The sequence below is a fragment of the Phyllobates terribilis genome, unplaced genomic scaffold (genome assembly GCF_046119375.1).
Source record: "Phyllobates terribilis strain yellow unplaced genomic scaffold, ASM4611937v1 Scaffold_2__4_contigs__length_985480577, whole genome shotgun sequence".
NCBI classification, from domain to species: Eukaryota; Metazoa; Chordata; class Amphibia; order Anura; family Dendrobatidae; genus Phyllobates; species Phyllobates terribilis.
The window spans coordinates 804324352-804901067 of record NW_027362762.1 but is presented as its reverse complement, the minus strand read 5'-3'; the positions used below and the strand labels follow the sequence as shown (position 1 = coordinate 804901067).

The following is a 576716-nucleotide window of genomic DNA, read 5'->3' as shown; positions in this document are numbered from 1 at the left end:
ATATCTACCAGGATGGGGGATATTATCAGAATTGGGGGACATTACCCCTATATCAATGTCAGCAGCAGACCCGCTCCCCCTTAACAGTGCATCATGACCACATTTTTTACTTACATTTTTTTTTCTATTTTCCTCCTCTAAACCCTAGGTGCATCTTATGGTCCGGTGCGTCTTATAGTCCAAAAAATATGGTAATTGTGCAGCATTTATTTCAGAAATATACCCAATTGAAGAAGGTGATGGCTATGCCCATGAAACTGTATCTCAATTTCAACCATTCTAATGTGATGAAGCACTCCTTTCTAACATTGCAAAACCAGAATGGTCTTTTAGAGTGCTGACTTATTTGTGTTATTGCAAGTTATTGCAATTTTTATGACGCTGCATATTTTGGGACATTTCTATGAGCAGCATAAAATAGTGATGGACTACAGTATATCATGCAGCAGTCAAACTAGAGCATGGGTTTCTTTGAGATCCACCATTGTTTTGAGGGATGCATGTTGGCAACTTAATCCCTTCAAAGATGCTACAAAACTTCAGATTATGTAAATAATAATCTCATTCCCTTCATATTTATCCTAGAATAAAGCACTCCCCATAATGAAATAGGGGGTTAGATGGAGAATAGCAACTTATACATGTTCATTGCCACTCTGTATCTGGTTGGGACCTTCAAAGAGAATGTTACATATTGCAGGATGTGGTAGGTGAGGAGGAGCAGCAGTATGTGGATGTGGAAGCAGATGTAAACTTTGCACAGGCTGGGAATAAAGCTAATAGTATGAAAATGATGACGATGCTGACCATTGAAAATAACCATCACAGTTGTATGATGAAAGTGAACAAACAGGGCCCTCGGTCATGCTGGTGAGTATGGTAAGCTGCATGCTAGAATGCTTGTGGGATGACTATTGGATAGTCACGCTTTTAGATCCTTACAGTAAAAGAAAAATGGGTACATTTCTTCAGGTATTTGAAAGCGAGTCCAAATAGACTTAGTACCAAGATAAACTGTTACCTGCTCTGCAAAGCATGCACAGAGCGGACTCCCACTGACTGCATGACTGAACAAAAGGCGCCTCTCTGCTCCCTGCAGATCCAACACTCCCCCACCTGTGCCAGCTTTGGGGCTACAAGTTGTTAAGGCAGCAGCAACAGTAGCTACAATATATTTAATATGATGGCTCAGATGTTTTATGTGCCATTGCACCAAGCTAATGCACTTCAGCAAACTGAGACTCACTGGCTGAATAGCCAAGTTCATTTGTACCTAGACTGTGTCCTTTCTCAGACAGATACCCTGAGCTACAGGATTACTGTCAGTTCCAGCCTCCAGTGTAATGTCAGAAAGGGTATTCAACATGGTTTTAGTGGCTTTGTCACACTTAAGTGGTATGTGCAACCCACAATAGCCATGTAAAACCTTTCATTGTCAAAATGAAATAGGCATGAATCAGTGGTAGCTTTCATTCACCTATGGCTGATGCCAATGATTAGATCAGCAATACCATCTTCTTGCCTGATCTTAATTTGTATCTGTAGGGCATCTACTCCCTATCTATTGTGTCATCTATAATGCTGCTGCCAGGGTTACCATTACTGGCCCTACACTGCAAATATCTACTTGCATGCCCAGTCACATTAAACAGCTTTCAAATAGGACTATTTTATTGCACAGCTTCTTGATGAGTCTCTGCTTCTCTACTTTGAAAAATGCTTGCTTGTTTCTGCTCCCCAAAAAAGGAATAATTTTTTGATCGCTTGATAGGAAGCCTTTGTAATTGATTAATCATTTTGAAAATTGCAAACCTGTTGCAGATCTAAAAAAGATATTTTTTCACTCACAGTTTTTAAAACAGTCTGTTCCTGCTCTCTAAATAAAGGAATAATTTTTGGATAGCTCATGAAAAAGCTATCGCTTCTTCATTTAGCAAAGCATAATGCTCCCCAAATGGATAGTTTTTGCACCCATCCATGTGAAAAGCCACAATTACTTTGGTTTGCATCTCCTGTGAATAAACACAAGCAAGGTAGGCATCTGCAACCAAAATGGGATAATTTTTGTACCGTTTTTACAATTTAATTAGCTTAAAAATTCTGATGCGGCAGAGTGTTTTTAATTAGGATGTTGATTATCACCATTTACCACCTGTCTTTGGACATTAATAAGGTTATCTTTATGATAAAGAGCTAAAAAGGAGTTAATACAGTGGTAAGAGACCTCAGAGTGTTATACACATTTTTATCTGGGCAATTAAAGGCTTTGCAATATTGAGATTTGATCTAAATTTACTTGCCACAAATTAAATTTTTTAGAGAATTTTCAGAGAAACTGGTGAATTTGAATTTCAAAAGATCCGCTCATCTCTAGGTGCAAGCAATCTTACAGCTTCTGCTGTGCCAGTGATGAGTATGTCAGTAAATATTCAAGCCTGAAAAAAGCTCTATTTTGAGGGTTTAGTTAATTAAAAGCATCTGCCTTAAGCCTAAATAACCTCTTTGTCCATGAATATTGCATCTGTTTTTACTGAGTAAAGAGAAGCTATCACCTCCAGGAAGACATAAAAAAGTATAAAACAAAAACAAGTGAAAACGAAAAAAAAACCCTGTGTAATTTAATGATTAAAGTTCTGGCCTTTAAGAAAGCTTAATAATAAACTTTTTTTTAAAGAGTAACTTAAGTTCTTGGACTTTAATGTTAAGTCTTTATTCAAACCCAAACTACCATGTGCATTTTTGCTGTTAGTTGGGTTTGAGTGCTCTGATATGGCGTTTGGGGGTTATGAGCTTTTTGATACTTTCCTTACCTGGATTTTAAAACATTATTATCATATTTTAACCTTTCAGTAGTAGATTTGTCATTTAGACATCTTGGATTGTTTAAGTGACGCACGTAGAGAAAAATAAACTAAATAATGCTGTATAAGAAATGCTGATTTCTGCAATATTTCACTTTGTGTTGGGTTAAGAGACTTAGCAACAGTTGAAGAGTTATTCTGTTGAATATATATTACATTACTAAGCATGTTATGTGGCCTTTATGCAATTTCTTATGGTTCTTCTACTATAGTGATGACTTATTTTACGCATTGACATCAAGGAGACTTTTCGATGCCTAATATCGTTCAACACATTATAGCTCAATGGCTTGCATAGAAAACAATTTATTTTTACTAGACACTGTGAATGTAAATGATATGCAGGTACAACAGTCTGATGACTCAGACTGTTTATTATGTCTTGAATCTCAAGTTTACCTACTGAACTGAAATCCATTATAACTAACAGGCAACAGAAATAAAGAATGAAACCATTTCTATGCAGTGTAATGGAAATTATAGTAATATTTATATAGCTAGCTCATACTGTGCCCCTGATAATGATCTTTTAGTGTTAGCACTCATCCTTTCATGGAACATTTTGGGCACCTTTACTTTTCAAAGTCCAAGTGGGCCTACAATTCCTGCGGAGTGTATACCTACACACCTGCTGTTAAGGCAAAATATCACACTGATAATACAAAGATCATTTTTAGGTCATAACTTTAATTATTAGGGCAAGATTCATACCGTATTGAGTTTAAAACCTAGCAATGTGAACTGAAGTCTAAGATGGTACACATGCAAGAAATAAGAGCATGTTCACACTAGCAAAAAGATACAAAACCTACAAAAGACAAAAAATATATCACATACCCTACCATCATTATATATAAATGTAAAGCAAAGTTGCATATGAAATATAGGGTACTTAGTGAACTATTTTTTATCAAAAAAAGTATGCAAGCCATCCCACCAGCGACAAGGTGACCCTATTTGGGACGGTCCTACACTGTCTATATTAAAAACCTTACTGTATATCAAAGTTGAAGTAATGCATATAAAAGGGTAGACAAATAGAACCGGGTCCCAAAATCAGACCACCTAAGCCCGTGGTAAACTACATATATACTGACCAGCTCAACAAGGGGGATGCCACGCCCCTAATTTGCACAGAATGCAAACAAGACAAAAAACCAAGCAATGTGAACTGAAGTCTAAGATGGTACACATGCAAGAAATAAGAGCATGTTCACACTAGCAAAAAGATACAAAACCTACAAAAGACAAAAAATATATCTCATTTAGGGGCGTGGCATCCCCCTTGTTGAGCTGGTCAGTATATATGTAGCTTACCATGGGCTTAGGTGGTCTGATTTTGGGACCCAGATCTATTTGTCTACGCTTTTATATGCATTACTTCAACTTTGATATACAGTAAGGTTTTTAATATAGACAGTGTAGGACCATCCCAAATAGGGTCACCTTGTCGCTGGTAGGACGGCTTGTATACTTTTTTTGATCAAAAATAGTTCACTAAGTACCCTATATTTCATATGCAACTTTGCTTTACATTTATATATAATGATGGTAGGGTATGTGATATATTTTTTGTCTTTTGTAGGTTTTGTACCATATTGAATTTAGTAGGTGTCATGCTCCTGGGTTCGAACCTTTGAGTCTGTGATTTTTTGGCCAGCTTCCCTGTTGGCAGACCTACAGCAGACACACCTTTTTCTGGGTGTTTAGGTTCTGCTCTTCAAGCTGCAGTCTGTTTAGCATAACATAGGTGTTTTCATTTGTCTGCCCTATCATCTCTCTTGCACAGCTGTAGTTTAACCCCTTAGTGACCAATAGACGTCTTTTTACTGACCTGAGATATAAGAGCCATGATCAGTGTTGGCACCAACCATGGACATTTAACCCCTTAGATTCTGTTGTCAGTAGTCACTGCAGAATCTAAATAGTTAACGGAGTGTGGGGTCTCCCTCTTTAACCTCATCGGCACCCTGAGAGCTTGATTGTGTGGTCCTGATGTTTGCCTTGGCAGGTCATGGCCAAATAAAGGCCTTAGAGCAGGACTGGCTCCAGATTTTTCTGGGCCCCGGGTGATAGCATCTCAGTGGGCCCCTTTAACACATACCACGATTCATGATGCACAGATACCGCAGAGAAATATATATAGTGTATATATAGTACAATGCAAAGATTTCACTTCTTACTAGAGATGAGCGTTGTTCTACTCGAACTGTTCGCCAATCTCAAATTCGAGCTGTTTTGGGCGGTGTTCGAGCCGGTCGGCGAACACGAACAATTTGAGAAAAATTCGGCTGTTCGAGGTTATGTTCGATAACTGTTCGTGCACCAAAATCATAACTGGATTTTTTCTCAGTAATGATGAAAATTAATGTTAATACGCAGTTTGAGTGTAGAGCGGGGCGGGGGGAGGGGCAGGGGATGGATCTCTGCAGGAACAATGAAGATCTCCATTTTTTTTTCTCTTTCCCGCATTTGCAGTGGGGAGGTGCAATCTGTCAGCCTATCAGCAGCGCACACACGGAGCGAAGTGCTTTTTTTCACACAAGCAAGGGCATGTGTGATTGGCAGTGTATGTCACATGTCCTTGCCCTATAAGACCAAGCCATTTTCCCCGTCGCCACCATTTTCTCACTGCTGCAGCTGCGTGTTAGACGGCACCGCTGTTGCTGTGTGTGCTATACCTTGTTAATTTCAAGCCAATTTTCGCACAAATATACAGATAGCTTGGGAGTAGGGAATAGTTGTGATTGCAGTCCTTTTAAGGACTAGGTTACAGCATTTCCTACGACTTTTATCAGGCAGGTCTGTGCTCTTAAATAGATAGATTGTGGGAGTAAAGACTAATTGTAATTGGAGTCCTTTTCAGGACTAGGTTACATCAGTTCCTATCAGTTTTTGCCAGGCAGGTCTGTGCCAGTGCTGTGCAAGTTTTTTTCACAGCATTTGGCTGAATCTAGCAAAGCTAATCCTTTTTGGCCTATTGCAGAGTGTGTTAGTCAGTGGAGTAGCCTATCTGTGTTGCAAGATATACCACCTGTGTATAGAATACCAATTTTTTTACTGCACCTAGTGAAGTAAAATCTTTTGGGCATAGCATCATTCTATTAGTCCATCTATACTGACCTCCATCAGGTTGCAAACTGAATATAATTTTTTTCTGCATCTAGCTCTGAAAAAATATTTGGGCTTCTAGCAGTGTGTGGGACTTGGTCTATTAGTCCATCTATACTGACCTCCATCAGGTTGCAAATTAAAAATAATTTTTTTCTTCATTTAGCTCTGAAAAAATATTTGGGCTTCTAGCAGTGTGTGGGACTTGTTCTATTAGTCCTTCTATACTGACCTCCAGCAGGTTGCAAATTGAATATAATTTTTTTCTGCATCTAGCTCTGAAAAAATATTTGGGCTTCTAGCGGTGTGTGGGACTTGGTCTATTAGTCCATCTATACTGACCTCCATCAGGTTGCAAATTAAAAATAATTTTTTTCTGCATCTAGCTCTGAAAAAATATTTGGGCTTCTAGCAGTGTGTGGGACTTGGTCTATTAGTCCATCTATACTGACCTCCATCAGGTTGCAAATTAAAAATAATTTTTTTCTTCATTTATCTCTGAAAAAATATTTGGGCTTCTAGCAGCGTGTGGGACTTGTTCTATTAGTCCATCTATACTGACCTCCATCAGGTTGCAAATTAAAAATAATTTTTTTCTGCATCTAGCTCTGAAAAAATATTTGGGCTTCTAGCAGTGTGTGGGACTTGGTCTATTAGTCCATCTATACTGACCTCCATCAGGTTGCAAATTAAAAATAATTTTTTTCTGCATCTAGCTCTGAAAAAATATTTGGGCTTCTAGCAGTGTGTGGGACTTGGTCTATTAGTCCATCTATACTGACCTCCATCAGGTTGCAAATTGAATAAAAAAATTTTCTGCATCTAGCTCTGAAAAAATATTTGGGCTTCTAGCGGTGTGTGGGACTTGGTCTATTAGTCCATCTATACTGACCTCCATCAGGTTGCAAATTAAAAATAATTTTTTTCTTCATTTAGCGCTGAAAAAATATTTGGGCTTCTAGCAGTGTGTGGGACTTGTTCTATTAGTCCTTCTATACTGACCTCCAGCAGGTTGCAAATTGAATATAATTTTTTCCTGCATCTAGCTCTGAAAAAATATTTGGGCTTCTAGCGGTGTGTGGGACTTGGTCTATTAGTCCATCTATACTGACCTCCATCAGGTTGCAAATTAAAAATAATTTTTTTCTGCATCTAGCTCTGAAAAAATGTTTGGGCTTCTAGCAGTGTGTGGGACTTGGTCTATTAGTCCATCTATACTGACCTCCAGCAGGTTGCAAATTAAAAATAATTTTTTTCTTCATTTATCTCTGAAAAAATATTTGGGCTTCTAGCAGCGTGTGGGACTTGTTCTATTAGTCCATCTATACTGACCTCCATCTGGTTGCAAATTAAAAATAATTTTTTTCTGCATCTAGCTCTGAAAAAATATTTGGGCTTCTAGCAGTGTGTGGGACTTGGTCTATTAGTCCATCTATACTGACCTCCATCAGGTTGCAAATTAAAAATAATTTTTTTCTGCATCTAGCTCTGAAAAAATATTTGGGCTTCTAGCAGTGTGTGGGACTTGGTCTATTAGTCCATCTATACTGACCTCCATCAGGTTGCAAATTGAATAAAAAAATTTTCTGCATCTAGCTCTGAAAAAATATTTGGGCTTCTAGCGGTGTGTGGGACTTGGTCTATTAGTCCATCTATACTGACCTCCATCAGGTTGCAAATTAAAAATAATTTTTTTCTGCATCTAACCCAGCCAATAGTTTTGGCCTAATACCACAGTTTGGCCACTCAGCTCTGCTCGGTTACCATCCATTGTTTTTTTGTGCAAACAACTCCAGAGTTGTGAATTAGTTAACCACCAAAATGAGTGGAAAAAGGCCTGCTGCTGGTGGAAAGGGGAATAGGCGTGTTGGGAAGGGGAAAAAAGGTTGTGTCCGTGGGGTAGGTGCAGAAGAAAGACCATCTTCCAGCCAAACTAAAATGTCTACTTCTTTTAGTGGACAATGTGATAAGATCCCTTTCTTACGGCCACGCCAATCGCTACAAATTCCAGATGAGGCACAAAAACAGCAGGTGCTTCAACGGATATCAAGTGCTCCTTTAAGTGGGCTCTCCTCCACATCAACTTCAACATCACAAATACTCCAGTCCTCAAAGGTGTCACCCAAATCGCACTTGCTTCCTCACAGCTCCCAAATCTCCAGCTGCCCGTCTGAGTATGAGGTAGAACAGATGGTTGAGTCTGCAGAGCTGTTTACTCATACTATAGCCTGGGAATCAGAGGTCGACTCCAGCGCTTCTGTGAATCCAGACGAGGAAATGATCTGCACTGATGCCCAGAATCTTTATGAGTCGGATCCAGGACCAGACGCAGAAGGTTCTGACCATAATGTAGACCCTCATTCCCAAACTGTAACTCCTGTTGGTGGAGACAATGAGGAAGACGATGATAAGACTCAAATACCTGATTGGAGCGACAACTTTAGTTTTTTGTCAGGGCAGGAACAGGTTGGCTCTGAGGACGACGGGTGTGATAACGCACAGGGTGATGATGATGAGGTCGGAGATCCCACTTACTGTCAACCCACAGTCAGCCAAGAGATGAGGTCAGCAGAGGAGGTGGAGGAAGATGCTAGTGACGACGAGGTCAGGTTGCGCCTTCCTGGACAGAGACGTAGTACTGGAAGCACGTCAACAACTGCATCCTCAAACACAACTCTGCCTCTCACCACAAGTCGTGGTGGCTCTTCAGGTCGCATGGTTGCTAAGCCTTGCATAGCCTGGGCATTTTTTCAGATCGATAAAGATGACCCAACTCGTGTTATCTGTAACATTTGTCAGCAAAAGCTAAGTAGAGGCCAAAAAATACATAGTTTGAGTACTTCATGCATGAACCGGCACATGGACATGAAGCATAAGTTGCAGTGGGAAGCTCAGTGTGCTACAATGCGGTCTAGCCGGCCGGGCCAACCACCGTCTGCCATATCTTGTGCATCCGCGGCCTCTTCATCCTCTGTGACTGGGGGGACAGCAGTCACACCTGTTTTGGGGCGCAGACCTGCCACCTCTTTACCCGCAACAGCCAGCGTGATTGGCAGGTCATCATTTTCTTTGGAGGTGGTAACACCAGCTGGTCTTGAGCGCTGTCCGACATCGATAGCACCACCTTTGGATCAAGGCAACCTAACATGTCCGCCTGCATCTTCCTCACAGACCGGCAGTTTGCCGGGGACACCCTTATCAACCCCGTCTAAGCACAATAGCCAGCCCTCGGTCCCTCAGATGTGGACAAGTAAAAGACCATTTCCTCCTAGCCATGAGAAAGCTAAGAGGTTGAATTTCACCATCTGCAAGCTCTTGGCTACAGAAATGCTGCCTTTCCGCCTGGTGGACACAGAGGATTTTCGAGACCTTATGTCCGTCGCAGTGCCCCAGTACCAGATGCCCAGTCGGCACTACTTCTCAAAGAAAGGTGTGCCTGAGCTCCACCAGCATGTCGCACACAACATCACCGCTTCTTTGAGAAACTCTGTGTGTGACAGGGTGCATTTCACCACAGACACTTGGACGAGTAGGCATGGACAGGGGCGTTACATGTCGCTGACTGGGCACTGGGTAACTATGGTGACAGCAGGACAAGGGGCTGCTGTCCAAGTCTTGCCGTCCCCACGAGTTGTGCGTCAATCCTCTTTATGTCAAAGTTCCACCACTGCTTCTGCCTCCTCAACCTCCTCTCGGTCTTCCACCTGCACCCAAAGCCTGTCTGGTCATGCCACAAGCTTTCTAACTGCGCAGAAGGGATCCTGCACACCTCCTTACTATGCTGGCAGTAGGGCTCAACGTCATCAGGCGGTTTTTACATTGAAATGTCTGGGAAATGTGAGTCACACAGCTGAGGAGTTGTGGTCAGCTCTGGAGAACCAATTTCATGAATGGTTGTCTCCACTGGACCTGAAACCAGGGAAGGCCGTGTGCGACAATGCTGCAAACCTGGGTGCGGCCCTTCGCCGGGGCAATGTCACACACGTGCCTTGTATGGCTCACGTGTTGAACCTGGTTGTCCAGCAATTTTTAGCCCACTATCCCAGACTAGATGGCCTTCTGCAGAGGGCACGGTCGCTGTGTGCTCACTTCCGCCGTTCGCATCCCGCAGCTCAGCGACTTACATCTCTACAGAAGTCGTTGGGCCTGCCACTTCACCGGCTAAAATGCGATGTGCCTACCCGGTGGAATTCAACTCTGCACATGTTGCAGCGACTGTGGCAGCACCGACAAGCCCTGGTGCAATACGTTCTGACGTATAGCCTGGGCCAACGAGATTCAGAGGTGGGGCAAATCACGCTGGAGGAGTGGTCTCAGATCAGGGACCTATGCACCCTTCTGCACAGTTTTGAAATGGCGACGAAGATGTTTAGTGCTGACGATGCCATTATCAGCATGACTATTCCGGTGATTTACATGCTGGAGCACATGTTAAACAGAATTCGGAGTCAGGTGGTGGCACAAAAGGAGGTGGAGGAAGTAGAGGAGGAGGAGTTGTATGCGGAAGGGCTAACATCTGCAAGGTCCAGACGGTCGGCAGCACCAAGGCGGCAGGCATGTGAGGGTGGGGGAGATGGTTTTACCAGGGCGCATGGTAGCAGCCAAACTAGTGAGGAAGGTGCAGGAGCCCAGGAAGAAGTGGAGGACGAACTGATGGAAGACTCATCAGATGAGGGAGACCTTGATCACATTTCTGTTGTGCGAGGTTGGGGGGAGAGGACAGAGGAAGGAAGCATGATTGTTACCTCGCCACCAACACAACAGGGACTTGGTGCTCCTGGATGCGCAACACACATGAGTGCCTTCTTGCTGCACTACCTGCAACATGACCCTCGAATTGTGAGAATTAGAAATAATCCTGACTACTGGGTTGCCACACTGTTAGATCCCCGGTACAAAAGTAAATTTGCAGAAATTATTCCTGCCATAGAAAGGGATGCACGCATGCAGGAGTATCAGCAGAGACTGTTGCAGAATCTTACATGTGCTTTTCCACAAAATACCAGTGGTGCACGTAGTGAATCTCACAGTTCCAACTTGCCAACCGTGGGACCGTCAAGTGTTCAGCACTCAAACCGTGACAGAACCACAGTATCTGCTGGTAACATCAATTTTGCGGAATCATTTCACCACTTTTTTAGCCCATCCTTTGCAAGGCCACAGGAGACAAGAAGTCTGACACATAGTCAACGCCTAGAGACGATGGTACAGGAGTATCTCCAAGTAAACATTGAAGCCACGACTGTGTCACTGGACCCTTGCTCTTTTTGGGCTTCCAATCTGGATAAATGGCCGGAGCTAGCCACTTACGCCTTGGAGATCTTGTCATGCCCCGCAGCCAGCGTTCTGTCTGAACGTGTGTTCAGCGCTGCTGGTGGTGTGCTGACAGATAAGCGCACGCGGCTCTCCACTGATAATGTAGACAGACTCACGTTCATAAAGATGAACAAATCATGGATCCGAAACGACTTTTCTACCCCTGTGTCATCCTGGGGAGAGTAAAAGCTTGATGATTGGTTAAAATCACCCTACCAACCGTTTTAAGCTTTCAAATTACTAATCATGTTTATCTGTATCTTGACTGGAAATTAATTTGGGCTTTGTAGCAGTGTGCAGCACTGATCCTATTAGGCCATCTATACTAAAGCTTCACCAGATTTAAAATTAAAAATAATTTTTAGCTGCATCTAGCCCGGAAAATAATTTTGGGGCTCCGAGATGCGCAAGGCACATAAGTGCCTTCTTGCTGCACTACCTGCAGCATGACCCTCATATTGTCAGAATTCGAAGTAATCATGACTACTGGGTTGCCACACTCTTAGATCCCCCAAACTTTTCGATCAACCTTTTCATTTTAATAAAGACCAAAAAAATGGTCATTTTTGAAATTATAAGCATTAGCAGGTTGTTAGAAACTGAAATCAAACAGTTTTCAACTCAAAACTTTATTCTAGGTGATGTTACATTTTCACATAGGACCCCTTGTTCGAAAGGAGCTTCTGAACTCTCTCGTCCATTGAATTTGTCAGGTTTTGGATGGTTTCTGCTTCAATTGTTTTGCATGAGGACAGAATACCCTCCCAGAGCTGTTGCTTAGATGTGAACTGCCTCCCGCCATCATAGACACTCCTTTTAATGATGCTCCAAAGGTTCTGAATGGGGTAGAGGTCAGGGGAGCATGGGGGTCACACCATAAGTTTGTCCCCTTTTATGCCCATATCAGCCAGAGATGCAGATGTTTTATGTGCAGCATGAGATGGTGCATTATCATGCAGAAAAATGATCTTGCTGTGAAATACACGGTTCTTCTTCTTGAACCATGGCAGGAAGTGCTGTTTGAGAAAATCCACATACATTATGGAGTTCATCTTTAGCGCCTTCAGGGATCCTAAAGGGGCCGACAATCTCTCTCCCCATGATTCCAGCCCAAAACATTACTCCACCTCCTCCTTGTTGGCGCTGTAGCCGTGTTTGCGTGGGGTGTCCATCAACCAGCCATCCTCCACTCCATCCATCTGGACCATCGAGCGCTGCACGGCACTCATCCGTGAACAAAACAGTTTTGAAATCAGTCTTCATGTAATGTTTGGCCCACTGGAGCCGTTTCTGCTTCTGTGAAGTGGATAGAGGAGGTCGACAGGATGGCGCATGCACAGCTGAAAACCTCTGAAGGACCCTACAAAAACTTGTCTGCTGCTATGACAAGGCTTTTTTGCCGCTGCTCTTTCAACCTGACGTAATTGCCTGTAGGAAAGAGTCCTCAATTTGCCCTTATCAGCACGCACACGTGTGTACTGTGAATCAGCTACATACTTCTTGATTGCCAAGACACTTCATCCTGATCATCGCACAATGTTGATTGTAGTCATGCCTTGACCTAAACACTCCACAATTTGTTGCTTCTCAGCAGCCGACACATCCTTTTTCTTTCCCATTTTGGCAGAAAATGTAGGCTGCTTAATAATGTGAGAGAGCCTTCTTAAGTAGTCTTGCCTTTCATTGGACACACCTGCCAAACTAATTAGCACAGGTGTCTGCAATTGCTTACAGTGATATAAAGAGCCCTGACACACATCACCATCAATGAGTTTAACTGACAAACAAACAAATTCTTCCCTTATCACTCCTAAACACTTTTTGTATAATAATTTGGAACGCAGTGTACATGTGCTTTTCCACAAAACACCAGTGGTTCACGTAGTGAATCTTACAGTTCTAACTTGCCAACCGTGGTCTGTATGGAGTTGTTCAATAAAGGGCCCAAAATTAAGATAACATAGATGGGAGAGGTCTCTATGAATAGGAATTCCTAAGTATTTGATACCCTGTGAGGGCCAGGCAAAGGGAAAGTTGGACTGGATGGAATCCTATATGGATTTGGGGAGGGAGACATCGAGGGCCTCAGACTTCGCTGCATTGATTTTAAAATTTTACCATGTAACAAAGTGATCTATTTCAGCCATAACAGCATGGATGGATATATGTGATTGAGTGATATATACTAGGACATCATCAGCAAATAGAGAGCACTTGTACTCGGTGCCTCCCACCTCAATCCACCTAATATTGGGGTTATGGCGAATTGATGAGAGCAGGTGCTCCGTCACTAGGATGTATAAGAGAGGGGACAGAGGACATCACTGCCTTGTCCCATTGGTGATTGTGAAAGGTGATGAAAATGTTCTGACGCACCCCCTGGGCCTTGGGACACCCGGAGCCGGACCCTTTTTGGTGGATGCTGGTGGTTGTAGTCTTCGTGGCGGCGACCCAGTTCCGTGGCTCAGGGCGGTCAAACCAGTGGCGGAACTATTTATGTGGTTTTCATGTTTAAATGTCCGACTACGCCACCCGTGGATTGCGGTCAGAGTGAACCGCCGCTACAGGGCAGACCACTGAGGCTGGTGTTGTGGGTGCAGCAGAGCGTAGCATAACTCCCCACGGGAGGAGTATAGCCTCAGGGCAGTGTATGCGGAGGATGGGGGTGATGGTGCAGGGCAGCAGCAGTAACGACACGGAGTCAGTGATGCAGTTCAGGGCCTTTACTCACAGTTCTTATTATCCAGACCACGTCTGCAGGTAACGGCTGCCCACGTCGTACTGTGCTCACCAGGTGAGGGGCTCAGACAACTCCCAGATAACTTTGGAGCACTTCACAGGACCCCCTTTGTGTGTCCTTTGTCTGGCCTTTCTTACCAACACTTCTGTCCGGCTGCCTCGGGCCTCCTCTTGGTAAACTTGGCGCCAGTTTCCCTGACCCTATGTGGTGCCTTCCTAGCGGGTGTAGCGAGGGGCTGCGCCACATAAAATGTCAGAGCCTCCGGTTTCTAGCTGAGGGTCGTTTCCTGCCTCCACTAGTTCGGGGACCGGTCTCCCCCTTTGGCCTGACCCCTCCACGCAGGTGGATTTGGGCGTGCGGTGGCGACTCGCCCGTCCGCACCCCTGGGATCCCTTCATTCCTCGTTCCTGGAGCCTTCTCCGCTCCTCTTCCTTCCTTCTCCCTCTTCCAGGCCTGGGCCTCTGTTACTAGGCCCGCCTCCGGAGCAGAGCTCATGCAGAGCCCCTGCTCCCTGCCACTTCTGCTCAGACTTCTCTGCACTGAACTAAGATGGTGCCCACCTTTTATACTCCCTTCTCAATGCACCCAGGAACTGCTTCCTCCCTGCTCCTGCACTACAGGGTTCTCCTTCCTCAGTGTTCCCTCCCCCCACTCCAGCCAGGGACAGGGACTGTCGTGCCCATCTCAGGGGCATATTGGTCGCCCTGCCCCACGGCAATGTGGTGTAATGCATGCAGGTGTCGGGTCCTGATCCACACTCCATCCTTATCTGAGAGTGAGATATCACACCTCTGGGTGAGGTGCAATACGTCTTTAGCAACCGAGCCCTCAGGGTGCTACAGTTCCATTTATCTTCAGCCTAGGTGACGTATTGCGATACAGGGCCGTGATTTTGGCTATAAAAGGGTCCCCTAGACCCCTACCCCAAGCTTTTTAAGAGAATCATATATGGCGTGCCAGGAGACTCTATGGAATGCTTTCTCAGCATCCAACGAGAGTATCTAATTACAAATTTTTAACTGCATCTAGCCCAGGAAATACTTTGTGCCTAGTAGCAGTGTCTGCTAGTAAGCGGATTATCCCGGCTGTTAAGCAAGCTGCACCACCTGTAGTTTAGACACTTAATTTTTTCAAAGGAAATGCTTCGGGACCATGAGATACTTAGTGAAGAGCATCAGGAGGCACCCCAAGGCATAGGGGCTGGGACTGGCAGTAGGATGCCTTGCGGTGGACAGCCGAGCTCGATCCTTATAAAAGCTTTTTAACTGCAGCAGCTTTAGTGGACGCTACTGGAGCTGGAATTACCGCGGCTGCTGGCATGAGACTTGCCCTCCAATAGATCCTTGTAAATGGATTTAAAGTGTATTCATTCAAATTAGAGAGACAATTTAAATTAAAAAGCTTAGAGCTGCCTCCACCACAGGGGGGCTCGCTCGACCCACCAGCGGACAGGCACCAGTATTGGGAGAGGGGGGCTGGCCGTCAGGGTTCACCGCGGCTCTGGCACAAACCCGGCGACACGGAGGTGGCACGGGCAGGAGCGGACTGGCCGTGTCGGCTTCTCACTTTTTGGATTTTAGAAGGGCATGACATGCCTATATCTGTGTCTCCCCCTCCTTTTACTCCTCCACCTCTTTTATTTTCGCATGACTATATGTACTTGTCACTTTTCCATGTGTTAGTTATGTCTTCTGAGCAGTTTGTCAGCTTTTGGACACCTTTGAAGGTGTTTTCTATGTGTTTCTATGTGTTTTTGTTTGCCTGCCATTGGTTTTAACGGTGTTCGAAGGTGTTCGACGAACAGTTCGACGAACAGTTCGGCGAACACATGGGTGTTCGACGAACCGAACCGAACTCGAACACTACGGGGGTGGCTCAACACTACTTCTTACATTACATGAGCGATTGTATCTATTGTAAATTCCACAATAGCTCAGAAACAGGTGAATCGCTCCACACAGTATACTGGCCCCCATAAAATGCTCCATACGGAATACTGGCCCCCATAAAATGCTCCATACGGAATACTGGCCCCCATATAATGCTCCATACAGAATACTGGTCCCCATATTACGCTCCATACAGAATTCTGGCCCCCATAAACGCTCCATACAGGATACTGGCCCCCATATAATGCTCCGTAAAGGATACTGGCCCCCATATAATGCTCGATGCAGGCTGTTCCCCCCACATAATGCCCTATGCAGGCTGTTCCCCCCTTATAATGCCCCATGCAGGCTGTTCTCCCCCTTATAATGCCCCATGCAGGATGTCACCCCCCATATAATGCCCCATACAGGATGTCACCCCCCATATAATGCCGCATGCAGGATGTCCCTTTCCCCCCATATAATGCCCCATGCAGGATGTCACCTCTCCCCCCATTTAATGCCCTATGCAGGATGTCCCTTTCCCCCCATATAATGTCCCATGCAGGATGTCCATTTCCTCCCCCATATAATGACCCATGCAGGATGTCCCTTCCACCCCATATAATGCCCCATGCAGGATATCACCTCCCTCTCTTTAAAATGCCCCATGCAGGATGTCACCCCCCCATATAATGCCCCATGCAGGATGTCACCCCCCCATATAATTCCCCATGCAGGATGTCACCCCCCATATAATGCCCCATGCAGGATGTCCCTTCCCCCCCATATAATGCCCCATGCAGGATGTCACCTCTGCCCCCCATATAATGCCCCATGCAGGATGTCCTTTTCCTCCCCATATAATGCCCCATGCAGGATGTCCCTTTCCCCCACCATATAATGCCCCATTCAGGATGTCACCTCTGCCCCCCATATAATGCCCCATGCAGGATGTCCTTTTCCTCCCCATATAATGCCCCATGCAGGATGTCCCTTTCCCCCACCATATAATGCCCCATGCAGGATGTCACCCCATGCATGCCCCATGCCTCCATGCATTAAAAAAAAAAAATCAAATACTCACCTCACTCCTCCTCACCTGCTGCCGCTGCTCAGGTCCGGACTCCAGTGTCGCCGGCGCCGTTCCGCTCTGCACTGCCTGTGATGGCTCAGGGCAGAGCGCCGTGGAAAGACGTCACCGCACCCTCTGACCTGAGACGTCACAGGGAGCGCACAGCAGGAAGACAGCGGACCTGCGGAGGCACGGGGAGAGGTAAGTATCCGGCTGCCAGGGCCCTGAGCAAGCGGAGGAAAAGGGCAGGAGCTGGCACAGCTCTCTTCCGCCAATAGCCCAGCACTTTCCCCGGGTGCGCCGGGTGCTGATGCCAGCCCTGCCTTAGAGTCTTCTGGCTATAGAAGTTATCAAAATTTAGGTGGTGTAAAAATAAACTTTTTCATCCTTTTCATGTCACTTTCAATTATTTCCTGAAAAGAACCGGAAAGGTTAATGAACTACCTGAAAGCAGTTTTAAATACGTTGAGGGGTGCAGTTTTTAAAACGGTATGACTTTTGGGTGGTTTCCAACATATAGGACCCCCAAAGTGACTTCAAAACTGAACTGGTCCCTATAAAAATGCGTTTTGTAAATTTCCTTGAAAAAATAAAAAATTACTGCTACATTTTTAAACCTTCGAAAATGTTAACAAAATAAAACAACACTTTACAAATGGTGCTGATGTAAAGCAGACATGAGGGAAATGTTATTTAGTAATGTTTTTGTGTGGTATGACTATTGGGATTAAAGGGATAGTTGTTCAAAGTCTTAAAATTTCAATTTTTAAAAGATTTTTGTAAAATTTCTGATATTTTCATAAACACAGTACATATTAACCTAAATTTACCATTATTATAAAGTATCATGTGTCACAAAAAACACTCTAAAAATCAATGGGATTTGATGAAGCATTCCAGAGTTATTAGTACATAAAGTGACACTGGTCAGATTTCAAGAAATTGGTCCGGTCACTAAGGGGTTAAAAACATTCAGTGTATTTCCAGCAAAAGTTTATCTCTTTGCTGTTTCTGTTCTTGTTCTGCACCTAGCTTCTGTTTCTTTTTAGGAAGTAGTCGGCATATTTTCTTACAATACTTACTATCTACTTTACTTTGTATTTTGTGGTTTATTTTACTCACTCTGGAATCTTTCCTTTTTTCAGCACACTTTCCCTTTTGCAGGTAGTTCACACTCTGCTCTGTCCTCCGGTTCTTTTGGAAGAACCTGATGAGCTCGACGGCCTTTTTTGGCATCATATGTCTGAGTTGTCATCCACAGTTGTCTGTGGTTAGGGCGATCTGTGTTCGCGCAGGAACAAATGGGGACTGCAAGGTAAACATCTCTAGTGTGCACAGGAGCTGGCAGGGTCAGTTGCAGTATTTAGATTTACCTACTATTCTAAGTGAGTTGCTACTCTATCATTATTATTATTATTATTGTTTATTTTTATAGCACCATTGATTGCATGGTACTGTACATGAGAAGGGGTTACATACAAAACACAAGTCGACATTACAATGAACAAACTAATAGTGACAGACAGGTACAGAGGGGAGAGGGCCCTGCCATTTCAGGCTTACATTCTACAGGATAATGGGAAAGGTGTAATGAGAGTGGTGGAACCACTGTGCCATGATTCGAGGAGAGCCTGGAGGAGCGAGACTAGGTGCTACACCAAGACTGACCTCGGATGCATGGCAGCTGACCCCGCAAGGGACAGAAGGCTGACATGGTCAAGGAGGGAAAGTTCAGATGGTACTGGCAGGCATGAAAGGAAGCTAAGAGTGGTAGCTACTGGCAGACATGGCTGGTTGACAGGCAGGTACTGGCTGATGCAGGCAGGTGCAGCTGGTATACAGGTGAGCTCATGCAGGTACAGGCGGGTACAGCTGGTATACAGGTGGACACAGGCAGGTGGACACAGGCAGGTATACACAGGTGTGGCTGGTATACAGGTGGGCACAGGCAGGTGCAGTCAGGGACAGCTGGAAGGCACAAGCAAGGACATGAAGAAACGAGACAAGAACAAGCAGGTATGAGCAGGTACTAACGAACTGGAGACCTGACAACCAGCACGTGTGCAGGGAGCAGACTAACAACATTGCTCATTCCCCTCCCAACAGGTGTAGGTGCCTTAAATAATAAGTGTCTTCCAGCCATTGGCTGGGGGGGGACACTTTAGGATGGTGCGCGCTGTCCCTTTAAGAGGGAAGAAGCACTCCCTGAGCTGTGTGCAGACCCCGGGCAGCAGCAGGTAATGGAGGAGGAGCGGGACGAAGTGAGCGGCAGTGAGTAAGTTGGCATGTCTGCCGGGGGAGGGAACGTGCAGAGACGCTGGCGTTAAATAAGGAGAGTCATAAGAGTAGGTTTGTGCGAATAGGAAAGCTGAATATATGCCCCAGAAATCTATAACTCTAAGCCTACACATTTATATATATATATATATGTATATATATATATATATATATATATATACATATATATATATCTGCTGTTGACTTACATCTGTTGCATATACTGTAAAAAATATTGCATTGTATATCTAGGTTTTTTTAAATTTATTTTGCTTCCTTTTATAGTGCCATTAATTTCCACAATACTTTACAGACATCCCGTTTTTTCATTCAGTTCTTTCAAAAAGCTTAGGTTACACTTGCACATGCAGTTGTATGAACGATTTACTAAAGCATACTAATCAAGTATATCCAAAGGAAACACTTTTGCATATGCTAAGCTAATTGCCTATGGTCTGATTTAGATGTATATGTTTGGAGCATTTTCCAAACAATGTACCGATGCAATAGGATTTGGCTATCTCTCTGTAATGTTGCATATTATCACCTATAATATATGTAAAAATATTTAAAATAAAATGAACACATATCATTAAAATTATTTTACAGCATCAGTCCTAACCTTTCCTTTAAATGTATACTTACTGTGTGTGCTATTAATTTGCCCAAATTAATATTTCTCAAATTTGAGTTATAATACAGGTTTTAGCTTTGCTATAACCGTAAATGGTGCTTTTTTATCAGCACAAAGCTTTAGTCATTGATTTTTTGACCTTCTAACTTCTAATGCCATTCTTATCCTTGTGCCCTTTTCCTATGCGTTTTTTTTTTAGACAGAGATGAAATAAAGCTGACATTACTGAGCACATTGACAATGCTGGCATCAGCTTCTTTGTATTACAGAACAAAGCAGTTCTAGGCCATCATCTTTTTAGAACTTAACAGGTAGTATAATAATGACTCAGTAATCATAGAAAATATCTTTTTTTTCTGAAGGTATCTTTAGACCACATGAGGCTTACCATAATGTTCTATAGTATAGTTAACTGCTTCACACCCAGTTCATATACAGTATAACAAAAGGAGGAATAAGCACTTCCCTCTGCTTTGAGATCTTCTTAAAAGCCTTTGTTTTGGTCCCTTAAAGGGAATCTGTCAGCAGGTTTTTGATATGTAATCTGAGGACAGCATGAGATAGCAGCTGAGACACAGATTTCAGGAATGTATCACTTATTAGGCTGTGTGCTGTTGTTTACATACAATGAAAGTTTTATCACCAGAAGATTATCACTGCCCAGCCTAGCTCTCTCATGCCAAGTGGTCCGACCATGCCCCCTTCTCTGATTAGCAGATTACTGTCTATAGATAATGTACACAGAAAGCTGTGTTGGGGCGGGGTAGCTTTCTGAGATCTGTTACATGCTAGTCCGAAAAACTCTGATTATATCACAGCCACTGAACCCAGTAATCTAAGTGATACATCGCTGGAATCAGGGTCTCTTTTCCCACATTATAGTGCTTTCAGATGAGGTAGCAAAAAACTGGTGAAAGATTCCTTTTAAAGAGGTTCTCTTGCGGAGTATAAAAATCCCTTACCCACAGGATAAGTTATCAACAATATAATCACTGGGAGTCTGACCATTGGGAGCTCCACTGGTCTCACAGTCCCTTAAGTGAAAGGAACAGTGGTATCAATTCTCAACCACCAACTCTCTTTTTTTCTGTGCAACTGAAAGAATGGCTACTATATTTCCATCACTCCCTTACTAAAGAATGGAGTAAGGTCAAGTATGCCACCACCTCTCTATTCACACAGAGCACTTTAGGGTTCCTAGTTTTCAAGATTGGTGGGGGTCTCAACAGCTAAATTCATAGGTCAGATTCCTTTTCCTGTGTTTCAGGATTGGTGTTTTTATTTGTGATTTATAGAGCTGTTCGTGGTTTCGAGGTGGTTACTTAATGAAGCCCAAGTCCAAGCCATTGCCCTTTGAAGCCATACAGACTTTAATTGCCATGGAGCTTTTTTTTGTTTTTTTCTTTAAAATTCTTTTTTTATTAGGAGATGCCTTGCAGTTTTAAAACAAACAGGGCTCATTCAGATGGGTGTATTGTACCCATGTTTAGAGTCAATATTCTGGATGTCCCATGGTTTTAAAAAACTTGCAGAGCTAAATATGTCACAAAAGTCCAAATTATGGGGAAAAACCTTCTGTGGAGATGTGAGGGGTGATCTGTTCATCCAATAGCCAACAGTTCTGATATGCAGAAGGCACCCCATGATTTTGTGATCAATCACAATATTATTGAGTTCATTAGTCAAGGCGGCACTGCTGCAGCACAAATTTAATTTACATAGTTGAAAAACATTTTTTTCAATCCAATATACCAGAAAGTACCTAATTGCAAGGCTCTAACAATTGGATAAGTTCTAAACCCCAAACCACACACTATAAATTACACTGGATAGTTGTTATGTGTTTAGACATATTGCCTTCCAAGTTGAAAGCTTGAAGTTCTGCTGTTTTGTACAACCTATCTAAACTATTTCCGTATCAACAGAGTCATTAAGTCTGCCAACAACCATCTCTGCCAGCTTCTTCAAAAGACTGGGCGCCATGACTATGGAGCAGCAGGGCTGTCTTAACAAAAGTGGAGTACACTTGTTTCATTTACAAATCCGTCATAGGTTAAGAAACAATTTCCCTCAGCGAAGTTATCCGAAATGAATTTTATGCACAAAACATGGTTAAAAGGTTGTTTAGACCAAGTAATAGTATGGGGTAAAAAAGTAATATTACAAGTACAATAAGTGACTTTGATAATAAAATGACTGTTGAAGGCTGGTTGAGTGGTTTGAGTATCTCTTAAACCATTGATTTCCTGAGATTATCATGAGTAACATTCCCTAAAGTTTGCAATTACATGCAACAAAAGAAAATCCAGTGAGCATTAGACCTCTTTTCTGCCTTTTTGATCACACTGAAGCAAAGGCAACTGTTTACAGCAGAGATACACACAAGACTCTATTTGAAAGGCTTGAATGTTTTAGTTATCATAAAATAAAGCAGCTGTATTCAATGTCAAGCAGCAGCTGCAAAAGTATGTACGATTTTAGTGTGTATGAAAAGGGCCCCATAGGGCCAGTTTTGAACAAAGTGTAACGTAAAAAAAAAATGGTGCCCCAAATGCTAACATATCGCTTCATTGCAAAAAAATATTTAGGATACACTTACCCAAGCAAATTTAACACCATTAACCCCGGGCCATTTTCCGCTTTTATTTTTTGCTCCTCTTCTTCACAGAGTCATAACTTTTTTATTTTTTTGGTCGCTATGGCCATGTGAGGGCTTATTTTTTGTGGGACAAAAAATGTGTACTGGAAAACGGGAAAAGATAAATCCAAGTGCGGTGAAATTGCAAAAAAAGTGCAATTCCACAGTTGTTGTTTTTTTTTACCATGTCCACTAAATGCTAAAACTGACCTGCCATTATGATTCCGCAGGTCATTACGAGTTTGTAGATACTAAACATGTAGAGGTTATTTTTCATTTAAGTGGTGAAAAAAAAAATCCAAAGTTTGTTAAAAAAAAAGTTGCCATTTTCCAAAACCCGTCGCAACTCTATTTTTCGAGATCTGTGGCTGGGTAAGTTCTTATTATTTGCATGCCAAGCTGATGGTTTTATTGATATAATTTTGGGGTACATATGATGTTTTGATCTTCCTGTTAAGCGTCGGTCTGTTGCTGGATTCGAAATGGGTCCAGAACCTTCTGTGGTCTCCTATTTCAGTCTAGCTGGGGCTGATGCTACTCAGCATTGTCTCCAGTCCCAACGCCTAGCTGGTCCACCAGATGTACAGATTGTCGCCTGGGTTCTTGTGCCTAGTAATGTTAAGCATAGGTTGTGGAGGGAGACAGGGCTTTTGGAGTCTAAGTCCAGGATTCGCCGCACTGAGCATGCCTGTGACCTTGCGGATCATGATTGATGGTTTGGCACCCACCTGACCCGGTGACCTGGCACCGCATGATTGGTCCACGGGTGGCGTCACCAATGGCGTGTCGGTGGGCAGTGCTTAGCCTTTAAAAGGCCCGCCTACAAAAATGGCGGCGCGCTCTGATCAATGAGCAAGTGTTGCTATGTGTGTACGACTGTGCTCCACGTGGTGAAAGTAGGCAGGCTAGTGAAAGTAGGAAGGTAGTGTCGTCTAGCAGTCTGGTTCTGCCAAAGGGGTCGCCTAACACCCTGAGCAGCATGCAGACATCCTATCCACGGCTATCGCCTGTCTGCCACATCGAATAGTACCCTTCAGTCCAGTAGCATGCCGGCTGGAGGCACGTGTACCCGTCGGCGTAGTCACACATGCATCCTAGCGTCGCCGGTGTAGTCCCTGTGCAGTAACAGGGCTACAGATAGTTTCCCGGTCGCACATCTCTTGTGCAGTTAATGGAGATAGAGCGAAACGCTATACCCATTCCTGTGTGCAGTAACACGGAAGGGTTTATCATTTAAGTTGGTTGGTTTACTTTCCACCCGGAAAGTTTTCGGCAGCAGTCCTCCAGGCTGCATCGCGGACCCCGGGGTCGGTTGCGTTCCATTATAATAAAGTTGTCTGCAACCGCCCTCCTAACAGTATCAGAGCGCCAGGGTCTTGCCGAACATGGCCGACAACCAGCAACTGTAGCATTACATACAGCAACTGGAGACCAGACTTAGATCTCTGGAACAAGCTCCGGCCGCTGATATCACTGCAGTAGCTATCCAGGTGGCTTCGCTAGCAGCCAATCTGGTTAACTCGGCTGCGATAAATGCTGCGACTGCCGCAAACGGCCCATTTCCCTGTTTTGCTCTCCCAGAAAAATTTTCTGGAGACAGTAAATCCTGCAGGGGTATTATTAATTTATGCTCCATTCAGTTGGAGATGATGGAGGCACGGTTCCCCTCCGAACGAGACAAAGTGGGTTATGTCATCTCTTTGCTCTCCCACAGGGCTCTGGAGTGGGCTACTCCTCTATGGGAGCGGAATGATCCGGTTGTAGCAAATGCCGGTCTTTTCCTTAAGACCCTAAAAAGTGTATTCCTAGGTCCTCAGGTCACGCATGATACGGCTCTTAAGCTTCTTGCGTCGATCCAGGGTTCGGCCACCACCAGCCACTATGCCATCCAGTTTAGAACCCTAGCGGCTGAACTGGACTGGTCTGAGCGGTCGCTTATCCCGGTGTTCTGGAAGGGTCTGGCTGGGCATATTAAAAATTCTCTTTCTACCAGAGAGATTCTAACCTCCCTGGAGGAGTTAATCTCTCTTGCTAACCGAATTGATTTGCGTCATGCTGAACACAAATTAGAACTGGAGGTCCCCAGTGTCAGTTGGCACCGTCCTTCTCTAGACCCATTTCCAAACCCGCGACTCATGACCCGGAGCCTGAGGCTATGGACATATCCCAGACGGAGTCTATTCCCTCTCGTTCCCGACCTGCACATCTCTTGGAGTACCCCGTTAATAAGGGTTCCAAGCAGTCGGGAAAACGAGTAGGTCTTACCACCGTTGGAGGAGGTGTGTTAGATTCGGGGGCTTCTTCCTCCAAATTATTATATAATGTGACATTGTCCTTTGGTACTTCTGCAGTTACTGCCAAGATGGGGGTGGACTCTGGTGCTGATGGCAATTTTTTATCATCTACATTTGCCCAGAGGCATGCCATCCCTATAGAGTTACTGTCAAGACCAATGAACATTAGTGTTGTCAATGGTTCACTTCTGGACGCGCAAATCACCCACCAGTCGATTCCCCTCACCATGTCATTTCCTCAGGGCCACCGGGAAGTCATCTAATTTCTTATTATTCCCGGTGGATTAGACGAGGTGTTATTGGGTCTCCCCTGGCTATGTTGTCATACTCCACATATTGACTGGAATACGGGGAGAATTTCTTCCTGGAGTAAGAACTGTGCATCTCAGTGTATGGTCACAGTCACCCGGAGGGTAGTCTCTGATCCCTCTACCGTTGTGGCTTCTGGTTCAGATTCTTTGTCTGTTCCCAGGACCCGGGTCTTATCAGACTATGCCAAAAAGAACTCTCAGGTAGAGAGGGTGGCTGCAGTGTTCTCTAACCAGAGCTCATCTGGGAGTCAAACGTACCACTAAGTCCCTTCAGCGGTTCTATTGGTGGCCCCAGGACGTCAAGGACTTTGTTCTCGCGTGTCCCATTTGTGCGAGAGATAAATCTTGCCGCCAAAATCCAGCTGGTCTTCCCCATCTGGTACCCTATACACTGGAGGGGTCACAGATCTGAGGATCTTCCCTGTGAACCGGTGGACCACATTCATGCCCCTCTGCTCATGGAGGAAAATGAGTGTTAAGTGGAGGTGGATGTTAGAAGGGGGGATAATGTTAAGCATCAGTCTGTTGCTGGATTTGAAATGGGTCCAGAACCTTCTGTGGTCTCTCATTTCAGTCCAGCCAGGTCTGATGCTGTTCCGCTTCATCACCAGCCCCAACGCCTAGCTGGTCCATGAGATATACAGATTGTCTCCTGGGTATTTGTGCCTAGCAATGTTAAGCATAGGTTACGGAGGGAGACAGGGCTTTTGGAGTCTAAGTCCAGGATTCTCCGCACTGAGCATGCCCGTGACCTGGCAGTTCATGATTGGTGGTTTGGCACCCACCTGACCCGGTGACCTGGCACCGCCTGATTGGTCCACGGGTGGCGTCACCAATGGCGCATCGGTGGGCAGTGCTTAGTCTTTAAAAGGCCCGCCCACAAACATGGCGGCGTGCTCTGATCATTGAGCAAGTGTTGCTGTGTGTGGACGACTGTGCTCCACGTAGTGAAAGTAGGCAGTCTAGTGAAAGTAGGCAGGCTAGTGAAAGTAGGCAGGTAGCGTCGTCTTGCAGTCTGGCTCTGCCAAAAGGGTCACCTAACACCCCGAGCAGCCTGCTGACGTCCTATCCACGGCTATCGCCTGTCTGCCACGTGAAGTAGTACCCTTCAGTCCGGTAGCACGCCGGCTGGAGGCACGTGTACCCGTCGGCGTAGTCACACACGTATCCTAGCGCCGCCAGTGTAGTCCCGGTGCAGTAACAGGGCTACAGATAGTTTCCCGGTCGCACATCTCCAGTGCAGTTAGCGGATATAGAGCGAACCGCTATACCCGTTCCTGTGTGCAGTAACATGGAAGGGTTTATCATTTAAGTTGGTTGCTTTACTTTCCACCCGGAAAGTGTTCGGCAGCAGTCCTCTAGGCTGCATCGCAGACCCCGGGGTTGGTTGCGTTCCATTATAATAAAGTTGTCTGCAACCGCCCTCCTAACACTTCCGTTATTGCATTTTATTATTGCAATGTTGCTGTGACCAAAAAAACTTAATTCTGGTGTTTTGATTTTTCTTCTCATTACGCAATTTACCGATCGGATTAATTCTTTTTATACATTGATAGATCGGGCGATTATGAACGCAGCTATACCAAATATGTGTATATTTGATTTTTTTTTATTGTTATATTTTGAATGGGGCGAAAAGGGGGTGATTTAAACTTTTATATATTTTTTTATATTTTTAAAAACATTTTTTTTTACTTTACACTAGCTTCAATCATCTCCATAGGAGACTAGAAACTGTGATGATCAGATCGCCTGTGCTACATACAGGTAATGATCAGATCGCCTGTGTGTAGCAGAATTGCTCACTGTCTATGAGCGCCAACCGCTGGGGAGCGCTCATAGCCTCCCAGCAATGATGACTGAAGGGGTATCCTGAAGACCCCGGGTTGTCATGCTAACTAGAGATGAGCGATGTTCGACTCGAACTGTTCGCCAATCTCAAATTCGAGCTGTTTTGGGCGGTGTTCGAGCCGTTCGACGAACACGAACGATTTGAAAAAAATTCGGCTGTTCGAGGTTATGTTCGATAACTGTTCGTGCACCAAAATCATAACTGGATTTTTTCTCAGTAATGCTGAAAATTAATGTTAATACGCAGTTTGAGTGTACAGCGGGGCAGGGGGAGGGGCAGGGGATGGATCTCTGCAGGAATAATGAAAATCTCCATTTTTTTTTCTCTTTCCCGCATTTACAATGGGGAGGTGCAGTCTGTCAGCCTATCAGCAGCGCACACACGGAGCAAACTGCTTTTTTTCACACAAGCAAGGGCATGTGTCATTGGCAGTGTATGTCACATGTCCTTGCCCTATAAGACCCAGCCATTTTCCCCGTCGCCACCATTTTATCACTGCTGCAGCTGCGTGTTAGACGGCACCGCTGTTGCTGTGTGCGCTATACTTTGTTAATTTCAAGCCAATTTTCGCACAAATCTACAGATACCTTGGGAGTAGGGAAGAGATGTGATTGCAGTCCTTTTAAGGACTAGGTTACATCATTTCATACAACTTTTATCAGGCAGGTCTGTGCTCTTAAATAGATAGGTTGGGAGTAAAGACTAATCGTAATTGCAGTCCTTTTCAGGGCTAGGTTACATCAGTTCCTATCACTTTTTGCCAGGCAGGTCTGTGCCAGTGCTGTGCAAGTTTTTTTCACAGCATTTGGCTAAATCTAGCAAAGCTATTCCTTTTTGGCCTATTGCAGAGTGTGTTAGTCAGTGGAGTAGCCTATCTGTGTTGCAAGCTACACCACCTGTGTATAGAATACAAATTTTTTTTACTGCACCTAGTGAAGTATGTAGTGCCAGCGTCCCTGCCCTCTGCTAGGCAGGGACGCTGTTCCCCTCACCGCTCTGCTCCGTGCCCGGCGTCCCTCTCCCGCTCTGCTGGCAGCGCGCGCTCCTTCCCGGCCACTGTGCTTAGGGCGCGCGCCCTACCTCTTAAAGGGGCCGCGCGCGCCGTCCTAAGGAGTCCCCGGCCAATGGCCGGAGGACTTTACCATATATAAGGCACCTCCTCCAAAATGGAGGTGCCCGAGCAATGTTGTTGCACCGTTCTACTCTGCTTCAGCCCTCAGGTCCCGTTGCCAGTTACCTGCCAGTTACCTGCCAGATTCCTGCCAGCTTGCTGTCCTAATCCTGCCTGATTTCCTGTTACCTGCCTGCCTGCCTGAGGTCCGACGGTCTGCCTTACAAATCCGGTCAGTCTGTCTATGGACCAGCTTGCCCGCTCACCTGGGAGCGCTTCTCCGCTACCTGCCTGCTTGCCTGCCCGGAGGCTCCGCTGTCACTTGCCGTGACCTCCAGCCCGTTCTTCCAGAGACTGCCCCGGTCACTTGCCGTGACCTCCAGCCCGTTCTTCCAGAGACTGCCCTGATCACTTGCCGTGACCTCCTGCCCGTACACCCAGAGACTGTCCCGGTCACCTGCTGTGACTGCCTGCCTGGTCGCCACCCGCTCCCTTACAAGGACCGCTCCCTTGTATAGTAGCCCAGAGGTTCCGCCTCCCAGACCCGTTAAAGTTTGCTCGGGCCATGGAACCCGGTGGCACCCAAGCTCCCTCGCTCTCGGACCTGTGTCATGAACTGTCCCGTCAAAGGTCCCAACAGGAGTCCATCCTGGGTCACCTGCGGAATGTCAATACTCGCCTGGACACTCTGACTGTTCCACCAACAACCTCCGCCAGTGCCATGTCTCGCAATCCGGCAGTCCACTAACACCATGATATCCTACCCCGGACCTCGGCTTTCTGCACCTCCTCGCTTCGGAGGCGACTCAGCCCAGGCTCGGGGCTTCATAAATCAGTGCACCCTGCACTTTGAACTATTGTCCCACCAGTTTAACTCCGACCGAGCCAAAATTGCATTCATCATGTCCCATCTCACCGGGGAGGCCCTGGCCTGGCTAAATCCTCTATGGGAGAGAGGAGACCCCCTGGTGTCCAACTTGCCTGCTTTTCTCACGGCTTTCCGGAAAGTCTTCGACGAACCCGGACGGAAGACCTCATCCGCATCATCGTTGCTACGCCTCCGTCAGGAAAGTCTCACCGTGGGCCAATATGCCATACGGTTCCGTACCCTTGCCTCGGAGCTGGCCTGGGATAACGACGCTCTGGTTTTCGTCTTCTGGGAGGGTCTGTCCGGCCGTATTAAAGATGAACTTGCCGGTCGGGACATTCCTACCACTCTCGATGACTTAATAACTCTTGCCACCCGGATTGACCTACGGTTCCAGGAGCGTGCCAGAGAGGTCACCCGTGAGAGGAGGTTACCACGTCTAGCTCCTACTTTTCAGAAACCCGTCACTCCTTCTGTCTCTAACCAGGTACACCCTCCTGAGCCTATGCAGGTCGACCAGACCAAGATGGTCAAGACCCGTCAGGACTTACGCCGTGCCGAGGGGACCTGCTTCTACTGTGGCAGTAAGGAGCACCGGATCCGTGCCTGCCCGGAGAGGTCGGGAAACGCCTGTGTCTAGGTTCGCTCAGAGAGGTCCACCTAGACAAGAATAAATCCTCTCCATCCCTGCTGTTGTCAGTTTCAATCGTCTACGGGGAGAACCGTTATTTCGAACTAGCCCAACTGGACTCTGGAGCAGCCGGGAATCTTATTTCACAGTCCCTGGTAGAGAAATACCGCATCCCCACCAAACCTCTGGCTGTACCCTTGTCTGTTGCTGCCGTGGATGGGGGACTCTTACCACGCCCCATCCAACTCATCACCGAATCCATTACTCTGCAGGTGGGAATGCTGCATTCTGAAAGTATCTCCTTCCATGTTCTGCCTGGACTCTCTCACGCCCTCTTGCTAGGCCTACCTTGGCTCCAGAAACATGCACCCGTTCTTGACTGGCAGACCGGAGAAGTCCTTCGCTGGGGACAGGGCTGCCATAAGACCTGTCTGATTCCCGTTCATCCCGTCCGTCCTTCTCCTACCCCAGCTAATCTACCTGGACTTCCGATTCCTTATTGGTCTTATGCTGATGTCTTTAATAAAAAGGAGGCAGAGACACTACCCCCTCATAGACCATACGACTGCCCTATCGACCTGTTACCTGGTACTTCTCCTCCCTGTGGGCGTATTTATCCATTATCCGCTGCTGAGACCCGGTCGATGTCCGAATATATTGAGGAGAATCTGGCCAGGGGATTCATCCGGAAATCTACCTCCCCGGCGGGAGCAGGCTTCTTTTTCGTCAAAAAGAAGGACGGCTCTCTCCGTCCCTGTATAGACTATAGAGGCCTTAACCAGATCACAGTGAAGAATAAGTACCCCCTTCCGCTCATTCCGGAGTTATTTGATCGTCTGAGGGGGGCTAGAATCTTCACCAAACTGGACCTCCGTGGGGCGTACAACCTGGTTCGTATCCGTCAGGGGGATGAATGGAAGACGGCATTCAACACCCGGGACGGCCACTATGAATATCTGGTAATGCCCTTTGGCCTCTGTAACGCTCCTGCCGTCTTTCAAGAGTTGGTCAATGACATCTTCCGGGACCTTCTCTACTCCTGCGTAGTGGTGTACCTGGACGACATCTTGGTCTTCTCTCCGGATCTCCAGACTCACCGGAGGGATGTTCGTCAGGTCCTGCTCAGGCTCAGGCAGAACCATCTCTACGCTAAATATGAGAAGTGCCTCTTTGAGCAGACCTCGCTTCCGTTTCTGGGCTACATTATCTCTCAGACCGGCCTACAAATGGATTCTGAGAAACTGTCTGCCATCGAGAAATGGCCCCGACCAGAGGGGTTGAAGGCTATTCAACGGTTCCTGGGCTTCGCCAACTATTACCGCCTCTTCATCCCGCACTTCTCTTCCCGGACTGCCCCAATTTCCGCGCTCACCCGTAAGGGTACTAATCCCAAAGAGTGGCCGCCCGAAGCAGAGGAGGCCTTTCTTTCCCTAAAACAGGCCTTCTCTTCCGCCCCGGTGCTGCATCGCCCGGACGGCAACAAGCAGTTCTTCCTGGAAGTTGACGCCTCCTCCTCTGGAGCCGGAGCGGTACTTACTCAAAAATCATCTTCCGGGAGAATGGTAACTTGTGGCTTCTTCTCCAGACTCTTCTCCTCTTCTGAGCGCAACTATTCCATAGGAGACCGAGAGTTATTGGCCATCAAGCTGGCGTTGGAGGAGTGGCGTTACCTACTCGAGGGGGCTCTTCATCCTGTAATAATTTACACTGACCACAAGAACTTGGCTTACCTCCAGCATGCCCAGAGACTTAACCCGCGCCAAGCCCGGTGGTCCTTGTTTTTTGCTCGCTTTGATTTTGTTCTTCATTTTCGCCCGGCTGACAAAAACGTCAAAGCAGACGCCTTGTCCCGATCCTTTCTGGTGTCCGATCTCGAGGAAGAACCTAAACATATCATCGATCCCGCCAGAGTAATGCAGGTGGCTCCCGTGAGTCTAAATCGTCTCCCTCCCGGTAAGACGTTTGTTTCAGTACCTGATCGGGAGAAGATCCTACACTGGGGCCATTCATCTAAACTAGCTGGCCACGCCGGTCAGAAAAAGACCCTCCAGCTTATTGCCCGGCACTATTGGTGGCCTACCCTGCACAAGGACATAATAGACTTTGTTTCTGCCTGTGTGTCCTGCGCCCGCAACAAAGTCCCGAGACATCTGCCAGCCGGACGCCTCTTTCCGCTTCCTGTACCTGCTGCCCCCTGGCAGCATATAGCAATGGACTTTATAACTGATCTCCCCGTCTCTGCCGGTTGTACGGTCATTTGGGTGGTCGCTGACCGCTTTTCCAAGATGGCTCACTTTATTCCCCTGCCAGGCCTTCCGTCTGCACCCGAGCTGGCTAAAGACTTTATCCGCCACATCTTCCGTCTTCATGGCCTGCCCCTCCACATCGTGTCGGATCGTGGGGTACAGTTCACCTCACGTTTCTGGAGAGCCACTTGTAAACTACTAGACGTCACCCTGGACTTCTCTTCCGCTTACCACCCACAGTCCAATGGTCAAGTGGAGCGGATCAATCAGAACCTGACCAGTTACCTCCGGCACTTCGTTAATGCCCACCATTCTGACTGGGTGGATCTCCTACCATGGGCCGAGTTCTCTTATAATAATCACGAGAGCGAATCCTCCTCCAAATCCCCGTTTTTTGTAGTCTTTGGTCAGCATCCTCGGATTCCTTTTCCTGTCTCCACCTCTGTGGACAACCCGGCTGCGGAATCTCTCGTTAGCAAATTTTCCTCCATATGGGAGAGTACCCGGTCCGCACTCCTTCTGTCATCCGAGCGTATGAAAAGACACGCTGACAAAAAACGCCTGGATCCTCCACAATTTCGTCCAGGAGATAAAGTCTGGCTCTCATCTAAATATGTTCGACTCAAGATACCTTCTTACAAGTTAGGGCCTCGGTTCATCGGTCCTCTGGAGGTCATCAGTCAGATCAACCCGGTGGCCTATAAATTGAAACTCCCGGCCAACTTACGGATCCCTAACTCCTTCCATGTATCTCTCCTCAAACCCGTGGTGCTTAACTCTTTTTCCAAGTCTACAGGTACGCCTCCTGCTCCGGTTTCTGCTGAGGACGAGTTTGAGGTAGAGAACATTCTTGCCACCAAAAGGGTAAGAGGAAAGACCTTTTTTCTGGTAGATTGGAAGGGGTTTGGTCCTGAGGAGAGAACGTGGGAGCCCCGGGAGAACATCCATGCCCCTCTCATCCTAGCTAAATTTCTATCTGGCCTAAAAAAGGGGGGGCCTAAAGGGGGGGGTACTGTAGTGCCGGCGTCCCTGCCCTCTGCTAGGCAGGGACGCTGTTCCCCTCACCGCTCTGCTCCGTGCCCGGCGTCCCTCTCCCGCTCTGCTGGCAGCGTGCGCTCCTTCCCGGCCACTGTGCTTAGGGCGCGCGCGCGCGCCCTCCCTCCCTCTTAGAGGGGCCGCGCGCGCCGTCCTAAGGAGTCCCCGGCCAATGGCCGGAGGACTTTACCATATATAAGGCACCTCCTCCAAAATGGAGGTGCCCTAGCAATGTTGCTGCACCGTTCTACTCTGCTTCAGCCCTCAGGTCCCGTTGCCAGTTACCTGCCAGTTACCTGCCAGATTCCTGCCAGCTTGCTGTCCTAATCCTGCCTGATTTCCTGTTACCTGCCTGCCTGCCTGAGGTCCGACGGTCTGCCTTACAACTCCGGTCAGTCTGTCTAAGGACCAACTTGCCCGCTCACCTGGGAGCGCACATCAGCTACCTGCCTGCTTGCCTGAGGTCCGACGGTCTGCCTTACAACTCCGGTCAGTCTGTCTATGGACCAGCTTGCCCGCTCACCTGGGAGCGCTTCTCCGCTACCTGCCTGCTTGCCTGCCCGGAGGCTCCGCTGTCACTTGCCGTGACCTCCAGCCCGTTCTTCCAGAGACTGCCCTGATCACTTGCCGTGACCTCCTGCCCGTACACCCAGAGACTGTCCCGGTCACCTGCTGTGACTGTCTGCCAGGTCGCCACCCGCTCCCTTACAAGGACCGCTCCATTGTATAGTAGCCCAGAGGTTCCGCCTCCCAGACCCGTTACAAAGTAAAACCTTTTGGGCATAGCATCATTCTATTAGTCCATCTATTCTAACCTCCACCAGGTTGCAAATTCAATATAATATTTTTCTGCATCGAGCTCTGAAAAAATATTTGGGCTTCTAGCAGTGTGTGGGACTTGTTCTATTAGTCCATCTATACTAACCTCTATCAGGTTGCAAATTCAATATAATTTTTTTCTGCATCTAGCTCTGAAAAAATATTTAGGCTTCTAGCAGTGTGTGGGACTTGTTCTATTAGTCCAGCTATACTGACCTCCATCAGGTTGCAAATTCAATATAATTGTTTTCTGCATCTAGCTCTGAAAAAATATTTAGGCTTAAAGCAGTGTGGGGGACTTGTTCTATTAGTCTATCTATACTGACCTCCATCAGGTTGCAAATTCAATACAATTTTTTTCTGCATCTAGCTCTGAAAAAATATTTTGGCTTCTAGCAGTGTGTGGGACTTGTTCTATTAGTCCATCTATACTGACCTCCATCAGGTTGCAAATTCAATATAATTTTTTTCTGCATCTAGCTCTGAAAAAATATTTAGGCTTCTAGCAGTGTGTGGGACTTGTTCTATTAGTCCATCTATACTGACCTCCATCAGGTTGCAAATTCAATATAATTTTTTTCTGCATCTAGCTCTGAAAAAATATTTAGGGTTCTAGCAGTGTGTGGGACTTGTTCTATTAGTCGATCTATACTGACCTCCATCAGGTTGCAAATTCAATATAATTTTTTTCTGCATCTAGCTCTGAAAAAATATTTCGGCTTCAAGCAGTGTGTGGGACTTGTTCTATTAGTCCATCTATACTGACCTCCATCAGGTTGCAAATTCAATATAATTTTTTTCAGCATCTAGCTCTGAAAAAATATTTCGGCTTCTAGCAGTGTGTGGGATTTGTTCTATTAGTCCATCTATACTTACCTCCATCAGGTTGCAAATTCAATATAATTTTTTTCAGCATCTAGCTCTGAAAAAATATTTAGGCTTGTAGCAGTGAGTGGGACTTGTTCTATTAGTCCATCTATACTAACCTCCATCAGGTTGCAAATTCAATATAATTTTTTACTGCATCTAGCTCTTAAAAAATATTTAGGCTTGTAGCAGTGTGTGGGACTTGTTCTATTAGTCCATCTATACTGACCTCCATCATGTTGCAAATTCAATATATTTTTTTTCTGCATCTAGCTCTGAAAAAATATTTCGGCTTCTAGCAGTGTGTGGGACTTGGTCTATTAGTTCATCTATACTAACCTCCACCAGGTTGCAAATTAAAAATAATTTTTATCTGCATCTAGCTCTGAAAAAATATTTGGGCTTGTAGCAGTGTGTGGTACTCATTGTATTAGGCCATCTATACCAAGCTCCACCAGCTTTGAAATTAATAATAATTTTTAGCTGCATCTAGCCCTGAAAATAATTTTTCTTCCCAATAGTGGTAGCAATAGAAATATGGGGCGCACGCCTCGCTAACAAAAATATACGCTTCATAACAAAAACACCAGCCTAGCGCATTGCATTAATAAGATGGCATTAGCGTCTCTCCCAGTGCTAGGCCTACTACGCCGGCTAGCATTCCTGTGCCTAAAACACAATGTATGGGTCCGCGCTAGCCACTATGCTGAGGGGTCTAAAGCTGCTGCTAACACTTTATAACAATTCAATTGGCAGATTTTCAGAGAGCTCTTCCCCAATGCCCACCCATCGGGCGACAGTTGCCCACCCTCCCTATGGGATCTAATGGCGAATAGTTGATGCCATTAATCAGAGCGTCAGTTGCCCCGTCGACGTGGCAAGCATACGGTAAGGCATGGGAAGAGTGGACACGACTAGTAGCAGGCAGACGGGTTGACCAATGTGAACAAGCCAGATCACAAGTCACCATAGAATTTCTCCACCAGCTAATGATGAGGGGCATATCAGGGGCGTCAGCGCAGCGGTGTCTGACCGGAGTAGCATTTCACTTCCAACTACTGAATTTGGGAGATGTGACAAAGATTCATCAACAGACAAACCATAAAAGGGTGGAAAAGGGGTCAGCCAAGTCAGGAGTGTAGACGTCCCGTCCCGTGTCACTAAAACTGATTTCTCACATCATATCCCTAACACCATTAACATGACACTCAAAATTTGAAGCAACACTACTGTCTACTGCATTTGTGATCGCCTTCTTCGGGGCGCTATGCATAAGCGAATTAGTCCCTCAATTCAAAATTACCTCCAGTGGAGGCTTATTACACCAGGATGTAGTCATAGCCAATAATGCAATACGTCTACGCATACGCCAATCGAAAACGGTTCCAGCGGTCAGGGGCACTTGGGTACTTCTACAACCCACAAACGGTACACTGAGTCGGGTAACAATAGTAAAAATATATCTAACCATCAGATCGCAAAGTAATTTCTTCCTATCACACATTGATGGAACGCCATTATCAAGATACCAGTTTCAAGCTATATTTAATAAATGCATAACATCGGCAGGGAACCACCCCAAAAATTACAGGACACACTCATTCCACATAGGCGCGGCCACGGAAGCAGCAAGAGCAGGACTGTCAGAAACGGAAGTTCAGAGGATAGGGAGATGGCGATCCACGTGTTTGGCGAGATACATAAGACCGGACTTGTTATCCTAACGTGGTTTGTTTCTTTTACAGGTGACGCTAAGCCAGCAGTGTGGGTGATAGGCCACTCGTATATATATTGGGCAGAAAAAAGGGCGAAAGTCCGCCCAGGCGGGAGGAAATTAGAGTTTCATAACACATATTTCAACTGGAGAGGTATTAGAGGCCTGCTATGGCCACAGGTACTAATGGAGGTAATCAAGGTAGGGAGAGAGGCAAGAGGTCTGGTCATCTTAGTTATACAGGCCGGGGGAAACAACCTAGGTCATCACAAGAGCGCATAACTAATGGCAATAATGAAACTAGACACTGAGCGCTTCAGAGAATTTTTCACAAAACTAGCTATAGTATGGTCAGAGATTGTGCCGATAGCGGTATGGCAAGGTGCGCGAGACATCACGGCCATCGAACGGACAAGGCGGGTAATAAATATTCGGATGGCAAAATTTCGAAGAGACAGAGGCGGTGTAGTGATACGACACCGACAACTGGAAGGAGATAAAGCAGGCCTCTTACGGCCTGACAGTGTTCACTTAATGGATATTGGACTGGACATATTCCAGTCAGGACTCCAGGATGGAGTGGAACAAGCGTTAAGAGTGATGGGTGGGGGTCAGAGTCCTGCATACGAGTACGCAGGATCCTCCGTGGCCTGGAAATAGAAAGGACATGTTGGAGAGTTTCACTTGTTGGCCAACTTGCCGAGTGGAGACCCAGGGCATGCTGCAGCAAGCTGAATTATTTTAGAAATAAAATGCCTTTCTAATGGAATGAGTATAAAGAGTTAATAAAGCTGTGACCGATCCTCACCCATCCAGTTGTAAGAGTTACATTATTGTATTGTCAAGGAAAGGGGGGCGGTAGGGGGGCTGAGCGTCTGAGTTTGGTTGGGGGTCCCCACAGTCTGCCTAGGCTAGATGCATTTAAAAATTCTTATTAGATACACAGGCGGTGCAGCTTGCTTCGCAGCTGGGCTACTATGCCCAAAGTATTGCCTAGGCTAGATGTAGTTAAAAATTCTACGCTGACTAGCAGACACTGAAGCTTTGGAGCAGACCTCTGAGTAAACAGCTCTTCAGACTCAACCATCTGTGTTACCCCAAGCCATAGTGTACAGTACAGACCAAAAGTTTGGACACACCTTCTCATTTAAAGATTTTTCTGTATTTTCATGTCTATGAAAATGGTACATTCACACTGAAGGCATCAAAACTATGAATTAACACATGTGGCATTATATACTTAACAAAAAAGTGTGAAACAACTGAAAATATGTCTTATATTCTAGGTTCTTCAAAGTAGCCACCTTTAAATTGATGACTGCTTTGCACACTCTTGGCATTCTCTTGATGAGCTTCAAGAGGTAGTCACTGGAAATGGTTTTCACTTCAAAGGTGAGCCCTGTCAGGTTTATTAAGTGGGATTTCTTGCCTTATAAATGGGGTTGGGACCATCAGTTGTGTTGTGCAGAAGGCAGGAGGATACACAGCTGATAGTCCTACTGAATAGACTGTTAGAATTTGTATTATGGCAAGAAAAAAGCAGCTAAGTAAAGAAAAACAAGTGGCTATCATTATTTTAAGAAATGAAGGTCAGTCAGTCCGAAAAATTGGCAAACTTTGAAAGTGTCCCTAAGTGCAGTTGCAAAAGCCATCAAGCGCTGAAAAGAAACTGGCTCACATGAGGACCGCCCCAGGAAAGGAAGACCAAGAGTCATCTCTGCTTCTGAGGATAAGTTTATCCGAGTCACCAGCCTCAGAAATCGCAGGTTAACAGCAGCTCAGATTAGAGACCAGGTCAATGCCACACAGAGTTCTAGCAGCAGACACATCTCTACAACAACTGTTAAGAGGAGAGTTTGTGCAGCATGCCTTCATGGTAAAATAGCTGCTAGGATACCACTGCTAAGGACAGGCAACAAGCAGAAGAAACTTGTTTGGGCTAAAGAACACAAGGAATGGACATTAGACCAGTGGAAATCTGTGCTTTGGTCTGATGAGTCCAAATTTGAGATCTTTGGTTCCAACCACCGTGTCTTTGTGCGACGCAGAAAAGGTGAACGGATGGACTCTAAATGCCTGTTTCCCACCGTGAAGCATGGAGGAGGAGGTGTGATGGTGTGGGGGTGCTTTGCTGGTGACACTGTTGGGGATTTATTAAAAATTGAAGGCATACTGAACCAGCATGGCTACCACAGCATCTTGCAGCGGCATGCTATTCCATCGTTTGCGTTTAGTTGGACCATGATTTATTTTTCAACAGGACAATGACCCCAAACACACCTCCAGGCTGTGTAAGAGCTATTTGACCAGAAGGAGAGTGATGGGGTGCTATGCCAGATGACCTGGCCTCCACAGTCATTGGACATGAACCCAATCGAGATGGTCTGGGCTGAGCTGGACCGTAGAGTGAAGGCAAAAGGGCCAACAAGTGCTAAGCATCTCTGGGAACTCCTTCAAGATTGTTGGAAGACCATTTCCGGTGACTACCTCTTGAAGCTCATCAAGAGAATGCCAAGATTGTGCAAAGCAGTCATCAAAGCAAAAGGTGGCTACTTTGAAGAACCTAGAATATAAGACATATTTTCAGTTGTTTCACACTTTTTTGTTAAGTATATAATTCCACATGTGTTAATTCATAGCTTTGATGCCTTCAATGTGAATGTACAATTTTCATAGTCATGAAAATACAGAAAAATCTTTAAATGAGAAGGTGTGTCCAAACTTTTGGTCTGTTCTGTATGTAGTTTCTTACAGTTAAAAGGGGGGGGGGAGCGACCCAACCCACCTGGAATTGATGATGCCAACGTCACATAAGACACAGCAAGGGGACTCCAAAAAGAGTCTCCATTTTTTCCCAAAATTGTGGCACAGTCACCACTTAACCCTAGAACGCATACCTGGGGCCTCGCAGGCCCGCCCTGTTAATTGTTTTCTATTTTCTGCAAGATTACATTAGTTAGAATTTTGAAACTCTAGGTATTCTTCATGTATATAGTTGTTTGTCATTTGAGTTTGAGTTATTCCATGTTATTTGCACACGGGCCTAAAAGGCCCCAGATCTGTGAAAGTATTGATTTTTATGGTCATGCGTTCTAGGGTTAAGTGGCATCAATTGCCCCACAGTTGCTTAAAACGGTTGGTGAGGTGATTTTACCAAATCCTCAAGCTTTTAGTCTCCCCAGGATGACACAGGGGTAGAAAAGTCCTTGTTAATCCATGATTTGTTCATCTTTATGAACGTGAGTCTGTCTACATTCTCAGTGGACAGCCTCGTGCGCTTATCTGTCAGCACACCACCAGCAGCGCTGAACACACGTTCAGAGAGAACGCTGGCTGCAGGGCATGACAAGATCTCCAAGGCATGAGTGGCGAGCTCCGGCCATTTTTACAGATTGGAATCCCAAAATGAGCAAGGGTCCAGTGACACAGTCATGGCTTCGATGTTCACTTGGAGATACTCCTGTACCATCCTCTCTAGGCGTTGACTATGTGTCAGACTTCTTGTCTTCTGTGGCCTTGCAAAGGATGGTCTAAAAAAGTGGTGAAATGATTCCACAAAATTGCTGTTACCAGCAGATACTGTGTTACTGTTTCGGTTTGAGTGATGAAGACTCGACAGTCCCATGGTTGGCACGTTAGAACTGTGAGATTCACTACGTGCACCACTGGTGTTTTGTGGAAAAGCACATGTAAGATTCTGCAACAGCGTCTGCAGATACTCCTGCATGCGTAAATCCCTTTTTATGGCAGGAATTATTTCAGCAAATTTACTTTTGTACCGGGGATCTAAGAGTGTGGCAACCCAGTAGTCTGGATTACTTCGAATTCTGACAATCCGAGGGTCATGTTGCAGGTAGTGCAGCAAGAAGGCACTCATGTGTCTTGCGCATCCAGGAGGACCAAGTCCTTGTTGTGTTGGTAGCGAGGTAAGAATCATGCTTCCTTCCTCTGCCCTCTACCCCCAACCTCGCACAACATAAATGTGATCAAGGTCTCCCTCATCTGATGAGTCTTCCATGCCCATTGCCAGTTCGTCCTCCACTTCTTCCTCGGCTCCTGCACCTTCCTCAACAGTTTGGCTGCTACCATGCGCCCTGGTTAATCCCTCTCCCCCACCCTCCCATGCCTGCCGCCTTGGTGCTGCCGACCGTCTGGACCTTGGAGATGTTATCCCTTCCACATACGACTCCTCCACTACTTCCTCCACCTCCTCTTGTCCCACCACCTGACTCTGAATTCTGTTTAATGTGTGCTCCAGCATGTAAATCACCGGAATAGTCATGCTGATAATGGCATCGTCGTCAGCACTAAACATCTTCGTCGCCATTTCAAAACTGTGCAGAGGGGTGTGTGACACCCGTGAGGGTTCAGTCGCCACAGAGTTACTGCATCTCACCCAGAGGTGTGGTATCTCACCCTCAGGTAAGGAAGACGTATGGCTCGGGACCCTAACACCTGCATCCAACACATACCCGCAGTGGGGGTAGGGCGAGATTGCTCCTAAGGGAGAGCACAGTCCCAGGTCCCTAGCTGGCGGGAGGGTCCTATGTAGTGGGTGCTTAGGGGAGCAGCTTAGGGGAGCACATGACAGGGAGAGTATAAATAGGAAGCCATCTTAGAAAGAGCAAGCCAGTCAGAGGAGGAAAAGTGACAGGAGCAGAGGCTCTGGATGAGCTCTGCTCCGGAGGCGGGCCTAGCCTGGGAGGCCCAGGACTGAAGGAGAGAAGAGAGGAGTGGGAGCAGGAAGGCTTCAGGAACCGAAGGGACCCTAGCAGAAGGCCACCCGTACTCCCGCTGCTACCAGGAGGTAGAGGGGTCAGGCCAGATAAGGGGAACCGTTCCCTCAACTAGCGGAGAAACAGCAAGGCTCAACTAGAAACCGGAGGTTGCAGCATTTCATGTACTGCAGGCCAAAGTCCACACCAGTGTCACTAAGAAGGTAGCCACATAGGACCCAGGGGACGCAACACACGTCGCCCGCCAAGGCCCGAGGATACCGGATAGAAGTGTCTCTGGGTGTGAGGTGCAGGGAGAAGGCCAGAGAAAGGACACACAGAAGGGGGTCCTGCTAAGTACTCCGGAGCTATCTGGGGGTGGACTGAGCCCCTCACTGAGTACGCACAGCATGATGGAGGAGATTGCTCTGGTACCTGTAATCTGGACTGCAACAACTGTGAGTAAAGATCTTGGGACTGCATCACAAGGACTCTGTGCTCATTACTGACTCCCTGCACTACAACCACCATCATCCACCCACACTGCCCTGAAGCTACACTCTTCCTGTGGGGAGTAATAATACCATTGCTGCAAAACCACCAGCTTCAGAGGACTGTTCCGCAGCAGCGGCCCCTTTGGTTGCACTCCACAGGTGGCGTAGTCGGACATTATAAAACCCATATATACAAATTACCCTTGGATTGACCGCCCTGGGTCACGGACCGGGTCACCGCCACAGTGACTACAACCCCCAGCGTCTACCGGCCCGGCTCCGGGTACCCCACGGCCCAGGGGGCGCGTCAACTTCATAGGTCCCTGATCTGAGACCACTCCTGCAGCGTGATTTGCCCCACCTCTGGATCTCGTTGGCCCAGGCTATACGTCAGAACGTATTGCACCAGGGCTTGTCGGTGCTGCCACAGTCGCTGCAACATGTGCAGAGTTGAATTCCACCGTGTCGGCACATCGCATTTCAGCCGGTGAACTGGCAGGCCCAGCGACTTCTGTAGAGATGTAAGTCGTTGAGCTGCGGGATGCGAACGGCGGAAGTGAGCACACAGCGACCGTGCCCTCTGCAGAAGGCCATCTAGTCTGGGATAGTGGGCTAAAAATTGCTGGACAACCAGGTTCAACACGTGAGCCATACAAGGCACGTGTGTGACATTGCCCTGGCGAAGGGCCGCACCCAGGTTTGCAGCATTGTCGCGCACGTCCTTCCCTGGTTGCAGGTCCAGTGGAGACAACCATTCATGAAACTGGGTCTCCAGAGCTGACCACAACTCCTCAGCTGTGTGACTCACATTTCCCAGACATTTCAAAGTAAACACTGATACCGTTGAGCCCTGCTGCCAGCATAGTAAGGAGGTGTGCAGGATTCCTTCTGCGCAGTTAGAAAGCAGGTGGCGTTACCAGACAGGCTTTGGGTGCAGGTGGAGGACCGAGAGGAGGTTGAGGAGGCAGAAGCAGTGGAGGAACTTCGAGATAAAGAGGATTGACGCACAACTCGTGGGGACGGTAAGACTTGGACAGCAGCCCCTTGTCCTGCTGTTACCATAGTTACCCAGTGCCCAGTCAGCGACATGTAACGCCCCTGTCCATGCCTACTCATACAAGTGCCTGTGGTGAAATGCACCCTGTCACACGCAGAGTTTCTCAAAGAAGCACTGATGTTGTGTGCGACATGCTGGTGGAGCACAGGCACACCTTTCTTTGAGAAGTAGCGTCGACTGGGCATCTGGTACTGGGGCACTGCGACGGACATAAGGTCTCGAAAATCCTCTCTGTCCTCCAGGCGGAAAGGCAGCATTTCTGTAGCCAACAGCTTGCAGATGGTGAAATTCAACCTCTTAGCTTTGTCATGGCTAGGAGGAAATGGTCTTTTACTTTTCCACATCTGAGGGACCGAGGGCTGGCTGTTGTGCTTAGACGGGGTTGAGTAGGTTGTCCCCGGCAAACTGCCGGTCTGTGATGAAGATGCAGGCGGACATGTTAGATTGTCTTGATCCAAAGATGGTGCTCTTGATGTCGGAGAGCGCTCAACACCAGCAGGTGTTTCCACTTCCCAATGAACTGACGACCTGCCAATCACACTGGCTGTTGCGGGTAAAGAGGTGGCAGGTCTGCATCCAAAAACATGTGTGACTGCTGTACCCCCAGTCACAGAGGATGAAGAGGTTGCGGATGCACAAGATGGGGCAGACGGTGGTTGGCCCGGCCCACTAGGCCGCATTGTAGCACAGTGAGCTTCCCACTGCAACTTATGCTTCATATCCATGTGACGGTACATGCATGAAGTACTCAAACTATGGATTTTTTGGCCTCTACTTAGCTTTTGGTGACAAATATTACAGATAACACGAGTTGGGTCATCCTTATCGATCTGAAAAAATGCACAGGCTATGCAAGGCTTAGAGCCCATGCGGCCTGAAGAGCCACTACGACTTGTGGTCAGAGGCAGAGTTGTGGTTGAGGATGCAGTTGTGGACGTGCTTCCAGTACTCCGTCTCTGTCCAGGAAGGCGCAACCTAACCTCATCGTCAATAGCATCTGTGACGCCCTGCTGCGCTTGGTATCACAGATCCTAGAAGAGTGCATTGATGGAATCCTCCACAAGAGGCCCCCATAAACATTCACACATCTCCACCTTCCACCTCAGACCAGCAGAGGGAGCCCGTTAGGGATATAAATAGGGAAGGTGGAGCTAGGCAGTTCAGTTCCTCTGAAGAGTTCCTGCAGTAGAGAAGCCTAAGAGAGGTCAGTCTGCAGTGGAGCTCAGTCTAGTCTAGAGAACTCAGTTAATAGTTCAGCAGTGGAGCACGAGGCTCCTGCTAGCTAGATTCAGGGAGCCCAGATAGAGCTTGAGGTGTGTCGGCGCCATAAGATCGGTGAAGCGCGGCAAGCTGCCGTTAGTGTGTATAGCCTAGTGAGGGCCCGAGTAGGCCGAAGGCGAGTGGCGAGTTAGTACATAAGGGGCAGAGGAGCTTAACCAGCTCACCCCGAAGCATTTACCGGACACCGGATCCGAGCTTACCGGGATCTCTATGACCCAGTAAGGCATAATCGGAATCCCTGGAGAACTACAAGTCCCAGGATCGCTAAGGTGCTGATACGTAACAGAGCCAGGAGACGCTTAGGCCCCGCATACTGGGAGCGTGAACTCCAAGAGAAGCCCCTACCACAAGGTCAGCCAGCGCAGGACAGAGACAAAGTTAGGCCTAGCTCCAGGCAGGTCAGAAACTTACTACGCAGAGGCAAGAAACAGGAGGCCCTACACCCGCTCATTGGGGAGGATCCTGATATGCACCTTCACCCTACAGTGCTCTGGGATGTGCCTGAATTTCCACCAGTAAAAGGTACTGAAGTGACTACTGTGCCCATTCCCGTTCTTGCTCTGACCCAGCTGGGTCTCGCCTGTTCTGCATTCCCCCTGCATACGCTGCCCTGAGACCTAGCTCCACCTGTGGGGAGCTATACCATTGAGCTGCCTTATCACCAGCCTCAGTGGACTGCTGCAGCGCTGGTGCTTCTCATCAGATACCACAGGTGGCGTCACGAACTCTTATAAAATTAACAATTATCCACCCTTTTATAGAGTGACCCCAGGGTACGGGCCAGGGAGCAGACCACCCCAACATCCCCAAGGCCAGGCAAAGGCCCGGGTACCGAGTCATCCCCATCCCCTGGGCTAGTCACATCCTCCTCCACCCCCTCTGCTGACCTCATCGACTGGCTGACTGTGGGTTGACAGTAAGTGGGATCTCCAGCCTCGTCATCATCACCCTGTGTGTTCTCACACCCGTCGTCCTCAGAGCCAACCTCTTCCTGCCCTGACCGAAAAGTCAAGTTGTCGCTCCAATCAGGTATTTGAGTCTCATCATCGTCTTCATCATTGTCTCCACCAACAGGAGTTACAGTTTGGGAGCGAGGGTCTACATTATGCTCAGAACCTTCTTCATCTGGTCCTGGATCCGACTTATAAAGATTCTGGGCATCAGTGCAGATCATTTCCTCGTCTGGATTAACAGAAGCTCTGGAGCAGACCTCCGTTTCCCAGGCTATAGTATGAGTAAACAGCTGTGCAGACTCAACCATCTGTGTTACACCATACTCAGACGAGCAGCTGGAGACTTGGGAGCTGTGATGAAGCAAGTGCGATTGGGGTGACTCCTCTGAGGACTGGAGTATCTGTGATGTTGAAGTTGAGGTGGAGGAGAGCCCACTTGAAGGAGCACTTGATATCCATTGAAGCACCTGCTGTTTTTGTGCCTCATCTGGAATTTGTAGCGATGGGCGTGTCCGTAAGAAAGGGATCGTATCACATTGTCCGCGAAAAGAAGTAGACATCTTAGTTTGGCTGGAAGATGGTCTTTCTTCTGCAGATGTTACTCCCCTCCCACCGCGGGGGGGCTCGACCCACCAGCGGACAGGCACCAGTATTGGGAGAGGGGGGCTGGCCGTCAGGGTCCACCGCGGCTCTGGCACAAACCCGGTGACACGGAGGTCAGACGGGCAGGAACGGACTGGCCATGTCGGCTTCGCACTTTTTTGGTTTTAGAAGGGCATGACATGCCTATATCTGTGTCTCCCCCTCCTTTTACTCCTCCACCTCTTTTCTTTTCGCATGACTATATGCACTTGTCACTTTTCCATGTGTTAGTTGTGTCTTCTGTGCAGTTTGTCAGCTTTTGGATACCTTTGAAAGTGTTTTCTATGTGTTTCTATGTGTTTTTGTTTGCCTGCCACTGGTTTTAACCGTGTTCGAAGGTATTCGACGAACAGTTCGGCGAACATATGGGTGTTCGACGAACCGAACCGAACTCGAACACTACGGGGGTGGCTCAACACTAATGCTAGCCCATCGGCGACCTGCGGTCTTATGACGTCCTTCCGTGGTGGCCATGTTAAATGCCGCTGTCAGAGATTGACAGCGGTATTTAACATGTGGATCGGGAAGGTGCAGGCTCATCAGCAGAGCACGCACCATAGGGAGAGACCCAACATGTGCCATACATGTCGATTGACTGTATTTAAGTAATTTGGTGCTGGTTACTTTACAATCAAATGATGAATGAGCATTTTGCTATTTTGTTGTGTGATTTCCAACATGATATTTACACCTATGATTGCTCATCTACAATTCTGGTATTTTTAAATGACTATACTACACAAACACAAACACATAAATACATTCTACTTGTTACATACATACACAGATGTATATTGCATACACAAACTCCATGCTATATGCTCATTGCATGTCATACTCACATTGCATGTTATACACATACACTGCTTATTACACACACATATTCACACACCCACTGTTTGTTACATATAGTGCATATTACACACATTGTACATCCGATACATACTGCATGTAACACACACTATATATTATATCCACACACTCCTTGCTATATACAATCTGTATGTTATATACACACTGCAATTTATACATATACACTGCATATTACACAAATACATACACTGCATATTACACAAACATACACACACTGCATGTTACACACACTACGTTATACACATACTGCATATAACACATATTGTATATTATATACACTCATTCAATGCTACATACAAACTGTATGTTATATACACACTTCATCTTACACACATATACTGCATATTACACACATACACACACTGCATGTTATACACACTGTATGTTACACACACTATACGTTATACACATACTGCATGGAACACATTGATACATGAGATTTAATACATGTGAGGAATGTCTGCTTCTTACACATTCCTCACATGTATTAAAGCTGTCAAACCATCGCAAATCATGCACACGGGAGTGATTCAAACATATCACCGAGCACGCTATAAATACTCGGTGCTCGGCCGAGCATACTCGGCGAAAGGGTTAACAAAACATACTCGCTCATCACTACTGTCTTCTAGTCTTTTCCTCTGGTGCTGGGTTTCTTGGTCACGTGATCTCTGCACTCTTTATTACTCAGCAACTGGCTCCCATTCCCCGCTGGACATCAGTGTTGTTACGCTTGTGCTCTGACTAAGTAGCCTTGTTTAGTTCTTTGTGCTTTGGACAATTGTTATCCTGGGACTTCTTGTTCCACCAGTTTTGTTCCCTTTAATCTTCGTTTCTCCAACTAACTTTTCGGTTAGGAGGTCTCCTGCTTTTGCTCCCAGTCCTTAGATCTTTTAGGGACCCCTTTCCCTTCCTACAGGTCTTCGTTTGAGTTCAGTGCAGGAGTTTCGGTGGGGCTATTTATAAGGAATAGGGCACCCACCCTAGCGTAGGGTTCTGTTCTTATTGGAGCCATAAATAGCAGAGAGGATGAGTTCTCCTGATATATTCCATTGACTTATTATAATGTATTAGGTTTTTGTAGCAATTTAAGATTTATTGTTTTTTTTTTAAACAAGTATAGCACTGCAGACTATAGGCTGGAAGTCCAAAGGAATGGAACACAGAGATGCCATGAACAGCACCTAAGATAATTTTCACAATACCTAGAGCAGTTAACATAATAAAATCTAATGTGTTTAATATACATAACAGAAAGAAAAAAAATAAAGAGTTGCCATTATTACTGCAAATTGTTAAATCTAAGATTTTAGTAATTGTACTGGAAGAAACTGGAGTGTTCAGACACCAGCCCATGGGAAGCTATATAAACAAAATGAACAGCCCAAAAAAAGGGGAAGCCACATGCCTGTTTGTACCAAGTGCAAAAAACTAAACCAAAACCAAAAAAATGAGCCAGATCATATGTTGGTATAAGTACAATGTATAGGTGTTCATACACACTGTGCCATTTAACAAACAGAACCCAAGATAAAAACAAAATGAGCAAATACCCTGTAATAAGTAAATAAATTGGAATAGTACATGTAGATAACATACTGTACTTAGTTAATACTATTTTGATCAGAAAAACATAAAAGCCATCCACCACGACAAACTGTTCCCCAAGGTGTTCCACTTATTCTTTTTAGTCCCGTTCTAAGATTGTTTGCATTATTGGGAAAATGCAGCTGTTTTTGCTTAGAAAAAATATTACTAAGATGGGAAAGTGTATTGCTGCCATTGACACTAACTGCAGATTTAGATTACTAAGATCTTGGCAGCAAGTTTATATAGTACTAAGGTTGTTATAATGTGGATTTTCACTACAGTATAATGAAAGAAAAAACAACATGATTCATGAAGCGCTTGCTAATATCTGCAAGGTGAAATGTGAGACAATATTTTAGCTTTCAACTTCCTGCTTTAATCTGAAAATAAGGCCGATGTAGACATGTTTGTAAGTTAAATCACAGCAGTTGCAGTTCCTGGGTATTTGCTGAAGAGAATAAAGCTTATTAGCAATGTTCTGAATTTGATCATTATCTGGTTGTATACAAATTGGTCAATTTTTAAGCCATTTGTGCTACTTCTTCATGTGCATGGTAGAAGCAGAAAAATGATAATGATCTGTAAATGCCATGCTTTAAAATTAACAGCTGACTGAAAAGTAAAAATAATAGTATACCATAGCGCTCTGACATTATGATAACTTGAAGATTTTAAAGTATACCTGTTAACGATTACAGTATTGAATCAGACCAAATTTGAATTTGACTGTTCGTGTATAGTTATTATCCACAAATTTAATTTCCCTTTTCATGCTCTGGGGTATTTTTAGGTCTAGAGCATGATAAGCATAAGATGCAAAAAATAAGTAAAATACTTATACTCACCTTAGTACCCACTTCTTTGGCCACTCTGTTCCTCAGCATCACTTGTCTGGCCATAGTCACATCTTTTTATCACAACCACAAGTGCAGAATCCTTGGACCTCCTCACGCTAGGAGAGGTCTTCCAGCACTTATAAGGCCTGTTATGGTTCTGTCCAAGCACACATACGCATGCGCAGAAACGTAGATTGGCCCTTTATGGTTCACAAAAATGATGGCTAGCAGAAGGGAATGACAAAAAAAATCTGTATTTTGGTGAATGAGGATTTTTGTAACATTCGAGTAGAATTCAACGCTACTCAAATATATTTGCTCCATTGCCTGTAATTTCAGCTGACTTTTCAGAGTACAAACACATTGGTAGATTGCATATTTCACCAGTTTTCTCCTCTGTTTGATTTATTTGTAATTTTCAGTTGTTTCTCAGCTAGCGGGTAGACACTAAATGCTATGATGTCTCCTCTACACCTCACACAGAGACATGATGGATTTATATGGTCCTGTCTCTGTGTCATCTGTTCAGAATCAGCAGCAACATGGATGACTTTCTACAGTATTACTGAGCAGTGTAGTTCTGAATCCAGCACTACGGCTAAACTTACTGCAATGCAGCAGCACCATCTGTGTGTATGTGCCTCTCTGACTCTGCATCTCATTCCTCCTTCTCTCAATTACATAAATAAGGAGCTGTAATTTAATCAGTTAATGAGCTGTCAGTCTTGAGCAAACTGAATTTTATTGTGTTTTATATTTTTCCCTTTTCATGCACATTGAATCTAGGTGCGCACGCAAATTGTGCATGCATAACAGTCACTACCGCTTTCTGAGCATGTACAGTGTGCAGCTATACAGTTTGTGCACCATTTCTGCATATTAACCTTTTGGTCAGTAATCCTCAGTTCAGGAGTGTAGCAGATTGTTAAGGAGAAAGCAATAGATTCTATTTTAAAAGCAATTGGCAAACACCATGACAGACTGGAGTAGATGCACAGCATGCAGAGATATTTCTTTAGAGAGAGTGGTTAGTTTTATGTGTAACCATTGTTTTTTACATAAATCAATAGTACATATGAAAATAAGAAACATTGTGATATATTTTATCAGGGAAATCAGCTTCTTTTTCATACTGGACTGATCATTAATTTTCAAAATGCTCAATTCACAGGTAAAATCTCTCTTCAGTGAATACAGACTTTCACATTACTGAGATATGAGATGACCTTTATCTATAAATTACATTTTGATCTGATTCAGTTTGTACTTTTTTCATTATTGAAATTCTGACATCAACTATCTCAGCTAAATATATCAGTTTTGTGATTTGATTGATATAAACAAATTACATGTAGGTTGGGTTTAGACAGCCATACAAAAACTCTGGTCTGTCACGTCTGTAAATTGCAGACATAACTGGCTCCGTGTGCAGCTCTGTGTGCTCTCTCACATAGCGGACGAGTGCAGAAACTGCCTGATAATTATATGCACTAGTCTGGTCCAAAAATTGGACCAGAATAATGAATGCTCTGAAGATCATTAGTCCATATGGAAAATCGGCCAAGTGCACTGGAACATTGTCCTTTATGGGTCCATATGCTGTCTATGTGTGGAACACAGAATACACAGAAAGCACATACACGTATAATAAGAACAGCTGAATGAGCCGATAGGTCTTCACTTACAAAATAATAATACGTCCCCTTGTTTGAAGAAGCCAAAGGCGAAACAGTGTCATCGGGGTGGTAGCCCAGGCGTTTGCAGGTCTCCAAAAACATAGCTGTAAGTAATATATCACAACTTATTGGACTGTTCTCATGTCTCCCATGTGTATTTTGTGAGCAGCAGCATAAGAAAGACATATGATTTCTATAGAGAGCTCTTTAAAAACTGAAATTCACTTGCACTTTATTTATCTTTATTGAAACTCCCCTAATTTATGTCCTATAAACTTTATAAGGCTGCACACAGAGAGTATAATATCAACTTGAGCACTATTGTCACGGGTTGCCAGTCGCCCTGCAGTTGGTTGCAGGAGATCTCTACGTTTGGCATTTACAGACATCTTCTTAGAGCAGTGGTCCCCAACCTTTTTTGCACCAGGGACCGGCTTGAAGCAAGATCATTTTTCCATGGCCCAGCAAGGAGGGGGTGGGGTAGGCGGGGCTTTGGTCATATGGGGGCGGGGTAATGGAGGGATTTGGAGTTTAGTGCATACTTATCATATAGTGTAGACCAGGTCCCCGCCAGGAGCCCCACATAATGTGCTGTGCCAGGAGCCGCATCACTGAGGCCCCATCACGCCCTGCAGCAGGACAGGGCAGCTGTCCTGACAGCTGCTGTTCAGCTGCATTTACTTCATCCCAGGGGCGGACACAGACTGTAGTGGGCCCCTGTGCAAGAAATTTTTTGGGGCCCCCCCCCGCCCTTCATAAGGCAACAAAGTTATGTAAACATAACCCCCCCATGTGCATCTCTCACCCCCCCATGTGCAGCTCACCCCCGTGCATCTCTCATCCCCCTCCGTGCATCTCTCATCCACCCCCCGTGCATCTCTGATCCACCCCCCGTGCATCTCTCATCCCCTCCGTGCATCTCTCATCCCCCCTGTGCATCTCTCACCCCCCCGTGCATCTCTCATCCACCCCCCGTGCATCTCTCACCCCCCCGTGCATCTCTCATCCACCCCCCGTGCATCTCTCATCCCCCCCGTGCATCTCTCACCCCCCCGTGCATCTCTCATCCACACCCCGTGCATCTCTCATCCCCCCCGTGCATCTCTCACCCCCCCATGCATCTCTCACCCCCCCGTGCATCTCTCATCTCTCCCCTCCCTCCCATGTGCATCTCTCATCTCTCCCCTCCCCCCATGTGCATCTCTCATCTCTCCCCTCCCCCCATGTGCATCTCTCATCTCTCCCCTCCCCCCCATGTGGATCTCTCATCTCTCCCCTCCCCCATGTGCATCTCTCATCTCTCCCCTCCCCCCATGTGGATCTCTCATCTCTCCCCTCCCCCATGTGCATCTCTCATCTCTCCCCTCCCCCCCATGTGGATCTCTCATCTCTCCCCTCCCCCATGTGCATCTCTCATCTCTCCCCTCCCCCCATGTGCATCTCCCATTCCCCCCACTCCTAGTTAATTGTATTTAAAAAAAAATAAAACTTGTTATACTTACCCCCATGCGATCCCTGCAGAATCCTGGCGCTCGTCCAAATCGCTGACACCAGGTTCTCCTGACTTCCGGCCATGTGACGGCGCTGTCACATGACCGGAAGTCAGGGGAATCATGAAGGTGCTGCCGCAGCAGCGCAGCGCTAAGATGTCCCGGACCCGGCGCTTAGCATGGGGCCGGGGGCCCCATGAGGAGAGAGACGCACAAGAGGGGGGCTCCGATGGGGCTCCTACCGGCCGGGCCCCATACTGGAGTCAGGGCAGTCATGCCCTGATGGCGGCCCTGCTGGGGGCTGGAGGGGCCCCCTCTCCCCGCGGACCGGCTGAAAAACCCCAACGGCCCGGTCCTGGTCCGCGGACCGGCGGTTGGGGACCTCTGTCTTAGAGGATGTCTCTAGGACCCAGTGGCTACCTTCCTCTGGCTAATTAACATCCTGCCTGGGTGTGTAAATACCTGCTGTGTTTCAGAGGAAGATGCCGGCGATATTCATTATTACTTGAGAAGGCTTAGCAAGAGCAGTACTTCACCTCTCTGGAGCTTGAGGATGTATGCGCATTTATCTGAAGTCGTCTAAAGCTAAGCAATTTCCCCCTGTTTGTGCACCCTTGTTGTCTATAGTGTTTAGTGGAGATCGACAAGTGCTCATCTCCTCCCTTCTTTAGCCATAGCCATATGCCAGGGAAGGACAGGGCGAGGCACGCGTGCGGTGATTGGTGAAGAGCCAATACAGGGACGTTAGGGGAGACAGGGTGATGCTAGATCAACCTAGGAGGTCTCCACTTCCCACTTTCCCTAGAGTCTGGGTTCCCTTTCCCTCTTCCCTTTATGCTGCACAAAGTCTTTCCCACACCTTACGTGACATTATCGCTTGCCAAGCACATTTTGAAAAGGAAAAAAAAATCTGACCCTTTGGTTTTCTTTTCTCCCCTCTGTGTGTTTTTAGGCGTGGACAGCAGTTCCGCTGTCTGTCCCTCGAGGTTAATAACCTCCACTGTGAGGTTCAGCAGCAACATCAGCAGCTACAGGTTGCAAATGTGGGGGTCTCTGCAGGTAGGCCTGACCAGCTTGAACCCAATGTTGCCCTCCCAGACAGGTTTTCAGGAGGTAGGGACAAGTTTTTTGTATTCAAGGAGGCTTGCAAACTGTATTTTAAACCTCGTTCTTACTAGTGTTGAGCCACCCCCGTAGTGTTCGAGTTCGGTTCGGTTCGTCGAACACCCGTGTGTTCGCCGAACTGTTCGTCGAACTGTTCGTCGAACACCTTCGAACACTGTTAAAACCAATGGCAGGCAAACAAAAACACATAGAAACACATAGAAAACACCTTCAAAGGTGTCCAAAAGCTGACAAACTGCTCAGAAGACACAACTAACACATGGAAAAGTGACAAGTACATATAGTCATGCGAAAAGAAAAGAGGTGGAGGAGTAAAAGGAGGGGGAGACACAGATATAGGCATGTCATGCCCTTCTAAAATCCAAAAAGTGAGAAGCCGAGACGGCCAGTCCGCTCCTGCCCGTGCCACCTCCGTGTCGCCGGGTTTGTGCCAGAGCCGCGGTGAACCCTGACGGCCAGCCCCCCTCTCCCAATACTGGTGCCTGTCCGCTGGTGGGTCGAGAGAGCCCCCCTGTGGTGGAGGCAGCTCTAAGCTTTTTAATTTAAATTGTCCCTCTAATTTGAATGAATACACTTTAAATCCATTTACAAGGATCTATTGGAGGGCAAGTCTCATGCCAGCAGCCGCGTAATTCCAGCTCCAGTAGCGTCCACTAAAGCTGCTGCAGTTAAAAAGCTTTTATAAGGATCGAGCTCGGCTGTCCACCGCAAGGCATCCTAGTGCCAGTCCCAGCCCCTATGCCTTGGGGTGCCTCCTGATGCTCTTCACTAAGTATCCCGTGGTCCCGAAGCATTTCCTTTGAAAAAATTAAGTGTCCAAACTACAGGTGGTGTAGCTTGCTTAACAGCCGGGATAATCGCTGACTAGCAGACACTGCTACTAGGCACAAAGTATTTCCTGGGCTAGATGCAGTTAAAAATTTGTAAGTAGATACTCTCGTTGGATGCTGAGAAAGCATTCCATAGAGTCTCCTGGCACGCCATATATGATTCTCTTAAAAAGCTTGGGGTAGGGGTCTAGGGGACCCTTTTATAGCCAAAATCACGGCCCTGTATCACAATACGTCACCTAGGCTGAAGATAAATGGAACTGTAGCACCGAGGGCTCGGTTGCTACAGACGTATTGCACCTCACCCAGAGGTGTGATATCTCACTCTCAGATAAGGATGGAGTGTGGATCAGGACCCGACACCTGCATGCATTACACCACATTGCCGTGGGGCAGGGCGACCAATATGCCCCTGAGATGGGCACGACAGTCCCTGTCCCTGGCTGGAGTGGGGGGAGGGAACACTGAGGAAGGGGAACCCTGCAGTGCAGGAGCAGGGAGGAAGCAGTTCCTGGGTGCATTGAGAAGGGAGTATAAAAGGTGGGCACCATCTTAGTTCAGTGCAGAGAAGTCTGAGCAGAAGTGGCAGGGAGCAGGGGCTCTGCATGAGCTCTGCTCCGGAGGCGGGCCTAGTAACAGAGGCCCAGGCCTGCAAGAGGGAGAAGGAAGGAAGAGGAGCGGAGAAGGCTCCAGGAACGAGGAATGAAGGGATCCCAGGGGTGCGGACGGGCGAGTCGCCACCGCACGCCCGAATCCACCTGCGTGGAGGGGTCAGGCCAAAGGGGGAGACCGGTCCCCGAACTAGTGGAGGCAGGAAACGACCCTCAGCTAGAAACCGGAGGCTCTGACATTTTATGTGGCGCAGCCCCTTGCTCCACCCGCTAGGAAGGCACCACATAGGGTCAGGGAAACTGGCGCCAAGTTTACCAAGAGGAGGCCCGAGGCAGCCGGACAGAAGTGTTGGTAAGAAAGGCCAGACAAAGGACACACAAAGGGGGTCCTGTGAAGCGCTCCAAAGTTATCTGGGAGTTGTCTGAGCCCCTCACCTGGTGAGCACAGTACGACGTGGGCAGCCGTTACCTGCAGACGTGGTCTGGATAATAAGAACTGTGAGTAAAGGCCCTGAACTGCATCACTGACTCCGTGTCGTTACTGCTGCTGCCCTGCACCATCACCCCCATCCTCCGCATACACTGCCCTGAGGCTATACTCCTCCCGTGGGGAGTTATGCTACGCTCTGCTGCACCCACAACACCAGCCTTAGCGGTCTGCCCTGTAGCGGCGGTTCACTCTGACCGCAATCCACGGGTGGCGTAGTCGGACATTTAAACATCAAAACCACATAAATAGTTCCGCCACTGGTTTGACCGCCCTGAGCCACGGAACCGGATCGCCGCCACGAAGACTACAACCACCAGCATCCACCAAAAAGGGTCCGGCTCCGGGTGTCCCAAGGCCCAGGGGGTGCGTCAGAACATTTTCATCACCTTTCACAATCACCAATGGGACAAGGCAGGGATGTCCTCTGTCCCCTCTCTTATACATCCTAGTGACGGAGCACCTGCTCTCATCAATTCGCCATAACCCCAATATTAGGTGGATTGAGGTGGGAGGCACCGAGTACAAGTGCTCTCTATTTGCTGATGATGTCCTAGTATATATCACTCAATCACATATATCCATCCCTGCTGTTATGGCTGAAATAGATCACTTTGTTACATGGTAAAATTTTAAAATCAATGCAGCGAAGTCTGAGGCCCTCGATGTCTCCCTCCCTAAATCCATATAGGATTCCATCCAGTCCAACTTTCCCTTTGCCTGGCCCTCACAGGGTATCAAATACTTAGGAATTCCTATTCATAGAGACCTCTCCCATCTATGTTATCTTAATTTTGGGCCCTTTATTGAACAATTCCATACAGACCACGGTTGGCAAGTTGGAACTGTGAGATTCACTACGTGCACCACTGGTATTTTGTGGAAAAGCACATGTAAGATTCTGCAACAGTCTCTGCTGATACTCCTGCATGCGTGCATCCCTTTCTATGGCAGGAATAATTTCTGCAAATTTACTTTTGTACCGGGGATCTAACAGTGTGGCAACCCAGTAGTCAGGATTATTTCTAATTCTCACAATTCGAGGGTCATGTTGCAGGTAGTGCAGCAAGAAGGCACTCATGTGTGTTGCGCATCCAGGAGCACCAAGTCCCTGTTGTGTTGGTGGCGAGGTAACAATCATGCTTCCTTCCTCTGTCCTCTCCCCCCAACCTCGCACAACAGAAATGTGATCAAGGTCTCCCTCATCTGATGAGTCTTCCATCAGTTCGTCCTCCACTTCTTCCTGGGCTCCTGCACCTTCCTCACTAGTTTGGCTGCTACCATGCGCCCTGGTAAAATCATCTCCCCCACCCTCACATGCCTGCCGCCCTGGTGCTGCCGACCGTCTGGACCTTGCAGATGTTAGCCCTTCCGCATACAACTCCTCCTCCTCTACTTCCTCCACCTCCTCTTGTGCCACCACCTGACTCCGAATTCTGTTTAACATGTGCTCCAGCATGTAAATCACCGGAATAGTCATGCTGATAATGGCATCGTCAGCACTAAACATCTTCGTCGCCATTTCAAAACTGTGCAGAAGGGTGCATAGGTCCCTGATCTGAGACCACTCCTCCAGCGTGATTTGCCCCACCTCTGAATCTCGTTGGCCCAGGCTATACGTCAAAACGTATTGCACCAGGGCTTGTCGGTGCTGCCACAGTCGCTGCAACATGTGCAGAGTTGAATTCCACCGGGTAGGCACATCGCATTTTAGCCGGTGAAGTGGCAGGCCCAACGACTTCTGTAGAGATGTAAGTCGCTGAGCTGCGGGATGCGAACGGCGGAAGTGAGCACACAGCGACCGTGCCCTCTGCAGAAGGCCATCTAGTCTGGGATAGTGGGCTAAAAATTGCTGGACAACCAGGTTCAACACGTGAGCCATAGAAGGCACGTGTGTGACATTGCCCCGGCGAAGGGCCGCACCCAGGTTTGCAGCATTGTCGCACACGGCCTTCCCTGGTTTCAGGTCCAGTGGAGACAACCATTCATGAAATTGGTTCTCCAGAGCTGACCACAGCTCCTCAGCTGTGTGACTCACATTTCCCAGACATTTCAATGTAAAAACCGCCTGATGACGTTGAGCCCTACTGCCAGCATAGTAAGGAGGTGTGCAGGATCCCTTCTGCGCAGTTAGAAAGCTTGTGGCATGACCAGACAGGCTTTGGGTGCAGGTGGAAGACCGAGAGGAGGTTGAGGAGGCAGAAGCAGTGGAGGAAAAATGACATAAAGAGGATTGACGCACAACTCGTGGGGACGGCAAGACTTGGACAGCAGCCCCTTGTCCTGCTGTCACCATAGTTACCCAGTGCCCAGTCAGCGACATGTAACGCCCCTGTCCATGCCTACTCGTCCAAGTGTCTGTGGTGAAATGCACCCTGTCACACACAGAGTTTCTCAAAGAAGCGGTGATGTTGTGTGCGACATGCTGGTGGAGCGCAGGCACACCTTTCTTTGAGAAGTAGTGCCGACTGGGCATCTGGTACTGGGGCACTGCGACGGACATAAGGTCTCGAAAATCCTCTGTGTCCACCAGGCGGAAAGGCAGCATTTCTGTAGCCAAGAGCTTGCAGATGGTGAAATTCAACCTCTTAGCTTTCTCATGGCTAGGAGGAAATGGTCTTTTACTTGTCCACATCTGAGGGACCGAGGGCTGGCTATTGTGCTTAGACGGGGTTGATAAGGGTGTCCCCGGCAAACTGCCGGTCTGTGAGGAAGATGCAGGCGCACATGTTAGGTTGCATTGATCCAAAGGTGGTGCTATCGATGTCGGACAGCGCTCAAGACCAGCTGGTGTTACCACCTCCAAAGAAAATGATGACCTGCCAATCACGCTGGCTGTTGCGGGTAAAGAGGTGGCAGGTCTGCGCCCCAAAACAGGTGTGACTGCTGTCCCCCCAGTCACAGAGGATGAAGAGGCCGCGGATGCACAAGATATGGCAGACGGTGGTTGGCCCGGCCGGCTAGACCGCATTGTAGCACACTGAGCTTCCCACTGCAACTTATGCTTCATGTCCATGTGCCGGTTCATGCATGAAGTACTCAAACTATGTATTTTTTGGCCTCTACTTAGCTTTTGCTGACAAATGTTACAGATAACACGAGTTGGGTCATCTTTATCGATCTGAAAAAATGCCCAGGCTATGCAAGGCTTAGCACCCATGCGACCTGAAGAGCCACCACGACTTGTGGTGAGAGGCAGAGTTGTGTTTGAGGATGCAGTTGTTGACGTGCTTCCAGTACTACGTCTCTGTCCAGGAAGGCGCAACCTGACCTCGTCGTCACTAGCATCTTCCTCCACCTCCTCTGCTGACCTCATCTCTTGGCTGACTGTGGGTTGACAGTAAGTGGGATCTCCGACCTCATCATCATCACCCTGTGCGTTATCACACCCGTCGTCCTCAGAGCCAACCTGTTCCTGCCCTGACAAAAAACTAAAGTTGTCGCTCCAATCAGGTATTTGAGTCTTATCATCGTCTTCCTCATTGTCTCCACCAACAGGAGTTACAGTTTGGGAATGAGGGTCTACATTATGGTCAGAACCTTCTGCGTCTGGTCCTGGATCCGACTCATAAAGATTCTGGGCATCAGTGCAGATCATTTCCTCGTCTGGATTCACAGAAGCGCTGGAGTCGACCTCTGATTCCCAGGCTATAGTATGAGTAAACAGCTCTGCAGACTCAACCATCTGTTCTACCTCATACTCAGACGGGCAGCTGGAGATTTGGGAGCTGTGAGGAAGCAAGTGCGATTTGGGTGACACCTTTGAGGACTGGAGTATTTGTGATGTTGAAGTTGATGTGGAGGAGAGCCCACTTAAAGGAGCACTTGATATCCGTTGAAGCACCTGCTGTTTTTGTGCCTCATCTGGAATTTGTAGCGATTGGCGTGGCCGTAAGAAAGGGATCTTATCACATTGTCCGCTAAAAGAAGTAGACATTTTAGTTTGGCTGGAAGATGGTCTTTCTTCTGCACCTACCCCACGGACACAACCTTTTTTCCCCTTCCCAACACGCCTCTTCCCCTTTCCACCAGCAGCAGGCCTTTTTCCACTCATTTTGGTGGTTAACTAATTCACAACTCTGGAGTTGTTTGCACAAAAAAACAATGGATGGTAACCGAGCAGAGCTGAGTGGCCAAACTGTGGTATTAGGCCAAAACTATTGGCTGGGTTAGATGCAGAAAAAAATTATTTTTAATTTGCAACCTGATGGAGGTCAGTATAGATGGACTAATAGACCAAGTCCCACACACCGCTAGAAGCCCAAATATTTTTTCAGAGCTAGATGCAGAAAATTTTTTTATTCAATTTGCAACCTGATGGAGGTCAGTATAGATGGACTAATAGACCAAGTCCCACACACTGCTAGAAGCCCAAATATTTTTTCAGAGCTAGATGCAGAAAAAAAATATTTTTAATTTGCAACCTGATGGAGGTCAGTATAGATGGACTAATAGACCAAGTCCCACACACCGCTAGAAGCCCAAATATTTTTTCAAAGCTAGATGCAGAAAAAAATTATTTTTAATTTGCAACCTGATGGAGGTCAGTATAGATGGACTAATAGACCAAGTCCCACACACTGCTAGAAGCCCAAATATTTTTTCAGAGCTAGATGCAGAAAAAAATTATTTTTAATTTGCAACCTGATGGAGGTCAGTATAGATGGACTAATAGACCAAGTCCCACACACCGCTAGAAGCCCAAATATTTTTTCAGAGCTAGATGCAGAAAAAAATTATATTCAATTTGCAACCTGCTGGAGGTCAGTATAGAAGGACTAATAGAACAAGTCCCACACACTGCTAGAAGCCCAAATATTTTTTCAGAGCTAAATGAAGAAAAAAATTATTTTTAATTTGCAACCTGATGGAGGTCAGTATAGATGGACTAATAGACCAAGTCCCACACACTGCTAGAAGCCCAAATATTTTTTCAGAGCTAGATGCAGAAAAAAATTATATTCAGTTTGCAACCTGATGGAGGTCAGTATAGATGGACTAATAGAATGATGCTATGCCCAAAAGATTTTACTTCACTAGGTGCAGTAAAAAAATTGGTATTCTATACACAGGTGGTATATCTTGCAACACAGATAGGCTACTCCACTGACTAACACACTCTGCAATAGGCCAAAAAGGATTAGCTTTGCTAGATTCAGCCAAATGCTGTGAAAAAAACTTGCACAGCACTGGCACAGACCTGCCTGGCAAAAACTGATAGGAACTGATGTAACCTAGTCCTGAAAAGGACTCCAATTACAATTAGTCTTTACTCCCACAATCTATCTATTTAAGAGCACAGACCTGCCTGATAAAAGTCGTAGGAAATGCTGTAACCTAGTCCTTAAAAGGACTGCAATCACAACTATTCCCTACTCCCAAGCTATCTGTATATTTGTGCGAAAATTGGCTTGAAATTAACAAGGTATAGCGCACACAGCAACAGCGGTGCCGTCTAACACGCAGCTGCAGCAGTGAGAAAATGGTGGCGACGGGGAAAATGGCTTGGTCTTATAGGGCAAGGACATGTGACATACACTGCCAATCACACATGCCCTTGCTTGTGTGAAAAAAAGCACTTCGCTCCGTGTGTGCGCTGCTGATAGGCTGACAGATTGCACCTCCCCACTGCAAATGCGGGAAAGAGAAAAAAAAATGGAGATCTTCATTGTTCCTGCAGAGATCCATCCCCTGCCCCTCCCCCCGCCCCGCTGTACACTCAAACTGCGTATTAACATTAATTTTCATCATTACTGAGAAAAAATCCAGTTATGATTTTGGTGCACGAACAGTTATCGAACATAACCTCGAACAGCCGAATTTTTCTCAAATTGTTCGTGTTCGCCGACCGGCTCGAACACCGCCCAAAACAGCTCGAATTTGAGATTGGCGAACAGTTCGAGTAGAACAACGCTCATCTCTAGTTCTTACTCCTCCAGATATGAGGAGCAACGCGTTGGTATTGTGATCTCTCTACTGCAGGGAGATCCTCAGTCGTGGGTGTTTTCTTTACCGCAGGACTCGGTTTGTCTTTAGTCGGTGGAGGAGTTTTTCGGGGCTCTGGCCCTCATCTATGATGACTCTGACCGAGTCGCCTTGGCTGAGTTTAGGCTACGTCGCCTTCAGCAGGGGAATCGGTCAGTGGAGTCATACTGTTCGAAATTCCGTATATGGACAACGGATTTCAAATGGAATGACTCAGCCCTTAAAAGTCAATTTTGTGAGGGGCTTACTGAAAGGTTGAAAGATGCGTTGGCAGTATATGAAACCCCTCAATCCTTGGAGGCTGCCATGTCATTGGCCATACGTCTTGATAGACGCCTTGGGGATAGACGGGTGAAGCCACCTTCTCCAGTGCCTTCTTGTTGGAGTTGTGTACCTCTGCCGGGGGAGCAGTCTGGGGCTGAGCCAGTACTAGGGGAGGTGGAGGAACCAATGCAGTTAGGGGGTGTCTCTACATCATACACCTCCCTGGAGATTCACAGGAAAAAGACATACAGTGGGGAAAAAAAGTATTTAGTCAGCCACCAATTGTGCAAGTTCTCCCACTTAAAAAGATGAGAGAGGCCTGTAATTGACATCATAGGTAGACCTCAACTATGAGAGACAAAATGAGAAAACAAATCCTGAGAATCACATTGTCTGATTTGGAAATACATTTTTTTCAAATTTTGGTGGAAAATAAGTATTTGGTCAATTACAAACAAGCAAGATTTCTGTCTCTCACAAACCTGTAACTTCTTCTTTACGAGGTTCCACTATCCTCCACTCATTACCTCTAGTACTGGCACCTGTTTGAACTTGTTATCAGTATAAAAGACACCTGTTCGCAACCTCAAACAGTCACACTCCAAACTCTACTATGGTGAAGACCAAAGAGCTGTCGAAGGACACCAGAAACAAAATTGTAGCCCTGCATCAGGCTGGGAAGACTGAATCTGCCATAGGCAAGCAGCTTGGTGTGAAGAAATCAACTGTGGGAGCAATAATTAGAAAAAGGAAGACATACAAGACCACTGATAATCTTCCTCGATCTGGGGCTCCACACAAGATCTCACCCTGTGGGGTCAAAATGATCTCAAGAACTGTGAGCAAAAATCCCACAACCACACGGGGGGATCTAGTGAATGACCTGCGGAGAGCTGGGACCAACGTTACACAGGCTACCATCAGTAACACACTACGCAGCCAGGGACTCAGATCCTGAAGTGCCAGATGTGTCCCCCTGCTTAAGCCATTACATATCTGTGCCCGTCTGAAGTTTGCTATTGATCATTTGGATGATCCAGAAGAGTATTGGGAGAATGTCATATGGTCAGATGAAATCATAGTAGAACTGATTGGTAGAAACACAACTTGTCGTGTTTGGAGGAGAAAGAATGCTGAGTTGCATCCAAAGAACACTATACCTACTGTGAACCATGGGGGTGGCAACATCATGCTTTGGGGCTGTTTCTCTGCCAAGGGACCAGGACGACTGATCCGTGTACATGAAAGAATGAATGGGGCTATGTATCGTGAGATTTTGAGTGCAAACCTCTTTCCATCAGCAAGGGCATTGAAGATGAAATGTGGCTGGGTCTTTTAGCATGACAATGATCCCAAGTACACCGCCAGGACAATGAAGGAGTGACTTCGTAAGAAGCATTTCAAGGTCCTGGAGTGGCCTATCCAGTCTTCAGATCTAAACCCTATAGAAAACCTTTGGAGGGAGTTGAAAATCTGTGTTGCCCAGTGACAGCCCCAAAACATCACTGCTCTAGAGGAGATCTGCATGGAGGAATAGGCCAACATACCAGCAACAGTGTGTGCCAACCTTGTGAAGACTTACAGAAAATGTTTGACCTCTGTCATTGCCAACAAAGGATATATACCAAAGTATTGAGATGAACTTTTGTAATTGCCCAGATGGCATACACCCCCGGGTACTAAAAGAATTAAGTAATGTGATAGACAGACCGCTGTATCTTATATTCAAGCACTCTTTATGGACAGGGACTGTCCCACTTCACTGGCGCCAAGCAAATGTGGTACCAATATTCAAAAAGGGGTCTAAAAGTGACCCTGGGAACTATAGACCAGTCAGCTTAACGTCTGTTGTGGGTAAATTGTTTGAAGGATTTCTTAGAGATGCTATTGTAGAATATCTTAATGATAATAACTGTCTAACTCCATATCAACATGGATTCATGAGGGATCGCTCCTGCCAAACAAACCTGATGGCCTTCTACGAGGAGGTGAGCTTACAGCTGGATCGGGGAGAGTCAGTGGATGTTGTATACCTTGACTTCTCCAAAGCGTTTAATACCGTGCCACACAAAAGGTTGGTATATAAAATGAGAATGCTTGGTCTGGGGGATAATGTGTGCAAGTGGGTAAATAGCTGGCTGAGTGATAGAAAGCAGAGGGTGGTTATCAATGGTGTAAGCTCAGGGTGTGTCAGGGTTACTAGCGGGGTGCCTCAAGGGCCTGTCTTGGGCCCTATATTATTTAATATATTTATTAATGATCTAGTGGAAGGGTTGAATAGTAAAATAGCAATATTTGCAGATGATACTAAACTTTGTAAAGTAGTTAATACAGACGAGGATAGGGCACAGCTACAGGAGGATTTAGATAAATTGGGGAGTTGGGCCAAAAAATGGCAAATGGGGTTCAATGCCGATAAATGTAAGGTCATGCACATGGGAAAGAAAAACAGCAGTCACGCATACATATTAAATGGGAAACCGTTGGGGAAATCTGACATGGAGAAGGACCTGGGCATCTTGGTTAATAGCAAATTAAATTGGAGTGCCCAGTGTCAGGCAGCAGCTGCGAAGGCAAATAGAGTCATGGCATGCATCAGAAGAGGAATAGGGGCATATGATGAGAACATTGTTCTTCCTCTGTATAAAGCGCTGGTAAGGCCGCACTTAGAATATTGTGCACAGTTCTGGGCTCCGGTGCTCAGGAAAGACATATTGGAGCTAGAGAGGGTACAAAGGAGGGCGACTAAGGTAATAAAGGGAATGGAGGGACTAGAATACCCAGAGAGGTTGTCAAAATTAGGCCTATTTACGTTGGAAAAGAGAAGGCTTAGGGGAGACCTCATAAACATGTATAAATACATCAGGGGGCAGTACAGAGATCTCTCCCATGACCTGTTTATACCAAGGATGGTGACAAAGATGAGGGGGCACACTATGCGTCTGGAGGAAAGGAGGTTCCTGCACCAGCATAGAAGGGGATTCTTTACGGTCAGAGCCGTGAGACTCTGGAACTCTCTGGGAGAGGAAGTGGTGATGTCCAACTCACTTAATGAGTTCAAGAGAGGCCTGGACGCCTTTCCTGAGAACAATAAAATTACATCTTATGCTTAGTGATAGTTAATTAATCCAGGGATTTAATCTGACTGCCAGATTGGAGTCGGGAAGTGAATTTTTCTTCAATGATGTAAATTGGCCTATACCGCATGGGTTTTTTTTTTTTGCCTTCCCCTGGATCAACGCTGCGGAATAGCTGCAGTGCACAAGAAATAGGCTGAACTGGATGGACGCTTGTCTTTTTTCGGCCTTATAAACTATGTAACTATGTAACTATGTAACCAAATACTTATTTTCCACCAAAATTTTAAAAAAAAATTCTTTCCAAATCAGATAATGTGATTTTCAGGACTTGTTTTCTCATTTTGTCTCTCATAGTTGAGGTCTACCTATGATGTCAATTACAGGCCTCTCTCATCTTTTTAAGTGGGAGAACTTGCACAATTGGTGGCTGACTAAATACTTTTTTTCTCCACTGTATGTTTTTTTTTTTTGTGGGAAAAAGGGACATTTTGTTCGGACCTTTCCTTCAATTCCTAAACAAAAGGAGTTTTGATTAAATCTTGGTAGTCTGGAGTTGGATAAACAAGGGTTGTATATGTTACCAACCTGCAGTTCCCGCTTTGTCCTGTCAGCAGAGGTGGTGCTAGACAGCAAAACCGAGAAAATTTCTGTGTTTGTTGTCAGTGGAGCCTGAGTCCACATGGTTGATGCTGAGTTTGTGAAAACTCATAGTATTGCTTGCTGTGCTTTTGCTGAACCTATTTCCATCTTTGCCATTGACTCGGCGCCTCTTGCACATAAAGCATTTACTCAGATGGTACATAATGTAAAACTGAGGGTGGGGTCAGTTCATTGTGAAATAATTCCTTGCCATGTCCTTGACAATCTTCCCACACCGATTGTTTTGGGTATTCCTTGGCTTGTTAAACATACCGTATTTTTCGGACTATAAGACGCACTTTTTTCCTCCAAAATTTTGGAGGAAAGTGGGGGGTGCGTCTTATAGTGCCGAACATATGTTCGGCTGTGGGTGGTGGGGATCTGGAGGGAGCATAAGCGATTGAGGAGCGGGGCACAGGAGGTAGCAGCCACCTTCTGCAGCCTACTCTGTGCCCACTACTAAAGAAAATGAATATTCCCTGCTCCCCACACCCATGGGCGAGGAGAGCAGGGAATATTCATTCTCCTTAATAGCCGGCACACCTTGGCCACAGCGCGATTCCTGCTGCCGCTCTGCGGTCTTTGTGCCTGCTATTAAAGCTCATGAATATTCACTACAACCCACTCCCATGGGTTGTAGTGAATATTCATGGTCTTTAATAGCGGTCACACTGACCACCGAGCGCAGCAGGAGCCGCGCTGCAGCTAGAGTGTGCCGGCTATTGAAGAGAGTGAATGGTCACTGCTCCCCAAGCACACAGTCCCGGCGTGGCGAGCAGTGACTATTCCGGCACAGCATCTCACTGTGTCAGGGCGCATGGCAGGGATGCCATGCGCGCCCTGCCATGCGCGGCTCACACGGTGAGAGTGTCGGCAGCAGAGCGGGATTCAGCGCTGGATGAGAGAGGAGGTGAGTATGATTGTTTATTTTTTTTGTGGGCAGCGTGATGGGGCTCAGAGTGTGCCTTGCATACCAGGATGGAGAAGTTCCAAGCATACCAGGATCAATGAGTGCCATGCATACCAGGATGGGGAATCAAGGGGTGCCATGCATACCAGGATCAAGGGATGCCTTGCATACCAGGATGGAGGAATCAAGGGGTGCCATGCATACCAGGATGGGGTAATCAAGGGGTGCCATGCATACAAGGATGGGGTAATCAAGGGGTGCCATGCATACCAGCATGGGGAATCAAGAGTAGTGTTGAGCCACCCCCGTAGTGTTCGAGTTCGGTTCGGTTCGTCGAACACCCGTGTGTTCGCCGAACTGTTCGTCGAACTGTTCGTCGAAAACCTTAGAACACCGTTAAAACCAATGGCAGGCAAACAAAAACACATAGAAACACATAGAAAACACCTTCAAAGGTGTCCAAAAGCTGACAAACTGCTCAGAAGACACAACTAACACATGGAAAAGTGACAAGTACATATAGTCATGCGAAAATAAAAGAGGTGGAGGAGTAAAAGGAGGGGGAGACACAGATATAGGCATGTCATGCCCTTCTAAAATCCAAAAAGTGAGAAGCCGACACGGCCAGTCCGCTCCTGCCCGTGCCACCTCCGTGTCGCCGGGTTTGTGCCAGAGCCGCGGTGAACCCTGATGGCCAGCCCCCCTCTCCGAATACTGGTGCCTGTCCGCTGGTGGGTCGAGCGAGCCCCCCTGTGGTGGAGGCAGCTCTAAGCTTTTTAATTTAAATTGTCTCTCTAATTTGAATGAATACACTTTAAATCCATTTACAAGGATCTATTGGAGGGCAAGTCTCATGCCAGCAGCCGCGTAATTCCAGCTCCAGTAGCGTCCACTAAAGCTGCTGCAGTTAAAAAGCTTTTATAAGGATCGAGCTCGGCTGTCCACCGCAAGGCATCCTACTGCCAGTCCCAGCCCCTATGCCTTGGGGTGCCTCCTGATGCTCTTCACTGAGTATCCCATGGTCCCGAAGCATTTCCTTTGAAAAAATTAAGTGTCTAAACTACAGGTGGTGTAGCTTGCTTAACAGCCGGGATAATCCGCTGACTAGCAGACACTGCTACTAGGCACAAAGTATTTCCTGGGCTAGATGCAGTTAAAAATTTGTAATTAGATACTCTCGTTTGATGCTGAGAAAGCATTCCATAGAGTCTCCTGGCACGCCATATATGATTCTCTTAAAAAGCTTGGGGTAGGGGTCTAGGGGACCCTTTTATAGCCAAAATCACGGCCCTGTATCGCAATACGTCACCTAGGCTGAAGATAAATGGAACTGTAGCACCCTGAGGGCTCGGTTGCTACAGACGTATTGCACCTCACCCAGAGGTGTGATATCTCACTCTCAGGTAAGGATGGAGTGTGGATCAGGACCCGACACCTGCATGCATTACACCACATTGCCGTGGGGCAGGGTGACCAATATGCCCCTGAGATGGGCACGACAGTCCCTGTCCCTGGCTGGAGTGGGGGGAGGGAACACTGAGGAAGGGGAACCCTATAGTGCAGGAGCAGGGAGGAAGCAGTTCCTGGGTGCATTGAGAAGGGAGTATAAAAGGTGGGCACCATCTTAGTTCAGTGCAGAGAAGTCTGAGCAGAAGTGGCAGGGAGCAGGGGCTCTGCATGAGCTCTGCTCCGGAGGCGGGCCTAGTAACAGAGGCCCAGGCCTGGAAGAGGGAGAAGGAAGGAAGAGGAGCGGAGAAGGATCCAGGAACGAGGAATGAAGGGATCCCAGGGGTGCGGACGGGCGAGTCGCCACCGCACGCCCGAATCCACCTGCGTGGAGGGGTCAGGCCAAAGGGGGAGACCGATCCCTGAACTAGTGGAGGCAGGAAACGACCCTCAGCTAGAAACCGGAGGCTCTGACATTTTATGTGGCGCAGCCCCTCGCTACACCCGCTAGGAAGGCACCACATAGGGTCAGGGAAACTGGCGCCAAGTTTACCAAAAGGAGGCCCGAGGCAGCCGGACAGAAGTGTTGGTAAGAAAGGCCAGACAAAGGACACACAAAGGGGGTCCTGTGAAGTGCTCCAAAGTTATCTGGGAGTTGTCTGAGCCCCTCACCTGGTGAGCACAGTACGACGTGGGCAGCCGTTACCTGCAGACGTGGTCTGGATAATAAGAACTGTGAGTAAAGGCCCTGGACTGCATCACTGACTCCGTGTCGTTACTTCTGCTGCCCTGCACCATCACCCCCATCCTCCACATACACTGCCCTGAGGCTATACTCCTCCCGTGGGGAGTTATGCTACGCTCTGCTGCACCCACAACACCAGCCTCAGCGGTCTGCCCTGTAGCGGCGGTTCATTCTGACCGCAATCCACGGGTGGCGTAGTCGGACATTTAAACATCAAAACCACATAAATAGTTCCGCCACTGGTTTGACCGCCTTGAGCCACGGAACCGGGTCGCTGCCACGAAGACTACAACCACCAGCATCCACCAAAAAGGGTCCGGCTCCGGGTGTCCCAAGGCCCAGGGGGTGCGTCAGAACATTTTCATCACCTTTCACAATCACCAATGGGACAAGGCAGGGATGTCCTCTGTCCCCTCTCTTATACATCCTAGTGACGGAGCACCTGCTCTCATCAATTCGCCATAACCCCAATATTAGGTGGATTGAGGTGGGAGGCACCGAGTACAAGTGCTCTCTATTTGCTGATGATGTCCTAGTATATATCACTCAATCACATATATCCATCCATGCTGTTATGGCTGAAATAGATCACTTTGTTACATGGTAAAATTTTAAAATCAATGCAGCGAAGTCTGAGGCCCTCGATGTCTCCCTCCCCAAATCCATATAGGATTCCATCCAGTCCAACTTTCCCTTTGCCTGGCCCTCACAGGGTATCAAATACTTAGGAATTCCTATTCATAGAGACCTCTCCCATCTATGTTATCTTAATTTTGGGCCCTTTATTGAACAATTCCATACAGACCACGGTTGGCAAGTTAGAACTGTAAGATTCACTACGTGAACCGCTGGTGTTTTGTGGAAAAGCACATGTACACCGCGTTCCAAATTATTATGCAAAAAGTGTTTAGGAGTGATAAGGGAAGAATTTGTTTGTTTGTCAGTTAAACTCATTGATGGTGATGTGTGTCAGGGCTCTTTATATCACTGTAAGCAATTGCAGACACCTGTGCTAATTAGTTTGGCAGGTGTGTCCAATGAAAGGCAAGACTACTTAAGAAGGCTCTCTCACATTATTAAGCAGCCTACATTTTCTGCCAAAATGGGAAAGAAAAAGGATGTGTCGGCTGCTGAGAAGCAACAAATTGTGGAGTGTTTAGGTCAAGGCATGACTACAATCAACATTGTGCGATGATCAGGATGAAGTGTCTTGGCAATCAAGAAGTATGTAGCTGATTCACAGTACACACGTGTGCGTGCTGATAAGGGCAAATTGAGGACTCTTTCCTACAGGCAATTACGTCAGGTTGAAAGAGCAGCGGCAAAAAAGCCTTGTCATAGCAGCAGACAAGTTTTTGAAGCTGCTTGTGCCTCCAACGTCCCCCGAACAACAAGATGCAGGGTCCTTCAGAGGTTTGCAGCTGTGCATACGCCATCCTGTCGACCTCCTCTATCCACTTCACACAAGCAGAAACGGCTCCAGTGGGCCAAACATTACATGAAGACTGATTTCAAAACTGTTTTGTTCACGGATGAGTGCCGTGCAGCGCTCGATGGTCCAGATGGATGGAGTGGAGGATGGCTGGTTGATGGACACCCCACGCAAACACGGCTACAGCGCCAACAAGGAGGAGGTGGAGTAATGTTTTGGGCTGGAATCATCGGGAGAGAGATTGTCGGCCCCTTTAGGATCCCTGAAGGCGCTAAAGATGAACTCCATAATGTATGTGGATTTTCTCAAACAGCACTTCCTGCCATGGTTCAAGAAGAAGAACCGTGTATTTCACAGCAAGATCATTTTTCTGCATGATAATGCACCATCTCATGCTGCACATAAAACATCTGCATCTCTGGCTGATATGGGCATAAAAGGGGACAAACTTATGGTGTGACCCCCATGCTCCCCTGACCTCTACCCCATTCAGAACCTTTGGAGCATCATTAAAAGGAGTGTCTATGATGGCGGGAGGCAGTTCACATCTAAGCAACAGCTCTGGGAGGGTATTCTGTCCTCATGCAAAACAATTGAAGCAGAAACCATCCAAAACCTGACAAATTCAATGGACGAGAGAGTTCAGAAGCTCCTTTCGAACAAGGGGTCCTATGTGAAAATGTAACATCACCTAGAATAAAGTTTTGAGTTGAAAACTGTTTGATTTCAGTTTCTAACAACCTGCTAATGCTTATAATTTCAAAAATGACCATTTTTTTGGTCTTTATTAAAATGAAAAGGTTGATCGAAAAGTTTGGGGGATCTAAGAGTGTGGCAACCCAGTAGTCATGATTACTTCGAATTCTGACAATATGAGGGTCATGCTGCAGGTAGTGCAGCAAGAAGGCACTTATGTGTCTTGCGCATCTCGGAGCCCCAAAATTATTTTCCGGGCTAGATGCAGCTAAAAATTATTTTTAATTTTAAATCTGGTGGAGCTTATTATAGATGGCCTAATAGGATCAGTGCTGCACACTGCTACAAAGCCCAAATTATTTTCCAGTCAAGATACAGATAAACATGATTAGTGATTTGAAAGCTTAAAACGTTTGCTAGGGTGATTTTAACCAATCATCAAGCTTTTACTCTCCCCAGGATGACACAGGGGTAGAAAAGTCGTTTCGGATCCATGATTTGTTCATCTTTATGAACGTGAGTCTGTCTACATTATCAGTGGAGAGCCGCGTGCGCTTATCTGTCAGCACACCACCAGCAGCGCTGAACACACGTTCAGACAGAACGCTGGCTGCGGGGCATGACAAGATCTCCAAGGCGTAAGTGGCTAGCTCCGGCCATTTATCCAGATTGGAAGCCCAAAAAGGGCAAGGGTCCAGTGACACAGTCGTGGCTTCAATGTTTACTTGGAGATACTCCTGTACCATCGTCTCTAGGCGTTGACTATGTGTCAGACTTCTTGTCTCCTGTGGCCTTGCAAAGGATGGGCTAAAAAAGTGGTGAAATGATTCCGCAAAATTGATGTTACCAGCAGATACTGTGGTTCTGTTACGGTTTGAGTGCTGAACACTTGACGGTCCCACGGTTGGCAAGTTGGAACTGTGAGATTCACTACGTGCACCACTGGTATTTTGTGGAAAAGCACATGTAAGATTCTGCAACAGTCTCTGCTGATACTCCTGCATGCGTGCATCCCTTTCTATGGCAGGAATAATTTCTGCAAATTTACTTTTGTACCGGGGATCTAACAGTGTGGCAACCCAGTAGTCAGGATTATTTCTAATTCTCACAATTCGAGGGTCATGTTGCAGGTAGTGCAGCAAGTAGGCACTCATGTGTGTTGCGCATCCAGGAGCACCAAGTCCCTGTTGTGTTGGTGGCGAGGTAACAATCATGCTTCCTTCCTCTGTCCTCTCCCCCCAACCTCGCACAACAGAAATGTGATCAAGGTCTCCCTCATCTGATGAGTCTTCCATCAGTTCGTCCTCCACTTCTTCCTGGGCTCCTGCACCTTCCTCACTAGTTTGGCTGCTACCATGCGCCCTGGTAAAACCATCTCCCCCACCCTCACATGCCTGCCGCCTTGGTGCTCCGACCTTCTGGACCTTGCAGATGTTAGCCCTTCCGCATACAACTCCTCCTCCTCTACTTCCTCCACCTCCTCTTGTGCCACCACCTGACTCCGAATTCTGTTTAACATGTGCTCCAGCATGTAAATCACCGGAATAGTCATGCTGATAATGGCATCGTCAGCACTAAACATCTTCGTCGCCATTTCAAAACTGTGCAGAAGGGTGCATAGGTCCCTGATCTGAGACCACTCCTCCAGCGTGATTTGCCCCACCTCTGAATCTCGTTGGCCCAGGCTATACGTCAGAACGTATTGCACCAGGGCTTGTCGGTGCTGCCACAGTCGCTGCAACATGTGCAGAGTTGAATTCCACCGGGTAGGCACATCGCATTTTAGCCGGTGAAGTGGCAGGCCCAACGACTTCTGTCGAGATGTAAGTCGCTGAGCTGCGGGATGCGAACGGCGGAAGTGAGCACACAGCGACCGTGCCCTCTGCAGAAGGCCATCTAGTCTGGGATAGTGGGCTAAAAATTGCTGGACAACCAGGTTCAACACGTGAGCCATACAAGGCACATGTGTGACATTGCCCCGGCGAAGGGCCGCACCCAGGTTTGCAGCATTGTCGCACACGGCCTTCCCTGGTTTCAGGTCCAGTGGAGACAACCATTCATGAAACTGGTTCTCCAGAGCTGACCACAACTCCTCAGCTGTGTGACTCACATTTCCCAGACATTTCAATGTAAAAACCGCCTGATGACGTTGAGCCCTACTGCCAGCATAGTAAGGAGGTGTGCAGGATCCCTTCTGCGCAGGTAGAAAGCTTGTGGCATGACCAGACAGGCTTTGGGTGCAGGTGGAAGACCGAGAGGAGGTTGAGGAGGCAGAAGCAGTGGAGGAACTTTGACATAAAGAGGATTGACGCACAACTCGTGGGGACGGCAAGACTTGGACAGCAGCCCCTTGTCCTGCTGTCACCATAGTTACCCAGTGCCCAGTCAGCGACATGTAACGCCCCTGTCCATGCCTACTCGTCCAAGTGTCTGTGGTGAAATGCACCCTGTCACACACAGAGTTTCTCAAAGAAGCGGTGATGTTGTGTGCGACATGCTGGTGGAGCGCAGGCACACCTTTCTTTGAGAAGTAGTGCCGACTGGGCATCTGGTACTGGGGCACTGCGACGGACATAAGGTCTCGAAAATCCTCTGTGTCCACCAGGCGGAAAGGCAGCATTTCTGTAGCCAAGAGCTTGCAGATGGTGAAATTCAACCTCTTAGCTTTCTCATGGCTAGGAGGAAATGGTGTTTTGCTTGTCCACACCTGAGGGACCGAGGGCTGGCTATTGTGCTTAGACGGAGTTGATAAGGGTGTCCCCGGCAAACTGCCGGTCTGTGAGGAAGATGCAGGCGGACATGTTAGGTTGCCTTGATCCAAAGGTGGTGCTATCGATGTCGGACAGCGCTCAACACCAGCTGGTGTTACCACCTCCAAAGAAAATGATGACCTGCCAATCACGCTGGCTGTTGCGGGTAAAGAGGTGGCAGGTCTGCGCCCCAAAACAGGTGTGACTGCTGTCCCCCCAGTCACAGAGGATGAAGAGGCCGCGGATGCACAAGATATGGCAGACGGTGGTTGGCCCGGCCGGCTAGGCCGCATTGTAGCACACTGAGCTTCCCACTGCAACTTATGCTTCATGTCCATGTGCCGGTTCATGCATGAAGTACTCAAACTATGTATTTTTTGGCCTCTACTTAGCTTTTGCTGACAAATGTTACAGATAACACGAGTTGGGTCATCTTTATCGATCTGAAAAAATGCCCAGGCTATGCAAGGCTTAGCACCCATGCGACCTGAAGAGCCACCACGACTTGTGGTGAGAGGCAGAGTTGTGTTTGAGGATGCAGTTGTTGACGTGCTTCCAGTACTACATCTCTGTCCAGGAAGGCGCAACCTGACCTCGTCGTCACTAGCATCTTCCTCCACCTCCTCTGCTGACCTCATCTCTTGGCTGACTGTGGGTTGACAGTAAGTGGGATCTCCGACCTCATCATCATCACCCTGTGCGTTATCACACCCGTCGTCCTCAGAGCCAACCTGTTCCTGCCCTGACAAAAAACTAAAGTTGTCGCTCCAATCAGGTATTTGAATCTTATCATCGTCTTCCTCATTGTCTCCACCAACAGGAGTTACAGTTTTGGAATGAGGGTCTACATTATGGTCAGAACCTTCTGCGTCTGGTCCTGGATCCGACTCATAAAGATTCTGGGCATCAGTGCAGATCATTTCCTCGTCTGGATTCACAGAAGAGCTGGAATCGACCTCTGATTCCCAGGCTATAGTATGAGTAAACAGCTCTGCAGACTCAACCATCTGTTCTACCTCATACTCAGACGGGCAGCTGGAGATTTGGGAGCTGTGAGGAAGCAAGTGCGATTTGGGTGACACCTTTGAGGACTGGAGTATTTGTGATGTTGAAGTTGATGTGGAGGAGAGCCCACTTAAAGGAGCACTTGATATCCATTGAAGCACCTGCTGTTTTTGTGCCTCATCTGGAATTTGTAGCGATTGGCGTGGCCATAAGAAAGGGATCTTATCACATTGTCCGCTAAAAGAAGTAGACATTTTAGATTGGCTGGAAGATGGTCTTTCTTCTGCAGATGTTACTGTTGCTTTAACACCTACCCCACGGACACAACCTTTTTTCCCCTTCCCAACACGCCTATTCCCCTTTCCACCAGCAGCAGGCCTTTTTCCACTCATTTTGGTGGTTAACTAATTCACAACTCTGGAGTTGTTTGCACAAAAAAACAATGGATGGTAACCGAGCAGAGCTGAGTGGCCAAACTGTGGTATTAGGCCAAAACTATTGGCTGGGTTAGATGCAGAAAAAAATTATTTGAATTTGCAACCTGATGGAGGTCAGTATAGATGGACTAATAGAGAAAGTCCGACACACTACTAGAAGGCCAAATATTTTTTCAGAGCTAGATGCAGAAAAAAATTATATTCAGTTTGCAACCTGATGGAGGTCAGTATAGATGGATTAATAGAACAAGACCCACACACAGCTAGAAGCCCAATATTTTTTCAGAGGTAGATGCAGAAAAAAATATATTCAGTTTGCAACCTGATGGAGGTCAGTATAGATGGACTAATAGAACAAGTCCCACACACTGCTTGAAGCCCAAATATTTTTTCAGAGGTACTGTAGATGCAGATAAAAATTAGTTTTAATTTGCAACCTGATGGAGGTCAGTATAGATGGACTAATAGAGAAAGTCCGACACACTACTAGAAGGCCAAATATTTTTTCAGAGCTAGATGCAGAAAAAAATTATATTCAGTTTGCAACCTGATGCAGGTCAGTATAGATGGACTAATAGAGAAAGTCCGACACACTACTAGAAGGCCAAATATTTTTTCAGAGGTAGATGCAGAAAAAAATATATTCAGTTTGCAACCTGATGGAGGTCAGTATAGATGGATTAATAGAACAAGACCCACACACAGCTAGAAGCCCAATATTTTTTCAGAGGTAGATGCAGAAAAAAATATATTCAGTTTGCAACCTGATGGAGGTCAGTATAGATGGACTAATAGAACAAGTCCCACACACTGCTAGAAGCCCAAATATTTTTTCAGAGGTACTGTAGATGCAGATAAAAATTAGTTTTAATTTGCAACCTGATGGAGGTCAGTATAGATGGACTAATAGAGAAAGTCCGACACACTCCTAGAAGGCCAAATATTTTTTCAGAGGTAGATGCAGAAAAAAATATATTCAGTTTGCAACCTGATGGAGGTCAGTATAGATGGACTAATACAACAAGTCCCGCACACAGCTAGAAGCCCAAATATTTTTTCAGAGGTACTGTAGATGCAGATAAAAATTATTTTTAATTTGCAACCTGATGGAGGTCAGTATAGATGGACTAATAGAGAAAGTCCGACACACTACTAGAAGGCCAAATATTTTTTCAGAGGTAGATGCAGAAAAAAATATATTCAGTTTGCAACCTGATGGAGGTCAGTATAGATGGACTAATACAACAAGTCCCGCACACAGCTAGAAGCCCAAATATTTTTTCAGAGGTACTGTAGATGCAGATAAAAATTATTTTTAATTTGCAACCTGATGGAGCTCAGTATAGATGGACTAATAGAGAAAGTCCGACACACTACTAGAAGGCCAAATATTTTTTCAGAGGTAGATGCAGAAAAAAATATATTCAGTTTGCAACCTGATGGAGGTCAGTATAGATGGACTAATACAACAAGTCCCACACACAGCTAGAAGCCCAAATATTTTTTCAGAGGTACTGTAGATGCAGATAAAAATTAGTTTTAATTTGCAACCTGATGGAGGTCAGTATAGATGGACTAATAGAGAAAGTCCGACACACTACTAGAAGGCCAAATATTTTTTCAGAGCTAGATGCAGAAAAAAATTATATTCAGTTTGCAACCTGATGGAGGTCAGTATAGATGGACTAATAGAGAAAGTCCGACACACTACTAGAAGGCCAAATATTTTTTCAGAGGTAGATGCAGAAAAAAATATATTCAGTTTGCAACCTGATGGAGGTCAGTATAGATGGATTAATAGAACAAGACCCACACACAGCTAGAAGCCCAATATTTTTTCAGAGGTAGATGCAGAAAAAACTATATTCAGTTTGCAACCTGATGGAGGTCAGTATAGATGGACTAATAGAACAAGTCCCACACACTGCTAGAAGCCCAAATATTTTTTCAGAGGTACTGTAGATGCAGATAAAAATTAGTTTTAATTGCAACCTGATGGAGGTCAGTATAGATGGACTAATAGAGAAAGTCCGACACACTACTAGAAGGCCAAATATTTTTTCAGAGGTAGATGCAGAAAAAAATATATTCAGTTTGCAACCTGATGGAGGTCAGTATAGAAGGATTAATAGAACAAGACCCACACACAGCTAGAAGCCCAATATTTTTTCAGAGGTAGATGCAGAAAAAAATATATTCAGTTTGCAACCTGATGGAGGTCAGTATAGATGGACTAATAGAACAAGTCCCACACACTGCTAGAAGCCCAAATATTTTTTCAGAGGTACTGTAGATGCAGATAAAAATTAGTTTTAATATGCAACCTGATGGAGGTCAGTATAGATGGACTAATAGAGAAAGTCCGACACACTACTAGAAGGCCAAATATTTTTTCAGAGGTAGATGCAGAAAAAAATATATTCAGTTTGCAACCTGATGGAGGTCAGTATAGATGGATGAATAGAACAAGACCCACACACAGCTAGAAGCCCAATATTTTTTCAGAGGTAGATGCAGAAAAAAATATATTCAGTTTGCAACCTGATGGAGGTCAGTATAGATGGACTAATAGAACAAGTCCCACACACTGCTAGAAGCCCAAATATTTTTTCAGAGGTACTGTAGATGCAGATAAAAATTAGTTTTAATTTGCAACCTGATGGAGGTCAGTATAGATGGACTAATAGAATGATGCTATGCCCAAAAGATTTTACTTCACTAGGTGCAGTAAAAAAATTGGTATTCTATACACAGGTGGTATATCTTGCAACACAGATAGGCTACTCCACTGACTAACACACTCTGCAATAGGCCAAAAAGGATTAGCTTTGCTAGATTCAGCCAAATGCTGTGAAAAAAACTTGCACAGCACTGGCACAGACCTGCCTGGCAAAAACTGATAGGAACTCATGTAACCTAGTCCTGAAAAGGACTCCAATTACAATTAGTCTTTACTCCCACAACCGATCTATTTAAGAGCACAGACCTCCCTGATAAAAGTCGTAGGAAATGCTGTAACCTAGTCCTTAAAAGGACTGCAATCACAAATATTCCCTACTCCCAAGCTATCTGTATATTTGTGCGAAAATTGGCTTGAAATTAACAAGGTATAGCGCACACAGCAACAGCGGTGCCGTCTAACACGCAGCTGCAGCAGTGAGAAAATGGTGGCGACGGGGAAAATGGCTTGGTCTTATAGGGCAAGGACATGTGACATACACTGCCAATGACACATGCCCTTGCTTGTGTGAAAAAAAGCACTTCGCTCCGTGTGTGCGCTGCTGATAGGCTGACAGATTGCACCTCCCCACTGTAAATGCGGGAAAGAGAAAAAAAAATGGAGATCTTCATTGTTCCTGCAGAGATCCATCCCCTGCCCCTCCCCCCACCCCGCTGTACACTCAAACTGCGTATTAACATTAATTTTCATCATTACTGAGAAAAAATCCAGTTATGATTTTGGTGCACGAACAGTTATCGAACATAACCTCGAACAGCCGAATTTTTCTCAAATTGTTCGTGTTCGCCGAACGGCTCGAACACCGCCCAAAACAGCTCGAATTTGAGATTGGCGAATAGTTCGAGTCGAACAACGCTCATCTCTAGTCTACATGCATATTGTCTCTTCAATGTTTTCTACATTTATACTATATTATATTTATATATATATATATATATATATGTATATATATATATATATATCATGTAACGTTAGAAGTGTCCTAACCTCCCATAAAGGGAAGAATGTTTTCATGTTTACAAAAACTTTTAAAAATTGTAGTCTGTACCTGTATTTTACAGCGCTTCTGTGAATCCAGACGAGGAAATGATCTGCACTGATGCCCAGAATCTTTATGAGTCGGATCCAGGACCAGACGCTGAAGGTTCTGACCATAATGTAGACCCTCATTCCCAAACTGTAACTCCTGTTGGTGGAGACAATGAGAAAGAAGATGATGAGACTCAAATACCTGATTGGAGCGACAACTTTAGTTTTTTGTCAGGGCAGGAACAGGTTGGCTCTGAGGACGACGGGTGTGATAACGCACAGGGTGATGATGATGAGGTTGGAGATCCCACTTACTGTCAACCCACAGTCAGCCAAGAGATGAGGTCAGCAGAGGAGGTGGAGGAGAATGCTAGTGACGACGAGGTCAGGTTGCGCCTTCCTGAACAGAGACGTAGTACTGGAAGCACGTCAACAACTGCATCCTCAAACACAACTCTGCCTCTCACCACAAGTCGTGGTGGCTCTTCAGGTTGCATGAGTGCTAAGACTTGCATAGCCTGGGCATTTTTTCAGATCGATAAAGATGACCCAACTCGTGTTATCTGTAACATTTGTCAGCAAAAGCTAAGTAGAGGCCAAAAAATACATAGTTTGAGTACTTCATGCATGAACCGGCACATGGACATGAAGCATAAGTTGCAGTGGGAAGCTCACTGTGCTACAATGCGGCCTAGCCGGCTGGGCCAACCACCGTCTGCCATATCTTGTGCATCCGCGGCCTCTTCATCCTCTGTGACTGGGGGGACAGCAGCCACACCTGTTTTGGAACGCAGACCTGCCACCTCTTTATCCGCAACAGCCAGCATGATTGGCAGGTCATCATTTTCTTTGGAGGTGGTAACACCAGCTGGTGTTGAGCGCTGTCCGACATCGATAGCACCACCTTTGGATCAAGGCAACCTAACATGTCCGCCTGCATCTTCCTCACAATGAACAAATAAAGTAGCACACTGTAACACTGAGTATATAGATATGAAATATGAAATATGAATAGCATAACTGCTGTAAAAAATAGAAATAAATGAAAAATTTTTTTTAAAAAATTTTTTTTAGCGCATGAAATATGAAGTATGGAAAATGAATAGCATTACTGCTGTAAATAAATGAGAAATCTTAGCGCATAAATTGGCCAATTCATGTGTACCTAACAGCCGCGGTAAGGCGTTTCTCGATGTCAGGACCTACCAATGTGAATACCTCTCTAAGAGACCTCCGTCTGCTTATGTGTGGGAAAGACAGATCCTGATGCATTTAAAACCACCTGCGGCATGGGGGTGGGGGTGGAGTGCTCAGTCAACGCTAAATCTAGTGCATCTTCCTCACAGACCGGCAGTTTGCCGGGGACACCCTTATCAACCCCGTCTAAGCACAATAGCCAGCCCTCGGTCCCTCAGATGTGGACAAGTAAAAGACCATTTCCTCCTAGCCATGAGAAAGCTAAGAGGTTGAATTTCACCATCTGCAAGCTCTTGGCTACAGAAATGCTGCCTTTCCGCCTGGTGGACACAGAGGATTTTCGAGACCTTATGTCCGTCGCAGTGCCCCAGTACCAGATGCCCAGTCGGCACTACTTCTCAAAGAAAGGTGTGCCTGCGCTCCACCAGCATGTCGCACGCAGCATCACCGCTTCTTTGAGAAACTCTGTGTGTGACAGGGTCCATTTCACCACAGACACTTGGACGAGTAGGCATGGACAGGGGCGTTACATGTCGCTGACTGGGCACTGGGTAACTATGGTGACAGCAGGACAAGGGGCTGCTGTCCAAGTCTTGCCGTCCCCACGAGTTGTGCGTCAATCCTCTTTATCTCAAAATTCCTCCAATACTTCTGCCTCCTCAACCTCCTCTCGGTCCTCCACCTGCACCCAAAGCCTGTCTGGTCATGCCACAAGCTTTCTAACTGCGCAGAAGGGATCCTGCACACCTCCTTACTATGTTGGCAGTAGGGCTCAACGTTATCAGGCGGTTTTTACTTTGAAATGTCTGGGAAACGTGAGTCACACAGCTGAGGAGTTGTGGTCAGCTCTGGAGAACCAATTTCATGAATGGTTGTCTCCACTGGACCTGAAACCAGGGAAGGCCGTGTGCGAAAATGCTGCAAACCTGGGTGCGGCCCTTCGCCGGAGCAATGTCACACATGTGCCTTGTATGGCTCACGTGTTGAACCTGGTTGTCCAGCAATTTTTAGCCCACTATCCCGGACTAGATGACCTTCTGCAGAGGGCACGGTCGCTGTGTGCTCACTTCCGCCGTTCGCATCCCGCAGCTCAGCGACTTACATCTCTACAGAAGTCATTGGCCTGCCACTTCACCGGCTAAAATGCGATGTGCCTACCCGGTGGAATTCAACTCTGCACATGTTGCACCGACTGTGGCAGCACCGACAAGCCCTGGTGCAATACGTTCTGACGTATAGCCTGGGCCAACGAGATCCAGAGGTGGGGCAAATCACGCTGGAGGAGTGGTCTCAGATCAGGGACCTATGCACCCTTCTGCACAGTTTTGAAATGGCGACGAAGATGTTTAGTGCTGACAATGCCATTATCAGCATGACTATTCCGGTGATTTACATGCTGGAGCACATGTTAAACAGAATTCGGAGTCAGGTGGTGGCACAAGAGGAGGTGGAGGAAGTAGAGCAGGAGGAGTTGTATGCGGAAGGGCTAACATCTGCAAGGTCCAGACGGTCGGCAGCACCAAGGCGGCAGGCATGTGAGGGTGGGGGAGGATGGTTTTACCAGGGCGCATGGTAGCAGCCAAACTAGTGAGGAAGGTGCAGGAGCCCAGGAAGAAGTTGAGGACGAACTGATGGAAGACTCATCAGATGAGGGAGACCTTGATCACATTTCTGTTGTGCGAGGTTGTGGGGAGAGGACAGAGGAAGGAAGCATGATTGTTACCTCACCACCAACACAACAGGGACTTGGTGCTCCTGGATGCGCAAGACACATGAGTGCCTTCTTGCTGCACTACCTGCAACATGACCCTCGAATTGTGAGAATCAGAAATAATCCTGACTACTGGGTTGCCACACTGTTAGATCCCCGGTACAAAAGTAAATTTGCAGAAATTATTCCTGCCATAGAAAGGGATGCACGCATGCAGGAGTATCAGCAGAGACTGTTGCAGAATTTTACATGTGTTTTTCCACAAAACACCAGTGGTGCACGTAGTGAATCTCACAGTTCCAACTTGCCAACCTTGGGACCGTCAAGTGTTCAGCACTCAAACCGTAACAGAAACACAGTATCTGCTGGTAACATCAATTTTGCGGAATCATTTCACCACTTTTTTAGCCCATCCTTTGCAAGGCCACAGGAGACAAGAAGTCTGACACATAGTCAACGCCTAGAGACGATGGTACAGGAGTATCTCCAAGTAAACATTGAAGCCATGACTGTGTCACTGGACCCTTGCTCTTTTTGGGCTTCCAATCTGGATAAATGGCCGGAGCTAGCCACTTACGCCTTGGAGATCTTGTCATGCCCCGCAGCCAGCATTCTGTCTGAACGTGTGTTCAGCGCTGCTGCTGGTGTGCTGACAGATAAGCGTACGCGGCTCTCCACTGATAATGTAGACAGACTCACGTTCATAAAGATGAACAAATCATGGATCCGAAACGACTTTTCTACCCCTGTGTCATCCTGGGGAGAGTAAAAGCTTGATGATTGGTTAAAATCACCTCACCAACCGTTTTAAGCTTTCAAATTACTAATCATGTTTATCTGTATCTTGGCTGGAAAATAATTTGGGCTTTGTAGCAGTGTGCAGCACTGATTCTAATAGGCCATCTATACTAAGCTCCACCAGATTTAAAATTACTAATCATGTTTATCTGTATCTTGGCTGGAAAATAATTTGGGCTTTGTAGCAGTGTGCAGTACTGATTCTATTAGGCCATCTATACTAAGCTCCACCAGATCTAAAATTAATAATAATTTTTAGCTGCATCTAAACCGGAAAATAATTTTGGGGCTCCGAGATGGCAAGACACATAAGTGCCTTCTTGCTGCACTACCTGCAACATGACCCTCAGATTGTCAGAATTCGAAGTAATCCTGACTACTGGGTTGCCACACTCTTAGATCCCCCACACTCTTCGATCAACCTTTTCATTTTAATAAAGACCAAAAAAATGGTCATTTTTGAAATTATAAGCATTAGCAGGTTATTAGAAACTGAAATCAAACAGTTTTCAACTCAAAACTTTATTCTAGGTGATGTTACATTTGCACATAGGATCCCATGTTCGAAAGGAGCTTCTGAACTCTCTCGTCCATTGAATTTGTCAGGTTTTGGATGCTTCAATTGTTTTGCATGAGGACAGAATACCCTCCCAGAGCTGTTGCTTAGATGTGAACTGCCTCCCGCCATCATAGACACTCCTTTTGATGATGTTCCAGAGGATCTGAATGGGGTAGAGGTCAGGGGAGCATGGGGGTCACAGCATAAGTTGGTCCCCTTTTATGCCCATATCAGCCAGAGATGCAGATGTGTTATGTGCAGCATGAGACGGTGCATTATCATGCATAAAAATGATCTTGCTGTGGAATACACGGTTCTTCTTCTTGAACCATGGCAGGAAGTGCTGTTTGAGAAACTCCACATACATTATGGAGTTCATCTTTACCCCTTCAGGGATCCTAAAGGGGCCGACAATCTCTCTCCCCATGATTCCAGCCCAAAACATTACTCCACCTCCTCCTTGTTTGCGCTGTAGCCGTGTTTGCGTGGGGTGTCCATCAACCAGCCATCCTCCACTCCATCCATCTGGACCATCGAGCATTGCACGGCACTCATCCATGAACAAAACAGTTTTGAAATCAGTCTTCATGTAATGTTTGGCCCACTGGAGCCGTTTCTGCTTGTGTGAAGTGGATAGAGGAGGTCGACAGGATGGCGTACGCACAGCTGCAAACCTCTGAAGGACCCTGCATCTTGTTGTTCTGGGGACGTTGGAGGCACCAGCAGCTTCAAAAACTTGTCTGCTGCTATGACAAGGCTTTTTTGCCACTGCTCTTTTAACCTGACGTAATTGCCTGTAGGAAAGAGTCCTCAATTTGCCCTTATCAGCACGCACACGTGTGTACTGTGAATCAGCTACATACTTCTTGATTGCCAAGACACTTCATCCTGATCATCGCACAATGTTGATTGTAGTCATGCCTTGACCTAAACACTCCACAATTTGTTGCTTCTCAGCAGCCGACACATCCTTTTTCTTTCCCATTTTGGCAGAAAATGTAGGCTGCTTAATAATGTGGGACAGCCTTCTTAAGTAGTCTTGCCGAAAGGACACACCTGCCAAACTAATTAGCACAGGTGTCTGCAATTGCTTACAGTGATATAAAGAGCCCTGACACACATCACCATCAGTGAGTTTAACTGACAAACAAACAAATTCTTCCCTTATCACTCCTAAACACTTTTTGCATAATAATTTGGAACACAGTGTACATGTTCTTTTCCACAAAACACCAGTGGTTCACGTAGTGAATCTTACAGTTCTATCTTGCCAACCGTGGTCTGTATGGAGTTGTTAAATAAAGGGCCCAAAATTAAGATAACATAGACGGGAGAGGTCTCTATGAATAGGAATTCCTAAGTATTTGATACCCTGTGAGGGCCAGTCAAAGGGAAAGTTGGACTGGATGGAATCCTGTATGAATTTTGGGAGGGAGACATCGAGGGCCTCAGACTTCGCTGCATTGATTTTAAAATTTGACCATGTAACAAAGTGATCTATTTTAGCCATAACAGCAGGGATGGATATATGTGATTGAGTGATTTTTACTAGGACATCATCAGCAAATAGAGAGCACCTGTACTCGGTGCCTCCCACCTCAATCCACCTAATATTGGGGTTATGGCGAATTGATGAGAGCAGGTGCTCCTTCACTAGGATGTATTAGAGAGGGGACAGAGGACATCCCTGCCTTGTCCCATTGGTGATTATGAAAGGTGATGAAAATGTTCTGACGCGCCCCCTGGGCCTTGGGACTCCCGGAGCCGGACCCTTTTTGGTGGATGCTGGTGGTTGTAGTCTCCGTGGCGGCGACCCGGTTCCGTGGCTCAGGGCGGTCAAACCAGTGGCGGAACTATTTATGTGGTTTTGATGTTTAAATGTCCGACTACGCCACCTGTGGATTGCGGTCAGAGTGAACCGCCGCTGCAGGGCAGACCGCTGAGGCTGGTGTTGTGGGTGCAGCAGAGCGTAGCATAACTCCCCACAGGAGGAGTATAGCCTCAGGGCAGTGTATGCGGAGGATGGGGGTGATGGTGCAGGGCAGCAGCAGTAACGACACGGAGTCAGTGATGCAGTCCAGGGCCTTTACTCACAGTTCTTATTATCCAGACCACTTCTGCAGGTAACGGCTGCCCACGTCGTACTGTGCTTACCAGGTGAGGGGCTCAGACAACTCCCAGATAACTTTGGAGCGCTTCACAGGACCCCCTTTGTGTGTCCTTTGTCTGGCCTTTCTTACCAACGCTTCTGTCCGGCTGCCTCGGGCCTCCTCTTGGTAAACTTGGCGCCAGTTTCCCTGACCCTATGTGGTGCCTTTCTAGCGGGTGTAGTGAGGGGCTGCACCACATAAAATGTCACAGCCTCCGGTTTCTAGCTGAGGGTCGTTTCCCGCCTCCACTAGTTTCGGGGACCGGTCTCCCCCTTTGGCCTGACCCCTCCACGCAGGTGGATTCGGGCGTGCAGTGGCGACTCGCCCGTCCGCACCCCTGGGATCCCTTCGTTTCTCGTTCCTGGAGCCTTCTCCGCTCCTCTTCCTTCCTTCTCCCTCTTGCAGGCCTGGGCCTCTGTTACTAGGCCCGCCTTTGGAGCAGAGCTCATGCAGAGCCCCTGCTCCCTGTCACTTCTGCTCAGACTTCTCTGCACTGAACTAAGATGGTGCCCACCTTTTATACTTCCTACTCAATGCACCCAGGAACTGCTTCCTCCCTGTTCCTGCACTACAGGGTTCCCCTTCCTCAGTGTTCCCTCCCCCCACTCCAGCCAGGGACAGGGACTGTCGTGCCCATCTCAGAGGCATATTGGTCGCCCTGCCCCACGGCAATGTGGTGTAATGCATGCAGGTGTCGGGGTCCTGATCCACACTCCATCCTTACCTGAGAGTGAGATATCACACCTCTGGGTGAGGTGCAATACCTCTGTACCAACCAAGCCCTCGGGGTGCTGCAGTTCCATTTATCTTCAGCCTAGGTGACGTTTTGCGATACAGGGCCGTGATTTTGGCTATAAAAGGGTCCCTTAGACCCCTACCACAAGCTTTTTAAGAGAATAATATATGGCGTGCCAGGAGACTCTATGGAATGCTTTCTCAGCATCCAACGAGAGTATCTAATTACAAATTTTTAACTGCATCTAGCCCAGGAAATACTTTGTGCCTAGTAGCAGTGTCTGCTAGTCAGCGGATTATCCCAGCTGTTAAGCAAGCTACACCACCTGTAGTTTGGACACTTAATTTTTTCAAAGGAAATGCTTCGGGACCCCGGGATACTCAGTGAAGAGCATCAGGAGGCACCCCAAGGCATAGGGGCTGGGACTGGATGTAGGACGCCTTGCGGTGGACCGCCGAGCTCGATCCTTATAAAAGCTTTTTAACTGCAGCAGCTTTAGTAGACGCTACTGGAGCTGGAATTACGCGGCTGCTGACATGAGACTTGCCCTCCAATAGATCCTTGTAAAAGGATTTAAAGTGTATTCATTCAAATTAGAGAGACAATTTAAATTAAAAAGCTTAGACCTGCCTCACACCACAGGGGGCTCGCTCGACCCACCAGCGGACAGGCACCAGTATTGGGAGAGGGGGGCAGGCCGTCAGGGTCCACCGCGGCTATGGCACAAACTAGGTGACACGGAGGTGGCACGGGTAGGAACGGACTGGCCGTGTCGGCTTCTCACTTTTTGGATTTTAGAAGGGCATGACATTCCTATATCTGTGTCTCCCCCTCCTTTTACTCCTCCACTTCTTTTCTTTTCGCATGACTATATGTACTTGTCACTTTTCCATGTGTTAGTTATGTCTTCTGAGCAGTTTGTCAGCTTTTGGACACCTGGGCCTCTTTATCAAAGTATCCCCACAGGGGAAAAGGCTCATTTTTGCCGACAGAGCCTGACCAATCCTCTGTTGGCAGATGTGTGGGGGCATCCTCTTTAAACACCATGTGGACATCCAGGGCGTACCACCCACGCTCGCCGGGGTGGTGGTTGTAGGACACAAGGTCACCCGGGTAGAGGTTCTGGCCAGGGTGGCCCTGCTCCAGCCTCGGCTCGACGTCCCGCCGATTGACAAAGACGTCTCGGTGGAACTGTGGGCTGCGAATGAAGCCCCATCCACCCTCCTGGTGGAAACGCACAATTAGGCCTTCCTCCCGGGGGCTTGGACGGGGGGCCTCTGTCTGGCGGGCCTGCAACTTTGCGGCCTTGATGCGCACCTCCAGGCGCTCACAGCGGACCTCCCTCTGGCGATGCTCCTTGTCAAGCTGGCAGAGTTCATTCTGACAGAACTCCTCCCTCCTCTACGCTTCAGCCTGGGTCTCCCAGGGGAAGCCTATCAGGTCGCCCCCCTGGTTGTCCCAGGCATACTCTTCTGCCTCCGGGCAGGTGAATGGAGGTGCAGGGAGTGGCAAAAGCGGAGGCTGCTGCGGACCCTCTTCTGGTGCGGACCAGTCCGGGTTGGGGCAGGTGGACACCCAGGCTAACGCAGGTGTTTCCGGATCGGGGGTCGAGAGGCATAGCAGGCTTGGACCTCGGCCTCTGGAGCCAGGAGCTGCTCCCACACGATGGCGCCCGGGGACAGGGGTGCCGGCAGGATACTTAGGAGCGGTACAGTGCGTCCCGCGCCCGGGATAAGGGTTTTTGCCTTACCCGCACTTGGGCTGCACGGGGCTGCACGGGGCTGCACGGGGCCTCCTGGCCTTCCTCCGCCTGGGCTGGAGCCTCACTTGTCAGGAGCGACGAGCTCTGGCGGCGGCCCGGATCCTCCGTAACACATCCCCTCTCCACTCTGCGGCGGCCAGTCGCTGGGCCTCTGCGACCCTCCGGGTCAGGTCCTGCGATTCTCCTCGGAGGAACTCGGCCTCCTCCGGGGTAAGGTGAATTCCCTCCATGCCGAGGAAGGTAGCAGCAGGTGGGCCAGCATCGGAGGCCTCGGAAGACTTCTCCTTTGCTGCTTCCATCTCTGCTGCAAGGTGTGGTCACTTTCTCCTCCTTCTTTTTGGGCGGCTCCTGGGCGGCTGGCTGACGGGCACTCCTTGGGACGTCCCATCCGTCTTGACGGACACAACTATGCGAACAGTCTCTAATACAAGGGGCGGTCTTAGCTTTTGGCGCCACTGTGTTGCCAGGCCCACGATGGGAGGTTTTGAGTGACTGTTGTTTTGGCACATAATGGCGTCCGTTCTTCTTGGGCGGGCGCCACATAGAGTGTATAACGACAGTCTTTTAGTGGAAAGGCGCACAGTACCCGGCGGCAATGGGGATTTTCTTTTCCGTTGCTATGGGCACGCAATCCTGCCGACTACGCCAAGATATGACGGCCCTCCCTGGGAAATGGGGTTACTCGGAGCCGGGTCGGTGTAGGGGTAGTGGGGGAGGCAGTAGCGGCCTGGACCCGGTCCGTGCCCAGGGCGGTCACATAAAAGGGATTTTAATGGGCTTTCAGGTAAGAGTGGTATTTTTCGACTACGCCACCTACGGTTTCCGGTGATGAGCACCAGCGCTGCTTCAGTCCTCTGAGGCCGGTGTTACTGGCAGCTAAGATGGGACGGCTCCCCGCAGGCGGAGCAGGCCTCAGGGCAGTGTGAGAAAGAATGGTGGGTGCAGTGCCGCACAGGAAATAACAGGCTGAAGCGGGGTGTGAAGTCATCCTGGGTTTTTACTCACATTCAGATTAACTTAAGCCTCAAAGCTTCCCTCTGCTCCTCACGGCGTACTGCGGCCACTGGGAAGGGGGTCCAGCACTTTCCAGGTAGATCAGGAGCACCTGTCGAGACCCCTCTGGTGTGTATTCCTCTCCTTGGTAGGTTCTCCCACTAAGTCTTGTCCTGACTGTTTGTGTGGTTAGAACAAGGTTTAAGGCTGGGTCCCACTGGATAAACGCAGGTAGAGAGGTACAGGTGGCGTAGGCCGCTCTGTCCGTATCCCTCCTGGGATCCACTAAGCCTCCGGGCTTTTCTGACTGAGACGTGAAGTAACAAAGTCAAATATCGGGGGCCGGTCACCCCTCTTGCAGCAGGAATCCCTCTGACTAGGCCAGAATAAAGAATACAGGTGGCATAGGCCGCTCCGTCCGTATCCCCCTGGGATCCTTTTGCCTGTGGAGTCTATCCCCTCTGCTCCCCTCCACCCCTTCTTAGGTAAGGACCTTGACCGGGTAGAGACAATGGTTAACTCTGACCCGCTTCTCGTCTCAAGGCCAGAGTATGAGGACCATGTATCTTCAGTCGGATGCAGACTCTAGCAGAGGACCACAATCAAAAGACGAAGATCACAATCAAAAGACCTTGAACTTAAGATGGCCGTAGATTAAATATGAATGTGTTTCCTAAAAGTGTGTCCTCCACCCTCACCCACTACAATGGTTCCCCCTATCTTTGGTTCCCCCCATCTCCTCTATCCCGGTTCATTTAGGCCCCCTACAGGACGGGAGTGGTGTAGCGTTGAATGGTGAAGTGGTGTCCCGAGAGATCCTCCATCCTTACCTGGAAGAAGAGATACCACACCTCTACTGAGGTGCAGTACCTCTGTGGCGACTGAACCCTCAGGGGCGCCACACTTCCCTCCAGGCTTTTTCTTCCTTAAAGAATCATTTTGCCCCTGCACCTATACTCAGCCAACCTGATGCTTCCCAACCCTTTATTGTGGAGGTTGATGTGTCGGATGTCGGGGTTGGGGCTGTGTTGTCTCAGGGTGTGTCCCCTGGTAAATGGCGTTCATGCATCTTCTCTTCTAAAAAATCATCCTTGGCTGAGAGAAATTATGACATGGGTAACAGGGAACTTTTGGAGATCAAATTGGCTTTCGAGTAATGGCGACATTGGTTGGAGGGGGCTGTCCATCCTATTACTGTTATTACTGAGCATAAAAACATGTCATATCTCCATTCGGCTAAACGTCTCAACCCTAGGCAAGCCAGATGGTCCCTGTTTTTTACTAGGTTCAATTTTGTTGTCACTTTTCATCCAGAGGTCAAAAATGTCAAGGCTGATGCTTTGTCCCGGAGCTTCCCTGGTGGTGGTGACCATGAGAACTCTGCCCCAATATTACAGAAAGGGGTAGTCATTTTGGCACTGTATCCTGAACTGGAGTGTGAGGTGTTAGAGGCTCAGAGGGACGCCCTTGCCTCCTGGCCTTCAGAAAGGTTACTTGTACATCTGATCTGTGTCGCAAAGTAATTAAGAAACATCATAACTTTGTGCTTGCTGGCCATACAGGTGGTAAGGCAACCGCCGACCTCCTGTCTCGTCGTTTTTGGTGGCCGGGGTTGCATCGGGATGTGATTGAACACGTAGCTGCTTGTAGTATTTGCGCGTTTTCTAAGGTTTCGCATACCCGTCCGTCTGGTACTCTTCTTCTGCTGCCTATCCCTAGTAGGCCATGGACACACTTGTCCATGGATTTTATTACTGACCTACCGGTTTCTGCAGGAAAAACGATGGTTTTGATGGTAGTAGATAGGTTCAGTAAAATGGCTCACTTCATCGCATTGCCTGTACTTGCAAATGCCAAGACACTTGCTCAGGTGTTCATAATTGAGATTGTGAAGCTTCACGGCATTCCCTCCGATGTGGTGTCTGATCGGGGGACCCAGTTTGTTTCCAAGTTCTGGAAGACATTCTGTTATCGACTGGGGGTGCAACTGTCCTTTTCCTCTGCCTTCCACCCTCAGTTGAATGGTCAGACCGAGCGTGTCAATCAGAATTTGGAGACCTACCTCAGGTGTTTCGTCTTCGAAAATCAGGAGGATTTAGCATCCATCATCAAGAATCCACTGGCAGGTCACCGTTCTTTCAGTGCATACGGTTATCACCCACAGTTTGGTACCTTTAGTGGGGGAGGAGCTTCAGGAGTTTCTGAGGAGGAATGGTTTGCTTCGTCGCTCTCCTCGGTATGGTAGGGTATTCTGAGTAATTTAAAGATCATGGGAGACAGGTATAAACGTATGGCTGACAGAAAACGCTTGCCAGGTCCGGACCTGAATGTAAATGACTTTGTGTGGTTGTCTACCAGGAATATAAGATTGAAAGTTCCTTCTTGGAAGCTGGGACCTAGGTTTTTTTGGTCCCTAAAAAATAAGAACCATCATTAACCCAGCAGCGTTTCGTCTTGAACTTCCTCAGGCTCTTAGGGTCCACAACGTGTTCCACAGGTCCTTACTCAAAAAGTATGTGGAACCTCTTGAGCCCTCACCTCCACCACCGCCCCCAGTAATGGTTGATGGTAATTTGGAGTTCCAGATTTTGAGGATTGTAGATTCTCATCTCCAATGTCGTTCTCTACAATACTTGGTGCACTGGAAAGGCTATGGTCAAGAGGAGAGGATGTGGGTTTCAGCGTAAGAGGTGAACGCTACCAGGTTGGTTCACTCATTCCACACCTCTTTTCCTGAGAAACCCGGTGCTGAGTGTCCGGAAGGCACTCGTGGAGGGGGGGTACTGTCACAGGTGTGTCAGAGGTGACAGACAGTCGCCCTGCAGTTGGTTGCAGGAGATCTCTACGTTTGGCATTACAGACATCTTCTTAGAGACTGTCTCTAGGACCCAGCGGCTACCTTCCTCTGGCTAATTAACACCCTGTCTGGGTGTATAAATACCTGCTGTGTTTCAGAGGAAGGTGCCGGCGATATTCATTACTACTTGTGAAGGCTTAGCAAGAGCAGTACTTCGTCCTCTCTGGAGCTTGAGGACGTATGCGCATTTATCTGGAGTCGTCTAAAGCTGAGCAATTTCCCCCTGTTCGTGTACCCTTGTTGTCTATAGTGTTTTGTGGAGATCGACTAGTGCTCATCTCCTTCATTCCCTAGCCATAGCCATAAGCCAGGGAAAGACAGGGCGAGGCATGAATGCGGCGATTGGTGAAGAGCCAGGGGGACGCTAGATAAATCTAGGAGGTCTCCACTTCCCTCCTTTCCCAAGAGTCTGGGCTCCCTTTCCCTCTTCCCTTTGTGTTGCACTAAGTCTTTCCCACACCTTGCATGACATTATACCAATAATGATGCATTTGGTTATATATGCCTTATATGGCCAAAAATATCTTGGGAGTGGACCAATGTTCAAAAGAAAAGAGGCTCCAAAGACATAAAAAAATTCTATGCAACATAGTAACATAGTAACGTATGTTGAATAAAGACCTAGGTCCATCCAGTTCAACCTTTCTCCCCCAATTGTACTCCCTACACTAACTTACTTGGACTAGGCCTCACAAATGTATTATTACCATTTTTATTATTGCTGCACTATTACAATTAAAAATGAACCCATTTATAATTTTTTAATTAGTTTTATATTTTGTATTACTCTTGTGATTCTAATAATGGTATTACTAAAATCCCTATGCCTAAATCTGTTGATCCAGAAGAAGGCAAAAACCCCAGGACACATTCAGTCAATTCGTATCACGGGGAAAATTTTCTTCTTGACCCCGATAAAAGGCGATCAATCCTATAACCCTAGATCAAACTTAATTATGATACTAGCTATGTAATTACTATTATCATATTAAATGTACTACTATAGGTGTAATATTTTGACTAATTTAATTGTAGCCCACAATGTTATTGTAACATACCTGGTGGCGTCCTTGCATAGTAGTCCATCTCCCACTGTGCAAGAGCGCACACTTGATCTCCTGTCCAGTCTGCTAGCCTGGCTTCCCTCCATGCTGTCTGCTTGCCTCTGTTTCTGCTGCTTAAGGGCGGCGCCCGATCACTTCCTGCTTCTTGTAGCTGTTGCAGGCACACCCCTTGTGCGTCCTCAGCCTATTGCTGTCTGTCACCTGGTATTTAACCCAGCTCCTTCCTGGAATCCTTGCCTGAGCATTGTGTTCTGTCAGTTGGCTTCTAGTCCCTGATGTGCCAGGTCCTGTCTATGTTTCCTGCCTTGCGGTATCAGTTCCCGTGTCTGAACTGTGTCCTGTCTGAACTATCTTCTAGCCTGTTGTCTTCTGCCTATCCTGGAGGCTGTATTTCCAGGCCAGTGTGAACACGCTCCTAGCCTGTTCTTTCCGCCTTCTAGGGGCTGCATACCTAGACCCGTAACTGTATCTTGCCTGTTCCTGTCTGAACACGCTCCTAGCCTGTTCGTTCCGCCTTCTAGGGGCCGCATACCTAGAACCGCTCCTGTATCTTGCTGCTGTGTCTGTTCTTGTCTGAATACTCTCCTAGCCTGTTACCTGTTTTTCTCTATGTCTGTACCTTCCCTTTTCCTGCAGAATCTGATCCCCTACCTAACTCCTACTCGTTGTCCCTGTACTCCCGTTTGTGAGTTTAGAGTCCACTCGCTACTTCATTGCAAGTATCTTGTGTGTACCTGGTTCTGCCTCTCCCTTCCAGTCTCTTTCGTGTGAACAGAGCCTTGCCCCCTCTGCTCTGCCTTGCTCACCGCTCCGGCGGTTCTTGCCTGCTCTGCCTTGCTCACTGCTCCTGCGGTTTCTGCTCTGCTCTGCCTTGCTCACCGCTCCTGGGGTTTCCGCTCTGCTCTGACCCTTTGCTCGCTGCTCCAGCTGTTTCCGCTCTGCTCTGACCCTTTGCTCGCTGCTCTGGCGGTTTCCGCTCTGCTCTGACCCTTTGCTCACTTCTCCGGCAGTCTCGCTCTGCTCTGACCCTTTGCTCGCTGCTCTGGCAGTCTCGCTCTGCTCTGACCCTTTGCTCGCTGCTCCGGCAGTCTCGCTCTGCTCTGACCCTTTGCTCGCTGCTCCGGCAGTCTCGCTCTGCTCTGACCCTTTGCTCGCTGCTCCGGCAGTCTCGCTCTGCTCTGACCCTTTGCTCGCTGCTCCGGCAGTCTCGTCCTGCTCCTCTCGCTCACCGCTCCAGGCGGCCTTGTCCTGCTCTTCTCTCGCTCACCGCTCCAGGCGGTCTCGCCTTGTTCTGCTCTTGCTCGCCGCTCTGGGCGGCCTCACTCTGCTGTGTTTGTTCACCGCATCTGTGGTTCTGTTCCTGAGTCCCAGTCTGTACTGGGTCCTATGCACTCGGTGCTCCAACCTGTCGTACCTGCCAGTACCTCCCTGCCTGCATACCAGTCGTGCCTACCAGCATCCGCCAGTCTGCATACCAGCCGTGTCTGCCTATACCCAGCAATCTGTGTGCCAGCCTAACCTGCCTGTTCCTGTATTCCCCTGTGTGGGTCAACAGCCGTGTCCGGGGTCTGTCCTGGAGTAGCACCTGGTCCCTCTGCTCGGTTCCTCCTTGGTGCACTGGCGTCGTATGCCGTCGTGCGACCCTGGTCGGATCGGATGGATATTTAGTTACGCCCCTCCAGGCTCACTCTCCGGCATGGTCCAGTGGAATCACTACATATACACGCACACGCCACTCAGCCCGGGCGTGTGCATTACAGTTATGTGCATCAAAGAAATTGTCCAGTCTTTTTTTGAAAGCTATTTTAGTGTCTGCCATTACTACCTTTTGTGGTAGGGAATTCCACAGTCCAACTGCTCTTACTGTAAAGAACACTTTCCTGTTTAGGTGCCGGAATCGCTTTTCTTCCACCCGTAATGAGTGCCCCTGGTCCTTAGTATAGTCTTTGGAAGGAATAAGTCATGTGATGGTCCTTCGTACTGACCACACATATATTTATACATGTAACTGAGATCTCCTGTGAGGCGTTGTTTTTATATGCTAAACAGACTCAACTTTTTCAGGCTCTCATCATATGAGAGGCCTTCCATCCCTTGTAATAATCTAGTTGCCCACCTTTGAACTGACTCTAACTTCTGCATATCCTTTTTAAAATGCGAAGCCCAAAACTGGATCGCATATTCCAGATGTGACCTCACCAGTGATTTATAAAGGGGTAACAGTACATTGGGATCACGGGATTTTATTTCTCTTTTTATGCATCCTAAAATCTTGTTTGCTTTTGCGGCTGCTGCTTGACATTGATTACTGCTGCTCAGCTTTCTTGTAACCAGAATACCTAAGGCCTTCTCCTGTTCTGTAGTCCTGAGTATTCTCCCATTTAATGTGTATGCAGCAATAGGATTACTCCTTCTTAGGAGCATTACTCTACATTTATCTACATAAAACCTCAACTGCCAAGTGTTTGCCCATTCAGTCATCTTATCCAGATCGTTCTGCAATATTGTAATTTCAAGATCAGATTTTCATGCCCTACATAGTTTGGTGTCGTCAGAAAAAACTGACACTTTACTCTCATTCCCACCCCCAAGGTCACTAATAAAGAGGTGAAAAAGAATTGATCCTAGCACAGATCCCTGCGGCACCCCACTGCTGACTATATCCCATTTAGAGAATGTAACATTTATGATGACTCTTTGTTTCCTATCATTTAGCCAATTCCTTATCCATCAGCATATAGTTCCCCCAAGTTCTTGCTTCTGTAGCTTCAGAATAAGTCTGTTATGTGGTACACTATCAAATGCCTTTGCAAAGTCCAGATAAATCACATCAGTCGCATTACCAACATCCAGATTTGCACTTACCTCCTCATAGAACCCTAACATGTTCATTAGACACGATCTATTTTTCATGAATCCATGCTGATTATCATTTATTATATTATTCTCTGCGATAAAATTCTGCAGGTCATCTCTTATGATGCCCTCAAAAACTTTGCACACTACAGATGTCAGACTTACTGGACGGTATTTACCTGGATCCACCTTCTTACCTTTCTTAAATATCGGTACCACATCAGCTATCCTCCTATCTTGTGGCACTACCCCAGTTACCAGAGAGTCTAAGAATATGAGATACAGTGGTTTGTCAATTACTGAGCTTAATTCCCTCAATATCCGTGGATGAATACCATCTGGGCCGGGAGATTTGTCAATGTTTAATTTGCTCAGGTACAGGCGTACTTCTTTTTGTGTTAAACTAGTTATATTAGGTGGTGAACTTTGATTTTTGCCCTGTTGAAAGATCCCTGGAACGGATGGTTTGTTGGTGAACATGGATGAAAAGTGCCTGTTTAATATCTCATTCTTTTCTTTATCTTCTATAATTATCTTGTTGTTATTGTCTTTTAAGGGGCCAATACCATCTGATTTGGCAGATACCATTTGTAGATTCAAAGTCACTGTAAAAGGATAAGTACCGTATTTTTCAGACTACAAGACGCACTTTTTTCCTCCAAAATTTTGGAGGAAAGTGGGGGGTGCGTCTTATAGTCTAAATGTAGCTTGCCGCTGTAGCTGTGGATGGGGGGGAACATCCGCAGCGGAGGAGGAGCAGGAGCCACGTGCTGCAGCCAACACTGTGGCCGCTGCTAAAAAAAAATAATATTTACTGCTCCCGATGCCCATGGGCGTGTGGAGCACTGAATATTTATTCTTCTTAGTAGGGCGCACAATGTCAGCAGCAGCCGCTGGCTCCTGCAGCTGCTTGGCGATCACTTGTGCCCGCTACCAAAGAAAATTAATATTTACTACTCCTACTTGGGCAGTACTGAATATTCATGCTCTTTCATAGCGGGCACATGCAATCGCCGACCTGCTGCAGCAGCCGGTGGCTGTGCGCGCTATTAAGGAGAATGAAAATTCACTACTGCACAATCCCATAGTCCGGATGTGGAGAGCAGTGAATATTCCGGCAGCTGACCTCTCCATGTGGGGGCGCATGGCAGTGACATCATGCGCTGCTCACACGGTGAGATCAGCTGCTGGCAGCAGAACAGGACGCAGCGCTGAAACAGAGGGAAGGAAGGTGAGTAGAATCGTTTATTTTTTTTGTGTGCACCGTGATGGGCGTGACATGCATACCAGAATGGGGGAGCCATGCATACCACAATGGGGGTGCCATGCATACCACAATGGGGGTGCCATGCATACCAGGATGGGGATGAGGGTGCCATGCATACCAGGATGGGGATGAGGGTGCCATGCATACCAGGATGTGGATGAGGGGTGCCATGCATACAAGGATGGGGATGATGGGTACCATGCATACCAGAATGGGGGTGCCATGCATACCAGGATGGGGATGAGGAGTGCCATTCATACCAGGATGGGGATTGGGGTGCCATGCATACTAGGATGGGGATTGGGGTGCTATGCATACCAGTATGGGGATAGAGTGCCATGTATACCAGGATGGGGATGGGGCCACATATAACAGGAAGAGGTGGCCATATATATCAGGATGGGAGATTTTACTACGGAATTGAGGGACATTACCTCTGTAACAGTGTCAGCAGCAGACCCCCTCCCCCATAACAGTGCATCATGAGTCTCATGACCACATTTTTTGCTTCAATTTTTTTTCTATTTTCCTCCTCTAAAACCTATGGCATCTTATACTACCAATTACCAAAAAATATATTCCGTTTTTTTTTTTAATACATTGTGACTTATAACTGTTGGTATGCCAAACAAGATTGTCTCTTTTGTGTCTATGTTATAGCATTGACTAATCTACTGTGCATCATTCAGTATTTGACAAAATACATTTGATATAGTTTTGTTAGTGGAAGATATTTGTCTTTCCTAATACATTTATTACACTTTTGTTTATGTGAGATTAATTTGAAATGAAGACATATACATATATAAAATACTTGCATCAGCTTTGTGATTTGACTAATAGAAACTAATTACATTTAAGCCTTGATTTATATAATTAAGAGCTTGAGGGATAATCCATGACACGCAGGTTCTCCTATGTAGTTTTTAAAGGGAACCTTTCAGCTGATTCATGCTGCCTGGACCTCGGGAAGCATGAATCAGAGTCAATCTCCTGCGTCTCATATTAGATGCCTTCTTGTTGATAAATCATCTTTTATCACTTTATATAAATGACCTCTTCCAGGCTCTGGGAGGACGCTGCCTGGAAGATAACTCTGCCTCCAGGGCTTATTTTACATGAAGGAGGATTTACCAGTGTGCTGTGTAATGGCCTCTCTCTGCTCTCCTGATCTCACTGCAGAGCTGTGTGCGATTATACCTGACACACTTGCAGGTTTCTGTCAGCTTCAGTCTCCAGCTCACAGGCAGACAGGGTAGTGATATTGTTGCTATGTAGCTGAGCTGTGAGAGCTGCAAAAAATGTGTTAGCAAGAAGACAAATTTCATTTCTCCTGTTCTGTGTTAGTTTCTTGTCTCACACTGATAACTCCCCTTCATGTACAGTATAATAATCCCTGGAGGCCGAGTTATCTTCCACTGTCCTTCCCAGAGCCTGGAAGAGGTCATTTACATATAAGTAAAATGTGGATTTTTTTGGAATAAGACATCAGATCACAGATATTAAGGTATCATTTTATTCAGCTTACTATGACTTACATACCCATGTAGGCAACGTAGGATTGTTGATCCTACTGAGTAGTAATATACATGAAAATAAACTTTGGAATAAATGTTATAAGAGAAATTTGCTTCTTTCACCTTATGGATTGATTTTTCATTCTCAAATGTCTCAATTCTCAAGTAATATTTGTGTTAATTGACTACAGGTTCTTCCATTACTGAGATAGGAGATGAAAATTGATGCATATAACTTTCTATGGAGAATTGTATCTGTAATTTCAGGAGAACTTGCAGCAGAATGTCTGTCTGCCTCACTCTCCGCCCTCCTCCTTCATCTCCCTTCTCCATAGAATCTTTGTTATCTTAGTTATTTGAAAATCTGTCTTCACTGAATACAGATTTTACTTATTTTACCCATGAACTAAGAAAGATCAATCTAGGAGGTGAAAGAAGCAGATTTCTCTGATAAGATATATTACACAGTTGCTTATTTACATATGTGCTATTGATTTCTGAAATAAAAATTAAAACGATGGTCACATTTTCAGCATTACAGCATTCGTCAAGTGTGTTATATAAGGCAAAACATGGAGATTGATGGTCATAACAGGGCATTAGATGTTCTGCTGACAATTATCCAATATATAACCCAGGTATTCCTCATGTTGACAGCAGCATTTCAGAATAAAACAGATGTTTAGAGTGCAGGAGCCCATGGTTCATGGAGAATAAATCAGCTAACAGGCTGTTATATCCCAAAACACTATAAGGGTTAGCTCACACTAGCGTATAAATAGGACTAATGCATTGCTAGAAAAAAGGTATTGCATTCAGACCAATTTTATTCAATGAGATAGTGCAGATCCGCGTATTTTTTCTCAGCTGTATTCGGCATGAGAAAAAAATTGCAGCATGGTCCGATTTCACTCCAAAATCTGATGGGTGTGAGTAAAAAATCAGATGCCGTACAGACCATCTGTTTTTTACAGATATAATGCAATTCTCTAGCATAGGAAACTGTGAATGATTAATAGCTTAATAGCTGCTGAGTAGTGATGGGCAAGCACTAAAATGCTTGGGTACTCGTTGCTCGGGTCGAGCACATTGGAATACTTGGGTACTTGACCCGAGCAAAGAGCCCAATGTAAGTCTATGGGAAACTTGAGCATTTTTCAGGCGGCTCCCCCCGGCGGTCTGCAGAGGGCCTAAAAATTGCCCAAATCGATGGGAACAGTGCTCAAATGACATGGGAACAGCATGGGGAAGACCCCTGGAAGCATTTCTGACTCCCAGGTCACTGCTGTCAACAACGTTGTCAGAGGTATTACGCTACTTTTACGGACTCACAATAAAACATACAAAAACAAAACCAAAATGGATTTTCCTGGAAAATATGTTAAGGAACATCATTTCCAGGGTAATGACTTGTATATAAAGCAAAAGAAATAACCAAAAACAAAAATGCTCCTCCACATCTTGGGCTATGTTCACACGCAGCGTTTTTTGATGCGTTTTTGCACTTTTGCCTTGCTTTCAACTGTGAAAAATGCATTCACCAGGAAATGTCATTATAACATTTTACAACCTTATCTGGCCATGTGATGTGTGAGATATCATCAGACACATCGTGTTTCATTTATGAATAGAGATGAGCGGTGTTCGACTCGAACTGTTCGCCAATCTCAAATTCGAGCTGTTTTTGGCGGTGTTCGAGCCGTTCAGCGAACCCGAACGATTTGAAAAAAAATTGGCTGTTCGAGGTTATGTTCGATAACTGTTCGTGCACTAAAATCATAACTGGATTTTTTCTCAGTAATGCTGAAAATTAATGTTAATATGCAGTTTGAGTGTACAGCGGGGCGGGGGGAGGGGCAGGGGATGGATCTCTGCAGAAATAATGAAGATCTCCATTTTTTTTTTCTCTTTCCCGCACTTACAGTGGGGAGGTGCAATCTGTCAGCCTATCAGCAGCGCACACACGGAGCGAACTGCTTTTTTTCACACAAGCAAGGGCATGTGTCATTGGCAGTGTATGTCACATGTCCTTGCCCTATAAGACCCAGCCATTTTCTACGTAGCCACCATTTTCTCACTGCTGCAGATGCATGTTAGATGGCACCGCTCTTGCTGTGTGCGCTATACTTTGTTAATTTGAAGCCAATTTTCGCACAAATCTACAGATAGTTTGGGAGTAGGGAATAGTTGTGATTGCAGTCCTTTTAAGGACTAGGTTACATCATTTCCTACGACTTTTATCAGGAAGGTCTGTTATCTTAAACACATAGGTTGGGAGTAAAGACTAATTGTAATTGCAGTCATTTTCAGGGCTAGGTTACATCAGTTCCTATCACTTTTATCAGGCAGGTCTGTGCTCTTAAATAGATAGGTTGGGAGTAAAGAATAATTGTAATTGCAGTCCTTTTCAGGGCTAGGTTACATCAGTTCCTATCACTTTTTGCCAGGCAGGTCTGTGTCCGTGCTGTGCAAGTTTTTTTCACAGCATTTGGCTAAATCTAGCAAAAAAAAATTATTTTTGTCCTCTTGCAGTGTGTGTTAGTCGGTGGAGAAGCCTATCTGTGTTGCAAGCTACACCACCTGTGTATAGAATACAAATTTTTTTACTGCACCTAGTGAAGTAAAACCTTTTGGGCATAGCATCATTCAATTAGTCCATCTATACTAACCTCCACCAGGTTGCAAATTCAAAATAATTTTTATCTGCATATAGCTCTGAAAAAATATTTGGGCTTCGGCTTGTAGCAGTGTGTGGGACTTGTTCTATTAGTCCATCTATACTAACCTCCATCAGGTTGCAAATTCAATATAATTTTTTTCTGCATCTAGCTCTGAAAAAATATTTCGGCTTGTAGCAGTGTGTGGGACTTGTTCTATTAGTCCATCTATACTAACCTCCACTAGGTTGCAAATTCAAAATAATTTTTATCTGCATCTAGCTCTGAAAAAATATTTGGGCTTCGGCTTGTAGCAGTGTGTGGGACTTGTTCTATTAGTCCATCTATACTAACCTCCATCAGGTTGCAAATTCAATATAATTTTTTTCTGCATCTAGCTATGAAAAAATATTTCGGCTTGTAGCAGTGTGTGGGACTTGTTCTATTAGTCCATCTATACTAACTTCCAGCAGGTTGCAAATTCAAAATAATTTTTATCTGCATCTAGCTCTGAAAAAATATTTGGGCTTCGGCTTGTAGCAGTGTGTGGGACTTGTTCTATTAGTCCATCTATACTAACCTCCATCAGGTTGCAAATTCAATATAATTTTTTTCTGCATCTAGCTCTGAAAAAATCCTTCGGCTTGTAGCAGTGTGTGGGACTTGTTCTATTAGTCCATGTGTACTAACCTCCACCAGGTTGCAAATTCAATATAATTTTTTTCTGCATCTAGCTCTGAAAAAATATTTCGGCTTCGGCTTGTAGCAGTGTGTGGGACTTGTTCTATTAGTCCATCTATACTAACCTCCATCAGATTGCAACTTGAATATAATTTTTTTCCGCATATAGCTCTGAAAAAATATTTGGACTTCGGCTTGTAGCAGTGTGTGGGACTTGTTCTATTAGTCCATCTATACTAACCTCCATCAGGTTGCAAATTCAATATAATTTTTTTCTGCATCTAGCTCTGAAAAAATATTTTGGCTTGTAGCAGTGTGTGGGACTTGTTCTATTAGTCCATCTATACTAACCTCCACCAGGTTGCAAATTCAATCAAATTTTTTTCTGCATCTAGCTCTGAAAAAATATTTTGGCTTGTAGCAATGTGTGGGACTTGATCTATTAGTCCATCTATACTAACCTCCATCAGGTTGCAAATTCAATATAATTTTTATCTGCATCTAATACAGCCAATACTTTTGGGCTAATACCACAGTTTGGCCACTCAGCTCTGCTCTTTTCCCATCCATTGTTTTTTGTGCAAACAACTCCAGAGTTGTGAATTAGTTAACCACCAAAATGAGTGGAAAAAGACCTGCTGCTGGTGGAAAGGGGAATAGGCATGTTGGGAAGGGAAAAAAAGGTTGTGTCCGTGGGGTAGGTGTTAAAGCAACAGTAACATCTGCAGAAGAAAGACCATCTTCCAGCCAAACTAAGATTTCTACTTCTTTTAGCGGACAATGTGATAAGATCCCTTTCTTACGGCCACGCCAATCGCTACAAATTCCAGATGAGGCACAAAAACAGCAGGTGCTTCATCGGATATCAAGTGCTCCTTTAAGTGGGCTCTCCTCCACCTCAACTTCAACATCACAAATACTCCAGTCCTCAGAGGTGTCACCCCAATCGCACTTGCTTCCTCACAGCTCCCAAGTCTCCAGCTACCCGTCTGAGTATGGGGTAGAACAGATGGTTGAGTCTGCAGAGCTGTTTACTCATACTATAGCCTGGGAATCAGAGGTCGGCTCCAGAGCTTCTGTGAATCCAGACGAGGAAATGATCTGCACTGATGCCCAGAATCTTTGAGTCGGATCCAGGACCAGACGCAGAAGGTTCTGACCATAATGTAGACCCTCGTTCCCAAACTGTAACTCCTGTTGGTGGAGACAATGAGGAAGACGATGATGAGACTCAAATACCTGATTGGAGCGACAACTTTAGTTTTTTGTCAGGGCAGGAAGAGGTTGACTCTGAGGACGACGGGTGTGATAACACACAGGGTGATGATGATGAGGTTGGAGATCCCACTTACTGTCAACCCACAGTCAGCCAAGAGATGAGGTCAGCAGAGGAGGTGGAGGAGGATGCTAGTGACGATGAGGTCAGGTTGCGCCTTCCTGGACAGAGACGTAGTACTGGAAGCACGTCAACAACTGCATCCTCAAACACAACTCTGCCTCTGACCACAAGTCGTGGTGGCTCTTCAGGTCGCATGGGTGCTAAGCCTTGCATAGCCTGGGCATTTTTTCAGATCGATAAAGATGACCCAACTCGTGTTATCTGTAACATTTGTCAGCAAAATCTAAGTAGAGAGCAAAAAATACATAGTTTGAGTACTTCATGCATGAACCGGCACATGGATATGAAGCATAAGTTGCAGTGGGAAGCTCACTGTGCTACAATGCGGCCTAGCCGGCCGGGCCAACCACCGTCTGCCACATCTTGTGCATCCACAGCCTCGTCATCCTCTGTGACTGGGGGGACAGCAGTCACACCTGTTTTGGGGCGCAGACCTGCCACCTCTTTACCCGCAACAGCCAGCGTGATTGGCAGGTCATCATTTTCTTTGGAGGTGGAAACACCAGCTGGTGTTCAGCGCTGTCCGACATCGATAGCACCACCTTTGGATCAAGGCAACCTAACATGTCCACCTGCATCTTCCTCACAGACCGGCAGTTTGCCGGGGACGCCCTTCGCAACCCCGTCTAAGCACAACAACCAGCCCTCGGTCCCTCAGATGTGGACAAGTAAAAGACCATTTCCTCCAAGCCATGAGAAAGCTAAGAGGTTGAATTTCACCATCTGCAAGCTCTTGGCTACAGAAATGCTTCCTCTCCGCCTGGTGGACACAGAGGGTTTTGAGACCTTATGTCCGTCGCAGTGCCCCAGTACCAGATGCCCAGTCGGCACTACTTCTCAAAGAAAGGTGTGCCTGCGCTCCACCAGCATGTCGCACACAACATCACCGCTTCTTTGAGAAACTCTGTGTGTGACAGGGTGCATTTCACCACAGACATTTGGACGATTAGGCATGGACAGGGGCGTTAAATGTCGCTGACTAGGCACTGGGTAACTATGGTGACAGCAGGACAAGGGGCTGCTGTCCAAGACTTGCCATCCCCACGAGTTGTGCGTCAATCCTCTTTATGTTAAAGTTCCTCCACTGCTTCTGCCTCCTCAACCTCCTCTCGGTACTCCACCTGCACCCAAAGCCTGTCTGGTCATGCCACAAGCTTTCTTACTGCGCAGAAGGGATCCTGCACACCTCCTTACTATGCTGGCAGCAGGGCTCAACGTCATCAGGCGGTTTTTACTTTGAAATGTCTAGGAAATGTGAGTAACACAGCTGAGGAGTTGTGGTCAGCTCTGGAGAACCAGATTCATGAATGGTTGTCTCCACTGGACCTGAAACCAGGGAAGGCCGTGTGCGACAATGCTGCAAACCTGGGTGAAGCCCTTCGTCAGAGCAATGTCACACACGTGCCTTGTATGGCTCAGGTGTTGAACCTGGTTGTCCAGCAATTTTTAGCCCACTATCCCGGACTAGATGGCCTTCTGTAGAGGGCACGGTCGCTGTGTGCTCACTTCCGCCATTCGCATCCTGCAGCTCAGCGACTTACATCTCTACAGAAGTCGTTGGGCCTTCCACTTCACCGGCTAAAATGCGATGTGCCTACCCGGTGGAATTCAACTCTGCACATGTTGCAGCGACTGTGGCAGCACCGACAAGCCCTGGTGCAATACGTTCTGACGTATAGCCTGGGCCAACGAGATCCAGAGGTGGGGCAAATCACGCTGGAGGAGTGGTCTCAGATCAGGGACCTATGCACCCTTCTGCACAGTTTTGAAATGGCGACGAAGATGTTTAGTGCTGGCGATGCCATTATCAGCATGACTATTCCGGTGATTTACATGCTGGAGCACATGTTAAACAGAATTCGGAGTCAGGTGGTGGCACAAGAGGAGGTGGAGGAAGTAGAGGAGGAGGAGTTGCATGCGGAAGGGCTAACATCTGCAAGGTCCAGACGGTCAGCAGCACCAAGGCGGCAGGCATGTGAGGGTGGGGGAGTTGGTTTTACCAGGGTGCATGGTAGCAGCCAAACTAGCGAGGAAGGTGCAGGATCCCAGGAAGAAGTTGAGGACGAACTGATGGAAGACTCATCAGATGAGGGAGACCTTGATCACATTTCTGTTGTGCGAGGTTGGGGGGAGAGGGCAGAGGAAGGAAGCATGATTGTTACCTCGCCACCAACACAACAGGGACTTGGTGCTCCTGGATGCGCAAGACACATGAGAGCCTTCTTGCTGCACTACCTGCAACATGACCCTCGAATTGTGAGAATTAGAAATAATCCTGACTACTGGGTTGCCATACTGTTAGATCCCTGGTACAAAAGTAAATTTGCAGAAATTATTCCTATCATAGAAAGAGATGCACGCATGCTGGAGTATGGGCAGAGACTGTTGCAGAATCTTACATGTGCTTTTCCCCAAAACACTAGTGGTGCACGTAGTGAATCTCACAGTTCCAACTTGCCAACCGTGGGACCGTCGAGTGTTCAGCACTCAAAACGTAACAGAAACACAGTATCTGCTGGTAACATCAATTTTGCGGAATCATTTCACCACTTTTTTAGCCCATCCTTTGCAAGGCCACAGGAGACAAGAAGTCTGACACTTAGTCAACGCCTAGAGACGATGGTACAGGAGTATCTCCAAGTAAACATTGAAGCCATGACTGTGTCACTGGACCCTTGCTCTTTTTGGGCTTCCAATCTGGATAAATGGCCGGAGTTCGCCACTTATGCCTTGGAGATCTTGTCATGCCCCGCAGCCAGCGTTCTGTCTGATCGTGTGTTCAGCGCTGCTGGTGGTGTGCTGACAGATAAGCGCACGCGGCTCTCCACTGATAATGTAGACAGACTCACGTTCATAAAGATGAACAAATCATGGATCCGAAAAGACTTTTCTACCCCTGTGTCATCCTGGGGAGTGTAAAAGCTTGATGATTTGTTAAAATCACCTCACCAACCGTTTTAAGCTTTCAACTTACTAATCATGTTTATCTGTATCTTGGCTGGAAAATAATTTGGGCCTTGTAGCAGTGTGCAGTACTGATTCTATTAGGCCATCTATACTAAACTCCACCGGATTTAAAATTACTAATCATGTTTATCTGTATCTTGGCTGGAAAATAATTTGGGCTTTGTAGCAGTTTGCAGTACTGATTCTATTAGGCCATCTATACTAAGCTCCACCAGCTTTCAAATTAATAATAATTTTTAGCTGCATCTAGCCCGGAAAATAATTTTGGAGCTTCTAGATGCGCAAGAAACATGAGTGCCTTCTTGCTGCACTACCTGCAACATGACACTCAGATTGTCTTAATTCAAAGTAATCCTGACTACTGGGTTGCCACACTCTTTGATCCCCCACACTCTTCGATCAACCTTTTCATTTTAATAAAGAACAAAAAAATGGTCATTTTTGAAATTATAAGCATTAGCAGGTTATTAGAAACTGAAATCAAACAGTTTTCAACTCAAAACTTTATTCTAGGTGATGTTACATTAGCACATAGGACCCCTTGTTCGAAAGGAGCTTTTGAACTCTCTCGTCCATTGAATTTGTCAGGTTTTGGATGGTTTCTGCTTCAATTGTTTTGCATGAGGACAGAATACCCTCCCAGAGCTGTTGCTTAGATGTGAACTGCCTCCCGCCATCATAGACACTCCTTTTGATGATGGTCCAGAGGTTCTGAATGGGGTTGAGGTCAGGGGAGCATGGGGGTCACACCATAAGTTTGTCCCCTTTTATGCCCATATCAGCCAGAGATGCAGATGTGTTATGTGCAGCATGAGACGGTGCATTATCATGAATGAAAATGATCTTGCTGCGGAATACATGGTTCTTCTTCTTGAACCATGGCAGGAAGTGCTGTTTGAGAAACTCCACATACATTATGGAGTTCATCTTTACCCCTTCAGGGATCCTAAAGGGGCCGACAATCTCTCTCCCCATGATTCCAGCCCAAAACATTACTCCACCTGCTCCTTGTTGGTGCCGTAGCCGTGTTTGCATGGGGTGTCCATCAACCAGCCATCCTCCACTCCATCCATCTGGACCATCGAGCGTTGCACGGCACTCATCGGTGAACAAAACAGTTTTGAAGTCTGTCTTCATGTATTGTTTGGCCCACTGGAGCCATTTTTGCTTGTGTGCAGTGGATAGAGGAGGTCGACACGATGGCATACGCACAGCTGCAAACCTCTGAAGGGCTCTGCATCTTGTTGTTCGGGGGACGTTGGAGGCACCAGCAGCTTCAAAAACTTGTCTGCTGCTATGACAAGGCTTTTTTGCCGCTGCTCTTTTAACCTGACGTAATTGTCTGTAGGAAAGAGTCCTCAATTTTCCCTTATCAGCACGCACACGTGTGTACTGTGAATCAGCTACATACTTCTTGATTGTGCGATGATCAGGATGAAGTGTCTTGGCAATGTTGATTGTAGTCATGCCTTGACCTAAACACTCCACAATTTGTTGCTTCTCAGCAGCCGACACATCCTTTTTCTTTCCCATTTTGGCAGAAAATGTAGGCTGCTTAATAATGTGGGACAGCCTTCTTAAGTAGTCTTGCCTTTCATTGGACACACCTGCCAAACTAATTAGCACAGGTGTCTGCAATTGCTTACAGTGATATAAAGAGCCCTGACACACATCACCATCAATGAGTTTAACTGACAAGCAAAAAAATTCTTACCTTATCACTCCTAAACACTTTTTGCATAATAATTTGGAACACAGTGTACATGTGCTTTTCCACAAAACACCAGTGGTTCACGTAGTGAATCTTACAGTTCTAACTTGCCAACCGTGGTCTGTATGGAGTTGTTCAATAAAGGGCCCAAAATTAAGATAACATAGACGGGAGAGGTCTCTATGAATACGAATTCCTAAGTATTTGATACCCTGTGAGGGCCAGGCAAAGGGAAAGTTGGACTGGATGGAATCCTGTATGGATTTGGGGAGTGGAACATCGAGGGCCTCAAACTTCGCTGCATTGATTTTAAAATTTGACCATGTAACAAAGTGATCTATTTCAGCCATAACAGCAGGGATGGATATATGTGATTGAGTGATATATACTAGGACATCATCAGCAAATGCAGAGCACTTGTACTCGGTGCCTTCCACCTCAATCCACCTAATATTGGGGTTATGGCGAATTGATGAGAGCAGGTGCTCCGTCACTAGGATGTATAAGAGAGGGGACAGAGGACATCCCTGCCTTGTCCCATTGGTGATTATGAAAGGTGATGAAAATGTTACATTTATCTTCAGCCTAGGTGACGTATTGCGTTACAGGGCCCTGATTTTGCCTATAAAAGGGTCCCCTAGACCCCTACCCCAAGCTTTTTAAGAGAATAATATATGGCGTGCCAGGAGACTCTATGGAATGCTTTCTCAGCATCCAACGAGAGTATCTAATTACAAATTTTTAACTGCATCTAGCCCAGGAAATACTTTGTGCCTAGTAGCATTGTCTGCTAGTCAGCGGATTATCCCAGCTGTTAAGCAAGCTACACCACCTGTAGTTTGGACACTTAATTTTTTCAAAGGAAATGGTTCGGGCCCCCGGGACACTCAGTGAAGAGCATCGGGGAGGCACCCCAAGGCATAGGGGCTGGGACTGGCGGTAGGACGCCTTGCAGTGGACGGCTGAGCTCGATCCTTATAAAAGCTTTTTAACTGCAGCAGCTTTAGTGGACGCTACTGGAGCTGGAATTACGCGGCTGCTGGCATGAGACTTGCCCTCCAATAGATCCTTGTAAAAGGATTTAAAGTGTACTCATTCAAATTAGAGAGACAATTTAAATTGAAGAGATTAGACCTGCCTCCACCGCAGGGGGGGGCTCACTCGACCCACCAGCAGACAGGCACCAGTATTGGGAGAGGGGGGCTGGCCGTCAGGGTCCACCGCGGCTCTGGCACAAAGCCGGCGACACGGAGGTCGCACGGGCAGGAACGGACTGTCGGCTTCGCACTTTTTTGGTTTTAGAAGGGCATGACATGCCTATATCTGTGTCTCCCCCTCCTTTTACTCCTCCACCTCTTTTCTTTTCGCATGACTTTATGTACTTGTCACTTTTCCATGTGTTAGTTGTGTCTTCTGAGCAGTTTCTCAGCTTTTGGACACCATTGAAGGTGTTTTCTATGTGTTTCTATGTGTTATTGTTTGCCTGCCATTGGTTTTAATGGTGTTCAAAGGTGTTCGACGAACAGTTCGGCGAACATACGGGTGATCGACGGACCGAACCGAACTCGAACACTACGGGGGTGGCTCAACACTATTTATGAAGGAGGGACTCTGAAAGTCATAAAGTTTATTTTTTTAGGGCCATCAGGGGGCCTTTACTATTCTTAAAGGGCCAGCAGTCATCCCTCACTATTCTTAGAGAGCCATCAGCCGGCTATGTTTTTTTGTTCCCATTACTAAAGAGTGGGTCTCCTATACTGTTATTGTGTATGCAGTGAGTGGCAGGGCTGCCCAAAATTTGGATGCACTCCAAAACCACTTTGAAAATTTGGACGCACCCCAATATCCCTTTGAAGAGACTTAGCGGAGGGCCTCCTGAAAACAATGTTCCCATTATTAGGAAGTAGGTCTCCCATTGTGTTTGCCTATTCAGTGAATGCTAGGGTTGCAAAAAATTTGGAGGCACTCCAATGCCCCTTGGAAGAGACATGGAGGTCAGAGGGCCTCCTGAAAACAATGTTTCCATTATTAGGAAGTGGGTCTACCATTGTGTTTGCCTATGCAGTGAATGCAAGGGTTTCCAAAAATTTTGAGGCACTCCAATGCCCCTTGGAAGAGACGTAGAGGAGGGCCTCCTGAAAAAAAATGTTCCCATTATTATAAAGTGGGTCTCCCATTGTGTTTGCCTATGCAGTGAAAGCAAGGGCTGCCAAAAATTGTGAGGCACTCCAATGCCCCTTGGAAGAGACGTAGAGGAGGGGCTCATAAAAAAATGTTCCCTTTAGAAAGGAGCGGGTCTCCTATACTTCGAATGTCCATGCACTAAGTGTATGGGCTGACAAACATTTACCCCTGGGGGGTATACATACTGTATAAAAATGTTTTTTTAAGGGCATCATAAATACCCTTTAAAAAAATTATGTGGGTGTTGCATCACGGACCACGGTCACCCTGGTGATATGGTGGTAGAGGATGAGGATGAAGAGAAGGAGGAGGACAAGAGCAAATATCCAAAATCAGAAAGCGTATACCCATGTGTGGGTGTGAAGAGACAAAAAAAGACACTGGATTTGAGTTTATGTTACGCTGCTATCATTCGGTAGTGTTGAGAAGTCTGGCCCAATCCAGCCCTTGTTCTTTTTTATAAGAGTCAGCCTGTCCGCATTTTCAGTTGACAGGCAGATGCGTTTATCAGTTATAATTCCACCAGCGGCACTAAAAACCCATTCTGATAAAACGCTGGCGGCAGGGCAGGCCAGGACCTCCAATGCATAGAGAGCCAGTTCATTCCACGTATCCAGCTTGGATACCCAATAATTATAAGGCACAGAGGACATTGGTATGGTTGGCAAGGTACTCCCTCAGCATCTTCCCAAACTTTGCACTCTTTTTGAGAGTACTCTGCGCCTCACGTCTTGTGCGATGGGAGGGGCTGAGAAAATTCTCCCAGAACTTTGACACTGTTCCCCTGCCTCTGCTGGATTGAAGTTGTGTCTCTCTCGCCTGTACTCTTTGGTTGTTCAATTAACCTCTGCTGCCAGCGTTTTCAGATGGGAATTTTTTTAATAGTTCTGCAACAAGGGCCTTCTGGTACTGCCCCATTTTTGTAGACCTGTCCACGCCAGGAATAAGAGATATAAAGTTCTCCTTGTAGCGTGGATCTAGAAGTGTCACCAACCAGTAATGACTGTCACCCAAAATTTTGAGCACGCGAGGGTCATGGGAAAGGCAGCGTAACATAAACTCAGCCATGCGTGCCACACTGCTAACAGGCAAGACATCCGTGTCCTCACCAAGACTATGACTGACCATGCTCTAATCTTCCTCCTCCTCCTCTCTGTCCTCTGGCCATCCACGCTGAACAGACGGTATGATAGTTGTGCAGGTAATACAGTCTATAGTGCATGAAAATAGCTCCTGTTCTTCCACCTCTTCTTCCTCATTGTCACCCAATCCACGTTGGGATGAGATGAGGCTGGGCTGTGTGTAATAACCCTGTATGGTTCCTTGCTCCATCTCATTGTGCTACACCTGCAATGCATCCTCTTTGATTGTGAGCAGAGAGCATTTCAGAAGACAGAGAAGAGGGATGGTGATGCTAATTATGGCGTCATTGCCGCTCACCATCTTGGTGGAGTCCTCAAAGTTTTGGAGGATGGTACAATTGTCTGACATCCATGTCCACTCCTGAGGTCTTATGTGTGGAGTCTGAACTGAATACTGATGGCCTTGTTCATGCTAGTACTCAACAACTGCCCTCATCTGCTCACAAATCCTTCCCAACATCTGCAGTGTAGAGTTCCAATGCGTGGGGACATCACACACCAGTCGATGAGCCAGAAGCTGCAAACGCTGCTGAAACACGGCAAGGGCGGCCTAAGCTGTTGGTGACTTTCTAAAATGGGCACACAGGCGGCTTAGTTTAACAAGCAGATCCGGCAGCTCCGGGTAGGATTTGAGGAACCATGAGGTTAAGCACATGGGCCAGGCATGGTACGTGTGTGAGCTCGCCTCGCCTCAGAGCCACAACCAGGTTCCGGCCATTGTCACACACGACCATGCCTGGCTGTAGGTCAGGGGTGTGAGCCACAGATCTTGCCTGCTCTTTCAGAACTGTCCATAACTCTTCAGCATTGTGCGGTTTGTCACCTAAGCATATTAGCTTCAGCACAGCCTGTTGCTACTTGCCGAGGCAGTGCTGCAGTGCTTCCAGCTTGTGACTGATGTGGTCATTTCAGAGTTGGGGGCTGAAGAGGAGGATTAGGCTGAGGAGGATGAGGTGAAGGAGCTGTAGACTGTGGGGGAAACCCTGATTGACCTAGGGCCCGCAATCCTTGGCATCGGGAGGACGTGTTCCGTCCCAAGGTCCGACTGGGTCCCGGCTTCTACTATACTAACCCAGTGTGCCGTCAGCGAGATGTACCATCCCTACCCACAAGCACTTGTCCACATGTCCGTGGTTAGGTGGACTTTCCCGGTAACTGCATTGTTTAGGGCACGGCTAATGTTTTGGGACACGTGCTTGTGTAATGCGGGGGAAGGCACATTGGGAGAAATAGTGGCTGCTGGGGACGGGGTACTGAAGGACAGCCGCTGCCATCAGTTTGCAGAAAGCTTCTATCTCCACGAGCCTAAAAGGCCACATTTCGATCGCAAGCATTTGCGAAATGTGGCAATTTAGTAGTGTGGCCTGTGGGGCGTTGGCTGCTTATTTACACTTGCATTCCAAGGACTGGGGTATCGACAACTGAATTCTGCGCTGGGACAAGAACGTGGACATGCTTCCTGATGCTGCTACTTGAGAGTGTGCAACGACAGATGCAGGGCAGGAGGCATCTTCGCATGCACCATGGACAGGAGATTGACTTGCATGCACAACAGCGGAAGAAACAATGGTGCCACCTGCAGACACTGTTCCTGGACCCTGAGGTTCGGCCCACAAAGTCAGGTGCTTTGCTGCTATGTTCCTGATCATGCTGGTTGTGGTCAGGCAGCTAGTTTTCCCACCCCTGCTGATACTGGGCTGGCAGGTGGTGCAAATGGCCTTTTTTGGGTTATCGGCAGTCTTTAAAAAACAACCAGACTCGGGAAGACCTAACAGTTGTACTGGCAACTTCCCTCGTGTTGATGTTACGGGGAACGGTTGCCTGCCTTATGTCTGCGGCCACCACACCGCTTCTTCCTGCCTATGGGGTGCTCTGCCTTCCTCCTGCCGTGTGCTGCTGTCCTCGCTCTGCATGTCTTCCTGCCAGGTTGGGTCAGTTACTATATCATTCACCACCTCATCTTCCACTTCAGCACCCTGGTCCTCTTGCTGACTTTCTGGCAATTGTGTCTCATCATCATCCATCTCTTGTGACACTTTCCCACCGTCGCCTTCGTGTGACCGTGGCTGCTCAAATATTTGGACATTGCTACATGTGGACCGGGAGAGAGGCCCAAATCTATAAATGGAAAAGTGAACAGCTCTTCGGAGTGTCTAAGTGTGGGATCAGTTGTCTCCAGGCATTCGGCATGGTGTGAGGAAGGAGGATCTGAGTGAGAAATATGTAGTCCAGACTCACGGCTACTGAGACTTGACCATGTGGAAGACAGGGTGGTTGTGGTGGTGGCAAAGTGACTGGAAGCATTATCCACTATCCAGCCAACAACCTTTTGACACTGCTCTGGATTAAATAGTGGTGTGCTGTGGTCCCCTAGCAATTGGGGCAGGAAGGTCGGGCGAGAAGTGTGGGTGTTTGTTGTGGCACAATTTCAGTTCCCTGTTCCTTGCCATGCACCTTGCCTATTTTAAATGGAGGACAATATCTTCCACGCTCACTACAAATGGCTGAATTGGGAGCGAAGTTACTGTATATGTAATCTGTGTGATGGAGAAACCACAGTTTTAAATACCTGGCCTGTAGGTAACTATTTTGAACAGCAAACCGGTGTTGAAAACTTTGCTGACACACTGAAAAAAAATTAGAATGGAGGCCAAAAATGGCAGAATTTTTAGAAAACGTATATGTGATCCGTGTGACGGACAAACCACAGTTTTAAATACCTAGCTTGTAGGTAACTATTTTGAATTGCAAACCGGTGCCAAAAACTTTGATGACACACTGAAAAAAATTTGAATGGAGGCCAAAAATGGCAGTATTTTCAGTGCAATTATATGTGATCCATGTGACGGACAAACCACAGTTTTAAATAGCTGGATTTTTAGCGCTGTAATATGGAAAGGACCTGGCTGTATTCTGCAATGCTAACAAGCAAATGGCGCAGAAAAATGGTGTTCTCTGGATTGCTTTTTAAGCAAGTAATGAGTATTAAGATCCAAAAAAATTATTCCTGGCCCCTGAGACCTGGGCCTTTGTCTAGAAATATCTAACAGCAGCAGAAGGAAGAACTTGAATGGAGCCTCTTGTGCTATATGCACTGCAGTCTGCTATATACACTGCCTGCCTGCCTATGTACACTGCCTGCCTGATATCTCTGCAGATGGATTAGTCCTCAGAAGGACTGTTTGTTGAGATGGATATGTGTAATGTACTTGTTTTCTCCCTACACTACCTAATACACAGCCAAATCTCTCCCTAGCTCAGCAGCACCTCTCCCTACACTGCCTGATTGCAGAGTAGACTGAAGAGCACAGCGGCGCCAGGTCTGATATACACCTCATGACGCTGTGTGGCCAGCCTATCACTGTAATGCCACAACCAACATGGCTGCGGCATTACAGTTAGTGGCAGGCAATCCCTGCATGTTGATTGGCACTCTAAAGAGCGCTAAACATGCAGGGAGGGGAACCAAGGATCTGCCTGAGCATCTATCAAGTACTCGGCGAGCTCCGAGCATCTCGAGTACTGAGATGCTCGGGCGAGTACCTAGTACTTGCGAGTATGCTCGCTCATCACTACTGCTGTGTAAAAAAAACAGATTGTATATGGATAGCACAAAGAAGGGAGAAGAGTGAGAAAAAAAATTGCACCACTTTTCTGGATGAGATTGGGACCAATTTTTTTTTTCGCTAGTGTGAGCGAACCCATAACCTGCAGATATGGGTTTAATCTGTAGGGTAATAGCATTCTAAAGCTGCCTGGCCACTGCACTGAAAGCTCAACTACCAGGAGGAAATTAACTGTTGGCAGCCCCTGACGGCGATTCATTTGAGGGTGGTGTCAGAAGCTGTGGGGCAGCGCTGGTGTCACTCACTGGTTCTATCTTTACCCCTTGATGACAACTTCCTTCACAAAAGTATCAATGGCAGAGACAGAAGCAGAGTGTGGGCACTGCACTCACATCTATCAAAAATTCTGTTACAATGATTGCGGATCCAGAAAGTCTTCAGAGGTCAATGATGCAAGAAACTGTAGTATATAACTGCAGTGCTGCCCCCTGATGATGTCATGTTCAAGGAGGGGCAATAGACGCTGCAGGAAAGAGAGTGCAGCCCCAGCCTGCTGTGACATCACATTTGAGACTCCTCTCAAACGAAGGAAGCATCAAAGGAAGTAAAGTAAAAAAATCACATTTAGGGATTAACTAGATAGGGAGAAGTGTACGTAAAAATAGATATTTAGAAAGGAATTTAGTTATAGAACCAACCCTTTATAGAATAACTAAATTTTAATTTTTTGTATTTTTATCCAGCATGGAAAGTTCTAAAACTTTGACAAATCACTTTATTAGGGGATTTGGCTTCATTCCTGTAAAAAATTGCATGTATGCTGCTTCCAAACCCCTGCATTTCCCCAGTCCATCTGCCTGCCTTTAACTGCAGTGATATCATATTGTACTCATTTGGAGTACAGATGATGGCAGTGAAAGGATGATCACCTGTTTCCTCCTCTGAGTGTTAAGGTTATCAGAACCATCTCCTGCAGCAGAGGAAAAGACAGGTGCTGAACCTTTCACTTACAGCATCAGTACTCCTAACGAGTACATTCGTCAAGTAGACTGGGGAAAAGCACGGGTTTGGAAGCCACTAACATGCATTTTTTTCTTTATAGAAATGAAAACTAATCCTTTAAAAAATATTGTAAAGTTATTTAGAGAAAATGCACACCAATAGGCACAGATCTGGTCAAGAAAATTTATTGACTCCTTTCCATATCCAATTTTCACACCATGGTAATTGTTTGACATAAGGTGACATTTAGCATAGGGACTTTTTGGGTTTTCAATTTTTTATCAGGCTGTGTGAAGATCAGGAATAGAGATGAGCGGTGTTCGACTAGAACTGTTCGCCAATCTCAAATTCGAGCTGTTTTGGGCGGTGTTCGAGTTGTTCGACGAACCCGAACGATTTGCAAAAAATTTGGCTGTTCGAGGTTATGTTTGATAACTGTTCGTGCACCAAAAGCTTGTCCTGCATGTCTGGCGCTATTTAGAGCACCAATCATGCAGGGATTGTCTGCCACTCACTGTAATGCCACAGCCATGGTGGTTGTGGCATTACAGTGATTGCCCAAATCGATGGGAACAGTGCCAACAGTGAAACATGAAAAGCCGGCAATTCATCAGCGGCATACACCGGTACCTGACAATTTTGAACCGAAAGAATAGAGCTTCACACATAGATTAGATAGATAGAAACATGTCAGTCACATATATAAGAAGTACAGTGATAGTGTTAGTTACTGTACTTGTCATTTAGTGTAAAGGATTTATAAAAAAAAATAATAGTGTTTTCATGCACTGTCTCTTTAAAAAAGCCGGCCGGCAATTCAGCAGCGGTACCCGACAATTTGGAATAGAAAGAATAGAGCATCACACATAGATTAGATAGATAGAAACATGTCAGTCACATATATAAGAAGTACAGTGATAGTGTTGGTTACTGTACTTGTCATTTAGTGTAAAGGATTTTTTTTAAAAAATAATAATGTTTTCATGCACTGTCTCTTTAAAAAAGCCGGCCGGCATTTCAGCATCTGTACCCGACAATTTAGAATAGAAGGAATAGAGCATCACACATAGATTAGATAGATAGAAACATGTCAGTCACATATATAAGAAGTACAGTGATAGTGTTGATTACTGTACTTGTCATTTAGTGTTAAAATAAAGGATTTATTTTAAAAAAAATTGGCGTGGGGTTCCCCGTAATTTTAGGCTCTAGCGGAGGTTAAGCAGATGGCTGGGGCAGATGTTTGAAGCCTGGGAAGGGGGGTAATACCCACGGAGCTTCCCAGGCTACTAATATCAGCCCCCAGCTGAATACCTAGCCTTTACTAGCTATTAAAATGGGGGACCCCCCAAAAAAAATGACGTAGGTCCCCCCTATTTTAATAGCTAGCAAAGGCTAGGCAGACAGCTGGGGGCTGATATTAATAGCCCAGGAAGGGTGCCATGAATATTGGCCCCTCCCAGGCTAGAAACACCAGCCGTCAGCCGCCCCAGAAATGGCGCACTCATAGGATGTGCCAATTCTGGCACTTAGCCTCGCTCTTCCCACTGCCCTGTAGCGGTGGCAGGGGGTAATAGGGCTGGGGTTGATGTCAGCTTATAATGCCAGCTGACATCAAGCCCAGGTTAGTAATGGAGAGGCGTCTTTAAGACGCCCCCATTACTAACCCCATAGTCAAAGTTAAAAGAAAACACAAACACCCAGAATAAAGTCCTTTAATTGAAATAAACACATAATTCTTTATTGTTCTAAATTAAACCATACTTACCATCACGCCCATTCCAGCTGAAGCCAACGATCTCCTGCAATAAAAGTAAAATAATAAAGCAACCTCATCCTTACCTTTCCATGGTTCCCAGGACAGCTTCAGCTCTGCTACATTGAGATGACAGGCTGGACCGCAGCAGAACGCTGCCATCCAGCCTGTCATCCCACAGACACTGAGAAGCGCAGGCTTGCTTGCGCTCCTCAGTGTCTCGCTGTGACGGCATAAAGATGAGCCGACAATGAACTCGGCTCACCTCATGCACGTCACTGACAGCGTGGGAGAATTCTCCTGCACTCAGCGCTTCAGCGTGAGAATTTTCCCACGCTGTCAGTGACGTGCATGAGGTGAGCTCATTCATGTCCATTGAACTCAGCTGACCTCATGCACGTCACTGACAGCGTGGGAGAATTCTCACGCTGAAGCGCTGAGTGCAGGAGAATTCTTCCACGCTGTCAGTGACGTACATGAGGTGAGCTGAGTTCATTGGACATGACCTCGGCTCATCTGGATGCCGTCACAGCGAGACACTGAGGAGCGCAAGCATGCCTGTGCTTCTCAGTGTCTGTGGGATGACAGGCTGGATGGCAGCGTTCTGCTGCGGTCCAGCCTGTCATCTCGATGTAGCAGAGCTGGAGCCATCGTGGGATCCATGGGAAGGTAAGGATGAGGTTGCTTTATTATTTTACTTTAATTGCAGGAGATCGTTGGCTTCAGCTGGAATGGGCGTGACAGTAAGTATGGTTTAATTTAGAACAAGAAAGAATTGTGTGTTTATTTCAATTAAAGGACTTTTTTCTGGGTGTTGTGTTTTTTTTAAATACTTTACTAGAAATTCATGGCGGTCATGTCTAATATTGGCGTGCCCCCATGAATTTCGGGCTTAGGGCCAGCTGATAATGCCAAGCTGGCCCTAACCCCTTTATCACCCAGTGAGCCACCGCACCAGGGCCCTGAATGAGTTGGGTACAGCGCCAGAAGATGGCGCTTCTATGAACGCGCCATTTTCCGGGGTGGCTGCGGACTGCAATTTGCAGCTGGGGGGACCCAGAAAGCTTGGGCCTCCCTGCGCTGCAGATTCCAGCCCCCAGCTGCCTAGTTGTACCTGGCTGGACACAAAAATAGGGCGAAGCCCCACGTATTTTTTTTTTTAATTATTTCATGAAATTCATGAAATAATTAAGAAAAAAAGGGCTTCCCTATATTGTTGTGTCCGGCCAGGTACAAATAGGCAGCTGGTGGTTGGGGGCAGCCCGTTCCTGCCTGCTGTACCTGGCTGGACACAAATATAGTGCGAAGCCCCACGTCAATTTTTTTTAAAATTATTTCATGAAACTAGATGGTGGCCCGATTCTAACGCATCGGGTATTCTAGAATATGTATGCGGCAGACCCGGCGCAATCAGCAGAGCAGTGTTTAAATTTGGCGCCAAAATCGCTGACTGGTCGCGGCCAGCAACCGCGACCAATCAGCAAAGCGGTGTTGAAATTTGGCGACTATATCACTGATTGGTCACGGCCGGCGGTCACGACTAATCAGCAGAGCCGGGTTTAAATTTTGCGCCAATAATGCTGATAGGTTGTGGTCGCGACCAATCAGCAAAGCGGTGTTTAAATTTGGCGCCAATAATGGTGATTGGTCACGACCTCGACCATTCAGCAGAGCGGGGTTTAAATTTGGCGCCAATAATGCTGATTGGTCGCAATCGCCGGCCGCGACCAATCAGCAGAGCGGTGTTTAAATTTGGCGTCAAAATCGCTGATTGGTCGCGGAAGGCAACTGTGACCAATCAGCAGAGCGGGGTTTAAATTTGGCGCCAATACTGCTGATTGGTCGCGGCCGGCAATCGTGACCAATCAGCCGAGCAGGGTTTAAATTTGGCGCCAATACTACTGATTGGTCATGGACGGCGACCGCGATCAATCAGCAGAACGGTGTTTAAATTTGGCGCCAATCTCGCTGATTGGTCGCGGCTGGAGTCCGCGACCAATCAGCAGAGCGTTGTTTAAATTTGGCGCCAATCTCACTGATTGGACGCGTCTGGCGTCCGCGACCAATCAGCAGAGCGTTGTTTAAATTTGGCGCCAAACTCGCTGATTGGTCGCGGCCGCTATTTAAATGTGGCGCCCAAATCGGTGATTGGTCGCGGGCAGCGTCCGCGACCAATCAGCAGAGCGGTGTTTAACTTTAGCGCCAAGATCACTGATTGGTCGCGTGCGGAGAGCGCGACCAATCAGCTAATCGTATTGGTGAGGACCGGGGAGCGCCGCTGCCTGGTCGGATACTTCCGTTGCGAGAAGCCGGGAGATGAGCGACTGCTCGCAGCAGAAGTATCCCGACCCGCAGCGCCGCTCCCCGGTCCTCCCTTGACACCCTAGCCGCTGATGTCCCCACAGTATCCGCATGGTGTTACAAAGATCCGGACATTTGTGTTAAAAATCGCTTACTGGTCGCGGGTGCTGCCCGCGACCAATCACCGCTTTGGGCGCCAAATTTAAATATCGGCCGCAACCAATCACCAATCTTGGTTCCACATTTAAACACAGCTGTGCTGATTGGTCGCCGACGCTGGGCGCGACCAATCACCGATTTTGGCGCCACATTTAAATAGCGTCCGCGACCAATCAGTACAGCGGTGTTTAAATGTGGAGCCAAGATGGGTGATTGGTCGCGGAGGATATTTAAATTTGGCGCCCAAATCGGTGATTGGTCGCGACTGATATTTAAATTTTGGCGCCCAAATCGGTGATTGGTCGCGGGCAGCGCCAGCGACCAATCAGCGATTTTTAACACAAATGTCGGGACCTTTGTAACACCATGCGGATACTGTGGGGACATCAGCGGCTAGGGTGTGAAGGGAGGACCGGGGAGCGGCGCTGCGGGTCGGGATACTTCTGCTGCGAGCGCCCGCTCATGTCCCGGGTTCTCGCAGCGGAAGTATCCGCACAGGCAGCGCCGCTGACATCCATGCGGCTAGGGTGTGAAGGGAGGACCGGGGAGCGGCGCTGACATCCAATTGGTCGCGGCCGCTATTTAAATGTGCGGCACAAATCGGTGATTGGTCGCCGTCTTGACCGCGACCAATCACTGATCTTGCCGCCAAAGTTAAACACTACTGTGCTGATTGGTCGCGGACGCTGCCCGCGACCAATCACAGATTAGTGCGCCAAATTTAAATATCGGCCGCGACCAATCACCGATCTTGGATCCACATTTAAACAACGCTGTGCTGATTGGTCGCGGCCGATATTTAAATGTGGCGCCCAAATCGGTGATTGGATGACGTCACAGCGAGACACTGAGGAGCGCAAGCATGCCTGTGCTTCTCAGTGTCTGCGGGATGACAGGCTGGATGGCAGCGTTCTGCTGCGGTCCAGCCTGTCATCTCGATGTAGCAGAGCTGAAGCTGTCCTGGGAACCATGGAAAGGTAAGGATGAGGTTGGTTTATTATTTTACTTTTATTGCAGGAGATCGTTGGCTTCAGCTGGAATGGGCGTGATGGTAAGTATGGTTTAATTTAGAACAATAAAGAATTGTGTGTTTATTTCAATTAAAGGACTTTATTCTGGGTGTTTGTGTTTTTTTTTTTAACTTTGACTATGGGGTTAGTAATGGTGGCGTCTTATAGACGCCTCTCCATTACTAACCTGGGCTTGATGTCAGCTGGCATTATAAGCTGACATCAACCCCAGCCCTATTACCCCCTGCCACCGCACCAGGGCAGCGTGGAAGAGCGAGGCTAAGTGCCAGAGTTGGCGCATCCTATGGATGCGCCATTTCTGGGGCGGCTGACGGCTGGTGTTTCTAGCCTGGGAGGGGGCCAATATTCATGGTACCCTTCCTGGGCTATTAATATCAGCCCCCAGCTGTCTGCCTAGCCTTTGCTAGCTATTAAAATAGGGGGGACCCCACGTCATTTTTTGGGGGGGTCCCCCATTTTAATAGCTAGTAAAGGCTAGGTATTCAGCTGGGGGCTGATATTAGTAGCCTGGGAAGCTCCATGAGTATTACCCCCTTCCCAGGCTTCAAACATCTGCCCCAGCCGTCTGCTTAACCTCCGCTAGAGACTAAAATTATGGGGACCCCCACGCCAATTTTTTTTTTAATAAATCCTTTATTTTAACACTAAATGACAAGTACAGTAATCAACACTGTCACTGTACTTCATATATATGTGACTGACATGTTTCTATCTATCTAATCTATGTGTGATGCTCTATTCTTTCTGTTCTAAATTGTCGGGTACAGATGCTGAATTGCCGGCCGGCTTTTTTAAAGAGACGGTGCATGAAAACAGTAATATTTTTTTAAATAAATCCTTTACACTAAATGACAAGTACAGTAACCAACACTATCACTGTACTTATTATATATGTGACTGACATGTTTCTATCTATCTAATCTGTGTGTGATGCTCTATTCTTTCTGTTATAAATTGTCGGGTACCGCTGCTGAATTGCCGGCCGGCTTTTTTAAAGAGATGGTGCATGAAAACACTATTATTTTTTTAAATAAATCCTTTACACTAAATGACAAGTACAGTAAGCAACACTGTCACTGTACTTCATATATATGTGACTGACATGTTTCTATCTATCTAATCTATGTGTGAGGCTCTATTCTTTCTGTTATAAATTGTCGGGTACCGCTGCTGAATTGCCGGCCGGCTTTTTTAAAGAGACGGTGCATGAAAACACTATTATTTTTTTAAATAAATCCTTTACACTAAATGACAAGTACAGTAAGCAACACTGTCACTGTGCTTCTTATATGTGTGACTGACATGTTTCTATCTATCTAATCTATGTTTGAGGCTCTATTCCTTCTTGTCTAAATTGTCGGGTACCGGTGTATGCCGCTGCTGAATTGCCGGCCGGCTTTTTTAAAGAGAGCGTCTTCTGAGCAGTTTGTCAGCTTTTGGACACCTTTGCAGGTGTTTTCTATGTGTTTCTATGTGTTTTTGTTTGCCTGCCATTGGTTTTAACGGTGTTCGACGGTGTTCTAAGGTGTTCGACGAACATTTCGACGAACAGTTCCTCGAACATCCCGGTGTTCGACGAACCGAACCGAACCCGAACACTACGGGGGTGGCTCAACACTAATCAGGAAGCACATGTATCAGAAATAGCAAACAGAAAAATAAGGCATGAAAGACAAACAAAATAATATGACAGGTTACACAAATTCACTGTGGAAGGGAATCACTAACATATAGTAGGAATACACGCATATCAATAAAGGATACATGCATGTGCGCTAGAAGACTGGTATTTATGTCCTTGTAAATACCTATAGACTATGAACTGGTGATACAGGCTGCAGATATACTGGTGATAGATACTTCAGAAAATATATTTGAGAGGGTAAGTACTGTATATCGGTGTTTTTCTTGCCCTTTTTTCTATACATTTGCTATTTTTTATACATTTGCTTTCTGATCTTCACACAGAGTGGTAAAGAGTTGAAAACCAGAAACTTTGCTAAGCCAATTATCACTTTACGTCAAGCAATTACAATGGTGTAAATATTGTATAAGGAGAAGAACCAATAAAATGAATTGAGCAGATCTGTGTCTATTGGTGTGTGGCTTCTCTAAATAACTTTAAAATATAGATGAATTAAGAAACATAATGGGCAGCTCCAGGGAAACCAGCACTCTTTTGAACAGTTATTTTTGGCTAGGGTGAGCAACCCATACGGTTCTATTAAAATCCACTAATAAACTAATTTGCAACGTTGCATGACTTTCCATGAAAATGACTGAATTCAGAAAAAAAATGTAAAAAAATTAATGAAAGTTTAATTACTTATTTTGAAATGATATGCAGCTATCTGGGGCCATAGCATGACATTAGATAACTTAGATTTGCCAATCAGTGTCTAATGAATATGGTGTTATACTTTTTATTAGTGATACTGCAAAGCTTTCATTCAGCAATGAATGAGAAATGGGTGAATGGCAGCTGACAAGCAAGTTTTCTTACCTGAGTTCCAGACCGCAATACCACCTATTTGGCCTTATGGCAGTCCTGACATATAGTATTAGTTTTCCTACAAATCAAATTCTCTTGTTCTGTGTAAACAAAGACTGAGCTCTCACACCACTGAATGCATGTATGATTTTTTTTTATTTCTGCATTTTTGAGATTTTAAAGGCGTCAGTTTTCAAAGGGCATTTGTGCAAGATCCCTGAGCTTGTACAACTCTGGACCTTTTTAAAAGAAAATACCATGATAGCTGATACAATACAAAGGATTTAGCATCAGTGATGTAGAATGACTTTAAAAAAATATATATACAGTACAGACCAAAAGTTTGGACACACCTTCTCATTTAAAGATTTTTCTGTATTTTCATGACTATGAAAATTGTACATTCACACTGAAGGCATCAAAACTATGAATTAACACGTGTGGAATTATATACTTAACAAAAAAGTGTGAAACAACTGAAAATATGTCTTATATTCTAGGTTCTTCAAAGTAGCCACCTTTTGCTTTGATGACTGCTTTGCACACTCTTGGCATTCTCTTGATGAGCTTCAAGAGGTAGTCACCAGAAATGGTCTTCCAGCAATCTTGAAGGCGTTCCCAGAGATGCTTAGCACTTGTTGGCCCTTTTGCCTTCACTCTGCGGTCCAGCTCACCCCAAACCATTTCGATTGGGTTCAGGTCTGGTGACTGTGGAGGCCAGGTCATCTGGCGTAGCACCCCATCACTCTCCTTCTTGGTCAAATAGCCCTTACACAGCCTGGAGGTGTGTTTTGGGTCATTGTCCTGTTGAAAAATAAATGATGGTCCAACTAAACGCAAACCAGATGGAATAGCATACTGCTGCAAGATGCTGTGGTAGCCATGCTGGTTCAGTATGCCTTCAATTTAGAATAAATCCTCAACAGTGTCACTAGCAAAGCACCCCCATACCATCACACCTCCTGCTCCATGCTTCACGGTGGGAACCAGGCATGTAGAGTCAGATCAAAGCATCAGATCAACAGATCAAACCACAGATTTCCACTGGTCTAATGTCCATTCCTTGTTTTCTTTAGCCCAAACAAGTCTCTTCTGCTTGTTGCCTGTCCTTAGCAGTGGTTTCCTTGCAGCTAGTTTACCATGAAGGCTTGCTGCACAAAGTCTCCTCTTGACAGTTGTTGAAGAGATGTGTCTGCTGCTAGAACTCTGTGTGGCATTGACCTGCTCTCTAATCTGAGCTGCTGTTAACCTGTGATTTCTGAGGCTGGTGACTCGGATATACTTATCCTCAAAGCAGAGGTGACTCTTGGTCTTCCTTTCCTGGGGCGGTCCTCATGTGAGCCAGTTTCTTTGTAGCGTTTGATGGTTTTTGCAACTGCACTTGGGGACACTTTCAAAGTTTTCCCAATTTTTTGCACTGACTGACCTTCATTTCTTAAAGTAATGATGGCCACTCCTTTTTCTTTACTTAGAATTGTTATTATGGCAAGAATAAAGCAGCTAAGAGTCTATTCAGTAGGACTATCAGCTGTGTATCCACCAGACTTCTGCACAACACAACTGATGGTCCCAACCCGATTTATAAGGCAAGAAATCCCACTTATTAAACCTGACAGGGCACACCTGTGAAGTGAAAACCATTTCCAGTGACTACCTCTTGACGCTCATCAAGAGAATGCCAAGAGTGTGCAAAGCAGTCATCAAAGCAAAAGGTGGCTACTTTGAAGAACCTAGAATATAAGACATATTTTCAGTTGTTTCACACTTTTTTGCTAAGTATATAATTCCACATATGTTAATTCATAGTTTTGATGCCTTTAGTATGAATGTACAATTTTCATAGTCATGAAAATACAGAAAAATCTTTAAATGAGAAGGTGTGTCCAAACTTTTGGTCTGTACTGTATATATATAAAAAAAAGCAACACAACACTGCTGAACAAACCAAATAAATATGCAAATAAATGTATGAATGCTACATCAAAGTACTGGTAGTAATTATTTCTACTTCTGAATCCAAACGCCTCTGGACAGGAATATATTTAGATATTTAGCATTATGATAAGAAAATAAATAATTTATGAACAATTGCTAGGATCTAATTTTGGCTCAGATATTTAGTCCTAAAAATATTGCACAAAATGTATGCCTATTTCTTTCTTTCATTTAAAGATATATATTACTAAAATGTTATAAGATTGAGGAATTAAAAGGACCGTAGAAATATAAAAAAAATGTCTACTTTCTTCTAAAACAGTGTTCTCTCTGTCTATGAAGTGAATTGGGCTGAGCTGCGATGCCTGTGCACAAGTGTGGCACAGTTTTTGTGCAAAACACAAACATGTTTTCTAGCCTTGTATAATCTCAATGAATCTTACTTATATTGGGGTATTTTACATAACGTGTTTCTGAATATTTTAGATACTGTTCATATCCTCATCATAAAAAAAGCTAAGCTTTGAGGGCCAAAGTACAGGGGGAGATTTACACTGGTGCTTTGTGCGAATGGTGTGCCGTATCATGTGAAATGATAATATTGATGAATGTAGAATTGGATAAAAAAAAGTCGTTTTGGACTTGGCACTGCTTTCTACTACTTTCTTATTAGAAAATCAGCCAAGACTGTTCATGCCAGTAATCTATGAATTTCTACCCACTTTATCCAAAATATTCCCACATGTAAAAAAGTGTCACAGGGGTTTCATAAATTTGTCGCTTGGCACAATTGCCATATCTATTCTATTTATGGAAGATAAATGATGTAAGTATTGACTAGAGATGACCAGATCTATCGTGGGACTCCAGTCCAATGTCCAGGTCAATGATACCTGGCGGCTAGATGAGAGGCCCTCAATTCTCTTACCTTCTGGCGTCCTCGGCACGGCTTTTAATTAGTTACAGCTCGCAAGACATCATATGTGCATCATGTTGCACTAACGACATCATGCCTGCCCCAATAAATTAAATGTCACACTGGAGATGCCGGAATGTAAGAAATTTGTGGTCCTTCCCTCTTGCCGCCAGGTACCACTGACCTGGATGTTGTATCGGAGCCACTCATCCCTACTATTGACAAATCACTCCATTGTAACTTTGAATTATGAGAGATATGGAAATAAATATTTGGCTCTGCCTCACTACTTAGAAAAAAAATTATGATGAAAAACATTAAAATAAAACAAAAGGGGTTGTTTGTACAGATACATTATATTTAGTAATCCCTTCAAGCTTGCATGAAGACGTACAATGAATGTACAGTGAATGATACATTTTGCATTTTTTATTTATCTGCGTAGTGTTTTACCTTAGAATGAATGCAATGTTGAATATTTTGTACTATATAAAATATATACTAGCTTAAAAAAAATGAGATACAAGAATATATCTTGCATTTTCAAATCTGATATTCACAAAAAAGTGCTGGAAAATGTACGGGTACAAGTAACTCTGTATTAACAATTAAACTTTGTAGGCGTTTGGACTCAGCAACAGTAAGAGCCTTACAAGCAGCATATAAATAGCATTTCCTGCTTTAACAATTAAGTGATGCAAACTCAGATTTTGATCTGTATTCTCCTGTATTCTGTCCTGACTTTTGCTTTTATTTGGAATATTGAAGTATAAGAATCTACAGTATTACTAAGATGTAGACTACCATCTGGTAACCGCCATTATATATATATATCTGTCATTTATTTTACCGAGGCTAAATGTAAGTTTGTAGATCATCCATCAATAGGATTGTATTGGATATATGTTTTAATATTTCTTCTCCATACAGTTTAAAAGTTCTATTAAAACATTCTCTTAGTAAGACCTAGGGTGAAACAAAACATACAGAGAAAAAAATAATTATCAGACAGTTGTAATTTGGTCAACCACTCTAGTGCTGTCTAGGTCCACCATTTCAACACACTCAATTTCTTCCCGATTTTCCTGTGTCTTTTTTTCTTTCCTTTTCTTCTTTGAAGGTGGGACAAAAGTAAGAATAACTGGTAAAATAGCAAAGCAGTGAAAGAATGTGACAAATGCAATTAAAAACAAGCACCTGAACAGTGTACGGGTCAAATTTGAAGGCACAGCTGCAAGAGGGATCAAACCAACAGTGTAACAGAGGTAGCTCTGTAAAATGGCTACCCCGTGTACTTCCAATGAATTTTTTACCCATTTAGTTCTTGTAAATTCCTTTCCTAAAATAAAAGTGGATATCAGTGGTGCACAGTTGTCTATAGTGTAATTAATCCCATAGATAAGACAAAGTACTGATATACAGTCCAATTCAACTTTCCATAAAGTCATGAATCCAATGACTCCAAACTCCACAGAGGCAACAGTTAGAGTAATCCAGATGTTGATGATAGAGCTTGCAACAAGAAATGCAGAGAAAAATAGCAGGAACAAAGCACTTATGCAGGAGTTCTGCAATGGAGCTCCTACGGAAGAAGCATATCTATCCATGTAGACAAAAGATGGGTTGAAGACAATGAATTTTACTTTGGAGGTTAGAGAAAGTTTCCTTAAAGTTTCGAGGAGATCATAAAGTTCTTCCCTGTTTGTTTCCATGGTCTTGGCTATCAAGAACATCCTAGAGGCCACCACATCAACTTCGTTGTTATATTTTTTGGGTATGATAATGTCTTCAGAAAAGTGTGCATAACGTGGATTTTTAAGAAAAGAATACCGTAGTATATCTGTAAAGTTCTTTTTGGGTAATCCAGTAGACATGTTAATTTTTCTGAGATAACTTAAATAGCTCTCAATCCAAGATATTCTCACAAAACCTTTGGTGTACTCAAGAACATCTTCCTGGACACTTGTATTCCAGTATTCAATAGACTCATAGATGTAAAAGCCAATAACTGGACTATAGTTACTAAAATACTTTTGCTGAATGCTTGTGTAAGTTATGGTTCGTGTTTCAGTTGCTACAATGTTACTTAGATCAGACCCTTCATTAACCTGCAGGTAGCCCATTAAGGCAAAGGAAATATAAACAAGGTAAAAGAGAACTACAAAAGGTTTTACATATGTATTTGTTATCCAGTCACAGTAATAGCGTCTTAGGAAGCAAACCAAAAGATGACTTTCATAAGAATTTGTTTCTTCGGAGTCCGCTGTGTCTTCACTAAATTTTGCAGTCATAAGAAACCTGTACCACAATGACTTAACCTGTAGGATTTCAGGCTTTGGCACCTTTCTGCAGAAAATACTATGCTGGTAATTATTTTCAATGTACCCAGTAAACACAAGGCTAGAGCCATAGAATGATAGTACGTAGAGGTAGTTGAAGAGGATTGCTATACATGAATTGCGACAAAATATCCTTGCAGCTTCAATGTTTGTGAAGGGACTAGCGCCAATCCCAAAGGTGACTAAATACATGGCAGTGGTGAGAGAGAAGGAAATCATGGTGTCTGCATACACAACAGCTGTCCTCTCTTTTACGTGTTGATCTTCTCTGGTTTTCCTCCAGGAGGACAACATTTCAAATGTCCCATATAATCCATGACCTTGAAAGAAGAAAGAACATCACAAAGTTATAATACATCCCTTTAAAAAGACTTGATTATTTAGAGTACATCACTTAAAGATATTTCCGGCAAACACAAGACGTCTGACATCTAGAATATCCTATCTAGTTTATCCTTTTCCCTTTCCAGTGAATGATTTTGCCTGTTATTTTAACTTCTGTATCACATATTTCTAACTATCTATCCATCTATGTAACCATTTATCTCTCCATCTATTGTTTTCTTGACTGGTTATTCAAAATACACGAACACAAGACTTTGTTTTTTAACCCATAAATATCAGGTGTAATGAGGGCTGATTTCTACACTCCCACCCATTACTAGAACAGGGAAGCAACACTAAATAATCACAATGGCCGTCTACATTTTTTAACTGCACAGTATCCCTCCTGGCTCACCAAAATGTTATTATATTATACTATTCACTCATACGAAAACCTCTTTAAAGGAAATGTCATGGAATTTGAGAAAATAGCCAAAGTCCATAAAATATTATGCGATTAAAAGACACCATTTCTATCATGAAAAAATCCACCATTGCTCAGGTGTTTCCACTCTGGTGGTCCCTGATAGTCCTGCAGTGATTATGTCACTTACATTATTCATGCAGAAATGGTCTCAGAGTTGCTGCTTACATGTACAAAATTTGACCGCTGAGGCCAATGATTGGCTGCAGCAATCACACAAACGATGTATGTGATATCATTGATCCAGGACTGGTCAGGACCTTGGAAGCATTGGAGTTACATTTACAAATCAAGTAATTATCCACAGATCAAATTAAAAAGAAATTATTATCTTAAATTATATTATTATGGCAAACATAAACCAACTTTAAATCTATGTATTTATGTGCTCTTATGCAATTGGTAAATACTGGCATGAAATTGGCATAGGCTTAGAAATTTAATTAGTATTTCATAATTCCATTTTTCATGGCCTCTGAAACTGAGCACTGAGAATCTGAGAATTATTGAAGTGTATTAATGATTACTGAGTAAAGGACATTTTAACAACATTTATGGTATATTCTGTCATAAATGTCTGACTGGAGAAGTTTCTGTTGCATAACTGCCAACAGTCCCAAATTTGCCTAGGATGTCTCGATTTTTCAGATGCAATCCTGGAAAATTTGAGACTGTTCTAAGTCAAAAAATGGGTGGGATTTGGGCAAGCCACACCCAAAAGTGGGCGTTTAAAAGTGGATCAAGGTTATTCCCAGATGGTTGAAGGCATTGCTTGTTCGGTTTGAGTGTATCCTGTTGGGACTTAATCTACTCTAATGTAGCATTAGCAAATATGCTACTTAAAGATCCCTATTGAGCTACATAAAAGGCATTCTGTTTCTCCATTGACCTCATTGTTTAGTGTATAGTTAGTCTGCAGCATTTTTCTGATTCTGAAATACTCAGAGTTGTAGAAACGTCTTTAGCTGTTGGCCAGATGAAGCCCTATTTTGCAATTTTTGGTACTACAGTAGCTAGTTGTCTAACAGCCACACAAGGAACGATCGAGTTCTTAAGCCACTTGCCTATTTTTTTTCTATTTCTAAATTTTAAATGTAATTTGAAGTAAAATATGATCAGTGAAAAGGAGGAAATTAGGGGATGTTTATTTTTTTTTTCTTTGTTTTAATGTTGTGAATTTTCAGTATTTAGTTCTTCATTAAGCATGAGAGACAGAGGTTCTGTTCTTGATTAGCACTCAAAAAGTAGAGAGACAGAGGTTCTGCACTTGATTATCCCTCTAAAAATATCCTTTTATGCAGTGCAGAACTAATAAAAAAATTGCAAAAATGCAGTATAGACCAACTTAATAGAATATGAGTCCAAGCTATGGAAAAAAGTGCAGCAGAGCTAATCATAGTCAGTAAATTAATTCATTAATTACAATGGTTAAAGTTAAAAACATAGCTCATTAAAATATTTCTGGGTGGAAATACAATGGTTTGAAAAAGTGTTTCCCCCTTTCCTGATATCTTATTCATTTGCATGTTTGTCACACTTAAATGTTTGAGATCACAAAATATAAATTTAAATATTAGACAAAGATAACACACGTAAACCCACTCATTTTTGCAAAATTGCTGTAATTCAGGAACATTGGAGGGTTTCCAGGCATGAACCACCTTTTTAAGATCATGCCACAGCATATCAATCAGATAAAGGTCAGGACTTTGAGTAGGCCACTCCAATGTATTAATTTTGTTTTACTTAAGCCTTTCAGAGGTGGACTTGCGGGTGTGTTTTTGATCATTGTCCTGCTGTATAACCCAAGTGTGCTTCAGCTTGAGGTCACAAACAGATGGCCAGACATTCTCCTTCAAGATATTTTGGTAGACAGCAGAATTCATGGTTCCATTTACCACAGCAAGTCTTGCAGGTCTTGAAGCAGCAAAACAGCCCCACACCATCCCACTACCACTATATTTTACTGTTGGTATGATGTTCCTTTTGTGAAATGCTGTGTTACTTCTACGCCAGATGCAATGGAACATATGCCTTCCGAAAAGTTAAACTTTTGTCTCGTCAGTCCACAGAGTATTCTCCCAAAAGTATTGGTGATCATCAAGATGTTTTCTGGCAAAACTGAGATGAGCCTTTATGTTCTTTTTACTCAGCAGTGGTTTTCATCTTGGAACTCTGCCATGCATGCCATTTTTGTCCTGTCTCTTTTTTATGGTGGAGTCATGAACACCAACCTTAACTGAGGCAAGTGAGGCCTCTAGTTCTTTGCATGCTGTTGTGGGGTCTTTTGTGACCTCTAGGATGAGTTGTTGCTGCGCTCTTGTGGTAATTTTGGTCGACCGGCCACTCCTGGGAAGATATGTGAACCTCTGCAGAATATGTTGGCACTATAAATAAAGATTAATATTATTATTATTATTCACCACTGTTCCATGTTTTCGCCATTTGTGGATAATGGCACTCACTGTGGTTTGCTTGTGTGCCAAAGCTTTATAAATGGCTTTAGAGCCTTTTTCAGACTGATAGACCTCAATTACTTTGTTTATGATTTTTTTGGGATCACAGCATGATGTCTAGCTTTTGAGGATCATTTGGTCTACTTCACTTTCTCAGGCAGGTCCTAATTAAGTGATTTCTTGATTGAGAACAGGTGTGGCAGTAATCAGACCTGTGTGTGGCTAGGGAAATTGAACTCAGCTCACCCCCCTCAAGGGGGGGAGTGCAATGACTTTTTCACACAGGGTCCTGTAGGTTTGAATTTCTTTTTCCCTTAATAATAAAGACCTTCATTTATAAACAGCATTTTGGGTTTACTTGTGTTATATTTTCTAATATTTAAATTTTATTTGTGATTTGAAAAATTTAAGTGTGACAAACATGCAAAAGAATAAGAAATCAGGATGGGGGCAAACACTTTTTCATACCACTGTATGTACCTAATCCTCAGTGAGTGTATGTACCAAAATTGGTTGACATTTTAAGGAATACCAATAAATTACAAAGACTTAGTTTAGAGCGGTAATCTGACCTTGCAGAAAAGAACACACATTTTGTATTCATTCCATTCATTTCTCCTCACAGACATTACTGAATTGTCAGCAATTATGAAATATGGTCAATTATGTAGAATACATTGTTCAAGGGCAAATGCTGTAATGGACTGTGTATCTCAGCACGCATATGGGGCACTATGAGTTGCTTATCCTTGACCTAACTGACAATATTAAGAGCTGGCACATAAACTGATAGATATAACAGCACATAGGATTCATATTCTGTGTGCCAACTGGAACACTATAAGGCGTGAATCCAAATGACTGTGTATATACTGAAACCTAGGTAGTAATAACAGAAAGAGAAAATCAGATTCTAAAAATAAAATATTAACAAATGTAGAAATAGATATATTAAAATGAAGAAAAAGTAATTTATCTACATTTTATTTGTACTTTATAATATCTGCTTTAGGCTGAATTAGAAATTTTACTTTTGAATATCCAAATAGGACAGGCACATAAAAAAATAAGACGAGATTCAGACATTATAGAATATGTGCACTACTTCCATCCTGAGTCGAAGGACTTGGGCATTGAGTCCCTGGGGTCTGTGATATGGTACGGGATTTGGGGTCTTGCCATATAATGCTGAATTATACTTTGTTGATATCTACATTTGGAACTTTGCTTGCAGATTCTGACAAAAATTACAAATACATCAGTACAACAAAAAATATGTATGGTAATTAAAAGCATGGACTTCATGATGGAATCTAAACACCAGTATAGTCGATGATTATTGGTATCCATCATGAGACAGATCCATCACTAGTGTCAATGATAGAGCAGAACAATGGAAATTAAAATGTGAACAAAGCCTTATGGAGACACTCTTCTAGGGAAAACAAATAGATAATAAAACCTCAAATGGAGCAGGTCATAATTTTCTTCTGTATGAATCTGACAAAGAAAGCTTCTGCATGACTACATTACAAATCAAATATGCAAATAGCAGCTTCGGCAAATTCCACAAGTGAATGTAAACACTTTAACAAGCCTTGCCATATGACTTAGGATAAGAAAATAAACCAGAAACTCCATTTGCAGACACATGTTTAGAGGTGTTTGTGCCTCATCAGTGCAAAGCAGTAGAACTGATTTGGTTGGGTGAGAGGCCCCTGACAAGAGGTCTCAGGGCTAAAGTTTCTTCTTGTAGACAGCACAAAGTCAGCATAGGGAGACTTATAGGTCATGCAATGCTGCCCTGGGAATTGGCATAAGAAATACACTATAGAAGTCCATGGAAATATAAAACAGCACTGTACAATGTAAGCATTGTCCAGTGCTGCAATATGTTTACATGCATTAATATGACATGTCTTCAATGCAGCTTTAAGATTATAAGGTATATATCTCTTGTCACTCCAAGGCCTATGAAAGTATTTATGTCCCAGATAATATTTCTGAAAATCAAAATGTGGGCATACAGTATTGCTGTTATGTTCTGCTACCAAAGCTAAGGAAAGAGAGGAGATCTGTCCCTACTATAGGACTCAGCTGAATCCCTACGATGTAACAGGGAACCTGATCCTGCGATCAGACCTGCTAAAGTCCTAATCTAGTCTGTACGGAGACCTATAGATGTGGGGAGGGAATCCCTACAAGTACTAAGGACTGGGAGGAATATGGGACACCTCCTAACAGAAATAGTAGCAGACAGACGAACAAACAAAATAGATAGAACATAGAGGTCCGTAGACCAAGCAAACTAACAGAGCTAGATACAGAGCACAGGCTAGCTAGAAAGTAGATATACAATGAAGTCCAGCAAAGCCAGAAGGGCGGAGCAGGATTAAATAGGCCAACAAGGTCAAGACCAGCAAAGGAAAAAAAACCTAACAGCAAGGTTCTAACAGTACCCCCCCTTCTAAGAGGATCCTCCGGATCCCCTAGGACCAGGCTTATCAGGAAATCTCCTGTGAAACGCTCTGATAAGTCTGGACGCGGAAACATCATCTGACCTCACCCAAGAGTTATCCTCGGGTCCGAAACCTTTCCAGGCCACAAGATACTGCAAACTACCTCTATACCGTCTAGAGTCAAGGATGCGAGAAATTTCATATTCCCCGTCCTCCACCACCGGAGGAACAGAGGCAGAGGCGTCACCATCCGACACAACAGCTTTTTTTAACAGAGAGACATGAAAGACCGGATTAATTCTCCAGGAGGTAGGAACCTCCAACCTAACAGCAGATTGGTTGACAACCTGAAGCACCTTAAAGGGCCCTACAAACTTGGGACCCAATTTCTTAGAAGGAATCCTCAACCGCAGATTCCTAGAGGACAACCAAACCATGTCACCAACAGCGAACAAAAGCTCCTGTCGTTTCCTATCAAAGTAGTCTTTAGATTTTCTGTTGGCCTCCTGAAGATTACCATGCACATCCGTCCAAACTCTTTCCAAATCACCGGAAAAATTCTCCTCCTCAGGCACGGCAGATCCCAACTTGGAGAACGACCCAAACGACGGATGTCTCCCAGAACAACAAAAAAAAGGCGAACAACCAGCAGAAGAAGATGTATGATTGTTCAGAGCAAATTCGGCAAGTGGCAGAAACTCAGACCACCCCTCTTGATTGTCTGCCACAAAACAACGCAAGAACTGCTCAACATCCTGGTTTTTCCTTTCTGTCTGGCCATTAGATTCAGGATGATATCCGGACGAAAACGACAAATGAATTCCCAACCTGTCACAAAAGGCACGCCAAAAACGAGCCACGAACTGAGGACCCCTATCAGAAACAATGTCAGTAGGAACGCCATGAAGTCTGACAATTTCCTTGACAAAGGCCTTAGCGAGAGTTTTAGCGCAGGGCAGTTTGACGAAGGGAACCAAGTGACACATCTTGCTAAAACGGTCCACGACCACCCAGATGACAGTAAAACCCTCAGAGGGGGGAAGGTCAGTTATAAAGTCCATAGCCAAATGTGTCCAAGGAGCACTGGGGACCTCCAAAGGACAAAGTAACCCCGCAGCAGGAGTATGTGAGGACTTAGATCTAGCACATATAGTACATTGGCGCACCCACTTAATGACTTCCTTCTGCCATCCAGGCCACCAAAAACTGCGACCCACCAGTCTCTTGGTCTCAGAGATTCCGGGATGACCTGCCAACCGAGATTCGTGACACTCAACAAACAAATCTCTCCTAAAGGTCCCAGGCACAAACAACCTCCCATGAGGAGTGTTAGATGGGGCATTCTCCTGAGCTTTAAGAATCTCATCTTCCAAAACGGAGTCTAAAGCAGCTATCACAACACCTTCTTGTAAAATGTTTTCCTCTTTCTCAGCACCGACTATGGGAGAAAAACTGCGAGACAAGGCATCCGCCTTAACATTCTTAGTACCAGGGATGTAAGTAACGGAGAAATTAAACCGCGAGAAAAACAGTGCCCACCTAGCCTGACGGGCATTCAGGCGCTTGGCAGCATCAAGATATATCAGATTTTTATGATCCGTAAGAACCTGAACGGGAAATTCCGCACCTTCCAAGAAGTGGCGCCAGTGTTCAAATGCGAGTTTAATAGCCAATAATTCCCGATTACCAATATCGTAATTCAATTCAGTCTCCGAAAATTTTTTTGAAAAAAAGGCACAGGGATGTAATCCATCCCCGTTATTCTGAGACAATACTGCGCCAACCCCCACAGAGGAAGCATCAACCTCAACCAAAAACGGCCTAGTAACATCAGGCTGCATAAGGATGGGAGCAGAGGTGAACCTCTCCTTGAGATACACAAAAGCTTCAATGGCCTCAGAAGACCACTGAACCGCATCAGTACCTTTCCTGGTGAGATCAGTCAGAGGTTTGACAATACTAGAAAAATTTTTTATGAATTTTCTATAGTAATTGGCGAAACCCAAAAACCTCTGTATCGATTTCAAACCAATAGGCCTAGGCCATTCCTGCACAGCCTGAACCTTAACCGGATCCATCTCAAAACCTTTGCTGGAGATAATGTAGCCCAAAAAACTAATTCTCTGTACAGTGAACTCACATTTCTCCAGCTTAGCAAAAAGCGAATTGTCCATTAATAACTGTAATACCTCACGCACGCTCCGCCAATGAGACTCCAGATCTGGCGAATAAATCAAAATGTCATCCAAATACACAACCACATTTTTACCGATCAAAGGTCTAAGGATGTCATTAATCAGATTCTGAAAAAATGCAGGAGCATGAGTAAGACCAAAAGGCATAACCAGATTCTCAAAATGACCCACAGGAGTGTTAAAAGCAGTCTTCCATTCATCACCCTCCTTCATGCGCAACAGATTGTATGCCCCCTTAAGGTCAATTTTAGAGAACCACTTGGCCCCCAATAACTGGTTAAACAGATCAGGAATCAATGGCAGTGGGTAAGGATTGCGTACCGTAATTTTGTTAATCTCACGAAAATCCAGACAAGGACGTAAACCGCCGTCCTTTTTTTTTACAAAAAAAAATCCAACCGCCACAGGAGACTTAGAGGGCCTAATGTGACCGGCGGCCAAACTTGTCTGTATGTATTCCTCCAAAGCCTTCCTCTCAGGAATAGTAAGGTTAAATAAACGACTTTTAGGAAGAGTCGCTCCAGGGACAAATTCAATAGAACAATCATAGTCTCTATGGGGAGGCAAAACCTGCGATTCTTTCTCAGAAAAAACTCTCCAAAAATCCTGAATAGGAACAGGCAATTCTCCCCTATCCAAAGCTGCAATACGCCCGTTACAACACTTGTCATAACATTTATGGCTCCAGGATTTAATTTCACTGGTAGACCAATCCAGTACAGGATTGTGAAATTTTAACCAGGGCAAACCCAATATAACTGGAGAAGGCAAGTTATTCAACACTACCAAATCCAATTTCTCATGGTGAGCACCATTAATAGTGAGAGGAAATTCACTGACCTTGAGAGTAATATTCTTCAAAGGGGAGCCATCCACAGAAACCACAGCAATGGGGGATGATAAAGGTTCAGGTTTTAAATTGAGTTTTTCCACGAATCCCCCATCAATTACATTCAGTGTAGACCCGCAATCAACAAACACCCGAAATTCCATTAATTTTTCCTGAGCAATCGTGGAAGCAGCTAAAAATATACCCTTGGAATTTAAACAGGCAATACGGGCATGACTGACCATTTTTTTTTCTTTCTTCATACGAAGCTCACAGCCTTTAATCAAATGACCAGATTTTCCGCAATAGAAACACAAGCCTTCCGAAAAACGACGGTCTTTTTCTTGAGAGCGAGGTGCCACCGATCCAATCTCCATCGGTTCACCACTGTTAGTACACACATTATCATAACCAGAAACTGACATAGCAGAGGATTTGCTCTCATTAACCCTAGCACGCAGTCTTCTATCCACCCGTATAGCTAATTGCATAGCCTGTTGCAAATCCTCAGGTGTAGGATAAGCAATTAGCAGGTCTTTAACCCTTTCACTGAGCCCAGCAAGAAATAGACTTTTCAGAGCAGAATCGTTCCACCCTGTTTGAGTGGACCAACGACGAAAATGAGTACAATATTTTTCCACATTACCTGATCCTTGTTTTAAACGTCTCAACTCAGTCTCAGCTGATGCCACACGGTCAGGATCATCATATAATAATCCTAAAGCAGAAAAAAAAACTATCCACTGATCTGAAGCATGTATCACTAGGTTGCAAAGAAAAGGCCCACTCCTGAGGCTCTTTGCGCAAAAGTGACATTATGAACCCTACGCGCTGGGATTCATCCCCAGAGGACTTGGGTCTCAAACAAAAATACAATAAGCAAGCATTTTTAAATGAAAAAAATTCTCGATGTTCACCAAAAAATAAATCCGGCAAACATACCTTAGGCTCCAAGAAATATGCTCCAGGACAGTTACTCACGTGCTGACGGAGCTCGGCCACTTCCAGAGAGAGTCCCTGCAGGTGTTTAGCCAAATCCTGAACCGACACCATGATGGAACAAAAAAAAAAAAAAAAAAATAATAATCTTTCCTTAGAGAATTTGCAGGCTGGACTTACTGTTATGTTCTGCTACCAAAGCTAAGGAAAGAGAGGAGATCTGTCCCTACTATAGGACTCAGCTGAATCCCTACGATGTAACAGGGTACCTGATCCTGACCTGCTAAAGTCCTAATCTAGTCTGTACGGAGACCTATAGATGTGGGGAGGGAATCCCTACAAGTACTAAGGACTGGGAGGAATATGGGACACCTCCTAACAGAAATAGTAGCAGACAGACGAACAAACAAAATAGATAGAACATAGAGGTCCGTAGACCAAGCAAACTAACAGAGCTAGATACAGAGCACAGGCTAGCTAGAAAGTAGATATACAATGAAGTCCAGCAAAGCCAGAAGGGCGGAGCAGGATTAAATAGGCCAACAAGGTCAAGACCAGCAAAGGAAAAAAAACCTAACAGCAAGGTTCTAACAATTGCTGCTTTCAGTAAACTATTAAACTACTTAACAATCTTAGTTGTGTTAAATGATAAACCCAGCTTTTCTATAAATGTATATTCACTAAACATACTTAGAATGGACAATTATAATAAGTCCACTTTTACCATGCATTTTTAGTATACACTTGCCAATAGCCTTACCATTATTTAAGTACACTAAATAGAACTGATGATTTGTGGTTGTCTTAAAAAGATTCACAAAAAGATTCTTTTTTTGGAAAGTTTAAAAAAACAGATAAATCTGTATACAGATGTTTAGACCTTTCTGTACTTGTATCTTTTTAGAATAATACTGACATTCTAGGACAATGCTGATGTAAATATAGTACAGGTTAAAAGGAACCTGTCAGAAACTTCTATTCTCAAAAGCAATTGTTTGACAATATAGCCCTTTAAAAGATAATATAGTTCATTATTTCATGACCCCAAAACGCGGCTTCAAGCTGCAAGAAATTGCCTTTTGAATTTCAGTGTATATTAGTCAGGAAGTGCATTTGGGTGTGATGCTACACATCCAGATCCCCAGTCAGACACTGTATATCCTGCCTAGTTCTACCATCATTTGGTTTATTTACAAGTCATGCTCTTGTACATAGTCAATTATCTATCAATTAACCAGAGGAAGGTGGTGCTAGGTAGGGGATACAGTGTTTGACTGTGGAATCGTTAATTGCATCCCAATGCACTTCCAGACTGATATATACAAAACTTCAACATGCATTTCTTACAGCTGGAATAGTGGGTAATCAAGGAATTATAGGGTTATTCTCTAGTTCTTCAATTGCTTTAATTAAATAGACAATATGAAAATAATCAAGTTTGCAAATAACTTGCTTTTTCTATCTGCTGTCATTTTCCTGAAATAGCAGCTTTATCTTTTATAGTGTACAGCTGGTTTCCATGGAGCTTGGCCTTCAGATCCTGGCCAAGAGTGAGCAGTAGCTATGTTCCAGGACAGAAGTTAAATGTTAGCATCACAATCAGCTCTCTCCAACCTATTGATTTGTATACAGCAGTTATCTGCTCACCTCTATCCCTCTTCCTCTAATCTTCTGAAGAGAGGTAGCTATAAATCACCAGGTCTGCAACTTTCAGAGCAGGACTCCTAATCACGGCTCTCTGCTCTCATCTCTCTGTCTGGATCTGTGTGCTTCTTCAAATGTCCTGCTATCTCTATGTGTAAATACAGTGATAATGGTGTAGACTCCAGAACAAACCACTGAAGGCTGAATGTGGTACAGCAGAACTTGTGCTGCACTTTATAGTTCTACTAATGCTACTGCTGTACTATTCCCTAGACCTGTCACTCAAGGAGGAGAGCCTGTCTTGCTAGACACCAGGAAGTAATAAAACTAAGCCTGAGGATACCCCTTTAATTGTCCTATATTTTAACCCCTTAAGCCCCGGAGCATTTTTCGTTTTTGCATTTTCGTTTTTTGCTCCCCTTGTTCCCAGAGCCATAGCGTTTTTATTTTTTTGGTCAATATGGCCATGTGAGGGCTTATTTTTTGCAAGACGAGTTGTACTTTTCAACGCCATTACTAGTTTTATCATATCCTGTACGGGAAAACGGGAAAAAAAATCCAAGTGCGGTAAAATTGCAAAAAAAGTGCAATACCACAGTTGTTTTTTATTTATTTTTTTTACCACGTTCACTGAATCCTAAAACTGACCTGTCCTTCTCATTCTACAGGTCATTACGAGTTCATAGACACCAAACATGTATAGGTTCTTTTATATTTAAGCGGTGAAAAAAAATTCCAAAATTTGGCAAAAACAAAATAAAAAAATAGTGCCTTTTTCTAAGACCCGTAGCGTCTCCATTTTTCGTGATCTGGGGCTGGTTGATGGCTTATTTTTTGTGTGCTGGTCTGACGTTTTTATTGATAACCTTTGGGGTAGATCCAATGTTTTGATCGCCCGTTATTGCATTTTATTGCAATTTTGCGGCGACCAAAAAACGTAATTCTGGCGTTTAGAATTTTTTTCTCATTACGCCGTTTACCGATCGGATTAATTCTTTTTTTATATTGATAGATCGGGCGATTCTGAACGCCGCGATACCAAATATGTGTATGTGGGGTTTTTTTTTATATATTTTATTTTGAATGGGGCGAAAGGGGGGTGATTTAAACTTTTATATTTTTTTATTTTTTTTTATATTTTTAAAAACTTTTTTTTTTTACTTTTTGCATGCTTCTATAGTCTCCATAGGAGACTAGAAGCAGCAACTATCTGATCGCCTCTGCTACATACAGGGGACGAGCAGGTCCCCTGCATGCAGCAGAAATGGTCCTGTGCTATGAGCGCCGACCACTAGGTGGCGCTCATAGCGACAAGATCATGACAACCACAGGCGTCTGCTGCAGACCCTGGGTTGTCATGCACGCCCATCGGCGACCCGCGATCACGTGACGGGGTCGCCGGTGGGCGGGGCTTATGACGCGCTACCCGGAAGCGCGAGTTAAATGCTGCTGTCGGAGATTGACAGCGGCATTTAACATGTTAACAGCCGCGGGTGGATCACGATTCCACCCGCAGCTGTTGCGGGCACATGTCAGCTGTAAGAATCAGCTGACATGTGCTCCGTTCAGTGAGGGCTCAGCGCAGCAGCCCTCACTGAACGGGCAGTACGCAAATATGCGTACTAATACGTCCCCGGTATTAAAGGGCTGAATAGCCATTTAAATGATTTGTAGGGTAGATGTTTCTGACAGGTTCCCATTAAAAAAGTCGATCTGTAATAAATAACTACAAATAGCTATGCAATTCAGGAGCTGGGGACTATAGATGAGCGTAAAGTGTTTACCTTTATCTTGTATTTAACTGTGTAACTAAAAATGACAATTCATTATTAATTACACTCTAAATAGTTATATTCAATTTCCAGCAGGGGAACTGTTAGAGTTGTATATCGCCTTCTTTATAGTGTTCTTAATAAAAACAACTTGACCTTTACTTGCACATAACTCATCATTTGCCAAGTATGCTACATAGGAGTTTAATCTTTACCATTTATTACTATTTGCACATTATTTTTTTTACTGTATAATGACAGTCAACAATATAGAAAACGTAAAACCTTCTGAAATAAAACATTTTCATTACAAATTATTCAAATGTAACAGTTTCTCATGCAGTTGATCTTCCAACAGAAATACAGGGATCATACTAAAGCATATGGATTGCTATGTTAACTTCATTATCTAGAAATTGTGTTTGTATAATTTCCCTTTATGCATGTCCATTCATTCAGTGGTGACAAAGAAAATGAATCATAAAACAATAGCTCCAAATTTGCAAGGTGAATATAGAATTTTTAAATAATAATAAAAATATTAATAATTGCATACCATGGACGATTGCTCTGTGAACATTTATTGTTTGTGCATAACAAGAGCATTACAGTTTTGACAGTAAAAGACTTCACCTTTAATATAATAGTAACCCAGACAGGAGAACTGATACCACGAATGCTGTAATAGTAAAGTATGCCACCAAACAACATTTTTAAACTTTACTATTTCAGCATTGGTGGAATCAGTGCTCCTATCAGGGTAACTTTTTTTGTTTTCTATTGTCATCTTCAATACCCTGGTCTTTAATCTTTGCATTCCTTGCTTCTGAGGTGATTCCTTTGCCTTACATCTTTGTTATTTTTTGGTGGCTCATCCATCATTTTTTTTATGTATCTGTGTATTTTGGCATTTTTTGCCTCTTTTTAATGTTATCCAATTAATTAAAGGGAATCTGTCACCAGGGTTTTGCTACCTCTTCTGAAAGCAGAATAATGTAGAAAAAGATACCCTGAATCCAGTGATGTGTCACTTAGTTTGCTGAGTGCAGCATTTGTGACACAATCAGAGTTTTTAAATGTGACATGTAGCAGAACTCAGAAAGCTGCCCCAGCCCACACCACAGCTTTCTGTGTACATTTTCTATTGACAGTGAGCTGCTTATCAGAGGGTATGGTCAGCCTAGCAGTCAAGTGAGTTGTAGTCAGGTGATAAAACCTTCATTGTAAGTAAACAACAGCACACAGCCTAATAAATGACACATCCCTGAAATCTGTGTTTCAGTCCCTATCTCCTGCTGTCTTCAGATTACGCAGCAAAAACCTGCTGACAAATTCCCTTTAAGGCTATATGCATATTTTTTTTTATTGAATATGTAATTACTCATATACTTCACACTTTTATTTGTTGGTCTTTTATCTATACATGTGCATTTGGATTAATTATTTTTGCATTGCGTCACTACTCTTTGGTTCCTTAAGTAAACAAATAGATAAAAAAAAGTTATCAGTCTTTAAAAAGTAATCAAAAAGTCTAAAGTACCCCAAAATGGTACCCAAAATGAATAAAGCTACATTGCCGGAAACATAAAAATATAATGGTCCTGTAATGCATTCACACTATATCACGTGTATACATTTGGTATGGTCATAATTGAATACAGTTATTATATTATTATACTGCACAGTTAATGCTGTAAAACAGTTCTAGTAAAAACACTAGGGGAATTGCTATTTTTCTCTTTATTCCCATCCAAAAAATACTAAAATTAATTCAATAAATTATATGCCCCCCCAAAATAATGTTATTAAATTAAATACAACTCATTCCGGAGGACAAAGTCCTCGTATAGCTATGTTGACAGAGAAATAAAAAACAGGTATTGCTTTCGTAATATGCAATTGACCAAAAAATGGCTTTGGTGTTTAATTCCAAACTAGGCCATATTCTTATGGAATCAAAAGCCATCTATTTCTTATCAGATTTTGTTACAAAAAATATTTTAGCTTTTCCCTCTAGAAATAGAAAGAAATATGGTAGGAATGAGGCAATATTCTGTTTCTCTGAATGTTGCAGATCCAGTTCAAGTACATCACATATTCTTCTAAAGTCTTATCTTACGTTCTTTTAGGCAGACAGACCTACAAATGTCACAGTTAATTATCGGTATTGTGAAAAGAAATTATAGTTAGAATGAAAGAGCTTTTATATTTTATGGTCTCCAGGCTGGAAAGCTGATGGTCCATGGCAATGGGAGAAGATAAGACTGGAGAATTTTACAAAGGAATAAGATTTTGATTAAATATCTCCCTTTTGTGTTTCACCAGTATTATTGAGGTGCCTTGCTACTTTATTCATTTCTTATCTATTCAGTTAGAAAACGTTGCTCTCATAGTGCAATGCTCCATTGAGTTGTTCTAATTGAAAGAGAAAGATGTGGACACGCCAATGTGAAATAACACCAGCAAAACTGGGAGCATCATAAATTTGCAGCTTAAATGACAATGTGAATAATGACTTTCTTTAAAATTAACCTTACTATGGAGTCCTATCACTGAGCATGCGTGGTGGTAATTTATTTTTGGCAGAGCCTTTTTGCACAGAGCCCATATGATAAACTCATGACCAAGTATAACCATCCATGCCATTTGGTTCTTCAGAGACTACTTAAGGCATGATCATCTCTGACTTTGGAGCAGTGTGTGAATTCTGGCTTCTTATACAGTTTGTAAAACAGTACTATTCTGCATTTGTCTATTTTAATTTTTGGGGGGTTGATGAAATGGGAGTCATTCTCTACAATTCAGTAACTCTAAGGCAGAATTTGGTTCCATAAAATGGAATTTAAAGAACAAACTGCATTATTTGATGCTGGAATGCATGTATTACAGATCCCAAATCCGCTTGTGTACAGTATAATGCCTTATCCCCTGACTGCTCAGAGACTGTATTATTATATAAAGGATGATTCTACAGTGTCTCCATCTCTCTGCCCTTTTTAGTTCTTTTAATAAAGCGTTGGGTCTGTGATTTCCTTTCTCATCACTCGCCATCCTATTCCAATGAGGTATAAATATCTTGTTTGTGTTAATGATTGACATTTAAGTTACTGTACAATAATTTTCCAATAATTCATTATATAGTGTATATATAGGGTGAGTTTCTTTATTTCAAATATTTGCGACTGGTTCATTGTGAATTCAATAATTTAGTGATAGCTATAGCCATAAAATAAAAGTTTCATCAAATCATCCGTTTTTATAAATATTTCTCTCTCATGTTATATTCTAAAAAAGTAAATATAATTATATACAGTGATATACCGGTGTTATAGTAATACAACACTATGTCCAATGGTTATTCCATTCATTGCAATGAATAAAGACCCACAGTCTGAAACGCGTTTGCTACGCTAATACCAAGTTCGTTGGTTGTGACATTTTGATAATATCAGTTTTTAATACTTTTCTAAAAAATACCAGTTTTTATTCAATCCGAATGATGGAATCTTTCCCTTTACTCCTCGATGTTTCCAATGCAGCACCGCGGTCTTTCCTTCAAACGGATCTACAAGTGGATGAGCTGACTCTAATCCTTTTGATTACCATTTTGTAATTGCTACATATAGAATATTTAACACATACAAATATGTATATATACATATATACAGTGAAGGAAATAATTATTTGTTCCCTTGCTGTTTTTGTAAATTTGTCCACAGACAAAGACATGAAAAGTCTATGATTTTAAGGGTAGGTTAATTTTAACATTGAGAGATGGAATATCCCCAAAAAATCAAGAAAATCACATTGTATAAATTAGATAAATTTATTTGCATTTTGCAGTGAGAAATAAGTATTTGATCCCCTACAAACCATTATGAGTTCTGGCTCCTACAGACTAGTTAGATGATCCTAATCAACTTGTTACCTGCATTAAATATAGCTGTCTTACATAGTCACCTGTATAAAAGACTCCTGTCAACAGACTCAATTAATCAGTCAGATTCTAACCTCTACAACATGGGCAAGACCAAAGAGCTTTCTAAGGATGTCAGGAACAAGATCATATACCTGTGCAAAGCTGGAATGGGCTACAAAACCAAAAGTAAGACGATGAGTGAGAAGGAGACAACTATTGGTGCAATAGTAAGAAAATGGAAGAAATACAAAATAACTGTTAATCGACATTGATCTGGGGCACCATGCAAAATCTCACCTCATGGGGTATCCTTGATCATGAGGAATGTGAGAGATCAGCCTAAAACTACACTTGTTAATGATCTCAAGGCAGCTGAGACCACAGTCACCAAGAAAACCATTGGTAACACATTACGCCTTAAAGGTTTAAAATCCTGCAGTGCCCGCAAGATCCCCCTGCTCAAGAAGGCACATGTACAGACCCGTCTGAAGTTTGCCAATCAACACCTAAATGATTCTGTGAGTTATTGGGAGAAGGTGCTGTGGTCAGATGAGACAAAAATTGAGCTCTTTGGCATTAACTCAACTCGCCGTGTTTGGAGGAAGAGAAATGCTGCCTATGACCCAAAGAACACCATCCCCACTGTCAAGCATGGAGGTGGAAACATTATGTTTTGGGGGTGTTTCTCTGCTAAGGGTGCAGGACAACTTCACCACATCAATGGGAGAATGAATGGAGCCATGCACCGTAAAATCCTGAGTGACAACCTCCTTCCCTCCACCAGGACATTAAAAATGGGTCGTGGCTGGGTCTTCCAGCAAGACAATGACCCAAAACATACAGCCAAGGTAACAAAGGAGTGGCTCAAAAAGAAGCACATTAAGGTCATGGAGTGGCCTAGCCAGTCTCCAGACCTTAATCCCATAGAAAACTTATGAGAGTTGAAGTTCCGAGTTGCCAAGTGACAGCCTCAAAATCTGAATGATTTAGAGATGATCTGCAAAGAGGAGTGGACCAAAATTCCTCCTGACATGTGTGCAACCCTCATCATCAACTACAAAAAACGTCTGACTGCTGTCAGGATTTTACCACTAAGTATTAAGTGTTGTTTGCCAGAGGAATCAAATACTTATTTCACACTGCAAAATGCAAATAAATTTATCTAATTTATACAATGTGATTTTATTGACTTTTTTTGGATATTCTATCTCACAATGTTAAAATTAACCTACCCTTAAAATTATAGACTGTTCATGTGTTTGTCAGTGAGCAAACTGATAAAAACAGCAAGGGGTCAAATAATTATTTTCTTCACTGTATATATATATATATATATATATATATATATATACAGTACAGACCAAAAGTTTGGACACACCTTCTCATTTAAAGATTTTTCTGTGTTTTCATGACTATGAAAATTTTACATTCACACTGAAGGCATCAAAACTATGAATTAACACGTTCTTCAAAGTAGCCACCATTTGCTTTGATGACTGCTTTGCACACTCTTGGCATTCTCTTGATGAGCTTCAAGAGGTAGTCACTGGAAATGGTCTTCAAACAATCTTGAAGGAGTTCCCAGAGATGCTTAGCAGTGTTGAGCCACCCCCGTAGTGTTCGAGTTCGGTTCGGTTCGTCGAACACCCGTGTGTTCGCCAAACTGTTCGTCGAACTGTTCGTCGAACACCTTCGAACACCGTTAAAACCAATGGCAGGCAAACAAAAACACATAGAAACACATAGAAAACACCTTCAAAGGTGTCCAAAAGCTGACAAACTGCTCAGAAGACACAACTAACACATGGAAAAGTGACAAGTACATATAGTCATGCGAAAAGAAAAGAGGTGGAGGAGTAAAAGGAGGGGGAGACACAGATATAGGCATGTCATGCCCTTCTAAAATCCAAAAAGTGAGAAGCCGACACATTCAGTCCGCTCCTGCCCGTGCCACCTCCGTGTCGCCGGGTTTGTGCCAGAGTCGCGGTGAACCCTGACGGCCAGCCCCCCTCTCCCAATACTGGTGCCTGTCCGCTGGTGGGTCGAGCGAGCCCCCCTGTGGTGGAGGCAGCTCTAAGCTTTTTAATTTAAATTGTCTCTCTAATTTGAATGAATACACTTTAAATCCATTTATAAGGATCTATTGGAGGGCAAGTCTCATGCCAGCAGCCGCGTAATTCCAGCCCCAGTAGCGTCCACTAAAGCTGCTGCAGTTAAAAAGCTTTTATAAGGATCGAGCTCGGCTGTCCACCGCAAGGCATCCTACTGCCAGTCCCAGCCCCTATGCCTTGGGGTGCCTCCTGATGCTCTTCACTGAGTATCCCGTGGTCCCGAAGCATTTCCTTTGAAAAAATTAAGTGTCCAAACTACAGGTGGTGTAGCTCGCTTAACAGCCGGGATAATCCGCTGACTAGCAGACACTGCTACTAGGCACAAAGTATTTCCTGGGCTAGATGCAGTTAAAAATTTGTAATTAGATACTCTCGTTGGATGCTGAGAAAGCATTCCATAGAGTCTCCTGGCACGCCATATATGATTCTCTTAAAAAGCTTGGGGTAGGGGTCTAGGGGACCCTTTTATAGCCAAAATCACGACCCTGTATCACAATACGTCACCTAGGCTGAAGATAAATGGAACTGTAGCACCCTGAGTGCTCGGTTGCTACAGAGGTATTGCACCTCACCCAGAGGTGTGATATCTCACTCTCAGGTAAGGATGGAGTGTGGATCAGGACCCGACACCTGCATGCATTACACCACATTGCCGTGGGGCAGGGCGACCAATATGCCTCTGAGATGGGCACGACAGTCCCTGTCCCTGGCTGGAATGGGGGGAGGGAACACTGAGGAAGGGGAACCCTGTAGTGCAGGAGCAGGAAGGAAGCAGTTCCTGGGTGCATTGAGAATGGAGTATAAAAGGTGGGCAACATCTTAGTTCAGTGCAGAGAAGTCTGAGCAGAAGTGGCAGGGAGCAGGGGCTCTGCATGAGCTCTGCTCCGGAGGCGGGCCTAGTAACAGAGGCCTAGGCCTGGAAGAGGGAGAAGGAAGGAAGAGGAGCGGAGAAGGCTCCAGGAACGAGGAATGAAGGGATCCCAGGGGTGCGGACGGGCGAGTCGCCACCGCACGCCCGAATCCACCTGCGTGGAGGGGTCAGGCCAAAGGGGGAGACCGGTCCCCGAAACTAGTGGAGGCAGGAAACGACCCTCAGCTAGAAACCGGAGGCTGTGACATTTTATGTGGCGCAGCCCCTCGCTACACCCGCTAGGAAGGCACCACATAGGGTCAGGGAAACTGGCGCCAAGTTTACCAAGAGGAGGCCCGAGGCAGCTGGACAGAAGGGTTGGTAAGAAAGGCCAGACAAAGGACACACAAAGGGGGTCCTGTGAAGCGCTCCAAAGTTATCTGGGAGTTGTCTGAGCCCCTCACCTGGTGAGCACAGTACGACGTGGGCAGCCGTTACCTGCAGACGTGGTCTGGATAATAAGAACTGTGAGTAAAGGCCCTGGACTGCATCACTGACTCCGTGTCGTTACTGCTGCTGCCCTGCACCATCACCCCCATCCTCCGCATACACTGCCCTGAGGCTATACTCCTCCCGTGGGGAGTTATACTATGCTCTGCTGCACCCACAACACCAGCCTCAGCGGTCTGCCCTGCAGCGGCGGTTCACTCTGACCGCAATCCACGGGTGGCGTAGTCGGACATTTAAACATCAAAACCACATAAATAGTTCCGCCACTGGTTTGACCACCCTGAGCCACGGAACCGGGTCGCCGCCACGAAGACTACAACCACCAGCATCCACCAAAAAGGGTTCGGCTCCGGGTGTCCCAAGGCCCAGGGGGTGCATCAGAACATTTTCATCACCTTTCACAATCACCAATGGGACAAGGCAGGGATGTCCTCTGTCCCCTCTCTTATACATCCTAGTGACGGAGCACCTGCTCTCATCAATTCGCCATAACCCCAATATTAGGTGGATTGAGGTGGGAGGCACCGAGTACAAGTGCTCTCTATTTGCTGATGATGTCCTAGTATATATCACTCAATCACATATATCCATCCCTGCTGTTATGGCTGAAATAGATCACTTTGTTACATGGTCAAATTTTAAAATCAATGCAGCGAAGTCTGAGGCCCTCGATGTCTCCCTCCACAAATCCATATAGTATTCCATCCAGTCCAACTTTCCCTTTGCCTGGCCCTCACAGGGAATCAAATACTTAGGAATTCCTATTCATAGAGACCTCTCCCATCTATGTTATCTTAATTTTGGGCCCTTTATTGAACAACTTCATACAGACCACGGTTGGCAAGTTAGAACTGTGAGATTCACTACGTGAACCACTGGTGTTTTGTGGAAAAGCACATGTACACTGTGTTCCAAATTATTATGCAAAAAGTGTTTAGGAGTGATAAGGGAAGAATTTGTTTGTTTGTCAGTTAAACTCATTGATGGTGATGTGTGTCAGGGCTATTTATATCACTGTAAGCAATTGCAGACACCTGTGCTAATTAGTTTGGCAGGTGTGTCCAATGAAAGGCAAGACTACTTAAGAAGGCTGTCTCACATTATTAAGCAGCCTACATTTTCTGCCAAAATGGGAAAGAAAAAGGATGTGTCGGCTGCTGAGAAGCAACAAATTGTGGAGTGTTTAGGTCAAGGCATGACTACAATCAACATTGTGCGATGATCAGGATGAAGTGTCTTGGCAATCAAGAAGTATGTAGCTGATTCACAGTACACACGTGTGCGTGCTGATAAGGGCAAATTGAGGACTCTTTCCTACAGGAAATTACGTCAGGTTAAAAGAGCAGCGGCAAAAAAGCCTTGTCATAGCAGCAGACAAGTTTTTGAAGCTGCTGGTGCCTCCAACGTCCCCCGAACAACAAGATGCAGGGTCCTTCAGAGGTTTGCAGCTGTGCATACGCCATCCTGTCGACCTCCTCTATCCACTTCACACAAGCAGAAACGGCTCCAGTGGGCCAAACATTACATGAGGACTGATTTCAAAACTGTTTTGTTCACGGATGAGTGCCGTGCAGCGCTCGATGGTCCAGATGGATGGAGTGGAGGATGGCTGGTTGATGGACACCCCACGCAAACACGGCTACAGCGCCAACAAGGAGGAGGTGGAGTAATGTTTTGGGCTGGAATCATGGGGAGAGAGATTGTCCACCCCTTTAGGGTCCCTGAAGGCGCTAAAGATGAACTCCATAATGTATGTGGATTTTCTCAAACAGCACTTCCTGCCATGGTTCAAGAAGAAGAACGTGTATTTCACAGCAAGATCATTTTTTTGCATGATAATGCACCATCTCATGCTGCACATAAAACATATGCATCTCTGGCTGATATGGGCATAAAAGGGGACAAACTTATGGTGTGACCCCCATGCTCCCCTGACCTCTACCCCATTCAGAACCTTTGGAGCATCATTAAAAGGAGTATCTATGATGGTGGGAGGCAGTTCACATCTAAGCAACAGCTCTGGGAGGGTATTCTGTCCTCATGCAAAAAAATTGAAGCAGAAACCATCCAAAACTTGACAAATTCAATGGACGAGAGAGTTCAGAAGCTCCTTTCGAACAAGGGGTCCTATGTGAAAATGTAACATCACCTAGAATAAAGTTTGAGTTGAAAACTGTTTGATTTCAGTTTCTAATAACCTGCTAATGCTTTTAATTTCAAAAATGACCATTTTTTTGGTCTTTATTAAAATGAAAAGGTTGATCAAAAAGTTTGGGGGATCTAAGAGTGTGGCAACCCAGTAGTCATGATTACTTCGAATTCTGACAATATGAGGGTCATGTTGCAGGTAGTGCAGCAAGAAGGCACTTATGTGTCTTGCGCATCTCGGAGCCCCAAAATTATTTTCCGGGCTAGATGCAGCTAAAAATTATTATTAATTTTAAATCTGGTGGAGCTTAGTATAGATGGCCTAATAGGATCAGTGCTGCACACTGCTACAAAGCCCAAATTATTTTCCAGTCAAGATACAGATAAACATGATTAGTAATTTTAAATCTGGTGGAGCTTATTATAGATGGCCTAATAGAATCAGTGCTGCACACTGCTACAAAGCCCAAATTATTTTCCAGCCAAGATACAGATAAACATGATTAGTAATTTGAAAGCTTAAAACGGTTGGTAGGGTGATTTTAACCAATCATCAAGCTTTTACTCTCCCCAGGATGACATAGGGGTAGAAAAGTCATTTCGGATCCATGATTTGTTCATCTTTATGAACGTGAGTCTGTCTACATTATCAGTGGAGAGCCGCGTGCGCTTATCTGTCAGCACACCACCAGCAGCGCTGAACACACGTTCAGACAGAACGATGGCTGCGGGGCATGACAAGATCTCCAAGGCGTAAGTGGCTAGCTCCGGCCATTTATCCAGATTGGAAGCCCAAAAAGAGCAAGGGTCCAGTGACACAGTCATGGCTTCAATGTTTACTTGGAGATATTCCTGTACCATCGTCTCTAGGCGTTGACTATGTGTCAGACTTCTTGTCTCCTGTGGCCTTGCAAAGGATGGGCTAAAAAAGTGGTGAAATGATTCTGCAAAATTGATGTTACCAGCAGATACTGTGGTTCTGTTATGGTTTGAGTGCTGAACACTTGACGGTCCCACGGTTGGTAAGTTGGAACTGTGAGATTCACTACGTGCACCACTGGTGTTTTGTGGAAAAGCACATGTAAGATTCTGCAACAGTCTCTGCTGATACTCCTGCATGCGTGCATCCCTTTCTATGGCAGGAATAATTTCTGCAAATTTACTTTTGTACCGGGGATCTAACAGTGTGGCAACCCAGTAGTCAGGATTATTTCTAATTCTCACAATTCGAGGGTCATGTTGCAGGTAGTGCAGCAAGAAGGCACTCATGTGTGTTGCGCATCCAGGAGCACCAAGTCCCTGTTGTGTTGGTGGCGAGGTAACAATCATGCTTCCTTCCTCTGTCCTCTCCCCCCAACCTCGCACAACAGAAATGTGATCAAGGTCTCCCTCATCTGATGAGTCTTCCATCAGTTCGTCCTCCACTTCTTCCTGGGCTCCTGCACCTTCCTCACTAGTTTGGCTGCTACCATGCGCCCTGGTAAAACCATCTCCCCCACCCTCACATGCCTGCCGCCATGGTGCTGCCGACCGTCTGGACCTTGCAGATGTTAGCCCTTCCGCATACAACTCCTCCTCCTCTACTTCCTCCACCTCCTCTTGTGCCACCACCTGACTCCGAATTCTGTTTAACATGTGTTCCAGCATGTAAATCATCGGAATAGTCATGCTGATAATGGCATCGTCAGCACTAAACATCTTCGTCGCCATTTCAAATCTGTGCAGAAGGGTGCATAGGTCCCTGATCTGAGACCACTCCTCCAGCGTGATTTGCCCCACCTCTGGATCTCGTTGGCCCAGGCTATACGTCAGAACGTATTGCACCAGGGCTTGTCGGTGCTGCCACAGTCGCTGCAACATGTGCAGAGTTGAATTCCACCGGGTAGGCACATCGCATTTTAGCCGGTGAAGTGGCAGGCCCAACGACTTCTGTAGAGATGTAAGTCGCTGAGCTGCGGGATGCGAACGGCGGAAGTGAGCACACATCGACCGTGCCCTCTGCAGAAGGCCATCTAGTCTGGGATAGTGGGCTAAAAATTGCTGGACAACCAGGTTCAACACGTGAGCCATACAAGGCACGTGTGTGACATTGCCCCGGCGAAGGGCCGCACCCAGGTTTGCAGCATTGTCGCACACGGCCTTCCCTGGTTTCAGGTCCAGTGGAGACAACCATTCATGAAATTGGTTCTCTAGAGCTGACCACAATTCCTCAGCTGTGTGACTCACATTTCCCAGACATTTCAAAGTAAAAACCGCCTGATGACGTTGAGCCCTACTGCCAGCATAGTAAGGAGGTGTGCAGGATCCCTTCTGCGCAGTTAGAAAGTTTGTGGCATGACCAGACAGGCTTTGGGTGCAGGTGGAAGACCGAGAGGAGCTTGAGGAGGCAGAAGTAGTGGAGGAACTTTGAAATAAAGAGGATTGACGCACAACTCGTGGGGACGGCAAGACTTGGACAGCAGCCCCTTGTCCTGCTGTCACCATAGTTACCCAGTGCCCAGTCAGCGACATGTAACGCCCCTGTCCATGCCTACTCGTCCAAGTGTCTGTGGTGAAATGCACCCTGTCACACACAGAGTTTCTCAAAGAAGCGGTGATGTTGTGTGCGACATGCTGGTGGAGCGCAGGCACACCTTTCTTTGAGAAGTAGTGCCAACTGGGCATCTGGTACTGGGGCACTGCGACAGACATAAGGTCTCGAAAATCCTCTGTGTCCACCAGGCGGAAAGGCAGCATTTCTGTAGCCAAGAGCTTGCAGATGGTGAAATTCAACCTCTTAGCTTTCTCATGGCTAGGCGGAAATGGTCTTTTACTTGTCCACATCTGAGGGACCGAGGGCTGGCTATTGTGCTTAGACGGGGTTGATAAGGGTGTCCCCGGCAAACTGCCGGTCTGTGAGGAAGATGCAGGCGGACATGTTAGGTTGCCTTGATCCAAAGGTGGTGCTATCGATGTCGGACAGCGCTCAACACCAGCTGGTGTTACCACCTCCAAAGAAAATGATGACCTGCCAATCACGCTGGCTGTTGCGGGTAAAGAGGTGGCAGGTCTGCGCCCCAAAACAGGTGTGACTGCTGTCCCCCCAGTCACAGAGGATGAAGAGGCCGCGGATGCACAAGATATGGCAGACGGTGGTTGGCCCGGCCGGCTAGGCCGCATTGTAGCACACTGAGCTTCCCACTGCAACTTATGCTTCATGTCCATGTGCCGGTTCATGCATGAAATACTCAAACTATGTATTTTTTGGCCTCTACTTAGCTTTTGCTGACAAATGTTACAGATAACACGAGTTGGGTCATCTTTATCGATCTGAAAAAATGCCCAGGCTATGCAAGGCTTAGCACCCATGCGACCTGAAGAGCCACCACGACTTGTGGTGAGAGGCAGAGTTGTGTTTGAGGATGCAGTTGTTGACGTGCTTCCAGTACTACGTCTCTGTCCAGGAAGGCGCAACCTGACCTCGTCACTAGCATCTTCCTCCACCTCCTCTGCTGACCTCATCTCTTGGCTGACTGTGGGTTGACAGTAAGTGGGATCTCCAACCTCATCATCATCACCCTGTGCGTTATCACACCCGTCGTCCTCAGAGCCAACCTGTTCCTGCCCTGACAAAAAACTAAAGTTGTGTCTCCAATCAGGTATTTGAGTCTCATCATCGTCTTCCTCATTGTCTCCACCAACAGGAGTTACAGTTTGGGAATGAGGGTCTACATTATGGTCAGAACCTTCTGCGTCTGGTCCTGGATCCGACTCATAAAGATTCTGGGCATCAGTGCAGATCATTTCCTCGTCTGGATTCACAGAAGCACTGGAGTCTACCTCTGATTCCCAGGCTATAGTATGAGTAAACAGCTCTGCAGACTCAACCATCTGTTCTACCTCATACTCAGACGGGCAGCTGGAGATTTGGGAGCTGTGAGGAAGCAAGTGCGATTGGGGTGACACATTTGAGGACTGGAGTATTTGTGATGTTGAAGTTGATGTGGAGGAGAGCCCACTTAAAAGAGCACTTGATATCCGTTGAAGCACCTGCTGTTTTTGTGCCTCATCTGGAATTTGTAGCGATTGGCGTGGCCGTAAGAAAGGGATCTTATCGCATTGTCCGCTAAAAGAAGTAGACATTTTAGTTTGGCTGGAAAATGGTCTTTCTTCTGCAGATGTTACTGTTGCTTTAACACCTACCCCACGGACACAACCTTTTTTCCCCTTCCCAACACGCCTATTCCCTTTTCCACCAGCAGCAGGCCTTTTTCCACTCATTTTGGTGGTTAACTAATTCACAACTCTGGAGTTGTTTGCACAAAAAAACAATGGATGGGAACCGAGCAGAGCTGAGTGGCCAAACTGTGGTATTAGGCCAAAACTATTGGCTGGGTTAGATGCAGAAAAAAATTATATTCAATTTGCAACCTGATGGAGGTCAGTATAGATGGACTAATAGAACAAGTCCCACACACAGCAAGAAGCCCAAATATTTTTTCAGAGGTAGATGCAGAAAAAAATTGTATTCAGTTTGCAACCTGATGGAGGTCAGTATAGATGGACTAATAGAACAAGTCCTACACACAGCTAGAAGCCCAAATATTTTTTCAGAGGTAGATGCAGAAAAAAAATATATTCAGTTTGCAACCTGATGGAGGTCAGTATAGATGAACTAATAGAGAAAGTCCCACACACTGCTAGAAGGCCAAATATTTTTTCAGAGCTAGATGCAGACAAAAAATTATTTTTAATTTGCAACCTGATGGAGGTCAGTATAGATGGACTAATAGAGAAAGTCCCACACACTGCTAGAAGGCCAAATATTTTTTCAGAGCTAGATGCAGAAAAAAATTATATTCAGTTTGCAACCTGATGGAGGTCAGTATAGATGGACTACTAGAACAAGTCCCACGCACAGCTAGAAGGCCAAATATTTTTTCAGAGCTAGATGCAGATAAAAAATATTTTTAATTTGCAACCTGATGGAGGTCAGTATAGATGGACTAATAGAGAAAGTCCCACACACTGCTAGAAGGCCAAATATTTTTTCAGAGCTAGATGCAGAAAAAAATTATATTCAGTTTGCAACCTGATGGAGGTCAGTATAGATGGACTAATAGAACAAGTCCCACACACAGCTAGAAGCCCAAATATTTTTTCAGAGGTAGATGCAGATAAAAATTATTTTTAATTTGCAACCTGATGGAGGTCAGTATAGATGGACTTATAGAGAAAGTCCCACACACTGCTAGAAGGCCAAATATTTTTTCAGAGCTAGATGCAGACAAAAAATTATTTTGAATTTGCAGCGTGATGGAGGTCAGTATAGATGGACTAATAGAACAAGTCCCACACACTGCTAGAAGGCCAAATAATTTTTCAGAGCTAGATGCAGAAAAAAATTATATTCAGTTTGCAACCTGATGGAGGTCAGTATAGATGGACTAATAGAACAAGTCCCACACACTGCTAGAAGCCCAAATATTTTTTCAGAGCTAGATGCAGAAAAAAATTATATTCAATTTGCAACCTGATGGAGGTCAGTATAGATGGACTAATAGAATGATGCTATGCCCAAAAGATTTTACTTCACTAGGTGCAGTAAAAAAATTGGTATTCTATACACAGGTGGTATATCTTGCAACACAGATAGGCTACTCCACTGACTAACACACTCTGCAATAGGCCAAAAAGGATTAGCTTTGCTAGATTCAACCAAATGCTGTGAAAAAAACTTGCACAGCACTGGCACAGACCTGCCTGGCAAAAACTGATAGGAACTGATGTAACCTAGTCCTGAAAAGGACTGCAATTACAATTAGTCTTTACTCCCACAATCTATCTATTTAAGAGCACAGACCTGCCTGATAAAAGTCGTAGGAAATGCTGTAACCTAGTCCTTAAAAGGACTGCAATCACAACTATTCCCTACTCCCAAGATATCTGTAGATTTGTGCGAAAATTGGCTTGAAATTAACAAGGTATAGCGCACACAGCAACAGCGGTGCCGTCTAACACGCAGCTGCGGCAGTGAGAAAATGGTGGCGACGGGGAAAATGGCTTGGTCTTATAGGGCAAGGACATGTGACATACACTGCCAATGACACATGCCCTTGCTTGTGTGAAAAAAAGCACTTTGCTCCGTGTGTGCGCTGCTGATAGGCTGACAGATTGCACCTCCCCACTGTAAATGCGGGAAAGAGAAAAAAAAATGGAGATCTTCATTATTCCTGCAGAGATCCATCCCCTGCCCCTCCCCCCACCCCGCTGTACACTCAAACTGCGTATTAACATTAATTTTCATCATTACTGAGAAAAAATCCAGTTATGATTTTGGTGCACGAACAGTTATCGAACATAACCTCGAACAGCCGAATTTTTCTCAAATCGTTCGTGTTCGCCGAACGGCTCGAACACCGCCCAAAACAGCTCGAATTTGAGATTGGTGAACAGTTCGAGTCGAACAACGCTTATCTCTAGTAGTGGCAAAGGAGAAAGAGCAGGAGGAATAGGGACCATTCACATCAATATCAGGCCAGTCAACCACATATGTCTTGTAGGATATGTTTCTGTAACAAAATGTGCGGTTCGGCTACACAGTTATAGGGCATGCAGTGAGTGCAATGCCTACCAAAAATTTTGAGGCACTCCAATGCCCCTTGGAAATGACATGGAGGTCAGAGGGCCTTATCTAAACCGTTTTTTCCATTTATAGCAACTGGGTCTCCTGTACACTGTGGGCCTAAGCAGTGAATGGAAGGCTTTCCAAAAATTATGAGGAACTGCAATGCCCCTTGAAACAGACGTGGATTACAGCATACTAAAAACCTTCTACCCATTATTGGGGAGGTGGTCTCCCTTAGTTTTCGCCTTTTCATTGAAAAGAAAAAGCTGACTAAACTTAGGAGGAAATGCAATGCCCGTTGGAAGAGTCGTGGAGGTTAGAGGTAATTAAAAACATCATTTCAATGCCCCTTGGAAGAGCTGTGGAATTAAGAGTGTCTTAAGAAGACGCTTTTAATGCCCCTTTGAAGAAACGTGGAGGTCACAGTAGCTTAATAAGACGGTTTTAATGCCCCTCGGAAAAGACGTGGAGGTCACAGTAGCTTAACAAGACGCTTTTAATGCCCCTCAGAAGAGACGTGGAGTTCCCAGTAGCTTAACAAGACACTTTTAATGCCCCTCGGAAAAGTGGTGGAGGTCCCAGTAGCTTAACAAGATGCTTTTAATGCCCCTCAGAAGAGACGCGGAGGTCCCAGTAGCTTAACAAGACGCTTTTAATGCCCCTCAAAAGAGACGTGGAGGTCCCAGTAGCTTAACAAGACGCTTTTAATGCCCCTCGGAAAAGTGGTGGAGGTCCCAGTAGCTTAACAAGACGCTTTTAATGCCCCTCAGAAGAGACGTGGAGGTCCCAGTAGCTTAACAAGACGCCTTTAATGCCCCTCAGAAGAGACGTGGAGGTCCCAGTAGCTTAACAAGACGGTTTTAATGCCCCTCGGAAAAGTGGTGGAGGTCCCAGTAGCTTAACAAGACGGTTTGAATGCCCCTTGGAAGAGACGTGGAGGTCACAGTAGCTTAACAAGACGCTTTTAATGCCCCTCAGAAGAGATGTGGAGGTCCCAGCAGCTTAAAAAGATGCTTTTAATACCCCTCGGGAAAGTGGTGGAGGTCACAGTAGCTTAACAAGACGCTTTTAATGCCCCTTGGAAAAGTGGTGAAGGTCGCAGTAGCTTAACAAGACGCTTTAAATGCCCCTCAGAAGAGACGTGGAGGTTCCAGTAGCTTAACAAGACGCTTTTATTGCCCCTCAGAAGAGACATGGAGGTCCCAGTAGCTTAACAAGACTCTTTTAATGCCCCTCGGAAAAGTGGTGGAGGTCCTAGTAGCTTAACAAGACGCTTTTAATGCCCCTCAGAAGAGAAGTGGAGGTCCCAATAGCATAACAAGACGCTTTTAATGCCCCTCGGAAAAGTGGTGGAGGTCGCAGTAGCTTAACAAGACACTTTTAATGCCCCTCGGAAAAGTGGTGGAGGTCGCAGTAGCTTAACAAGACTCTTTTAATGCCCCTTACAAGAGCCATACAGTACAGCATCTTACAAACATTATTCCCATTATTAGGGAGTGTGTCTCCCATAGTATTTGCTTATGCCTTCCAAGCAAAAGCTGCCAAAAATTAGGACGGAGGAACTTGCAATGCCCCTTACAAGAGCCATGCAGTACTGCATATTACAAACATTATTCCCATTATTGGAGAGTGGGTCTCCCATAGTCTTTGCTTATGCCTTGCAAGCAAAAGCTGCCAAAAATTAGGATGGAGGAACTTGCAATGCCCCTTACAAGAGCCATGCAGTCCAGCATATTACAAACATTATTCCCATGATTGGGGAGTGGGTCTCCCATAGTATTTGCTTATGCCTTCCAAGCAAAAGCTGCCAAAAATTAGGACGGAGGAATTTGCAATGCCCCTTACAAGAGCCATGCAGTACAGCATATTACAAACATTATTCCCATGATTGGATAATGGGTCTCCCATAGTATTTACTTATGCCTTCCAAGCAAAAGCTGCCAAAATTTAGGATGGAGAAACTTGCAATGCCCCTTACAAGAGCCATGCAGTACAGCATAATACAAACATTCCCATGATTGGGGAGTGGGTCTCCGATAGTCTTTGCTTTTGCCTTCCAAGCAAAAGCTGCCAAAAATTAGGATGGAGGAACTTGCAATGCCCCTTACAAGAGCCATGCAGTACAGCATCTTAAAAATATTATTCCCATTATTTGGGAAGTGGGTCTCCCACAGTCTTTGCTTATGCCTTCCCAGCAAAAGCTGACAAAAATAAGGACGGAGGAACTTTCAATAATGGCAACACGGACCACAGTCACCCTTGTGGTATAGTGGTGGTGGAGGCTGAGGATAAGGAGAAGAACATAAATCAGCCGAAATGAGGAAGCGTATACCCATGTGTGGGTGTGAAGCAGTGCATGTGAATACACCTCCCGAAAAAACACAGTGGATTTGACATTATGTTACTCTGCTGTCATTTGGTGGTGATGAGAAGTCTGGCCCAATCCAGCCCTTGTTCATTTTGATAAGGGTCAGCTTGTCAGCATTGTCAGTTGACAGGCGAATGTGCTTATCTGTTATAATTCCCCCAGCGGCACTAAAAACACGCTCCGATAACACGCTAGCTGCAGGGCAGGCCGGGACCTCCAAGGCATACAGAGCGAGTTCATTCCAAGTGTCCAGCTTGGATACCCAATAATTAAAAGGCACAGAGGAATCACGGAGGACGCTGGTACGGTCGGCAAGGTACTCCCTCACCATCTTTTGAAACTTTCCACTCCTTGTGAGAGTATCCCGTGCCTCAGGGCCTGTAAGCTGGGCGGGTCTCAGAAAACTGTCCCAGAATGTGGACAGTGTTCCCCTGCTGCTGGATTGGAGTTGCCTCTCTCTCGCTTGTACGCCTTGGTTGGTCAACGAACTGTGACCTCTGCCGCTAGCGTGTTCAGATGGGAACTTTTTTAACAGTTCTGCAGCAAGGGCCTTCTGGTACTGCCCCATTTATGTAGACCTCTTCACCTCAGGAATAAGAGAGTGAAAGTTCTCCTTGTAGCAGGGGTCTAAAAGTGTTGCCAACCAGTAATGACTGTCACCCAACATTTTGACAATGCGAGGGTCACGGTTAAGGCAGCGTAACATAAAGTCAGCCATGCGTGCCAGACTGGTAACGGGCAAGACTTCCGTGTCCTCACCAAGATGATGACTGATCATGCTCTCATCCTCTTCCTCCTCCTCCTCCTCCCCCCCTGTCCTCAGGCCACCCATGCTGAACCGACGGTTTGACAGTTGTACAGGTACTACCGTCTACAGCGCATGATGCAAGTTCTTCCTTCTCCTCCTCCTCCTCCTCCTCTCCCACATTGTCCCCCAATGCACGTTGGGATGAGATGAGGCTGGGCTGTGTGTAATCGACTGCTATGGCTCCTTGATTGATCTCATCATACTCTGGCTGTAATGCCTCCTCTTTAATTCTCTGCAGAGAGCGTTGCAGAAGACAGACAAGTGGAATGCTGACGCTAACGATGGCGTCATCGCCACTCACCATCTGGGTGGACTTCTCAAAGTTTGTCAAGATCGTACATATGTCAGACATCCAGGTCCACTACTGAGGTCTTATGTGTGGAGTCTGACCTGAATATCGACGGCCTTGTTGCAGCTGGTACTCCACAACTGCTCTCTTCTGCTCACAAATACTTTGCAACATGTGGAGGGTAGAGTCCCAACGTGTGGGGACATCACACACCAGTCGGTGTAACGGAAGCTGCAAACGCTGCTGCAACACAGCAAGGGCGGCGGAAGCTGTAGCCGACTTGCGAAAATGAGCTGACAGGCGGCGTACTTTGACGAGCAGATCTGGCAGCTTGGGGTACGATTTAAGAAACCGCTGAACGACGAGGTTAAGCACATGAGCCAGGCATGTTACGTGTGTGATCTCGCCTAAGAGCCGGAACCAGGTTACGGCCATTGTCACACACCACCATGCCTGGATGTTGGTTCAGAGGTCTCAGCCACAGATCTGCCTGCTCTTTCACAGCTGTCCACAACTCACAAGCAGTGTGAGGTTTCTCACCTAAGCTTAGGAGTTTCAGCACAGCCTGTTGCCGCTTAGCTGAGGCAGTACTGCAGTGCTTCCAGCTTGTAACTGATGTGGTGATATCTGAGATGGAGGCTGAACATGAGGAGGAGGAGGAGGATGATGCGCAGGAGCTGTACACTGTGGGGGCAACTCTGACTGACATAGGGCCCGCAATCCTCGGTGTGGGGAGGATGTGTTCCGTCCCAAGGTCCGACTGGGTCCCGGCTTCCACTATGTTTACCCAGTGTGCCGTCAGGGAGATGTACCGTCCCTGGCCACAAGCACTTGTCCACATGTCCGTTGTCAGGTGGACTCTCCCAGTAACTGCGTTGTTGAGGGCACAGCAGATGTTTTGGGACACGTGCTTGTGTAGTGCGCGGATGGCACACCGGGCAAAATAGTGTCGGCTGGGGACCGAGTACTGAGGGACGGCCACCGCCATTAGGTTGCGGAAGGATTCCGCCTCCACCAGCCTAAAAGGCAGCATTTCCAACGCAAGCAGTCGTGAAGTGAGCGAATTTAGGACTGTGACCTGTGGGGCGTTAGCTGCGAATTTCTGCTTCCGTTCAAAGTTCTGGGATATGGACAATTGAACGCTGCGGTGGGACGTGGACGTGGACGTTGATGCTGTTTCTTGAGAAACTGCCATAACAAGTGAAGACTGAGAGGAGGGGGCATCTTTGCATGCAGTATGGACAGGGGATTGCCTTGCACACACAACAGGGGGTTCTATTGCACGCACAACAGTGGAAGAAGCAGTGGTGACACCCGCTGACACTGGTCGTGGACCCTGGGGTTCGACCCACAACGTTGGGGTCTTTGCTGCCATGTGCCTGATCATGCTGGTGGTGGTCAGGCTGGTAGTTTTGTCACCCCTGCTGATGCTGGCATGGCAGGTGGTACAAATGGCCTTTTTGGGGTTATCAGCAGAGTCTTTAAAAAATGCCAGACTATGGAAGACCTACCAGTTGTACTGCCAACGTCCCTCGTGTTGGTGTTACGGGGAGCGGTTGCCCGCCTTCTGTCTGCGGCCACCACACTGCTTCTTCTCTGGTACTCTGCCTCTCTCCCCCTGTGTGCTTCTGGCCTCACTCTGCATGTCCTCCTGCCACATTGGGTCAGTTACTAGATCATCGACCACCTCCTCCTCTTCCACTTGCGCACCACGATCCTCCTCCTCACTTCCTGGCAATTGTGTCTCATCATCGTCCACCTCTTGTGACAAATTGCCAGCGTTGACTTCCTGTGGCCGTGGCTGTTCAAATATTTGGGCATCGCTTCATGGGATCTCCTCTTCCACCACTTCAAGCGGAGCAGGCGAGGGGCACAAACCTGGAAATGGACCAGTGAATAGCTCTTCAGAGTGTCCAAGTGTGGGATCACTTGCTGTCTGATGACACTCGGCATGGTGGGAGGAAGGAGCATCAGGGTGAGGAGGAGTATGCTGTCGAGACTCATGGCTACTAAGAGTCGACCGTGTGGAAGACAGGCCGGAGGTGGTGGTGCCCAGGTAACTGGAAGTATTATCTGCTATCCAATTAATAACCTGTTCACACTGATCAGTTCGCAATACTAGTGTTGTTCTGTGCTTTCCTAGTAATTCGGTCAAGAAGTGGGAGTGAGAAGATGTGGCTGTTGGTTGTGGCACATTTTCACCTTGGCCACGGCCCTGTCCTCTGCACGCACCATCACCAGAACGTCCACTTCCACGTCCCTTGCCACGTGCCTTGCCCATTGTAAAGTAAGTTAAATAGCTTACACTCGCACTATCAATGGAAAAAGGGTAATAAAAAGCAGATTAGAACCGTGGAAGAGGAAAATCACAGTTCTATTTCTCTGGCCTACACCCGACTCTTTTAAACAATCTGAACAATCAGGGAGAAAATATTACTGTTTTTCTTTACAGAAAAAATACCAAAAGCTGAATAATAGAGATTTCTTACCGTGGAACAGCAAAACCACAGTTATAATTTACTGGTGTATGTATATCAGACTTTTTTAAATATATATATTTGCGGCTGAACAGTGAGCGATACAAATTGCCCAAAAGTGGATAATACAGAGGTTTGAACCGCGGAACTGCAAAACCACACTTGTATTTCTTGGGCCTACACCAGACTATTTTCAACAGATATATTTGTGTCTGAACAATCAGGAGACACTATTATTTATTTTTTACGGCCAAAAATTGCGAAAAGCAGGATAATACTGAGATTTGACCCGTGGAACTGCAAAACCACACTTGTATTTCTCTGGCCTACACCAGACTATTTTCAACAGATACATTTGTGTCTGAACAATCAGGGAGACACTATTATTTTTTTTTTACGGCAAAAAATGCCAAAAGCAGGATAATAGAGATTTTTTACCATGGAACAGCAAAACCACAGTTATAATATACTGGTGTATACCAGACTTTTAAAATATACATATATTTGCGGCTGAACAGTGAGCGACACACTCAAACTGTTTTTTTTAGGTACAAATGGCCCAAAAGTGGATAATACAGAGGTTTGAACCGTGGAACTGCAAAAACTTACTTGTATTTCTCGGGCCTACACCAGACTATTTTCAACAGATATATTTGTGTCTGAAAAATCAGGGAGACACTATTATTTTTTTTTCTACGGCAAAAAATGCCAAGAGCAGGATAATAGAGATTTTTTACCATGGAACAGCAAAAGCACACTTCTGTCTCTCTGGCCTACACCAGACTATTTTCAACAGATATATTTGTGTCTGAAAAATCAGGGAGACACTATTTTTTTTTTTTTACGGCAAACAATGACAAAAACAGGATAATAGAGATTTTTACCGTGGAACAGCAAAACCACAGTTATAATTTACTTGTGTATACCAGACTTTTTTAAATATATATATTTGTGGCTGAACAGTGAGCGACACACTCAAACTGTTTTTTTTAGATACAAATGGCCCATGGAACTGCAAAACCACACTTCTATTTCTCTGGCCTACACCAGACTATTTTCAACAGATATATTTGTGTCTGAACAATCAGGGAGACACTATTATTTTTTTTTTATGGCAAAAAATGCCAAGAGCAGGATAATAGATTTTTTACCATGGAACAGCAAAAGCACACTTCTGTCTCTCTGGCCTACACCAGACTATTTTCAACAGATATATCTGTGTCTGAAAAATCAGGGAGACACTATTATTTTTATTTTTACGGCAAAAAATGCCAAAAACAGGATAATAGAGATTTTTTACTGTGGAACAGCAAAACCACAGTTATAATTTACTGGTGTGTACCAGACTTTTTTAAATATATATATTTGCAGCTGAACAGTGAGCGACACACTGAAACTGTTTTTTTTAGATGCAAATGGCCCATGGAACTGCAAAACCACACTTGTATTTCTCAGGCCTACACCAGACTATTTTCAACAGATATATTTGTGTCTGAAAAATCAGAGACACACTTTTTTTTTTGGGGGGGGGGGGGGGGATACCAAAAGGTTAATAAGATGGGTATTTGTACAGTGTGAAGGAGGAAAAAAAAAAGAGAATTTAGATGAAAAAAAAAAGGATTTTTCCTGGCCCCCGAGACCTGGAGCTAAGTCCAGCAATTTCAGCAACAGGAGAACACAGGACTGTAATGCAGCGTTTGCTGGTATAACCACTGCGTCTCCTATACAGCCAGCCTGCCTGATATCTGGGATGGATATTAGTCCTGAGAAGGACTGTTTGTTTGATCTGGCAGCCTTTACAGACCCTACACAAACTATTTCGCAGGATATATCTCTCCCTAAATCAGCAGCTCTGTCCCTACACTGTCTGATCCGGAGCGACTGTGTCCAAAATGGCGGCGCCCGGTTTTAAATACTCGAGGTGATGCTGTGCGGCCAGCCAATCACTGTAATGCCCACAACTAACATGGCTGCGGCATTACAGTGACTGGCTGGCAATCCCTGCATGTTCATTGGCTCTCTAAAGAGCGCCAAACATGCAGGGCGGAGACCCGAGCTCCCGCCCGACTAACCCGGAAATGCTCGGTGCTCGCCGAACATCCCGAGTAGCGTGATGCTCGGGCGAGTACTGAGCAGTGTCGAGCATGCTCGCTCAACACTAGTGGGGATATCTTGATCATTTAAATTAATTCCTATTTTACATTACATATTTCTATTCTATCTAAAGCAGATATAGCAGCTCAAGTTACAGGGGAAAACAGCTCTGACAATATGACAGTTGTCAAAATCAATTCTGTGCCAGGTCTAGTGAAAGCATGCAGCTTGTCGATGTGACCTGGCTCCCACCTATCCTCCATTATATATTCATCACTCATTTAAGTGATGTAAATGTACAGATAAGGAAGAGAGAAAAAGTAAATGACTATTTCTGGCTTCTGTATTGGATGTCTAGCTGCCACTGATATCCAGGTTCCTCACCCACCATTGCAAAATCTTTCACTCAGTTGTTATTCTAAAGCACCATAAGAACAGAGCATTCAAATTACCAGTCTTGAATGGAGTATTTCCACAATCTAAGTTGTGACACATAGTCTCCTACTTTGTAAAATAAAGAATGTTTAAAAAATTGACTGTTTCCCTTAAATACTCCCCCAAAATACTCCATGCTATCTTGTTTTACTTACCATAATGCTACTGTATACCGCCAGTGTGTCCAAAAGAGACAGGAGTGACAAACCAATATAGTAAAAAGGTTACTTTTATTAGATAATGGTAAAAACAGAGAACACTAAAAATTTATTGGGAGGAACATGCAGAGCAGAGTGACGCCTCACCCAGTACAAACACAATAAGCCAAGGAAAACCCAAACATGGTAAGTCTAGTTGGGAAATAGGTACTATTTTGTCATAAAGGATATCACATACATTAGTATGCTGCGGCCATCTATTGGATAATATAAGATGTTGCAATATAATTGGTCCTTAAATAAATTGTCCAAAAACACATAGTACAGTGACAAATAATATATCATATAGTTGTCAAAAGTTATAGTGACAATGTTTCAAAGGAACTTAAGTGTAAGTGCAGCTTGAACACATATAAATTTGTGAGGGGCAGAAATTGAATTGTACATGGCCACAGTATACAAGTTGTAAAAGAGGGTAAAAAAACTAATTATAACCAATGTTGGTTATGCACCATAGAAAGTATATATTTATTTATTACTTATGACTCTGCTTTCTTACAAGCAAAAAACAGTCATGTGCAGCTATGCAGGACTGACCACCTTACTAGGTGCATACATGAAAGGACTTCAAAATAGTTTCCTTTTGGGCTCATACTGCTTCAGTTCAAGTTTCCACAGAGCTTGTCTACAAACCAGATAATAGATACTTTCTACTATTTTATAGTCTCCATACAATGGCAGGTGCAGACAACCGTATGTTCTCCATCTGAGAAAATCGGTCTGATTATGCTAATCACACTCTGATCACACTATCATAAGAGTTTGATCAGATGGGATCTGATTTTCTTGGAAGTGGAGAAAAAAAAGTTTATTCCACTTTCTCTATAATGTCAGTCCATGAAAATCGGTCCACACTCAGATGTCATGCGAGTGTGGTCCGATTTTTTCCACGGCCCCATAGAGTTGACTAGGTGAGTGTCGTACGATTCTTGGAGGCAAATTGTGCATGCTGTCATTTTTTCCTCTGACCGACTTGGTCATGTGCACATCCCCAAAGAATAACAATGGGACAAGAGCTATCCAAGAAAATGACGAATAGCACTCATCCAAGTTATACTGTCGTCTGCACGAGCCCTATGAGTGTGACTCAAGTTCCATTTAATGTTTTTTTTTTCATTTTAGTACAAATAGTAAAATTAGAAATCTACATTTATAACTTTGTAAAAAGAAAAACTAATACAAGAAAAAAATGTACTTTATTTTTTGCTATAATGTCAAAGGCGTAGGTGTGAAGAATATTTTGCAAGGTTTTTTTGATCGTTAAAATAGTACGAAATGCAATTAAAAGCTGATATACTGCATGAGAAATTCTGGCAATTTCCTGAATGTGTCACAGAAGTGATAAGCTGCACAGATGCTGCTTTATCAGCACAGTGTGGACTATTTATTTTTAGGAGTGTACATTTTTTTTCTTTATGGGTGATATTCCCCTGAGCTGCAGCTGCGGTAGGTAATTTATTCAGAAAATATGTTTATTTTTACATTTACAGGAGGTAGAGCTTGTGTAACAGAGTTACTCAGAATTATTTTAGTGGAAAACTGTTGCAGAGCAAAACTTATACTCTATACTTGGTATCAAGAGGTCTAATAAGGAACTTAATTACAATATTCAAGTGTATAATAAAGCACTGTGTAATTATGCATATTATAGGAACTGGTAAATGGAAATTAAAGGCTTGGTGACACAGGAATGAATGTAATGGCAAAAAAAAAGTTAAAAAGAATGAAAAAAAGTATTGTCATCTCCAGTAATGGAATACTTCATTACTGGAGATCATAGCAATTGTGGAAAATAATCCTTATGATGATTCAGTCTCTGCATTGGTCATAAAAAAGCAAAACCCAATGAATTCATTCTCAAAAAAGGTTTCATGACTCTCAGCAGAAAAAACACCCAAATATATCTCTGCATAATACATTAAAGTGCCACTTTGAGACAAGAGCACTTTAATGCTGATATTTATTAGATGCATATGAGCAATTACATCCCAAATCTGAATTTGGAGTTGTTCTCCACTGTTGGAGACTTTTTAAAAAGGATCTGAGTGTTCAATTAAAAGAGGACACTGTCAGCTACCAGCACTCTTACAATGATTGAAATGGATCTCATTCTCAGACATCATTTCACGGTGACTATGAAAACTAGCAAACAACTCCACTCCTGAAGCATGCTTTGCGTCCGCTGACCAAATTGCTCTTAAGGATCAGAATTAAAAAGGTTATGCTATTAATTTAACAGAAACAGTACCGATCTTATCTAAGTGTTGTGCCTTATATTGCAGTCCTGTTGACTTAAAAGGGTACTCCCATCTCCAAGATCCTATCCCAATATGTAGTAGGTATAATAATAATAATACTATTAGTAAATCCCTCCAATTAGAAATGTAGTATAGTTCTTCTGATTAGCTATGTCGCTTACTCCATGTGCAGGACATTGAAGTAGCTTAGGTATCCATGGTTACAAGCACTCATATAGTGACACTTAGTTGTTAGTGGTCGTAACCATGGATAGCTAAGATACTGCAAGGCAATGTGCATTGAGGTGAAGGGTACATTGCTGGAAAAGGAAGAAAAAAAAACAAAAACAAAAAAAAACTCTTTAAATCTCTTAGTTTGCGAGTGTGAATGAGCTGCGTGTGTCCGGAGCGTAAGTGCGAACGAAAGTAAGTGTGTGACTTGTTTTTCAGTGAAGAGGTATTTGGGAATCCTGCAGAAAATACCTGTGTGAATTGCGGTGAGTGCTGCATTGTGACCTGCTGAGTGCTTTTCTACCTGTTTAGATTTATTGGGCTTCTTAAAACCTATTTTCTCACTACAGTTTTAGTTTCTTAGTTTACTACCTGTGTATTTAAGGGTTAACTACATTGCACTAAAATCCTGAGGTGTAGATTTACTCACAAGGGGTTAATTAAGGGGAAGGGGTCATAATTAAGGGTTTATAAGGGGCAGCTCGTTGGACATCAAGTCCTTTGGAAGTGCATTGAGGTGAAGGGTACATTGCTGGAAAAGGAAGAAAAAAAAAAAAAAAACAACTCTTTAAATCTCTTAGTTTGCAAGTGTGAACGAGCTGCGTGTGTCCGGAGCTTAAGTGCGAACGAAAGTAAGTGTGTGACTTGTTTTTCAGTGACTTTGGATTCAGGGAGTTTGGAAGGGAGGACTTAGGACTGAATTGCTGACTGTATTTCATTCTTTCTTTACTTTACTTTTTACTTAATTAATCCACCTGACCTACTTAGCTGATTCCCCCGTCCATACTTGATACTTAACTGATCCCCCGCCGATATCTAATTGATACACTTGCACATCCCTAATTGATCCCCGTCCATACACCTATATATAAATAATTGTGTTTTGTACTTGTATATATATACTGACTGTATCCCCATATTTAGAATGACGTCCATTTTGGCCGGAGCCGTGCAGTGTACATCTTGCGCAATGTATGCATTCCGTGAGCAACCGCTCGAGGATCCATACTGCTGCGAGAGATGTGAGCATATCGTGCACTTGGAAGCCCAAATTCTGGATCTAAGTGCTCAGATAGCGGTACTGAGGAGCATCGACAACATTGAATGGAGTTTGCTGCTCACCGAGCAGACACTCAATGGGTCAATACTGGGGGTGGAGCATAGAGGGGAAGTGCAGGCTGAACAGGCAGGGAGCTGGATAACAGTTAGGAGGGATAGAGGGAAGAAGTATAGGAAGGCTGGTTCAGAACCGGCATTATTGGAGCACGACAGATCCTCTGACCGCCGGGGGAGTGTATGCTCCAGTAATGAGGGGGAGGGGGGAAGTGTAGGGCAGGCAAGACAGGTTCTGGTAGTGGGTGACTCTATTATTAGGGGGACAGACAGGGCAATCTGTCACAAAGACCGGGATCGCCGAACGGTGTGCTGCCTCCCTGGCGCTCGAGTCCGGCACATCGCGGATCGGGTTGACATGTTACTGGGTGGGGCTGGCGAAGACCCAGCGGTCATGGTCCACATCGGCACCAATGACAAAGTGAGTGGTAGATGGAGGGTCCTTAAAAATGATTTCAGGGACCTAGGTAGGAAGCTTAGGGCAAGGACCTCCAAGGTAGTTTTCTCAGAAATACTACCAATCCCGCGAGCCACACAGGAGCGCCAACGGGAAGTTAGGGAGGTGAATAAGTGGCTAAAGAGTTGGTGCAAGGCAGAAGGGTTTGGGTTCATGGAGAACTGGGCCGACTTCGCGGTCGGCTACAGGCTCTACCGTAGGGACGGGCTGCACCTCAATGGGGTGGGTGCAGCGGTGCTTGGGAAGAAGATGGCTAATAGGTTGGAGGAGTTTTTAAACTAGAGACGGGGGGGGAAACCAAGGAAATAGGTGGGATGTGAGACAAGCAAGGGGGAAGGGGAGAAGTGAATATAATGAGGGTGGAGAGGGGGGTGGGGATAGTACAGTTAGATCGTTAGAGAAGAATAGGATGCTAAATAACCCCAAAGTTTTATCTTGCATGCTGACCAATGCAAGAAGCCTGACCAATAAGGCGGGTGAGCTGCAGGCGCTTATATCGGAGGAGAGGTATGACATCGTAGGTATAACAGAGACTTGGCTAGACGATAACTACGACTGGGCGGTAAATTTATTAGATTATAGTTTATTTAGAAGGGACCGGAAACAGGGGAAAGGCGGAGGAGTCTGCTTATATGTAAAGTCATGTCTAAAACCCAGACTAAGGGAAGATATAGGAGAGGGAGAAGAGGGGGTCGAGTCCATGTGGGTAGAGATAGAGGGAACTAAAAATAATAATAAAATATTACTGGGGGTCTGCTATAAGCCACCAAATATAACAGAGGAGAATGAGAATCTGCTATTAGGACAAATAGACAAAGTAGCAAAACATAATGAAGTGATTGTAATGGGGGATTTCAACTACCCGGATATTGACTGGGAAACAGAAACCTGTAGATCTCAGAAAGGAAAAAGGTTCTTGACAAATATTAAGGATAATTATCTCTCCCAACTAACGCAGGAACCAACGAGAGGGAAGGCCGTCTTGGACTTAATATTGACTAATAGGCCTGATAGAATAACTGAGGTACAGATAGGGGGGCACCTAGGTAATAGCGACCATAATATTATCGACTTCAAAATGCCCTTCAGTAGGGTTATCAATAAGGAAACAACAAAAACATTAAACTTTAGGAGGGCGAAGTTTGATCAGCTGAATGAAATCCTTCAACTTATTGACTGGGACAAAGTTCTTAAAGGAATACGAATAGTAAATGGGAAACCTTCAAAAGAATTCTGAATACTCAGTGCGAGAGATATATACCGTATGGGAATAAAAGGGCCAGAAATAAGAGGAAACCAATATGGTTGAACAAGAACGTAAAAGGGGCGTTAAATAGCAAAAAAGAGGCATTCAAGAGATTAAAACAGGAAAACAGTAAGGAGGCACTAATGTGTTACAAGGAAAAAACGAGAACTTGTAAAAAACAAATAAAAATAGCGAAGGAGGAAACAGAGAGACGTATTGCTAGGGAAAGTAGATCAAATCCCAAACTGTTCTTTACGTATATAAATAGTAAAAGGATTAAATCGGATAATATTGGACCGATAAAAAGTGAGGAAGGCAAAATCATAGAGAAAGATGAGGATAAAGCTAATCTATTAAATAATTTTTTTTAGACAACTTTCACAAAGGAAATCGAACTAACAGGTGAAATGAGAAGTGACAAACTTAATCCTCCACTAAGTATGACAAATCTAACCCAAGCTGGGGTACAGAAACGCCTCAGTAACATTAAAATAAACAAATCACCAGGACCTGATGGCATACACCCACGGGTACTAAGGGAACTAAGTAATGTGATAGACAGACCGTTATATCTTATATTTAAGGACTCTGTTGAGACTGGGTCTGTGCCACTTGATTGGCGACAGGCGAATGTAGTGCCAATATTCAAAAAGGGAGCGAAAAGTGACGCCGGAAACTATCGGCCGGTGAGTCTGACGTCCGTTGTGGGCAAAATTTTTGAAAGCTTCATTAAAGAGGCAATTACGGAGCATCTTGATGCTAATAATCTTTTAATCCCGAACCAACATGGATTCATGAGGAATCGCTCCTGCCAAACAAACCTGATTGACTTCTACGAGGAGGTTAGCTCTCGAGTAGATCAGGGGGAACCAGTGGATGTCGTGTATCTCGACTTCTCAAAAGCGTTCGATAGCGTGCCACATAATAGGTTGGTATACAAAATGAGAATGATGGGGCTGGGGGAAAATGTCTGCAAGTGGGTAGCTAACTGGCTAAAGGATAGAAGGCAGAGGGTGGTTATAAATGGAATATACTCAGATTGGGTAAGCGTCACTAGTGGGGTACCACAGGGGTCTGTACTAGACCCAATGTTATTTAATATCTTTATTAACGACATAGTCAACGGGATAAATAGTAAAATATCAATATTTGCAGATGACACAAAGTTATGTAAAACAATTAATACAAAAGAGGACAGAGCAGACCTACAGAGGGACTTGGATAAGCTTGGTAGGTGGAGCATTAAATGGCAAATGAGGTTTAACGAGGAGAAATGTAAGGTCATACATATGGGAAGGAAAAATGGAAGTCACCAGTACTCACTGAATGGGAAATCATTGGGGAATTCAGAGATGGAGAAGGACTTGGGCATCTTGATTGATAGCAAACTAAATTGGAGTGCCCAAAGTCAGGCCGCTGCTGTAAGGGCAAACAGGGTAATGGGATGTATCAGAAGAGGTATAGCTGCAAAGGATGAGAACATTGTTCTTCCACTGTACAAAGCACTGGTCAGACCACACTTGGAATACTGTGCTCAGTTATGGGCCCCAATATATAGAAAGGATATAAATGAGCTTGAAAAGGTACAAAGGAGGGCAACAAAATTAATAAAGGGAATGGAGGGACTGCAATACCCAGAGAGGTTGGCAAAACTAGGACTATTCAGCCTGGAAAAGAGAAGGTTGAGGGGGGACATAATAAATGTGTACAAATATGTTAGGGGACAGTATAGAGATCTTGCCCGGGATATGTTCAAAAGGAGGGATATTACGGTAACAAGAAGGCACTCACTAAGACTGGAAGAGAAAAGTTTTCACACCAGCATAGGAAGGGGTTCTTTACGGTAAGAGCAGTGAGAATATGGAATTCACTGAGTGAGGAGACGGTAATGTCGGATTCACTACACCAGTTCAAGCGGGGACTGGATGCATTTCTAGATACCAGGCAGATTTCAGCGTATACTTAAAAATAAAATAAAATAGTAGGTTGATACAGGGATTTATTCTGACTGCTGGTTTCAGAGTCGGGAGGGAATTTTTCCTCAGGTGAAGATTGGCCAAATCATTTGGGGTTTTTGCCCTCCTCTGGATCAACTTTAGCAATTACAGAACTAACAGGTCGAACTTGATGGACGCAAGTCTTTATTCGGCTTTACAAACTATGTTACTATGTTACTATGTAATGTTAATGTAAAGTCAAAACAATGTGCAAATTAAATCTTTGTAATAGCCTAAATTTTGAAGTCAACTTCATTAAGCTTAAAAGGTTATTCTCAAGGTTTCTAATAGGTAAAATTGCAAACTTCTTGAAAAAATATTTATTTAAAATCCTCTTTGTTCAAGAACTTGGAGATTTTTCATTTTATTTGCACTGCTCGTTGCCTGACTCATTAGCCACAACTGCACTGCTTACCAGGTCTTTCTGTTAGGCTATATTCCCAGGATGAGTATTTGGTGAGTTTATTGTGATTTTCTGCAGCATTTCTGCATCTATTATGTAAATTAGGTTACTTGCATTTTTTTCATTATGTTTTTGATTGCATTTTTTTACATGCATTTTTATTACATTTTTGAACCTGCAGTTTTTGTCTCTGTGTGGTGTGTCAAGTCTAAAATAAAACTGTCTCTGATACTTCCTGGTATTTGACTTTGACAAAACTTTATTCAAACTGTCGTGTGATTTAAATGCATTTTTTACCTGTGAATTTTCCACATGTAATGCAGTTCCAAGGCAAAAATCCACAAATAAAAGTGACATGTTACAGATTTCAAAATTGACCCACAAGTCAGTTTTCCCAGTGTAAAAAAAAGGCTTAGTGGGCATAGGATTCTATAAATCCCATCCACTTTCCTGGAACTGTAAGATGCTGCTTTTTTTTTTTTGCGTAGCAAAAATACACAGGGTCAAAAACTCATCGTAATAGTAATTTAACCTTAGACTTTTTAAGCACCACTCTGAAGCTGGCCAGATTTGGGATCCATCCAACTTCAGTACCACTTTGGTCCTCAAATGCCCCACAGGCAATATTGCCTCTGCTTTTGAAAAGCCCACATGAGACTTTTCCTTTGAACTCATTCCCTAGAACTGTGATTTTGTTTCCTAAAATGCCTTGCCAATAGTATTTTTCATGAAAAATCACATAAAAAGATATAGAAAAGCAGAAAGGTGAAACACAATTTAATAAAGCTGTCCCTCCATCAGCTTTGTGATGTGATTATTTTACAGTTTGTTTCATAAATAATACAGTCTCGCATAATGCTTGCTACATCAATAGCTTTCAAGTGCCTCCAGCGCTCTAAACAAAGTATCCAAATGCCATTATTTTATTTTAAAAAAATGTCTGTTTTATTCCCATGAATATAAAATGTGACATTTCACTAAAATGGAGAACAGTTAATATCAGCTTTTCAGTTAATATTAGGAATTTGTAATTCTTTTCTTATCTCGGCCACACATTTTAAAATATTTAACTGATCTTATGTTACTCACACAGTAAGAAAGTGGTTTTCACAAATCGATCTTGAAAGCTATACTACTTTGCCTGCACTATTGTCTGATATCACATCTCACCTTTTGTGCACAAAAAAAAAGTAAAAAAATTATATTCACTGAGAGAATATTAAACCAACTGTTTGGCACTTTGGATATACTGTCAAGAATAATGACCTATATTGAGCACAAACTTTATTTTCCTCATGTGAACATTAAATTCATTTTACCAAGCGGCACTGGTGATTTACAGTCATCTTAATGGGAGTTTGAGGCAAAAAGTCTACTCTTCCCGCAGCCCCCACACTTTGTAGAAACTTCTTGATAGTACACTTATCAGGTGGTACAGGAAGCAAAAGGGCTTTTTTGATGCAGGACATTAAAGTGCACCTGTCAGCAGGATTGTGCTCAGTAAACTACACACCCTGTCAGGTTGGCGACATTACACTGATTAAAATGATATCTTGGTTGATGAAATCCGTCATGTGGTTCTTGTGTAATCTTTACTTTCAGTTTGGAGATAATGATATGCTCGTGCTCCGGGGTGGCCTGTGGGGTGGGCTCTATCTGGTGCTCTGCTTACATATTCATCTGTATGCTCTTATGACCGATCACTGATCGTTCACTGACCTGCCTCCTATTTTACATAATCATCTAGTAGTGCGGGGCTAGGTAAAATAGGAGGCAGGTCAGTGAAGGCACAATGAGCTGTCATAAGAGCATGCAGATGAATATGTAAGCAGAGCACCACATGGAGATCCACCCGAAGAACGAGCATATCATTATCTCCAAACTGAAAGTAAAGATTACACAAGAACCACAGGATGGATTTCATTAACCATGGTATCATTTTAATAAGTGTAATGTTATCCACCTGACAGTCTATGTAGTTTACTGAGCACAATCCTGCTGACAGGTGCGCTTTAAATCTGATTCTATGAATTCATTTTTATAGACTCTTCTTCTAAGGTTATTCTGATCTTCAGTTATTCATTACAAAGTGATGTGATGAGAACCGCCTGGGCAGGGAGTAGAGATGAGCAGACCTTTTAAAATTCAAATTTGCCAACTTTGCTGAACTTTCCCCAAAAACCTGATTTGCACAATTTCTCAATACTGGAAAGCTCAGAAAATACATGTGGGGGAGATAAGAGAGAGAAAGTAAGGACGCTACTGACCATAAAAGTTTACACTTTACAAGAGAGAGGACCATGCTAACCATAAGAGCTTACATTCTACAAGAGAGAGATCAAGAGATGACCCCATTGATCATAACAGCTTACATTCTACAGGAGAAAGAAAGACATTCAGTGACTCTGAAGATGGTAGACGACTCTGCAGTACAAACTGTGTTCCACTGGGAACCACTGATCTGTGATGGCACAGATACTGACCACCGCTGTATAGGGTAGGATAATCCACTAGATGTCATAGCTATAGCGTAGGGCATTATGGGGAAACCTGCACTGCAATGGAAAACAAAGTTAAACCGCTCTCTGATTCTTAAGCAATATGTAAAGTGTTTCTGGGAAAGATTTTTTTGTGCTGCGAATCGAATCTCAAAAATTTCAAATTTGCGTAAAATCACAAATATCAGTAAATTCGGCACGACCTCGATCCTCATCTCTAGCAGGGAGATGTCAAGACTTAATCATGGTTTGCTCCATTTATTGTTGCTACATTAAAGGGGATGTTTCACTAAATTTATCCTCCTTAACAAGATAGCTAATAAGTCTAAGGTTGCTGCAGGCACAACTATAGGAACTAAGTCCAGAATCATTAGACTGGGTGTTTTATGCCTTTTGGTTCACTTTACCTGCAGGACCACTGTGAGTTAAAGTTTGACTAGGGCCAAGGTTAAGCATGTAAGCAAGGAGGTGTTATGATCTGCATTCTAGTGATCAATGTGAATCCCAATAATGCGGTCTCCAGTGATTATAATTATGGCAGCTATCCTTTGAATTGTTGATGAATGTACTTGGTAGAGAAACCCCTTTTAATTTTAAATAAATACATTTTGATGTAAGTTTGTGTAAATACATTTTGGTAAGGTCGACTGTGAGCAGAAGTAATTTCATAATTGGTTTTAGGTTTTAACCCCTTAACTACCACCTATAGTGTTTTTATGATGGCTGTTTCAGGTAATTGCTATGATGCTCTTCATCTTTGGAAAAGAGATTAAAGTCCTGATGATCAAACTATGATCAAGGCGCAATGATCAGAGGCATTTAATAGTAAAAGGGGGTTCTCTTTGCCAGCCCATTACCCCTAATCCTCCTCATAATGTGATTACCTGGGTCTCGTGCTTTACTTGGGTAGCTCTGACCCAATAAAAGAATCTTGGCATACTTTGAGCATCAGCACATAATTAGTTACAAAGAATCCAAAAAACAATAGAAAATTGCTGTTTTTTCTTTTTTTTGCATTTCCCCAACAAAAAATATACATTTTTAAAATTTAATCAATGTCCCAAAATAGGGCTAATAAAATCTTAATTCTGCCTTGCAAAAACAAGATTTAATATGACTTTTTTTATTGTGTAAAAGTGCTAAAGCATAAAAAAAGGATATTTATTTGCTACTGGTATTCACAAGTTAACTTGTTATTTTAGCCTCATGTTGAACAAAGAAAACAAGAACAAAAGAAACAGCGGAGGAATTATTGTTTTAATTTTTTTCCCCAGAACGAGTTAATAAGAGTTAAAAAGTGATATGTATCCCAAAATGGTGCTATTGAAAAATACAAATTGTCCAGCAAAAACAAAAAAACAGACCTTTATAAAGCTTGTATATATCAAAGAAAAAATAAACAAGTCATGGCTTTTCAAATGCAACAGTGAAAAATTATGAAAATGTCCAAAGCATGCAATATTAAGAGGTAATAAAAAATCTGTTAAATCCATGTGATCTCTAACTGACATGACAAAAAGTAGTTAAAAAGAATCTTAGAGAAGGAATTATCGGCACAAATGCCATATTTAATATAAAGGCGGTTTCCTAGCCGTTGGCAAGATTTTCGTTGCAACTTAGTCATTCACAATCAACATTTTAATGCTTGGAGATTGGACAAATGACAAAGGTTCACAGAAAGTGGCCCTCTTTACGTCCACTACTGAAGAGAAAATTGTCCATGGCTTATGAAAAAATACTTTTACCTAGAGGACTGAATGAAAAGGTAATCTTATATTGAGAGGTAATAAAGAAAAAAAATAACTATTTCAGTCAGAAAGGTCAATCTCAATTATTTTCTAATAAATATGACTTTAAAAAGGGGCCAAAAACGTAATAAATCCTGCAAAGGCATTTTATTTCATTGAAAAGTGTTTCTAACTGAATGAACTTTGAATATTTAAAAAATGTAAATGGGTTGGCCAACTTTTGGGGAATTTTTTTTTTACTTAAATGCATGTATTTTGGGTTAAAAATAATTTTTGCAATTGAGTTTCATTACAAATTATGCACAGTTTTGCTTTTACTGACTCTTTGTTTCCCAGCTGTTAGAACCCTCCTGTTAGTTTTTTTCTATTTTGTTGGTCACATGACTTTCTGCCTATATAATCCAGTTCCACCCTTCTGGCCTTGCTGGACTTCAGTGTTACATTTACTCTTAAGCTAGCCAGGTGCCTTGTACCTAACTCTGTAGTTTGCTTGGTCTTTGGACCACTAGTACTTTTTGTTTGTTTGTCTTTGCTCTGCTACAATTTCTGCTAGGAGGTGTCCAACTATATCCCAGTCCTTAGTTCTTGTAGGGACCCCTCCCTTATATCTATAGGTCTGCGTTCAGACTAGCCGAGGACTTAGGCGGGTCTGTTCACAAGGAACAGGTCCCCCGCTGCATCGTAGGGAATCAGCTTAGTCCTATTGTAGGGACAGTTTTCCTATCTTTCCTTAGTGCTTGTAGCAGTTCATAACAGTAAGTCCAGCCCAAAATAAAACACTCTAAGGAAAGAAATCCAGATATCAGCATGGTGTCGGTTCAGGAGTTGGCTCAACGCCTGCAGGGACTGTCTTTGGAGGTGGCCGAGCTTCAGCAACACGTGAGTAGCTGTCCTGGAGCGCATTTTGTCGAACCGAAGGTAGGACTGCCAGATTTTTTTTATGGTAAACAGCAAGATTTTTTTTCCTTTAAAAACGCTTGTTTATTATATTTTCGTTTAAGACCCAGATCCTCGGGGAATGAAGCACAGCGCATTGGGTTTATAATGTCACTTTTGTGCAAAGAACCACAGGGATGGGCCTTTTCTCTACAACCTAATGATCCGTGTTTTAGATCTGTGGAAGATTTTTTTTCTGCTATGGGGTTGTTGTATGATGATCCTGATCGAGTCTCATCTGCTGAAATGGAATTAAGACGTTTGAAGCAGGGATCAGGTGATGTGGAAAATTATTGTACATACTTCAGAAGATGGTCAGCTGAAGTGGAATGGAATGACTCAGCATTAAAATGTCTGTTTCTTGTTGGTCTAGGTGAAAGGGTTAAGGATCTGCTGATTGCCTTCCCAAAACCTGAAACCTTGCAGGAGGCAATGCAATTAGCTATAAGTGTGGACAGGAGACTGCGTGCTAGGATTAATGAAAAGAAATCTTCTGCTATGGCAGCTCCTAGTTTTCAGAGGGTCTGCTCGGAATGTGGAGAACCGATGGAGATTGGGGCGATGTCACCCCACTCTCAGGAAAAAGACCGCAGGTTTGCTAAGGGACTATGTTTTTATTGCGGTAAATCTGACCACTTTATTAAGAACTGTGTGCTTCGTTTGAACAAAGAAAAAAAAAAAAGAGGTCAGTTACGCCCGTATAGCTTGTTTAAACTCAAAAGGAGTATTTCTTTCTGGAAGCACCTCATTCCAGGAGGAGTTGATTGAATTTCGGGTATTTGTGGATTGTGGTTCTACACTCAATGTGATTGATAAGGGATTTTTGGAAAAATTTAAATTAGAATCCAAACTTTTGTCATCTCCTATTTCTGTGGTTGCTGTTGATGGCTCTCCCTTGAAATGTATTTCTCACAAGGTTTTTGAATTTCCCATCACCATTAATGGTATTCACCAAGAGAATTTGGATTTGGCGGTATTAAATAATTTGCCTTCTCCAGTGGTTTTGGGGTTACCTTGGTTAAAATTGCACAATTCTGTACTGGGCTGGTCTACCAATGAAATTAAGTCTTGGAGTTCTAAGTGTTATGATAAATGTTGTAACGGTCGCAATGCTGCTGTGGAAAGAGGGGAATTACCTGTACCTATTCAGGATTTTTGGAAGGTTTTTTCTGAGGAGGAGTCGCAAGTTTTGCCTCCTCATAGGGACTATGATTGTACTATTGAGTTAGTCCCTGGAGCTACTCTTCCCAAGAGTCGCTTATTTAATCTTACTATCCCTGAGAGAAAGGCCTTGGAGGAATACATACAGACAAGCTTGGCCGCCGGTCACATTAGACCTTCTAAGTCACCTGTGGCTGTTGGATTTTTTTTTGTTAAAAAAAGGACGGCGGTTTACGTCCATGTCTGGATTTTCGCGAAATTAATAAAATTACAGTACGCAATTCCTACCCACTGCCATTAATTCCTGACTTGTTTAACCAGTTAGTGTGGGCCAAGTGGTTCTCTAAAATTGATCTCCAGGGGGCATACAATTTGTTACGTATGAAGGAAGGTGATGAGTGGAAAACTGCTTTTAACACTCTGGTGGGTCATTTTGAGAATCTGGTTATGCCTTTTGGTCTTACCAACGCACCAGCATTTTTTCAGAACCTTATTAATGACATCCTAAGACCGTTGATCGATAAGAATGTGGTGGTGTATTTGGATGACATTTTGATTTATTCGCCGGATCTGGAGTCTCAATAGCAGAGCGTACGTGAGGTATTACAGTTGTTAAGTGACAATTCACTTTTTGATAAGCTGGAGAAATGTGAGATCGCTGTGCAGAGAATTAGTTTTTTGGGCTACATTATCCCCAGCGAGGGCTTTGAGATGGACCCGGTGAAGGTTCAGGAGGTGCAGGAATGGCCTAGGCCTATTGGTTTGAAATCGATACAGAGATTTTTGGGTTTCGCCAATTATTACAGAAAATTCATTAAGAATTTTTCTATAATTGTTAAGCCGCTGACCGATCTCACCAGGAAAGGTGCGAATACGGTCCAGTGGACTACTGAGGCCATTGAAGCTTTTGTGTATCTCAAGGAGAGGTTCAGTTCTGCCCCCATCCTTATGCAGCCTGATGAGACCAAGCCTTTTTTGGTCGAGGTTGATGCTTCTTCGGTGGGGGTCGGTGCTGTTTTGTCTCAGAAAAACAAGGATGGAGTACATCCCTGTGCTTTTTTTTCAAAAAAATTTTCTGAGGCCGAACTTAATTACGATGTCGGTAATCGGGAATTGCTGGCGATTAATCTCGCATTAAAACATTGGCGTCGTCTCTTGGAAGGTGCTAAATTTCCCATTCAGGTTTTCACTGATCATAAGAATCTGATCTATCTTGATGCTGCCAAGCGCTTGAATGCCCGTCAGGCTAGGTGGGCACTTTTTTTCCCGCGGTTTAATTTTTTTGTTATTTACATCCCGGGTACCAAGAATGTAAAAGCTGATGCTTTATCTCGCAGTTTTTCTCCCATGGTTGGTACCGAGGAGGAGGAGAGCATTTTACAGGAAGGTGTTGTTTGTGATTGCAGCATTGGACTCCGTTTTGGAAGATGAGATTCTGAAAGCCCAGAAGGAAGCCCCATCTAACACTCCCCATGGGAGGTTGTTTGTGCCTAGGAACTTTAGGAGAGATTTGTTTGTGGAGTGTCATGAGTCTCGGTTGGCGGGTCAGCCAGGAATTTCGGAGACTAAGAGACTTGTCGGTCGCAGTTTTTGATGGCCTGGGTGGCAGAAGGAAGTCATTAAGTGGGTGCGTCAATGTACTGTGTGTGCTAGATCTAAGTCTTCACATGCTCCTGCTGCGGGGTTGCTTTGCCCTCTGGAGGTTCCTAGTGCACCTTGGACGCATCTTGCTATGGATTTTATTACTGACCTTCCAGCCTCTGAGGGTTTCACTGTCATCTGGGTGGTCGTGGACCGTTTTAGCAAGATGTGTCACTTGGTTCCTTTCATCAAACTGCCCTGCGCTAAGACACTTGCTAAGGCTTTTGTTAAGGAAATTGTCAGGCTCCATGGCATTCCTACCGACATTGTTTCTGATAGGGGACCTCAGTTCATGGCTCATTTTTGTCGTGCCTTTTGTGACAGGTTGGGAGTTCATTTGTCATTTTCATCTGGATATCATCCTGAGTCTAATGGACAGACAGAAAGAAAGAACCAGGATGTTGAACAGTTTTTGCGTTGTTTTGTGGCTGACAATCAGGAGGGGTGGTCTGAGTTTCTGCCACTGGCTGAATTTGCTCTTAACAACCATACATCCTCTTCTGCTGGGTGTTCTCCTTTTTTTGTTGTACTGGGAGACATCCGTCGTTTGGGTCATTATCCAAATTGGTATCGGCTGTGCCGGAGGAGGAGAATTTTTCCGGTGATTTGGAGAAAGTTTGGACTGATGTATGTTGTAACCTTCAAGAGGCTAATAAAAAATCCAAGAGGTACTTTGACAGGAAATGTCAAGAGGTTTTGTTTACGGTTGGTGACATGGTTTGGTTGTCCTCTAAGAATCTGCGGTTCAGGATTCCTTCTAAGAAATTGGGCCCGAAGTTTGTAGGGCCGTTTAAGGTGCTTCAGGTAGTTAACCAATCTGCTGTTATGTTGGAGGTTCCTACCTCCTGGAAGATTAATCCGGTGTTTCATGTTTCCTTATTGAAAAAAGCTGATGTTTCTGATAGGGATGCCACTGTCTTTGTTCCTCCGGTGGTGGAAGACGGTGAATATGAAATTTCTCGCATTCTTAATTCTAGATGGCATAGAGAGAGATTGCAGTTTCTCGCCGCTTGGAAAGGTTTCGGTCCCGAGGATAACTCCTGGGTAAGGGCGGATGATGTCTCAGCTCCTAGACTTGTCAGAGCGTTTCACAGGAGGTTTCCTGATAGACCCGGGCCTGGAGGATCCGGAGGATCCTCATAGAAGAGGGGGTACTGTTAGAACCTATTTTGTTGGTCACATGACTTTCTGCCTATATAATCCAGTTCCACCCTTCTGGCCTTGCTGGACTTCAGTGTTACATTTACTCTTAAGCTAGCCAGGTGCCTTGTACCTAACTCTGTAGTTTGCTTGGTCTTTAGACCACTAGTACTTTTGTTTGTCTTTGCTCTGCTACAATTTCTGCTAGGAGGTGTCCAACTATATCCCAGTCCTTAGTTCTTGTAGGGACCCCTCCCTTATATCTATAGGTCTGCGTTCAGACTAGCCGAGGACTTAGGCGGGTCTGTTCACAAGGAACAGGTCCCCCGCTGCATCGTAGGGAATCAGCTTAGTCCTATTGTAGGGACAGTTTTCCTATCTTTCCTTAGTGCTTGTAGCAGTTCATAACACCAGCATATTCAAATTTAATGTAGTTTGTGACCATAAATCAGCTGAGAGGAGCTCAGAAAAATACAGATAAGAAAGAGTCACAAACATTCCTGTTAGAGTGTCAGAACGAGGTCATTGATGGATTCTCAGGTAAAGAAGTCACCACTCTGTCTTGTTAGTGCAGCTTTCCTCATGAACTGACCAACACTTATGCCCATACAATGGCTGCTGGTAGAGGAGCCTGTGAGTAGACCTTTCTATCAGCTTCCTCCAACAGAAAAGCAGCTTTTCCATGTGAGGTGTTTCACAACAGAACATGTCATATTTAACCCCTTAGTGACTGAGCCAATTATGACCTTAATGACCAAGCCAAATTTTACAATTATGACAGTGTCATTTTATGTGGTAATAAGTGTGGATCGCTTCAACAGATCCCACTGATTCTGAGATTATTTTTTTCTTGAGATATTGTACTTCATGATACTGGTAAAATTTCTTCAATATGACTTGCATTTATTTGTGAAAATATTGGAAATTTGGCGAAAATTTCACAATTTTCAAAAATGTAATTCTTATGCCCTTAAACCAGAGAGTTATTTCACATAAAGTAGTTAATAGACAACATTTACCATACGTCTACTTTATATCTGCATCATTTTTTAAACATAATTTTTTTTTGTTAGGAAGTTATAAGGGTTAAAAGTTGACCAGCGATTTTTCATTTTTCCAACAAAATTTACAAAATCATTTTTTTAGGGCTCACATAACATTTGAAGTGACTTTGGTAGCCTATATGACAGAAAATACCCAAAAGTGACACCATTCTAAAAACTGCACCCCTCAAAGTTCTCAAAATCACATTGAAAAAGTTTATCAACCCTTCAGGTGCTTCCCAGAAACTAAAACAACATTTACTTTTTTTCACAAAAATTTTATTTAGCCCCAAATGTTTTATTTTTACAAGGGTAACAGGAGAAAATGGACCCCATAATTTGTTATTCAATTTTTACCGAACACAGTGATACCACATATGTGGTTGTATACTACTGTTTGAGCACAAAGCAGGGGTCGGATGGGAAGAAGAGCTACTTGGCTTTTAGAGTACAGATTTCGTTTTAATAGATTGTTGGCTCCATTAGCTCAGCCCCTGAAGTGCGAGAACAGCAGAAACCCCCTCAGGTGACCCCATATTGGAAACTTCACTGCCTAAGTAATTCATCTAGTGGTGTAGTGAGTATTTTGAACTTTGAACCCACAGGTGCCTCACAGCATTTTATAACATTGTGACGCAGAAACATAACATTATTGTGGTAAAAGTGTAATTTTTGTGTTTGCTGCAAACTTGTCAGGTACACAAGGGTTATTGGTGAAACTGGACCGCATCATTTATTGGGCAATTTCTGCTGAACGTGATGATGTCCCATAAGTCATCAGAAATTACTGTTAAGTCACACATCATGGCTAAGAAGGAAGGAGCACTATTTGGCTTTTGGAGCACAAATTTTGGTAGAATAGTTTGCGGGCCACATTTGCGGGGCCCCGAAGGTGCCAGAACAGAGAGAGTGCAGAATTCACTGGATTTTGGGAGATATGTTGCCAGCAGTGAGGAGTAGCAGAGAGAGGGAGAACAGGTGGGAGAAGGAGAGTGGCCAGCTTGTTTTATGTTTGAGTAGGATAGATCTGAGGTTGAGGAGCAGGTCTGCAGATGAGGTCAGTTGGCGAGGTAAGAGGGAAGGAGAGATAACTATTTGGTTACAGGGTGCAGGGATTGGGGGATAGAGAAGGAGAATGAGGATTAGTAGAGCAAAAACTGTAAGGGCATATGTTAGCATGCTCAAAGAGAAAGTGTGGGGAAAAAAGAGGGGATAAGTACATCTAATAAATGGTTACTCATACCTTCTGGTCACTTCTGGCCCATTTCTGGCATATTTCTACTGCACAGTTATCGAGACAGACCATAGTCATTGACAGACCTGTATTTCGCAATCTATAAAGCTTTAAATGCACATGGAATAGGTCAGGGGTGAGCAGAAGGGAGGAGCAGCAGGGGGACAAGTCACAGAAACACAGGAGGGGATAATTAGGACAAAGAGGTAGCATAAACAGAGACACAGTTTTGAATAGGGTTCAATGAATATGCAGAGTATTTCACATAGGGAACATACCAGCATAAACAGAATTTACACGGAAACCCCGACGTAAGCACTCAGCGGAGAGCACAGAATAAATGTGAGCTGAGCCTTATTCCGATTTTTGGGAGGCAGAATGAACATATAAACAGCAGTAGTATTTTCAGTTTGATCATTGAGCTCATGCACTGGTGACAGATCTTCTTTAACATCAGTTTTTAAAACCTAATCCAATTGTGAAAACCTATTGTAAAAATGGCCACCTAAACAAAACAAAAAAAAAATTCTAAATTATCAGTAAGCTAATTAAAAATAATTACTATACTGAGTATGCTTTTCTCACTTTTGATTTTATATTGAAGTTCTATATTTTTTTTGTAAATCCTCTTTAATAAATCTTAAGCATTATCTTTCAACAACTATAATATTTTAATAATACACTTGAAAAGTTTATCATGAAACAGGTTCTCCTTTGAGGCTTGATAAATGAAAATGGGTTAATAGTATCCTTGAATATGTCACTTTGTAATGAGTTTTTATTTGAAAATGGATTAAGAGAAATTGCTGTAAATGATTCTCTATGAAACTTATCAGCAGTTAAAAAGTGCTCAAATATCTATGCCGAGTTGTACGGCTATTTCCAATAAGCAAACTGTATAGACTGTGTGGTGCCCCCATCAATCTGAGTATAGCACAATTGTGCAGTAAGGTGATAAGTATTACAATAGTGAATTCCTGTACTGACAGTGTTCCTCTAGAATAATGCAAATCAGAAATCCCACAGAGATAGAGGATGAACAGATGGTTCAAAGCAGTCTAGCGGCAAACATTGTTCTTTCAGATGGAAGTGAATCATGGAGGGTTTTCTCATTAAAACCCTTAAATGTAAAGAATTGTTGCGCTTGGAACATTTTGAGTGTTTCTAACTGTATATATTAATGTTAACTAAGTACCGTAAAGGCTTTACTGAATTATTCCTTATGCTGTAAGGATGTAACTGAAAATACATAACAGTATTTCTACCATGTTGGATGAAAGCAAGATCCCGTTGAAACATTTGTATAATTCAGGATTCTGTATTTAGGACATACTGTACATTTAATGTGCAATAAGAGTCGTCAAAGTAATTCACACTAAATAAGTAAAATGTGTCAATGAATTAAATTAAAGAGGAAAAAATGCACACACAAGTTCACTTTGTTAAATCTATTACCGGCAACGTTGATCCACACGACGGCAAAACAAATAAAGTAACCAATTTTTCTTACCCTATGGGAAAAATAATGTACTCCAGACTACAAATAGGAAAATCTAGAAAAATGGACCGAACACCATGGTACATAATGCTAATCAATAAACAGGGTACTCCTTAATCAAATATAAAGCCTAGAAAAATTGGAGTGGGACGCCCAACATGTCAAAAAAGGAACAAAAATGAAGTATTAAAAACACTTTTATTGATAGAAACATTAAAAAATATATGTCTATATAACAACAGTAGAAAAGGTAGTGCAGGGTAGGAGATACACAAACAGCAGATACAGCAGTTTATACGTGGGTCCCCCGGGAGCAGGGTGAAAAGAATCCCATCAATAGATAAATAGTTCATAGAGCAGGTAAAATGGTATATACTCAATGTAAACAGCTGTAGGGCATGTATACAAGCTCAGAATCTAGGTGGGAAAAGTACAATGAAATATAAAGGGAAAACACTGCTCAGAGTGGAGGGAAGAAAAATGACCAGAGCAGGAAAAAGGTGCAAAGTCAGAGACTCACCCATGGGGACTAAAGTAACCACGTCATCGTACTGCAGCAAAACGCGCGTCGGGGCTGCAGTACGGTTATATACTTTATAAGTAGGAAAATCTGAATGACTCCCTCGATCAAAGACCCATCTTCCATACAGTTTTTCTATAAAAAAAGCCCAGAAAGTATATTATCTATACTCATTTAAAAATCTTTTGATGATTTAAAGATTAAAACTTCATGAGACAGGGAGTCCCTTCTGCTCTGACAGCATAGGAACCATTCAATGATGATAGAGAAATCTTTTCTCCTCTAGACATAGTGGATGTTCCCTTGCTATAGAGTCCTTGGTATAAATAGGTTATTAGAGAGATATTTGTGCACATTCCAATTCCCATTCTTTTTTATAGCCCAACTATTGAGTGCGTGAACATGGTACTGCACACCTTTAGGATCAATGTCAAACATGCATTTTATAAATAGGGTTATTCCTATTCTACATTAGTTAGATATTTGCTTTGCTTAGCATTGCTTAGATTTTACTATTTCTAACATCCCATCTGCTTCCCTTTTAAGGAGAAAAAGCTGAAAAAAACCACGCGGTGTTGGGGACTCTATGCATGGCGTCATATGAATAAGCCAATTTGTACGCTAAGTAACTTCATTTTTTAAGCATATTCTATATAGAATAATGCAGTCTAAGTTTCATATATACAATGTTTGCATAAATCTTAACACTTGCAGTGTTCAGCTGTATTCTTTTGTTTGTATATTATGCAGTCTCCCCTGTGAGAGAGAGAGACAGGAGGTGAAAGAGAGAGAGACTGGAGGAGAGAGTAAGGAGGACACTGTCAACCAACATCCAGTGCTACTATACACGGACCTCACAGATGTAACCAGCATTGAGGACCTGAACGACAAGGGAATGATGACCTTTACCCGCATGCCCTAACCTACCTCACGTCTGAAGATCTGAGCTTTATGATTATGTCAACAAACAAGGGAGGATGGACATGCCGTGACAGCCTCAATTGGTAACAAGGGCACTAATTGGGTGAAGACCAATGTCCCTCAGGCTCAAAACATGACCCTGGGAAAGCACCTCTATTGTTGATAATAGCATAATTTTTAGGGGTGAATGCAAAGGATATATTAATATTCATGCTATCCAAGTGTAAAAGAGATATTGATACTCATGCTAGAGTAACTCCATTTTGTCAGCTTGCTTTAAAATCATGTTATTATCACTCCTTGCATAACATACATTCTTTCTTTCTCTTCCCATGCTACTTTCCCACACTGACCTTTTATCACAAGAACATTTTGTCAGACACCCTGCTCCTGTTATCTAACTAGTATAGGCCAGGATTGACCTTGTAAATTTCCAGCGTGCTTCGAACTAACGATAATTTGACCATATATGTGTTTCCGTAATAATTGCACTAACATTTGCTCAAGCCTGTAGTACTGTAGTCGGCAGTAGATGATTAGACATTAATAAACTTAAAACAATATAAAATGCTAAGCAAAATAAACGGGATCAGAGATTCTCTTGAATCCTCCCATACAGAGCACACTGTCTCCGTCTGGTTCTCTGTTGGATTGCGCAATCAACATAATAATTTGACACTCACTTGATCAACCCTGAAGGGTTATAGCCCTCCCTTAACAGCTAGTGCCGTGACTCAGATCCCTAACCAGGGACGCTCCTCCACCTCTGGATGTTCACAAAGAGAGACTTGCTTTCAGCCTCCCCCACTGGAATTGGGACTGATCATCCCCCACAAAAAGCCACGGTAAGTGCACCAGTTCTTTACTAGTGTTACTGACTGTTTGGTGTGGTTTCCACTTGGTGCGTGGTTGTTTGCAGTGTCTCCGGACATCCTGGTTGGATATAGTCAATGGTGATACTATAAGGGGTGTAGTCCAATTAGGGGTCTGATATTATTTACTTTCAAAGCAGTATCACCTCGGATTGACAAGTGAATATTGTGTGAATCTTTCTCAACTTCTGACAAAGATCCTTAGAAGACTGAACATTGTTAGTTTCAGTCGCGGCAGGTGATCGAAGATTGGGTAGGACACGCACGTAGATATACATATATCAAGTGTTCGGAGGGTTGCAAAAGTGCTCCCTCCTCCTTTCATCAGTCGTGAAAGACTTCACCGACGGGAGGGGTGAATTAAAAAGTCAGTGGAACAGCTGGGAGGTCCGGCCGGACTCTGCTGTGCACAAAAATTAAGGATCTTTGTTGGTTGAGATTGGGAGGCGGCAGTAGTGATTAATCAATGTTTCCGTGGAGCAGAAAGAATTAGTCTCCCCGGGAGGTGAGAGAAATGGGAGGAGAGAGACAGGAGATGAAAGAAGAGAGAGAGAGAGACAGGAAGAGAGAGAGAGGAGGTGAGAGAGAGAGAGACAGGAGGTGAGAGAGAGACAGGAGGTGAGAGAGAGACAGGAGGGAAGAGAGAGAAACAGGAGGGAGAGGATGTGATGAATATCATGATCGGTCGAGAAGAGAAAAGATCATTTAAGAATGCACCAAAAGTGTTTAAGGTGTTAAATTTTCCTGTGGAAGGGAGACCTCAGCCTGCCATCCGTCGTCTCGCTCGCAGAGGAGAAGACAAAGCCTGGTTGTTTTAATTATTTTTATGTAAAGAAGGGAGAATTATCTAGCACTCTGACTGTTTTGTGCTACAAAATGCAGCTGATGTGAAAAAAGGCTGCGCTGAGTTTATTGAAAGAAGGGAAAAGTTATGTACAGAAACTTAAACAGTTAACTAAAACACGCAAGCTACCAGATAAGGGACGGTTAATTATGAAGAAGAAAAAGGGCAAGTTAGAAGATAAAGGATTGTTACAAATAGCTTTGGCTTGGTACGGAACAGCAGAGAATTTGCAGAAGAAAAAAAAAAGGGTGAATGGAGGAAGAAAATGCAGACAATAAGGGAAAGACGCTATGTTATGTGTATTACAAAGATACTGCTCTCCGATAATGGCGGTGTAATGAATTGTTGGGAATGTTCTAATTGTGGCCAGCAGAATCCATTGTCAGCAGATTATTGTGTTGCATGTCACGCACCCCGTCCAGGAGGCCCACCCCTCGCTACTACCCAAGCCACTCCTAGTGCCCCATCCTCATCTGTTATAGCTATGTCCTCCCAAAGTTCCAACCGTTCCTGCAGCGGCCATGTTGCTACACCCATTGCATCACCTCCGGCCTCTGACCAGATGTCCTTTTGGTGGTGGCCATCTTGGCGCACCCCTCCTGTAGTGTGCTTCCTTCTGGTGGCGGCCATCTTGGCACACCCAGAATACAGGCAGCAATACACACTACACCCGGAATGTGTATGAGGAAGATCATCATGATCAGTGTGTGACAGAGCATTAGACGCCAATACGTATAAGAGTGGGGTTAACTTCTATCAAGCCCTTAAAATATGGGCTCAGGATAAGTTGGCTGATCAATCCACTACCCTCACCAGCACATATTTATGTCCACTTTGACATTAGGGCTAAAATGTGATGATGTAAACTAATTCTCTAGATGGTCATATATCCTTAAGTTTCTAATAGATGCACATACACGTTGTCTGGTTTACAGTAATTGATTTAGCAAATGTTTTTTTTTTGCTTTGTTTTTTTTAGCATTCCACTACACAAAGACTGTCAGTTTCTGTTTGCATTTACATATCAGGGCAGGCAATTGACTTGGACGGTGATGCCGCAGGGTGCGCAGAATAGCCCTAATCAGCTTGCAAACAACATGTCTAGCTGTCTGCTGCCGTGGCAGCTGGACAACTCTGAGGTAGTACTTTTACAATACGTGGATGATCTTCTTTTGTGTGCCCCCACGGAGCAAATGTCCATCAGGGCCAGTGTTAGCCTCCTCAAGCATCTAGCAAAACTGAATTGTTGAGTCTCAGCCTCGAAACTTCAGTTTTGCCATGGTCAAGTGGTCTTCTTAGGCCACTGCCTTACTCAGGGTGCCAGACATCTTACAGAAGAAATGAAGATGGCCATCTACCTGCTACCATTCCCAAAAGATCCCATAGAGCTGCAACGGTTCCTCGGACTATGTACATATTACAGACAATGGATCCCAGATGCTTCACGTCTGATGCAACCCTTATATGATGCATTAAAAGAAGACTCTCTGGCTGATGTAAACAACAAGGACCACCAAGAACTGCTGCAACAAGCCTTTGAGCAACTAAAGTCAAGGATAATGACAGCCCCTGCCCTTGGAAACCCGGACTGTGCTCAACCTTTCCATTTGTATGTCTCTGAGATGGGAGGGAATGCAGCCGGAGTACTTACGCAGAGACACTGTACAAAGCAGCGCCCAGTCGGTTATTACTCAGTGCATCTGGACCCGGTAGCCAGGGCCTCCCCCAGCTGTCTACGAGCGGTTCACGCCACACAGCAACCTAAACATCTGTCTACACAGAGACATCTACGGCTGCAGTGTTCGTTGATTTTGCCAGCAAATGTGAAGTTACACCAGTGCACCACCATCAACCCAGCCACCCTGCTGCCTGCACCTGAAGGAGAGGGGAAAGAGGCTCCACCGCATGATTGTCTGGAACAAATTACTGCGGAGTCAACTCCACTTGTTCTAGTGGGGGAAGTACCCTTGGATGATCCAGAACTTACGTTATATACGGATGGATCCAGATATGTTGACACCTCTGGCAGGTTTCATACTGAATACTGGATATGCTGTCACAACTGAAGATACATTGGTAGAGGCTGCAACCTTACCACCGCCAAGAAGCTGGTCTCTGAGGTTGTTCGCCGGTATGGAGGTATGGAGTCCCAGAAGTTATCGAAAGTGATCAAGGACCAGCCTTTTCCTCATGTGTATATTAAGAAATACTTACCATGATCAGATCAACAGTAGTGTTACATACTCCTTACCATCCACAGTCAAGTGGCAAGGTGGAGAGATTGAATGGCACACTGAAAAGGCAATTAACCAAAATGATGCAGGAGACTACGGCCCAGTGGCCTGAGCTCCTTCCTATTGCACTGTATCACATATGCACCACCCCCATAGGGAAACACAAACTGTCACACTATGAGATACTATTTGGGTCACAACCAGCCATAGCTTGATTTACCCCACAACAATTATTAGCAGAAACAGATTATGTTGTGCATTATGTGATTCAGCTTGCCAAAGCCTTAACTAACACCCATGCGTTAGTATCATCTTCTATTCCAGATCCAGCTGATGCAGAAGGTTGTCATACCCTCAAGCCTGGAGATTGTGTATGTGAAGAGGCATGTTTGAAAACACGGACTAGAACCATTCTATGACGGACCATACCAAGTGCTCCTGACAACCCCAACAGCAGTAAAACATGAATTTCTGAATATAAGTCTAGTGATCCAACATGTGACAATCCAGATGTTGGATATTGTAGCCCCCTGGGACAAATGCCTTCATGGTGTATGCTATCAAATAACACAGTTTTTATCGATTTGGTACATAAATTAGTATTACAGCACTCTGTTTTATGGAATCTGCCATCAGCCACATATTGGGTCTGTGGGAATAATGCATACAAATGGCTCCCAGTCGGAGTAGGGGGGACTTGTACGTTGGCCCGGCTAACTCCAGCCACTTATCTTATTCCCCATAGTAAAGTAGATATGAGAGCCATCCCTCTTCATACCATCTATAAACGTGCCAAAGACAACACCCCACGCCCATCAGGAAGACCTCATTTAGTACAAATGAGTATACCAGATAGCCAGTACTGTCTTCCTCTACCCTATGGTAACACAAATGTGGGACAAATTAGTGGAAGTCACTGATTACTTAGATGACCAGATTTGGAGTGTATTGGAAGTAATTAATACTACTGTTGCAGTGCAGAATCAACTTATTATAGTAGCTAATCAAAATACTTTAGTGCTGGACTATTTGAAAGCAGCTCAAGGAGGGATGTGTCAAGTTATAGGCCCAGCCTGTTGTCACTATATTGACCCCGACTCTACCATACGGTTAAAAACTAAAATGGAAGACATTAGGAAACTCAGGGAAGAATATAACAAACATAATGAATTGACCAAAGACAGTTGGTGGTCTGATACATTCTCCTTTTTAAATCCTGCTAATTGGTTTAAAGGGATTGGTGGATGGATTGCTGGAATATTACAAGGAGTGTTGCATATTGCTGCTTGCATCTTGTTAATATAAGTTTTACTAAAACTAGTCTTTTATTGTATCCCATTTTGCATGAGGAAAACCTGCCAGTCTCCAGAGAGCAAGGAGGACACTGTCAACCAACATCCAGTGCTACTATACATGGACCTCACAGATGTAACCAGCATTGAGGACCTGAATGACAAGGGAATGATGACCTTTACCCGCATGCCCCAACCAACCTCACGTCTGAAGATCTGAGCTTTATGATTATGTCAACAAACAAGGGGGGATGGACATTCCACGACAGCCTCAATTGGTAACAAGGGCACTAATTGGGTGAAGACCAATGTCCCTGAGGCTCAAAACATGACCCTGGGAAAGCACCTCTATTGTTGATAATAGCATAATTTTTAGGGGGGAATGTAAAGGATATATTAATATTCTTGTTATCCAAGTATAAAGGACATATTGATACTCATGCTAGAGCAACTCCATTTTGTCTGCTTTCTTTAAAATCATGTTATTATCACTCCTTGCATAACATACATTCTTTCTTTCTCTTCCCATGCAACTTTCCCACACTGACCTTTTATCACAAGAACATTTTGTCAGACACCCTGCTCCTGTTATCTAACTAGTATAGGCCAGGATTGACCTTGTAAATTTCCAGCGTGCTTCGAACTAACGATAATAAGACCATATATGTGTTTCCGTAATAATTGCACTAACATTGGCTCAAGTCTGTAGTACTGTAGTACGGCAGTAGATGATTGGACATTAATAAACTCAAAACAATATAAAATGCTAAGCAAAATAAACGGGATCAGAGATTCTCTTGAATCCTCCCATACAGAGCACACTGTCTCCGTCTGGTTCCCTGTTGGATTGCGCAATCAACATTATAATTTGACACTCACTTGGTCAACCAAGAAGGGTTATTGCCCTCCCTCAACAATAACAGCTTGTACCTGTTGACAGTTTCACATTTACTTTATCCTTTTGGGATGAGCTGCCCAATTTTTGGTAGTATACTACTGGAGATGGTGACCGCCTCCATATTTGACTAAGCTCTATTCCCATCAGCCTAAGGTGGTTTTTAATTAGTGCTGGAGCTTGGCTTTGTTGAATTTTCCCCAAAGAGAGAGAATTTTTAATATGATAAGTATATTCCTCTTACCCAGTGGAGATGGAAACCGACTGACTGACAGTACTGTGTCTAATTGTGCTCCACAGGAGGACTCTGATCTTTGGCTGACCACCAATGAAAATCTGCTACATATCACAGCTACAGTGCATTATGGGAAGCCAGCATGGCCATGCAAAACAAATTAGTTCACTCACTGATGCTTCTGCAGTGTGGGAAATGATGTCGGTCAGGTTCTTTTTTGTAAACCGCAAATGGAATCTCAAAGTGTTGAAATTCACATAGAACCACAGATTTCATGGAAATTTCACTTGAACTCGATCCTCTGTGGATTGATCCACTCATCTCTAGGTAGAACAGAATTTTTTTTTCACTGAAAATCTGTTCTTTATAAAAAGGTGATTATCTCAAAAGTAAGTATTTTGGAGAAGTGTGGCATTCATACAAAATAATTGATCACAATGATAATTTTGCTACAGGTGGTGCCACCATGAAGAAAACAGACCTCACACCTTTCCCTATGTGAATCATGGTTCTCTAAATCATATCAAAATAGCATTAACAGCATATGGAATAAATGAAGAAATACATTTACACTCTTTAGTATCACTGACCAAGAAGTGCCCATGGACAAAAACAGGGTGGTAATGTCAACTATTTCTTCTGATGGAATTATTCTGATTATGTTATGTTACTGCAATAACATTTTTTGCAATGTAACCTCTATATTCATTTTTAAATTTCTGGTTTGCATACAAATCACCAAAAATAAAGAATGAAACCCTTACAAGTTTCACACTAACCACTGAGACTTTTTTAGGCTCTAACTTCCTATTGTTGAGGAAACAACAAATGTACATAGCCACAATGGTCAGATCCTGCATTGAAGGGTTTAATAAGCCAGTGCAAAGGTCATTGTGAAGGGAAGGGGGAGTAGTGTCAGATGTGAAATAACCTATTATGATTGGTAGATCCTGTGGTATTAGCTGTGTATAGAGATGTTATCTGTCATTGTAATTCTTTCTGTGATAAAATGGAGCCTTGCCGTACACATGAAATGCCCAAATAGCAGTGTAAACATTGCAATATTATAAAATGTGTTTTTTTGTTTGTTAAGTAATATTACAATATGAAAAAAAAGTCCAACTTTTGGCATATACCGTTGAATAGAATTGTGTAAAAGAGGCGTCAGCTCCCTGCTGCACTGTTCTGCCTGTACATCTAAGTGACAGCACAGCAGGCATGGTAATGTCAGTAGATCGCTCCACCTCAGTTAGCACAGCACACTGACTGGAGCCGACAAGTGAGTAGTTTGTAATATTTTTTTTATTATCAGTACTTGTTGGGGAACATGATGCCTTGTGGGGGCATCATAGTGTGTGTGTGGGGGAGACAGTAGGGCTATCAAAATGTTTGCGGTGCCCCCATATTGTGTTGGGGGCTGTGGAGGCCATTGTATTGAGTAGAGGGCTGTAGGGGTCACAATATTGTGTTTGGGTGCCATCATATTGTTCATACGGTTCGTTGAGGCTGTAGGGGTCATGCTATTGTGGGTGGGGCTATGGGGGCCCTCATACTTTGTGGGAGGCTAAGAGTGATATTGTAATGTGTGGGGGGCTCATGCTGCTTGTAGGATCTGTGGAGGACATCATATTATATGTATGGGCCCTTATACTGTGTAGAGGGTTGTGAGGGCCCTCATACTGAATGTTGGGATCTGGGGAACATCATATTGTGTGTGAAGGACCTCATACTTTGTAGTAGGGCTGTGGGCGACATAATAGTATGTGTAGGGGACCTCACACTAAATGTGGGATTTGTTGGGGACATCATCATGTGTGTGTGGCCCATCATACTGTGTGTGGGGGCTGTGGAGACCATCACACTATGCATAAGGGGCTGTGGGGCCTCCAGGCTATTTATAGGGGAGTTGTAGGGACATCATACCATCTGGCGGTGAATTTAAGGGTATCATTCTGTGGAAAGAATTATACTATGTGGGGTTAATGTGGCGGCATCATACTTTGCTGGAGGCACTGTGGTGTCATCATAATGTGTGTAAGGGGGGACAGAGGAGGAAATTCACTGTGGGTATGTGAGACTTTATTTAGGCCATTATATTCTATAAAGGCCAGGAAAGAAGTATGGTGATGAGTGGCCGCCGGTGCCGGCGCATGCGCCGACCGGGAGCTTCGGCGGCCACTTTCCTGTAGATCACGGCCTCAGGAAGATGGCGACGGCCACCGGAAGCAACACACACTCCTCTGCCTCATCGCCGGACGCCGCTCAAAGCCCGGCACAGGCCCCGACTCCTCTGGCTCACCGCCGGACGCCGCTCACTGCCAGGTGACAGGCCCAAGACGTCAGACAGGCCCACAGGCCCCAGCAGGTGACATGCCCACAGGCCCCAGCAGGTGACAGGCCCACAGGCCCCAGCAGGTGACAGGCCCACAGGCTTCATACAGGCCCCAGCAGGTGACAGGCCCCAAACTTCAGACAGGCCCCAGTAGGTGACAGGCCCCAGACTTCATACAGGCTCCAGCAGGTGACAGACCCCAGCCGGTGACAGGCCCCAGACAGACCCCAGCCGGTGACAGGCCCCAGACAGGCACCGGCCCCGCAGCATTTCATCTCTTCTGCTGCTGCCACCGGGTTCTTAAGGCCGGGATATAGAGGGACCTGCTATCCTACTGCACCACCACCGCAACTCACAGCTGCTGGAGCGCCGGCTTCATGTATCCAGGGTCGGCAGCATTCCTCCACTTCTGCAGGGCCGGTTTCCTGAAGGACCCTTCCTCTTGTGACCCCCGCTCCACCACCTCCCAGGTAAGATACCGTACCTATTCAGACTATAAGACGGACCCCAGCTTATAAAAAAAATATTTTTTCCTATTTTCCACCCCAAAATTTGGGGTGCATCTTATAGTCTGAAAAATACGGTATATTAAGAAGGCCAAACATAATTACAGTCAGATATGAGCTATCATAAATCTCAGAGGTAGCAGGATGTTCATTTGATGAATGGTTATATTAGTTCATTGGTTTAGTAGATCAGACTAATTATTAGATTGCAGTCTTTTGAACAGTTTGTTGAATTGGTCCTTAAACTGTTTTCCCCATGTTTATTGGGAAGTTTATATGAAACAAGAACAGTAACTTAAGTTACAACTTGAAACCATTTTTGACCATAGCTATTCCTATTATATATAGGATCACAACGCCCATCATCTTAAATGAATTGTCTGAGGGAAAAAAAACAAACTAATAGCAACAAATGTGATGATAATAAAAAAATACACACCTGTTAAATTACTGTTGATACTCCAGTGCTTCTCTGCAAGTTTTTGTCTACATTTTAGGACATGTAATTATGGCATGTGACCGCTGCAGCTAAATATTGACTGCAGTGGTCATGTGCCATACATACTGGCATCAGCACTCTGGCTATTGATTGGCTGCAGTGCTCATGTGTCAGTATGTCAGGTCATCACTTCTTGAATGTAACAAAAACTGCTGGAAGGCAACCAGATCATCTTTAAAGTTTGAAAGGCAAACAGGTCTGAACTAAGAAGATCAAGAAAATGTTTAAGTTGATGACTTATAGTAAGATGTACATAACTGACACCTGGGGTTGGACATTAATGATTTAAAAGGAAGTGTACCAGTCTTGTCAAAATTTAGGAATCCTTCCCAGTGCATCTTTGGCCATGTGAGCCATCCCGTCTGATTGTCCATTATCGTGGGGTTGCTAAGAAACAATAGCTGCAGCTGTCATTAGGTTGTTACTCATGAAACTCCTGAAAGCCTCAGAAGTAAAAGCAGTCTCACTGGCAGTACAAGAACAATTGGCATTTCATGTATGTAACTGTTGAAAAGGACAGGAATGGACACAGTAGATATCTGAAACAAAATGACCACTTTTCTGTGCTGCTAAACCACAACGAGGATGTTCTTTTCTTAGACAGAACCATCAAAATCAATATAATATTCCAAGGGAAAAATGGTACTGGTAGGGGGTGGTAAGGAGAGATTTGACAGGTCTTAAAAACACTATGTCGACATCGATTCTGGCCATAAGACATGATTCATTACAAGAGTTTTCTTATACTTAACACTTAGGTGAGCTGCATGTTACATGTCCAGTACTATATTGCATCTCTTTTTTTAAATAACTACTCACCTTCCAAGGGTTGTATTAACTGTCCTGTTGCTCTTCTCACCTATAGTGCTGAAGTCCTATTTAGAGATGAGCGTTGTTCTACTCGAACTGTTCGCCAATCTCAAATTCGAGCTGTTTTGGGTGGTGTTCGAGCCGTTCGGCGAACACGAACAATTTGAGAAAAATTCGGCTGTTCGAGGTTATGTTCGATAACTGTTCGTGCACCAAAATCATAACTGGATTTTTTCTCAGTAATGATGAAAATTAATGTTAATACGCAGTTTGAGTGTACAGCGGGGTGGGGGGAGGGGCAGGGGATGGATCTCTGCAGGAACAATGAAGATCTCCATTTTTTTTCCTTTTTCCCGCATTTACAGTGGGGAGGTGCAATCTGTCAGCCTATCAGTAGAGATGAGCGGTGTTCGACTAGAACTGTTCGCCAATCTCAAATTCGAGCTGTTTTGGGCGGTGTTCGAGTTGTTCGACGAACCCGAACGATTTGCAAAAAATTCGGCTGTTCGAGGTTATGTTCGATAACTGTTCGTGCACCAAAAGCGTGTCCTGCATGTCTGGCGCTATTTAGAGCACCAATCATGCAGGGATTGTCTGCCACTCACTGTAATGCCACAGCCATGGTGGTTGTGGCATTACAGTGATTGCCCAAATCTATGGGAACAGTGCCAACAGTGAAACATGAAAAGCCGGCAATTCAGCAGCGGCATACACCTGTACCCGACAATTTAGAACCGAAAGAATAGAGCTTCACACATAGATTAGATAGATAGAAACATGTCAGTCACATATATATGAAGTACAGTGACAGTGTTGGTTACTGTACTTGTCATTTAGCGTAAAGGATTTATCAAAAAAAATATTAGTGTTTTCATGCACCGTCTCTTTAAAAAAGCCGGCCGGCAATTCAGCAGCGGTACCCGACAATTTATAACAGACAGAATAGAGCTTCACACATAGATTAGATAGATAGAAACATGTCAGTCACATATATATGAAGTACAGTGATAGTGTTGGTTACTGTACTTGTCATTTAGTATTAAAATAAAGGATTTATTATTAAAAAAATTGGCGTGGGGTTCCCCTTAATTTTAGGCTCTAGCGGAGGTTAAGCAGACGGCTGGGGCAGATGTTTGAAGCCTGGGAAGGGGGTAATACCCACGGAGCTTCCCAGGCTACTAATATCAGCCCCCAGCTGAATACATAGCCTTTACTAGCTATTAAAATGGGGGACCCCCCCAAAAAAATGACGTGGGGTCCCCCCTAATTTAATAGCTAGCAAAGGCTAGGCAGACAGCTGGGGGCTGATATTAATAGCCCAGGAAGGGAGCCATGAATATTGGCCCCCTCCCAGGCTAGAAACACCAGCCGTCAGCCGCCCCAGAAATGGTGCATTCATAGGATGCGCCAATTCTGGCACCTAGCCTCGCTCTTCCACGCTGCCCTGGTGCGGTGGCAGGGGGTAATAGGGTTGGGGTTGATGTCAGCTTATAATGCCAGCTGACATCAAGCCCAGGTTAGTAATGGAGAGGCGTCTATAAGACACCCCCATTACTAACCCCATAGTCAAAGTTAAAAAAAACACAAACACCCAGAATAAAGTCCTTTAATTGAAATAAAGACACAATCCTTTATTGTTCTAAATTAAACCATACTTACCGTCACGCCCATTCCAGCTGAAGCCAACGATCTCCTGCAATAAAAGAAAAATAATAAAGCAACCTCATCCTTACCTTTCCATGGTTCCCACGACAGCTTCAGCTCTGCTACATCGAGATGACAGGCTGGACCGCAGCAGAACGCTGCCATCCAGCCTCTCATCCCGCAGACACTGAGAAGCGCAGGCTTGCTTGTGCTGCTCAGCGTCTCTCTGTGACGACATCCAGATGAGCCGAGTTCATGTCCAATGAACTCGGCTCACCTCATGCACGTCACTGACAGCGTGGGAAAATTCTCACGCTGAAGCGGTGAGTGCAGGAGAATTCTCCCACGCTGTCAGTGACGTGCATAAGGTGAGCTCATGTCCAATGAACTCAGCTCACCTCCTGCACGTCACTGACAGCGTGGGAGAATTCTCCTGCACTCAGCGCTTCAGTGTGAGAATTCTCCCACGCTGAAGCGCTGAGTGCAGGAGAATTTTCCCACGCTGTCAGTGACGTGCATGAGGTGAGCCGAGTTCATTGGACATTAACTCGGCTCATCTGGATGCCCTCACAGAGAGACACTGTGGAGCGCAAGCATGCCTGCGCTTCTCAGTGTCTGCGGGATGACAGGCTGGATGGCAGCGTTCTGCTGCGGTCCAGCCTGTCATCTCGATGTAGCAGAGCTGAAGCTGTCATGGGAACCATGGAAAGGTAAGGATGATGTTGCTTTATTATTTTTCTTTTATTTCAGGAGATCGTTGGCTTCAGCTGGAATGGGCGTGATGGTAAGTATGGTTTAATTTAGAACAATAAAGAATTGTGTGTTTATTTCAATTAAAGGACTTTTTTCTGGGTGTTGTGTTTTTTATAAATACTTTACTAGAAATTCATGGTGGTCATGTCTAATATTGGTGTGACCCCATGAATTTCGGGCTTAGGGCCAGCTGATAATGCCAAGCTGGCCCTAACCCCTTTATTACCCAGTGAGCCACCGCATCAGGGCCCTGGATGAGTTGGGTACAGCGCCAGAAGATGGCGCTTCTATGAACGCGCCATTTTCCGGGGTGGCTGCGGACTGCAATTTGCAGCGGGGGTGGCCCAGAAAGCTTGGGCCTCCCTGCGCTGCGGATTCCAGCCCCCAGCTGCCTAGTTGTACCTGGCTGGACACAAAAACAGGGCGAAGCCCCACGTCAATTTTCTTTAAATTATTTCATGAAATAATTAAGAAAAAAAGGGCTTCCCTATATTGTTGTGTCCGGCCAGGTACAAATAGGCAGCTGGTGGTTGGGGACAGCCCGTTCCTGCCTGCTGTACCTGGCTGGACACAAATATAGTGCGAAGCCCCACGTCAATTTTTTTTAAATTATTTCATGAATTTCCTGAAATAATTTAAAAAAATTGAAGTGGGGCTTCGCACTATATTTGTGTCCAGCCAGGTACAGCAGGCAGGAACGGGCTGCCCCCATCCACCAGCTGCCTATTTGTACCTGGCCGGACACAACAATATAGGGAAGCCCTTTTTTTCTTAATTATTTCATGAATTTCATGAAATAATTAAAAAAAATTGAAGTGGGGCTTCGCACTATATTTGTGTCCAGCCAGGTACAGCAGGCAGGAACGGGCTGCCCCCAACCACCAGCTGCCTATTTGTACCTGGCCGGACACAACAATATAGGGAAGGCCTTTTTTTCTTAATTATTTCATGAATTTCATGAAATAATTAAAAAAAAAGTACGTGGGGCTTCGCCCTATTTTTGTGTCCAGCCAGGTACAACTAGGCAGCTGGGGGCTGGAATCTGCAGCGCAGGGAGGCCCAAGCTTTCTGGCCCCCCCCCCCGCTACAAATTGCAGTCCGCAGCCACCCCAGAAAATGGCGCGTTCATAGAAGCGCCATCTTCTGGCGCTGTACCCAACTCATCCAGGGCCCTGGTGCGGTGGCTCACTGGGTAATAAAGGGGTTAGGGCGAGCTTGGTATTATCAGCTGGCCCCAAGCCCAAAATTCATGGGGTCACGCCAGTATTAGACATGACCGCCATGAATTTCTAGTAAAGTATTTAAAAAAAACACAACACCCAGAATAAAGTCCTTTAATTGAAATAAAGACACAATTCTTTATTGTTCTAAATTAAACCATACTTACCATCACACCCATTCCAGCTGAAGCCAACGACCTCCTGCAATAAAAGAAAAATAATAAAGCAACCTCATCCTTACCTTTCCATGGTTCCCACGACAGCTTCAGCTCTGCTACATCGAGATGACTGGCTGGACCGCAGCAGAACGCTGCCATCCAGTCTGTCATCCCGCAGACACTGAGAAGCGCAGGCATGCTTGCGCTCCTCACTGTCTCGCTGTGACGGCATCCAGATGAGCCGAGGTCATGTCCAATGAACTCGGCTCACCTCATGCACGTCACTGACAGCGTGGGAAAATTCTCACGCTGAAGTGCTGAGTGCAGGAGAATTCTCCCACGCTGTCAGTGATGTGCATGAGGTGAGCTCATGTCCAATGAACTCAGCTCACCTCCTGCACGTCACTGACAGCGTGGGAAAATTCTCCTGCAATCAGCGCTTCAGCGTGAGAATTTTCCCACGCTGTCAGTGACGTGCATGAGGTGAGCCGAGTTCATTGGACATGAACTCGGCTCATCTGGATGTCGTCACAGAGAGACGCTGAGCAGCGCAAGCAAGCCTGCGCTTCTCAGTGTCTGCGGGATGACAGGCTGGATGGCAGCGTTCTGCTGCGGTCCAGCCTGTCATCTCGATGTAGCAGAGCTGAAGCTGTCGTGGGAACCATGGAAAGGTAAGGATGAGGTTGCTTTATTATTTTTCTTTTATTGCAGGAGATCGTTGGCTTCAGCTGGAATGGGCGTGATGGTAAGTATGGTTTAATTTAGAACAATAAATGATTGTGTCTTTATTTCAATTAAAGGACTTTATTCTGGGTGTTTGTGTTTTTTTTAACTTTGACTATGGGGTTAGTAATGGGGGTGTCTTATAGACGCCTCTCCATTACTAACCTGGGCTTGATGTCAGCTGGCATTATAAGCTGACATCAACCCCAACCCTATTACCCCCTGCCACCGCACCAGGGCAGCGTGGAAGAGCGAGGCTAAGTGCCAGAATTGGCGCATCCTATGAATGCGCCATTTCTGGGGCGGCTGACGGCTGGTGTTTCTAGCCTGGGAGGGGGCCAATATTCATGGCTCCCTTCCTGGGCTATTAATATCAGCCCCCAGCTGTCTGCCTAGCCTTTGCTAGCTATTAAATTAGGGGGGACCCCACGTCATTTTTTTGGGGGGGTCCCCCATTTTAATAGCTAGTAAAGGCTATGTATTCAGCTGGGGGCTGATATTAGTAGCCTGGGAAGCTCCGTGGGTATTACCCCCTTCCCAGGCTTCAAACATCTGCCCCAGCCGTCTGCTTAACCTCCGCTAGAGCCTAAAATTAAGGGGAACCCCACGCCAATTTTTTTAATAATAAATCCTTTATTTTAATACTAAATGACAAGTACAGTAACCAACACTATCACTGTACTTCATATATATGTGACTGACATGTTTCTATCTATCTAATCTATGTGTGATGCTCTATCTTTCTGTTCTAAATTGTCGGGTACCGCTGCTGAATTGCCGGCCAGCTTTTATAAAGAGACGGTGCATGAAAACACTATTATTTTTTTAAATAAATCCTTTACACTAAATGACAAGTACAGTAAGCAACACTCTCACTGTACTTATTATATATGTGACTGACATGTTTCTATCTATCTAATCTATGTGTGAAGCTCTATTCTTTCTGTTCTAAATTGTCGGGTACAGATGCTGAATTGCCGGCCGGCTTTTTTAAAGAGACGGTGCATGAAAACACTAATATTTTTTTTAATAAATCCTTTACACTAAATGACAAGTGCAGTAACCAACACTGTCACTGTGCTTCTTATATGTGTGACTGACATGTTTCTATCTATCTAATCTATGTGTGATGCTCTATTCCTTCTTGTCTAAATTGTCGGGTACCGGTGTATGCCGCTGCTGAATTTGCCGGCCGGCTTTTTTAAAGAGAGTGTCTTCTGAGCAGTTTGTCAGCTTTTGGACACCTTTGCAGGTGTTTTCTATGTGTTTCTATGTGTTTTTGTTTGCCTGCCATTGGTTTTAATGGTGTTCGACGGTGTTCTAAGGTGTTCGACGAACAGTTCGACGAACAGTTCCTCGAACATCCCGGTGTTCGACGAACCGAACCGAACCCGAACACTACGGGGGTGGCTCAACACTACCTATCAGCAGCGCACACACGGAGCGAAGTGCTTTTTTTCACACAATCAAGGGCATGTGTCATTGGCAGTGTATGTCACATGTCCTTGCCCTATAAGACCAAGCCATTTTCCCCGTCGCCACCATTTTCTCACTGCTGCAGCTGCGTGTTAGACGGCACCGCTGTTGCTGTGTGCGCTATACCTTGTTAATTTCAAGCCAATTTTCGCACAAATCTACAGATAGCTTGGGAGTAGGGAATAGTTGTGATTGCAGTCCTTTTAAGGACTAGGTTACAGCATTTCCTACGACTTTTATCAGGCAGGTCTGTGCTCTTAAAAAGATAGATTGTGGGAGTAAAGACTAATTGTAAATGGAGTCCTTTTCAGGACTAGGTTACATCAGTTCCTATCAGTTTTTGCCAGGCAGGTCTGTGCCAGTGCTGTGCAAGTTTTTTTCACAGCATTTGGCTGAATCTAGCAAAGCTAATCCTTTTTGGCCTATTGCAGAGTGTGTTAGTCAGTGGAGTAGCCTATCTGTGTTGCAAGATATACCACCTGTGTATAGAATACCAACTTTTTTACTGCACCTAGTGAAGTAAAATCTTTTGGGCACAGCATCATTCTATTAGTCCATCTATACTGACCTCCATCAGGTTGCAAATTGAATATAATTTTTTTCTGCATCTAGCTCTGAAAAAATATTGGGCATCTAGCTGTGTGTGGGACTTGTTGTATTAGTCCATCTATACAGACCTCCATCAGGTTGCAAACTGAATACATTTTTTTCTGCATCTACCTCTGAAAAAATATTGGGCTTCTAGCTGTGTGTGGGACTTGTTCTATTAATCCATCTATACAGACCTCCATCAGGTTGCAAACTGAATATATTTTTTTCTGCATCTACCTCTGAAAAAATATTGGGCTTCTAGCTGTGTGTGGGACTTGTTCTATTAATCCATCTATACAGACCTCCATCAGGTTGCAAACTGAATATATTTTTTTCTGCATCTACCTCTGAAAAAATATTGGGCTTCTAGCTGTGTGTGGGACTTGTTCTATTAATCCATCTATACAGACCTCCATCAGGTTGCAAACTGAATATATTTTTTTCTGCATCTACCTCTGAAAAAATATTGGGCTTCTAGCTGTGTGTGGGACTTGTTGTATTAGTCCATCTATACTGACCTCCATCAGGTTGCAAACTGAATATATTTTTTTCTGCATCTACCTCTGAAAAAATATTGGGCTTCTAGCTGTGTGTGGGACTTGTTCTATTAATCCATCTATACAGACCTCCATCAGGTTGCAAACTGAATATATTTTTTTCTGCATCTACCTCTGAAAAAATATTGGGCTTCTAGCTGTGTGTGGGACTTGTTGTATTAGTGCATCTATACTGACCTCCATCAGGTTGCAAACTGAATATATTTTTTTCTGCATCTACCTCTGAAAAAATATTGGGCTTCTAGCTGTGTGTGGGACTTGTTCTATTAATCCATCTATACAGACCTCCATCAGGTTGCAAACTGAATATATTTTTTTCTGCATCTAGCTCTGAAAAAATATTTGGCCTTCTAGAAGTGTTTGGGACTTTCTCTATTAGTCCATCTATACTGACCTCCATCAGGTTGCAAATTGAATATAATTTTTTTCTGCATCTAACCCAGCCAATAGTTTTGGCCTAATACCACAGTTTGGCCACTCAGCTCTGCTCGGTTCCCATCCATTGTTTTTTTGTGCAAACAACTCCAGAGTTGTTAATTAGTTAACCACCAAAATGAGTGGAAAAAGGCCTGCAGCTGGTGGAAAGGGGAATAGGCGTGTTGGGAAGGGGAAAAAAGGTTGTGTCCGTGGTGTAGGTGTTAAAGCAACAGTAACATCTGCAGAAGAAAGACCATCTTCCAGCCAAACTAAAATGTCTACTTCTTTTAGCGGACAATGTGATAAGATCCCTTTCTTACGGCCACGCCAATCGCTACAAATTCCAGATGAGGCACAAAAACAGCAGGTGCTTCAACGGATATCAAGTGCTCCTTTAAGTGGGCTCTCCTCCACATCAACTTCAACATCACAAATACTCCAGTCCTCAAAGGTGTCACCCCAATCGCACTTGCTTCCTCACAGCTCCCAAATCTCCAGCTGCCCGTCTGAGTATGAGGTAGAACAGATGGTTGAGTCTGCAGAGCTGTTTACTCATACTATAGCCTGGGAATCAGAGGTCGACTCCAGCGCTTCTGTGAATCCAGACGAGGAAATGATCTGCACTGATGCCCAGAATCTTTATGAGTCGGATCCAGGACCAGACGCAGAAGGTTCTGACCATAATGTAGACCCTCATTCCCAAACTGTAACTCCTGTTGGTGGAGACAATGAGGAAGACGATGATAAGACTCAAATACCTGATTGGAGCGACAATTTTAGTTTTTTGTCAGGGCAGGAACAGGTTGGCTCTGAGGACGACGGGTGTGATAACGCACAGGGTGATGATGATGAGGTTGGAGATCCCACTTACTGTCAACCCACAGTCAGCCAAGAGATGAGGTCAGCAGAGGAGGTGGAGGAAGATGCTAGTGACGACGAGGTCAGGTTGCGCCTTCCTGGACAGAGACGTAGTACTGGAAGCACGTCAACAACTGCATCCTCAAACACAACTCTGCCTCTCACCACAAGTCGTGGTGGCTCTTCAGGTCGCATGGGTGCTAAGCCTTGCATAGCCTGGGCATTTTTTCAGATCGATAAAGATGACCCAACTCGTGTTATCTGTAACATTTGTCAGCAAAAGCTAAGTAGAGGCCAAAAAATACATAGTTTGAGTACTTCATGCATGAACCGGCACATGGACATGAAGCATAAGTTACAGTGGGAAGCTTAGTGTGCTACAATGCGGCCTAGCCGGCCGGGCCAACCACCGTCTGCCATATCTTGTGCATCCGCGGCCTCTTCATCCTCTGTGACTGGGGGGACAGCAGTCACACCTGTTTTGGGGCGCAGACCTGCCACCTCTTTACCCGCAACAGCCAGCGTGATTGGCAGGTCATCATTTTCTTTGGAGGTGGTAACACCAGCTGGTGTTGAGCGCTGTCCGACATCGATAGCACCACCTTTGGATCAAGGCAACCTAACATGTCCGCCTGCATCTTCCTCACAGACCGGCAGTTTGCCGGGGACACCCTTATCAACCCCGTCTAAGCACAATAGCCAGCCCTCGGTCCCTCAGATGTGGACAAGTAAAAGACCATTTCCTCCTAGCCATGAGAAAGCGAAGAGGTTGAATTTCACCATCTGCAAGTTCTTGGCTACAGAAATTCTGCCTTTCTGCCTGGTGGACACAGAGGATTTTCGAGACCTTATGTCTGTCGCAGTGCCCCAGTACCAGATGCCCAGTCGGCACTACTTCTCAAAGAAAGGTGTGCCTGCGCTCCACCAGCATGTCGCACACAACATCACCGCTTCTTTGAGAAACTCTGTGTGTGACAGGGTGCATTTCACCACAGACACTTGGACGAGTAGGCATGGACAGGGGCGTTACATGTCGCTGACTGGGCACTGGGTAACTATGGTGACAGCAGGACAAGGGGCTGCTGTCCAAGTCTTGCCGTCCCCACGAGTTGTGCGTCAATCCTCTTTATGTCAAAGTTCCTCCACTGCTTCTGCCTCCTCAACCTCCTCTCGGTCTTCCACCTGCACCCAAAGCCTGTCTGGTCATGCCACAAGCTTTCTAACTGCGCAGAAGGGATCCTGCACACCTCCTTACTATACTGGCAGTAGGGCTCAACGTCATCAGGCAGTTTTTACATTGAAATGTCTGGGAAATGTGAGTCACACAGCTGAGGAGTTGTGGTCAGCTCTGGAGAACCAATTTCATGAATGGTTGTCTCCACTGGACCTGAAACCAGGGAAGGCCGTGTGCGACAATGCTGCAAACCTGGGTGCGGCCCTTCGTCGGGGCAATGTCACACACGTGCCTTGTATGGCTCACGTGTTGAACCTGGTTGCCCAGCAATTTTTAGCCCACTATCCCAGACTAGATGGCCTTCTGCAGAGGGCACGGTCGCTGTGTGCTCACTTTCGCCGTTCGCATCCCGCAGCTCAGCGACTTACATCTCTACAGAAGTCGTTGGGCCTGCCACTTCACCGGCTAAAATGCCATGTGCCTACCCGGTGGAATTCAACTCTGCACATGTTGCAGCGACTGTGGCAGCACCGACAAGCCCTGGTGCAATACGTTCTGACGTATAGCCTGGGCCAACGAGATCCAGAGGTGGGGCAAATCACGCTGGAGGAGTGGTCTCAGATCAGGGACCTATGCACCCTTCTGCACAGTTTTGAAATGGCGACGAAGATGTTTAGTGCTGACGATGCCATTATCAGCATGACTATTCCGGTGATTTACATGCTGGAGCACATGTTAAACAGAATTCGCAGTCAGGTGGTGGCACAAGAGGAGGTGGAGGAAGTAGAGGAGAAGGAGTTGTATGCGGAAGGGCTAACATCTGCAAGGTCCAGACGGTCGGCAGCACCAAGGCGGCAGGCATGTGAGGGTGGGGGAGATGGTTTTACCAGGGCGCATGGTAGCAGCCAAACTAGTGAGGAAGGTGCAGGAGCCCAGGAAGAAGTGGAGGACGAACTGATGGAAGACTCATGAGATGAGGGAGACCTTGATCACATTTCTGTTGTGCGAGGTTGGGGGGAGAGGACAGAGGAAGGAAGCATGATTGTTACCTCGCCACCAACACAACAGGGACTTGGTGCTCCTGGATGCGCAACACACATGAGTGCCTTCTTGCTGCACTACCTGCAACATGACCCTCGAATTGTGAGAATTAGAAATAATCCTGACTATTGGGTTGCCACACTGTTAGATCCCCAGTACAAAAGTAAATTTGCAGAAATTATTCCTGCCATAGAAAGGGATGCACGCATGCAGGAGTATCAGCAGAGACTGTTGCAGAATCTTACATGTGCTTTTCCACAAAATACCAGTGGTGCACGTAGTGAATCTCACAGTTCCAACTTGCCAACCGTGGGACCGTCAAGTGTTCAGCACTCAAACCGTAACAGAACCACAGTATCTGCTGGTAACATCAATTTTGCGGAATCATTTCACCACTTTTTTAGCCCATCCTTTGCAAGGCCACAGGAGACAAGAAGTCTGACACATAGTCAACGCCTAGAGACGATGGTACAGGGGTATCTCCAAGTAAACATTGAAGCCACGACTGTGTCACTGGACCCTTGCTCTTTTTGGGCTTCCAATCTGGATAAATGGCCGGAGCTAGCCACTTACGCCTTGGAGATCTTGTCATGCCCCGCAGCCAGCGTTCTGTCTGAACGTGTGTTCAGCGCTGCTGGTGGTGTGCTGACAGATAAGCGCACGCGGCTCTCCACTGATAATGTAGACAGACTCACGTTCATAAAGATGAACAAATCATGGATCCGAAACGACTTTTCTACCCCTGTGTCATCCTGGGGAGAGTAAAAGCTTGATGATTGGTTAAAATCACCCTACCAACCGTTTTAAGCTTTCAAATTACTAATCATGTTTATCTGTATCTTGGCTGGAAAATAATTTGGGCTTTGTAGCAGTGTGCAGCACTGATTCTATTAGGCCATCTATAATAAACTCCACCAGATTTAAAATTACTAATCATGTTTATCTGTATCTTGACTGGAAAATAATTTGGGCTTTGTAGCAGTGTGCAGCACTGATCCTATTAGGCCGTCTATACTAAAGCTTCACCAGATTTAAAATTAATAATAATTTTTAGCTGCATCTAGCCCGGAAAATAATTTTGGGGCTCCGAGATGCGCAAGACACATAAGTGCCTTTTTGCTGCACTACCTGCAGCATGACCCTCATATTGTCAGAATTCGAAGTAATCATGACTACTGGGTTGCCACACTCTTAGATCCCCCAAACTTTTCGATCAACCTTTTCATTTTAATAAAGACCAAAAAAATGGTCATTTTTGAAATTATAAGCATTAGCAGGTTGTTAGAAACTGAAATCAAACAGTTTTCAACTCAAAACTTTATTCTCGGTGATGTTACATTTTCACATAGGACCCCTTGTTCGAAAGGAGCTTCTGAACTCTCTCGTCCATTGAATTTGTCAGGTTTTGGATGGTTTCTGCTTCAATTGTTTTGCATGAGGACAGAATACCCTCCCAGAGCTGTTGCTTAGATGTGAACTGCCTCCCGCCATCATAGACACTCCTTTTAATGATGCTCCAAAGGTTCTGAATGGGGTAGAGGTCAGGGGAGCATGGGGGTCACACCATAAGTTTGTCCCCTTTTATGCCCATATCAGCCAGAGATGCAGATGTTTTATGTGCAGCATGAGATGGTGCATTATCATGCAGAAAAATGATCTTGCTATGAAATACACGGTTCTTCTTTTTGAACCATGGCAGGAAGTGCTGTTTGAGAAAATCCACATACATTATGGAGTTCATCTTTAGCGCCTTCAGGGATCCTAAAGGGGCTGACAATCTCTCTCCCCATGATTCCAGCCCAAAACATTACTCCACCTCCTCCTTGTTGGCGCTGTAGCCGTGTTTGCGTGGGGTGTCCATCAACCAGCCATCCTCCACTCCATCCATCTGGACCATCGAGCGCTGCACGGCACTCATCCGTGAACAAAACAGTTTTGAAATCAGTCTTCATGTAATGTTTGGCCCACTGGAGCCGTTTCTGCTTGTGTGAAGTGGATAGAGGAGGTCGACAGGATGGCGTATGCACAGCTGCAAACCTCTGAAGGACCCTGCATCTTGTTGTTCGGGGGACGTTGGAGGCACAAGCAGCTTCAAAAACTTGTCTGCTGCTATGACAAGGCTTTTTTGCCGCTGCTCTTTCAACCTGACGTAATTGTCTGTAGGAAAGAGTCGTCAATTTGCCCTTATCAGCACGCACACGTGTGTACTGTGAATCAGCTACATACTTCTTGATTGCCAAGACACTTCATCCTGATCCTCGCACAATGTTGATTGTAGTCATGCCTTGACCTAAACACTCCACAATTTGTTGCTTCTCAGCAGCCGACACATCCTTTTTCTTTCCCATTTTGGCAGAAAATGTAGGCTGCTTAATAATGTGAGACAGCCTTCTTAAGTAGTCTTGCCTTTCATTGGACACACCTGCCAAACTAATTAGCACAGGTGTCTGCAATTGCTTACAGTGATATAAAGAGCCCTGACACACATCACCATCAATGAGTTTAACTGACAAACAAACAAATTCTTCCCTTATCACTCCTAAACACTTTTTGCATAATAATTTGGAACGCGGTGTACATGTGCTTTTCCACAAAACACCAGTGGTTCACGTAGTGAATCTTACAGTTCTAACTTGCCAACCGTGGTCTGTATGGAATTGTTCAATAAAGGGCCCAAAATTAAGATAACATAGATGGGAGAGGTCTCTATGAATAGGAATTCCTAAGTATTTGATACCCTATGAGGGCTAGGCAAAGGGAAAGTTGGACTGGATGGAATCCTATATGGATTTGGGGAGGGAGACATCGAGGGCCTCAGACTTCGCTGCATTGATTTTAAAATTTTACCATGTAACAAAGTGATCTATTTCAGCCATAACAGCATGGATGGATATATGTGATTGAGTGATATATACTAGGACATCATCAGCAAATAGAGAGCACTTGTACTCGGTGCCTCTCACCTCAATCCACCTAATATTGGGGTTATGGCGAATTGATGAGAGCAGGTGCTCCGTCACTAGGATGTATAAGAGAGGGGACAGAGAACATCCCTGCCTTGTCCCATTGGTGATTGTGAAAGGTGATGAAAATGTTCTGACGCGCCCCCTGGGCCTTGGGACACCAGGAGCCGGACCCTTTTTGGTGGATGCTGGTGGTTGTAGTCTCCGTGGCGGCAACCCGGTTCCGTGGCTCAGGGCGGTCAAACCAGTGGTGGAACTATTTATGTGGTTTTGATGTTTAAATGTCCGACTACGCCACCCGTGGATTGCGGTCAGAGTGAACCGCCGCTCCAGGGCAGACCGCTGAGGCTGGTGTTGTGGGTGCAGCAGAGCGTAGCATAACTCCCCACGGGAGGAGTATAGCCTCAGGGCAGTGTATGCGGAGGATGGGGGTGATGGTGCAGGGCAGCAGCAATAATGACACGGAGTCAGTGATGCAGTCCAGGGCCTTTACTCACAGTTCTTATTATCCAGACCACGTCTGCAGGTAACGGCTGCCCACGTCGTACTGTGCTCACCAGGTGAGGGGCTCAGACAACTCGCAGATAACTTTGGAGTGCTTCACAGGACCCCCTTTGTGTGTCCTTTGTCTGGCCTTTCTTACCAACCCTTCTGTCCGGCTGCCTCGGGCCTCCTCTTGGTAAACTTGGCGCCAGTTTCCCTGACCCTATGTGGTGCCTTCCTAGCGGGTGTAGCGAGGGGCTGCGCCACATAAAATGTCACAGCCTCCTGTTTCTAGCTGAGGGTCGTTTCCTGCCTCCACTAGTTTCGGGGACCGGTCTCCCCCTTTGGCCTGACCCCTCCACGCAGGTGGATTCGGGCGTGCGGTGGCGACTCGCCCGTCCGCACCCCTGAGATTCCTTCGTTCCTCGTTCCTGGAGCCTTCTCCGCTCCTCTTCCTTCCTTCTCCCTCTTCCAGGCCTGGGCCTCTGTTACTAGGCCCACCTCCGGAGCAGAGCTCATGCAGAGCCCCTGCTCCCTGCCACTTCTGCTTAGACTTCTCTGCACTGAACTAAGATGGTGCCCACCTTTTATACTCCCTTCTCAATGCACCCATCAACTGCTTCCTCCCTGCTCCTGCACTACAGGGTTCCCCTTCCTCAGTGTTCCCTCCCCCCACTCCAGCCAGGGACAGGGACTGTCATGCCCATCTCAGGGGCATATTGGTCGCCCTGCCCCACGGCAATGTGGTGTAATGCATGCAGGTGTCGGGTCCTGATCCACACTACATCCTTACCTGAGAGTGAGATATCACACCTCTGGGTGAGGTGCAATACCTCTGTAGCAACCGAGCCCTCAGGGTGCTACAGTTCCATTTATCTTCAGCCTAGGTGACGTATTGCGATACAGGGCCGTGATTTTGGCTATAAAAGGGTCCCCTAGACCCCTACCCCAAGCTTTTTAAGAGAATCATATATGGCGTGCCAGGAGACTCTATGGAATGCTTTCTCAGCATCCAACGAGAATATCTAATTACAAATTTTTAACTGCATCTAGCCCAGGAAATACTTTGTGCCTAGTAGCAGTGTCTGCTAGTCAGCGGATTATCCCGGCTGTTAAGCAAGCTACACCACCTGTAGTTTGGACACTTCATTTTTTCAAAGGAAATGCTTCGGGACCACGGGATACTCAGTGAAGAGCATCAGGAGGCACCCCAAGGCATAGGGGCTCGGACTGGCAGTAGGATGCCTTGCGGTGGACAGCCGAGCTCGATCCTTATAAAAGCTTTTTAACTGCAGCAGCTTTAGTGGACGCTACTGGAGCTGGAATTACGCGGCTGCTGGCATGAGACTTGCCCTCCAATAGATCCTTGTAAATGGATTTAAAGTGTATTTATTCAAATTAGAGAGACAATTTAAATTAAAAAGCTTAGAGCTGCCTCCACCACAGGGGGGCTCGACCCACCAGCGGACAGGCACCAGTATTGGGAGAGGGGGGCTGGCCATCAGGGTTCACCGCGGCTCTGGCACAAACCCGGCGACACGGAGGGCAGGAGCGGACTGAACGTGTCGGCTTCTCACTTTTTGGATTTTAGAAGGGCATGACATGCCTATATCTGTGTCTCCCCCTCCTTTTACTCCTCCACCTCTTTTATTTTCGCATGACTATATGTACTTGTCACTTTTCCATGTGTTAGTTGTGTCTTCTGAGCAGTTTGTCAGCTTTTGGACACCTTTGAAGGTGTTTTCTATGTGTTTCTATGTGTTTTTGTTTGCCTGCCATTGGTTTTAACGGTGTTCGAAGGTGTTCGACGAACAGTTCGACGAACAGTTCGGCGAACACACGGGTGTTCGACGAACCGAACCGAACTCGAACACTACGGGGGTGGCTCAACACTAGTCCTATTATACAGAGTCACACAATTGTCAGACTGGGATACAGGTGTAACAATTGTCAAAATAAAACACCAGGCTAGGGGTTTGATTTGCCTACGGGTTTAATTTGTAATTAAAGGGGTTGTCTGGTCACAACTGAAGATGTATCCATAGTATAGACCTGTCCTATTCAGTCCTGTTCAATATTTACATCTGGAGATAGTAACAGATGATTGGTGGAACTATAGGGTGTCGGACCTAAACCGATATGATAATATTGACCTATCCCAAGGAAAATCATTTTAAGTAGTATTTTTTAGTCCAGCAGAAGGTTGGTTTGTTATTTGGCAATTTCTTTTTTTGTTCTTTACAGGTTTAACAAGAAAAATCAAAAATCAGAATAATAAAATAAAATCAGGGAGGTGCCCTGACCTGAATATACTTAAAGGCAGCTACAAAAATTATACAACTGGCAAATAAATGAGCATCAAAGTAGGCACCGAAGGGTGTTATTGAAAGGGCTAAATGACTTTGGGCCACTGATCTCACAATGCAGACACACAAATAGTGATGCCCCACATCTAATTCAGGTCAATCCAGCCTGGCCCAAATGGGTTCTGGGCATTAGAACTGGCATCAAAGTCGATATTAACTATTTGAATAAGTAACTGGGGCTGCGTCTTGCCAAAAAAAAATAAGCATCCTTTATAGGCAGAGTAATTATGACTGAAATCTTCTAATTTTTAATCCAATCTCCAAGTGAGAACACTAAACTGATTTCTTGTAGTTATTTGTTATATCTAGATACATCTAGTAAGCTCATAATATGCTCGACTTTGAAGGCCAATAAGGGGTTAAAAACAATAAATTCTTAAGTTCTCCTCTCCTCTGACCTTCCCACACCTATCTTGCCTCTGCCAGGTCCTCTGATCACTCCTCTTTGGCTTTCTTCTCGTTATGGACATGCAAAGCTGTCATTCTTTGCTTGTCCTTAGGCCGTCACATGGGGTGCAATACACGCCCCATGTGACAAAGTGGGATCTAGTGAAGAAAAACAGCATCGGGGGTCTGAAACAAAATGAAAAGAAGAGCTAACACTGGGAAAGCAATTGAAAGACCATGGGAGAGGTCCCTTCTCAGTAGATACGATTAACACCAAATTAATTTTATGCTAGTTGAGTTTCCTGACAAATTAAAGCGAATACTAAATTTAAATTTCAGCAGATTTGCTCATCTCAACTTGTGTTCCACACCCATGAGGACACATAGGTCAGAAAATAAGCTCAATACACTTTTTTTTTTTAATTTCTTTCATTTACTTTTTGGTGAACAATGAAATAAAACATACAAACACAGAAGGCATATAATATTATCATGGGATTAGAATTATTTACTGAAACTTTCATATGCATTTTATATGCTTCATGTTCATGATAATAAAGTTCTGTGCATATTGGCAGCACATTTTTGGCACGCAGGAAAATCTAGTGACATCCTTATTGTATGATTCGAGAAATCAATGCAAGCAACATTTGCAATCATGGCTGTCCAAATCTGCATGCAATGAAATGATTGATATCACTTCTATCCACTGGTCATTTCTGTAACGTAATAAAAATCTCTGTTTACAAGATTAACTTTCAATCCAGTTTTAGAGAAAATTGAACTAGCTTTGTGCTACTGCTTAGACACAAGATTGTTATTTATAAATACAGAACTAACTCTGCAGGCCAATTTTATCCATAGATAAGATTATTTCATCAAAAAAATAAAAATAGTCCAGCTTCATTGGGCCCCACTGTAGCAAATTTCCGGATCGGGGTTGTTCCTGGGGACCCTGTTTTTCCCTTAAAGCACCTCCTGCACAGACTCATGGTACTTCACTATGTAGCCATTTCAAACATATATAATGCATGTTGATGCTGTATGGTAATATTCCCACCTAGGAATTACTTATATTCCAGGAGTCTTTCTAGATTTATGTATGTCTATCTGATTTTCTTTAGATAAAGACTCACAATTAAGAGCATGAGATGTTGCCATTTTCTTAAAATTATTTAAGCACTAGACACTTTGTAAACGTATGCAAGAGGGTTTCATTCCCTCATTTTTTGTCCTGGTTTTATGTGACTTTTTTGCTGTTTTATGTTTACCACTTTGATCTAATAAAATATTTTACATTTTCTATTTATCATATACTCCAGTTCCTCCTTTTGCTTGTGTTCATTTCTCCTTGGAGTTGTGTCAATTAACCCAGATTCCTGATTGTGCAATCACGGATTCATTTGTTTAATTATATGGGGCCTTTTGTTTTTACATTGGAGGAAAGTCTGACTCTCTGTCACCCAGCCCTGTTGGTGATGCATGATGTTATCTGTTTCCTGCATACACTTTCTGGTCTGTGTATCCACTAGATCTAATTGTGGCATCTGCCATTTATCTAACTATTCAGAATGGGGTAACTTGTGGAAAGCACTCCATGGGCATCGATGGTTGAAGCATGATGTGGGATCATCTAAAAAACCCTATGCATATTACATAACATTCATCCAATTCTGCCAATTTTGTTTGGCTTACCATCACAGATTATTTCAGGGGTCATAATGATCGGTAGGTTGCAATTCAGCTACCCACTTCATTTGTTCTGTGTATATATAAGCCACTGACAGATTATTCTGGCAGTGGCTCTCTCAAAGGGAACATAGGAATGCTTGGCTAAGCAGAGCATTCCTGTGTATGGGTGATATGGAAAATAGCTATCTATTGCTATCTATTATGTATTGCCAATTTAAAAGTAACCTTTCATGTAAAAAAGCACTACTAACCTGCACATATGTGGCTAATCTGCAGGTTGATAGCATTCTAAATCCGCCTGGCGTCCGCACTGAGAGCCCCGCTACTGGAAGGAAATTAACTTTATTCCTCCTGGCAGTCATAGGGGTGGTGCCGGCACGGTCTCAGCCACCGCTCTGTGCATAGAAATCGGCACCTGTAACCATGCCCCCGGCACTGACTGACAACTCGCTCAGCATTATGGTCGGCTGTCAGTCAGTGACGGGGGTATGGTTACAGCCACAGCTCTCTAGGCACAGAGCGGTAACTGAAACCATGCCAGTGCCACCCCTATGACATAAAGACTGAGGCTGCCTGGAAGGTATAAAGCTCATATCCTCCCGGCAGCGGGGCTCTCAATGTGGGCGCCAGACAGATTCAGAATGTTATTAACCTGCAGATTAATCCCATATCTGCAGGTTAATAGTGTTTTTTTTTTTATAACAGGTTCCCTTTAAGTCATTTTTAAAAAGTACAGTTATATGAAAAAGTTTGGGCACCCCTATTAATCTTAAGCTTATTGTTTTATAAAAATTGGTGTTTTTGCAACAGCTATTTCAGTTTGATATATGTAATAACTGTTGGACACAGTAATGTTTCTGCCTTGAAATGAGGTTTATTGTGCTAACAGAAAATGTGCAATCTGCATTCAAACAAAATTTCACAGGTGCATAAGTATGGGCACCTCACCAGAAAAGTGACATTAATATTTAGTAGATCCTCCTTTTGCAAAAATAACAGCCTCTAGTCGCTTCATGTAGCTTTTAATGAGTTGCTGGATCCTAGATGAAGGTATTTTTGACCATTCCTCTTTACAAAACAATTCCAGTTCAGTTAAGTTTGATGGTCGCCGAGCATGAACAGCCCTCTTCAAATGATCCCACAGATGTTCAATGATATTCAGGTCTGGGGACTGGGATGGCCATTCCAGAACATTGTAACTGTTCCTCTGCATGAATGCCTGAGTAGATTTGAAGCGGTGTTTTGGATCATTGTCTTGCTGAAAGATCCATCCCCTGCGTAACTTCAACTTTATCACTGATTCTTGAATATTATTGTCAAGAATCTGCTGATACTGAGTGGAATCCATGTGTCCCTCAACTTTAACAAGATTCCCGGTGCCGGCATTGGCCACACAGCCCCAAAGAATGATGGAACCTCCACCAAATTTTACTGTGGGTAGCAAGTGTTTTTCTTGGAATGCTGTGCTTTTTTGCCGCCATGCATAACGCCTTTTTGTATGACCAAACAACTCAATCTTGGTTTCATCAGTCCACAGGACCTTCTTCCAAAAAGAAATTGGCTTCTCCAAATGTGCTTTTGCATACCTCAGCCGACTCTGTTTGTGGCGTGCTTGCAGAAACGGCTTCTTTCGCATCACTCTCCCATACAGCTTCTCCTTGTGCAAAGTGCGTTGTATAGTTGACCAATGCACAGTGACACCATCTGCAGCAAGTTGATGCTGCAGCTCTCTGCAGGTGGTCTGAGGATTGTCCGTGACTGATCTCACCATTCTTCTTCTCTGCCTTTCTGATGTTTTTCTTGGCCTGCCACTTCTGGCCTTAACAAGAACTGTCCCAGTTTTCTTCCATTTCCTTACTATGTTCCTCACAGTGGAAACTGACAGGTTAAATCTCTGAGACAGCTTTTTGTATCCTTCCCCTGAACAACTATGTTGAATAATCTTTGTTTTCAGATCATTTGACAGTTGTTTTGAGGAGCCCATGATGCCACTCTTCAGAGGAGATTCAAACAGGAGAACAACTTGCAAGTGGCCACTTTAAGTAGCTTTCCTCTTGATTGCATACACCTGGCTATAAAGTTCAAAGCTCAATGAGGTTACAAAACCAAAAAAAGTGCTTTAGTAAGTCAGTAAAAAGTAGGTAGGAGTATTTAAAACAAGAAAATGATAAGGGTGCCCATACTTATGCACCTGTCAAATTTTTTTTGAATGCAGATTGCACATTTTCTGTTAGTACAATAAACCTCATTTCAAGGCAGAAACATTACTGTGTCCAACAGTTATTACATGTATCAAACTGAAATAGCTGTTGCAAAAACACCAATTTTTTATAAAACATTAAGCTTAAGATTATTAGGGGTGCCCAAACTTTTTCATATAACTGTATATAGCTGAGAAACACAGAAACACAGGTGCAAGGTTAACCTCAGCATAATAAGCTACTTACAATTTTGCTGTGGTCAGCATTTTTACTTTTTCTTTAGTGTGATATGGCTTACACATCAAAATCAAAATTGTCTTTTAAAGCTTATTTGTCACCCAATTTCACTTGATAAGGCTGGTGTACTTATTTTGTAAGTGCATGTAAGGCTGATCAATACTGAAATGAAAATGAGCATTGTATGAGTTGAGCCATAAAATGCTTGTTTTAATATTAAGCAAGGAAACGTTAAAAAATTGTTTAACAGTAATTCTGACATTTTTTCAAAGTGAGTACACCAATATCAGGTCTAAGAGCTGTTTTTAATAATGTATGACATTTGCATTGTGAAATCTAGTGACCGATCAGCTTTAACCCACATGTCATCATGCTTGTCTGTAATTAAGTCTACTAATTGACCTTGGGGCACTATGAAATATGCATAAATTATAAAGCAACATTATAGTTACTTGGCTGGTACTACTGAACATCCTTTTTTAACAGACATCTTGATTTTGAAAAGCCTCCATCTGTCTTTAGTGTCTATGTACACAACTGCATACAGAAATTATTTTCTCATTTTACAATGTACACGATCTTTGCCCCTTAATAAGCATACATTACTCTGATACTGGCAAAAATGGTAATTAAGTCATTGCATAGAAAGCAGGAGAGTTCAGAAAATAATGGAAGACCATGACATGTCTGTCCATTTTTTCAGAATTTCTAATGATCCTAATGAAGATGCTATTTGTAAAGACATGGATTTTAAAATTAACCAATGTCCATGTAAGAAAAACCTCTAGCACATTCCAGGCCATTGTCATTCTACTTTAGCATCGAGTCTCCTAACAACAGCTCTCTGTATCTGTAGGTAATAAGTGTCTGACTTTGATGGTGACTGACATATTGGATTCTTCAGATTAAGGGTTGAAAAGATGATGGGAGTCAGCAGGTAACACTCTCGGGATGCAGTTTAGCACTGCAGTATAACAGAGCCTGACAGGGACTCATGATATTTTTCTGAGAAAAGTTAGCTGTCATTGCTTTTCTGTGATTTCTGTCTGAAGAACCTGAAGTAATGTGCATAAAAATGTAAAGCCAATATTCACTTTTGTTCCCTGCTTGTCTAATAGTCTCAATAACAGAATATAAAAGATATCAGTTCATTGCTCCTTACTTTCACATATTTTTCACTCAATGTTTATTTCTTGGTTTATAATGTTGTCTTATAAAAGAAATAATATGGATACAGACTTTAGATTTTTACAGACAGGTTATTCGATCTTCAAATTGACAGTATCCTTGAGCAACATAATGACTAAGATTTACAGGGAGGTTTTTGCTCTGTCCAAAGTCTTATTACCAAATATATGCTGATCCATTGGTTTATGACAGCCTTGTCAGCCTCTACTAATAAAGTAAGGATGGCTAGACTAAACATGGGTGCTAATGAGTTGCTGGAAAAGGCAAAAAGCTTTGGTAAAATGATAGCAAAAAGCAATTTCATGTCACGCATCTGACTTTCACAACCTGAGTACAGATTGTGATGTCCACATTGTCTATGGGTCTCCTGATTCAAGATCAACAGCCTCATACTTGCTTACGAAGCTGTTGAGTTCAGGTGAGGAAACCTCAGGCTGTCCGGAGGTTACTGTCTGTAACAGGACTCTGAAAGTCAGATGTTTATTATCTATTTCATATTCATCTTTTAATAAATATATATATGTATATATTCTTTATTCTAAGTTTATTTAATTGTATTACTAATAAGACAATTAGCTAATAAGACAACTGACAGCTAATTAAGTAATTAGTATTTATCTAAAAAATTCATGGTCTTTTTAAGAAAATTAAAAATTAGAGATAGTAAATGTCAGAAAAGATAATTATTGAACACTGACTAAACATTGGGAGCATTTACTTTCTATAATACACCCCTGTAACATAATGGAACAAAGAGTCATTCCCATGGTACTTTTTGTTTCATTAGGGCATTAGGTATGTCGTGCATTACTCTTCAATTTCTATGCGAGAACTTTATAATTATTTTTTGTCCTCTTGTTTCCTTTATTCTTTGGCTATTAATGTACCCTCTTGGAATTAGCTCTCAGTAGAGGTGGGCAAATTTATTTGAATAGAAATTCATTGTACTCAAATTTTACAAAAGTCCGTATTTTCCAGAATACAAATCTTTTGTAATTTTCTCCAAGTGAATTTAGCAATATTGCAAAAGTTAAAAAATAAAAAACTAATACTCACCTCACCTCTCTGGTCACCTCTGATGCTCGGTTTTTCCCATATGGTCCTCAGCGCACTGCATCTTCACGCTTGGCCATGATATCTGAATGTGACTAGGCCTAGGACGGCCCTGTGCATATGCAGGGTTGTCTCAGGCCTAGTCACGGATGGAAATGCTGGGCTAGAGTATGCGTTGTAGAGTTGTGGTGTCCGTCGTGATGTCCCAATGTCACAGCGGTCTTACAACACGCAGGCGCAGGTATGTCCTCGGTCTAGTTGTGCCCTTTAGGCCAGTACTTTTGGAAGATGCAGTACGTGGCAGTGGTAAAAAATTTCATAAAGGACTGTACGGTGGACAATGAGCAGTGGTGAGGTGAATGTCAGTTGTTTTCTTTTTTCTACTTCTTACACTTATTATGCTCTGGGGTCTTCCCAGAGCCCAGAACATAATAGGGGACATTTAATTTGTGGAGAATTAATTTACTGCAAATTGAATTTCCTGGTTAAATATGTGCGATTTGGTGAATTCTAATCTCATCAAATCTGCTCATCTCTAGCTGTCATTGTTAGTTTGATTTCTATATATGAATAATGACAATATGAAAACTATACTGTGATGTCAAAAGTTTCTAAAGTTAAAAAGTCAATAAAGGAGAATAATAAAAAAGAGAGTAAAAGTCATTCAATTAGGGGGAGGGTATCCAAAGCTTGATAAAAAGTTCATCTTCAGTGACGGATAACTCATAGTTACATAGTAGTAACATAGTAACGTAGGTTGAATAAAGACCTAGGTCCATCCAGTCCAACCTATCTCCCCCAAATGTACTCCCTACACTAACTTGCTAACTTACTGGGACTAGGCCTCACAAATGTATTATTACCATTTTTATTATTGCTGCACTATTACAATTAAAAATGAACCAGTTTAGAATTTTTTAATTAGTTTTATATTTTGTATTACTCTTGTGATTCTAATAATGGTATTACTAAAACCCCGATGCCTAAATCTGTTGATCCAGAAGAAGGACACATTCAGCCAATTTGCATCATGGGGAAAAATGCCTTCTTGACCCTAAGAAAAGGTGATCAGTCCTAGAACACTGGATCAAACCTAATTATGATATTAGTTATGTAATTACTATTATCGTATTAAATGTATTGAATAGGTGTAATATTTTGTCTAATTTAACTTTAGCCCACAATGTTATGTGCATCGAGGAAATCGTCCAGCCCTTTTTTGAAAGCTGTTATAGTGTCGGCCATTACTACCTCTTGTGGTAGGGAATTCCACAGTCCAAATGCTCTTACTGTAAAGAAACTATTCCTGTTTAGGCGCTGGAATCGCCTTTCTTCCACCCTAAATGAGTGCCCCCGAGTCCTTTGTATAGTCTTTGGAAGGAATAAGTCATGTGCTAGTCCTTTGTACTGACCACCACACATGTATTTATACATGTAAATGAGATCTCCTCTGAGGTGTTGTTTTTCTAAGCTAAAGGAGCCCAACTTTTTCAACCTCTCATCATATAACAGGCCTTCCATCCCTTGTAATTATCTAGTTGCCCGCCTTTGACTGACTCTAACATCTGAATATCCTTTTTAAAATGTGGAGCCCAAAACTGGGTCCCATATTCCAGATGTGGTCTCACCAGTGATTTATAAAGGGGTAACAATATGTTGGGATCGCGGGATTTTATTTCTCTTTTTATAGATCCTAAAATCCTGTTCGCTTTTGGGGCTGCTGCTTGACATTGAGTACTGCTGCTCAGCTTACCTGTAACTAGAATGCCCAAATCCTTCTCCTGTTCTGTAGTCTCGAGTATACTCCCATTTAATGTGTATGCAGCAATAGGATTACTCCGTCCTAGGTGCATTACTCTACATTTATCGACATTAAACCTCATCTGCCAAGTGTTTGCCCATTCAGTCATATTATCCAGATCGTTCTGCAATATTGTAATGTCAAGATCTGATTTTAATATCCTACATAGTTTAGTGTCGTCAGCAAAAAGTGATACTTTACTCTCAATCCAATCCCGAAGGTCATTATTAAAGAGGTTAAAAAGTATCGGTCCTAGCACATATCCCTGCGGCACCCCACTGCTGACTATATCCCATTTAGAGAATGTGCCACTTATGATGACTAGTGTTTAGCGAATTTGTTCGGCATTTCAAATTCGGGTTTGTGTTCGGGGTTCCGGCTTGTTTGCGCCAATAAATCGGCTCCGCCCATGTACATCCCTGATTTGCCATGCTATCACGCAGATAACAGGGATGTTCATGGGCGGGGCTGATTTTTTGGCATGAACAAGCCGGAACCCCAAACACGAACCCGAATTTTGAAATGCCGAACAAATTCGCTCAACACTAATGACGACTCTTTGTTTCCCATCACTTAGCCAATTCCTTACTCATCTGCATATAGTTCCCCCAAGTCCTTGCTTCTGTAGCTTCAGTATAAGGCTGCTATGTGGTACAGTATCAAATGCCTTTGAAAAGTCCAGATAAATCACATCAGCCGTATTACCAACATCCAGATTTGCACTTACCTCCTCATAGAACCCCAACATGTTGGTTAGACACGACCTATTTTTCATGAATCCATGCTGAATATCATTTATTATATTATTCTCTGTGATATAACTCTGCAGGTCATCTCTTATGATGCCCTCAAAAACTTTGCACACAACTGTCAGACTTACCGGATGGTAATTACCTGGATCCACCTTTTTTTCTTTCTTAAATATGTGTACCACATCGGCTATCCTCCAATCCTGTGGCACTACCCCTGTTACCAGAGAGTCTAAGAATATGAGATACAGCGGTTTGTCATTTACTGAGCTTAATTCCATCAGTATCCATGGATGAATACCATCTGGGCCAGGGGATTTGTCAATGTTTAATTTGCTCAGACGCATGTTACCATATATACTTATTGACTTGAGTATAAGCCTAGGGTGGGAAATGCAGAAGCTACTGGTAAATTTCTCCATCCTCGTACGCATTGCTTCCTCATCCCCAATCCTGATATGTATGGCACCCTTATCCCAATCCTGTTATGCATGGCTCCCCCATCCCCAATCTTGGTATGCAAAGTCCCCTCATTTCCAATCCTGGTATGTATGGCACCTTCATTTCCAATCAAAGTATGTATGGCATCCTCATCTCCAATCCTGGCATGTATGGTCCCCTCATCTCCAATCCTGGTATGCATGGCCTCGTCATTCCCCAATCCTGGTATGTATCGCCTCCTCATCCCCCAGTCCTGGTATTTATGGCCTCCTCATCTCCATTCCTGGTATCTATGGCCCCCTCATCTCCAATCCTGGTATGTATGGCCTCCTCATCCCCCAATCCTGGTTTGTATGGCTTCCTCATCCCCCAATCCTGGTATGTATGGCCCCATAACTCCACACATAAAAAAAAACACTTCTACTCACCTTACTTCCTTACCTCTGTTCCAGCTCTGCATCCTGTTCTGCTAGCAGCTCATGTCCGCATCTGAGCAGCGCATGGCATCATTGCCATGCACTCTCAGACTCTGATGTGAGCTGCCGGCATATTCACTCATCTCCATGCCAGGACTATGTGCGTGGAGAGGAGTGAATATGCATTCTCTTTAGTAGTGGGCACTGTCAGCAGGAGCTGCGGCTCAGGATTCCTCCATGCCTGCTACTAAAGAGAATGCATATTCATTCTTCTCCACGCCCATGGGAGTGGAAAAGAGGGAATATTCATTTCCCTTTAGCAGTAGGTACACGTGGTAGCTGCAGCAGCGGCTACTGCGTGTGCCCCGCTCCTCCATTGCCGAAAACCCCCCACTATCCACCAACGGAATTTCTATATACTCGAGTATATACCCGAGTATAAGCTGAGGGGGGCTTTTTCAGCACAAAAAATGTTATATACTCGAGTATATACGGTATATTAAGTGGTGAACTTTGATTTTTGCCCTGTTGAAAGATCCCTGGAATGGAGGGTAATACTAGACTTGTTAGTAAATATGTATCCAACCAACTGGTAGTATGCTTGCCAGCAGTACTGCTAATTTAAATCTGGCCATTTAACTCAGATCGCTAGTTTGGTCAGCCGCCTCTCCCAACCCTCACATATACATGCACACTTAGCTTAGAGAGGGAGTTAGCCATTCCTGTACAAATCAGCTGGTTCTGCTGACTTTAATGCAATCTATATGGAGGCCAAAACACCATACTTTTAATACCGACTTCCTCACTGTAAATTAACAAAATAATAGAGATGATCGATTCTTTTGAAATTCAAATTAGACATTTTTCACAATTTTTTGCAGCTAATTGATTTTAAAAAATTGCATAATTACAAAACCTTTGTTTGCCTTAAAAATACATGTTTAACACTCTGAGGTCTTCTAGGACAGTATCCATCCCTTTTCAAACAGAGCTTTATTAATGATAAAGTGATCTCACTTCACCACTACAGAACGATAGGTAACTTGGTAGTAATCAACAGTCCATTTAATAACAGTGCTCTGACGGACTTTTCATATTTTTTTGAATAAAAAAAGTCAAAAAAATATCCCTAGTAGTGATGAGCGAGTATGTTTTGTTAACCCTTTCGCTGAGTATGCTTGGGCGAGCACCGAGTAGTTACAGCTGCTCGGTGATATGTTTGAATCACTCACGTGTGCCTGATTTGCGACTGTTTGACAGCTTTAATACATGTGAGGAATGTCTATTTCTTACACATTCCTCACATGTATTAAAGCTGTCAAACAGTCGCAAATCAAGCACATGGGAGTGATTCAAACATATCACCGAGCAGCTGTAACTACTCGGTGCTCGCCCGAGCATACTCGGCGAAAGGTATAACAAAACATACTCGCTCATCACTAATCCCTAGTCATTTGTGATCAGGCAGACGTTTCTATGTAGAACATTGACTCAAAATGATTATGTCACTGTCGGAGGTGATATCATCCCGCTATGACTGAGACAAGTGATGTGCTATCTATTCTACAAGGCCCTCTGCTTCCTCCCCACTAGTATGCTTGCCAGAGGTAAACAAATTTAAAAAGACCAATTGTGGTCTGTGTTTGGTGGTATTACTGCCTAGACGACTGGTACCATTGGTGATGGTTGTACTTTTGCTGCTACTGGCGGCTCCCACATTCTTAGCCCATGGTATGGGGTTTGTTTTCTTTTACACTATCTTGTCCATTGCCATTGCCACTTTTTATTTTACCATAAATTTTGTATACCACTATAATTAACTGTTAACATTTTTTTTTAATTCTATTTATTCAACTGTTGCCAAAAAGGACTTGACAAGAAATGTTAGGTAGGTAGGTACATCTACAGAAAAGAATATATGGCTACAGATTGCAGTATATAGTAGGTTTGGCACGTATGGTTGCCCAATTTCACTTGTAAAACTGGTGTGTAAAAATAGACAAGCATTATTAAATATCAATTTTTTTTGCAAACAGATATATCTCTTTTTTTAACAAAATTCAACCACTTTCCCAAAAATAACGTAATAAGAAATGCTGGGTAGATACATGTCCAAAAAGGCAGGAACCAAAACAGGCTACTTTATATGTGTGGTGTGTACAGATGATATTTCTCTCTGCAGCCACTATTACATTGTGTGTCCATTTCAATGTGAAAAACTTGGAGAAAGGTCCTTTTCAATGGTATGGCACAAACTTTACAGGTGATGATATGACAGAAGTTAATAAGAAATTTGCATAAATTGTAGCAAATGTTATTTTTCTCTATTAGGTTTAATATACCTTACTCCATTATAGGAAGTATTATTTGATATATACCATGGCAATATCGTCATATAGAGTTTGGTCAATATTTTATCCCATAATCAATTTTATGTTGGCAACCTGTGCTATGAACTTGTGGTTAGTGTTCGCGTTCTAGAAATTCCACATGGATTTCAGAAAAAGTTAAATCCCTGGATACACAGGGATTAAAGCTTTCAAATCTGTCTGCAGTCTGTTGATACTGTATCTTTACTTTCTAAATCCAGATGTGTATTTTATCTGAAAATACTCTGTGGATTTATATGCAGAAAGATCTAAATTTCTGACACATTCCGCTTAAACTAAATTTGTTAAAAGAAAACTGACTCAAAAATTTTTACAGTAAAGCAAAAGAACAATATTCATAACTTAAAATCTCCATATTTTGGCAAAACATAGGATATTAAAAATACAATTGCTATTATTTATTTTGTGAATGATTCCTTCTCACTTTAATTTGAACACCCTCTATTCATTTTAAAGGAGAAGTTTCAAAGTAAAAATATATATATATATATATATTTTACACAGTAAAGAAATTCAAATGACCAAAGGGGAAATTTTAGAAATAAAAGGAGGGCTAAAGAAATTCCAATTAAACACCTCCTGTGAATTGAGAAATGATGCTTCTGTCATTCACAAGTCTACCATCATACAGTCCTGCTCATCCTTATTGGCACCCATGAAGTTTAAGTACATAACGTGCAATATCTCTTGAAAAAAAAGTAATCAAGTGAAACAGTTTTTTTGTATAGCCCACTTGTGTTAAATACAAAAGAGCAAATGATAAACAATAATTTAAAAAAAATGGGAGGGAAAAATAGAAAAACCTAAACCTGGCTGTGACACTGGTATTGGCACCCTTTACATTAATTTAGTATGGCAACACATTTTCACTCGCCTGTGTTAAAACACAAAAGAGATTCTCCTGTGATTAATTGCCGGTGCCCATGTGACATGAATTAGCCAATGAATGATGACTTCAATGTTTTAAAAAGCCACATGGTAGGCCCTGTTACTTGGACACAATGGTGAAGACAAAGGAGCTGTCTGAGGATATCAGAACTGCTATTATTAGTAAACACAATACTTCCAAAGGGTATAAAGCAATCTCCAAAGACCTCGGTATCCCAGTTTCCATGGAATGGTCAAGAACCTCTCTGGACGTTGTGGAAAGATGAAAATTGACAAGAGATGTCTTCAAAGGTTGGTGCGAATGGTAGAAAAAACACCATGTCAAACATCCAAAGACTTGAAGGTCAACCTGCAAAGCAACATTTTGTTTACAAATGGCGCAATGAAACTTATAAGGAAAAGAATATCTTAGCAACAGTTAAGCATGGTGCTTTTCTGCATCTGGTACTGGAGGCCTTGGCCGTATCACAGGAATCATTAAATCAGAGAATTATCAATAGATTTTAGAGCGATATGTTCTACCCAGTGTAAGAAAACATGGTTTGTGTTGAAGATCATGGGCCCTCCACCAAGACAATGACCCAAGGCACACAACCAAAAGTACAGGGTGGGCCATTTATATGGATACACCTAAATTAAATGGGAATGGTTAGTGATATCAACTTCCTGTTTGTGGCACATTAGTATATGGGAGGGGGAAAACTTTTCCAGATGGGTGGTGACCATGGTGGTCATTTTGAAGTTGGCCATTTTGGATCCAAATTTATTTTTTTCAATGGGAAGAGGGTCATGTGACACATCAAACTAATTGAGAATTTCATAAGAAAAACAATAGTGTGCTTGTTTTTAACGTAACTTTATTCTTTCATGAGTTTTTTACAAGTTTATGACCACTTATAAAATGTATTCAAAGTGCTGCCCATTGTGTTGGATTGTCAATACAACCCTCTTCTCCCACTCTTGACACACTGATAGCAACACCGCAGAAGAAATGCTAGCACAGGCTTCCATTATCCGTTGTTTCAGATGCTGCACCTCTTGTATCTTCACAGCATACACAATTGTCTTCAGATGACCCCAAAGATAAAAGTCTAAGAGGGTCAGATTGGGAGACCTTGGTGGCCTTTCAACTAGCCCACGATGACCAATCCACTTTCCAGGAAACTGTTCATGTAGGAATGCTCGGACCTGACATCCATAATGTGGTGGTGCACCATCTTGTTGTAAAAACTCAGGGAACGTGCCATCTTCAGTGCATAAAGAGGGCAACACATCATCATGTAGCAATTTCAGATATCCAGTGGAATTGAGGTTTCCATTGATGAAGAATGGCCCCACTATCTTTGTTCCCCATATACCACACCATACCATCAAGCTACGAGAGGTGCAGCATCTGAAACTATGGATACTGGAAGCCTGTGCTAGCATTTCTTCTGCGGTGTTGCTATCAGTGTGTCAAGAGTGGGAGAAGAGGGTTGCATTGACAATCCAACACAATGGGCAGCACTTTGAATACATTTTATAAGTGGTCATAAACTTGTAAAAAACTCATGAAAGAATACAGTTACGTTAAAACCAAGCACACCATTGCTTTTCCTATGAAATTCTCAATACGTTTGATGTGTTACATGACCTTCTTCCCATTGAAAAAAATAAAGTTGGATCCAAAATGGCCGACTTCAAAATGGCCACCATGGTCACCACCCATCTGAAAAAGTTTCCCTCCTCCCATATACTAATGTGCCATAAACAAGAATTTGATATCACAAACAATTCCCATTTAATTTAGGTGTATCCATATAAATGGCCCACCCTGCACATAGGAATGGTTGAAAAAGAAAAATGCACTGTTTTAAAATGGCCAGCAATGAGTCCTGACCTCAATTCCATTGAAAATGTTTGGAGTGAACTGAAATCTGCCATTGGGAAAAAGAACCCCGCAAACATTTAAGAACATGAACAAACCACAAAGGAAAAATGGGAGAAAATTCCAGCTGAGAAGTGCAAGAAGCTTATAGATGGCTACAAGAAGCGTTTGGAGGCTGTCATCAATGCCAAAGAGTGTGCAACCAGGCATTAATTAGGGGGGCCTTTATTGCAGCACATGCTGTTTATTCTGTTTCTTCTTTGAAATTGCAACATGGAAGTTGAAAAACAATGTTTTATTGTTGTATTACTTTGGACCACTAATTTAAAATTCCTGAGTATATACAGTAACTTTGTACAATATCTTCAGAAATAAATGGAAATGTACCAGTCTATGAAAAAAATGAATGGGTGCCAATAATGACGAGCAGCACTATATAAAAGAATAATTGAAAACTCATTGAAAAAGGGTTTTGCCCCTACATTTCATATAACAACTTCTTTTCAGACTATAGTCAGTCTGGTTGAGAACTCCATAAAAATCATCAAATCCACTTCTAGCTAAATGATTTCACTAAAGCACATTTGATTTTACATGCCAGCTATTCAAATGAAGGGAAGAGTCAGACAGCCATATAACTCTGACAAGGATTGCACTGCTAGGACTGGCCGGTGGCTTTCCCAACCCAAGCGTGACTGCATTTCTTTCTACGCAGCTGTCACGCGCTGGTAGTGAGAACCTTCAGCCAGTCCGAGCATTGCGTTGTGATCCTCGTCCGAGTTATACCCAAGTCGTTTTTGATTTTGAGTATATTCATCTTTGCATCAACTAATTTGAGTAAAACTAAAGATTTTGCAATGAAAATTATATTATTATCCTTACTTTTATGTTATGTGTTAAATAAATGGTCTATGAAACTCAGTCTTGCCAAATTTTGGAAATTGTTCTTGTATTAAGTTAGATATTGCTAAAAATTTTACTTTTCTAGCAATTAACCTATGTGTGAATATAGCCTAGTGTTTTCTCTGAATGCTTGTATTATAAAACCCCCACTTCCACTCAGACCCTGCACTTAGATATAACACAATTTATACATTTTATTCATAACATCTGTAGGAACTAATTAAAGCATTAAACACATGGGGACCAACTAAAACTACTCTCAAGTTAATATTACTTTATTTTAATTTTTGTGCAACAAAATTGTCATTTATTGCTGAAACCTAAAGTTCATTTAACCACCACAATGAACACCATTTACTTATCCAAACAGGTTGTCAAGAAATACAGTAATCCACAGTTACCAATACTCTGAAGATTAAATAAATGGACATTTTCTAATCAAATGATATTAACTGGTACCGCAAACTATTGGCAGCCATATATAGATTAATTCAAGTGTTATACACATGAAACCATATTTGTGAGACCATAAAAGACAGAACAGTGGTCCATAGCAACCAACTTTTTCATTTATTTGTGCAAAGTGAGTTATAAAGTAAGAGTGATCTGTCAGATTGTTACGCACTGCTCCTCGCCTCATTGACTGTACTCAGTGTCACACATGATAAGGCACACCACACCAATACTATACATCTCCCAACTTTTAATAATTGGAAAAAAGAACAAATTATATGGTCGCTGCATTATGTTTTTGCTAAGACATCTTTGAAGGTGGCTAAAAATATAATAAATGCAGGTTCCATCTCTATTTCGAGAAAGATGGCCCTGGCGTGTGACACTGTCAGAGGAAAGGTGGCCATAAATGCCTAATACACTCCATTCATTTGAATGTGAGCTGCAAAATTGACAGAGCAACAAGTGGAAGCTGTATCTTTGATATATTCATTTATGATAGATGAGGGTTGGGAGAAACCATAAAACCTCGCCAAGTCCTGGAAAATTCCATTATATAGTGCCATGTAAATATCACTCTCTTCACTTCAGCCCCCTCCAAAATACAGTCCGATGTAAATAACATCAGTCCCCCTCCTTTCAGCCCCTTAAACATATGGTACCATATCACTTCTCCCTACAGTAAAGATAAGACCTATGCGGTCTATAGACCATGTGACATATACCATATGTGTACATATCCTTTATAAGACTATATGTGTAAGGCTTTATGGTGGAAAATGCATTACACATTATACATTGCATATGAATATATGATTCATTGACAAAAGTAAACACTAGCCAAAGCTAAAAATTCAGTTGCCATCTGATCATTTAGCAACATCCCTTTCCCGAAAACGTATTATTGTTTTTCAACTATTAAAAGCGGTGAGGAGTGTTCTTATTGTTGTCATTCCTAGCACTACTGGTTGTTGTTGGCTTTTTAGACATGTAATGTCTAGACATCCATAAGAAGGAGGCAGCACTCTAATTGCGTAACTATTAATTATGTAAATTCTATATTTTACGCAGGGAATGATCTGCTACATGATGCTGTCATTCACATGGTAGACACAGATAGAAGCCTAAAGCAGGATGTGGAATAACTATAAGTATAGAATAGACCTTAGAGAATAAATTCAAGGACTCGAGTCTAGCAGCCTGATCAGTATTCCGTGGCCCCCGGATGGGAGAACTGGAAACTGCTTCCTACCTGTGAACATCTCTGGGACCTCTTCTAATTTGAAGGTCCAATGCAGCATTATCATTGAAGGGTAAAGCTCGCGTGACATTGCACTGGGCCAACTAATCAGAAGTGGCACAGAGGATGCAGGGAAATAGGAGGCGGTTTGCATGTCTCTGGAATACTGACTTGGCCATTGGATCAGGGTGCTACAAATCGATTTTCTCATTTCTAGTATAGCGGAACCACTATGGTTCTTCAGAGTGGAGGGCCTATGCTAAGTAAGACATTTAAAGAAAAGGACATAAATAGATGTCATGACAATCTCCGCATGGAGTTATAGATTATGTTAGTGCTATATATAAAGCTGGGGATAAACAGATGATTATTAAAAAGAATCTATGAGAACAGAAGTTTCTATTTTGCAGCTTTAACATGTAAACACCTTCAAGGTATTTTCAATTTATTAAGAGCCTTTCCTTGGCTTGTGCTTTGAATGTAACATGGCACAAGTAAAGGGCTCTGACAATGCGGAAGGCATTTATTGATTCTTATGCTTGAACACTTCAGCTTTGTAGAGACATTGGGAAATACAGTAAATATGAAGCTAAAAGTGCTGGGATCCTGGCACAATTTGAGCTAAAAAAAAACCCGTGGCGTACATGACTTACACTGCATTTATTAAGAGTTTCAAATATTTTTCACACCATACTTCACAAAAAGGCATGACTAAAAGTAAAGAGAGTATGACTTAAATGCACGTGGTGTTGGTATAACATTAGCATGAGCCACAGTAGTAAATTTGGCACATACGATGTGAAAAATTAATTTTGGTAATCCCCACCATTGAATCGTTTTTAATTGTTTCTTTGCATGTATCGGAATTGCTGCAAAAAAATTCCACAGCAAATCTGAAGAAAAATGCAGGGAAATACAAATAACAAATCCACACTAAATCATGCACATTTTGTTGCATAGTTTTTTTCTGATTTCCCTTTACAAAGTAACTAAACAGCTATTACATGGCACTTCTGTGACATTGTTTCCCACATCACTGTAAACCTTGTCACCAGAAATGACGGGTTATCAAACGTGACTGCTGCAGCTTGTTATTGGCTGCACATGCCACTTTTCTACAAAAGATGTCATTGTAGGAGGCCATGATACAAAAGCTGGTGGAGAAATAAGTTAGTTGTTATCAGGAGATAGGCTAGTGTTATCAAGGAGTGGCAGAAGGTGAGCATACTGAGTTTTTACTTATTTAAAAATACATTTTTGATTGTACGATTGTCTGCACGTGTAGATTTTGCTGGTAATTTGTGTTTAATCTGCTGGAAAATCCCCAACATCTGGGTTTGTCGAGGATTTTGAAATAACCAAATCAACTGGAAGGAGAAATTAAGCTTCAAAAGTGCAACCAATCCACAACAGAAAGGAACATGCTGCACTTAATTTCTGCATGGACAAGTGCACATGAATGTGGCATAAAGAAGATTAATATCATTATAGTACCAATATATATGCATATAGTATTTAAGTGCAAAAAGGAATAAAGTCAAAATATTTTGTCTGGAATGGCTCATTTTGTTGCTTCTAGGTAAGTGCTAGTCCTCCATCCTTCCCAGAAAATGAATGAAGTCTGTCTTGCATTCATGGAGGAATCAAAAGAACATCCCACTGTGTATATTGATTTTGCATTTGGATTCCCAGGTAGCTCGCATCATTTTTCACAGATGAGTAATGTTATCAACAAAAAAATACAACCCATACTTGGGCACTTAAGTAAAAATGTTATTTCTGTCTGTATAAACATCAGCTTTAGCAGCAGGGGATTTTAAGAACCTGGTTTAAACTGTTACCATAAATCATAGGCTCAGTATTATTAAATTGCAATTGTTCCAATACCTCACTCTTTTGAGAACAATATATTTTTATGGAAAATATTTATCCTTCAGGACCACTATAAATATTATATGTATATACTGCAGTGTCTTGTTTACTTTTTACCCAATAGCATATTTGTATACTTCTTACTTTAACATACATATTAAAAAGGTTTTCCAGGTGTAGGATATTGATGACTTATCCTTAAGTTAGGTCATCTATATCAGATCAGTGGGAGTCTGACATGTGGCACCCCTAATCATCTGTTTGCAGGTCTACTGGCAGCAAAATAGGAGACTTTTGTTTATCGTGGTGTCAGTATTGTAGCAAGGAATAAAAGCTTTTTTCCAGCAGTTGGGAATATAATACATTTCTTCTTTATTAAAAGATAAGTCAGAAAGCCAGTCAAACTGGTATGGGTTGGACTGTAAAAGAAATAAAGATGGTGCACATGGGGTCAGAATACACAAAATACTAAAAGAAGAAATAAAGTGCATTTAATAGGGTCACCTTAATTGTGCTAAAAAAGGCACAACACTGGTGTACACCTAATGTGCTGTCAGATGTCCGTGTCCTGTAGCTTACAGTATAAATGCAACAGTTTTTCCAATTAGAAATTAGAGGACATACAACTAGGTGCACCTGACCAGGAATAAATCATCTAGATGTCCAATAGAAGAAAGATCCTTTATTGTTGAACATCAGCCTACAAAATGTGGTATTTCGTAGCAATCAGCTTCTTTTTCAATGACACAAAGCTGTAGAGCTCCATCTTTCATTTTCCACTTTTTAATTTTTATTGAAGTGAGAGTTAAAAAAATGAAAATTGAAAGATGAAGCTCTACATCTTCATATTATTGAAAAAGGAACTGATTGCTATGAAACGCCTCATATTTTAGACTGACGTTCAACAGCAAAGTATCTTTTTTCTGCTAGTTGTCTGGATGATTCACTCCTGGTCGAGTGCACCTATTTGTAGGTCCTAGTTTTCTTTGGAAAAATTGTCAAATTTATAAAAAGAAAGGATTTAAAAGGTTTAAAGAAGCACTTTCGCTCAAAATTTTATCTCCTCTTTCTGAGGTTCGGTAGACTAACATTGTTAACGACTTCCAGCCCACACCTAATATCGTATGTGGCCCGGCTATTCCACATTGAAGTCACGTGGAAACCAGGGAACATGGTGATGGGCAAGTATTTTTATACAACTTCACTACACTACAGACATATTTAGAAATGTATAGGGGACACCATTTTTGTCTGCATGCATCTTTAAAAACTAATTGGTTTTCAGAACCTAACCAGGACTTTCTTAAGGTACAAAACATTTTGTTGGTAGTACAAACAAGGCTTATCAAGTGGGAGTGGGGGTAAAAGAAGAGTAAGTGGTCACATTATCGCATCCTCATCCATCATTATATGACAATAGTAAATTAAAATACCGTTAAATTAAATACATACATTTAAATGAAGAAAATGAGAACCAAGTTTATGATTAAGATATCGAAATAAAGCATTGATACAGGGAATTGGTCCCATGGTGTTCAGTTTGAACACACATTAAAGAGAAACAGGGCAGATAATGAGTAAGTATATAGTAAGATCTCTTCTTTCCTTTTCCTCATGGTTCAATATATTGATTCTTACTATACAACATAGGCTATAAGTAAAGAAATTTATGTGTAAAACCATTGATCATATTGGGGTACTAATGTTGCAGATAGTGCTACAAATTTAATACATACTTTTAGATTGCATACCACTGTGCAGAATTTTATGCTTAACAGATAAATGTTGGCATCTCTGCATTAAAGACGCATTCCCATCAAAATGTTTGTCCTCTTAATATATTGCAGTCATCATACTATATTTCACTGTGTACTTACAATTGCTCATTTTGCCTGTCTATCCAGCTAATACTTCTTTATTTCATTTGGTCTATGAAACCCCTTTCCAACCCTTGCCGTATTAGTACGCACATTTGCGTACCCCCCGTTCAGTGAGGGCTGCTGTGCTGAGCCTTCACTGAACAGAGCACATGTCAGCTGATTCTTACAGCTGACATGTGCCCGCAACAGCCGCGGGTGGAATCGCGATCCACCCGCAGCTGTTAACATGTTAAATGCCACTGTCAATCTCCGACAGCGGCATTTAACGCGCGCTTCGGGGTTGCGCGTCATAAGCCCCGCCCATCATCGACCCCGTCACGTGATCGCGGGTCACCGATGAGTGGGCATGACAGCCCAGGGTCTGCAGCAGATGCCTGTGGTTGTCATGATCTCGTCGCTATGAGCGCCACCTATAGTCATTTCTGCTATATGCAGGGGATCTGCTGATCCCCTGTATGTAGCAGAGACGATCAGACAACTGCTGCTTCTAGTCTCCTATGGAGACTATTGAAGCATGCAGTAAATGAAAAAAAAATGTTTTTAAAAATCTAAAAAAAAATATATATATATATAAAAGTTTAAATCACCCCCCTTTCGCCCCATTCAAAATAAAATGTAAAAAAAAACAACCCACATACACATATTTGGTATCGCCGCGTTCAGAATCGCCCCATCTATCAATATAAAAAAAGAATTCATCCGATTGGTAAACGGTGTAACGAGAAAAAAATTCTAAACGCCAGAATTATGTTTTTTGGTCGCCGCAAAATTGAAATAAAATGCAATAATGGACGATCAAAACATTGGATCTACCCCAAAATGTTATCAATAAAAACGTCAGCCCAGCGCGCAAAAAATAAGCCCACACCCAGCCCCGGATCACAAAAAATGGAGACGCTACAGGTCTCGGAAAATGGCGCTATTTTTTTTTAGTTTTTTTTACCAAATTTTGGAATTTTTTTTCACCACTTAAATATAAAATAACCTATACATGTTTGGTGTCTACGAACTCATAATGACCTGGAGAATAAGAATGGCAGGTCAGTTTTAGCATTCAGTGAACGTGGTAAAAAAATAAATAAAAAACAACTGTGGTATTGCACTTTTTTTGCAATTTTACCGCACTTGGAATTTTTTTCCTGTTTTCCCGTACACGATATGGTAAAACTAGTAATGGCGTTGAAAAGTACAACTTATCCCGCAAAAAATAAGCCCTCACACGGCCATATTGTCCAAAAGATAAAAACGCTATGGCTCTGGGAACAAGGGGAGCAAAAAACGAAAAAGCAAAAATTACAAAACCCAAGGTTGCGAAGGGGTTAAAAACTGACTAGCTGAATCGTCCTAAGCTCTATGTAGAAACAGGAAGTCAATTTTACATGCATGAGTCACAAGTCACCGCAAAAGTCATCTCCGGCAGGGAGAGGAGGCAGCATCTGGGTCAGGATTTGAAGAGGGGAATGATAAATGCAGGTATAAGAGACTTCTTGTTTTTACATAGATCAGCGAAAAGAGAAGAATTATCTGGGTAAAAACCCAAAATGAGCAATTGAAAGTACACAGTGCTGTATAATATGATGACTGCAATATTTTAAGAGGATAAAAACTTTGGTGGGAGTGCTGCTTTAATGAAGATGGATACTGGTCAATTGCAGACTGATCTCCTAGTTATGGCAAATGAAGGACAAGGGGGAAATGGTTTATATTATAAATCATATCTGCATTGTGTCTTTTTTCATTTATATTATTTCTCTCCCTCCCCTGCTCTCATAAGAATAGACAGATAGCACAGCATGTTATTGCTGCATAGATGCAGTATATTAAATGAATAAAACTATAGAGATGCATTTTTTGTGTCTGGTATTCGCAGTGTGATTAAGACAAATAAAAATGCCTAGAGAAAATGTGTTGGAACAATATGTTTTTTTTCTCTTTACAGTTAGTAAAAGCAAAGCAAAATAAAATCAGTGTAAGGCCCCTCTCACACAAAGAAACACATCCATGTGGGACTTTCTGTTTTGACCATCAGTGCATTTTTTTTTATCAGCATCAGTGTGAAGGTTTTTGCAATCCGTGTGTATGTGTGCGGCATCCGTATGGCATACATGGATAGATAGCTTGTAGGGATTTCTATTAAGCCAAATAAATAAATAAATAATTAAGTTCAAAAAATTACGTGGGGTCCCTCCTATTTTATGAAACCAGCAAAGGTAAAGCAGACTGTGAGCTGATATTATCAGGCTGGGAAGGTCCATGGTTATTGAGTCATTTGCAGCCTAACAATACCAGCCCACAATCTCCCCAGAAGTGGAGCATCACATGAGATGCTCCAATTATGGCACTTCGGCTTGGCTCTTCCCCATGGCCCTGGTGCTTTAGCTATCAGGGTAATGGTTTTTGAGGTTGATATCAACTGTGTAGTGTTCAAAAACCGAGCTGTCATCAAGTCCTGGTGTTAGTAAAGGAAAGGTGTCACTCCCATTACTTACCTAGTAATCAAAAACAAAATAACACACACAAAAAAAAAATACTTTAATGAAATAAACATTCCCCCCAATCACACTTTTCCTAATTAACCACTTTATTAAAAAATGAAAAATATCCCACGCAGGTTCGCTGTAGTCCACCGAATCCAACACTGCATCACTAAAAGAACACCATACCCATAGTGAAGTATGGTGGAGCCAGCGTTATGCATTGAGGCTGTTTTTTGGCAGCTGGAACAAGGGCTTTAGTCAAGGTGGAAGGAATTATGAATAGTTCCAAATATCAGTCAATTTTCCATCAAAACCTTCAGGGCTCTGCTAAAAAGTGGAAGATGAAGAGGAATTTCACCTTTCAGCACAATTATCATAAGCATGTCTCCAAATTAATGTAAGAATGGCTTTTCCAGAAGAAGATCAAAGTTTTGGAAAGGCCTAGCCTAGCCTGGATCTGATTGTAAATCTGCGGGTTCACCTGAGGAGGGCGCTGCACGCAGGAGATGCCTCACAATCTAACAGATTTGGAGCGCTATTGCAAGAAAGAGTTGGCAAAGCTTGTAGTCTCCTAACCAAAAAACCTGAATACGGTCATAAATTCAGCGGAACGTCAACAAAGTGCAATTTTAAGGGTGTGTATATTAATGTAATCACATTATTATTATCGTTTAGTTTTATTTTTCCACTATAAAAGGTTTCAGTTCGATGTTCCATTGAATTGTACAGATCAGGGGACATTTAAAGGTTGAAACAGTTCTAAAATTATTTTTTTTGGTATCATTTTTTTTTTACATGAGAAGAACCTGGGGTGTTTAGAATTTTTATATTCACTTTCAACTGTATACATAAAAACAACAACAGGCTTTTACAAATAAAAAGGAAGCATACTCACTTATTTGTACATCCAGTGTTGGCTGTTCCAAAGGTCTGTGCCAATTTCAGAAGCGATGGCGACTTTGCTTGGAAATGACAGGATGACTGAAGACTGTGATTGTCGTCAGAAACACATCCATTTGTTCTAGTCACCAAATCGCTGCAGCCAATCACAGGCTTCAGCAATGCCTTTCACTTTGCAGCAGAGCAGCTGGTTGGTAAGTATGCCTCCATTTTTTATAAAAGCTTACATGCCTAAAAATGTTGTTGTTTTTTGTATAAGACAACCCCTTTAATGTATGGAGGTTTTTTATTAGCGCCATGCATATTTGCAGTTTATTCACTGGTAGTAAATAATTATACATTCAACTCAAAGGTATGTAGAGCTAATATGTATGAGCTTATCCTTATCCATATACAGTATATATTATTCCAGCATTCATAATTGCATACACAGCCAATTATGATATAAAATCGATGTTTTGACAGTCATCAATCTAGTAAGTAGGTGTTTCATCACAACTGCCAAAATCCATTGGATCCGTACATTGTCTGAGACGTCAGAAGCCTAATCGGTGGTTGAAGCCATGGCATGAAATTAAGTGGTAAAAGAGGATGTGATGTTGGGCTGTGTGGCAGGGGCAGCAGGACAAGAGAGCGGTGAGGTGTGTTTAATTTTTTTCTTCAATGGTGAGATTTTATTTAGAGTGTAGAGGTTTATTTTTTGATGTTTTTACTGTAAGTTCATTAAACTCTATCAAGATAAGAGTATGTGCACGCAACGTCTCCTTCAGACGGATTTCACCTGGAACCTTCCTGGAAAAGAGCTGCAAAGCCGCCATAAAAAGTGAAGATAATGCACAGCAATATAAAAATGACATTGCTGTGCATGTTTAGTCTTTTGTTACTTCTTTTAACCATGAAACAGTTAAAAGGAGTATCACGTTTATACTTTGTATGTCTATCTCGCTAGTTCTAGTTTAAATTCTAGAAAAAAGACGACGACGGCAAAGCTGCCTCAAAAATTATGGTAGCACTGACTGTGAAGCTGCTTCAGGGAAAAAACTGCCTTTTGCACTTACAGTAAAGGTCCATTTACACTGCATTAAACAGGCTGCCAATCACGTGATGAAGGAGAAAAACGTTTGTTGCATGAAATGATCTTTTGTGTCACACAAAAGATCATTGTTTTTGGCAAAGCATTGTCCTCATAAAGAAATTTATGCCTAAATTGTGGCACCTGTGGTATAGTGAGAGATCTCTCAGGTATGTTTGTCTTCTGTTTATTTTTATTATTGTTTTTATTTCCTTGTATGAAAATGTGTCATTGGAGTGTCACTATTTGTGTAATGCAAATCTAGGAGTAGTCAGAACTTATCTATTTTGCTAGTAGGACAGAAGGATAATCCTTTTTATAAGAATGTGGTTTCTGGTTGCGATAATGTTTAATCAGAAAGAATAAATATTTTTATGGTTTTGTCTTATTGGTTTCTGTTCTGACCCACTGTATTGGTAACTACTGAGGAGGTGCATCTTTTTTCATTTTTTTCCCACCCCTTGTACTCTTTCTCCTGTTTTTCTTATTTTGCGGATATTTTTGGGAAAAAATCCTGTAAATCATTTTTTGGGATTCTTGGGAATGGGGGTACATGACAAGTGGAGATGGCTGCAAGTGGGTAGCTGACCCTAAAAAATGAGTTTTGGTAAGTTTATGTGGCTCTGAACTAGGAGTTACTGTGGCACCCCTGAGGGTTCAGTCGCCACAGAGGTACTGCACCTCACCCAGAGGTGTGGTGTCTCCCTCTCTCAGGTAAGGAGGGAGTGCTGCCCGGAACCCCAACACCCGCATTCAACACTACACTGCTCCAGGCCGGCTGGAAGGGCAAGATGCACTGTGTTCCTGCTGAGCCCTGTCCCTGGCTGGAGTGGGGGGAACCAAAGGTAGGGGGAACCAGTAGTGGGTGTGGGTGGAGAATGTAGAGTAGGGGAGCACCATTGTAGGAGGTATTTAAAGGGAAGCCATCTTAGGGTGGCAGAGTAGTCAGTGTGGATTCAGTGAAAGGAGAGGAGGGGAGCAGAGTCTCTTCAGGAGCTCTGCTTCACAAGTGGGGCCTAGTAATAGAGGCCCAGGAGGGGAGCAGAGGAGAAAGGCTCCATTCTACAGAAGGGATCCCAGGGGGTACGGTGAGTGCAGGACGGCACCCGTACGCCCCGAATCTGCCAGATGTCAGAGGGATCAGGCCGCAAGAAGGGGACCGGCCCCTGGACCAGCCGTGTTACTCCAGGTCTCGGCTGGAAAACCGGAGGCTTCTGCACTTCCATGGTGCAGTTGCCACAGTCTCACCCTAGCCACCGTGAAGGGCATTAAGTAGGTCCGGGAACTCCAGGTTGCCCAGAGGGACTTCAGAACACCCGATCGGGACTGAGTGTGGGGAAGCGCAGGGCAGGAGGGAGAAGACCCAGCGTGAGAAGTCAGTCTAGTAAGGAACATAAAGAATGCAGGGTTCCATCAAGCACTCCTGATATATCTGAGAAAGTGCTGAACCCCTGGTCTGGTAGACGCAATGCAACGTGGAGGCGGACACCCGTACAGTGTACCTGAGAACCTTGAACAAGAACTGTGAGTAAAACTCGGATAACTGCACTCCACTGCCTCCATCAGTTATTTCAGCTGCGCCATCCCGACTGCACTACAAGCCCCAGCATCACCACCCACCATCAAACTCTACACTGCCCTGAGGCCCGCTCCACCTGTGGGGAGCTGTTCCATCCTAGTTGCCCTATCAACTGCCTGAGAGGTCCGCAGCAGCGCTCTTACAAATTACCAGAAACCACAGGTGACATCACGATCAAACTACAAATCCCATATAAACTATACCCTTTTTGTTGACCACCCTGGGCCACGGACCGGGCCAGCCACTGTGACATATTCCCCCATAGCATCCATAGGCCCGGACACCGAGTACCCCACTGCCCTGGGGCGCGTCATCTCTGGCGTCACGAACAGGATACGTGACCAGCCCGTTCTCAGGGGGTATTGTGTGCCTAAAGAACTGTTTTTCCACATTGAATGTGGCGCCCGCCCCAGAAGAATGGGCGCCATTATGTACTTGATCAAAGACAACAATATGGAACCTCCCATTGTGGGCCGGGTCCCAGAATGGCACCAAAGGCACAACCCACCCCTTGCAACTGTGACTGTCCGCATAGATGTGTCTGTCAAGGCGGGGAGGACGTCCCAGGGAGTGTCCGACAGCAGGCAGCCATGGGACCACCCCCAAAAGGGATGGGAGGAGGAGTGAAGGAATGGAGACAGGGTGTGGTCTTTACCAGTCTAGACAGACTGCACCCGGCAGCCAGCATGGATGGAAGCCAGGATCAAGCCTCCGCCTCTGGCCTGCAGCAGCAAGTGCCCCCCTCACCCTGGAGGGAGAGACAAGCAAACTTTCCCCGGAGGATGCTGAGTTCCTCCAGAGCGAGATCCAGGAGCTGAGCTAGCAGGTGGAATGGGCCCAGCAAGCAGCGGTCGCCAGGTGGAAGAAGGAGCTGCTGGAGAAGTTAGCAGCTCGGCGGCAGCCAGCCCTGGGTACCATCAGCGGCGCCCCAGCCCCGGCAGAGCCAGATGAGCGCCAGGAGGCCATGTGCAGCACTGGAGCAGGTAGGAAAAGTTCCCTTGTCCCGGGCGCTGCAAGCGCCGACCTGCTCCTGGGTCTCCTACAGCAGCATCCCCCATACCCAGACATGTACACCCTGGAGCAGCTGCTAAGCCCGGAACCCCCACCCCCAGACGCTGACTCCCAGGACCTCCTGCTCGGCTCCCTCCCGGAACTTCCACCCTCGGGTGATGACTCCGCGGACCTTTTGCTTGGCCCCCTTCCGGAACCGCCACCTCTGGCACCCGAGAGGGTGTACGGAGCGCCCTCCTTCGACTGGTCTGCCAGGTTTGAGGAACAACAGCAGTACCCTTTACTTCCGACACCAGCGCCCCCGGTTTAGTTTAGTTGGGACAACCGGGGGGGGGACCTGATGCAGTTCCCGCAGGAGACCCAAGCCCTGCAGAGAAAGGAGTTCTGTAGGTGGGAGCTCCTACAACTGAAGAAGGAGCGGCGCACCCGGCGGGCGCGTTGCGAGCGGTTGGAGGCCCGGAAAACAAGGCCGCAAAAGCCCAGGTCCGGCAAGCGGAATCAGCCCATCCTAGTCCCCGTGAAGAGGGACTGGTCATTAAGTTCAACTTAAAGGATGGGTGAGGCTTCATCCATGACCCCCACTTCATCAGGGACATCTTTGTCAACCGGTGGGATGTTGAGCCCCAACTGGAGCATGGCCATCCCGACCGAAATTTGCATCCTGGAGACCGTGTCACCTATACCAGACACCACGGAGAACGCGGGTGGTATGCCCTCCAGGTATATCGCCTGGTCAAGGAGCAAGAGGACATGCCCCCGCATATCATGGCTGATGACCCGGCTGGGTCAGCCAGCAAGAATCAGAAATACCCCTGCCGGGGACCCCACTGCTAGGTACCAGTAGGTGTGACTAAACATTGTAAATAAGTTACCCGTAAGGGTACCAACAGAAAATGTGTTTCTTTTTGTGTGCATAATTACCCGTCAGGGTATACAGACTTCAGGCTGAGGACTGTGAGCAGCCAAGGACTGACTTTGTATATAGTTTGCACTTCTTAAAGTGCCCTCTATTGGTTTTATATTTGCAACCGCAGACCTCAGAACAAAAACCCGTTTGGCGTGGCTGAAGACGTGGTCCAGCTGTTAGAACCCTCCTGTTAGTTTTTTCTATCTTGTGTTTTGCGGTCATGTGACCATCTGCCTATATATTCCAGCTCCGCCCTTCTGGCTTTGCTGGACTTCAGTGTTGTTTGACTGTTTTGCTAGCCTGGTGCTTCGGTGCCTCTCTCTGTCAGTTTGCTTGGTCCTCTTGGACCTCTAGTACTTTTTGTCAGTTTGTCTTTTGTGTTATACAACAATTTCTGTTTAGGAGGTGTCCCATTTTTGTCCCAGTCCTTAGTTCTTTTAGGGACCCCTCCCTTAATTCTATAGGTCTTCGTTCAGACTAGCCGAGGACAAAGGTGGGTCTGTTCACTAAGAACAGGCAGCCCGCTACATTGTAGGGATTCAGCTTAGTCTTACTGTAGGGACAGCTTTCCCCTATCTTTCCTTAGTTCTTGTTGCAGATCATAACAGTAAGTCCAGCCCAAAAAGCTTAAAGGAAAGAAATTCGGGGATCAGTATGGTTTCCGTCCAGGATTTGGCTCAACGCCTGCAGGGATTGTCTCTGGAGGTGGCCGAGCTTCAGCAACACGTGAGTAGCTGTCCTGGAGCGCATTTTGTCGAACCAAAGGTAGGACTGCCTGCTGTTTTTTTTGGTAAACAGCAAGATTTTTTTTCCTTTAAAAATGCTTGTTTGTTATATTTTCGTTTGAGACCAAGATCCTCTGGGAATGAATCACATCGCATTGGTTTTATTATGTCACTTTTGCACAAGGAACCACAGGGTTGGGCCTTTTCTCTCCAGCCTAATGATCTGTGTTTAAGTTCTGTGGAAGAATGTTTTTCTGCTATGGGGCTATTATATGACGATCCTGATCGAATCTCATCTGCTGAATGAGAACTTAGACATTTGCATCAGGGGTCAGATGATGTTGAAAATTATTGCACACACTTCAGGAGATGGGCCTCAGAAGTTAAATGGAATTATTCTGTGCTGAGATGTTTATTTCTTGCTGGTCTGAGTGAAAGGGTTAAGGATTTTCTAATTGCATTCCCTGCACCTGAGACTCTGCAAGAAGCTATGCAGTTAGCTGTTCGTGTGGACAGGAGACTGAGGTCCAGGGTGAATGATGTAAAAGCTCCTGTAACGTCAGGTCCTAGTTCCCAAAAATTCTGCTCTGACAGTGGAGAACCAATGGAGGAGGGGGCAATGTCACTCCGCTCTCAGGAAAGAGACCAGAGATTCGCCGAGGGTTTATGTCTTTATTGTGGTAAAGCTGATCATTTGATTAAGTATTGTGAGCGTCGTTTTAGTAAAGAAAAAAAAAAGGTCAGTTACGCCCGTATAGCTTATTTACGTTCTGCAGGAGTATTTCTTTCTGGGAGTACTACTCTGCAGGGAGATTTGATTGAATTTCATGTATTTGTGGATTGTGGTTCTACACTTAATGCGATTGATAAAGGGTTTTTGGAAAACCTTAAATTGAAATCCAAACCTTTGTCATCACCTATTTCTCTGGTTGCAATTGATAACACTCCTTTGAAATGTATTACTCACAAGACTACTGCATTTTTCTTCACTATCAATGGAGTTCACCAAGAAATTTTGGACTTGCTTGTTTTGGATAATTTGCCCTCTCCAGTTGTTCTAGGATTGCCTTGGTTAAAACTGCACAATCCTTTATTGCACTGGTCTACTAATGTGATTAAGTCTTGGAGTCCGAAGTGCTATGATAAATGTTGTAATGGTCGCATTGCGGCTGTGGAAAAAGGGGAATTACCGGTACCTATTTAGGATTTTTGGAGGGTTTTTTCGGAAGAGGATTCGCAAGTTTTACCTCCCCATAGGGATTATGATTGCACCATTGAGATTGTTCCGGGTGCTGCTCTTCCCAAAAGTCACTTGTTTAATCTGACTAACCCGGAAAGAAAGGCTTTGGAGGAGTACATAGAGACTAGCCTGGCTGCTAGTCACATTAGACCTTTTAAGTCGCCTGTGGCAGTTGGATTCTTCTTTGTTAAAAAAAAGGACGGCGGTTTACGTCCATGTCTGGATTTTCGTGAAATTAATAAGATTACCGTACGCAATTCCTACCCACTGCCGTTAATTCCTGACTTGTTTAACCAGTCAGTGGGAGCCAAGTGGTTCTCTAAAATTGATCTCCGGGTGGCATACAATTTGTTACGAGTGAAGGAGGGTGATGAATGGAAAACTGCTTTTAACACTCCGGTAGGTCATTCTGAGAATCTGGTGATGCCTTTTGGTCTTACCAATGCACCTGCATTTTTTCAGAACCTTATTAATGACATCCTGAGACCTTTGATCGGTAAGAATGTGGTTGTGTATTTGGATGACATTTTGATTTATTCGCCAGATCTGAAGTCCCATTGGCAGAGTGTACGTGAAGTTTTGCATTTAATGAGTGATAATTCACTCTTTGCTAAACTGGAGAAATGTGAGTTCCCTCTGCAGAAAATTTGTTTTTTGGGCTACATTGTCTCCAGCGAGGGCTTTGAGATGGACCCTGTGAAGGTTCAGGCTGTGCAGGAATGGCCTAGGCCTATTGGTTTGAAATCTATACAGAGATTTTTGTGTTTTGCCAATTATTCCAGGAAATTCATTAAGAATTTTTCTGCAATTGTTAAACCTCTAACCAATCTCACCAAGAAAGGTGTGAATACGGCCCAGTGGACTACTGAGGCCATTGAAGCATTTGAGTATCTCAAAGAGAGGTTCAGTTCTGCCCCTATCTTTATGCAGCCTGATGAGACCAAGCCTTTTTTGGTCGAGGTCGCTGCTTCATCGGTGGGGGTCGGAGCAGTTTTGTCTCAGGAGAACAAGGGTGGAGTGCATCCTTGTGCCTTCTTTTCGAGGAAATTTTCAGAAACCGAACTGAATTATGATGTTGGAAATCGGGAGTTGCTGGCTATTAAACTTGCGCTTGAACATTGGTGTCATTTTTTGGAAGGCACTAGATTTCCTATTCAGGTTTTCACAGATCATAAGAATTTGATCTATCTGGATACTGCCAAGCGCTTGAATGCCCATCAAGCTAGGTGGGCACTTTCTTTTTCTCGGTTTCATTTTTCTGTTACCTATATCCCTGGTACTAAGAATGTTAAAGCCGATGCTTTATCTCGCAGCTTCTCTTCTACGGTCGGTGCCGAGGAGGAGGAGAGAATTTTACAGAAAGGAGTTGTGGTGGCGGCTTTGGACTGCGTTTTGGAGAATGGGATTCAGAAAGCTCAAGATGATGCTCCATCTAACACTCCCCATGGGAGGTTGTTCGTGCCTAAGCCTTTAGGAGAGATTTGTTTGTGGAGTGTCATGAGTCTCGGTTGGCAGGTCATCCAGGAATTTTGGAAACTAAGAGACTTATCAGTCGCAGTTTTTGGTGGCCTGGATGGCAGAAGGAAGTCATCAAGTGGGTGCGTCAATGTACGGTGTGTGCTAGGTAAAAGACTTCACATACTCCTGCTGTGGGGTTGCTTTTCCCTCTGGAAGTTCCTAGTGCGCCTTGGACGCATTTCACAACGGATTTTATTACTTATCTTCCTTTGTCCCAGGGTTTTACTGTCATCTGGGTGGTCGTGGACCGTTTTAGTAAGATGTGCCACTTGGTTCCGTTCATTAAGTTGCGCCAAGACACTCGCTAAGGCTTTTGTTAAGGAGATTGTCAAACTCCATGGCGTTCCCACAGATATTGTTTCTCATAGAGGACCTCAGTTTGTGGCTCGCTTTTGGAGTGCTTTTTGTGACAGGTTGGGAGTCCATTTGTCATTTTCATCTGGTTATCATCCTGAGTCTAATGGACAGACTGAAAGAAAGAACCAGGATGTGGAACAGTTTTTGCATTGTTTTGTGGCAGTCAATCAAGAGGTGTGGTCTGAGTTTCTGCCTCTCGCAGAATTTGCTCTTAACAATCATACATCCTCCTCTGCTGGGTGTTCTCCTTTTTTTTGTTGTACTGGGAGACTTCCGTCTTTTGGTTCGTTCTCCAAATTAGGGTGGGCGGTGCCGGAGGAGGAAAATTTTTCCGGTGATTTGGAGAGAGTTTGGACTAATGTACGTTGCAACCTTCAAGAGGCTAACAAGAAGTCCAAGAAGTATTTTGACAGGAAACGTAAAGAGGTTTTGTTTACTATTGGTGACATGGTTCGGTTGTCCTCAAAGAACCTGCGGTTGAGGATTCCTTCTAAAAAACTGGGTCCTAAGATTGTGGGTCCATTTAAATTGCTTCAGGTTGTTAACCCGTCTGCGGTTAGGTTGGATGTTCCTACTTCCTGGAAGATTAATCCTGTGTTTCATGTTTCCTTGTTGAAAAAGGCTGATGTATTTGATAGGGACGCCACTGTCACAGTTCCCCCTGTGGTGGAAGATGGCGAATTTGAAATTTCGCGTATCTTGAATTCTAGATGGCATAGAGGGAGATTACAGTATCTTGTCTCCTGGAAGGGTTTCGGTCCCGAAGACAACTCCTGGGTAAGGACGGATGATGCCTCTGCTCCTAGGCTTGTTAAAGCTTTCCACAGGAGGTTTCCGGATAGGGCTGGGCCTGGAGGATGCGGAGGATTCTCATAAAAGAGGGGGTACCGTTAGAACCCTCCTGTTAGTTTTTTCTATCTTGTGTTTTGCGGTCACGTGACCATCTGCCTATATATTCCAACTCCGCCCTTCTGGCTTTGCTGGACTTCAGTGTTGTTTGACTGTTTTGCTAGCCTGGTGCTTCGGTGCCTATCTCTGTCAGTTTGCTTGGTCCTCTGGGACCTCTAGTACTTTTTGTCAGTTTGTCTTTTGTGTTCTACAACAATTTCTGTTTAGAAGGTGTCCCATTTTTGTCCCAGTCCTTAGTTCTTTTAGGGACACCTCCCTTAATTCTATAGGTCTTTGTTCAGACTAGCCGAGGACGAAGGCGGGTCTGTTCACTAGGAACAGGCAGCTCGCTACATTGCAGGGATTCAGCCTAGTCTTACTGTAGGGACAGCTTTCCCCTATCTTTCCTTAGTTCTTGTTGCAGACCATAACACCAGCACCAGGATCACTTTAGCCCTGCAGCCACGCCCAGGGCCTACGTTGAGGGTTTTCGGATGGGTCCCTCATGCTGCTCGATTGGCACCTTTACCAGTGAGATGGACACCCTGTTTGGGATCTTACTGCAAGATGTGTGAGAAAATGTATATATGCCAGTGAAAAGTTTTATACTGTTTATAATAATGGTAAACTGTAACGTTCGAAGGAAAGTGCCTCCCATAAAGGGAAGAAATGCTTTGTTTATAATCTTATATGTCAATGCATTCTAAAAATTTGTATGTCTAATATACCGTGTTTTTGCTCAGTTCCAGCCCGCGGATGTGCTGTGTTTTACCAGGGGGGAGTGTGGCGCCCCTGAGGGTTCAGTGGCCACACCAAGAGGTGTGGTGTCTCCTTCGCTCAGGTAAGGAGGGAGTGCTGCCCGGAATTCCAACACCCGCATTCAACACTACACTGCTCCAGGCCAGCTAGAAAGGCAAGATGCACTGTGTTCCTGCTGAGCCCTGTCCCTGGCTGGAGTGGGGGGAACCAGTAGTGGGTGTGGGTGGAGGATGTAGAGTAGGGGAGCACCATTGTAGGAGGTATTTAAAGGGAAGCCATCTTAGGGTGGCAGAGTAGTCAGTGTGGATTCAGTGAAAGGAGAGGAGGGGAGCAGAGTCTCTTCAGGAGCTCTGCTTCACAAGTGGGCCTAGTAATAGAGGCCCAGGAGGGGAGCAGAGGAGAAAGGCTCCGTTCTACAGAAGGGATCCCAGGGGGTACGGTGAGTGCAGGACGGCACCCGTACGCCCCGAATCTGCCAGGTGTCAAAGGGATCAGGCCGCAAGAAGGGGACCGGCCCCTGGACCAGCCGTGTTACTCCAGGTCTCGGCTGGAAAACAGGAGGCTTCTGCACTTCCATGGTGCAGTTGCCACAGTCTCACCCTAGCCATCGTGAAGGGCATCAAGTAGGTCCGGGAACTCCAGGTTGCCCAGAGGGACTTCAGAGCACCCGATCTGGACTGAGTGTGGGGAAGCGCAGGGCAGGAGAGAGAAGACCCATGAGAAGTCGGTCTAGTAAGGAACATAAAGAATGAGGGGTTCCATCAAGCACTCCTGATATATCTGAGAAAGTGCTGAACCCCTGGTCTGGTAGACGCAATGCGACACGGAGGCGGACACCCGTACAGTGTACATGAGAACCTTGAACAAGAGCTATGAGTAAAACTCGGATAACTGCACTCCACTGCCTCCATCAGTTATTTCAGCTGCGCCATCCCAACTGCACTACAAGCCCCAGCATCACCACCCACTATCAAACTCTACACTGCCCTGAGGCCCGCTCCACCTATCAACTGCCTCAGATGTCTGCAGCAGCACTGGTACAAATTACCAGAAACCACAGGTGGCCTCATGATCAAACTACAAATCCCTTATAAACTATCCCCTTTTAGTTTACCGCCATGGGCCACGGACCGGGCCAACCACTGTGACATATTCTTCCCCAGTATCCATAGGCCCGGACACCGAGTACCCCACTGCCCTGAGGGCGCGTCATTACAGCAGGTAAAAAAAAAATGGAACAGAGGCAAATTTTCCCTCTATATTGTTGTGTAAGGTAATAGTTCTATCAAGGATACTAGCAACTGAGATCTGGATTGGAGAGAGTCTGTTTCTATGGATATTGATATTTGCCAAATTTATATCACTAGGATGAGATGTGGATGGGTAGGTGGAAATGATGATAATGACAATATGCAAGGCAAAGCTATCTACTCGTGTGCATATATTTTGTGGCTGATAATTTTAGATTTTTTTTTTTGGCATTACAGGGGTTGTCCACTACTCGGACTGCTCCTTCTCAATCACTATGTGACTCCCTTATAAAATAATAACACTTATACTCCCCTCTGGCGCAGTAGTTGTTACAGCGATGTCAGCGCCGCCTCTACCAGTGCCGGCACCGACTCTACCAGTGCTCGCGTGACATTATTATGTCATGTGATCCCTTCAGCCAATCAGCATTCTGCACTCTCCTCTCCTTTGGAAAAATCAAATATCTGGAGGATGTCAGAGATGTGTTTGTACTGATACCAAATTCCTTCATAATTTTTTGTTGTGCATTTGGTGACTTTTCAGTGATGTGATTCTAATTAAAAGCATCCCTTGGAGTTGGAATGAAAGAGTCAGATGTGGTATGGTTCTCTTCATGACTGTGTTGCATTACTTTTTTGAGGTAGTTGCAGTTCTTACTCCTTAATGTGGATGATTATAGTAATTATTCATTTTGTATGCATTACTTCAATTGTTATTATTTCTTGGATGGTTATCCTTTTAATATTTGTGTTTTTTTTGTTAATTAAATTCTGTTTCAGTTTCAATTTTCTCAAACAGATTTTGTAGTTTATCATAGCAAAAACAGTGAAATCAGTGAAAAGTACAAGTAATAAAGATTTCAATATACTTACATCTAGAATTGTTTATTATTCCCTCAAAATCGCTTTTTGGTTTCCACACCATTTGTGCATTGACGTCTGCATTATTGCATTCATCAGCTGGACTCCCAGTCATGACCATCTACATTGGTATCAGCAAAGACACCATCAACAGCCAGTGACTGGCCAGTCGGCTTATGTGACGGCCATTATGTAGCGTGGCGCAGGATATAACCTCTTCCTACCTAAGAAAGGGGAATTAGTTTACTTATCCCGGGGAGACCTCTTATAATCTGTTACTTATAGCACCAGCAAGATTGTCAACTACACCAGATTATTTTTAAAATGATTATTCATTGCAGATAATAATATAGATGCAATTGACTAGCTTGATCTTGATGATGATTTTATAATTGAATGCTATTATTGCCTACATATTTGGTTTCTGTGGTTTTGGAGCACCACCCCACAAAGCATATCATACCAATCCTCAATTTAAAAAAAATCATTCATTTCAGCAGAGAATCTTTTTGGAATTCATTTGTAAACGTTCTATTATTTAAGACTAAACAAACTTATATTGTGTTTCCACATCGCAAGATTGCAGCATTTCAAGTCATATTTGTTAATTACGATAATCCATCTGTTTTCTGCTGACAACATAATTACAAACTGAGCAGTTTGCTGTTCAACTATTCCATTTACCTAAATGGAAATGAATTCTGCATTGTATAAATTGTAATTTTATAGATTAGCAGTTGTACAGATGTTTATATTGTAAATAACAGTCAGTTGTTGACTCTTCAAATACAGTATCTCATTCCCAATCACAATGTCCTCAGACTACTGTTCCAAAAATTATTTATTGGAAATCCATCACTGGTAGCATATTCTCTAATGTGGAAAATATGATTGAAGCTATTATGTGAGATATTATTTTATCTAAATACAACATGCACTAATCAATAAGATACAGCACATGAAATAGTATTGAACATGTCACCAAAGGTGCTATTGACATGAAATCTTCACTAGTGTTGAGCCACCCCCGTAGTGTTCGGGTTCGGTTCGGTTCGTCGAACACCGGGATGTTCGAGGAACTGTTCGTCGAACTGTTCGTCGAACACCTTAGAACACCGTCGAACACCGTTAAAACCAATGGCAGGCAAACAAAAACACATAGGAACACATAGAAAACACCTTCAAAGGTGTCCAAAAGCTGACAAACTGCTCAGAAGACGCTTTCTTTAAAAAAGCCGGCCGGCAATTCAGCAGCGGCATACACCGGTACCCGACAATTTAGACATGAAGGAATAGAGCATCACACATAGATTAGATAGATAGAAACATGTCAGTCACATATATATGAAGTACAGTGACAGTGTTGCTTACTGTACTTGTCATTTAGTGTAAAGGATTTATTAAAAAATATAATAGTGTTTTCGTGCACCGTCTCTTTAAAAAAGCCGGCCGGCAATTCAGCATCTGTACCCGACAATTTATAACAGACAGAATAGAGCTTCACACATAGATTAGATAGATAGAAACATGTCAGTCACATATATATGAAGTACTGTGACAGTGTTGCTTACTGTACTTGTCATTTACTGCAAAGGATTTATTAAAAAAAATAATAGTGTTTTCATGCACCGTCTCTTTAAAAAAGCCGGCCGGCAATTCAGCATCTGTACCCGACAATTTAGAATAGAAGGAATAGAGAATTACACCTAGATTAGATAGATAGAAACATGTCAGCCACATATATATGAAGTACTGTGACAGTGTTGCTTACTGTACTTGTCATTTACTGCAAAGGATTTATTAAAAAAAATAATAGTGTTTTCATGCACCGTCTCTTTAAAAAAGCCGGCTGGCAATTCAGCATCTGTACCCGACAATTTAGAATAGAAGGAATAGAGAATCACACATAGATTAGATAGATAGAAACATGTCAGCCACATATATACGAAGTACAGTGACAGTGTTGCTTACTGTACTTGTCATTTAGTGTAAAGGATTTATTAAAAAATATAATAGTGTTTTCGTGCACCGTCTCTTTAAAAAAGCCGGCCGGCAATTCAGCATCTGTACCCGACAATTTATAACAGACAGAATAGAGCTTCACACATAGATTAGATAGATAGAAACATGTCAGTCACATATATATGAAGTACTGTGACAGTGTTGCTTACTGTACTTGTCATTTACTGCAAAGGATTTATTAAAAAAAATAATAGTGTTTTCATGCACCGTCTCTTTAAAAAAGCCGGCCGGCAATTCAGCATCTGTACCCGACAATTTATAACAGACAGAATAGAGCTTCACACATAGATTAGATAGATAGAAACATGTCAGTCACATATATAATAAGTACAGTGACAGTGTTGGTTACTGTACTTGTCATTTAGTATTAAAATAAAGGATTTATTATTAAAAAAAATTGGCGTGGGGGTTCCCCGTAATTTTAGTCTCAAGCGGAGGTTAAGCAGACAGCTGGGGCAGATCTTTGAAGCCTGGGAAGGGGGTAAAACCCACGGAGCTTCCCAGGCTACTAATATCAGCCCCCAGCTGAATACCTAGCCTTTACTAGCTATTAAAATGGAGGACCCCCCCCAAAAAAATGACGTGGGGTCCCCCCTAATTTAATAGCTAGCAAAGGCTAGGCAGACAGCTGGGGGCTGATATTAATAGCCCAGGAAGGGAGCCATGAATATTGGCCCCCTCCCAGGCTAGAAACACCAGCCGTCAGCCGCCCCAGAAATGGCGCATCCATAGGATGCGCCAATTCTGGCACTTAGCCTCGCTCTTCCACGCTGCCCTGGTGCGGTGGCAGGGGGTAATAGGGTTGGGGTTGATGTCAGCTTATAATGCCAGCTGACATCAAGCCCAGGTTAGTAATGGAGAGGCGTCTATAAGACACCCCCATTACTAACCCCATAGTCAAAGTTAAAAGAAAACACAAACACCCAGAATAAAGTCCTTTAATTGAAATAAAGACACAATTCTTTATTGTTCTAAATTAAACCATACTTACCATCACGCCCATTCCAGCTGAAGCCAACGATCTCCTGCAATAAAAGAAAAATAATAAAGCAACCTCATCCTTACCTTTCCATGGTTCCCAGGACAGCTTCAGCTCTGCTACATCGAGATGACAGGCTGGACCGCAGCAGAACGCTGCCATCCAGCCTGTCATCCCGCAGACACTGAGAAGCGCAGGCATGCTTGCGCTCCTCAGTGTCTGACTGTGACGGCATCCAGATGAGCCGACAATGAACTCGGCTCACCTCATGTACGTCACTGACAGCGTGGGAAAATTCTCCTGCACTCAGCGCTTCAGCGTGAGAATTTTCCCACGCTGTCAGTGACGTGCATGAGGTGAGCCGAGTTCATTGGACATGACCTCGGCTCATCTGGATGCCGTCACAGCCAGACACTGAGTAGCGCAAGCAAGCCTGCACTTCTCAGTGTCTGCGGGATGACAGGCTGGATGGCAGCGTTCTGCTGCGGTCCAGCCTGTCATCTCGATGTAGCAGAGCTGAAGCTGTCGTGGGAGCCATGGAAAGGTAAGGATGATGTTGCTTTATTATTTTACTTTTATTGCAGGAGATCATTGGCTTCAGCTGGAATGGGCGTGGCGGTAAGTATGGTTTAATTTAGAACAATAAAGAATTGTGTGTTTATTTCAATTAAAGGACTTTTTTCTGGGTGTTTGTGTTTTTTTTAAATACTTTACTAGAAATTCATGGTGGTCATGTCTAATATTGGCGTGAAACCATGAATTTCGGGCTTAGGGCCAGCTGATAATGCCAAGCTGGCCTTAACCCCTTTATTACCCAGTGAGCCACCGCACCAGGGCCCTGGATGAGTTGGGTACAGCGCCAGAAGATGGCGCTTCTATGAGCGCGCCATTTTCCGTGGCGGCTGCGGACTGCAATTTGCAGCGGGTGGGGCCCAGAAAGCTTGGGCCTCCCTGCGCTGCAGATTCCAGCCCCCAGCTGCCTAGTTGTACCTGGCTGGACACAAAAATAGGGCGAAGCTCCACGTATTTTTTTTTTAAATTCATGAAATTCATGGAATAATTAAGAAAAAAAGGGCTTCCCTATATTGTTGTGTCCAACCAGGTACAAATAGGCAGCTGGTGGTTGGGAGCAGCCCGTTCCTGCCTGCTGTACCTGACTGGACACAAATATAGGGCGAAGCCCCACATCAATTTTTTTTTCATTATTTCATGAATTTCCTGAAATAATTAAAAAAAAATTGACGTGGGGCTTCGCCCTATATTTGTGTCCAGTCAGGTACAGCAGGCAGGAACGGGCTGCCCCCAACCACCAGCTGCCTATTTGTACCTGGCCAAACACAACAATATAGGGAAGCCCTTTTTTAAAAAAATTATTTCATGAAATAATTAAAAAATAAATTGACGTGGGGCTTCGCACTATATTTGTGTCCAGCCAGGTACAGCAGGCAGGGACGGGCTGCCCCCAACCACCAGCTGCCTATTTGTACCTGGTTGGACACAACAATATAGGGAAGCCCTTTTTTTCTTAATTATTCCATGAATTTCATGAAATAAGTTAAAAAAAAAATGCGTGGGGCTTCGCCCTATTTTTGTGCCCAGCCAGGTACAACTAGGCAGCTGGGAGCTGGAATCCGCAGCGCAGGGAGGCCCAAGCTTTCTGGGCCCCACCCGCTGCAAATTGCAGTCCGCAGCCGCCCCAGAACATGGCGCGTTCATAGAAGCGCCATCTTCTGGCGCTGTACCCAACTCATCCAGGGCCCTGATGCGGTGGCTCACTGGGTAATAAAGGGGTTAAGGCCAGCTTGGCATTATCAGCTGGCCCTAAGCCCAAAATTCATGGGGTCACGCCAATATTAGACATGACCACCATGAATTTCTAGTAAAGTATTTAAAAAAACACAACACCCAGAATAAAGTCCTTTAATTGAAATAAACACACAATTCTTTATTGTTCTAAATTAAACCATACTTACCGTCACGCCCATTCCAGCTGAAGCCAATGTCTTCTGCAATAAAAGTAAAATAATTAAGCAACCTCATCCTTACCTTTCCATGGTTCCCACGACAGCTTCAGCTCTGCTACATCGAGATGACAGGCTGGACCGCAGCAGAACGCTGCCATCCAGCCTGTCATCCCGCGGACACTCAGAAGCGCAGGCATGCTTGCGCTCCTCAGTGTCTCGCTGTGACGGCATAAAGAAGAGACAAGCTCATGTCCAATGAACTCGGCGCACCTCATGCACGTCACTGACAGCGTGGGAGAATTCTCCTGCACTCAGCACTTCAGCGTGAAAATTCTCCCACGCTGTCAGTGACGTACATGAGGTCAGCTGAGTTCATTGGACATGAATGAGCTCACCTCATGCACATCACTGACAGCGTGGGAAAATTCTCACGCTGAAGCGCTGAGTGCAGGAGAATTTTCCCACGCTGTCAGTGACGTGCATGAGGTGAGCTCATTCATGTCCAATGATCTCAGCTCACCTCATGCACGTCACTGACAGCGTGGGAAAATTCTCCTGCACTCAGCGCTACAGCGTGAGAATTCTCCCACGCTGTCAGTGACGTGCATGAGGTGAGCTCATTCATGTCCAATGAACTCAGCTGACCTCATGCACGTCACTGACAGCGTGGGAGAATTCTCACGCTGAAGTGCTGAGTGCAGGAGAATTCTCCCACGCTGTCAGTGACGTGCATGAGGTGCGCCGAGTTCATTGGACATGAACTCGTCTCATCTTTATGCCGTCACAGCCAGACACTGCAGAGCGCAAGCATGCCTGCGCTTCTCAGTGTCTGCGGGATGACAGGCTGGATGGCAGCGTTCTGCTGCGGTCCAGCCTGTTATCTCGATGTAGCAGAGCTGAAGCTGTCGTGGGAACCATGGAAAGGTAAGGATGAGGTTGCTTTATTATTTTTCTTTTATTGCAGGAGATCGTTGGCTTCAGCTGGAATGGGCGTGATGGTAAGTATGGTTTAATTTAGAACAATAAAGAATCGTGTCTTTATTTCAATTAAAGGACTTTATTCTGGGTGTTTGTGTTTTCTTTTAACTTTGACTATGGGGTTAGTAATGGGGGTGTCTTATAGACGCCTCTCCATTACTAACCTGGGCTTGATGTCAGCTGGCATTATAAGCTGACATCAACCCCAACCCTATTACCCCCTGCCACCGCCCCAGGGCAGCGTGGAAGAGCGAGGCTAAGTGCCAGAATTGGCGCATCCTATGGATGCGCCATTTCTGGGGCGGCTGACGGCTGGTGTTTCTAGCCTGGGAGGGGGCCAATATTCATGGCTCCCTTCCTGGGCTATTAATATCAGCCCCCAGCTGTCTGCCTAGCCTTTGCTAGCTATTAAATTAGGGGGGACCCCACGTCATTTTTTTTGGGGGGGTCCTCCATTTTAATAGCTAGTAAAGGCTAGGTATTCAGCTGGGGGCTGATATTAGTAGCCTGGGAAGCTCCGTGGGTATTACCCCCTTCCCAGGCTTCAAACATCTGCCCCAGCTGTCTGCTTAACCTCCGCTAGAGACTAAAATTACGGGGAACCCCACGCCAATTTTTTTTAATAATAAATCCTTTATTTTAATAGTAAATGACAAGTACAGTAACCAACACTGTCACTGTACTTATTATATATGTGACTGACATGTTTCTATCTATCTAATCTATGTGTGAAGCTCTATTCTGTCTGTTATAAATTGTCGGGTACAGATGCTGAATTGCCGGCCGGCTTTTTTAAAGAGACGGTGCATGAAAACACTATTATTTTTTTTAATAAATCCTTTGCAGTAAATGACAAGTACAGTAAGCAACACTGTCACAGTACTTCATATATATGTGACTGACATGTTTCTATCTACCTAATCTATGTGTGATTCTCTATTCTTTCTGTTATAAATTGTCGGGTACAGATGCTGAATTGCCGGCCGGCTTTTTTAAAGAGACGGTGCATGAAAACACTATTATTTTTTTTAATAAATCCTTTGCAGTAAATGACAAGTACAGTAAGCAACACTGTCACAGTACTTCATATATATGTGACTGACATGTTTCTATCTATCTAATCTATGTGTGAAGCTCTATTCTGTCTGTTATAAATTGTCGGGTACCGCTGCTGAATTGCCGGCCGGCTTTTTTAAAGAGACGGTGCACGAAAACACTATTATTTTTTTTGATAAATCCTTTACACTAAATGGCAAGTACAGTAATCAACACTGTCACTGTACTTCTTATATATGTGACTGACATGTTTCTATCTATCTAATCTATGTGTGATTCTCTATTCTAAATTGTCGGGTACCGCTGCTGAATTGCCGGCCGGCTTTTTTAAAGAGACGGTGCATGAAAACACTATTATTTTTTTTGATAAATCCTTTACACTAAATGACAAGTACAGTAAGCAACACTGTCACTGTGCTTCTTATATGTGTGACTGACATGTTTCTATCTATCTAATCTATGTGTGAAGCTCTATTCTTTCGGTTCTAAATTTTCGGGTACCGGTGTATGCCGCTGATGAATTGCCGGCTTTTCATGTTTCACTGTGAGCACTGTTCCCATCGATTTGGGCAATCACTGTAATGCCACAACTACCATGGCTGTGGCATTACAGTGAGTGGCAGACAATCCCTGCATGATTGGTGCTCTAAATAGCGCCAGACATGCAGGACACGCTTTTGGTGCACGAACAGTTATCGAACATAACCTCGAACAGCCGAATTTTTTGCAAATCGTTCGGGTTCGTCGAACAACTCGAACACCACCCAAAACAGCTCGAATTTGAGATTGGCGAACAGTTCTAGTCGAACACCGCTCATCTCTAATCTTCACCAGATGTCAGTAATAACTCATCCAATCCACACAGGCAAATAAATCGAACCATAGATATACATAAATAAATGTGTAATACTGAGAAATATGAAAATTGCCTCTTCAGAGAGGAAGAGTACTTGAACTCTAATGCCACCTATTGGAAGTAGCAATCCTAAAAGTCAATATCGACCCTTTATCGACCCTTGCCATATGGCTTAGGATAAAAGCCAGTTCTGGCTTGTCCCTCTCCACAAGGAGAAACGTTACCCCTTAGATAATGAGAAATGACACAGGGAAAAAGTATTGAACACATGAAGAGAGGTGCAAAAAGCCATGGAAAGTCATGACACCAGATGAAATCTATCAGTAAATATAACGCAGTCTTGCCACTTAGGGAAAAATAAAATCAGCTGGTTCAACTGATGGCCTGTAAAATGGTGTCTCAGGTGCCCATCTCATGATGGGTATAACCAGTGAGCAGTCTCAAGACCTTCACAACCTTATTTTTGCAAAATATACAGATGGCATTAGCTATTAGAATTTCTAAATTACTGAAGGTTCCAGTAAGCACTGTTGGGGCCATAATCCAGAAGTGGAAAGAACATTCACCATAAACTGGCCACAACCAGGTACTCCTCACAAGATTTCAGACAGAGAAGTGAAAAGAATTATCAGTAGAGTTGTCCAAGAGCCAAGGACCACCTGTGGAAATCTGCAGAAAGATGGGGAATCAACAGGTACAATTGTTTCAAAGCAAACTATAAGTAATGCACTCAACCTCCACGGCTTATATGCATGCTCACCACACTAGAATCGATTGCTGAACAAAAAGCATGTTCAAGCATGTTTAAAGTTTGCTCAACAGCATTTAGACAAGCCTATGACATACTGGAAGAATGTAGTCTGATCAGATGAGACCAAAATTGAACTCATTGAATGCCATAATACACACCATGCTTGGAAGCCAAAAAGCACTGCAAATCACCCCAACACCATACCAAAAGTGATGTTTGGAGGTGAGAATCTCTGGGTGTGGGGCTGTTTTTCAGCATATGGCACTGGTAAACGTCATGTAATTGAAGGAAGGATGAATGGACAAATGTACTGAGACATTCTTGATAAAAATATGCTGCCATCTACCAGGATGATGAAGATGAAATGAGGGTGTACATTTTCAGAGAAAGAAAGTAAAACCGCTAGAATGGTCCAGCCAATCACCTGACCTAAATCCAATAGAAGATTTATGGAAGGAACTAAAGGTCAGAGTTCATAGAAGGAACCGACGGAACCTGCAGGATTTGAAGAGTGTTTGTTTAGAAGAATGGGCCAAAATCACACATGAGCAATGCATGCGACTAGTTTCTCCATACAGGAGGCATCTTGAAGCTGTCATGACCAACAAGGGCTTTTGTACGAAGTATTAAATAAATTTTAGTAAGCATGTTCAATTCTCATCTCTCCCGAAACAAGTATGGCAGCCTTGTAGATATATAAAGATGTCATGCTTGGATCGGGAGATCTGTGGCAGTCTGTGCATTGCAATCTGAGATCGGACCGATTTTCACAGACATCTGCATGAACCCTAAGGCTGCATTTAAATGTATAAATCAATCAATGTTCATATAATAACCTAATAAGCCGTCCACGCTTCCATAAATATTATTAATTCTATTTTTCTGTGCATATAGAATATCCTTGTTTTTGGCAGCACATGTTCTGTTCACTCCCTGTTCACACAAGACAATATGTGTCTAAAAATCATGATTGTTACCTGATAAACAAGCGTTTTGCTCATTCATCGGGTAATTGTCCTACTAGTTGAACATTACATTTATCTGGAAACAAGAGTTCCTAGGAACGCACATTCCCGATTATCAGCCAGTGAAAAGGGATCCAAAGATAAATAGATCAAAAGGAAATTGGCTTGCAGAAATCTGGCAAACAAAATGGAGATATTTCACAGCTTCTCTATTTCCATGTTTTGCATGAAAAGGATGTGGCCTAATTAACAGGGCATGGTTTCCTTTAGCTTAGTCTCAATTACAAGTAAAGCAGCAGGAGGTGGATACTACGACTAACCATTCAAGAACAAAATATTCCAACTTCTATCCTTTTCCCTTGTATAAACTCCAGAGGGGGAGACCGAAGGGAGCGATAAAAAAGACGCCTCCAGCAAAATATAGGAGACTTGAAAACTATAAATTGTAACATCACGTTGAGATGTGTCAAATTCAGCTGTCCAACTGTGTTTCAACTAAAAGGATCAAATACTGTTTTAAAGGGGTTTTTTTGTATGTAAAGAACACCAAGTCATTGCATAGTAAGAATTAGGCACCTAGTTTTTCAGTTCATCAACTTTCGCAATTTTTTTGCATAGATTAAATAAATGAAAAAAAATATCACTATTTATATTTAGAGGCAATCAAATTTTATGCAACTGTAAAAAGAAATCATGAAATATTATATTTTTCATACTAGTAAAAAATACAGTACACGCAATAGGTTGCTGCTTTCAGCGGCTTACTCTCCTATTTTCGTCTCTATAGTAGGTCTAGCAGAGTTATTTTATTAACATTAGAGGACAGAGATTTAATGAAAGATGACAGCTCCATCATAAAACTGGGTGCATAGATAAGGCAAGTAGATAGCAACACCTTACACTCAGATAAGACTGTATTTGACATAAAACAATCCCAACTGGTTAAACTGTCTATACAAATAAAATGATAGAAGAATTAAAATCCTTGATGAGGTAAATAGCTGCAACATATATTAAAAATATATACATATATCAGAAATACAGTTTTTATTGCTCATAGCAACCAATCACAGCACAGCTTTTATTTTTCAAGAACAGAATACAAAATTAACGCTGCACTGTAAAGATGAGTGGATCAATCCATGGAGGATCGAGTTCAATTCAGATTGAAATTTAGGGTTCCAAGTGGATTTGATCAGTTTGTGGCTCAATACATAAAAAAAATAATGCTTGGATGCCATTTTTGTTAACCATTTGTTAAAAAACAACTAATATTCTCCTCAGCACTCACCTCTTCAGCTGTCCATCGTCCGATCCTTTTCTTTCTGTCATTGCTCGCCACATCTCTGGCCACTTCACTATAGGCCAGGACTTTTGGCCTCGATCAGGTCTTGAGGTTCACTGTGTGTAGTACGGTTGGGACGACAGGATGTCACAAAGTGCGCCATAACTAGGGATTAGTGAACCCGTGGATGTTCAGCTTCATCATATTTGACCAAACTTTAGTCCAAAGCTTGGTTCGGGTTCCAGAACTCTTCCCGAACTTGAACCAGAATCTGAACCCCATAGAAGTCATTCAGGACCCGAACTTTGGTGTAAAATGGTCGTAGTGAGGGCTTGGGGGCTGCCAAAGGCAGCAGAGTCAGTCTCTCTCACTAAAACGGAATTCTGGGAGAAATCCACATTCGGAGTTCAGCACTGGACACTAGGTGTTTGGTACAAACTCTGAGCCTTACAGTTCGTGTTCGCTCATCTCTAGCCATGACTTACAATGCGCAGTGACCAGGCTGAAAATCCTGGCCTACAAGGAAGAGGACGTAGATGTGGTGTGCAACGACAGAAAGATGTGGATCAGACTGGTAGTGAGCAGTGGGGCGACCAAAGAGGTTAGCGGTGACATAAGTATTATTATATTTTTTTATATCTTACATTTATTATGTTCAGGGCCGAGAGACAATCTAGAGCATAAAAAGAAACATTCAATTCATTAATTGTTGCTGTGCATGCCAGTCTTAAAGAAGCTGCTGGAATAAGATGAACCTAATTCATTAAGAAGAGCATGTCATTTAATCATTTCGGTGCATCTTACAAGTGCTGTGTACCTAGCAAGAGACTGAAGTACAGTTCTGGAGTAATGTATGCCACTTTAGTGGGGTAACTTCTTATGAATTTGGCTGGCAGGCAGAGCCTCGCCCTGCCCTGCGCATGCTCCACCCATATTGGCCTAGCTGGCATGAAAGCATCAAAAGTCGCAATATTTTTTGTGCAACTTCCAAGTTATGCAAAAATATTGCAAATTATTAATTCAATATGTTTTATGTCAGAATTCTGGCAAAAACACATTAAAGAATCGTCCCCTTTGTGCTCATACTTTATAGACAAAAGAATGAACTTCTTCCCCTAGCACGGTAACTCACCATCACATTAGTATGAGAATTAAGTAAAGGATTCGTTTTTAAAAATGAATAATACAAAACCACTAGCAAAATGTAACATCCTCATGTGTGTGTATATATATATATATATATATATATATATATATATATATATATATATACACACAGTACAGACCAAAAGTTTGGACACACCTTCTCATTTAAAGATTTTTCTGTATTTTCATGACTATGAAAATTATACATTCACACTGAAGGCATCAAAACTATGAATTAACACATGTGGAATTATATACTTTACAAAAAAGTGTGAAACAACTGAAAATATGTCTTATATTCTAGGTTCTTCAAAGTAGCCACCTTTTGCTTTGATGACTTCTTTGCACACTCTTGGCATTCTCTTGATCAGCTTCAATAGGTAGTTACTGGAAATGGTCTTCCAACAATCTTGAAGGAGTTCCCAGAGATGCTTAGCACTTGTTGGCCCTTTTGCCTTCACTCTGCGGTCCAGCTCACCCCAAACCATCTCGATTGGGTTCAGGTCTGGTGACTGTGGAGGCCAGGTCATCTAGGGTAGCACCCCATCACTCTCCTTCTTGGTCAAATAGCCCTTACACAGCCTGGAGGTGTGTTTGGGGTCATTGTCCTGTTGAAAAATAAATGATGGTCCAACTAAACGCAAACCGGATAGAATAACATGCCGCTGCAAGATGCTGTGATAGCCATGCTGGTTCAGTATGCCTTCAATTTTGAATAAATCCCCAACAGTGTCACTAGAAAAGCATCCCCACACCATCACACCTCCTCCTCCATGCTTCACGGTGGGAACCAGGCATGTAGAGTCCATCCGTTCACCTTTTCTGTGTCGCACAAAGACACGGTGGTTGGAACCAAAGATCTCAAATTTGGACTCATCAGATCAAAGCACAGATTTCCACTGGTCTAATGTCCATTCTTTGTGTTCTTTAGCCCAAACATGTCTCTTCTACTTGTTGCCTGTCCTTAGCAGTGGTTTGCTAGCAGCTAGTTTACCATGAAGGCCTGCTGCACAAAGTCTCCTCTTAACAGTTGTTGTAGAGCTGTGTCTGCTGCTAGAACTCTGTGTGGCAATGACCTGCTCTCTAATCTGAGCAGCTGTTAACCTGCGATTTCTGAGGCTGGTGACTCAGATAAACTTATCCTCAGAAGCAGAAGTGACTCTTGGTCTTCCTTTCCTGGGGCGGTCCTCATGTGAGCCAGTTTCTTTGTAGCGCTTGATGGTTTTTGCAACTGCACTTCGGGACACTTTCAAAGTTTGCCCAATTTTTCGGACTGACTGACCTTCATTTCTTAAAGTAATGATGGCCACTCGTTTTTCTTTACGTAGCTGCTTTTTTCTTGCCAAATTCTAACAGTCTATTCAGTAGGACTATCAGCTGTGTATCCACCTGACTTCTGCACAACTCAACTGATGGTCCCAACCCCATTTATAAGGCAAGAAATCCCACTTATTAAACCTGACAGGGCACACCTGTGAAGTGAAAACTATTTCCGGTGACTACCTCTTGAAGCTCATCAAGAGAATGCCAAGCGTGTGCAAAGCAGTCATCAAAGCAAAAGGTGGTTACGTTGAAGAACCAAGAATATAAGACATATTTTCAGTTGTTTCACACTTTTTTGTTAAGTATATAATTCCACATGTGTTAATTCATAGTTTTGATGCCTTCAGAGTGAATGTACAATTTTCAAGGTCATGAAAATACAGAAAAATCTTTAAATGAGATGTGTCCAAACTTTTTGTCTGTACTGTATATATATAATTATATTATCTATAACAGTGGTTAATCTTATTGTAAGGCTGGTTTTAAGTGTCATTTTTTTTACTGAAATACAAAAGTGGATCTTTTTTTTCAGTGAGCTGAATCAATTTTTAGTCCATGTGTCAATTTTTTACAATCCTTGTGTCACCCTTTGTCGTGATATGAAAGACAAGTAATCAAAGCTTCTCCTTTCAACAGCACACTGAAAGTGGACAACACTTGGAAGACACGTGTACACTAGTTTTTTTCACAGTCCCATTCAAGTTGAATTGGATAATTTTGATCGGAAAATCAAATTAAAATGGGTTATTTTTTTTTGTTTAATTTAGCAGAACAATGATCAGTAAAAAAAAACCTGAAGTGAATATACCAATTCAAATTAATGTATGCACATTCAGTCCACAAAAAAAATGGACAGAATATGCATGACAAACACAGACGTGTGAATGAACCCTATTATAGAGAGAAACGTGTTATTTGAAGTTTATTTTTTATTTTTTTCATATTTTGCCAGTACAGTGCTTTGCTAAATTGGAAAGCTTACTAGATATTATCTGCATCTGTGAAGGATTAGCCTGAAGCTCTTCTGTAAACTTATAGGAAAAGTCTAATAAATATCTATATTTACATGTGCCTATATGTATCAGGTACATTATAGGCCACTGTAATGATCTACAGCTGTTTATAGAGGGGTTAAATAGAAAAGCGAGAAAGAAATCTACTGTAGCTATTCAGTATACCATGGTCTTTAACAAAATTGAGAAAACATTGGCAGCTGAGTGGCTCAGGGCAATGCTGGGATCCTGGATTCACATATAACCAAGAACAACATCTGTGTGTAGATTGTATTGGGAAGTTATCAACTGGAGATAAAATATTTTAAAATATTTTCCCTTTTTTGTAGGCCCAAGCACTTTGCTAAAAATTGGGTTGGACTTAAGATGAATTTACACTCCCCGATTATCATGAAAGAGCATTCCTTGGAACATTCGTTTTCTGATAATTGGGCAGTGCAAACAGTCTACTATTCACTCGGGGAATATAAAAATCACTTATTTGGAGGGTGAAATGGTTTTATAAAAATTATCGTTCAAAGCAAAACATCGTCCTAACATGTGATACCGAGACTAATGGAGGAAATGTGGTCTGCCGGTCTAAATGGGCTATTAAATGACCCCTTATCAGCAAACAAGAAGCTGATTGGGGTTGTTAAACACCATACCTCAGGGTAGGGGGGTTTAAACCTGCCCTTAGATTTGTCCAATCTCAATGTGCTAAGTATACTATATTGTAGATAAAACAGGCATAAGGTCATACTATAGAGAATTTAGATTGTGGACCCCTTTGAAGACAGGGATTGATAACAATGTGTGTAAAGCACTACAAAATATGTTTGTACTGTACTGTACAAATGTTTGAAGTAAGTGTAAAAAAATGCTGCAAAGTATAAATGCTTTGAAAAATAGAAGTGTTAATAGTTTATTTTTATCAATTAGCAAACTGCAAAGTAAATGAACAAAATAGAAATCTAAATCAAATCAATATTTGGGGTGACCACCTTTTGTCTGCAAAACAGCATAAACTAATACAGGTACTCTTCCACGGAGCTCAGGATTTTGTAGGATTTCAGCTAGATGTATGTGAAGCGCCCAGGGGATGGGGAGGACTCAGCGCCCGGGCCTCGTTGTTAGTTTTGGGGGATGTCGCGGTAGTCAGCTCCCGGGCCCGTACCCTGGGCCTCTCTTTTAAAAGGGTGGATAATTATGTGAAAGTTCGTGACGCCACCTGTGGTGTCTGGTGAGGATCACCAGCTCTGCGGCAGCCCACTGAGGCTGGTGTTAAGGCAGCTTGGATGGTATAGCTCCCCACAGGTGCTCGGGGGCTCGGTGCCCTCACTAGGCTGTACACACTAGCGGCAGCTTGCCGCGCTTCACTGCTCTTATGGAGTCGGCACGCCTTGGGCTCTAACTGAACTTCCTGAGTCTAGCTTGCAGGAGCCTCGTGCTCCACTGCTGAACTCTTAGCTGTGTTTTCCAGACTAGACTGAGCTCAACTCTGTATTCAGACCTGTACTTGCTGAACTCTCCAGAGGAACTCCCTGCCTAGCTCCACCTTCCCTACTTATATCCCTATCAGGCTCCCTCTGCTGGTCTGAGGTGGAAGGTGGAGGTGTGTGTATGCTGCGAGGGCCTCTTGTGGAGGAATCCGTCTATGCACCCCTCTAGGATCTGTGGCACTAATGCACAGCAGGGGCGCCACATATGTGTCACCAATTTTTCCAAACACATGAAAAAAAATCAGCATTTTCATAAGAAGGTTGAAACAGCAATTAACTCAAACAAAAATCGCTATGAAGAAGGCTTAGGTCTGGGTGAGGAATAGCCAAACTGCAGAAGTGAGGATGTGGAAGACAATTTTGTGTCACAGGTCATACACTATGGCAAGACTGAGAACATCAACAAGAAACAAGGTAGTTATACTGCATTAGCAAGGCCTTCAAAGGGAAAATATTGCAATCAGACTCTGCTCTCAATAAGTGCAGTGAGCTGTTCAGGCTCTTTTGAAGAAGCACCAAAAAATGGGCAATGTTGTTGACTGTAGACGCAGTGATCATCCAAGAGTACAGATGACAGACACATCATGCTTACTTATTTTCAAAACTGAAACTGGCAGCAACCAGTAGGACCTAGCTACACCCACCTACTGTTCAGAGTAGTCTGACTAGAAACAGTCTTCATGGAATAAATGAGGCAAAAAAGTCATACGATCAACATGGAAACATGGTCAGTAGCTCAACTATGTAAGAAAACATAGAAACTTTGGTGCAGAAAAATTGCAGGAGGTGCTCTAAACTGAGTCAAAATGTGAAATATTTGGCTGTAACAGAAGGCAGTTTGTTCATCTAAGCCTTGGAGACTAATACAATAATGAGTATATGCAGGTAACGGTGAAGCATCGTGGAAGTTTCTTAAAAGTTTGGGGCTGCATTTCACCAAATGAAGTTGGGATTCATTCAGGATTAAAGGGAACCTGTCACTAGACAAAAAATGTTATTAACCTGCAATGTTAATCTGCAGGTTAATTGTGCTATTAACCTTCCCGGCGCCTGTACTTAGCTAAATGCTGCAAGGAGAAATTGACTTTATTCCTCCATGCAGCATTCCAGTTTCAGTCACAGGGGCGGTGCTGACATGGGTTCAGTCACCCCTCTAAGTATACAGAGCGTCCTCTGTAACCGTGACACCGGCCCTGACTAACACTGTCTCTGCATTGAGGCCGGTTGTGAGTCAGTGCCAGGGGTATGGTTACAGCCACCACTCTGAATACTTAGAGTGGTAACTGAATCCATGTAGGTGCCGCCCCTGTGACTGAAAAAACAATGCTGCAGGGGGGGAATAAGGTTCATTTCTCTCAACAGCATTTGGCTTAGTGCAGGTGCCTGGCAAGTTAATAATTCTATTATTCTGCAGAGTAACCCCTATCTGCAGGTTAATAGCATTTTTCTGGTGACCTGTTCACTTTAATGTAATCTTCAATGCTGAGAAATACAGGCAGATAATAATCCATCATGCAATATCATCAGGGAGTATGTGCAAGTGTACCTAGAAGAATTGATGATGTTTTTACAGTAAAGGATGGTCACATTAAATATTGATTGATTTTGATTGCTCTTTAGTTTGTTCACTTTGCACTTTGTTACTTGATAAAAATAAACTATTAACACTTCTATTTTGAAAGCATTCTTACTTTGTAGCATTTCTTTCACTGCTGCCTAAATCTTTTGCTCAGTACTAAGTAAGCAACAGTAATAAATAAATGAATAAATATATAAGTAGCACAACAAAATTATATCACGGAGCAAAATATCACAAATATCAATGAAAAACATATATTGGTGATAAGTATAATCTCTGGAGATTCTATTGATAGCTAAAATCCCTAAATTCTACTTCCAGAGGATTTTGAATGCAGTAGTGGTTTTGTATATTCACCACCCATTCAGTCCCAAAAACACTGAATAGTGCTAAAGTGCATGTGCAACCAAACGTCATCTAAACACCTCTCTTTTGGACTTCCAAAGTTTTCCAGATAAGCCAATAATATTTTATTTGTATTTTAACTTTATTTATGTCCAAAAATTTGTATGATGCAAAACCCATCTCTGGGTATGAACAATGTAGCAATTAGTGATATGTCATCCATAATAATTAGGTAGATACAAATATTGAATGATATTTATAGTATCTAATAGCTCTAACTTTGTGCACATGGGGTGCTAGAGCATTTTTCTCCAACCAAACACACCAGGGCTCAGGCAGAATTTTGTTGTGTTTCAATTTAAATAAAGAAATACATTTGTAATGGCAATTGGAATACTTTAAGGGATTGCTCCCTTTCATTAAAAATCCCTGGCTGAAGGCTATTGTAGGGAAACAAATCATGCTGAACTCACCCTATCTTGGTCCACAGGCGAGTCTTTTTGTTGCTCCTGCTGTCTGGCATTGGCTGTGGCGCTGACATTGTATTAACAGCACGGCAGCCAGTGAGCTCAGCAGATCTGAGCAGGGTGTTCTCTCTACATGGGAAAAACCCTCTCAGAGCTGCTCAACTCATTGTTTGGCTGCCACGCTATGGACATGACGTAAGTGCAGCAGCCAATGCCAGACACTAGGAGCGCCGGGGAGACTTGTCGCTGGACCCAAGTAGGGTAACTATAGCACAGTTTGGTTCTTTACAAAAGCCTGCAGCTCAGGATTAACTTTTAATGAAAGGGAACAACCCCTTTAGCATATCTGGAAAATATAATAGTTAAAGTTAATGTAAGAAACTATGTAATGTATCTTATCAGAGAAATATGCTTCTCTATTTATTAGCCTTTTATTCTCCTCCCTCTACTAAACTCGTTATTTTCTCTGCTGAAACTTCTAGTAAATATTTTATCTCACTTCAGTGCTGGATTCACATTGCTGCTGTATATTATCCTTGATTCTAAGGATACTTCTCTACTAAGTGCTACATGGAGAAAGAAGAGCAGGAATCTCTCACATCAGTGTTTGCTGTGTAAGGGAGACATCATAACACTTGAGCCCCCGTCACACTAAGCGAGATCGCTAGCGAGATCGCTGCTGAGTCACAAGTTTTGTGACGCAACAGCGATCTCAGCAGCGATCTCGCTACGTTTGACACTTAGCAGCGACCAGGCCCCTGCTGTGAGATCGCTGGTCATGTCGGAATGGTCTGGACATTTCTTTGATCGTTGAGGTCCCGCTGGGTAGCATGCATCGGTGTGTTTGACACCTTACCAACAACCTTGTTGACGACTCAGACACAGAAACACATAGGCGTGCATCGCTATACAGATCGTTACGGGTCGCCGCATCGTTGCTGCGTCGTTGGGAAGATCTGACTGTTTGACATCTCACCAGCGACCACACAGCGACGCAGCAACGATCCCTGACAGGTCGTATCGTTGTCGGGATCGCTGTAGCGTCGCTTAGTGTGACGGGGCCTTTAGTCTCCACAGAGAAAACTGAAAATTAGAGCCTACAATTGAAACTGGAGCCTGCAATTAAAAATGGTGAAAAATGAAGGATACAAGTTATATAATGGCTAGTGTTACTCCCAATGTACCTGTAATGACAGTTCATGGGTATACTTTAACCATCACATGGCCTCCCAAAACATTGTCTGTGCTGAAAATATTTATTTTATTTTATTAGCATGATGGAGCTTGTTTGAAATAGTCTACTACATCCTTTCTGGGTAACCTTGTGAAATGAAAGAAATGGAAAACAGTGTCCTTTAAGAAGCATATATTATTATAATTCTGGGATGTGTAACTCTTTATTGTTCATAGGAATGTGGATAGTTAAAGATAAGATACACACAGTTGTGCTCAAAAGTTTACATACCCAGTCAAGAATTTTTGCTTTCTTGGCCTTATTTCAGAGAATATGAATGATAACAAAAAAACTTTTTCTCCACTCATGGTTATTGGTTGGGTGTAGCCATATATTGTCAAACTACTGTGTTTTCTCTTTTTAAATCTTAATGACAAGCAAAAACATCCAAATGACCCTGATCAAAAGTTCACATACCCAGTTCTTAATACCGTGCATTGCCCCCTCTAACATCAATGACAGCTTGAAGTCTTTTGTGGTAGTTGTAGATGAGGTTCTTTATTTTCTCAGATGGTAAAGCTGCCCATTCTTCTTGGAAAAAAGCCTCCAGTTCCTGTAAATTCCTGGGCTGTCCAGCATGAACTGCGCACTTGAGATCTCCCCAGAGTGGCTCAATCATATTGAGGTCAGGAGTCTGAGATAGCCACTCCAGAAACTTCACTTTGTTCTGCTGTAGCCAATGACAGGTCAACTTGGCCTTGTGTTTTGGATCGTTGTCATTTTGGAATGTCCAAGTACGTCTCATGCGCAGCTTCCGGGCTAATGAATGCAAATTTGCCTCCTGTATTTGCTTAGAACGTGCTGCATTTGTTATGTTCTGCTACCAGAGCTAAGGAAAGAGAGGAGATCTGTCCCTACGATAGAACTCAGCTTAATCCCTACGATGTAACAGGGGACCTGATCCTGCGATCAGACCTGCTAAAGTCCTAAGCTAGTCTGTACGGAGACCTATAGATGTGGGGAAGGAATCCCTACAAGTACTAAGGACTGGGAGGAAAATGGGACACCTCCTAACAGAAATAGTAGCAGACAGACGAACAAACAAAATATATAGAACAAAGAGGTCCGTAGACCAAGCAAACTAACAGAGTTAGATACAGAGCACAGGCTAGCTAGAAAGTAGTTAAACAATGAAGTCCAGCAAAGCCAGAAGGGCGGAGCAGGATTAAATAGGCCAACAAGGTCATGTGACCAGCAAAGGAAAAAACCTAAGAGCAAGGTTCTAACAGTACCCCCCCCCCTTCTAAGAGGATCCTCCGGATCCCCTAGGACCAGGCTTATCAGGAAATCTCCTGTGAAACGCTCTGATAAGTCTGGACGCGGAAACATCATCTGACCTCACCCAAGAGTTATCCTCGGGTCCGAAACCTTTCCAGGCCACAAGATACTGCAAACTACCTCTATACAGTCTAGAGTTAAGGATGCGAGAAATTTCATATTCCCCGTCCTCCACCACCGGAGGAACAGAGGCAGAGGCGTCACAATCCGATACAACAGGTTTTTTCAACAGAGAGACATGAAATACCGGATTAATTCTCCAGGAGGTAGGAACCTCCAACCTAACAGCAGATTGGTTGACAACCTGAAGCACCTTAAAGGGCCCTACAAACTTGGGACCCAATTTCTTAGAAGGAATCCTCAACCGCAGATTCCTAGAGGACAACCAAACCATGTCACCAACAGCGAACAAAACCTCCTGTCGTTTCCTATCAAAGTAGTCCTTAGATTTTCTGTTGGCCTCCTGAAGATTACCACGCACATCCGTCCAAACTCTCTCCAAATCACCGGAAAAATTCTCCTCCTCAGGCACGGCAGATCCCAACTTGGAGAACGACCCAAACGACGGATGTCTCCCAGAACAACAAAAAAAAGGCGAACAACCAGCAGAAGAAGATGTATGATTGTTCAGAGCAAATTCAGCAAGTGGCAGAAACTCAGACCACCCCTCTGGATTGTCTGCCACAAAACAACGCAAGAACTGCTCAACATCCTGGTTTTTCCTTTCTGTCTGGCCATTAGATTCAGGATGATATCCGGACGAGAACGATAAATGAACTCCCAACCTGTCACAAAAGGCACGCCAAAAACGAGCCACGAACTGAGGACCCCTATCAGAAACAATGTCAGTAGGAACGCCATGAAGTCTGACAATTTCCTTGACAAAGGCCTTAGCGAGAGTTTTAGCGCAGGGCAGTTTGACGAAGGGAACCAAGTGACACATCTTGCTAAAACGGTCCACGACCACCCAGATGACAGTAAAACCCTCAGAGGGGGGAAGGTCAGTTATAAAGTCCATAGCCAAATGTGTCCAAGGAGCACTGGGAACCTCCAAAGGACAAAGCAACCCCGCAGCAGGAGTATGTGAGGACTTAGATCTAGCACATATAGTACATTGACGCACCCACTTAATGACTTCCTTCTGCCATCCAAGCCACCAAAAACTGCGACCCACCAGTCTCTTGGTCTCAGAGATTCCGGGATGACCTGCCAACCGAGATTCGTGACACTCAACAAACAAATCTCTCCTAAAGGTCCCAGGCACAACAACCTCCCATGAGGAGTGTTAGATGGGGCATTCTCCTGTGCTTTAAGAATCTCATCTTCCAAAACGGAGTCCAAAGCAGCTATCACAACACCTTCTTGTAAAATGTTCTCCTCTTTCTCAGCACCGACTATGGGAGAAAAACTGCGAGACAAGGCATCCGCCTTAACATTCTTAGTACCAGGGATGTAAGTAACGGAGAAATTAAACCGCGAGAAAAACAGTGCCCACCTAGCCTGACGGGCATTCAGGCGCTTGGCAAAATCAAGATATATCAGATTTTTATGATCCGTAAGAACCTGAACGGGAAATTCCGCACCTTCCAAGAAGTGGCGCCAGTGTTCAAATGCGAGTTTAATAGCCAATAATTCCCGATTACCAATATCGTAATTCAGTTCAGTCTCCGAAAATTTTTTTGAAAAAAAGGCACAGGGATGTAATCCATCCCCGTTATCCTGAGACAATACTGCGCCAACCCCCACAGAGGAAGCATCAACCTCAACCAAAAACGGCTTAGTCACATCAGGCTGCATAAGGATGGGAGCAGAGGTGAACCTCTCCTTGAGATACACAAAAGCTTCAATGGCCTCAGAAGACCACTGAACCGCATCAGCACCTTTCCTGGTGAGATCGGTCAGAGGTTTGACAATACTAGAAAAATTTTTTATGAATTTTCTGTAATAATTGGCGAAACCTAAAAACCTCTGTATCGATTTCAAACCAATAGGCCTAGGCCATTCCTGTACAGCTTGAACTTTAACCAGGTCCATCTCAAAACCTTCGCTGGAGATAATGTAACCCAAAAAACTAATTCTCTGTACAGCGAACTCACATTTCTTCAGCTTAGCAAAAAGCGAATTGTCCATTAATAACTGTAATACCTCACGTACGCTCCGCCAATGAGACTCCAGATCTGGCGAATAAATCAAAATGTCATCCAAATACACAACCACATTTTTGCCGATCAAAGGTCTAAGGATGTCATTAATAAGATTCTGAAAAATGCAGGAGCATTAGTAAGACCAAAAAGCATAACCAGATTCTCAAAATGACCCACAGGAGTGTTAAAAGCAGTCTTCCATTCGTCACCCTCCTTCATGCGCAACAGATTGTATGCCCCCTTAAGGTCAATTTTAGAGAACCACTTGGCCCCCATTAACTGGTTAAACAGATCAGGAATCAATGGCAGTGGGTAAGGATTGCGTACAGTAATTTTGTTAATCTCACGAAAATCCAGACAAGGACGTAAACCGCCGTCCTTTTTTTATACAAAAAAAAATCCAACCGCCACAGGAGACTTAGAGGGCCTAATGTGACCGGCGGCCAAACTTGTCTGTATGTATTCCTCCAAAGCCTTCCTCTCAGGAATAGTAAGGTTAAATAAACGACTTTTAGGAAGAGTCGCTCCAGGGACAAATTCAATAGAACAATCATAGTCTCTATGGGGAGGCAAAACCTGAGATTCCTTCTCAGAAAAAACTCTCCAAAAATCCTGAATAGGAACAGGCAATTCTCCCCTATCCAAAGCTGCAATACGCCCGTTACAACACTTGTCATAACATTTATGGCTCCAGGATTTAATTTCACTGGTAGACCAATCCAGTACAGGATTGTGAAATTTTAACCAGGGCAATCCCAATATTACTGGAGAAGGCAAGTTATTCAAAACTACCAAATCCAATTTCTCGTGGTGAACACCATTAAAAGTGAGAGGAAATTCACAGACCTTGAGAGTAATATTCTTCAAAGGGGAACCATCCACCGAAACCACAGCAATGGGGGATGATAAAGGTTCGGGTTTTAAATTGAGTCTTTCCAAGAATCCCCCATCAATAACATTCAGAGTAGACCCACAATCAACAAACACCCGAAATTCCATTAATTTTTCCTGAGCAATCGTGGAAGCAGCTAAAAATACACCCTTGGAATTTAAACAGGCATTACGGGCATGACTGACCTTTTTTTTTTCTTTCTTGATACGAAGCTCACAGTCTTTAATTAAATGACCAGATTTTCCGCAATAGAAACACAAGCCTTCAGAAAATCTGCGATCTTTTTCTTGAGAGCGAGGTGCCATCGCTCCAATCTCCATCGGTTCACCACTGTTAGTACACACATTCTCATAACCAGAAACTGACATAGCAGAGGATTTGCTCTCATTAACCCTTGCACGCAGTCTCCTATCCACCCGTATAGCTAATTGCATAGCCTGTTGCAAATCTTCAGGTGTAGGATAAGCAATTAGCAGGTCTTTAATCCTTTCACTGAGCCCAGCAAGAAATAGACTTTTCAGAGCAGAATCGTTCCACCCTGTTTGAGTAGACCATCGACGGAAATGAGTACAATATTTTTCCACATTACCTGATCCCTGTCTCAAACGTCTTAACTCAGTCTCAGCTGATGAGACACGATCAGGATCATCATATAATAGTCCCAAAGCAGAAAAAAAACTATCCACTGAACTGAAGCATGTATCACTAGGTTGCAAAGAAAAGGCCCACTCCTGAGGCTCTTTGCGCAAAAGTGACATTATAAACCCTATGCACTGGGAATCATCCCCAGAGGACTTGTGTCTCAAACGAAAATACAATAAGCAAGCATTTTTAAATGAAAAAAATTCTCGGTGTTCACCAAAAAATAAATCCGGCAAACGTACCTTAGGCTCCAAGAAATGTGCTCCAGGACAGTTACTCACGTGTTGACGGAGCTCAGTCACCTCCAAAGAGAGTCCCTGCAGGTGTTTAGCCAAATCCAGAACCGACACCATGATGGAACAGAAAAAATCTTTCCTTAGAGCATTTGCTGGGCTGGACTTACTGTTATGTTCTTCTACCAGAGCTAAGGAAAGAGAGGAGATCTGTCCCTACGATAGAACTCAGCTTAATCCCTACGATGTAACAGGGGACCTGATCCTGTGATCAGACCTGCTAAAGTCCTAAGCTAGTCTGTACGGAGACCTATAGATGTGGGTAAGGAATCCCTACAAGTACTAAGGACTGGGAGGAAAATGGGACACCTCCTAACAGAAATAGTAGCAGACAGACGAACAAACAAAATATATAGAACAAAGAGGTCCGTAGACCAAGCAAACTAACAGAGTTAGATACAGAGCACAGGCTAGCTAGAAAGTAGTTAAACAATGAAGTCCAGCAAAGCCAGAAGGGCGGAGCAGGATTAAATAGGCCAACAAGGTCATGTGACCAGCAAAGGAAAAAACCTAAGAGCAAGGTTCTAACAGCATTCATCTTTTCTTCAACTTTTATAAAGTTTACTGTACCTTTGTAGCTCAGACATCCCCAAAACATCAACGATCTACCGCCGTGCTTTACAGTAGGAATGGTGTTCCTTTCATCATGGCCTTGTTGAACTCTCTCCAAATGTGACATTTATGGTTGTGGCCAAAAAGTTCAATTTTGGTCCCATCACTCCAAATTACCTTGTTCCAGAAGTTTTGAGGCTTATCCCTGTGCTGTTTGGCGTATTGTAGGTGAGATACTTTGTGGCATTTGCGCAGTAATGGCTTTCTTTTGGCAACTCGACCATGTAACCCATTTTTCTTTAAGTGCCTCCTTAATGTGCATCTTGAAACAACCACACTGCTAGTTTTCAGAGAGTCCTGAATTTCAGCTGATGTTATTTGTGGGTTTTTCTTTGCATCCCAAACAATTTTCCTGACACTAGTGGCCGAAAATTTCATTGGTCTACCTGACCGTAGTTTGGTTTTTATAGAGCCCCTTATTTTCCATTTGTTAATCACAGTTTGAACGCTGCTGACATTATCATTTCCTTGGATATCTTTTTGAATCCCTTTCCTGTGTTATACAGTTCAACTACCTTTTCCCGTAGATCCATTGACAATTCTTTTGCTTTCCCCATGACTCACAATCCAGAAACGTCAGTGGCTGGATGAAAGATGCAAGAGTCTGTCTGGATCCCAGAAACTCACTCAGCTTTTATGCACACACACTGATTAGAAGCAAATAGGTCACAGGTGAGGATGTTACCTTTAGTAGCCATTCAAACCCATTTGTTTCCAATTCTGAGCATGTTATCAGGCTAAAAATCACCAGGGTATGTGAACTTTTGATCAGGGTCATTTGGATGTTTTTGGTTGTCATTAAGATTTAAAAAGAGAAAACACAGTAGTTTGACAATAAATGGCTTCACCCAACCAATAACCAAGAGTGGAGGAAAAGTTTTTTTGCTATCATTCATATTCTTAGAAACCCGGCCAAGAAAGCAAAAATTCTGCCGGGGTATGTAAACTTTTGAGCACAATTGTTTACTTGTTTTTGGTTTTATTTTTTTTCTTTTATCTAATTCATATAATTATTTTTTCTATTGTTATATGAGAAAGCTACAATTTATCATAAATAAATGACTTTGTATTTGATAATTTGTAGCTTTCCTCTAATATGGAGAATACAAGACTATGCATATTTAAGCAAATATACTGTATACTCTACAAATGAATGATAAATTCTGTCCAGTATTTTCTAATCTTCACAAGAGCTACAAGATTTAGGTATAAGATATAGAAAAGGTATAAGATTTGCCTCATTGATAATGCATTTGGATGAGCCAAAAATTGTCTCAGCCTAATTTTCCATAGCTTTTATAGGGTGTAATAGAGTCTATGAAGCATGAACAATTGGGTAACTTATACTCTTTTTAACCTACTCATGTGAAAGGGAATGGTCTATCAGAACAGTACTGGATTTAAAGGGGCTATTTATGACTATTTTATGTTTTCACTATGTGCTGAAGAACTAACAGGCAGGTAATTACTAATTACTGGTTCTACCCTGCACCAGCTCAAAGCAGTTACAGACTGCTCCTGCCAGCAATTCTGCTGCTTCGCATCAGCAGAGCAATTTTTCCCCTTCCGGGCTGCTCTGTTGATGGGGCATAAGTGCCCACATCATACTGATTGAAAAGAAAAAAAAGGGACGTTGAAGCTGGTAGTAGGAAGCGCTAGGATGTCAAAATGAGGGGCAAACAGTCCATGAGCTAAAATTAAAAAGTAAGCCAAAGCAGCTCACCAGTAACCCCAAAGGAGTGAAATGTGGAAAATGCAACAGGTAAAAGCTGGTGATAGAAAGCTCTAAGGCATATAAAATTCAGCAATTGCTACCTTAATTGAAGTCCTTGTAAAAACACAACGTGCTTCGACGGCATGCAAGCCGTCTTCGTCCTGGAGGACTACATGGCTGCAGGTTTACTAGTCCTCAACTGATAATCTCCTGCTGATAAAATTGTGATTTTTATGAAAACTACAGGAAGCAGCCCAGTGACATATCACTGTAATCAGGTTCTACATCTTTACATTATGCTGCTTTCAGATTAGGTGGCAAAATCCTGATGACAGATTCCCTTTATTCTACACGTAGGTCTCTTTTTCCTTTGAAGTTGAGTTTGTATGTTATACTATGAAGGAGCTACTTCTCCTTTGTTGGTCACCAATAACATCATTCTCAATTCTTATATGTTTGGTTTGAATGTGAAAACAATTTTAGCTAGAATCTAGTTTTGTATGTCCACCAGTGAAATTGAGGACCTCTTGGTCTTTAAATGGAACCTTTGACACCTAAACGGGTATAAAAAAGTCTTTTAACAGTCCTTTTTCATATGCTGATTTCCCTTTGACTAGTTGATGGGGCATTTGTTTCCCCTGACTAGTCAGCTCACTCAGCTTATTATCATGCCTCTGTGGGCGTGAAAACATGATTTACAAGAGCCTGCGTCATCACCAGATCTCTGCAAATCTCACGCACCCGAGCAACTTTCTTTACCCACATCATAGCGCCTCTGAAGCCTGGTGTATGCTTCTGAGACACACCAAGCATGTTCAGAAGCAAAAAAGAAGCCTGATCTTTGGCTCCTCTGTTGATGTCAGGCTTCTTCTTTATTTCTGGACTTTTTTTTACACATGTGTCAAACAGCATAAAGGGCTTGTTAGGCAGGGTATTTGGAAAGGAATATACAAATGCTGGTGGGTTGGAGGGCATGGGGAACCTGTCAGGATCCCTTTAACAAAAACCAACGTAATCAAGCTCCATAATGGTCTTCACAATTTAAGTTTCACTCATATATACCTGATTACACGGAACTGCAAACAATTCTACACATGGCTATCCATGGAAGCCAAAGCAGTCGACTTATGCATTTCTCCACTTTTATTTGTCAATGATGATTTATAGTTCTGCTGAAAACAGATATACTGAAACTAATAAGAGAGTGGATTATTTCATGGTTTATGAATTTACTGTTTTCTTTGCAAGGGTTACTGCATAGACATCCATGCAGAAGATATTATTTAATAGTCTTTAATTTCATGTACAGCATTACCAGAGAAGGTAGAATCAAGTTGCTATGGCTGTGTGCCCACTATGCGTTTTTCAAGCGTTTTTGCTGCGGAATTTCCGCAGCATAAACGCTTGCAAAACGCTTGGTAATCCGTGCCCCATGATCCCCAATGAAAATCTGCATGTTCAGTGCCCATGCTGCAGAATTTTCCACTGCGGATTTTCCTTACGGAAAAATCCGCAGCATGTCCATTATTTGTGCGTTTCTGCCGGCGGATTTGAGGTCACAATGCATTTGAAAAACGCAAGTCAAATCCGCATGTAAAAATGCTGCAAAAACGCTGCAAAAATGCTTGTAAAATCCGCAAGCGTTTTTGACCGCCAAGAACATGCAGAAACGCTGCGGAAATTTTCTGCTTTATTTCTGCATCGTGGGCACATACCCTAAATCTCTCATAATTATATGGGTTGTCTGGCTTTGTGGAGGACTGACACTAGACAACCCCACACATTAGCTGTTCACACATCATGTTTTTTTCAGCATTTTTTTTTCCTGCAGCAAAACCTGATCACTTGCCAGGAGGTTGTTCAGGATTTTTGTTGCTGCTTTCTTGCTTTTTTGCATTTTTTTGTGCGTTTTTTTTTAAATGTCCTTTTGTCTCTGTTATGCATGTACATAAAGTTCAGTGAAAAAAAAATCATTCTGGTTAAGGCACAAAAAATGCTGAAAACTTGACACCTGCAATTTTGGTATGTTTTTTCAATGTTTTTTTCACTACCCATTACTTCCAATGGGTGAAAAAACACTGAAAAAATGCTGAAAGAAGTGACATGCTCTATTTTGCAAACAACCATGCAAAGCACAAAATCCTGAGCAAAAAAAAAACCATGATGTGTGCTTGAGATTTCTGGAATCTCATAGACTTTGCTGGTACTGCAAAACACAGCTGAAAATTTGCATAAAAAACACATAAAAAATGCTGAAAAAAACATGATGTGTGAACATAGTCTTCGGCTGTGTGCACACATTTTTGCTGCATTTTTTCAGTGCAGATTTGTCAAAAAACCTGAAGGGTTTACTGATGCCAGCAAGCTGAATGACAATTCTGTAGTCTCATGCATATGTTGCATATTTGTGACAGATTGAAATCTGCATTATGTCAATTCTTTCAGCATTTTGATGCAGATTTCACCCATATTAATGAGTGGAGAAAAAATATGCACTGAAAACGTAATTAAAAAATGCGGCAAAAATGTCTGTTTTTTCCGCTGCATTTTTCCTGCCAAGAGATGCAGAAATGGTATAGAAATTTCTGCACCAAATACTTAACATGTGTACATACCCTTGGGTCTGTTATCGGCCGGATGTAAACAGTGAATGACTTTGTTCACTATGTTGTGTCCATTGCCAAGAACTGCAGCTCAGCTCTTATCTAACTGAATAGGTACTTAGCAGCAACCACTAAACAGTGAGTAGAACCATGCTGTTCTTGCTCCCTTCAATGTTTACATCCAGCTTATTTTGGAGCTGAAAAGAGCTGATAGGTGGGAGTGCCAGATGTCAGTCCCCCACCGATCTGATATTCATGACTTACCCTAAGGAAGTTCATCAACATCACAAGGCTGGAAAACACCTTCAAGCAAATCACTTTCTATCATGTGTCTAAGTATTACAATTTATAAATTCCAAAGTTACAGAAAGGCAAAAGTACAAATCTTCTATGTCTGAAAATACATACTATAAATACTATAACCAAAAACAAATGCATCTGTAGTCTTCAGATATTCCAAGATTTTATATAGCTTTTGGCTGTACGCTTATTCAGCTGACAGCTATCTTTCTCAACTCCTCAATACACATGAAGAGCTCATGCAGACGACCGTTTTAATTGGGTGAGTGCTATCTGTGTTTTTGACGGATAGCATTTGTACCAATGTTATTCTATGGGGCAGTGTACATGTCCAATTTTTTCCTTAGACCGAGTGGCAGGGCAGGTGCAGATTACCTTATTCTCTCCATCCGAGAAAATCAATCAGATTATGCTAATCAGACTCTGATCAGAGTGGGATGCGATTTTCTCAGAGGTGGAGAGAAAAAAAAAAGTGTCTTTACCTTTTCCAATATGTCAGTCGATGAAAATCGTCTAGGTTTTTTCATATACTATGAGGCAAATTGTACATGCTGCAATTTTTTTCATGTGCACAGCTCCATAGAATAACATGGGTACAAGTGCTATCCAGCAAAACTACGGATAACTAAGCAGTCTCAGCTGGTATTGACTTATCTGTCTGCAGAACATAAGGATCAGGCAATTGCATTCAACCATCCAATTATGATGGTTAGCCAATCTCAATCTAATGTGAACAAAGTTTAATAAACATTACTCCAATACTCAGCACTCTATGAAGTCTAGATATATAAAATGTACTGAATATTGTCATGGACCGGCTTCATGTCTAACTCTTACGTTTCAAGTATAGTACATATAGCAGTGCAGGTATCAAGACTAATTCAGGAAAATATTCCACTCACTGTATGTGGAAAAAGGGAAGCAAAATTCACAGATTTTCTGTTAGTCCTGGCATCACTAAAACAGCTTTATAAATTACAAAAAACTGTATGTCTCCAAATAGGAATCATCTCCACACTATCCTATGCTGTTCTCAGATATAGTATAGGAGACCTGACCAATCCACTTTATTTGCTGTTTTACTACTGTACATTTGGATCATTAACGCTTTACTATCCTTTTGTCACGGGGAAACTGTGACAGAGAGGGTTCGGAAGTTTGTGGAGTCAGGTTTAACGAACCCCTGCACTGGTTAGAAGTACTTCACCATCTTATTAAACTGTGCAGGTTTTTTCCTTTCTGGCAGTGCAAGGGTTAATCTGTTCAGTTGAAGTTCCTAGAGCTTTCCTACTTGGATTGTCTCAGCTGTTCAGTGTTGGCCTCTCCCCTCTGCTATATATGCTCCCTCTGACACGTAGGAATTGCCAGTGTTAGTTCTTACTGCCTGGTTAGGAATTGGAGGTGTAGTTTGTGGTAGTTTTGGTGTTTGGAGATTTGTTCGGAAGATTGTTGCTTGAAGTTTTGTTTGTGTGCACATCCTAATCCTCTCCTATTTAATTTCTCCTTCCTTTAGCTCTCCTGTGTTCCACTCTGTGGTTTGGTGAGTGTATTTTGTATGATAGTTATTTTCATTTATTGCTGTAAGTCTTCCCTTGTTTGCCTGGTTAGTGTTATCCTATACACTTTGGCTTCCCACCTCCCTGGGTGGGGGAGGGGACAGTTAAGGGATGTGATATGAGCATAGCAAGGAACTTGAACCCGGCGTCTCCACCTTCAGGAGTAATCCTGGGGACGGGATATGCTAGGGCACCTCTATGTCTAGGGACCTGGTTAGCGCCCACAGTCCTAAGGAACTGCGTGACACCTGTATTGTCGGGGATAAAATTTTAGAAGGTATTTGAATCTAATCTGGTATTTTCTGGAAAAGTTGATGTTCAGGTATTTTATAATGAATCCTTTTTTCTATCCTGCTCGGAAGATGTGTAATTACTTACTTTTCAAACTCAACTCTTCTGTAAGATTTAATGTGGTTAATACAGTTTCCAGGGCAATGTGATCAGAGATGATAAAACATTAAAAGATGCAATGTGTCAAAGGTAGAGATGAGCGTTGTTCGACTCGAACTGTTCGCCAATCTCAAATTCGAGCCGTTCGGCGAACACGAACGATTTGAGAAGAATTCGGCTGTTCGAGGTTATGTTCGATAACTGTTCGTGCACCAAAATCATAACTGGATTTTTTCTCAGTAATGATGAAAATTAATGTTAATACGCAGTTTGAGTGTACAGCGGGGCGGGGGGAGGGGCAGGGGATGGAACTCTGCAGGAATAATGAAGATCTCCATTTTTTTTCTCTTTCCCGCATTTACAGTGGGGAGGTGCAATCTGTCAGCCTATCAGCAGCGCACACACGGAGCAAAGTGCTTTTTTTCACACAAGCAAGGGCATGTGTCATTGGCAGTGTATGTCACATGTCCTTGCCCTATAAGACCAAGCCATTTTCCCCGTCGCCACCACTTTCTCACTGCTGCAGCTGCGTGTTAGACGGCACCGCTGTTGCTGTGTGCGCTATACCTTGTTAATTTCAAGCCAATTTTCGCACAAATCTACAGATAGCTTGGGAGTAGAGAATAGTTGTGATTTCAGTCATTTTAAGGACTAGGTTACAACATTTCCTACGACTTTTATCTGGCAGGTCTGTGCTCTTAAATAGATAGGTTGTGGGAGTAAAGACCAATTGTAATTGCAGTCCTTTTCAGGACTAGGTTACATCAGTTCCTATCAGTTTTTGCCAGGCAGGTCTGTGCCAGTGCTGTGCAAGTTTTTTTCACAGCATTTGGCAGAATCTAGCAAAGCTAATCCTTTTTGGCCTATTTCAGAGTGTGTTAGTCAGTGGAGTAGCCTATCTGTGTTGCAAGATATACCACCTGTGTATAGAATACCAATTTTTTTACTGCACCTAGTGAAGTAAAATCTTTGGGCATAGCATCATTCTATTAGTCCATATATACTGACCTCCATCAGGTTGCAAATTGAATATAATTTTTTTCTGCATCTAGCTCTGAAAAAATATTTGGGCTTCTAGTAGTGTGTGGGACTTGTTCTATTAGTCCATCTATACTGACCTCCATCTGGTTGCAAACTGAATATAATTTTTTTCTGCATCTACCTCTGAAAAAATATTTGGGCTTCTAGCTATGTGTGGGACTTGTTCTATTAGTCCATCTATACTGACCTCCATCAGGTTGCAGACTGAATATAATTTTTTTCTGCATCTACCTCTGAAAAGATATTTGGGCTTCTAGCTGTGTGTGGGACTTGTTCTATTAGTCCATCTATACTGACCTCTATCAGGTTGCAAACTGAATACATTTTTTTTCTGCATCTAGCTCTGAAAAAATGTTTGGCCTTCTTGCAGTGTGTGGGACTTGGTCTATTAGTCCATCTATACTGACCTCCATAAGGTTGCAAACTGAATACAATTTTTTTCTGCATCTACCTCTGAAAAAATATTTGGCCTTCTAGCAGTGTGTGGGACTTGTTCTATTAGTCCATCTATACTGACCTCCATCAGGTTGCAAATTAAAAATATTTTTTTGTCTGCATCTAGCTCTGAAAAAATATTTGGCCTTCTAGCAGTGTGTGGGACTTTCTCTATTAGTCCATCTATACTGACCTCCAGCAGGTTGCAAACTGAATATATTTTTTTTCTGCATCTACCTCTGAAAAAATATTTGGGCTTCTAGCTGTGTGTGGGACTTGTTCTATTAGTCCATCTATACTGACCTCCATCAGGTTGCAAACTGAATATAATTATTTTCTGCATCTAGCTCTGAAAAAATATTTGGCCTTCTAGCAGTGTGTGGGACTTGTTCTATTAGTCCATCTATACTGACCTCCATCAGGTTGCAAACTGAATATAATTTTTGTTCTGCATCTAGCTCTGAAAAAATATTTGGCCTTCTGGCAGTGTGTGGGACTTGTTCTATTAGTCCATCTATACTGACCTCCATCAGGTTGCAAACTGAATATAATTTTTTCTGCATCTACCTCTGAAAAAATATTTGGGCTTCTAGCTGTGTGTGGGACTTGTTATATTAGTCCATCTATACTGACCTCCAGCAGGTTGCAAACTGAATACAATTTTTTTCTGCATCTACCTCTGAAAAAATATTTGGGCTTCTAGCTGTGTGTGGGACTTGTTCTATTAGTCCATCTATACTGACCTCCATCAGGTTGCAAACTGAATATAATTTTTTTCTGCATTTAGCTCTGAAAAAAATATTTGGCCTTCTAGCAGTGTGTGGGACTTTCTCTATTAGTCCATCTATACTGACCTCCATCAGGTTGCAAATTAAAAATAGTTTTTATCTGCATCTAGCTCTGAAAAAAATATTTGGCCTTCTAGCAGTGTGTGCGACTTTCTCTATTAGTCCATCTATACTGACCTCCATCAGGTTGTAAACTGAATATATATTTTTTCTGCATCTACCTCTGAAAAAATATTTGGGCTTCTAGCTATGTGTGGGACTTGTTCTATTAGTCCATCTATACTGACCTCCATCAGGTTGCAGACTGAATATAATTTTTTTCTGCATCTACCTCTGAAAAAATATTTGGGCTTCTAGCTGTGTGTGGGACTTGTTCTATTAGTCCATCTATACTGACCTCTATCAGGTTGCAAACTGAATATATTTTTTTTCTGCATCTAGCTCTGAAAAAATGTTTGGCCTTCTAGCAGTGTGTGGGACTTGGTCTATTAGTCCATCTATACTGACCTCCATCAGGTTGCAAACTGAATACAATTTTTTTCTGCATCTACCTTTGAAAAAATATTTGGCCTTCTAGCAGTGTGTGGGACTTGTTCTATTAGTCCATCTACACTGACCTCCATCAGGTTGCAAATTCAAAATAATTTTTTGTCTGCATCTAGCTCTGAAAAAATATTTGGCCTTCTAGCAGTGTGTGGGACTTTCTCTATTAGTCCATCTATACTGACCTCCATCAGGTTGCAAACTGAATATAATTTTTTTCTGCATCTAGCTCTGAAAAAATATTTGGCCTTCTAGCAGTGTGTGGGACTTGTTCTATTAGTCCATCTATACTGACCTCCATCAGGTTGCAAACTGAATATAATTTTTGTTCTGCATCTAGCTCTGAAACAATATTTGGCCTTCTGGCAGTGTGTGGGACTTGTTCTATTAGTCCATCTATACTGACCTCCATCAGGATGCAAACTGAATATAATTTTTTTCTGCATCTACCTCTGAAAAAATATTTGGGCTTCTAGCTGTGTGTGGGACTTGTTATATTAGTCCATCTATACTGACCTCCATCAGGTTGCAAACTGAATACAAATTTTTTCTGCATCTACCTCTGAAAAAATATTTGGGCTTCTAGCTGTGTGTGGGACTTGTTCTATTAGTCCATCTATACTGACCTCCATCAGGTTGCAAATTGAATATATTTTTTTCTGCATCTAGCTCTGAAAAAATATTGGGCTTCTAGCTGTGTGTGGGACTTGTTGTATTAGTCCATCTATACTGACCTCCATCAGGTTGCAAACTGAATATATTTTTTTCTGCATCTACCTCTGAAAAAATATTGGGCTTCTAGCTGTGTGTGGGACTTGTTCTATTAATCCATCTATACAGACCTCCATCAGGTTGCAAACTGAATATATTTTTTTCTGCATCTACCTCTGAAAAAATATTGGGCTTCTAGCTGTGTGTGGGACTTGTTCTATTAATCCATCTATACAGACCTCCATCAGGTTGCAAACTGAATATATTTTTTTCTGCATCTACCTCTGAAAAAATATTGGGCTTCTAGCTGTGTGTGGGACTTGTTCTATTAATCCATCTATACAGACCTCCATCAGGTTGCAAACTGAATATATTTTTTCCTGCATCTACCTCTGAAAAAATATTGGGCTTCTAGCTGTGTGTGGGACTTGTTCTATTAATCCATCTATACAGACCTCCATCAGGTTGCAAACTGAATATATTTTTTTCTGCATCTACCTCTGAAAAAATATTGGGCTTCTAGCTGTGTGTGGGACTTGTTCTATTAATCCATCTATACAGACCTCCATCAGGTTGCAAACTGAATATATTTTTTTCTGCATCTACCTCTGAAAAAATATTGGGCTTCTAGCTGTGTGTGGGACTTGTTCTATTAATCCATCTATACAGACCTCCATCAGGTTGCAAACTGAATATATTTTTTTTCTGCATCTACCTCTGAAAAAATATTGGGCTTCTAGCTGTGTGTGGGAATTGTTGTATTAATCCATCTATACAGACCTCCATCAGGTTGCAAACTGAATATATTTTTTTCTGCATCTACCTCTGAAAAAATATTGCGCTTCTAGCTGTGTGTGGGACTTGTTCTATTAATCCATCTATACAGACCTCCATCAGGTTGCAAACTGAATATATTTTTTTCTGCATCTACCTCTGAAAAAATATTGGGCTTCTAGCTGTGTGTGGGACTTGTTCTATTAATCCATCTATACAGACCTCCATCAGGTTGCAAACTGAATATATTTTTTTCTGCATCTACCTCTGAAAAAATATTGGGCTTCTAGCTGTGTGTGGGACTTGTTCTATTAATCCATCTATACAGACCTCCATCAGGTTGCAAACTGAATATATTTTTTTTCTGCATCTACCTCTGAAAAACTATTGGGCTTCTAGCTGTGTGTGGGAATTGTTGTATTAATCCATCTATACAGACCTCCATCAGGTTGCAAACTGAATATATTTTTTTCTGCATCTAGCTCTGAAAAACTATTGGGCTTCTAGCTGTGTGTGGGAATTGTTCTATTAATCCATCTATACAGACCTCCATCAGGTTGCAAATTGAATATAATTTTTTTCTGCATCTAACCCAGCCAATAGTTTTGGCCTAATACCACAGTTTGGCCACTCAGCTCTGCTCGGTTCCCATCCATTGTTTTTTTGTGCAAACAACTCCAGAGTTGTGAATTAGTTAACCACCAAAATGAGTGGAAAAAGGCCTGCTGCTGGTGGAAAGGGGAATAGGCGTGTTGGGAAGGGGAAAAAAGGTTGTGTCCGTGGGGTAGGTGTTAAAGCAACAGTAACATCTGCAGAAGAAAGACCATCTTCCAGCCAAACTAAAATGTCTACTTCTTTTAGCGGACAATGTGATAAGATCCCTTTCTTACGGCCACGCCAATCGCTACAAATTCCAGATGAGGCACAAAAACAGCAGGTGCTTCAACGGATAACAAGTGCTCCTTTAAGTGGGCTCTCCTCCACATCAACTTCAACATCACAAATACTCCAGTCCTCAAAGGTGTCACCCCAATCGCACTTGCTTCCTCACAGCTCCCAAATCTCCAGCTGCCCGTCTGAGTATGAGGTAGAACAGATGGTTGAGTCTGCAGAGCTGTTTACTCATACTATAGCCTGGGAATCAGAGGTCGACTCCAGCGCTTCTGTGAATCCAGACGAGGAAATGATCTGCACTGATGCCCAGAATCTTTATGAGTCGGATCCAGGACCAGACGCAGAAGGTTCAGACCATAATGTAGACCCTCATTCTCAAACTGTAACTCCTGTTGGTGGAGACAATGAGGAAGACGATGATAAGACTCAAATACCTGATTGGAGCGACAACTTTAGTTTTTTGTCAGGGCAGGAACAGGTTGGCTCTGAGGACGACGGGTGTGATAACGCACAGGGTGATGATGATGAGGTTGGAGATCCCACTTACTGTCAACCCACAGTCAGCCAAGAGATGAGGTCAGCAGAGGAGGTGGAGGAAGATGCTAGTGACGACGAGGTCAGGTTGCGCCTTCCTGGACAGAGACGTAGTACTGGAAGCACGTCAACAACTGCATCCTCAAACACAACTCTGCCTCTCACCACAAGTCGTGGTGGCTCTTCAGGTCGCAAGGGTGCTAAGCCTTGCACAGCCTGGGCATTTTTTCAGATCGATAAAGATGACCCAACTCGTGTTATCTGTAACATTTGTCAGCAAAAGCTAAGTAGAGGCCAAAAAATACATAGTTTGAGTACTTCATGCATGAACCGGCACATGGACATGAAGCATAAGTTGCAGTGGGAAGCTCAGTGTGCTACAATGCGGCCTAGCCGGCCGGGCCAACCACCGTCTGCCATATCTTGTGTATCTGCGGCCTCTTCATCCTCTGTGACTTGGGGGACAGCAGTCACACCTGTTTTGGGGCGCAGACCTGCCACCTCTTTACCCGCAACAGCCAGCGTGATTGGCAGGTCATCATTTTCTTTGGAGGTGGTAACACCAGCTGGTGTTGAGCGCTGTCCGACATCGATAGCACCACCTTTGGATCAAGGCAACCTAACATGTCCGCCTGCATCTTCCTCACAGACCGGCAGTTTGCCGGGGACACCCTTATCAACCCCGTCTAAGCACAATAGCCGGCCCTCGGTCCCTCAGATGTGGACAAGTAAAAGACCATTTCCTCCTAGCCATGAGAAAGCTAAGAGGTTGAATTTCACCATCTGAAAGCTCTTGGCTACAGAAATGCTGCCTTTCCGCCTGGTGGACATAGAGGATTTTCGAGACCTTATGTCCGTCGCAGTGCCCCAGTACCAGATGCCCAGTCGGCACTACTTCTCAAAGAAAGGTGTGTCTGCGCTCCACCAGCATGTCGCACACAACATCACCGCTTCTTTGAGAAACTCTGTGTGTGACAGGGTGCATTTCACCACAGACACTTGGACGAGTAGGAATGGACAGGGGCGTTACATGTCGCTGACTGGGCACTGGGTAACTATGGTGACAGCAGGACAAGGGGCTGCTGTCCAAGTCTTGCCGTCCCCACGAGTTGTGCGTCAATCCTCTTTATGTCAAAGTTCCTCCACTGCTTCTGCCTCCTCAACCTCCTCTCGGTCTTCCACCTGCACCCAAAGCCTGTCTGGTCATGCCACAAGCTTTCTAACTGCGCAGAAGGGATCCTGCACACCTCCTTACTATGCTGGCAGTAGGGCTCAACGTCATCAGGCGGTTTTTACATTGAAATGTCTGGGAAATGTGAGTCACACAGCTGAGGAGTTGTGGTCAGCTCTGGAGAACCAATTTCATGAATGGTTGTCTCCACTGGACCTGAAACCAGGGAAGGCCGTGTGCGACAATGCTGCAAACCTGGGTGCAGCCCTTCGCCGGGGCAATGTCACACACGTGCCTTGTATGGCTCACGTGTTGAACCTGGTTGTCCAGCAATTTTTAGCCCACTATCCCAGACTAGATGGCCTTCTGCAGAGGGCACGGTCGCTGTGTGCTCACTTCCGCCGTTCGCATCCCGCAGCTCAGCGACTTACATCTCTACAGAAGTCGTTGGGCCTGCCACTTCACCGGCTAAAATGCGATGTGCCTACCCGGTGGAATTCAACTCTGCACATGTTGCAGCGACTGTGGCAGCACCGACAAGCCCTGGTGCAATACGTTCTGACGTATAGCCTGGGCCAACGAGATTCAGAGGTGGGGCAAATCACGCTGGAGGAGTGGTCTCAGATCAGGGACCTATGCACCCTTCTGCACAGATTTGAAATGGCGACGAAGATGTTTAGTGCTGACGATGCCATTATCAGCATGACTATTCCGGTGATTTACATGCTGGAGCACATGTTAAACAGAATTCGGAGTCAGGTGGTGGCACAAGAGGAGGTGGAGGAAGTAGAGGAGGAGGAGTTGTATGCGGAAGGGCTAACATCTGCAAGGTCCAGACGGTCGGCAGCACCAAGGCGGCAGGCATGTGAGGGTGGGGGAGATGGTTTTACCAGGGCGCATGGTAGCAGCCAAACTAGTGAGGAAGGTGCAGGAGCCCAGGAAGAAGTGGAGGACGAACTGATGGAAGACTCATCAGATGAGGGAGACCTTGATCACATTTCTGTTGTGCGAGGTTGGGTGGAGAGGACAGAGGAAGGAAGCATGATTGTTACCTCGCCACCAACACAACAGGGACTTGGTGCTCCTGGATGCGCAACACACATGAGTGCCTTCTTGCTGCACTACCTGCAACATGACCCTCGAATTGTGAGAATTAGAAATAATCCTGACTACTGGGTTGCCACACTGTTAGATCCCCGGTACAAAAGTAAATTTGCAGAAATTATTCCTGCCATAGAAAGGGATGCACGCATGCAGGAGTATCAGCAGAGACTGTTGCAGAATCTTACATGTGCTTTTCCACAAAATACCAGTGGTGCACGTAGTGAATCTCACAGTTCCGACTTGCCAACCGTGGGACCGTCAAGTGTTCAGCACTCAAACCGTAACAGAACCACAGTATCTGCTGGTAACATCAATTTTGCGGAATCATTTCACCACTTTTTTAGCCCATCCTTTGCAAGGCCACAGGAGACAAGAAGTCTGACACATAGTCAACGCCTAGAGACGATGGTACAGGAGTATCTCCAAGTAAACATTGAAGCCACGACTGTGTCACTGGACCCTTGCTCTTTTTGGGCTTCCAATCTGGATAAATGGCCGGAGCTAGCCACTTCCGCCTTGGAGATCTTGTCATGCCCCGCAGCCAGCGTTCTGTCTGAACGTGTGTTCAGCGCTGCTGGTGGTGTGCTGACAGATAAGCGCACGCGGCTCTCCACTGATAATGTAGACAGACTCACGTTCATAAAGATGAACAAATCATGGATCCGAAACGACTTTTCTACCCCTGTGTCATCCTGGGGAGAGTAAAAGCTTGATGATTGGTTAAAATCACCCTACCAACCGTTTTAAGCTTTCAAATTACTAATCATGTTTATCTGTATCTTGACTGGAAAATAATTTGGGCTTTGTAGCAGTGTGCAGCACTGATCCTATTAGGCCATCTATACTAAAGCTTCACCAGATTTAAAATTAATAATAATTTTTAGCTGCATCTAGCCCGGAAAATAATTTTGGGGCTCCGAGATGCGCAAGACACATAAGTGCCTTCTTGCTGCACTACCTGCAGCATGACCCTCATATTGTCAGAATTCGAAGTAATCATGACTACTGGGTTGCCACACTCTTAGATCCCCCAAACTTTTCGATCAACCTTTTCATTTTAATAAAGACCAAAAAAATGGTCATTTTTGAAATTATAAGCATTAGCAGGTTGTTAGAAACTGAAATCAAACAGTTTTCAACTCAAAACTTTATTCTAGGTGATGTTACATTTTCACATAGGACCCCTTGTTCGAAAGGAGCTTCTGAACTCTCTCATCCATTGAATTTGTCAGGTTTTGGATGGTTTCTGCTTCAATTGTTTTGCATGAGGACAGAATACCCTCCCAGAGCTGTTGCTTAGATGTGAACTGCCTCCCGCCATCATAGACACTCCTTTTAATGATGCTCCAAAGGTTCTGAATGGGGTAAAGGTCAGGGGAGCATGGGGGTCACACCATAAGTTTGTCCCCTTTTATGCCCATATCAGCCAGAGATGCAGATGTTTTATGTGCAGCATGAGATGGTGCATTATCATGCAGAAAAATGATCTTGCTGTGAAATACACGGTTCTTCTTCTTGGACCATGGCAGGAAGTGCTGTTTGAGAAAATCCACATACATTATGGAGTTCATCTTTAGCGCCTTCAGGGATCCTAAAGGGGCCGACAATCTCTCTCCCCATGATTCCAGCCCAAAACATTACTCCACCTCCTCCTTGTTGGCGCTGTAGCCGTGTTTGCGTGGGGTGTCCATCAACCAGCCATCCTCCACTCCATCCATCTGGACCAACGAGCGCTGCACGGCACTCATCCGTGAACAAAACAGTTTTGAAATCAGTCTTCATGTAATGTTAGGCCCACTGGAGCCGTTTCTGCTTGTGTGAAGTGGATAGAGGAGGTCGACAGGATGGCGTATGCACAGCTGCAAACCTCTGAAGGACCCTGCATCTTGTTGTTCGGGGGACGTTGGAGGCACAAGCAGCTTCAAAAACTTGTCTGCTGCTATGACAAGGCTTTTTTGCCGCTGCTCTTTCAACCTGACGTAATTGCCTGTAGGAAAGAGTCCTCAATTTGCCCTTATCAGCACACACACGTGTGTACTGTGAATCAGCTACATACTTCTTGATTGCCAAGACACTTCATCCTGATCATCGCACAATGTTGATTGTAGTCATGCCTTGACCTAAACACTCCACAATTTGTTGCTTTTCAGCAGCCGACACATCCTTTTTCTTTCCCATTTTGGCAGAAAATGTAGGCTGCTTAATAATGTGAGACAACCTTCTTAAGTAGTCTTGCCTTTCATTGGACACACCTGCCAAACTAATTAGCACAGGTGTCTGCAATTGCTTACAGTGATATAAAGAGCCCTGACACACATCACCATCAATGAGTTTAACTGACAAACAAACAAATTCTTCCCTTATCACTCCTAAACACTTTTTGCATAATAATTTGGAACGCAGTGTACATGTGCTTTTCCACAAAACACCAGTGGTTCACGTAGTGAATCTTACAGTTCTAACTTGCTAACCGTAGTCTGTATGGAGTTGTTCAATAAAGGGTCCAAAATTAAGATAACATAGATGGGAGAGGTCTCTATGAATAGGAATTCCTAAGTATTTGATACCCTGTGAGGGCCAGGCAAAGGGAAAGTTGGACTGGATGGAATCCTATATGGATTTGGGGAGGGAGACATCAAGGGCCTCAGACTTCGCTGCATTGATTTTAAAATTTGACCATGTAACAAAGTGATCTATTTCAGCCATAACAGCATGGATGGATATATGTGACTGAGTGATATATACTAGGACATCATCAGCAAATAGAGAGCACTTGTACTCGGTGCCTCCCACCTCAATCCACCTAATATTGGGGTTATGGCGAATTGATGAGAGCAGGTGCTCCGTCACTAGGATGTATAAGAGAGGGGACAGAGGACATCCCTGCCTTGTCCCATTGGTGATTGTGAAAGGTGATGAAAATGTTCTGATGCACCCCCTGGGCCTTGGGACACCCGGAGCCGGACCCTTTTTGGTGGATGCTGGTGGTTGTAGTCTTCGTGGCGGCGACCCGGTTCCGTGGCTCAGGGTGGTCAAACCAGTGGCGGAACTATTTATGTGGTTTTGATGTTTAAATGTCCGACTACGCCACCCGTGGATTGCGGTCAGAGTGAACCGCCGCTGCAGGGCAGACCGCTGAGGCTGGTGTTGTGGGTGCAGCAGAGCGTAGCATAACTCCCCACGGGAGGAGTATAGCCTCAGGGCAGTGTATGCGGAGGATGGGAGTGATGGTGCAGGGCAGCAGCAGTAACGACACGAAGTCAGTGATGCAGTCCAGGGCCTTTACTCACAGTTCTTATTATCCAGACCACATCTGCAGGTAACGGCTGCCCACGTCGTACTGTGCTCACCAGGTGAGGGGCTCAGACAACTCCCAGATAACTTTGGAGCGCTTCACAGGACCCCCTTTGTGTGTCCTTTGTCTGGCCTTTCTTACCAACCCTTCTGTCCGGCTGCCTCGGGCCTCCTCTTGGTAAACTTGGCGCCAGTTTCCCTGACCCTATGTGGTGCCTTCCTAGCGGGTGTAGCGAGGGGCTGCGCCACATAAAATGTCACAGCCTCCGGTTTCTAGCTGAGGGTCGTTTCCTGCCTCCACTAGTTTCGGGGACCGGTCTCCCCCTTTGGCCTGACCCCTCCACGCAGGTGGATTCGGGCGTGCGGTGGCGACTCGCCCGTCCGCACCCCTGGGATCCCTTCTTTCCTCGTTCCTGGAGCCTTCTCCGCTCCTCTTCCTTCCTTCTCCCTCTTCCAGGCCTGGGCCTCTGTTACTAGGCCCGCCTCCGGAGCAGAGCTCATGCAGAGCCCCTGCTCCCTGCCACTTCTGCTCAGACTTCTCTGCACTGAACTAAGATGGTGCCCACCTTTTATACTCCCTTCTCAATGCACCCAGGAAGTGCTTCCTCCCTGCTCCTGCACTACAGGGTTCCCCTTCCTGAGTGTTCCCTCCCCCCACTCCAGCCAGGGACAGGGACTGTCGTGCCCATCTCAGAGGCATATTGGTCGCCCTGCCCCACGGCAATGTGGTGTAATGCATGCAGGTATCGGGTCCTGATCCACACTCCATCCTTACCTGAGAGTGAGATATCACACCTCTGGGTGAGGTGCAATACCTCTGTAGCAACCGAGCCCTCAGGGTGCTACAGTTCCATTTATCTTCAGCCTAGGTGACGTATTGTGATACAGGGCCGTGATTTTGGCTATAAAAGGGTCCCCTAGACCCCTACCCCAAGCTTTTTAAGAGAATCATATATGGCGTGCCAGGAGACTCTATGGAATGCTTTCTCAGCATCCAACGAGAGTATCTAATTACAAATTTTTAACTGCATCTAGCCCAGGAAATACTTTGTGCCTAGAAGCAGTGTCTGCTAGTCAGCGGATTATCCCGGCTGTTAAGCAAGCTACACCACCTGTAGTTTAGACACTTAATTTTTTCAAAGGAAATGCTTCGGGACCATGGGATACTCAGTGAAGAGCATCAGGAGGCACCCCAAGGCATAGGGGCTGGGACTGGCAGTAGGATGCCTTGCAGTGGACAGCCGAGCTCGATCCTTATAAAAGCTTTTTAACTGCAGCAGCTTTAGTGGACGCTACTGGAGCTGGAATTACGTGGCTGCTGGCATGAGACTTGCCCTCCAATAGATCCTTGTAAATGGATTTAAAGTGTATTCATTCAAATTAGAGAGACAATTTAAATTAAAAAGCTTAGAGCTGCCTCCACCACAGGGGGGCTCGCTCGACCCACCAGCGGACAGGCACCAGTATTGGGAGAGGGGGGCTGGCCGTCAGGGTTCACCGCGGCTCTGGCACAAACCCGGCGACACAGAGGTGGCACGGGCAGGAGCGGACTGGCCGTGTCGGCTTCTCACTTTTTGGATTTTAGAAGGGCATGACATGCCTATATCTGTGTCTCACCCTCCTTTTACTCCTCCACCTCTTTTCTTTTCGCATGGCTATATGTACTTGTCATTTTTCCATGTGTTAGTTTTGTCTTCTGAGCAGTTTGTCAGCTTTTGGACAGGTGTTTTCTATGTGTTTCTATGTGTTTTTGTTTGCCTGCCATTGGTTTTAACGGTGTTCGAAGGTGTTCGACGAACAGTTCGGCGAACTCACGGGTGTTCGACGAACCGAACCGAACTCGAACACTACGGGGGTGGCTCAACACTAGTCAAAGGGTATAACTTCAAAATTCACCAGCCAAGAGATATGGCAGCCAAGTAGATACTAAGTAGCACACAAGCAGCAACACTCCTAGGCAGCAGACATTTATTTTATATAACTAAATTCTTCATGTAAAAATATTATTTCTGTAATTTCTGAATGTAGATCTTGAACTTTGAAAAAAAAAGTCTGGCACCACACACTTCCATATTAGGAGGTGAGTGGGGCTGATAATATCATACATACAAATATGGTCATGTACAAGCAGCAGATATCATTCATCTGTCCTATTAATTAGAATAGGACAAACATGATTCCTGTTATTCACAAATGCATGCCGATAGCTATACGTAAGCATGGCATTAACATTCCTGGTCAACTCCTGAAAGTGATTACCCCAATTTAATCTTCAGCTTTAAGCAAGTTCCCTTCCTTAGCTTAAGTGACACAGAGCTAAAGAAGGCTGACTAAGTTTAAAGAGAATCTGTCAACAGGATTTCATCCCCCAACTATTTACCGGTATATGCGCATGAAGCTCTTTCAAAGACAAGGCCAGTGATACCTTTACATGGCCAGTCCATTCCCCCATAACTGAGAAACCAGGGTTTGAATTGATTAACAAATGAGGCTGATGAACTACGGTATTAGAGATCTGACGCCTCTGTCACTCCATCTCTATTCCCAAAACCAGCGCCACCTCCTCCTGCTTGCCTGATAGTCTCTGTGCCATGTGACTTCAGGCAAAGGACTCCTCAGTAGTGATGAGCGAGCATGCTCGTTTAACCCTTTCGCCAAGCATGCTCGGGTGCTTACCGAGTAGCTTCGTCGTGCTCGTATATTATGTTCCAGTCCCTGCGTCTGCATGATTTACATGCAAAGGTTTGTGCACACATGCAAAGGTTTGTGCACCGTTGGACACATGCAAAGGTTTGTGCACCGTTGGAGATTTGTGTGCTCAGATAACTTTGACCAAGGTTCCAGACCTTAATTAGTCTGTTAGTGTTTTGGCTTCTTCACTATCATCGGAAAGGCTAGGTGATGCAAATTTCCAAGCTTTATAAAACCCAGCCTCCTCTAACCTTGTCCAAAAAACAGCAACAATGGGTTCTTCTAAGCAGCTGCCTAGTACTCTGAAAATTAAATCGGTGGAGGCCCAGAAAGCAGAAGGCTATAAGAAGATAGCAAAGCATTTTCAAGTTGCCCTTTCCTCAGTTTGAAATGTAATTAAGAAATGGCAGTTAACAGAAAGAGTGGAGGTCAAGATAAGGTATGGAAGACCAAGAAAATTTCAGTGAGAGCTGCTTGCAGTCTTGGTAGAGAGGCAAATCAGAACCCTTGACTGCAAAAGACCATCAGAAAGATTTAGCAGACTCTGGAGTTGTTCTGGAGTTGTTCATTGTTTTACTATGCACAGACACCTGCACAAACATGGCCTTCATGGAAGAGTCATCAGAAGAAAACCTCTCCTGCATCCTCACCATAAAATTCAGTGTCAGAAGTATGCAACAGAACATCTAAACTTGATGCATTTTGGAAACAAGTCTTGTGGGTGGACCTATGAGGTTAAAATAGTAATCTTTGGCTGCAATGATCAAAGGTAGGTGTGGAGAAAAAAGGGCACATCATTTCAGGAAAAGAACATCTCGCCAACTATTAAGCATGGGGTGGATCAGTCATGCTTTGGGGTTGTGTTGCAGCTAATGAGGGAACATTTCACAGGTAGAGGGAAAAATGGATTCCATGAAATATCAACAAATTCTTGATGCAAACTTAACACCATCTGTAAAACAGCTGAAGTTGTAAAGAGGATGGCTTCTACAAATAGATAATGAACCTAAACACCACAAAATTCACAGTAGACTACCGCAAAAGGCGCCAGCTGAAGGTTTTACAATGGCCTTCACAGTCCCGTGATCTGAACATCATTGAAATTCTGTGGCTAGACCTCAAAATAGCAGTGCATGCAAGGCGACCCAGGAATCTCACAGAACTGGAAGAATTTTCCAAGGAAGAATGGATGAAAATCCCTCAAACAAGAATTGAAAGACTCTTGGCTGGCTACAAAAAGCTTTTACAAGCTGTGATACTTTCAAAAGGTACTACTACTAGGTACTAATCATACAGGGTGCCCAAACTTTAACATCTGACAAATTTTCTTTTCGTAATTTTTAAAATGTAAAAGAAGAATATATATATACACTGCTCAAAAAAATAAAGGGAACCCTTAAACAGAATATAACTCCAAGTAAATCAAACTTCTGTGAAATCAAACTGTCCACTTAGGAAGCAACACTGATTGACAATCAATTTCACATGCTGTTGTGCAAATGGAATAGACAATAGCTGGAAATTATTGGCAATTATCAAGACACTCTCAATAAAGGAGTGGTTCCGCAGGTGGGGACCACAGACCACATCTCAGTACCAATGCTTTCTGGCTGATCTTTTTGTCACTTTTGAATGTTGGTTGTGCTTTCACACTCGTGGTAGCATTAGACGGACTCTACAACCCACAGATGTTGCTCAGGTAGTGCAGCTCATCCAAGATGGCACATCAATGCGAGCTGTCGCAAGAAGGTTTGCTGTGTCTGTCAGGGTAGTGTCCAGAGGCTGGAGGCGCTACCAGGAGACAGGCCAGAACACCAGGAGACATGGAGGGGGCCGTAGGAGGGCAACAACCCATCAGCAGGACCACACCTCCGCCTTTGTGCAAGGAGGAACAGGAGTAGCACTGCCAGAGCCCTGCAAAATGACCTCCAGCAGGCCACAAATGTGCATGTGTCTGCACAAACGGTTAGAAACCGACTCCATGAGGGTCGTATGAGGGCCCGATGTCCACGGATGGGGGTTGTGCTCACAGCCCAACACCATGCAGAACGCTTGGCATTTGCCACAGAACACCAGGATTGGCAAAGTCACCACTGGCGCCCTGTACTCTTCACAGATGAAAGCAGGATCACACTGAACACATGTGACAGACGTGACAGAGTCTGGAGACGTCGTGGAGAGCAATCTGCTTCCTGCAACATCCTTCAGCATGAGAGGTTTGGCAGTGGGTCATTAATGGTGTTGGGTGGCATTTCTTTGGAGGTCAGCACAGCCCTCCATGTGCTCGCCAGAGGTAGCCTGACTGCTATTAGGTACTGAGATGAGATCTTCAGACCCCTTGTGAGACCATATGCTGGTGCGGTTGGCCCTGGGTTCCTCCTAATGCAGGACAATGCCAGACCTCATGTGGCTGGAGTGTGTCAGCAGTTCCTGCAAGATGAAGGCATTGAAGCTATAGACTGGCCCGCCCGTTCCCCAGACCTGAATACGATTGAGCACATCTGGGACATCATGTCTCGCTCCATCCACCAACGTCACGTTGCACCACAGACTGTCCAGGAGTTGGCGGATGCTTTAGTTCAGGTCTGGGAGGAGATACCACAGGAGACCATCCGCAACCTCATCAGGAGCATACTCAGGCATTGTAGGGAGGTCATACAAGCACGTGGAGGCCACACACAATACTGAGCCTCATTTTGACTTGTTTTAAGGACATTACATCAAAGTTGGATCAGCCTGTAGTGTGTTTTTCCACTTTAATTTTGGGGGTGACTCCAAATCCAGGCCTCCATTGGTTAATAAATTTGATTTCCATTGATGATTTTTGAGTGATTTTGTTGTCAGCACATTCAACTTTGTACAGAACAAAGTATTCAATGAGAATATTTCATTCATTCAGATCTAGGATGTGTTATTTGAGTGCTCCCTTTAATTTTTTGAGCAGGGTATATATATTGCTTAAAATACAAAGGAAATGTGTCATCTTTAACTTTAGACCTTTTAGAGTTCATCTAATCTTCAACTTGCTTAACAGTTCAGAATAACAGAAATTTTGACCAGGGGTGCCCAAACTTTTACCTACCACTTTATTTGTTCAAAAGCAGAGGTAGAGCATTTGTGACCATGTCACAACATTCAAAACATGACATGCATAAAGCGTTTACAATTTAAGCATTTGCTGTTACTCAAATGAATTACTTACAGAAAGTGCAGAAAAATATCAACTGATCACTACTTTCCCACCTGCTTAGCTCCTCCTGCTCTATAACATGCCACTTCTTAAAGGAGCACTCTTATCCATGTTTTTACCCTCTTAATATATTGCTTATTTTTCCCTTTTAAGTAGTTAATACTTCTCTTTTCCATTAGGTCTATGACATCACGTGATTAAAAACAGATTTGCTAAATCCTTCTAAGCTCTGTGTAGAAACCAGAAGTCTCTTTTCCCTGCATGCGTCATCATTAGAACTACAATTCTACATCACAGCAAGGTCCTTGGCAAAGGGTGGAGTTGAGCAGCTGGGTCATGAGTTGAAGAGGAGGTGGAGCTGGGCTGCCAAGGACTTATAATAATGTAGAATTGTAGTTCTAATGATGACCCATGCAGGCAAAAGAGACTTCCTGTTTCTATATACAGCTTGAAAATATTCAGCTAGACTGTTTTATTCACGTGAGGTCACAGACCTAATGGAAAAAAAGAAGAATTAACCATTATAAAATATGCTGAATGAGGTATATTAAGAGGATAACAACTTTCATGGGAGTGTTTCTTTAATCAAGCAGTAAACTGAATTGAAAAGTTGAGTTGAAGCAAATGTGGAACACTTTACTATATTCTGAACTTTTTCAAACTCATACATATCCAGCTATTAACCATACTCTTGACATGAATTTCTGAGCAATGTTAAAGAAAAAAAGTTTACCTAGCATGATGAATGGAATTCCTAGGAAGGTTGAATTATATTTTCCTCCTGTCAAATTGATGATCCCTGCAGCAGTGAGAGTGGAAAGAGTGACTGTCACAAGTCCGAGTAGACCAAGCCAAGGTTTACTTCGAACACAGTCCTGCATGGAACAGCACAAGATGGCCAATGAAACAACTAAGATAAGGCTTGTGATCAGGTAACGTTCTGCAACCCTGCTGGTTTTCTGAAAATCTTCTCCTAGAGATGAAGACGTGAAAGGGTACATTTTGACCTCTCTATTTAACCTTTGAAAGCTTTCTACAGTCTCGCAGAAAATAGATTCCCACTTTTCAGCCACCATTTCATTGATAGAGTTGATTGCCTGCAGATAATACGTGAGCTGAATGGCCTCTGCTGACTTAACTCGATCTTTGCTGTGAACGGTGACACCTCCCAACTGATGCCCATTGTAAACTTCTCTGCCATCCTTTAACTGTGTGATGGGATAGGTAATGATAAAATTTGTTCGATTTGAAGAGCGAGCTGCTTTCAGTTCTTCCAAAATGTGTATTATATCATCCACTATGCAGGTTTTCTCATTGCTCAACATGCAAATGTGAGCAAATGTATAATTGAACCCTGGTCGGTAGACTTGAATCCTTTTCACTGTAGAGTGAAACTGTAAAAGAGAGAAAAAAGTAAATGATTAATGTGTAATGTCTTGTCCCTTGCTGTAAAGTCTAGAGGATCCATCTAGTCCACATAACAAGAAATCTATAGCTAAGTAATCTACATTTATATAGACATACGGCTTGAAAGCTTAACAACCATAACTAACACTACTGAATACAAAAGCCATTTTGTAATAAACACAATTACAAGTACTAAAGTAGATTCTTAAGATTAGTAATTAATTTTGGGACCTAACCTGGTTACCTGATTGGGATTGGGAATTACTATGTCCCAATTTGCATCTTTGGCATCTTCATTGGCATTTTCCACTTTGCAATTCAGTTTGGAGGAAATGCAAAAAAAATGCCTAGAAGCCACTTTGGTGAGCCATTTAGGGCTGGCAAATGTTAAAAAAAAAAATATGTAACTCACCTCACCACTCACCACTTCAGCCATACCACTTCACCCTACCTGCCTTCTGGTCTTTCCACCATAATGCACCACATCTCCTGCTTCTTCACTATAGGCCAGGACCCCTGGATACGACCAGGCTTTAATGGTCACTGCACATTGTAAAGTTGTGATGTTGTAACATCACTACATGCGCCACAACTTAAAAATGCGCAGTTATGGGGCCAGAAGTTCGGATCTATAGTGAAGAGGCCGGAGATGTGGACAGCGAGCCATGGGGTGTTGGGAGCAGTGAGCAGTAAGGTATTATTTATTATTTTACACTTATTATGTTCTGTGGTCTAGAGAGAACATAGAGCATAATAAGAATGATTCAATCCACTGCAAATCAAAGTTCCGGGGAAAATAGGGCAAATCTGACAAATTAGAATGCCAAATGATACGCCCCTCACTAGTAAGGACTAATATGTTACTATGTATGTAATGCCACAATGACATGTTTTAATATATTAATATACAGATTTTTAGAATATGAAGCTAAAACATTGTCACACCAATGTTTTGCTATATATATATATATATATATATATATATATATATATATATATATATATATATATATATACAGTATATCACCAGCTAATATCTGGTAAAATTACAGTTAGGCACAATAGCAATACAGATTTAAATTAATGGTGCCCGAAAATGAATACCAAATACTCTACATCTTTGTAAAGGAATGATAGAAGGCACTCACCACAAAGTAAAATCCATTTTTTTTAATTGTGGTAAACATCAAAATATATCAAATACTGACCTTAAGTTGGAATTTTTCAGTCTAAGAAAGTATGAGGGCCTAATTTTCTAATGCACAGCTCCAAATCTCCTATGCAGCTATAGAGTATATTATGGTGATAAAATTCTGATTTATAAAAATCACCACTGAAGGGAGCCTTAGAACCTAATCCATAAAACCCCAGACAATTTAAGCCTTATTATAAGACATGCGTGAAAGAGGTTTACTGAAAACAATTTTTTTATCCCACTTTTTTAATATTTTTTTTCTAAACAGTACAGATGAGTGCAGGTTGCATATTGAAAATGGTTCTTTTCCTAGTCTAGCTCATTCGAGTGAAATTCAATTCTACTCAAATTTGACAAAAATCTGCATTCTTGAGAATAAGGATTTCTTGTAATTCACTTCATGTGAATTCAGCAAAATGGCAACCAGCTGTGGCTGCCATCTTGCTGAGCAGTAGAAGGCAAGTCAAAATATAAAAAAATAAATAAATAATAATTTACTGACTTCACTGCTCAACTCTTTGGCCCCCCTCCTTTTCACTGCCAACTATCCAGTTCTCTGCGCCTCTGTCATGTTGCATTGTCGTATCTCCGGCCCTATGTCCACTCCAGCCTGGGGCTTCCGGCCGATAACAGGCTGCAGAGTTCACTGCACATGCTTTGGGACCTATTCATGACCGACAGCCATGGCCTAGAGTGAATAACAAGCCGGGGATTCAACGAGATGAAGGCAGGAAGCAGTGGGGATGGTTGGAGAGGTCAGCTGTGGGATAAGTATCACTTTTTAATTTTTAACCTTTTGACAGCCTCTTATCTACCTCTGGCCACCCCTTCTCCTCCCTGCCAGCTGTCCGGTCTTCTGTTCCTCCATCGCATTGCATTCCTGTCTCAATATTCATTCTAGACCAGGTGTTCCAGGTACAAACAGGCCCTGGGGTTCACTATGCATGTACTGAGGCTTACTCGCAGCTGGAAGTTCAGGCTTAGCGTGAACACTGGGCTGCTAATTCTGGCTGCAGGCCCCAGAGGTCACTGTGCATGCGCAGTTAACTCCAGGACCAACTCACGACTGGAATCCCTGCCCTAGATTCCTAGATAGGGCTGGAGATGCAACACAACTGACATATGATGGACCAGACAGGGGTCAGGAAGCAACAGGAGCGGCCGAAGAGGCTAGGTGAGTATAAGTATTTTTTTTATTTTTTATATCTTATGTTTATTATGCTCTGAAGTCTGGAGAGACCCAGTGCATAATAAGGGATATTAAATTCAAGAAGAATAACTTCTTTGCAAGTCAAATTTCCCAGTAAAATATGCGCAAATTTGAATTTTGCCTGATCCTCTCATCTCTATCCGGCATTTGGCATGAGCTGTTTCTACCTCCAACAGCGACTGGATATAAGCCAGCTGCTAGCAGAGCTCCAAACACTGTGTAGTGGCTATTCTCAAGTACTGCAGCTTGGCTGTTATTGAATTGTAGAGGAACTGAGCTGCAAGACCCGAAAACAGCTACATCTGGCCACCATGGGAGCTGCAAACAACTGATTGGAGGGGATTCCAGATGTCAGACCCACTCTGTTATAGTATTGATTAATTATCCTAGAGTTAGACCACCAATATGAAAGTAAGGGAAAAGCTGCTTTACAAACTACATTATATTATACAATACATTATTAGTGTTGAGCGAACATGCTCGACACTGCTCGGTACTCGCCCGGGCATCACGCTACTCGGGATGTTCGGTGAGCACCGAGCATTTCTGGGTTACTCGGGCGGGAGCTCGGGTCTCCGCCCTGCATGTTTGGCGCTCTTTACAGAGCCAATGAACATTCAGGGATTGCCAACCAGTCACTGTAATGCCGCAGCCATGTTGGTTGTGGGCATTACAGTGATTGGCTGGCCGCACAGCGTCACCTCGAGTATTTAAAACCGGGCGCCGCCATCTTGGACACAGTCGCTCCGGATTAGACAGTGTAGTGACAGCACTGCTGATTTAGGGAGAGATATAAACTGCGAAATAGTTAGTGTAGGGTCTGTAAAGGCTGCCAGAACAAACAAACAGTCCTTTTCAGGACTAATATCCATCCCAGATATCAGGAAGGCAGGCTGTATAGGAGACACAGTGGTTATACCAGCAAACGCTGCATTACAGTCCTGTGTGCTCCTGTTGCGGAAATTGCTGGACTTAGCACCAGGTGTCGGGGGCCAGGAAAAATCCTTTTTTTTTCATCTAAATCCTCCTTTTTTTTTCCTCCTTCACACTGTACAAATACCCGTCTTATTAACCTTTTGGTGTGTCCCCCCCCCCAAAAAAAAAAGCATGTCTCTGATTTATCAGACACAAATATAACTGTTGAAAATAGTCTGGTGTATCTAAAAAAAAAACAGTTTGAGTGTGTCGCTCACTGTTCAGCCGCAAATATCTCTATTTAAAAAGTGTGGTATACCCCAGTAAACAATAACTGTGGTTTTGCCATCCCACGGTAAAAAATCTCTATTATTCAGGTTTTGGTATATTTTCCGTAAAGAAAAACAGTAGTGTCTCCTGACTGTTGTGACACAAAAATATATCTGTTGAAAATAGTCTTGTGTAGGCCCGACATCCCAGTGTGGTTTCACAGTTCCACGGGTCAAATCGCTGTACTATCCAGTTTTGGGCCTTTGGTATCTAAAAAAAAAGCAGTTTGAATGTGTCGCTCACTGTTCAGTCGCAAATATCTGTATTTAAAAAAGTGTGGTATACCCCAGTAAACAATAACTGTGGTTTTGCCATCCCACGGTAAAAAATCTCTATTATTCAGGTTTTGGTATATTTTCCGTAAAGAAAAACAGTAGTGTCTCCTGACTGTTGTGACACAAAAATATATCTGTTGAAAATAGTCTTGTGTAGGCCCGACATCCCAGTGTGGTTTCGCAGTTCCACGGGTCAAATCGCTGTACTATCCAGTTTTGGGCCTTTGGTATCTAAAAAAAAAGCAGTTTGAGTGTGTCGCTCACTGTTCAGCCACAAATATCTCTATTTAAAAAAGTGTGGTATACCCCAGTAAACAATAACTGTGGTTTTGCCATCCCACGGTAAAAAATCTCTATTATTCAGGTTTTGGTATATTTTCCGTAAAGAAAAACAGTAGTGTCTCCTGACTGTTGTGACACAAAAATATATCTGTTGAAAATAGTCTTGTGTAGGCCCGACATCCCAGTGTGGTTTCGCAGTTCCACGGGTCAAATCGCTGTACTATCCAGTTTTGGGCCTTTGGTATCTAAAAAAAAAGCAGTTTGAGTGTGTCGCTCACTGTTCAGCCGCAAATATCTCTATTTAAAAAAGTGTGGTATACCCCAGTAAACAATAACTGTGGTTTTGCCATCCCACGGTAAAAAATCTCTATTATTCAGGTTTTGGTATATTTTCCGTAAAGAAAAACAGTAGTGTCTCCTGACTGTTGTGACACAAAAATATATCTGTTGAAAATAGTCTTGTGTAGGCCCGACATCCCAGTGTGGTTTCACAGTTCCACGGGTCAAATCGCTGTACTATCCAGTTTTGGGCCTTTGGTATCTAAAAAAAAAGCAGTTTGAGTGTGTCACTCACTGTTCAGCCACAAATATCTCTATTTAAAAAAGGGTGGTATACCCTAGTAAACAATAACTGTGGTTTTGCCATCCCACGGTAAAAAATCTCTATTATTCAGGTTTTGGTATATTTTCCGTAAAGAAAAACAGTAGTGTCTCCTGACTGTTGTGACACAAAAATATATCTGTTGAAAATAGTCTTGTGTAGGCCCGACATCCCAGTGTGATTTCGCAGTTCCACGGGTCAAATCACTGTACTATCCAGTTTTGGGCCTTTGGTATCTAAAAAAAAAGCAGTTTGAGTGTGTCGCTCACTGTTCAGCCGCAAATATCTCTATTTAAAAAAGTGTGGTATACCCCAGTAAACAATAACTGTGGTTTTCCTCTTCCACAGTTCTAATCTACTCTTTAATACCGTTTTTCCATTGATAGTGCAAGTGTAAGCTATTTTACTTCATTTACAATGGGCAAGGTGCGTGGCAAGGGACGTGGAAGTGGACGTTCTGGTGATGGTTCGTGCAGAGGATGGGGCCGTGGCCAAGGTGAAAATGTGCCACAACCAACAGCCACATCTTCTCGCTCCCACTTCTTGACCGAATTACTAGGGAAGCACAGAACAACACCAGTATTGAGAACTGATCAGTGTGAACAGGTTATTAATTGGATAGCAGACAATACTTCCAGTTACCTGAGCACCACCACCTCCGGTCTGTCTTCCACACGGTCAACTCTTAGTAGCCGTGAGTCTCGACCGCATACTCCTCCTCACCCTGATGCTCCTTCCTCCCACCATGCCGAGTGTCGTCAGACAGCAAGTGATCCCACACTTGGACACTCTGAAGAGCTGTTCACTGGTCCATTTCCATATTTGGGCCCCTCGCCTGATACACTTGAAGTGGTGGAAGAGGAGATCCCATGTTGCAATGCCCAAATATTTGAACAGCCACGGCCACAGGAAGTCGACGTTGGCAATCTGTCACAAGAGGTGGACGATGACGAGACACAATTGCCAGGAAGTGAGGAGGAGGATCGTGGTGCGCAAGTGGAAGAGGAGGAGGTGGTGGATGATCTAGTATCTGACCCAGCGTGGAAGGAGGACATGCTGAGTGAGGCCAGCAGCACAAAGGGGGAGGGAGGCAGAGTACCCCAACAGGCAGGAAGAAGCAGTGTGGTGGCTGCAGACAGAAGGCAGGCAACCGTTCCCCGTAACAGCAACACGAGGGACGTTGCCAGTACAAGCGGTAGGTCTTCCAGAGTCTGGAATTATTTTAAAGACTCTGCTGATAACCCCAAAAAGGCCATATGTTCCACCTGCCATGCCAGCATCAGCAGGGGTGACAAAACTACCAGCCTGACCACCACCAGCATGATCAGGCACATGGCAGCAAAGCACCCGACTTTGTGGGGCGAAACCCAGGGTCCACGACCAGTGTCAGCGGGTGTCACCACTGCTTCTTCCACTGTTGTGCGTGAAAGGCAATCCCCTGTCCATACTGCATGTAAAGATGCCCCTCCTCTCAGTCTTCACTTGTTATGGCAGTTTCTCAAGAAACAGCATCAACGTCCACGTCCACGTCCCACCGCAGCGTTCAATTGTCCATATCCCAGACCTTTGAACGAAAGTGGAAATTCGCAGCTAACGCCCCACAGGCCACAGTCCTAAATTCGCACATTTCACGACTGCTTGCGTTGGAAATGCTGCCTTTTAGGCTGGTGGAGACGGAATCCTTTCGCAATCTTATGGCGGTGGCCGTCCCTCGGTACTCGGTCCCCAGCCGACACTATTTTGGCCGGTGTGCCATCCCCGCACTACACAAGCACGTGTCCCAAAGCATCTGCCGTGCCCTCAACAACGCAGTTACTGGGAGAGTTCACCTGACAACGGACACGTGGACAAGTGCTTGTGGCCAGGGACGGTACATCTCTCTGACGGCACACTGGGTAAACATAGTGGAAGCCGGGACCCAGTCGGACCTTGGGACAGAACACATCCTCCCCACACCGAGGATTGCGGGCCCTATGTCAGTCAGAGTTGCCCCCATAGAGTACAGCTCCAGCGCATCCTCCTCCTCCTCCTCATGTTCAGCCTCCATCTCAGATATCACCACATCAGTTACAAGCTGGAAGCATTGCAGTACTGCCTCCGCCAAGCGGCAACAGGCTGTGCTGAAACTCATAAGCTTAGGTGATAAACCTCACACTGCTTGTGAGTTGTGGACAGCTGTGAAAGAGCAGGCAGTTCTGTGGCTGAGACCGCTGAACCTACATCCCGGCATGGTCGTGTGTGACAATGTCCGTAACCTGGTGGCGGCTCTGAGGCGAGGTGAGATCACACACGTACCATGCCTGGCTCATGTGCTTAACCTCGTGGTTCAGCGGTTTCTTAAATTGTACCTCAAGTTGCCCCGATCTGCTCGTGAAAGTTCCCTTGCCTGTCAGCTCATTTTCGCAAGTCGGCTACAGCTTCCGCTACCCTTGCTGTGTTGCAGCAGCGTTTGCAGCTTCCGGCACACCGACTGGTGTGTGATGTCCCCACACGTTGGAACTCTACCCTCTACATGTTACAAAGGATTTGTGAGCAGAAGAGAGCAGTTGTGGAGTACCAGCTGCAACAAGGCCGTCGATATTCAGGTCAGACTCCACACATAAGACCTCAGGAATGGACTTGGATGTCTGACATTTTTACCATCCTGACAAACTTTGAGGAGGCCACCAAGATGGTGAGAGGCGATGATGCCATCATTAGTGTCAGCATCCCACTTGTCTGTCTTTTGCAACGCTCTCTGCAGAGAATTAAAGAGGAGGCATTGCAGCCAGAGTATGATGAGATGGATCAAGAAGCCGTAGCGGTCGATTACACACAGCCCAGCCTCATCTCATCCCAACGTGCATTGGGGGACAATGAAGGAGAGGAGGAGGAGGAAGAACAGAAGCTGCTATCATGCGTTGTAGACGGTAACACCTGTACAAGTTTCATACCGTCGGTTCAGCGTGGGTGGCCTGAGGACAGGGGGGAGGAGGAAGAGGAGGAGGAGGAGAGCATGGTCAGTCGTCATCTTGGTGAGGACATGGAAATCTTGCCCGTTACCAGTCTGGCACGCATGGCTTACTTTATGTTACGCTGCCTTAACCGTGACCCTCGCGTTGTCAAAATGTTGGGTGACAGTCATGACTGGTTGGTGACACTTGTAGACCCCCGCTACAAGGAGAACTTTCACTCTCTTATTCCTGAGGTGGAGAGGTCTACAAAAATGGGGCAGTACCAGAAGGTCCTTGCTGCAGAACTCTTAAAAAAATTCCCATCTGAACACGCTAGCGGCAGAGGTCACAGTTCGTTGCCCAACCAAGGCGTACAGGCGATAGAGATGCAACTCCAATCCAGCAGAGGCAGGGGAACACTGTCAACGTTCTTGGACAGTTTTCTGACACCCGCCCAGCTTACAGGCCCTGAGGCGCGGGGTACTCTCACAAGGAGTGGAAAGTTTCAAAAGATGGTGAGGGAGTACCTTGCCGACCGTACCAGCATCCTCCGTGATTCCTCTGTGCCTTTTAATTATTGGGTATCCAAGCTGGACACTTGGAATGAACTTGCTCTGTACGCCTTGGAGGTCCTGGCCTGCCCTGCCGCTAGCGTGTTATCGGAGCGTGTTTTTAGTGCCGCTGGGGGAATTATAACTGATAAGCTCACTCGCCTGTCAACTGACAATCTTGACAAGCTTACCCTTATCAAAATGAACAAGGGCTGGATTGGGCCAGACTTCTCATCACCACCAAATGACAGCAGAGTAACATAAAGTCAAATCCACTGTGTTATTTCGGGAGGTGTATTCACATGCACCGCTTCACACCCACACATGGGTATACGCTTCAGGGGAACACTGTCAACGTTCTTGAACAGTTTTCTGACACCCGCCCAGCTTACAGGCCCTGAGGCGCGGGGTACTCTCACAAGGAGTGGAAAGTTTCAAAAGATGGTGAGGGAGTACCTTGCCGACCGTACCAGCGTCCTCCGTGATTCCTCTGTGCCTTTTAATTATTGGGTATCCAAGCTGGACACTTGGAATGAACTTGCTCTGTACGCCTTGGAGGTCCTGGCCTGCCCTGCCGCTAGCGTGTTATCGGAGCGTGTTTTTAGTGCCGCTGGGGGAATTATAACTGATAAGCTCACTCGCCTGTCAACTGACAATCCTGACAAGCTTACCCTTATCAAAATGAACAAGGGCTGGATTGGGCCAGACTTCTCATCACCACCAAATGACAGCAGAGTAACATAAAGTCAAATCCACTGTGTTATTTCGGGAGGTGTATTCACATGCACCGCTTCACACCCACACATGGGTATACGCTTCCTCGTTTCGGCTGTTTTATCTTCTTCTCCTTATCCTCAGCCTCCACCACCACTATACCACCAGGGTGCCAGCATTGCAAGTTCCTCCGTCCTTATTTTTGGCAGCTTTTGCTTGCAAGGCATAAGCAAATACTATGGGACACCCACTCCCCAATAATGGGACTTATGTTTGTAATATGCTGTACTGCATGGCTCTTGTAAGGGGCATTGCAAGTTGCTCCATCCTAATTTTTGGCAGCTTTTGCTTGCAAGGCATAAGCAAATACTATGGGACACCCACTCCCCAATAATGGGACTTATGTTTGTAATATGCTGTACTGCATGGCTCTTGCAAGGGGCATTGCAAGTTGCTCAGTCCTAATTTTTGGCAGCTTTTGCTTGCAAGGCATAAGCAAGTACTATGGGAGACCCACTCCCCAATAATGGGACTTATGTTTGTAATATGCTGTACTGCATGGCTCTTGTAAGCGGCATTGCAAGTTGCTCCGTCCTAATTTTTGGCAGCTTTTGCTTGCAAGTCATAAGCAAATACTATGGGAGACCCACTCCCCAATAATGGGACTTATGTTTGTAATATGCTGTACTGCATGGCTCTTGTAAGGGGCATTGCAAGTTGCTCCGTCCTAATTTTTGGCAGCTTTTGCTTGCAAGGCATAAGCAAATACTATGGGAGACCCACTCCCCAATAATGGGACTTATGTTTGTAATATGCTGTACTGCATGGCTCTTGTAAGGGGCATTGCAAGTTGCTCCGTCCTAATTTTTGGCAGCTTTTGCTTGCAAGGCATAAGCAAATACTATGGGAGACCCACTCCCCAATAATGGGGCTTATGTTTGTAATATGCTGTACTGCATGTGCGCGCCCCCTGGGCCATGTGTACACGTGTGTGGGATACCCGGTGCCAGGTCTCTGGGGTCTTTAGTCTCCGTGGCGGTGACCCGGTCCCGTGGCTCAGGCTGGTCAAACCAGTGGTTGTCTTTCTTAGGTTTTGAGGTTAATTGTCCGACTGCGCCACCCGCGGATTGCGGTCAGGGAGTACCACCGCTGCGAGGCAGACCGCTGAGGCTGGTGTTGTGTGCGCAGCAGAGAATGGGATAACTCCCCACGGGAGGAGTATAGCTTCAGGGCAGTGAGTGTGTATGATGGGGGTGATGGTGCACGAGCGCAGCAGGAAAGACTCAGAATCTTTGCAGTGCAGTTCAGGGTCTTTACTGATGATTATAAGGTAGACCCTCCCGGGAGTACTGGCTAGAATAAGAGGCCTGGTCAGTCTGTGAGCGAGCAGGAGTTCCCCTGGCCAGGTGGAGTTGTAGGCCTCCCGGTCTGTCTGCACTCTTCCTGGCTACCTTGCTGTAAGCGGGTAGAAGTAGCCCATGTCCCTGAGTGTACCGTGTAGTGCTCACCCGTATGGCTGGTGACTTGGGGCCTTCTGTTAGCCTCCGCTCCACGACGGCGGTGCTGGTCCCTTGCTTGTGACTGAGCCTCCGGGCTTCTATGGCCAGAGGACCTGAAATCCCCTGCTGGCTGGTTTCTGCTGCTGGATATATAAGTCCTCACAGCCTCGGACTCCTGTGTCCGGTTCCTATTGTCTTCTGCCAGGGCGAGCTCTGCTCAGCTTCCAGCCCCTGGTCTTTAGCTCCTAGCTCCTACAGAGCTCCTTGCTGTTACTTTCCCTTGCTCTCACTCTGACTCTGACTGTTCTCTGTTCTCTGACTCACTCAACCCCACCCCAAATCCAGTTTATAAGGGCAGAATTCTCCCCTCCCAGGACTGGGGCAGGAGGATGTTGCATGTTTAAGGGATCCTGACCAGGAAACCTCCCACTTGCTCTCCGACGTAATATCTCTATTACTGTGGTGACCAGACCCCTGGGGTGCCACACATGGCTCTTGTTAGCGGCATTGAAGTTCCTCAAAATTTTTGGAAAGCCTTCCATTCACTGCTTAGGCCAACAGTGCACAGGAGACCCAGTTGCTATAAATGGAAAAAAAGGTTTAGTTAACGCCCTCTGACCTCCATGTCATTTCCAAGGGGCATTGGAGTGCCTCGAAATTTTTGGTAGGCATTGCACTCACTGTATGCCCTATAACTGTGTAGCCGAACCGCTCCTTTTGTTAAAGAAACATATCCTACAAGACATATCTGGTTGACTGGCCTGATATTGATGTGAATGGTCCCTGTTCCTCCTGCTCTTTCTCCTTTGCCACTACCTCATCCATCATTTATCACCTGAAGCTTTGTTTTAACGGGAGTCATAGAACTTGGATAGTAGCAGGAAAACATCCAGCAATCCTCGGAGGAGGTAGGATATGCGCCAAAACGCTGACCACCTCAGGCCTAGCCGCTACTACATACATGCGCTTGCATTACAACAAAACAAAGCAGATGCTAACTTCAATCATCCTCATCATGCTCCTCACCTTGGCACTCTCAACTTCCCTGATGGAGAAGCCAGGGCCCACCGGAGGAGTCTGATAGTCCGGTGGGCTCGGCCAATTCTGCCCTAAAGCAGGCCAGGCTAAGAAAAGTGTGGGAAAGGTTACTGGGACAAATAGGGGTGGCTGGGGACTGAGTATGGACACCCGGCCACCCCCTGGAGGCTGGGGAGCAAGCGGGGACACCCGGCCACCAGGCGGCTGGGGACTGAGTATGGATACCAGGCCGCCGACAAAGCCATGGCGTGGTGGCCAGATTCCGCCTCCACATGGCTAAAAGGCCCAATATAAAGTGCAAGCAAGCAAGCAGTATGGTATTGCAGCCTGGGGGTGGGTGGGTGGCAGGCTGCATACTTGCGCTTGCATTGCAAGGAATGGGAGAGGTACAATTGAACACTGCCATGGGACAAGGACTTGAATGGGGATAGTTGCAAGTCTGCAACGACAGGTGCAAGGTGGGAGGCATCTTCGCATGTACCATGAACAGGGGTTTGGCAAGCACATACTACAGTGGAATAGGCTCTCCTTCCCACTAAATGCACTGGGGAGGGCACAGGTAATGTTTTGGTATACGCGCTTAATCTTATGTATAAGGCACAAATAGGGGCGGCTGGGGACTGAGTATGGATACCTCGCTGCCGAAGCAGCCATGAGGTAGTGGCCAGCTTCGGCCTCCTCCAAACTAAAAGGCCCCAATTCAAGTGCAAGCTAGCAGTATGGAATTGCAGTCTGGGGGTGGGTGGGTGGCAGGCTGCACACTTACACTTGCATTAAAAGAAAACATACCAAATGCTAACTTCTGTCATCATCATCATGCTCCTCACTAGAGATGAGCGTTGTTCTACTCGAACTGTTCGCCAATCTCAAATTCGAGCTGTTTTGGGCGGTGTTCGAGCCGGTCGGCGAACACGAACAATTTGAGAAAAATTCGGCTGTTCGAGGTTATGTTCGATAACTGTTCGTGCACCAAAATCATAACTGGATTTTTTCTCAGTAATGATGAAAATTAATGTTAATACGCAGTTTGAGTGTACAGCGGGGCGGGGGGAGGGGCAGGGGATGGATCTCTGCAGGAACAATGAAGATCTCCATTTTTTTTTCTCTTTCCCGCATTTGCAGTGGGGAGGTGCAATCTGTCAGCCTATCAGCAGCGCACACACGGAGCGAAGTGCTTTTTTTCACACAAGCAAGGGCATGTGTGATTGGCAGTGTATGTCACATGTCCTTGCCCTATAAGACCAAGCCATTTTCCCCGTCGCCACCATTTTCTCACTGCTGCAGCTGCGTGTTAGACGGCACCGCTGTTGCTGTGTGCGCTATACCTTGTTAATTTCAAGCCAATTTTCGCACAAATATACAGATAGCTTGGGAGTAGGGAATAGTTGTGATTGCAGTCCTTTTAAGGACTAGGTTACAGCATTTCCTACGACTTTTATCAGGCAGGTCTGTGCTCTTAAATAGATAGATTGTGGGAGTAAAGACTAATTGTAATTGGAGTCCTTTTCAGGACTAGGTTACATCAGTTCCTATCAGTTTTTGCCAGGCAGGTCTGTGCCAGTGCTGTGCAAGTTTTTTTCACAGCATTTGGCTGAATCTAGCAAAGCTAATCCTTTTTGGCCTATTGCAGAGTGTGTTAGTCAGTGGAGTAACCTATCTGTGTTGCAAGATATACCACCTGTGTATAGAATACCAATTTTTTTACTGCACCTAGTGAAGTAAAATCTTTTGGGCATAGCATCATTCTATTAGTCCATCTATACTGACCTCCATCAGGTTGCAAACTGAATATAATTTTTTTCTGCATCTAGCTCTGAAAAAATATTTGGGCTTCTAGCAGTGTGTGGGACTTGGTCTATTAGTCCATCTATACTGACCTCCATCAGGTTGCAAATTAAAAATAATTTTTTTCTTCATTTAGCTCTGAAAAAATATTTGGGCTTCTAGCAGTGTGTGGGACTTGTTCTATTAGTCCTTCTATACTGACCTCCAGCAGGTTGCAAATTGAATATAATTTTTTTCTGCATCTAGCTCTGAAAAAATATTTGGGCTTCTAGCGGTGTGTGGGACTTGGTCTATTAGTCCATCTATACTGACCTCCATCAGGTTGCAAATTAAAAATAATTTTTTTCTGCATCTAGCTCTGAAAAAATATTTGGGCTTCTAGCAGTGTGTGGGACTTGGTCTATTAGTCCATCTATACTGACCTCCATCAGGTTGCAAATTAAAAATAATTTTTTTCTTCATTTATCTCTGAAAAAATATTTGGGCTTCTAGCAGCGTGTGGGACTTGTTCTATTAGTCCATCTATACTGACCTCCATCAGGTTGCAAATTAAAAATATTTTTTTTCTGCATCTAGCTCTGAAAAAATATTTGGGCTTCTAGCAGTGTGTGGGACTTGGTCTATTAGTCCATCTATACTGACCTCCATCAGGTTGCAAATTAAAAATTATTTTTTTCTGCATCTAGCTCTGAAAAAATATTTGGGCTTCTAGCAGTGTGTGGGACTTGGTCTATTAGTCCATCTATACTGACCTCCATCAGGTTGCAAATTGAATAAAAAAAATTTCTGCATCTAGCTCTGAAAAAATATTTGGGCTTCTAGCGGTGTGTGGGACTTGGTCTATTAGTCCATCTATACTGACCTCCATCAGGTTGCAAATTAAAAATAATTTTTTTCTGCATCTAGCTCTGAAAAAATATTTGGGCTTCTAGCAGTGTGTGGGACTTGGTCTATTAGTCCATCTATACTGACCTCCATCAGGTTGCAAATTAAAAATAATTTTTTTCTTCATTTAGCTCTGAAAAAATATTTGGGCTTCTAGCAGTGTGTGGGACTTGTTCTATTAGTCCTTCTATACTGACGTCCAGCAGGTTGCAAATTGAATATAATTTTTTTCTGCATCTAGCTCTGAAAAAATATTTGGGCTTCTAGCGGTGTGTGGGACTTGGTCTATTAGTCCATCTATACTGACCTCCATCAGGTTGCAAATTAAAAATAATTTTTTTCTGCATCTAGCTCTGAAAAAATATTTGGGCTTCTAGCGGTGTGTGGGACTTGGTCTATTAGTCCATCTATACTGACCTCCATCAGGTTACAAATTGAATAAAAAAAATTTCTGCATCTAGCTCTGAAAAAATATTTGGGCTTCTAGCGGTGTGTGGGACTTGGTCTATTAGTCCATCTATACTGACCTCCATCAGGTTGCAAATTAAAAATAATTTTTTTCTGCATCTAACCCAGCCAATAGTTTTGGCCTAATACCACAGTTTGGCCACTCAGCTCTGCTCGGTTACCATCCATTGTTTTTTTGTGCAAACAACTCCAGAGTTGTGAATTAGTTAACCACCAAAATGAGTGGAAAAAGGCCTGCTGCTGGTGGAAAGGGGAATAGGCGTGTTGGGAAGGGGAAAAAAGGTTGTGTCCGTGGGGTAGGTGCAGAAGAAAGACCATCTTCCAGCCAAACTAAAATGTCTACTTCTTTTAGCGGACAATGTGATAAGATCCCTGTGATGAAAGCCGGCCGGTGGGTGCAGCTCTCTGGCGCCCCCTTACCTCTCAGGTCAGTCAAGGTACTGCACCTAGAGAAAGTAGTGCCAGGTAGCTGCAACCAGCGCAGGGAACACGGTAGTGTGTTATCCCTTCAACGTCACTAAACAGCACAACTCGCTAGCGCCCTCTTAGCCTCAGGTCAGTCAAGGAACTGCACCTAGGATAAGCGGTCGCCAGAGAGACTGTCCTGTAACCTACTGGGTATCGGGGCCCTCTGTAGTGAGGGCGGTATATATATCTTCCTTGGCCGCGCCAGGAATATATATATCTGAACCTCCGACCGTCACTACCAGCCTTCCCCAATCCCCAGTTGGTATGCTGCCACCAGTCCCTATTTTAGATATACGCCCAGTCCGTGAATGGGCCTATATCGGGTCAGGAACCAACCCTGGGTAGCGTTTTTGGCTTGAGCCGAGCTCACACGGACGTGCGTTCGTTATGCAGAATAAAAGGCAGGCCCACAATTACTTGAGGTAATTGATTATAATAATACACTAGATACACGATATACAACTAAATATACACAGGTATAAGGTCAGGCTAAACTATACAACAATGGAATACAACACACAGAATCACCACAGCATATCAGTTACCGGTTTCTTGATTTTCTTGTGACGCAGGGAGAGGATTCTGCGGTCGCAGGCACGGTTCTTTGTTACAGGCTGAGGCCTACCACCGCATGGTCAAACTGCTCCTCCCCTTGGTGGCCTCAGCTGGTGCTCAGATGTTCAGCACCCCACTCTTGGGTCAAGACTGACTTGTCTCTTGTCTGTCCTGCTATCTTACCTGCCCCGTCCCGCCCACTGCTGGTGAGGTCAGCTGGCTCAGTCTCCACCCTCAGGTCTAACTTCGATCAGAAGCCCAAATTCTATGGAACCCAATAACTTCTTCTGGGATGGTCTCATGATACCCCCAGGGGTTCCCATGGATTCTGGCCGCCGTAACCGACCTTTTGATATCAATTATGATACCATACGGTCCTCAGGAATGGCTCCGCGCTATATCATGGCTTCCAGAGCACGTACAAACGTCTACCGCGGAGGCTTGTGTGCGCAATGGCTCCGGGACGCCGTGATATTTTTTTATTGGCCCATCCCATGCAACATGCGTGTACTTTTCATGTTTCTATATCTTATGCCTCCATGCTTGTGACAGACAAAGAAACTAGTCCTATGGGACAAATGGTCAGGTACAGATAGACGAAGCACCCCCCCCTGCTGGCTGTGTTTCCTCTCGAAGTCTTTGAAGCTCCTAGCATTCAAGTGTTAAGTAGGCTTCTTATCTTACAGGAGCCTGGATGGGGGGAAACTATCTAGTTGACGTTTTAACAGAAGGTCCCAAGGGTGGGGGCTGCTGAAGTGTGGCCATCCCTGGATATGATTTATCATTACCAAGATGGCGGCTACAGGTTCATCACACCTCCCCCTATACGAGGGCGCGAGGGGGTAGCACATTCCTGTGTTCCCCCGTGCGTCCTTCTGCACCCTCCCCTTGCCGGGATAACCCGTCAGCGTTACCGTGGTCACGGCCTCTTCTGTGGCGAATGGAGAAGTGGTACTGCTGGAGAGCGAGGCTCCAGCGTAGCAACCTGCCATTCGACCCAGAGACCGTGTGTAACCAGCTGAGGGGGTTGTGGTCCGTCTCCACGGTGAAATGGCTCCCGTACAAGTAGGGCTGCAGACGCTGCAGGGCCCATACAATTGCCAGGCATTCTTTTTCCACCGTGGAGTAAGCCACCTCCCGGGGCAGTAGCTTCCTGCTCAGGTACAAGACAGGATGTTCCTGGCCTGTCGTGTTGACCTGACTTAGCACAGCACCGAGGCCAAAGTCACTGGCGTCGGTCTGTACCACAAACGGCCGGTCGAAGTCGGCAGCTTGCAGTACAGGGGAGCTACTTAGGGCGGCTTTGAGTGCCCCGAAAGCTGTCTCGCAGGCGACTGTCCAGTCGACTGCGACGGGCAGCTTCTTCTTGGTGAGGTCCGTCAGGGGCTTGGCCAGGGTGCTATAGTGTGGGACGAACCTCCTATAGTACCCGGCGGTCCCCAAGAAGGACATCACCTGCTTTTTGGTCCTAGGAGTGGGCCAGGATGCGATGGCATCCACTTTCCCAGGTTCTGGCTTCAGAACCCCCCCGCCTACCCGGTGACCCAGGTAGAGGACCTCACTCATGCCCAGCTGGCACTTTTCCGGCTTGATGGTCAAGCCTGCCCGGTGGATCCGACCGAGCACCTGCCGCAGGTGCTCTAGGTGATCCTCCCAAGTGGGACTGAAGACTGCAATATCGTCCAAGTACGCAGCCGCGTACCCTTCAAGTCCCTCAAGCAGCGTATTGACCATCCGCTGAAAAGTGGCAGGGGCATTCTTCATGCCGAATGGCATCACTGTGGACTCGTACAGTCCAAAAGGGGTGATAAAGGCAGAGCGTTCCCTTGCCGCGGGGGTCAGAGGAATCTGCCAGTACCCCCGGCTCAGATCCATGATGGTCAGGTACTTAGCCCCGGCCATCCGATCGAGCAGGTCATCGATGCGTGGTATGGGGAACGCATCGGTGGCCGTTACAGCGTTGAGCCCCCGGTAGTCCACGCAGAACCGTGTAGTTCGGTCCTTCTTTAGTACGAGGACTACAGGCGAGGCCCACGCGCTGCTGGATGCCTGGATCACCCCCAGCTTCAGCATCTCGTCTATCTCTTGGCGCATGTTTCCCTGCACCTCGAAAGAGACCCGATATGCTGAACGCCGGATCGGCGGGTGATCGCCAGTGTCCACGTCGTGGACAGCCATCTCAGTCCTTCCGGGCAGGCTGCTGAACAGCCCCCGGAAGGGGTGCAGGGTGGTCCCCAGCTGGGACCGTTGGTCCTCCGTGAGCTGGTGGCCAACCCCCACATCCTCGATGGACCCACCCGCCTTGGCTTGGGTGAGCAGATCCAGGAGGCTTTCTACCTCTCCTTCCTCGGGAAGGTTGCACACTGGGTGGGCAGTCGCTTCCCGCTCATGATGAGCCTTCATCATGTTCACGTGGAAGGCCTTCCTCCTTCCACGGGCGTGATCCAGGGTGACCAGATAGGTGACGGCATTGAGTTTCTGGTGCACGAAGTAGGGACCTTCCCAGGCTGCCTGAAGCTTGTTCTGTGGTACGGGGACCAGTACCCACACCTTTTGACCCACCTGGTAGGTCCTCTCACAAGCATTCTGGTCGTACCACCGCTTCTGGTCGGCCTGGGCCTGGGCCATATTGTCCTGCACCAGCTTTGCCAAGGCCATCATCCTGTCCCGGTGGCGCACGACATACTCGATGACCGACACCTCGGGGGTGGCCAAATCCCCTTCCCATGCTTCCTTCACCAGAGCCAGGGGGCCCCGTACCCGTCGCCCGTACAGGAGCTCAAAGGGGGAGAACCCCGTTGAGGCCTGCGGAACCTCCCGGTAAGCAAATAGGAGGTGTGGGAGGTAACGCTCCCAGTCTCTCCCGTGGGAGTCGACCAACATCTTAAGCATCTGCTTTAAGGTGCCATTGAACCGCTCACACAGGCCATTAGTCTGTGGGTGACACGGGCTGGCCACCAGATGTTGCACCTGCATTTGCTTACAGAGGGACTCCATCAGCCGCGACATGAACTGGGTCCCTCGGTCGGTGAGCATTTCTTGGGGGAAACCCACTCTGGAGAAGATCTCCAGTAAGGCGGTAGCCACCTTGTCGGCCCGAATGGACGACAAAGCTACCGCTTCCGGGTACCGGGTGGCATAGTCCACTACCGTGAGTATGAAGCATTTCCCGGAGTGGCTGGGAGTGGACAGAGGTCCAATAAGATCCACAGCGACCCTCGAGAAAGGCTCTTCGATGATTGGCAGAGTTACCAGTGGGGCTTTGGGGCGCGGCCCCGCCTTCCCCACCCTCTGACAGGTGTCACACGAACGGCAGTAGGCACCCACCGCGGCTCCCATCCCAGGCCAGTAGAAATGCTGAGCTATCCTGGCCTTGGTTTTAGCGATCCCTAGGTGTCCGGCCATCGGAATCTTGTGTGCGATCCGCAACAATTCCGCCCTGAACGGATAGGGTACCACTAACTGTCGGTCCCTGGGCCACGCCTCCGGTGAACCCTGCTGGACCGTTACCCGGTACAGCCGTCCCTGGTCCCAGACCACACGCTCGCAGTCTGACTCCATGGGAGGCTGTGCCGCCTGTTCCTTGAGAGCTTTCAGGCTGTCGTCTGCTTCCAACGCAGCCTGAAATTCCTGACTTGATGTGGCCAGAATCGACGAAACTGCCACATCCTCTGTCAGCCCCTCCGGGCATGTCACCTGGCCGCTGTCTGACCCGGCAGACACTTGGTCAGAAGTGGGGAAGCCGTCGGACCTCTGCAAGGCTCCTTGGGCTCCGGCGCTCCCACTCCTGGTGACAGCGGCTATGACCGCTGTGACCGTGGGTAGTGCCTGCTTCCCCTCTGTTTCTGACCAAGCCGCCCGATCAGGCAGGCTTCCTAGGCCTTTGGACATCTCGGATGTGGGGAACTCCTGCCCTGGGGTCTTACCTGGCGGCTCCTCTCTTGGGACACCCCCACCTCCCATGGCCTGTTCCTCCCCCTGCAGTGGGCCTATACTCAGCAGCCTGGATACCCCTGGGAGCCCTACACTGCCGGTAGCTGCCCCCCTCTCCATCCCTGAGCTTCCCTCTACAGAATCCTGCCCGCCCCCTCCCTCACCGGAGGACAAGAGGTCACGGCACGCCGGCTGAGCACCTCTGCGGGCATCCCCACACTCCCCACCTGCTTTCACTAACCCTGTTTGTGTTGTGTCTGTGCAGGTGTTACCCTCAGGTTTCACTCCCTCCTCCTCAGCAGGACACACACTACATACAACATGGTTGGCATTAGCAGCAGACAAATCAATACACTCTTGGGGGGCCGAACTTGGGGGTTCAGAGGGTACATACTGCGATACTAGACGCCCCAAGTCGGTCCCTAATAAAACATTTGCGGGAATATTTGGCGTTACTCCCACCTCCCGCATCCCCCTTCCGGCACCCCAGTCCAAATACACCATGGCAACGGGAAGTGCCGGCTCCACGCCTCCAACCCCGGAGACGGAAAGAGTCTTTCCTGGTACCAAGTCCTGGGGGGACACCACCTCAGGCCGTACCAGTGTTCGTTCAGCGCCCGTGTCCCGCAGTCCCATGACCGCAGAACGGCCTATGGTGACGGGTTGGATGTTGTCCAGGGACCTACCACCACCCCCTCCCACACACAAAACATTGGGCGCTCTCTGGGACTGGGATGGGGTCTTTTGGCGCTGGGGACACTCAGCCCTAAAGTGTCCTGGTTTGTTGCATAGATGACAACGTCTTACGTCTGGTCCTTGCCTGGAGAGGGCAACAGGGGGATACACCCCTTGTGTTCTAGGGGCCGGGGAAACAGGGGCATGACTGGGCTTACCCCCTCTCCAGGTGCTGCTGGCAGACTTCTTCAGCTCAGGCGCCCTGTTATTGGCATACTCGTCTGCCAGGGCGGCTGTAGCAGAAGCCCCTGTTGGTTTTCGGTCACGGAGGAACTGTCGGAGGTCCTCTGGGCAGTTCCACAAGAACTGCTCCGTGACGAACAGTTCCTGGACCTCCTGGCGGGTAGTAAGCGCTAGACCCGAGGTCCAGTGCTCTGCGGCTCTCAACAGCGCCCGCATATGATCGGTCCAGGTGTCCTTGGGGCCACGCAGCAGGCTCCGGAACTTCTGGCGGTACGACTCGGGAGTGAGGTTGTACTGCCGGATCAGGGCCCGCTTGATGCAGTCGTAGTTCTGTACCTCCCCGGCAGGTAAGTCCCCCAAGGCATCCAGGGACTTACCCCTCAAACGGGGGGTCAGGTATCTGGCCCACTGATCCCGGGCCAGATGGTGCTGAAGACAGGTCCGTTCAAATGCCACCAGAAAGGAGTCCAGGTCCCCATCCTTCTCCAGTAGAGGGAAGTCCTCAGCTCGGACTTTGGACGACTTGGTCTCCTGATGGGTTGGTTGCTCTAGCGGAAGCCCCCGCTGGGCCAGGTCCAGTTGGTGCTGGCGCTCCGCAGCTCGCTCTGCACGCTCCGCAACCTCCCGGCGCTCTGCAGCTTCACGCTCCGCAGCCTCCCGGCGCTCTGCAGCTTCACGCTCCGCAGCCCGCTCCGCAGCCCGCTCCGCAGCCCGCTCTGCACGCTCCTCCTCCGCTGCCTTCTCTGATGCTGCCAGGAGGGTTTTGTAGACGGCATCGCCATGAGACTGGAGACTTGCCATAGCCGCTTGTAAAAGGGCTTGTGATCTGGACAGGCTGGGCTGGGTAGGTGGTGGGCAGCCCACTGCGGGACCGTATACTGGGGACTGGCTCCCTGAGGTGCCCGGGCTGGACTCCTCCTCGCCATGAGTAACAATGTCCTCCCCTCCTGCCACACGGACCGTAGCATTAGCCTCTTGCAGGGTCTTGCTCCTGGTGCCGTCTGCCATCTTGGTAACCGACACCGCTGCACCCCTGAGTTTGCACACACCTTGTTATACTTTTAGCCTGACCGTCTAACGTTGGGCTGACCTTAAGACTCCAGCAGTGGAAGTTACCACTGGCAGTCTTTAGTGCCTGGGAGTAGGGGTCCCACAACACTAATATTCTGCAATCCCACCGCTGCCACCAATGTGATGAAAGCCGGCCGGTGGGTGCAGCTCTCTGGCGCCCCCTTACCTCTCAGGTCAGTCAAGGTACTGCACCTAGAGAAAGTAGTGCCAGGTAGCTGCAACCAGCGCAGGGAACACGGTAGTGTGTTATCCCTTCAACGTCACTAAACAGCACAACTCGCTAGCGCCCTCTTAGCCTCAGGTCAGTCAAGGAACTGCACCTAGGATAAGCGGTCGCCAGAGAGACTGTCCTGTAACCTACTGGGTATCGGGGCCCTCTGTAGTGAGGGCGGTATATATATCTTCCTTGGCCGCGCCAGGAATATATATATCTGAACCTCCGACCGTCACTACCAGCCTTCCCCAATCCCCAGTTGGTATGCTGCCACCAGTCCCTATTTTAGATATACGCCCAGTCCGTGAATGGGCCTATATCGGGTCAGGAACCAACCCTGGGTAGCGTTTTTGGCTTGAGCCGAGCTCACACGGACGTGCGTTCGTTATGCAGAATAAAAGGCAGGCCCACAATTACTTGAGGTAATTGATTATAATAATACACTAGATACACGATATACAACTAAATATACACAGGTATAAGGTCAGGCTAAACTATACAACAATGGAATACAACACACAGAATCACCACAGCATATCAGTTACCGGTTTCTTGATTTTCTTGTGACGCAGGGAGAGGATTCTGCGGTCGCAGGCACGGTTCTTTGTTACAGGCTGAGGCCTACCACCGCATGGTCAAACTGCTCCTCCCCTTGGTGGCCTCAGCTGGTGCTCAGATGTTCAGCACCCCACTCTTGGGTCAAGACTGACTTGTCTCTTGTCTGTCCTGCTATCTTACCTGCCCCGTCCCGCCCACTGCTGGTGAGGTCAGCTGGCTCAGTCTCCACCCTCAGGTCTAACTTCGATCAGAAGCCCAAATTCTATGGAACCCAATAACTTCTTCTGGGATGGTCTCATGATACCCCCAGGGGTTCCCATGGATTCGGGCCGCCGTAACCGACCTTTTGATATCAATTATGATACCATACGGTCCTCAGGAATGGCTCCGCGCTATATCATGGCTTCCAGAGCACGTACAAACGTCTACCGCGGAGGCTTGTGTGCGCAATGGCTCCGGGACGCCGTGATATTTTTTTATTGGCCCATCCCATGCAACATGCGTGTACTTTTCATGTTTCTATATCTTATGCCTCCATGCTTGTGACAGACAAAGAAACTAGTCCTATGGGACAAATGGTCAGGTACAGATAGACGAAGCACCCCCCCCTGCTGGCTGTGTTTCCTCTCGAAGTCTTTGAAGCTCCTAGCATTCAAGTGTTAAGTAGGCTTCTTATCTTACAGGAGCCTGGATGGGGGAAACTATCTAGTTGACGTTTTAACAGAAGGTCCCAAGGGTGGGGGCTGCTGAAGTGTGGCCATCCCTGGATATGATTTATCATTACCAAGATGGCGGCTACAGGTTCATCACAATCCCTTTCTTACGGCCACGCCAATCGCTACAAATTCCAGATGAGGCACAAAAACAGCAGGTGCTTCAACGGATATCAAGTGCTCCTTTAAGTGGGCTCTCCTCCACATCAACTTCAACATCACAAATACTCCAGTCCTCAAAGGTGTCACCCAAATCGCACTTGCTTCCTCACAGCTCCCAAATCTCCAGCTGCCCGTCTGAGTATGAGGTAGAACAGATGGTTGAGTCTGCAGAGCTGTTTACTCATACTATAGCCTGGGAATCAGAGGTCGACTCCAGCGCTTCTGTGAATCCAGACGAGGAAATGATCTGCACTGATGCCCAGAATCTTTATGAGTCGGATCCAGGACAAGATGCAGAAGGTTCTGACCATAATGTAGACCCTCATTCCCAAACTGTAACTCCTGTTGGTGGAGACAATGAGGAAGACGATGATAAGACTCAAATACCTGATTGGAGCGACAACTTTAGTTTTTTGTCAGGGCAGGAACAGGTTGGCTCTGAGGACGACGGGTGTGATAACGCACAGGGTGATGATGATGAGGTCGGAGATCCCACTTACTGTCAACCCACAGTCAGCCAAGAGATGAGGTCAGCAGAGGAGGTGGAGGAAGATGCTAGTGACGACGAGGTCAGGTTGCGCCTTCCTGGACAGAGACGTAGTACTGGAAGCACGTCAACAACTGCATCCTCAAACACAACTCTGCCTCTCACCACAAGTCGTGGTGGCTCTTCAGGTCGCATGGGTGCTAAGCCTTGCATAGCCTGGGCATTTTTTCAGATCGATAAAGATGACCCAACTCGTGTTATCTGTAACATTTGTCAGCAAAAGCTAAGTAGAGGCCAAAAAATACATAGTTTGAGTACTTCATGCATGAACCGGCACATGGACATGAAGCATAAGTTGCAGTGGGAAGCTCAGTGTGCTACAATGCGGTCTAGCCGGCCGGGCCAACCACCGTCTGCCATATCTTGTGCATCCGCGGCCTCTTCATCCTCTGTGACTGGGGGGACAGCAGTCACACCTGTTTTGGGGCGCAGACCTGCCACCTCTTTACCCGCAACAGCCAGCGTGATTGGCAGGTCATCATTTTCTTTGGAGGTGGTAACACCAGCTGGTCTTGAGCGCTGTCCGACATCGATAGCACCACCTTTGGATCAAGGCAACCTAACATGTCCGCCTGCATCTTCCTCACAGACCGGCAGTTTGCCGGGGACACCCTTATCAACCCCGTCTAAGCACAATAGCCAGCCCTCGGTCCCTCAGATGTGGACAAGTAAAAGACCATTTCCTCCTAGCCATGAGAAAGCTAAGAGGTTGAATTTCACCATCTGCAAGCTCTTGGCTACAGAAATGCTGCCTTTCCGCCTGGTGGACAGTAAAAGCTTGATGATTGGTTAAAATCACCCTACCAACCGTTTTAAGCTTTCAAATTACTAATCATGTTTATCTGTATCTTGACTGGAAAATAATTTGGGCTTTGTAGCAGTGTGCAGTACTGATCCTATTAGGCCATCTATAATAAGCTTCACCAGATTTAAAATTAAAAATAATTTTTAGCTGCATCTAGCCCGGAAAATAATTTTGGGGCTCCGAGATGCGCAAGACACATAAGTGCCTTCTTGCTGCACTACCTGCAGCATGACCCTCATATTGTCAGAATTCGAAGTAATCATGACTACTGGGTTGCCACACTCTTAGATCCCCCAAACTTTTCGATCAACCTTTTCATTTTAATAAAGACCAAAAAAATGGTCATTTTTGAAATTATAAGCATTAGCAGGTTGTTAGAAACTGAAATCAAACAGTTTTCAACTCAAAACTTTATTCTAGGTGATGTTACATTTTCACATAGGACCCCTTGTTCGAAAGGAGCTTCTGAACTCTCTCGTCCATTGAATTTGTCAGGTTTTGGATGGTTTCTGCTTCAATTGTTTTGCATGAGGACAGAATACCCTCCCAGAGCTGTTGCTTAGATGTGAACTGCCTCCCGCCATCATAGACACTCCTTTTAATGATGCTCCAAAGGTTCTGAATGGGGTAGAGGTCAGGGGAGCATGGGGGTCACACCATAAGTTTGTCCCCTTTTATGCCCATATCAGCCAGAGATGCAGATGTTTTATGTGCAGCATGAGATGGTGCATTATCATGCAGAAAAATGATCTTGCTGTGAAATACACGGTTCTTCTTCTTGAACCATGGCAGGAAGTGCTGTTTGAGAAAATCCACATACATTATGGAGTTCATCTTTAGCGCCTTCAGGGATCCTAAAGGGGCCGACAATCTCTCTCCCCATGATTCCAGCCCAAAACATTACTCCACCTCCTCCTTGTTGGCGCTGTAGCCGTGTTTGCGTGGGGTGTCCATCAACCAGCCATCCTCCACTCCATTCATCTGGACCATCGAGCGCTGCACGGCACTCATCCGTGAACAAAACAGTTTTGAAATCAGTCTTCATGTAATGTTTGGCCCACTGGAGCCGTTTCTGCTTGTGTGAAGTGGATAGAGGAGGTCGACAGGATGGCGTATGCACAGCTGCAAACCTCTGAAGGACCCTGCATCTTGTTGTTCGGGGGACGTTGGAGGCACAAGCAGCTTCAAAAACTTGTCTGCTGCTATGACAAGGCTTTTTTGCCGCTGCTCTTTCAACCTGACGTAATTGCCTGTAGGAAAGAGTCCTCAATTTGCCCTTATCAGCACGCACACGTGTGTACTGTGAATCAGCTACATACTTCTTGATTGCCAAGACACTTCATCCTGATCATCGCACAATGTTGATTGTAGTCATGCCTTGACCTAAACACTCCACAATTTGTTGCTTCTCAGCAGCCGACACATCCTTTTTCTTTCCCATTTTGGCAGAAAATGTAGGCTGCTTAATAATGTGAGAGAGCCTTCTTAAGTAGTCTTGCCTTTCATTGGACACACCTGCCAAACTAATTAGCACAGGTGTCTGCAATTGCTTACAGTGATATAAAGAGCCCTGACACACATCACCATCAATGAGTTTAACTGACAAACAAACAAATTCTTCCCTTATCACTCCTAAACACTTTTTGCATAATAATTTGGAACGCGGTGTACATGTGCTTTTCCACAAAACACCAGTGGTTCACGTAGTGAATCTTACAGTTCTAACTTGCCAACCGTGGTCTGTATGGAATTGTTCAATAAAGGGCCCAAAATTAAGATAACATAGATGGGAGAGGTCTCTATGAATAGGAATTCCTAAGTATTTGATACCCTGTGAGGGCCAGGCAAAGGGAAAGTTGAACTGGATGGAATCCTATATGGATTTAGGGAGGGAGACATCGAGGGCCTCAGACTTCGCTGCATTGATTTTAAAATTTTACCATGTAACAAAGTGATCTATTTCAGCCATAACAGCAGGGATGGATATATGTGATTGAGTGATATATACTAGGACATCATCAGCAAATAGAGAGCACTTGTACTCGGTGCCTCCCACCTCAATCCACCTAATATTGGGGTTATGGCGAATTGATGCGAGCAGGTGCTCCGTCACTAGGATGTATAAGAGAGGGGACAGAGGACATCCCTGCCTTGTCCCATTGGTGATTGTGAAAGGTGATGAAAATGTTCTGACGCACCCCCTGGGCCTTGGGACACCCGGAGCCGGACCCTTTTTGGTGGATGCTGGTGGTTGTAGTCTTCGTGGCGGCGATCCGGTTCCGTGGCTCAGGGCGGTCAAACCAGTGGCGGAACTATTTATGTGGTTTTGATGTTTAAATGTCCGACTACGCCACCCGTGGATTGCGGTCAGAGTGAACCGCCGCTACAGGGCAGACCGCTAAGGCTGGTGTTGTGGGTGCAGCAGAGCGTAGCATAACTCCCCACGGGAGGAGTATAGCCTCAGGGCAGTGTATGCAGAGGATGGGGGTGATGGTGCAGGGCAGCAACAGTAACGACACGGAGTCAGTGATGCAGTTCAGGGCCTTTACTCACAGTTCTTATTATCCAGACCACGTCTGCAGGTAACGGCTGCCCACGTCATACTGTGCTCACCAGGTGAGGGGCTCAGACAACTCCCAGATAACTTTGGAGCGCTTCACAGGACCCCCTTTGTGTGTCCTTTGTCTGGCCTTTCTTACCAACACTTCTGTCCGGCTGCCTCGGGCCTCCTCTTGGTAAACTTGGCGCCAGTTTCCCTGACCCTATGTGGTGCCTTCCTAGCAGGTGGAGCAAGGGGCTGCGCCACATAAAATGTCAGAGCCTCCGGTTTCTAGCTGAGGGTCGTTTCCTGCCTCCACTAGTTCGGGGACCGGTCTCCCCCTTTAGCCTGACCCCTCCACGCAGGTGGATTCGGGCGTGCGGTGGCGACTCGCCCGTCCGCACCCCTGGGATCCCTTCATTCCTCGTTCCTGGAGCCTTCTCCGCTCCTCTTCCTTCCTTCTCCCTCTTGCAGGCCTGGGCCTCTGTTACTAGGCCCGCCTCCGGAGCAGAGCTCATGCAGAGCCCCTGCTCCCTGCCACTTCTGCTCAGACTTCTCTGCACTGAACTAAGATGGTGCCCACCTTTTATACTCCCTTCTCAATGCACCCAGGAACTGCTTCCTCCCTGCTCCTGCACTGCAGGGTTCCCCTTCCTCAGTGTTCCCTCCCCCCACTCCAGCCAGGGACAGGGACTGTCGTGCCCATCTCAGGGGCATATTGGTCGCCCTGCCCCACGGCAATGTGGTGTAATGCATGCAGGTGTCGGGTCCTGATCCACACTCCATCCTTATCTGAGAGTGAGATATCACACCTCTGGGTGAGGTGCAATACGTCTGTAGCAACCGAGCCCTCGGTGCTACAGTTCCATTTATCTTCAGCCTAGGTGACGTATTGTGATACAGGGCCGTGATTTTGGCTATAAAAGGGTCCCCTAGACCCCTACCCCAAGCTTTTTAAGAGAATCATATATGGCGTGCCAGGAGACTCTATGGAATGCTTTCTCAGCATCCAACGAGAGTATCTACTTACAAATTTTTAACTGCATCTAGCCCAGGAAATACTTTGTGCCTAGTAGCAGTGTCTGCTAGTCAGCGGATTATCCCGGCTGTTAAGCAAGCTACACCACCTGTAGTTTGGACACTTAATTTTTTCAAAGGAAATGCTTCGGGACCACGGGATACTTAGTGAAGAGCATCAGGAGGCACCCCAAGGCATAGGGGCTGGGACTGGCACTAGGATGCCTTGCGGTGGACAGCCGAGCTCGATCCTTATAAAAGCTTTTTAACTGCAGCAGCTTTAGTGGACGCTACTGGAGCTGGAATTACGCGGCTGCTGGCATGAGACTTGCCCTCCAATAGATCCTTGTAAATGGATTTAAAGTGTATTCATTCAAATTAGAGGGACAATTTAAATTAAAAAGCTTAGAGCTGCCTCCACCACAGGGGGGCTCTCTCGACCCACCAGCGGACAGGCACCAGTATTGGGAGAGGGGGGCTGGCCGTCAGGGTTCACCGCGGCTCTGGCACAAACCCGGCGACACGGAGGTGGCACGGGCAGGAGCGGACTGGCCGTCTCGGCTTCTCACTTTTTGGATTTTAGAAGGGCATGACATGCCTATATCTGTGTCTCCCCCTCCTTTTACTCCTCCACCTCTTTTCTTTTCGCATGACTATATGTACTTGTCACTTTTCCATGTGTTAGTTGTGTCTTCTGAGCAGTTTGTCAGCTTTTGGACACCTTTGAAGGTGTTTTCTATGTGTTTCTATGTGTTTTTGTTTGCCTGCCATTGGTTTTAACGGTGTTCGAAGGTGTTCGACGAACAGTTCGACGAACAGTTCGGCGAACACACGGGTGTTCGACGAACCGAACCGAACTCGAACACTACGGGGGTGGCTCAACACTACTCCTCACCTTGGCACTCTCAACTCCACCGATGGCGAAGTCAGGTCCCACCGGAGGAGTCTGGTTCTCTGGTGGGCTCGTACAATGCTGCCTAAAGCAGGCCGGGCTAAGAAAAGTGTGTGGGGTGATGTTCCAAGGAGAAATAGGGGCGGCTGGGGACCGTTTAGGGACACCCGGCCGCCGGGCGGCTGGGGACTGAGTATGGATTCCAGGCCGCCAACACAGCCATGACGTGGTGGCCAGATTCCGCCTCCACATGCCTAAAAGGCCCAATTTCAAGTTCAAGCAAGCAAGCAGTATGGTATTGCAGCCTGGGGGTGGGTGGGTGGCAGGCTGCATACTTGCGCTTGTATTGCAAGGAATGGGGGAGGTACAATTGAACACTGCCCTGGGACTAGAACTTGCATGGGGATAGTTGCAAGTCTGCATCTTCTGATGCGGCAAGAATCACTTATGATGGGCACACTTTTAGACAGTGACCTGGGTGTCAGAGATGCTTCCAGGGGTCTTCCCCATGCTGTTCCCATGTCTTATCAGCACTTTATGCATCTGTCACACAGCACATGGCCAGATAAGGTTGTAAAATGTTAAAATGACATTTCCCGGTGAATGCATTTGTCATAGTTGAAAGCAGTACAAAAGTGCAAAAACGCATAAAAAATGCTACTTGTGAACATAGCCGAAGGTGTGGAGGAGTATTTTTGTTTTTGGTCATTTATTTTAACTTATACACAAGTCTTTTCCCTGGAAAGGATGTTCCTTAACATATTTCACAGGAAAAAAGTTTCACTTTCGTTTTTGAACGTTTTATTGTGAGCTTGTAAAAGTGGCTTAATACCTCTGACCACGTTGTTGACAGCAGTGACCTGGGGGTCAGAAATGCTTCCTGGGGCGATCCCCATGCTGTCCCCATGTCATTTGAGCACTGTCACTATCGATTTGGGCACTTGTTAGGCTTTTAAAAGACTGCCGGGTGTGCCACCGCAAAAATGCTCGAGTCTCCCATAGACTAACATTGGGCTCGTTGCTCGGGTCGAGCACCCGAGTATCACGGCGAGCTCGGCCCGAGCTTCGAGCACCCGAGCATTTTAGTGCTCGCTCAACACTATACATTATATGTACAATTCTGCTTTAAACTTATTATTCAGCTTGGAAATAAAAAGCAGTCTAAGATTGTCTGCTTTAAACTTATAATTCAGCTTTGAAATGAAAAGCAGTCTAAGATTGTCTATCAAACTTGTAATAGTATTCTATATCCATGCTTTACAAAAAGTAAAAAAAAAAACTTGTTAATAATTGAGACCACACTGGGGTAAATTCACATGCAGCAGATTTGTTGTGAATGTCTTCATGTTGGAATATATGCACTTGCTGCAACCATATACAAATGTCTAGAATAGAGGTGTATAACAACGGATAAGGATATAAATACACTCCAAAGAAAAAGAGGAAAAATTGCTTTTAAGTTTTTACATTACATAGTTTCCTGAATAGTTTCATGGTTGTGTAGACTTGAATTCTTCATAGTATCAGACAGCATGTTGCAGTTGACAAGACTTTGCCTTACAGGGATGAGAATTTGCATGAGTGAGGAGAATGAGATTTGCATCACTGCTCACTTCTTTCTGTTGCCTTGAGGAGCCTAGCATTATAATACCGAGGAACCCAGAGGGTGGCCCTGAGCATGAAGTCAGGTAATTATTTTTTTTGAAGAGCCAACATTACTCATGGTGTTTTATTTATTTAAAACTCTTTAAAATATAAAGTAGTGGATTTTAAATTAATTATTGTGTAACAATTGGAAATCCATCTGACGGAAGTGTGAAGGCTGCAGCTAAAGATGAGCGGATTGAGCAAAATATGAATTTGTCTGTTCCTGCAGATTTTCCTAGGAAATTCAATTTACAGAGAAGTTATTCTCCACAAATTGAATGTCTCATATTATGCTCTGGTGTCTCTCCAGACAGCAGTGAAAATAATTGTAAGATGTTAAAATACAGTACAGACCAAAAGTTTGGACACACCTTCTCATTTAAAGATTTTTCTGTATTTTCATGACTTTGAGAATTGTACATTCACACTGAAGGCATTAAAACTATGAATTAACACATGTGGAATTATATACTTAACAAAAAAGTGTGAAACAACTGAAAATATGTCTTATATTCTAGGTTCTTCAAAGTAGCCACCTTTTGCTTTGATGACTGCTTTGCAGACTCTTGGCATTCTCTTGATGAGCTTCAAGAGGTAGTCACCGGAAATGGTTTTCACTTCACAGGTTTGCCCTGTCAGGTTTAATAAGTGGGATTTCTTGCCTTATAAATGGGGTTGGGACCATCAGTTGTGTTGTGCAGAAGTCAGGTGGATACACAGCTGATAGTCCTACTGAATAGACTGTTAGAATTTGTATTATGGAAAGAAAAAAGCAGCTAAGTAAAGAAAAACGAGTGGCCATCATTACTTTAAGAAATGAAGGTCAGTCAGTCCGAAAAATTGGGCAAACTTTGAAAGTGCCCCCAAGTGCAGTTGTAAAAACCATCAAGCGCTACAAAGAAACTGTCTCACATGAGGACCGCCCCAGGAAAGGAAGACCAAGAGTCACCTCTGCTTCTGAGGACAAGTTTATCCGAGTCACCAGCCTCAGAAATCACAGGTTAACAGCAGCTCAGATTAGAGACCAGGTCAATGCCACACAGAGTTCTAGCAGCAGACACATCTCTTCAACCTCTTCAACAACTGTTAAGAGGAGACTTTGTGCAGCAGGCCTTCATGGTAAAATAGCTGCTAGGAAACCACTGCTAAGGACAGGCAACAAGCAGAAGAGACTTGTTTGGGCTAAAGAACACAAGGAATGGACATTAGACCAGTGGAAATCTGTGCTTTGGTCTGATGAGTCCAAATTTGAGATCTTTGGTTCCAACCACCGTGTCTTTGTGCGACGCAGAAAAGGTGAACGGATGGACTCTACATGCCTGGTTCCCACCGTAAAGCATGGAGGAGGAGGTGTGATGGTGTGGGGGTGCTTTGCTGGTGACACTGTTGGGGATTTATTCAAAATTGAAGGCATACTGAACCAGCATGGCTAACCACAGCATCTTGCAATGGAATGTTATTCCATCTGGTTTGCGTTTAGTTGGATCATCATTTATTTTTCGACAGGACAATGACCCCAAACACACCTCCAGGCTGTATAAGGGCTATTTGACCAAGAAGGAGAGTGATGGGGTGCTACGCCAGATGACCTGGCCTCCATAGTCACCAGACCTGAACCCAATCGAGATGGTTTGGGGTGAGCTGGACCGCAGAGTGAAGGCAAAAGGGCCAACTAGTGCTAAGCATCTCTGGGAACTCCTTCAAGATTGTTGGAAGACCATTTCCGGTGACTACTTCTTGAAGCTCATCAAGAGAAAGCCAAGAGTGTGCAAAGCAGTCATCAAAGCAAAAGGTGGCTACTTTGAAGAACCTAGAATATAAGACATATTTTCAGTTGTTTCACACTTTTTTGTTAAGTATATAATTCCACATGTGTTAATTCATAGTTTTGATGCCTTCAGTGTGAATGTACAATTTTCATAGTTATGAAAATACAGAAAAATCTTTCAATGAGAAGGTGTGTCCAAACTTTTGGTCTGTACTGCTACTATGTGTTACCTAATAAAAAGAGAGAACTTGGCACTCAAATACAATTGAATAGTGAGATTCTTGTTTTTTTTCGTGCATGCAATTCAAGATAAATGTTTTGGACTTGTCACCAGACTTTCATCATTATTGCTGTGAACACAGAACTAAACAAAAAATATATATATCATATAAAGTAGAAGACCTTGTCATATCACCCCTTCGTCCAGGGAATGTTATTTATTTAGAATAAATAATGTTACCTTGATGAGGGGGTGATCGTTACCATACTTGTAAACAGCGTGAAGCCTTTTGGATACATGAACTGCAGTCTTTAGCACCAAAAGACCTTAATGTATGACATTAAGTCATTCGATTCATGATTTTCTGATAAATGTTTTGTTTGGGCCCTTCATGATTGGATTTATAGTTTTATATGATTGGTCTGATGATCACAGATTGATTAATGAATTGTCTATTTCATATGATGTTGGACCTGTATGCTATTTGTTTGTGACTACTATTATTTGTTTCCCCCATTTACTACTTTCTGTCTTTTATCCACGGAATCGCTTAGAGCTGCTGTATTTATCACCCATTTGTTGATTCAATTCTAACAGCGACCTTACCGTTCCTCCTTCTTTATGATGTCATGGATAGCATCTGGTTTATATGGCGCAATTTTGGAACTCCAGCACTTACGTCACCACCTCCTTGAACTTGCGCACTTGACACCGTCTCTTCTAAAGTCTATTCACCAACGTTACGTTCCCTTGACAACATTTCAGGATGCCGGCACGTATGTCACAACTCTCTGAATCATGCACACTAGTGCCCAGCTGTGGGTCTCTTTGCCACCCCTTCCACATGACGTAGCTCTTCCGGTTTTATGTCAACTGCTTCTCTGCTTTAAATGGCTGCCCCCATTTCTCTAATTTCCACAATGATTGCACAGTGTTTTAGTGCCTATTTCTATTGCAGTACATACCTTCTATTTCCACAGTGGGCTCTTTGGAAGTTTTTTTCAATTAAGCTTTTTTCGAAATTATGCTTGCTCCCCTATTTAAATCCCCTTTGCACGATTCTTGTTATGGGCACTTGGACATGTGTTAACTGGAGCCCTATTCCTACGTTTTTCTGTGAGTTTTTGTTTTTTAAATAGAGCACTCTTGTAATATGACATGGTCTTTTACTTTGTATTATATCTATTTTTTGTTAAAATTCTGTAGCAATACTGATGAAGGTCTGGTGGCAAAACTGAAATGTTTATTTTGGATTGCATGCAATAATAAAACAAGAAACTCACTATTCAGTTGAGGTGAGTGCCAAGTTCTCTCTTTTTAGAACATTGTGGGATAGGATCCTACTTGGGCACCTTCCACCAAGACTGCCATGTTTCATTAATGCATACTAAGCATGGCGTGTCCTATCCTCATTGCATCTTCTTATCATCCCCGTGAGCCTTGAATCCCCCAAGCTTCATGCTAGTCTGAGACTTCCAGCTCTGATGACATCTGGACTGGTTCTGAAAATGCGCTTGTGAGGTTTCTTTATTTGTCATGACATTGTGACTTTTCGCGTGATTGCGCAGAACCATCCCAACCTAGTGTGAACCGGGGATTCAGCGCTCGTGGAGGTGATAAGAAGATACGACAATAACCGGACAGGTGATGTGAGAAGTAAGGTGGCCTGAGAGGTGAATGTTAAGGTGAGTAAAATTTTTATTTTTTTTTTCAACCTTTGTAAGGACCTTCACAGTTCAGCCACTGACTTTTTGCAAAATCTGTGCGGAAGCTAATTACAAAAAGCTGTCACAACAATCACATTCTTAATCACCTATCTAACTGCAGTACAGTGGAACTCAGGCATCTTAAAAAGTTGCCTTTATATTTTATTCAGCTACTGCAGTATTGTATTTTCCTGATGTCATACCGAACAGCTGCGAATAAATTGAAAGATTAAACTTCTTTGATGCAAAACTTACAAGCAGCGACTTATACACAATTATAATGCATTAAAACAGACCATTATTTTAATATAGAACTAAGCCTGCAGCCTTGAGTATCTAAATGACTACTGCAGCATGCCATTATCTATAGCTTATACATCACAAGTGACAATTAACCCTCCTCCAACAGTACTTTTTCTACTAATAATTGCATGCTACAAAAGCTACTTTTTCTGATTAATTACCATATCTTCATCTCAGATCTTTGGAGTACCAATTGCATGAACCAATTAATTTTTAAGGTTATGTGCCTTTATTTTCAAGAAATTGCTTCTATGAAAAATTGTGATTTGCTTAATACAGATTTACAAAATAATAGCAACAGTTAAAAAATGAAGAGCAATTTAGAACAGTGCTTGCTGCATAATAGAAATGTGTATATATTTGCTGGGTAATACGCAGATCCTATTAAATCCTGAAAGATCCTTCATCATGCTAATCTGCTGTTATCATGGCTTGTCCTGTACATCATCAACTCGTCTAATGATAAATTAGTTTTACTTTAAAACTGGAAACAAATTAATTCCCAATGCAGGCACCTCATGTTCATATATCCTTTACAGCAGTATTTCAAAGAGAATTTATCATATAAACTACATGTCAAAGGGAAATGTTCTCATGTTACCAATGAATCCAGCAGAACATCAGTAGAACATAAATTAATTAAAAAACACTGTCTTTGCTTTATTACTTAATAATGATGATTAGTTAATAGTGTTGAGCGAGCACTAAAATGCTCAGGTCCTCGAAGCTTGGGCCGAGTTCACCGTGATACTCGGTTGCTCGATCCGAGCAACGAGCCCAATGTTAGTCTATGGGAGACCCGAGCATTTTTGCGGCGGCACCCCCGGCAGTCTGTAGAAAGCCTAAAAAGTGCCCAAAACGATAGTGACAGTGCTCAAATGACATGGGGACAGCATGGGGATCGCCCCAGGAAGAATTTCTGACCCCCAGGTCACTGCTGTCAACAACGTGGTCAGAGATATTAAGCCACTTTTATAGGCTCACAATAAAACGTTCAAAAACTAAACTGAAACGGTTTTCCTGTAAAATATGTTAAGGAACTTCCTTTGCAGCGTAAAGACTTGTGTATAAGGTAAAATAAATAACCAAAAACAAAAATACTCCTCCACACCTTGGGCTATGTTCACAAGTAGCATTTTTTATGCGTTTTTGCACTTTTGTATTGCTTTAAACCGTGACAAATGCATTCACCGGGAAATGTAATTTTAACATTTTACAACCTTTTCTGGCCATGTGCTGTGTGACACATGCATACAGTGCTGAAAAGACATGGGAACAGCATGGGGAAGACCCCTGGAAGCATCTTCGACTACCTAAAAGTGTGCCCATCAGAAGTGATCCTTGCCGCATCAGAAGATGCAGAATTGCAACTATCCCCGTGCAAGTCCTTGTCCCAGGGCAGTGTTCAATTGTACCTCCTCCATTCCTTGCAATGCAAGCGCAAGTATGCAGCCTGCCACCCACCCAACCCCAGGGTGCAATACCATACTGCTTGCTTGCCTGCACAATAAATTGGGCCTTTTAGGCATGTGGAGGCGGAATCTGGCCACCACGTCATGGCTGCGTCGGAGGCCTGGTATCCATACTCAGTTCCCAGCCGCCCGGCGGCCGGGTGTCCACGCTTGGTCTCCAGCCGCCTGGGGGCGGCCGGGTGTCAATAAACGGTCCCCAAACGCCCCTATTTGAAGGACAGCCTAAACTCAAACACGTGGACAAGTGAATTTGGCCAGGGATGGTCCATCTGACTGACGCCTTCACACTGGGTTAATATTGTGGAAGTCAGGACACAGTTGGACACTGGGATGCAACACGTCCTCCAGACATAGAGCATTGCGGGTCTTGGGTCAATCAAGCTTCAACACAAAGTTCCGAAGGTAGACAGCAGCAGTGGTCGGCCTCCTACACAACGAGTAAATTATTCATAATCATGAGGCCATCCATCTCCTTAGCTTTCTCTTCCTTGGAATGGAAGCACATGTATGTAGTAGCGGCTAGGCCTGAGGTGGTCAGCATTTTGGCGCATATCCTAACTCCTCCGAGGATTGCTGGATGTTTTCCTGCTACTATCCGAGTTCTATGACTCCCTTTAAAACAAAGCTTCAGGTGATGAATGATGGATAAGGTGGTGGCAAAAGAGAAAGAGCAGGAGGAACAGGGACCATTCACATCAATATCAGGCCAGTCAACCACACATGTCTTGTAGAATATGTTTCTGTACCAAAAGGAGCGGTTCGGCTACACAGTTATAGGGCATACAGTGAGTGCAATGCCTACCAAAAATTTCGAGGCACTCCAATGCCCCTTGGAAGTGACATGGAGGCCAGAGGGCCTTAACTAAACCGTTTTTTTCTATTTATAGCAACTGGGTCTCCTGTACCCTGTTGGCCTCAGCAGTGAATGGAAGGCTTTCCAAAAATTATGAGGAACTGCAATGCCCCTTGAAACAGACGTGGATTACAGCGTACTAAAAACCTTCTACCCATTATTGGGGAGTGGCTCTCCCTTTGTGTTCGCCTATGCATTGAAAAGCAAAAGCTGACTAAAATTAGGAGGAAATGCAATGCCCCTTGGAAGAGACGTGGAGGTCTGAGTAGCTTAACAAGGCGGTTCTAATGCCCCTTGGTAGAGTGGTGGAGGTCACAGTAGCTTAACAAGACGGTTTTAATGCCCCTTGGAAGAGTGGTGGAGGTCGCAGTAGCTTAACAAGACAGTTTTAATGCCATTTGGAAGAGTGGTGGAGGTCGCAGTAGCTTAACAAGACAGTTTTAATGCCCCTTGGAAGAGACATGGAGGTCAGAGTGGTTTAACAAGACCGTTTTAATGCCCCTTGGAAGAGACGTGGAGGTCAGAGTAGCTTAACAAGACAGTTTTAATGCCCCTTGGAAGAGTGGTGGAGGTCACAGTAGCTTAACAAGACAGTTTTAATGCCCTTGGAAGAGAGGTGGAGGTCACAGTACCTTAACAAAACAGTTTTAATGCCCCTTGGAAGAATGGTGGAGGTTGCAGTAGCTTAACAAGACAGTTTTAATGCCCCTTGGAAGAGTGGTGGAGGTCGCAGTAGCTTAACAAGACAGTTTTAATGCCCCTTGGAAGAGACGTAGAGGTCAGAGTGGTTTAACAAGACGGTTTTAATGCCCCTTGGAAGAGACGTGGAGGTCAGAGTAGCTTAACAAGACATTTTTAATGCACCTTGGAAGAGTGGTGGAGGTCACAGTAGCTTAACAAGACAGTTTTAATGCCCCTTGGAAGAGACGTGGAGGTCAGAGTAGCATAGCAAGACGGTTTTAATGCCCCTTGGAAGATTGGTGGAGTTCAGAGTAGCTTAACAAGACAGTTTTAATGCCCCTTGGAAAAGTGGTGGAGGTCACAGTAGCTTAACAAGACAGTTTTAATGCCCCATGGAAGAGTGGTGGAGGTTACAGTAGCTTAACAAGACAGTTTTAATGCCCCTTGGAAGAGACATGGAGGTCAGAGTGGTTTAACAAGACGGTTTTAATGCCCCTTGGAAGAGACGTGGAGGTCAGAGTAGCTTAAACAGACGGTTTGAATGCCCCTTGGAAGAGTGGTGGAGGTCACAGTAGCTTAACAAGACGGTTTTAATGCCCCTTACAAGAGCCATGCAGTACAGCATATTAAAAACATTATTCCCATTATTGGGGAGTGGGTCTCCCATAGTCTTTGCCTATGCCTTCCAAGCAAAAGCTGCCAAAAATTAGGACGGAGGAACTTGCAGTGCTGACAACACGGACCACGGTCACCCTGGTGGTATAGTGGTGGTGGAGGCTGAGGATAAGGAGAAGAGCAAAAAACAGCCGAAATGAGGAAGCGCATACCCATGTGTGGGTGGGAAGTGGTGCATGGGAATACACCTCCCGAAATAACTCAGTGGATTTGACTTTATGTTAATCTGCTGTCATTTGGTGGTGATGAGAAGTCTGGCCCCAACCAGCCCTTGTTCATTTTGATAAGAGTCAGCTTGTCAGCATTGTCAATTGACCGGCGAGTGCGCTTATCAGTTATAATTCCCCCAGCGGCACTAAAAACACGCTGGGATAACACGCTAGTGGCAGGGCAGGTCAGGACCTCCAAGGCGTACAGAGCGAGTTCATTCCAAGTGTCCAGATTGGACACCCAATAATTAAAAGGCACAGAGGAATCATGGAGGTCGCTGGTACGGTCGGCAAGGTACTCCCTCACCATCTTTTGAAACTTTCCACTCCTTGTGAGAGTACCCCGCGCCTCAGGGCCTGTAAGCTGGGCGGGTCTCAGAAAACTGTCCCAGAATGTTGACAGTGTTCCCCTGCCTCTGCTGGATTGGAGTTGCGTCTCTCTCACCTGTACGCCTTGGTTGGTCAACGAACTGTGACCTCTGCCGCTAGCGTGTTCGGATGGGAATTTTTTTTAACAGTTCTGCAGCAAGGGCCTTCTGGTACTGCCACATTTTTGTAGACCTCTCCACCTCAGGAATAAGAGAGTGAAAGTTCTCCTTGTAGCGGGGGTATAAAAGTGTCACCAACAAGTAATGACTGTCACCCAACATTTTGACAACGCGAGGGTCACGGTTAAGGCAGCATAACATAAAGTCAGCCATGCGTGCCAGACTGGTAAGGGGCAAGACTTCCGTGTCCTCACCAAGATGACGACTGACCATGCTCTCTTCCTCCTCCTCCTCCTCTCCCTCATTGTCCCCCAATGCACGTTGGGATGAGATGAGGCTGGGCTGTGTGAAATCACCCATTACGGCTTCTTGATTCATCTCATCAAACTCTGGCTGCAATGCCTCCTCTTTAATTCTCTGCAGAGAGGGTTGCAAAAGACAGACAAGTGGGATGCTGACACTAATGATGGCGTCATCGCCACTCACTATCTTGGTGGACTCCTCAAAGTTTGTCAGGATGGTACATATGTCAGACATCCAGGTCCACTCCTGAGGTATTATGTGTGGAGTCTGACCTGAATATCGACGGCCTTGTTACAGCTGGTACTCCACAACTGCTATCTCCTGCTCATAAATCCTTTGCAACATGTGGAGGGTAGACTTCCAACGTGTGGGGACATCACACACCAGTCGGTGTGCTGGAAGCTGCAAACACTGCTGCAACACAGCAAGAGCGATGGAAGCTGTAGCTGACTTCCAAAAATGAGCTGACAGACGGCGTACTTTGACGAGCAGATCTGGCAACTCGGGGTGCGATTTAAGAAACCGCTGAACCACGAGGTTAAGCACATGAGCCAGGCATGGTACGTGTGTGATCTCGCCTCGCCTCAGAGTCGCCACCAGGTTAAGGCCATTGTCACAAATGACCATGCCGGGATGTAGGTTCAGCGGTCTCAGCCACAGATCTGCCTACTCTTTCACAGCTGTCCACAACTCACAAGCAGTGTGAGGTTTATCACCTAAGCTTATAAGTTTCAGCACAGCCTGTTGCCGCTTGGCTGAGGCAGTACTGCAGTGCTTCCAGCTTGTAACTGATGTGGTGATATCTAAGAAGGAGGCTGAACATGAGGAGGAGGATGATGCTCAGGAGCTGTACACTGTGGGGGCAACTCTGACTGACATAGGGCCCGCAATCCTCGGTGTGGGGAGGATGTGTTCCGTCCCAATGTCTGACTGGGTCCCAGCTTCCACTATGTTTACCCAGTGTGGAAGACAGACCAGACGTGGTGGTGCCCAGGTAACTGGAAGTATTATCTGCTATCCAATTAATAACCTGTTCACACTGATCAGTTCGCAATACTGGTGTTGTAGTGCTTCCCTAGTAATTCGGTCAAGAAGTGGGAGCGAGAAGATGTGGCTGTTGGTTGTGGCACATTTTCACCTTGGCCACGGCCCCGTCCTCTACATGCACCATCACAAGAACGTCCAGTTCCACGTTCCTTGCAACGCACCTTGCCCATTGTAAATAAAATAAAATAGCTTACACTCGCACTATCAATGGAAAAAGGGTAATAAAAAGGAGATTAGAACCGTGGAAGAGGAAAACCACAGTTCTATTTCTCTGGCCTACACCAGAATCTTTTAAACAGATATATTTCTGTCTGAACACTGAGCGAGACACTATTTTTTTTATTTTTTATGTAAAAAAGACAAAAAGGTGGGTAATACAGAGATTTGACCCGTGGAACTGCAAAACCACAGTTCTAGCTCTCTGGCCTACACCAGACTCTTTCAAACAGATATATTTGTGTCTGAACAGTCAGGGAGACACTATTACAGTTTTTTTTTTACGGAAAAAATGCCAAAAGCAGGATAATACAGAGGTTTGAACCATGGAACTGCAAAACCACAGTCTAGTTATCTGGCCTACACCAGACTCTTTTAAACAGATATATTTGTGTCTGAACAGTCAGGGAGACACTATTACTGTTTTTTTTTTTACGGAAAAAATGCCAAAAGCAGGATAATACAGAGATTTGACCCGTGGAACTGCAAAACCACAGTTCTAGTTATCTGGCTTACACCAGACTCATTTAAACAGATATTTTTGTGTCTGAACAGTCAGGGAGACACTATTACTGTTTTTTTTTACGGAAAAAATGCCAAAAGCAGGATAATACAGAGATTTGAACCGTGGAACTGCAAAACCACAGTTCTAGTTATCTGGCCTACACCAGACTCTTTTAAACAGATATATTTGTGTCTGAACAGTCAGGGAGACACTATTACAGTTTTTTTTATGGAAAAAATGGCAAAAGCATGATAATACAGAGATTTGACCTGTGGAACTGCAAAACCACAGTTGTAGTTATCTGGCCTACACCAGACTCTTTTAAACAGATATATTTGTGTCTGAACAGTCAGGGAGACACTATTACAGTTTTTTTATGGAAAAAATGCCAAAAGCAGGATAATACAGACATTTGAACAGTGGAACTGCAAAGCCACAGTTATCGTTATCTGGCCTACACCAGACTCTTTTAAACAGATATATTTGTGTCTGAACAGTCAGGGAGACACTATTACTGTTTTTTTTTTATGGAAAAAAATGCCAAAAGCAGGATAATACAGAGATTTTACCTGTGGAACTGCAAAACCACAGTTCTAGTTATCTGGCCTACACCAGACTCTTTTAAACAGATATTTTTGTGTCTGATCAGTCAGGGAGGGAGACACTATTACAGTTTTTTTTTAAGGAAAAAATGCCAAAAGCAGGATAATTCAGAGATTGGAACCGTGGAACTGCAAAACCACAGTTGTAGTTATCTGGCCTACACCAGACTCTCTTAAACAGATATATTTGTGTTTGGACAGTCAGGGAGACACTATTACTGTTTTTTTTATGGAAAAACTGCCAAAAGCAGGATAATACACAGATTTGAACCATGGAACTGCAAAACCACAGTTGTAATTATCTAGCTTACACCAGACTCTTTTAAACAGATATATCTGTGTCTGAACAGTCAGGGAGACACTATTACTGTTTTTTTTTTACGGAAAAAATGTTAAAAGCAGGATAATACAGAGATTTGACCCGTGGAACTGCAAAACCACAGTTGTAATTATCTGGCCTACACCAGACTCTTTTAAACAGATATATTTGTGTCTGAACAGTCAGGGACACAATATTGCTGTTTTTTTTTTACGGAAAAAAATGCCAAAAGCAGGATAATAGAGAGATTTTACTTGTGGAACTGCAAAACCACAGTTCTAGTTATCTGGCTTACACCAGACTCATTTAAACAGATATATTTGTGTCTGAACAGTCAGGGAGACACTATTACTGTTTTTTTTTACGGAAAAAATGCCAAAAGCAGGATAATACAGAGATTTGAACCGTGGAACTGCAAAACCACAGTTCTAGTTATCTGGCCTACACCAGACTCTTTTAAACAGATATATTTGTGTCTGAACAGTCAGCGAGACACTAGTACAGTTTTTTTTATGGAAAAAATGGCAAAAGCATGATAATACAGAGATTTGACCAGTGGAACTGCAAAACCACAGTTGTAGTTATCTGGCCTACACCAGACTCTTTTAAACAGATATATTTGTGTCTGAACAGTCAGGGAGACACTATTACAGTTTTTTTATGGAAGAAATGCCAAAAGCAGGATAATACAGACATTTGAACAGTGGAACTGCAAAGCCACAGTTATCGTTATCTGGCCTACACCAGACTCTTTTAAACAGATATATTTGTGTCTGAACAGTCAGGGAGACACTATTACTGTTTTTTTTTTATGGAAAAAAATGCCAAAAGCAGGATAATACAGAGATTTTACCTGTGGAACTGCAAAACCACAGTTCTAGTTATCTGGCCTACACCAGACTCTTTTAAACAGATATTTTTGTGTCTGATCAGTCAGGGAGGGAGACACTATTACAGTTTTTTTTTAAGGAAAAAATGCCAAAAGCAGGATAATTCAGAGATTGGAACCGTGGAACTGCAAAACCACAGTTGTAGTTATCTGGCCTACACCAGACTCTCTTAAACAGATATATTTGTGTTTGAACAGTCAGGGAGACACTATTACTGTTTTTTTTATGGAAAAACTGCCAAAAGCAGGATAATACACAGATTTGAACCATGGAACTGCAAAACCACAGTTGTAATTATCTAGCTTACACCAGACTCTTTTAAACAGATATATCTGTGTCTGAACAGTCAGGGAGACACTATTACTGTTTTTTTTTTACGGAAAAAATGTTAAAAGCAGGATAATACAGAGATTTGACCCGTGGAACTGCAAAACCACAGTTGTAATTATCTGGCCTACACCAGACTCTTTTAAACAGATATATTTGTGTCTGAACAGTCAGGGACACAATATTACTGTTTTTTTTTTACGGAAAAAAATGCCAAAAGCAGGATAATAGAGAGATTTTACCTGTGGAACTGCAAAACCACAGTTCTAGTTATCTGGCTTACACCAGACTCATTTAAACAGATATATTTGTGTCTGAACAGTCAGGGAGACACTATTACTGTTTTTTTTTACGGAAAAAATGCCAAAAGCAGGATAATACAGAGATTTGAACCGTGGAACTGCAAAACCACAGTTCTAGTTATCTGGCCTACACCAGACTCTTTTAAACAGATATATTTGTGTCTGAACAGTCAGCGAGACACTAGTACAGTTTTTTTTATGGAAAAAATGGCAAAAGCATGATAATACAGAGATTTGACCAGTGGAACTGCAAAACCACAGTTGTAGTTATCTGGCCTACACCAGACTCTTTTAAACAGATATATTTGTGTCTGAACAGTCAGGGAGACACTATTACAGTTTTTTTATGGAAAAAATGCCAAAAGCAGGATAATACAGACATTTGAACAGTGGAACTGCAAAGCCACAGTTATCGTTATCTGGCCTACACCAGACTCTTTTAAACAGATATATTTGTGTCTGAACAGTCAGGGAGACACTATTACTGTTTTTTTTTTATGGAAAAAAATGCCAAAAGCAGGATAATACAGAGATTTTACCTGTGGAACTGCAAAACCACAGTTCTAGTTATCTGGCCTACACCAGACTCTTTTAAACAGATATTTTTGTGTCTGATCAGTCAGGGAGGGAGACACTATTACAGTTTTTTTTTAAGGAAAAAATGCCAAAAGCAGGATAATTCAGAGATTGGAACCGTGGAACTGCAAAACCACAGTTGTAGTTATCTGGCCTACACCAGACTCTCTTAAACAGATATATTTGTGTTTGAACAGTCAGGGAGACACTATTACTGTTTCTTTTATAGAAAAACTGCCAAAAGCAGGATAATACAGAGATTTGAACCATGGAACTGCAAAACCACAGTTGTAATTATCTAGCTTACACCAGACTCTTTTAAACAGATATATTTGTGTCTGAACAGTCAGGGACACAATATTACTGTTTTTTTTTACGGAAAAAAATGCCAAAAGCAGGATAATACAGAGATTTTACCTGTGGAACTGCAAAACCACAGTTCTAGTTATCTGGCCTACACCAGACTCTTTTAAACAGATATATTTGTGTCTGATCAGTCAGGGAGGGAGACACTATTACAGTTTTTTTTTATGGAAAAAATGCCAAAAGCAGGATAATACAGAGATTGGAACTGTGGAACTTCAAAACCACAGTTGTAATTATCTGGCCTACACCAGACTCTTTTAAACAGATATATTTGTGTCTGAACAGTCAGGGACACAATATTACAGTTTTTTTTTATGGAAAAAATGCCAAAAGCAGGATAATACAGAGATTGGAACTGTGGAACTTCAAAACCACAGTTGTAGTTATCTGGCCTACACCAGACTCTATTAAACAGATATATTTGTGTTTGAACAGTCAGGGAGACACTATTACTGTGTTTTTTATGGAAAACATGCCAAAAGCAGGATAATACAGAGATTTGAACCATGGAACTGCGAAACCACAGTTGTAATTATCTGGCCTACACCAGACTCTTTTAAACAGATATATTTGTGTCTGAACAGTCAGGGACACAATATTACTGTTTTTTTTTACGGAAAAAAATGCCAAAAGCAGGATAATACAGAGATTTTACCTGTGGAACTGCAAAACCACAGTTCTAGTTATCTGGCCTACACCAGACTCTTTTAAACAGATATATTTGTGTCTGATCAGTTAGGGAGGGAGACACTATTACAGTTTTTTTTTATGGAAAAAATGCCAAAAGCAGGATAATACAGAGATTGGAACTGTGGAACTTCAAAATCACAGTTGTAATTATCTGGCCTACACCAGACTCTTTTAAACAGATATATTTGTGTCTGAAAAGTCAGGGACACAATATTACAGTTTTTTATGGAAAAAATGCCAAAAGCAGGATAATACAGAGATTGGAACTGTGGAACTTCAAAACCACAGTTGTAGTTATCTGGCCTACACCAGACTCTTTTAAACAGATATATTTGTGTCTGAACAGTCAGGGACACACTATTACTGGGTTCTTTATGGAAAAAAATGCCAAAAGCAGGATAATACAGAGATTTGAACCGTGGAACTGCAAAACCACAGTTCTAGTTATCTGGCCTACACCAGACTCTTTTAAACAGATATATTTGTGTCTGAACAGTCAGGGATACACTATTACTGTTTTTTTTACGGAAAAAATGTCAAAAGCAGAAAAATACAGAGATTTGAACCGTGGAACTGCAAAACCACAATTCTAGTTATCTGGCCTACACCAGACTCTTTTAAACAGATATATTGGTGTCTGAACAGTTACAGACACACTCAATTTTTTTTTGGGGGGGGGGGGGAATACCAAAAGGTTAATAAGACGCATATTTGTACAGTCTGACTGAGGAAAAAAAAAAATACAGGATTTAGATGAAAAAAAAAGGATTTTTCCTGGCCCCTGAGACCGGAGGATAAGTCTAGCAATTTGACTAACAGGAGCACACAGGACTGTAATGCAGCATTTGCTGGTATAACCACTGCGTCTCCTATACAGCCTGCCTTCCTGCCTGCCTGATATCTGGGATGGATATTATTCCTGAGAAGGACTGTTTGTTTGATTTGGCAGGCTTTAGAGACCCTACACTAACTATTTTCCAGCATAAATCTCTCCCTAGCTCTGCAGCACTGACCCTACACTGTCTGATGCAGAGCGACTGTGTCCAAGATGGCGGCGCCCGGTTTTAAATACTCGAGGCGACGCTGTGCGGCCAGCCAATCACTGTAATGCCCACAACCAACATGGCTGCGGCATTACAGTGACTGGCTGGCAATCCCTGAATGTTCATTGGCTCTGTAAAGAGCGCCAAACATGCAAGGCGGAGACCCGAGCTTCCGCCCGAGTAACCCGGAAATGCTCGGTGCTCGCCGAACATCCCGAGTAGTGAGATGCTCGGGCGAGTACAGAGCAGTATCGAGCATGCTCGCTTAACACTATTAGTTAACTAAAAGCTAATATATCCTATAAGATTTTTCTTGTCCTCTGTGAGGTTACTAATAATTTACCCATTTTTACTCTCCTTATAAAGCTTGGCATAACATTTCTCCCAGACGCCAGGGTAACAACCCCAAATTCAGGAAAAGAAAGAAATATGGAGGCGTGGTAAGCTATTTCTGCCAATCAGATAAATGAGACGAAAAGCCCATTGACACCCGTCCTTTTCAGCTGTAAGATTATAACAGGTTTTCTTAAAGGGGTAGTCCACTTTATTTTTTTTTAACAAATGCATAGGTTATATCATTTTATAGTACATACCATTTTACAGCATTAAACGTTCAGTGCTGATCTCCTTTCCTGTGAAATTCTACCTTCTTGTTTGTGTAGCCTTGCTCACAGAATGCTGTGCACTACTGTACTTAAAATGGCTGTTGATAAAGGAGACCTGTTCATCAACCTCTTCCAATGGAAAACACTGCACATGACAAAGTGCTTTTCAATGGGAGGACACTGATGGACATGTCTGATAATATCCCCTCCATAAAAAAAAATTAAATGGACAACGCTATTAATACAGCAGAGCTGATTCATTTACTGCCTACATATCAAGTGCTGCAATAGGTGTTTCTCTTTTTGACAAATCCTGAAACATTGGAAAATAAACTGAGTGCTTCTGGCTCCTCGCAGAGAATGAAGCAGCTGTTATCTGACACCTCAGCTATAAAAATCTCACTGTGAAATCTAGCGTTACTTTGATTTTTACTCCATTAACTTAGGTAATGGAAAACTAGTGAATATAAGGCCGATATTAAACCACTGGAATAGGAACAGGTATTAAAAGGGGCTTTTTCCCTAAAGAGAATCTGTCAGCAGGTTTTCACTACCTCATCAGAAAGCAGCAAAATGTAGGAAAAGAGACTCTGATTCCAATGATGTATCACTTTGTATACTAGGTTCAGCAGTTTTGACACAATCAGAGTTTTTAGATGTAGCATGAAGCAAAGCTCAGAAAGCTAACTTTGCCCATATCACAGCTTTTGTGCACATTGTCTATTGACAGTAAGCTGCATATCAGAAGAGGTGACGTGGCCGGTCTAGCAGTTGCATGAGTCCTAGTTCAGGCAGGGATAATCTCCAGGTGATAAAACCTTCATTGTGAGTGTTATGGGGACGGTTGCAAACAACTTTATTAATAATGGAAAGCAACCGAACCCGGGGTCAACGATGCAGCCTGGAAGACTGTGGCCGAACACCTTCCAGGTAAGAAGATAAAACAACCAACTAATATATCAATCCCTCCCGTGTTACTGCACACCGGGACGGGAATAGGGATTCACACTATCTCCGTTAACGACACGAGAGATGTGCGACAGATAATGTAGCTGTAGCCCTGTTAACTGCACAGAGGCTACGCAGTAGGCGCTAGGACGTGTGTGTGACTCATGCCGGTGTATACGTGCTCCCAGCCGGCGTGCTACCGGACTGCGGAGTATCTCTCCAGGTGCCAGGAATGCGGAGTCCGCAGTCTGCTCGGGGTGTAGCGACCCCCTTGTTGGAGCCAGACTGTCAGATGAAGCTACCTGCCTCCCTCCAGCTAAGGCTGCCTACCCCCAGCTAAACCTGCCTGTCCAAAGCTATAATAGCAAGAGAGCACGTGGAGCCCAAACAACAAGTGTCCACACAGTTACACAACCATAGCTCAATGATCAGAGAGCGCCGCCATGTTTGTGGGCTGGCTATTTAAAGATTAAGCCCTGCCCCACCGTCGCATTATTGGTGACGTCACCCGCGGCCAATCAGGCGGTGCCAGGTCACCGGATTAGCTGACACCCAAACCACCAATCACGGTCCGCCATGTCACGGGCATGCTTAGTGCAGTGCATCCTGGACCTAGGTTGCAGCAGCCCTGTTCCCCTCCTCAACCCATGCATCATGTTGCTAGAAACAATGACCCAAGAGACAACCTTTACATCTCGTGCACCAGCTAGGCGTCAGGACTGACGGCGATGCCGAGCAGCATCTGCCCCAGCTGGACCGGAATGGGAGACCACAGAATCCACTGATGCTTCTGAACCCATTTCAGATACAGCAAATGCCCGACGCCTAACATTATCCCCCCTTCTAACATCCCCCTCCACTTGACGCTCATATTCCTCAATGAGCAGGGGAGCATGAATGTGGTCCACCTGTTCCCAGGAACGATCATCAAATCCATGGCCCTCCAGTGTACCAGACAATACCGTTTCCCATGAACCATCTTAGACCTCACGTTCGCCTGTACCTCGAGATCATCACCCCTGGTGTCTGAAGCAGCTTGGGGTTCAGAGAATTTTGGCAGGCGAACCGGCTTAAGGAGTGACACATGAAAAGTGTTGTGAATCTTCATGTGTCGTGGTAACTGTAACTGGTATACTACGGGATTTATTTGGGCCAAAATTTTGAAAGGACCAATAAAACGGGGGGCAAACTTAGCAGATTCTCCTTCTACTCTGATATTGCGAGCCGCGAGCCACACCCTGTCGCCCGGGGAGAATATGGGGGCTGGACGGCGATGAGTGTCAGCCAACTCTCTCATCCGATGGAGGCCAATATAGCATCCTGGGTATGGTCCCAAACCTCCCGCGCCTCCAGAGCCCAATCTCTGACCCCAGGTTCCAAAGAGGAAACTGGCATAGGAACCGGGACTCGCGGATGTTGGCCATTATTTAGAAAAAAAGGAGTCTGACCTGTGGAATCCGCCACTGCGTTGTTTAGAGCAAACTCTGCCCAAGGAAGCAATATCGCCCAATCATTATGGTTGGCCGAAACGAAATGGCGCAAGTATGTCACAAGCGTCTGGTTAGTGCGTTCCACCACACCATTGGTCTCTGGGTGATAGGCAGTAGAAAGATTCAGTTCAATGCTAAGCAAATTACACAATTCTTTCCAGAACTAGGAGGAAAACTGTGGACCCTGGTCACAGACAATTCTATCAGGCATTCTGTGGAGATGAAAACATGAAGAATGAACAGTGATGCCAGAACCCGGGAAGAAGGAACCCTAGGAAGAGGAACCAGGTTAACCATCTTAGAAAAAAGGTCAGACACCACCCATATTGTCGTGTTTTCCCGGGACTTAGGTAACTCGACAATGAAATCCATCCCAACCAGCTCCCAAGGTCTATTCGCCATGGGTAACGGATGAAGAAGACCAGCCGGCCTCTTACAGGACGATTTATTTCTCGCACAGGTGTAGCACCCCGAGGACTCGGCTGCTACAGGAGTATTGCACCTCAAACCAGAGGTGTGGTATTCCACTCCCGGGTAAGGATGGAGTGTGGGACAGAGCTCAGATAGCTGCATGCACTACACTCACCCCATTTCCGGGGGACAGAACAACGGTACTCCCACCAGATAGATGTGCAGGTACGACAGCGTCTGTCCCTGGCTGGAGTGGGGGGGGGGAGGAACATCCCAGTAGTGTAGGAGCAGATAGGGGAGGGACTCTGGGCATAGATAGGAGCCCATTGGGTGCTAGTCACCTGGGCTCGGGTGTCAGAGGGAGTATATAAGGTGGGCACCATCTTTAGACAGGGTGTGTTCAGCCTGGAGGAGTGGAGAAAGGAGCTCAGCCAGAGAGGGCTGAGGGGGAGCTGTGGCTCCGTCTGGGCCCAGCTCCAGAGCCAGGCCTGAAGCATAGAGAGGGAAGGAAGAAGAGGAACACAAGGAAAGGCCCAGAGACGCAAGCAGAGGGAACCCTGAGATCCCACGAGTGAACTAAAACGGGTGAAGGGTTGGCAGAGAAGGGTACCGGATCCCAAGCTGGTGGAGGTCAATCATCCTTAGCCAGGAACCGGAGGTCGTGGTCAAGCTTTGGCACGACCCCTCGCCACATCCACCAGGAAGGCACGCCACATAGGGTCAGGAAAGCCGGAGAGAGGTTTTGCCCCATAAGGCCCGAGGAAGCCGGACATAGGTGGGTCCCTGGTGAGGACGGCCAGTAGGAAGGAAGAGAGGGGAGCTCTGGACCACGCTCTGGAATCGCCTGGGAGTTGGCCGAGTCCCTGACCTGGTGGACGCAGCACGGCTCGGGTGGTCCTACTGTGCACAAGGATCTGATAAAGAACTGTGAGTAAAGCTTTTGAAACTGCACTTCCCGCCTCTGTGTTCCTGCCGTCACACCTGCACCCTCAGCACTGGGACACCCGCACCATCACTCCCATCATTATCTCTAACAGATCTGCCCTGAGGCCATACTCCTCCCGTGGGGAGTCATCTCATTCTCAGCTGCACAAACAACACCGGCCTCAGCGGACTGCCGTGTAGTGGCGGTTCCGTGACCGCAATCCACGGGTGGCGTAGTCGAACATTCTAACATCTACTGCTAAATACTGCCGCTCAGTTTGACTCCCTGGGCACGGACCGGGTCACCGCCACAAGACTACTACCCCCATCTGATCCGGCTCCGGGTAAGCCCCCGTGCGCGCGATGCCGCACGACACAGCAGGCCCAGGGGCGCGTCAACTTTGGCGTAGTCGGCAGGATCACGTGCCCGCAACCGACGGGTACTGCGTGCCTGAATAAAAGTTCACATTTACCGTAAAAAGGAGTCTCCCGCCAATTCCAGAGGGTTCCCGCCATCGGACGCCATCTCGGGTCGTTTCCCGCCGTTTGCCCGCCATCTGCAGCCTTTTCCCGCCATCCACGGAGTTTCCCGCCATAAGGAGACAATTCCCGCCATCTGAGATGATTTCCCGCCCTGGCAGAGCGGACTCCATTATGGGCGTGCCAGAGGGTGGCAAGAGGCCACCTCCCATCGTGGGCCAGGTCCAAGAATGGCGCCAAAAGCGGAAACCGCCCCCACCAGCAGAGACTGCAATGATAGAAATGTCCATCAGCGTGAGGGGGCTACCCCTGGAACTGACTGTCACCAAGTTGCCCCGGGACCACCCTCAAGGGGGGCGGATAGAGAACAAAACAGAGAAGATGGGTGCGGCCTGGAGAAGTCTGGACAGATCGCACCCGGAGATGGAGGAAGAGTCGAGCAGCACTGACCCTGTGGTCCGGAACCTGTTGCAGGCTGCCACCCCAGAAGGCCTGGTGGAGATCCTGGCACAGCTCCCCAGAGATCGGGAGCATGCACAGACCGCGCTGGAAGCCCTGGCCCGGAAGATGGCCCAGGTACAGCAGGAAGCACTGGCCGAGTGGAGAAGGGAGATGGTCCAGCAGGCTGGAACCCGCCAGCAGAGGACGCCACCCGCATCGTGGAGCATGTCTGCCCCTGAGGATGGTGCAGGAGGGACGAAGGCCGGACACGACGCCGCGGAGGGAGCCGCAGGGATGGAAGCAGGTAATGGGGACGTCATCACCCCGAGTCCAGTAGCCGCAAGCCTGCCCCAGCTCCCCGTCGCAGAGCCCGAAGTTCCACTCACCTCGCCCGTTGCTGAACCGCCGCTGCTCCCGACTAGGCCTCGAGCGGCAGGAGCCGCGGTCGCGCCCTCTGTTACGCCACGCCCCTTGACCCTGAGCGCGGCAAAAGAGGAAGTGCCCCCGGCCTGGTCGCAGGGCCGAGTACCCCCGGGCGCCGCAGTCTCCACAGCGCCCTCTACCTCCACAGCGCCACCGGCCTGGTCGCGAGGCCTAGTGGATCCGGGCGCCACTGCCCCTCCAGCGTCCTCTTTCCCAAAAGTGCCATACTTGAACCCAGACAGGATGCCTACGGCCTGGACGCAAGGCCGAGTACCTCCGGGCGCCGCTGCCCCTCCAGTGCCCTCAACTTCCACAGTGCTGCCCCTGGGTGAAGATCTGTTTGCGCAGCATACTAGCCCGGACGGGCTGCCTTTCGTTTGGCCACAGGAGTACGTCAACCCCCGACTCCGGAAGGAATGGCCTCTGTGTGAGCCTCTGATCCCGGCTCCGGCACCCGCCAAAATTGTTCAGCTCCCGCTGGAGGAGGCCCAATTTGCATGGGACCCCACCGGTGAAAACCTCATGGGGTTCACCCAGGAGACCCGGGCGGACGCAGCCCGGCGTGAGGAGTGCTGCCGTCAGCAGTTAGAGGTCTTCGGGAGAGAACGGCGAGAGAGGCGGATCCGCGAGGAACGGCTGCAGGTCCAAAGCGCGGAGCAGAAACGCCGGGCCCGACGAAACCCCCGTACGGCCCACGGTCCCCGCGCCACTGGTACTGTGATAAAGTTTCAGCTGGAGAATGGCTGGGGCTTTATCCGGGATCACCGAACCCCCGGCGACGTCTTTGTCACCCGCAGGGATGTCGAGTCTCACCTGCCGGAGGGACACCGAGGACGTGACCTTTACTCAGGTGATGAGGTCACCTTCACCTGGCACCAGTGTGCCAAAGGACCATACGCCCTTCACGTGCACCGGTTGACGGAGGAGGAGATACAGGATGAGGAAGATCAAGAGGACCCGGACGGGTCTGAAGACTACCCTCAGGAGGAGACAAGGAGAGGACATTGCTACTAAAGGGGAGTAGCATAAGCAAAGTACTGTAAATAAGTTACCCGTATGGGTATTCGATATGCTAAGTGAAGTGTGGTCCCCGTTGGGACTAGTGTGGAACTGTTTAAAGGAACTGTTTCCTGTGTGCCCCTATCCCCAATCAGGCTGAGGACTGTGAGCAGCCGTTCTCCTATTCCCACTGGCCGAGGACTGAGAGCGGCCATACCCTGTAAATAGTTGCGCTTCTTCAGGCGCCCCCTACTGGTTTTATAAGGAACTGTTTTTTTTTCTATTAGTGACTGTTGCACTTTACCCGGTCACAAGTTGCACCGTGGCCGGAAGAACAAGAAAGTTTTATATGAAGGAGTTTTATATTGAAAGTTTTTGCTGCTAAGATTATAATATAAGAAGTTACCTGTAATTTTATAGTTTCTGATAATGTTTTATATGTTAGTGTGTACTTTAAAAAAATTTTGTATGTTTTATAATGTTATGCTCTTTTCCAGCCCGAGGACGTGCTGTGGTTTACCAGGGGGGAATGTAGCACCCCGAGGACTCGGCTGCTACAGGAGTATTGCACCTCAAACCAGAGGTGTGGTATTCCACTCCCGGGTAAGGATGGAGTGTGGGACAGAGCTCAGATAGCTGCATGCACTACACTCACCCCATTTCCGGGGGACAGAACAACGGTACTCCCACCAGATAGATGTGCAGGTACGACAGCGTCTGTCCCTGGCTGGAGTGGGGGGGGGGGGAACATCCCAGTAGTGTAGGAGCAGATAGGGGAGGGACTCTGGGCATAGATAGGAGCCCATTGGGTGCTAGTCACCTGGGCTCGGGTGTCAGAGGGAGTATATAAAGTGGGCACCATCTTTAGACAGGGTCTGTTCAGCCTGGAGGAGTGGAGAAAGGAGCTCAGCCAGAGAGGGCTGAGGGGGAGCTGTGGCTCCGTCTGGGCCCAGCTCCAGAGCCAGGCCTGAAGCATAGAGAGGGAAGGAAGAAGAGGAACACAAGGAAAGGCCCAGAGACGCAAGCAGAGGGAACCCTGAGATCCCACGAGTGAACTAAAACGGGTGAAGGGTTGGCAGAGAAGGGTACCGGATCCCAAGCTGGTGGAGGTCAATCATCCTTAGCCAGGAACCGGAGGTCGTGGTCAAGCTTTGGCACGACCCCTCGCCACATCCACCAGGAAGGCACGCCACATAGGGTCAGGAAAGCCGGAGAGAGGTTTTGCCCCATAAGGCCCGAGGAAGCTGGACATAGGTGGGTCCCTGGTGAGGACGGCCAGTAGGAAGGAAGAGAGGGGAGCTCTGGACCACGCTCTGGAATCGCCTGGGAGTTGGCCGAGTCCCTGACCTGGTGGACGCAGCACGGCTCGGGTGGTCCTACTGTGCACAAGGATCTGATAAAGAACTGTGAGTAAAGCTTTTGAAACTGCACTTCCCGCCTCTGTGTTCCTGCCGTCACACCTGCACCCTCAGCACTGGGACACCCGCACCATCACTCCCATCATTATCTCTAACAGATCTGCCCTGAGGCCATACTCCTCCCGTGGGGATTCATCTCATTCTCAGCTGCACAAACAACACCGGCCTCAGCGGACTGCCGTGCAGCGGCGGTTCCGTGACCGCAATCCACGGGTGGCGTAGTCGAACATTCTAACTAGAGATGAGCGTTGTTCTACTCGAACTGTTCGCCAATCTCAAATTCGAGCTGTTTTGGGCGGTGTTCGAGCCGTTCGGCGAACACGAACAATTTGATAAAAATTCGGCTGTTCGAGGTTATGTTCGATAACTGTTCGTGCACCAAAATCATAACTGGATTTTTTCTCAGTAATGATGAAAATTAATGTTAATACGCAGGTTGAGTGTACAGTGGGGTGGGGGGAGGGGCAGGGGATGGATCTCTGCAGGAACAATGAAGATCTCCATTTTTTTTTCTCTTTCCCGCATTTGCAGTGGGGAGGTGCAATCTGTCAGCCTATCAGCAGCGCACACACGGAGCGAAGTGCTTTTTTTCACACAAGCAAGGGCATGTGTCATTGGCAGTGTATGTCACATGTCCTTGCCCTATAAGACCAAGCCATTTTCCCCGTCGCCACCATTTTCTCACTGCTGCAGCTGCGTGTTAGACGGCACCGCTGTTGCTGTGTGCGCTATACCTTGTTAATTTCAAGCCAATTTTCGCACAAATATACAGATAGCTTGGGAGTAGGGAATAGTTGTGATTGCAGTCCTTTTAAGGACTAGGTTACAGCATTTCCTACGACTTTTATCAGGGAGGTCTGTGCTCTTAAATAGATAGGTTGTGGGAGTAAAGACTAATTGTAATTGGAGTCCTTTTCAGGACTAGGTTACATCAGTTCCTATCAGTTTTTGCCAGGCAGGTCTGTGCCAGTGCTGTGCAAGTTTTTTTCAAAGCATTTGGCTGAATCTAGCAAAGCTAATCCTTTTTGGCCTATTGCAGAGTGTGTTAGTCAGTGGAGTAGCCTATCTGTGTTGCAAGATATACCACCTGTGTATAGAATACCAATTTTTTTACTGCACCTAGTGAAGTAAAATCTTTTGGGCATAGCATCATTCTATTAGTCCATCTATACTGACCTCCATCAGGTTGCAAATTAAAACTAATTTTTATCTGCATCTACAGTACCTCTGAAAAAATATTTGGGCTTCTAGCTGTGTGTGGGACTTGTTGTATTAGTCCATCTATACTGACCTCCATCAGGTTGCAAATTGAATATATTTTTTTCTGCATCTACCTCTGAAAAAATATTGGGCTTCTAGCTGTGTGTGGGTCTTGTTCTATTAATCCATCTATACTGACCTCCATCAGGTTGCAAACTGAATATAATTTTTTTCTGCATCTAGCTCTGAAAAAATATTTGGCCTTCTAGCAGTGTGTCGGACTTTCTCTATTAGTCCATCTATACTGACCTCCATCAGGTTGCAAATTAAAACTAATTTTTATCTGCATCTACAGTACCTCTGAAAAAATATTTGGGCTTCTAGCTGTGTGTGGGACTTGTTGTATTAGTCCATCTATACTGACCTCCATCAGGTTGCAAATTAAAACTAATTTTTATCTGCATCTACAGTACCTCTGAAAAAATATTTGGGCTTCTAGCTGTGTGTGGGACTTGTTGTATTAGTCCATCTATACTGACCTCCATCAGGTTGCAAACTGAATATATTTTTTTCTGCATCTACCTCTGAAAAAATATTTGGGCTTCTAGCTGTGTGTGGGACTTGTTGTATTAGTCCATCTATACTGACCTCCATCAGGTTGCAAACTGAATATATTTTTTTCTGCATCTACCTCTGAAAAAATATTGGGCTTCTAGCTGTGTGTGGGACTTGTTGTATTAGTCCATCTATACTGACCTCCATCAGGTTGCAAACTGAATATATTTTTTTCTGCATCTACCTCTGAAAAAATATTGGGCTTCTAGCTGTGTGTGGGTCTTGTTCTATTAATCCATCTATACTGACCTCCATCAGGTTGCAAACTGAATATAATTTTTTTCTGCATCTAGCTCTGAAAAAATATTTGGACTTCTAGCAGTGTGTCGGACTTTCTCTATTAGTCCATCTATACTGACCTCCATCAGGTTGCAAATTAAAACTAATTTTTATCTGCATCTACAGTACCTCTGAAAAAATATTTGGGCTTCTAGCTGTGTGTGGGACTTGTTGTATTAGTCCATCTATACTGACCTTCATCAGGTTGCAAACTGAATATATTTTTTTCTGCATCTACCTCTGAAAAAATATTGGGCTTCTAGCTGTGTGTGGGTCTTGTTCTATTAATCCATCTATACTGACCTCCATCAGGTTGCAAACTGAATATAATTTTTTTCTGCATCTAGCTCTGAAAAAATATTTGGCCTTCTAGCAGTGTGTCGGACTTTCTCTATTAGTCCATCTATACTGACCTCCATCAGGTTGCAAATTAAAACTAATTTTTATCTGCATCTACAGTACCTCTGAAAAAATATTTGGGCTTCTAGCTGTGTGTGGGACTTGTTGTATTAGTCCATCTATACTGACCTCCATCAGGTTGCAAACTGAATATATTTTTTTCTGCATCTACCTCTGAAAAAATATTTGGGCTTCTAGCTGTGTGTGGAACTTGTTGTATTAGTCCATCCATACTGACCTCCATCAGGTTGCAAACTGAATATATTTTTTTCTGCATCTACCTCTGAAAAAATATTGGGCTTCTAGCTGTGTGTGGGACTTGTTGTATTAGTCCATCTATACTGACCTCCATCAGGTTGCAAACTGAATATATTTTTTTCTGCATCTACCTCTGAAAAAATATTGGGCTTCTAGCTGTGTGTGGGTCTTGTTCTATTAATCCATCTATACTGACCTCCATCAGGTTACAAACTGAATATAATTTTTTTCTGCATCTAGCTCTGAAAAAATATTTGGCCTTCTAGCAGTGTGTCGAACTTTCTCTATTAGTCCATCTATACTGACCTCCATCAGGTTGCAAATTAAAACTAATTTTTATCTGTATCTACAGTACCTCTGAAAAAATATTTGGGCTTCTAGCTGTGTGTGGGACTTGTTGTATTAGTCCATCTATACTGACCTCCATCAGGTTGCAAATTAAAACTAATTTTTATCTGCATCTACAGTACCTCTGAAAAAATATTTGGGCTTCTAGCTGTGTGTGGGACTTGTTGTATTAGTCCATCTATACTGACCTCCATCAGGTTGCAAATTAAAACTAATTTTTATCTGCATCTACAGTACCTCTGAAAAAATATTTGGGCTTCTAGCTGTGTGTGGGACTTGTTGTATTAGTCCATCTATACTGACCTCCATCAGGTTGCAAACTGAATATATTTTTTTCTGCATCTACCTCTGAAAAAATATTTGGGCTTCTAGCTGTGTGTGGGACTTGTTGTATTAGTCCATCTATACTGACCTCCATCAGGTTGCAAACTGAATATATTTTTTTCTGCATCTACCTCTGAAAAAATATTGGGCTTCTAGCTGTGTGTGGGACTTGTTGTATTAGTCCATCTATACTGACCTCCATCAGGTTGCAAACTGAATATATTTTTTTCTGCATCTACCTCTGAAAAAATATTGGGCTTCTAGCTGTGTGTGGGTCTTGTTCTATTAATCCATCTATACTGACCTCCATCAGGTTGCAAACTGAATATAATTTTTTTCTGCATCTAGCTCTGAAAAAATATTTGGACTTCTAGCAGTGTGTCGGACTTTCTCTATTAGTCCATCTATACTGACCTCCATCAGGTTGCAAATTAAAACTAATTTTTATCTGCATCTACAGTACCTCTGAAAAAATATTTGGGCTTCTAGCTGTGTGTGGGACTTGTTGTATTAGTCCATCTATACTGACCTTCATCAGGTTGCAAACTGAATATATTTTTTTCTGCATCTACCTCTGAAAAAATATTGGGCTTCTAGCTGTGTGTGGGTCTTGTTCTATTAATCCATCTATACTGACCTCCATCAGGTTGCAAACTGAATATAATTTTTTTCTGCATCTAGCTCTGAAAAAATATTTGGCCTTCTAGCAGTGTGTCGGACTTTCTCTATTAGTCCATCTATACTGACCTCCATCAGGTTGCAAATTAAAACTAATTTTTATCTGCATCTACAGTACCTCTGAAAAAATATTTGGGCTTCTAGCTGTGTGTGGGACTTGTTGTATTAGTCCATCTATACTGACCTCCATCAGGTTGCAAACTGAATATATTTTTTTCTGCATCTACCTCTGAAAAAATATTTGGGCTTCTAGCTGTGTGTGGAACTTGTTGTATTAGTCCATCCATACTGACCTCCATCAGGTTGCAAACTGAATATATTTTTTTCTGCATCTACCTCTGAAAAAATATTGGGCTTCTAGCTGTGTGTGGGACTTGTTGTATTAGTCCATCTATACTGACCTCCATCAGGTTGCAAACTGAATATATTTTTTTCTGCATCTACCTCTGAAAAAATATTGGGCTTCTAGCTGTGTGTGGGTCTTGTTCTATTAATCCATCTATACTGACCTCCATCAGGTTGCAAACTGAATATAATTTTTTTCTGCATCTAGCTCTGAAAAAATATTTGGCCTTCTAGCAGTGTGTCGAACTTTCTCTATTAGTCCATCTATACTGACCTCCATCAGGTTGCAAATTAAAACTAATTTTTATCTGTATCTACAGTACCTCTGAAAAAATATTTGGGCTTCTAGCTGTGTGTGGGACTTGTTGTATTAGTCCATCTATACTGACCTCCATCAGGTTGCAAATTAAAACTAATTTTTATCTGCATCTACAGTACCTCTGAAAAAATATTTGGGCTTCTAGCTGTGTGTGGGACTTGTTGTATTAGTCCATCTATACTGACCTCCATCAGGTTGCAAACTGAATATATTTTTTTCTGCATCTACCTCTAAAAAAATATTTGGGCTTCTAGCTGTGTGTGGGACTTGTTGTATTAGTCCATCTATACTGACCTCCATCAGGTTGCAAACTGAATATATTTTTTTCTGCATCTACCTCTGAAAAAATATTGGGCTTCTAGCTGTGTGTGGGACTTGTTGTATTAGTCCATCTATACTGACCTCCATCAGGTTGCAAACTGAATATATTTTTTTCTGCATCTACCTCTGAAAAAATATTGGGCTTCTAGCTGTGTGTGGGACTTGTTGTATTAGTCCATCTATACTGACCTCCATCAGGTTGCAAACTGAATATATTTTTTTCTGCATCTAACCCAGCCAATAGTTTTGGCCTAATACCACAGTTTGGCCACTCAGCTCTGCTCGGTTACCATCCATTGTTTTTTTGTGCAAACAACTCCAGAGTTGTGAATTAGTTAACCACCAAAATGAGTGGAAAAAGGCCTGCTGCTGGTGGAAAGGGGAATAGGCGTGTTGGGAAGGGGAAAAAAGGTTGTGTCCGTGGGGTAGGTGTTAAAGCAACAGTAACATCTGCAGAAGAAAGACCATCTTCCAGCCAAACTAAAATGTCTACTTCTTTTAGCGGACAATGTGATAAGATCCCTTTCTTACGGCCACGCCAATCGCTACAAATTCCAGATGAGGCACAAAAACAGCAGGTGCTTCAACGGATATCAAGTGCTCCTTTAAGTGGGCTCTCCTCCACATCAACTTCAACATCACAAATACTCCAGTCCTCAAAGGTGTCACCCAAATCGCACTTGCTTCCTCACAGCTCCCAAATCTCCAGCTGCCCGTCTGAGTATGAGGTAGAACAGATGGTTGAGTCTGCAGAGCTGTTTACTCATACTATAGCCTGGGAATCAGAGGTCGACTCCAGCGCTTCTGTGAATCCAGACGAGGAAATGATCTGCACTGATGCCCAGAATCTTTATGAGTCGGATCCAGGACCAGACGCAGAAGGTTCTGACCATAATGTAGACCCTCATTCCCAAACTGTAACTCCTGTTGGTGGAGACAATGAGGAAGACGATGATAAGACTCAAATACCTGACTGGAGCGACAACTTTAGTTTTTTGTCAGGGCAGGAACAGGTTGGCTCTGAGGACGACGGGTGTGATAACACACAGGGTGATGATGATGAGGTTGGAGATCCCACTTACTGTCAACCCACAGTCAGCCAAGAGATGAGGTCAGCAGAGGAGGTGGAGGAAGATGCTAGTGACGACGAGGTCAGGTTGCGCCTTCCTGGACAGAGACGTAGTACTGGAAGCACGTCAACAACTGCATCCTCAAACACAACTCTGCCTCTCACCACAAGTCGTGGTGGCTCTTCAGGTCGCATGGGTGCTAAGCCTTGCATAGCCTGGGCATTTTTTCAGATCGATAAAGATGACCCAACTCGTGTTATCTGTAACATTTGTCAGCAAAAGCTAAGTAGAGGCCAAAAAATACATAGTTTGAGTACTTCATGCATGAACCGGCACATGGACATGAAGCATAAGTTGCAGTGGGAAGCTCAGTGTGCTACAATGCGGCCTAGCCGGCCGGGCCAACCACCGTCTGCCATATCTTGTGCATCCGCAGCCTCTTCATCCTCTGTGACTGGGGGGACAGCAGTCACACCTGTTTTGGGGCGCAGACCTGCCACCTCTTTACCCGCAACAGCCAGCGTGATTGGCAGGTCATCATTTTCTTTGGAGGTGGTAACAGCAGCTGGTGTTGAGCGCTGTCCGACATCGATAGCATCACCTTTGGATCAAGGCAACCTAACATGTCCGCCTGCATCTTCCTCACAGACCGGCAGTTTGCCGGGACACCCTTATCAACCCCGTCTAAGCACAATAGCCAGCCCTCGGTCCCTCAGATGTGGACAAGTAAAAGACCATTTTCTCTTAGCCATGAGAAAGCTAAGAGGTTGAATTTCACCATCTGCAAGCTCTTGGCTACAGAAATGCTGCCTTTCCGCCTGGTGGACACAGAGGATTTTCGAGACCTTATGTCCGTCGCAGTGCCCCAGTACCAGATGCCCAGTCGGCACTACTTCTCAAAGAAAGGTGTGCCTGCGCTCCACCAGCATGTCGCACACAACATCACCGCTTCTTTGAGAAACTCTGTGTGTGACAGGGTGCATTTCACCAGACACTTGGACGAGTAGGCATGGACAGGGGCGTTACATGTCGCTGACTGGGCACTGGGTAACTATGGTGACAGCAGGACAAGGGGCTGCTGTCCAAGTCTTGCCGTCCCCACGAGTTGTGCGTCAATCCTCTTTATGTCAAAGTTCCTCCACTGCTTCTGCCTCCTCAACCTCCTCTCGGTCTTCCACCTGCACCCAAAGCCTGTCTGGTTATGCCACAAGCTTTCTAACTGCGCAGAAGGGATCCTGCACACCTCCTTACTATGCTGGCAGTAGGGCTCAACGTCATCAGGCGGTTTTTACATTGAAATGTCTGGGAAATGTGAGTCACACAGCTGAGGAGTTGTGGTCAGCTCTGGAGAACCAATTTCATGAATGGTTGTCTCCACTGGACCTGAAACCAGGGAAGGCCGTGTGCGACAATGCTGCAAACCTGGGTGCGGCCCTTCGCCGGGGCAATGTCACACACGTGCCTTGTATGGCTCTCGTGTTGAACCTGGTTGTCCAGCAATTTTTAGCCCACTATCCCAGAGTAGATGGCCTTCTGCAGAGGGCACGGTCGCTGTGTGCTCACTTCCGCCGTTCGCATCCCGCAGCTCAGCGACTTACATCTCTACAGAAGTCGTTGGGCCTGCCACTTCACCGGCTAAAATGCGATGTGCCTACCCGGTGGAATTCAACTCTGCACATGTTGCAGCGACTGTGGCAGCACCGACAAGCCCTGTTGCAATACGTTCTGACGTATAGCCTGGGCCAACGAGATTCAGAGGTGGGGCAAATCACGCTGGAGGAGTGGTCTCAGATCAGGGACCTATGCACCCTTCTGCACAGTTTTGAAATGGCGACGAAGATGTCTAGTGCTGACGATGCCATTATCAGCATGACTATTCCGGTGATTTACATGCTGGAGCACATGTTAAACAGAATTCGGAGTCAGGTGGTGGCACAAGAGGAGGTGGAGGAAGTAGAGGAGGAGGAGTTGTATGCGGAAGGGCTAACATCTGCAAGGTCCAGACGGTCGGCAGCACCAAGGCGGCAGGCATGTGAGGGTGGGGGAGATGGTTTTACCAGGGCGCATGGTAGCAGCCAAACTAGTGAGGAAGGTGCAGGAGCCCAGGAAGAAGTGGAGGACGAACTGATAGAAGACTCATCAGATGAGGGAGACCTTGATCACATTTCTGTTGTGCGAGGTTGGGGGGAGAGGACAGAGGAAGGAAGCATGATTGTTACCTCGCCACCAACACAACAGGGACTTGGTGCTCCTGGATGCGCAACACACATGAGTGCCTTCTTGCTGCACTACCTGCAACATGACCCTCGAATTGTGAGAATTAGAAATAATCCTGACTACTGGGTTGCCACACTGTTAGATCCCCGGTACAAAAGTAAATTTGCAGAAATTATTCCTGCCATAGAAAGGGATGCACGCATGCAGGAGTATCAGCAGAGACTGTTGCAGAATCTTACATGTGCTTTTCCACAAAATACCAGTGGTGCACGTAGTGAATCTCACAGTTCCAACTTGCCAACCGTGGGACCGTCAAGTGTTCAGCACTCAAACCGTAACAGAACCACAGTATCTGCTGGTAACATCAATTTTGCGGAATCATTTCACCACTTTTTTAGCCCATCCTTTGCAAGGCCACAGGAGACAAGAAGTCTGACACATAGTCAACGCCTAGAGACGATGGTACAGGAGTATCTCCAAGTAAACATTGAAGCCACGACTGTGTCACTGGACCCTTGCTCTTTTTGGGCTTCCAATCTGGATAAATGGCCGGAGCTAGCCACTTACGCCTTGGAGATCTTGTCATGCCCCGCAGCCAGCGTTCTGTCTGAACGTGTGTTCAGCGCTGCTGGTGGTGTGCTGACAGATAAGCGCACGCGGCTCTCCACTGATAATGTAGACAGACTCACGTTCATAAAGATGAACAAATCATGGATCCGAAACGACTTTTCTACCCCTGTGTCATCCTGGGGAGAGTAAAAGCTTGATGATTGGTTAAAATCACCCTACCAACCGTTTTAAGCTTTCAAATGACTAATCATGTTTATCTGTATCTTGACTGGAAAATAATTTGGGCTTTGTAGCAGTGTGCAGCACTGATCCTATTAGGCCATCTATACTAAAGCTTCACCAGATTTAAAATTAATAATAATTTTTAGCTGCATCTAGCCCGGAAAATAATTTTGGGGCTCCGAGATGCGCAAGACACATAAGTGCCTTCTTGCTGCACTACCTGCAGCATGACCCTCATATTGTCAGAATTCGAAGTAATCATGACTACTGGGTTGCCACACTCTTAGATCCCCCAAACTTTTCGATCAACCTTTTCATTTTAATAAAGACCAAAAAAATGGTCATTTTTGAAATTATAAGCATTAGCAGGTTGTTAGAAACTGAAATCAAACAGTTTTCAACTCAAAACTTTATTCTAGGTGATGTTACATTTTCACATAGGACCCCTTGTTCGAAAGGAGCTTCTGAACTCTCTCGTCCATTGAATTTGTCAGTTTTTGGATGGTTTCTGCTTCAATTGTTTTGCATGAGGACAGAATACCCTCCCAGAGCTGTTGCTTAGATGTGAACTGCCTCCCGCCATCATAGACACTCCTTATAATGATGCTCCAAAGGTTCTGAATGGGGTAGAGGTCAGGGGAGCATGGGGGTCACACCATAAGTTTGTCCCCTTTTATGCCCATATCAGCCAGAGATGCAGATGTTTTATGTGCAGCATGAGATGGTGCATTATCATGCAGAAAAATGATCTTGCTGTGAAATACACGGTTCTTCTTCTTGAACCATGGCAGGAAGTGCTGTTTGAGAAAATCCACATACATTATGGAGTTCATCTTTAGCGTCTTCAGGGATCCTAAAGGGGCCGACAATCTCTCTCCCCATGATTCCAGCCCAAAACATTACTCCACCTCCTCCTTGTTGGCGCTGTAGCCGTGTTTGCGTGGGGTGTCCATCAACCAGCCATCCTCCACTCCATCCATCTGGACCATCGAGCGCTGCACGGCACTCATCCGTGAACAAAACAGTTTTGAAATCAGTCTTCATGTAATGTTTGGCCCACTGGAGCCGTTTCTGCTTGTGTGAAGTGGATAGAGGAGGTCGACAGGATGGCGTATGCACAGCTGCAAACCTCTGAAGGACCCTGCGTCTTGTTGTTCGGGGGACGTTGGAGGCACAAGCAGCTTCAAAAACTTGTCTACTGCTATGACAAGGCTTTTTTGCCGCTGCTCTTTCAACCTGACGTAATTGCCTGTAGGAAAGAGTCCTCAATTTGCCCTTATCAGCACGCACACGTGTGTACTGTGAATCAGCTACATACTTCTTGATTGCCAAGACACTTCATCCTGATCATCGCACAATGTTGATTGTAGTCATGCCTTGACCTAAACACTCCACAATTTGTTGCTTCTCAGCAGCCGACACATCCTTTTTCTTTCCCATTTTGGCAGAAAATGTAGGCTGCTGAATAATGTGAGAGAGCCTTCTTAAGTAGTCTTGCCTTTCATTGGACACACCTGCCAAACTAATTAGCACTGGTGTCTGCAATTGCTTACAGTGATATAAAGAGCCCTGACACACATCACCATCAATGAGTTTAACTGACAAACAAACAAATTCTTCCCTTATCACTCCTAAACACTTTTTGCATAATAATTTGGAACACAGTGTACATGTGCTTTTCCACAAAACACCAGTGGTTCACGTAGTGAATCTTACAGTTCTAACTTGCCAACCGTGGTCTGTATGGAGTTGTTCAATAAAGGGCCCAAAATTAAGATAACATAGATGGGAGAGGTCTCTATGAATAGGAATTCCTAAGTATTTGATACCCTGTGAGGGCCAGGCAAAGGGAAAGTTGGACTGGATGGAATCCTATATGGATTTGGGGAGGGAGACATCGAGGGCCTCAGACTTCGCTGCATTGATTTTAAAATTTGACCATGTAACAAAGTGATCTATTTCAGCCATAACAGCATGGATGGATATATGTGATTGAGTGATATATACTAGGACATCATCAGCAAATAGAGAGCACTTGTACTCGGTGCCTCCCACCTCAATCCACCTAATATTGGGGTTATGGCGAATTGATGAGAGCAGGTGCTCCGTCACTAGGATGTATAAGAGAGGGGACAGAGAACATCCCTGCCTTGTCCCATTGGTGATTGTGAAAGGTGATGAAAATGTTCTGACGCGCCCCCTGGGCCTTGGGACATCCGGAGCCGGACCCTTTTTGGTGGATGCTGGTGGTTGTAGTCTCCGTGGCGGCAACCCGGTTCCGTGGCTCAGGGCGGTCAAACCAGTGGCGGAACTATTTATGTGGTTTTGATGTTTAAATGTCCGACTACGCCACCCGTGGATTGCGGTCAGAGTGAACCGCCGCTCCAGGGCAGACCGCTGAGGCTGGTGTTGTGGGTGCAGCAGAGCGTAGCATAACTCCCCACGGGAGGAGTATAGCCTCAGGGCAGTGTATGCGGAGGATGGGGGTGATGGTGCAGGGCAGCAGCAGTAATGACACGAAGTCAGTGATGCAGTCCAGGACCTTTTCTCACAGTTCTTATTATCCAGACCACGTCTGCAGGTAACGGCTGCCCACGTCGTACTGTGCTCACCAGGTGAGGGGCTCAGACAACTCCCAGATAACTTTGGAGTGCTTCACAGGACCCCCTTTGTGTGTCCTTTGTCTGGCCTTTCTTACCAACCCTTCTGTCCGGCTGCCTCGGGCCTCCTCTTGGTAAACTTGGCTCCAGTTTCCCTGAGCCTATGTGGTGCCTTCCTAGCGGATGTAGCGAGGGGCTGCGCCACATAAAATGTCACAGCCTCCTGTTTCTAGCTGAGGGTCGTTTCCTGCCTCCACTAGTTTCGGGGACCGGTCTCCCCCTTTGGCCTGACCCCTCCACGCAGGTGGATTCTGGCGTGCGGTGGCGACTCGCCCGTCCGCACCCCTGAGATCCCTTCGTTCCTCGTTCCTGGAGCCTTCTCCGCTCCTCTTCCTTCCTTCTCCCTCTTCCAGGCCTGGGCCTCTGTTACTAGGCCCGCCTCCGGAGCAGAGCTCATGCAGAGCCCCTGCTCCCTGCCACTTCTGCTCAGACTTCTCTGCACTGAACTAAGATGGTGCCCACCTTTTATACTCCCTTCTCAATGCACCCAGGAACTGCTTCCTCCCTGCTCCTGCACTACAGGGTTCCCCTTCCTCAGTGTTCCCTCCCCCCACTCCAGCCAGGGACAGGGACTGTCGTGAACATCTCAGGGGCATATTGGTCGCCCTGCCCCACGGCAATGTGGTGTAATGCATGCAGGTGTCGGGTAGAGATGAGCATTGTTCTACTCGAACTGTTCGCCAATCTCAAATTCGAGCTGTTTTGGGCGGTGTTCGAGCCGGTCGGCGAACACGAACAATTTGAGAAAAATTCGGCTGTTCGAGGTTATGTTCGATAACTGTTCGTGCACCAAAATCATAACTGGATTTTTTCTCAGTAATGATGAAAATTAATGTTAATACGCAGTTTGAGTGTACAGCGGGGCGGGGGGAGGGGCAGGGGATGGATCTCTGCAGGAACAATGAAGATCTCCATTTTTTTTTCTCTTTCCCGCATTTGCAGTGGGGAGGTGCAATCTGTCAGCCTATCAGCAGCGCACACACGGAGCGAAGTGCTTTTTTTCACACAAGCAAGGGCATGTGTGATTGGCAGTGTATGTCACATGTCCTTGCCCTATAAGACCAAGCCATTTTCCCCGTCGCCACCATTTTCTCACTGCTGCAGCTGCGTGTTAGACGGCACCGCTGTTGCTGTGTGCGCTATACCTTGTTAATTTCAAGCCAATTTTCGCACAAATATACAGATAGCTTGGGAGTAGGGAATAGTTGTGATTGCAGTCCTTTTAAGGACTAGGTTACAGCATTTCCTACGACTTTTATCAAGCAGGTCTGTGCTCTTAAATAGATAGATTGTGGGAGTAAAGACTAATTGTAATTGGAGTCCTTTTCAGGACTAGGTTACATCAGTTCCTATCAGTTTTTGCCAGGCAGGTCTGTGCCAGTGCTGTGCAAGTTTTTTTCACAGCATTTGGCTGAATCTAGCAAAGCTAATCCTTTTTGGCCTATTGCAGAGTGTGTTAGTCAGTGGAGTAGCCTATCTGTGTTGCAAGATATACCACCTGTGTATAGAATACCAATTTTTTTACTGCACCTAGTGAAGTAAAATCTTTTGGGCATAGCATCATTCTATTAGTCCATCTATACTGACCTCCATCAGGTTGCAAATTAAAAATAATTTTTTTCTGCATCTAGCTCTGAAAAAATATTTGGGCTTCTAGCAGTGTGTGGGACTTGGTCTATTAGTCCATCTATACTGACCTCCATCAGGTTGCAAATTAAAAATAATTTTTTTCTGCATCTAGCTCTGAAAAAATATTTGGGCTTCTAGCAGTGTGTGGGACTTGGTCTATTAGTCCATCTATACTGACCTCCATCAGGTTGCAAATTGAATAAAAAAATTTTCTGCATCTAGCTCTGAAAAAATATTTGGGCTTCTAGCGGTGTGTGGGACTTGGTCTATTAGTCCATCTATACTGACCTCCATCAGGTTGCAAATTAAAAATAATTTTTTTCTGCATCTAGCTCTGAAAAAATATTTGGGCTTCTGGCAGTGTATGGGACTTGGTCTATTAGTCCATCTATACTGACCTCCATCAGGTTGCAAATTAAAAATAATTTTTTTCTTCATTTAGCTCTGAAAAAATATTTGGGCTTCTAGCAGTGTGTGGGACTTGTTCTATTAGTCCTTCTATACTGACCTCCAGCAGGTTGCAAATTGAATATAATTTTTTTCTGCATCTAGCTCTGAAAAAATATTTGGGCTTCTAGCGGTGTGTGGGACTTGGTCTATTAGTCCATCTATACTGACCTCCATCAGGTTGCAAATTAAAAATAATTTTTTTCTGCATCTAGCTCTGAAAAAATATTTGGGCTTCTAGCAGTGTGTGGGACTTGGTCTATTAGTCCATCTATACTGACCTCCATCAGGTTGCAAATTAAAAATAATTTTTTTCTTCATTTATCTCTGAAAAAATATTTGGGCTTCTAGCAGCGTGTGGGACTTGTTCTATTAGTCCATCTATACTGACCTCCATCAGGTTGCAAATTAAAAATAATTTTTTTCTGCATCTAGCTCTGAAAAAATATTTGGGCTTCTAGCAGTGTGTGGGACTTGGTCTATTAGTCCATCTATACTGACCTCCATCAGGTTGCAAATTAAAAATAATTTTTTTCTGCATCTAACCCAGCCAATAGTTTTGGCCTAATACCACAGTTTGGCCACTCAGCTCTGCTCGGTTACCATCCATTGTTTTTTTGTGCAAACAACTCCAGAGTTGTGAATTAGTTAACCACCAAAATGAGTGGAAAAAGGCCTGCTGCTGGTGGAAAGGGGAATAGGCGTGTTGGGAAGGGGAAAAAAGGTTGTGTCCGTGGGGTAGGTGCAGAAGAAAGACCATCTTCCAGCCAAACTAAAATGTCTACTTCTTTTAGCGGACAATGTGATAAGATCCCTTTCGTACGGCCACGCCAATCGCTACAAATTCCAGATGAGGCACAAAAACAGCAGGTGCTTCAACGGATATCAAGTGCTCCTTTAAGTGGGCTCTCCTCCACATCAACTTCAACATCACAAATACTCCAGTCCTCAAAGGTGTCACCCAAATCGCACTTGCTTCCTCACAGCTCCCAGATCTCCAGCTGCCCGTCTGAGTATGAGGTAGAACAGATGGTTGAGTCTGCAGAGCTGTTTACTCATACTATAGCCTGGGAATCAGAGGTCGACTCCAGCGCTTCTGTGAATCCAGACGAGGAAATGATCTGCACTGATGCCCAGAATCTTTATGAGTCGGATCCAGGACCAGACGCTGAAGGTTCTGACCATAATGTAGACCCTCATTCCCAAACTGTAACTCCTGTTGGTGGAGACAATGAGGAAGACGATGATAAGACTCAAATACCTGATTGGAGCGACAACTTTAGTTTTTTGTCAGGGCAGGAACAGGTTGGCTCTGAGGACGACGGGTGTGATAACGCACAGGGTGATGATGATGAGGTCGGAGATCCCACTTACTGTCAACCCACAGTCAGCCAAGAGATGAGGTCAGCAGAGGAGGTGGAGGAAGATGCTAGTGACGACGAGGTCAGGTTGCGCCTTCCTGGACAGAGGCGTAGTACTGGAAGCACGTCAACAACTGCATCCTCAAACACAACTCTGCCTCTCACCACAAGTCGTGGTGGCTCTTCAGGTCGCATGGGTGCTAAGCCTTGCATAGCCTGGGCATTTTTTCAGATCGATAAAGATGACCCAACTCGTGTTATCTGTAACATTTGTCAGCAAAAGCTAAGTAGAGGCCAAAAAATACATAGTTTGAGTACTTCATGCATGAACCGGCACATGGACATGAAGCATAAGTTGCAGTGGGAAGCTCAGTGTGCTACAATGCGGCCTAGCCGGCCGGGCCAACCACCGTCTGCCATATCTTGTGCATCCGCGGCCTCTTCATCCTCTGTGACTGGGGGGACAGCAGTCACACCTGTTTTGGGGCGCAGACCTGCCACCTCTTTACCCGCAACAGCCAGCGTGATTGGCAGGTCATCATTTTCTTTGGAGGTGGTAACAGCAGCTGGTGTTGAGCGCTGTCCGACATCGATAGCACCACCTTTGGATCAAGGCAACCTAACATGTCCGCCTGCATCTTCCTCACAGACCGGCAGTTTGCCGGGGACACCCTTATCAACCCCGTCTAAGCACAATAGCCAGCCCTCGGTCCCTCAGATGTGGACAAGTAAAAGACCATTTCCTCCTAGCCATGAGAAAGCTAAGAGGTTGAATTTCACCATCTGCAAGCTCTTGGCTACAGAAATGCTGCCTTTCCGCCTGGTGGACACAGAGGATTTTCGAGACCTTATGTCCATCGCAGTGCCCCAGTACCAGATGCCCAGTCGGCACTACTTCTCAAAGAAAGGTGTGCCTGCGCTCCACCAGCATGTCGCACACAACATCACCGCTTCTTTGAGAAACTCTGTGTGTGACAGGGTGCATTTCACCACAGACACTTGGACGAGTAGGCATGGACAGGGGCGTTACATGTCGCTGACTGGGCACTGGGTAACTATGGTGACAGCAGGACAAGGGGCTGCTGTCCAAGTCTTGCCGTCCCCACGAGTTGTGCGTCAATCCTCTTTATGTCAAAGTTCCTCCACTGCTTCTGCCTCCTCAACCTCCTCTCGGTCTTCCACCTGCACCCAAAGCCTGTCTGGTCATGCCACAAGCTTTCTAACTGCGCAGAAGGGATCCTGCACACCTCCTTACTATGCTGGCAGTAGGGCTCAACGTCATCAGGCGGTTTTTACATTGAAATGTCTGGGAAATGTGAGTCACACAGCTGAGGAGTTGTGGTCAGCTCTGGAGAACCAATTTCATGAATGGTTGTCTCCACTGGACCTGAAACCAGGGAAGGCCGTGTGCGACAATGCTGCAAACCTGGGTGCGGCCCTTGGCCGGGGCAATGTCACACACGTGCCTTGTATGGCTCACGTGTTGAACCTGGTTGTCCAGCAATTTTTAGCCCACTATCCCAGAGTAGATGGCCTTCTGCAGAGGGCACGGTCGCTGTGTGCTCACTTCCGCCATTCGCATCCCGCAGCTCAGCGACTTACATCTCTACAGAAGTCGTTGGGCCTGCCACTTCACCGGCTAAAATGCGATGTGCCTACCCGGTGGAATTCAACTCTGCACATGTTGCAGCGACTGTGGCAGCACCGACAAGCCCTGGTGCAATACGTTCTGACGTATAGCCTGGGCCGAGATTCAGAGGTGGGGCAAATCACGCTGGAGGAGTGGTCTCAGATCAGGGACCTATGCACCCTTCTGCACAGTTTTGAAATGGCGACGAAGATGTTTAGTGCTGACGATGCCATTATCAGCATGACTATTCCGGTGATTTACATGCTGGAGCACATGTTAAACAGAATTCGGAGTCAGGTGGTGGCACAAGAGGAGGTGGAGGAAGTAGAGGAGGAGGAGTTGTATGCGGAAGGGCTAACATCTGCAAGGTCCAGACGGTCGGCAGCACCAAGGCGGCAGGCATGTGAGGGTGGGGGAGATGATTTTACCAGGGCGCATGGTAGCAGCCAAACTAGTGAGGAAGGTGCAGGAGCCCAGGAAGAAGTGGAGGACGAACTGATGGAAGACTCATCAGATGAGGGAGACCTTGATCACATTTCTGTTGTGCGAGGTTGGGGGGAGAGGACAGAGGAAGGAAGCATGATTGTTACCTCGCCACCAACACAACAGGGACTTGGTGCTCCTGGATGCGCAACACACATGAGTGCCTTCTTGCTGCACTACCTGCAACATGACCCTCGAATTGTGAGAATTAGAAATAATCCTGACTACTGGGTTGCCACACTGTTAGATCCCCGGTACAAAAGTAAATTTGCAGAAATTATTCCTGCCATAGAAAGGGATGCACGCATGCAGGAGTATCAGCAGAGACTGTTGCAGAATCTTACATGTGCTTTTCCACAAAATACCAGTGGTGCACGTAGTGAATCTCACAGTTCCAACTTGCCAACCGTGGGACCGTCAAGTGTTCAGCACTCAAACCGTAACAGAACCACAGTATCTGCTGGTAACATCAATTTTGCGGAATCATTTCACCACTTTTTTAGCCCATCCTTTGCAAGGCCACAGGAGACAAGAAGTCTGACACATAGTCAACGCCTAGAGACGATGGTACAGGAGTATCTCCAAGTAAACATTGAAGCCACGACTGTGTCACTGGACCCTTGCTCTTTTTGGGCTTCCAATCTGGATAAATGGCCGGAGCTAGCCACTTACGCCTTGGAGATCTTGTCATGCCCCGCAGCCAGCGTTCTGTCTGAACGTGTGTTCAGTGCTGCTGGTGGTGTGCTGACAGATAAGCGCACGCGGCTCTCCACTGATAATGTAGACAGACTCACGTTCATAAAGATGAACAAATCATGGATCCGAAACGACTTTTCTACCCCTGTGTCATCCTGGGGAGAGTAAAAGCTTGATGATTGGTTAAAATCACCCTACCAACCGTTTTAAGCTTTCAAATTACTAATCATGTTTATCTGTATCTTGACTGGAAAATAATTTGGGCTTTGTAGCAGTGTGCAGCACTGATCCTATTAGGCCATCTATAATAAGCTTCACCAGATTTAAAATTAAAAATAATTTTTAGCTGCATCTAGCCCGGAAAATAATTTTGGGGCCCCGAGATGCGCAAGACACATAAGTGCCTTCTTGCTGCACTACCTGCAGCATGACCCTCATATTGTCAGAATTCGAAGTAATCATGACTACTGGGTTGCCACACTCTTAGATCCCCCAAACTTTTCGATCAACCTTTTCATTTTAATAAAGACCAAAAAAATGGTCATTTTTGAAATTATAAGCATTAGCAGGTTGTTAGAAACTGAAATCAAACAGTTTTCAACTCAAAACTTTATTCTAGGTGATGTTACATTTTCACATAGGACCCCTTGTTCGAAAGGAGCTTCTGAACTCTCTCGTCCATTGAATTTGTCAGTTTTTGGATGGTTTCTGCTTCAATTGTTTTGCATGAGGACAGAATACCCTCCCAGAGCTGTTGCTTAGATGTGAACTGCCTCCCGCCATCATAGACACTCCTTTTAATGATGCTCCAAAGGTTCTGAATGGGGTAGAGGTCAGGGGAGCATGGGGGTCACACCATAAGTTTGTCCCCTTTTATGCCCATATCAGCCAGAGATGCAGATGTTTTATGTGCAGCATGAGATGGTGCATTATCATGCAGAAAAATGATCTTGCTGTGAAATACACGGTTCTTCTTCTTGAACCATGGCAGGAAGTGCTGTTTGAGAAAATCCACATACATTATGGAGTTCATCTTTAGCGCCTTCAGGGATCCTAAAGGGGCCGACAATCTCTCTCCCCATGATTCCAGCCCAAAACATTACTCCACCTCCTCCTTGTTGGCGCTGTAGCCGTGTTTGCGTGGGGTGTCCATCAACCAGCCATCCTCCACTCCATTCATCTGGACCATCGAGCGCTGCACGGCACTCATCCGTGAACAAAACAGTTTTGAAATCAGTCTTCATGTAATGTTTGGCCCACTGGAGCCGTTTCTGCTTGTGTGAAGTGGATAGAGGAGGTCGACAGGATGGCGTATGCACAGCTGCAAACCTCTGAAGGACCCTGCATCTTGTTGTTCGGGGGACGTTGGAGGCACAAGCAGCTTCAAAAACTTGTCTGCTGCTATGACAAGGCTTTTTTGCCGCTGCTCTTTCAACCTGACGTAATTGCCTGTAGGAAAGAGTCCTCAATTTGCACTTATCAGCACGCACACGTGTGTACTGTGAATCAGCTACATACTTCTTGATTGCCAAGACACTTCATCCTGATCATCGCACAATGTTGATTGTAGTCATGCCTTGACCTAAACACTCCACAATTTGTTGCTTCTCAGCAGCCGACACATCCTTTTTCTTTCCCATTTTGGCAGAAAATGTAGGCTGCTTAATAATGTGAGAGAGCCTTCTTAAGTAGTCTTGCCTTTCATTGGACACACCTGCCAAACTAATTAGCACAGGTGTCTGCAATTGCTTACAGTGATATAAAGAGCCCTGACACACATCACCATCAATGAGTTTAACTGACAAACAAACAAATTCTTCCCTTATCACTCCTAAACACTTTTTGCATAATAATTTGGAACGCGGTGTACATGTGCTTTTCCACAAAACACCAGTGGTTCACGTAGTGAATCTTACAGTTCTAACTTGCCAACCGTGGTCTGTATGGAATTGTTCAATAAAGGGCCCAAAATTAAGATAACATAGATGGGAGAGGTCTCTATGAATAGGAATTCCTAAGTATTTGATACCCTGTGAGGGCCAGGCAAAGGGAAAGTTGGACTGGATGGAATCCTATATGGATTTAGGGAGGGAGACATCGAGGGCCTCAGACTTCGCTGCATTGATTTTAAAATTTTACCATGTAACAAAGTGATCTATTTCAGCCATAACAGCAGGGATGGATATATGTGATTGAGTGATATATACTAGGACATCATCAGCAAATAGAGAGCACTTGTACTCGGTGCCTCCCACCTCAATCCACCTAATATTGGGGTTATGGCGAATTGATGAGAGCAGGTGCTCCGTCACTAGGATGTATAAGAGAGGGGACAGAGGACATCCCTGCCTTGTCCCATTGGTGATTGTGAAAGGTGATGAAAATGTTCTGACACACCCCCTGGGCGTTGGGACACCCGGAGCCGGACCCTTTTTGGTGGATGCTGGTGGTTGTAGTCTTCGTGGCGGCGATCCGGTTCCGTGGCTCAGGGCGGTCAAACCAGTGGCGGAACTATTTATGTGGTTTTGATGTTTAAATGTCCGACTACGCCACCCGTGGATTGCGGTCAGAGTGAACCGCCGCTACAGGGCAGACCGCTAAGGCTGGTGTTGTGGGTGCAGCAGAGCGTAGCATAACTCCCCACGGGAGGAGTATAGCCTCAGGGCAGTGTATGCGGAGGATGGGGGTGATGGTGCAGGGCAGCAGCAGTAACGACACGGAGTCAGTGATGCAGTTCAGGGCCTTTACTCACAGTTCTTATTATCCAGACCACGTCTGCAGGTAACGGCTGCCCACGTCGTACTGTGCTCACCAGGTGAGGGGCTCAGACAACTCCCAGATAACTTTGGAGCGCTTCACAGGACCCCCTTTGTGTGTCCTTTGTCTGGCCTTTCTTACCAACACTTCTGTCCGGCTGCCTCGGGCCTCCTCTTGGTAAACTTGGCGCCAGTTTCCCTGACCCTATGTGGTGCCTTCCTAGCGGGTGGAGCAAGGGGCTGCGCCACATAAAATGTCAGAGCCTCCGGTTTCTAGCTGAGGGTCGTTTCCTGCCTCCACTAGTTCGGGGACCGGTCTCCCCCTTTGGCCTGACCCCTCCACGCAGGTGGATTCGGGCGTGCGGTGGCGACTCGCCCGTCCGCACCCCTGGGATCCCTTCATTCCTCGTTCCTGGAGCCTTCTCCGCTCCTCTTCCTTCCTTCTCCCTCTTGCAGGCCTGGGCCTCTGTTACTAGGCCCGCCTCCGGAGCAGAGCTCATGCAGAGCCCCTGCTCCCTGCCACTTCTGCTCAGACTTCTCTGCACTGAACTAAGATGGTGCCCTCCCTTCTCAATGCACCCAGGAACTGCTTCCTCCCTGCTCCTGCACTGCAGGGTTCCCCTTCCTCAGTGTTCCCTCCCCCCACTCCAGCCAGGGACAGGGACTGTCGTGCCCATCTCAGGGGCATATTGGTCGACCTGCCCCACGGCAATGTGGTGTAATGCATGCAGGTGTCGGGTCCTGATCCACACTCCATCCTTATCTGAGAGTGAGATATCACACCTCTGGGTGAGGTGCAATACGTCTGTAGCAACCGAGCCCTCGGTGCTACAGTTCCATTTATCTTCAGCCTAGGTGACGTATTGTGATACAGGGCCGTGATTTTGGCTATAAAAGGGTCCCCTAGACCCCTACCCCAAGCTTTTTAAGAGAATCATATATGGCGTGCCAGGAGACTCTATGGAATGCTTTCTCAGCATCCAACGAGAGTATCTACTTACAAATTTTTAACTGCATCTAGCCCAGGAAATACTTTGTGCCTAGTAGCAGTGTCTGCTAGTCAGCGGATTATCCCGGCTGTTAAGCAAGCTACACCACCTGTAGTTTGGACACTTAATTTTTTCAAAGGAAATGCTTCGGGACCACGGGATACTCAGTGAAGAGCATCAGGAGGCACCCCTAGGCATAGGGGCTGGGACTGGCACTAGGATGCCTTGCGGTGGACAGCCGAGCTCGATCCTTATAAAAGCTTTTTAACTGCAGCAGCTTTAGTGGACGCTACTGGAGCTGGAATTACGCGACTGCTGGCATGAGACTTGCCCTCCAATAGATCCTTGTAAATGGATTTAAAGTGTATTCATTCAAATTAGAGGGACAATTTAAATTAAAAAGCTTAGAGCTGCCTCCACCACAGGGGGGCTCTCTCGACCCACCAGCGGACAGGCACCAGTATTGGGAGAGGGGGGCTGGCCGTCAGGGTTCACCGCGGCTCTGGCACAAACCCGGCGACACGGAGGTGGCACGGGCAGGAGCGGACTGGCCGTCTCGGCTTCTCACTTTTTGGATTTTAGAAGGGCATGACATGCCTATATCTGTGTCTCCCCCTCCTTTTACTCCTCCATCTCTTTTCTTTTCGCATGACTATATGTACTTGTCACTTTTCCATGTGTTAGTTGTGTCTTCTGAGCAGTTTGTCAGCTTTTGGACACCTTTGAAGGTGTTTTCTATGTGTTTCTATGTGTTTTTGTTTGCCTGCCATTGGTTTTAACGGTGTTCGAAGGTGTTCGACGAACAGTTCGACGAACAGTTCGGCGAACACACGGGTGTTCGACGAACCGAACCGAACTCGAACACTACGGGGGTGGCTCAACACTAGTGTCGGGTCCTGATCCACACTACATCCTTACCTGAGAGTGAGATATCACACCTCTGGGTGAGGTGCAATACCTCTGTAGCAACCGAGCCCTCAGGGTGCTACAGTTCCATTTATCTTCAGCCTAGGTGACGTTTTGCGATACAGGGCCGTGATTTTGGCTATAAAAGGGTCCCCTAGACCCCTACCCCAAGCTTTTTAAGAGAATCATATATGGCGTGCCAGGAGACTCTATGGAATGCTTTCTCAGCATCCAACGAGAGTATCTAATTACAAATTTTTAACTGCATCTAGCCCAGGAAATACTTTGTGCCTAGTAGCAGGGTCTGCTAGTCAGCGGATTATCCCGGCTGTTAAGCAAGCTACACCACCTGTAGTTTGGACACTTCATTTTTTCAAAGGAAATGGTTCGGGACCATGGGATACTCAGTGAAGAGCATCAGGAGGCACCCCAAGGCATAGGGGCTGGGACTGGCAGTAGGATGCCTTGCGGTGGACAGCCGAGCTCGATCCTTATAAAAGCTTTTTAACTGCAGCAGCTTTAGTGGACGCTACTGGAGCTGGAATTACGCGGCTGCTGGCATGAGACTTGCCCTCCAATAGATCCTTGTAAATGGATTTAAAGTGTATTCATTCAAATTAGAGAGACAATTTAAATTAAAAAGCTTAGAGCTGCCTCCACCACAGGGGGGCTCGCTCGACCCACCAGCGGACAGGCATCAGTATTGGGAGAGGGGGGCTGGCCATCAGGGTTCACCGCGGCTCTGGCACAAACCCGGCGACACGGAGGTGGCACGGGCAGGAGCGGACTGGCCGTGTCGGCTTCTCACTTTTTGGATTTTAGAAGGGCATGACATGCCTATATCTGTGTCTCCCCCTCCTTTTAGTCCTCCACCTCTTTTCTTTTCGCATGACTATATGTACTTGTCACTTTTCCATGTGTTAGTTATGTCTTCTGAGCAGTTTGTCAGCTTTTGGACACCTTTGAAGGTGTTTTCTATGTGTTTCTATGTGTTTTTGTTGCCTGCCATTGGTTTTAACGGTGTTCGAAGGTGTTCGACGAACAGTTCGACGAACAGTTCGGCGAACACACGGGTGTTCGACGAACCGAACCGAACTCGAACACTACGGGGGTGGCTCAACACTAATTCTAACATCTACTGCTAAATACTGCCGCTCAGTTTGACTCCCTGGGCACGGACCGGGTCACCGCCACAAGACTACTACCCCCATCTGATCCGGCTCCGGGTAAGCCCCCGTGCGCGCGATGCCGCTCGACACAGTAGGCCCAGGGGCGCCTCACAGGAGACACACCCTTGAACATATTCCTTAATGTCCTGGGGTAACCGAGGCCACCAATACGAGCGCTGGAGAAACTCCGTGGTACGTTTGACCCCAAAATGACCTCCCATCTTAGAGGTATGTGCCTAGGAGAGCACCTCATTTTGTAAATTAGGAGGAACGAATGTTCTCGCCGGGGGAAACTAGTTTAGGGACACTGGAGCCGCCGTCCGCATACACTCCGGAGGAACGATAAGCCTGGGCTCGTCATCGTCCTCAGCCGTATCCATGGACCGGGACAAAGCGTCTGCCCGAGGGTTCTTTTGACTTTTTAAAAAGTGAATGGAAAAATTGAATCGGGAAAAGAAAAGAGACCACCTGGCATTCCTCAGGTTAAGACGCTGCACCGTCTGTAGGTACGAGAGATTTTTTTGATCGGAATATACCATGAAAGGATGTTTAGCTCCCTCCAAGAGGTACCTCCACTCCGAAAAAGCCATCTTAATAGCAAGTAATTCTTTGTGCCCAATTGTATAATTCCTCTCTGCAGGAGAGAAGGTCTTGGTGAAGAAAAAACATGGTCTTGTCCGACCTTGTTCATTCTTTTGAGAGAGAACCAGTCCTGCTCCGACAGAGGAAGAGTCGACCTCCAAGAAGAATGGCTTGTCCACATCCCGGCGACGGAGAATGGGAGCTCTAGAAAAATAGGATTTAATCTCCCGGAACGCCTCGGATGTCTCCTTAGACCAATTCTTGGGATTGGCACCCTTCCTGGTTAAAGCGGCCAAAGGAGCCACCAGTGTGGAAAAATGTGCTATGAACTGCCGGTAGTAGTTGATAAAGCCCATGAAGCGTTGTACCGCTTTAAGGGAATGGGGCTCCTGCCAGTTCTGTACAGCCACCAATTTTTGTGGGTCCATGGCAAATCCCTTACTGGATATGATGTAGCCCAGGAACGGTAGAGACTCTCTTTCTAACTGGCATTTCTCCAGCTTACAATACAGAGAATTTGCACGCAAACGTTCAAAAACTCTGCAAACATCCTCTCTGTGTGTGGAGAGGTCCGGGGAAAAAATAAGGATATCATCAAGATAGACTACCACGGATGATAGCAGCAAATCCCAAAAGATATCATTGACAAAATCCTGAAAAACAGCAGGGGCATTGCATAACCCGAAAAGCATGACGAGATACTCGTAATGACCATCACGAGTGTTAAAAGCTGTTTTCCACTCGTCACCTTCATGGATTCGCACAAGATTATATGCCCCTCGCAGGTCCATTTTAGTGAAGACGTTAGCACCTCGCAACCTGTCAAACAGTTCGGAAATAAGGGGCAGAGGGTATTTATTTTTGATAGTGATGGCATTTAATCCTCTGTATTCAATGCAGGGACGTAAATCACCCTCTTTCTTATGGACGAAGAAAAACCCCGCTCCAGCAGGAGAGACATATTTTCTGATAAACCCCCGGGCCAGGTTCTCTTTGATATAACATATGAAATGATCTCGATGGTCCAGATTGATGGAGTGGAGGATGGCTGGTTTATGGACACCCCATGCAAACACGGCTACGGCGCTAACAAGGAGGAGGTGGAGTAATGTTTTGGGCTGGAATCATGGGGAGAGAGATTGTCGGCCCCTTTAGGATCCCTGAAGGAGTAAAGATGAACTCCATAATTTATGTGGAGTTTCTCAAACAGCACTTCCTTCCATGGTTCAAGAAGACGAACCGTGCATTCCGCAGCAAGATCATTTTCATGCATGATAATGCCCCGTCTCATGCTGCACATAACACATCTGCATCTCTGGCTGCTATGGGCATAAAAGGGGACAAACTTATGGTGTGGCCCCCATGCTCCCCTGACCTAAACCCCTTTGAGAACCTCTGGAGCATCATCAAAAGGAGTGTCTATAATGGCGGGAGGCAGTTCACATCTAAGCAACAGCTCTGGGATGGTATTCTGTCCTCATGCAAAACAACTGAAGCAGACACCATCCAAAACCTGACAAATTCAATGGACGAGAGAGTTCAGAAGCTCCTTTCGAACAAGTGGTCCTATGTGCAAATGTAACATCACCTAGAATAAAGTTTTGAGTTGAAAACTGTTTGATTTCAGTTTGTAAAAACCTGCTAATGCTTATAATTTCAAAAATTACCATTTTTTTGTTCTTTATTAAAATGAAAAGGTTGAAAACTCTGCTGTGCATAATAATTTGGAACATGCATTTTGAGTGCAGTTTGAGTTTTTTATTTTTTTAAAAATATACTGTTATCATAGGCAGTTTGTACAAAAACCTTTCAATTGTACTCTAATAGTTATTTGACTGGAAAATTACAATGACTGCAATTCATATAGGTAATTTGGGAAAATCTGAGAAAATATTATTTGCATAATAATTTGGAACACAGTATATATAGCGCTTCAGTTGCTGGTTGTCAGCCATGTTCGGCAAGACCCTGGTGCTCTGATACTGTTAAGGGGACGGTTGCAAACAACTTTATTAATAATGGAAAGCAACCGAACCCGGGGTCCGCGATGCAGCCTGGAAGACTACGGCCGAACACCTTCCGGGTAAGAAGGTAAAACAACCAACTAATATATCAATCCCTCCCGTGTTACTGCACACCGAGACGGGAATAGGGATTCGCACTATCTCCGTTAACGGCACGAGAGATGTACGACAGATAATGTAGCCGTAGCCCTGTTAACTGCACAGAGGCTACACAGTAGGCGCTAGGACGTGTGTGTGACTCATGTCGGCGTATAAGTGCTCCCAGCCGGCGTGCTACCGGACTGCGGAGTATCTCTCCACGTGCCTAACAGGCGGTGCCAGGAATACGGAGTCCGCAGTCTGCTCGGGTTGTAGCGACCCCCTTGTCGGAGCCAGACTGTCAGACGAAGCTACCTGCCTCCCTCCAGCTCAGGCTGCCTACCCCCAGCTAAACCTGCCTGTCCGAAGTTATAATAGCAAGAGAGCATGTGGAGCCCAAACAACAAGCGTCCACACAGTTACAATGATCAGAGCACGCCGCCATGTTTGTGGGCGGGCTATTTAAAGATTAAGCCCTGCCCCACCGTCACATTATTGGTGACCTCACCCACGGCCAATCAGGCGGTGCCAGGTCACCGGATCAGCTGACACCCAAACCACCAATCACGGTCCGCCATGTCACGGGCATGTTCAGTGCAGTGCATCCTGGACCTAGGCTGCAGCAGCCCTCTTCCCCTCCGCAACCCATGCTTCATGTTGCTAGGAGCAAAGCTCTGAGAGACAACCTGTACATCTTGTGCACCAGCTAGGCGTCGGGACCAACGGTGATGCCGAGCAGCATCTGCCCCGGCTGGACCAAAATGAGAGACCACAGAATCCATTGATGATTCTGAACCCATTTCAGATGCAGCAGACACCCGACGCCTAACAGTGAGTAAACAACAGGACACAGCCTAATAAGTGACATGTCTTTGAAATCTGTGTTTCAGCCCCTATCTCCTGCTGTCAGATTACATAGCAAAAACCTGCTAGTAGATTCCCTTTAATACATGGTCTTTTCATAGTATTAGTAGCTTGTTTGTGCCGAAAAAAAAAATTGCATAGGAATATACCGAATATTATTTATTAATTTTCAATTTATGGATATTTCAAACGGTGACCACAGACCCTATATCAGGGTCCTGTGAATTTATCTGTTCAACCTTCAAATTCACATATTTACTTAACATTGTGTGAGACTAGTTTAAGGCCATGTTCACACGATCAGTATTTGGTCAGTATTTTACATCACTATTTGTAATTCTAAATCAGGAGGGGAACAATCAGAGGAAAAGTATAATAAAAACACGTCACTACTTCTGTATTTTTCACCCACTCCTGGTTTTGGCTTACAAATACTGATGTAAAATATTGACCAAATACTGAGTGGAGGACAATTAGGAAGAAGAAGGGGGCTGCAAAGCACGAAAATGTTTTCAAGGGCTAACTTGAAGGGCCAAACCTAAAGTACTAGGCTTTATGTGTCTACTGTCTCCTGAAATGTTAAATCTGATGCATGTTTGACTAGGACTACCACAGTAAAAGGCTTACTTATTTTTTTCATGTTTGGCCAATGATTTGAATGGTGGAATATAATATGACTGGTCAAATATATGGCCAGATGCTGCTTTACTTGTGAAGTTTGTGAAGTCAGACTTGTTGAAATCAGTGATCATTGGGCCAACTTTAAAATCAAAAGGTATTTGTTTTGTTGGGACAACCCAACTCCCCCCAAAAAAAGAAAAATATCCCAAATATGAATTACCAATTATGTAAGGTGGAACACAATTAAACAGTGTAAATGGGAAGAGAACACTGCAACATTTGTTCCACTTTTGTTTCTTATCACCAGAATCTCTATATTCTGACACAGTTAATGTCAATGTTACAGATTTAAAACTAATGGCTTATTTGACTTTTTCTGACCATCTTTGGAATCCCCTTAATTATAGCTGACATGTTAGAAAATAATTGTAACATAACAAATATTCCAAATTATAAAATCCTTCTCCTTCAAGATAGCAAGTAACAAGAATATTGTACATAGGACAAGGAGTCAAATTCTAAATAACATCTTCCTAACATAATAAATTATTTTGCCCAATTCATTTGTAAAATAATGAGATAAAAATCTATCAAATAAAAAAAAATTCATTACCTAAACAAGACCCTTTAGCCAATCTATGTAGATTCCAAGAGTTATTAATGAAATATATTTTAAAAGGGAACTAAGGTTGCAGCTTTGACAAATGAAGATATAAGCCAGAGAAAATAAATGACCAAGTAAAATTATTTGCATTATGGAGGGTTTCAAGGTACAAACATTTTCAATTTGTTAAAAGGCATCAAATAGGCAATACATCATTTAATTTTTTTTTTAAATGTGTCTGTATCCATTTGACAAAAGGGTGAACCATGTTACATTAGGTTGCATTTTAAATAGTTAAGGTTGGATACCATTTAAAGAGAACCTGTCACCATGAAAATGCTTTACAATCTACAGGCACCATGTTATAGAGCAGGAAGAGTGGAGCAGATTGATATATTGTATAGTTTTGTGAGAAAATATTCAGTATTGTCCGCTCAGTGTGCCTTGGACATAATGAGTTAAAGCTCACTTGTCCAATCTAGTGTGGGGCATGCTGAGGTGTCAGTTTTTAAAAGGCAGCTCAGCCATCCAATCTGATATTGGGAGGTGCTGAACTTCCTTCAGGTGTTCCATGTTCTAAGTGATTACCCAGCATTTTAGCTAAGCTGTTAGTCCCAGATTTTGGCCAGTCATAGCATTTGCTCAGTGGTGCATGTTTGCCTTGTATTCCTGTGCTCTGGTTGCTGATCTATTGATGCCTGACCTTGGACCTCATTCTGACCATCCATTTGCCTATCCCCTTTACTTTCATCCACTATCTTCCTGGTGTTCTGACCTCGGACCGTGATCTGTCATTGTCTATTCCTTCAGTTTATTTATTCCTTTAGTTTTGACTACCATGCCTTGGCTTGTATAATCTGTGTTTTCATCATTTAAACCACTTAAACCACTGCTCTTTCTGGGATTTTTAGTCCAGTGGGCAGTCCTATCAGTGACTGACAGCTTTCTTTGTATAAATGTGCAAACAAAGTTAGCTATTAATCACTGATAACTGATAGCTCACATGTGTGTGTCAGCTCTATGTGATAGCTGACACTCTGAAGCAACACCCACGATCAATGCAAGCACAGATAGTGGGCGTTTAACCCCCGTGATGCCGCTCTCAATAGTGACAGCGACATCAGGGGCATTGCAGAGGAAGTGAGCTCCTTCTGTGCTCCCATCAGCACAACGCGATGTCCGGAGTCCTTCAGCGTCCTTTAGGGAAGGTGGTCTGTCAGCGCCTGCTCAGAGCAGGTGCTGACACGCCTCCTCCCTGCCTGTTAGACGCTGATAAAAATAAACAAAAAAAATACACATATTTGATATTGCTGCATCCGGAACGACCTGACCTATAAAACTGCCCAACAAGTCAATTCCTTCAGTGAACAACGTAAAAAAAAAAATTAGGCAAAAAGCTATGCTTTCTCATCATACCCCGTTCAAAAAGACAAATGTAAATAAAAATGGTACCACTGAAAATGTCAGCTTGTCCCACAAAAAACAAGCTGCTATACAGCTTCATCAGTGGAAAAATAAAAAAGTTATAGCTCTCAGAATAAAGCAATGCAATAATAATTATTTTTTCTTTATTGTGTAAAAGCCCCAAAACATAAAAAGCGATATAAATGTGGTATCGCTGTAATCGTACTGACCTGAAGAATAAAGCTGCCTTATCAATTTTACCACATGCGGAGCAACATTAAAAAAAAAATTCCTGAATTGCTAGTTTTTGTTCATTCTGTCTCCCAAAAATCAGAATAAAAAGAGATCAAAAAATGTCATGTGCCCAAAAATGGTACCAATAAAAACGTCAACTCGTCCCGCAAAAAACAAGCACTCACATGACTCTATTGGTTGAAATATGGAAAAATTATAGCTGTCAAAATATGGTGATGCAAAAACTTGTTTTTGCAAAAAAAGCATCTTTTAATGTGTGACAGCCAAACATAAAACCACCTTATAAGTCTGGTATCGCTGTAATCGCACTGACCCGAATATTAAAGTCATCTAATCACTTATACCACATGAGGAACGGCGTTAAAAAATAAATAAAGCCAATTCTTCTCCTGCTGTTGATTTGTTCATTCTGCCTCTCAAAGATCGCAGTATGGCTCAGTTTACATTTATCCTATGTTCTACACTGAGAGCTTACACCGGGGTTTCCATGTAAATCTCTGAAATACGTGATTCAGATGGAGCTCCTGGTGGAAGATTCCCCATAATGAGGTAGATGGAGGCACTGTGGATGCCATCTGCCCTGTGATCCAGCAAAGTCCATCTTTTTAGGCGTGCATAAAAGTGCCGTCGGCCACAGTTTTGTGCACTTCAAAGAAGAAGGAAAACATTGAACAGAGGCCAGACGGAGTCCAGAGTAACTCTGCTGACTCATTATAGTGAATGGTTCCCTACATCACGTGAGATTTAGATGGAAATCCCAAAGTAAGTGCTCAGCATAGAGTGCCGGATAAATATGATCCAAAATGTTCTATAAAATGTTCCCAATAAAAGCTTCAACTCAATTCACAAAAAAGACCCCACTCAAGTCCGTCATCTGTTATCAGAAATATAGGGCGCTTCCACATTACTGATAGTACAAAGACTCTGGAAAAGCGCTATGTCTTCTCAACCCCCAAAATAAATTTAGCTAATTCTGCTCTCCCAAATCCAAATGTCCCCCTCCCTTCTGAGCCCCAGTGTGTCTAAACCACATTTAGCGTCCACATGGTTGGCATTTCTGTAGCAATGAGAGCTCACCTAATTTATGGGAGCTTGTCTCCAGAAGCACGAGCTGGGCATAATGTACTTGGTCACTGCAACATACTGGTCACTACAACGGCAGTTTGCAATTTTCACTCAGCCATATTCACTGCTGCTTGTTTCTGGAAAACACCCATGGAGTCAAAATTGTCATTACACCTGTAGATAAGTTTCCAAAGGGGTATAATTTCCACAATGAGGTCACTTGTGGGAGGATTCTGCTCTTCGAGCACTTAGGGGCTCTATATATGGAGTCCACAAACTATTCTAGGAAAATTTGTGCTCCAGGAGGCGAATAGCGCTCATACATTCCTGAGTCTCGCTGTGTGGCTAAGCAATACTGTACAGCCACATATGGGGTATTACTACTTTCAGAAAAAATTGTGGGACAAATTTTGGTGCCATTTTTACCCATTTCCAAGTGTGCAAATGTAAAATCTGGAGATAAAAGTAAATTTTGATGGTAAAAATGTAATTATTTTTTCTTCATTGCCAAATGGTATAAAATGCTGTGACACAACTGTGGTGTCAACATGATCACTGCATCACTAGATGAATTAATTGAGAGGTGTAGTTTGTAAAATGGGGTCACTTGTGGTTAGTTCGGCTGTTATGACACCTTAGGGGCTCTACCAATGTGACATGGCACCCTCAAACCAGTCCAGCATAATCTGAACCCCAATGTGACACTTCTTCCCTTCTAAGCTTTGCACTGTGCCTCAAAAGTAGTTTTCAACCACATATTGGGTATCGGCGTACTCAGGAGAAATTGCACAACAAATTTTGGGGTCTACTTTCTCCTGCTATCCTTGTGAACATGAAAAGATTTGGTTCTAAAACAACATTTTTGTGGGAAAAATATATTTTTTTCATTTTCACAAATCTATGTTGTAAAATTCCGTGAAGCACCTGTGGGTTCAAGGTGCTCACCACATATAGATATATTCCTTGAGTGGCTAGTTTCCAAAATGGGGTCACTTGTAGGGGTTTTCCACTATTTAGGCAAATCAGGGGCTCTCCAAATGAGACATGACACCTGCAGACCATTCCATCAAGAGCTGCATTTAAAATGTCACTCCTTCCTTTTTGAGCAATGCCGTGTGCCCAAACAATAGTTTTCACCCACATATAGGGTATCTGCATACTCAAGAGAAATTGCACAACCCATTTTGGGGCTCATTTTCTCTTGTTACCCTTGTGAAATGCAAAATTTGGGGCTAAAAAACATTTTTGTGTAAAAAAGTTTTTTTTTTATTTTCACGGCTAAACTAAACTTTTGTGAAGCACCTGGGGGATCAATGTGCTCAACACAAATCTAATTTCCCTGAGGGGTTTGGTTTCCAAAATGGTGTCACTTTTCGAGGGTTTCCACTGATTTGACACATCAGGTGCTTGCCAAATGTGACATGGCATCCGATAAATATTTTAGCAAATTCTGCATTCAAAAAATCAAATGGCGCTCCTTCCCTTCCAAGCTCTGCCATGCGACAAAACAGTAGTTTTTCTCCACATATTGAGAATATGAGCACTCAGGAGAAATTGCACAAGTGGTACGGTACAATTTCTCCTGTTACCCTAGTAAAAATGCAAAACTTTGGGCTAAAATTTTTTTTTGTCGAAAAATGTGATTTCTTTATTTTCACGGCTCAACGTTATAAACTTATCTGAAGCACTTGGGGGTCCAAGGTGCTCACCACATGTCTAGATAAGTTCCCTGAGGTGTTTAGTTTCCAAAATGGTGACACTTGTGGGTGGTTTCCACTTTTTAGGCACATCAGGGTCTTTCCAAACTCGACATGACATCCACTAATTATTCCAGCAAATTTTACATTCAAAAAGTCAAATGGTGCTCCTTCCCTTCCGAGCCCTGTCGTGCTCCCAAACAGTAGTAGTCCCCCACATACAGGTGCTTCTCACAAAATTAGAATATCATCAAAAAGTTAATTTATTTCAGTTCTTCAATACAAAAAGTTAAACTCATATATTATATACAGTCATTACCAACAGAGTGGTCTATTTCAAGTGTTTATTTCTCTTAATGTTGATGATTATGGCTTTCAGCCAGTGAAAACGCAAAAGTCATTATCTCAGTAAATTAGAATTAACAAAAAACACCTGCAAAGGCTTCCTACGTGTTTAAAAAGGTCCCTTAGTCTGTTTCAGTAGGCTCCACAATCACGGGGAAGACTGCTGACTTGGCAGATGTCCAGAATGTAGTCATTGACACACTCCACAAGGAGGGTAAGCCACAAAAGGTCATAGCTAAAGAAGCTAGATGTTCACAGAGTGATGTATCCAAGCATATTAATGGAAAGTTGAGTGGAAGGAAAAAGTGTGGTAGAAAAAGGTGCACAAGCAACCGGGATAACCGCAGCCTTGAAAGGATTGTTAAGAAAAGGCCATTCAACAATTTGGGGGAGATTCACAAGGAGTGGACTGCTGCTGGAGTCTTTGCTTCAAGAGCCACCACACACACACACATGTATCCAGGACATGAGCTACAAGTGTCGCATTCCTTGTGTTAAGCCACTCATGACTAGAGATGAGCGGTGTTCGACTAGAACTGTTCGCCAATCTCAAATTCGAGCTGTTTTGGGCGGTGTTCGAGTTGTTCGACGAACCCGAACGATTTGCAAAAAATTCGGCTGTTCGAGGTTATGTTCGATAACTGTTCGTGCACCAAAAGCTTGTCCTGCATGTCTGGCGCTATTTAGAGCACCAATCATGCAGGGATTGTCTGTCACTCACTGTAATGCCACAGCCATGGTGGTTGTGGCATTACAGTGATTGCCCAAATCGATGGGAACAGTGCCAACAGTGAAACATGAAAAGCCGGCAATTCAGCAGCGGCATAAACCTGTACCCGACAATTTAGAACCGAAAGAATAGAGCTTCACACATAGATTAGATAGATATAAACATGTCAGCCACATATATACGAAGTACAGTGAAAGTGCTGCTTACTGTACTTGTCATTTAGCGTAAAGGATTTATCAAAAAAAATAATAGTGTTTTCATGCACCGTCTCTTTAAAAAAGCCGGCCGGCAATTCAGCAGCGGTACCCGACAATTTATAACAGACAGAATAGAGCTTCACACATAGATTAGATAGATAGAAACATGTCAGTCACATATATATGAAGTACAGTGATAGTGTTGGTTACTGTACTTGTCATTTAGTATTAAAATAAAGGATTTATTATTAAAAAAATTGGCGTGGGGTTCCCCTTAATTTTAGGCTCTAGCGGAGGTTAAGCAGACGGCTGGGGCAGATGTTTGAAGCCTGGGAAGGGGGTAATACCCACGGAGCTTCCCAGGCTACTAATATCAGCCCCCAGCTGAATACATAGCCTTTACTAGCTATTAAAATGGGGGACCCCCCAAAAAAAATGACGTGGGGTCCCCCCTAATTTAATAGCTAGCAAAGGCTAGGCAGACAGCTGGGGGCTGATATTAATAGCCCAGGAAGGGAGCCATGAATATTGGCCCCCTCCCAGGCTAGAAACACCAGCCGTCAGCCGCCCCAGAAATGGCGCATTCATAGGATGCGCCAATTCTGGCACTTAGCCTCGCTCTTCCATGCTGCCCTGGTGCGGTGGCAGGGGGTAATAGGGTTGGGGTTGATGTCAGCTTATAATGCCAGCTGACATCAAGCCCAGGTTAGTAATGGAGAGGCGTCTATAAGACACCCCCATTACTAACCCCATAGTCAAAGTTAAAAAAAACACAAACACCCAGAATAAAGTCCTTTAATTGAAATAAAGACACAATCCTTTATTGTTCTAAATTAAACCATACTTACCGTCACGCCCATTCCAGCTGAAGCCAACGATCTCCTGCAATAAAAGAAAAATAATAAAGCAACCTCATCCTTACCTTTCCATGGTTCCCACGACAGCTTCAGCTCTGCTACATCGAGATGACAGGCTGGACCGCAGCAGAACGCCGCCATCCAGCCTCTCATCCCGCAGACACTAAGAAGCGCAGGCTTACTTGCGCTGCTCAGCGTCTCTCTGTGACGACATCCAGATGAGCCGAGTTCATGTCCAATGAACTCGGCTCACCTCATGCACGTCACTGACAGCGTGGGAAAATTCTCACGCTGAAGCGGTGAGTGCAGGAGAATTCTCCCACGCTGTCAGTGACGTGCATAAGGTGAGCTCATGTCCAATGAACTCAGCTCACCTCCTGCACGTCACTGACAGCGTGGGAGAATTCTCCTGCACTCAGCGCTTCAGCGTGAGAATTCTCCCGCTGAAGCGCTGAGTGCAGGAGAATTTTCCCACGCTGTCAGTGACGTGCATAAGGTGAGCTCATGTCCAATGAACTCAGCTCACCTCCTGCACGTCACTGACAGCGTGGGAGAATTCTCCTGCACTCAGCGCTTCAGTGTGAGAATTCTCCCACGCTGAAGCGGTGAGTGCAGGAGAATTTTCCCACGCTGTCAGTGACGTGCATGAGGTGAGCCGAGTTCATTGGACATTAACTCGGCTCATCTGGATGCCCTCACAGAGAGACACTGTGGAGCGCAAGCAAGCCTGCGCTTCTCAGTGTCTGCGGGATGACAGGCAGGATGGCAGCGTTCTGCTGCGGTCCAGCCTGTCATCTCGATGTAGCAGAGCTGAAGCTGTCGTGGGAACCATGGAAAGGTAAGGATGAGGTTGCTTTATTATTTTTCTTTTATTGCAGGAGATCGTTGGCTTCAGCTGGAATGGGCGTGACGGTAAGTATGGTTTAATTTAGAACAATAAAGGATTGTGTCTTTATTTCAATTAAAGGACTTTTTTCTGGGTGTTGTGTTTTTTTAAATACTTTACTAGAAATTCATGGTGGTCATGTCTATTATTGGCGTGACCCCATGAATTTCGGGCTTAGGGCCAGCTGATAATGCCAAGCTGGCCCTAACCCCTTTATTACCCAGTGAGCCACCGCATCAGGGCCCTGGATGAGTTGGGTACAGCGCCAGAAGATGGCGCTTCTATGAACGTGCCATTTTCCGGGGTGGCTGCGGACTGCAATTTGCAGCGGGGGTGGCCCAGAAAGCTTGGGCCTCCCTGCGCTGCGGATTCCAGCCCCCAGCTGCCTAGTTGTACCTGGCTGGACACAAAAACAGGGCGAAGCCCCACGTCAATTTTCTTTAAATTATTTCATGAAATAATTAAGAAAAAAAGGGCTTCCCTATATTGTTGTGTCCGGCCAGGTACAAATAGGCAGCTGGTGGTTGGGGGCAGCCCGTTCCTGCCTGCTGTACCTGGCTGGACACAAATATAGTGCGAAGCCCCACGTCAATTTTTTTTAAATTATTTCATGAATTTCCTGAAATAATTTAAAAAAATTGAAGTGGGGCTTCGCACTATATTTGTGTCCAGCCAGGTACAGCAGGCAGGAACGGGCTGCCCCCATCCACCAGCTGCCTATTTGTACCTGGCCGGACACAACAATATAGGGAAGCCCTTTTTTTCTTAATTATTTCATGAATTTCATGAAATAATTAAAAAAAATTGAAGTGGGGCTTCGCACTATATTTGTGTCCAGCCAGGTACAGCAGGCAGGAACGGGCTGCCCCCATCCACCAGCTGCCTATTTGCACCTGGCCGGACACAACAATATAGGGAAGCCCTTTTTTTCTTAATTATTTCATGAATTTCATGAAATAATTAAAAAAAATTGAAGTGGGGCTTCGCACTATATTTGTGTCCAGCCAGGTACAGCAGGCAGGAACGGGCTGCCCCCAACCACCAGCTGCCTATTTGTACCTGGCCGGACACAACAATATAGGGAAGGCCTTTTTTTCTTAATTATTTCATGAATTTCATGAAATAATTAAAAAAAAAGTACGTGGGGCTTCGCCCTATTTTTGTGTCCAGCCAGGTACAACTAGGCAGCTGGGGGCTGGAATCTGCAGCGCAGGGAGGCCCAAGCTTTCTGGGCCCCCCCCCGCTACAAATTGCAGTCCGCAGCCACCCCGGAAAATGGCGCGTTCATAGAAGCGCCATCTTCTGGCGCTGTACCCAACTCATCCAGGGCCCTGGTGCGGTGGCTCACTGGGTAATAAAGGGGTTAGGGCCAGCTTGGTATTATCAGCTGGCCCCAAGCCCAAAATTCATGGGGTCACGCCAGTATTAGACATGACCGCCATGAATTTCTAGTAAAGTATTTAAAAAAAACACAACAGCCAGAATAAAGTCCTTTAATTGAAATAAAGACACAATTCTTTATTGTTGTAAATTAAACCATACTTACCATCACACCCATTCCAGCTGAAGCCAACGATCTCCTGCAATAAAAGAAAAATAATAAACCAACCTCATCCTTACCTTTCCATGGTTCCCACGACAGCTTCAGCTCTGCTACATCGAGATGACTGGCTGGACCGCAGCAGAACGCTGCCATCCAGTCTGTCATCCCGCAGACACTGAGAAGCGGAGGCATGCTTGCGCTCCTCACTGTCTCGCTGTGACGGCATCCAGATGAGCCGAGGTCATGTCCAATGAACTCGGCTCACCTCATGCACGTCACTGACAGCGTGGGAAAATTCTCACGCTGAAGTGCTGAGTGCAGGAGAATACTCCCACGCTGTCAGTGATGTGCATGAGGTGAGCTCATGTCCAATGAACTCAGCTCACCTCCTGCACGTCACTGACAGCGTGGGAAAATTCTCCTGCAATCAGCGCTTCAGCGTGAGAATTTTCCCACGCTGTCAGTGACGTGCATGAGGTGAGCCGAGTTCATTGGACATGAACTCGGCTCATCTGGATGTCGTCACAGAGAGACGCTGAGCAGCGCAAGCAAGCCTGCGCTTCTCAGTGTCTGCGGGATGACAGGCTGGATGGCAGCGTTCTGCTGCGGTCCAGCCTGTCATCTCGATGTAGCAGAGCTGAAGCTGTCGTGGGAACCATGGAAAGGTAAGGATGAGGTTGCTTTATTATTTTTCTTTTATTGCAGGAGATCGTTGGCTTCAGCTGGAATGGGCGTGACGGTAAGTATGGTTTAATTTAGAACAATAAAGGATTGTGTCTTTATTTCAATTAAAGGACTTTATTCTGGGTGTTTGTGTTTTTTTTAACTTTGACTATGGGGTTAGTAATGGGGGTGTCTTATAGACGCCTCTCCATTACTAACCTGGGCTTGATGTCAGCTGGCATTATAAGCTGACATCAACCCCAACCCTATTACCCCCTGCCACCGCACCAGGGCAGCGTGGAAGAGCGAGGCTAAGTGCCAGAATTGGCGCATCCTATGAATGCGCCATTTCTGGGGCGGCTGACGGCTGGTGTTTCTAGCCTGGGAGGGGGCCAATATTCATGGCTCCCTTCCTGGGCTATTAATATCAGCCCCCAGCTGTCTGCCTAGCCTTTGCTAGCTATTAAATTAGGGGGGACCCCACGTCATTTTTTTTGGGGGGTCCCCCATTTTAATAGCTAGTAAAGGCTATGTATTCAGCTGGAGGCTGATATTAGTAGCCTGGGAAGCTCCGTGGGTATTACCCCCTTCCCAGGCTTCAAACATCTGCCCCAGCCGTCTGCTTAACCTCCGCTAGAGCCTAAAATTAAGGGGAACCCCACGCCAATTTTTTTAATAATAAATCCTTTATTTTAATACTAAATGACAAGTACAGTAACCAACACTATCACTGTACTTCATATATATGTGACTGACATGTTTCTATCTATCTAATCTATGTGTGATGCTCTATCTTTCTGTTCTAAATTGTCGGGTACCGCTGCTGAATTGCCGGCCGGCTTTTTTAAAGAGACAGTGCATGAAAACGCTATTATTTTTTTAAATAAATCCTTTACACTAAATGACAAGTACAGTAAGCAACACTATCACTGTACTTATTATATATGTGACTGACATGTTTCTATCTATCTAATCTATGTGTGAAGCTCTATTCTTTCTGTTCTAAATTGTCGGGTACAGATGCTGAATTGCCGGCCGGCTTTTTTAAAGAGACGGTGCATGAAAACACTAATATTTTTTTTAATAAATCCTTTACACTAAATGACAAGTGCAGTAACCAACACTGTCACTGTGCTTCTTATATGTGTGACTGACATGTTTCTATCTATCTAATCTATGTGTGATGCTCTATTCCTTCTTGTCTAAATTGTCGGGTACCGGTGTATGTCGCTGCTGAATTTGCCGGCCGGCTTTTTTAAAGAGAGTGTCTTCTGAGCAGTTTGTCAGCTTTTGGACACCTTTGCAGGTGTTTTCTATGTGTTTCTATGTGTTTTTGTTTGCCTGCCATTGGTTTTAACGGTGTTCGACGGTGTTCTAAGGTGTTCGACGAACAGTTCTACGAACAGTTCCTCGAACATCCCGGTGTTCGACGAACCGAACCCGAACACTACGGGGGTGGCTCAACACTACTCATGACCAATAGACAACGCCAGAAGAGTTTTACCTGGGCCAAGGAGAAAAAGACATGGACTGTTGCTCAGTGGTTCAAGGTGTTGTTTTCAGATGAAAGTAAATTTTGCATTTCATTTGGAAATCAAGATCCCCGAGTCTGGAGGAAGAGTGGAGAGGCACATAATTTAAGATGCTTGAGGTCTAGTGTGAAGTTTCCATACTCAGTGATGGTTTGGGGAGCCATGTCATCTGCTGGTGTAGGTCCACTGTGTTTTATCAAGACCAAAGTCAGCAGAGCTGTCTACCAGGAAATTTTAGAGCACTTCATGCTTCTCTCTGCCGACAAGCTTTTTGGAGATGGAAATTTCATTCTCCAGCAGGACTTGGCACCAGTCCACACTGCCAAAAGTACCAATACCTGGTTTAAAAAGAACAGTATCACTGTGCTTGATTGGCCAGCAAACTTGCCTGACCTTAACCCTATAGAGAATCTATGGGGTATTGTCAAGATGAAGATGAGAGACACCAGACCAAACAATGCAGACGAGCTGAAGGCTGCTATCAAAGCAACCCCGGCATCCATAACACCTCAGCAGTGCTACAGGCTGATCACCTCCATGCCACGCCATATTGATACAGTAATTGATGCAAAAGGAGCCCCAACTAAGTATTGAGTGCATTTATTGAACATACATTTCAGTAGGCCAACATTTCGAATTTAAAAAAAACATTTTTTCAAGCTGTTGTTATAAAGAGATAATGACTTTTGTGTTTTTATTGGCTGCAATCCATAATCATCAACATTGACAGAAATAAAAACTTGAAATAAATCACTCTGAGGCCATGTGCCCACGATGCAGAAATGCTCCGGATTTTTTCCTGAGTGTTTCTGCATCTCCCTGGCAGAAAAAACACATGCGGATTGCACATGCGTTTTCCTGCCAGGGACAAGTGGATTTGGAGAGTTCTTCACATGCATTTCCGCATGTGGGTTGTCAAGCGCTTTCCAAGCGATTTTAGCATCACTTGGAAAGTGAGTGCTTGACAACCTGTTCACACAATATAAAGAATAAAGAATTTTAAAAAATAAATATCATACTTACCTTCTCATGACCCCCGGAGTCTTTATTCGATGCATCTCGGCTTGCCGGCAGCTCGCGGTACACAGAAGGACCTGCTGACGTCAGCAGTCGCGTGACCCGTCACATGACTAAATTATGTCAGCGCAGGTCCTTGAGTCCACGGCTTTCTGCCGGCAAGCCAAGACAAGCACACCGGGGGCCATCAGAAGGTAAGTATAATATTTATTTTTATTTTATTCTTTTTTTTACAGGTTCTATGGTACCCGGGTCCGGAGGAGAGTCTCCTCCTCTCCAGATGCGGGTACCATCCGCACATTGAAACGCATGGAATGCGCATGTACAGATCCAGTGATGCAGATTCCATGCATTCCAATGCAAGTCAATTGCGGCGAAAACATAGCGCTTCCGCAAATTAATTGGTAGTGCTGCGTTTTTTTCCGCAATGATAATCTGCAGTGGAAATTTCCACAGCATGTGCACAGCACATGCGAATTATTATTGGGGAACACGGCAGGCCTTCTACCAAGCGTTTTTTAAGCGTTTCTGCACTTGATGGCCCTTTTGCCTTCACTCTGGGGTCCAGGTCTGGTGACTGTGGAGGCCAGGTCATCTGGCGTAGCGCCCCATCACTCTCCCTCTTGGTCAAATAGCCCTTACACAGCCTGTAGGCGTGTTTGGGGTCATTGTCCTGTTGAAAAATAAATGATGGTCCAACTAAATGCAAACCGGATGGAATAGCATGCCGCTGCAAGATTCTGTGGTAGCCATGCTGGTTCAGTATGCCTTCAATTTTGAATAAATCTCCAACAGTGTCACCAGTAAAGCACCCCCACACCATCACACCTCCTCCTCCATGCTTCACGGTGGGAACCAGGCATGTAGAGTCCATCCGTTCACCTTTTCTGTGTTGCACAAAGACACGGTGGTTGGAACCAAAGATCTCAAATTTGGACTCATCAGACCAAAGCACAGATTTCCACTGGTCTAATGTCCATTCCTTGTGTTCTTTAGCCCAAACAAGTCTCTTCTGCTTGTTGCCTGTTCTTAGCAGTGGTTTCCTAACAGCTAATTTACCATGAAGGCCTGCTGCACAAAGTCTCCTCTTAACAGTTGTTGTAGAGATGTGTCTGCTGTTAGAACTCTGTGTGGCATTGACCTGGTCTCTAATCTGAGCTGCTGTTAACCTGCGATTTCTGAGGCTGGTGACTCGGATAAACTTATCCTCAGAAGCAGAGGTGACTCTTGGTCTTCCTTTCCAGGGGCGGTCCTCATGTTAGCCAGTTTCTTTGTAGCGCTTGATGGTTTTTGCAACTGCACTTGGGGACACTTTCAAAGTTTGCCCAATTTTTCGGACTGACTGACCTTCATTTCTTAAAGTAATGATGGCCACTCATTTTTCTTTACTTAGAATTTGTATTATGGCAAGAAAAAAGCATCTAACAGTCTATTCAGTAGGACTATCAGCTGTGTATCCACCTGACTTCTGCACAACACAACTGATGGTCCCAACCCCATTTATAAGGCATGAAATCTCACTTATTAAACCTGACAGGGCACACCTGTGAAGTGAAGACCATTTTCAGTGACTACCTCTTGAAGCTCATCAAGAGAATGCCAAGAGTGTGCAAAGCAGTCATCAAAGCAAAAGGTGGCTACTTTGAAGAACCTAGAATATAAGCCTTATTTTCAGTTGTTTCACACTTTTTTGTTAAGTATATAATTCCACACGTGTTAATTCATAGTTTTGATGCCTTCAGTGTGAATGTACAATTTTCATAGTCATGAAAATACAGAAAAATCTTTAAAAGAGAAGGTGTGTACAAACTTTTGGTCTGTACTGTACTTTAATTAAAAAGTCCCCATCGTTCCCTCTCTATCTGCTTATTTTTACTTTTACCTATCTGCAATCAAAGAACATCAGAGACCAGCCCCACCCCTGAAACATGTCACTTTCGGGGGCGGGGTTAGTCTCTTGTCTCCCTGCTTGCTGATTTGCTGCAGAATGCCCTTCCACAAGAGGTAGTAATGGCAGGCACTATAACAGATTTTAAAAAAGAGATGGATACTTTCCTCAGCACAAATGGCATTATGGGTTATAAATTTAGTGATAAAGAATTTAGCTCTGGTGGAGAAAGGTTGAACTTGATAGACCTTGCTCTTTTTCAACCTATGTAACTATGTGTTACGCTCACGCCCGGACTGTTTGGTATGAGCGTGGTTAGTGGTCCCACTGGGCCATGAACCGAGAAGTGCCTGGAGGGGCATGACTAGGGACCTCGCAAGGTCCGACCATGGACGCACGTCGGCTTAATCGACTCCGTGGTCTGAGGAGGGATGTGGGAGGTGGCTCAGGTGCTACTCCAGGTCAGACCCCATTCACACAGCTGTTGACCCACACCGGGGAATGCAGGAACGGTCAGGTTTGGCTGGTATGCAGACAGGCGGGTACTGGCAGGCACGGCTGGTATGCAGACACGCGGGTACTGGCAGGCATGGCTTGTAAACAGACAGGCGGGTACTGGCAGGTAGGTAAACAGGCTGGATAGGGACCAGTACAGACTGGGATATAGGAACAGAGCCGCAGGTGCGGAGGGGAAGTGGAGCTGGGCAGAGCAGGGCAGAGCCGCAGTTGAGGAGGGGAGGCGGAGCAGGGCAGAGACGCAGGTGCGGAGGGGAGGCGGAGCAAGGCAGAGCTTCAGTTGCGGATGGGAGGCGGAGCAGAGCAGAGCCGCAGGTGCGAAGGGGAAGCGGAGCAGTATGTGCTGTACGTGTCTTACACGGACCTAGAGACTTGTATTGGCCCTTGTCATCTGTGCTGCCGGAAAAAAATGGACATGTCTCCGTATGGTTAACATGGACACATTATCCATATGAAAACACAGACATTGGAAGATCATTATAGGTTATAATGGGTATGTGTGACATCCGTGAAAAAAACGGATGTCACACAAACTGCAAAAAGTATATTTGAAGAGGCCTAACCCAAAATATGGGAATTTTGTCTCTTACACTAGCCAATCCGTTGCCATGGCCACTTTTTCTTCTAGCATACATTGTGTACACCATTATAATTAAACTTTGACAATCTTTTAAACCCCAAGCACTAAATAAGAAATGCTAGGTAGGTGCATGCATAGAAAACAAAATGTTGAAGTTGTATATACAGCTCTGGCAAAAATTAAGAGACCACTGCAAAATTTTCAGTTTCTCTGATTTTTCTCTTTATAGGTATATTTTTGAGTAAAATGTACATTGTTGTTTTAGTCTATAAACTACTGACAACATGTCTCCGAAATTCAAAGCTAAAATTTAGTATTTATTTACAGCAAATGATAAAGCGTCAAAATACTAAAAAAGAAACAATGCTTTTAGACCTCAAATTACTTATATTTTAACTCAGGTACAGTTCAGAAATCAATATTTGGAGGACTAACCATGATTTTTAATCACAGCTTTCATGCGTCTTGGCATGCTTTCCAATAGAAAACTGTTCAGTGGTCTCTTAATTTTTGCTAGAGCTGTATATGGTGTTTATGTTTATATATCAAATTAGACTAGCAAAACAGGCATTCAAGAATATTTAAATGACTAGACTTCAAAATAAAAATCTATTTTTATAACTAAATTCCACATTTTTATCCCAAAAAGAAAGTAGCAAGAAATGCTGGGTAGGTAGATGTCCAAAAATCCAGTACCTGCAGCAGGGCACTGTAATGCTGTGGCATTTATAGATGAAAAAATATGACTAGTTAAACAAATGTTAAGATTTTTTTTTTTGCACACGTACAACATCTGCGGTATAAAGTTTCTGTTAAAGAGAACCTGTCAGTTGCTGTCGCCCCTAAACCACCACCATGTTGCTACTGCACCATTTTGCTACATTCTAACAAGTTCCTACTTATGCCATATGATCTTTTAATAATTATAAAATCGAATTTTAAATCCTCACTGACATTGTACAAATCTGTTCAGGTCTAGTTTGTCAGGGCATTGATTCCCACATACTAGAGATAAGTGGATGAATTTGAGTCTAATTTTCTGAATTTCGTGGTTTCACACAAATTCAAACACTTTGAGATTTGATTTGCGGTTCACAGAAAAAAACTTGCCAGGTGCCATTTTAAACACTGCTAAAGCATCAGAAAGTGGGCCAATGCCTTTTTGAGGGCTTCGATATACTGTCCTGCAACTATGACTATGCCATCTAGTAAATGATCATATATTGTGCAGTGGTGGTCAGTGCATGGGTCGTAACTAGTGATGGGCGAGCACTAGTGTGGAGCATTCCGATACTGATATATCGGGTATCGGCCGATATTCGCGGTATCGGAATTGCGATACTTAATTCCGATACTTTTACAATATCGAATACCGGAATCGGAAGTTCCTATAATGCCTGCGCTCTGCAGTGTCTCTGAAGGATGACAAGCTGGATGGCAGCGCTCAGCTGCGATCCAGCCTGTCATCAGAATGCCATCCCAGCGTGAGAGAATTCTCCTGATTGTTTAAAAGCCGGCGGGCGGTAAAAAGCCGCCGGCTTTTAAACAATCACACAGCCCCATACTGCTTCCCCGCAGCCTCCCACCCCGATCCTCCGCTCCCCTCGCCACCTCCCATCCCGATCGTAAGTTAGGACCGGGCGGGGAGCGCAGCACCAAGGAGCGGGGAGCGAAGGACCCGGGCGGGGAAGCCGGCAGTGAAAAGACTTTACCGCCGGCTTTCCCGTTCTGTGCTGCGCTTTCCCGCCGGTTATTTCAAATGAACAGCTGAGGTATCAGGTGATGCTGATCAGCTGTTCATTTGAAGTAGCCGCGGTGCCCTCAGAGGGTTCATGTGAGTTCATGCTTGACTGCATTGCATGAACTCACATGAACTTTCCCACGGCCGCACAGGTCAGCCTCACCTCCCAGACCATCAGCCCGTCATGATTAGTGTGTGCGCGGTGTCTGTGCGATGTCTGCGAGTGTGTGCGGTGTCTGTGCGATGTCTGCGAGTGTGTGCGGGTGTGTGCGGTGTCTGCACGGTGTCTGTGCGATGTCTGGGGGGTGTGTGCGTGCAGGCAGACATAGGCCGATGTGACACTACTACTCCCATCGGCCTATGTCTGTCCCCCGTCCCCTCGTGCCAGCAGGATCAGCTCGATGGGAGCAGTAGTTCCCATCAGCCTGATCCTGCTATTTAAATTGCCATACTGTGTCCCCAATAAATTTTAAATACATGTCATTGGTGGCCAGTGGTTGCCTACAATAAATTAGTTCATACATTACCTGTCCCCGCCGATCGCCACCTAAAATAAAGTAAAAAATAAAAAAATACACCTACACTCACCTAGACACCTAATTCCCCGAAGCCATCGATCTCCTGTAATAAAATGTAAAACAATAAACCACAACCTTATCCTTACCCCTCCTTAGTAGTCCACGAGTGTCCCACGATGATCTCCAGTTTAGAGCAGCCACATAGAATGTGACCGCTCTGAACCGCTGCCGCCGCTAGAATGACGGGGCCGTAAAGCAGCCCGGTCACTGCATAAGCCGGTTCGCCGGAGTTCAGGCAGCGCTGCTCCGGTTAGCTCCTTTACGGCCCTGCTGTATCGTGAGAAATTCCCACGGTGCAGCAGTGCTGTAAAGGAGGTCTCCGGAGCTGTGCTGACTGAATGTACTCCAGTGACCTCAGTCAGTGGCTCCCGCTGCCGGGAGCGGACGTGTTCCCGGCAGCGTGAGCTTACAGCAGCCATGCACAGCTGTCACCATCTCCAGATGTGACAGCTGTGCATGGGAGATCAGCGCAGGAACGTGGACAGGTAACTATTTTTTTTTAGTAAATTAAGAATTAAATAAAATGGTCTGTTTTATTTCAAATAAATTATTTTTTTCTGGGTGTAGTGTGTTTTTTTCTTTTTAACACTTTGTAGATTAGTAATGGGGGTGTCTTATAGACGCCCATCATTACTAACCTGGGCTTCATGGCAGCTGGCGCTGACATGAACCCCAACCCTATTACCCCACTGCCACCGCACCAGGGCAGCGTGGAAGAGCGAGGCTAAGTGCCAAAATTGGCGCATCCTATGGATGCACCATTTCTGGGGCGGCTGACGGCTGGTGTTTCTAGCCTGGGAGGGGGCCAATATTCATGGCACCCTTCCTGGGCTATTAATATCAGCCCCCAGCTGTCTGCCTAGCCTTTGCTAGCTATTAAAATAGGGGGGACCCCACATCATTTTTTTGGGGGGGTCCCCCATTTTAATAGCTAGTAAAGGCTAGGTATTCAGCTGGGGGCTGACATTAGTAGTCTGGGAAGCTCCGTGGGTATTACCCCCTTCCCAGGCTTCAAACATCTGCCCCAGCCGTCGGCTTAACCTCCGCCAGGGACTAAAATTATGGGGGATCCCACGCCAATTTTTTTTTAAATAAATCCTTTATTTTAACACTAAATGACAAGTACAGTAACCAACACTGTCACTGTACTTATTATATATGTGACTGACATGCTTCTATCTATCTAATCTATGTGTGATGCTCTATTATTTCTATTCTAAATTGTCGGGTACAGATACTGAATTGCCGGCCGGCTTTTTTAAAGAGACGGTGCATGAAAACACTAATATTTTTTTAAATAAATCCTTTACACTAAATGACAAGTACAGTAACCAACACTGTCACTGTACTTATTATATATGTGACTGACATGTTTCTATCTATCTAATCTATGTGTAATTCTCTATTCTTTCTATTCTAAATTGTCGGGTACAGATGCTGAATTGCCGGCCGGCTTTTTTAAAGAGACGGTGCATGAAAACACTAATATTTTTTTAAATAAATCCTTTACACTAAATGACAAGTACAGTAAGCAACACTATCACTGTACTTCATATATATGTGACTGACATGTTTCTATCTATCTAATCTATGTGTGAAGCTCTATTCTTTCTGTTATAAATTGTCGGGTACCGGTGTATGCCGCTGCTGAATTGCCGGCTTTTCATGTTTCACTGTGAGCACTGTTCCCATCGATTTGGGCAACCACCTCCCCCAATACATTCTACATTATTGTTAGTTGTTTTCCTTCATGTAGAATTAACCTAAAAGGAAAGAAAGGGTTTATTTTCATTCCGATGTTTGTGTCCCATTGACTTGCATTGGTTTCCGGTATCGGAATCGGCGATATCCGATACTTTTTGGGTATCGGCCCGATCCAATCCGATCCGATATTTCCTGATATCGGAAGGTATCGCTCAACACTAGTGAGCACTAAAATGCTCGGGTGCTCGACCAGAACAGCGAGCCCGATGTAAGTCTATGGGACACTCGAGCATTTTTCAGGCGGCTCCCCCCGGCGGTCTGCAGAGGGCCTAAGAATTGACCTAATCGATAGGAACAGTGCTCAAATGACATGGGAACAGCATGGTGAAGACCCTTGGAAGCATTTCTGACTCCCAGGCCACTTCTGTCAACAACGTTGTCAGAGGTATTATGCCACTTTTACGGACTCAAAATAAAACATACAAAAACGAAACCATAATGGATTTTCCTGAGAAATATGTTAAGGAATATCCTTTCCAGGGTAATTACTTGTATATAAAGCAAAATAAATAACCAAAAACAAAAATGCTCCTCCACACCTTGGGCTATGTTCACACGTAGCGTTTTTGATATGTTTTTGCACTTTTGTATTGCTTTTAACCTTGACAAATGCATTCACCAGGAAATGTCATTTTAATATTTTACAACCTAATCTGGCCATGTGGTGTGTGAGATATCATCAGACACATCGTGTTTCATTTATGAAGGAGGGACTCTGAAAGTCACAAAGCCTATTTTTATAGGGCCATCAAGAGGCCTTTACTATTCTTAAAGGGCCAGCAGTCGGCACTTACTTTTCTTAGAGAGCCATCAGCCGGCTATGTTCTATTGTTCCCATTACTAAAGAGTGGGTCTCCTATACTGTTATTGTGTATGCAGTGAGTAGAAGGGCTGCCCAAAATTTGGACGCACCCCAATACCCCTTTAAAGAGACTTAGAGGAGGGCCTCATGAAAACAATGTTCCCATTATTAGGAAGTAGTTCTCCCATTGTGTTTGCCTATGCAGTGAATACAAGGGTTGCCAAAAATTTGGAGGCACTCCAATGCCCCTTGGAAGAGATATGGAGGTCAGAGGGCCTTCTGAAAACAATGTTCCCATTATGAGGAAATGGGTATCTCATTATGTTTACCTATGCAGTGAATGCAAGGGTTGCCAAAAATTTGGAGGCACTTCAATGCCCCTTGGAAGAGACGTGGAGGTCAGAGGGCCTCCTGAAAATAATGTTCCCATTATTAGGAAGTGGTTCTCTCATTGTGTTTGCCTATGCAGTGAATGCAAAGGTTGCCAAAAATTTGGAGGAACTCCAATGCCCCTTGGAAGAGACATAGAAGAGGGCCTCCTGAAAAAAATGTTCCCATTATTAGGAAGCGGGTCTCCCGTTGTGCTTGCCTATGCAGTGAATGCAAGGGCTGCCAAAAATTTGGAGAAAACTCCAATGCCCCTTGGAAGAGACGTGGACGAGGGCCGCATAAAAAAATTTTCCCATTAGAAAGGAGCGGGTTTCTTACACTTGTAATGCCCATGCACTATGTGTATGGGTGGACAAACATTTATCCCTGGGGGGTATACATGAACATACTGTATAAAAATTTTTTTTTACGGGCATCATAAATATCTTTTAAAAAAATTATGTGGGTGTTGCATCACGGACCACGGTCACCCTGGTAATATGGTGGTGGAGGATGAGGATGAGGAGAAGGAGGAGGACAAGAGCAAATAGCCAAAATCAGGAAGCGTATACCCATGTGTGGGTGTGAAGAGGTGCATGGGAATACACTTCCCAAAAAAAGACACTGGATTTGAGTTTATGTTATGCTGCTATCATTCGGTGGTGTTGAGAAGTCTGGACCAATCCAGCCCTTTTTCATTTTTATAAGAGTCAGCCTGTCAGCATTTTCAGTTGACAGGCAGATGCGCTTATCAGTTATAATTTAACCAACGGCACTAAAAACCCGCTCTGATAAAACGCTGGCTGCAGGGCAGGCCAGGACCTCCAAGGCGCAGAGAGCCAGTTCATTCCACATATCCAGCTTGGATACCCAATAATTATAAGGCACAGAGGAATCACGGAGGAAGTTGGTACGGTCGGCAAGGTACTCCCTCAGCATCTTTGCCAAACTTTGCACTCCTTGTGAGAGTACCCCTCGCATCAGGGCTTGTGCGATGGGAGGGGCTGAGAAAATTCTCCCAGGATTTTGACAGTGTTCCCCTGCCTCTGCTGGATTGAAGTTGTGTCTCTCTTGCCTGCACTCCTTGGTTGTCCACTGAACTGTAACCTCTGCCACCAGCGTTTTCAGATGGGAATTTTTTTAATAGTTCCGCAACAAGGGCCTTCTGGTACTGCCCCATTTTTGTACACCTGTCCGCCTCAGGAATAAGAGATATAAAGTTCTCCTTGTTGCGTGGGTCTAGAAGCGTCACCAACAAGTAATGACTGTCACTCAAAATTTTGAGAATGCGAGGGTCATGGGAAAGGCAGCATAACATAAACTCAGCCATACGTGTCAGACTGCTAACAGGCAAGACTTCCGTGTCCTCACCAAGAGGATGACTGACCATGCTCTCCTCCTCCTGTCCTCTGGCCATCCACGCTGAACAGATGGTATGACAGTTGTTCAGCGTGGACAGGAGGCTGAGGAGGATGAGGTACAGGAGCTGTAGACTGTGGGGGCACCCCAGATTGATCTAGGGACCACAATCCTTGGCGTCAGGAAGACGTGTTCCATCCCAAGTTCCGACTGGGTCCCGGCTTCCACTATGTTAACCCAGTGTGCCCTCAGCGAGATGTACAGTCCCTGCCCAGAAGCACTTGTCCACGTGTCCGTGGTTAGGTGGACTTTCCTGGTAACTGCGCTGTGGAGGGCAAGGCTAATATTTTGGGACAAGTGCTTGTGTAATGCGGGGACGGCACACCGGGAGAAGTAGTGGCGGCTGGGGACCGAGTACCAAGGGATGGCCGCCGCCATCAGGTTGCGGAATGCTTCCGTGTCCACGAGCCTAAAAAGCAACATTTTGAGCGCAAGCAGTTGTGAAATGTGGGAATTTAGTAGTGTGGCTTGTGGGGCGTTGGCTGCGTATTTGCGCTTGCATTCCAAGGACTGGGGCATGGACAACTGAAGGCTGCGCTGGGACAAGAACGTGCTTCCTGATGCTGCTACTTAAGATTGTGCAATGACAGGTGCAGGGCAGGAGGCATCTTCGCATGCACCATGGACAGAGGATTGGCTTGCATGCACAACAGCAGAAGAAGCAATGGTGCCACCCGCAGACTCTGTTCCTGGACCCTGGGGTTCGGCCCACAAAGTTGGGTGCTTTGCTACCATGTGCCTGATCATGCTGGTGGTGGTCAGGCAGGTGGTGCAAATGGCCTTTTTGGGGTTATTGGCAGAGTCTTTAAAAAATAACCAGACTCGGGAAGACCTAACAGTTGTACTGGCAACTTCCTTCGTGGTGTTGTTACAGGGAACGGTTGCCTGCCTTGTGTCTGCAGCCACCACACTGCTTCTTCCTGCCTTTTGGGGCACTCTGCCTCCCTCCCCTTGTGTGCTGCTGTCCTCGCACTGCATGTCCTCCTGCCAGGTTGGGTCAGTTACTATATCATCCACCACCTTGTCTTCCACTTCCGCACCCTGGTCCTCCTCCTGGCTTTCTGGCAATTGTGTCTCATCTTCGTCCACCTCTTGTGACACTTTCCCACCGTCACCTTCGTGTGACCGTGGCTGCTCAAATATTTGCTGACACACTGAAAAGAAATTAGAATGGAGGCCAGAAATGGCAGAATTTTCAGAAAACATATATGTGATCCGTGTGACGGAGAAACCACAGTTTTAAATACCTGGCCTGTAGGTAACTGTTTTGTACAGCAAACCGGTGTCAAAAACTTTGCTGACACACTGAAAAAAAATTTGAATGGAGGCCAAAAATGGCAGTATTTTCAGCGCAATTATATGTGATCCGTGTTACAGAGAAAACACAGTTTTAAATAGCTGGATTTTTAAAACTGTAATATGGAAAGGACCTGGCTGTATTCTGCAGTGCCAACAAGCAAATGGCGCACAAAAACTGTGTACTCTGGATTGCTTTTTAAGCAAATAATGAGGATTAAGATCCCAAATAAATTATTCCTGGCCCCTGAGACCTGGGCCTTTGTCTAGAAATATCTAACAGCAGCAGAAGGCAGAACTGGAATGGAGCCTCTTGTGCTATATGTACTGCAGTCTGCTATATACACTGTGTTCCAAATTATTATGCAAATAATATTTTCTCACATTTTCCCAAATTACCTATATGAATTGCAGTCATTGTAATTTTCCAGTCAAATAACTATTAGAGTACAATTGAAAGGTTTTTGTACAAACTGCCTATGATAACAGTGTATTTTTAAAAAAATAAAAAACTCAAACTGCACTCAAAATGCATGTTCCAAATTATTATGCACAGCAGAGTTTTCAACCTTTTCATTTTAATAAAGAACAAAAAAATGGTCATTTTTGAAATTATAAGCATTAGCAGGTTATTACAAACTGAAATCAAACAGTTTTCAACTCAAAACTTTATTCTAGGTGATGTTACATTTGCACATAGGACCGCTTGTTCGAAAGGAGCTTCTGAACTCTCTCGTCCATTGAATTTGTCAGGTTTAGGATGGTTTCTGCTTTAATTGTTTTGCATGAGGACAGAATACCCTCCCAGAGCTGTTTCTTAGATGTGAACTGCCTCCTGCCATCATAGACACTCCTTTTGATGATGCTCCAGAGGTTCTCAAAGGGTTTGAGGTCACGGGAGCATGGGTGCCACACCATAAGTTTGTCCCCTTTTATGCCCATAGCAGCCAGAGATGCAGATGTGTTATGTGCAGCATGAGACGGGGCATTATCATGCATGAAATGATCTCGATGGTCCAGATGGATGGAGTGGAGGATGGCTGGTTGATGGACACCCCATGCAAACACGGCTACGGCGCTAACAAGGAGGAGGTGGAGTAATGTTTTGGGCTGGAATCATGGGGAGAGAGATTGTCGGCCCTTTTAGGATCCCTGAAGGGTAAAGATGAACTCCATAATGTATGTTGAGTTTCTCAAACAGCACTTCCTTCCATGGTTCAAGAAGAAGAACTGTGCATTCCGCAGCAAGATCATTTTCATGCATAATAATGCACCGTCTCATGCTGCACATAACACATCTGCATCTCTGGCTGATATGGGCATAAAAGGGGACAAACTTATGGTGTGGCACCCATGCTCCCCTGACCTCAACCCCATTGAGAACCTCTGGAGCATCATCAAAAGGAGTGTCTATGATGGCGGGAGGCAGTTCACATCTAAGCAACAGCTCTGGGAGGGTATTCTGTCCTCATGCAAAAAAATTAAAGCAGAAACCATCCAAAACCTGACAAATTCAATGGACGAGAGAGTTCTGAAGCTCCTTTCGAACAAGGGGTCCTATGTGCAAATGTAACATCACCTAGAATAAAGTTTTGAGTTGAAAACTGTTTAATTTCAGTTTGTAATAACCTGCTAATGCTTATAATTTCAAAAATGACCATTTTTTTGTTCTTTATTAAAATGAAAAGGCTGAAAACTCTGCTGTGCATAATAATTTGGAACATTCATTTTGAGTGCAGTTTGAGTTTTTTATTTTTTAAAAAATATACTGTTATCATAGGCAGTTTGTACAAAAACCTTTCAATTGTACTCTAATAGTTATTTGACTGGAATATTACAATGACTGCAATTCATATAGGTAATTTGGGAAAATCTGAGAAAATATTATTTGCATAATAATTTGGAACACAGTGTACACTGCCTGCCTATATACACTGCCTGCAAGATATCTCTGCAGATGGATTAGTCCTCAGAAGGACTGTTTGTTGTGAGAAATATGTTTAATGTACTTGTTTTCTCCCTACACTACCTAATACACAACCAAATCTCTCCCTAGCTCAGCAGTTCTTTACCCTACACTGCCTGATTGCGGCGTAGACTGACGAGCACAGCGGCGCCAGGTCTGATATACACCTGATGATGCTGTGCGGCTAGCCAATCACTGTAATGCCACAACCAACATGGCTGCGGCATTACAGTGAGTGGCAGGCAATCCCTGCATGTTGATTGGCGCTCTAAAGAGCGCCAAACATGCAGGGAGGGGACCCAAGCATCCGCCCGAGCATCTCGCAAGTACTCGGCGAGCTCCGAGTATCTCGAGTACTGAGACGCTTGGGCGAGTACCGAGTACTTGCAAGTATGCTCGCTCAACACTAGTTGTAACAGATCAGCTTTTCCCAGTGAATTGCAGTTTATACAGCATAGTCATTTCTTTTTCCAGAATCACTGGGTAAATCTCTCTCTCCAGTAGAATGTAAGCTCTTATCATCAGCAGGGTCCTCTCTCTTCTTTACTGTTTAAGCTCTTATGGTCAGCAGAATTCTCTCCATTCCTTGTAATTTTTCCAAAAAATGTCAAGCTTTCCAGTATAGAGAGTTTATTTGCGGTGAATCAAATTTTCAGGGAAAATTCATTGAAAACGGCGGATTTGAATTTGTATTTAAAGAAAAACAATTATTCCGCCTTCACAAAAAGGATTGCACTAGAGATGCTAAAACTCAGTACAGTTACTTGTGACAAGCAAGCACATTTTTTTCTGACTTACACAGATTTCAGATGATTTTTCAGTAGAAAAAATATTTTGCTGGCTTGCTTCTGCTTTTTAGTGCATTAATAGTGAAAAAAATGTGTAATCCACATGCAGCAGGACAAAAGCCCGCTGCACCATATCACTGATCAATCATATTAAGTCTGTACTGCTGCTGCCTGCAACTCTCCTTTCTCTCTCACGCATTATAAATTGGATCTCTGTATTATTTACAGAGTACAACAGTCATATTCTTCTCTGCTACAAAGCATGACTATCTGGGGTATTTCTCCAATGTTTTAGCATTTTCTTTTCCTCTTTCTAATGCTGAGCTGTGAACTCTTACAATCTCTCACTATTCTGTATCACCCTAAAATGACTGCGGCATTCCCTGCTTTGGGTTTTGTACAGGCTCTGATAGTCCTTCCTGATAGGCTGCTTTATATCACATGTTAAGACAGCTATAAGACATTCTGGTGAAGCCCAGAGGGCTAGTCCTGAAGACATGTGAGCCTTGTGTGACTAATGCATTCTTCTGTATTATGTTAAATGGCGGGAGTATTTTTATTCATAACAATTAGCGCAAATCGTTAACTGTTTCAATTTGCACGAACTTTAAAATTTCATACAATTTGACATAAATTTGATATGCATCGAATTGATTCACCCACTCATCACTAATAATTGATTCACTCACACATGCTCACTTGACTGTTTTCCATATTTTCCAAAGATTTCAATGTATATAATGTATAGTGCATGCTAAGTCACATTTCCACCAAGATCGGTGCCTAGCTGTTCTCACTGTTCTCAAGAGGGTATGGGAAGACGATAATATAACAGTCATAAAGAAAAAGGTATCATAAAGTAAAGGGCTAATCCCAAAATGTAAAGTAATAGCATATACTGTAGCTATTATGTGCAATCAATCTTTTATTGGTGCTTATTTCTATCCATCAAATTTTGCCTCCAGCTTTTCTTCTATACAGCAGGTAACCTACACAAATGTGTTTACATTTAAAATGGTCACCTCTGGTGGTAGAAACTTATGCTAGGTAGCCATTTAGACTATATTTAGCAAGCTCAGCATTTCCAAATATTCTTCATTAGCCAAGCTGAAGGACTTGCAAATAAGTAATTACTAAGGAAAACACCATTTATCACAGGAGTTTCTTTATAGTTTATGCAATTCACTTATTGTTTTTTTCCCTGTTGACACTTAAAACCTTTTCTGTTTTTACACATTCTCCTGTTCTGAAAGTATAATAATTTGATTGATCCTAAATATCGAATCTGTGTTGGGCAGTTATGGTCTTTTCTGCTGACAGAAATGAAATATTAGCATTCCACTGGGATTAAGTTACATGCAATTTTACAGGTCTTAAAGTTACCAGAGTTAATGTGCATAGCATGGTTAAAATCAACCTAATTAATCAGTTCACAAGTTTGACCTGGTACAGAAATGGTACATTAAACCCATTACAAGCTTAGAATGCTAACTCCTTAGAAAAGGCCTTTTGCTTAATAGAGAACATAGTAAAATATAAAATGGATATAGATATTTGGGATACATAAAAATGTGATGTTTGTTCATGAGTAAACATGATCAGAAATGCATAATGGAGAATGAATATGCTGTAGAGTACTTGCCAATTGGGCACAAAACCAAGTGCTAGGTTATTTCAGAGAATGCTAATTAAAAAAGCTTGCATGTAGACTAGGGTGCTGGGTTCAAATCCAATAATGACCAACATCTGTATGAAGTGTCTCTGCATAGCTATCTTCTTACAAAGATACTCTAGTTTTGTCCCACACTATTTATAAGGTTTTATCTGCTTCTTCAGTCGGAAGCATACTGCATAGCTAATGTGTTTTTATGCCTTTCCTTCATTTACATAAAAGGATAAATTGGGTCAGACAGGCTGCATTATACAGTACACAACTCACATATTATCTAGAGCAACAGAAGCGTCAATGCCCCGATTCATCAAGACCGTTATGAGGGGGCGTAAGGCACGCCACAGTTCATAATGGCGTCACACCTCCATTCCGCCCCCATCCCACCCCAGCTCAGCCAATTTTGATGTAATTGGTGGAAACTAGTGTGCAAAAGTCAAAAGCTGAAAATTTTTTGCATAACTCTGTGTCGACCAAAAATGTTGCAATTTTTCAAAGCGATTTATGCCAGAATTCTGGCTTAATCACTTCGATGAAACAGGCCCCAAGTCTTGGGTGGTGCAGACGGATAATTTACAAGGATGATACTCCATCAAGGAGCAGTGGCATAATAGATCAGCTAGGTGGCAGGGGTGTCATACAAGAGGTTGAAACTTTCCCATGCCTCTCCTGCCTCTTCCACTATCAGGGCTGCCCAAAAAAATAGAGCATTGTTGGCTGACAGTGGAAGAGAGCTGTGATGGAAAGGGTCAGGTGAGTATCTTACAGATATGGACAGGAATCCCTCTCCTTTTTGTCTCATTACTTTTTCATTTGTTTGCGATATTTGTAATTTTACTCATTTGTTAAGGGGTACTGTTTCTCTTTGCGGAGAATGACAAGGCTCGTTAGAGAGTCAATATTGACTTTTAGGATTGCTACTTCCTATAGGTGGCACTAGAGTTCTAGTTCTCTTCCTCTCTGAAGAGACAATTTGCATACTCATTTGTTACTAACCCAACTGTAAAGTTCTGAAGAAAGTATCAGCAGCAAATAACTAAAGATCGCTATTAGGCCTGGGTCACATGAGCATATTAATTGGAAGAGTGCTATCCGATTTTTTATCGGATAGTACTCAGACCAATGTTATTCAAGTGGCAGCGCTGACGAATGATTTTTTTCACTGACAGAATCTGTGAAAAAAATTGCAGCATGCTGCAATTTCACTCTGAAATTAGACGCCACTCACACATTCAAGTATATGGGTGCGTGGCAAATATCGGACTGCACTCATATGACATACTGTCTGCAGTCTGATTTCCATGCACTGACATTATGGAGAAGATGGAGAAATTTTGCTTCCCATCTTCTCACAATGTAATATGGTTCTCTCATCCGAGAGCATGGTATCATACTATGCTAACTTTCTGATCTAACTCTGATCAGAGTGTCATTAGTGTGATCGACCCAATTCTCTCGGAAGAAAGAATCTACAGTCATGTGACCCGACCTTATTCTGTCCATATTTCTTTAAAAAATGTATGAGTAAGCAGCCAAAAGTACATGCATTTAAAAGACCTCGAGTATAATAATGGCTGCATATTATAAAGTAATGAATTGTTTTGTTACTTCCCTTATTTAGATTTTTTATGAAATGTGAAATTTTGCTTCTCACCTAGAAAATTATTATCAAATACTGTATGCTGGAATTACATTGGAGTGTGATTCTGCCAGCAAATCACAAGAGACAAAGTTGTGTGGTTTATCATAGACCACAGAACCTAACAAACTAATTGCTAATTAATAATTGTGCTCGTATAATAGCTTCAAATGGGTATTAGTGCTTGATACATGTGAAGCTCTGCCTCATAATTTAACTGGTACATTATCATCGACAATTATAAGCTTTGGGCAGATAAAGATAGAAAAAGAATATATCTTTACACATTGTACAAGAAAGCCTTTCTTATCGTACCCAATTGTTCTGAGAAAGAATTGTAAGGTGGAACATACACAATTTCTATACAATGGATTTCTAAAGATTTTGCTCTTCTATTGTAATGTTAGAAACACCTACTGTGCACATTTTGGAAATATAATAATAGCTTTCTCCTAATCTGAATATTTTGAGATTTTAAAGTTTAAGATTTTAAAGTTTAACAAATATTTTTGTTCATAAATATGCCACAATGCATATAAAAAGTGTAAAGTTTGGGGGCTTGAGAAACATATTACAAAATTTCACATATGCTAAATTGCAATATTTTCATTGCAATTAGGTCATTAAGACATTGAAAATCATCAGCATGGTCTAAAATTGCCATAATACAGTGTAGAAGTAAAAAAATAAATACGATTGGGCTTCATAAATCAAAGTACATAAACTGTGTTAATTTCAGAAATAGTCATCTTGAATAAACTGCAAATAAAAAACTAAAACAAGTACATCTAATTCTCAAGGGAAAACATCATGTTCTGCAATAAAATAACATTCCCTTATTCCTATTAACCTTTCCTGAAAGTTATTTCTAACTTAATGAGATACTCTTAGGCGGTATAATACAATAGGATAAGAAGAAACAGCGATGATTATGCTTCCAAACTTAAGCTTTACCATGAATACCCACATTTATTGATTATTCAGGCATATTCGATGGGATTGACTAAAGGGTGATTTATTTATACAACCATGTCTAAGATCTCAAAATAATACACTGCTCAAATAAATAAAGGGAACACTCAAATAACACATCCTAGATCTGAATGAATGAAATATTCTCATTGAATACTTTGTTCTGTACAAAGTTGAATGTGCTGACAACAAAATCACACAAAAATCATCAATGGAAATCAAATTTATTAACCAATGGAGGCCTGGATTTGGAGTCACCCCCACAATTAAAGTGGAAAACACACTACAGGCTGATCCAACTTTGATGTAATGTCATTAAAACAAGTCAAAATGAGGCTCAGTATTGTGTGTGGCCTCCACGTGCCTGTATGACCTCCCTATAATGCCTGGGCATGCTCCTGATGAGGTTGCAGATGGTCTCCTATGGGATCTCCTCCCAGACCTGGACTAAAGCATCCGCCAACTCCTGGACAGTCTGTGGTGCAACGTGACCTTGGTGGATGGAGCGAGACATGATGTCCCAGATGTGCTCAATCGTATTCAGGTCTGGGGAACGGGCGGGCCAGTCCATAGCTTCAATGCCTTCATCTTGCAGGAACTGCTGACACACTCCAGCCACATGAGATCTGGCATTGTCCTGCATTAGGAGGAACCCAGGGCCAACCGCACCAGCATATGGTCTCACAAGGGGTCTGAGGATCTCATCTCGGTGCCTAATGTCAGTCAGGCTACCTCTGGCGAGCACATGGAGGTCTGTGCGGCCCTCCAAAGAAATGCCACCCCACACCATTACTGACCCACTGCCAAACTGGTCATGCTGAAGGATGTTACAGACAGCAGATTGCTCTCCACGGCTTCTCCAGACTCTGTCACGTCTGTCACATGTGCTCAGTGTGACCCTGCTTTCATCTGTGAAGAGCACAGGGCACCAGTGGCGACTTTGCCAATCCTGGTGTTCTGTGGCAAATGCCAAGCTTCCTACATGGTGTTGGGTTGTGAGCACAACCCCCATCTGTGGACGTCAAGCCCTCATACCACCCTCATGGAGTCGGTTTCTAACCGTTTGTGCAGACACATGCACATTTGTGGCCTGCTGGAGGTCATTTTGCAGGGCTCTGGCAGTGCTCTTCCTGTTCCTCCTTGCACAAAGGTGGAGGTAGTGGTCCTGCTGCTAGGTTGTTGCCCTCATACGGCCCCCTCCACATCTCCTGGTGTACTGATCTGTCTCCTGGTAGCGCCTCCAGCCTCTGGACACTATGCTGACAGACACAGCAAACCTTCTTGCCACAGCTCGTATTGATGTGCCATCCTGGATGAGCTGCACTACCTGAGCAACTTCTGTGGGTTGTAGAGTCCGTCTCATGCTACCACGAGTGTGAAAGCACAGCCAACATTCAAAAGTGATCAAAACATCAGCGAGAAAGCATTGGTACTGAGATGTGGTCTGTGGTCCCCACCGGCAGAACCACTCCTTTATTGAGTGGGTCTTGATAATTGCAAATAATTTCCATCTATTGTCTATTCCATTTGCACAACAGCATGTGAAATTGATTGTCAATCAGTGTTGCTTCCTAAGTGGACAGTTTGATTTCACAGAAGTTTTATTTACTTGCAGTTATATTCTGTTGTTTAAGTGTTCCCTTTATTTTTTGGAGCAATGTATATATGAAGCAGAGACACTGAGAAATTGCTAAAGCTATGTGTAAAGACACAAAGTCTTCCGTGGGCATAATATTACTCAAACAACACAAGGGGGGGTTAAAAAGTGTGGCAATGCTTTATTGAACCACCAAACATACAATAACATATAGAACAGTCCCAGAAAGTACCCAAGATGGTGCAAAATTACACAGTCTCACCCTTTCGCTGGCCCGCTGGGTATAGAGCAACTGCGACTTTGGGACTTCCAGGGCCAACAATCTCAACCAGTGGCCCTCCGCTTTTGGCGGGCACCCACAGAGAGAAGGTAGCAGCAAGCTTAGGAAGCTGACAGTTCATTGAGGTGCGTGGCCAGGAGATCCAAAGATCCTACCTTGGCTTTCTCCAAACATATCCATGGATCCAGATGACCGGATGGTCCCAACCTGGATTTCTCTGTGTGTATCCATGGGTTCCAGGTAACCGGATGGTCACAATCCTGACTTTCCCCAAACATCTTCATTGGACCAGGCGACTGTATGGTCCCAACCTGGCATCTCAGAACATATCCATGGATCCTCGTTTCCCAAAACGTCTCCATAGGATCAGTGATGGTCAATGGAGCAGATCTGTATCCTTCCATCAAGGGCAGTGTTCCTTTAGACTGGCATCCTGTAGAATCCAAATCTGTGTCCCTCGGGATGGAGCCATGCTACCAAGCTGCTGTCCTGAAGAGTCTCTCTGATTCTCTTAGCAGCCCAATAGAAATCCCTGTTTATATGTACATCTGTGGCTCAGGTCATCATTCACAGGTCAGGGGGGGAAGGTGCAGGGCTCATGTCTCATTGTTTGAGCATTTAATCAATTAACAAAGTTTGTATCCTCCTGCTCTGTAAATGAATAAACTAGTACAATATGTAATTAGCATATTAACAAACATCATTGTTCCCCAACCCTGAGTCGCTGTCCTCCATACATTAAGTTGCAGTAAATACAACTTAAATTTCAACATTCAGGGTTATACAAATACTAGTCTGTCCTTCTTGACCCAGCAAATAAAAACACAAATTCAAAAGTCAACACAAGGATAAGAGTGTATTTCTCTTGGCTTAACAAATCTAGACATCTGGGTAATTAAGATTAGAAGCTGTGTCGTCACACTATGCATTTTAAGAATGAACATTCAAATAAATACCATATTTATCAGACCATAGGACATACCTTACTATAAGACGCACCCCCATTTTAGATATAGATATCACAAAATGGTAAAGTTAAATCTTTGTTATGATCTGTAACAAGAACTAAGGAAAGAAGGGGAAAGCTTTCCCTACAGTAAGACTAAGCTGAATCCCTACGATGTAGCGGGCAGCCTGTTACTAGTGAACAGACCCACCTTAGTCCTAGGCTAGTCTGAACAAAGACATATAGAATAAAGGGAAGGGGTCCCTAAAAGAACTAAGGACTGGAACAAAAAAGGGACACCTCCTGAACAGAGAAAGTTTTCACAGAAAACGAAAGATAAACTGAAAAAAAGGTACAAGAGGTCCCAAAGGACCAAGCTAACTGAGAGATAGGCACCGAAGCACCTAGCTAGAAAAACAGTCAAACAACACTGAAGTCCAGCACAGCCAAAAAGGCGGAGCTGGAATATAAAGGCAGATGGTCACGTGACCGCCAAACACAAGATGGAAAAAACAAACAGGAGGGTTCTAACAGTACCCCCTCTTTTAAGAGGATCATCTGGATCCTCCAGGCCCAGGCCTATCCGGAAACCTCTTGTGAAAAGCTCTAACAAGCCTAGGAGCAGAGACATCATCCACCCTTACCCAGGAGTTATCTTCGGGGCCGAATCCCTTCCAGGAGACGAGATACTGTACTCTCCCTCTATGCCATCTAGAATTCAAGATACGTGAAATTTCATATTCACCGTCTTACACCACAGGAGGAACTGAGACAGTGGTATCCCTATCAGATACATCCGTCTTTTTCAACAAGGAAACATGAAACACAGGATTAATCTTCCAGGAAGTAGGAACATCCAACCTAACCGCAGACAGGTAAACAACCTGAAGCATTTTAAATGGACCCACAAACTTAGGATCCAGTTTTTTAGAGGGAGTCCTCAACTGCAGGTTCCTTGAGGACAACCAAACCATGTCACCCACAGTAAACAAAACCTCCTTTCGTTTCCTGTCAAAATACTTCTTGGACTTCTTGTTAGCCTCTTGAAGGTTGCAACGTACATTAGTCCAAACTCTCTCCAAATCATGGGAAAAATTCTCCTCCTCCGGCACCACCGACCACAATTTGGAGAATGAACCAAAAGACGGATGTCTCCCAGTACAACAAAAAAAAGGAGAACACCCAGCTGAGGAGAATGAATAACTGTTAAGAGCAAATTCTGCGAGAGGCAGAAACTCAGACCACACCTCTTAATTGTCCGCCAGAAAACATCGCCAAAATTGTTCCACATCCTGGTTCTTTCTTACAGTCTGTCCATTAGACTCAGGATGATACCCAGACGAAAATGACAAATGGACTCCCAACCTGTCACAAAAAGCATGCCAAAAGCGAGCCACAAACTGAGGTCCTCTATCCGAAACAATATCCGTGGGAACGCCATGAAGCTTGACAATCTCCTTAACAAACGGCTTAGCAAGTGTCTTGGCGCAGGGCAACTTAATGAATGGAACCAAATGACACATCTTACTAAAACGGTCCAATACCACCCAGATGACAGTAAAACCCTCGCACACGGGAAGATCAGTAATAAAATCCATTGTGAGATGCATCCAAGGCGCACTAGGATCCTCCAGAGGGCAAAGCAACCCCGCAGCAGGAGTATGTGAAGCCTTTGACCTAGCACACACCATACATTGACGCACCCACTTGATGACTTCTTTCTGCCATCCAGGCCACCAAAAACTGCGACTGATAAGTCTCTTAGTCTCAGAAATTCCTGCATGAGCTGCCAACCGAGACTCATGACACTCCACAAACAAGTCTCTACTAAAGGTTCAAGGCATGAACAACCTCCCATGGGGAGTGTTAGATGGAGCATCATCTTGAGCTTTTAGAATCCCATTCTCTAAAACGGAGTCCTATGCCGCCACCACAACTCCCTTCTGTAAAATGTTCTCTACCTCCTCGGCACCGACCGAGGAGAGAAGCTGCGGGATAAAGCATTGGCTTTAACATTCTTAGTACCAGGGATATAGTTAACAGAAAAATGAAACAGAGAAAAAAAAAGTACCCACCTAGCTTGACGGGCATTCAAGTGCTTGGCAGCATCCAGATAGATCAAATTCTTATGATCTGTGAAAACCTGAATAGGAAATCTACCGCCCTCCAAAAAATGACACCAATCTTCAAACGCGAGTTTAATAGCCAGCAACTCCTGATTTCCAACATCATAATTCAATTTGTTTCCGAAATTTTTTTCGAAAAGAAGGCACAAGAATGTACTCCATACCTGTTCTCCTGAGACAAAACTGCTCCGACCCCCACCGATGAAGCAGCGACCTCGACCAAAAAAGGCTTGGTCTCATCAGGCTGCATAAGGATAGGGGCTGAACTAAACCTCTCTTTGAGATACTTAAACACTTCAATGGCCTCAGTAGTCCATTGGACTGTATTCGCACCTTTCCTGGTGAGATCGGTTAGAGTCTTAACAATTACAGAAAAATTCTTAATGAATTTTCTGTAATAATTGGCAAAACCCAAAAATCTCTGTATAGATTTCAAACCAATAGGCCTAGGCCATTCCTGCACAGCCTGAACTTTCACCGGGTCCATCTCAAAGCCCTCGCTGGAGACAATGTAGCCCAAAAAACTAATTTTCTGCACAGCGAACTCACATTTCTCCAGCTTAGCAAAGAGTGAATTATCACTCAATAACTGCAAAACTTCACATACACTCTGCCAATGGGACTCCAGATCTGACAAATAAGTCAAAATGTCATCCAAATACACAACCACATTCTTACCAATCAAAGGTCTCAAGATGTCATTAATAAGGTTCTGAAAAAATGCAGGTGCATTGGTAAGACCAAAAGTCATCAACAGATTCTCAAAATGACCTACCGGAGTGTTAAAAGCAGTTTTCCACTCATCACCCTCCTTCACTCGTAACAAGTTGTATGCCCCCCGGAGATCAATCTTAGAGAACCACTTGGCCCCCTCTAACTGGTTAAACAAGTCGGAATTAACGGCAATGGGTAGGAATTGCATATGGTAAACTTATTAATTTCACGAAAATCCAGACACGGATACAAACCCCTGTCCTTTTTTTTAACAAAGAAAAATCCAACTGCCACAGGCGACTTAGAAGGTCTAATGTGACCAGCAGCCAGGCTAGTCTGTATGTACTCCTCCAAGGCCTTTCTTTCAGGGATAGTTAGATTAAACAAGCAACTCTTGGGAAGAGCAGCTCCCGGAATAAAGTCAATGTCGCAATCATAATCTCTACGAGGAGGTAAAACTTGCGACTCCTCGTCTGAAAAAACCCTCCAAAAATCTTGAATAGGTACAGGTAATTCCATTTTTCCCACAACCGCAATGCGACCATTACAACATTTATCAAAGAATTTTGGACTCCAAGGCTTAATCATATTAGTAGACCAGTCCAGCAAAGGATTGTGCAGTTTTAATCAAGGCAATCCTAGAACGACCGGAGAGGGTAAATTATCTAATACAACCAAGTCCAAAATTTCTTGGTGAAGACCATTGATAGTGAGGGGAAATGCAGCAACCTTGTGAGTAATACATTTCAAGGGAGTGTTATCAATAACCATCACAGAGATAGGTGATGACAAAGGTTTGGATTTCAATTTTCCAAAAACCCTTTATCAATCACATTAAGTGTTGAACCACAATCCACACATACCTGAAATTCAATCAAATTTTCCTGCAAAGTAGTACTCCTTGAAAGAAATACTCCTGCAGAGCGTAAACAAGCTATACGGGCGTACCTGACCTTTTTTTTTCTTTATTTAAACAAAGCTCACAATACTTAATCAAATGGTCAGCTTTACCACAATAAAGACACAATCCCTCGACGAACCTCCGGTCTCTTTCCTGAGAGCAGAGCAACATCGCCCCAACCTCCATTGGTTCTCCGCCGTCTGAGCAGATTTTCTGGGGACTAGGACCTGGCATTACCGGAGTCTTTACCTCATTCTGCCTGGATCTCAGCCTCCCATTCACAAGAACAGCTAATTGTATGGCATCCTGCAAAGTCTCAGGTGCAGGGAATGCAATTAGCAAATCCTTAAACCTTTCACTCAGACCAGCAAGAAATAGACATTTCAGAGCAGGATCATTCCATCTGACTTCAGAAGCCCACCTTCTCAAGTGTGTGCACTAAATCTCAGCATCATCTGACCCCTGATTCAAACGCCTGAGTTCTGCCTCAGCAGATGAGATTTGAACAGGATCGTCATATAATAGACCCATAGCAGAAAAATACTCTTCTACTGACCTCAAACATGGATCATTAGGTTGAGGAGAAAAGGCCCACCCTTGTGGTTCATTGCGTAAAAGTGACATAATAAAACCAATGCACTGTGATTCATTCCCAGAGGACCCTGGTCTCAAACGAAAATATAACAAACAAGCATTTTTAAAGGAAAAAAAAATCTTGCTGTTTACCATAATAAACATCCGGCAGTCCTACCTTGGGTTCCACAAAATGCGCTCCGAAACAGCTACTCACGTAGCATGTTTTTTGGGGGGGGCTGGACTTACTGTTATGATCTGCAACAAGAACTAAGGAAAGAAGGGGAAAGCTTTCCCTACAGTAAGACTAAGCTGAATCCCTATGATGTAGCGGGCTGCCAGTTCCTAGCGAACAGACCCGCCTTAGTCCTAGGCTAGTCTGAACGAAGACCTATAGAATAAAGGGAAGAAGTCCCTAAAAGAACTAAGGACTGGAACAAAAAATGGACACCTCCTGAACAGAGAAAGTTGTTGAAGAAAACGAAAGATAAACTGAATAAAAGGTGCAAGAGGTCTCAAAGGACCAAGCGAACTGAGAGATAGGCACCAAAGCACCTGGCTAGCAAAACAGTCAAACAACACTGAAGTCCAGCACAGCCAAAAAGGCGGAGCTGGAATATAAAGGCAGACGGTCACGTGACTGCAAAACACAAGTTGGAGAAAACAAACAAGAGGGTTCTAAAAATCTTAAAAGTACCCTGACAAGGTAAAGTGGTGAAGGGGTCAATATCACAAATTGTAATGCAAATTGTAGGGTAGAACAGGGAGGTTATAGTTCTCCTGATAGTGTTTCTCTACATCATGTGTATTATATACAGGGTGGGCCATTTATATGGATATACCTAAATTAAATGGGAATGGTTGGTGATATCAACTTCCTGTTTGTGGCACATTAGTATAAGGGAGGGGGAAAACGTTTCCAGATGGGTGGTGACCATGGTGGCCATTTTGAAGTTGGCCATTTTGGATCCAACTTTATTTTTTTCAATAGGAAGAGGGTCATGTGACACATCAAACTTATTGAGAATTTCATAATAAAAACCATGGTGTGCTTGGTTTTAATGTAACTTTATTCTTTCATGAGTTTTTTACAAGTTTATGACCACTTATAAAATGCGTTCAAAGTGCTGCCCATTGTGTTGGATTGCCAATGCAGTCCTCTTCTCCCACTCTTGACACACTGATAGCAACACTGCAGAAGAAATGCCAGCACACCATTGTTTTTATTATGAAATTCTCAATAAGTTTGATGTGTCACATGACCCTCTTCACTTTGAAAAAAATTAAGTTGGATCCAAAATGGCCAACTTCAAAATGGCCGCCATGGTCACTACCCATCTGGAAAAGTTTTCCCCCTCCCATATACTAATGTGCCACAAACAGGAAGTTTATATCACCAACCATTCCCATTTAATTTAGGGAATTTAGAGAAACTGCTGAGCCATGAGGTTAAGCACATGGGCCATGCATGGTACATGTGTGAGCTTGCCTTCGCCTCTGAGCCACCACCAGGTTCCAGCCATTGTCACACACTACCATGCCTGGCTCTAGGGTCAGCGGTTTCAGCCACAGATCGGCCTGCTCTTTCAGAGCTGTCCACAACTCTTCAGCGTTGTGCGATTTGTCACCCAAGCATACTAGCTTCAGCACAGCCTGTTGCCGTTTGGCCGAGGCAGTACTGCAATGCTTCCAGCTTCTGACTGATGTGGTCATTTCGTAGATGGAGGCTGAAGAGGAGGAGGAGGAGGTGCAGGAGCTATAGAATGTGTGGGCAACCCTGATTGACCCAGGGCCTGCAATCCTCAGCGTCAGGAGGACGTGTTCCATCCCGGCTTCCACTATAATAACCCAGTGTGCTGTCAGCGAGATGTACCATCCCTGCCCACAAGCACTTATCCACGTGTCCGTGGTTAGGTGGAATTTCCAGTAACTGCATTGTTGAGGGCAGAGCAAATGTTGTGGGACATGTGCTTGTGTAATGCGGGGACTGCACACTGGGAGAAATAGTGGCGGATGGGGACCGAGTACCGAGGGACGGCCGCCGCCATCAGGTTGCGGAAAGCTTCCGCCTCCTTGTGCCTAAGAGGCAATATTTTGAGCGCAAGCATTCGCGAAATGTGTGAATTTAGTAGTGTGGCCTGTGGGGCATTGGCTGCATATTTGCGCTTGCGTTCCAAGGATTGGGGTAGGGACAACGGAATGCTGCGCTGGGACAAGAACGTGGACTAGCTTGCTGATGGTTCTAGTTGACAGTGTGCAATGACACATACAGGGTGGAAGGTATCTTCGCATGTGCCATGGACAGAGGGATTGGCATGCACGCACATCAGCAGAAGAAGCTGTGGTGTCACCCGCATACACTGTTCCCGGATCCTGGGGTTTGGCCCACTTAGTCGGGTGCTTTTCTGCCATGTGCCTGATCATACTGGTGGTTGTCAGGCTGCTAGTTTTGCTAACCCTGCTGATGCTGGCCTGGCAGGTGGTGCAAAATGGCCTTTTTGGGGTTATCTGCACAGTCTTTAAAAATAAACCAAACTCAGGAAGACCTATCAGTTGTACTGGCAACTTCTGTCGTGTTGGCATTAGGGGGAACGCTTTCCCGCCTTGTGTCTGCGGCCACCACACTTCTTCTTCCTGCCTGTTGTGCTGCTACTCCTCCCTCCCTCTGAGTGCAGCTGTCCTCGCTCTGCATGTCCCCCTGCCAGGTTAGGTCAGTTACTATATCATCCACCACCTCATCTTCCACTTCCTCACACTGGTACTCCTCCTGACTTTCTGGCAATTGTGTCTCATCATCATCATCCACCTTTTGCGACAGTAATTACACTTTCCCACCATTGCCTTTGTGTGACCATGGCTCAAATATTTGGGCCTCACTACACGCGCCTTTCTCTTCTTGAGTCGCTTGAAGCTGGCCGGGTGAGAGGCCCGAATCTACAAATGGAAAAGTGAACAGCTCTTCTGAGTGTCCAAGTGTGGGATCAGTTGTCTCTGGGCACTCAGCATGGTGGGAGGAAGGAGGATCAGGGTGAGGAATATCCAATCCAGACTCACAGCTACTGAGAATTGACCATGTCGAAGACAGAGTGGTGGTGGTGGTGGCAAAGTGCCTGGAAGCATTATCTGCTATCCAACTGGCAACCTTTTGTCACTGCTCTGGGCTCAATAGTGGTATGCTGTGGTCCCCTAGTCATTGGGACAGGAAGGTCGAGCGACAAGATATGGGTGTTTGTTGTGGCACAATTTCAGCTTGCCCACGGCCATGTCCTCGGCCTCTGCATGCACAATCACCATCACGTCCACTTCCCCTTCCCTTGCCACGGGCCTTGCCTATTTTAAATGGAGAACAATATTTTCCACGTTCGCTAGAAATGGCTGATTTTGGAACGCTATTATATGTGATACATCTGACAGAGAGCCATGGTTTTAAATTGTGAGCCTGTAGTTTACTAATACTATTCTTCACAGAGACCTAGTGTGAATAGCTTGAACGACATACTGCAACGAAATGGAAATGGAAGGCAGAAATGTCTAATTTTGGAACGCTGTTATATGTGATACGTTTAACAGAGAACCACGGTTTTAAATAGCAGACCTGTAGTTTACTAATACTTTTTTTCAAAGAAACCTAGTGTGAATAGCTTGACTGACACACTGCAATGAAATGGAAATGGAAGGCAGAAATTGCTGATATTTGAACACTGTCATATATGATACACCTGACAGAGAACAACGGTTTTAAATAGCGGGCCTGTAGTTTACTAATACTATTCTTCACAGATACCTAGTGTGAATAGCTTGACCGACACACTGCAATGAAATGGAAGGCAGAAATGGCTGATTTTGAAATGCTGTTATATGTGATACGTCTGACAGAGAACCACGGTTTTAAATAGCAGGCCTGTAGTTTACTAATACTATTCTTCACAGAGACCTAGTGTGAATAGCTTGAACAACACACTGCAACGAAATGGAAATGGAAGGCAGAAATGGCTGATTTTGGAACGCTATTATATGTGATATGTCTGATAGAGAACCACAGTTTTAAATAGCGAACCTGTAGTTTGCTAATACTATTCTTCACAAAGACGTAGTGTGAATAGCTTGAATGACACATTGCAACGAAATGGAAATGGAAGGCAGAAATGGCTGATTTTGGAATGCTGTTATATATGATACGTCTGACAGAGAACCACAGTTTTAAATAGCGGGCCTGTAGGTTACTAATACTATTCTTCACAGAGACCTAGTTTGAATAGCTTGACCGACACACTGCAACGAAATGGAAATGTAAGGCAGAAATGGCTGCTTTTGGAACGCTGTTATATATGATACGTCTGACAGAGAACCACAGTTTTAAATAGTGGGCCTGTAGGTTACTAATACTATTCTTCACAGAGACCTAGTGTGAATAGCTTGACTGACACACCGCAATGAGATGGAAATGGAAGGCAGAAATGGCTGATTTTGGAACGCTGTTATATATGATACGTCTGACAGAGAACCATGGTTTTAAATAGCGAGCTTGTAGTTTACTAATACTATTCTTCACAGAGGCCTAGTGTGAATAGCTTGACCGACACACTGCAACAAAATGGAAATGGAAGGCAAAAATGGCTGATTTTGAAACACTGTTATATGTGATACATCTGACAGAGAACCATGGTGTTAAATAGCGGGCCTGTAGTTTACTGATACTATTCTTTGCAGAGACCTAGTGTGAACAACTTGACCGACACACTGCAACAAAAATTTAAAAGGAGGCCAATATTTTCCACGCTCAGTTCAAATTTCTGGATTTTTATCCCTGTAATATGGAAAAGATCTGGCTGTATTCTGCAGTGCTAACAAGGGAATGGAACAGACAAATGGTATACTCTTGATTGCTTTTTAAGTAAATAACCAGGACTAGATAAAAAAAAATTGCCCTGGCCCCAGATACCTGGGTCTATGTCTACAAATATTTGTCACAGCAGGATCACTCAGAAGTTGAACATGCAATGGATCCTCTTGTGCTGTATTATGCACTGCAGTCTGTCACATACCTGCCTGTCTTGGTTTTTAAGCAAATAACCAGAAAAAAAAATTGCCCTGGCCCCTGATACCTGGGGCTATGTCTACAAATATCTGTAAGAACAGCAGCAGCAGGAACATGCTATGGACCCTCTTGCATTATATGCACTGCAGTCTGCCACATACACTACCTGCCTGCCTAACTCCTGCTATCACCACTGAATATATGCAGCTGAATCAGTCCTCAGAAGGACAGTTAGTTCAGATGGATATATATATATATATATGTTGTGGAATACCTATACTAACTATAAACAAGCAAATCTCTCCCTAACTCAGCAGCAGCTCTCCCTACTCTGCCTGTATCTGGGGTAGACATGACGAGCATAGCGGCGGCAGGTCTCATATAGACCTGATGATGCTGTGCGGTCAGCCAATCACTGTAATGTCCACAACCAACATGGCTATGGCATTACAGTGCGTGGCAAGCAATCCCTGCATGTTCATTGGCTCTATAAAGAGCGCCAAACATGCAGGGCAGAGACCCGAGGTCCCGCCGAGTAACCCCGGAAATACTCTCCGAGCGCCAAGCTTGTCGAGCACCGTGATGTTCGGGCAAGTGCCGAGCAGTGGCGAGCACGTTCACTCATCACTAGTTTTGAACCATAGGCTTTCCATGTGATACTATGGTGCTTAAGGATTAATAGTTTCACAGTGTCGCATGAAATGGTACATGTCAAGATTTTCTTTTCTCTGAGTCCTTATGAATCTACGAGAAAAAAGTCTGTTTGCTTCAATATAAAACCAGAGACACAAAGATATATAATATAGGCCCCAGACCCTTTATGGGTGCTGTTTAATGGTACTGTACAACAGAAATTTTTATTATAGTCATGTGCGTGGGCTCTATCTGAGCTTTCAGGAAATAATTCTTTGGCCGCTGTATATTGAACCTATTTTAGTATAGGTTATTTATATATTTATTTGTGCAATAGAATCATGTTCTTGCCGAAATATCTTTTCGCAAGGCTAAAACATTTAACTCTGTTCATTTTTTCCCATAACATATTTTCTCTGCCCCTAGACTATTAAACTGCAGTTTTTCCCAACTCCAGGGCATTGTTTTTATGAATTGGTGCCCAGAACTAAGCTACATGTTCTTGGTGAGGCCGCACTAATGTTTTTTAAAGCAGCAAGTTAATGTCCTCGTTTGAGTCTATGCCTCTTAATATATGAAAATATTCTACTGGGCATAGAAAAATGTAGAGGAGAATCACATTGTTATTTAATGGTGCATTTAGTGTGGTCTATCACTGAACTCAAATGTTTTTCCACTACTGACTCTTCTAGTTTTATAAGGTTGTGCTCAGATGCATAACTTAGGGTCTGTGCACAAGTTGCAGTTTTGTCGCTTTATTCTCATGTTTGTTTCTGCACAGATTTGTCCCAAAACCTGTAGGATTTCCTAGTACCAGCAAAGTGAATGAGAATACTGAAATCTCATGAACAATACTTAACGTGTGCACATACCCTTGCTTGTATGTACATTCAATGAGCAGCCTTGTGATCCATTTATTATCATGATCATTATTTAGTGAAAGCATATCTTAGTAACATGCCATCACTAACTTTGATGGGAATACCCCTTTAACTAACACATTGTTCAGTCTATATAGTTTTTCATAATGTTTTTTTCATAGGGGTACAAACTGTTGTGCTCCAACAAATGAATTTGTCCGGGTCATGACTCACAACTGGGTAATATAGCATATTAGTACCAGAATTAAGAATTCTTGATTCATGCGACTCATCTATTGTCTAATATTTGCATTGTGATTAACCCCTTAATGACAAGAGATCTCAATCTTAAAAGGAATTTGTCACAAGGTTTTTGCTACCTCATCTGAGAGCAGCCAGAAGTAGGAAAAGACCCTGAATCTAATGATGTATCACTTAGTTTACTAGGTGCAGCAGTTATGACACAGAGTTCTTAGATGTATAATGTAACACAGCTCAGAAAGCTAACCCCACCCACACCACAGCTTTCTGTTTACATAGTCTATTCACAAAGAGCTGCTTATCATATGAGGGGGCACGGTCGGACAACAGCTAACAAACCAACTAGTCACAGCAATGATAATTTCTTGATGAAATCATCATAATTAGTAATGAGCGAGTGTGCTTGGTACTCGACCGAGCATCCCGGAAATACTTGCCGAGCATCTCGAGCAGGGTGATGCTCGGGCGAGTACCAAGCACACTCGCTAATTACTAATTATGATGATTTCATCAAGATGCTCGGCAAGTATTTCCGGGATGCTCGGGTGGGAGCTCAGGTCCCCACCTTGCATGTTTAGCGCGCTTTAGATAGCCAATGAGCATACAGGGATTGTCTGCCACTCACTGTAATGCCGTAGCCATCTTAGTTGTGGCATCACAGTGATTGGCTGGCCGCATAGCATCATCAGGTCTCTATAAGACCTAGTGACGCTATGCTCGTCACAGTCTAACTTTCAGACAGGCAGAGTAAGGAGAGGTGCTGCTGTGTGAGGAACAGAATTGGTGATGTAATAGTTAGGTATAGGTGTTCCTCACCAGGATACATATATTATCCATCTGAACTAACAGTCCTTCTGAGGACTAATCCAGCTGCATATATTCAGTGGTGATAGCAGGAGTTAGGCAGGCAGAAAAAATTGTGAATTACTATACAGCACAATAGTGTCCATTGCACGTTCTGTCTGCTTCTGCTGCTGCTGCCTGTTACAGGTAGTCATTGGACTAGATACCAGGGATTTTTTTTTTTTGCTCTTAATCCTGATTATTTTTTAAAAAAGTAATAGTGTGCAACATTTTACTTCTCCATTTGCTTGTTAGCACTGCGGAATACAGTCAGATCTTTTCCATCATCAGACGTGATCCCATATTACAGCGATAAAAATACAGAAATTTGTAGTGAACGTGGAAAATATTGTACTCCATTTACAGTTTGGCAGCAGTGTGTCAGTGAAGCTATTCACACATGGTTGCTGTCAATAATAGGAAACTACAAGCCCGCTATTTAAAACTGTGGGAGTCCGTCAGACTTATCACATATAACTGTGGTACAAATCCAGCCATTTGTAGCAACCGTGCAAAATATTGTATTTCATTTACAGTTTGGCAGCAGTGTGTCAGTGAAGCTATACACTTATGGTTGCTGTCTATAATAGGAAACTACAAACCCACTATTTAAAACCGTGGGCGTCCGTCAGACTTATCACATATAACTGTGGTACAAATCCAGCCATTTATAGCGACCGTGCAAAATATTATCCTCCATTTAAAATGGGCAAGGCACATGACGAGGGACTGGGAAGTGGACATGATGGTGATGATGCATGCAAAGGCCGTAGCCATGAGAAAGCTGAAATTGTGCCACAACAAACACCCACATCTTGTCGCCTGACCTTCCTGTCTTAATTACTAGGGGAGCGCAGCAAACTACTATTGAACCCAGAGCAATGTCAAAAGGTTGTTGGTTGGATAGCAGATAATGCTTCCAGTCAGTTTGCCACCACCACTCTGTTTTCCACACGGTCAAGTCTCTCAGTAGCCGTGAGTCTGGATTGCATATTCCTCACCCTGATCCTCCTTCCTTCCATCATGCTGAGTGCCCGGAGACAACTGATCCTACACTTGGACACTCCAAAGAGCTGTTTACTATTCCATTTATAGATTCGGGCCTCTTGCCCGCTCAGATACAAATGGGGCATGAGGAGAACGCATGTAGCGATGCCCAAATATTTGAGCAGCCACGGTCACATGAAGGCAACGGTGGGAAAGAACAATTGCTGTCAGAAGAGGTGGATGATGATGAGACACAATTGCCAGAAAGTCAGGAGGAGTACCAGGGTGCGGAAGTGGAAAACGAGGTGGTGGACGATGAAGTCACTGACCCACCCTATCAAAGTAACATGCAGAGCGAGGACAGCAGCACATAGGGGAAGGGATGTGTAGCACCACAACAGGCAGGAACAAGTAGTGTGGTGGCCAAAGACACAGGGTGGGCAACCATTCCCCAGAACATCAACACAACGGAAGTTGCCAGTACAACTGTTAGGACTTCCTAAGTCTGGTTGTTTTTAAAAGACTGTGCAGATAACCCCATTTGCAAAATCTGCCAGGCCAGCATCAGCAGGGGTAGCAAAACTAGCAGACTAACAGCCACCAGCATGCTCAGGCAAATGACAGCAAAGCATCCGAGTTGGTGGCCCGAACACCAGGGTCCAGAAACAGTGTCTGCGTGTGGCACCATTGCTTGTTCCACTGTTGTGCATGCACGCCAATCCCCTTTCCAAGACGCATGTGAAGATGCCTCCTGCCCTGCACCTGTCGTTGCAAACTCACAAATACTGCCATCAGTGTCCACTTCCTTGTCCCAGCGCAGCATTCCGTTGTCCCTACCCCAGTCTTTGGAGAGCAAGTGCAAATACGCAGCCAACGCCCCACAGGCCACACTACTAAACTCACACATTTCGCGAATGCTTGCGCTCGAAATGTTGCCTTTTAGGCTCGTGGAGATGGAAGCTTTCCGCAACCTGATGGCGATGGCTGTCCCTCGGCACTTCATGCCCAGCCGTCACTATTTCTCTCGGTGTGCAGTCCCCGCATTACAAAAGCACTTGTCCCAGAATATTAGCCATGCCCTCAACAACACAGTTACTGGGAAGGTCCACCTAATCATGGATACGTGGACAATTGCTTGTAGGAAGCGACAGTACACTGGGTTAATATAGTGGAAGCCGGGACCAAGTCGGACCTTGGGACGGAACACCTCCTGACGCCAAGGATTGCGGGCCCTGGGTCAATCAGGGTTGCCCCCACATTCTACAGCTCTTGCACCTCCTCTTCCTCCTCCTCTTCAGCCTCCATCTCCTAAATGACCACATCATTTGCACTGCAGCACTGCCTCAGCTAAGCGGCAACAGGCTGTGCTGAAGCTAATATGCTTAGGTGACAAACCGCACACCGCTGAAGAATTGTTCACTGCTCTAAAGGAGCAGGCAGATCTGTCACCGCTGAACCCACAGACAGGCATGGTTGTGTGTGACAATGGCTGGAACCAGGTGGCGGCTCTGAAGCGAGGCGAGCTCACACACATACCATGCCTAGCCCATGTGCTCAACCTAGTGATTCAGCAGTATCTCAAAACCTACCCGGATCTGCTGGATTGGCTTGTCAAAGTACGCTGCGTGTGTGCCCATTTTAGAAAGTCAGCTACAGCTTCCGATGCCCTTGCCGTGCTTCAGCAGCATTTGCATCTTCCAGCTCACCGTCTGGTGTGCGATGTCCCCACACGTTGGAACTCAACGTTGCATATGTTGGGAAGGATTTGTGAGCAGGTAGTTGTTGATTACCAGCTTCAAAACGTCTGTTTGTATTTTGGTCAGCCTCCTCACATAAGAGCTCAGGAGTGGGCATGAATGTCAGACATCTGTGCCATCCTCCAAAACTTTGAGGGTTCCACCAAGATGGTGAACGGCGATGATGCCATAATTAGCGTCACCACCCCACTTCTCTGTCTTCTAAAAGGATTGCTGCTCACAAAGAGGATGCATTGCAGGCAGAGCATGATGAGATGGAGCAAGGAACCATACAGGGTGATTCCACACAGCCCAGCCTCATCACAATGTGGATTGGATGACAATGAGGAAGAGGAGGAGGAAGAACAGGAGCTAGTTGCGCTATAGACGGTAATGCCCACACAACTATCATACCATCTGTTCAGAGTGGATGGCCTGAGGAGAAGGAGGAGGAGGAGGATGAGAAGGAGAGCATGCTCAGTCATCCTCTTGGTGAGGACACGGGAGTCTTGCCTGCCAGCCTGCCTGCCGTGCTCATCCGCTGTACCGGTCAGCTCCAGTTATCTGACCCATGGGAGTCGCCTGCTCTCACACAAGGTCGGTCCCAGAGTGGCACCTGGTTCATGTGCCCGGTCCTTCCCTGGTTCATGGAGTCAAGTAAAGCCTCTGTGTGACCTGGGTCAGGCCGAGTAGGCCCTTAGTCACGCCCCTCTGGTCCCTCCTTGCACCGAAGCACAGAGGTTCAACCAACCGGACCCGTAACAATGGGTATATGCTTCCTGAATTTGTCTATTTGTTGTTGCCCTCCTCCTTCTCCTCATACTCATCCTCCACCACCATATCACCAGGATGACCATGATGCAACACCCACATAATATTTTTTAAGGCTGTTTATGATGCCCATAGGAAATGTTTTTTATACAGTATGTTCATTTTTACCCCCCAGGAGTAAATATTTTTCTGCCCATGCACTTAGTGCAAGTATAGGAGACCCGCTCCTTTATAATGGGAATAGAGATGAGCGTTGTTCTACTCGAACTGTTCGCCAATCTCAAATTCGAGCTGTTTTGGGCGGTGTTCGAGCCGTTCGGCGAACACGAACAATTTGAGAAAAATTCGGCTGTTCGAGGTTATGTTCGATAACTGTTCGTGCACCAAAATCATAACTGGATTTTTTCTCAGTAATGATGAAAATTAATGTTAATACGCAGTTTGAGTGTACAGCGGGGTGGGGGGAGGGGCAGGGGATGGATCTCTGCAGGAACAATGAAGATCTCCATTTTTTTTTCTCTTTCCCGCATTTGCAGTGGGGAGGTGCAATCTGTCAGCCTATCAGCAGCGCACACACGGAGCGAAGTGCTTTTTTTCACACAAGCAAGGGCATGTGTCATTGGCAGTGTATGTCACATGTCCTTGCCCTATAAGACCAAGCCATTTTCCCCGTCGCCACCATTTTCTCACTGCTGCAGCTGCGTGTTAGACGTCACCGCTGTTGCTGTGTGCGCTATACCTTGTTAATTTCAAGCCAATTTTCGCACAAATATACAGATAGCTTGGGAGTAGGGAATAGTTGTGATTGCAGTCCTTTTAAGGACTAGGTTACAGCATTTCCTACGACTTTTATCAGGGAGGTCTGTGCTCTTAAATAGATAGGTTGTGGGAGTAAAGACTAATTGTAATTGGAGTCCTTTTCAGGACTAGGTTACATGAGTTCCTATCAGTTTTTGCCAGGCAGGTCTGTGCCAGTGCTGTGCAAGTTTTTTTCACAGCATTTGGCTGAATCTAGCAAAGCTAATCCTTTTTGGCCTATTGCAGGGTGTGTTAGTCAGTGGAGTAGCCTATCTGTGTTGCAAGATATAACACCTGTGTATAGAATACCAATTTTTTTACTGCACCTAGTGAAGTAAAATCTTTTGGGCATAGCATCATTCTATTAGTCCATCTATACTGACCTCCATCAGGTTGCAAACTGAATATAATTTTTTTCTGCATCTAGCTCTGAAAACATATTTGGGCTTCTAGCAGTGTGTGGGACTTGGTCTATTAGTCCATCTATACTGACCTCCATCAGGTTGCAAATTAAAAATAATTTTTTTCTTCATTTAGCTCTGAAAAAATATTTGGGCTTCTAGCAGTGTGTGGGACTTGTTCTATTAGTCCTTCTATACTGACCTCCAGCAGGTTGCAAATTGAATATAATTTTTTTCTGCATCTAGCTCTGAAAAAATAGTTGGGCTTCTAGCGGTGTGTGGGACTAGGTCTATTAGTCCATCTATACTGACCTCCATCAGGTTGCAAATTAAAAATTATTTTTTTCTGCATCTAGCTCTGAAAAAATAGTTGGGCTTCTAGCGGTGTGTGGGACTTGGTCTATTAGTCCATCTATACTGACCTCCATCAGGTTGCAAATTAAAAATAATTTTTTTCTGCATCTAGCTCTGAAAAAATATTTGGGCTTCTAGCAGTGTGTGGGACTTGGTCTATTAGTCCATCTATACTGACCTCCATCAGGTTGCAAATTAAAAATAATTTTTATCTGCATCTACAGTACCTCTGAAAAAATATTTGGGCTTCTAGCAGTGTGTGGGACTATTTGTATTAGTCCATCTATACTGACCTCCATCAGGTTGCAAATTCAAAATAATTTTTTTTCTGCATCTAACCCAGCCAATAGTTTTGGCCTAATACCACAGTTTGGCCACTCAGCTCTGCTCGGTTACCATCCATTGTTTTTTTGTGCAAACAACTCCAGAGTTGTGAATTAGTTAACCACCAAAATGAGTGGAAAAAGGCCTGCTGCTGGTGGAAAGGGGAATAGGCGTGTTGGGAAGGGGAAAAAAGGTTGTGTCCGTGGGGTAGGTGTTAAAGCAACAGTAACATCTGCAGAAGAAAGACCATCTTCCAGCCAAACTAAAATGTCTACTTCTTTTAGCGGACAATGTGATAAGATCCCTTTCTTACGGCCACGCCAATCGCTACAAATTCTAGATGAGGCACAAAAACAGCAGGTGCTTCAACGGATATCAAGTGCTCCTTTAAGTGGGCTCTCCTCCACATCAACTTCAACATCACAAATACTCCAGTCCTCAAAGGTGTCACCCAAATCGCACTTGCTTCCTCACAGCTCCCAAATCTCCAGCTGCCCGTCTGAGTATGAGGTAGAACAGATGGTTGAGTCTGCAGAGCTGTTTACTCATACTATAGCCTGGGAATCAGAGGTCGACTCCAGCGCTTCTGTGAATCCAGACGAGGAAATGATCTGCACTGATGCCCAGAATCTTTATGAGTCGGATCCAGGACCAGACGCAGAAGGTTCTGACCATAATGTAGACCCTCATTCCCAAACTGTAACTCCTGTTGGTGGAGACAATGAGGAAGACGATGATTAGAGATGAGCGTTGTTCTACTCGAACTGTTCGCCAATCTCAAATTCGAGCTGTTTGGGGCGGTGTTCGAGCCGGTCGGCGAACACGAACAATTTGAGAAAAATTCGGCTGTTCGAGGTTATGTTCGATAACTGTTCGTGCACCAAAATCATAACTGGATTTTTTCTCAGTAATGATGAAAATTAATGTTAATACGCAGTTTGAGTGTACAGCGGGGTGGGGGGAGGGGCAGGGGATGGATCTCTGCAGGAACAATGAAGATCTCCATTTTTTTTTCTCTTTCCCGCATTTGCAGTGGGGAGGTGCAATCTGTCAGCCTATCAGCAGCGCACACACGGAGCGAAGTGCTTTTTTTCACACAAGCAAGGGCATGTGTGATTGGCAGTGTATGTCACATGTCCTTGCCCTATAAGACCAAGCCATTTTCCCCGTCGCCACCATTTTCTCACTGCTGCAGCTGCGTGTTAGACGTCACCGCTGTTGCTGTGTGCGCTATACCTTGTTAATTTCAAGCCAATTTTCGCACAAATATACAGATAGCTTGGGAGTAGGGAATAGTTGTGATTGCAGTCATTTTAACGACTAGGTTACAGCATTTCCTACGACTTTTATCAGGCAGGTCTGTGCTCTTAAATAGATAGATTGTGGGAGTAAAGACTAATTGTAATTGGAGTCCTTTTCAGGACTAGGTTACATCAGTTCCTATCAGTTTTTGCCAGGCAGGTCTGTGCCAGTGCTGTGCAAGTTTTTTTCACAGCATTTGGCTGAATCTAGCAAAGCTAATCCTTTTTGGCCTATTGCAGAGTGTGTTAGTCAGTGGAGTAGCCTATCTGTGTTGCAAGATATACCACCTGTGTATAGAATACCAATTTTTTTACTGCACCTAGTGAAGTAAAATCTTTTGGGCATAGCATCATTCTATTAGTCCATCTATACTGACCTCCATCAGGTTGCAAACTGAATATAATTTTTTTCTGCATCTAGCTCTGAAAAAATATTTGGGCTTCTAGCAGTGTGTGGGACTTGGTCTATTAGTCCATCTATACTGACCTCCATCAGGTTGCAAATTAAAAATAATTTTTTTCTTCATTTAGCTCTGAAAAAATATTTGGGCTTCTAGCAGTGTGTGGGACTTGGTCTATTAGTCCATCTATACTGACCTCCATCAGGTTGCAAATTGAATAAAAAAATTTTCTGCATCTAGCTCTGAAAAAATATTTGGGCTTCTAGCGGTGTGTGGGACTTGGTCTATTAGTCCATCTATACTGACCTCCATCAGGTTGCAAATTAAAAATAATTTTTTTCTGCATCTAACCCAGCCAATAGTTTTGGCCTAATACCACAGTTTGGCCACTCAGCTCTGCTCGGTTACCATCCATTGTTTTTTTGTGCAAACAACTCCAGAGTTGTGAATTAGTTAACCACCAAAATGAGTGGAAAAAGGCCTGCTGCTGGTGGAAAGGGGAATAGGCGTGTTGGGAAGGGGAAAAAAGGTTGTGTCCGTGGGGTAGGTGCAGAAGAAAGACCATCTTCCAGCCAAACTAAAATGTCTACTTCTTTTAGCGGACAATGTGATAAGATCCCTTTCTTACGGCCACGCCAATCGCTACAAATTCCAGATGAGGCACAAAAACAGCAGGTGCTTCAACGGATATCAAGTGCTCCTTTAAGTGGGCTCTCCTCCACATCAACTTCAACATCACAAATACTCCAGTCCTCAAAGGTGTCACCCAAATCGCACTTGCTTCCTCACAGCTCCCAAATCTCCAGCTGCCCGTCTGAGTATGAGGTAGAACAGATGGTTGAGTCTGCAGAGCTGTTTACTGATACTATAGCCTGGGAATCAGAGGTCGACTCCAGCGCTTCTGTGAATCCAGACGAGGAAATGATCTGCACTGATGCCCAGAATCTTTATGAGTCGGATCCAGGACCAGACGCAGAAGGTTCTGACCATAATGTAGACCCTCATTCCCAAACTGTAACTCCTGTTGGTGGAGACAATGAGGAAGACGATGATAAGACTCAAATACCTGATTGGAGCGACAACTTTAGTTTTTTGTCAGGGCAGGAACAGGTTGGCTCTGAGGACGACGGGTGTGATAACGCACAGGGTGATGATGATGAGGTCGGAGATCCCACTTACTGTCAACCCACAGTCAGCCAAGAGATGAGGTCAGCAGAGGAGGTGGAGGAAGATGCTAGTGACGACGAGGTCAGGTTGCGCCTTCCTGGACAGAGACGTAGTACTGGAAGCACGTCAACAACTGCATCCTCAAACACAACTCTGCCTCTCACCACAAGTCGTGGTGGCTCTTCAGGTCGCATGGGTGCTAAGCCTTGCATAGCCTGGGCATTTTTTCAGATCGATAAAGATGACCCAACTCGTGTTATCTGTAACATTTGTCAGCAAAAGCTAAGTAGAGGCCAAAAAATACATAGTTTGAGTACTTCATGCATGAACCGGCACATGGACATGAAGCATAAGTTGCAGTGGGAAGCTCAGTGTGCTACAATGCGGTCTAGCCGGCCGGGCCAACCACCGTCTGCCATATCTTGTGCATCCGTGGCCTCTTCATCCTCTGTGACTGGGGGGACAGCAGTCACACCTGTTTTGGGGCGCAGACCTGCCACCTCTTTACCCGCAACAGCCAGCGTGATTGGCAGGTCATCATTCTCTTTGGAGGTGGTAACACCAGCTGGTCTTGAGCGCTGTCCGACATCGATAGCACCACCTTTGGATCAAGGCAACCTAACATGTCCGCCTGCATCTTCCTCACAGACCGGCAGTTTGCCGGGGACACCCTTATCAACCCCGTCTAAGCACAATAGCCAGCCCTCGGTCCCTCAGATGTGGACAAGTAAAAGACCATTTCCTCCTAGCCATGAGAAAGCTAAGAGGTTGAATTTCACCATCTGCAAGCTCTTGGCTACAGAAATGCTGCCTTTCCGCCTGGTGGACACAGAGGATTTTCGAGACCTTATGTCCGTCGCAGTGCCCCAGTACCAGATGCCCAGTCGGCACTACTTCTCAAAGAAAGGTGTGCCTGCGCTCCACCAGCATGTCGCACACAACATCACCGCTTCTTTGAGAAACTCTGTGTGTGACAGGGTGCATTTCACCACAGACACTTGGACGAGTAGGCATGGACAGGGGCGTTACATGTCGCTGACTGGGCACTGGGTAACTATGGTGACAGCAGGACAAGGGGCTGCTGTCCAAGTCTTGCCGTCCCCACGAGTTGTGCGTCAATCCTCTTTATGTCATTTTTCCTCCACTGCTTCTGCCTCCTCAACCTCCTCTCGGTCTTCCACCTGCACCCAAAGCCTGTCTGGTCATGCCACAAGCTTTCTAACTGCGCAGAAGGGATCCTGCACACCTCCTTACTATGCTGGCAGTAGGGCTCAACGTCATCAGGCGGTTTTTACATTGAAATGTCTGGGAAATGTGAGTCACACAGCTGAGGAGTTGTGGTCAGCTCTGGAGAACCAATTTCATGAATGGTTGTCTCCACTGGACCTGAAACCAGGGAAGGCCGTGTGCGACAATGCTGCAAACCTGGGTGCGGCCCTTCGCCGGGGCAATGTCACACACGTGCCTTGTATGGCTCACGTGTTGAACCTGGTTGTCCAGCAATTTTTAGCCCACTATCCCAGACTAGATGGCCTTCTGCAGAGGGCACGGTCGCTGTGTGCTCACTTCCGCCGTTCGCATCCCGCAGCTCAGCGACTTACATCTCTACAGAAGTCGTTGGGCCTGCCACTTCACCGGCTAAAATGTGATGTGCCTACCCGGTGGAATTCAACTCTGCACATGTTGAAGCGACTGTGGCAGCACCGACAAGCCCTGGTGCAATACGTTCTGACGTATAGCCTGGGCCAACGAGATTCAGAGGTGGGGCAAATCACGCTGGAGGAGTGGTCTCAGATCAGGGACCTATGCACCCTTCTGCACAGTTTTGAAATGGCGACGAAGATGTTTAGTGCTGACGATGCCATTATCAGCATGACTATTCCGGTGATTTACATGCTGGAGCACATGTTAAACAGAATTCGTAGTCAGGTGGTGGCACAAGAGGAGGTGGAGGAAGTAGAGGAGGAGGAGTTGTATGCGGAAGGGCTAACATCTGCAAGGTCCAGACGGTCGGCAGCACCAGGGCGGCAGGCATGTGAGGGTGGGGGAGATGATTTTACCAGGGCGCATGGTAGCAGCCAAACTAGTGAGGAAGGTGCAGGAGCCCAGGAAGAAGTGGAGGACGAACTGATGGAAGACTCATCAGATGAGGGAGACCTTGATCACATTTCTGTTGTGCGAGGTTGGGGGGAGAGGACAGAGGAAGGAAGCATGATTGTTACCTCGCCACCAACACAACAGGGACTTGGTGCTCCTGGATGCGCAACACACATGAGTGCTTTCTTGCTGCACTACCTGCAACATGACCCTCGAATTGTGAGAATTAGAAATAATCCTGACTACTGGGTTGCCACACTGTTAGATCCCCGGTACAAAAGTAAATTTGCAGAAATTATTCCTGCCATAGAAAGGGATGCACGCATGCAGGAGTATCAGCAGAGACTGTTGCAGAATCTTACATGTGCTTTTCCACAAAATACCAGTGGTGCACGTAGTGAATCTCACAGTTCCAACTTGCCAACCGTGGTCTGTATGGAATTGTTCAATAAAGGGCCCAAAATTAAGATAACATAGATGGGAGAGGTCTCTATGAATAGGAATTCCTAAGTATTTGATACCTTGTGAGGGCCAGGCAAAGGGAAAGTTGGACTGGATGGAATCCTATATGGATTTAGGGAGGGAGACATCGAGGGCCTCAGACTTCGCTGCATTGATTTTAAAATTTTACCATGTAACAAAGTGATCTATTTCAGCCATAACAGCAGGGATGGATATATGTGATTGAGTGATATATACTAGGACATCATCAGCAAATAGAGAGCACTTGTACTCGGTGCCTCCCACCTCAATCCACCTAATATTGGGGTTATGGCGAATTGATGAGAGCAGGTGCTCCGTCACTAGGATGTATAAGAGAGGGGACAGAGGACATCCCTGCCTTGTCCCATTGGTGATTGTGAAAGGTGATGAAAATGTTCTGACGCACCCCCTGGGCCTTGGGACACCCGGAGCCGGACCCTTTTTGGTGGATGCTGGTGGTTGTAGTCTTCGTGGCGGCGATCCGGTTCCGTGGCTCAGGGCGGTCAAACCAGTGGCGGAACTATTTATGTGGTTTTGATGTTTAAATGTCCGACTACGCCACCCGTGGATTGCGGTCAGAGTGAACCGCCGCTACAGGGCAGACCGCTAAGGCTGGTGTTGTGGGTGCAGCAGAGCATAGCATAACTCCCCACGGGAGGAGTATAGCCTCAGGGCAGTGTATGCGGAGGATGGGGGTGATGGTGCAGGGCAGCAGCAGTAACGACACGGAGTCAGTGATGCAGTCCAGGGCCTTTACTCACAGTTCTTATTATCCAGACCACGTCTGCAGGTAACGGCTGCCCACGTCGTACTGTGCTCACCAGGTGAGGGGCTCAGACAACTCCCAGATAACTTTGGAGCGCTTCACAGAACCCCCTTTGTGTGTCCTTTGTCTGGCCTTTCTTTCCAACCCTTCTGTCCGGCTGCCTCGGGCCTCCTCTTGGTAAACTTGGCGCCAGTTTCCCTGACCCTATATGGTGCCTTCCTAGCGGGTGTAGCGAGGGGCTGCGCCACATAAAATGACAGAGCCTCCGGTTTCTAGCTGAGGGTCGTTTCCTGCCTCCACTAGTTTCGGGGACCGGTCTCCCCCTTTGGCCTGACCCCTCCACGCAGGTGGATTCGGGTGTGCGGGGGCGACTCGCCCGTCCGCACCCCTGGGATCCCTTCATTCCTCGTTCCTGGAGCCTTCTCCGCTCCTCTTCCTTCCTTCTCCCTCTTCCAGGCCTGGGCCTCTGTTACTAGGCCCGCCTCCGGAGCAGAGCTCATGCAGAGCCCCTGCTCCCTGCCACTTCTGCTCAGACTTCTCTGCACTGAACTAAGATGGTGCCCACCTTTTATACTCCCTTCTCAATGCACCCAGGAACTGCTTCCTCCCTGCTCCTGCACTGCAGGGTTCCCCTTCCTCAGTGTTCCCTCCCCCCACTCCAGCCAGGGACAGGGACTGTCGTGCCCATCTCAGGGGCATATTGGTCGCCCTGCCCCACGGCAATGTGGTGTAATGCATGCAGGTGTCGGGTCCTGATCCACACTCCATCCTTATCTGAGAGTGAGATATCACACCTCTGGGTGAGGTGCAATACGTCTGTAGCAACCGAGCCCTCGGTGCTACAGTTCCATTTATCTTCAGCCTAGGTGACGTATTGTGATACAGGGCCGTGATTTTGGCTATAAAAGGGTCCCCTAGACCCCTACCCCAAGCTTTTTAAGAGAATCATATATGGCGTGCCAGGAGACTCTATGGAATGCTTTCTCAGCATCCAACGAGAGTATCTACTTACAAATTTTTAACTGCATCTAGCCCAGGAAATACTTTGTGCCTAGTAGCAGTGTCTGCTAGTCAGCGGATTATCCTGGCTGTTAAGCAAGCTACACCACCTGTAGTTTGGACACTTAATTTTTTCAAAGGAAATGCTTCGGGACCACGGGATACTTAGTGAAGAGCATCAGGAGGCACCCCAAGGCATAGGGGCTGGGACTGGCACTAGGATGCCTTGCGGTGGACAGCCGAGCTCGATCCTTATAAAAGCTTTTTAACTGCAGCAGCTTTAGTGGACGCTACTGGAGCTGGAATTACGCGGCTGCTGGCATGAGACTTGCCCTCCAATAGATTCTTGTAAATGGATTTAAAGTGTATTCATTCAAATTAGAGGGACAATTTAAATTAAAAAGCTTAGAGCTGCCTCCACCACAGGGGGGCTCTCTCGACCCACCAGCGGACAGGCACCAGTATTGGGAGAGGGGGCTGGCCGTCAGGGTTCACCGCGGCTCTGGCACAAACCCGGCGACACGGAGGTGGCACGGGCAGGAGCGGACTGGCCGTCTCGGCTTCTCACTTTTTGGATTTTAGAAGGGCATGACATGCCTATATCTGTGTCTCCCCCTCCTTTAACTCCTCCACCTCTTTTCTTTTCGCATGACTATATGTACTTGTCACTTTTCCATGTGTTAGTTGTGTCTTCTGAGCAGTTTGTCAGCTTTTGGACACCTTTGAAGGTGTTTTCTATGTGTTTCTATGTGTTTTTGTTTGCCTGCCATTGGTTTTAACGGTGTTCGAAGGTGTTCGACGAACAGTTCGACGAACAGTTCGGCGAACACACGGGTGTTCGACGAACCGAACCGAACTCGAACATTACGGGGGTGGCTCAACACTAACGATGATAAGACTCAAATACCTGATTGGAGTGACAACTTTAGTTTTTTGAAGGGCAGGAACAGGTTGGCTCTGAGGACGACAGGTGTGATAACGCACAGGGTGATGATGATGAGGTCGGAGATCCCACTTACTGTCAACCCACAGTCAGCCAAGAGATGAGGTCAGCAGAGGAGGTGGAGGAAGATGCTAGTGACGACGAGGTCAGGTTGCGCCTTCCTGGACAGAGACGTAGTACTGGAAGCACGTCAACAACTGCATCCTCAAACACAACTCTGCCTCTCACCACAAGTCGTGGTGGCTCTTCAGGTCGCATGGGTGCTAAGCCTTGCATAGCCTGGGCATTTTTTCAGATCGATAAAGATGACCCAACTCGTGTTATCTGTAACATTTGTCAGCAAAAGCTAAGTAGAGGCCAAAAAATACATAGTTTGAGTACTTCATGCATGAACCGGCACATGGACATGAAGCATAAGTTGCAGTGGGAAGCTCAGTGTGCTACAATGCGGCCTAGCCGGCCGGGCCAATCACCGTCTGCCATATCTTGTGCATCCGCGGCCTCTTCATCCTCTGTGACTGGGGGGACAGCAGTCACACCTGTTTTGGGGCGCAGACCTGCCACCTCTTTACCCGCAACAGCCAGCGTGATTGGCAGGTCATCATTTTCTTTGGAGGTGGTAACACCAGCTGGTCTTGAGCGCTGTCCGACATCGATAGCACCACCTTTGGATCAAGGCAACCTAACATGTCCGCCTGCATCTTCCTCACAGACCGGCAGTTTGCCGGGGACACCCTTATCAACCCCGTCTAAGCACAATAGCCAGCCCTCGGTCCCTCAGATGTGGACAAGTAAAAGACCATTTCCTCCTAGCCATGAGAAAGCTAAGAGGTTGAATTTCACCATCTGCAAGCTCTTGGCTACAGAAATGCTGCCTTTCCGCCTGGAGGACACAGAGGATTTTCGAGACCTTATGTCCGTCGCAGTGCCCCAGTACCAGATGCCCAGTCGGCACTACTTCTCAAAGAAAGGTGTGCCTGCGCTCCACCAGCATGTCGCACACAACATCACCGCTTTTTTGAGAAACTCTGTGTGTGACAGGGTGCATTTCACCACAGACACTTGGACGAGTAGGCATGGACAGGGGCGTCACATGTCGCTGACTGGGCACTGGGTAACTATGGTGACAGCAGGACAAGGGGCTGCTGTCCAAGTCTTGCCGTCCCCACGAGTTGTGCGTCAATCCTCTTTATGTCAAAGTTCCTCCACTGCTTCTGCCTCCTCAACCTCCTCTCGGTCTTCCACCTGCACCCAAAGCCTGTCTGGTCATGCCACAAGCTTTCTAACTGCGCAGAAGGGATCCTGCACACCTCCTTACTATGCTGGCAGTAGGGCTCAACGTCATCAGGCGGTTTTTACATTGAAATGTCTGGGAAATGTGAGTCACACAGCTGAGGAGTTGTGGTCAGCTCTGGAGAACCAATTTCATGAATGGTTGTCTCCACTGGACCTGAAACCAGGGAAGGCCGTGTGCGACAATGCTGCAAACCTGGGTGCGGCCCTTCGCCGGGGCAATGTCACACACGTGCCTTGTATGGCTCACGTGTTGAACCTGGTTGTCCAGCAATTTTTAGCCCACTATCCCAGACTAGATGGCCTTCTGCAGAGGGCACGGTCGCTGTGTGCTCACTTCCGCCGTTCGCATCCCGCAGCTCAGCGACTTACATCTCTACAGAAGTCGTTGGGCCTGCCACTTCACCGGCTAAAATGCGATGTGCCTACCCGGTGGAATTCAACTCTGCACATGTTGCAGCGACTGTGGCAGCACCGATAAGCCCTGGTGCAATACCTTCTGACGTATAGCCTGGGCCAACGAGATTCAGAGGTGGGGCAAATCACGCTGGAGGAGTGGTCTCAGATCAGGGACCTATGCACCCTTCTGCACAGTTTTGAAATGGCGACGAAGATGTTTAGTGCTGACGATGCCATTATCAGCATGACTATTCCGGTGATTTACATGCTGGAGCACATGTTAAACAGAATTCGGAGTCAGGTGGTGGCACAAGAGGAGGTGGAGGAAGTAGAGGAGGAGGAGTTGTATGCGGAAGGGCTAACATCTGCAAGGTCCAGACGGTCGGCAGCACCAAGGCGGCAGGCATGTGAGGGTGGGGGAGATGGTTTTACCAGGGCACATGGTAGCAGCCAAACTAGTGAGGAAGGTGCAGGAGCCCAGGAAGAAGTGGAGGACGAACTGATGGAAGACTCATCAGATGAGGGAGACCTTGATCACATTTCTGTTGTGCGAGGTTGGGGGGAGAGGACAGAGGAAGGAAGCATGATTGTTACCTCGCCACCAACACAACAGGGACTTGGTGCTCCTGGATGCGCAACACACATGAGTGCCTTCTTGCTGCACTACCTGCAACATGACCCTCGAATTGTGAGAATTAGAAATAATCCTGACTACTGGGTTGCCACACTGTTAGATCCCCGGTACAAAAGTAAATTTGCAGAAATTATTCCTGCCATAGAAAGGGATGCACGCATGCAGGAGTATCAGCAGAGACTGTTGCAGAATCTTACATGTGCTTTTCCACAAAATACCAGTGGTGCACGTAGTGAATCTCACAGTTCCAACTTGCCAACCGTGGGACCGTCAAGTGTTCAGCACTCAAACCGTAACAGAACCACAGTATCTGCTGGTAACATCAATTTTGCGGAATCATTTCACCACTTTTTTAGCCCATCCTTTGCAAGGCCACAGGAGACAAGAAGTCTGACACATAGTCAACGCCTAGAGACGATGGTACAGGAGTATCTCCAAGTAAACATTGAAGCCACGACTGTGTCACTGGACCCTTGCTCTTTTTGGGCTTCCAATCTGGATAAATGGCCGGAGCTAGCCACTTACGCCTTGGAGATCTTGTCATGCCCCGCAGCCAGCATTCTGTCTGAACGTGTGTTCAACGCTGCTGGTGGTGTGCTGACAGATAAGTGCACGCGGCTCTCCACTGATAATGTAGACAGACTCACGTTCATAAAGATGAACAAATCATGGATCCGAAACGACTTTTCTACCCCTGTGTCATCCTGGGGAGAGTAAAAGCTTGATGATTGGTTAAAATCACCCTACCAACCGTTTTAAGCTTTCAAATTACTAATCATGTTTATCTGTATCTTGACTGGAAAATAATTTGGGCTTTGTAGCAGTGTGCAGCACTGATCCTATTAGGCCATCTATACTAAAGCTTCACCAGATTTAAAATTAAAAATAATTTTTAGCTGCATCTAGCCCGGAAAATAATTTTGGGGCTCCGAGATGCGCAAGGCACATAAGTGCCTTCTTGCTGCACTACCTGCAGCATGACCCTCATATTGTCAGAATTCGAAGTAATCATGACTACTGGGTTGCCACACTTTTAGATCCCCCAAACTTTTCGATCAACCTTTTCATTTTAATAAAGACCAAAAAAATGGTCATTTTTGAAATTATAAGCATTAGCAGGTTGTTAGAAACTGAAATCAAACAGTTTTCAACTCAAAACTTTATTCTAGGTGATGTTACATTTTCACATAGGACCCCTTGTTCGAAAGGAGCTTCTGAACTCTCTCGTCCATTGAATTTGTCAGGTTTTGGATGGTTTCTGCTTCAATTGTTTTGCATGAGGACAGAATACCCTCCCAGAGCTGTTGCTTAGATGTGAACTGCCTCCCGCCATCATAGACACTCCTTTTAATGATGCTCCAAAGGTTCTGAATGGGGTAGAGGTCAGGGGAGCATGGGGGTCACACCATAAGTTTGTCCCCTTTTATGCCCATATCAGCCAGAGATGCAGATGTTTTATGTGCAGCATGAGATGGTGCATTATCATGCAGAAAAATGATCTTGCTGTGAAATACACGGTTCTTCTTCTTGAACCATGGCAGGAAGTGCTGTTTGAGAAAATCCACATACATTATGGAGTTCATCTTTAGCGCCTTCAGGGATCCTAAAGGGGCCGACAATCTCTCTCCCCATGATTCCAGCCCAAAACATTACTCCACCTCCTCCTTGTTGGCGCTGTAGCCGTGTTTGCGTGGGGTGTCCATCAACCAGCCATCCTCCACTCCATCCATCTGGACCATCGAGCGCTGCACGGCACTCATCCGTGAACAAAACAGTTTTGAAATCAGTCTTCATGTAATGTTTGGCCCACTGGAGCCGTTTCTGCTTGTGTGAAGTGGATAGAGGAGGTCGACAGGATGGCGCATGCACAGCTGCAAACCTCTGAAGGACCCTGCATCTTGTTGTTCGGGGGACGTTGGAGGCACAAGCAGCTTCAAAAACTTGTCTGCTGCTATGACAAGGCTTTTTTGCCGCTGCTGTTTCAACCTGACGTAATTGCCTGTAGGAAAGAGTCCTCAATTTGCCCTTATCAGCACGCACACGTGTGTACTGTGAATCAGCTACATACTTCTTGATTGCCAAGACACTTCATCCTGATCATCGCACAATGTTGATTGTAGTCATGCCTTGACCTAAACACTCCACAATTTGTTGCTTCTCAGCAGCCGACACATCCTTTTTCTTTCCCATTTTGGCAGAAAATGTAGGCTGCTTAATAATGTGAGAGAGCCTTCTTAAGTAGTCTTGCCTTTCATTGGTCACACCTGCCAAACTAATTAGCACAGGTGTCTGCAATTGCTTACAGTGATATAAAGAGCCCTGACACACATCACCATCAATGAGTTTAACTGACAAACAAACAAATTCTTCCCTTATCACTCCTAAACACTTTTTGTATAATAATTTGGAACGCAGTGTACATGTGCTTTTCCACAAAACACCAGTGGTTCACGTAGTGAATCTTACAGTTCTAACTTGCCAACCGTGGTCTGTATGGAGTTGTTCAATAAAGGGCCCAAAATTAAGATAACATAGATGGGAGAGGTCTCTATGAATAGGAATTCCTAAGTATTTGATACCCTGTGAGGGCCAGGCAAAGGGAAAGTTGGACTGGATGGAATCCTATATGGATTTGGGGAGGGAGACATCGAGGGCCTCAGACTTCGCTGCATTGATTTTAAAATTTTACCATGTAACAAAGTGATCTATTTCAGCCATAACAGCATGGATGGATATATGTGATTGAGTGATATATACTAGGACATCATCAGCAAATAGAGAGCACTTGTACTCGGTGCCTCCCACCTCAATCCACCTAATATTGGGGTTATGGCGAATTGATGAGAGCAGGTGCTCCGTCACTAGGATGTATAAGAGAGGGGACAGAGGACATCACTGCCTTGTCCCATTGGTGATTGTGAAAGGTGATGAAAATGTTCTGACGCACCCCCTGGGCCTTGGGACACCCGGAGCCGGACCCTTTTTGGTGGATGCTGGTGGTTGTAGTCTTCGTGGCGGCGACCCAGTTCCGTGGCTCAGGGCGGTCAAACCAGTGGCGGAACTATTTATGTGGTTTTCATGTTTAAATGTCCGACTACGCCACCCGTGGATTGCGGTCAGAGTGAACCGCCGCTACAGGGCAGACCACTGAGGCTGGTGTTGTGGGTGCAGCAGAGCGTAGCATAACTCCCCACGGGAGGAGTATAGCCTCAGGGCAGTGTATGCGGAGGATGGGGGTGATGTTGCAGGGCAGCAGCAGTAACGACACGGAGTCAGTGATGCAGTTCAGGGCCTTTACTCACAGTTCTTATTATCCAGACCACGTCTGCAGGTAACGGCTGCCCACGTCGTACTGTGCTCACCAGGTGAGGGGCTCAGACAACTCCCAGATAACTTTGGAGCACTTCACAGGACCCCCTTTGTGTGTCCTTTGTCTGGCCTTTCTTACCAACACTTCTGTCCGGCTGCCTCGGGCCTCCTCTTGGTAAACTTGGCGCCAGTTTCCCTGACCCTATGTGGTGCCTTCCTAGCGGGTGTAGCGAGGGGCTGCGCCACATAAAATGTCAGAGCCTCCGGTTTCTAGCTGAGGGTCGTTTCCTGCCTCCACTAGTTTGGGGACCGGTCTCCCCCTTTGGCCTGACCCCTCCACGCAGGTGGATTCGGGCGTGCGGTGGCGACTCGCCCGTCCGCACCCCTGGGATCCCTTCATTCCTCGTTCCTGGAGCCTTCTCCGCTCCTCTTCCTTCCTTCTCCCTCTTCCAGGCCTGGGCCTCTGTTACTAGGCCCGCCTCCGGAGCAGAGCTCATGCAGAGCCCCTGCTCCCTGCCACTTCTGCTCAGACTTCTCTGCACTGAACTAAGATGGTGCCCACCTTTTATACTCCCTTCTCAATGCACCCAGGAACTGCTTCCTCCCTGCTCCTGCACTACAGGGTTCCCCTTCCTCAGTGTTCCCTCCCCACACTCCAGCCAGGGACAGGGACTGTCGTGCCCATCTCAGGGGCATATTGGTCGCCCTGCCCCACGGCAATGTGGTGTAATGCATGCAGGTGTCGGGTCCGGATCCACACTCCATCCTTACCTGAGAGTGAGATATCACACCTCTGGGTGAGGTGCAATACGTCTGTAGCAACCGAGCCCTCAGGGTGCTACAGTTCCATTTATCTTCAGCCTAGGTGACGTATTGCGATACAGGGCCGTGATTTTGGCTATAAAAGGGTCCCCTAGACCCCTACCCCAAGCTTTTTAAGAGAATCATATATGGCGTGCCAGGAGACTCTATGGAATGCTTTCTCAGCATCCAACGAGAGTATCTAATTACAAATTTTTAACTGCATCTAGCCCAGGAAATACTTTGTGCCTAGTAGCAGTGTCTGCTAGTGAGCGGATTATCCCGGCTGTTAAGCAAGCTGCACCACCTGTAGTTTAGACACTTAATTTTTTCAAAGGAAATGCTTCGGGACCATGGGATACTTAGTGAAGAGCATCAGGAGGCACCCCAAGGCATAGGGGCTGGGACTGGCAGTAGGATGCCTTGCGGTGGACAGCCGAGCTCGATCCTTATAAAAGCTTTTTAACTGCAGCATCTTTAGTGGACGCTACTGGAGCTGGAATTACCGCGGCTGCTGGCATGAGACTTGCCCTCCAATAGATCCTTGTAAATGGATTTAAAGTGTATTCATTCAAATTAGAGAGACAATTTAAATTAAAAAGCTTAGAGCTGCCTCCACCACAGGGGGGCTCGCTCGACCCACCAGCGGACAGGCACCAGTATTGGGAGAGGGGGGCTGGCCGTCAGGGTTCACCGCGGCTCTGGCACAAACCCGGCGACACGGAGGTGGCACGGGCAGGAGCGGACTGGCCGTGTCGGCTTCTCACTTTTTGGATTTTAGAAGGGCATGACATGCCTATATCTGTGTCTCCCCCTCTTTTTACTCCTCCACCTCTTTTATTTTCGCATGACTATATGTACTTGTCACTTTTCCATGTGTTAGTTATGTCTTCTGAGCAGTTTGTCAGCTTTTGGACACCTTTGAAGGTGTTTTCTATGTGTTTCTATGTGTTTTTGTTTGCCTGCCATTGGTTTTAACGGTGTTCGAAGGTGTTCGACGAACAGTTCGACGAACAGTTCGGCGAACACACGGGTGTTCGACGAACCGAACCGAACTCGAACACTACGGGGGTGGCTCAACACTAAATGGGAACATTTTTTTTCATGAGACCCTCCTTTACGTCTCTTCCAAGGAGCATTGGAGTTCGTTCAAATTTTTGGCAGCCCTTGCAGTCATTGCATATGTAAGAACAGTATAGGAGACCCGCTCCTTTATAATGGGAACATTTTTTTCATGAGGCCCTCCTCTACATCTCTTCCGAGGGGCATTGGAGTTCATCCAAATTTTTGGCAGTCCTTGCAGTCACTGCATATGCAAGAACAGAATAGGAGACCCGCTCCTTTATAATGGTAACATTTTTTTCATGAGGCCCTCCTCTACATCTCTTCCAAGGGGCTTTAGAGTGTGTCCAAATTTTTGGCAGCCCTTGCAGTCGCTGCATATGCAAGAACAGTATAGGAGACCCGCTCCTTTATAATGGGAACATTTTTTTTCATGAGGCCCTCCTATACGTCTCTTCTAAGGGGCACTGCAGTGCGTCCAAAGTTTAGGCAGCCGTTGCAGTCACTGCATATGCAATAACTGTATAGCAGAAACGCTCCTTTATAATGGGAACATTTTGTTACTGAGGTCCACCTCTATGTGTCTTCAAGTTGGTATTGTGGTATTTCCAAAATTTAGGCAGCTGTTGCAGTCACTGCATACGCTATAACTGTATAGCAGAACCACTCCTATATAATGGGAACATTTTGTTACTGAGGCCCTCCTCTACGTGTCTTCAAAGGGGTATTGGGATGCGTTCAAAATTTAGGCAGCCGTTGCAGTCACTGCATACGCAATAACTGTATAGCAGAAACGCTCCTTTATAATGGAAACATTTTGTTACTGAGGCCCAACTTTATGTGTCTTCAAATTGGTATTGAGGTTTTTCCAAATTTTTGGCAGCCCTTTCAGTCACTGCATATGAAATACCAGTATAGCAGAACCGCACCTTTATAATGGGAACATGTTGTTGCGGAAGCCGTCCTATATGTGTCATAAAATTGGTATTGTTTTATTTCCAAAATTTAAGCAGCCGTTGCAGTCACTGCATACGCAATATCTTTAGAGCAGAACCGCTCCTTTATAATGGGAACATTTTGTTACTCAGGCCCACCTCTTTGCGTCTTCAAATTGATATTGGGGTATTTCCAAAATTTAGGAAGCCGTTGCAGTCACTGCATACACAATAACTGTATAGCAGAACCGCTCCTTTATAATGGGAACAGTTTGTTACTAAGGCCCTCCTCTATGTCTCTTCAAAGGGGTATTGGATTGTGTCAACATTTTTGTCAGCCCTGCCACTCACTGCATATGCTAAAACAGTATAGGAGACCCGCTCCTTAAAAATGGGAACAACAAAGCATAGCCAGCTGACTCCCCTCTAACAATAGTGAAGACCGACTGCAGGCTCTTTAAGAATAGTAAGGGCCACCTGATGGCCCTATAAAAATAGGCTTTGTGACTTTCAGAGTCTATCCATAAATGAAACAGGATGTGTCTGATCATGTCTCACACACCATATGGCCAGATAAGGTAGTAATTAGTAAAATGTTAAAATGACATTTAATATTAAATGTATTTTTCACTGTTGAAAGCAATGCAAAAGTGCAAAAATGCATCAAAAACGCTACGTGCGAACATAGCCCAAGCTGTGGAGGATCATTTTTGGTTTTGGTTATTTATTTTGCCTTATACACGGGTCATTACCCTGGAAAGAATATTCCTTAATGTTTTTTCTAGGAAAATCCATTTTGGCTTAGTTTTTGTATGTTTTATTGTGAGTCTGTAACAGTGGCGTAATACTCTGACAACATTGTTGACAGCAGTGACTTGGGAGTCAGAGATGCTTCCAGGGGTCTTCCACATGCTGTTCCCATGTCATTTGAGCACTATTCCCATCGATTTGTGCAATTTTTGAGCCCCCTGCAGACCTACGGAAAAATACTCGAGTTTCTCATAGACATTACATTGGGCTCATTGCTCAGGTCGAGCACTCGAGCATTCCAATTTGATTGACTCGAGCATCAAGCACTCAAGCATTTTAGTGCTCACTCATCACTAATCATAATGAGTAAACAACAGCACACAGCTTGATAAGTGACACATCACTGAATTCAGTGTTTTAACCCCTACCTCAAGCTGTCCCAAGATTACATAGCAAAATTCCCTTTAATTGACCAGCCACTTATTAGTGATTTTACACAAGTGGTAGTTTAACAGGCATAACTTTTTTCTTGAACTACCAAAATATTGCATATTTTACATTACTCTTTTAAACCCTTATTAACATCTGCCGTACATGTATGGCACAAGTTGTCAGCAGGTGTATGGAGCGAGTGTTGCTCACCACTAGGATCTTCCTCCAACATCCGCAGGTGGAGTGGAGCAGAGCTCGCAACTGTTAACCTGTTAAACATCGCAGTGACATTAACAGCACGGAGGCATGGGGACGCGTCATTCTATGTGCTAATTGGCGCCCCTGTGATGTGAACTTAGGGGGTTGATAGGTTGCCACGACACCTCGAGGATAGATGAAAACCTATGTGCCTGTTATCACTGAGCTTCATTAACATCAATCCTATGGCCGGCCTTCAAATGATTTTTACTGTACGCAGCAATACTGTAGTGTTGCTGTGTATACTACAAGTGGTCAGACGATTGGATTGCAGGTTCAAGTCTTGTAAGAGAACTAATAAATACAGTGAAAATGAAATAAAAAAGTTTTTAAATATGAAAAAGTAAAAAAAACATTAAGTTCAAATGACTCACCTTTTCCTCCATTAAATATAAAGATAATAAGTGGTATTGCTGTGTCCAGAAAAGTCTGATCTATCAAATATAAAAATAATTAACCCGATCAGTAAACACTGTAAACAGAAAAAAAATTAAAAATGGAAAAATTTAGATTTTTTGGTGGCTACCATACTGCCAAAAATGCCGAAATGAGCAATCAAAAGTCACAAATATCCCAAAATAGAATCAATAAAAACATTCTCACTTTGCAACAATTTAGTCATCACAGCTCTATTGATTGAGAATTGAAAACGTTATGAGTAGAGATCAGCAAATCTGAACCTAGTGTCTGGTGCTGAACTCCGAACACAGACATCTCCTAGAAATCAGTTTTACTGTTCGGAGTTCGGATGCTGGAGAGAGAGAAAAAGAGTGAGAGAGAGAGACCCCTAGCCCTTACTACGACCATTTTACAGCACCAAAGTTTGGGATCCCATTGGTTTTTATGGGATGCGGAGTCAAGTTCGGGTCAAGTTCTGGTACCCAAACCGAACTTTGGACTACAGTTCGACCGAACCCGATGAACCCGAACATCCACGGGTCCGCTCATCCTTAGTAGAGATGAGCGTTGTTCGACTCGAACTGTTCGCCAATCTCAAATTCGAGCTGTTTTGGGCGGTGTTCGAGACGTTCGGCGAACACGAACGATTTGAAAAAAATTCGGCTGTTGGAGGTTATGTTCGATAACTGTTCGCGCACCAAAATCATAACTGGATTTTTTCTCAGTAATGATGAAAATTAATGTTAATACACAGTTTGAGTGTACAGCAGGGCGGGGGGAGGGGCAGGGGATGTATCTCTGCAGGAATAATGAAGATCTCCATTTTTTTTTTCTCTTTCCCGCATTTACAGTGGGGAGGTGCAATCTGTCAGCCTATCAGCAGCGCACACACGGAGCGAAGTGCTTTTTTTCACACAAGCAAGGGCATGTGTCATTGGCAGTGTATGTCACATGTCCTTTCCCTATAAGACCCAGCCATTTTCCCACGTCGCCACCAATTTCTCACTGCTGCAGCTGCGTGTTAGACGGCACCGCTGTTGCTGTGTGCGCTATACCTTGTTAATTTCAAGCCAATTTTCGCACAAATCCACAGATAGCTTGGGTGTAGGGAATAGTGATTGCAGTCCTTTTAAGGACTAGGTTACAGCATTTCCTACGACTTTTATCAGGCAGGTCTGTGCTCTTAAATAGATAGGTTGTGGGAGTAAAGACTAATTGTAATTGCAGTCCTTTTCAGGACTAAGTTACATCAGTTCCTATCAGTTTTTGCCAGTCAGGTCTATTCCAGTGCTGTGCAAGTTTTTTTCACAGCATTTGACTAAATCTAGCAAAGCTAATCCTTTTTGGCCTATTGCAGAGTGTGTTAGTCAGTGGAGTAGCCTATCTGTGTTGCAAGCTACACCACCTGTGTATAGAATACCAATTTTTTTACTGCACCTAGTGAAGTAAAACCTTTTGGGCATAGCATCATTCTATTAGTCCATCTATACTGACCTCCATAAGGTTGCAAATTGAATATAATTTTTTTCTGCATCTAGCTCTGAAAAAATATTTGGGCTTCTAGCAGTGTGTGGGACTTGTTCTATTAGTCCATCTATACTGACCTCCATCACGTTGCAAATTGAATATAATTTTTTTCTGCATCTACCTCTGAAAAAATATTTGGGCTTCTAGCAGTGTGTGGGACTTGTTCTATTAGTCCATCTATACTGACCTCCATCAGGTTGCAAATTGAATATAATTTTTTTCTGCATCTAGCTCTGAAAAAATATTTGGGCTTCTAGCAGTGTGTGGAACTTGTTCTATTAGTCCATCTATACTGACCTCCATCAGGTTGCAAACTGAATATAATTTTTTTCTGCATCTACCTCTGAAAAAATATTTGAGCTTCTAGCAGTGTGTGGGACTTGTTCTATAAGTCCATCTATACTGACCTCCATCAGGTTGCAAACTGAATATAATTTTTTTCTGCATCTACCTCTGAAAAAATATTTGGGCTTCTAGCTGTGTGTGGGACTTGTTCTATTAGTCCATCTATACTGACCTCCATCAGGTTGCAAATTGAATATAATATTTTTCTGCATCTAGCTCTGAAAAAATATTTGGCCTTCTAGCAGTGTGTGGGACTTGTTCTATAAGTCCATCTATACTGACCTCCATCAGGTTGCAAACTGAATATAATTTTTTTCTGCATCTACCTCTGAAAAAATATTTGGGCTTCTAGCAGTGTGTGGGACTTGTTTTATTAGTCCATCTATACTGACCTCCATCAGGTTGCAAATTGAATATAATTTTTTTCTGCATCTACATCTGAAAAAATATTTGGGCTTCTAGCAGTGTGTGGGACTTGTTCTATTAGTCCATCTATACTGACCTCCATCAGGTTGCAAATTGAATATAATTTTTTTCTGCATCTAGCTCTGAAAAAATATTTGGGCTTCTAGCAGTGTGTGGGACTTGTTCTATTAGTCCATCTATACTGACCTCCATCAGGTTGCAAACTAAATATAATTTTTTTCTGCATATACCTCTGAAAAAATATTTGGGTTTCTAGCAGTGTGTGGGACTTGTTCTATTAGTCCATCTATACTGACCTCCATCAGGTTGCAAACTGAATATATTTTTTTTCTGCATCTACCTCTGAAAAAATATTTGGGCTTCTAGCTGTGTGTGCGACTTGTTCTATTAGTCCATCTATACTGACCTCCATCAGGTTGCACATTGAATCTAATATTTTTCTTCATCTAGCTCTGAAAAAATATTTGGCCTTCTAGCAGTGTGTGGGACTTGTACTATTAGTCCATCTATACTGACCGCCATCAGGTTGCAAACTGAATATATTTTTTTTCTGCATCTAGCTCTAAAAAAATATTTGGCCTTCTAGCAGTGTGTGGGACTTGTTCTATTAGTCCATTTATACTGACCTCCATCAGGTTGCAAACTGAATATATTTTTTTTCTGCATCTACCTCTGAAAAAATATTTGGGCTTCTAGCTGTGTGTGGGACTTCTTCTATTAGTCCATCTATACCGACCTCCATCAGGTTGCAAATTGAATAGAATATTTTTCTGCATCTATCTCTGAAAAAATATTTGGCCTTCTAGCAGTGTGTGGGACTTGTTCTATTTGTCCATCTATACTGACCTCCATCACGTTGCAAACTGAATATAATTTTTTTCACCATCTACCTCTGAAAAAATATTTGGGCTTTTAGCACTGTGGGACTTGTTCTATTAGTCCATCTATACTGACCTCCATCAGGTTGCAAATTGAATATAATTTTTTTCTGCATCTAGCTCTGAAAAAATAATTGGCCTTCTAGCAGTGTGTGGGACTTGTTCTATTAGTCCATCTATACTGACCTCCATCAGGTTGCAAATTGAATATAATATTTTTCTGCGTCTAGCTCTGAAAAAATATTTGGCCTTCTAGCAGTGTGTGGGAATTGTTCTATTAGTCCATCTATACTGACCTCCATCAGGTTGCAAACTGAATATAATTTTTTTCTGCATCTACCTCTGAAAAAATATTTGGCCTTCTAGCAGTGTGTGGGACTTGTTCTATTAGTCCATCTATACTGACCTCCATCAGGTTGCAAATTGAATATAATTTTTTTCTGCATCTAGCTCTGAAAAAATATTTGGCCTTCTAGCAGTGTGTGGGACTTGTTCTATTAGTCCATCTATACTGACCTCCATCAGGTTGCAAATTGAATATAATTTTTTTCTGCATCTAGCTCTGAAAAAATATTTGGCCTTCTAGCTGTGTGTGCAGCTTGTTCTATTAGTCCATCTATACTGACCTCCATCGGGTTGCAAATTAAAAATATTTTTTTGTCTGCATCTAGCTCTGAAAAAATATTTGGCCTTCTAGCAGTGTGTGGGACTTGGTCTATTAGTCCATCTATACTGACCTCCATCAGGTTGCAAATTGAATATAATTTTTTTCTGCATCAACCTCTGAAAAAATATTTCGGCTTCTAGCTGTGTGTGGGACTTGTTCTATTAGTCCATCTGTACTGACCTCCATCAGGTTGCAAATTGAATATAATTTTTTTCTGCATCTAACCCAGCCAATAGTTTTGGCCTAATACCACAGCTCTGCTCGGTTCCCATCCATTGTTTTTTTGTGCAAACAACTCCAGAGTTGTGAATTAGTTAACCACCAAAATGAGTGGAAAAAGGCCTGCTGCTGGTGGAAAGGGGAATAGGCATGTTGGGAAGGGGATAAAAGGTTGTGTCCGTGGGGTAGGTGTTAAAGCAACAGTAACATCTGCAGAAGAAAGACCATCTTCCAGCCAAACTAAAATGTCTACTTCTTTTAGCGGACAATGTGATAAGATCCCTTTCTTACGGCCATGCCAATCGCTACAAATTCCAGATGAGGCACAAAAACAGCAGGTGCTTCAACGGATATCAAGTGTTCCTTTAAGTGGGCTCTCCTCCACATCAACTTCAACATCACAAATACTCCAGTCCTCAAAGGTGTCACCCCAATCGCACTTGCTTCCTCACAGCTTCCAAATCTCCAGCTGCCCGTCTGAGTATGAGGTAGAACAGATGGTTGAGTCTGCAGAGCTGTTTACTCATACTATAGCCTGGGAATCAGAGGTCGGCTCCAGCGCTTCTGTGAATCCAGACGAGGAAATGATCTGCACTGATGCCCAGAATCTTTATGAGTCGGATCCAGGACCAGACGCTGAAGGTTGTGACCATAATGTAGACCCTCATTCCCAAACTAACTCCTGTTGGTGGAGACAATGAGGAAGACGATGATGAGACTCAAATACCTGATTGGAGCGACAACTTTAGTTTTTTGTCAGGGCAGGAACAGGTTGGCTCTGAGGACGACGGGTGTGATAACGCACAGGGTGATGATGATGAGGTTGGAGATCCCACTTACTGTCAACCCACAGTCAGCCAAGAGATGAGGTCAGCGGAGGAGGTGGAGGAGAATGCTAGTGACGACGAGGTCAGGTTGCGCCTTCCTGGACAGAGACGTAGTACTGGAAGCACGTCAACAACTGCATCCTCAAACACAACTCTGCCTCTCACCACAAGTCGTGGTGGCTCTTCAGGTCGCATGGGTGCTAAGCCTTGCATAGCCTGGGCATTTTTTCAGATCGATAAAGATGACCCAACTCTTGTTAACTGTAATATTTGTCAGCAAAAGCTAAGTAGAGGCCAAAAAATACATAGTTTGAGTACTTCATGCATGAACCGGCGCATGGACATGAAGCATAAGTTGCAGTGGGAAGCTCACTGTGCTACAATGCGGCCTAGCCGGCCGGGCCAACCACCGTCTGCCATATCTTGTGCATCCGCGGCCTCTTCATCCTCTGTGACTGGGGGGACAGCAGTCACACCTGTTTTGGGGCGCAGACCTGCCACCTCTTTACCCGCAACAGGCAGTGTGATTGGCAGATCATCATTTTCTTTGGAGGTGGTAACACCAGCAGGTGTTGAGCGCTGTCCGACATCGATAGCACCACCTTTGGATCAAGGCAACCTAACATGTCCGCCTGTATCTTCCTCACAGACCGGCAGTTTGCCGGGGACACCCTTATCAACCCCGTCTAAGCACAATAGCCAGCCCTCTGTCCCTCAGATGTGGACAAGTAAAAGACCATTTCCTCCTAGCCATGAGAAAGCTAAGAGGTTGAATTTCACCATCTGCAAGCTCTTGGCTACAGAAATGCTGCCTTTCCGCCTGGTGGACACAGAGGATTTTCGAGACCTTATGTCCGTCGCAGTGCCCCAGTACCAGATGCCCAGTCGGCACTACTTCTCAAGGAAAGGTGTGCCTGCGCTCCACCAGCATGTCGCACACAACATCACCGCTTCTTTGAGAAACTCTTTGTGTGACAGGGTGCATTTCACCACAGACACGTGGACGAGTAGGCATGGACAGGGGCGTTACATGTCGCTGACTGGGCACTGGGTAACTATGGTGATAGCAGGACAAGGGGCTGCTGTCCAAGTCTTGCCGTCCCCACAAGTTGTGCGTCAATCCTCTTTATCTCAAAGTTCCTCCACTGCTTCTGCCTCCTCAACCTCCTCTCGGTCCTCCACCTGCACCCAAAGCCTGTCTGGTCATGCCACAAGCTTTCTAACTGCGCAGAAGTGAACCTGCACACCTCCTTACTATGCTGGCAGTAGGGCTCAACGTCATCAGGCGGTTTTTACTTTGAAATGTCTGGGAAATGTGAGTCACACAGCTGAGGAGTTGTGGTCAGCTCTGGAGAACCAATTTCATGAATGGTTGTCTCCACTGGACCTGAAACCAGGGAAGGCCGTGTGCGACAATGCTGCAAACCTGGGTGCGGCCCTTCGCCGGGGCAATGTCACACACGTGCCTTGTATGGCTCACGTGTTGAACCTGGTTGTCCAGCAATTTTTAGCCCACTATCCCGGACTAGATGGCCTTCTGCAGAGGGCACGGTCGCTGTGTGCTCACTTCCGCCGTTCGCATCCCGCAGCTCAGCGACTTACATCTCTACAGAAGTCGTTGGGCCTGCCACTTCACCGGCTAAAATGTGATGTGCCTACCCGGTGGAATTCAACTCTGCACATGTTGCAGCGACTGTGGCAGCACCGACAAGCCCTGGTGCAATACGTTCTGACGTATAGCCTGGGCCAACGAGATGCAGAGGTGGGGCAAATCACACTGGAGGAGTGGTCTCAGATCAGGGACCTATGCACCCTTCTGCACAGTTTTGAAATGGCGACGAAGATGTTTAGTGCTAACGATGCCATTATCATCATGACTATTCCGGTGATTTACATGCTGGAGCACATGTTAAACAGAATTCGAAGTCAGGTGGTGGCACAAGAGGAGGTGGAGGAAGTGGAGGAGGAGGAGTTGTATGCGGAAGGGCTAACATCTGCAAGGTCCAGACGGTCGGCAGCACCAAGGCGGCAGGCATGTGAGGGAGGGGGAGATGGTTTTACCAGGGCGCATGGTAGCAGCCAAACTAGTGAGGAAGGTGCAGGAGCCCAGGAAGAAGTGGAGGATGAACTGATGGAAGACTCATCAGATGAGGGAGACCTTGATCACATTTCTGTTGTGCGAGGTTGGGGGGAGAGGACAGAGGAAGGAAGCATGATTGTTACCTCGCCACCAACACAACAGGGACTTGGTGCTCCTGGATGCGCAACACACATGAGTGCCTTCTTGCTGCACTACCTGCAACATGACCCTCGAATTGTGAGAATTAGAAATAATCCTGACTACTGGGTTGCCACACTGTTAGATCCCCGGTACAAAAGTAAATTTAAAGAAATTATTCCTGCCATAGAAAGGGATGCACGCATGCAGGAGTTTCAGCAGAGACTGTTGCAGAATCTTACATGTGCTTTTCCACAAAACAGCAGTGGTGCACGTACTGAATCTCACAGTTCCAACTTGCCAACCGTGGGACCGTCGAGTGTTCAGCACTCAAACCGTAACAGAAACACAGTATCTGCTGGTAACATCAATTTTGCGGAATCATTTCACCACTTTTTTAGCCCATCCTTTGCAAGGCCACAGGAGACAAGAAGTCTGACACATAGTCAACGCCTAGAGACGATGGTACAGGAGTATCTCCAAGTAAACATTGAAGTCATGACTGTGTCACTGGACCCTTGCTCTTTTTGGGCTTCCAATCTGGATAAATGGCCGGAGCTAGCCGCTTACGCCTTGGAGATCTTGTCATGCCCCGCAGCCAGCGTTCTGTCTGAACGTGTGTTCAGCGCTGCTGGTGGTGTGCTGACAGATAAGCGCACGCGGCTCTCCACTGATAATGTAGACAGACTCACATTTATAAAGATGAACAAATCATGGATCCGAAACGACTTTTCTACCCCTGTGTCATCCTGGGGAGAGTAAAAGCTTGATGATTGGTTAAAATCACCTCACCAACCATTTTAAGCTTTCAAATTACTAATCATGTTTATCTGTATCTTGGCTGGAAAATTATTTGGGCTTTGTAGCAGTGTGCAGTACTGATTCTATTAGGCCATCTATACTAAGCTCCACCAGATTTAAAATTACTAGTCATGTTTATCTGTATCTTGGCTGGAAAATAATTTGGGCTTTGTAGCAGTGTGCAGTACTGATTCTATTAGGCCATCTATACTAAGCTCTACCAGATTTAAAATTAATAATAATTTTTAGCTGCATCTTGCCCGGAAAATAATTTTGGGACTCCGAGATGCGCAAGACACATAAGTGCCTTCTTGCCGCACTACCTGCAACATGACCCTCAGATTGTCAGAATTCGAAGTAATCCTGACTACTGGGTTGCCACACTCTTAGATCCCCCACACTCTTCGATCAACCTTTTCATTTTAATAAAGACCAAAAAAATGGTCATTTTTGAAATTATAAGCATTAGCAGGTTATTAGAAACTGAAATCAAACAGTTTTCAACTCAAAACTTTATTCTAGGTGATGTTACATTTGCACATAGGACCCCTTGTTCGAAAGGAGCTTCAGAACTCTCTCGTCCATTGAATTTGTCAGGTTTTGGATGGTTTCTGCTTCAATTGTTTTGCATGAGGACAGAATACCCTCCCAGAGCTGTTGCTTAGATGTGAACTGCCTCCCGCCATCATAGACACTCCTTTTGATGATGCTCCAGAGGTTCGGAATGGGGTAGAGGTCAGGGGAGCATGGGGGTCACACCATAAGTTTGTCCCCTTTTATGCCCATATCAGCCAGAGATGCAGATGTGTTATGTGCAGCATGAGACGGTGCATTATCATGCATAAAAATGATCTTGCTGTGGAATACACAGTTCTTCTTCTTGAACCATAGCAGGAAGTGCTGTTTGAGAAACTCCACATACATTATGGAGTTCATCTATACCCCTTCAGGGATCCTAAAGGGGCCGACAATCTCTCTCCCCATGATTCCAGCCCAAAACATTACTCCACCTCCTCCTTGTTGGCGCTGTAGCCGTGTTTGCGTGGGGTGTCCATCAACCAGCCATCCTCCACTCCATCCATCTGGACCATCGAGCGTTGCACGGCACTCATCCATGAACAAAACAGTTTTGAAATCAGTCTTCATGTAATGTTTGGCCCACTGGAGCCGTTTCTGCTTGTGTGAAGTGGATAGAGGAGGTCGACAGGATGGCGTATGCACAGCTGCAAACCTCTGAAGGACCCTGCATCTTGTTGTTAGGGGGACGTTGGAGGCACCAGCAGCTTCAAAAACTTGTCTGCTGCTATGACAAGGCTTTTTTGCCGCTGCTCTTTTAACCTGACGTAATTGCCTGTAGGAAAGAGTCCTCAATTTGCCCTTATCAGCACGCACACGTGTGTACTGTGAATCAGCTACATACTTCTTGATTGCCAAGACACTTCATCCTGATCATCGCACAATGTTGATTGTAGTCATGCCTTTACCTAAACACTCCACAATTTGTTGCTTCTCAGCAGCCGACACATCCTTTTCTTTCCCATTTTGGCAGAAAATGTAGGCTGCTTAATAATGTGGGACAGCCTTCTTAAGTAGTCTTGCCTTTCATTGGACACACCTGCCAAACTAATTAGCACAGGTGTCTGCAATTGCTTACAGTGATATAAAGAGCCCTGACACACATCACCATCAATGAGTTTAACTGACAAACAAACAAATTCTTCCCTTATCACTCCTAAACACTTTTTGCATAATAATTTGGAACACAGTGTACATGTGCTTTTCCACAAAACACCAGTGGTTCACATAGTGAATCTTACAGTTATAACTTGCCAACCGTGGTCTGTATGGAGTTGTTCAATAAAGGGCCCAAAATTAAGATAACATAGATGGGAGAGGTCTGTATGAATAGGAATTCCTAAGTATTTGATACCCTGTGAGGGCCAGGCAAAGGGAAAGTTGGACTGGATGGAATCCTGTATGGATTTGGGGAGGGAGACATCGAGGGCCTCAGACTTCGCTGCATTGATTTTAAAATTTGACCATGTAACAAAGTGATCTATTTCAGCCAAAACAGCAGGGATGGATATATGTGATCGAGTGATATATACTAGGACATCATCCGCAAATAGAGAGCACTTGTACTCGGTGCCTCCCACCTCAATCCACCTAATATTGGGGTTATGGCGAATTGATGAGAGCAGGTGCTCCGTCACTAGGATGTATAAGAGAGGGGACAGAGGACATCCCTGCCTTGTCCCATTGGTGATTATGAAAGGTGATGAAAATGTTCTGACGCACCCCCTGGGCCTTGGGACACCCGTGGCGGTGACCCGGTTCCATGGCTCAGGGCGGTCAAACCAGTGGCAGAACTATTTATGTGGTTTTGATGTTTAAATGTCCGACTACGCCACCCATGGATTGCGGTCAGAGTGAACCGCCTCTGCAGGGCAGACTGCTGAGGCTGGTGTTGTGGGTGCAGCAGAGCGTAGCATAACTCCCCACGGGAGGAGTATAGCATCAGGGCAGTGTGTGCGGAGGATGGGGGTGATGGTGCAGGGCAGCAGCAGTAACGACACGGAGTCAGTGATGCAGTCCAGGGCCTTTACTCACAGTTCTTATTATCCAGACCACGTCTGCAGGTAACGTCTGCCCACGTCGTACTGTGCTCACCAGGTGAGGGGCTCAGACAACTCCTAGATAACTTTGGAGCTCTTCACAGGACCCCCTTTGTGTGTCCTTTGTCTGGCCTTTCTTACCAACCCTTCTGTCCGGATGCCTCGGGCCTCCTCTTGGTAAACTTGGCGCCAGTTTCCCTGACCCTATGTGGTGCCTTCCTAGCGGGTGTAGCGAGGGGCTGCGCCACATAAAATGTCACAGCCTCCGGTTTCTAGCTGAGGGTCATTTCCCGCCTCCACTAGTTTTGGGGACCGGTCTCCCCCTTTGGCCTGACCCCTCCACGCAGGTGGATTCGGGCGTGCGGTGGCGACTCGCCCGTCCGCACCCCTTGGATCCCTTCGTTCCTCGTTCCTGGAGCCTTCTCCGCTCCTCTTCCTTCCTTCTCCCTCTTCCAGTCCTGGGCCTCTGTTACTAGGCCCGCCTCCGGAGCAGAGCCCATGCAGAGCCCCTGCTCCCTGTCACTTCTGCTCAGACTTCTCTGCACTGAACTAAAATGGTGCCCACCTTTTATACTCCCTTCTCAATGCACCCAGGAACTGCTTCCTCCCTGCTCCTGCACTACAGGGTTCCCCTTCCTCAGTGTTCCCTCCCCCCACTCCAGCCAGGGACAGGGACTGTCATGCCCATCTCAGAGGCATATTGGTCGCCCTGCCCCACGGCAATGTGGTGTAATGCATGCAGGTGTCGGGTCCTGATCCACACTCCATCCTTACCTGAGAGTGAGATATCACACCTCTGGGTGAGGTGCAATACCTTTGTTACAACCGAGCCCTCAGGGTGCTACAGTTCCATTTATCTTCAGCCTAGGTGACGTATTGCGATACAGGGCCGTGATTTTGGCTATAAAAGGGTCCCCTAGACCCCTACCCCAAACTTTTTAAGAGAATAATATATGGCGTGCCAGGAGACTCTATGGAATGCTTTCTCAGCATCCAACGAGAGTATCTAATTACAAATTTTTAACTGCATCTAGCCCAGGAAATACTTTGTGCCTAGTAGCAGTGTCTGCTAGTCAGCGGATTATCCCGGCTGTTAAGCAAGCTACACCACCTGTAGTTTGGACACTTAATTTTTTCAAAGGAAATGCTTCGGGACCACGGGATACTCAGTGAAGAGCATCAGGAGGCACCCCAAGGCATAGAGGCTGGGACTGGCAGTAGGATGACTTGCGGTGGACAGCCGAGCTCAATCCTTATAAAAGCTTTTTAACTGCAGCAGCTTTAGTGGACACTACTGGAGCTGGAATTACGCGGCTGCTGGTATGAGACTTGCCCTCCAATAGATCGTTGTAAATGGATTTAAAGTGTATTCATTCAAATTAGAGAGACAATTTAAATTAAAAAGCTTAGAGCTGCCTCCACCACAGGGGGGCTCGCTCGACCCACCAGCGGACAGGCACCAGTATTGGGAGAGGGGGGCTGGCCGTCAGGGTTCACCGCTGCTCTGGCACAAACCCGGCGACACGGAGGTGGTACGGGCAGGAGCGGACTGGCCGTGTCGGCTTCTCACTTTTTGGATTTTAGAAGGGCATGACATGCCTATATCTGTGTCTCCCCCTCCTTTTACTCCTCCACCTCTTTTCTTTTCGCATGACTATATGTACTTGTCACTTTTCCATGTGTTAGTTATGTCTTCTGAGCAGTTTGTCAGCTTTTGGACACCTTTGAAGGTGTTTTCTATGTGTTTCTATGTGTTTTTGTTTGCCTGCCATTGGTTTTAACGGTGTTCGAAGGTGTTCGACGAACCGAACCGAACTCGATCACTACGGGGGTGGCTCAACACTATTCACTATGTTTAAAACGTATTGTTAAAACCTACGGTATGTCCTACGTTGTAAATACTAATTTTACTATCAATTTTATATAGTACAATATTTACTTTCAATACTACTAAGAATATTGAAATATAAAATATTTAATGACCAACAGTCATTATATGCTTATTTTACTGATAAATGAGACCTCATCTTCACCTGACTCTGTTCCCTATCTAACCTCTCTAACTCTCCTCTCCCTCTGTCTGACCACAACCTACTTGCATTCTCTTCTCTCTCCTCTCCAGGTGCACAATCCCCACTCCACAAACTTGCACACCCTCGCAGAAATTTCAAACACCTTGACCTACACTAACTCTCTGAATCCCTTATCCCTCTTACAGACATAAGTTCCTTACACGATGCAGATGTTGCTGCTGCTTTATATAACACCACAACAGCTGCAGCTCTCAATTCGGTCGCCCCTTTCACACATATCAAAGCTCGCACAATCAATAGGCAACCCTGGCACACCAACCTGACTAAAGAACTGAGACGGGCTTCCAGGGTTGCTGAGCGGAGATGGAAAAGGTCCCACTCCAATGAGCACTTCATCGCATTCAAACAGTCCCTCACTATTTTCAAGTCCACACTTACTGCAGCAAAACAAACCTACTTCTTATTTCTCATATTGTCTCTGTCTCATAATCCTAAACAGCTGTTCAACACCTTCAATTCTCTCCTCCGTCCCCCAGCACCTCCTCCCTCTCCTCTCATCTCAGCTGAACTTGGCCTCATTCTTCAAGCAGAAGATTGACACCATCAAGCAAAGCTTTTACCTAAAGTCCCCACAGCCCCTCCTCATATCTACTCAACCTTCCTCCACCAAAACCAGCTTCTCCACCATTACAGAAGATCAATGTTCATCTTTACTCTCCAAGTCACACCTCACCAACTGTGAACTTGACACAATCCCGTCCCATCTCATCCCTAACCTTACAACAGTCTTCATCCCAACCCTAACCCACCTCTTCAACCTGTCACTAACAACTGGTGTCTTCCCTTCATATTTCATGCCTCAATCACACCCATCCTCAAAAAGCCCTCCCTTGAACCATTCTCTCTGTCCAGCTATCATCCCATGTCACTTCTCCCCTATGCCTCAAAACTACTGGAACAACATGTCCACTTTGAACTGTCCTCCCACCTCTCCTCCTGCTCCCTCTTTGACCGCTTACAATCTGGCTTCCGACCACATCACTCCATTGAAACTGCTCTGACTAAATTCACCAACGATCTACTAACTGCCATATCCAAGCAACACTGTTCTGTCCTCCTCCTCCTGGACCTGTCATCTGCTTTCGACACAGTGGACCATTCCCTTTTACTACAGACTCTCTCATCTCTTGGCATTACAGACTTGGCCCTATCTTGGATCTCCTCATACCTAACAGACCAGACTTTCAGCGTCTCCCACTGGGTTCAGTTCTCCGAACCCGAATTTGAAATTCCGAACAAATTCACTCAACACTACTCTCTACCCCAACATATCAGACTCTCGCCTACCGTGGAAACCTTCAAAAGGAACCTGAAGACCTACCTCTTCCAACAAGCCTACAACCTGCAGTAACCCTTGCCCCACCATACCACTGCACGAACAGCTCTACCCCCACCTACTGTATCCTCACCCATCCCTTGTAGATTATGAGCCCTCGCGGGCAGGGTCTAGTCGCTGACTTGTATTGTTCAAGATTATTGTAATTGTTTTTGCTATGTATACCTCCTTTTTCACATGTAAAGCGCCATGGAATAAATTACACTATAATAATAATAAATAATAATAATATTAATAATAATAACTCCATCAGAACTTCCATATTAATATGCACCAAATTACTTTGCCTTCATTCTAACAATTTTATGTTTTTAGTTATATAATATTTTTTGGCCTTTTAAATAAACATTAAAATGTGTCTTATTTAATCACAGAGATGCATAAGTATTAAGTTACATGTTGCAAAGCCTGAAATGGTAAGGTTATATCACAAACAGTTTAGTGTAATCTATTTGACAGTAAAAAAAAGAGCAAGGTTGACACACAGGTCTATAAACCCATAAATACGATGCCAAGCAGGGCTGACATTTGGTGAACATTTGTTCATGGTGTATACTATAAACAACAGTAATTTTCCACTATGATGATACATTTCCCCCAGTCCACCCCATTGTAATGAGAGTTTCTTAAGTAAAAGCAATACAGGGCCAGAAAAAAGGGCTAATAAGCACATAAGTTGGCAAAGTTACAAATATATCATATTCCAAAGACATAGAACTATATAAAATACTTTTCTGAACTGTTAGTTTTGTAAAATATATGAAATGAATGCATACCTCTAATTTTAACCCCTTACCGACATCCGCCGTAAGTGTACAGCGCAAGTCGGTAGTGGATGTATGGAACTGGCTAACGGTGTGAGCTCTCCCCATACTCGGCAGATGATGGCTGTGTGATACGGCCAGGACCTGCCCTTAACCTGTTAAATGCTGCAGTAACAACGCATCGGCAGGGGGGCTCATTAATCTGTGCCCCATCTGCATGCCAATGGCGTAATCACTGGTTGCTGACGGGTTGCTATGGCAGCCGGGGATCTGTTGAAGACCTCTGTTCTTGTCATTATGGAACTCCCTTGAAACCCTACCTCTAGCCAGTCTTCAAAGAAGACTGTGATTTTCACTATATGCAGCAATACTGTGGCATCACTGTATACAGTGTGGCATCACTGTACAAAGCACAAGCACTCAGAGGTTCACAGCTTCAAGCCACCTGAGGTGACTGAAGTACATTGAAAAGTAAAAAAAAAGTTTTTAAAAACATGAAAAAAAAAACAAAAAAACATAACAGTTGAAATCACCCCTCTTTTCCCTTGTTATAAATAAAGATAGTTTAAAAATTGAAAAGATACACAAATGTGGTATCATCGAATTCAGAAAAGTCTGATCTATCAAAATACCAAAATAATTAATCTCATTGTAGACGGAAAAAATTCAAGAACGCCACATTAGATTTTTTTTTGTCGCTGCAATATCACAAAAAATTCTGTAACAAGTAATCAAAATGTCATATCTAACCCAAAATGGTATCAATAAAAAGGTTGTCTCGCCCCGTAAAAGATAAGCTGTCACACAGCTCCATCGACGGAAAAATGTAAACATTATGGGTCTCGGAAAATGGCAACACAACCCCTAAAAATTTTGGGTAAACTTTTGATTTATATTCTTCACAACTAAAATAATAAAAAACTTGACCTGTTTGGTATCGCCGTAATCATACTGATGAGAAAAATCATACTGCAAAGTAATTTTTACCAAAAAATGTACGCCGTAAAAATAATTCCCAAAAAACAATGTCAGAGTTAGTTTTTTTTCACGATTTCACCACACTTCAATTTTTTTTCCTGTTTCCAGTAAATTATGTGTTAAAATTAATGGTTTGATTTAAAAGTCCAACTCATCCTCCAAAAAAACATGGCTATGTGCACAGAAAAATACAAGAGTTATGGCTCTGGAAAGAGGATGAGGAAAAAACGAAAATCCAAAAAAGGAAATTGACAGCTTTGGGAAGTGGTTAAAGGTACTTTGCAAATTGTGGTACTGCATTATTAGATGGTCCATCATGTATTGTAAGTAGCCAGATGACTCCAGCTGCAAGCCAGAGTAATGCATACCTACAGAGTTTAAATCAGGGAGGAAATTTAGATTCTTTGTGGCATTCCTGTTGCCCGTGAACATATTTCTTGGGAGAGAGGGAATTTTATTGGCCTAAGGCTTCTCTGCTCTGTGCTTGAATTTTTAAATGAGAGAAAACCAATAATATTTTAGGGAATGGTTGATAATAATAATAATAATAATAATAATAATCATAATAATAAAAATAATAAGCATAAAATTAATTTCCTAAGACAGTAGTCAAAGTAAATTCAAAACTTGAGATCTATGTTATAAAAATCTTATATGCTGTAAGGCATGGGGGCTGGGTGAGACAAATGAGTCTGTAAAGGCAATATATTGGAATATTTTGGCCATTTTCATACAATTTATCAATAACAAGACCAAGCCTAGACAAGAAGGAAGTATTAAAAAAAGAAAACGAAGCTTGGATATGTAGAACGTTAGCCTAAATTGACCCAATTTACTCCTAAACTCTTGTAGTTGACTTAAAGCTTTACCCGAACTTGCAAAACTGTACTTGGAAAATAAATCTATTACATTAAGACTTTGACTAGTTAATTTTCAGGGAATTTTATATCATTACTGCTATTCTTTCCATATTTAAACCACCCAATAAAAATCAAATAGGTTTCCTAATCCCAATAAATCGTATACAAACAGTTGACATTGGTATATAAAAAAGGCAAAATTAATATTAATAATCCTATCAATGCAATAAACCGACATGTCACTGTTCCACAAATTATCACTGTTTATCTCAAATGATGTTGTGTCCTCAGGACATTTGACTATTACAGTAACCTCAATGGTGTCGACTCATCATTATGTCAATGGTTCGTTGCAGGGGTCAATGGTCCACTTGTCAAGGAAGCATAAGCAAGGGATTGGTAAAGTATTAATACTTTTGTTATTTGATACCATTGTCAGGCGATTGTAAATTATTTAATGGAAGCGAAAAACCCCTTTAATAAATATGCAGTATGTACACATCTCACACATCTTTTAATATGGCAAATTTCACATAGTTAAATAGCTCAAAATATAGATCCTGGCATTCAAGAGCACTGCCCGACATGCAGTCGTTTCTGTGATTTAAGGGGATAAGTGTAAGCACATTGTGAGCAGTGCTTTTTGCTTTAGTTTGTGAACACGTAATCTAGATTAACCTTAATCTGTTGTATTTTTTCAGTTTCCTGCACATCTGCAATAGCTTGACCAAAGAGTGGCTTATGTTAGATCTGAATGAGCTAAATGTTCTGTAGCCTGCATAATGGCGTGATGTTGTTTCACTTATCAGCATGGCAAATCATTGAGAATTATTGTCTAATTTGAAACGGGAACCCATTTTTTTAATCCCAATAATTAAGTTTGTTTCCTATCCATACAGTTTTTAATTCAGCTGTGTGAAGTTGACTTCTTGTTTAGCAACTATGTAGTTACAGGAAATAGATTTTTGTTTTTTAAAGCTTTAAAAATGAAGAGAACGTATTTGGATTACACCAGTGTTAGGTTTCCTCAGGTGAATACATTTAAATGCAAAATGAAAAAAGAAATAAGTGCGATAAAATGGGCATCAAGGTGGGTGGTCTATTCAAGATTGTGATTTAGTCTCATATTTCTAGCACAAAGATAAAGAAATTCCAAAATATTAAATTAGCACTATCCTGACCAAAGTATTTTTGGGCCTAAAACCTTGAATCAACATGCAAGATGACTACTTTTTTAAAAATAAATACTTTATTGATACAGATAGGTATGTTTTGCAACATAATAATTTGTCTCCAAGCTAGTCCAAAGTGTCTCCGGATATAAAAAACTGAATCATACTGTGTATTTATTTTTCAATAGGCTGATTTGACTTTGGGCCACCGATATCACACTGGCAACAGAGAGGAGTGGGATTTCTCACATCAAATTCAATTAAAGGAGTTGTTCAGTGCAAACAAGTTATCGCCTATCCACAGGATACGTGATGATAACTTATTGATCGTTGGGGATCCAACAGCTAGGACCTACACCGAACAGCAGAACGGGGCACTTTTATCCATGTTAGAATGGAATGGCAGTGCACATGTTCAACTACTGCTCCATTCAATCTATATGGGACTGCCGGAAAAAGCCGAGCGCAGAGCTCAGCAGCCCCATAGGCAATGAATGGCCCAAAGGTTGGGCATGAGAGCTGCCACTCCACTATAAAATCGATAAAAGTTCTGCTGATCGGTGCGGATGCCAGCAGTCGGTTCAACACCCACCATAAAGTTCTTACCTATCCTGTTGATAGGTAATAACTTGCTTGCACCAGACAACCCCTTTAAGTCTAGGCTTGCTCAAAATTATTCTTATTATAAGACATGGAATTAAAGTGGACAGAAAGCCATATAGTATTGATTTAAATAAGCAAAAGGTGTTTCAAACTATTGATTGCGTTTGATCTACAGATATCACACTGGGCAGCACGGTGGCTCTGTTCATATTTGTGTCAGGAGGCCCCATTGTAGATTCGAGTCTAATGTGATGGCTGAAATAATGTTGCATGAAATTGTATTTTTCTTTGGAAAATGCCGGATACTTCAATACAGACCCTATTAGAAATCAGTTTGGTAAGGTGGGCGCTAGTGGTAGCCAAAGTATGACAAATCTGCTTTAGGTATGAACAAAGCTCAAGAAGTAAGTGGAGGACAGAGCTTTCAATGACTATAGGCCACTGGTCTCACAACATATATAAAAGTGTTAGTGTTTTTGGTGAAGAATCATTATAAAAAGCAATAGTTAATTTATGTGCAATGCTATAAGTAAAAGCAGCACAGATACCCCAGAGATCTGTGTGGTGTAATCATTCATTTGTTCAATGATTACTATTGCTTTTTTATTTTATTCATGAATTCGATACATTTATGAAGGTTTCACAGTCCACACATACAGAAAACAAATTAGGGATGAATTTCTATGTGTTTTTTCCTCAGCACACACAGTGTTATTTAGGCAACAAAAACAACAGGGGACATTTAGGAAATTGTCTAAAAGTAAAATTGACCTTCTTGTCTATTGTGATTAATCATGGCGCAACTTTCATTTCTTATAGTGCCTGATAAAAATGAAAGCTGTGCTGTGATTGGTTTCTATTGGCAACAAAGACAGTTTTTCTTTTAGATACTTTCATGATGGTTCAAAGGGCTCAGTCTCATTATAGGGCTGCCAAAAAAGTATGAGGCCATATTGTATTTTTGTATGCCTTTTGATTTTGAGTTATTTTTGTGAGACTCTAAAAGTGGTTTTCTGAGACCGCCATCTTTATTCTGGGCTATTGGGGTCCCACTGGTCAGCTGAATGAAAGGTCTTTGGCGCTTCCTATTAATTACTAGGTATAGCGACACACATTTTTTATAGTGTTGCCTAGTAGTGCAAATCATTGGCATTCAGTTTATCTTTATTTTTTTAATACCTATTCCCCCTTTGTACTGCAGTTTTGTTTTCATCTCCTTACAGTTGTAAAACTGCTTTGATTTGTTGTAACATATGAGGACTTACGTTACTTCGATTGCTATCAATCACCACTCACTCCATTATGTAATTTTTCATTTAGTTCCATCATGCTTATTTAAGAATTTCGTTATCACAAAACTTATTGTACTTTAGTTTTGGAAAACTACAGAGAATCAAAAGAAATAGGTTCTATAGTCAAAATGGATCAGACAGAATCAGGCTCCTTATTTGTACCCAAGATATTCAGTTTACTGACATTTTACATTTAATTTTAAATGTAACTTGGTTAACTTTATATTTTTTCAAAGTGTTACATCTCAGACTTACTGAGCTACAAATAAAAGTGTAAGATAAGGTCAATGTGGAGAAGACGATGAAGTGAGCAAAGAATGTGCATATAAGTCAGAGGTTCCCAAAAAAGCTTTAGGATATTAGTTTTTTGGTAGTACATGTACAGTGAAACATCTTAAAAAACATTATCTGTTAAGACGATTAACACTCTATTCAGATAACGTATCCTGTGACAGATTTTTAGCTCCACCATATATTATGCACATCTTTGAAAAGATGATCACTTTTCAATGCAATTTTTGGGTGGTCTTCACAAAGAAATGTTATTGTAAAATTATATTATATTTTAAAGTACTACAACCCTCTAGTAGTCACTTACCCAAGAGAGAAAGTTAATGCATAAACTGCAACTTCTGTACACATGGTAGGTAAATTGTTAAATAACTGCAAAAAAATTCATTGGAAATTACACCAAAAAATGACTCCTAGCAGACAGATTGCTGGGGGTATCTGCTCTGCTTCTCTGTATGGTGTTGTTCATATAGTAATACTACACATTTTTTAACAAAATTATTGACAGAAAACAATTAAAACTTTAAAGGCCACTTGCACTCTGATTCTAATTGTAATATTAGTGCCTTAAAGTGGTTGAAGCGTCTGATTACAACTGAGTCTTTGCTTTTGTTAATAATTAAAGCCACAATGCTCTGCCACCAGTAACCGCCAGACCTCATTAACTTTCCACACTGTTAAATTTGACTGGAATTGAGAACAGAACTTCCGAAAAAAATATGAACAGATATGAACTTAACCATTCAACAAATACTTATTCTAATCAACAGTGGCTGTATGCCCATTTTGATTACAATACTCTTGCCCAAAATTACTTTTGGCCAGCCTACAGTTCAATAATTTTTGTTGCTTTTTTACCAGCCTAGTGTTCAATAATTTTTTTATTTTGGGCCATCCAAGAGTTCAATAATTTAATGATTTTTATCTATCTGCTGGCGGTGTAATATCAATGGCTCATAGTAATTAAAATACCTGTTGCTTATTAAAATCAGTAAAAAGTGACTATCTACCCACTTGATGACAATTTTTACATCTAGTCCCACTATGGGCCAGGGCATTTTGTTTTTATTTTGCTGTCAACTGTATGTAGGGAACCGTACGCCAATGTAATGTATTATTACTATACAGTTAACACATTAATGAACTAGTAAAAAAACAAAATACATTTCCTGAGAAAAAGAAACTGTTGAATAAAAAAAAAAACAACTTAAGCCGTGAAAAAGAAACTGAACAAATAAAAAAACAACTTCATCAACGTCTTTTAATCTGACATTGTTGCCCAGCATCTCTACAGAGCAGTATTAATATGCTAAGTAGCTCTGTGCTAACAGGTGGTTGGAGAAGCAAGCCTATGCAGCATAATTACCTTCAGAATGAGATCCGTGTGGTGTTGGTCCAACATGTTTGCTCTCCTGGATGATGTTATGATGACTCTGCCATACCTCCCAGGTGTTTGGAGATCAGAGTATAGACGGTGTTTTGATCGATTAACTGGGAAGAGACTATCCACCAGGTTCCTCTCTATTTTGGCTAGGCTGTGTTTAGGGGCCAGCAAATATTCAATGTTCTCTTCAACCTTATACCTGCTAAAACTAGCACCCAGCAAGATTGAGATCAGTACTGGGGCTGATACAAAAAACACTGGATGGCTAGCAATGAAGAAGCCCAATCTTGAAAAGCACGATCTCAGCCCCCTGTGCAGAGCCTTCCGCAACATCCTAGTGCAGAGGGAGCTAAGTAGGGGGAGAGTCACAGGCTGAGATCTGAGGCTCTCCCAGAGCCTGGCTAGGACCATCAGGGATAACAAACATGCGGAGAGACTCCCTAGTCATGGGAAACCTCAACATAGACTTAAAAATGCTGCTGACAGAACAAAGCTAATAATAGGGTGATGCAACCGACAAAAACATTTCTTTATCTACCTCTATCACTAAGGCAACATTTCTGTGCAAATTATGTGGTTTGGTTGAAATATCATTTTTTCCTCACTTCTCAATGCCTGGCAGACCAGAGAAACCATGTACTTCCAATCCAAAGTCTGCAACCCTGTGGCTTTTAGATGGGTGTGCTAGTCTAGAAAAACTCATCAGGTATTCAGAAAACAATCTTGAAAGTTGTGTTTGAACAGTCACATCCACTGCTGTATTTACTCCCAGGATGAATTGATTTTTAATTGCTCATGATGAGGAAGTGATGTCTTGAATTTTTTAGGCTTTGAAGAAAGCCAGTCTTTAGTGGCTGGACCATTTTTACGATCAGGGTCAACACAGATGATTTACTTGACCATTGTGAAGACAGAAGAAAAGAAGCAAGACAGCTGAATGAAACAGGATGATTGGTTGTGTCAATGAAAGTACAATCCACTTTACGTAAGTCCCATTGCTGCGTCTCCTTCTGTAGCAAGAGGTAGAATTTCTATGATATGCAAACAAATGCTACAAGTCAAATAAATCCGCCTGGCTTGATATTGTTGATAGGATGCATTTAAAGGTTGCAGTGTTCTTCTCCTTGCAATCCTTGTCTTAAATACCTTCCACTACTTTGGTGAGGTCTCAGCCATAAACGGGAATTTGTGAATTCCATCATTAAAGAGGCTTGATCATCGCATAGATACAGTTTTGTGTATTTCATTGGTCTCAGGCGATTATATAGACTGACAACACATGACTAGAGAAGACTGCAAAAATCCTAGCAGCCAGAAACGTTTAGGCTATTCCCAAACCTCTATCTCTCTTGTATGCAGCTGCAATCTCTTCTTAGGGTACTCATCAGGAGCTGGCATTTTCACACGTTGAAATATAGCCAGTTAACACCTGAAATGAAAGAATGCAATAGTAACATACAGATAGATGTGAAATGCATGGGTGCAGACATAACGCTGACCACCAACACCCCTTCCCCAAACACCAAAGCCTCAGGTTTACTACTTAGAAAAGGACTACTCAAATACACTCACAAACTTACAGCTAAAGAGAAGTATATGCGAAAGGATGATTGCATGAATGAATGGTTGAATGAATGAACACTCACATCAGCAAATCCAAAATAATAAGATATAAGATCCATACATCAGGAAGCTGTCTTCTATTGCTGCATGATCTATAGCACATCCCTATCCTCCCCCCTCTCCAGCAACTCCTCCCTGAATCAACTGCCACAGGGGCTGTCCCTCCTTTAAGAGAGCAAAATAAATACAAAGAGAGGGGAATAAATCACCACAAAATACTTTGGGAACTGGCACCAGTATCTTCCACCCCCATGCTGAATTCACACTTTTACTCACCTTACACTGCCACCCCCATCTCAGGCTCCCCAGTGACTGCTCTTCCACGGCTCTTGCTGATTCACGACAAAGAGAATGCCAGGATGAATTGTGTTCTACAGCCACTAATATATAGGAAATAGCAAACAAACGCAAACGGACGTGTCATGGGTGGTTAACATCACGTATGCTCTGCCTAGCATTAGCCTCCTAGCAGTGATGTGATAACCCTGCAGTGAGACTCCTCATTTCTAAGCAATTATTATTAAGAAAACTGGGAAGGGCTGATCCTACCCAATGTCTGTTATCTGAATCAATTCTAGGAAGGATCAGTATATCCTGCACAATGTGCCGAGCGGCATGTCATCCGTAGCATGATAGAAATGTTGGCAATACTGATGAATACATTGGCAGCCTATTTCTTCAGCCATAGCCTCTAGTCTGTAACATGTAAATCAAAAGGGGAATGTGCTACTCTTTCTTTGTCCTCAGTCCTGCTGAGAAGCAGTGAGATTAGCAACAGGCTTTAATGCTGAATGTGAAACTGCAGTCTGCACAGAGAATGTAGGTGAAGAGCAGCATCGCTCCCTAATAGTTCTCAGCTTTTACACGAACATAGCATAATGGGAAGACAAGTACCTACTAAAATCCCATAGCCACAGGAGAGCCGGGTGCTTCATAACCTCAAGTATATTTATGTTTTCTATTTCTTTGGAATGTTTGCAAATAATCTTATCTGACTTAATGCCTCCTGGATGTTTAAAAGAGTGAACTTCTGCCTATTGCTAATTATAACAATGGTCTGTTTAACTCTGAAGCATCAACATGCTCAAAGAGGCATGGTATAGAATCGCTGATGCATGTGCAAAAACAGGTCATGTGGGAAATTCAAGAGGCTGATTTAATCACTACTGACTTGCACTTGTGACTCCGGCATAGATAATGTAGAGGAATTGTTGGTATTTATTGATATTTTTTGGCATTTTTTTCTCCTCCATTTGGCAAAAAAATCACAGTAAAGCTAGGGGGCGTCACTTTTTCTCTCATCTGAGAAAATCAGTCCAATCATGCTAATCATATTCTAATCAGACTCTGATCAGATTTTCTTGGATGTGGAGAATAAAAAAAATAAAAAAGTTCTACATCTTCTCCATTCTGTCAGTCCGTGAAAATCGGACCGCACTCGGATGTCATCCGAGTGAGATCTGATTTTTTCCACGGATCCAAAAACATGAATGGCAGAGTCTGATCCGATAATCAGATGCAACTTGTGCATGTTGCGATCTCAGTACAAGGAAAAAATCGGACATCTGCATGGATCATTGAATATTGGGTCGAGTGCTATTTGTCAAAACGATGGATAGAACTCGCACGACTTTTACGGTCGTCTGCATAAGCCCTGCATCTCCAATAATAGGTAGAATCACTGAATCTCCTGACTATAAGAAGAGATTAAAGAAAAGTGACATCAAATCTAAAACATCACTTTTAATGATTGTGAATATAAAAGGTATTCAACCATATGACTCAAAACACTAAGTACTAATAAGCAAAAAAAGCAATGGAAAAGCGACAGCTATCACTACATCAATAGGCACAAATCACCAGGATAAAAATGACAAATCAGCAATGTGACGAAAAACACAAAAAGGAACAGACTTACCTCCTCCGTCATCATGTAGAAACATGCAGTGACTACTGATCAGGGTGCTAAAAATCATAAACAGGGAGGATGAAACTTCTTGATTCATCCCACAAAGATGTCTCACATTCTTAAAAGGGTAGTCCAAAACTGGACAACCCCTTCTTGCTAGCTCTGCATCACAGAACAAAATAGAACAAAATGTAAATGAACCCATCATGTCCCCAAACACTAATGACCTGCAGATATAGGACACAGACAGAAAAGGGGCCCTGTGCAAGAACAGTATAAGAGCCCCTTTCAATTCAATAGCTCATCATAATGTACAAGTCCACATATTTAGGAGGTAAAAATGGGCCCCCTTACCTCTAGGGCCCTGTGCGACTTCACAGGTTGTACCAATGATATGTTTGCAAGTCATAGGAAACCTTGCGGTAACCTGGTATTCAGCTCACCCATGGACCGAGGATCTCCTCTGCACGGACGGTCTTGTAGTATAGCAAGGAACAATGAAGAGAAAAGGAAGGTACATCCAGCACTGGGTCCTCATAAAAAATTCTTCTTTATTGCAAATCCATAAAAACTCCAGACATAGAGTAATTGCATATGCGTTTCAGACGGTTACGTCCTTAGTCATTGCATACATGATATGTTTGCCCCTGGATGTAGATTAATCTCCTCTCCGGCTACCTTACAGAAAGTGTGGATAAGGGGAAAAAAATTAACTTAATTCCTTCAAGGAGCTGCCAGCTTTCAGTCATAGAGGTATTGCCAGAGGAGTTGCAGAGCAAGCTGTCAATCAAAGTGCTGGGGTGTGCTTACAGCCACCGCTCACTGTGTAATCAGCGGTGAAGCCGCTCCGGGCACATCTCTATGGCTGAAAGCCGGCGGCTCCAATTTTCATGAGGAATAAAGTTCATTTTTTCCCAGCAGTCGCACTATAAACCTGTAGATTAACCCTGTATCTGCTGGTAAATAAAATTTGGAGACATTACAGGTTCCCTTAAATGATTGCCTCATAGACTAGAGCATTTTCGTTTATGTCACTGCTGTATTATGTTACGTGATCGCTGCAGCCAATCAATGGCTATTGATCGTGTTCAGCCTTCACTTTTCCATCAGAGCTGACTTCCACTTTGACAGATGATTAGCAGCTGCTGATTGGCTGAATCAGTCATGTGACATAACAATCTCACATGTCCATTGCCCGAACAGCATCGGTTCTCAAGGTATCACATTTTTTTTATTTTGTTCTGTGCTACAGAGCTTTTATGAAGGAATTATCCATTTGTGGACAACCCCTGAGAGAACTACAATACACAGAGTTACCGCTCTGAAAAGGGAGACTCTCTCCAAGAGGCTAACCCTGGAATTTGCCCTAATGATGCTCTACTGTCTCTTCTCTACATATTTCATCTCACATCCTAACAAGAACTTGTCAAGGGCAAAAATGCACAGGCAAAATACTGCTAAAGTTATCACCTCAACTGCCAAATACAACAGCCGGGCTTAAATGGGTTTTCCCATGAACAAAGTTCATTTTAATCAATAGATCTTGGAATAATAATAATTTCCACAATTGGATGTGTTTAAATAAAATGTTCCTGTGCTGAAATAATCTTATAAATGTGCCCCTGTGTAATGGCTGTATCTGACTGTGCAGGAACATGGTCTGATCATACCACATCTCCTGGGCAGGGAAGGAAGCAAAAGAGTATACAGACAGGACAGCATGGGATCACAAATAATTCTTTCTATGAGGTAAAATATTTTTTAAAAACAGGCAGGGAAATGCTTTATCTCACAAAAAGAATCAGTTGCGATCCCATGCTTTCCTGTCTGTATACTCTCTTTTGCTTCCTTCCCTGCCCAGGAGATGTGATATGATCAGACCATGTTCCTGTATGGTCAGACACAGTCATTACACAGTACACAGCAGGGGCACATTTATAAGATTATCTCCGCACAGGAACATTTTACTTAAACACATCCAATTGTGGGAATTATTATTATTCCAAGATGTATTGATTAAAATCAACTTTAAAATTAACTTTGTTCTTGGGAAAACCCCTTTAAGGCTAATAATATTAGTTGTTACTTTTAACCTTTCCAATACATTAAATAGGGTGTTGTATCTCCCAACTTAGGCACAGGCATCTGTTATCCTTGGGTTATAACTATATCTCTGAGCTCACGCTTCATCTTCCCTTATATTCCCCTTTCCTGTTAAAGGGAATTTGTCACCAGATCTGAGAGGCGGCAGCCAAACATAGTTGGCTACATCTTCGTGCTGCCTCCAATATGTGAATACGCCAAAAATGATACACAATATAGTATCCATCATTAGAGTCAATGGCGAATATGTTCGAATCCTGTTTTGCAGGGGTTCAAACATAAGCCCCCGTGGAGCCACATAGTGGCAAACGCTATGTGAAATTTGATATTCAGAAGCTTGTAGTACATGATTTGCAATTCTTGATGATATTAGAAAATATCAGATCGCACCGGACCAATGTTATTCTATTGGGCCGTGCACATGTCCGATTTGTTCCACAGACAGTATCTGTCCAGGGAAAAAAAAATTACAGTATGCCCTAGTTTGATCCGATATTTGGATCGCACTCAGCCATGCGAGTCTGTGGAAACCATCGAACTGCACTCGGGTGCCTTCTGAGTACAGTCCGATTTCCATGGACTCATGGACTCACAAAATGGAGGAGACATTTTTTTATCCATCTTCTCCTCATCTGAAAGAATCAGATGACACTATGTTCATACTTTGATTAAATTCTGATCAGACTTTGATCAGAGTGTCATTTGCATAATTGATCCAATTTTCTTGGATGACAAAAAATACACTTGTCTGCACCTAGCCTTATGGACATTAGCGACAATAGACTGACTCCAACCCTAGCTTTTGTATTGAAGCATGTAATGAGAGTGGGCAAAGGTCATTGTGAAGGGAGGGAGGAGCAGGGTTGGCTATTGTGAATGAGGGATTGTAATCCTGCTGAGAATTCTGAAAAAAAAAAAATATATGAGTCTAAAATAGGCAAGTGGTCAATGTGAATTTTGCAAGACTTCTATTTTTTTAATGCAAATTATAATATGAAAAACAACATTGCCATAAAAAAATACATTTAACACAAAAATCTAATTTAAACAAAATGTCATATTTTGATATTATAGTTCCTATTTTCCTTTATCATTCTGCCTGAGTCAATTATTCCCACTTTCCAAATTGTCCATTGCTAGGAAAGTAGGGTAACAAACCCATTTAGAGATGTGACAGAGATCTGCTGACTACTAAATTTACCTAGATGAAACGCCTTCATCGCTACCAATTGATGACATAAGCTGACAGATTTGACTTTCAATAACCTGTGAAATCTGGAGAATTTATGCAGAACACAAAGTAAAATAAACCAAGAGACAAAAATTCAGCTATTTCAAGTGTAATTCAGCAGGTTGTAGCCTTCAGGATAAACTACAACAGAGTTGCTTAGTAGCCAGAGGAAAAGCTAGATGTGGCTTGACAGAAACTACAATGGGTCTGTTGCCTGAAGGTTTATTCAAAATAGTAAAATGTTTACAAGCACATTTACATCAAAGTATTTTGTGATCTGAAATTTTAACAGCTCAGGTCAAGGGATGTTGATCCAGCATGCATTATACTTACAGTATAGTGTTGGTCGTTCTGTCCGCTTGAACATGCAACACTGTTATATTTACTACCTCCTGTAGCTTAAAATAACAACATAGGGTATTATCCTGCTACTTAGACTTGGAAGCCACTTAATCTTGAGTCACTACATTCTTTCTGAGCCTGCTTACTCCATTTTTGTTTTTCCCTCAATTCCTCTATGCAATAGTGTGTCTGCGACTTGTGACTACTCCTTTATAGGTGCTTAAAGGGAATCTGTCAGCAGATTTTTGCTATTTTATCTGTGAGAGACCTTAGCGATGTGTCACTTACTGGGCTGCTTCATGTAGTTTTGATAAAATCACCGTTTTATCAGCTAGAGGACTAGTTGTCTTGTACTATGTAGTCCTTCTATTCTGTGCAAACCCCACCCCTAACCACTGATTGGCAGTTTTCTGCCTATGCACAGTGTACATAAAATACTGATAATCAGTGGTGTTATACTGAGAGAACTGCTTTATCTGCAGCAGAGAAAACAATGATTTTATCAAAACTGTACCAAGCAGACTAGTAAGTGACACATCACTGGAATCAGGGTCTCTTTCACTACATCATGTTGCTCTCTGATTACATAGTAAAAACTTGGGGACAGATTCCTCTTATTAGACTGGTGCACCTTTTATATTCCACACCTCTTTCCTTTGCTGTAATGGGTGACTGCTGATTATAATATCACTCAATAAATTCTCAGAGGCACCATCTATCTCCGTACTTTTCTTGTTAGTTTTGCATTTCTGAAGCTATACTTTCCTTTCCCTTTCACAATTGAAAATGTTAATGTAGTGCTTACATTGCTATTGTCCATCTGACACTTCGCTTTGCTTATCTTCCTCCTTCACAGGGGTGGCTTTCTCTTCCCACTTACCTCCATCTCCCTTACAAACATTGCTACCTAATAGATACTGTGTACATTTTATCCCACATGCATATCAGTCCAGCATTAGAGCTAGTCTCATTTGTAATTTATCAAATATACTAGACCGCACTGCATCCTTCTCATTGTAATACCTCCATGTTCAGCACCATGGACAATGTCTATGAATTTGTTCCATTCGAGGTGTAAGGGACGAGGAAAATAAAATGATTACCCTTGAGAATTGATATGACAATAAGTTTAAATATGGTGTATTTACTAGATAATTGGTCAGAATGTGTTGCAACCACCCTGAATGAGCAATAATTATAGCATATTGTACTATATTATAGTATATGAGTTATATGCTCACACTCACTATACAACCAATCCATTTATACTGCATCAATATTATTTACTTTTGCTTCTTGCTAATTTTTGAACTTCTTCAAACATTTGCATGAATGATGACATCTGAAGAATGTTAATATACTCAATGCAGTGAGGAGAAGTAACAGCGCCATCTTCTTGTGGATTCATGTTCTCATTAAGACCTGTACTTGTGCTTCCCTAAGCAATACTTAATTTCCTTTTGTCCTAACCAAGCAGCACAGCAATAGGGTAATTCTGCCCCTGTGTACTAATAAGACAGGCAGAAGTTCAATTAATCAAATTAGGCACTAATGAACTAAATACTTCTGACCCTATAAAAGGGCATATGGCCCATTCAACCTTGTATTTTTTCTGTCCTATGTGGACAGATGGTTTGCGTAGCATGTTGTCTTATTGTATGTTTTTTTTTTAAATGCATTATGGTCAGCTGTTAATTCTTTGCACATAGTTTTTTCTGCTTTTTCTTTTGAAAATTATTTTAATTGAGGGATTTTTTTACAATATAAGGGGGAGGGGCAAATAATAATAATAACAAAATGTAATGCATCCATTTCCAACTTTGAATATAAACTTCACAAGGAGGGGAAGATTATAATGTGGAAAATCAAGGGTAATGTAAAGAGGGTAAGAAAGGAAGGAATCAGAGATAAATTGGTGAATGGGAAAGTGGGGTAAGGGTATAAAGGGAAAGTAAGAAATAAGATCAGGTTAATAAGGGAATGGAAAAAAATAAAAAATAGGGGATGGGAAGGAAAAGAAAAATAAAAAGAAAAGAAAAGATATAGCAACAGATCATTTAAGGATTGTTAAAACATGGGTGAACAGTAGGGATGAGCGAACCCAAACTAAAAAGTTTGGTGTCCATGTGTCCGGTACCGAACACAGACTTTTCGCAGGATGTCCTGTTTACTGTTTGGGTACAGATGCCTAATAAAGTTTGTTCAAAGGCTGCAGCGCAGTTAATCAACAAGGTTTTAGACTGTGGGAACTTCGGAGCCATCACAGCCTTGCCAAGTATTAGCATGACTATGATTGGCCGGCGCATCATATGACCCGTACTGTATAAATGCCAAATCACGGGTGTCACTGCCGTTCTGCTCTCATTTGTGTAGGGACAGGACACAGCTGGAGTGAGGGACAGTGTTAGGTAGTGCACTCTGCCACAAATCCACTGTGTGTACTCTGCACTTGACTCAGTGGGAGAACTATGCCAAAAAGCCACTGTGTGTACTCTGCAAGCTATATTTGTGGGAGTACTTTGCCAAAAGCCGCTGTGCATACTCTGAAATCTCACCTGTGGAAGTACTGTGCCAAAAGCCACTGTGTGTACTCTGCAACACATATCTGTGGGAGTCCTGTGCCAAAAGCTGCTGTGAGTACTCTGAAACCCCGCCGGTGGGAGTACTGTGTCTTTAAGCCACTGTTTGTACTCTGCAACCCTGCCTGTGGGAGTACTATGCCTTTAAGCCACTGTGTGTACTCTGAAACCCCGCCTGTGGGAGTAATGTGTCTTTACCTGCTATGTGTACTCTGCAACCCGTATCTGTGGGAGTACTGTGCTAAAAGCCACAGTGTGTGCTCAGCAACCCATATCTGTGGGAGTACTGTGCCAAAAGGTACTGTGTGTACTCTGCAACCCATATCTGTGGGAGTATTGTGCCAAAAGCTGCTCTGTGTGCTCTGCAACCCATATCTGTGGGAGTACTGTGCCAAAAGCTACTGTGTGTACTCTGCAGCCCTGTCTGTAAGAGCAGTGTGCATAAAAATAATTCTACTCTGCAGTCATCTCTTTGCCATTTGTAGGCCAAACAAATTATTTTTCTGTACCGCTGTGTGTTTTCTAGTAATGTGGCAAATAAATCTCAGCATCAGTCTTTACCATTTGTAGGCCAAATAAATAATTTTTTTGGAATGATGTGTGTTTTCTAGTAGTGTGGCAAATAAATAAATCTCAGTAGCAGCCATCTCTTTGCCATTTGTAGGCCAAACAAATACATTTTATTATACCGCTGTGTCTATACGAGTAGTGTAAAAGAATAAATAAATCTACTCTTTACAGCACAAAATTTCAGGCCCCCATCGGCTCTATGGGTACAATTTTAATCAAATTCTATGGGGGTATGCTGCCCTATGCTCTGTGGGTGAAATCTGTGGGTGAAATTTTTAATCAGCTTCTGTGGGGTTAATGTGCCCCATGGTCTGGGGGTGAAATTTTAATCAGTTTTATGTGGGGGTAATCTGCCCTATGATCTGTGGGTGAAATTTTTTACTGGACTGGCGGTAGCAAGTCTCTGTGGGTGCACTGTTAAAATTTTTATGTCATTAATTTACTTTCTATTTTACCATGATTGGTATGGTGACAGAACCCCTTTAAGTCATTTTCCTATCCACGTTTGTTTGCACGGCAAATATCCTGCTCTTACCCACGTTTTGCTTCCTTTTGCAGCCTCCTAGCCCTTACTCTGACCATTTTACAGCCATTTTACAGTCCTGAAGTTAAGGTCCCCCTTAACTTATGTGCAGCTTGGGTCAAGTTCGGGTCCCGAACAGGACTTTTCAAAAAGGTCTGGCCGAACCTGCCAAACCCAGACATCCACGGGTCCACTCATCCCTAGTGAACAGTAGAAAGTATAATTCAGCAATTCTAATATAAAAGTGTAAAATCTGACAAAGAAATTTAAATATGTTTATTTGAACGGCTCTTCTTATCTGAAGGAAAAATTGTGTTCCAAGATGACCATCTGGAATAATATTTCTTTAATAAATTATTCCTTTCCTTCTGCCTTTTGCTACACTTATGCACTTTACTTTATTCTCTGCTCTGGGAGCTTGAGTTAGCATTCCTCCGGACATTGCTTGAATTAGGGAAGAAGTAAGTGTTTCTTCTAGGAAGAAAGTATTTTATTTTATCTTTGTGCTGTAGTTGATGTTTCACCTCTTTGGTTTCAGTTCTCACTATATAGACTGGGATTAGTGCTGCTCTGCTCTTTGGGCACATTTTTTTCTTTAGTTTTATGATATTTTTAATTAATATATTTTTTTTCTACCATGCTTTCAGAAGGTTTCGGTGACAGTGGGTCAGGAGGAAGGAACAACCTCAATATTAAAGCATTAAGCTTTACAGATATATTATAACCTTGCTTTATGGTTGTGAATTTCTAGGTACCAAGATTATCACCCTCGTAAATTTGATGATTATGTCTGGATATGTGTTACGATTAGTGATGAGCGAGCACTAAAATGCTCGGGTACTCGTTGCTCGGATCAAGCAAATTGGAATGCTCGAGTGCTTGGTCCGAGTAATGAGCCCAATGTAAGTCTATAGGAACTCGAGCATTTTTCCGGCGGCTCACCTTGAAGTCTGCAGAGGGCCTAAAAATTGCCAAAATCGATGGGAACAGTGCTCAAATGACATGGGAACAGCATGGGGAAGACCCCTGGATTTCTGACTCACAGGTCACTGCTATCAACAATGTTATCAGAGGTAGTACGCCGCTTTTACAGACTCACAATAAAACATACAAAAACAAAATTGATTTTCCTGGGAAATGTGTTAAGGAACATCCTTTCCAGGATAATGATTTGTATATAAGGCAAAATAAATAACTAAAAACAAAAATGCTCCTCCACACCTTGGGCTATGTTCACACGTAGCGTTTTTGATGCATTTTTGCACTGCTTTTGTTGAGGGAGGGCAGTAATGACCCTTCACGGTTGACCAAGTGAGTGTCAAATTATTATGTTACAAGGTTGATTGCAATCAGGGAACCAGACGGAGACAGAGCTCTGTATGGGAGGATTCGGAGAATCTCTAATCCTGTTTATTTTACTTAGCATTATATATTGTTTTGAGTATATCAATAGCCAATCACCTACAGCCATACTACAGGCTTAAACCAATGTTAGTACAATTATTACGGAAACACATATATGGACATATTATGGTTAGTTCGACACATGATGGAAAGTTACAAGGTTATACATCCCGGCTCAGACTAGTTAGATAACAGGAGCAGGGTATTTCATAGAATGTTCTTGACAGAAAAGGTTCTTGAGAAAATTGCATGTGAAGCAGGAGGAAAGAATAAAAGAATGTATGCTATGCAAGGAGTAATAATAACATGATTTTAGAAGCAAGCAATCAAAAATTAAGTAACTATAAAAGTAACTATAGCATGAATATCGATATGTCCTTTACACTTTCAACCAAGACAAATCCATTAACCTTAACATTTTACACCCTTATCTGGCCATGTGGTGTATGAAACATCATCAGACACATCCTGTTTCATTTATGAAGGAGGAAATGTGAAAGTCAGAAGCACTATTTTTACAGCCTTACTATTCTTAAAGGGCCAGCAGTCAGCTATGCTTTGTTGTTCCCATTATTAAAGAGTGGGTCTCCTATACTGTTATTGCGTATGCAGTGACTGCAAGGGCTGCCAAAAATTTGGACGCACCCCAATACCCCTTTGAAGAGACATAGAGGAGGGTCTCAGTAAAGAATAGGTTCCCATTTTAAAGGAGTGGGTCTCCTATAGTGGTAATGCCAATGCAGTGACTGCAAGGGCTGCCAAAATTTGAGAAAAACCCCAATACTGTTTGCCTATACATTGAATGCAACGGCTGACAAAAATTTGGAGGCACTCCAATGCCCCTTGATAGAGATACAGAGGTCGGAGGACCTCCTGAAAACAATGTTCCCATTATTAGGAAATGGGTCTCCCATACTGTTTGCCTATGCAGTGAATGCAATGGCTGACAAAAATTTGGAGGAACTCCAATGTTCCTTGCAAGAGACGTAGGTATGGTGATATGGTAGATATGGTGGTGATATAGAGGAGGATGTGGAGGATGAGGAGAAGGAGGGGGACAAGAGCAAATAGACAACATGAGGAAGCATATACCCATGTCTGGGTGTGAAGACAGAGGTGCATGGGAATAGAGTTAGACCTCAAAAAAAAAAACCACTGTATTTGAGTTTATGTTACGCTGCTATAATTTGGTAGTGTTGAGAAGTCTGTCCTAATCCAGCCCTTGTTCATTTTTATAAGAGTCAACCTATCAACATTTTCAGTTGACAGGCGGATGCACCTATTGGTTATAATTCCACCGGCGGCACTAAAAACCTGCTCTGACAAAACGCTAGTGGCAGGGCAGGCCAGGACCTCCAAGGCGTAGAGAGCCAGTTCATGCAACAAGTCCAGCTTGTATACCCAATAATTATAAGGCACACAGGAATCACGGAGGACACTGGTACGGTCAGCAAGGTACTCCCTCACTATCTTTCAAAACTTTTCCCTCCTTGAGAGAGTACCCCGCACCTAAGGGCCTGTGCGATGGGAGGGTCTGAGAAAACTGAACTTTGACGGTGTTCCCCTGCCTCTGCTGGATTGCATTTGTGTCTCTCTTACCTGTACTCCTTGGTTGTCCAATGAATTGTGACCTCTGCCGCCAGTGTTTTCAGATGGGAATTTTTAATTAATTCTGCAACAAGGGCCTTGGCGTACTGCACCATTTTATTAGGCCTGTCCTGTGCAGGAATAAGAGACAGAAAGTTCTACTTGTAGCATAGATCTAGAAGTGTCACCAACCAGTAATGACTGTCACGCAAAATTTGGACAATGCGAGGGTCACAGGAAAGGCAGCAGAACATAAACTCAGCAATGTGTGCCAGACTGCTAACAGGCAAGACTTCCATATCCTCACCAAGAGGACGACTGACCATGCTCTCCTCCTCCCTGTCCTCAGGCCATCCACGCTGAACAGACGGTATGACAGTTGTGCAGGTAGTCTATAGAGCAGTAAACTAACTCCTGTTCTTCATCCACCTCTTCCTCATTGTCACCCAATCCATGTTAGGATGAGATGAGGCTAGGCTTTGTGGAATCACCCTGTATGGTTCCTTGATCCTTCTCATCGTGCTCCACCTGCATGCATCCTTTTTATTTGTAAGCAGAGAGCATTTCAGAAGACAGAGAAGCGGGATGTTGATGCTAATTATGGCATCATCGCTGCTCACCATCTTGGTGGTGTCCTCAATGTTTTTGATGATGGTACATATGTCTAACATCCTTGTCCACTCCTAAGGTCTTATGTGTGGAGTCTGAACTGAATACCAATGGCCTTGTTGATGCTGGTAGTCAACAACTGCCCTCTTCTGCTCACAAATCCTTCCCAACATCTGCAGTGTAGAGTTCCAATGCGTGGGGACATCGCAGATCAGCTGGAAGCTGCAAATGCTGCCGAAGTACGGCAAGGGCGGCAGAAGCTGTAGCTGACATTCTAAAATGGGCACACAGGTGGCGTACTTTAAAAAGCAGATCCAGGTAGGTTTTGAGAAACCAGTGAACCACGAGGTTAAGCTCATGGGCCAGGCATGGTGTGTATGTGAGCTCGCCTCAGAGCCGCCACCAGGTTGCGGCTATTGTCACACACTACCATGCTTGGCTGTAGGGTCAGCGGTGTCAGCCACAGATCTGCCTGCTCTTTCAGAGCTGTCCACAACTCTTCAACGTTGTGTGGTTTGTCACCTAAGCATATTAGCTTCAGCACAGCCTGTTGCCACTTGGCTGAGGCAGTGCTGCAGTGCTTCCAGCTTGTTCGGTCATTTCAGATGTTAGGCGTCGGGCGTTGGCTGGATCTAAAATTGGGTCAGAATCATCAGTGGATTCTGTGGTCTCCCATTCTAGTCCAGCTAGGGCAGATGCTGCTCAGCATCGCCATTGGTCCCATCGCCTAGCTAGTGCACGAGATGTACAAGCTGTCTCTCGGGTCTTTGTTCCTAGTAGCGTTAAGCATAGGTTGCGGAGGGGAACAGGGCTGCTACAGCCTAAGTCCAGGGTGCACTGCACTGAGCATGCCTGTGACATGGTGGACCGTGATTGGTGGTTTGGTGTCAGCTGATCCGGTGACCCGGTACCGCCTGATTGGCCACGGGTGACGTCATCAGTAGTGCGACCAATAATGTGACTGTGGGCAGCGCTTATTCTTTAACTAGCCTGACCACAAGCATGGCTGTGCACTCTGATCATTCAGTTTAGGTTGTATTCTTGTGTGGACGCTTGTCTGTTTGGGCTCCATGTGCTTCTAGCTGCTCTCTCAGTGACCTACCAATGCCAGAGTTCGCTCGGCTGATTAGCACAGGTCACTTAGGCAGACTCCACGTGCTCCCTAGCTGCTCTCTCCGTGACCTGCCGATGCCAGAGTTCACTCGGCTGATTAGCACAGGTCGCTTAGGCAGGCTTAGATGTGCTTAGGCAGGTAGTTCCCGTTTGGCAGTCTGGCTCCGGCAATGGGGTTCCTATACACCCCGAGCAGACTGCAGGTTCCGTATCCCTGGCACCGCCTGTTAGCCACTTGCAGAGTTACTCCGCAGGCCGGTCACACACTGGCTGGAAGCACGTACACTCCGGCGTGAGTCACACACACTTCCTAGAGCCTGCTGCGTAGACTCTGTGCAGTCAACAGAACTACGACTATATTATTTGTCGCACATCTCCCATGCCGTTAACGGAGATATTGCGAATCCTTTCCCATCCCGGTGTGTAGTAACACTAGGGGGATTTATACTTTAGTTGGTTGTTTTACATTCTTTCATGGTGGGTGTTTGGCTGCTGTCTTATAGGCTGCATCACGGACCCCGGGTTCGGTTGCTTTCCATCTTAATAAAGTTGTTGCAACTGTCAACTTAACAGTATCAGAGCGCCAGGGTCTAGCCGTACATGGATGACAACCAGCAACTGCAGCGCTAGATACAACAACTTGAGGCCAGACTTAGGACTCTGGAACAAACTGTCCCGGTTGCTGATCTCACTGCAGTAGCTACCCAGGTAGCTTCGCAGGCAGCAAATCTTGCTAACACAGCTGCGGCAGCTGCTATTGCCCCATTACCCCATTTTGCTCTCCAGGAAAAATTTTCTGGTGACAGCAGATCCTGCAGAGGTTTTATTAATCTGTGCTCCATTCAGTTAGAAATGATGGAGGCATGGTTCCCCTCTGAAAGGGCCAAAGTGGGTTTTGTCATCTCGTTACTTTCTCACAGGGCATTGGAGTGGGCTACTCCTCTGTGGGAGCGGAATTACCCGGTAGTGGCTAATGCGGGTCTCTTTCTTAGAGCCCTAAAGAGTGTTTCCTAGGTACTCAGGTCACGCATGATACGGCTCTTAAGCTTCTTGAGTTAGTCCAGGGTTCGGCCACCGCCAGCCACTATGCCATCTAGTTCAGAACCTTAACGGCTGAATTGGATTGGTCTGTGCAGTCGTTAATCCCTGTGTTCTGGAAGGGTCTGGCTGGGCATATTAAAGAAGCTCTAGCTACCAGAGAGATTCCAACCTCTCTGGAAGAGTTAATCACTCTTGCTAACCGAATGGATTTGCGTCATGCAGAACGCAAGTTAAAGCTGGAGGTCTCCAGACCTAGGTTTCGGCTGGCACCTTCATTCTCTAGACCTATTTCCAAACCCGCGACTCCCGACCCGGAGTCTGAGGCTATGGATATACTCCGGACTAAGTCTGGGTCCCCTCGTTTCCAACCTGCACATCTCTTGGAGTATCCCATTAATAAGGGTTCCAAGCGGTTGGGAAACGAGTGTGTCTAACCACCGTTGGAGGAGGTGTGTTAGATTCTGGGGCCCCTTCCTCCAAATTATTGTATGAGGTGACATTGCTCTTCGGAACAACCACGGTTACTGCCAAGGCGTGGGTGGATTCTGGCGCCGATGGCAATTTTTTGTCATCAACGTTTGCCCTGTGTTACAGTTCCGGGTGGTGGAACCTCTGTGCCGTGGAGCAAGGAGGGAACTAGAGGGGCGTAACTAAGTATCAACCCGAACCGACCCTGGTCGGACGGCGGCAAACGACTCCGTGACCAGGGAGGATCCGGGCAGAGGGACCAGGTGCTACTCTGGGGACGACCATGTAAGAGAGCAGATGGCTCCCACGGGTCAGATGGCTGGGACTGACCGGTATGACGGATGGACACAGCAAGCAGGAAGTCGTCTCTGGTTAGCTGACAGGTGGTCACGGTATGTGACAGCAGAGCAGGTAGCAGTCTCTAGGTTTACCAGGCAGGTGGTCACAGCAAGTGATAGCAGGAGCCTCCAGGTAGGCTATCAGGTGGTCACGGCAAGTGACGGCCAAGAAGGCTGAAGTCTCCAGGCTAGCAGGCAGGTGGTCACGGCAAGTGACGGCAGAGACTCCAGGTAGGCTAGCAGGTAACAGACGGGTAACAGGCTAGCGCTCCCAGGTGAGCGGGTTAGCAGGCACGGCAGGTAGCAGGCAGGTAACTGGCAGGTGCTTCCTGGTAAGCAGGTGGACTTGCCCATAGACAGACTGGTGGATGACCGGAGACAGACTGTCGGGCTGGAGAGTAAACAAGCTGGCAGACAGGACTGGTAGTCAGGCTGGCAAAGGGACCTGAGGGCTGAAGCAGAGGTAAGTATACTAGTGCAACAACTTTTGCTCGGGCACCTCCATTTTGGAGGAGGTGCCTTATATATGGGAGGTCCTCCGTCAATTGGCCGGGGACTCCTTAGGACGATGCGCGCGGCCCCTTTAAGAGAGAGGGAGCGCGCGTGCGCCCTAAGCACAGTGCCCGGGAAGGAGCGTGCGCCGGCAGCTGCAGGAAGAGGAGCGCTGGAGGCCGCCGCGCGGGGAGCGGGGAGGTGAGAGGGACGGCGTCTCTGCCTGGCAGGCGGCAGGGACGCCGGGGCTACAGTACCCCCCCACTTTACGCCCCCTCTTTTTTAGGCTGGGAAGAAACTTTTCAAGGAGTAGCGGGGCATGGATGTTCTCCCTGGGTTCCCAAGTTCACTCCTCTGGGCCAACCCCTTCCAATCCACCAGAAAAAAGGTCTTCCCTCTTACCCTTTTGGTGGCCAGAATACTCTCTACCTCAAAAACGTCCTCAGCAGAAACCGGAGCAGGAGGCATACCTGAATTATTGGAGAAAGAGTTAAAAACAGCAGGTTTGAGGAGAGATACATGGAAGGAGTTCGGAATGCGTAAGGTAGGTGGGAGCTTCAACTTGTAGGCCACTGGATTGATCTGTTGAAGGACCTCAAATGGACCGATGAACCGAGGACCCAGCTTGTAGGAGGGTATTTTGAGCTGCACATGTTTGGAGTAGAGCCAAACCTTGTCTCCCGGATGGAATTGAGGCGGATCCAGACGTCTTTTGTCAGCAAATCTTTACATCCGCTCGGAGGACAGAAGAAGTGCGGACCTAGTATTCTCCCAAATGGTGGAAAATTCACTGACCAGGGATTCCGCAGCAGGGTTGTCCACAGAAGCGGAGATGGGAAACTGAATCCGGGGATGTTGGCCATAGACTATAAAGAACGGGGATTTGGAAGTGGATTCGCTCTCATGGTTATTATAAGAGAATTCAGCCCATGGTAGGAGGTCCACCAAATCAGAATGGTGGGCATTGACAAAGTGCCGGAGGTAGCTGGTAATGATCTGGTTGATCCGCTCTACTTGACCATTGGACTGTGGGTGGTAAGCGGAGGAGAAATCCAGGGTGACATCCAGTAGCTTACACGTAGCTCTCCAGAAGCGTGAGGTAAACTGAACCCCTCGGTCCGACACGATGTGGAGGGGAAGGCCATGGAGACGAAAGATATGGTGAAAGAAGTCCTTAGCTAGCTCAGATGCAGACGGGAGACCAGGCAGAGGAATGAAGTGGGCCATTTTAGAAAAGCGGTCGGCGACCACCCAAATGACTGTACAACCGGCAGAAACATGGAGATCGGTAATAAAGTCCATAGCAATGTGTTGCCACGGGGCAGCAGGTATGGGAAGAGGCAGGAGATGACCGGCTGGTAAATGTCTGGAAACTTTGTTGCGGGTACAAGATGAACAGGCTGAGAAGAAGTCTACCACATCCTTACGCAGGGTAGGCCACCAGTAATGCCGGGTGATGAGCAGGAAGGTCTTCTTTTTGCCAGCATGGCCAGCTAGTTTAGAAGAATGACCCCAGCGAAGAACCTTCTCACGGTCAGGAACCGCTACGAACGTCTTACCGGGTGGAAGACGAGTCAAATCCAAAGGGGCCACATTCATCACCTTGGAGGGGTCGATGATGTGCATAGGCTCCTCTTCTTGATCGGAGGACAGGAAGGATCGGGACAAGGCATCGGCTTTGACATTCTTGTCCGCCGGGCGGAAATGTAGGATGAAGTCGAAGCGGGCAAAGAACAAAGACCACCGGGCCTGACGTGGATTGAGTCTCTGGGCATTCTGGAGATATGCCAGATTTTTGTGATCCATATAGATGATCACCGGGTATAGAGCCCCTTCAAGCAGGTAGCGCCACTCCTCCAGTGCCAATTTGACGGCTATCAATTCTCGGTCTCCTATGAAGTAGTTGCGCTCAGTTGAGGAGAAGATTTTGCAAAAGAAGCGGCTGGTTACCATTCTCCCGGAAGAAGATTTTTGGGTGAGCACCGCACCGACTCCGGAGGAGGAAGCATCAACCTCCAGGTAGAATTGTTTATTGCTGTCCGGTCGGTGCAGTACTGGGGCAGAGGAGAAGGCTTGTTTTAAGGAAAGGAAGGCCTCCTCGGCTTCGGGCGACCATACTTTGGGATTTGCCCCCTTACGGGTGAGCGCAGATATGGGAGCAGTCCGGGAAGAGAAGTGTGGAATGAAGAGACGATAGTAATTGGCGAAGCCCAGGAATCACTGAATCGCCTTCAACCCCTCCGGACAGGGCCACTTTAGGACAGCAGAGAGTTTCTCGGGATCCATTCGCAAGCCTGCCTGAGAGATAACATAGCCCTGGAATGGAAGAGAGGTCTGCTCGAAGAGGCACTTCTCGTATTTAGCATAGAGGTGGTTCTGCCTGAGCCTAAGCAGGACCTGACGAACATCCCTCCGGTGTGTGGGAAGATCCGGAGAGAAGACCAAGATATCGTCCAGGTATACCACCACGCAGGAGTAAAGAAGATCACGGAAGATGTCGTTGACCAGTTCTTGGAAGACGGCGGGAGCATTACAGAGACCAAAGGGCATCACACGGTACACATAGTGACCGTCCCGGGTATTGAATGCTGTCTTCCACTCGTCTCCTTGATGGATACGGACCAGGTTATATGCTCCACGTAGATCCTGCTTGGAAAAGATCCTGGCGCCTTTAAGGCGGTCAAACAACTCGGAGATGAGAGGCAGGGGGTATTTATTTTTTACCGTGATCTGATTGAGTCCTCTATAGTCAATCGAGGGGCGTAGCGAGCCATCTTTTTTTTTGACAAAGAAGAATCCGGCTCCAGCCGGGGAAGTAGACTTCCGCATGAATCCCCTAGCCAGATTCTCTCAGACATGACCCGGGTTTCGGCCACCGACAATGGGTAAATGCTCCCACGGGGTGGAGTGGCGCCAGGTACCAGGTCGATCGGGCAATCATACGGGCTATGAGGTGGCAAAGTCTCTGCTTCCTTTTTACCGAAGACGTCTGCATAGGGCCAGTAAGGAGCCGGCATACCGGGTAAATTAGCTGGGGTAGGTGGTGGACAAACTGGGCGAACCGGAACCAGGCAGGTCCTATGGCAGTCTGGTCCCCACCGGAGTACTTCACCGGATTACCAGTTCAGCACGGGTTCATGTGTCTGGAGCCAGGGTAGACCTAGCAATAGGGGGTGAGAGAGTCCGGATAGCACATGGAAGGAGATTTTCTCGGAGTGCAGCATTCCCACCTGCAGGGTTATGGGTTCAGTGACGAGCAGAATGGTCACCGGAAGGAGACTTCCATCCACGGAGGTGACAGACAAAGGTTCAGCCAGAGGTTTGGTGGGAATACGGTATCTCTCTACCAAGGACTGGGAAATGAGGTTTCCAGCAGCTCCAGAATGCAGATGAGCAATTTCAAAGTAACGGTTCTCTCCCCAGGAGATAGAGACAGACAAAGTCAGGGATGGAGAGGACTTACTTTTGCCTAGGACGACCTCTCCGAGCGGTCCTAGACACTGGCGTTTCCCGGCTTCTCCGGGCAAGAACGGATGAAGTGCTCCTTACTGCCACAATAGAAACAGCTCCCCTCGGCTCGGCGTAACTCTTGGCGAGATTTGACCATATTGGTCTGGTCGATCGGCATAGGTTCAGGCGAGTGCGCCCGAGGAGTGACTGGTTGAGAGGCAGGTCTCTGGAAAGTAGGAGCAAGGCGGGAAAACTTTCTCTCCCGGGTAGTCTCTCTGGCACGTTCTTGGAACCGGATGTCAATCGGGGTAGCTAATGACACCAGGTCATCCAGGGTGGTAGGAATGTCCCAACCAGCTAACTCGTCCTTAATCCGACCGGAAAGACCCTCCCAGAAGATGGACACCAGAGCCTCGTTTTCCCAGGCAAGCTCAGAAGCGAGGGTACGGAACCTTATGGCATATTGGCCCACGGTGAGACTCTCATGGCGGAGACGTAGCAGAGAGGAGGCAGAAGTGGTTTTCTGTCCCGGTTCATCGAAGACTTTCCGGAAAGCTGCGAGGAAAGATGACAGGTCGGACACCAGGGGATCCCCTCTCTCCCACAGGGGATTTAGCCATGCCAGTGCCTCCTCAGTGAGATGGGACATGATCAAGGCCACCTTGGCCCAGTCGGAGATGAACTGGTATGCCAAGAGTTCAAAGTGCAGGGTGCACTGGTTTATGAAACCCCAAGCTAGAGCAGGGTCACCAGCTAAGCGTGGAGGTGCCAGGAGCCGAGGTCCATAGCCGGGTGCCATAATGGGACTGGATTGCGGTGCCGCAGGAACAGGCGCGGCTGGGCCAGAGATAGACACAGACGAGTCAAACATTGCGCCTAGACGAGAGTTAACGGACCGTTGGTAGGACAGGACCACTTCCTGCTGAGTTATCTGACGTAAGACTTCCTGGTGCAGATCGGAGATCTGGGGGCCACCGGGTTCCATGGCCCGAGCTAACTGTTACGGTTCCGGGTGGTGGAACCTCTGTGCCGCGGAGCAAGGAGGGAACCAGAGGGGTGTAACTAAGTAGCAAACGACTCCGTGACCAGGGAGGATCTGGGCAGAGGGACCAGGTGCTACTCTGGGGACGACCTTGTAAGAGAGCAGGTGGCTCCCACGGGTCAGATGGCTGGGACTGACCGGTATGATGGATGGACACAACAAGCAGGAAGAAGTCTCTGGTTAGCTGACAGGTGGTCACGGTACGTGACAGCAAAGCAGGTAGCAGTCTCTAGGTTTACCAGGCAGGTGGTCACAGCAGGTGACAGCAGGAGCCTCCAGGTAGGCTATCAGGTGGTCACGGCAAGTGACGGCAAAGCAGACTGAAGTCTCTAGGCTAGCAGGCAGGTGGTCACGGCAAGTGACAGCAGAGCCTTCAGGTAGGCTAGCAGGTAACAGACGGGTAACAGGCGAGCACTCCCAGGTGAGCGGGGTAGCAGGCACGGCAGGTAGCTGGCAGGTAACTGGCAGGTGCTTCCTGGTAAGCAGGTGGGCTTGCCCATAGACAGACTGGCGGATGACCGGAGACAGACTGTCGGGCTGGAGAGTAAACAAGCTGGCAGACAGGACTGGTAATCAGGCTGGCAAAGGGACCTGAGGGCTGAAGCAGAGGTAAGTATACTTGTGCAACAACTTTTGCTCGGGCACCTCCATTTTGGAGGAGGTGCCTTATATATGGTTGGTCCTCCGGAAATTGGCCAGGGACTCCTTAGGACAACGCGCGCGGCCCCTTTAAGAGAGAGGGAGCGCGCGTGCGCCCTAAGCATAGTGCCCGGGAAGGAGCGTGCGCCGGCAGCTGTAGGAAGAGGAGTGCTGGAGGCCGCCGCGCGGGGAGCGGGGAGGTGAGAGGGACGGCGTCTCTGCCTGGCAGGTGGCAGAGATGCCGGAGCTACACCCTGAAGCATGCCATTCCTATGGAGTTGCTGCCAAAACCAATGAACATTAGGGAAGTCAACGGTTCACTGCTGTACGCGCAAATCACTCACCAGTCGGTTCCCCTCACCATGTTGTTTCCTCGGGGTTACCGGAAGGTTATCTCCTTTCTTATTATACCCGGTGGGTTGGATGAGGTGCTATTGGATCTTCCATGGCTACGTTGTCACACTCAACACATTGACTGAAATACGGGGAGAATTTCTTCCTGGGGTAAGAATTGTGTTTCTCAGTGTATGGTTACAGCCGCCCGGAGGGTAGTCTCAGAGCCTTCTACCGACTTGGCCGCTCTTCCTGTGCAATATCAGAGTTTTGCGGATGTATTTTCCAAAAAGGCTACAGAGACTTTACCTCCCCACCGACCGTATGACTGTCCTATCGATTTGGCCCCCGGCACGGAGCCTTCTCGCGGTAGGGTTTATCCTTCGTCTGTCCCCGAGACCCAGGCCATGTCAGATTATATCAAAGAGAACCTGGTTCAGGCGTTTATCATAAAATAGGTCTCTCCTGCTGGAGCAGGGATTTTCTTCGTCCAGAAGAAAGAGGGTGATTTACGTGCCTACATTGATTATAGAGGACTAAATGCCATCACCATCAAAAATAAATACCCTCTGCCCCTTATTTCTGAACTGTTTGGTAGGTTGTGAGGGGGCTAACATCTTCACAAAATTGGACCTGTGAGGGGCATATAATCTCGTGTGAATCCGTGAGGGTGACGAGTGGAAAATGGCTTTTAACACTCGTGATGGTCATTATGAATACCTTGTCATGCCCTTCGGGTTATGCAATGCCCCCGCTGTTTTTCAGGATTTTGTCATAGATATCTTTCAAGATTTGCTGCTATCATCCGTGGTAGTCTATCTTGATGACATTCTTATATTTTCCCCAGACCTCTCCACACACAGAGAGGATGTTCTCAGAGTTTTCAATGCTTGCGTGCGAATTCTCTGTGTTGTAAGCTGGAGAAATGCCAGTTCGAACGGGGGTCTCTACCATTCCTGGGTTACATCGTATCCAGTAAGGGATTGGCCATGGACCCACAAAAGTTGGTGGCGGTACAGAACTGGCAGGAGCCCCATTTCCTTAAGGCGGTGCAACGCTTCATAGGGTTTGTCAACTACTACAGGCAGTTCATACCACATTTTTCAACACTGGTGGCTCCTTTGGCTGCTTTAACCAGGAATTGTGCCAATCCCAAGAATTGGTCTAAGGAGACATCCGAGGCATTTCGGGTGATTAAATCCTATTTTTCTAGAGCTCCCATACTCCATCGCCCGGATGTTGACAGACCATTCTTCCTGGAGGTCGACGCTTCCTCTGTAGGAGCAGGAGCGGTTCTCTCTCAAAAGAACAAACCGGGTCGGAGAAGACCATGTTTTTTCTTCTCCAAGACTTTCTTTCCAGCAGAGAGGAATTACACAATTGGGGACAAAGAATTACTTGCTATTAAGATGGCTTTTTCGGAGTGGAGGTACCCACCCTTTCGTGGTATATCCCGATCATAAGAATCTCTCGTACCTACAGACGGTGCAGCGTCTTAACCAGAGGTAGGCCCGGTGGTCCCTTATCTTTTCCCAATTCAATTTTTCCATTCACTTTCTAAAAGGGGAGAAGAACCGTCGGGCGGATGCTTTGTCCCGGTCCATGGATACGGTTGAGGACGAGGACGAGCCCAGGCTTATCGTTCCTCCGGAGAGTATGCGGACGGTGGCTCCAGTGTCCCTAAACCAGATTCCTCCCGGGAGGACGTTCGTTCCTCCTAATCTACAAAATGAGGTGCTCTCCTGGGAGGTCATTTTGGGGTCAAACGTACCACGGAGTTAGACCTTGGGAGCAGGTTGGGATGGATTTCGTTGTCGAGTTACCTAAGTGCTGGGGAAACACGACAATATGGGTGGTTTCTGACCATTTTTCTAAGATGGTTCACCTGGTTCCTCTTCCTAGGGTTCCTTCTTCCCGGGTTCTGGCATCACTGTTCATTTGTCACGTTTTCCGTCTCCACGGAATGCCTGATAGGATTGTCTGTGATCGGGGTCCACAGTTTACCTCCCGGTTCTGGAGAGAATTGTGTAATTTGCTTAGCATTGAACTGAATCTTTCTACGGCCTATCACCCAGAGACCAATGGTCTGGTGGAACACACTAACCAGACACTTGTGACATACTTGCGCCATTTCGTTTCTGCCAACCATAATGATTGGGCGATATTGCTTCCTTGAGCAGAGTTTGCTCTAAACAACGCAGTGGCGGACTCCACAGGTCAGACTCCGTTTCTTCTGAATTATGGCCAGCATCTGTGCGTCACGGTACCTATGCCAGTTTCCTCTGTGGAACCTGGGGTCAGAGATTGGGCTCTGGAGGTGCGGGAGGTTTGGGACCATACCCAGGATGCTATATTGGCTTTCAAGAATCTGATGAGAGAGTCGGCTGACACTCATCGCTGTCCAGCCTCCGTATTCTCTCCGGGCGACAGGGTGTGGCTCGGGGCTCGCAATATCAGAGGACGCGGGGAATCAGCTAAGTTTTCCCCCCGTTTTATTGGCCCTTTCAAAATTTTGGCCCAAGTAAACCCTGTAGTGTACCGTTTACAGTTACCACGACACCTGAAGATTCACGACACTTTTCATGTGTCGCTCCTTAAGCTCATTCGCCTGACAAAATTCTCTGAATCCCAACCTGCTTCAGACACCAGGGGTGATGATCTCAAGGTACAAGAGATTGTGGGGTCTAAGATGGTTCGTGGGAAAAAATATTACCTGGTACACTGGAGTGGTCATGGATCTGAGGATCGCTCCAGGGAACCGGTAGACCACATTCATGCTCCTCTGCTCATTGAGGATTATGAGCGTCAAGTGGAGGGGGATGTTAGAAGGGGGGATAATTTTAGGCATTGGGCGTTGGCTGGTTCTGAAATTGGATCAGAATCATCAGTGGATTCTGTGGTCTCCCATTCTGGTCCAGCTGGGGCAGATGCTGCTCAGCATCGAAGTCGGTCCTAATGCCTAGCTAGTGCACGAGATGTACAAGCTGTATCTCGAGTCTTGGTGTCAGCTGATGCGGTGACCCGGTACCGCCTGATTGGCCGTGGGTGACGTTATCAGTAGTGCGACCAATAATGCAACTGTGGGCAGGGCTTAGTCTTTAAATAGCCCGACCACAAGCATGGCTGAGCGCTCTGATCATTCCGTTTAGGTTGTGTTCTTGTGTGGACACTTGTCTGTTTGGGCTCCACGTTCTCCTAGCTGCTCTCGAAACACACTTCCTAGCATCTGCTGCGTAGTCTCTGTGCAGTCAACAGAGCTACGACTACGTTATTTGTCACACATCTCCCGTGCAGTTAACGGAGATATTGCGAATCCTTTCCCGTCCCGGTGTGTAGTAACACTAGGGGGATTTATACTTAAGTTGGTTGTTTTACATTCTTTCCCGGTGGGTGTTTGGCTGCAGTCTTCTAGGCTGCATCGGGGACCCCAGGTTCGGTTTCTTTCCATTTTAATAAAGTTGTTGCAACCATCCCCTTAACATCGGAGATGGATGCTGAAGAGGGGGAGGAGGAGCAGGAGCTGTAGAATGTGGGGGTAATCTTGATTGACCCAGTGTCCACAATCCTTGGCATCGGGAGGACGTGTTCCGTCCCAAGTACCGACTGACTCCTGGCTTCCACTATATTAACCCAGTGTGCCATCAGCGAGATGTACCATCCCTGCCCACAAGCACTTTCCATGTGTCCGTTGATAGGTGGACTTTTCCAGTAACTGAGTTTTTGAGGGCACGGCTAATGTTGTCGGACACGTGCTCATGTAAAGCGGGGATGGCACACCGGCAGAAATAGTGGTGGCTGGGGACCGAGTACCGAGGGATGGCCGCCGCCATCAGGTTGCGGAAAGCTTCCGCCTCCACGAGCTTAAAAGGAAACATTTCAAGCGCAAGCATTCGCGAAATGTGTAATTTAGTAGTGTGCCCTGTGGGGCGTTGGCTATGTATTTGCGCTGCATTCCAAGGACTGGGGTATGGACATCTGAACGCTGCGCTGGGACAAAGACGTGGATGTGCTTGCTGATGGCGCTAGTCGAGAGTGTGCAACGACACGTGCAGGGCGGGAGGCATCTTGACATGTGCCATGGACAGGGGATTGGCGTGCACGCACAACAGCGGAAGAAGCAGTGGTGTCACCCACAGACACTGTTTCTGGACCACTTGGTCAGGTGCTTTGCTGCCATGTGCCTGATCATGCTGGTGGTGGGCAGGCTGCTAGTTTTGCTACCCCTGCTGATGCTGGCCTGGCAGGCGGTGCAAATGGCCTTTTTGGGGTTATCCGCAAAGTCTTTTAAAAACACCCAGACTAGGGAAGACCTAACAGTTGTACTGGCAATTTCCGTCATGTTGGTGTTATGAGGAATGCTTTCCCGCCTTGTATCTATAGCCACAACACTGCTTCTTCCTGCCTGTTGTGGTTTTACGCCTCCCTACCCTGAGTTGCTGCTGTTCTTGCTCTGTATGTCCGCCTGCCAGGTTGGGTCAGTTACAATATCATCCACCACCTCGTCTTCCACTTGCGCACCCTGGTCCTCCTCCTGACTTTCTGTCAATTGTGACTCATCATCATCATCATCCACCTCTTGCGACAGTAATTGCACTTTCCCACCGTTGCCTTCGTGTGACCGTGGCTGCTCCAATATTTGGGCGTCGCTACACGCGTTCTCCTCTTGACTCGCATGAAGCTGGCCGAATCTACAAATGGAAAAGTGAGCAGCTCTTCTGAGTGTCCAAGTGTGGAATCAGTTGTCTCCGGGCACTCGGCATGGTGGGAGGAAGGAGGATCAGGGTGAGGAATATGCGGTCCAGACTCAAGGCTACTGTGACTTGACTGTGTGGTATACAGGGTGGTGGTGGGAAAGTGACTGGAAGCATTATCTGCTATCCAACCAACAACCTTTTGACACTGCTCTGGGTTCAATAGTGGTGTACTGCGGTCCCCTAGTAATTGCGACAGGAAGGTCGAGCGACAAGAGGTGGATGTTTGTTGTGGCACAATGTCAGCTTACCCACGATCATGTCCTTGGCCTTGGCCACTTCCCGTACCTTGCCCATTTTAAATGGAGGACAATATTTTCCACTTTCATGAGAAATGGCTGATTTTGGAACGCAGTTATATGTTATACGTCTGACAGAGAACCACAATTTTAAATAGCAGGCCTGTAATTTACTAATATTATTCTACACAGAGGCCTAGTGTGAATAGCTTGACTGACACACTGCAATGAAATGAAAATAGAAAAAATGTCTGATTTTGGAACAATTTTTTAGGTGATATATCTGACAGAGAACCACGGTTTTAAATAGAAGGCCTGTAATTTGCTGATACCATTCTTCACAGACACCTAGTGTGAATAGCTTGGCCGACACACTGAAATGAAATGAAAATGAAAGAAATGGCTGATTTTGGAACACTCTTGCAGGTGGTATATCCGACAGAGAACCACGGTTTTAAATAGCAGGCCTGTAATTTTATAATACTATTCTTCACAGATACCCAGTGACCTAGTGTGAATATCTTGACTGACAGACTGCAACGAAATGAAAATTGAAGAAATGGCTGATTTTGGAACACTCTTATAAGTGATATGTCTGACAGAGAACCACGGTTTTAAATACAATCTGTCTCCTAAATCCGGACTGAAAATCAGAGTCTCCTCAAATAAGAGGGCCTGACCTTTGCCAGGTACAACACCACCAGTCATCAGTCATTGCATTATTCTGAAAAGGATTTCTTATAGAAATTATTGCATTCCATCCAATCTGCAGATTTAGGATGGTAACCATGAGCAAACTTAAATACCATCCTCCAGGAGACTATTGCTACTAACCTATCACTGAAAATGTGTTAAGGACTATATCCCTAAATCCACATACAGAGATTAAAGTCTCTTCCATCTGCCTGTCTTTCTCATCATTGAGGTCACTATTAATCTTGACCAAATTCTCAGCTTCATTTACTGAAATTCTTCACTATTGTCCACATGCATTCATTATTCTACCACTATCCAGCCCTTCAGCAAATAAACTGTCTTTTGTTGTAGCCAAATAATTCAGATTTTGAATCATCAGTCCAGAGCACCTGCTGCTATTTTCTGCACCACGGTTCCTATGTTTTTATGCATAGTTTACACTTGTTACTTGGCCTTGTTTCCATGATGAAGGCCACTTCTGGACAAACCTCTCCGAAAAGTACATGGGTGTAGATTGTTCAAACTGGTTGCTGTCAGTTCAGAGCTGATGGCACTGCTGGACATCTTCTAATGTTGATGAAAATTAAGCCTGATGTGTCTTATCTGCTGCACGAGGTCTACTTGGCCAACCACTGCATCCACGGTTCTCAAAGTTGCCCATTACTTGGTGTACTTAATGCTGAGAAGTACAACAGATAAATATCCTTCACACAATTATCCGAGCACTCCAGATGTCTGATTGCTGCTCTCTTATAGAGAGTACAGGAGTGCTCATTAAATCGAACACTCTAGTGTATGGGCGAGACAGGCGACATAGCTTCCAGTCAACAGCCATCTATGGAGCATGGGGTACTTAAGGAAACATAAACTAAAATTATAAAGGGAAGCGCTATCTGTATTCCTGAAACAGATACTATAAAATAATGTATCAGTAGAATTGTAGTAGTGAATGGTTTTTGATTTAATTGTAATAATCCACAAAGGGGACACATATACCAATAATTCATATTCAATTAATTAATAAAAAATGGAGGGGAAAGCAGCATTCTATCTCCTTAATTATGTATTTTAAAGTCAGAGGTTAGGTAAAACAACCAACAAAGAGTATTGTTTTTTTGTACAGTCTCAGCTATCCCTTGTCTTGAAATATAAAGTTCTAAGTGAGTGTTGTGTATTCAACAACACAGTCTCACATGTCACTCACAGTTTTCTGCGACAGTCATTGACAAGTGACTGTCACTTGTCAGGCGGCCATATCTTTATCTTAGTCCCTACATTTAAAACATTGCCTCTTTATTCCAACTATTACCTCAGGGCCTCTATTACCCCTCTGACAATATCTCAGTTACCTGAATCTGCAAGGTTCTGCCTTTTTGAGCCCTGTCAAATATATGACTCTCTGAAATCTTCAAGGGTTTCAATTTCTGTCTTTAGAAGCAAGGGATTACATGATTAACCCCTTTACCCCCGAGGGTGGTTTGCACGTTAATGACCAGGCCAATTTTTACAATTCTGACCACTGTCATTTTATGAGGTAATTACTCTGGAACGCTTCAACGGATCTCCCTGATACTGAGACTGTTTTTTCGTGACATATTGTTCTTCATGACTGTGGTAAAATTTCTTCGATATCATATGCGTTTATTTGTGAAAAAAATGGAAACTTGGCAAAAATGTTGAAAATTTTGCAATTTTCAAAATTTGAATTTTTATGCCCTTAAATCAGAGAGATAGGTCACACAAAATACTCAATAAATAACATTTCCCATATATTTACTTTACATCAGCACAATTTTGGAACCAAAAATTTTTTTGTTAGGGAGCTATAAGGGTTAAAAGTTGACCAGCGATTTCTCATTTTTCCAACAAAATTTACAAAATAATTTTTTTAGGGACCACATCACATTTGAAGTCACTTTGAGAGGTCTTTATGACAGAAAATACCCAAATGTGACACCATTCTAAAAACTGCACCCCTCAAGGTGCTCAAAACCACATTCAAGAACTTTATTAACCCTTCAGGTGCTTCACAGGAATTTTTGGAATGTGGAAGAAAAAAATGAACATTTAACTTTTTTCACAAAAATGTTACTTTAGACCCAATTTTTTTTATTTTCGCAGGGGTAACAAGAAAAAATAGACCCCAAAATTTGTTGTGCTATTTCCCCTGGGCACGCATATACCCTATATGTGGGGAAAAACCACTGTTTGGGCGCACGGCAGGGCTCGGAAGGGAAGGAGCGCCATTTGACTTTTTGATTGTAAAATTTGCTTGAATAATTAGCGGACGCCATGTTGCGTTTGGAGAGCCCCTGATGTGCCTAAACAGTGGAAACCCCCCACAAGTGACCCCATTTTGGAAACTAGACCCCCTAAAGCACCTACCTAGATGCATAGTGAGAACTTGGAACCCCTAGGTGCTTCACAAATTGATTCGCAAAAATGAAAAAGTATTTTTTTTTCCACTTTTTCATTTTTACGAATCAATTTGTGAAGCACCTGAGGGTTCCAAGTGCTCACTATGCATCTAGATAGGTGCCTTGGGGGGTCTAGTTTCCAAAATGGGGTCACTTATGGGGGAGCTCCAATGTTTAGGCACACAGGCACTCTCCAAACGCAACATGGTGTCCGCTAACAAATTGAATGGAAAATCGGCTCAAATTGTTAGCGGACACCATGTTGCGTTTGGAGAGCCCCTGTGTGGCGCTTTTAGCTGTCACACACTAAAAGACACATATTTTGTAAAATCTAGTTTTTGCATCGCCATATTTTGAGAGCTATAATTTTTCCATATTTTGGCCTACAGAGTCATGTGATGGCTTGTTTTTTGCGGGATGAGTTGACGTTTTTATTGGTGCCATTTTCAGGCACGTGACATTTTTTGATCGCTTTCTATTCCAGCTTTTGGGAGGCAGAATAAACAAAAAACAACAATTCAGGAATTGTGTTTTTTTTTATTCTACTCCGCGTGTGGTAAAATTGATAAGGTAGATTTATTCTTTGGGTCAGTACGTTTACAGCGGTACAACATTTATATTGTTTTTCTATGTTTTGGCGCTTTTACACAATAAAATCTATTTTATCGAAAAAATTATTTTTTTGCATCGCTTTATTCTGAGAGCTATAACTTTTTGATTTTTTCGGATGATGGAGCTGTATGGTGGCTTGTTTTTTGCGGGACAAGATGATGATTTCAGTGGTACCATTTTCATTTATATTCGTCTTTTTGATTGCGTTATTCCATTTTTTGTTTGGCGGTATGATGATAAAGCATTGATTTTTGCTTCGTTTTTTTTTTTACCGTGTTCACTGAAGGGGTTAACTAGTGGAACAGTTTTATAGGTCAGGTCGTTACGGACGCGGCGATACCAAATATGTGTACTTTTATTGTTTTTTTGTTTTTTTTCATAATATTTATTGATGGGTACATTATATTTTTATTTTTAGTGGATTATTTTTTTATTTTTTTTCTATATTTTTACAATTTTTTTTTTTATTTTTTTTCACTTTGAGAATTTTTTTACTTTTTTACTTTGTCCCACTATGGGACTTTCACTTTTTTTATTCTGATCGCCTGCACAGCATAGGGATGGAGCACCATCCCTGTGCTATGCAGGCAGTCAGCGCTGCACAGTGATAAGATTGTTTGGTCATGCACTGCGCATGACATAACAATCTTCCTGCTGTATGGTGACCCAGATGTTGTCATGATGACATAGGGTCGTCATGGCAACACCCGGGAAGCCGCGTCAGACAGCGCTGGAGGCCGGAAGAGGAGGTGAGTATACCGATCACCTCCCCTTAGCCATCGCAATGCTGCGATTGACTTTGATCGCAGCATTGCGGGGGTTAATGTGCCGGGAGCGGTGCGGGACCACTCCCTGCACATAGTACCGGGTGTCAGCTGTGACAATCAGCTGACACCCAGCGGCTATCGCGCCCGCACAGCCTGTGTGCGCGCGCGATCGCGATGACGTACTAATACGGGTCAGGCTTTTAAAGCCCAGGGCACAGACGCGTATTAGTACATCATGGGCTTTAAAGGAGTTAATCTCTAGTTTGCATTTGTGAGGGTTCACACTCATATTTAGGCCACGTTCACATGTTCAGTATTTGGTCAGTATTTTACATCATAATTCTTTAAAAAATTGCTCAAAATGTAATAAAGCACCATCAATGTGGAACCATAGATATGATGACTTTTCAAATGTGACTGTTCCTTTTTCTTACTTTGGTCAATATATGTACTTTGAAGGGTTTCCTGACAGATGTTAAAGTGAACATTTGATGAATCTGCCCTGATGTCAGGCTGGAAAACTTTCAAACATAATTATACAGCCATTCTGAGATAGATGTTTATAGTAAGTACACCAGCCTCATCAGGTCTAAGAGATTAATTTAATAATGCAGTTTCTATTGTGTTGTATGCTGTACAATGCAACCACATTGACAAATATTAGATGTAACATGGCGATTTTCATGGCCCACGACAAAGTCACTGTGTTTCTCTGGCTTTAGCTTGTGTGTGTCTTCAGGAACATGATACCTATTCTGATAAAATTTGATACTCAGAGGATCATCATGTGGAACCTTCCTTAGTCAAGAATATACTACAGCAAATAATACCGTATATAAGAGACAGAGATGAGCTGCAGTGTCTTTGTCTTTATTTTAGTGCATAGATAGGATGTGAGGGATTTTTTTTATTGAAGGTTTATATACAATCAATTATCAAATACAAAACCTATGTGCTGGTAAGCTACCCCTGGCTGGAACAAGGAACAACATATATCATACTCATACACTGCAACAAAAACGCACAACAAACACGAAAAGCATGCACCCTACACAACAGTCCTGTAGGAGAGGGTTAGGTGAGAAACATACTGAGGTTATCGAACTGATCAGAGCACAGAGTAGATTACTAACATCATCCCTGGATGAGCCATCCACTCAGCACACATAGCAAAACCAAATTTACATTTAAAGGGAAGCTATCATGAGAAAATGACCTATTGTTTAAATCAGGTTTTTGTTTTACATGTATTTTTATAAATATTTTATTTTTTTTACATATCGAGACCTATATATACAGGGTGGTCCAAAAGTACAGTAGATGGACAGAAAGTGTAATAAGGTTATGAAGGAGGAGATTTATTAAACACTAAATTGCAGCCGCCTGTCTGGATCATCCTCCAATAAACCATGAATTAGAAGTGGACGATAAGCTTTCCACCCAGTAGATTTCAGGATTCGCATGATAGAAGCTCGTGAAATTCCCAATTCCAAAGAGGCTCTTCTGGTGGACTTTTTTGGACTGAACAAATGATTCAGCAACAAGTTGTTTATTATCTTCTGTACAGATTGTTTTGCGTCGACCAGTTTTTGGAGCATTAAGGATTGAGCCAGTGGCATTGAATTTGTCACGAATGCGGTAAATGATTTGTCTCTTTGGGGCTTGAGTACCAAATGTTTCAACCCAATTTGCTCTAACGGTTTCAGCATTTTGAGATTTCCAATACTCTGTTAAAATCCATTTTCTTTGATCTGTATTTAAATTATTTGTCATTATGTGTTATCTGAATTATCTGAAAAGAAAACAGATTTAGGGGAGATCTATCTGTGAAAACTAGATCTGTGAAACTGGCTCAGTTGCCCTTAGCAACCAATCGGATTCCACCTTTCATTTTCCAAAGAGTCTGTGAGGAATGAAAAGTGGAATCTGATTGGTTGCTAAGGGCAACTGAGCCAGTTTCACTTTACACCATGTTTGATAAATCTCCCCCTTCATAACCTTATTACACTTTCTGTCCACCTACTTTTGGACCACCCTGTATATATATATATATATATATATATATATATATATATATATAAAAAATGAATACTCTTACAATTTTCACACTGGTCACTGGGGGCCTTTTAGACTCATACTTCCTGTCCTTTCAGGAACAGTTTTCAGCAAGTAACGTTGCCAGCAGAGACAGGATTACAATGACAGGTAACACAGCAATAACCCAGATAATGACAAAGGATCTACCACTCACAATCGGCAATGTCAAAATTTACCCTGCTCCCTCTCCCTTCACAATGACCTTTGTACATGCTCATTATAGTTTCATAGTTTCATAGTTTTAAGGTTGAAAGTAGACTTAAATCCATCATGTTCAACCTATAGCCAAACATGTTGATCCACAGGAAGGCAAAAACCTAATGGGGCAGACATTAATAGCTCCAAATTATTCCTTCCCAATTCCATACGGCAACCAAACTAGTTCCCTAGATCAACAGCCCATCACAGAATCTAGTGCCCATAACCAGTAATACTATATTTATCAAGAAAGACATCCAGACTCCTCTTGAATTTTAGTAGTGAATCAACCATTACAACATCATGTGGCAAAGAGTTCCATAGTCTCACTGCTCTTATAGTAAAGAATCTGTGTCTGTGATGATGATTAAATCTTCTTTCCTCTACACGTAGAGAATGCCCCTGTTAGGGGGAGCGGTTGCAAGACAACTTTATTTAATGGAACGCAACCGACCCCGGGGTCTGTGATGCAGCCTAGAGGACTGCTGCCAAACACTTCCCGGGTGGAAAGGCAAACGACAACTAAAAGATAAACCCTTCCGTGTTAACTACACACCGGACAGGGTATAGCGGTACGCTCTATCTCCGTTTACTGCACGGAGGAGAGAGCGACCGGCGACGCACCTAACAAATATCTTAGCCCTTCGTGTTAACGCACACGGAAGGGTAAGACGGTACGCACAATCTCCAAGAACCGCAGGGAGACGTGCGTCCGTGGGAACAGCAGTAGCCCTGTCTTTGATACAGGCGCTATGCTATGGGGATTGGCGCTAAAGCGGTTCACACAATCTCCAAGAACCGCAGGAAGACGTGTGACCGGACTATGAGCAGTAGCCCTGTCTTCGGTACAGGCGCTACGCTATAGGAGACGGCGGTAGCGTGCGGGTGATTCCCGCCGGGTAATCGAGCACTCAGCCGGCGTGCTACCGGACTGAGCAAACCCGCTCTATTTAGCTCACAGGCGGCTCGGGGTGTAAGGCGAACCCCCTGGTTAGAGACAGTCAGCGAGGCGAAGCTACCTGTCTAGTAGTGTTGAGCCACCCCCGTAGTGTTCGAGTTCGGTTCGGTTCGTCGAACACCCGTGTGTTCGCCGAACTGTTCGTCGAACACCTTCGAACACCGTTAAAACCAATGGCAGGCAAACAAAAACACATAGAAACACATAGAAAACACCTTCAAAGGTGTCCAAAAGCTGACAAACTGCTCAGAAGACACAACTAACACATGGAAAAGTGACAAGTACATATAGTCATGAGAAAAGAAAAGAGGTGGAGGAGTAAAAGGAGGGGGAGACACAGATATAGGCATGTCATGCCCTTCTAAAATCCAAAAAGTGAGAAGCCGACACGTTCAGTCCGCTCCTGCCCGTGCCACCTCCGTGTCGCCGGGTTTGTGCCAGAGCCGCGGTGAACCCTGACGGCCAGCCTCTCTCTCCCAATACTGGTGCCTGTCCGCTGGTGGGTCGAGCGAGCCCCCCTGTGGTGGAGGCAGCTCTAAGCTTTTTAATTTAAATTGTCTCTCTAATTTGAATGAATACACTTTAAATCCATTTACAAGGATCTATTGGAGGGCAAGTCTCATGCCAGCAGTAGAGATGAGCGTTGTTCTACTCGAAATGTTCGCCAATCTCAAATTCGAGTTGTTTTGGGCGGTGTTCGAGCCGTTCAGCGAACACGAACGATTTGAGAAAAATTCGGCTGTTCGAGGTTATGTTCGATAACTGTTCGTGCACCAAAATCATAACTGGATTTTTTCTCAGTAATGATGAAAATTAATGTTAATACGCAGTTTGAGTGTACAGCGGGGTGGAGGGAGGGGCAGGGGATGGATCTCTGCAGGAATAATGAAGATCTCCATTTTTTTTTCTCTTTCCCGCATTTGCAGTGGGGAGGTGCAGTCTGTCAGCCTATCAGCAGCGCACACACGGAGCGAACTGCTGTTTTTCACACAAGCAAGGGCATGTGTCATTGGCAGTGTATGTCACATGTCCTTGCCCTATAAGACCAAGCCATTTTCCCCGTCGCCACCATTTTCTCACTGCTGCAGCTGCGTGTTAGACGGCACCGCTGTTGATGTGTGCACTATACCTTGTTAATTTCAAGCCAATTTTCGCACAAATCTACAGATAGCTTGGGAGTAGGGAATAGTTGTGATTGCAGTCCTTTTAAGGACTAGGTTACAGCATTTCCTACGACTTTTATCAGGCAGGTCTGTGCTCTTAAATAGATAGATTGTGGGAGTAAAAACTAATTGTAATTGCAGTCCTTTTCAGGACTAGGTTACATCAGTTCCTATCAGTTTTTGCCAGGCAGGTCTGTGCCAGTGCTGTGCAAGTTTTTTCACAGCATTTGGCTGTATCTAGCAAAGCTAATCCTTTTTGGCCTATTGCAGAGTGTGTTAATCAGTGGAGTAGCCTATCTGTGTTGCAAAATATACCACCTGTGTATAGAATACCAATTTTTTTACTGCACCTAGTGAAGTAAAATCTTTTGGGCATAGCATCATTCTATTAGTCCATCTATACTGACCTCCATCAGGTTGCAAATTGAATATAATTTTTTTCTGCATCTAGCTCTGAAAAAATATTTGGGCTTCTAGCAGTGTGTGGGACTTGTTCTATTAGTCCATCTATACTGACCTCCATCAGGTTGCAAACTGAATATAATTTTTTTCTGCATCTAGCTCTGAAAAAATATTTGGCCTTCTTGCAGTGTGTGGGACTTTCTCTATTAATCCATCTATACTGACCTCCATCGGGTTGCAAATTAAAAATAATTTTTATCTGCATCTAGCTCTGAAAAAATATTTGGCCTTCTAGCAGTGTGTGGGTCTTTCTCTATTAGTCCATCTATACTGACCTCCATCAGGTTCCAAATTAAAAATAATTTTTATCTGCATCTAGCTCTGAAAAAATATTTGGGCTTCTAGCTGTGTGTGGGACTTTCTCTATTAGTCCATCTATACTGACCTCCATCAGGTTGCAAATTAAAAATAATTTTTATCTGCATCTACCTCTGAAAAAATATTTGGGCTTCTAGCTGTGTGTGGGACTGGTTCTATTAGTCCATCTATACTGACCTCCATCAGGTTGCAAATCGAATATAATTTTTTTCTGAATCTAACCCAGCCAATAGTTTTGGCCTAATACCACAGTTTGGCCACTCAGCTCTGCTCGGTTCCCATCCATTGTTTTTTTGTGCAAACAACTCCAGAGTTGTGAATTAGTTAACCACCAAAATGAGTGGAAAAAGGCCTGCTGCTGGTGGAAAGGGGAATAGGCGTGTTGGGAATGGGAAAAAAGGTTGTGTCCGTGGGGTAGGTGTTAAAGCAACAGTAACATCTGCAGAAGAAAGACCATCTTCCAGCCAAACTAAAATGTCTACTTCTTTTAGCGGACAATGTGATAAGATCCCTTTCTTACGGCCACGCCAATCGATACAAATTCCAGATGAGGCACAAAAACAGCAGGTGCTTCAACGGATATCAAGTGCTCCTTTAAGTGGGCTCTCCTCCACATCAACTTCAACATCACAAATACTCAAGTCCTCAAAGGTGTCACCCCAATCGCACTTGCTTCCTCACAGCTCCCAAATCTCCAGCTGCCCGTCTGAGTATGAGGTAGAACAGATGGTTGAGTCTGCAGAGCTGTTTACTCATACTATAGCCTGGGAATCAGAGGTCGACTCCAGTGCTTCTGTGAATCCAGACGAGGAAATGATCTGCACTGATGCCCAGAATCTTTATGAGTCGGATCCAGGACCAGACGCAGAAGGTTTTGACCATAATGTAGACCCTCATTCCCAAACTGTAACTCCTGTTGGTGGAGACAATGAGGAAGACGATGATGAGACTCAAATACCTGATTGGAGCGACAACTTTAGTTTTTTGTCAGGGCAGGAACAGGTTGGCTCTGAGGACGACGGGTGTGATAACGCACAGGGTGATGATGATGACGTTGGAGATCCCACTTGCTGTCAACCCACAGTCAGCCAAGAGATGAGGTCAGCAGAGGAGGTGGAGGAAGATGCTAGTGACGACGAGGTCAGGTTGCGCCTTCCTGGACAGAGACGTAGTACTGGAAGAACTTCAACAACTGCATCCTCAAACACAACTCTGCCTCTCACCACAAGTCGTGGTGGCTCTTCAGGTCGCATGGGTGCTAAGCTTTGCATAGCCTGGGCATTTTTTCAGATCGATAAAGATGACCCAACTCGTGTTATCTGTAACATTTGTCAGCAAAAGCTAAGTAGAGGCCAAAAAATACATAGTTTGAGTACTTCATGCATGAACCGGCACATGGACATGAAGCATAAGTTGCAGTGGGAAGCTCAGTGTGCTACAATGCGGCCTAGCCGGCCGAGCCAACCACCGTCTGCCATATCTTGTGCATCCGCGGCCTCTTCATCCTCTGTGACTGGGGGGACAGCAGTCACACCTGTTTTGGGGCGCAGACCTGCCACCTCTTTACCCGCAACAGCCAGCGTGATTGGCAGGTCATCATTTTCATTGGAGGTGGTAACACCAGCTGGTGTTGAGCGCTGTCCGACATCGATAGCACCACCTTTGGATCAAGGCAACCTAACATGTCCGCCTGCATCTTCCTCACAGACCAGCAGTTTGCCGGGGACACCCTTATCAACCCCGTCTAAGCACAATAGCCAGCCCTCGGTCCCTCAGATGTGGACAAGTAAAAGACCATTTCCTCCTAGCCATGAGAAAGCTAAGAGGTTGAATTTCACCATCTGCAAGCTCTTGGCTACAGAAATGCTGCCTTTCCGCCTGGTGGACACAGAGGATTTTCGAGACCTTATGTCCGTCGCAGTGCCCCAGTACCAGATGCCCAGTCGGCACTACTTCTCAAAGAAAGGTGTGCCTGCACTCCACAAGCATGTCGCACACAACATCACCGCTTCTTTGAGAAACTCTGTGTGTGACAGGGTGCATTTCACCACAGACACTTGGACGAGTAGGCATGGACAGGGGCGTTACATGTCGCTGACTGGGCACTGGGTAACTATGGTGACAGCAGAACAAGGGGCTGCTGTCCAAGTCTTGCCGTCCCCACGAGTTGTGCGTCAATCCTCTTTATGTCAAAGTTCCTCCACTGCTTCTGCCTCCTCAACTTCCTCTCGGTCTTCCACCTGCACCCAAAGCCTGTCTGGTCATGCCACAAGCTTTCTAACTGCGCAGAAGGGATCCTGCACACCTCCTTACTATGCTGGCAGTAGGGCTCAACGTCATCAGGCGGTTTTTACTTTGAAATGTCTGGAAAATGTGAGTCACACAGCTGAGGAGTTGTGGTCTGCTCTGGAGAACCAATTTCATAAATGGTTGTCTCCACTGGACCTGAAACCAGGGAAGGCTGTGTGCGACAATGCTGCAAACCTGGGTGCGGCCCTTCCCCGGGGCAATGTCACACACGTGCCTTGTATGGCTCACGTGTTGAACCTGGTTGTCCAGCAATTTTTAGCCCACTATCCCAGACTAGATGGCCTTCTGCAGAGGGCACGGTCGCTGTGTGCTCACTTCCGCCGTTCGCATCCCGCAGCTCAGCGACTTACATCTCTACAGAAGTCGTTGGGCCTGCCACTTCACCGGCTAAAATGCGATGTGCCTACCCGGTGGAATTCAACTCTGCACATGTTGCAGCGACTGTGGCAGCACCGACAAGCCCTGGTGCAATACGTTCTGATGTATAGCCTGGGCCAACGAGATTCAGAGGTGGGGCAAATCACGCTGGAGGAGTGATCTCAGATCAGGGACCTATGCACCCTTCTGCACAGTTTTGAAATGGCGACGAAGATGTTTAGTGCTGACGATGCCATTATCAGCATGACTATTCCGGTGATTTACATGCTGGAGCACATGTTAAACAGAATTCGGAGTCAGGTGGTGGCACAAGAGAAGGTGGAGGAAGTAGAGGAGGAGGAGTTGTATGCGGAAGGGCTAACATCTGCAAGGTCCAGACGGTCGGCAGCACCAAGGCGGCAGGCATGTGAGGGTGGGGGAGATGGTTTTACCAGGGCGCATGGTAGCAGCCAAACTAGTGAGGAAATGTGCAGGAGCCCAAGAAGAAGTGGAGGACGAACTGATGGAAGACTCATCAGATGAGGGAGACCTTGATCACATTTCTGTTGTGCGAGGTTGGGGGGGAGAGGACAGAGGAAGGAAGCATGATTGTTACCTCGCCACCAACACAACAGGGACTTGGAGCTCCTGGATGCGCAACACACATGAGTGCCTTCTTGCTGCACTACCTGCAACATGACCCTCGAATTGTGAAAATTAGAAATAATCCTGACTACTGGGTTGCCACACTGTTAGATCCCCGGTACAAAAGTAAATTTGCCGAAATTATTCCTGCCATAGAAAGGGATGCACGCATGCAGGAGTATCAGCAGAGACTGTTGCAGAATCTTACATGTGCTTTTCCACAAAATACCAGTGGTGCACGTAGTGAATCTCACAGTTCCAACTTGCCAACCGTGGGACCATCAATTGTTCAGCACTCAAACCGTAAGAGAACCACAGTATCTGCTGGTAACATCAATTTTGCGGAATCATTTCACCACTTTTTTAGCCCATCCTTTGCAAGGCCACAGGAGACAAGAAGTCTGACACATAGTCAACGCCTAGAGACGATGGTACAGGAGTATCTCCAAGTAAACATTGAAGCCATGACTGTGTCACTGGACCCTTGCTCTTTTTGGGCTTACAATCTGGATAAATGGCCAGAGCTAGCCACTTACGCCTTGGAGATCTTGTCATGCCCCGCAGCCAGCGTTCTGTCTGAACGTGTGTTCAGCGCTGCTGGTGGTGTGCTGACAGATAAGCGCACGCGGCTCTCCACTGATAATGTAGACAGACTCACGTTCATAAAGATGAACAAATCATGGATCCGAAACGACTTTTCTACCCCTGTGTCATCCTGGGGAGAGTAAAAGCTTGATGATTGGTTAAAATCACCCTACCAACCGTTTTAAGCTTTCAAATTACTAATCATGTTTATCTGTATCTTGGCTGGAAAATAATTTGGGCTTTGTAGCAGTGTGCAGCACTGATTCTATTAGGCCATCTATAATAAGCTCCACCAGATTTAAAATTACTAATCTTGTTTATCTGTATCTTGGCTGGAAAATAATTTGGGCTTTGTAGCAGTGTGCAGCACTGATCCTATTAGGCCATCTATACTAAGCTCCACCAGATTTAAAATTAATAATAATTTTTAGCTGCATCTAGCCCGGAAAATAATTTTGGGGCTCCGAGATGCGCAAGACACATAAGTGCCTTCTTGCTGCACTACCTGCAACATGACCCTCATATTGTCAGAATTCGAAGTAATCATGACTACTGGGTTGCCACACTCTTAGATCCCCCAAACTTTTCGATCAACCTTTTCATTTTAATAAAGACCAAAAAAATTGTCATTTTTGAAATTATAAGCATTAGCAGGTTATTAGAAACTGAAATCAAACAGTTTTCAACTCAAAACTTTATTCTAGGTGATGTTACATTTTCACATAGGACCCCTTGTTCGAAAGGAGCTTCTGAACTCTCTCGTCCATTGAATTTGTCAGGTTTTGGATGGTTTCTGCTTCAATTGTTTTGCATGAGGACAGAATACCCTCCCAGAGGTGTTGCTTAGATGTGAACTGCCTCCCGCCATCATAGACACTCCTTTTGATGATGCTCCAGAGGTTCTGAATGGGGTAGAGGTCAGGGGAGCATGGGGGTCACACCATAAGTTTGTCCCCTTTTATGCCCATATCAGCCAGAGATGCAGATGTTTTATGTGCAGCATGAGATGGTGCATTATCATGCAAAAAAATGATCTTGCTGTGAAATACACGGTTCTTCTTCTTGAACCATGGCAGGAAGTGCTGTTTGAGAAAATCCACATACATTATGGTGTTCATCTTTAGCGCCTTCAGGGATCCTAAAAGGGCCGACAATCTCTCTCCCCATGATTCCAGCCCAAAACATTACTCCACCTCCTCCTTGTTGGCGCTGTAGCCGTTTTTGCGTGGGGTGTCCATCAACCAGCCATCCTCCACTCCATCCATCTGGACCATCGAGCGCTGCACGGCACTCATCCGTGAACAAAACAGTTTTGAAATCAGTCTTCATGTAATGTTTAGCCCACTGGAGCCGTTTCTGCTTGTGTGAAGTGGATAGAGGAGGTCGACAGGATGGCGTATGCACAGCTGCAAACCTCTGAAGGACCCTGCATCTTGTTGTTCGGGGGACGTTGGAGGCACCAGCAGCTTCAAAAACTTGTCTGCTGCTATGACAAGGCTTTTTTGCCGCTGCTCTTTTAACCTGACGTAATTGCCTGTAGGAAAGAGTCCTCAATTTGCCCTTATCAGCACGCACACGTGTGTACTGTGAATCAGCTACATACTTCTTGATTGCCAAGACACTTCATCCTGATCATCGCACAATGTTGATTGTAGTCATGCCTTGACCTAAACACTCCACAATTTGTTGCTTCTCAGCAGACGACACTTCCTTTTTCTTTCCCATTTTGGCAGAAAATGTAGGCTGCTTAATAATGTGAGACAGCCTTCTTAAGTAGTCTTGCCTTTCATTGGACACACCTGCCAAACTAATTAGCACAGGTGTCTGCAATTGCTTACAGTGATATAAAGAGCCCTGACACACATCACCATCAATGAGTTTAACTGACAAACAAACAAATTCTTCCCTTATCACTCCTAAACACTTTTTGCATAATAATTTGGAACACAGTGTACATGTGCTTTTCCACAAAACACCAGTGGTTCACATAGTGAATCTTACAGTTCTAACTTGCCAACCGTGGTCTGTATGGAGTTGTTCAATAAAGGCCCAAAATTAAGATAACATAGATGGGAGAGGTCTCTATGAATAGGAATTCCTAAGTATTTGATACCCTATGAGGGCTAGGCAAAGGGAAAGTTGGACTGGATGGAATCCTATATGGATTTGGGGAGGGAGACATCGAGGGCCTCAGACTTCGCTGCATTGATTTTAAAATTTGACCATGTAACAAAGTGATCTATTTCAGCCATAACAGCATGGATGGATATGTGTGATTGAGTGATATATACTAGGACATCATCAGCAAATAGAGAGCACTTGTACTCGGTGCCTCCCACCTCAATCCACCTAATATTGGGGTTATGGCGAATTGATGAGAGCAGGTGCTCCGTCACTAGGATGTATAAGAGAGGGGACAGAGGACATCCCTGCCTTGTCCCATTGGTGATTGTGAAAGGTGATGAAAATGTTCTGATGCACCCCCCCTGGGCCTTGGGACACCCGGAGCCGGACCCTTTTTGGTGGATGCTGGTGGTTGTAGTCTTCGTGGCGGCGACCCGGTTCCGTGGCTCAGGGTGGTCAAACCAGTGGCGGAACTATTTATGTGGTTTTGATGTTTAAATGTCTGACTACGCCACCCGTGGATTGCGGTCAGAGTGAACCGCCGCTGCAGGGCAGACCGCTGAGGCTGGTGTTGTGGGTGCAGCAGAGCGTAGCATAACTCCCCACGGGAGGAGAATAGCCTCAGGGCAGTGTATGCGGAGGATGGGGGTGATGGTGCAGGGCAGCAGCAGTAATGACACGGAGTCAGTGATGCAGTCCAGGGCCTTTACTCACAGTTCTTATTATCCAGACCACGTCTGCAGGTAACGGCTGCCCACGTCGTACTGTGCTCACCAGGTGAGGGGCTCAGACAACTCCCAGATAACTTTGGAGCGCTTCACAGGACCCCCTTTGTGTGTCCTTTGTCTGGCCTTTCTTACCAACCCTTCTGTCCGGCTGCCTCGGGCCTCCTCTTGGTAAACTTGGAGCCAGTTTCCCTGACCCTATGTGGTGCCTTCCTAGCGGGTGTAGCGAGGGGCTGCGCCACATAAAATGTCACAGCCTCCGGTTTCTAGCTGAGGGTCGTTTCCTGCCTCCACTAGTTTCGGGGACCGGTCTCCCCCTTTGGCCTGACCCCTCCACGCAGGTGGATTCGGGCGTGCGGTGGCGACCCGTCCGCACCCCTGGGATCCCTTCATTCCTCGTTCCTGGAGCCTTCTCCGCTCCTCTTCCTTCCTTCTCCCTCTTCCAGGCCTGGGCCTCTGTTACTAGGCCCGCCTCCGGAGCAGAGCTCATGCAGAGCCCCTGCTCCCTGCCACTTCTGCTCAGACTTCTCTGCACTGAACTAAGATGGTGCCCACCTTTTATACTCCCTTCTCAATGCACCCAGGAACTGCTTCCTCCCTGCTCCTGCACTACAGGGTTCCCCTTCCTCAGTGTTCCCTCCTCCCACTCCAGCCAGGGACAGGGACTGTCGTGCCCATCTCAGAGGCATATTGGTCGCCCTGCCCCACGGCAATGTGGTGTAATGCATGCAGGTGTCAGGTCCTGATCCATACTCCATCCTTACCTGAGAGTGAGATATCACACCTCTGGGTGAGGTGCAATACCTCTGTAGCAACCGAGTCCTCAGGGTGCTACAGTTCCATTTATCTTCAGCCTAGGTGACGTATTGTGATACAGGGCCGTGATTTTCACTATAAAAGGGTCCCCTAGACCCCTACCCCAAGCTTTTTAAGAAAATCATATATGGCGTGCCAGGAGACTCTATGGAATGCTTTCTCAGCATCCAACGAGAGTATCTAATTACAAATTTTTAACTGCATCTAGCCCAGGAAATACTTTGTGCCTAGTAGCAGTGTCTGCTAGTCAGCGGATTATCCCGGCTGTTAAGCAAGCTACACCACCTGTAGTTTGGACACTTAATTTTTTTCAAAGGAAATGCTTTGGGACCACGGGATACTCAGTGAAGAGCATCAGGAGGCACCCCAAGGCATAGGGGCTGGGACTGGCAGTAGGATGCCTTGCGGTGGACAGCCGAGCTCGATCCTTATAAAAGCTTTTTAACTGCAGCAGCTTTAGTGGACGCTACTGGAGCTGGAATTACGCGGCTGCTGGCATGAGACTTGCCCTCTAATAGATCCTTGTAAATGGATTTAAAGTGTATTCATTCAAATTAGAGAGACAATTTAAATTAAAAAGCTTAGAGCTGCCTCCACCACAGGGGGGCTCGCTCAACCCACCAGCGGACAGGCACCAGTATTGGGAGAGGGGGGCTGGCCGTCAGGGTTCACCGCGGCTCTGGCACAAACCCGGCGACACGGAGGTGGCACGGGCAGGAGCGGACTGAACGTGTCGGCTTCTCACTTTTTGGATTTTAGAAGGGCATGACATGCCTATATCTGTGTCTCCCCCTCCTTTTACTCCTCCACCTTTTCTTTTCGCATGACTATATGTACTTGTCACTTTTCCATGTGTTAGTTGTGTCTTCTGAGCAGTTTGTCAGCTTTTGGACACCTTTGAAGGTGTTTTCTATGTGTTTCTATGTGTTTTTGTTTGAATGCCATTGGTTTTAACGGTGTTCGAAGGTGTTCGACGAACAGTTCGACGAACAGTTCGGCGAACACACGGGTGTTCGACAAACCGAACCGAACTCGAACACTACGGGGGTGGCTCAACACTAGCCAGCAGCCACATAATTCCAGCTCCAGTAGCGTCCACTAAAGCTGCTGCAGTTAAAAAGCTTTTATAAGGATCGAGCTCGGCTGTCCACCGCAAGGCATCCTACTGCCAGTCCCAGCCCCAATGCCATGGGGTGCCTCCTGATGCTCTTCACTGAGTATCCCGTGGTCCCGAAGCATTTCCTTTGAAAAAATTAAGTGTCCAAACTACAGGTGGTGTAGCTTGCTTAGCAGCCGGGATAATCCGCTGACTAGCAGACACTGCTACTAGGCACAAAGTATTTCCTGGGCTAGATGCATTTAAAAATTTGTAATTAGATACTCTCGTTGGATGCTGAGAAAGCATTCCATAGAGTCTCCTGGCACGCCATATATGATTCTCTTAAAAAGCTTGGGGTAGGGGTCTAGGGGACCCTTTTATAGCCAAAATCACGGCCCTGTATCGCAATACGTCACCTAGGCTGAAGATAAATGGAACTGTAGCACCCTGAGGACTCGGTTGCTACAGAGGTATTGCACCTCACCCAGAGGTGTGATATCTCACTCTCAGGTAAGGATGGAGTGTGGATCAGAACCCGACGCCTGCATGCATTACACCACATTGCCGTGGGGCAGGGCGACCAATATGCCCCTGAGATGGGCATGACAGTCCCTGTCCCTGGCTGGAGTGGGGGGAGGGAACACTGAGGAAGGGGAACCCTGTAGTGCAGGAGCAGGGAGGAAGCAGTTCCTGGGTGCATTGAGAAGGGAGTATAAAAGGTGGGCACCATCTTAGTTCAGTGCAGAGAAGTCTGAGCAGAAGTGGCAGGGAGCAGGGGCTCTGCATGAGCTCTGCTCCGGAGGCGGGCCTAGTAACAGAGGCCCAGGCCTGGAAGAGGGAGAAGGAAGGAAGAGGAGCAGAGAAGGCTCCAGGAACGAGGAATGAAGGGACACCAGGTGTGCGGACGGGCGAGTCGCAACCGCACGCCCGAATCCACCTGCATGGAGGGGTCAGGCCAAAGGGGGAGACCCGTCCCCGAAACTAGTGGAGGCAGGAAACGACCCTCAGCTAGAAACCGGAGGCTGTGACATTTTATGTGGCGCAGCCCCTCGCTACACCCGCTAGGAGGGCAGCACATAGGGTCAGGGAAACTGGCGCCAAGTTTACCAAGAGGAGGCCCGAGGCAGCCGGACAGAAGGGTTGGTAAGAAAGGCCAGACAAAGGACACACAAAGGGGGTCCTGTGAAGCGCTCCAAAGTTATCTGGGAGTTGTCTGAGCCCCTCACCTGGTGAGCACAGTACGACGTGGGCAGCCGTTACCTGCAGACGTGGTCTGGATAATAAGAACTGTGAGTAAAGGCCCTGGACTGCATCACTGACTCCGTGTCGTTCCTGCTGCTGCCCTGCACCATCACCCCCATCCTCCGCATACACTGCCCTGAGGCTATACTCCTCCCGTGGGGAGTTATGCTACGCTCTGCTGCACCCACAACACCAGCCTCAGCGGTCTGCCCTGCAGCGGCGGTTCACTCTGACCGCAATCCACGGGTGGCGTAGTCGGACATTTAAACATCAAAACCACATAAATAGTTCCGCCACTGGTTTGACCACCCTGAGCCACGGAACCGGGTCGCCGCCACGAAGACTACAACCACCAGCATCCACCAAAAAGGGTCCTGCTCCGGGTGTCCCAAGGCCCAGGGGGTGCATCGGAACATTTTCATCACCTTTCACAATCACCAATGGGACAAGGCAGGGATGTCCTCTGTCCCCTCTCTTATACATCCTAGTGACGGAGCACCTGCTCTCATCAATTCGCCATAACCCCAATATTAGGTGGATTGAGGTGGGAGGCACCGAGTACAAGTGCTCTCTATTTGCTGATGATGTACTAGTATATATCACTCAATCACATATATCCATCCATGCTGTTACGGCTGAAATAGATCACTTTGTTACATGGTCAAATTTTAAAATCAATGCAGCGAAGTCTGAGGCCCTCGATGTCTCCCTCCCCAAATCCATATAGGATTCCATCCAGTCCAACTTTCCCTTTGCCTGGCCCTCACAGGGTATCAAATACTTAGGAATTCCTATTCATAGAGACCTCTCCCATCTATGTTATCTTAATTTTGGGCCCTTTATTGAACAACTCCATACAGACCACGGTTGGCAAGTTAGAACTGTAAGATTCACTACGTGAACCACTGGTGTTTTGTGGAAAAGCACATGTACACTGTGTTCCAAATTATTATGCAAAAAGTGTTTAGGAGTGATAAGGGAAGAATTTGTTTGTTTGTCAGTTAAACTCATTGATGGTGATGTGTGTCAGGGCTCTTTATATCACTGTAAGCAATTGCAGACACCTGTGCTAATTAGTTTGGCAGGTGTGTCCAATGAAAGGCAAGACTACTTAAGAAGGCTGTCTCACATTATTAAGCAGCCTACATTTTCTGCCAAAATGGGAAAGAAAAAGGATGTGTCGGCTGCTGAGAAGCAACAAATTGTGGAGTGTTTAGGTCAAGGCATGACTACAATCAACATTGTGCGATGATCAGGATGAAGTGTCTTGGCAATCAAGAAGTATGTAGCTGATTCACAGTACACACGTGTGCGTGCTGATAAGGGCAAATTGAGGACTCTTTCCTACAGGCAATTACGTCAGGTTAAAAGAGCAGCGGCAAAAAAGCCTTGTCATAGTAGCAGACAAGTTTTTGAAGCTGCTGGTGCCTCCAACATCCCCCGATCAACAAGATGTAGGGTCCTTCAGAGGTTTGCAGCTGTGCATATGCCATCCTGTCGACCTCCTCTATCCACTTCACACAAGCAGAAACGGCTCCAGTGGGCCAAACATTACATGAAGACTGATTTCAAAACTGTTTTGTTCACGGATGAGTGCCGTGCAGCGCTCGATGGTCCAGATGGATGGAGTGGAGGATGGCTGGTTGATGGACACCCCACGCAAACACGGCTACAGCGCCAACAAGGAGGAGGTGGAGTAATGTTTTGGGCTGGAATCATGGGGAGAGAGATTGTCGACCCCTTTAGGATCCCTGAAGGCGCTAAAGATGAACTCCATAATGTATGTGGATTTTTTCAAACAGCACTTCCTGCCATGGTTCAAGAAGAAGAACCATGTATTTCACAGCAAGATCATTTTTTTGCATGATAATGCACCATCTCATGCTGCACATAAAACATCTGCATCTCTGGCTGATATGGGCATAAAAGGGGACAAACTTATGGTGTGACCCCCATGCTCCCCTGACCTCTACCACATTCAGAACCTCTGGAGCATCATCAAAAGGAGTGTCTATGATGGCGGGAGGCAGTTCACATCTAAACAACAGCTCTGGGAGGGTATTCTGTCCTCATGCAAAACAATTGAAGCAGAAACCATCCAAAACCTGACAAATTCAATGGACGAGAGAGTTCAGAAGCTCCTTTCGAACAAGGGGTCCTATGTGAAAATGTAACATCACCTAGAATAAAGTTTTGAGTTGAAAACTGTTTGATTTCAGTTTCTAATAACCTGCTAATGCTTATAATTTCAAAAATGACCATTTTTTTGGTCTTTATTAAAATGAAAAGGTTGATCGAAAAGTTTGGGGGATCTAAGAGTGTGGCAACCCAGTAGTTATGATTACTTCGAATTCTGACAATATGAGGGTCATGTTGCAGGTAGTGCAGCAAGAAGGCACTTATGTGTCTTGCGCATCTCGGAGCCCCAAAATTATTTTCTGGGCTAGATGCAGCTAAAAATTATTATTAATTTTAAATCTGGTGGAGCTTAGTATAGATGGGCTAATAGGATCAGTGCTGCACACTGCTACAAAGCCCAAATTATTTTCCAGTCAAGATACAGATAAACATGATTAGTAATTTGAAAGCTTAAAACGGTTGGTAGAGTGATTTTAACCAATCATCAAGCTTTTACTCTCCCCAGGATGACACAGGGGTAGAAAAGTCGTTTCGGATCCATGATTTGTTCACCTTTATGAACGCGAGTCTGTCTACATTATCAGTGGAGAGCCGCGTGCGCTTATCTGTCAGCACACCACCAGCAGCGCTGAACACACGTTCAGACAGAACGCTGGCTGCGGGGCATGACAAGATCTCCAAGGCGTAAATGGCTAGCTCTGGCCATTTATCCAGATTGGAAGCCCAAAAAGAGCAAGGGTCCAGTGATACAGTCATGGCTTCAATGTTTACTTGGAGATACTCCTGTACCATCGTCTCTAGGCGTTGACTATGTGTCAGACTTCTTGTCTCCTGTGGCCTTGCAAAGGATGGGCTAAAAAAGTGGTGAAATGATTCCGCAAAATTGATGTTACCAGCAGATACTGTGGTTCTGTTACGGTTTGAGTGCTGAACACTTGACGGTCCCACGGTTGGCAAGTTGGAACTGTGAGATTCACTACGTGCACCACTGGTATTTTGTGGAAAAGCACATGTAAGATTCTGCAACAGTCTCTGCTGATACTCCTGCATGCGTGCATCCCTTTCTATGGCAGGAATAATTTCTGCAAATTTACTTTTGTACCGGGGATCTAACAGTGTGGCAACCCAGTAGTCAGGATTATTTCTAATTCTCACAATTCGAGGGTCATGTTGCAGGTAGTGCAGCAAGAAGGCACTCATGTGTGTTGGCATCCAGGAGCACCAAGTCCCTGTTGTGTTGGTAGCGAGGTAACAATCATGCTTCCTTCCTCTGTCCTCTCCCCCCAACCTCGCACAACAGAAATGTGATCAAGGTCTCCCTCATCTGATGAGTCTTCCATCAGTTCGTCCTCCACTTCTTCCTGGGCTCCTTCACCTTCCTCACTAGTTTGGCTGCTACCATGCGCCCTGGTAAAACCATCTCCCCCACCCTCACATGCCTGCTGCCTTGGTGCTGCCGACCGTCTGGGCCTTGCAGATGTTAGCCCTTCCGCATACAACTCCTCCTCCTCTACTTCCTCCACCTCCTCTTGTGCCACCACCTGACTCCGAATTCTGTTTACATGTGCTCCAGCATGTAAATCACCGGAATAGTCATGCTGATAATGGCATCGTCAGCACTAAACATCTTCGTCGCCATTTCAAAACTGGGCATAAGGGTGCATAGGTCCCTGATCTGAGACCACTCCTCCAGCGTGATTTGCCCCACCTCCGGATCTCGTTGGCCCAGGCTATACATCAGAACGTATTGCACCAGGGCTTGTCGGTGCTGCCACAGTCGCTGCAACATGTGCAGAGTTGAATTCCACCGGGTAGGCACATCACATTTTAGCCGGTGAAGTGGCAGGCCCAACGACTTCTGTAGAGATGTAAGTCGCTGAGCTGCGGGATGCGAACGGCGGAAGTGAGCAGACAGCGACCGTGCCCTATGCAGAAGGCCATCTAGTCTGGGATAGTGGGCTAAAAATTGCTGGACAACCAGGTTCAACACGTGAGCCATACAAGGCACGTGTGTGACATTGCCCCGGCGAAGGGCCGCACCCAGGTTTGCAGCATTGTCGCACACGGCCTTCCCTGGTTTCAGGTCCAGTGGAGACAACCATTCATGAAATTGGTTCTCCAGAGCTGACCACAACTCCTCAGCTGTGTGACTCACATTTCCCAGACATTTCAAAGTAAAAACCGCCTGATGACGTTGAGCCCTACTGCCAGCATAGTAAGGAGGTGTGCAGGATCCCTTCTGCGCAGTTAGAAAGCTTGTGGCATGACCAGACAGGCTTTGGGTGCAGGTGGATGACCGAGAGGAGGTTGAGGAGGCAGAAGCAGTGGAGGAACTTTGACATAAAGAGGATTGACGCACAACTCGTGGGGACGGCAAGACTTGGACAGCAGCCCCTTGTCCTGCTGTCACCATAGTTACCCAGTGCCCAGTCAGCGACATGTAACGCCCTTGTCCATGCCAAGTGTCTGTGGTGAAATGCACCCTGTCACACACAGAGTTTCTCAAAGAAGCGGTGATGTTGTGTGCGACATGCTGGTGGAGCGCAGGCACACCTGTCTTTGAGAAGTAGTGCCGACTGGGCATCTGGTACTGGGGCACTGCGACGGACATAAGGTCTCGAAAATCCTCAGTGTCCACCAGGCGGAAAGGCAGCATTTCTGTAGCCAAGAGCTTGCAGATGGTGAAATTCAACCTCTTAGCTTTCTCATGGCTAGGAGGAAATGGTCTTTTACTTGTCCACATCTGAGGGACCGAGGGCTGGCTACTGTGCTTAGACGGGGTTGATAAGGGTGTCCCCGGCAAACTGCCAGTCTGTGAGGAAGATGCAGGCGGACATGTTAGGTTGCCTTGATCCAAAGGTGGTGCTATCGATGTCGGACAGCGCTCAACACCAGCTGGTGTTACCACCTCCAAAGAAAATGATGACCTGCCAATCACGCTGGCTGTTGCGGGTAAAGAGGTGGCAGGTCTGCGCCCCAAAACAGGTGTAACTGCTGTCCCCCCAGTCACAGAAGATGAAGAGGCCACGGATGCACAAGATATGGCAGACGGTGGTTGGCCCGGCCGGCTAGGCCGCATTGTAGCACACTGAGCTTCCCACTGCAATTTATGCTTCATGTCCATGTGCCGGTTCATGCATGAAGTACTCAAACTATGTATTTTTTGGCCTCTACTTAGCTTTTGCTGACAAATGTTACAGATAACACGAGTTGGGTCATCTTTATCGATCTGAAAAAATGCCCAGGCTATGCAAGGCTTAGCACCCATGCGACCTGAAGAGCCACCACGACTTGTGGTGAGAGGCAGAGTTGTGTTTGAGGATGCAGTTGTTGACGTGCTTCCAGTACGACGTCTCTGTCCAGGAAGGCTCAAACTGACCTCGTCGTCACTAGCATCTTCCTCCACCTCCTCTGCTGACCTCATCTCTTGGCTGACTGTGGGTTGACAGTAAGTGGGATCTCCAACCTCATCATCATCACCCTGTGCGTTATCACACCTGTCGTCCTCAGAGCCAACCTGTTCCTGCCCTGGCAAAAAACTAAAGTTGTCGCTCCAATCAGGTATTTGAGTCTCATCATCGTCTTCCTCATTGTCTCCACCAACAGGAGTTACAGTTTGGGAATGAGGGTCTACATTATGGTCAGAACCTTCTGCGTCTGGTCCTGGATCCAATTCATAAAGATTCTGGGCATCAGTGCAGATCATTTCCTCGTATGGATTCACAGAAGCGCTGGAGTCGACCTCTGATTCCCAGGCTATAGTATGAGTAAACAGCTCTGCAGACTCAACCATCAGTTCTACCTCATACTCAGACGGGCAGCTGGAGATTTGGGAGCTGTGAGGAAGCAAGTGCGATTGGGGTGACACCTTTGAGGACTGGAGTATTTGTGATGTTGAAGTTGATGTGGAGGAGAGCCCACTTAAAGGAGCACTTGATATCTGTTGAAGCACCTGCTGTTTTTGTGCCTCATCTGGAATTTGCAGCGATTGGCGTGGCTGTAAGAAAGGGATCTTATCACATTGTCCGCTAAAAGAAGTAGACATTTTAGTTTGGCTGGAAGATGGTCTTTCTTCTGCAGATGTTACTGTTGCTTTAACACCTACCCCACGGACACAACCTTTTTTCCCCTTCCCAACATGCCTATTCCCCTTTCCACCAGCAGCAGGCCTTTTTCCACTCATTTTGGTGGTTAACTAATTCACAACTCTGGAGTTGTTTGCACAAAAAAACAATGGATGGGAACCGAGCAGAGCTGAGTGGCCAAACTATGGTATTAGGCCAAAACTATTGGCTGGGTTAGATGCAGAAAAAAATTATATTCAATTTGCAACCTGATGGAGGTCAGTATAGATGGACTAATAGAGAAAATCCCACACACAGCTAGAAGCCCAAATATTTTTTCAGAGGTAGATGCACAAAAAAAATATATTCAGTTTGCAACCTGATGGAGGTTAGTATAGATGGACTAATAGAGAAAGTCCCACACACTGCTAGAAGGCCAAATATTTTTTCAGAGCTAGATGCAGACAAAAAATTATTTTTAATTTGCAACCTGATGGAGGTCAGTATAGATGGACTAATAGAGAAAGTCCCACACACTGCTAGAAGGCCAAATATTTTTTCAGAGCTAGATGCAGACAAAAAATTATTTTCAGTTTGCAACCTGATGGAGGTCAGTATAGATGGACTAATAGAACAAGTCCCACACACAGCTAGAAGCCCAAATATTTTTTCAGAGGTAGATGCAGAAAAATATTATATTCAGTGTGCAACCTGATGGAGGTCTGTATAGATGGATTATTAGAACAAGTCCCACACACAGCTAGAAGCCCAATATTTTTTCAGAGGTAGATGCAGAAAAAAAATATATTCAGTTTGCAACCTGATGGAGGTCAGTATAGATGGACTAATAGAGAAAGTCCCACACACTGCTAGAAGGCCAAATATTTTTTCAGAGCTAGATGCAGACAAAAAATTATTTTTAATTTGCAACCTGATGGAGGTCAGTATAGATGGACTAATAGAGAAAGTCCCACACACTGCTAGAAGGCCAAATATTTTTTCAGAGCTGGATGCAGATAAAAATTATTTTTAATTTGCAACCTGATAGAGGTCAGTATAGATGGACTAATAGAGAAAGTCCCACACACTGCTAGAAGGCCAAATATTTTTTCAGAGCTAGATGCAGACAAAAAATTATTTTCAGTTTGCAACCTGATCGAGGTCTGTATAGATGGATTAATAGAACAAGTCCCACACACAGCTAGAAGCCCAATATTTTTTCAGAGGTAGATGCAGAAAAAAAATATATTCAGTTTGCAACCTGATGGAGGTCAGTATAGATGGACTATTAGATCAAGTCCCACACACTGCTAGAAGCCCAAATATTTTTTCAGAGGTAGATGCAGAAAAAAATTATATTCAGTTTGCAACCTGATGGAGGTCTGTATAGATGGATTAATAGAACAAGTCCCACACACAGCTAGAAGCCCAATATTTTTTCAGAGGTAGATGCAGAAAAAAAATATATTCAGTTTGCAACCTGATGGAGGTCAGTATAGATGGACTAATAGAGAAAGTCCCACACACTGCTAGAAGGCCAAATATTTTTTCAGAGCTAGATGCAGAAAAAAATTATATTCAGTTTGCAACCTGATGGAGGTCAATATAGATGGACTAATAGAACAAGTCCCACACACTGCTAGAAGCCCAAATATTTTTTCAGAGCTAGATGCAGAAAAAAATTATATTCAATTTGCAACCTGATGGAGGTCAGTATAGATGGACTAATGGAATGATGCTATGCCCAAAAGATTTTACTTCACTAGGTGCAGTAAAAAATTGGTATTCTATACACAGGTGGTATATCTTGCAACATAGATAGGCTACTCCACTGACTAACACACTCTGCAATAGGCCAAAAAGAATTAGCTTTGCTAGATTCAGCCAAATGCTGTGAAAAAAACTTGCACAGCACTGACACAGACCTGCCTGGCAAAAACTGATAGGAACTGATGTAACCTAGTCCTGAAAAGGACTGCAATTACAATTAGTCTTTACTCCCACAATCTATCTATTTAAGAGCACAGACCTGCCTGATAAAAGTCGTAGGAAATGCTGTAACCTAGTCCTTAAAAGGACTGCAATCACAACTATTCCCTACTCCCAAGCTATCTGTAGATTTGTGCAAAAATTGGCTTGAAATTAACAAGGTATAGCGCACACAGCAACAGCGGTGCCGTCTAACACGCAGCTGCAGCAGTGAGAAAATGGTGGCGACGGGGAAAATGGCTTGGTCTTATAGGGCAAGGACATGTGACATACACTGCCAATGACACATGCCCTTGCTTGTGTGAAAAAAGCACTTCGCTCCGTGTGTGCGCTGCTGATAGGCTGACAGATTGCACCTCCCCACTGTAAATGCGGGAAAGAGAAAAAAAAATGAAGATCTTCATTATTCCTGCAGAGATCCATCCCCTGCCCCTCCCCCTACCCCGCTGTACACTCAAACTGCGTATTAACATTAATTTTCATCATTACTGAGAAAAAATCCAGTTATGATTTTGGTGCACGAACAGTTATCGAACATAACCTCGAACAGCCAAATTTTTCTCAAATCGTTCGTGTTCGCCGAACGGCTCGAACACCGCCCAAAACAGCTCGAATTTGAGATTGGCGAACAGTTCGAGTAGAACAACGCTCATCTCTACTGCCTAGCTAAAGCTATGGCTCTTTGTGCCCGGCCTGCCTAACTAAAGCTATGGCTCTTTGAGCCCAGAGTAAGCGTGCACACCAAACAGCTAGCTCAAATGATCTGAGCACGCCGCCATGTTTGTGGGCGGGCCTTTTAAAGACTATGCCCTGCCCAGCGACGCGCTATTGGTGACGTTACCCGTGAACCAATCAGGGAGTGCCAGGTCACCGAGTCAGGTGGGTGCCAACCCACCAATCATGATCCGCCAGGTCACGGACATGCTCAGTGCGGCGAATCCTGGACTTAGACTCCACGAGCCCTGTCTCCCTCTGCAGCCTATGCTTAACACTGCTGGGCACAAATGCCTAGGAGACAATCTGCAGGGATCATGGAACAGCTACGCATTGGGACTGACAATAATGCTGAGCAGTATCAGCCCTGGCTGGCCTGGAATGGGGGACCATAGAAGGTCCTGGACCCATTTTGAATCCAGCCCAAGACCGACGCCTAACATTATCCCCCCCTTTAACATCCCCCTCCATTTGACGCTCATTTTCCTCCATGAGCCGGGGGCAAGGATGTGGTCCAACGGGTCACAGAGGGAACCCACGATACAGTGACCCCTCCGATGTACAGGGTACCCTCTTTTAGGATGGGAAGCAGTGACAACTGGTTCTCTATGCGTAGGATCCCTCACGGGTGACAGAGAGGAAGGACCCGCCGGTCTCTGGCGAAAAGATTTATCTCTCGCACAGACGGGACACGCGAGAACAAAGTCCTTGACGTCCTGGGGCCACCAATAGGACCGTAGAAGGGACTTAGAGGTACGTTTGACCCCCAGGTGAGCTCTGGACTTAGGGGCATGAGCCCAGGAGAGCACCATATTCCGTAGATTAGGAGAAACAAACGTCTTCCTCGACGGAACCGGGTTGGAGGACACTGCAGACACTCTCTCCTCCTGAGAATTCTCTGCGACATAGTCTGACAAGGACCGGGTCCTGGGAACCGACAAGGAATCTGTACCGGATGTCGCAATGATAGGAGGATCAGAGCCTACCCTCCGGGTGACTTTGCCCAAACACTGAGATGCACAATTCTCACTCCAGGAAGAAATTCTCCCCGAATTCCAGTCAATGTGTGGAGAATGACAGCGCAACCAGGGGAGACCCAACAACACCTCGTCTAATCCACCGGGAATAATAAGAAAAGAAATAACCTCCCGGTGGCCCTCAGGGAATGACATGGTGAGAGGGATCGACCGATGAGTGATTTGCACATCCAGGAGTGACCCATTGGCAACACTAATGTTCATTGGGCAAGAGAGTGGCTCAGTAGAGATGGCATGTCTCTGGGCAAATGTAGATGATAGAAAATTGCCCTCAGCACCAGAGTCCACCCACGCCTTGGCAGTAACTGCAGATTTACCGAAGGACAAGATCACCTTATATGATAGCTTGGAGAAGGAGGACCCAGAATTTAATGTACCCCCACCAACGGTGGTAAGCCCTACTCATTTTACCGGCTGCTTGGAGCCCTTATTTGCGGGGTGCTCCGAGAGATGTGCAGAACAGGAATGAGAGGAACTAGACTCAGTCTGGGATACATCCATAGCCTCAGGCTCTGGGTCGGAGGTCTTGGATTTGGGTCTAAAGACGCCTGGTGCCAACAGGTACTGGGGACTGCCAACCTCTAGCTCTAACCTGTGTTCTGCATGACGTAAGTCAATACGGTCAGCGAGAGATATTAATTCCTCCAGACAGGTTGGAATCTCTCAGGTAGATAGAGCATCTTTAATATGCCCAGCCAGACCTTTCCAGAACACCGGGATAAGCGACCGCTTGGACCAATCCAGTTCAGCCGCAAGGGTTCTGAACTGGATGGCATAGTGACTGGCGGTGGCCGAACCCTGGGTCAACCCGAGAAGCTTAAGAGCCGTATCATGCGTGATCTGGGGCCCTAGGAATATACCTTTTAAGGTCTTGAGAAAAAGACCCGCATTAGCCACTACCGGGTCATTTCACTCCCACAGGGGAGTAGCCCACTCCAGAGCTCAGTGGGAGAGCAATGATATGATATATCCCACTTTGGCTCTTTCGGAGGGGAACCGTGCCTCCATCATCTCCAAATGAATGGAGCATACATTAACAAAACCCCTACAGAGTTTACTGTCCCCAGAAAATTTTTCTGGGAGAGCAAAACGGGGTAATGGGGCAGTTGCAGCTGTCGCAGCATTTAATGCAGCCGAGTTAACCATATTGGCTGCTTGCGAGGCCGCCTGGGTAGCTACTGCAGTGATATCAGCTACCGGGGCTTGTTCCAGAGTCCTAAGTCTGGTCTCCAACTGCTGTATGTAACGCTGCAGTTGCTGGTTGTTGGCCATGTTCGGCAAGACCCTGGCGCTCAGATACTGTTAGGGGGAGCGGTTGCAGACAACTTTATTTAATGGAACGCAACCGACCCCGGGGTCCGCGAAGCAGCCTAGAGGACTGCTGCCGAACACTTCCCGGGTGGAAAGGCAAACGACAACTAAAAGATAAACCCTTCCGTGTTAACTACACACTGGACAGGGTATAGCGGTACGCTCTATCTCCGTTTACTGCACGGAGGAGAGAGCGACCGGCGACGCACCTAACAAATATCTTAGCCCTTCGTGTTAACGCACACGGAAGGGTAAGATGGTACGCACAATCTCCAAGAACCGCAGGGAGACATGCGTCCGTGGGAACAGCAGTAGCCCTGTCTTTGATACAGGCACTACGCTATGGGGATTGGCGCTAAAGCGGTTCACACAATCTCCAAGAACCGCAGGGAGACGTGTGACCGGACTATGAGCAGTAGCCCTGTCTTCGGTACAGGCGCTAAGCTATAGGAGACGGCGCTAGGGTGCGGGTGATTCCCGCCGGGTAATCGAGCACTCAGCCGGCGTGCTACCGGACAGAGCAAACCCGCTCTATTTAGCTCACAGGCGGCTCGGGGTGTAAGGCAAACCCCCTGGTTAGAGCCAGTCAGCGAGGCGAAGCTACCTGCCTAGCTAAAGCTATGGCTCTTTGAGCCAGGCCTGCCTAACTAAAGCTATGGATCTTTGAGCCCAGAGTAAGCGTGCACACCAAACAGCTAGCTCAAATGATCTGAGCACGCCGCCATGTTTGTGGGCGGGCCTTTTAAAGACTAAGCAATGCCCAGCGACGCGCTATTGGTGACATTACCCGTGAACCAATCAGGGAGTGCCAGGTCACCGAGTCAGGTGGGTGCCAACCCACCAATCATGATTCGCCAGGTCACGGACATGCTCAGTGCGACGAATCCTGGACTTAGACTCCACAAGCTCTGTCTCCCTCTGCAGCCTATGCTTAACACTGCTGGGCACAAATACCGGGGAGACAATCTGCAGGGCTCGTGGAACAGCTAGGTGTTGGGACTGACAACAATGCTGAGCAGTATCAGCCCTGGCTGGCCAGGAAAGGGAGGCCACAGAAGGTCCTGGACCATTTTGAATCCAGCCCCAGAGTGATGCCTAACAGCCCCCTTGTCCATGTCACAGGCCTAAGTGTAAAAAGATCATTAGAAAGATCTCAGTTCTGTCCCCTCATATATTTGTACATTGTAATAAGATCGCCCCTAAACTTTGGTTTTTCTAAACTGAATAACCTCTAGTTTAATAACCTGTCTTGAAACTGCAGTCAACCTGTGCCTGTTTTAATGCATCTTTTTATTTTACTTGCCTTGGCAGCAGCTGCCTGACACTGATCACTAAAGTGGAGTTTGCCATCCACTCATACACCCAAGTCTTTCTCAGTGACAGTTTTACCCAGTGTTTTATAGCTTAGTTCATAGTTATACATTTTATTTCCTCTGCCCAAATGGAGAGCCTTACATTTAGCTACAATAAACTTCAATTGCCATTTCTCAGCCCAAGCTTTCATCTTACATAAATCCTTCCGTAATATTAAATGATCCTCTGTGTGGATTACCCTGCAGAGTTTCGTATCATTTGCAAATATTGTAATTATACTCTGCATGCCCCCTACAAGGTCGTTGATAAATATGTTAAAAAGAAGAGGGCCCAATACTGACCCCCACTGTTAACTGTGACTCAATCAGAGTGTGTTCCTTAAATAACCACCCTTTGTTTTCTATCACTGAACTAGTTGTTAACCCACTTACAAATATTTCCCCCAGTCCCATTTTTCTCATTTTATTTTCCAACCTTTTATGTGACACAGTATCAAACATCTTTGAAAAGTCTATATAGACAGCATCCACTGCATTTCCCTGCTCCTGTCTCCCCATAGAAGCTGATCAGATTAGTTTGACAGTGCCGATCCTCCATAAAATCATGTTGCTGCTGGGTCATGAGGTTTTTCTTATTGAGATACTCTAGGATAGTATCTCTTAGGAAATCCTCAAGGATTTTACTCACAGTAGAGGTTATGCTTACCGACCTGTCATTTCCAGGCTTAGATTTTGTCCACATTTTGAATATTGGCACCATATTTGCTGTGCGATAGTCCTGTGGTACAGAAACTATTATTATTGTCTCTGTGAATATTAAAAATAATCAATCAGATTGTTATATTACTGATAAGATTGTATGTAGAAAAACTATATTACTGATAAGATTTATGTAGAAAGGGGAAGGGAGAATGATGGAGGAGCTCTGAATCTAGTTCCTCCTTCCTCCCTGCCCCTCCAATTTACATAGAATCTTATCAGCACCAACGGCCATCTATTACTGTAATATAACAATCTGTCTTCACTTAAAATAGATTTTACTTGTGAATTGATAATTTTGAAAATTAATAATCAGTTCAGTAGCAGAAAAAAGCAGATTTATATGATGGTACATTACTAAGTTTCTTATTTTCATGTGTACTATTGATTTCTGAAATAAAAATTAAACAACGGGTCATTTTCTGATGATAACATTCCTTTAAAGAAACCCATATAATTAAAATAAAAATGGAAGTTCGGGATTTAGCTTGTGTTAGTATTGCAGTGAAGCAGCATGAGTTGGAGAGGATTGAAGGTGAAACAGTGAGAAGTTATTGGACTGATCAGAGCATATTTGTGCAGTTCTGACTACCCACTAGGAGGAGCCACCATTTGAATATCGATGGAGAAAAGTACATTTAGTGAAACCAACAGAGATATAGCAATACGACTTAAAATATATAAATTAGCCCTAGGCGTCTATTCATCAAAGGAAACACAGTAAAAAATATATACATAAAACTAGTGTTGAACAAATTTATTCGAGTGGAATTGCATTCTACTCGAACCTCACAAAAACATGTATTTTCCAGTATTTTTTATAGTTCGCTCCTCATGAGTTAAGCAAAATGACGGCTGCACTCCAGGCCGGGACTTCCTGCCACGCCATCATGTGTGCCATGACGTTAGGACACACAATCTGGCCTGGCTAATTATGGAAACCTAAATCTGTACATCTTGTAGATTCTTTGTGGGTTTAAAAACCAGCTCTATACATTCAGTAGATAATTGAGTGAGAATGAAGTGATCGGTCTGAATTGAAACATTTAAAAGTGACAATAAACTTACATCTTAGTTTAAAAATAAGCTTCTGAGATGTTCCCATTGTTTTCTTGTTTAGCATAATTAATGCACGTTTTTCTTATTCCATTATCCATTACTTTAAGCACTTTCTTGTAATAGCTTCTTTGTTACAGCTGAATAAATGAGATAAATATATGTACATTGAAAATTGACTTTTTTATTAGTTTAGCTTTAAGTCTTTTAACTTTAGCAGAAAACTGTCATTCAAGGGTTTTTACAACAGTGTGCAGGTTTTGCAGTTATTCAGCTAATAGATTGGCACAATTGAAACTGTCAATCTATTTATCTATCTATCTTTCAAGTCAGCAGGACTGAGCTCTTTCTGAAAAAAGAGGATTTTTTTTTCTAATTTAAAACAACTCATTTTCTTTTAATTGTTTTATATTAGATCCATGAAATCAGAGTTATTTCATGCTATTTCTCTTGGTTTTACTATACCAAACCACAGTTTGCCAGCAGAATTAATGCTATATTTTGCTTTACGAGTAACCAAAGATTAAACTTTATGCTTGGCCATTTGTCAGTCCTCAGATAACATTTTTAAACTTCAGAGCAATTCAGGCATATGAATATACAGGTGCTTCTCACAAAAATTAGAATATCATCAAAACTTAATTTATTTCAGTTCTTCAATACAAAAAGTGAAACTCATATATTATATAGAGTCATTATAAACAGAGTGATCTATTTCAAGTGTTTATTTCTGTTAATGTTGATGATTATGGCTTACAGCCAATGAAAACACAAAAGTCATTATCTCAGTAAATTAGAATACTTTATAACAACTGCTTGAAAAATGTTTTTAAAATCCGAAATGTTGTCCTACTGAAATGTATGTTCAGTAAATGCACTCAATACTTGGTCGGGGCTCCGTTTGAATCAATTACTGCATCAATGCGGTGTGGCATGGAGGTGATCAGCCTGTGGCACTGCTGAGGTGTTATGGAAGCCCAGGTTGCTTTGATAGCAGCCTTCAGCTCGTCTGCATTGTTGGGTCTGGTGTCTCTCATCTTCCTCTTGACAATACCCCATAGATTCTCTATGGGGTTAAGGTCAGGCAAGTTTGCTGGCCAATCAAGCACAGTGATACTGTTGTTTGTGTGTTTTTAAACCTGGTATTGGTACTTTTGGCAGCATGGACAGGTGCCAAGTCCGGCTGGACAATGAAATTTCCATCTCCTAAAAGATTGCCGGCAAAGGGAAGCTTGAAGTGCTCTAAAATTTCCTGGTAGACGGCTGCTCTGAATTTGGTCTTGATAAAACACAGTGGACCTATACCAGCAGATAACATGGCTCCCCAAAGCATCACTGATTGTGGAAACTTCACACTAGACCTCAAACAGCTTTTGATTGTGTTCCTCTCCACTCTTCCTCCAGACTCTGGAACCTTGATTTCCAAATGAAATGCAAATTTTACTTTCATCTGAAAACAACACCTTGGACCACGGAGCATGTAAGACACTTCTGGCGTTGTCTATTGGTCATGAGTGGCTTGAAACAAGGAGTGCGACACTTGTAGTCCATGTCCTGGATACATGTGTGTGGTGGCTCTTGAAGCAATGACTCCAGCAGCAGTCCACTCCATGTGAATCTCCCCCATTTTTTGAATGGCCTTTTCTTAACAATCCTTTCAAGGCTGCAGTTATTCCAGTTGCTTGTGCACCTTTTTCTACCACACTTTCTCCTTCCACTCAACCTTCCATTAATATGCATGGATACAGCACTCTGTGAACAGCCAGCTTCTTTAGCAATGACCTTTTGTGACTTAACCTCCTTATGGAGTGTGTCAATGACTGCCTTCTAGACATCTGTCAAGTCAGCAGTCTTCCCCATGATTGTGGAGCCTACTGAAACAGACTAAGGGACCTTTTTAAACACATCGGAAGCCTTTGCAGGTGTTTTTGTTAATTATTCCAATTTACTGAGATAATGGCTTTTGTGTTTTCATTGGCTGTAAGCCATATCCATCAACATTAACAGAAATAAACACTTAAAGTAGATCACTCTGTTTGTAATGACTTTATATAATATATGTTTCACTTTTTGTATTGAAGAACTGAAATAAATTTACTTTTTGATGTTATTCTAATTTTGGGAGAAGCACCTGTATATATGTAGATATATAGATAGATAAATATGTATGAGGGTCAGGGATGGACTCTGACAGCTTAAGGTCCTTTCCTGTGTAAGAAATGTGTCTGGGCCCATCTCCTACAGCTACAGATTATATGTATGGCATATTTATGTATATTCTTCCTCAAATAGAAAAGCAAAAGGAGGCTGATGGACTGGTCTAGTTACATGTTCCTCCATTAGTCATTTTATTTAATATATAACATGAGAAGACAGCATGTAATAAACAGAGGGCGCTATAAATAACAAGAGAGGACACTCTGTAAAATGACGTGGTGTGGGATGTGCCTGTTTTCGGACAGGGTATGCTGCATACATTGTTATGAGGCATAGCTTTCAACATACTTGATGCATGCAAGCCCCAGCGATGAAACAAACTGCTAATGCTCATTGCTTATGAAGTAGGGGTTAATATATTAAATCACACCTGAACATCTTTGCTATTATTGGCTGATAGAGATATAAATGGTACCTCCTGCTGCTCTGATGTTACCCCGTGACAAAGCCTTGTGCTTAAACACTCCATTCCAGCAGAGAAGATTTATATCGGTAGGCTCTAATTTTGAAGACATTCATCTATTCTTTTGTCTTCATATTTCTTATGCATTTAGAACATTTTGGTGCTGTATACATGATATCTAATGACACTGTTTTTTGCACCTTGCACTTTGGAATTATATTATTTATTTATTACAGTTCGGCTCATCATTATTGGCACCCCTTCATTTTTTTCATAGACTGTACAATATTTTTAGAAATAAATGGAAATGTACCAAAGTTATATCCTCAGAATTTTTTAATTAGTGGTCCAAAGTAATACAACAATAAAACCTTGTTTTTCAACTTCCATGTTGCAATTTCAAAGAAGAAACAGAATGAACAATATGTGCAGCAATAAGGCTATGTGCGCACGTTTAGGAATTGCTTGCAGAAGTTCTGCAGCTTTTCTGCACCTCTTGGCAACAAAAAATCCACAGCGGAAAATACGTAGCGTTTTCATGCGTTTTTTAAGTGTTTTTTTGTGCGTTTTTGCATGGGGATTGGCCATGTGCTTTTTCCAATGCATTGTATAGCCAAGAACACAGGCAAAAACACACAAAGAATGGACATGCTGCGTTTTTTTCTGCACATGAAATCCTATCAGGAAAATTCCTGATCATGTGCACAGAACTTGCAAAATGTCATTGGAAGTCATGGGATAAGGTATGCAATGTGTTTTTGGTGCAATTCTGCGCAGAAAAAATGCACCAAAAATGCACTGTGTGCACATAACCTAAAGTCACCCCTAATTAAGGTTGCACACCCTTTGGTATTGATGACGGCCTTCAAATGTTTCTTGTAGCCATCTATAAGCTTCTTGCACTTCTCAGCTGGAATTTTCTCCCACTCTTCCTCTGTGGGGTTCTTTTTCCCAATGGCAGATTTCAGCTCACCCCAAAGATTTTCAATGGGATTGAGGTCAGGACTCATTGCTGGCCATTTTAAAACAGTTCATTTTTTCTTTTTCAACCATTTCTGTGTACTTTTGGATGTGTGCTTTGGGTCATTGTCTTGCTGAAGGACCCATGATCTTCGACTCAAACCAAGTTTTCTTACACTGAGTAGGACATTAAACTAAAATCTCTTGATAATTCTCTGATTTCATGATTCCTGTGATACGGTGTGCTCTATGCAAAACTTGATTCATTTTTTTCTGGAGATATTCCACATGTGCTTAAACTTAATGGGTGCCAATAACGATGAGCAGAACTGTACATTGCACTTTGTAACATTGCCTATTTATGGTATTGCTGCTTTTTAACCTGCCCTATCCATTGATTGACATATAGTTGTCATCAGTTTACTGTATTATCATTGACTTTTTAATATCCTATCATGTACGGTCATGGCCAAAAGTGTTGACACCCTTGAAATTGTTCCAGAAAATGAGTTATTTCTCCCAGAAAATGATTGCAATTACTCATGTTTTGTTATACACGTTTATTTCCTTTGTGTGAATTGGAACAACACAAAAAAAAGAGGAAAAAGGAAAATTGGACATAATTTTGTTAGAACCTTGCTCTTAGTTTTTTTTTCCTTTGCTGGTCACATGACCTTGTTGGCCTATTTAATCCTGCTCCGCCCTTCTGGCTTTGCTGGACTTCATTGTATATCTACTTTCTAGCTAGCCTGTGCTCTGTGTCTTGCTCTGTTAGTTTGCTTGGTCTACTGACCTCTATGTTCTATATATTTTGTTTGTTCGTCTGTCTGCTACTATTTCTGTTAGGAGGTGTCCCATATTTCTCCCAGTCCTTAGTACTTGTAGGGATTCCTTCCCCACATCTATAGGTCTCCGTACAGACTAGCTTAGGACTTTAGCAGGTCTGATCGCAGGATCAGGTTCCCTGTTACATCGTAGGGATTAAGCTGAGTTCTATCGTAGGGACAGATCTCCTTTCTTTCCTTAGCTCTGGTAGCAGAACATAACAGTAAGTCCAGCCAGCAAATTCTCTAAGGAAAGATTTTTCTGTTCCATCATGGTGTCGGTTCAGGATTTGGTTCATCGCCTGCAGGGACTCTCTCTGGAGGTGGCCGAGCTCCGTCAGCACGTGAGTAACTGTCCTGGAGCACATTTCTTGGAGCCTAAGGTATGTTTGCCGGATTTATTTTTTGGTGAACACCGAGAATTTTTTTCATTCAAAAATGCTTGCTTATTGTATTTTCGTTTGAGACCTAAGTCCTCTGGGGATGAATCCCAGCGCGTAGGGTTCATAATGTCACTTTTGCGCAAAGAGCCTCAGGAGTGGGCCTTTTCTTTGCAACCTAGTGATACATGCTTCAGATCAGTGGATAGTTTTTTTTCTGCTTTGGGACTATTATATGATGATCCTGACCGTGTCGCATCAGCTGAGACTGAGTTGAGACGTTTAAAACAAGGATCAGGTAATGTGGAAAAATATTGTACTCATTTCCGTCGTTGGTCTACTCAAACAGGGTGGAACGATTCTGCTCTGAAAAGTCTATTTCTTGCTTTGCTCAGTGAAAGGGTTAAAGACCTGCTAATTGCTTATCCTACACCTGAAGATTTGCAACAGGCTATGCAATTAGCTATACGGGTGGATAGAAGACTGCGTGCAAGGGTTAATGAGAGCAAATCCTCTGCTATGTCAGTTTCTGGTTATGAGAATGTGTGTACTAACAGTGGTGAACCGATGGAGATTGGATCGGTGGCACCTCGCTCTCAAGAAAAAGACCGTCGATTTTTTGAAGGCTTGTGTTTCTATTGCGGAAAATCTGGTCATTTGATTAAAGGCTGTGAGCTTCGTATGAAGAAAAAAAAAAAAATGGTCAGTCATGCCCGTATTGCCTGTTTAAATTCCAAGGGTGTATTTTTAGCTGCTTCCACGATTGCTCAGGAAAAATTAATGGAATTTCGGGTGTTTGTCGATTGTGGGTCTACTCTGAATGTTATTGATGGGGGATTCGTGGAAAGACTCAATTTAAAACCTGAACCTTTATCATCCCCCATTGCTGTGGTTTCTGTGGATGGTTCCCCTTTGAAGAATATTACTCTCAAGGTCTGTGAATTTCCTCTCACTATTAATGGTGTTCACCATGAGAAATTGGATTTGGTAGTGTTGAATAACTTGCCTTCTCCAGTAATATTGGGATTGCCCTGGTTAAAATTTCACAATCCTGTACTGGATTGGTCTACCAGTGAAATTAAATCCTGGAGCCATAAATGTTATGACAAGTGTTGTAATGGGCGTATTGCAGCTTTGGATAGGGGAGAATTGCCTGTTCCTATTCAGGATTTTTGGAGAGTTTTTTCTGAGAAGGAATCGCAGGTTTTGCCTCCCCATAGAGACTATGATTGTTCTATTGAATTTGTCCCTGGAGCGACTCTTCCTAAAAGTCGTTTATTTAACCTTACTTTTCCTGAGAGGAAGGCTTTGGAGGAATACATACAGACAAGTTTGGCCGCCGGTCACATTAGGCCCTCTAAGTCTCCTGTGGCGGTTGGATTTTTTTTTGTAAAAAAAAAGGACGGCGGTTTACGTCCTTGTCTGGATTTTCGTGAGATTAACAAAATTACTGTACTCAATCCTTACCCACTGCCATTGATTCCTGATCTGTTTAACCAGTTAATGGGGGCCAAGTGGTTCTCTAAAATTGACCTTAAGGGGGCATACAATCTGTTGCGCATGAAGGAGGGTGACGAATGGAAGACTGCTTTTAACACTCCTGTGGGTCATTTTGAGAATCTGGTTATGCCTTTTGGTCTTACTAATGCTCCTGCATTTTTTCAGAATCTGATTAATGACATCCTTAGACCTTTGATCGGTAAAAATGTGGTTGTGTATTTGGATGACATTTTGATTTATTCGCCGGATCTGGAGTCTCATTGGCGGAGCGTGCGTGAGGTATTACAGTTATTAATGGACAATTCGCTTTTTGCTAAGCTGGAGAAATGTGAGTTCGCTGTACAGAGAATTAGTTTTTTGGGCTACATTATCTCCAGCAAAGGTTTTGAGATGGATCCGGTTAAGGTTCAGGCTGTGCAGGAATGGCCTAGGCCTATTGGTTTGAAATCGATACAGAGGTTTTTGGGTTTCGCCAATTACTATAGAAAATTCATAAAAAATTTTTCTAGTATTGTCAAACCTCTGACTGATCTCACCAGGAAAGGTGCTGATGCGGTTCAGTGGTCTTCTGAGGCCATTGAAGCTTTTGTGTATCTCAAGGAGAGGTTCACCTCTGCTCCCATCCTTATGCAGCCTGATGTTACTAGGCCGTTTTTGGTTGAGGTTGATGCTTCCTCTGTGGGGGTTGGCGCAGTATTGTCTCAGGATAACGGGGATGGATTACATCCCTGTGCCTTTTTTTTCAAAAAATTTTTCGGAGACTGAACTGAATTACGATATTGGTAATCGGGAATTATTGGCTATTAAACTCGTATTTGAACACTGGCGCCACTTCTTGGAAGGTGCGGAATTTCCCGTTCAGGTTCTTACGGATCATAAAAATCTGATATATCTTGATGCTGCCAAGCGCCTGAATGCCCGTCAGGCTAGGTGGGCACTGTTTTTCTCGCGGTTTAATTTCTCCGTTACTTACATCCCTGGTACTAAGAATGTTAAGGCGGATGCCTTGTCTCGCAGTTTTTCTCCCATTGTCGGTGCTGAGAAAGAGGAGAATATTTTACAAGAAGGTGTTGTGATAGCTGCTTTGGACTCAGTTTTGGAAAATGAGATTCTTAAAGCACAGGAGAATGCCCCTTCTAACACTCCTCATGGGAGGTTGTTTGTGCCTGGGACCTTTAGGAGAGATTTGTTTGTTGAGTGTCGCGAATCTCGGTTGGCAGGTCATCCCGGAATCTCTGAGACCAAGAGACTGGTGGGTCGCAGTTTTTGGTGGCCTGGATGGCAGAAGGAAGTCATTAAGTGGGTGCGTCAATGTACTATATGTGCTAGATCTAAGTCCTCACATACTCCTGCTGCGGGGTTGCTTTGTCCTTTGGAGGTTCCCAGTGCTCCTTGGACACATTTGGCTATGGACTTTATAACTGACCTTCCCCCCTCTGAGGGTTTTACTGTCATCTGGGTGGTCGTGGACCGTTTTAGCAAGATGTGTCACTTGGTTCCTTTCGTCAAACTGCCCTGCGCTAAAACTCTCGCTAAGGCCTTTGTCAAGGAAATTGTCAGACTTCATGGCGTTCCTACTGACATTGTTTCTGATAGGGGTCCTCAGTTCGTGGCTCGTTTTTGGCGTGCCTTTTGTGATAGGCTGGGAGTTCATTTGTCGTTCTCGTCCGGATATCATCCTGAATCTAATGGTCAGACAGAAAGGAAAAACCAGGATGTTGAGCAGTTCTTGCGTTGTTTTGTGGCAGACAATCAAGAGGGGTGGTCTGAGTTTCTGCCACTTGCTGAATTTGCTCTGAACAATCATACATCTTCTTCTGCTGGTTGTTCGCCTTTTTTTTGTTGTTCTGGGAGACATCCGTCGTTTGGGTCGTTCTCCAAGTTGGGATCTGCCGTGCCTGAGGAGGAGAATTTTTCCGGTGATTTGGAGAGAGTTTGGACGGATGTGCGTGGTAATCTTCAGGAGGCCAACAGAAAATCTAAAGACTACTTTGATAGGAAACGACAGGAGGTTTTGTTCGCTGTTGGTGACATGGTTTGGTTGTCCTCTAGGAATCTGCGGTTGAGGATTCCTTCAAAGAAATTGGGTCCCAAGTTTGTAGGGCCCTTTAAGGTGCTTCAGGTTGTCAACCAATCTGCTGTTAGGTTGGAGGTTCCTACCTCCTGGAGAATTAATCCGGTATTTCATGTCTCTCTGTTGAAAAAAGCTGTTGTATCGGATTGTGACGCCTCTGCCTCTGTTCCTCCGGTGGTGGAGGACGGGGAATATGAAATTTCTCGCATCCTTAACTCTAGACGGTATAGAGGTAGTTTGCAGTATCTTGTGGCCTGGAAAGGTTTCGGTCACGAGGATAACTCTTGGGTGAGGTCGGATGATGTTTCCGCGTCCAGACTTATCAGAGCGTTTCACAGGAGATTTTCTGATAAGCCTGGTCCTAGGGGATCCGGAGGATCCTCTTAGAAGGGGGGGTACTGTTAGAACCTTGCTCTTAGTTTTTTTTTCCTTTGCTGGTCACATGACCTTGTTGGCCTATTTAATCCTGCTCCGCCCTTCTGGCTTTGCTGGACTTCATTGTATATCTACTTTCTAGCTAGCCTGTGCTCTGTGTCTTGCTCTGTTAGTTTGCTTGGTCTACTGACCTCTATGTTCTATATATTTTGTTTGTTCGTCTGTCTGCTACTATTTCTGTTAGGAGGTGTCCCATATTCCTCCCAGTCCTTAGTACTTGTAGGGATTCCTTCCCCACATCTATAGGTCTCCGTACAGACTAGCTTAGGACTTTAGCAGGTCTGATCGCAGGATCAGGTTCCCTGTTACATCGTAGGGATTAAGCTGAGTTCTATCGTAGGGACAGATCTCCTTTCTTTCCTTAGCTCTGGTAGCAGAACATAACAAATTTCACAATTAAACAACTTTGTTTCAACCATGAGATGCTTGTTCAAACTCACCTGTGGAAAGTAACAGGTGTGGGCAATATGAAAATCACACCTGAAACCAGATTAAAAGAGGAGAAGTTGACTCAGTCTTTGCACTTTCGGCCATGACTATATATATAGCCTCCTCCTGCTATGTTTGTCATCCTCTTTGTGACCTATCCACTTTTAACCTTTTTATCGATATATGTACTAATAAAAAGTATCCTGCTTGTTAGGTATGTCAGCCACCTTACTTCTGTGCTTTTGATTTGGGTGTATTATATATTATAATATATTATTTACATTATTATCATTAAATTTTTTACTCACCACTCGTGTCATTGCACCCTTTGTAAGCTGCACTCTTTGTACATAACCAGAGAGGATGCTATGTATTAAGGGACGGTGATATACATAACTAGATAGGATGCTATTTAATAAGAGACAGCACTATAGCAACCAAGAGAATATGCTGTGTAATAATAATGGATAATAATGGATGAAAGTATGAAATGAGGGACTATGCCATAATTAGGGAGGACACTATGTAAGGGGATAGTGCTATACATAATAAGGGAATATGCTTTGCCATAAGAGTTAGCGCAATACATAATTAGAGGTGAGGATTTGTAAAAATAAGATGGTGCTATACATAATAAGAGAGGACATTCTGTAATAAGGGACAGCACTATACATAATAGAGGTATTATGTAATAGGGAATGGTACTATACAGTATGCAATCAAGTATGAGTCCAATTTTCTCTCTGCAAGGCATACATTATAGATAAAGAATATTTACTTCCAGGTACATACCACTGATGTTTCATCTGAATAGTCATTTTCTGTTGTTTCTTTTCTATCTATTTAGTCCATTATATTTATCAGCCATGACTCTTCTTAACACACTGATCACCACAGCCCTGAAAATGAAAGGCCACGTATATTATATATACACATTTGCCCCCTGAATAAAAAAATCCTCAAAACTGCTCCCCTAAATACAAATATGGAGCACACCAATAATATAGTGGCATGTAAAAGTTTAGCCACCCCTGGTCAAAATGACTGTTATTATGAAGAGTTAAGCAAGTTGAAGATGAAATGATCTCTAAGAGGCCTAAAGTTAAAGATGCACATTTATTTTGTATTTTAAACAAAAATAACATATATAGTCATTTTATTTTCATTTTAAAAATTATAAAAAGGAAAATGGACTGATGCAAAAGTTTGGGCACCCATGAATATGTGTATGCTGAGATAACTTTGACCCAGGTTTCAGGCCTTAATTAGCCTGTTAGGGTTATGGCTTGTTCACTATCATTGTTAGGGAATACCATGTGATGCTAATTTCCTAGCTTTATAAAAATTCAACCTCCTCTAACCTTGTGCCAAAAAACAACAGTCATGGGTTCTTCTAAGAAGCTGCCTAGCACTCTGAACATGTAATCTTCTCTTTATTGATAGTAGATTGTGACAGGAAAGGGTGAAATTATAAGATGCAATAACAGGAGTATTTCAGAATATATAACCATGCATGCATAGATACAGATAGTCTGCAATACACAGTATAACATGGGGTAATAATACAAGTTGACTATTATCGATCTAATACAGCAAATATACTTATAAAACACAGCATTGTAACACATAGATCTTGTGCTTACCAATAGAGATGAGCGTTGTTCTACTCGAACTGTTCGCCAATCTCAAATTCGAGCTGTTTTGGGCGGTGTTCGAGCCGTTCGGCGAACACGAACAATTTGAGAAAAATTCGGCTGTTCGAGGTTATGTTCGATAACTGTTCGTGCACCAAAATCATAACTGGATTTTTTCTCAGTAATGATGAAAATTAATGTTAATACGCAGTTTGAGTGTACAGCGGGGTGGGGGGAGGGGCAGGGGATGGATCTCTGCAGGAACAATGAAGATCTCCATTTTTTTTTTCTCTTTCCCGCATTTACAGTGGGGAGGTGCAATCTGTCAGCCTATCAGCAGCGCACACACGGAGCGAACTGCTTTTTTTCACACAAGCAAGGGCATGTGTCATTGGCAGTGTATGTCACATGTCCTTGCCCTATAAGACCAAGCCATTTTCCCCGTCGCCACCATTTTCTCACTGCTGCAGCTGCGTGTTAGACGGCACCGCTGTTGCTGTGTGCGCTATACCTTGTTAATTTCAAGCCAATTTTCGCACAAAATCTACAGATAGCTTGGGAGTAGGGAATAGTTGTGATTGCAGTCCTTTTAAGGACTAGGTTACAGCATTTCCTACGACTTTTATCAGGCAGGTCTGTGCTCTTAAATAGATAGATTGTGGGAGTAAAGACTAATTGTAACTGGAGTCCTTTTCAGGACTAGGTTACATCAGTTCCTATCAGTTTTTGCCAGGCAGGTCTGTGCCAGTGCTGTGCAAGTTTTATTCACAGCATTTGGCTGAATCTAGCAAAGCTAATCCTTTTTGGCCTATTGCAGAGTGTGTTAGTCAGTGGAGTAGCCTATCTGTGTTGCAAGATATACCACCTGTGTATAGAATACCAATTTTTTTACTGCACCTAGTGAAGTAAAATCTTTTGGGCATAGCATCATTCTATTAGTCCATCTTTACTGACCTCCATCAGGTTGCAAACTGCATATATTTTTTTCTTCATCTACCTCTGAAAAAATATTGGGCTTCTAGCTGTGTGTGGGACTTGTTCTATTAATCCATCTATACAGACCTCCATCAGGTTGCAAACTGAATATATTTTTTTCTGCATCTACCTCTGAAAAAATATTGGGCTTCTAGCTGTGTGTGGGACTTGTTGTATTAGTCCATCTATACTGACCTCCATCAGGTTGCAAACTGAATATATTTTTTTCTGCATCTACCTCTGAAAAAATATTGGGCTTCTAGCTGTGTGTGGGACTTGTTGTATTAGTCCATCTATACTGACCTCCATCAGGTTGCAAACTGAATATATTTTTTTCTGCATCTACCTCTGAAAAAATATTGGGCTTCTAGCTGTGTGTGGGACTTGTTCTATTAATCCATCTATACAGACCTCCATCAGGTTGCAAACTGAATATATTTTTTTCTGCATCTACCTCTGAAAAAATATTGGGCTTCTAGCTGTGTGTGGGACTTGTTGTATTAGTCCATCTATACTGACCTCCATCAGGTTGCAAACTGAATATATTTTTTTCTGCATCTAGCTCTGAAAAAATATTTGGCCTTCTAGCAGTGTGTGGGACTTTCTCTATTAGTCCATCTATACTGACCTCCATCAGGTTGCAAATTGAATATAATTTTTTTCTGCATCTAACCCAGCCAATAGTTTTGGCCTAATACCACAGTTTGGCCACTCAGCTCTGCTCGGTTCCCATCCATTGTTTTTTTGTGCAAACAACTCCAGAGTTGTTAATTAGTTAACCACCAAAATGAGTGGAAAAAGGCCTGCTGCTGGTGGAAAGGGGAATAGGCATGTTGGGAAGGGGAAAAAAGGTTGTGTCCGTGGGGTAGGTGTTAAAGCAACAGTAACATCTGCAGAAGAAAGACCATCTTCCAGCCAAACTAAAATGTCTACTTCTTTTAGCGGACAATGTGATAAGATCCCTTTATTACGGCCACGCCAATTGCTACAAATTCCAGATGAGGCACAAAAACAGCAGGTACTTCAACGGATATCAAGTGCTCCTTTAAGTGGGCTCTCCTCCACATCAACTTCAACATCACAAATACTCCAGTCCTCAAAGGTGTCACCCCAATCGCACTTGCTTCCTCACAGCTCCCAAATCTCCAGCTGCCCATCTGAGTATGAGGTAGAACAGATGGTTGAGTCTGCAGAACTGTTTACTCATACTATAGCCTGGGAATCAGAGGTCGACTCCAGCGCTTCTGTGAATCCAGACGAGGAAATGATCTGCACTGATGCCCAGAATCTTTATGAGTCGGATCCAGGACCAGACGCAGAAGGTTCTGACCATAATGTAGACCCTCATTCCCAAACTGTAACTCCTGTTGGTGGAGACAATGAGGAAGACGATGATAAGACTCAAATACCTGATTGGAGCGACAACTTTAGTTTTTTGTCAGGGCAGGAACAGGTTGGCTCTGAGGACGACGGGTGTGATAACGCACAGGGTGATGATGATGAGGTTGGAGATCCCACTTACTGTCAACCCACAGTCAGCCAAGAGATGAGGTCAGCAGAGGAGGTGGAGGAAGATGCTAGTGACGACGAGGTCAGGTTGTGCCTTCCTGGACAGAGACGTAGTACTGGAAGCACGTCAACAACTGCATCCTCAAACACAACTCTGCCTCTCACCACAAGTCGTGGTGGCTCTTCAGGCCGCATGGGTGCTAAGCCTTGCATAGCCTGGGCATTTTTTCAGATCGATAAAGATGACCCAACTCGTGTTATCTGTAACATTTGTCAGCAAAAGCTAAGTAGAGGCCAAAAAATACATAGTTTGAGTACTTCATGCATGAACCGGCACATGGACATGAAGCATAAGTTGCAGTGGGAAGCTCAGTGTGCTACAATGCGGCCTAGCCGGCCGGGCCAACCACCATCTGCCATATCTTGTGCATCCGCGGCCTCTTCATCCTCTGTGACTGGGGGGACAGCAGTCACACCTGTTTTGGGGCGCAGACCTGCCACCTCTTTACCCGCAACAGCCAGCGTGATTTGCAGGTCATCATTTTCTTTGGAGGTGGTAACACCAGCTGGTGTTGAGCGCTGTCCGACATCGATAGCACCACCTTTGGATCAAGGCAACCTAACATGTCCGCCTGCATCTTCCTCACAGACCGGCAGTTTGCCGGGGACACCCTTATCAACCCCGTCTAAGCAAAATAACCAGCCCTCGGTCCCTCAGATGTGGACAAGTAAAAGACCATTTCCTCCTAGCCATGAGAAAGCTAAGAGGTTGAATTTCACCATCTGCAAGTTCTTGGCTACAGAAATGCTGCCTTTCCGCCTGGTGGACACAGAGGATTTTCGAGACCTTATGTCCGTCGCAGTGCCCCAGTACCAGATGCCCAGTCGGCACTACTTCTCAAAGAAAGGTGTGCCTGCGCTCCACCAGCATGTCGCACACAACATCACCGCTTCTTTGAGAAACTCTGTGTGTGACAGGGTGCATTTCACCACAGACACTTGGACGAGTAGGCATGGACAGGGGCGTTACATGTCGCTGACTAGGCACTGGGTAACTATGGTGACAGCAGGACAAGGGGCTGCTGTCCAAGTCTTGCCGTCCCCACGAGTTGTGCGTCAATCCTCTTTATGTCAAAGTTCCTCCACTGCTTCTGCCTCCTCAACCTCCTCTCGGTCTTCCACCTGCACCCAAAGCCTGTCTGGTCATGCCACAAGCTTTCTAACTGCGCAGAAGGGATCCTGCACACCTCCTTACTATGCTGGCAGTAGGGCTCAACGTCATCAGGCGGTTTTTACATTGAAATGTCTGGGAAATGTGAGTCACACGGCTGAGGAGTTGTGGTCAGCTCTGGAGAACCAATTTCATGAATGGTTGTCTCCACTGGACCTGAAACCAGGGAAGGCCGTGTGCGACAATGCTGCAAACCTGGGTGTGGCCCTTCGCCGGGGCAATGTCACACACGTGCCTTGTATGGCTCACGTGTTGAACCTGGTTGTCCAGCAATTTTTAGCCCACTATCCCAGACTAGATGGCCTTCTGCAGAGGGCACGGTCGCTGCGTCTCACTTTCGCCGTTCGCATCCCGCAGCTCAGCGACTTACATCTCTACAGAAGTCGTTGGGCCTGCCACTTCACCGGCTAAAATGCGATGTGCCTTCCCGGTGGAATTCAACTCTGCACATGTTGCAGCGACTGTGGCAGCACCGACAAGCCCTGGTGCAATACGTTCTGACGTATAGCCTGGGCCAACGAGATCCAGAGGTGGGGCAAATCACGCTGGAGGAGTGGTCTCAGATCAGGGACCTATGCACCCTTCTGCACAGTTTTGAAATGGCGACGAAGATGTTTAGTGCTGACGATGCCATTATCAGCATGACTATTCCGGTGATTTACATGCTGGAGCACATGTTAAACAGAATTCGGAGTCAGGTGGTGGCACAAGAGGAGGTGGAGGAAGTAGAGGAGGAGGAGTTGTATGCGGAAGGGCTAACATCTGCAAGGTCCAGACGGTCGGCAGCACCAAGGCGGCAGGCATGTGAGGGTGGGGGAGATGGTTTTACCAGGGCGCATGGTAGCAGCCAAACTAGTGAGGAAGGTGCAGGAGCCCAGGAAGAAGTGGAGGACGAACTGATGGAAGACTCATCAGATGAGGGAGACCTTGATCACATTTCTGTTGTGTGAGGTTGGGGGGAGAGGACAGAGGAAGGAAGCATGATTGTTACCTCGCCACCAACACAACAGGGACTTGGTGCTCCTGGATGCGCAACACACATGAGTGCCTTCTTGCTGCACTACCTGCAACATGACCCTCGAATTGTGAGAATTAGAAATAATCCTGACTACTGGGTTGCCACACTGTTAGATCCCTGGTACAAAAGTAAATTTGCAGAAATTATTCCTGCCATAGAAAGGGATGCACGCATGCAGGAGTATCAGCAGAGACTGTTGCAGAATCTTACATGTGCTTTTCCACAATATACCAGTGGTGCACGTAGTGAATCTCACAGTTCCAACTTGCCAACCGTGGGACCGTCAAGTGTTCAACACTCAAACCGTAACAGAACCACAGTATCTGCTGGTAACATCAATTTTGCGGAATCATTTCACCACTTTTTTAGCCCATCCTTTGCAAGGCCACAGGAGACAAGAAGTCTGACACATAGTCAACTCCTAGAGACGATGGTACAGGAGTATCTCCAAGTAAACATTGAAGCCACGACTGTGTCACTGGACCCTTGCTCTTTTTGGGCTTCCAATCTGGATAAATGGCCGGAGCTAGCCACTTACGCCTTGGAGATCTTGTCATGCCCCGCAGCCAGCGTTCTGTCTGAACGTGTGTTCAGCGCTGCTGGTGGTGTGCTGACAGATAAGCGCACGCGGCTCTCCACTGATAATGTAGACAGACTCACGTTCATAAAGATGAACAAATCATGGATCCGAAACGACTTTTCTACCCCTGTGTCATCCTGGGGAGAGTAAAAGCTTGATGATTGGTTAAAATCACCCTACCAACCGTTTTAAGCTTTCAAATTACTAATCATGTTTATCTGTATCTTGGCTGGAAAATAATTTGGGCTTTGTAGCAGTGTGCAGCACTGATTCTATTAGGCCATCTATAATAAGCTCCACCAGATTTAAAATTACTAATCATGTTTATCTGTATCTTGACTGGAAAATAATTTGGGCTTTGTAGCAGTGTGCAGCACTGATCCTATTAGGCCATCTATACTAAAGCTTCACCAGATTTAAAATTAATAATAATTTTTAGCTGCATCTAGCCCGGAAAATAATTTTGGGGCTCCGAGATGCGCAAGACACATAAGTGCCTTCTTGCTTCACTACCTGCAGCATGACCCTCATATTGTCAGAATTCTAAGTAATCATGACTACTGGGTTGCCACACTCTTAGATCCCCCAAACTTTTCGATCAACCTTTTCATTTTAATAAAGACCAAAAAAATGGTCATTTTTGAAATTATAAGCATTAGCAGGTTGTTAGAAACTGAAATCAAACAGTTTTCAACTCAAAACTTTATTCTAGGTGATGTTACATTTTCACATAGGACCCCTTGTTCGAAAGGAGCCTCTGAACTCTCTCGTCCATTGAATTTGTCAGGTTTTGGATGGTTTCTGCTTCAATTGTTTTGCATGAGGACAGAATACCCTCCCAGAGCTGTTGCTTAGATGTGAACTGCCTCCCGCCATCATAGACACTCCTTTTAATGATGCTCCAAAGGTTCTGAATGGGGTAGAGGTCAGGGGAGCATGGGGGTCACACCATAAGTTTGTCCCCTTTTATGCCCATATCAGCCAGAGATGCAGATGTTTTATGTGCAGCATGAGATGGTGCATTATCATGCAGAAAAATGATCTTGCTGTGAAATACACGGTTCTTCTTCTTGAACCATGGCAGGAAGTGCTGTTTGAGAAAATCCACATACATTATGGAGTTCATCTTTAGCGCCTTCAGGGATCCTAAAGGGGCCGACAATCTCTCTCCCCATGATTCCAGCCCAAAACATTACTCCACCTCCTCCTTGTTGGCGCTGTAGCCGTGTTTGCGTGGGGTGTCCATCAACCAGCCATCCTCCACTCCATCCATCTGGACCATCGAGCGCTGCACGGCACTCATCCGTGAACAAAACAGTTTTGAAATCAGTCTTCATGTAATGTTTGGCCCACTGGAGCCGTTTCTGCTTGTGTGAAGTGGATAGAGGAGGTCGACAGGATGGCGTATGCACAGCTGCAAACCTCTGAAGGACCCTGCATCTTGTTGTTCGGGGGACGTTGGAGGCACAAGCAGCTTCAAAAACTTGTCTGCTGCCATGACAAGGCTTTTTTGCCGCTGCTCTTTCAACCTGACGTAATTGCCTGTAGGAAAGAGTCCTCAATTTGCCCTTATCAGCACGCACATGTGTGTACTGTGAATCAGCTACATACTTCTTGATTGCCAAGACACTTCATCCTGATCATCGCACAATGTTGATTGTAGTCATGCCTTGACCTAAACACTCCACAATTTGTTGCTTCTCAGCAGCCGACACATCCTTTTTCTTTCCCATTTTGGCAGAAAATGTAGGCTGCTTAATAATGTGAGACAGCCTTCTTAAGTAGTCTTGCCTTTCATTGGACACACCTGCCAAACTAATTAGCACAGGTGTCTGCAATTGCTTACAGTGATATAAAGAGCCCTGACACACATCACCAGCAATGAGTTTAACTGACAAACAAACAAATTCTTCCCTTATCACTCCTAAACACTTTTTGCATAATAATTTGGAACACAGTGTACATGTGCTTTTCCACAAAACACCAGTGGTTCACGTAGTGAATCTTACAGTTCTAACTTGCCAACCGTGGTCTGTATGGAGTTGTTCAATAAAGGGCCCAAAATTAAGATAACATAGATGGGAGAGGTCTCTATGAATAGGAATTCCTAAGTATTTGATACCCTGTGAGGGCCAGGCAAAGGGAAAGTTGGACTGGATGGAATCCTATATGGATTTGGGGAGGGAGACATCGAGGGCCTCAGACTTCGCTGCATTGATTTTAAAATTTGACCATGTAACAAAGTGATCTATTTCAGCCATAACAGCATGGATGGATATATGTGATTGAGTGATATATACTAGGACATCATCAGCAAATAGAGAGCACTTGTACTCGGTGCCTCCCACCTCAATCCACCTAATATTGGGGTTATGGCGAATTGATGAGAGCAGGTGCTCCGTCACTAGGATGTATAAGAGAGGGGACAGAGAACATCCCTGCCTTGTCCCATTGGTGATTGTGAAAGATGATGAAAATGTTCTGACGCGCTCCCTGGGCCTTGGGACACCCGGAGCCGGACCCTTTTTGGTGGATGCTGGTGGTTGTAGTCTCCGTGGCGGCAACCCGGTTCCGTGGCTCAGGGCGGTCAAACCAGTGGCGGAACTATTTATGTGGTTTTGATGTTTAAATGTCTGACTACGCCACCCGTGGATTGCGGTCAGAGTGAACCGCTGCTCCAGGGCAGACCGCTGAGGCTGGTGTTGTGGGTGCAGCAGAGCGTAGCATAACTCCCCACGGGAGGAGTATAGCCTCAGGGCAGTGTATGCGGAGGATGGGGGTGATGGTGCAGGGCAGCAGCAGTAATGACACTGAGTCAGTGATGCAGTCCAGGGCCTTCACTCACAGTTCTTATTATCCAGACCACGTCTGCAGGTAACGGCTGCCCACGTCGTACTGTGCTCACCAGGTGAGGGGCTCAGACAACTCCCAGATAACTTTGGAGCGCTTCACAGGACCCCCTTTGTGTGTCCTTTGTCTGGCCTTTCTTACCAACCCTTCTGTCCGGCTGCCTCGGGCCTCCTCTTGGTAAACTTTGCGCCAGTTTCCCTGACCCTATGTGGTGCCTTCCTAGCGGGTGTAGCGAGGGGCTGCGCCACATAAAATGTCACAGCCTCCTGTTTCTAGCTGAGGGTCGTTTCCTGCCTCCACTAGTTTCGGGGACCGGTCTCCCCCTTTGGCCTGACCCCTCCACGCAGGTGGATTCGGTCGTGCGGTGGCGACTCGCCCGTCCGCACCCCTGAGATCCCTTCGTTCCTCGTTCCTGGAGCCTTCTCCGCTCCTCTTCCTTCCTTCTCCCTCTTCCAGGCCTGGGCCTCTGTTACTAGGCCCGCCTCCGGAGCAGAGCTCATGCAGAGCCCCTGCTCCCTGCCACTTCTGCTCAGACTTCTCTGCACTGAACTAAGATGGTGCCCACCTTTTATACTCCCTTCTCAATGCACCCAGGAACTGCTTCCTCCCTGCTCCTGCACTACAGGGTTCCCCTTCCTCAGTGTTCCCTCCCCCCACTCCAGCCAGGGACAGGGACTGTCTTGCCCATCTCAGGGGCATATTGGTCGCCCTGCCCCACGGCAATGTGGTGTAATGCATGCAGGTGTCGGGTCCTGATCCACACTACATCCTTACCTGAGAGTGAGATATCACACCTCTGGGTGAGGTGCAATACCTCTGTAGCAACCGAGCCCTCAGGGTGCTACAGTTCCATTTATCTTCAGCCTAGGTGACGTATTGCGATACAGGGCCATGATTTTGGCTATAAAAGGGTCCCCTAGACCCCTACCCCAAGCTTTTTAAGAGAATCATATATGGCGTGCCAGGAGACTCTATGGAATGCTTTCTCAGCATCCAACGAGAGTATCTAATTATAAATTTTTAACTGCATCTAGCCCAGGAAATACTTTGTGCCTAGTAGCAGTGTCTGCTAGTCAGCGGATTATCCCGGCTGTTAAGCAAGCTACACCACCTGTAGTTTGGACACTTCATTTTTTCAAAGGAAATGCTTCGGGACCACGGGATACTCAGTGAAGAGCATCAGGAGGCACCCCAAGGCATAGGGGCTCGGACTGGCAGTAGGATGCCTTGCGGTGGACAGCCGAGCTCGATCCTTATAAAAGCTTTTTAACTGCAGCAGCTTTAGTGGACGCTACTGGAGCTGGAATTACGCGGCTGCTGGCATGAGACTTGCCCTCCAATAGATCCTTGTAAATGGATTTAAAGTGTATTTATTCAAATTAGAGAGACAATTTAAATTAAAAAGCTTAGAGCTGCCTCCACCACAGGGGGGCTCGCTCGACCCACCAGCGAACAGGCACCAGTATTGGGAGAGGGGGGCTGGTCGTCAGGGTTCACCGCGGCTCTGGCACAAACCCGGCGACACGGAGGTGGCACGGGCAGGAGCGGACTGAACGTGTCGGCTTCTCACTTTTTGGATTTTAGTAGGGCATGACATGCCTATATCTGTGTCTCCCCCTCCTTTTACTCCTCCACCTCTTTTCTTTTCGCATGACTATATGTACTTGTCACTTTTCCATGTGTTAGTTGTGTCTTCTGAGCAGTTTGTCAGCTTTTGGACACCTTTGAAGGTGTTTTCTATGTGTTTCTATGTGTTTTTGTTTGCCTGCCATTGGTTTTAACGGTGTTCGAAGGTGTTCGACGAACAGTTCGACGAACAGTTCGGCGAACACACGGGTGTTCGACGAACCGAACCGAACTCGAACACTACGGGGGTGGCTCAACACTACTTACCAACTATTCTTGGAGCGGGCTCTTTGCAAGGAGCACAAGGTATAAAAAAGAGTTGTAAGATGCTTTCTCCATCAGAAATGTAAAGTAAAAGATGGCTACTGTCTTTAACTGTGACAGGAACAAGACCATAATGCAACAGAACTATCCCACAATGCTCTAGGAACTTCCCATAATACCTAGCAAACTGAAACTAGAGTGAATACATTACATCACCAGCAGATGGTGCTGTTACCAAAAAATATAAAAATAGATAGGATTCAAATTACATAAAATAGACTGTCATAACTGCGATAGATACAAAATAAGTACATTTCTTTGTAAAGCTGAATTCTCTGTTTGGACAGAACATCACCATAAAATTCAGAGTCAGACGTATGTAAAAAGATATCTAAACAAGCCTGATACATTTTTGAAACAATTCTTGTGGATGTGGACCGATGAGGTTAAAATAGAACTCTTTGGCCACAATGATCAAAGGTATGTGTGGAGAAAAAAGAGCACAGAATGTCAGGAAAAGAACATCTCGCCAACCATTAAGCATGAGGGTGGATAAATCATGCTTTGGGGTTGTGTTGCAGCCAATGGCACAGGGAACACTTCATGGATAGAGGGAAGAATGGATTCAATGAAATTTGAACAAATTCTTGATGCAAACATAACACCATCTGTAAAACAGCTGAAGTTGAAAAGAGGATGGCTTCTACAAATAGATAATGAACCTAAACACCACAAAATCCACAATAGACTACCTCAAAAGGCACAAGCTGAAGGTTTTACAATGGCCCTCACAGTCCCCTGATCTGAACATCATTGAAAATCTGTGGCTAGCACTCAAAATAGCAGTGCATGCAAGACGACCCAGGAATCTCACAGAACTGGAAACATTTTCCAAGGAAGAATGGATACAAATCCCTCAAACAAGAATTGAAAGACTCTTGGCTGACTACAAAAAAGTGTTTACAAGCTGCGATACTTTCAAAAGGGGGTGCTACTAGATACTAACGATGCAGGGTGCCCAAACTTTTACATTGGCCCATTTTCTTTTTTGTAATTTTTAAAATGTAAAAGATGAAAATATATATATATAATTTTTGCCTAAAATACCAAGGAAATGTGTCATCTTTAATTTTAGGCCTTTTAGAGATCATTTCATCTTCAACTTACTTAACTGTTCACAATAACAGTAATTTTGACCAGGGGTGCCCAATCTTTTACATGCAACTGTATGCTATTAGCCACACATCATTCAAAATATAAATTGAAAAACCATCACTATGCTCCCCATTAACTATAATTGGATCTTTTTCCGCTGCCCAATAAATATAAACATGAATTAACCACTGTGATTCTCTGCCCAAATTTATTATTAAGCCCTGCCCTGTGTCCTCTCTCCCACCACCGAATTCACTATATGTCCTGGTCCTGTGTCCTCCTCACTCCCCAATTCATTATGAGTCTCTATATTGTGTCCCCTCTCCCACACTCTTTATTGTGTTCTCCCTCACTTAAAATAAAATCAAACAAATATTCTCTTCCCTCTCCATCAATCCCCAGCAGTTCTGCTTCCCTTCTCACTGCCCCAGGGTGTACTGGATGATGCAGACAGCGTGAGCATATCATCTTACAGTGTTAGTCATAAAGGAAGCACTGGGCAGGAAGCTGAGGACTGAAGCTGAGGACTGAAGCTGAGGACTGCTTCCTGCAACTTTGTTGCTACTTTTTATTGTAGACAGCAGAGCTACAGGAATGCCCTATGTCCGGCACATCACTAAATGACAAAAAAGAGAATAATGAGGTTAATCTGGCTATACCCCTACCAGAGCCTTGGGACCCAATTAATAACCCTTCCCTGCACTGCTGGCATAGGTCCCCTCCATTTGTGGGTCCCTATGCATCTGAGCTGTCTGCATTGCCAGTATATTTGCCTTTGTAAAGGATATAGAGTATACACTCCTAAACATTGAATTTGCAACATCAAAAAGAAAAAGTCTTGAACTTATGAAAATCACAGAATGGATAGATATGTTAATAATAGGAAAATATTGAAAAAATATAAACAAAATTTTCAAAACATCCCAATATATTCAGGATCATGTATGAGCACCATGCACAGAAATACATGCACTTACACATCTTAGCTGCCATCAATGAAGTTATTAGTGGTTGTCTGTAGAATGTTCTGCTACACTGAATGCATTTAGTCATGCAAATCATTAGGACTCCCAGCTCTAATGACTTCCCAGATGTGATTGAAGAGACACACCGGAGATGCAGCAAGCCATGGTAGCACATTTAGGCCATACAGGCTGTTGACAGTAGGATTAGCAACATGTGGCCTGGCATTGTCATTTTCAAAGTGACACTTTGGAAAAATAGCCGTACCACTGTTTCCACAACTAAATTAATTGAACAGCAAGCTGTTCTTGTACCTGGAAGGAAGACTAGATGGTCCAACTACCATACATTACTGTATGTCACCTCATACCATAATACCAAGAGTTGAACAGCTGTCAAGTTCCTTTGTGAAGGCCTTTTCATTGCATTGCTTACATGGTCTTGTCATATTCAAAAAATGGCGTGTAGTGTTCTGTTCTGTGCTGCAATTGAAATTATACATCACAATACCAAGCCTACAGCGTCAAACAGTGTCTACATAAACCAACACAACATTGGGCTATGTGCCAGCTACAGATGTTCCCTAGACCTCACGTCACTGCTCTCAAAGGGAATCATAGTGCAGAACAAAATGGCAATTGAGGCTGGAATGGAAGTCTACACTCTTCAGCGATGAGTCCCACATTTTCTAGCTCCAGTTACAAGAGAAATGCAGCCACCTGGCTACATAACAGAGCTGTCTGGGTGCCTATGACCCAGCAGCTCCTGCTCCCTCACTATACACAGCGATTATTGTTACGTGTCCGGGTGGTAGAACCTCTGTGCTTAGATGCAAGGAGTGCCTACTCGGACCGACCCTGGCCACACAGCAGCTTAGTCGACTCCGTGAACCAAGGAGGGATCGAGCAGGTGAACCAGGTGCCACTCTGGGATCGACCTTGTGTGAGAGTAGGTGACTCCCACCGGTCAGATGACAGGAGTAGACTGGTACAGCGGATGAGCACGGTAGGTAGGCTGGCGGGTGATCCGGGTAGACAAGTGGGCGGGTACGGCGGATAGCCAGACAGGTACTCCGGGTAAACGAGCAGGCGGGTACGGCAGGTAACTGGTAGGTGCTCCGTGTTGGCAGGCTAGCGAGCACGGCAGGTAACTGGCGGGTGCTCCGGGTAGGCAGGCAGGCGGGCACGGCAGGTAATCTAGCAGGTGCTCCGGGTAGGTAGACTGGTGGGCACGGCTGATAGACAGACTAGCGGGCAGGACTGTTAGACAGACTGCCGGGCAGGACTGTTAGACAGACTGATGGGCAAGAAACCTGAGGGCTGAGGAGAGTGTTAGCACACAAACAACATCCTTGCACAGGCACCTCCATTTTGGAGGAGGAGCTTAATATAGTGGCAGTCCTCCGGCCATTGGCCGGGGACTTTTTAGGACAGTGCGTGTGGCCCTTTTAAGAGGGAGGGAGCTCGTGCACGTGCGCCCTAAGCACAGTGCCCGGGAAGCTGCGCGCAGTGCGTGTCTTAGCAGCAGGGGAACAGGAAGACGCTGGACCGGGACCGCGGCGGTGAGGGGAATGGCGTTTCTGCCCGGCAGGAGGCAGACACGCCGATGCTACAATTAAATGATCATAGTGTATGAAGGAATAAATGCCATAAGAGCTTCTTATTAATGTGTACATAGTGCTTCATTAGTGCTGGGTATTAAGCTGGAGATGGCATAGATGGTAATAAACCATCTGTGCTTCTCTATCTGGATCCCAGCTACCACAGCTATATGATCACCTATTGTATGTAGCTGTGCTCCTATGCAGTGATGTTTTAGAACATCACTGCAGTGAAGGAGCTGGACCACCCGAACGCTTAGAGTCTATGCATGACAAACTGTATGTGTGTCCAAGGGTGCACATCCAATTGAGAGTTTTGCTGGCATCGGACTAAATGAGGTAAACAACATGGCGAATCTGAAGAACTATACTACATTTATAATTAGAGGTATCTGCTAATATTATTATTATTACATCTACTACATATTGGGGTAGGTTGTTGGAGATGGAAATACCCCTTTAAGGCAGAAATACCCATAAACAAGCAACAACTGAAGTCAGCTGCAGTAAAGGCCTGCAAAGTATCACAAAGGAGGAAACCCAGCGTTTGTTGACATCCATGGCATCCAGACTCCAGGTAGTTATTGCCTACCAAGTATTCTTTACAAAGTATTAAAAATAAACATTTCATTTAATGGTAAAGTTAATTTGTCCAATTACTTTTGAGTTCCTGAAACCTGAAATGAGATGGATTTTTAGAAAAATGGTTGCAATGCTTAAACATTTCATAGTATATTTCTGTTCAACCCCTTTAATTAGACCTGAAAGTCCACACTTCAATTACATCTCAGTTATTTAATTTAAATAAAAAATAGTGTCATGCAGATTTCAAATCACGAAAATTCAGTCACTCTCTAAATATTTCTGGATCTAACAGTATATACTTATCTCCTGCTTTGATGTTGTTCTAGTGATGTCAGCACCGGGTCTGGTGAAGTTCCGTGACATTGTTATACCACGCGAGCCTTGCAGCCAAACACTGTCCATTATTGTGCTGCATGTGTGTCACCCTGGCCTGGATGCCACAAAATGTAATAAAGCTGTGTCTGAGAGCAGGGGGGCGGTTTTCTAGTCAGGGGAACATTAGCATGCTGTACCTCCTGTCTCAGGCCAGTAGGGGGAGCAGGCTGCCCCTATAAAAGCTGGTGCTGGGGGCAGGGTTAGAGAGAACTGGATGACCTGTCTCAGTACTGAGACGTGTCCCGGAACAGAGCAGGGACAGAAAGTTGTATTGCACCTAAGAGGAAGTGTGGCAGGAGGAGAGCCACAAGCCAGAGACAAGAGGCGAAGTGAGCCTGTCTTGGCAGATAAAGGACTTAATTGACCAGACTTTAGTGTCTGAGGCTGGGAGGATTCCACATCCCACAGCACATAACCAGTCCGCAGGGGACTGTATGTTCCTTGGCCTAAGAAACCTGGAGGCTCTGCCACAACAGAAGGGACCAGTAAAGCCGTACCAGGCCGGGAGCAGAAAGGAACCCACGTCGCAGGCCATACAGGCGAGAGTACATGGAAAGCTCGGAAACGTGGGCTGTTACCCTATAAGGAGGAGATAGCCAGAAGGAGCACAGAAAGCACAGTAGGCCTACACCCTCACCCTGACCAGGGCCAATTTCCCCATTGCTCTCAGAGATCCAGGTCCCCTCCTAGCCGGGACTGTTTATGGGTCAGTTTACCTGTTTTAGTAAAGACCCTGGACTGCAACCTGTTGTCTGTGTGCTCCTTCGCGCCTCCAGCACTACCGGTACTGGGACTCTCACCACCATCACTCCCACCATCCATTATACTGCCCTGGGGCCGCACTCTTCCCATGGGGAGTCACACTACCCTAGCTGCACACCTCATTAGCCCCAGCGGTCTGCATGCAGCGGCGGTTCCTAATAACCGCAATCCACGGGTGGCGTAGTCGGATATAATCATCAGCAGATAACGGACTACCACTGGCCTGACCACCCTGAGCCACGGAACTGGGTTGCCACTACTACTCCCACCGTTTGCCTATTGCCCGGATCCGAGTGCCCCACGGGGCGAGGCAGCTTTGGCGTAGTCGGCAGGATTGCAACCAACCCGCCACAAACGGGTATTGCGTGCCTGAAAAAGACTTTGCACTTACCTGAAAAGAGGTTTCCTGCCGTCCGGAGCCGTTTCCCGCCATTTCCAGCCGTCTCCCGCCATCGGACGCCATCTTCAGGACACCGCGCGAGAAGAAGAGGGGCGTGGACGTCCAAACCGCGCGAGACCCGAAGCTCCGCCCCACGCACCGACGCTGCGCAAGGTCCTGGAAGGGAGAGAGAGTGACGCTGACGTCACCAGGACGCGACGCAAGGTCCTCGTCCAGAGCAGCAGCAGCGGAGCCGCGGCCTACAGAAGAGGATCGTCGGAAGGTAGGCCACGCTTAACTAGGGGGAGGAAGATGTCGGATACAGAGGCGTCCACTACCACCAACGCAGCTGCAGCAGCGGTGATGCCATTTTCCCTGCCCTATATCCCTGGATCGGCCTGGCTGCCCAAGTACTCAGGGGAGCCCCATGCCCTAACTGACTTTAAGGAAAGGCTGTACAGTTTGTTTCAAGTCTACCCCCTGACAGAGGAACAGAAAGTCAGCATATTGACAGGGCAGTTAACTGGCGCAGCTCAAAGGGAGGTAAAATCATGGCCCACTGAGGAGAAAAGGACCGTGAAGGGTATTCTGGCCCGGCTGCGGGATACCTTTGACACACGTACCTCCGCTGAAATTAAAATGAGGTTCTATGGATGTAAGCAGCGGGCACAGGACAGCATCAGAGACTATGCCCTAAATTTGCAGGAAGCCTTGAGGGCCATCCAACAAGCTGACTCTGGCAGTGTGCAGGAAACGGATACGCTACTAACAGAATAGTTTATAGAAGGTCTGCTGTCTAGCGCCCACAGGACCCAGCTGCGCCTCATGTTCTTTCAGAACCCTGATCTGACCTTTGCCCAGTTCAAGGACAGGGCCATAAGGGTGCTCCGTGAATCCGCAACAAGTGGCGCTATAAACCCCCGGCGCCCTGCTCTCACCTACCACCAGGAGGCGGCGCCCTCCTCTATGGACTCTGTGGGGGCTGATGCACAGGCCCTGAACCAAGCCCCGTTGAAAGATCTGCACCACCAAGTCCAGGAGCTGACCAGGAGCATTGCGGCGTTGACCAGGACCGTCCAGGCGTTACAAGTGGACCCGTCAAGACCCATCGAGCTGGCTTCAAGTCCGGAGGATGTCCCGTGGCGTCGACAGAGGAGGATCCCGTCGTTCCGAGGGAGGCCCACAGACCGCTACGCAGAGGATGGACAGCCCATTTGCCGTCGATGCAACCAGCCCTGACACATTTCCAGGTACTGTAATTTAAACGGGTCCAACCTGGGGCAGAGGGCCAACCCCCAGGCATAAGATCACCAGGCCCTTATAATTGGCGTGATAAGTATGTTGGGGGGCGCCCGGTTTTACCCGTGGTGCTGGACGGTATCCCCATGAGCGCCTTGCTGGATACTGGGTCGCAAGTAACCACTATCCCTTATGTACTTTTGAAGCAGTATTGGACTGATGCTGATATCACACGGTATCCAGACAGTAACTTGAGCATCATCGACAGTAATGGCTTGCCCGTGCCGCAGATGGGGTTCAAGGAGATGACCATTAAAATTGGTAAAGTTGAACTGCCGGCACAGGGAGTAATTATTGTGGACATTGACCGTTGTGAAAGTCACCCTAAAATAACTGTGGGTACTAATGTAATTGAAAATTGTCTTTCAGAGGTAATTGTAATTCTACAACAGGTGGCGGTGAATGCTAGTTCCAGCCAACAGAGAGTCCTCAACAAGGAGATAAAAGCCCTGATGAGACGGCAGATGGTAGAACTGTCTGAGATCGGTAGCGTAAGACTGAGTGACCCATTCCCCATTTCCATGCCTCCCAAAAGTGAAATGATGATCTGGTGTCGGACTGCAATCAGGTTGAGAGGTAGAGACTACCAAGCCATGGTAGAACCCGTGTACTCAGACAGCAGGCCCACCATTTTGACAGCCAGGGGGGTGGTTGATGTCCGCCATGGGAGGGTGCCCGTTCGCATTCTCAACATTGGGGAGAGAGAGGTGCACTTACCCAGGTACGCTACACTTGCCAAACTGTTTGTTGTCGAACACAAAGCTATCAGGGCCGTGGAACCCTTGCCTCCATCTCCTCAGGCGGAGGGTAATGGCTCCCAGAAACAAAAGGACGACTGGTGCCAGAAACTCCATGTGGGTGCTGACTCCACTCCCCTGCACCAAAAACAAGGAGTCTACCGGGTGGTACAGGAGTACGAGAGAGTCTTTAGTAAGCACCCGCTAGACTTCGGCAGGGTAAAGGGGATAGAACACCACATCCCCACAGGGAGCCACCCACCGATAAAAGAAAGACACAGGCCTGTGCCCCCTGCACATTATCAGAACGCAAAGGGCATGCTAAAAGAAATGAAAGAAGCTGGGGTCATTAGAGATAGCTGTAGCCCCTGGGCCGCCTCCTTGGTTCTGGTGAAAAAGAAGGACGGCACCATGAGAATGTGCGTAGACTATAGACAAATCCACTGTATCACCCATATAGACACATACCCGCTGCCTAGAATAGAGGAGTCTTTAGCCGCACTAAAATCAGCTAACTTCTTTTCTACTTTGGACCTTACTAGCGGGTACTGGCAGGTTCCTGTGGCAGAGGCTGACAAGGAGAAGACCGCCTTCACCACCCCGATGGGACTGAGAGAGTTCAACTGTATGCCTTTCGGGCTCTGCAACGCACCAGGGACCTTCCAGCGGCTGATGGAATGCTGTCTAGGGCACCGAAACTTCGAGACGGTCCTCCTTTACCTGGACGACGTGATCGTCTATTCGAAAACCTACGAGGACCATCTAAAGCACCTGGCCGAGGTGTTCGAAGCCCTGGCAGGCTATGGCCTGAAGGTGAAACCATCGAAGTGTCACCTGCTGAAACCAAAGGTCCAGTACCTAGGGCACGTGGTAAGCGCGGAAGGAGTAGCCCCCGACCCTGACAAGGTCACGGCAATCAAGAGCTGGCCAAGCCCCTCGAACATCAAAGAGGTGAGACAGTTTCTCGGGTTGGTAGGCTACTACCGAAGGTTCATCCCCGGGTTCACTAAGATGGCAGCTCCTATGCAGGACTTCCTGATCGGACAGTCTAAGTCCAGGAGTCAAAAGCCACCCTTCAAGTGGGATAAACCGGAAGAGGAGTCCTTCCGCCAGTTGAAGATGGCCCTCACGGGGGATGAGATCCTGGCCTACCCTGATTATGGCCAGCCTTTTATTCTCCACACAGACGCCAGTAATGTGGGACTGGGAGCCGTACTGTCCCAAAACCAACAGGGCAGAGAAAGGGTGATCGCGTACGCCAGCCGGAAGCTGAGACCCACCGAGAGGAATCCGGAGAATTACAGCTCCTTCAAGCTAGAATTCTTGGCGGTGGTGTGGGCCGTGACGGAACGCTTCAAGCATTACCTGGCCTCCGCAAAGTTCACCGTGTACACGGACAACAACCCGTTGACACACCTGGACAATGCAAGACTGGGTGCCCTAGAACAGCGGTGGATGGCCCGTCTCTCCAACTATGACTTCGTGATCAAGTACCGGGCCGGCAAAACCAATGCCAACGCTGACGCCCTATCGAGGATGCCTCACTTACCTGAAGGTGGCGAAGACCCAGAAGAGCTGGAGGAGGTAGAACTCCCCGCGTTTCACCGGTATGGAGCCGCTCAATACTCCCACCGCGTGAAGGAGGAGGATCTAACAACCGTGATGATTAATCCCCTACCTCACCACAGCTGGGCCGAGACCCAAGATAGTGACCCTGCCATCCGCCTGGTGAAATATCTTCTGACCCAGGAAGACGCCCGCATGGATCCGGATGCTCCAGAGGAAGCCAAGCAGCTGTGGAAGGAGAAGAGCAAGCTGTTCCTCTACGAAGGCAAGCTGTGCAGAAGGATTGTCAACCACCGGACGCACGAGCTGACCTGGCAAGTCGTGGTCCCAAGGCGGGATGCAGCTATGGTCCTGGGGGCTTACCATGACAGAGCGGGGCACTTCGGTTGGAAGAAACTGGAGTTCCTGCTAAGAGGACGGTTCTTTTGGGTCGGTCTGAGAGGGGCTGTAGAGAAGTGGTGCAGAGACTGTGGCCCTTGTCACCTAAGGAGGAAGGACCGTGCCAGCCAGAAGACACCCTTGAGGCCCATTGTCACCGCGCAGCCTCTTGAGCTGGTAGCTCTGGACCACGTCAAGTTGGCTCCAAGCCGGTCAGGGTACATCTACGCCCTGACAATCGTTGACCACTATTCCCGTTTTCTCGTGGTGGTCCCGGTAAAAGACTTGACAGCCCAAACAGCGGCCAGAGCCTTCCAGCAATACTTCTGCCGTCCACACGGGTATCCGGAACAGGTCCTGACAGACCAGGGTCCAGCGTTCGAGGCTGAAATCTTCCAAGAGTTCTGCAACCTCTATGGCTGTAAGAAGATTCGGACAACGCCTTACCACCCACAAACCAACGGGATATGTGAGAAAATTAACAATATAGTCATTGACCTCCTGAAGATGTTGCCCCTGGAGGAACGCAGCCTGTGGCCAGAAAAACTGCCGGATCTGATAGACTTATACAATCATATCCCGGTGAATGCTACAAACTGCACCCCGGCTTACCTGATGCGAGCCAGACCAGGTAAGCTGCCCGCAGACCTGGAGATGGGAGTCCTAACACCTGAGGACACCTCCCCGGATGGGGACTGGGATACGGAAAAGCAACTGCAGTACAAGAAGGTACAGGAGAGTGTGGAGAAGAGCCTGGCCCAGGTGAGAGAGAGGCAAGAAAAACTCTTCAACCAACATGCCCCTGCTGGTCCCCTAGAACGTGGTGAGCAGGTCCTGAAGCGAAAGCGAAGGCTTCACAAGTTGGACGACCAGTGGGAAAGGGAACCCTACACCGTACTGCAGTATGATCACGACAACCCGAAGGTGTGCGTGATCACCAAGGACGGAGGAGAAACCACTAGTACCGTCTCCAGAGACCACCTAAAAAGGTGCCCCGAGCAACTCCGTAGTGCAGAAGAGGATCAAAGTGACCTTGAACCCGCAGAGGACAAGGAAGAAATGATCAGCACCATTCTTGGAGAGTTTCCTCGGTCCTGGACTCGAATAAATAATGCCATAGTGGTACCCGTCCTGCACTTCCTGCAACCGGCACAGCAACAACCAACACCAGAGCCAGAAGGTGAAGAGGAGCAAGCGGTTCCAGAGGCAGAAGAGCCTGCATCAGCAGCCCAGGAGAGTCAACCCTCTGCTGACAGTGAGCCTGCCATGCCTGCGGTAAGCCAAAGAACCCGCAGACAGCTGCCTGCCCTACCTGTACACCCAGCTGGTAGCTGTACCCCTAACGCTAGTGGGGAAAACCGAGTCGGTCCACCACCAGACAGTGGGTTAAGGAGATCAACCAGGAGCACAAAGGGGCAGATACCCGCTCGCTGGAAAATATAGAGCGCGCTAAAATTGTAAATAACCCTGTTGCCAAATGTTGAATTGTTTGCCAAGTTACCTGCGTGATTGATAGTAATTGTGTGTTTCAGTTCCTTACAGTTGCCATACAGACTCGAAGGTTATGGACTTTTTATAACCGGAATCTTGTATGGACTGCGTTCGGAGCCTAACCAAGGAATGAACTAAGACTGTAAAGGACTTGGGGTAGGACAGACCGCCACCTGGTTAAGGCTCCTCATTGTGTTGGTGATATGGACACCCGGCCACAGACCACACTGTGACCTTAAGAACTCAATCTGTGCGTCGTCTGTCTGTTAGTGTTTTATGGTATGCATATTGTCTTTGTTTATTGTTTAGTCCCGGAGTACTAAATTTCACTAGGGGGGAATGTGTCACCCTGGCCTGGATGCCACAAAATGTAATAAAGCTGTGTCTGAGAGCAGGGGGGAGGTTCTCTAGTCAGGGGAACATTAGCATGCAGTACCTCCTGTCTTAGGCCAGTAGGGGGAGCAGGCTGCCCCTATAAAAGCTGGTGCTGGGGGCAGGGTTAGAGAGAACTGGATCACCTGTCTCAGTACTGAGACGTGTCCCGGAGCTGAGCAGGGACATAAAGTTGTATTGCACCTAAGAGGAAGTGTGGCAGGAGGAGAGCCACAAGCCAGAGACAAGAGGCGAAGTGAGCCTGTCTTGGCAGATAAAGGACTTAATTGACCAGACTTTGGTGTCTGAGGCTGGGAGGATTCCACATCCCACAGCAGATAACCAGTCCGCAGGGGACTGTATGTTCCTTGGCCTAAGAAACCTGGAGGCTCTGCCACAACAGAAGGAACCAGTAAAGCCGTACCAGGCCGGGAGCAGAAAGGAACCCACGTCGCAGGCCATACAGGCGAGAGTACACGGAAAGCTCGGAAACGTGGGCTGTTACCCTATAAGGAGGAGATAGCCAGAAGGAGCACAGAAAGCACGGTAGGCCTACACCCTCACCCTGACCAGGGCCAATTTCCCCATTGCTCTCAGACATCCAGGTCCCCTCCTAGCCGGGACTGTTTATGGGTCAGTTTACCTGTTTTAGTAAAGACCCTGGACTGCAACCTGTTGTCTGTGTGCTCCTTCGCGCCTCCAGCACTACCGGTACTGGGACTCTCACCACCATCACTCCCACCATCCATTATACTGCCCTGGGGCCACACTCTTCCCGTGGGGAGTCACACTACCCTAGCTGCACAGCCCCCAGCCCCAGCGGTCTGCATGCAATCCACGGGTGGCGTAGTCGGATATAATCATCAACACATAACGGACTACCACTGGCCTGACCACCCTGAGCCACGGAACCGGGTTGCCACTACTACTCCCACCGTTTGCCTATTGCCCGTCTCCGAGTGCCCCACGGCCCAGGGGGCGAGTCACATGCTCTAATTTTTTTCACTTGTTTGATGTATTGTCCTAGGGAAGTAAGAACACAGCAGCCGAAGAGTGGCTTCTGATTGCCTGCAGAATTCACATGGTATAACAAAATAACACGATACACATGGCGGGATACGATTAAGTACTTCAAGGCCCATCATGCACATGCGGCCCTGGTTAGTTTTGATCAGGAAAAAGTCTTCGACCGAGTTTCCCATGAATTCATGGTCAATGCACTGCACAGATTGGGGCTGGTTAACCTGTTTTGCTCCTATGTCCAACTAATGTATCTTAACATCCACAGTATGATGCTGGTAAACGGCTGGAAACTGACCCCTTTCCTGTCTACTCACCTCTCTTTATTGTTTACGTTATAGAACTCTTTGCAGATGCTATCCAGTGGAATGAGGTCAGAGGGATCACCGCACCGGGAACAGATATTTTGAGGTCAAGTGTTCACTCTACATGGATGACGTGACCTTTTTATGAGCAGACCGAAGCTTAGTCCATGTCTTCATACAGATGTGTGAGACAAGCTTTAAAGACTAAAGTCAACTGTGAGAAGTCAGAAGCCATGCAGTTCGGAGCCTGGCAACTTGCTTCCTCTGACCCCTTTGCCTTCAACCTCCAGCTGGCTTTCATCAAGGCTCTTACAGTCTGGCTCTTGGAGTCTTGGTAGGAATGCTTGGCCAAAATAAAACCAACGGATTGTACTGTAGAGTGTCAAACTCCTCACTTATGATAGCAAAGCATTGGTCCTGTGTAACAAGGTGCTGCCCCTACTGCAGTGCATTGTCCAAGCCTGGCCCTTCCTTGTCACCATATACAGGGACATTACCAGGACAGTGTTTAGCTTTGTCTGGTGTTCCAAGATGGAAGGAGTGAAGTGCACCGTTATGTGCAATGAGCTACGCAGGGGTGGGAAGGGAATCCTGGATATCCCCACCCTCCTGCAGTCCATCTTCATCTGTAATTGTGTTCGCTGAACTCTGTACATCAAGAGAGCTTCTGTAGGCAGGTCCATGTTCTGCTTCTTCTTGCTTCCTCTTTGGATGAGACTCAAGTAGGACAATTCTTATCCTTACAACTGGATGGCTAACTGGTTCTATCTGGTTCATTGGGGGGAATACCAGATGGAGGAATTCAAGCCCGATTTGTGAAAGCCAAAAACTATCCACAAACTCAATACAGCCAAGGAGAAGGAAGAGTCCATTCTAGGACTCCCCGCAGATAGGCTTAAAACTGTGTGGATTAAAGGGAACCTGTCAGGTCACCCGTGCCCCCAGAACAACCAGCAGTTGTGTCTGCATATTTAAATACCCTGCCTAACAGTCCCTGTATTACATTACACACACAAACAGATCTTTAGAAAAAGTATTTCTAATGTTCGCTTATGATATGTAAATGAGGAATTTGACTAGTCGAAGGGGCGTTAGTGTCCCCCGACCAGTCGGCCCACTTGGCATGTCATCACACCCCTGTGGACGTGATAGCATAACTTACAAGGCATGGCATCATCGCTACTGCTATAATTACCTCGCTCATACGTGCAGCTTCTTCCCCTCTCATCATTGATCCTCTGAAGATGGGTGCATGCGTGCCAGCTTCAGAGAGGAGCACTGCACATGACTGGATTGCGATACAGGGCAGACTGCCCGTCCAATCATTTCTTCACGTTTAGAACCTGTGCAAAGCATCTTTTGAGATTGCCGCTTTGCACAGTGCCTGTTGGTTTCCCTGGAGGATGACTGGAGATACTTTGTTCCCAGGAAGAGCCTATCGTACCCTATCGTACCTATCATGGGTTTACCATGACAGAGAGGAGCTAGAAGACCGCAGCATCTGAATTCACGTACTCCTGCATTGCATAGAAGTACTTCTACCTCTTATTAAATGGTGATAGTTTCTTTCAGCAGTGTAGGAGTTACACTGCTCAGCTTGGAATCTCTGTAGCTTCCTTCTTGGAAGTTCTCAGCTGTGCAGTATCAGCCACTCCCCTCTCCTATATAGCCTCTGCTCTGGCAATCTGGGTTGCCAGTGTTAAGTCTTGTACTGCCTGGTGAGGAGTGCAGGATTTGGTGTTCGGTAGAGGCGTTTAAGGAGAGTTGTTCTGTGACTGTTGCTTGGTGTTTTGGCTCTGTGCATAGTCCCTTCCTCTTTTTTTTTGTTTACCTTCCAAATCTCTTCATTGTTTTTTCTGTTGTTGTGGGTTCATATTTTGAATGTTTGGTATATACATTTATCCCTGTACATGGCTTTCCTTGTTTGTCTGGTTTGTGTATTTACATACACTATTCCTCCCCACTTTCCTTGGTGGGGGAGGGGAGAGATAAGGGCTGATTCAGGAGAACAGCAAAGTACATAGTGTGGCCCCAGCATCTTCACTATCAGAAGTAACCTGGGGAGCAGGGATAGCTAGGGCACCCCTAGCATTAGGGACAGGGTAGAAGCCCCTGGTCCTGGATTATCAGACAACAGTAATGTGACAGTACCATTTTGTGCTTTAAGGAATCCTCCCAGGGGTATAAACCATTGGAGCCACCCAGGAAGCTTGGTGCCTATTAAACTGCTTTAAGGGTACTGTTTGGGTCACCAGGAACCAGCTTATTTTGTGGAAGGAGAGTATGTTCATCCAGAACTGCTGCCGGCTGATCCACAGTTTGCTCAGTGAATATTCCATCTTGGATGGTCCAGATACCAATGGAAAGGATGAGGATTATACCCCTCGTCTTTTTCATGTGTGTTTTCTTTCAATAAAGGTTCAGGCCTGTGATTTCTCCCCTCTATTTTCCCTCCTTCCCATTAGCCCTGCCACTATCACGGATTGTTGTATTTTGTTGTTGGATTTTTCTTTTTTTTTTTTAGACTGGAGCAGCAGCCACTGCCGTGTCTTGTACTATACTCTGCCAGGTGAGAATGGGCATTTTTAAATAGTGCTTGATCCTACCTGCCCATAAAATTGTAGGCTTTTAGCCTGGGAGAGGCATCATGCTAGGTTTAGGGTTCCAACAAATGAGTACGCAAGTTTTCCAACTTACAAACAATGGAGAGGTCTGTAATTTTTATCGTAGGTATACTTCAACTATGAGAGACAAAAAAAAAAAATCCAGAAAATCACATTGTGATTTTTACATAATTAATTTGCATTTTATTGCATGAAATAAGTATTTGATACAATAGAAAAACAGAACTTAATATTTGGTACAGAAACCTTTGTTTGCAATTACAGAGGTCAGATGTTTTCTGTAGTTCTTGACCAAGTTTGCACACCCTGAAGCAGGGATTTTGGCCCACTCCTCCATACAGATCTTCTCTAGATCTTTCAGGTTTTGGGGCTGTCGCTGGGCAACATTGAGTTTCAACCCCCTCCAAAGATTTTCTATCGTGTTCAGGTCTGGAGACTGGCTAGGCCACTCCAGGACCTTGAAATGCTTCTTACGGAGCCACTCCTTAGTTGCCCTAGCTGTGTGTTGCGAGTCATTGTTATGCTGAAAGACCCAGCCACGACCCATCCTCAATTCCCTTACTGAGAGAAGGAGGTTGTTGGCCAAAATCTCGCAATAAATTACCCCAACCATCTTCCCTTCAATATGGTGCAGTCGTTCTGTCCTCTTTGAAGAAAAGCAACCCTAAAGTATGATGTTTCCCCCATCATGCTTCACAGCAAGTGGAGTTGATACCAAAAAGTTCTATTTTTGACTCATCTGACCACATGACCTTCTGCCATGTCTCTTCTGGATCATCCAGATGGTCATTGGCGAACTTCAAATGACCGCTCTCTTCAGGTCATTGACCATGTCCTCCCATGTAGTTCTGGGATGATTCCTGACCTTTCTCAGAATCATCCTTACCTCACATGGTGAAATCGTGCATGGGGCCCCAGACCGAGAACGATTGACAGTCATCTTGTGTTTCTTCTATTTTCTAATAATTGTGCCAACAGTTGTTGTCTTCTAAACAAGCTGCTTTCTTATTGTCCTGTAGCTCATTCCAGCCATGTGCAGGTCTACAGTTTTGTTCCTGGTGATTTTAGACAGCTCTTTGGTATTGGCCATGGTGGAGAGGTTGGAGTGTGATTGATTGAGTGTGTAGACTGGTGTCTTTTAAACAGGTAACGAGTTCAAACAGGAGCAATTATTACAGGTAATGAGTGCAGAGTAGGAGGGCTTCTTAAAGAAAATAACAGGTCTGTGAGAGAGATTAATTCCTATTGGTTGGTAAGTGATCAAATTCTTATTTCATGCAATAAAATGCTATATAATTATTTTAAAATCATACAATGCTATTTTCTGTTTTTTCTTTTAAGATTCTGTCTCTCTCACAGTTGAAGTGTACCTCTGATAAAAATTACAGACCTCTCCATTCTTTGCAGGTGGGAATACTTGCAAAATCGGCAGTGTATCAAATACTTATTTTTCCCACTGTGTATATATCAGTTTTGCTTTCTGTGCATATTTTGGATTATGGATTATTGTCTGATTTCTAAGAATTCAGCCTGGAATGATATTGATGTACAGTTCTAACAGTTCTATAAGTTGAATGGCTTTTAGAAGGCTTTTGTATAACTTTAATAACAGCACATTTTACTAATTTTGTTTAACTTTCTCTTTTTGTTAGTAAATCCAAAAAGAGAGAATGCTAGATGTGTGGAGATTTGCAACTCATATATTATCACAGATGACTTACTTACTTTCGTTGACAAGCAAATCAGACTGAATGTGTATTTGCCTTATTAAACATAAAATGTATTTTCAGCCTCAGTAGATGCCCATTCATTTTTGATTCAATGTTTTCTGTGTATTAGAATTGAACTATAAATCAGTTTGACCATGTCCAAATAGGGGGCATTAAATTGTGTGGAAGAAAATGTTTAGGTATAAACTTGGGATGAATGCCATCAACACGGAATTCTTATTGATGCAACACCTGTAAATCCAGGTATGACTGCAATTAACGCAAAATATTTCTGATCAATACTTTATTAGAAAAACCTACAAGAAGCAAAAATGAAAATAAACCCTGCTGTAAATAAATAAAAAGCAAGTGCATTTAAATAAAATAGGGTTCATAGTAACACTGTTTTTGATCAAAAATAGAGATGAGCGGTGTTCGACTCGAACTGTTCGCCAATCTCAAATTCGAGCTGTTTTGGGCGGTGTTCGAGCCGTTCGGCGAACACGAACAATTTGAAAAAAATTCGGCTGTACGAGGTTAGGTTCGATAACTGTTCGTGCACCAAAATCATAACTGGATTTTTTCTCAGTAATGCTGAAAATTAATGTTAATACGCAGTTTGAGTGTACAGCGGGGTGGGGGGAGGGGCAGGGGATGG

At 44.8% G+C, this 576716-nt stretch overlaps 1 protein-coding gene across 3 annotated transcripts; it reads right to left on the bottom strand.

The window, feature by feature from the left end:
* Window positions 1–124478: 124478 nt before the first annotated feature.
* PTCHD1 (patched domain containing 1) lies at window positions 124479–477854 on the bottom strand. Of its 3 annotated transcripts, none has more exons than XM_073667507.1 (4): window positions 477370–477854; window positions 475453–476899; window positions 301667–302327; window positions 124479–128110 (listed from the first exon to the last, which is right to left on the bottom strand). In XM_073667507.1, exons 2-4 carry the CDS (start codon window positions 475879–475881, stop codon window positions 126456–126458), a joined length of 2745 nt encoding a protein of 914 aa, XP_073523608.1. In that variant the 5' UTR covers window positions 475882–476899; window positions 477370–477854; the 3' UTR covers window positions 124479–126455. The 3 variants fall into 3 exon arrangements, with proteins under 3 accessions (XP_073523608.1, XP_073523609.1, XP_073523607.1); XM_073667508.1 differs by lacking the exon at window positions 477370–477854 and adding an exon at window positions 477155–477245; XM_073667506.1 differs by lacking the exon at window positions 477370–477854 and adding an exon at window positions 477117–477230.
* Between the last annotated feature and the right edge of the window lie 98862 nt (window positions 477855–576716).

Coding starts and splice junctions, on each gene's coding strand:
- PTCHD1 (XM_073667507.1), bottom strand. CDS start 475,881: ATGGTCCTAGCCAGGCTCTGGGAGAGCCTCAGATCTCAGCCTGTGACT. Junction 302,328..475,452: donor ACACGGATCTCATTCTGAAG/GTAATTATGCTG, acceptor TCTCTTTTACAG/TTTCACTCTACAGTGAAAAG. Junction 128,111..301,666: donor AATTCCATTCATCATGCTAG/GTAAACTTTTTT, acceptor TCTTCTTTCAAG/GTCATGGATTATATGGGACA.